Source organism: Chamaea fasciata, unplaced genomic scaffold (genome assembly GCF_029207755.1).
Source record: "Chamaea fasciata isolate MVZ Bird 193981 ecotype frontalis unplaced genomic scaffold, bChaFas1.0.hap1 SCAF_11, whole genome shotgun sequence".
Lineage (NCBI taxonomy): Eukaryota > Metazoa > Chordata > Aves > Passeriformes > Sylviidae > Chamaea > Chamaea fasciata.
The window spans coordinates 17,402,995-17,924,530 of NW_027094096.1; the positions used below are offsets into that span (position 1 = coordinate 17,402,995).

Genomic DNA, 521,536 nt, shown 5'->3' on the forward strand with positions numbered 1-521,536 from the left:
TGAGGGGGCTGCAGCCTGTGCCCAAAGCTGGAGATCCCAGTGCTCAGTGGGCACATGACACACAGGCCACGTCGAGGGGGACAATGACCCATAGCAAGTACAAAGCACCTGCTCCCTGTCCAGCAGCAGGGCACTGCCAGACCCTGGATCCATAGGCAGAGAGGATGTGGCACTAAACGCTATCTGGAGTGGCACGGAGTGTGGTCCTGCATGGGACTGGAGAGCCTGCACTGGGTTGTCTCTGCCACCAAGTGAGGCCCCAAGGGCACACAAGGGCTCAGAGCAGCTGCTGTGGGGTGCAGCCCCTGCAGGGATGGTGCAGAGCCAATTTTGCTTAAACCAAGCCACAATGATTGCAGGGGCTGGCTGGTTTCCCATCTTGGGACCAATCCCCCTTATCCCTACTTCCCAAAGTGAGGATGTGCTGCTTCCCTGGGAACACCCCCAGCCTAAAGCTCCCTGTCAGGGACTGTGGAACAAGGCTGCAGCTCTGAACAGCAGCGTCTGGAGAAGTGAGCAGGAGGCAGGAGTGGGACTGTGGGGCTCTGCCATGGGAAGGGATGAGCATGGGACACCTGTCCCCAGGCTGGGACTAGAGCTGGTGCTCCCTGCACTCTGTGCAGCTCCGTGGGATGGCCTTGGGCACCCCTCAGAGCTGACAGGTCCGCAGCAAAGGCTGGGGACTGTGTTTGACCGTGGGGAGCCCCACCGATATATTTGCTGTGGCCTTGGGCTCCAGGGACTTGTGCATTCCCAGCTTGGCAGGAACATGGTCGAAAGTGGGATGAAGGCAGGCATGAGGTATGGAGGTGGAGATGCCGGGACACCTCATCCCAGCTCCGGGCTGGCATAAGGAACAGCACGTCCAGCCCAGAGGTAGGGCCGCTCCTCTCCTGGGGCACAGCTGGTGGCACGTCCCATCCCGGGTGACCCGCCAGCCTGCGTGGTGTGGGGCCGGCCCGAGCTGGCCCTCGGCGGCGCTCCCGGGGCCCCGGCAGAGGCGGTGACCACAGGCAGCGTGCTCCCCGCCCGGCCACCGGCGCTGCGCAGCCCAGGCAGCAGCGCTGTCTTGCAGCACCATCTAGTGCTGCGGACTGGGGAAGCCCCGCGCTCCCCCCGAGACACGGCAGCGCCCTGGGGACAGGCCGTGGCTGTCCCGCGTCCTGGGTCGCGCTGCCAAGGCCAACCTGCCAAAAAGCCAGCCAGGCTGGTGGTGACGGGGATGAACAGGCGGCACAGCGTGGCTGCTGGCCCGGGGCAGCCGGAACTACCTCCCCCGTGCTCCTGCTCTGTGCCAGGGAATTTCCTGCAAGGATTCCGGGAAACATCAAGGGGCGCAGACGTTCCCAGTTCCTGAGCCAAATGTATCTGGCCTCAGCTGCTGATTTTGCCACCTCCTCCCATGGAAATTTGGCCTCTGCCCTCTCCTTGGAACACTTGCTTCTCTATCAGCCAGGTGGCTCCAGCTCTGTCAGTCCCTCACCCTCAGGGTCTTCACATCATTCGCGTGGTTTCCTCCAGCATTCCCAGCAGTTTCTTGGGGCCCATCTTCCATACCTGGTGAAAGCATGATCCCTTCCCACAACTTGTCACTGTTCGCCTTTTGCACATTCAGGGCAATGTCAGACCTTTCCAGCCTGGCTCTGGGGACACCAGGACCCCTGCACTGTCCTATCATCCCCTTGCTCTGTGTCACCTTGTCACCCCTCCTGGGTGTCTGCCACTCTCTGCACCCTGCCTGGCACTGAGGTGCTGGGAGAGCAGGCAGGATTCTGGTGCAGGTGGGGTATTGCAGGAAGGACTTTGGGGTAGAGCTGGATGCCCTAAGAATGGAATGCTCTTCCAAAGGGGCCGTGGTGATGGCTGGCCCCTCTCCTGGAGTACTGCTGTGGATGTGGATGCCAGACCTGCACTAGGATGAGGCAGCTGCTGAGCCCCAACAGGGATTGCCATGGGAAGGGTCCTGCAGCACTGAGGGGCTGGTGACCTGAGGCTCCCTAGGGCAGGAGGAATTGGACACCTTGGACCACAAAAAGGGTGCTTTGAATCCTGCATTTGCTCCAGCTGCCCTCCTCCCGTCCTTGGGGAGAGATGGAGCTGTGCCCAAGTCACCTGGCAGTGAAACCCCTGTGTCCAAGTGGTTCAGTGCCTGCTTGGAGCTCTGTCTGCTCTGATTTGGCAACCCAGGGGTGGGATCTGTGCCCCCAAAAAAGGAGCAGAGGGACTAAAACCTTACTTGGCCTCCTGTCTCCTCCCAGTGCTGCTGAACTGGATGGCACTGGGTGAGGTGGGACGAGATGTTGCTGACGCTGAAGGCTGCCCGTCGCCGCCACTCTCTGCCCGCCCTGCCCGCCGCCTGCCCGTGCCACCCGCACCTGCGGGAAGGTAAGAGTAGCAGAGCAGACACCGAACATAACGTGGCCCTGGGCTGTTTGTGCGCCTTTTGTTCGGCAGCAACTTTCATGAATCAGCTCATTAACCACATTAGGACGGCTCTTCCGCCCCGCCTGAGCCTTGTCGGGCGGGGCAGATTTGGGGCACGCGTCAGCGGGAGCCCCGGTGCCTTTGCCAGGCGGGCGGGCAGCTGAGGGCTCCCACAGCAGCCGGGGTGGGTGACAGCCTGGAGGGGTGCTGGCGATGGGCGCTGAGGGTGTGAGGGCCTGGTGCTTGCCGTGGAGAGGAAGAGCCGGCCCCGTTCTCCTCACCCTCATGGCAGCACACAGTCTCACACACCCGGTGCAGGGTCCTGCTCCACAGCCAGCCCTGCAGCCAATCGCGGGGTTGTTCCATTGCCATAAGCCGTGCTTCAGGGAGCCTTATGGTGTGATGGACCCCAAAACCATGCAGAGACCTCCCCTGAAGGCAAAAGGGTGTTGTGCATCACTGTCCTCCCTTGCTGCCTTGCTGCCGTGCAACAGCCCAGCTTGGAGTGCTCCCAGGCCAAGACATGGCTGGAGGGTAGTGAGGATGGAGTTTCACCCCAAATCTCTGTGTGCCAGCTCCCCAAGCTGTGCGCAGCTCTCTCCACTTTCCGGTGTGCCTCTGTGGCCCCTGACTGCGTTTCCAAGCAGTTTCCTGGCCACCGCCAGGTTTCCAAGGCTGCCAGGGTGGCTCACAGCCCTCCCGAGGTGGGGGACGAGTCCCCTGTGGCGACTTTCCAGCTGGCAGGGAGCAGCTTCCCGAGCACGTTCCTTGCCCCGAGGCTCTGGCAGAAGCAAATGCCCCGTGTGTGCCGGCGGCCGGGAGGCACCGGTGCCCGCCGTGGGAGCTATCGAGGCCAGAACAGCCCGGCTGCCAACAATGGGCCGGGGAGGTGGCGGCTGCCGGCTGGGATTCAGCCGCAGCGGCGGCTCCCGAGCCCGGCCAGCTCCTCTCCCCAGCGCTGCTTGGCCGGCCCGATGCCGAAGGCTCCAAGCAGGCGCCTGGAGGCAGCAGCTCCAAGTGAGCCAGGGGTTTTGTGAGTGGCTGGGCTTTGGGCAAGGTCCTGCATAGTGAGAGGCTCCTCAGGGGCCTAGCCAGGTCCTACCCTTGCCAAAGTTGCCTCTCTTCCACCACGGAGCTTTTCCCTCTTGCAGAGCCCTGCACGTGGACCTGACTGGGAGCAGCTTCGTGGCCCAGAGATGCCTGCCAAGCCTGTGAACTTCCAGGTGGGAACTTACTTGGTAAATAAGGGGAGAAATCACTGTGTTGGTCCTTGCACTCACTTCTCACTCCCAAACTTAGCACAGAGTGGCATGAGGCTACACTCAGGCTGCAGCCAGAACCACCACAGTGACATGGATGATTTGTGGCAGTGGTGACACATGCACCCCTGACCTCCTGCTCCTCTCCCTTGCTTCCCAGCCCCACCTTTTCCCTTCACTGGCACCTTTGCTGTCCCATGCAAGGCAGCCAAGATCTGACTGTGCCACGCTTGGGCCCTGACCGTGAGACATGCTCATGTCTCCTGCCCCTTCTCCCATGGCTCCCAAATCCTATCAGCCCCACAGGGAAGGGAGCCCACAGTTTCCTGGGCCGAGAACAGGCTCCTGCTCTGAGCGCCCCGGGACCCTTTGCCTGGGTTTTGGGTGGTGGCTGCTCAGATCCCAGTGTCACCCCTGCCCTACCCTCCCGCAGCCCCGCCGTTTGCTCCTCCGGCTCTTCAGGGAGGCTGATGCGGGCACCGGGTGGGTTCTGGCAGAGGCTGTTGAGCACCAGGAGCGGGTGAGCTGCTCCCGGCTATTTCCCATGGAGCCACTGGAGGGCGGCAGTGACCCGCCGTAGCGGGGCCCGCCAGCTCCGCCTGGGCGGACTGGGCAAACTGGGCCAGCCCGGGCAGGGCGGGCGCGGGCGGGGAGAGAAGGGGCTCCGGAGGCCCCCCCGGGCTGTCTCAGGTCCCGTGTCTCGCCGGGGCCCTCTCCCAGCACTGCTCACCCGGGGGGAGCCTCAGCCACGCGTGTCGGTGTCCACCTGAAGCCCCACGGAGCCGATGGGGTGAGCGGCCCCGCAGGGAGAGCGTCCCGCAGGCGCCAGGAAGGTTAAGTGGGTGTAATTCACAGCTTGTCTCAGAGAATGATGTGGGTTGGAAGGACTTTTAAAGGTCACCCAGTCCAACCCCTCTGCCATGAGCAGGGACATCTCCAACCAGGTCAGGTGCTGATCCACTGATCTGACCTAATCTGGGCAACCTGTTTCAGTGTTTCACCACCCTCACCCTAAAAATTTCCTTCCTTATATCTAATCTAAATTGACCCTCCTTGAGTTTAAAGTCATCACCCCTTGTCCTATAGCTACGGGCCCTACTAAAAAGTCTGTTCCTATCTCTTATAGGCCCTTTGAAGTACTGGAAGGCTGCAAAAAGGTCTCCCCAGGCTGAACAACCACAGCAGTCTCAGCCTTTCTTCACTGGCAAGCTCACCCTTCCCTCTGATAATTTTTGTGGCCTTCTCTGGACCTCCTCCATTGGGTCTGTGTCTTTCCTGTAGACACCCCAGGGCTGGATGCAGCACTCCAGGTGGGGTCTCACGAGAGTGGGGTAGAGGGGGAGAATCATGTCCCTTGACCTGCTGGCTGTGCTGCTATGGATGCAGCCCAGGATATGATTTGCCATTAGAAGAAAAGGCACCACGGTAGACTCAGACCCACTGGGATCATCTCTCCTTCTCTCTGGGTCAGTCCTTGGTTGTTGGCAGAGGTGCTGCCTGCTCCCTGTCTCTGCTGGACACCTCCTGTGTGGGTCTAGTGGAGCATCTGCCCTACAACACAAAGGCACCTGCTCTCAAGACGTTCAGCCTTTTTTTTCCCTCTTTGGATACCTTTGTGTCTCCTCTTGGACAGAGGCTCTCCTCACTGGCTGTCATTCCTGGTGGGTGCAGTTTTGGTTATGCCTCTATTTGAAGGCTGGCCTAGGATGGGTCACACTGCTGACAAGACCCTGCCCTGTGGGTGCTCCAGCCTGGGATCCATCAGTGAAGTCTGGTGAGAAAGCTGCTGCCGTGGCTACTGGGGATTAATGGCCCAACTTCAACCCCCCTAAAACAATATTTACTCTGTATTCCTCCCACGTACACCCAGTGGCTGAATCCAGGATGTGAAATGATGCCTTTCATTCTCCTGTGGCTCTGAGGATCTCAAGCCCAGCAACAGGACAGGCTGACCAAGGCATCAAGTGATGACACAGCTGCTTGTGATGTTCAGGAGCAGAAGCTGGAGATGCCCCTTCCCACAATGTCCACGGGATAGACCTGATTACAAATGGCAGGGAAAAGTGGCAGCAGGGCTGGAGAAATCTGTCACAGAAAAGGTGCTGCCGTGTGTCATTGAAGCCTCCATGTGGGGAGTGTTGGTGTCAGCAACTGCAGCCCCAGCAGAGCTCCAGGGAACCCAGCCCAGCACGGGAGTGATGCTGGTGGGCTCAGGGGAACATGGGTTTTCCAGGGGGGCTTGAGTGTCCCCAGGTACTTGGAAAAGCAGAATAATGTGGTGCTGCTTGAGAGACTGGTGACAAAGGGACACTCAGGGATTAACAGAGTGGAAGCCAAGGAGAAGCCTTGGTCGGAGAAGTCAGGCTGATGTAGCCAGTTGGAGGAAGAGAAGTTTAACAAAGATGGGTGTTACGGAAGGGGCAGGGCAGTGGAAAGCCCTGTTATGCTGCTGGCTTGAGTGATGGGCGTTTGTGCCTGCTGAGGTACATTTTTGTAAAAGAAAGGAAAACACACAGAACTAATATTTCTTCCCTTCTTTGGACGGTAGGAATGTTTTAATTGAGAAATTTGTTTTAATTACATCAGGTGATATCACAGTCTATTTTACAAGTTTGGGGTAAGAGGATGTGTGGACCAGTTACACAGAAATCCAGCAAAAGGATAAAAATCTACAACATGAGAAAAATGAAAAGGTTAACTTAACCCCAAAAGAAAAGCATTGAGAGTTTGGTGTGAGTGGAAATGGGAGATTATACCAGGGTCCAGAGAAGTAAAAAGGATGAGACTAACATAAATTTACAGTATTGGTTCTGCATGACCATCGTTTGCCTGTGTTCAGAGACAGCCTCTCTTCCTGAGGGCATCGCTGAGCAGATGGCCCCGTCTCTGAGGATTTGGTCTGGTCTTGTCAGAGGAGAAAGCAAAATAACTGATGGGCAAAGGTCACAACCCACGCTGAGCTGGTCCCCAGGGTCACTGCCTACAGGAGTGTCTTCCACTGGATAGTCGGGGGGTTCTGCACCAAGAACTGTGTGGAGGAAAACTAAAACAGCTCCAAAAAGCCCCATCTCAAACGTAGAAAAGTCTCACTCTGGAAGTGCTTACGAGAAGATCGTCATCATAGAATTTGGTTTCTATAATAACATTACCACTGCAGGAAGAAAGGAGGAGAAAGAAGAGGCATTAGAAGGACGCATGGACAGTGATTGCTCCTCTCCATGCTCTCACAAGCCTGGGCTCACACCCTGCCCACCCCACATCATCATCTCTTTGGTTTGGAGCTACACACAGGGAGCACTGTCCTGGTCAGGGTCAGTCAGGACCGAGGGATCTCCCAAGCACATTCCTGTGTGGAATGTTCCCCCCATCCCTCCCCTGTCTGAGCATGGTACTGCTCAGGCTGCAGAGTGCTCAGACAGCAAACTCCTGCTCACTCCTATTGCTAAAAATAAACTAGCAGTCCCAGCACCTTCAGGGGCCCTGTCTCCTGCAGGAACTGTGAAAACCAATGGGAATTCTTTTTTTTATTCTCCTTCTCTGTCCTCTAGTGCTGAGCAAGCTACATCAACCAACTTAACATGTCATTTCTCTCAAGAAGTGCTTAAATGCAAAGACACAAGCATATTTTATACAAACTGCAATGGAAAATGTGGATTTGGGTGTGACAGAAGCTCCGGGGATTTAACTTGCTGACTTCTGAGCTTTTGGTACATAAAATAAGAACTCTGGAACCATTACAGCACCTGGACACCTGAGCAGTGTGATCTGACCATGTCTAAACAACCTGTCTCTTGAAAACCAAAGCAGCAATTCTACCTCCACTGTGGCTCTTGGTGTCTGTAACACCGGACCTGCCTAGAGTGTAAGGTTTCGCTGTGGTGTGGACAACGCTTGAACTTAAATGTCAGGGAATGTTCTCAATCTGATACTCAGTCATCCTGGGAACTCTTCATGCAGAGTGCCTTGGTTAGCACCATGTATCACATCTCCATTCTCTCCTGGTTTGGAAACACCAAGACAAACATAAGGTCTTTGGGAAGATCAGAAAATGAGGGGCTCTCCAAATCTTGGCAGCTGTAAAATGATGACTTCTTTGGGCCACAAATTCTGCTTTGGATTTCTTTGGGCTGGGGGGTTCTACTGAAAAGTCTCAAGAATGACTTTAGGATGGATACCTCTATGAAGAGAAGAGAGATCTGGGCTCCCCACTACAAGTGGACATACTTCAGGGGACAAATGGGACATTGGAAAATCCTCAAGGTCATTTAAAAACTAGCTTCTCTTGACTCCCAGTCCTGAAAATGTCTTGAATTCCTGAGATGATCAAAACCAACTTGTCAGATGTCTTTGTTTCATTACTCTGGTTCCAAAATCTGGCTCCTCCTGTGCTGACTGACAGTGCCCAGCTCTGGGAGCTGAGGGTGTGTGCAGCATCTCCAAGGTTCTGAGCAGGCTGTGCCAGGAGCACTTTTGAACACTGGTGCTCTCCTTCGAGCGCGCTCTCTCTTTGAAACGTGCTGTGAATGGGAATCGGTGACGGTGGCTCCCATCCTGGTGCCTTCTCTGCGACTGGCTGTGCTCCAGACAGGGAATGAGAGGGAAAATGCTGGAGAGGGAGGTCTTCCAGAGGACACAGTGACCTTGCAGTGAGACTGGCTGCTCGTGTCTGCCTCTTGTTGGCAGCAGGGTTCCCAAACCCTTCTGTTTCTGGCAGTGCACTCCTTGTGTGCTTGCCAGCACCCATCCAGCACTGCAGGGAGGATGGTTACCCTTCCCAAGAGCCTCCCTCCAGGAGCCTTTTCCAACATCCCCCCAAAGCTGGAGCTTGGCTGCCCACACTGAGCAATGCCCAGCACGTGTTACTGTGACACATCTGAGGCATCACTGCCCTGCTCAGGAGCCCATGTGCACACAGAGCCAGGAGTAGACTTTGTGAGGAGGGTGCCTGAATCTTCCTGCAGGTGACTGTAAAACGACTGATTCCTACCTCTTAAGGGTATTTTAGCCCCAGATACAACTCTGTGCATAGTGTATGTAAATATATATATGCATATACACACAAAGCTCAGCAAAATGTTACAGTGACGGAACAAACACTAGAGCAGCTACTGCAAGTGACATATTGCATGAGCTAAACTACCTTGGACAAGAGTCAATGATCAATAGCTGATTTTAAAATGGCCCAAAAACCTGCTGGTTTTTCTTTCCCCTGAATGTAATGGGTATTAAGTTGTAAAACATTTTAAAATCCTTTCACGATTCACCTTCCAAAAAAAATAAAGCAAATTTATTAAAGAATCAGTTTCACTTTCTCCAAACCTTTATTACTATATTAATGCAAATTGGACCTATGGGATGGAAGGTAATGAGATTGGCTTAACCCCTTTTATCTCTCAACAAGTAACAGCAGTGAGGTGATTCAGAGTTGGTAGCAGTTCCCTCTCCTCCTTCCCACCGTTGCCCCCAAGGAAATGCCACACACTGCTTTTGCTTTGCCTGCTCTCAGATTCTGCAAGCCCAAGGCACTCACGTTAAAACGTTAGCTGGCATCATCTGTGATTCAGGCGCTGCCTCTATCAAGGACTGCCAAGTGTTTGTGGAGTTAGGAATCACAAAACCAAATTCAAAGAACCATTCTGCAAAGAAAAAAAAAAAAAAAAAAAGAAAGAAAGATCTAGAGGCATTTGAAAGAAGAAAATTCACAAATGGTCCATTTGCTTTTCACCTGACAAGCTGGGGAACTCCCTAAACCATCCTGCTGGGCTGCCAACATTTTACATTTACATCACTTTGTACAGCTTAAACTACATTGAACCCTGCACTCCTTTTAGAGCAGACACTCCCTTTCTAAAATAGTTGATGGTGCTGATAAGGTCACACCACTTCCTTGGCATTCAGTGAAAATTTCATCACACCTAACTGGGAACAGGGAAACCACACTCCTTCTCTTGCAGACATTCCTGGGATCCACTTGAGGTTAAGTGTGCAACTGGTTGCCCAAAAGACACGGAGCTCAGTGTTTTATCTGCCCCTCCTCCAGCCCAGATTAAGAGCAGCACTGCAGTGCAGGGGGTCAGATGTGCAGTTGTGGGGTCACTGGCACTGCTGTAACTCAGGTAACCCAGGACTCCAGCCTGGCGTTCTGAGGAAGACCCAGGAATTCCAGTAATGGCTGACTCTGAAATAAGCTGTTTCCTTGCCTCAGGCAGCCTGTGGTGGATTTATGCCCTCAGGCATGATTACCCAGCTTTTTTGCTTACATAACAAAGTGTTAATACACTTATGAAATGCTATCCTTAATACTGTGGCCCATTAGTCCTGACAAGATGAGTGCTTCAATGCTACTCTGAAAAATTAAAATCACCACATTCAACCCATTTTAGTCACTCTAATCCCTGCCCTGCTGGGGGTCAGTCCCTGTGCTGCAGCACACAGAGCACATCCATACCTTCTAGACATTGCCCTTTGAAATAAACTTTCTGTTCCAGACGGAATTTTTCCATTTGTTCTGCTGAGGAAAAGTTTAACTCCCGAGATACTGCTTTGCATTTCAAGATTTTTTTAGGAACTCGAGCTGTGAAACAGATAAAGAAGCATTATTTGGACACAATAAAATCCAGCTTCCGCAAGTACTAATATTCTATACTTGGAAATAATGATTAGGACTAATCATAGCAGCAGGAAAAATGCAAACACAAAGGGCTTTGTTTTTACATTTGTTTTTACATTTGCAAGAGTGAAATCCAAGATGCAAATACCTTAAATACCTTGCCCACAGCCAAGAATGAAACTTATGACAGAACCAGGGATACAACACTGATCTCTCAGCACCAGACTCCTGATCCTTAGTTGTTTGTTACTAAATCCAAAGATGCAACTTAAATTTTTACTTTAAGAATTGTGCTGAAGATCACCAGCAGCCAAAGGGCTGCTTAGCACACCAAGCCTCTTAGCCCTTCTCACTTTCCCTTCCCTTTCAGGCTGCGCATCCCCAGAGCAAACCACACACGTGTTTCTCAGCCCAGCAGCACTTCCTCAGCCATCTCAGAGCTCAGGGAAGTGTCCTGTAGAAACAAATGCCTGTTCCCTTAACATTGAGACCTACCCAGGCTGTAAAGCCAGAACCACACTGGCAGGTTTAAGAGGGTAATTTGACAGGGTTTCTGGGCTCTTGCAATAGGTGAGCCACCAACAGCAAGTGGCAAACTGTACCTGGTAGATATTTCACAAGATTTTTTTTTTTTAAGTGGTGGAGGAGGGACAGTTTGAGAGCACTGATTAAGAGTTCTAATCAAGAGAATATGAGGGGGGAGTCAAACCAGTAAAAATCTCCCAAGCCCGTCATACTTCAGTGGTGTGATTGTGCATAATCCTTCCTGCATATTAGAGAATGTTTCATGTGAATTTTTTAGAAATAAAGAGGGTAGGGAAGACAGCTGGCATGTGCTCTATGAGCCAAACTGTTCCAGAATGGAAGGCATATCAAAACATCCATGAGCAGGGAGCAAGCTAGTGTTTAATAACAGGAAGAGTCTCCCAAACCCCGGCAAATCTATCTAATGTAGAACAGTTTAATGGAGTAGGACGTTAATATGAGACCAATCTCAAGAGCTGGAGGCTTAGAGAATGTAAACCAGCATCCTACCCCAAGGAGAAGTACACAGCCCACAGTTTGGTAAAAAAAAAAAAAATTAAAAAGACAAAAAGAAAATTAAAAGTATAAGGCAAGAGTTTTAAATGTAAAAGATTTCTAATTATTTTTAAGGGATTTTTTGCACCATGGAAACCTGCATGGCACCTTCCTTTACTGCCCTCACTGGTACAGACTACACCATTGTGGATAAACATCCCTTTGCAGTTAAGTGTAAAATGACTCGTTAAAACTATTCTGCAATTTAGTAGTTTCATTTCTTTCATCCCCAAGACAGAGTCCTGAGAATGTTTGCTTTAATATTGTAGTTTTACAATAGTTACATTTAATAAAAGTAGGACTGTGTTGTCTTTAAACATCTAAGATATTTTAATTTACATTTATACCATCAAGCAAAAACTTTATTTGAAAATTCTTATTTTAAGCTCATTTTACTTTTATTTCTCTTTTTTTCTATTAAAAATGGAAAAGAAGGAAGTTTGATTCTCATCAGTTAAGTCCATTTTAAAACATGCTGAGATGCAGATAAGCATAGACTTAATCCTCAATTTACTAGTGCGTTTTGTTAACTTGAGGATGTACTATACCCACACATTTATTTAAGCACTTACATGGTTAACATACATTTAGTTAGATGCTTAATGCTGATTAGATTAGAAAGTGTTGAATGACACATTTCTTATTTACTCTCAAGTAATTTTGGGTCCAACTGTTTAGTTAGAAACTGAAATTCAATTAAAATATCCATGTAATTATGTTTTCATTTAGTTTAAATAAAGCTGCCTTAAATATTGGGGACACTGAAGAAAGCAAGTTATCTTAGCCAAAGTGATTTTACATTTTAAACTACACCTTTTCTCAAATAATAAAAGGACTATTTGTATGTCATGAATGAAAGCTGGCTGTGGGGATTCTATAAGAGCTACACCTCAGCATCTTACTCCAAGATTTACTTGTATATTGGAAGAAACCAAACTTTACAGATTTGCATCTTCCAAATTGCCTCCCAGTTTTGAATGCCCTGTCACTGAATAGAGCTGACTGGAAAAGCTCCTGCTGTCAAAAGCTGGTTTAGATGATTAATTCCAGTTTCAGGTGCTCAGGCTGTGATTTTTACTACTTAAGGCAGTTTAATGTTAAGGCTTTGGCAGCAATCCAATACCACATTAATACTGTTTTTATTTCATCTAAGGGTAATAGTAAATTAAGGTAGTAATACAGTATCATGATTTGAAACGTTAGAGTTCATTTTCTAAAGAAACTTGTACTTAAATCAAACAGGAGTCATGTTTAAAAAGCAAATGTAAGTCCTGTTTAAAGAAAATGTATTTTATTCACTCTGCTATATATTTGGTTCTTCATTTGCTACATCTAGACTGTGATATGCCCTGAATGGCCACAGAACATACACACACACAAGTACTATATAATGTACTATATACTTGAAGACATATATGGATTTAATTTTAGAACAATTATTCCATTTGCCCTCACTGCTTCTGCTGCAGGACTGCATCAGAACTGCATTTTCCCACACCTTTTAATTCACCATCGGATTACCCTGCTTTGTTGGATGTCTCTCCCCCTTCTCAGCCTATTTATTGAGGATAACCTATCTTCCTCATATTTCTTTTCTAGCTAAGACATACAAGAACTGCTTTTTTTGTCTCTCCCCCCAAGGAAGACCATCCTCCCATCTGTAATCTTTACAGTGGCTTCTCCTAATAGCTTTCCTCTGCATCTGCCACAGTTTGCAGTCATCCATCTTCTAGATGGATGAGTGAACTGTGCACCAGATAAGGTCTTAACTATTCCTTGTACCATGGGCATTAATCTCAGGCCAGAGTATGTTTTAATTAATTCCCTAAGTTCCTCTGGTGGAGATGACGGTTCCTGTTTTATTTGCAATGAAAATCTGAGGCACAGTGAGGTGATATGATTTGTTGAAGTGACAAAGGTGACATCTGTCCTTCAAAGCAGGGGTACATTTGCAACTCAGGTGACCCAGACATGCAGCACCACCCAGTCCCAAAAGCACAGTAAAGTCACACAGTACCTTCATGCTCCACTCCAGGTACAGACAGATCTTCTGTTCCTTGCCAGAGGATTTTCCCTGTTTCTGCATCCCGAAGGTTCATCCAATTTCTGATTGGGAGGCAAATAAGGAAAACAAGCTATCTATATCCCTAAATGCTGTGTGTAGTATTCATTGCTGAGCACTGAAATAGGCTACTGCAACTGAGTTTCAGTCATGGTTTCTGGTTCTCAGGAGGCCAAGGAAAAGGGATGCTATTTCCCTGAGAATAAATGAATTAACCAACCCCTGACCAGAATGAATGCAACAAGAGTTGTATAGCCACAGATTTAGTTTTCACTTCAGACTGAAGCTTGTTAACCTCATTTACCATTTTCCATTGCTTCTAAAGGACAAAGGCAGTGTCACTGTACGGCAGAGAAGCAAGAACATTGCTAACAATAACAGATAATTCTACACAAACAATTGCTGTTCTCCAGCATTTGAAAAACGCTAGGAAAAGGAGTCCTTGCTACATAACATGAGAAAAAGAATAACATCCAATTGAGCTTTTTTTCTTAGCTTACAAAATATTAATATCAAGGGTTGTTCTATTGCTGTTGACCTCGTAACTGCCACTCATGGGAATTCTTCAGCTGCTGAGTGGTAAGCAAAGAGAGATCTTCTCTTTTCACTCTCTCAGCAAGGGAGGCTGTGCCAGCTTCCAAAATGCCCCAATCAGTGAATTAGTCAATAAATCTATGGGCAAGTAGGAAATATTTGTATTGCCAAAGGGACAGTTAATAATGATCTTAAGTACACCTTTGGAAAATCTCTCTCACAGGATAACGCAGACACTGACGGCTCAAAACAAGGAGCCTGCACACCTGCATGATGCCATCCTGAACAGGGACATAGCCATCCATAAGCCTCAGGCCCTCCTGCTCTACAGCTCCTCAGCGTGGCTCTGAGGATTCACCAGTGTCAATGCCAGAGACTGAACAGAGCAGAATCTGTGGGATGAGCTCACCCAAACCAGAGCCTTTCCAGGAGCTCCCTTTGGCTGCTTTCTGGCAGCACACCCTTCATACTCGGTATTGCCTTCAACGACTGCTCAAGGAACTGGCTGGGGAGGTGGAGAGACAGAAGAGGGACAATATGGACCCTGACATGGGTATAAATAGGAGCTGTTGGAGATCTGCATATTGAACTCATCCTCTAACACACACAGTTTCCAGGCAGACTCACACAAACTCATCACACTAATCACATTTTTGCAGAGCTCCCAGGAAGAAACAGATGCTTTAGCAAATTCTGCATCACAGGCAAACATTTGTTTTAAAATTATGTGTGTGGAGAAGGGGCTGGGAAGATGGCTGTTTTAGCAGAGATGCAAGGAATCTTTCTCTTACTGAAGGCTGGTCAGAGTCTCCATGCCCCACTGAAAAGACAAAGGGAACGTGTGCACTGGGTCTGTTCACACAAAACTTAGCAACAGCTTGGAGCATGGGAAGAGGGAACATAGGGCAGCCTGCTCATGTCCTTCTAGGCCTGTTCCAAAGATTTTGTATCTACCACTTGTTCTGGGATTAAAGCTAAAGAGAAAGAGGCATAAGATGAAAAGCAACCTCTGAGGGCCCTTTTTGGCACCCCCATATCCTAGCAGGAAGCTGCAAAGTGGAGCTCCCTCCCCAGCCAGCAACCCAAGGGAGACAGGGGCTGGCAGGGAAGTCAGAGAGAGAAAATGAACAGCAGAATGGCAAGAAGAACCTGCAGCAGGGCTGGGAATTTCATGTGGTGTTGGCTGAAAAACTCGAAGTCCTCAGCCAACACAACCTGCAGGATGGAACTTCCCCAACCATAATTTAAAATGCCAAAAAACCCCACCATTTTTCCATACATCTTCCCACACACAAACATAAAAATTAGCCAGGGTGAAGCTATTTGCATAGAAAGCAGTGTGCCATCTATCAAATGCCATGTACGAGGGGAAAATAACAAACGAGACCATCTGAGCATCTCACTGACAAGCTCATTTATCTTCCCCGACACTCTGCCACACAAACACTCTTAACTATTAGTTGAACAGTAATTTAGTAAATTGGGCACTCGATTATCAAAAACCTGTACTACCTTTAAAAAATGGTCCTCTCACAAGTATTTATTTGCTGTTTGTTCACTACCAGTATCTGTCTGAGTTATGAGCTCCCAGGTTTGGCCACAGGCTGTGTAGTGCCAAACTGAGCACTAGCCAAGTTCCTCTGAACTGGAAATGAAACACTGACCAGGACAGCAAATCCAGCACTGTAAAGGAACTGATCCAGCCTCTCAACTGCTATATCAGTACTCTAACTAATAGACCATTCCTTTTCCTTGCCATGACCTGCTTTGCCTTCCCATCCCTCTTCCCTTGTCAATTTTTGGAGCACTCTAAAATCACATTTACCATTTTCCAAAGTATTATATTAGAAGTGCCCTTCAGTGAGAAGTTCCCTGACAGCTTAATTATTATCCTTACTTGAAATACACAGTTATAGTGTTAGTGACCTACTATTTCTGGCGAGAGAAAACACTACTGTACACTACTGACCTCTGTAACTTCTCCCTATCAGGATTTCTCTCTCAGTTCAGTCCAAGAAAGATGATACAAGTTATGTTGCTGTGCTGAACAATGTTAACATTTAAAACGTATGTTAACATTTGGGATGTTGGACATCTATAAAGTGCTAGCTAGCTTTGGTTTTTTTATTGATGTTCCACTGTAAAAGTAAATGCATGCAGGACAGCCTGCTCCACGCTTTGTATTATGACTGTCAAATTCAAGATGAAGAATAAATAAAAAGCTCAAGGCGCTGATGAGACCATGCTTCATGCACGCGGCAATGCATGCCACAGTTCCTAGAAAATAGCTTCTATTTAAACAATCTGAACACTGCTAGCCTGTGTAAATTCCTTATCAAATAAATAAAGGTTTAATGTCAGTGTAGTCAAAGGCTTTCTGACCTTGACACATCCATGTGCTGGTTCAGGGCATGCTTTTCCAACTTCTGCAAACGAAGAAACAAGATCAACCTGCTAATCAGAGTGTATACAAAGAGTAAAAACATGTGGGCCCAGACATATTTGAAGGGATCAGAATATACTAGCCAGTTCACAAGTTCTTTTTTAAACACTATTAAAAAGGAAGAAATAATCATCAGATCTTAAAAGCACAGACACACACACAGTCTCTTTCTATTGGAAAAACCACTCCATGTACAAGAGGCTAATTATTTTAAAAAATGTTTAAAAAGAAACAGGCATCTGAAAAATGTTTTAGTGAAAACTGAGATAATGTACAAAAATTTAATGGAATTTAAACAAACAAAAAATAGAGGCAAACCCCATCACAAATGATTTCTTGACATGGGAATACCTGACAAAGCAGCAGTTGTACTGCTTACCTAGTTAGCAGCTTATCAACACTATTTCATCTTGGATAGGAAGGCTGGTAATAGGACATACCCCAGAGTGAAGAAAATGGAGATCTTGAACCAAACCCACACACACTATTATCTTCTAATGTGTTTAATTGGTTTAAGTTTCTTCCACCCCAGCATGAGAGATATTGTTACTAAAAATAAAGAGTGCTCCACCTCCTGAGCAGCAGTGGAGACCTGCAGGCAGAATGACGAGGGCATTTTAAGCATTATTGAAAAGGAGAAAGTAAATTAATATTGGTCTAATACAATTACTCTTTTTGAAGAGGTTCATATAAAGCCATTTGACAGGGCTTGCTAAGAGCAAGTAGGAAGCCAGGCGGTTTCAGCTTTGTGAAGTTTGTATATGTGAGGGGGGAAAAAGGAAGAACAGTAGTGTATTCCTAATTCAGTTTCTCACTCATACACCATTAAATTTTCATTCATTTGTATTTTGGGGGCCTGGGGGGTTTTTTTTTGGAAATGATGTCTGATTTAAGACTCAATAGATCAAATACTCTTCAATCCTGAAGGCGAGAAAGGATTAGGAAGAACAGCAGAAGGAAGTGTGCACTGTTGATCTATTAATAGACCACCACCTATTGGGTCAGCAAAGCCTTACATAAAAGCTTTGTAGTAGCTGGAACTTGACTTGCTTTATATACATGACATGAACTAGCTCCTTCACAGACCGACTATGCGTAGCCTGATGAAGGGAAATGGTTTGTGCATTTCTAAATCCAAATTTTGCTTTCTTGAATACCTCTGATGTCAGAAGTTCTTTCTTTTTTGCATCTGTCATAGAGATCACTTGGTTCAAACAAATCAGAACATACATCCTGATCTTTCAGTGCATTAGCATTGCAAAAGATTGCCTTGTATTCCCACACTAGTAATTAAGAGTAGCCTTGAGGAAGAGAATGAGTACAAACAAAATTTATCATTAAAGTAGTATGGAGTTAGAAGAAGTTCTGCCTCAATCTCTCTGACTGTTATTTGTATGTTGTAATGTTTAGCATGTCTTGAATATCTCAAAGGCTGTGGCAAACAGTTGGCATTTTGTTTGTTAAAATGATCCATTTTTCATTTCATTCCTTGCTGTCTATGTCTACACCATTCTAAAACCTCAGGAACTGCTATACTCATACATTTCATAATAAAAACAAGGTTAATGTTCATAACCACCCCTAGAAGGAAGGTCTTTCATCATCCCTGCCAGCTTTTTTTTTTTTTTCCACATGGAATGGAACATGAAAAACAGTTCACTACCTGCCAGGTGTAAACAGCATCACAACAATTACATGTTAATGAGACCTGTCCTCTGGGAGAAGGTGGAGCTGAAAGCCCTGAACAATTCAGACAACGATCTCTGTTGTAGACCGAAAAAAGCTTCTGATCAGGACTCACAAACTCCTGATTTTACAGGGTCTGTTGTGAAAAGCAGACACAACCAGGCAGACATGGCATAGGCAAGCATGTCACCTTACAGGGAAGTAAAGAGCAAACTTTAAGGATTATATTTATATCAGACATATTTTCCCAGAAGAATATTTGCATCTCAGTTGTTTCAATCCAGTCTGAGGAATAAGGACCAATATAAATCATGCAAAGTAACTACCAAACTACAGGACTACAAAGCAGACCACCTAAATTCTCCTCCACTCATGCCATTCATCCTGTAATCTTTGCCATCTCTGCTCTCCCTTTTTATTACAATTCCCAAATCTCTCTTCCACAGAACTCCTAATTGTGTGCTTAAATTTAAGCATATGCACAGATGTTCTGCTGATTCAGGTCCTTGAATTCACTCTGTTCACACTCAAGAGAAATTCTGCTGTCTGTTGTTTAATAAACCACAAGTACACATGCTGGCAGTGTCCCTCCTAGCCTGAGGATGAAATTCAGTGCAAAATCCTATCTACTGAATGAGCATCCATCCATTCTGTGTACAGGAATACCAACACACAAAAACGGGAAGTTATTCCTCAAACATTACTGGAGCCTTGGGGTATAGTACTGTCAACTTCTGCTTTCAGAAAGCAGCACACTTTGTTGAGTTTCTGATTAAACAGAAAACATGCTGTGACAGTTCTTACAGGGGCAGAACTTTTTAAAAACTCATCTATTATAAACCAACATTCCTGGAGTAATGCACAAGATATGGGTTACTGTGCTCCCAAATGATGGGAGGTGCTGGGGACTAGAAAGGTGCTCTATTAAATCCTCAAATGGAAGGAAGCCAATTATCCCTTCAAAGCACTCCTGGCACTCCTTCATTTGCTGTATAAGAGCCTGCTTTTAAAGTCTCCTGTACAGAACAAATTGCTGTGCAACAGAAGCCAGGGAGATCCACAGATTAATGTGAACCACATGACAAAATGCAGCAAAAATCCTCAGCAACCAACAAAGTCATTTCACAGCAAATTATGTAATCAGAGGGATATATTTAACAGCTACAGCATCACAGCAAAACGATCAACATAATACTATATACCTGTATACTTTGTAGTTCCCTTTATACTTCCTGCCTTACATTTTGTGTGTGCCTGCACAGCTCTGGTATCACCACAACGAATTTCCATCTAACATCCATCAGACACTTCTGGATTAAGTTGCTCTTGGCCCACATTTGGAAAGACAAGTTACACAAGTTACTGCACACCATGCCAACCTTACCTTAGCTGTAATAGATTATGCTAAAAAGGCAGAAGTTAATATTGCTCCCTTCTGTTGTGTTAAGTAGCCAGAACCCTGACCATTCCCACTGGGCAATAGAATGGTCCTGGAGTGAAGCTCGAGTACTCCCTGCTGTGTGTCACACCCTCCCTGCACCTTGGGTGACCATTTTGAAGCTGAGCTCTGTTCACACCAAGAATTTCCTGCTTGAACCTCTGAACACATTTCAACTTAGCAGGGCTCATGTTGAGGCACACTGCAAAAGTCTGCAACAAAAATGCAGCCTAGGTCCATTCACAGCCAGATCAGCTGCAATGGGGTGACAATAAACTACAGAAGTACAGAACCTCTTTATCTCTACAAACACTGGAAATTAAATAAATCTACGTCCAGCATTTACTAATAAAAATTTTATCCAGTTAAACACCTGTGTCTTCAAACAATTTAGGTTGAAAGACACAAACATTATTCAGTATTTTCATCAAAATGAACAGTTAACATCCATCTCTACTCCACAGCATCCTAGTGACATTGGCTAGCAAAATAAGGTAGAGTTTAAATTAATGTTTAATTTTCACTGTTGGCAATTAACTGTCTGAAAATATTCAGTGAAATATCTCCAATATTTAAATCAGAATTCGTGACACCTATAGTAGTCTTAAGAAAAGCAAATACTTTTTAAAAAGCAACGAAGATGGAGAGCTCCTAGACTCTGGAAGGAGAAGTGTCCAGCATGGGCAGGCAGGGTGAGAGAATGTGTCTTGTTTCTTTGGTAATACTCCTAAGTATTGCCAGCTAAGTCAGGCTTCCATTTCACTGACTCTTCCTCTCTCCCTCAAACCAAAGGAGCAAGAAACAAATGGATGTACATTTTAAAGGAAAGAGTTACAGACCTACTGAACATGAAGCTAAGGGTCATCAGGAGGGAAAAAGGGAAAAAAGAATAAATTATAGAGGTTTGCAAAGAGCTGAACAGGGATGTAGACACTATTGCTTCAAGGTTTACATCTCTGTCCAGATGAGCCTAGTCTGAAGAAGCCTAACTCTTAAAAAGTCCAGCAATTTTTGTCACCCTGAGCAATAGGAACTGATTTAGGCATTTGCAAGTAACATTTGATTTCTTCAGACAAAAGCAAAAACGAATTACACACCTGAGCAGCTCCGGCCTGCAGTAGATGAAGAGACTGTTCTGTTACCCCAGCACACCAGCAAAGCCTACAAGACAAGGCTCCTGGAGAGCATGCCAGGCACTTCTCTGGGAACTAAGCTCAACCCAGGGAGATTAAACCACTTCTAATCTCAAACTAAACCCCATACCGTAAGATTTGAGATCCCTAACAAAAAAAACTTAAAGTAAACCCCAAAATGTACTTGTGGTACAATGAATGCAATGTTGTTCAAAGCGGGAATAAGCTCCAAATAAATTCTGCACACACATCACTGGCTCAGGGGGCAGAGTCCCCTGTCAGAGGGAGCAAGCTGCTTTCTGTGTGAGATCTGTTTGCTACCATTAAAAATGTGCTTTGTTTGCTCTAGAGACAGATGTTAAAATGGTTCCTAGAACCAGACAACAGTGCCAAAATAAAAGCAAGCTGAAGCAATGTAGTGGTTTTCTGCTGTTTTCTGCTGCCTGTGTTTTTGGGCTTTTCTTTGGCTTATCTCAATAGCCTTGACAGAGTTCCTTTATACCAATGCCTCAGCAGGAAAAACAACATGTGATCACATCTGGAGATTGCTTTACAATCTGGGTAGTAAAACAATCAGTAACTTGGAAAAACTCATCATTCCTTGCAGGACCCAGGAATTGCACAAAGAAAATTATTTTCTCTTTTCCGCTGCAGTAACACCCAACTCCTCCCATCTTCCCTGCATTTTAAATGCATCTGAAAAACTAACATGTTAGAAAAGCCTGAGCTTGTGCAAAGAACCCTTTGAATATTAACATAATTAATGTCATCAGAAATACTCTGAGTTTGTAGAAACAGCAGGTGAATCAATGGGAATGATGTATTCATCTGAGAAAAGAATGTGACCTTTAAAATCCATAGGGCTTTATCAGAACACAATTTTAAAGTGGGTTGCTTGTAGCTCAGAACAAAACTGAATGTAACTATGAAGAAAGTTAACAGACACTATGTACACAAGAGAAACTAAAAATACAATTGAAACACTGGAACTTCCTTAGAGAAGATACCTGGCCTATATCAAAAGGTAACACAGGTTGCAGGACAGCTTGAGAAGCCACATCTAGAATGCTTAAAACTAAGTTAAATTCTTAAACCCCAAAACAATTTGAATCAGTTTGTCCACTTTTTAATTTTACCACATCAAACAATTTTCCTCTCTGCAAGTGAACACTGAAAGCGATTCAGCAATTGAAATAACTTTGTCTTAACTACTTCAAAACCATAACTTCTTCACAGCTGAACTATTATGGTAACATTTCAAGGTTCTCAGCAATAGGTGAACTAGAGGGAGTTTCATGGAAACAATCTATCAAAGGCTTCTGGTGCATAACTTCATTTTCATAGATAAGGTTGCAGCTAGAAGCCCTCACAGGAATTTATCTCCCTGTAAATTGTTATGAACTATTGTTCTTTACAGAACTGATGTCACGACACTCATGCAATAAAATCAGCTTTAATGGAATGAGGCATTTTAAACCTCAATATGCCTCTTTATTTTATACAATTATTCAACTGCTTAACAATATACATTATCCTGGCTTGCTTATAAAAGAAAGCTTGGATTGATTTCATGTCATTTTTGCAACACTGAAGGATTGGATTTTTATGTCTAAAAGGATCTTCACACTTCTCCATATTGAAAGGGCACAGACCTGAGCAGAGGAACAATTACTTCTTTGACCAAATTTTTAAAAGGGATAAACATGGCTGCTTAGCTGGCATTTTCATACAGCTTCACTTGAATGACCTGTAGCCTTGTGTGAAAAGTGGAGAAAAAGCCAATCTAAAAGGCTCTAAAGAGGCAGTTTTATCAGCACTGCTTGTGGCCAGTTGATGCCTTTGTTCCTTGAAGGCCTTTGCAATAATTTCTCTATTGAGCAAAGTGATGTTTATTGAGAATGGCAAAGCTGAGCATCAGCAGGTCCCCCCGCTGTTCCGTTTATCTGTCCAACTCCAGGCAATATCTCGGGCTGAAAGTGTCCCCTGTGAAATAAGCGACTGACAACTCAGAAAGTCCCCATGACTTCCAACTGCCTGTGCTTATGTAGTGACTATGTGCTTTTCTCCCCCATTAGTGTTTAATTTCTTTTTGCTCTCCTTCATTTCATGTGTCTCTTTGTACAGTGCTCTCTAGCACACCAGCCTATTGAGCTCCCAAGACTACTTCTGATAGTCCACAGGTTTATCAGTTTTGTGTATTTTAGAAGAATATGTAATTTACTGGAGGCATTCATATATCACATACTTCTAAGAGCAGATATGCAGGCTGGAAATTGGTGAGAGACTTGGCTTTGGTGTGAACTATGCTATCAGTTTGCACAGCTTCACATTGTCACTGTCATCTACCAAAGGCCACCCCAGACAAGAGGCAAACCTCATCAATTAACTGGAGAGACAGGATGCCCCCCTGAACAGGCAATCCAGTACAGCTCAGTGATCAATAACTTAAACCACACCTAGTATTACACTGTGCTTCAAAAACTTCAACTCATGTCCTCAAAGTAGCTTTTTAAGAACTGCCTGCTGTAGAGACTGGGAAATAAGCATGAAGACTTGCCCACAGCCACACGATGAATCAGTAAGAGAAGGGGAAAGACATCTGAGGAGGTGTTTGGCTTCAAGACTTGTGTTTCAACAGACAATACTGCCTCTCTCTTTAGGCAGCCAGGAACTGCTCCCTGGCTGATGGAAACTCTTACTGTAACTTGGAGTGACTGCAGGAGCACAGACTGCTGCAATCATGCAGTGGGCTGGGTGTCAGGGGCTTCCTTCACTCGATTTCTCTTGTTTTTGTTGGTTTCTTAGTCACCCTATCTCAAATGCAGGGTGGTTCTGAATCACTGCCAAACATTACTAATGGAAGTGGGGAGCAGGAAGGAAATAAAGAGGACTGCCTGCAGAATTAGAAGGACTTTTTAGTGTCTAAAATGCCATATTAAAGCAGGACAGCAAAATGGCTGTATTGCCTCTGACAGTAGAAGCAAAATGGTTCTAAACTAGAAAACATGTAAGCCTCAGAAACTTTTCAATAATATTCTTGTTGTTTAAGACAACTTTAAAAAACACCAGAAATACAAAATAGGAAAGTCATGGGGGAAAATATAGCATTTGTTCCTGCCTTAGTTCATATTAATTCAACTAGAGCTCCTGTGAAAATTTTCTTTTCTTTTTCTGCTCTAAGTCTGGACACTCAAGTATACTTTGAGCTCAAAGTGCTTCAATGTATTCAGTGTATAGGGCACGTTCAACATCACAGGTTGTATTTTGCTGATTTAAGGCAAGTAGCCAGGTAAGCTAAAAAAATCTCCACTACTCTAAAACCTAGTGATGACCCTGATACAAAGTTTCTAACGTGCTTTAATAGACAAGGTTTCCTTCCTCAGTTTATTAGGTGTAAAAAAGCCCAGGGAATGATTGGAAACAGAGCACCTTTCCACATATTCAAATTGTCTCAAAACTGCCAGCTCCAGGAACTGCAGCAATAATTTTGCAAAAGGCAGCCAACAGTAAATCTGAAAGGACAAAGTCTTGGGACAAATGCTAGGGCTGTTCACTGCTGGCAGGGACAGGCAGGCTCCATTTTGTACAAAGAGACCATCAGTTTTGCACAGAATGACATTCACAGAGAACTACGAGTCTAAAAGACTCTTAGAGATGAACCAATACGAACATGTTTTGCTTAAGTAGGTCCAAACAGCCTGGTACCACCTTCACTCCATCATCAGCCTCAAGTCAGACTCCTTGAACACATGATGACAGTGGTCGAGTAATTAAATTTTAGAGAAATTTCTAACCCTTGAATCTGTTTGGTTAAAATACTAAAAATAAACTCTGTGCTAGGCAGAGTTGTGCTTTCCAAACAAATGCCACCCAACCAGCTCTACAAGGATCCACAAATGGCTCTGTGACACTGAGATACTCCCTTGCACTGCATTGCAAGGGAACTATACTTTGGGATTAGTTGTTTCTGTATCCACAACTGTATACACTTGTTTCTGTATCCCAGAGTTTGATTGCAAGCAGCCACTGTGGGGAAATGTCCACCCCCGTTGCATCCTGCTTTGTTTCATTTTTTCACTACATTCTTTCAGGATCTGTTTGGATCAGAGGAACACAAAGACTAAGCACAGTGCTGGAATAAAAAAAAAAAAAAAAAACAAACTTCTGGAAAAAAGCAGTAAGTTCCAGCAGCAAGCTTTTCCTAACGTAACTTTGCTTGAAAAACTTTCCAGTAGTTCCAGCCTCACCAAATCTTTCTGAGTATGGGCAGGGACTCATTTTCACTCATTCTTGTGCAATGCACAATTCTTTTAATGCAATTTATTATCACTAACAATTAAGCATTTTAGTGGGTAATCTTTCAAATCTCAGCTATCTACCTGTCATTGAACTCCTAAACCCTGGGCTCCATTCTTCTTTCCACAAAGTGCCATAAGGAAACATGTATTTGTTTTTTGGATCTTCTCCATTTTTGAAGGGTGTCTGAACATCTGACAGCCCTATTGCTCCACAAAGGCCTGTTCCAAGGACAAGCAGCAGACCTGTCTCACAGACACACACTGTGACTGTACCCCTGGCACTGAGACACAGAATCAGCCTGGACAGAATCAGCAGCCCCTGCCCAGATTAACTCTGGTGCACAGGTCAGGAATACAGGCTAACGATAACGAGATGGGGTTGCACACAGCCAGTTCAGATACAGCAGAACTTTAAGGGCTCAAGCTCCATACTGAACCTCATCACCCAAATTTTGAGCCTCTTTGCCCTTAGGGAGCCATTGCCCTTGTCTGCTTTCTCCACCAGAGGAGTAACATGTTAAAAATACTGGCTACTGAGTTGCACAATGAGGTAAAACAACATTTCAGAAACTGATGCAAACATACTTAGCAGAGCCTCAAATGAGCCGGTTAGGTACTCCACAAAATGGGAACCGAGTTTAACTTAGAAGAAACAAATCTGTGAGGAAGGCAGTTTGTGTGGAGTGCATTTTAGTTCAACCAAGATGAGCTGCTTGGCTTTCTAGCACTTGTTCTATTTATTCCTCTACTCCAATCTTCTCAGTGTGACGTCTTTTAACGAGGAGATCACAACATCCCCTGTACTGGCCAGGGAGATTAAGCAACACACAGACACACACACACACAACGAGAAAGCAAGAGTCTTTGAGATTTAACTCAAAATCTATGCTGGTTTGCCATAAAGATTTGACATTTAAATGACTGAATAATGTTAATCTTCCACTAATATTAGACTGCTCTTATGAGGTATTACAGGATAAGCCCAAGACATTTTCTTTGGAAAATATATTTCCTTATCACTATATAAAAGATAACTGCTGATTTTCCCCTGGGAATTTTCTGTTCCTGGGAGATACAAATTTAATGTTGGACTTGCCCATGCCTAGGTGGCAACAGACCACAAAATACGGAGCAAGGGGTTTGTTTTTCATTTTCATAAAGTTCAATAAATACACTATTCGCTACTAAAATATCAGCTGATAGACCATCAGAGCAAAGTCCATCTAGTTTTGAAATTACCAGTGTCAGATTCTGTAGTATTTCTTTACAAGGTTCATTGGAATAACAAGGATCCCAAATATACAACAGAGGTAATTAACCTCTAATTTCTGTGAGCACATTCATAGAAGACTGCTGTAGGGTGAGAAGTAGGAAGAGAAAAAAGAAGATCACAGTTGAAACAAAAAGAGATTTTTTTTCCTTTGTCAGTAGTCTGGCCATACTACAAAGCAAGTACAGACCGCAGCAATTTTTTTTTTTTTAAATACAAAAGCTAACCAACAATCTTAGCTAAAAGTGCATAGCTGAATGCTCAGATTTGTGGCATTTTTCATTAAGTCTGCTTTAATTGCTTATTTTCTATCTTTTTCCATTGTAAGACAAACAAAGATGCCATTGAGGATACATCTCCCCTGATAAGGCAATCAGAACATGAGCCTGCAATTACAGTAATACTTTGCATAAAGGCTTCTCTTATTACTCCGAAAAAGCCCGATTTCAAAACCCACTATTTTACCAAGGCTGCCATTCACAATAGTGCAAAAATTCTTCTGGATTCTTTGTGCCTGAATTCCAAGCAACTCAACCGGGCTTCCTCTTTGTAGAGATCCTTTATTTGTTCCATTTCCAAGGATGAAAAAGCATGGTAGAGTGGCACCACTGCATGTCCAGCAGTTCAACAACATCAGGTTCTTCCTGCTGTTCCTTTGGACTGCTGCCCATGTCAGAGATCAGCCCCACATCCTTCACACACACGGGATGCATGTATTACCCAGACACCTGTGTTTGTAAAGCCTCCTATTAATCATTCCTGTACTGCCATATATTAACATTAAGTAGGTGATTAGTGTGTTAGCAGCCAACAGTCCTGCTAGCTTGGTTACCTCTCAGGTGGAAACTGTTTTCTCAAGAAGTTTATTGTAATTTCTGTTGGCAAAAAAATATTCCACGAAGAACAAATATATATTCCATCTTTTAATGGAATTCTTTTTCTCTGTCTTCATGAAACAAAATCCGAACAAACAATCCCCCAAATTTGGTGTATAAGACATGACAATTCAACAGATAGAGCTGTATTAGCTCTGTCACAGGTCCTTGAACAACAAATTTAACAACCAGGAAGAACTGTGATTTTTAAAAATCTTCTTCAGCAGAAGACTGGCCAGGGCAGAATCAAGGAGAACAGATTTTGTACATTTGAAAGACTTCTTACTTCTGGTTAACTGCTCAAAGACTGGAAGAGGCCACAAGCACATTGCACAATTACTGGGGAGAGATTCTGTTCTGAGCTGCCCTTAAAACACCCACCTGTGCACAGGAGGGCAGATATCCCTAACTCTGGATATACAAGCAACTGCAGCTACCACAAAAGTCTTCAAGAGCCATCATTTTAAGGGATTCAAACGACACTTTGCTGTTCCCTAGCAATCTTATATAACTGGTGAATGTTTGGTACATGAAAGGAGGCATCTTTCATATCAAGAGCCCTTCACCGGTGTCTTTCACATGAAGGACAGGTGGTTGTCCCTACAGAGGAAGTTCTGCCCTTGACTGTTTACATTTCTGATATAAAGTTGCTTTTGTTTGGTCTCTGGCTCTTCCAGGGAATCAGGAAAGAGCAGAAACTGTGTTTGAGAGAACACTTTAACTTGTGCTGCTGAGAACAGAAACTAGGCCAGGGGAGATTTTAATGTTGCTGTCAAGTGGGGTTTCCACCTACAGAGAACAAAGAAAAAAATTTCTATTGAAAAAGACTTTGTAAAAACATTTATGGAAAATCTGTAGCTCAGTCTTCAGATAGACACGTCTCAATTTCAGAGGTCTGTAAAAGAGGAAGAATTCATTTGTGCAAAGGACTTCAGGGACTCAGGGATTTTTATTCGACTTTGGAAACTTCAGGCTGTGTATTAGCACTCCAAATCCTCCCCATCAGATCAATAAAGCCTGCAGCCATTACGTCTGATAGCTCCTGCCTTCCAGGAAATGAGCTTGTGAGTTTTATTCTAATTGTTAAAAGGCAGGTGTTCACACCACCAAAATCAACTGTAAAGGGAGCACTTAAGAGATTCTTGTTGGCAGTCTCAAGAGAAAGCAGGAATAAAAGGTCAAGCACTGGATTTCTCTGCATTCACACACTTATTCTGTCTGAACTCCCCTCACTGAACACCTTTTCAACACAATGTTAATTTTTAAACAGTACCTTTCTCTGGCAATTGAATTAACTGGAAATTTGTCACTACACTCGAGTCAATCCAGATTAATGCACAAAGTGAATTTAGAGCTGAGCTGACTATCCCTTATTTCACCTTTGCCTGAATGTTTTTATTCTTTACCAAGAGAGTCCAATTCCAAAGCTTTGAAGTGACTTGGAAGTGGACACATTCACCCAGGGACAAAGGTATGCACAGTGGGGAAATCAAGCAGAAATGGTTAAACTGAGGTAAATTTTAAGCATATGAACAATGTAGTTTACCTAGACTAGAGCTTTTTCCAACAACACAGCCACCTTTTCTTTGACACTGGGAAGAAAAGTACAGACAGTGCTTTATCCAGTGCAGTACATTTACACTGTGGAGCTACATCCTTTCAAGAACTCCTGGCACCAACAAATTCCATATTGCCCAAGCCAGTTGGCATAAAGATGGTGTGTATTCCCTCAAGGTGAGATTACAGCTCTGTGTGCTATGCAGAAAATAGGCCAGACAACTGAACTTCCATTTCCAGGTGGGCTCATTTGCCCTTTCTCACAAGTAATGCTGGAAAAAGACAAAAATGAATGATATCCTGAAAAGATCCTCTTTACACAGCTTTGAAAGCAAATGCCCATTGCAGCCTTCAGGGGACAAGTGCTACTGCTGCAGTAATTAGTCTCTAAGGGTTTCTGTTTATGACAAGAGTGAAAACTAACTATTGCAGCAGAAGTAATACTGGCTGAACACAGATCTGCTGTTTTGTTCAGTCTACCAGCTGTGCCCAGTGGATCTGTGCTGGCAGGAATGTGTTGCTGGAGTTGGTAGAGCAGAAGTCGCTCAGTTCTCCTAAAGGTGGTTTACTGGGCTTGACTCAAAGCACTTCCTGCTTTTTTGGAACCTCTGCAACCTTTAACTGCCCCACAGTATCTCACACTGAGCACATTCCTCACTGTTTCAATCCAGAGTTGTTCTGTAACCAGGAATGCATCTAGAGATCATTACAAGTTCTCTGTGAAAACAACACAATATCCTTGAAATTAATTACAGAATGGCAAGGGGATTTAATCTTATTGAGATGTTATATAAAACAGCATTTAGCCTTGGCACTCACACTCTACAACTAATAAACAAAATAAAAATTCAAATCAGCCAGAGAAACAGCTACAACAAGCACTTTCATAAAGTCCACAATGACAAATGCCAATCTCCTATTTGCTGACACAGCACAGCAGAGGAACAAGCCACACATTTCCTGGCATTAGCTTAAATGGTTCCTTGGATATACAGTTCCTGTGGATAGTATTGGCCTGAATGTCACTGGAGCTACAAATATTTCAGTTTTACTTGTTGTTTTTTTAACTTGGACTATATCTGCATGAGAAGAGGGCATGCTTTAGTCTTGCAAACTGTACAACCCTCAGAACCAGAAGCACTGACTAAACAAGAAGAGCATCCTCACTGCCAGTTACCCTGTTTGTCCAGGCACAAAAGGGCAGAAAATGATTATGACCACCCTCAATGCTAAGCTGAGGGAGTCAGTAAGGATGTGAATACTTGGGTGGAAGTCAGTGGCCCTCTAGACTCAGAGGACAAGACCAAAGTGAGAATCAGATATAATTATTTAATGGGTAAGAGAAGCCATGGATCTGATACACTAAAGTGATTTTATCTCTGGAGTACTATGCAGGCAGGATGACATGCTGCAATACAGATCAAACCATTTTCGGTTTTCCACTTAAAACTGACAGGACTACGATTATTCAAGGAAAACAAGTTCACTATCCTCCCTCTTCTGAGGAATGGAGGAAAACTTAGAGTGTATGGATCAAGTGGAGAACGAAAGCAAAATGAAAATACAGTCAGGAGGGAATGATGGGCAGTTGCAAGAGGAAACCAATCTTGTAAATGGAGCACAGGCTGCTCAAAGCGGATGCAGAGAGGAGGAATAAAGGGGGATTTATGCAGATTGCAGCAGAACTCTCAAAAAACAAGGACTCCATATCAGAAATACTGGGTTTTTTAAAATTTTTTTTTTGGAATCTCCAGATTATGAGAAGTGCTTCAACTGGCAGTGTGGACTAGTGATTTGACAATTTAACCATCCCAACATTTTACACACTGTTCAACAGTATGGCAGTCTGAAAAGAGAGTTGTTTGGAAAAGCACTACAGCAAAACAGGGAAAGTACAAGGGAACAATTCAGTTCCAAACCAGTTGAGAGGAGGTAAAATACCTCCTCTCCAAAATTATTTTGTTCTGAATGCTGTACTTTGATCAACCCCTACAGCTCCAGTAACATGACCTACTCTAATGTGAACCTCTAAGCATGTCACTAGGATCACCATGGTCTGGAAGACAGAGGGCCTGTGCCCCAACCAACATCTCTCTGCTTTAGCATGCATTGGAATTCAGAAAAAAAAACATTATTGTGGGGACAGAGTAATGAAACCTCCACTGAAATGACAAAAAAAAGCAATGACCTCTATTACTCTACTCTGCTTCCAAGCAGCTCTTATAGCTTTCACTGTCAATAAAATCTACAGTTATGTTTATACTAAAGTTTAAATTTGATTACTTTAACAGGCTTGTAGCTGTATGTTAAATTTTCAGAATATATTAAATCAGATTTTTTACAATTTCAGTAAAAAACTATTAATATATTTTTCAGCTTGAGCAATGGAATATCTTATTTCTGCAGTGAAAGAGGATAGAATGCATAAATACGATTAGCTGTAATTCACAAGTTGAATCTTTCAATATAGGTATTAATAATAAGGAAATAAAAATATACTTCTTGGAAAGCTAGACTTACAGAAGATGCAGATATGTTTATAAAATATTATATTGGTGCTTTAAAGCATGGACTTCATCAGCATTCATGTTAAGGTGAATGCTAATGTGGAGAAGTTAGACACAAAAAGCTGAAAAGCTGCCATTATCTGCACTCTTTACAGGTGTGTCTACATTAAAATATAGTACCTTTTTATTTCAATTTGCACCTTTCCAAACATTCTACTGCCTCATTCACTGCATTTACTATTTCAGAACTGGCAACACTAGGAATGATGTAGACAATGTTACTAAGCAGGAAAACAAGGTACTGTCTTATCAGTGCAAACAAATGCAAGAGACCATCGTGAACTGTGAAACATTTTCAGCTGGCCACTGGCAGGGCTGTAGTTATATGAGAAAGAGAACCTTCAAGAGGGCAGTATGGCTGGGGGATCAGCAGTAGAGGTTTGTGCTACAGCTGCCTGGTTAATGCCTTGCCCCTAATTTCTGTAGATGGGGAGAAGGTGGTCATGGAGGGATGGCCAGTGGTGGAGAGGAAAGAAACTTATTCTAGTGGTGGAATGGAAGATGCTTGGAAAATTAGGGAACCTGTGTTTCTTCCTTCCTATGAAACTAACCCTTAAGGTCACTGTGGTAGTAGTATAATGCAGTTCCCTTTGAAGAAATTACAGGGGGAAGCACATAAAATAATTCCTTACTGGAGCTGTTTAAATACTGTGTTTTTATGGCAACAATACAACTGTAATGACGCCTTGTGGATTAATGAGGGTTCCACAAATGAACAGTCCAAACTGGACTGAGAAATTTACTGGCTTCTCTGTTTCTTTCTGGAACGAGTATTTAAAAACAACATGCATTTGCTCTCCAAGGCTGCATGGGGTTTTTAGCCAACGATTTCCTCTGTCGGGTTCATTTAGAGCTACAGAGAATAGAGCCTCTAATGGCACTTTGCTGCATGGTTCCAGACCCTGTTTGTGACTTTGCCTGGTAACCAGGCAGTAACTCTTCACACAGCACAGTAATGCTAAAGATTCTTGCACAGGTCAAGGGCAAGAGAAAATTACTACCTTACTGAGGTCATCTCAAATGCATTTATCTTAAAAGAAATTTTGTGACCCCCAGATATACCAATTTGAAGCTAAAATGCTCAACTAATTATGGTAAGCTAAGTTTTTAGAATTGGTTCTGGTTAACTAAACATGGTATGTGAGAAGCCTCCTCAGGTAAGGTGGTGCTGAGTGTTGGAGAACACAGCACAAGGCTGCACTGAGCTCATCTGATCTGACACTGTGGGCAAAACATCCAACAGCAGCAGTGGCTGGAGAGGACTCTGCTTACAGCTCTCCCCAGCTGCTTCTTACCTTCTCCCTCAAACTGATCAGCTGAGCTGTTGGTAAAACTGCCAACCAGCACAGGTCCTGCTCCTCAGCCTGTTGCTAAAGTTGTTTAAAACAGCATGCAGGAGGCTGCAGGGCTCATCTGAGCAGATTGGCTAGTGACTCTGAAAATGAGGCAACAAGCCGCTGGGGATGGTAACCCATGCTCTGTACAGCTGCTGTGACAGAAGCATGGAGCAGGTATTTCTGGATGTCCTTTCTGCTCAGAAGCAGGATGCCACTTCCTGGACTAAGCTGTTTTTAAATTTCACTCTAAGACTACTAAGGTTCAAGCAAAATAACAAACAGAAGGATTTTCCCCTCTTTATTTCAGCTTCTGGGAAAGGAAGTAACTTCACTGGACAAACAGTGAAATCTTAAGTTGGACTGTAACTGACAGGCACTAAAATCTACTCTGAAGAGTTAAACTGGAAGTGAAATGTCTAAAGCACATTCAGAAGATCCACCTGTGGTAAAGGCTGGTAGGTATTTCTTGGTGTCCAATTTCCAGACGGGGTGGTCTATTTCACCACATGGCAGTACATTAATGGGGACAATGGTTGTTCCTCTGCCTTCTCTCTCTGTAGACTCTTCCTCCAAGAGCAGTTGAGGGTGTTGCAGAACTCCCTTAAGCAGTGTTAGCAACAGTTCAAGCCACCACTTGAATCAAAACTGGGTCCCCCTTGGTGAGTGTTTCTCTAAGAATTTTCCTGTACACTGGATTTTTATTTAAAGCCATGCAAATAGCCAGCTTTTCCACTGCCTCCTAAAATACAATTTCCTTTGACCTTCCAAACCAAAGTGACTTGACATTAACTGTCTGCTTCCTCAGCAGGCTGCCCCTGATGAGAAGTTTCTGACACTTAAAACATCAGATGAACTCTTGATTCTAAGCATGTGTAGCCTTCCTTTCCAAAAAGCTTAAATTAGGTCATGTGAAGAGGAAGAAAAGAGGCATGCAGGCAATCCGCTTTCATTGGGGAGTAAAATATATGATCTTCCCTGCTTTCTTGATAGATAAGAGAAGATGGATATAATTAGCTGTCCCAAGGACCAAATAAGTTTCTGACTTGCTACAGAGTAGATGAAGGTTATGTACAGTGTAGCACACAAACCAACCTATATAAATAGTCCTCTGTAGAATTACAAAGTATAATGCCCTGCACTCTCAATCTCTAATGGAAAACTATTGCTCCTAGTTAGTTACAACCCTTACAGTACAGGATAAATTTAATAACTCTATTCTTTTGTGCACTGCTATCCCAAATGCTGACTGAAAATAAAAAAAATTATTTTCCTTCCTCCTTTTACCTAAGCCTGCCATTCTTCCAGAAGAATGTTGTCTAAAATTCTAGTCATGAACATAATCAACTCAAAGGCTCACTCATGACTGAACTAATCTGATACTGTTTCCCTTAAGTCTCTTCTATACATAACATTTCTGTCACACTGAGAACTCTGTCCAGGAGAAATATGACAATGGAATCTCAAGTTCATAATCACAACTGAAAATCCCGGCTGTCAACTAGAATTTAGCAATGTGCAGTTGAGATCTGGTTCCTAAGAGAACCTTGGTTGCTGTCAGGTGTCTTCAGAGCCTCCCAATAGTCCTACTGTGTCTGCTTGGGCATGAGGCCAAACGGCTTTGGACACCTCACAGTACTGCCCAAGGAGTGTATGGGGATACTCCCTCGAAACTACTACTCAGGGAGTGATGCTACACAGATGACAAACCTGCTTCTGTGAGAGCTCCTTGTGTAGTCTCAGGACAAAAAGGCAGCACTTCAGAAAAGGTTTTAATATTCTGTGCCTGCTACTGCAGTTTATTGCACATACAGTATAAATATTTGAAGTGCTCCTTAAGATGTGAGAGCAACAGATGTGCAAAAATGACCTTTCATGTGCCTAAATAACTAAATTTTATAAACTGTGCTATACTAATATGCAGGGAAAAAAGGACAAAATTCAATGCTGCCACGTAGACCTTAAGAGATCATGATGTTTTCTGCTTGCTACCTGAACCTGGGAATGTAGCATACCTCCTACTCCTATACAAACATTGACTGCTAGATGCAAGCAAAGCACCGGTTTATCTTTAATGGAGACTCTGAGCTCAAATTCGAGGTTGCCTTAATTTCCCAACTTAGAGAAATAGAGAGGCTTATTTACATAAATGTAAGATATATAGTAGCTGCTATCTTACAAACTTCAAGTAAAATTGTGACTCTTCTTTCTGGGATCAGCCTAAATTCAGAGATAAATGTGTAAGAACAATTCAAATCAGCTTCCATACTAAGGCTGCTTTAGGTAACAGAAAACATTTTTTGCCAGAGACACAAGAGCCACATCAGATATCTATATTAAAAAAACCTTCCTCTGAACAGTATCTGTCTAATTTGAGGAGTTTTGGATACCTCCCCTGCTTCTCTATATCTGTGTAAGCTTGGCTTTTATCCTATATGTTGGCTGTGAAGATGCAGGGGGTGGTGGGGGGAAGAAGCTCTCTCTACCAGTTCTCACTTGATGGATTAAATTACTATCTTCTGCTCTATGGAAATTCAAATACTGTAACAAGTTGAAGCATATGGCACCAACGACTTCCAAGGATGCAAAGAGTAACTGCTTTCTTAATATGATACAAAGGAAACAAGGGGAAATAATTTTGCTAATGACAACTGCATTATTTTAAGTACTTCATTAGGTTGGCACTAAGCAAGCAATTAAAAATACTGAAACCATAATTCCAGTAAAAAGCTGGATGGGCAGGCTTTGGAGAGATCAAAGGATAAATCTTAGATAAAAATTTGTAACTACGAAGTGCTGAAGCAATATTGCAGATTAAAAAGAAAGACCCGAAGTCCAAAGTCAAATTCCACTTTTAAGTTGATGTCAGATGTGGCACCTGGCAACTCATTTGTATCCTGTGATGCCCCTTCCACTGTCATGGGCACAAACCCCCACTTCCAACACTACAAAGGGATTGCATTAAATCTGACAAGCAGACAACTGACTGTAGCTCAGATACCAAATTAATGCAAATCACAGGTTAAGCATAGTAAAATATTTACACTTTTTTCAATGAAAGTCAACAAGGGGAGGACATGAAATTTTTGGTGTTCCCTCAGGAATCAGGCAGGTAAAACCAAACCTGGTAAAACTGCTCTTACTTTATTTGCAGGTGCGCCTCATGACTCAGTCATAAGAAACATGATGAAACTGTGTTTAGCGTGCCAGAGCTAGAGATCATTGCATAGTGCAGAACTTCTGTCAATACTGGAAATAATTCTGATATGGTAAAGGTACCTTGACTGCCATGACATTCCACCACCAACCACAACCTGCCTAAAGCTTCTGTGTGAAACTGTGGTCTCTGAAACAAAGATCTCTCAATGCTGCCAGGGTGGGAACTTGTTCCAGTCAGACTAACTGGGAATGTGGACAACTCTTGCTTGTAAAGTATTTTAAGTTTTGTAGTAAGAGGGTTAAAAAAACCCCCCAGAAATACGAATGAAGGAGAACAAACTCATGTTTTCTAGGGTGTTTTAAAATTGTATTAGAGCAAGCTACATGCAAGTTCTGCTTTGGGTCTCTACAGGGTACATGTCCCAGCCTCTGGGAAGTCCTGTTCCTTCTTTTGGCTGGCCAGTGCCCCTTTTAACCCATGAATTTGATGGTTTGTCTTTCTATTCCATTGGGAGGAGTCTGACAGAGTGAGATCTGAGGAAGTGCACAGAGGAAACCTCAAAACAAAGGGGAATCTTTAAGCAAATTGAAGCTGCTACCTTGTTAGTTTTGTAAACACTGCAGCAGGTAAGCATTTCGAATGAATAAGCTGCCAAACACCCACCAGCCTAACAATGAAGTTGGAAACTTATTTTAGTGTTGCTTCCAATTAGATTTCTCAACCTTGCTGTGTCAAACTAGTTCAAAACTTCAGGGACTATTCTAGGAATTGATGTACAAGACTGTCATTGACTTCAGTTCTGTGTGTACAGCAGACCAGGCTGAAGCTGGGAGTGGAAGTTTCCCTGTCTGCAGAGTAATACAAAGTTCACAGATACTCCTGGTGATTCTGGTATATTTTCACTTCAGCTCTCCCCATCTTTCAAAGAGGATAATGCTCTGCTAGAAAAGAGAGGCAGAAAAACAGTGGTGAGAATAAAGCTGGAAAAAGCTCTGGGAGTTAGGAAGTGCCTTCAGAAGAGTTTGTTGATAAGCACACAAGCTCTGTTAGCAAATATTGTCCCTGAATAAGTGACAAGCTGTAAGTCTTTGCTGTCTGCTTTCAAAATTTTTCTGCACCATATTTACTGGGCTGTTAATGTTCAATTTTAACTGGTACCATAAAAATTCTTAGAACAGGTGTAATAAAGTATAATATTCTCATTTTCCTGCAAGCATCAAATATATTTCCCTTGGTTTTAATATTTTTAAAATAGCAAAATCCATGAGAAGAGGGAATAAATGTTCCTGGCTTGAATTTTGGGACATTAGTCACAACATACTTCTGCACTAGTGTCATAGAGGAAGAAAAACCTATCTTTGCATGGAAATTAGAGGGTGGATTTAGGCTATAATTTAATTTCCACATGCCCCAATCATCCAGCATGCCCCAATGAAGTAGGAAAGCTTGTAATTAACCCCTTCTCAGGAACCACAAGTAAACAGAAATGTTTGAGGAAACTCTGATTACTCAATGTGAACTGGACTTCCAGCTAGAGTGTCTGCTGTCATGTTAAAATTAGGGTTTATTTTGGAAGCCTGCTTCCTCAATAATGCTTCTGGCCCTAGCAACTGTTCTTTCCTCCCAAGGAATCCCTTGCACACAGCCTCTGGGTGCAATGACATGCTCCTCTCTCGTGCTAAAAGCAAGTTCAGTTTAAAAGTGCCAAGTTTGTATGCTGTGCTTAAGTTGGTGGTGTTGAACTCCCTCCCTTGTGGGAGCAGGGGAGGAAGTTTTCAGGTACTCCAAGTATAAACTGAACAGTTTTTCAGAACGCATTTCTTTCTTTCTTTCTATTAATTAAATGAGTACATGCAGCAATAGGGTGGGTGGAAGATAAAGCATCTAAATTGCAGTTGCCTCTGGAACAGATGCCTGCCCTTGGACACGGGATGGGAAGTCTGAGCTGATGCCTCCCTGGCAGGCAGCGTGGTCACAGCTGGGCATGAGCTGCTTCCTGTGGTGTCCCAAGACTTCCTCACAAATGAGGAATGTCTGCTCAGCCTCTCTTCTGCTTTACCAAAGGCAACATAGATGTTTTTCAACTTGCTAAAAGTTCCAGTCATAAAATGCTTCCACAGACTTTCCTGTTTGTCAGACTTGGTACTACCCAGCCCCTATGGCAACTATCAAGGTACTCTACCATGTTTTTGGAGAAGTGTGGTCCAGATTTTGACTTAAACTGTTCTGCCAGAAGTAATGGGGTGTTTTTGGTTTTTGGGATTTTTTTTTTTTTTTTTTTGCAAGGACAAACCATTGAAGACTAGACTTGAGACATGTCAATACAGACTGCAGAGTGCTTCTAATAAAGCTTCTTGTCCATGCTATGGCTGCTTGGGATCACAGTTTGTTGTCTGACATCCTTCCTCTCATATAGCAAAAAGCATTTTCTCTTTAAGACAGCAAACAACAAAAAGTATTATTTCATTCAAAGTTGGACAAACGCCTTTATGTAAATCCTGCTATCCAATAAAGACTATGCACAAACGCATGCAAAAAGCACTTAAAAGTTTGCTCCCTAGGCTTAACTTTCAAGGCACTCCTCACTTCTACCAACGGCTTAGTCTGGTCTTGTCAGAAGCTTATTCTTCTTCTAATTGCCAGCACAAGAGGTTTTTAATTTAGGTTTTGACAGCTAAAATACTACATCTTCATAAATACAAAGAATTGTCAATAGTGCCAGTGCAGAAGCAAAGGAACCAGATGCAGTACTAGCAGCTGCTGGAGACTGCAATGATTCTATAAAAAGTTAGGAAAAGCATCTGCTTATAGTTTGATAAAAGCTATCTGTCTAAATCCAACCTAGAAAATCAGATCCTGCTACAGCTGGCATAGAGATTATGAACATCTCACAGAACAAAAAAACCCTACCACCCTGTTTAGAAATAATAGGTTTTGATCAAGAGGATATTTCCTTCACTTCTGTCCTTTTTATTGTAAAAAAATAAATATAAACCAACTCACAACAATATTCTGATGTCTAAAAGGTCAAGACAGCATGCTTGCATTTGCCCTCTAGGCTTAGAAGAATTTACTTCAGTAAAATATGCCACATGTAAAATAAAGTTTCTCTATTTCTCAATCCCTTAGTTTGAATATGGGCCTTTTGGTTGAGCCTTTCTCTGCTGAAATCCTGGGTTGGAAGGTGCACAAAGGCTCTCACCTCTCTTCCAAGCTCAGATCTATCTCACTTCATCAGCTTTAAATTCACATCCAGGTACCACAGGCATAAAACCAGAATGCTTCTTGAAAGCCACAACAAGAAAAGTTTTTAAACGAGCTGCACAGAAAGGCATTTACACGCAGAACACGTCAGCAATAAAAGACACTGCACGACCAACACATGTGCCAGTACCTCACGATATGACAAGGAACAAGGTGTTTAGTTGCTCCTGGACCTGACCACCAGGTATTTCCTTTCCAAGCAGAGGTGCTTAAGCGCAGGCCGGAGGGAAAGGGATCAGATCCTCCTGGCGCAGAGCTACTTCACCTGCCCTCTGTAAGCTGTCCTCGCTGCGGGTGGGGGGCTCCCGCTGCCCGAGGCCGCCGCCCCCGGCCCAGCCCCTCTCAGCGCCGGGCAGGGGCCGGAGGGGCGGCAACCGCCGCCTCCCTGCCCGGGACTTCGGCCGCGGGGAGCTCCCCACCCACGGCACCCCGCAGGGCAGGGACGGGACCCCGGCCCCGGCGTCACGGGCCTCCTTCCCCGTCCCCCCGCCCCAGGCGGCTCAGGGCCGGTGCCAGCCCCGAGGGACCCTCCGCCACCGCCGGAGCGCGGACGCCATCGATAACCGCGTTGCCATGGCAACCCCCTCCCGCCCCAGGGGCCTCGCCACAGCGGGGCGACGATCCCCGCGCCCCCCGCGCCGCCACACGGCCCCCGCACGGAGGATACAACTTGAAGCCGCGGAGGATCTCCTTGGCCCGCTCGTCCGTGGCCGACATGGTCCTGCCGCGCCGCGGGCGGGCGGACGGGGCTGGGCCGGGCCTGGCGGGAGCGCGGCGGTGACAGCCGAGCCTCAGGACCCCCCGCCCCTCCCTCCCGCGCACCCGCCACTGCCCGGCGCAACCAACCCCAGCGGCCGCCCGCCGCAGCGCCGACCAATCAACCGCTGCTGTCTCCCCCTCACCCCGCCTTCTGGCGCAGGAATGACAGCCGTACTGACCAATCGGCAGCGCTCCCCCTCATTCAAGGGTGGGTGCGCAGCGGTCGCGGAGACTCTTCGGTTGGGCCTGACGTGGCCGCGATGGAGGCGCCGCAGGATGACCGGGCAGGGGCAGCGGGCGGGCCCCGGGCCCGGGAGGCCTCGGGGCGGGTAGTTCAGCGGGCGACAAACCGCCCCGGGCCTGGTCAGCCGTGGCCGAACGGCCCCGAGCCGCTGGAGCTCGGCTGGCGCTTCTCTCGCCAGGCTGTGGGGGCTCCCAAGGTTTCGTCTTAGGCGCTGCTCGGCGGAGCTCCAGCCTTAGACTCGGGTGGTGCGGGGGACCCGGGTGCTCAGACCCAGAGCAGCTTCTGCTGGAGACTTTCAAAACCCACCTGGACGAGTTGTGTGCCATCTGCTCCAGCTGACCCTGTCTTGGCAGGGGCTTGGACTGGATGGTCGCCAGAGGTCCCTCCCAAACCTAACAGCTCTGTGATTCTGCCTGTGCCGAGGCCGCAGCGAACAGGACCAGCATTGTGGGGAAGGTTTAAAATAAATAGCGTACTAGCCCCGGAACAAAGGCAGCCTTCTTTTTGCTGCAGAAATTTGAATCGCAGAGGAGTTGGAGTGGAAAGGGACTTAAAGACCATCCAGACTGCCCTTGAACACATCCAGGGATGGGGCATCCACAGCTTTGATGGGCAACCTGTTTCAGTGCCTCAGCAGCTTCACAGTAAATAATTTCATTCTTATATCTAATCTAAATCTGCCTGCCTTCTGTCGTTTTGAAGCCATTCCCCTTGTTCTGTCACTAGAACTCTTTATCTCCTTGTAAAAAGTCCCTCTCTAGCTTTCTTGTAGGACCCCTTCAGGTACAGAAAGGCCTGAATAAGGTCACCCTGGAACCTTCTTTTCTTCAGGCTGGACAATGCAAATTCTTTCAGCCTTTCCTCGTAGGAGAGGTGCTCTAGCCCTGTAATCATCTTAATGGCCTTTGTGTTTGTGTAGCAGAGTCAGTTGTGGGGGAAAAGTCTCGGGTTTGTTAGCACATCCCTGGAGACAGGCTGCTCTTTAACATGAGCAAATTAGCCCCTCTGTTAACAATCTGAGTGCAACTGATAAAAAGCAATAAGTCATGGTAAAAATAGAGCCAGCAGTTGTAACCAAGTCCAAAAGAGGGCTAGTGAACAGTCAGGTTGCCATCAACACGCTAACTCATGGCTCCACTTGCCTCCAAATCAACCACTGTACAGAAGTGGAGAATGTGAGCATTAATAAAGGCTGCATTTGATGCATAAGGACAAGGCCACTGCCAGTATGACCAATAAGCGATCTTAATAATAAAAATAGGCAGCATTTATTTCCCTGATGGACATGATCCATGCTTAATTTCCCACCATCAGTTTAAGTGTATGAAGGGGTCATTTTGCATGTGGGCAGAGTGCCAGAGGTGAGCTGTGCAAATATATATCTGTATTTTATTAAGAATTCGTCCTGAATTTTAGCTAGGCTGTGGAATTGCATGCTGTCTAAGGAGGAGGGCTTAAAGATCACCAAGGAGAAAAGACTGATGAGGGGGAAAGGCAAGCAAGACAAAAGCAGACCTGAAAAAGGCAGAAACAAATGGTTCTAAGTAGGGATGAGCCTGCCATGTGGAAGTAGGACGTGCTGGTTTACAGAAGTCATGAGGAACTCAGTCCTGTCTCTATTCAGACCCCTCAGAGATGAAGGAGCCAGAGACCAAATAGATCTCATGGGAAGGAACTCCTGCAGCTTTGAAGAGGTTCTCTAGCACAGGGGTAGGGATGTCTGTGGAGTTTCGACTTGGAGCCTTTGCATTTCCTGGCCAAGTCTCAGAATTCCTAAATTCACCGTGCTGTGCAGGGAGGTACCTTTCATCCCTGAATTTCTGAAAATCACACAAGAGCTCATAGCTGAAATGTGAAGTTTGAGTGACTAGTGCAGGGCCAAACAGCACTGGAACACGTGACAGCACAACTCAGAGTGTCAAAAACCCTGGGATCTCCCAAAGTCCTTGGCTGCATTAACACAAACAGCACTCTTGAGTACATCATCTTAGAAATCTGCTTGCTAAAAAGTTGCTGCAAATCTTCTATCCCTTGGCACCACTTGGAACCGAAAACTTTTCCTTCACATCTCTGGCGGGCGTGGCAGCTTCTGAGCTACCGCTGCAAGTGAGAAGATGCCTCCAGCCTGCTTTCTGCTTCTCCAGCAGCTGTTCTCTCAAGGTTCAGGTAAAGGAGCTGGTGTTTCTGCACAGCAGCATAACTGGGAGATAGTTTAGTAAACTGAGGCTTCATCCCACCCCACACTTGATGGAAGAGGTTGTACAGCTTCACATCTACAATCACACAGACATCACTCCTTGCCTGGCTGAGATGAGAGTCCAGCAAGTAGCTTAGTCCCTGGATCCTGGGAAATACAAAGAGTTTGGAAACTTTTCAGTAGGGCCTGGGAGCTCCCTGCCACCATGCTCTGGAGGTGTGTGCTGGCAGCTTCAGGGAATGAGAATGAATGGATGAAGGGTCATGGAAGCATGCACAGGTGAGTAATGAAAGATAAGGGAAAATATAATAAACACAAAAGTATTTTCACTGTTGGCCCTCTCCTTTGTGAGGTCAGGTGTCCTCAAAGTCTGGGGGTCCAGGACCCCACTGCTTGGGGTCATTACTGTGGCAGTGCAGGGAAATAAGGTGAATTTTGTGCTGCCTAAAAGGGACCTGGATTGCAGAATCACAAGGGAAAGAGGTGGAGTGAGTCGAGAGATAATGCCAACATTAAAAGATAAAATGGATTAACATCTCCTGGCACACAGAGAGCTGCGTGGGTGGAGCAAGAGGTTGCAATAGCTGTTTAAAAGGGAACAAGACAGCTGGACATCCACATATTTTTCCTCTTAAAATAAAAATCCATCCCAAAAGCTGAGCTTAGCTGACATTGTCCTCCAAAGTCCAGGTCAGCCAGGCAGGCTGGCTGTCAACAGCTGGGAGGTATCAGGACAGGGACTCCTGGCTGACTTACATGGGGCTAACAGATGATTTTTACCCACAGTCTCTAGCAAAAGGTTGCAAAACCAATCCATGGAAAATAGCTCACAATCATATATTTCCATTTCTGCTTCAGCCTGGAATTTGAGCTTTAGCAAGTGTTGGGAAAAAGGAGCCACACGCTGCTTGTCCAAGGCAAGTGCCCAGTGTGTCTGCGGGACAACAGGAACCGTGGGGAAGGGCCTGGTTAGGATGTGATTAAAGAGGTAATTCCCCCTCCCTGTGCAGATGAGAGCCAAGTGTGGCTTAAGTAAATTACTGACTGGCTTGTTATAGCCCTGGCTGAGTTCCCTTGTTGCGCAGGGCCTGATTTTTTACATCCAATTTGCTTTGAAGCACACAGTGTCACAACAGCATTCCAACACCTGCATCTCTGCACTTGGCTGACACCCCTTCTCTGATGGATGATGGGACCCTAGGGACCTGCTGTAGATGGCTCTGAGACACAGGCTAAGCCCCATCAGTTTCCCTAATAGTTTCTGATGTTCATTGCTTGAAATCTTCCCCCTCCTGACCATGCTGGTCTATGATTTGATCTTCAGGGACTTGCTGGCTGAAAATCAGAAGCACTTTGCTCTCAGCTGAAGGATTTCAAACAGAGGCACGTTTTATTCACAACATGGCATGGATGAGCCTACAGACCTTGGGGAGGTTAACAACCCCCAAATCCTTGTTTCTGACACCCCGTCAAGCATCTTTTGGCTCCTGATCTATGCCATGGGGAGGATCTTAACCCTTCCAATTCCCTCCCTGCTCCCCCATGTCACAGCCAGAGATCTGCCCTTTGGTTTATCATTTACATGGACCATTTTTCTATGGAGTTTAAAGTAATTTCTATCTTCACTCCATCTCTTGGTATTTCCCAGGCGGATTGGCCCAAGAAACTCAGCTGGTAGAATCATGGAATATCCTTAGTGGGAAGGGACTCAGAAGGATCATCGAGCCTAACTCCTGCCCTTGCACAGGACAGCCCGAAGAATCCCACTCTGTGCCTGTGCCAGTGTTGTCCAAACACCCCTTGAGCTCTGCCAGGCTTGGGGCCATGATCGCTTCCCTGGGGAGTCTGTTCCAGCGTGCCATGCAATCATTCAATCTAATAAGGGCCCCACTTCTAATAACGAAGTGGCCTTACAACAGCAGTCGTTTGCGGGGGTTATTTTGGGGTGCAAACCCCTGTGATGCTGCCACTGGACCTCGTATCCCTAGAAAGAGAGGCAGGAATTTTACTTCCTTATGCTGGAACAGCTGCTGGAGACCCAGCGGAGCAGCTGTCCCAGCATAAGCAAGTGAAGTTTGCTGCATGGGCTGCTGGAGCATGGCTCTGTGGGTGCCAGCACAGCCAGACCGCCGTCCCCGTGGCGGAATCCCAGGGATGCCGGGACGCGGTTCCCGGTCCTTGCGGCCGCCCGGGATCGGGCGGAACGTTCGGCGCGGCCCGCGCGTTCCGAGGGGAAGGAGCCGCGCGCGGACACCGGCGCCGCCATCATGGCGGCCTGAGGCGCGGCGGGTTCGGCGCCGGGAGCGGCGGGACGGGAGGCCGGGAACGGAGAGGTAATGCCGGGGCTGGGAGATGCCTCCGGGCGACAGGGGCGGCGGTGAGGGACCCCCAGTAAATTACCCCCTGCGGCAAGGCTCGGTGGGGTCCGAGGGCTCTGCCGGGGGTCAGGGGCGAACGGCAGGGCCGGGAAACCCCCGCCTTCCTGCTGCAGGGTCTGCGGGCCGCTTCCCGCCCTGAAACTCCCTGAGCTGCCTGAGAAAGGCCTGACCGCGAGAGAGCCCGGCTTACCCCCCCAGCTTGGGTTGTTGTAGCCTTTGGACAAGATGTGTTGGAGTGTCTGTTGTATTTCAGTCACTTCTCACCAGGGTGAGTCGGTTGTGGAAGCAGCGAGGTATGCCCGGTGATACGAGTGTGCACACAGATAGCAATAGCACCGCAGCTGTCCGATCGTTTACTTGGAAAGGGGCAGAGAATTGGCGTTCCTTTCTCACCAGGGCACGGATGCAGCCAGCCGGTCTTTTGTAACCTCATACACCAGCGTGTGGTTTGATTACCTGTGAGGGAGGACAATAGAACTGTGAAACCTGAATCTCATTACCAGCACAGTCAACCCATTTTCTCTCCTGAGGAAATTGTCCTCTCTGTGTGTTTCTTCACTGATGTGTTGGGCGGCCACACTGAGTGTTCTGTAATGCGGGGATTTCTCGGCCAGACCCGAGGTGCTGTTCAGCCAGGCGGCACGTGTGCCTCTGGTGGAAAGAGCCCCAAAGAAACTTCGGGGGCTGGGATATCTCTGTGTGGAGAGTGTGAAACGTTGCCCACTCCAGTTGAGACCATTTGCACCTGCAGGTGTAATAGAATAAAGTGTGTTTTTAGAAGTTGACTAATACAGGAAGCTGTCTGTGGTACCTTCACAAGCCTTAATTTGGTTAGGCCTGGTGAAACCTCTGTATGACTGTGCTCCCCTCACAAGGGTGGATGTGGGTCACACAGAACCAGACAGGTTCTCTGGTGTTTGGTTCTCATCAAGGTTATACCCTCTGCCTGATAATTATCCCATACAAACATAACACAAAACCTCCCTTATCTGCTAAGTTCTTTGTTTGGTTTCTGAATAACATGCTTGGGAAGTTTTGTCTCAGTTGTTTGTAAACAAACAGCTCATTTTGTGGAAGTTGTTAATAAATAGTGGTTTACATTTCAAAAGCAACATGTTGGTGCTGGGAAACAACATGCACACCAGAAATGTCAGGCAGCAGCTGAAGACAAAGACCTCTCTTTACAGGGACTTAAATAGAGCCTTTGTAGAAAGGGTATTTTTATCACTTAAGCTTTCCAGTTAACCCAAAACACTTGAACTGTACAGTGCAGACCAGGGAGCTGCTTACAGGCCACAGTTCTTTTTTGCCTTTTGGGTTCAGAAAGCGATGGGAATTGTGGAGACACACTGTATCAATAGCCAGAGTCAAAGGAAAAGGTGGGATGTGTGGACATCAGTCCTTCATAGGGAGCTACGTTAGTTGCTGGTTTGGAGCTGTGTAAGGATGAAGGAGGAAGTCAATCAAGTGTATCAATAAGCATCTTTACAGTTGGCATTATTTGGCAGCATCACTGGAAGGAAAAGTCTGAAAACAGCATGAAATCTGAACTTCTGTCCAATAAGAAGGGGTCTGCAAGAGCACATCCTTTTAGGGAACTGTTCAGACAGAAATTTTGCTTAGAAATTGTGGGAGTCATTCTTGCTCCCCAGCTAAACCAGCAGTTGGGTTTCTGGCCTGCCCCCTGAATGCTGAAGAAGAGCCTGGCTCTGCTTACACTGAAATATTGCTATGCTGGGCACCTTCTGGTCCCCTGCCAGGCAGAACTCGGCTGGGGAGAAAGGAAGTGCTAATATTATGTTCTTTTACTGACAGATTGAAAACCTAGAATGGCAGGAGAACAGAAGCCATCCTGCAATCTTCTAGAGCAGTTCATTTTACTAGCCAAAGGAACAAGTGGCTCAGCTCTGACTGCTCTTATAAATCAAGTGCTGGAAGCTCCTGGGGTTTATGTCTTTGGAGAGCTTTTGGAGTTAACAAATGTGAAAGAGGTAAGAGTTGAGTTTTTATTCTAATGCCTCTTCTGCACTACCAGTATAAGGGGTCCTCAGAAGTTTCCACAGGCAACCTGTGGGTGAATTTCTGTGCCAGAGGGCCTGGTGCATAATTACCTGGGTTGAGTGATGTTTTTGAATAAGAGACTGACCTTGCTTTTGCCTGTATATGTTAGGTGTTAAAGAATACCTATATAAAGCTTTGCTACCTTAAGGCAATTGCTAACACAGCAAAAACCTGGCAGCAGCACAGTAGCAGTTTTAAGAAGGCTCTTTGCCAGCCAACAAGGGAAAAATCCCTTTCTGCTTCTTCACTGTCCTGGAAAGCAGAACTTCAGTGCTCTCCAAAAGTCTTTGTGAACAGATGTCTGGTGTATCAGGCCTGGGTGGTAACCAAATCCAAACCATTTCAAATCAAGGTGGAAAGTAAGTTCCAGAGCTTTTTCTGAGAATGCCTTGCCAGCCCCTGCCTCTACTACAGTGAAGGAATCTAAGTTGAGTATCTCTGCAGCTGGAGTAACAGAGTGTACAGCAAGTTTGGCTTTCCAGACAGGCTCTAAAATATGTGTAAAAGCACCTTGATGGTTATTCAGCATCAAATCACAAGTAGTGTTTTTTCTTGGATTTGTGTGCAGCTAATGGTATTAAAAACCCAATCAATAAAAATCACTGCTTGGTGCTGCTGTTATTCCAGTGAAGTGTTTGCAGGCAAGAGAACAGGTGTTACCTTCAAATGCACTCCAGTTACAGTGTCCCAGCTTGCTTTGCTTTGAAGCTGTAGTGGCTCTGCAGGTGAGCTGTCCTGACTTTCCCAGGATCCTCACCAGCCATCACCATTACCTGCTTGCCCATCACCTGCTAAGAGGAGCTGGCCCTGTAGGTTGTCAGGTGAAGTTAAGATTTGCTTTTTTTCTTCTGCCTCCCAAGATGCCACACAAAGCAGTTGACAGTCCAAACTGGAGTTAGGTACCAGTGCACAGAAATGGCTGTATCATCTTAATTCTAGAACTGCTGAAATTTCCTGCTCCTGAGGCCTTAGAAAGGGTCCAGCTTGGGATATAATTGCTTTTCTGGGTGCTGCTTGTCCTGTGCAGAGCTAAACCATTCTCTGGAGAAGGTGCCTGTCAGGCTTGTGTTGCCCATGTTATGTGACATTTCTTTTCTCCCCATCCAGCTTGCTGAGGGGTCTAATGCTGCTTATTTCCAGCTGCTGAACCTGTTTGCATACGGGACATACCGGGACTATGTAGGTAAGAGGCTGCTGCCTGTTTGTAGAGTGTGGGATCACCTTTAGGATTGTCAGAGGCAATTCTTTGCTCTTGTAGATGCCTGGTGTAGTGTGGCTGGGTGAAAGCATCCAGGAACAGAGCTTGTTTGGGAGGAGAATTGTCCGTAGGGGGTCTGGGTCGTGTGTGCTTTTTGCTTGCTAAAAATGAAAGGAAGGGTTAGGGACTATGCTGGTTTGGATGGGCCTGCAGCACTGGGTTGAATTGGTCTGCAGCAGAATTCATTGACGTTCACAGGCCATTTACCTCTGTAGAGGGAAATTTCAGACATCTCTGTGGAAATTTAGATGACACCAGTTATGGAAACTGCAGAAAACTTAGACAAAATTGTTCTGCATTATTTATAAAAACCTATATGGTTTGTAAGATAACCTTTTATTCCCTGACAGCATTGCTGAAACAAAATGAATAATTTCTTAGCTAGAATACCAGTCAAAATAATGACTTTTATACAGCTTTGGAAAGACTATGTGTGAATCATCTTTGTATCTATTGAAATGTGCTTTTATCTCTGGTGCTTATGCTTCCATTCTGCTACAATTTAATGCTTCATTTGTGGGTAGCAGCCTCATCCAGACCATTACAGAGTGTGACAAATAGTTCTGTCACAGTGCTGGTTCTCAGGGTGGTGGATGAGCTATCTAGTTCCTGTAAGGAGAAGTGACATCTGTAAGTGCAAGGACTGGAAATTCCAGTGTCTGTGGGGCAACATGAGCCTCATGAATTCTGTGACTGATTAGAGGATGTGTTTGCTGCCCATGGCTCTTGTGTCACAGTATGTGACAGTAGAGTTCATTCTTCCTTTTCTAGTGAAGAAAGAGAAAGGGGGAAAACCAGTCAAAATGTAGAGCATTGGATGAGGTGGGATGGATGGGAGAACTCGAGTGGCCATGAAACACTAATTTCCATTGAAGCAGGTATTTTAAAGAGTTTCTTTGCTTTGGAGAGCTGCCAGTTTCCCTTCTCTTTTTAAATATTCATGAGGCACATGGATATAATACAGTGACAGTGTGGCCATCTAGATTAATAATTTCTCCTCTCTTCCTCAGCCTGGTAGTTTATGCTTTAAATTCTGCAGCTCTTCAGAGAAATAAACCCAGCTGTATTTGTAACCAGATCAGCAAATGGGGAAGATTTTTTCCTGTCAGCTTGTTAATTAAATGAAAATTACTTGGTAGAGAAAAAGCCATTGACCAACTGTTTTGTCAGGGCACCAGTTGTGAATTACCTTCTAATTCCAGAACAAGAATTACTAAAGAAACAGAGAAGAACGGAATTGCCAAGTTTTCTTAACTTTTCCCCTTCTCTCCCTGGGTGTGCCAGTTTTTCTGCAGCAGCAGCAGCGCGCTCTGTTTGCCAGGCAGCACCCACATTAGCTGGAGGTGTTCAGTCTTCTGGGGTGTAGTGTAGCATAATTAGCCTGAACTTCTGCAGCCTGGATTGTGTCATTTTCAAAGTAAAGTCCTGAATCCTGTCTTTTTGCCATTAACAGCAAACAAAGATAACCTGCCTGAATTAACAGTGACTCAGAAAAACAAGCTGAAACACTTGACGATCGTCAGCCTGGCTTCCCGAATGAAGGTAAAGCGTGTGGGGGGTGACAGCTGTTGTCTCTCGGTTTTGTTATAGAAAATAGCATCCATTCCAGAACAGTGAAATTGTGTCAGACTGCATGAGTACTCACAAAAAAATCCTGTACTGGGAAAGTACCTGTAGGGTACAGTGTTTTCTCCTGGTACGTTTGGGATATTAACTTGGTGGACTCCTGTGGATGAAGTGCAGGGGTGTCTGAACTGATGTGCAGATTGGCCAGGAAGGTCTGGGAACCTGTATGGCTTTTTTCACTGTTGGAGATGGAGAGTCATTCTTAAAAACACTGATTTTTTTGTTCTAGAAAAAATTAAGCAATACTCTTCTACAATCCCTTTTACCTTTTTTCTTCTAGAATGTGCTATACCAAAGCTTCAGGAATTACCAAAATTGTGTCAGAATATTTCATAGCCTGGCAAGCATTTGTTCTGCCATGATCAGTCACTGCTGCACTGCAGGTCAAAGTGTAGGATACAACAAACATTTGGGTCTTGACCTTCTGAGACTTAGCTATTCATTTTGGTTCTAGGACTGTTAACTTACTCTTGGTCTTGCTGTTTTTAGTGCATTCCCTATTCTGTATTGCTGAACGACCTGGATATGAGGAATCTGAGGGAGCTGGAAGATCTGATTATTGAAGCAGTTTACACAGACATTATCCAAGGGAAGCTGGATCAACGAAACCAGGTGTTAGAGGTGGATTTTTGTATTGGCAGAGACATTCAGAAGAAGGACATCAGTAACATTGTCAAAACACTCCAGGAATGGTGAGGCAGTCTCTCCACCCTCCTTGTTCCTTGTACATAGCTTGTCCTGTTTTTCCCCTCAGAGTTTCAAGTGCTGGCTCAATTTCACCATGTTCCATTAATCAGGAGTCTTATGCTGTAAGTAGGCACTTGGAGGAGGAGTCTCTTGGGCAAGTTTTCCAAGATCCCATCTGGGATTCAATTTGTATTATGTATCAAGCCAAACTGTACCACATTGTGAGCTTCTGCTCTCACTGTAGTTTTTACATGGCAGAACCCCAGTGAGGAGTCGAGGACTTTGCAGAAAGAGGTGCCAGACTGGACTCAGGTTCTCTGGTGGGAGCTGCTTCACTTCGGGCTGCAACACTTGATAATGAAGACAGAACCGTTACTTTTCAGCCTTTTTCACTGTGTTGAGAATTGTGTGGGCAAATTCTAGAGAATGACAGCTCTTAATGGGATGTCTCCTCAAGTTTGAAGTTTAAGGGAGCTTTGTCTTCTCTTTGTTCCTGCAAATGTAGCCTGTCTGCAACTATAGTGGCACTGTGGTATTATCTCTTTGTACCTTTGCCAGGAAGCTGTTTCTCATCTTTTTGTAGGATTCCCTTCCCACCTAAAGAAATTCCCCCATAAACTGTGGAGCAGTTTGCAGGTCCTGAGCTGAGTGGGAATTGCTTCCTAGTTGCTATGGTAATGAGTGCATGAAAACTAATTAAACTGCTGGGCAAATATGCTGTCCTGTGGTGGGGGCAGGCTTTTTGCTTCTCTGCTCTGGGTCTCTCAGTCCCATCACAGTGGGAGGGCTCTGGCAGCTTCCCGGACCTTGCAGCATTGTTTGGAAGGTAACAGTGAACCCACTGCCAACTCCCGTTTTGTCTTCTCCAGTTCTGAGTTCCGTGCTGAGTGCTCTTGTCATTTGAACACTTAGCAGGCAAGAGGATTATCTCAATATTACTTTTTTCTTTAATTTTAAAATTTTGCATTTGAATACTATGTTGCATCCTGTTTAAGATGTAATTCTGACTGAAAAGGAAGATGAAAGTGCATTGAACCTGCACTTGCTCTCTGATGGTAAGAGTAACAGACTCTCTAGAGAATGCTGGAAAATGCATCAAGTACACAGCAAAGCTTTTTCTTGCCAGCTTTTTGCAACTCTAAGCAGGAAGTATAAATTTAATAATCTCTTAAACTTTTAGATGAGTGTGACTTTTCAGATTGCCTGATTGAGCTGCTCCAGAGAGAACTCGTAAACACTGACATTGTTTGTATCTTGCAGGTGTGATGGCTGTGAAGCAGTTCTTTTAGGAATTGAGCAGCAAGTACTTAGGGCCAACCAGTGCAAAGAGAACCACCACCGAACTCAGCAGCAGGTAGAGATGGAGGTGGGTATAGAGTCATCTCAGGCCTCTATGCTGTTGGATAAATGATTGTTTGCTGAAGGAAGTAATCTGGTAATGCCTGGTTGATGGTCACAACTCTCAGAAGAAGGCTAGCAATCATGCCAGTCAGGCGTGGGGTAGAAAGAAAACACATCTGCTTCTGAGGGCTAGTGAGACCACAAATATCAAACATCCAGCAGAGTGGAACTTTTCTTGATAAATTTTTATAGATTTAGACTAGGTGGCTGTACTAAATTGTGGTTTCCTGAATTGATTAGTTAGGAAAACTGTGCTTTTACCACAGATCTTCAGCTCTGTTCCCTTCGTACAAGGCAGGCAGGAAGTCAAACACACTTTTTTGTTAAACCTGGAAGTGTAGTTAAAAACCTCTGGAGTCTAATTTGCTTTTGCAAAAAGTGCCCGAGGCAGCTCCTCCGAGTCGGGCCGGGCCCTGGCGCGCTCCCGCCGTTAGGTGGCAGCACGAGCCCGCGGTCCAGCCCGGCCCTGCTCCCGAACCTCGGCTCGGCCGCTGGCAAGGTGGGGATGGGCCTCCCGAGACGCTACATCAGGGGTTAGCATCCCCGCAGGTCTGTTTGCGTCTGCTCGGCGGCTTGTTCGGCATCCATAGCACATTGGTTTGCCAGATGCCTTTGGCTTGGAGTTGGTACACCTGACTCCCAAACCTTGGGGGTTTTTTAAAGGTTCGCTCACTCTATTTGTGGTGAGCCCTACAGAGTTCCAGGGGACGGAGGATTGTGGTTAGTGCTATATCTTTCCCTTTTAGCTAGAGTAGCAGAAACATTACTGCTGCTTCCCACAAAACCAATTTCGGTTCCTGCTTTTTAGCAAATACCTGTGTCTCAGGTAGTCAGCTAGGCCAAATGGCATTTTTCCTTCTTGAGTTCTGTCCTGAGAGTAAATTTTTCTTTCACTGTCTCCTTTCCCCTTCCTGCTTCTGGCCAACAGAATGGTAGGATGGCCCTTCTGCACCAAGGCAGTAGTAGTTCCCTCCAGCCAGACAGAAGGGTGGTACAATATTGTGCCATTGTCTCTTAGGAAAAAAAGTAATCCCTGGTTGTTCCAGACTGGAAATACTATCAGCTCTGTCTATAAATGAGGATAAAACATTACCTTTATTTAACTCAAATGCAGAGCATGTTACTGCTGGGAGAGTCTCTTTTATAATCTCCACTCTTATACTCCAGGGGTTTTTCAATATGTTTATGAACAAAGTGTCTGCAGCGAGGGGTGGAAGAAGCAGGTGCTGATTCACTGTCTCTTCTTGGCCAGGTCACAAACATAAAGAAAACATTAAAAGCTACAGCCTCGTCATCGGCACAGGAGATGGAACAGCAGCTGGTAGAGCGAGAGTGCCCTCCACACACAGAACAAAGGCAGCCCACAAAGAAGATGTCCAAAGTCAAAGGGCTGGTCTCCAGCCGTCACTAGAACATACCATCTAAATGTCAGTCGGATAGGAATGACAACAGGAGGAGCAAAAAGGGCCTGTGTCTCCTTTTTCAGTGGGTTCTGGGCCAGTCCCTTCCCGGCTGGCAAGTAAAAACCCTGTTTGAACAGCTCCCAGTTAGCAGCACCTGGCTAAGTTACACTGTGCAGCTCCTATGAGTTTTCAGGGTGTCCCTGTTCTGGTCCTGTCAAAAGGGATTTGTAGAGAAAGGGACTAACCAAAAGGGGCAGGAAAAAACCAAAATATCTGTGGACCGTTTTGCTCTCTCCCAGCTAGTTCATTGCTGCTTAACCTTGAGGAAGCTGCTGTACTAAATCAGATCATGGGAAAACTTCTATAGCAAACATCTGAACCTCAGGGTTGAAGTGTGGCTACCAAAGCCAGGCTGAGAGCGAGGAAGCCATGAACACAGATCTTTTCATTCCCAGAGGGAGCACAGGAAGGTTTCTAGGCCAGGAACTGCTTTACATGGAAGTCTTCAGCCTTTCTGCTACCCCTGTCTATTTTAAACTGGGGTGAAATTCACACTACCTCGCTCTGTGAAGATGAGTTCCAGTGCTGGGCTGTTTACTTAACTGTCTGTTTACTGCCCTTACTAAGCCCTTTAATCTCTCACAGATTTAAAGCACTGTTCTGCATCTCTGAGGCATCAGTACAATAAGGAGGAGGGAGGCTGCTCTTTCACACAGACCTTGCAGGTGGTTAGGGGCATGCTAGAGACTGTTCCTCCTGAATGTGATGTGACCTCCCAGAGCTGCTTGTGAGTTGTTCCCCCCATTGATACCTTCAAAGGGTAATGCATTCACTCTTCCTTGGATGCTGGCGACAGTGGGAGAGGAGCCTGTTTGGCATTGAGGCAGGCTGGTGGCCCAGGACCCACTGGCAGGGGTCGCAGCAGCATCCCCTTGCTGAAGCAATGGACTTGACTAGTCTTTCTGAATTTTGAACACTTTCAGGTTGTATTTTCCTCCCTTTTTTTTTTTTTTTTTTTTTTTTTTTTTGTACATTGTTGTGATTCTAAAGCATTTCAACCTTTGTTTTGTGGGTTGTTTTTTTAATTTGTTACAAACTAACTTCAGGTGATTTGCGCCTCATTTGGCAAGGTGTGGGGTTTTTTTTTAAGGGGGAAGCATTGGAACAGCAATTCATAAAAAAGCACATTTAAAAAAAAAAATTAAAAATGTTGATTTAATGTCAGAGTCTGGAGTCTTGACTTTGAGGCTGTTTTAGGCTTGTTGTGCAATGGCACTTGTTCGCTTGAGCATTTATTTGATTCTTGGTGTATGTTGACCAAAGGTCTGACTGATCTCTCTGATGCATCTGGGAGAAAGGGAAGCTTCTTCACATTTTGTCAGTAGTTCATCTTTGTCCAGAAGGATCTGTGGCAAAGCTGGTAGCTGAGTCCCGTGTCCTGAGCCTAAACAGCTTTGATACCTGGTTGTGGAAGGTTCGTAGTTGTGCTCTTAGGCCAATCAGTTCCTTCCTTTGCATCTAGCAGAGTGCTGCTTTGTAGTTTGGCCCCTGCATTTCACTTCTGTAAAGAGAAGCTCTTTCTCTGAGCAGGCAGGGGAGCTGTTTAGGCAGAGGACTGTGACAATGGTCCAATCCTGCAGCCAGCTGTCACCTGCATTTGCTTGTGCAACTCACGTGCCTTCCTCTTATTGCTACCAGGACTCTTTGCCATCTGCATGTTTCCAGTCCTTAGTCACAGGACTTGCTCACTTGTGAAAGTAAGTCCCTCTCCTTTTCTTCTCCTGCAGTGCAGGCACACCAGCTTTTAATATGGAGAGGAAGATCTAAATACCCTCCCTCCATCTTCCTGTGGGCCAGGTCCCAGAAACTTCTGATTCTGGTCAGGCTTCTGATTTTTTACCAGCTCTCGCTCCCCCTCGAAATGGAACAAGGATGTTAGGTGGATAAGCCCAGAGCACAAAGCCTTCACCAGTAACTCAAGGGAACTGTTTCCCAAGCAGTGGCAGTATTAGCTCCTGTTTCAGCTTCTCCCAGTGTTCAGCTGACAGCTGCTCAGGAGGTGCAGGTGGACCTTGTGTCCCCAAGACTGTGTGATGGAGATGGACTGGGTCTGTTTCTGCCTTGCTGCATGGACAGCTGCAATGTGCTGGTCATCCTGTTCCTCACTGGATTTGACTAGCAAGGAGAGGCTCTATGATCCTCTTTCCTTTCCATTTTTAATATCAGTCCTGCAAAGTGGCAGGAATACAAATTCCTTTGGGAATCATTTTAGCTCCTCATCAAGCCACAGTCTGCTGGGGAAGTAGATGTAAGTTTGGCATCCTTGGTGTTTATTCCCTGCCATTTACAGGAGTCACATTAGTTTGCTGAAGCTTCTTTAGTGGTTGGAAGTTTTTGAGTTTGTTCTTATGTTTTTGCTGTTCTCAAAGCCCGGCTGGGGGTGAGGATCTTATTTACGCTTTGGTTCGCATTGCCTTTGATCAGCAAAGCAGCAAGGGAGGGAATAGCACTTTGAATAAAAAGCTGTCCCATATCTGATGGTGGCAGAGAACAGAGAAGGGACTGGGGTATTGGAGGAGATGGAACTGTTTGCGTGTTTGGCTTTCCTAGTGTGCCAGCAAAGGGCTTGGTGCTGCAAAAGAAGGGGGACGTCTGCAGTGAGCCCAGGCTGAGATGAGTCATTAACAAATGACATGCACAGAGTACCTGGGGGAGGCAAACAGCTCTGCAGCAGCTGGTTAATGAATCTGGCTTGAAGGAAAGAGTTCGAAGCTATTCCAGGAATGAAGCAGAAGGCAGAGTTGTTAACAGGCAAGGATGCAGGAGGTACTGTGCTGTTTGAGAAGGACAACAGATCGACGCCCTGTAACTACAGGAAGGGCAGCAACTCAGAGCAGAGTTGTGTGAAATAGGGGCTGAATTGTGGGCCGTTTTGAGTGGGGAGCGCCCAGAGAGCTGAACTGCTATGGGGATGAGAGGGAGATGGGAGCAGAGTCAGATTTGATGCAAACTCCCATGGATTGCCTGTGCCTGCTGGAGGCAGCTAACACAGCTTGTCTGAGCACTGCTGGACGCTGCTCCCTGGTGCAGGGCGAGCATCCTATCCTGCTTTGGTTTATAGCAGCGATGGGATGCTCCAGCTGCAGCTTGTTCCAAGATTGCAGCAGGACAGACTTTGTGCTATTGAACTTCTGTTTGCCTTTTCCACCCAGAGGGAAAGAAAGTGGGTGGAAACTGCCTTCCCTCTGCTCTTCAGGGCTTTATTGTCTAGCTTTGTGTTCTGCAGCTCCACTTGTACTAGTGCTTGTTTAATATGGAATTGGGCACTGAGCTGGAAAATGGAAGAGAGGATCTCAGCTGATTGCAGTGCTGGTAGGCTGCCCTAGCCCTAAAGCTGTGCCTCATGCTAACAAATGTCCCTGGCATCCCTGCCGAGACTCGGTTGATACCAGCTAACATCAGGCAATTCTGGAACATGATAAAGCTGTGCTGATGTCAGTCTTTAACAGGAAAAAAAAAAAAAAAAAGAAAAAAAAAAGAAGAAAAAGTACTGCATTGAAATCTCTTCTTCTTTTACTTCCCTCTTCACCTTCTTAGCAAAGTTGAATGCTAACTTACTCTTGTGTTGAGAGCAGGAGTGAAAATCAGTGATGCTGACAGATTCTTCTGCCTTCAGATTTGAAACCTGTCCTGCAGTCAGACCTAGGAAACCCCATGGATGCTTGTGCAGCTGCTCTCAGGCTTGCAGGTCTGTCTCTGTGGATTGTGTACAGGAGCAGGACTTGCAGAACTGCTCTCCCGAGTGAAGGTGGAGAAAGTGAAGCTTTTGTTCCTTACACAAGATAGTGTTGGAAAGAAATGGTCATTTTCCATCGGCCCTGCAAAGTGAATTTTGCTGAACGTCTTTCAGTTCCTGAAATAATGTAAAAGGATGCAGACCCCAGAGGGTGTTTTTGTTGTTAGTGTTCTTATCCTGTGAGAGCAAAATGCGTTGGTCCATGTGCGCAAAGCAGACTTCTGCTTACTCATTGCAGGGAAGACAGAAGAAACAGTGCCCTTATCTTTGATAGTGGTATGAGAACAGAAATCACATGGGTAAACCAGACTTTTCCTAAACTTTCAGTTCTGTACAGGTTTATATGAGTTCAGCTAAGCTAGAAACCACTCAAAGCCCACCCCTGCATAGTAAAACAGTCCAAACTTGTTCATTTGTGAGGCTGTTGATGCTGGGAATTGTTATTTTTGATCTGAGTCTGCAAAGTGCAATGCAGAAAAACGACCTTGCTCTTTATTATTCTTAATTATGGGGAAATTGAGAAATCTAAGAGCCTGCCCCAAAAATACAATGGACCCAGATAGCCCCATCTCGGGCACCTGATCACAGAGTTTCCTGTTGTTTTTTTTGCACCCCACTAAGTCCTCTATAACACCTGACCTAATGCAGGGGAACAAAAACCTGAGTCTGCGTAGCATATTTTTGTGTAATCTGAGAGTAACCCTGGGGCATCAAGAAAGGTAAATTAAAGTTTAGAGAGATCTCAGTTCCTCAATACCTCAACCTTGTATTCTTAATACAGAATTTTAGCCTGACAGTCTGACTGAATTTCTCGGCAGAGTTTTTAGGAATATGTCATTGTTTCATTGTGCTCCATGACGAAGGTCCGTGTCTCTCAGGGACTGTTGACATTTTGCTGATAGTTCCTCAAGTTTGGCCCTCCCACAGAGCTCCCAGAGGTAAGTGATTGTACTCTGTAAAGAGAGTGTGTGTTTACCCCCTAGCCTGGGCTGACCCTGCCTTTCAGTGTCCCCGTGGTGCTACTCCCCTCTCCGATTGGTCAGCCAGGCAAAGGAATGGGCAGAGCAGAACTTTGCTCCCTGTTTGAACCCACAGGCACAGATGCTTCTGTGTGCAGTGTGTACATCTCCTGACATGCCCCACTGCTAATTGCCTGAGTGTGGTAGCTGTGACCACAGTTTTTCCTTGTTGATAAGAAAAGGTGTCCCTGCTCTAGTGAACGTGCATACATACACACTGGAAATTCCAGGCAGTAATGGGATGCCATAAGGTCATTTAACAGTCCTGAAATAAGTATTTCTCCACAGAGCACAAAAGAATTTGTGCCAGTAGTCCTTGCTTGCTCTAATTCTAGCAGAAGATGGGACACACTTCCACATCTCCAGATCTCCAAAGAGCCTTTGGAATACCTGTATCATTAGGGTGTTTTTGAAATGCCCTAATCACACATGATACCTCTGTGTTTCCAGAAGAGCTGATTGTGGTGGGTAAGCAAAGCCTCACTCCATCAGGGATCAGTCTCTTTGTATTTGGAGCTTGTCTGACCATAGGCTGTAATTTCATTGATACGAGGTTTGGAAGTAGTGCTCTCTCGCCCTCCAGACTCTTCCCAAAGAGGCTGTTTATCTCACCAGCCCTCATGTCTCATGATTAGCACAATCCTAAGGCTGCTCTGTGCTGATGCAGTAAGTAACATCTTGGTGTCTCATTGTCACCTTCACAGCTGTTAGAGAGCCCCAGTTCCTTCAGGATCACCTGCCAGCTGTGATGCTGTACCTTTTACATCTGAGATGACACCTCTCCTTACTGGCAGACAAGCCAGGTGGGTAGGCATTGCTCCTCAGAGCTGTTCTGCATCTCAGGAGGCACAGGCTGTAGCCTGGTTCAGCATAAAGGAAATCAAGGACAAGGACAGTGTTGTAAATAAGGGGCAAAGCGCAGAGCTGTGTCTTCTTCCAGCTCTGCTGCAGCTGCAGAGAGCAACCTTGGGCAGATCAGCTCCTCTGCAGCTGCATTTCCCAGGAGAGCCTTGCTCCTGCCTGCTGACTGCCACAGGGTTTTGTCTGGCTGGGGAGAAGTGGGTTGCTGATGGAGTTGATGAAGATGTGCGTGTGCAGTAGGGGGGAAATCTTACACCTTTTAAGCTTTTCCGGAAGTCGTCTTCCTTATAAGTAGCATACCCTTTTCTCCTGATGCAGATAAGGTGGTCCATTGTGGGACTATCTGCCTGGAGTATTATGGGTAATATACTAGGTTAATTATGGAGGGGGCAGGAAAAATAGCCTGTGCAGTTTTCAACAATATCAAAGGGATGCTACCTAATGATTTTCCTATTAGCTCTTTTCCCATCCTGCCGGAGTTGCTGCAGGAGTGTCATTTACAAAGGCAGTTTGCAACTCATTACCCTGGATTTTCACCGTAGTTCTTCTCTAGAGAGCGTGGGCTTTTGCTATGTACCCCAATTTAATGAATTGCCTGATTCGGTTAGTGCTGCCATCCCTCCTGACAAGGTTAGTTGCTGACTGACAGGAAGGGGCCTGAATTCAATTCCCTTCTTGTTTTTAACTCACGCTTGTGTCAGGTGCAGGCTCCCTCTGGAAGTTGCCCTGTGATCCCTTCCCTTTTTTTTTTTGTGCATTCTGAGGGAAGCAGCCCATGCTTGGAGAAGTCCTGGAGCAAGTGGCGGGGGCATATGTGTTGCTGCCCCTGGAAGTCCCTGCTCCATGCCTCAAGTCCCTTTCCAGATGGAAAATTCCTTTTCTCTTCTGCTCTGGGTCTCTGGGCTTCTCTTTTTCTTCATTGCTTTGGGATTTGCTGTCACCTGAGCTGGGCTTTGTAACCCTTCAGCAATAACTACCTGGGAAAAGTTGCATGAATGGTACCAGAGAAAAGCATGCAATATGGGCTGGGGGAACAGAACTGGTTTCCCACACATTAGAAGGCAACAGTGTCCCTGTTGTGAGTGCTCCAAGGTCTGCTCCAGACCGTTTGGGCTTTGCCAGGCACTTGTACTACAGCACTGGAGGAAACTCGTTGTCCTTTTTCACTAGAGATCTGTGTGCTTTTTCAGGCTGGGAGACTATGGCTCAATTCCTGCTAGGAATTGCTCCTGGGGAGGAGAAATCAGGGCTGTTCCTACCTCATGTCACAAGTGTTCCCATTTGGAAGCTGGATCGGCTACTGCTCATTCAGCTGGTGGTGCAGGAAACGTGTACGTCCCATGAGTGCTAATTTGACCTGAGTATGGGCAGGGGACCGTGGGACTCCTGCTCCCCTCACTTCCAGGTGTCTGTACACACCTCTGCTAAAGGCCATTGTCTGAGACTGTGGTTGAGATATCAGATGCCACCTCCTGAGGCTGCACCTTGCATCCAGAACAACTGTTGTTCACTTACGCTGTCTGGGCTGGGATGTAGCAGGGAAATTTTCCAGGGCTGGCCATGGATTCTTTCATGGGATGTTGTGAGGATCTGACCTAGCTGGCCCACAGGGGAGGCAGTGATGCGAGATGAATTTGTTTTTGCTGCACAAGATGCCTCCTTGCCTCTTAATTAGATTCCTGTGGCCCCTCTTTCTTGCTGTCCTTGTTTTCTACTGAGCCCCTATCAGGGAGACCCAGTTGTGGCCGTTTTGGGTGTTTGCTGTGTTCTAATGAGCCACTTCTGATTCCCATTCTTGTTTGTCCAGTGAAGCAGGAAAGTGCTCATCAGTGCTCTGAGAACTGACCTTTGCTGGCAGTGCCACTTTGTTTGTTAGACCCACTGGCCTGGCTGTGCCAGGAAGGGGCTGAGATTGAGTGGATCTGAGCTTTCCCAAGTGTTCTTTCACCCCTGACTGCTGCCTTCCCTCTTGCACATCAGCTCCAGCACACCTGAGCATGATATTCCCATCCTGCTGGTGGGAATCCACATCCTGAGGGACAGGGTGGCTTATCCCTGATCAGACCAGAAGCAGAAAAGGGAGGAACCAAGCTATTATCCTCTGCCTCTGCACCAGGAGCTCTAGCTCTGATTGCTTTTCTCTGCCAAGCTAACGGCCTTTTGCCATACAGCTTTACCCTTTTCCTTGGGCTTGCTCTTTCCCAGGAAGCCCAGTGGATGGAAGGAACCCATGCTGTGGGATGTGATTTTTCTCTTGGACAATGCTGCAGAGGTGAAATGGGAATCCAGACTGTACGTGACCCTGGGCTGTGATCTTCTATCTCCCAACCTTATCTCAGGTTCTCCATCCTTAAGTGGTCAAATTGTGTGGATTGAATTCCTGAGACAGAATCACTGCTGCTATGTGGAGGACAACCCCTCTGTCACCAGGAAGGTGGTTTTATTTCAGCTCTGGCTTGCAGCAAAAAGCCAAAACTGGAAGGGGAATTGTCCCCACCTTGGCCGCAACTTGTCACTCTGTCATGGTCACTACTCTGGCTTCATGCTCAAGGACCTGAATGGGACCCGCAGCACCACCTTCTTACACCTCTGTTCAGACCTGGCTGTGCAGGGTCTGCACAGTAAATGATTCCTTATTGTCCTTTAGGTTTCCTGGGTAACAGTGGACAATCCCCTCTAATGGCCATCTCTTTAGGAGCTCCTGATATACCCCCTCCTTCTATCTAAAGATGTGTGGAGCTGGAAGGGTGACTTTCACAGGTGCATTTGCCTTACAGAGCCCTGACAGTGGGTTGTTGTTCCCTGTGGGAGCTGCCACTTGCCCATCTTGCCTCCCTCCCTGCCAGAGTCTTGATTTTGTTCCCCATAGGCAACATCTTATGTGTTCCATCAGCTGCTGCTCCCCGTCCAGCTGGACCCTGTGAGCACTGTGAGGTGGGCACCTGTCTGTGATGGAGGCCGTGCTCATGCCAGGTCAGACACATCCCCTACGCACTCCTAACCTGATGATTGAGCTGTCGGGTGTCTGGATGAATCCTCTTGTTCTGTGCACCCAGTGTTCTGTCAGAGCTGGGGTGAGTCTGGCTGGAGGTTTCTATGGTTTCCTGGTGGTTGCTAAGGAAAAGGATCGCTTTGCCTCTGGGTCTTGGTGACTTTCTTTTTGCCCTGTCCTAGGCACCGGAGCCCAGCGGAACATAATGCTTGTTGTTTCCCAGCCCACTACAATGGCCAGGGCGTAATTTGTGACTCCTGTCACGGCTGGGCTGGGCGCCTGCCACTCTCTTTTTTTCTAAGGCCTCTTTGAAGAATGAGACCAAAGAGCCTTCAAGCGGGAGTTTGTGTGTTTACTGCACTCCCCACCCCCTTGCTTGCTGTTTCCTTTAGAGCTCCGAGTCATTTCAACAATTTATTTCATGCACTTTACATAGCAAGAAGCTGTAGCAACAGCTGTGTCCATGAATCCTTACCAGGCAGCTCTCGGTATATTTTGGTCTGTCTACGTATTGTCCCTGGCTCAGTTAAATAAATCTCTGCTGGAGGAAAGGACTTTATAGCTTAGTGGCAAAGGGCTGGCAAATGGGAATATCAACAAGACACTTAAGTGAGCTTCTGGATCCTGGAATAGCAGTGCCTCAGGCACAAACTCTGCTCCCACCAGCGCAGCCAGGGGCCAGATCCAGCGCGGCCTCTTTGTCGCTGTCAGCAGGGACGGCGTCTCCACCCGGTACCAGTGATGGAGCCGTAGTTATGGGCTGAAGCTTGGACCAGAAGTGGTTAAAACACATGTAGGACAGATGCTGCCCTTGTCACACTGCTGTCCATCCAGGGCTCGGTTGTTAACCATGGTGGGATTATTTCCACAGGTGCCATTTGGAATCTGGGCATGGATGTGCTGCCCGAGGTTGTGTGCTCTCACAGGGAGCTCAGCTGGGGTCTGCAGAGTCTTGCAGTGCTGGGCAGGGTTCAGTCCATCAGAGCATCACAGGATTGGGCACAAGTTTATTTTTGCATATGGGATCAAAGCTTAAAATATCTGCTGGCCTTTCTCTCACTCCTGACTTTTCTAAAACATCTGAACAATTTCTTCTTTAGCTCTGTTAAAATCAATCAACCCAACATTTAAATTGTATGTGAATTTGATAAATAAAGACAGGTTACAAAATGCCACATGGAATGATTTTTTTTAAGTTTTTCAACTACTCAGAACAAAAAAAATGTTACAATGCTTGACTTTTCATTTAGTTACATAAATAATTTTTTTATAAATATCTCTTTATAAACAATATATAAATAGCTTTACAACATAAATACATTTATGCATGACATGAATTTACAAACAGCAACGTTATACAGCTGGCTTCATCAGTCTCTTGGAAAAGCACTGTCCCTTGTCTCGGTGAGTGTTTGTATATATAATATATATAAGATAGAGAGCACTTGTTAAAAAAATAACAAAACCAAAACAGTTGGTGCCATGACTCCTCGTACCAAAAAGAAAAACACAGCCACATCTTTTGTCCATTCCAAGGGGGTCTCTGCTTCTCTCGGTGTTGCCTGGGGGATGGCCGTGCGTGGCCGCGCGTGGTAGGAAAAACTGGACTATGGATTCAAAGCCCTGCGAGGAACAAGAACAAAGTGCTCATTAGTACTTGCCATGCAGCATCCCTTACCCATGCCCAGCCAAAACCCCTGCCAAAGTAACCATAGCCTGGGGCTGGGGGATGCTGGATTCAGCTGAAGATGTCCCTGAGCTTTCTGCTTGTGCTAAAGCAAGGAAGAAGTGTGCACCCTTTGATTTCTAGCTGGTAGTCAGGGGAGAGGCTGAAGGAAGCTGCTGTTCCTCCTGCCCTTGTGTCTGTTGGAGGGTTTTTTTCTTCTTCTGATAGGTTTAGTGAGAGAGAATGGGTGTGACCTGTCTACATGCGGTATGTGTTCCTCTTGGAGCTCTGAGCTGGCAATACTTGGCAATTTTGAGGAGTCTCTAAATAAGAGGGAGGAGAAAAACAGCATCCATCCCTCCAGGACAGACCACAGACCAGCACTGGCATCCTGTAGGCACTTTTGGGTTGTGCTATCCCCATCACTCTGCAGAGCAGCAGGATGCTGGATCTGGTCCCCTCTGTGCCCAGTTATGTTACTGCAGGGCTGGGCATGTCCCTGTCAGTGTGGCACTGCTGTGCCGTGGGAAGAAGAACAAGTGGCCTGGACTGAAGTGGTAAGTTCTTCCCAAAGTGTGAGTTCAAGTGTGTCCTGCTGGCAGGGCCGGGCCAGAATAGTGCCTCACTGTCCCCAGCACCTGCAGGGGCACCTGGCAGAGGAGGCACTGCCATGTTTTTCCCAAATCCATCACTGTGGGAAAGAGACACTCCTTCACCCATTGGTTGCTATGCAGTGGCTGTGAAGCACCGTGGGAAGAACTTCTCCCAGCTTCCCAAAACTTGATCGGATACAAAGCTGGAATTCGGAAAGTGCTACTCGTGGCTGTCACCACACCTAGAAGACACCTGGGGAACTTACGTATTGTTTTTCCTTAAACTAAAAGCACTAGTGCAAGGCTGAGACGGGAGCCTCACTAACTCTCCAACTGCAGGCACACAGGGGGTAGGCACCCTGCCCTCCTAACACCTCTCTGTAGGTCACCTGTGTCAAGCACAGGGGGCAACTGGGAACATGTGGCTGCACCGGAGCTCCTACATCCGACCCGGAGCCTACGGGTCTAGCTCAGCTAGGGGGAATCCAGTTTGACCTGCTGCGGGAGCAGCTGGGGTCTCTGACACTTCTGCAGGGCAAAACAGCAGGAAGGCCGGTGGATTCCAGACGGGAATGTAGTAAGCCGAGCTTTGGGGTCCTTCTCTTTTCCCGCCAACAAAGCCGGGGGTTGCGAGGCTCAGCGGGATGAACACCTGCAGTCCGGTCCGCTGGCATCTCGCGTTCGCAGGGCAGCGCATCTTCCGCACCCCCCGCGGTACCGCAGCGCAGCCCCCCGGCCCCATCCCGGCCCGGCCGCGCACTCACCGCCAGGGGTCCCTCAGCATCCGAGGCCGCTCATGGCGCCGATGCGATCCAGCTTGAGCCCGAAGCAGCCCTTGCCCAGGCCCTTCTTGTGGAGGCCCTTGTGACGGCGGCCCGGCGGGTCCTGCAGCAGCCGCGCCCAGCCCGCCCGCGGCCGCGCCTCGGCCCGGGCCTCCCGCGCCTCCCGCGGGCCCGAGCCGCCGCCGCCGCCGCTCCGCTCCTTCTCCCGCTCTTTCTCCCGCTCCGCCGCCTCGGGCGGACCCGCTGCCGCCGCCGCCGCCGCCGCCGCCGCCGCCGCTGCCGACCCGCGGGAGGCCTGTGGGGAGGAGAGGGTCAGAGCGCCGTCGTCCCCAGCGATCCCCTTTAGTGTTGGGGACGGTCCGTAAGGGACGCGCAGAGGGGTCGGTGTATCCCCTCTGCGATGCAAACTTGCGATTGGGTCTGTGGCCGGCAGTGCAGTCCATCACCCAGCGGCTGTGCCCAGGGCATCTTCTCCCCTCCCTAAATCTGTGCTCCCTTCTCTGGGGTCAGACCATCCCCCTGACCCACACCATAGCGGTGTCTTCCTGCCCCGGTCACTGCATATCCACACCGCACCTCCAAAGGGCTGGTGGTGCTGCATCCCTCAACTGTGCTGCTGTCACTGTCCTGTCGTCCCATCCCGTCCTCCCCTCCACCCATAATCTGAAGGGGCCTGAAAGCTGCTAGGTCCTTTCCTTTCAGACCCCTTCGGTCACTGCATCCCTCACCAGTTTTCAGATTATAGGGAGGGGTCCTGCCTCACAGCTCCCCCTGCACCCCTCCCTTGCAGAATGTCCCCAGCAGTGGTCGGGAGATCAGGATTCCTCCTCCCTGCTGCTCCCTCCCCCAGTTAATGCTCTCTGTGTCCTCCCAATCCTCCAATTCTGACCTACAATTAGAGGGACACACCTCCTTCCTTACTGTCCCCCCACCTCCCAGGCCTTCCATCTCTCCCCCTGCTCAGAGCTGCTGCCCACCAAGCCCTGGAAATGTTCATCCTCATTCATTTTCCCAACATCCCCCTGTAACAACACTTTTTCTTCAGCTTGCAGCCCAGTGCCTTACAGGGACACCACCACTCCTATCCCACTGCTGTCCTGGGGCACCCCTCAGACCGTGTCCCCATCTCTGTGCCCAGACCTTGGGGCAGTGCCACCCAGTGTCGGTGGCCTCGGGCACATCCCTCCTCCTCAGCATCTCGGCACAACCAGGTCCCTGGGACACTCTCATTCGGGGCGCCCCTTCCCCATGGGACTCGCGGGGAAGGGGCACACACCTCTGAGCCCCTGCCCGGCCTGTTTGGTCAGGACTGCCCGTAGGGCTCTGGTCTCGCACCCCGACCCACCGTGCACCTGCCGCCTGTCCCGCTCCGGGTCTGCTCCCCCTCCCCGTGCCCGGCACAGCGGGGTCCGCAGGGTGACTCCGGGGAGCAGACTGCCACCCTCCCCTGCCCCGATCCCGCGGGCTGTGAGGCACACCGCGTCCCACTTCCAGCCTCTGGTTTGGGGCTGATGTCCCCGGACGTTCGGGGCAGCCTGCAGAAGCAGGGAGTCCCCCTTGCAGTCAAACAGCCCATGTGGAGAAAAGAACCCCACTTTGCACTGAATCTGGCACCCCACAGTCACCCCGCGTCTCCCCCTGCGCCGTTGGGACTCTGAGCGGGACCGGGAGAGGAGGAAAAGCCGGAGAAACTCCAGCCGTACCTTCTGTGGGAGCTGAGACGCCGGCTTCGCCTCCAGCCTGACGGAGAGCAGCGCGAGTAAAAGTCCACCAGCCAGCAAGGGTGAGATCTGCATCCTGCGGGGCCGAGCGGGAGGGGGGTCGGGGGGCAGCGGGGAGCCGAGGGCAGCCCCGGGGAGAGGACGGGACCGACGGGAGTCAAAGTTCAGAGCGGAGCCCCGAGGTCCCTCCTGCCGCCTGCGAACTGCCGAGCTAGTGAACTTGGGCTGCCTTCTGCTTCATTCATTTTATAACCCAACCTGCTCGGTGATGTCATCTAAATACCCAGGTCCAACCCGGTCTGCACTCCACAATAGCAGGAATTCAAAGTGGGGGGTGGTGGTATCCCCTCTCCCCTGGTAGTAACAAATGACACAAGACAACCAGCTCGGGGAGCTGGAGACCCGAAAGGGAAAGCGGGGGGCATTTGGCTTGATGCCCCCGCCCTCCCCCAAACGCCCCCGGACCCCGCTGCAAACTGTCTGTCCTCCCCTCGCCGGCTGCCCCGCGGCCCCTCCGCTCCCCGCACTGCCCTGCTGACCTCCCGCGGAAGAACATGGGCCAGGCGAGGGGGGTGGTCCCGGTGCGGGATTCATCCCAAAAGACAGGAATGAACCAAAAAACACCTTTAAAAAATTTTTTTTCCCACCCCCACATCCAGGATTAAAACAGAAACTGTGCCTCCCAGGTCCCTGCTTGGCAGGAGCAGGGCCACTGCCCTCCGTGACAGGGACGCTGGGGACACAAAGGGATGAAGGGGGCAGCGGTGCTTCTTGAGGGCACCTGAGTGGGTCTCTCGGCTCAGGGGGCTGACCTGCTCTTCCTGCATTTGTGAGGATCTGGATGGTGTTCCCGGTCCTGGAGATGGGGCTTTTCAAGCACCCTGGGGATGTCCTCTGCAGGGCACAGTCAGTGTCACAGGGTCCCTTCTGAGGACAGGACCTCAGTGACCCACCACAGGATTGCGCAGCCTGGCCTCCCTGTGACCTACTCCTGGAGCTAGAGGGTACAGGGGAAAGGTGTGATCCCGGGATTAACCCAGTGGATCACAGGGCCTGTGAGGAGCCCCCTTGCTCTCAGCTTTCCCTTTGCCTGGCTGGCAGAGCAGGATTTGTGCTTTTGCTGCTGCTGGGGCTGGCACTGGGCAGCTCTGGAGCACTGCTGGCTTTTTGCTGATGGAGCTGAACATCGTCCCTGGCCCTCTGTCTGGGGGGAATGCTCTTATTGGCATGAGGCCAGAGGAAAGACACCCCTTTCTTTGCAGAAGCATCCAGGCCTGGCTTGCATTAAACTGGATTTGCACCCCAAATCCCTTCCCTGAGACCAGGGAACCATTCTCTGCTCTTCCCCCTGTCCCTGGGGTCTGTTCCAGTCTGGTCTTTTCCTCCTGCTCTGGATCCTAGTCTTTCTGGGCTCTGCTGCTCCACAAATCTCTGGGGAGCTGTCCCTGCTGGGGGACCATGGCTCTTTGGGGGTCTGCAGTATCCTGCTCAGAAGCAGGGAGATGTTTCCTCCTCCACAGCCAGGGCTACTGGGCACGGGACACTTCAAACAAGATTGGCTTTTCAGCTTCATGTGAATGGGAGCTGGAAGGAGAAGGTCTCGGTGTTTTTTCCATTCTGCCTGCCAGGTGGAGACAACTTGGACTTTTTTGAGTGTGAAGCTGTGCTTGGGCACTTGTCTGCATGCAGGCAGAGTGAAGTGATGGAGTCGGGATTAGAGCCGACCCCGGGTGCCAGAGAGCCGTGGGTGCAGGCAAGGAGCAGAGAGAGGCCCCTTCTCTCGGGGTTCAGTCCTTGTCTCACACGAAGTACAGCTGGAATATCACAGCTAGCCTGTCCAGGGTGCAAGGAATGAGGGGCTCTGCACCACTACCCCCACCAGCAAGGCTTCTGCAGGGGAAAGGGGAGCAGCAGTTGAGCCCTGGGTCTCCACAATCTGGGGATGTCGTGGTGTCCGAGGCCACCAGCAGCTCAGTAGCCCCCACAGAATCCTGCCATCACTGTCCTGATTGCACTGGCTCCTGCCCTGCAGGCTGCCCTGTGGCTTCTCCGGTGGATCCCGGATGGGGAAGGCAACGAGGCAGATGGCTGTGGAGAAATGTCACAGTGTGGGCAGGAAGGGCTGCCTCGCTTGCCACCAGCCCCCCTGGCACGCTGCAGTTTGTGGGGTCGGTACCGGAGCTGCTCCAGCAGCCCCTGGCCCTGGAGGATTAGAGCATCGCCACAAATGCCACAACGTGGTCAGGTCTCAGCCAGTGCCTGCCCACAGGAGGCTCGTCCCTGCCCTCGGCTCTCACTAGCGTGGTTTTCATTAGTGTGTTTTCTTTGTCACACTGTGCAGAGCCTCGGGTTTGAGGGGGAGAGAGGGGGGGCTGTGCTTTATAAATCCAATTAGTCTTGTTATTCAAATTACTCTGCCGAAGTCAGAGTCGGGCGCACACAAAGCCTTAACTCAAACCAGATCGGATCCGTTGGGGTGGCAAAAGCTCAAAGCAGGGAGCAGAAGTGTGCAGGAAGGGTTAAGAGTGTGGAACCCTTTTGCTTGCTGGGGTGGGGGCCTGGAAGCTTTTAACCCTTACAGGGATGGGCCTTCATTAGTGCACAGCCCTGTGGGATGATCACCCAGGATGAGAACTGGCAGACTCAGGGCATGTGTGGAAAATGAGAAATGCAGAGATAAGGCTGAGCTCACAGGGGTCTTCCCCAGGCATTGGAGAGCAAAGGGGATCCTGCACAGCTGCACAAGGAGGGATGGAGTCCTGTGGGGTGGGCTGGACGGGATGACACCCCTCCCCATTGCACCCAGGGGCCCAAAGAGAGCCAGGAGGACAGAAGGGCACCAGGGCTGGTCTGCCCCTGAGAAATAGCAGTGTCAAACCTGGATTATGGGGAATGGGTTGCTGTGGAGATGAAAATGGGGAGATGCTGCTGAATCTTGGCAAAGTGGGGTGAGCCCTGAGTATGGGGACTTTTGGAGTGTAGGAAGTGGGGAAGGGAGCAAAGACTGTGTTGTGTGTGTGAGAGGGCACACATGTCCCCTGTCTTAGGATGGAGAGGGATTCATCAAAGTATGACCACTGCTAGCATGATTTGGAGAGTGGGAGGAGATGGGTCATGGGGATATGTGTGACAGCAGCATGGAGTGTTGTGGCCCCATCACAAGGAGGGGGTGAATGATGTCTGTGGGTGAGGCTGTGTCCTGCTGGGCAGCAGTGGGGCCCTGGCTCTCCTGGCTGAAATTAGGAGCCAGGTTCCAGGCACCTTCTGGAGGATGATGTCAAGAAGGTTCACAGGATTGAAATGTGGACTCAAGTCTGAAGTGAGCAGCTACTGTAGCAGTGAACAGGCAGTGATCCTCCTCATTTTTCTTCATCTCACTTATCCTTAGGGAGCATGCTTCTTATTGATTTGGGAAATCACTGGCCAGATTTATGTCTCTTCTGCTGCCTTGGGCCAAGAGAGCATTTCCTGACCAAGAGATGGATAACCCTAGGATGAGGATTTTCAGCTGATGCCATGTGAAAGCCAATCACCCCTTTGCAAAGAGAGACATCGGAAGGCTGAGTGCATGTGATGGTGATGCCAGACTGGCTGATGTTTTCCTATAACCAGCAGCCAACCCAAGGAGTTTCTGGTTCAGAACCATCCCAGACAGTGGGATGGAGGAGGTACAAAGATGGAGCAGCTATCAGGATAAGGGAGCTACTTGTCCCCCAGCACAGCCACCAACTACCAGTCCCCAGGAATATGATGTGTGCTGTGTTCACCAAGAGTATGTCACAAGGGTTTGATGTGCCACAACAGGTGTTTTTTACTGTTGGTTTTCTATTTTTTTACAGGTTTTAGAGTACCTCTCTAGGGGTCTGATAATAGCCAGCTCAGTAAAAAGCAGTTTGAAAAGAGATTTTAATTTTGATTATTGGGATGGATGAGCAGCCTCTGGTGCATGCAGGGGACTATCTGGTCCCACGTCTGTGGTGATGTTCCTCCTGAGGATGCTTTGAATAAAGCTTTCCTGGGGAATAACTCTGTAGCCCCCAAGGCAGGAGCACTGTCCAGCAGCTCAGACCTGGCCACTACTAGCCCCCAGCCCCAGCAGCCACCAGGTTGTCATGGGGATGGGGTGGCTCCACACACTGGGCTGTGATGCTCCTGGGGTGCTGTCTGAAACACTGATGGAGATTTTGGCCTGTTTGAACATCCTTGGTGTTTGTTTTGGATACTGCTGCTGAATGAGGCATTAGAGGAAACTCTACAGGATTACAGGAAACACTACGTGATTTTGCACGTTCCCCTGCCTCCTTTGGGTCTGGAAGAGGGCTGAGGATACAGGCATGGCCAATATCCTCTCTTCCCAAACTGGGACGGTGATGGGCAGACATCTCACAGAGCTGCCCTGATGGGGCAGCCAAGAATGGGGCTGCAGGTCCTGCAAGGGTTAGAGAACGAGGGGGCTTCTTAGTCCCCTCCCAAAACCTCCCAGAGCAGGGGAAGGGGACTAGCCCCAGGCAGAGACTCACAGATCTTTGCTAGTGAAGCTAGTGAAGCGCTGATATCCTAACAGGCACAGTGTGGTTTGCCCTCAGGGCTTTGCTTTTTGGGATTTGCCATTTCTCCTGGGCTTCCTAGGATGCTACATTCTCCTCCTGATATTCTGGGTGTTTTTCCCAGGGCTATGATGGGATATCTGTGCTCCAGAGCTGGGATGCCTCACTGCTCTGGTGGGAGCAGGAACACAGTGTCTCAGGGTTTTGTTGAATGTCAATAAAATTAAGCAATTCTAACGCACGGGTGACTCCACACCACGAGCTTCCCTCTGCATCAGTCCTCAGAGGATAAGAATTGCACTGCCTCCAGCTCCTGGCAGCCTCATCTCTGCAGCTGATGTAGGGACAGGTTGTTGGGATTTTCCAAGCTAAATGCCACAGTCATCTTTGTCCTGCTTTTTTTCAGACGCCTTCCCTCCAGAAATGGGAAAGTGTTTCACCCACAGCTTTGGGGTCCCAACATCATCCCAGGCTTGTTGGTGTTGGCACTGAGCATCCCTTTGGGAATAGGAACTGCCTGAATGTGTGATGGCCCAGAAAGGCCACAGGATGAGTTACTGATATCACATTCATTCCTGCAGAGGGCCATGCCACGGGCAGATCCTGAGAAAGGATCCAACAGGCCTGTGGGGATGGACCCCCAGCCTGTATCCAGGGAATCTCCATCACAGTGGTGGAGCCAGATGCCACCCCTGCCTCGAGGGGATGGATGTCTGTGCCCTCCTGTGCTACATGCACACCCAGGCCTGGCAAGCAGGTCCTCACTGGCCCCACAGCTCTGGTGGCAGCGCACGTCCCGGCTTGGCAGGAGCCTCTTCCACCTGGTTTGGCTGTGCAAACCCCTGTCATCCTCGAAAAAGCCAGCAGCAGCAGCAGCCCCCCTCTGCCAGACACAAACATCCTCCAGCGCCTCTGAACTGCCTTCCTGGGAACCCACTCCAGGTGGTGGGAAGTCCCCTTTGGCATCAGTTCCTCAGGGCAAAACTTCTGGGCTTCCTGAGTGTCTACCTGGAACCCCTGGATGTGGGAAACCCCAGGGGAATGTCGGGATGCAGAAAGCCAAATATGTGCTGGTCTTGGCAGTGCTGGTAGTCAAGCCTTTGACTTCCTAAAAGGAAGTGATGCCACAGTGATCCCACTGAAGTCAAGTTTGGCCTTTTTGCCTCTTTTTTTTTTTTTTTTTTTTTTTTTCTCTTTCTTTTTGGGAGGGAGTTTGTGCAGGTGCCAGTTGAGGAGCATTGAATGACCCTGGCTGGGGCAAGGGCGCTTGGAAGAGGAAGATTTCAGCACCACGAACGGTGGGGCAGCCTTGTGGAGACGATAAGGGTCTGGCTGGGTTTTGGCCATGCCTGGGAACAGCTCCTGCGGCCGGGGAGCGCTGCCAGCTGCAGGGGGTCACGGTGGCCCCGCTGCCACCCCACAGCAGCCGCTGTAGACGTGCAGGGCTCCACAGCCCTAACCTTTAGCAACCAGACAGAATAACAATGCCGGCCTGCCGAGGCATAATGGCCGGTGTTTGCTTGAGATACAAAGGCACCGAGCTTTCACATGAGGTAATACTGATAAGTTACGCTCTCATTCAGTGCCCCGCCTGCCAGACGCAGCGGGGCCTGCCTGCCTTCACTGAGCTGCTGGGACGTGCCCACCGACCCCTCAGCCCATGGCCCCCACAGCAGCACTGCTCCCCCTTGCCCTCGGCGTGCTGTCCCCACTCATCACCCATCTCCAAAGTGGTCCCCATGGGGGTCGTTTCAATCTCATCCTGCTCTGAGAAGTGGGAGATGCAGGGGTGCTGATGAGAGCTTGTGGGGTGAGTCCCTACCCCTGGCACTGCACAGCAGTGTGGTTCCTTAGTTCCTGCCTTTCTGGAAAGAGTCTTTTCCACCTCCATGGGAGCATCAGAAGGGGTTTGAACTCACTACACCTCCCTTGCCCCATGTGCTCTGACCCCCTCTGTCCCCTGGCCCTGCTGCCCACAAGCTCAGTAAGTGCAGGGCAGCTCCCTTCCCAGGTTTCCTGATGTGACCCATGGAGCTTTGGTGTCATCCAGAACCAGTATGAGCACCTTCGGGAGGTTCAGTCCTGCCACTGGAAGGCCTTCCACACTGAAAACGGAGGGATATGTTATAAAAGAGATTTGACCATTACAACAGGCAGAACTACTGAGGAAGAGACTTTAAGGTAGCCAATAGACAAATCCAGGTGACCTCAATTAAATCAGTTGCAAGGCACTAACCCTGCTCCTACCCTGGCTTGTCACCTTCTTCCTCCATTGCCTCCTTCACCTGCTTCTTGCCTGCCTGTCCCTCTTTGCTGGGGTCTAGCTCTCTCTTCCTTGACTGGACAAACAAAGCCAAGCCAGACCTTGCCCCCTGCCTGGGGTGAGTTGCAGATGTTCCTCCAGGCAATGAAGGAGATGGGAACCCATCAGTCCTGATCTTGGGTGGCATGTTTCCCAACCAGAGGTATGGAGGGCTCAGGAGAAGACTGGAGAAGCTGAAGGACGGGTGGGGCAAGACCACATATGTTGTGACACAGCAGATGGTATCTACTGTGGAGAGAGATTGTTTTTAGCTTATTTATGGTAATAAATCTGTCTTGCTCCCCTTTATCCTCCCTGAGCATGGCTTGTGTCCTCAGGCCAAGTGCCCAGATGACTCCCAGTGCCTGAGAGATGTCAAAAGGAGACAGACTCAGGCTTAATGCTGGGTGCTGCTGCTGCAATCAAGACATTTCCAAGGGTGCTCAGAGGCTCCAGAGCAAACTCGCAGCTCCGCTTTGCCTTTGAGCACATCCTTGTGCCACGTGGGTCTCTCCTGTAGACAACAGCAGGGAGGCAGAGGAAGAGCACCCCACTGCCCTCCATCCCTCTGCCATGGCCTGAGACTTGAAATATTGTGAGAGGCAACATTTGGGTTTGCAGGGGTGGCATTTCCATGTGCGGGAAGCGGATGGAAGTGTCAGAGGAACTGTTCTGCTCCCATCCAGGGTTCCCCTTGTTGAGTCATCTCTGGGTGGCTCCAGCCCCTTGGCCAGTCACTCCTGATTAACACTGATGTAAACGAGGGCCGGGCGGGCCCTCACTGCTCCCTGGAAGCACAGACAGAGGAGCCAAAGCCTTCGTAAGCGGGGGAGCTCCTGGCCAAAGAGCCATGTGGTGCTTTCACCTCGGCTGAGGTGCCACAACACGTTCCAGCCTCCAAGTCGGGAAGCAGCTACCAGTTACTGCCTGGGGGAAGATGGTGAGATAATCCGGTGCTGTGGGAAAGCAAGCCAGGGCACCGGGCTGGGCTTGCTGCTACAGGACCCCAGGAAATGAGAGTGCAGGGGAAAAATCTGCTCAGGGACCTTTCCCTTTTAGAAAGTCCATGAGACGCCATGGAGGGTCATGGAAGCAGCAGTGGGGCAATGGCTCCCTTCTGTTCAGCAGCCATGAAGATGGTGTGGAAGGAAGACGGAGCCAAAGGTGAGACTGAAGCAGTCCAGCCCTTCCCTGGGAGGGATTGTGTTTGAGATCTTGCATGAGGCACCAGCTTGCTGTGATGTTTGCACGTGACCTCTTCCACAGGGTGTGAAGGATGGGCATGCAGCTGATCCCAGACACTCAGAACCTTCTGTGTGCCCATGAGGCACTGGGAGGGAGACATTGATTTCCCTTAACTCTCATTTGTCTGGGCCAGTGATGGGGTAGAGCAAGAGGCCACAAACACAGGCCCCGTCCCATGGAGCAGACCAGATTCCCAAATCCCTGGCTGCTACCAGGAGAGCAGGGCTGAGAAATGCTCTGCTGACCCGCTGGAGATCGTGGCCCCTTGTGCAGCAGGGCCTCAGCTGGAGGCAGGAGGTGAGGGTGACAGAGGCATCCAGCCGTGGAGCCGTATCCTTCTCACCACACCTGAAATCACTGCAAGCCACAGGCCCCGATGCCCGCAGTGGCACTACCAAACACCGAATCCTCCCCGCTCCCTCTCCCATCTGTGGAAGGACCAGGGCACGCTGAAGTCACTGCTGCTGGTGGCACCACCTGGTGCAGGGAGCAGCCTGGCCAAGCTCCCAGCTTGGCTTCATCCCCACTGGAGTGAGGAAGAGCAGAGACACAGTGTGAGTCAGTGTGAGAGGAGCTGCTGCTCCCACCTGGCTGGCACAGGGAGGGGGAAATGGGGCTGGAGACCCCCCCCTCCATCCCTGCTCTCCTCCATGCAGCAAGGGCAGCCTGAATGGATGGCATGGGTCAGCCCTGAACAGCTGGTGATGTGCCACCACCCTGCCTTGCTTTATCAGCAGCCAGGAGAGCAGGAGGAAGCAGGGCAGCACACATCCGCCCTCTGACAGGGTGACACTATGTGACCGTGTTACCCATGGGACCAGCTCCAGCAGAAATGGTCTCTCCCCTCTGTCTTTGGGTCTCGTTGGAGCAGCTGCTGTGTGACTGGTGGCTCTGTTCAAACAGAGGATGGCTGCTTGCTTCCTCTTGGCCAGCATGGGGCAACTCGCTGCCTCCCAGCCATGCCAGGGCAGAGCTGAGTCCTCACTCTCCTCCTTGAGGTGGCCAGAGCTGCCAGGGTGGGGCAGCTGATGAGCTGGCATCAGCGCCAGCAGATCGTGGGCAGAGGCTGCTGGCTCTGCATGGTTCGTGCAAAGGAGACACTGCCTTTGCTAGTGGCATCCTGGCACTGGGGCGGATGTGACTGTCCTCGTGCAGGCAGGTCTGTGCTTGCTGCCCTTGGTCCGCAGCAAAAGCCCGGTACTTTCTCAGGGCAGGTCCCTCAACCCACCCGAGGGCTGGAGCTGGAGTGGTCTGGGCTTGCCATGGCTTCGTGGAAGCTCAGCAGTGCTGCCTGAGGGAATGGCCAAGGGGCCAGCTTGTGTTGCACAACCAGGGTGATGCTGCACCCTGAGCAGATGTGGCCTCATGGTCTTTAGAGGTGACTCATGCCAGGCAATGTGCACACAGATCTGCAGGATGTAGGTAGGATGAAGAATAAGGACCATGGGGCTGGCATCTTCCCCATCCTAAGTGAAGGGGCAGCATGGATACCTGCTCAGATGTTCCTGCTGAAATGAAGACTGAACAGAGCCTTTCCCCATCAGAACCCTGTGTGGGGACACCAGTTCAGCTCCCTTTGGATCTTTCCTCCATCTGTTGAGGGGATTCTCCAGGCAGACAGCTCAAATGGGACTGACTGGGGGTTGACATGGAGGACAGTTTACTACCCTCCAGATTTTCTTCTGGTTGAAATTCTTTGGCAAACACAGCCTGAGGTTGTAACACCAGGGTGACCAAACCACAAACTCTCAGTCAGCCAGAGCCTGGGTCTGACTGCTATAAAGCCTTGTGAGAGGTCTATGGTCACAGAAAGAGGAGGTCATAAAAGTTGCAGCTTTTGACTCTGGTCTCATGCATTAATGTCACCTTCTGAACCATAGGATCTGACTTATCCTGGAGGTCAGGCCACTGCTGCTCAGTACCAAGGGCTGGTCACTCCTTGGGTGCTGTCACATGGGTGAGCAGGGAATCAGCAATTTGCCCAACTTCCAGTGCCAAGTGAGCAGGAAGAGCTCAGGGAACAGGGTCCCAAAGAGCTCAGGGAACAGGATCCTGGAGCCTGCTCCTCTCTGCAGTGCAGGTGAGGCCATGAAGGTGTTGAAGGAGGTTTCCCCACGGGGCTTTTGGAGTTACAGCTGCTTGCAAAGCTGTGAGTTTCCTCGGGGACAACACCAGTCTCAGGTCTTTACAATATTAGGTCAGCTAACCTGTGCTTTTTTCACTGATCTGGCCACAAATTTGGCTGAAGCTGAAGCGCTAGCCTTAAGCTGGAGCAGCCCATCCCAGGAGGCTCCGCTGGCCCCGGCTGGAAGCAGGTGGCTGCCGAAAAACCCCAGGGATCCCGGTGGCCGCAAACCTGGCAGGCTGGGGACAGTCCGGGTTGGGTGGCAGCACCTCCTGCCCCCCGTGTCTCCGCGATGCCCCAGCTCAGCCCGCGGCGGGCTCCCACCCTCACACGCTGTGCCTGGCTGACAGGAGTCCAAGGCTGCCTGGAGGGTCCTCTTCTCCCCGGAGACCTCTACCAGCGCAGGGAGCGGGGCTGGGACACCCGAGCCCGGGACGCCCGAGCCCCCGCACGGGCTCCCCCCGCCCACCCTGTCGCGGCGGGTGCGGAGCGAGCGCTTCGCGCTGAGCCCTTCTGGGCCCCGCCGCGGCCCGTAGGCGCCGCTGCCCCGGAAGCGGACGGGGCGCTGGGACATTCAAACGGAGCGGAGCGGCCGCGGCGCCGGTGAGCGGGGCGGGGGTCGGGAACGGCGCCGGGACAGGGACCGGGGCCGGGTAGGGGAGGGCGGGCAGGGGAGCCCGGCCCGGCGGCGCTCAGCCCCGGTCAGCCCGGTGGCAGCGCCGCCCAACCGGACCCCGCAGTTCGCTGTCCCGTCCGGCCGCTCCGGGCCCGGCAGGAGCGCGCTGCGGCCCGGGCCGCGCTCCCGGGGGGTCGGGGGCGTCTGGCGGGAGAGGCGGCGGGCCAGGCTCTGCTCCTGGTGCCGAGGGTACACGGGTTCTGTGCTGCTGGAGCGTTGGCTGGGGAGTTGGACACCCGGGGGGCGTGTGGTGGAGGGCAGGGGTGATCCTCAGAGCCGGCCGGGGGACAATAACAGGGGCGGTTTTCATCCTGGGCCCAGCTCAGCCTGTGTCCTTCCTCTGCGCCTCCACCCTGGCATTTCACGCCTCTTCATCACCGTGCCCGGGCAGGGCGGATATACCTGTACCCACCTCTGCCTTCCCTCCGCTCTCTTGGGGATATTTCAATTCCTGGTTGCCCACAGAAGGCTAATAATGAAACCGTAATGCGTAGGGGCTTGTATTTTTTTCAGTGCTGCAGCTGCTGACTGCTAACGTGGTTAAAGTTGCAGAAATTATAGTGGAGGCAAGCTGGAAATGTTTGTTCTTTACTGGTAAATAAAGATGACAAATTCCTGCCTCCTGGAACCAAACCATTGTTTGGAGGGTAGTCTCATTGGCTTTTATAAATGTTATCTGCTTCTGTTGCACTGGCAGCAGGAGAAGGTGACGCATAAAGAAGGCTGGTGTAGACCTACCCGTGTGTGTTTTGTAATAGCTCGGTAGCAGGTCAGTCTATTAGAAGAGTTCAGCTATTGGCTAGCACCGATGGAAAATCTTAGGAGCAAGAATTGCAAACCACATAAAGAATTTTTCCTATTTGTTCAGGGATTTTAAATTTTTGCTTTGCATTGTGAAGCCTGCTCACATCCGTGCTCAATTACTTCAGTAAATCCCGGTGCAATGTGAATTGTTTCTCCAGAAGGGCCGGAGCAGGCATGCCGGGGCTCTGCAGCCTTTGGTCCCTGCTGGATAATGCCCCATTCCCAGGCAGGATGTGCGTGGAGGAGACTGCCTGGGTGCTTATCCTCTGTGCAACAGCAGTGAAAGGGAGAAGAGGGCTGAGTAAGGGCAAAGAAAAATTCCAGGCATGGTGGGAGTAGGGAAGCGAATATAAATTTCACTTTTGCTGATCTCTGTATTCTGCCCTGCCAACATCCCTGTGCTTGGAGAAGGGAAGGGTTTAACGGGCAGTATCCTTTATTTAACCTTTGAGTCCAGTGCCCCATGGCTCTGGGATGGCAGAGTGAGCCCTGAAATTCTTCATGTACCAGCTGCGGTGCGATTCAGCTGTTCAGCTTCAAACTTGTCCTGAAGTGAAAAAGAAGCATTTTTATGGAAACATGCAGAAGCCAGTAGTTGCACTGGGCTCCATTATCAAGAAATTCTTATATTCTTCTTTGATTTTACACACAGCAAAAATCATTGCTATGTCCTGTCTATATGTATAATTTATCTCAAAGTAGCTGAGCGTAATTTAGAAGATTGTTTTGCTCTAAAAGCTTAAAAGCTAAAGTGGCTGAAAAAGGCTTGAAAAATGCTTGGTCTGCTTAAGTTTCATACTTGTCTAGCAAAGGTGGAGATGTGATACCATCTACAGAAACTGGTGCTGGATGGGGCACCAGGCAGTGTGGCTCAGTCAGTAAGAATTAGGAGCTCTTGGAAGATAATTATTATGTCTGTTGCACTGGGAGGGAGTTCATGGCAAAAAAGACAAGCTGAAATGGGTGGTGTTGGTGTTTGAAGGAACTGTCCTGTACAATGGAGAAGTGTCAGTCACTGTGGGTGGGAGGTCATAGGCAGTGTTCGCTTTTGACAGCAACAGTGAAGCACTTCAGTAAGGATGCAGTTATTTTTGAGGACACCAGACTGGACATGACAAGGTTTTGCTTCTGCTAATCACTAAACTGGTGCTTCTGGTACAGTGTCAGTTGCTGTTTAAATTTTCCTGGATTTTTCAAAGGCAAGAAAGAGCAGGTTAAAGGAATCCTGTGTATTTGTGGTGGAACAAAATCCCTGTTTTATGTGTGTAGTGGTTTGAAAGCAAAACAAATGAGAGGCTCCAAGTCAGAGATACAATTTAATAGGAAAAAAAAAAAAAGGAAAGGAAGTAAAATAAAATAGATGCAATAATACAAAAGACCACTGACAGAGTCAGAATACAACCTGAGCGGAGTGATGGAAGCAGTCCAGATGAGGTGGTCTTCCTGAAGCGGTGATCCTGTAGAAAGGTCTGGTAGCTTGGGTCCTTTGGGAATCCAGTGGGTAAGCACCCCTCTGGTGTTCAGAGTCTCAGCTTATATCCAGGCTGGAATGCTTGATTCCTCCCTCTGGGCGGAGCATCTCACAATGGGATGGTGAGTCATGTGATAAGGCCTGATGGGCCCATTAACAGGAGATAGTCCAGGAGGGGGTTATCTGTGAGCTGTGTAGCAAAGGTGCTGATGGGCCCATTAACAGAAGATAAGCCAGAGTGGAGGAGGCAGGGAGCACTGCCTCACCTGGTTTCAACAGTTCATGAAGATGGTGATAGAATATACTTCAACCCAGGACAATGTGGTATGTGGGCAGGTATAGCTTATGGGCTGTGGTCACTCCCTAGGTTATAGGCAGGGATTTGGTACAGGGAGATGTTGAGTACATTGTGAAACCCCTTCCCCACACTGGAGTGATTTACAAATCCAGAATTCCCTTCCTGCAAAAATTTTAGACTTTTGTGTCTTTTGGTGTAATCAATTATTTGACACTTTGTTTCAGGAAAGTAAACCTTTTTTCCTCTGTGTCTGTTTACACCCGTCTGAAGTCTGGGCCTTTCACTGCACTATGGATCAGCTGGGGCATGTGAGAAGTCCAGCTTCTGCCCAGGGTGCCAGGGAGGGGCTGAGCGGGGCAGCTGCCCCCCAGAAGAACGCCTACGCCAGGCTCGTGCAGAAGCACCACAGCGGGCGCTTCCAGTCCTACCTGAACCACATTGCACAGAAGATGCAGCTGGAGGAAGGCTTCTCCAGTGACCCCAGCTTGGATCTGGACCTGCCTGTGAGGAGAGGCCTGGTGAAGGATAATCCAGCCAGGAATGGGATAAACATGCACAGCTATTCACCAGTCAGAACATCTCACCTGGAGCAGCCCCTGCCTGGGTTTGAGAACGATAAGCCCCAGAGTGCTCTGAACAGATGTCCTCTTAAAAAAAATAGTCCAGAGGGAGACTTGGACATAGAGGAAGACTACTACGTGTGTCAGCGTGGAGCTGCATCTGCCTTGTTAAATGTGAGTGACAACCCTGGTGGGAGAGCATCAAACAGCCTGAGACACCGAGGGGCTCTGCAGAAATCTTCTGGTTCTGATGAGAGGGAGGAGGAGGACATGTGGAGGAGGAAACATAAGAAACGGGGCAGATGTCCTGCCAACGCTGATACAGCAGCTGGACACTTGGTGACTGAACAGTTTGGTGAGGATGTGCTGGCAACGAATGCCAGAAAAAACAGTCACTTGTCTCCAGGTCAAGTCCAAGGTGAGTTCACTCTAATGAATTGTTTGGTCAGTTTGCTGCAATTACTGTGGAATTAAATGCAATTTGTTAGTCATGAATGAGTTAACAGGAGCCAGTCCTGCTGAGTCCAAATTAGTCAGCCCTTGGTTACCTGTGGGTGGCTCTGTCCTGGTTTACAAGTAAGCCGTGTGGCATGTGCAGATGCCTTCATGTGGAGCCAACTCGGTGCTGGCAGGACCTAATTCCCTGGCCTAAACCCTGTGACTGTGGCTGTGCTGCTTCCAGGATCAGCTCAGGTCTAGAAGAGCCCAATTTCTGTGGTGTAGAGTCCAAATTAATAAGACCACTGGATCTGAGCTGACTCAGGACACAGTCATGCTTTTCATTGCATTGCTTCTTTGAATTTGGAGTGCTAGTTTGCTTTTGGTCCAGGTAAATCCAATACCCAGGGGCTGAGATGTCTGTATAATAGCCAATTCCTGATAGAGAGCGTTGACTCCAGGAAATTTTGCTGTTAGTAACAGAGAGACCACGTTTTGCAGTACTAAAGTAAATGTGTCTCTTAAATGTGATGATCAAGGCAAAAAGCCTACTTAGGGACATAAGTAAAATTTTTATTAAAAGAACCCCAGAACACAGTGTGAACAAGGAACCAAAACCAGACAGTTGAAATTTCATTTCTCAGTGTGATGGGTTAAAACTTTCTCTGAATGTTCTTTATGCTGAAATACTTCGATAGCCTGATCTTATGAGCTACTACTGAAGGAACTCATAAATGTCACCATGTTAGATTCTCTGTAACAAGTAGAAAAGAGATCGATTTCTCAGCTGGGTAAGATCAGCCTGAGGCCTATCACAGCTCCTGAACTGAAAATCAAATAACTGTTTAGCTAAATCAGTCTTAAAAACTAAGCCCTAAGACTCAAGAGGGGCAAGTAATATGCTTTTTTCTGGGTTATTTTTGAGATTGTGGCAATACATAATGTGCTAAAGTTGGTAAACTTCCATGAGTTCTTGCAAGACTGATCATGGATAGAGATTTAATGCAGATTACAGTAAAATTTGTTGATGAGCTTGATTTTTGGGAGGGTTTTTTTTACATGGTTCATTGTAACACTATTTGTTGTGCTAGCCTGTCATAATAGACTTTGCTTCCTTCAGCTTTTGAAGCGTAGGAAGAGCAGATGACAGATGTAGACTCTCAAAGGCATACAGTTTATGTCCAGGAAAATTACAGGTGCCTACATGGATAAAATAAAAATAGCCTGGCTTTCAAAAGCAAACACCCCCAGTGGCCTCTTGCTCTGGCTGGAAGTGGGGTTGCATGAACCCTTTAAAAGCTGGTTGTTTGTTTAGTGTAAACACTTACAGCAGAACGTGTTGACCCTTGTGTTTGACTTCCCAGGTGGAAAACTCACACTGTGGGAAGGATTATTGGAAAATTATTTGCTCAGCAGTGTCACCTTTCTTCTTCCCCCTGCATGCCTCCCTAGCCACCCTCCTGTGTAGCTGCAAATGGTGACCCTCCTGAACGCTTGCAGGGATGTGGGAACAGTTTCTTGGGAAGGAAAGAAATAGGAAAAAAATATGTCCCTTGTTTCAGAGAAATGTCTTTTCTGCTGCTCAGTCTGAGTGTATTTTAGGACTCTTGTTTAAGTGAAATGAAGATTTTGCACTAGGCAAGTGCTTAGGCATAAGAACTCACACATCACAGTATCAGATTAATATTTTCTCACTTCAAAGCTTGTATTTCTCTCTTGATGCTGATATAAGTCACATTATTTTGCATAGGCAGGTGTCTGGTTTGATCAGTTTAAATCAAGGTTTGTGAAGCTGTGATGGCAAGAATTGCTTCTGCCATAGCAGCAAGGCGTATCATCTTTTCAGGAGTGACATTTCCTCACAAATTAGCTCTCTTCAGACTGTTGTAGGCTTTCCAAAAGGCTCTTTGAGCTAATCTCAAAGGCAAGCATCTCTCTTTATACCATTTCATTTAATTTCATTGTCCTCTTCTTAACAGCTCTTCAGCTCAGGCTTAGCTATGGTCGAGTTTGCAATGACCCTGAAAATGACAGAACTAATGGTGAAGGTGGAGTGATTTGTGAAAACCCTTTGAGTGCCCTGGGGCAGGCTGTGGGCAGCAGGGGACTGGTGCCTGTTAATGTCCTTTCAGTGGCAGAATGATTGCTCTGCCGTAGAGGAAAGCAGAGTTGTTTATGGAGCCCCAAGCAGGCGTCTCTGAGCCCTGGAGCTCATGTCTGCTGGTGTGTTCCTGTCTGGAGTTCCGTAAAGAAACTGCTTTTCCTAACTATTGGAGGCTTTGCAGTTGAGAGAGCTGAGTGTGAACAGAACTTCATTGTCCCTTGTGGGAAACATGACACAGTCATGAGACTGCAGGTTGGATTCCCTCTATGGCTTCAGCACTCTAGGATTTGGGAAAGCCAACCTGCAGATAGAGGAATCCCACAGTTACTTCCTTCTGCACAGTTTTAACCTCTGCGAGGAGGATTACTGTAAAACCTCCTGCTCTGAAGTTTCTTCCCAAACACAACCTAATAAACCAGAAAATAATCCTAAAATGTCACTTTAAATTTTGATGCTTGGCGTTTTTAATCTAATACAATTTTCCTCCTGGTATTTTCCTTTAAATCTCCAATGCTCTACATTCTTTGAGTGCTAAAATTTGGTTAAACTTCCTTAACAGAAAATTATCAAGTCCCCTGGGTTGTTTTCTGGTTTTGATCAAAGGCTCTTAGGGTTTTTCCATTTCAATCCATAGTTAGTAATCAAGATCTTTTTTCAGACTTACTGAAGTTGCTGTCATTTAAAGCCTGTCATAAAAGGGCTTAAAACCTCCTTTTTCTTGAGGACAGAAGTGCTGACTCTTTCTGCAGCATCTGTCTGTCACATGCCTGGAGTTGAGATTTGCATGGCTGCTATGTGAAACTTCAATATTTGTGATGCTTTGCTTTGTCAATAAGTAGTTTAGAACAAGTGCTGTGTTTTCTTTGGAACAGCTAGATTTCAGTTGCATTTTAAGTACATGCACTTGCCAGCCTGTTTTTTGAGGGAGAATTGCTGTTTGATAGGACATTCCCAGGTGTAGTGGAAAGCCTGGAAATCAGACATCTTCAGAAAAGGACTGTCCTTCAAACGTGGCATACCACCTCCCAGCCACACTTGATTTCAGAGGATCTTGGGAGCTAGAGTACCTGGGAATGAGGTGGCTTTGTTGGTGTTGAAGCTCGGGTGTAGCAGGATGCTGGTCAAGGCTGATTGCTCTGAGATAAGTTCAGATTTTGCAGGCTGGATATACTGTCTCAGTCGGTATCTGCAGGCAGCTTCCTCGGGAAGAACTCTGTCAGCTTCCCTAGGTGTCCTCCTGAGGCTCCTCTCACTAAAACTTCATAGGTTTATGATGTGATGGACGTATCTTGCCCATCTGTTAGGGTCAGCATGCCCCCTGAGTAGAAGCAGACAATTCCTGGGTGACAACGTGCCTCATCTGAAACAGTGGAAGATTTCCACAGCCCTTTCTGATTTATCATCTGCCTGACACTTGGCATTTATTTGCCCAGCCTGTGGTACTTAACCAACTTGGGCAGCTTCCACGGAGGAGTGGTGCTGGCAAGCAGGCTGGTGTTTAGCATCAGAGCTTTAAAAACAATTGTTGCTGTTGGATGGTGGTGTTGTGCTTGTGGCTGCAATCCTGACATTTAAAAGGTTCAGGATAGGTAAAGGAAATATCCTGGATTGGCTTTCCCGTGTGTTTGATGGGCACAGCTGCTCAAGAAATACCAGCCTTAGTAAGATGGCAAAATCTCAGGTATTTTGTCTTACCATGGTACACTGCAGTGTAATTGTGTGTTTGCAGTATAATTTGTGTTTCTCTGGGGGCACTTTAGAGGAAGAATCACAGCTTCTGCTTTTCCTTTCTTGTCATGCTAATTTGGGATAATGATCCTTTTTAGTAGCAAGTCTTCCCATTCTTTTGTGGTGGAATTCAGTTCTGAAGAATGCTGTTATCTCCCTATTTGGCACCAGTAAACATGAGCCAGCGATCTACCAAAAGCTGCAGAATCAGCTCAATAAATGGAGCATGTTGGTTGCTGTGGAAATCTTTAAAATGTAGCTCATCTTGCCAGGTTCAATGTAACGTTGCTTAGATGACATTAATCATAGTAATAAGATATGGGAGAGAAGGGAAAACTGGATTTACTGTATGGCCCCATCTGAGAAACACATGAAAAATAGAATGCTCCTTACTTTAACGGCTTAGTAACGTCATCACAAACATAAATTTCTCTTGCTTTTGATAGGAAAAAAAATGTTGCATTCCTGATTCTTGTGCAACTGATGTTTTTGGCAAACATCAGCTATAGTATGTGAGTTAATATCTGATGTATCCTCTCTTGGGGAGATGAGATCTTGCCCTTGCAGGGACTGTGTTTTTTTATGTGTGATCTAATAACTGTCTTCCATGCCCTTTACCAGAGCCCTGAGTACACCGTAGTGCAGCAGGAGCCCTTGGATTTGGCAGCAAAGCTCTCACCTCTGTGAATGAAGGAGCTTCCTTCACCTACTAGTGCTCAAGTGAAAATGCTCCTTGGTGGAAACACTTGTTGCTATTAACCTGCTATTTTTTAAAACTTCTTTTTTTCTACTCACTAGCCCCCATTATGTAGTGCAGGTAACTATGCCTGTCAGTGTGGTGTTGGTCCTAGGAAAATAATAGGCTCATAGAAGAATTGAACTGATTTTTAATTAATTTTAAATCTTTTCTTTCCTGTGACTTGTCATCCGTTTATTTAACAAAGGTCCTGTTGAGCTCTTCAGTTTCAGTTTCTTATGAGAATAGCATTTTGATGCTAAAGGTGTGAGTATGGATATTAGTGTATGAACTTAATTAAATCACAGCGCATGTGCAGTGGTTTAAAACCTGTTTAGTCAAACTAATTAAATGCAGCAATAAATTTAGAATGGTTACCAACAGGTGTGTCTGGTTCTTGCAGTGTCATGTCCTGACCCTGTGCTGTTTAAAACAATGCATCTGTCAGTCATCAGGAAGAAGATACATAAGTAGGCTTGAAAAGGGTTTTTTTGATGACTTGCAGAGTATTGAATAATGAGGGTAGTTACTGGCAGCCATCTGGATCACTTGGTGGACTGGGAGCAGGCAAAACAAAATCCATTTATCGGATTGCCAGCACAGAGCCACGATAGCAGCGTGAGGAACCCGGTGTGGGAAGCAACAGCTTGGAAAAAAGCTTTGAGCTCTTGATGGATTAATCAGCTGAACGTCCTCCTCCTGTGAAATGTGGCCAGAGGGGTAATGTATGAGCATTGGAACTGGGAGATGGAGTATGGGCTCTGTGTGTCTTTGGCACGGCAGCAGCAGCTTCTGGAGTGTTGTGTCCTGTGGTGATGCCCTCGCTTTGAGGCGGCTCGTGATGAACTGATGCCTACTCAGAGGGCAGCCATAGGGAAGATTAAAACGCTGGGATTGAGTGAGTGATTTGAGGGAACCCTGCTTTAGTTATCACAGAGATGCTTGGGGGAGGAGAGTTTTCAGTAAATTGCCTACATGGGGAACAGATGTTCAGTAATAGGCTACTCAGTTGAGTAGATTATGATATAATGCATCTGAGGCTAAACAAATCCAGGCTTGAAAGACAGCACAATTTAGCAGTGAGGGTGAATGACCATTGGAACAGTTTGACCAATGCTTGTGGTATGTGGGCTGTCACCAGCATGTTTAGAAGCCCTGATAACAGTTTCCACCCCTGAAAGGCACTGTCATTCAAACAGGAATTAATTAGTAAAAGCCCTCTGTCCTCTGCTGTCCATGAGGTCAGTCAGCCCACACACCCTGGTCGGGTCTGGCCTGTTACTCAGGTAATGTCCAAATGTCTCCTTCACCATGGATATCCAGCTAGGTAGGACAGGTTCTTTGCAGCTGAATTCATTGCCTCTTGTGGTTCCTCTCTAGCCTGTGGCTGCTGTGGACTTTCTCTGCTGCCTTCCTCTACAACTCTGCTCCTTCCTCTGCTGTCCCAAATGCTGTTGCCCATCTTTTGCCCTCGCACCCCAATAGCCTGCTAACCAGCACCACGAAATGCTGTGGGCTGCATGTCCTGAACTCCCTCTTGTGGGGAAAGCCAAGCTATGGAGAATTGAGACTTGGCTGGGGCAGGGTGGAAAACAGAATGTTGTGATCTGTTGCATAAAATAATGTCTTCTGTGACAAAAAAAGAAATTTCCAGGGTGCTGAATGAAAATGTCAACACTAGCAGCTGCAGCCCACAGATGTATGGGGCATGTCCTGCCTTGGAGAATATTCCAGGCTCTCTGCAAATAAAAGCCAGCGGCCAAAATGTGATTTTGTTCAGTTTGTATGTTTTTAGGCATTTCCCCCCACACTACTAGGGATTGTGATTTATGTACCTACTGCACTGAGTGGATAATATGGGGAATGGTTCATCAGCAGAAGAACACATTCAGCAGCACCTTGGGTTACCTCAGGATCTGTAGGAATCTGAAGACAGTTCTTTGATTTCTTCAGCTGTTAATGTCTTCCTGTATGTTAGCACCTCCTGTCAGGTATTTTGCTTTTCAAAGCCTCTTAGCTTCTTCTTTTCTTTGAGCAACTTGCTTCTCTCAAACTACTGAAGCCCAGAAAAATCAAAGACAGAACTTCCACAATATTGTGTTTTTAAAATATTTTTCTTGAAGTCTTGAAGAAGCCTTTTCACAGGGTAGTTGCTGGATAAAACAAAGAGCAAAAGGTATTGTGGAAGATGTTTAGGGAAGATGGAAGGATGAGGGGGAATGGAAGCAGCCCTGACCCACATCCTGAGGCAGGAGTGGAAGCCTGGAGGAGTGCAGTCATCAGGCGGAGTAGGTAGTGAGGAGGTCACTGGCAGGGTGGAGCAGGTTCACAGAGAGTCCTGAAAACCAAAAGAGATATACCCCCTCCCTGACAACACCACTGTGCTGCTGCACACAGCTGGAGCACAGTAACTATTTTGATAAACTTTTAGTCTATTGCTACTAAATGAGTTTCGTCACCAGCCCTTCGTTCAGAGCCTGGAATGGTATCTTTGGCTCTTGCACTCCTGTAGTATTCCTACAACACAAACCCTGCTGAGGCATTGAATAAAACTGCAATTACTGTCTGAGTTACTGAAGTCAAAAGCCTGCAAGCATGAGGATGCTTGGAAGTGTTTTGGAAGTGGAAGCATGGTGTCATGAGCACATGATCTTGGCGGTCAGGAGCAGTTTCCACAGCATTGTTTTCAGCAGCAGAAAGAATCCATTGTGCATTTTTCTTCATTTCAGTTTTTCAAAGCCTTGGCCCTTTCTGAAAGCCAAAGTCAGCAAGAACATTTTCCCTAGTTCCATACTGAAATCTGGGGACATCCAGCACAACAGTTTTTAATACGTATGTGCAGCTTAAAGCAGAAGAGCAGTGGCAACATGTGCCTTCCACCATATGCGTGCTTCTCACCTCATTTCCATGAGTCTGGAAGTGAGCATCTGTCTCTACTCCCAACCTCCCTTAATATCCATGGACATGCCACTTTTTTCCTACCTTCATTCCTAAGTAGGAGTGTTTCTTCCTCAGTGGTTCATTCTAAGAATGTTGGATGTCTGAATCTTCTATGATCAGCTGCAGTGGCACAGTCACTTCCAAAGGCAGCTTATGGCCCTAAGAACTCCCTCACAAACCATGACAGCCTGTGTCTCCCCACCTGGAGTCCCTGGCTGGGGGATAGGCTGCCTCTCTGCAGCCAGCTTGTTCCCCATGTGGTAAGGATTCCCTTTGTTCTTTTTTTGTTGGACTCTTCTGAGCAGATTTTGGCAGACTTTTTGCCAAAGCTGTTTGGAGAATCACCTTCTCAGAAGAGGCAGGGTGAGAGAGCTCTCTGTGTTTGTTCCTGGATGGCTGCACCGATGGCTCACAGTGTGCTGGTGCACAAACACAGCCATGCCTGTAGACAATCTGCTGGCTGGCACAGTCAGGGCTGTGTTATGTTGTAGAGAGTTGCTGGTAGTTAGTTGGGCTTTTCAAGTCCTTTGAATTACTGCTGAACTTATATTTTAGAGCTGTGTGGACAGGCCTTCATTTAACATGATGTCTTCTCATTTTATTTTGATTTGTCTTGACAGTGGAAAGTTACATTTGGATTTATGCTGTGTCTGGACCCTGGTGGCCCATCATAATGGGTCAGTTAGTGAGGCTGGGGGGCCTGGGAGCCACTTCTGTCAGCTGGATTTCAAGACAGCACCCACTCAGTTCAGGACATTTGCATAGAATTTGCATTTTGGCTGAGCCCGTGCATGTAAATGTAGGTTTGCATTGTTTCTCTTCTTTGAATGACTGTTTAATTAACTTTAAACTTAATTATGTAATCTGCCATCTGCCTAAATCCCTACACTGCTGTTATATCACCATTCTTTTCCAGTTCCACCAAGATACTGCCTTTCCCAGAAGTTTTCCCTACTTTTCAATGATTAAAATAATTTGAGATTGTTCACTTGGCTACTTTTGAGGAGGACTCACAGCAGTGTTGTAGGAACTCTCTTAGCTTTATGGTCTGGCTTGGACCAAGCAGAGGAACGTGCTGCAGAACCTCCAGTTTAAGATTCTTTGAATTTACATTTCATGAGAGAAGAAGGATCTTCTTTTATTTGCTTGTGATAAGGAGAATGCACTCTCAGTTTTTCTTTTGGACTCCAGATTGAGCATCTGAAATATTGCCTACCATGTTGATCTCCTGCAGGTCTCTGTTGCAATGAAACATCACTGAACTGATAACATATCTCCAAGTCTTGCCTTTCCACTCCTACATCCCTAATGAATTCTTTCCCATGACGTCCTCATTTGTCTCTATTGCTTTGTCTTTAATCTTGAGCCATCTACTTTATTTAACCTCTTGGCTTCAAGATACTTGTTGGGGGTTAGGTTTGTTCCTTCTTTCTCTAAAGAATTTTTTCCCCACAAGTTACCAAGGAGACCAAGTGTTGGATACTTGAGAGTACTTAACCGAAACAAAGAGGTGGACAAAGGTGGAAGGGGGAGATTATGCAGGTAAAAGACAAAGCTTGAGGCAGCTGCGGGCTTTTCTTTTTCCGGTGTTCGGGGAGGGGGAGAACGGCTGTTGCTGGCTGGAAGAGTTTCACTGTGGCCAAAGGGATCCAGTCCTGGGAAATCTACTATCACCGGTTCGGCCTGAATCCTGAGTTTTCCCTGCCACCCATGGGAGCTGGTCCAGGCCCTGCCTCGCCATCGGCTTCTTCGGCGCTGCTCCTCTTGCTACAGTGTGACCCTGCACCCCCTGCGCTGCCGGGACATCCTGCCCCTGCCTGCCGGGACACCCTGCCATCCCAGCTACCAGCCCGGGACTTTTCCACTGTTTCAGCTTGGTGCTCTGAGGATCCTGCAGGGACACCGAAACCAAACTGCCCTGGGTTTTGTGAAACAAAGCCCTCAAGGTTCTTGGTACTGTTTTCGTTTGTCATTAATGCTGTAGTTGTTTGGTGGGGTTTTTTTTTGTGTTTGTTTGCTTTGTATTACATACTAGTAAAGAACTGCTATTCCTATTTCCCAAATCTTTGCCAAAGAGCCTCTGATTGTAATTTTACCTGTCTTCCCAAACCAAGACAATACTGTAAAATGCATGGAGGTGGTTCTGTTCCAAGGCTGTCCAAGAACTCTTTTACTTCGTGTTTAGAGAAATGTGGAAGCACGACTTTTCCTAACAGGTTGGAGCAGAGCTGTGCTTTCCGTGAGCGTGGTGGATGGGGTTTGGTCCTGTGTGTGTATTATTTGGGCTGTAGCACAGAGATAGATGCAAAGAGTGTCTTTTTAATTCCCAGTACAGAGCTCCTTCCCTGAGCAACTATACCAACAGCTGTCTTTGTGTTTTTCCTTTTAAAACTAAGTAGAACAAAAAAAGGTTTTGGCTGTTACCATTAGTGGGGCATTTAATCTCTTAAATCCGCAAAATATTTTGCAAAACATAAATAGTTTGTTACTTCTGGCCTGCCTGTGACCAGTGTTTTTGTTGACATAACTCACATTTGAGATCACTTGAATGGTGTTTGTTGGTTTTGCCTGTTGTTTTTGCCTGTGTGTGGTAATTTGATCCCGGATATTGTAGTAGTCATTTAAGTGCTTGGAGATTTTTGACTTAGTCAGTTCTATAATATGGCATCTACTGGATGTCACTGGTGCATTAGAAATTCAAAACAATCTAACAAATGCATTTCAGCTTTTAAAATTTGAGAGGGAATTATTCTAGAGGCTTCTTTGAGCTGCAGAAAATATCAAATAGCTTTGAAATTGCCTGTTTAAGTATATGAAAGGGGCAGGCACAGGGATCCTAGCAAAACCACCCTGATGTTAACGCAGTTTGTACTGGCAAAGCGTCTTCTGCTGGGAGAGTTTATTTGACTTTGGAGAATGAAAGGGGCAGTTGCCTGGTACAGTAGTGCCAACAGTAGGGCTGTGCCTGTCCAAAGTTCCCAGCCAGGAGCTGTGTCCCCCCAGCTCATCAAAGCTATGCAGAGATAGATTCACAAAAGTACCTGGATGAGTTGTTCAGGGGCTATGTAGGATTGTGGATTTTTTATGTCCCAGATGTCTTTCCAAAACAAGGCAGAGTTTGTGTTGGCTGAACTTTAGTATTGAGACTATTAATACACCCTGTTACACATCAGCATCCATAGTGCCTCATAAAGTTGCAGATAGAACTTCCTGGCAGCTCTTGAGGAGTATTCATTTGCTAAAGGACCAAATTTGATGGTTCCTAAAATTTGCTTTGTCAACTCTGCCAGGAGTCAAGGGCCAACTTGAATTTACAGGTCTGTAAGGTGATGCCTTGGGTGTCTCGCGGTTGGACACTAATTCGTTAAATCTCTAGTAAGGATGAGCAGGAACATACTTTATTTAACTTTCGTGCTGTATTTAACCTAGTCTGACTTAAATGGGAGTGTGGGATTAACCACAGGCTGGTATCAGGGTAGTTCTTGTTGTCTTTGGTTGGTTAATTTCTGCTTTTGGGGCTAGGGCAATGTTGGGTGATCCTTCTTTTGGTAGCTGCCATGTCTTCGAGACCATGGGTGTGTCCTTATCATGTCTTACTAAGTGCACAGCTGGGTTGTCTTGAAGGAAATTGGTTTAAGTCATTGAAATGAGTCAGCAATGAAATGGAACATTGTAGAAATATGGACAAATATTTAGGAACTGTGTGTTAAGAGTGTCTCATTAACTGATAACAAATTGTTCTATTGCATGTTATCAGTTCTGGGGATATGCTTCTGTTTCTTCTCACGCTTATACTAACTGGAAAACGGGATTTTCCAAAGATTCCTTGCCATATCTAGACCATGATCTAATGCTGGGAAGCAATGGAAAATCCTCTTAGCAATAGCAGAGTTAGTGGAGGTGTTGGTGTCCAGTCATGGACTGATAAAAGTAAATAGCAGATGCAAGTATTTTGTATTGGAAAAGTTTGTAACAATATTGTTCTGTCCAATGCTTTCAACATAAATTCCCCTTTTTTAGATGTAAAAGGAACCATTACATGCTGAGATGGTGTCTGGGGGGTGAGACACTGCAGAGGTGTTACGAGCACTGTTGTGGTGCTTTCACAGTCCTGCCCACCCCAGGGAGCTGCCTAACTATTGTAGGGATCTACATAAATAATATAGATGGTAAGAAAGCTGGAAGTTCGGAGGTGAAAATGTCTGGTGAAAATGTAGATGCCCTTCAGTAGGATAGGGAGGAACTATACCAAGATCTCCTTATCTTGAAATTCACTTGGATGCCTCAAGTAAAACTGGTACTTGCTGGATCCTGGATTGGAGTTTTCATGGATGTGCTGATAAAGATTCAGTGCTACTTTCCCTTTCTACTGGTAGTAATCAAAGAGGTTGTCAGGTGTGAGACAGTTAGAGTGTTTTATTTTTGGTAAATAAAATTGAAGGTCTTGATTCTTTTTTATGTAGAACAATATGCAAATTTTAATATAAAATTAAAGACTTTCTGGCCTTGCTAACTTCATATTTAGTTGAGCATTTTAGTTGATTTAGTTGGCCATCTAGTTGATCAACTGACTAAGAGATGTAAATTTAATTAAATGCAGTACTTTTCGAAATCTAAACTCTAGAGTGATTTTGTATAAATTATGTCAAAATAAGCTGATTTAAAATATCTAGTCTCCTCTCTTACTGTAAGCCAGATCAATTATTCTGGGAAGCTGCCTTGCATGCTTTTTTCCCCCCCCAAATAAGAATAGATTAATAGGTACTTGGGTTTAAAGACCAAAATGTGCCATTGTGTGATGTCATTGTTGTGATGGAGATGAGGTGAGGTGGTTTGGATTTCAGATGGAGTTCCAGTGCTGTCCTTCCAGCAGAGCTTAACCAGCCCCTGCATCCTTTCTGCTCCTTTTCCTGGTGTTCATGTTGAGAATAAAAATGGGTGACTGATTATGAACTATTCTGAAAGCCCAGGAATGCACCCACTTTTCTTTCACACCCCTCTTTCTGTGGGGGTTGGAGTTGTGTGTTTCTACTTCCCACTGGTGCTTCCCTTTGGCTAGTTTGAAGGGTTTCCTGCTCTGTGGGTGGAATTGCTGGTTCTATTTAGGTGTCCCTCTGTCACCCTTGTAGGGAGCCTCCATGCCTGGTGCAGGTGTTGGGATTTTTTCAACCCAAATCGCCCTCCAGAGGACTTCAGGTACGGAACAGTCAACTACCTTTCCTCAAATTATTATTCCTTTGTCATATCCCACTGAAAAATGGCAGAATATCTAGAAATCCTGGGCAAGTGTTGGCTCCGTCCACAGGGAGCAGCTCTGCATCATCTGTGCAGCCAGATAAACACCCAAACGTGTTGCATTTGCTGCTTATTGTGAATATTTACATGTGTTCAGGCCTGAGTGGTTCTGCACAGCAGATGTGTTTGGTGCTCTGTGGTTGCTTCAAGCCTCCTGTTAGGATGGATCAGCCAACCTCAGCTCTGCACTTTAGTCTTCCTCCCACTGAAATGATTTTAAATTTTTTCTTGTATTAATTTGTTTATTAATTTATTTGGTATTTGGTTATTTTAATGCCTAGGATGCGTTACTACTCTGTGTGCCATGAGAGATTTTGTTCTGTCTTACAAATCACTCAACTGTAACACCAAGGGAAAAAATAAGACTGACACACATGGTGCTGGAATAGAGTTTAACCATGTTTGTGATAGATTTTTCAGAAAAAATAGTCTCAATATATCCTATGTTATGTAGTAGTCAGGTTACAGTTTGCATTGTGGAATGATGTCTGTTTATGCATCAGAGTATTAATGCTGGGCAGTGGGGACAGCAGGAAAGCCCATCTTGAGAGGTATTTCTAACTTCCAATTTTAGGAGACAGGTGCATTGCAGAAACAAATACTGACTCTAGTTGAAACAGATGGTGACCTGTAGTTAGGTCTCTTTCTTTTAAAAGAAGAAATACAAGAAACTACAGTCATGCAGAATTTGATGTGTTCCAGTTGAGTGCTAATTGTGACAGTTGCCTGTGGCTTTGTAACGGGGTGGCTTTGTTTAGCTGTAAATGTCATGGCCAAGGGGGTCAAATGCTATCCGAAGTGGCTGTGGGTAAACTGCCGTGCAGGCCAGCTATGTTGAAGCAGAGTTAGTTGTTTTGAGTGAATTTTGTCTTTAAGTTTTACTTTTGAGTTTGAGTAAATGAAAAATCCCGCCACAGAGCAAGCCCAAGGCTTAAGTGCTGAAAATGTGCAGATGCCTCTCTGCATGTCTACCTTTTATCACACAAAGATGCTTCTCCACCCTTTGCTGTTGCTGTACGTTATTTTTGTCTATAGGGGCCCCAAATTTTTTGAACCATTGGACAAGCCAAGTGCTGGGACGGCTCTTTTCTGCAGTTCCTAATTCTGGCTCTTAGCTCGCTGCCTAATTCATGAGATTTTTTTTTGCTTTCCCCCTCTGCATTTTAGTTTTCTGCTCTCCTTTTTTTTTCAGCTCCTTCTTAATGATATGTTAAGATTTTGCCTTCTTTTTATCCCAGGCTCTTTAATTCATAGTAGTATTTTCTGTGACTTGCTGTCATAGAAACGAGGGCTTTAGAGGACCTTACGAGCTCATGTAATTCATTTCACTACCTCAAGGAAAAAACTACTCTTCTTAGACCAACTCTGGCAGACGTCTGTCTCACCTATTTTTAAGAACCTCCAACGAAGCAGATTGCATGATCTCTCTGGGTGAGCAGCCTAAAATCCCGCCTGTTGCAGTTTAAGTCAGATTCCTTCAGCAAAATACCTCTGAAAATGTACCCAGGAGCAAACTGTGTTGGCAATTCGCTAGTCTCTACTTTTACTTTTGGTGTCTGTTTTTAAACTTAACTTGACCCTTAGGACATTTGTAAATCAGTTCATTAGGCAGTTGCAAATAGTTGATTTTAGTTCCATCTCATTATGTGGGCCATACAGGTTGCATTTCCTCAGTTGCCTCAGCTGACACCTAAATTTGCTGCTGTGCTCTTGCCATGTTAGGGCTGCAACCTCTTCAGACAGTCCCTGGAAGCACCCTCAGAGTGTGAAAAGCTTGATTGTGCAGAAAAAGGCCCAACGATGTTGTGTTATTGTGACTGAAAACAGAAGCCTCCTCTTTGTTTCAGCTTCCCATTTGGAGACCCTGCTGTGGTGTGTAATCTCTTCCTGAACTGATCTGAGCTGGCACCTTCAGTTGTCCCTCTGCCTGCCTTGGTGTCTTCCCTCCTGAATTAGGAGGATCCCTCCCTCCTGCTGATTTGCCTGTTGTTATATATGAAAATTGCTTTTTCTCTGTGGTTGGGAATAGTAGCAGTTTTCTCTTGTTGCACCGTATTTTTTAAAGATCTCTGCTTAAGTACAGCTTTTAAAACTTTTTTTTTTTTTTCTCGCTGCTGTGAAGCAATCTGCTATTTTGTTTGAGAAGGATACCATAGGTAAAAAATTTGCCTTGTAACTTGGATAGCACCATGGCAAATAAGTTGGCGTTGCACGTTTTCTGACTTGCAGGTACAAACTTGGACCCAGGGAGCGTAGCCAGGAAGGGCTGGAAGGCAAAGCTGTGATGACATGTTCAGTATCCAGGTGGAGGGCCAAGAGGGCAGCTGCGCGGCGCTGGGTTGCATTCCAATGTGCTGATCCGTGGAACAGCGTTGGCATACACTTTGGAAGCTGCTGCTTGCTCTCCTGGCTGTAGGGAAGGGGCTGAGGTGATGGCAGGGAAGTAAGGGGTGAGTCTCTGCGGAATATTTTCATGTGATTGTGGCCTGTTGTCAACAGGCTGGACGTTTGGAGCTTTGGCACTTCTTTCTGGTGTCCTTGTGTACTGTGCTGCCTCTGGTAGCTCCACTGTTAATAACTCCAGTGTGGGTTGTTAAGATTTCTTTTTTTGCCTCCTTGATTCCTGAACTGGTTAATTAAGTTGTAGGGAGGTTATATTTTTCTCACTACTTGGGGGCTTAATGGGGTGGAGACTTTGGAAACAGTTTAACAATTTCACATTTTATATGCTCTAATGAATTTCCCAGGATTTTGGAAGGGTTGTATTGAACTTTAGCATCGTAATTTCCAGCATTTTATTTATGCTAAAATAGGTTAGTGGTGTATTATGAGGCCCAAAGAGCCAACAGATTACAAATGAACTAATGAAGACATTGTTTCTCTTGGATAAAGGCTATGACTCATGGTTGTAACTTGTACTGAAGAACTAGAGACTATGAGCTTCACCAGGACCACAGGCTGGCACTGGGGTTCCTCCTCCCTTCCTTGTTATTTCAAACCTGTATTTGATTTCAGGTGCAGAAAAAAGAGGGTTTGCAAGGACCAGAAACAACTCTGAATCTGCAAGAACTCCCCAGAACTTCGATAGGAAGAGGCAACTCTCTGAATCGCAGACAGAAACAATGAACAATTCAGACAGCAGAATAAATCCCAGACAACTGGGAGCTCCCAGAGGTATTAAAGCAATGTGTGTACACGCTTCAGGAATAAGCTGCCTTGAAGCCTGTGCTTTAAAAGATGGGCTGGGATGAATGCTATTGACTTTAAAAATGACTGTTGATTATTTGTAAAATATGATTATTCCAGGGTTTTCAGTGTTCTGAAGTCGGATGCCAGTATTTCTAGGCAAACTGTTCTCTGAAGTTCAACTTTGAATATAAAACCTCTGTACAGATTCTGTTAAGATACACAGACATGTTTGGTGGGCAAAATAACATGAGTTTTTGTTTGCAGGAGGATCCTATGCTGCTGCCCCAGCATCAGGTGACAGAAAGAATCTAAATAAACCCACTCGAGGGAGGAAGAGGAGTATATTTGAAGCCTACATGTCGAAGGAAGATGTTTCAGCAGGACTGAAAAGGGGAGAGCTAATTCAGGTGCCTGAAGTGTACAGTGTCCATGCTCCTGTGATAAGTCTGTGGAAATCACAGGCAACTGTTGGAAATCAGCAGCAGTTGATGACAGGGAATTGATGTAACACTTGTAGATGCCAGAGGAAGATATTTTCCCTTTCTCAGGATGTTCTACAAGTGGGATGGAATCTTCCGTATTCCTCTGAAGTAGTTTTTTGTTGGATTGCAAGTTCTCTAAAATTCCTGATCCACACTAGTGATAAATTGCAGGTTTCTGGTTGAGCAGTCTGCTGCCCATGGTGGTCATTACTGGGGAGACACTTCCTTTTACAAATGATGCTCAAAACAACAGCAGTTGCTGGTAGCCTCTGTCTGTGTCTGTAAAAGTGAAAACAAATGCCCTTAGCATGATACCTCTTGCTGAAATTTCTCACAAAAGTGTTTGTGCTTCTTTTTGGAGCAGCGAAACTGCAGCCATCATTAGATAGCAAATATTTTCTGAACAGTGTGGGGGTGTACCTGCTGCCCTGTCTGCTGGACAGAGGAGATTTACACGAAGGCTGGCAGGGCTGAGATGGAGAAGAGGAGAGCATCCTTGCACCACATTCATAGTAGTCCTCAACACGGTCTAATGTTCTTCAGGACACACCTGGCATCCCAGTGAGATCAGACTGCTGGAGAAGAAAGGCAGGTGGAAATCAATGAGGGGATGATATCCATGCTGAGGCATTGTTTATCCAAACACACACATGTTCATTGCCATTTAATTAGTGTTGTAGTGCTGGTGAGGTTGTGATACTTACTTTCATCAATACACTGGAGCCTCAAATGACATCACCTCAATTTTTGTCTGATTTTTTATTATAATTGCATAATAATTCTTGTATATCATTATAATGGCATAAGCTCTGGAAATGTGATGAAGATTTTACAAAAGACTTCCTCATTCCATCCTGAAGACCAATCTCATGCACTCTTAGCTTTGAGAGAAATCATATCCCTGCTGATGATCAGCATGGTCCCCTGGGCTACTTGGACCTTAGGCCAGTGTATTTTTAAAGACCATCACAGACATCTGCAATGGGAAGCAAATTGTGAGGGAGGAGGAAATGGGAGCCTTAAACTGTGACTTCCCTCATGGCTGCACTGGTATATGGCATCAGCTAAAGCTTCTGCCTTACCTTCAGGAGTGTTTTTGGCACCATTTTTGGTAACACTGCCTGATAGTGTTACGTGCAGTGTGTGTAGACTGCCTATGAGGTCAAGTGCAGCTGCAGATGAAGCACATCAGGCTATGACTACTACCTGAGAATCCCATTGAAATGCTGAATCCCCAGGGACCTGTGATTGCATGATCCCTGGCAAAGGAATCCCTAATTCTTGTAAATGTGTAGTGTCTACTCCAGGTCATGTGCTGTGTAACTGGAAGAGTAATACGTGCCTTCTTAGGCTCTGTCTGTTTTCCTTTCATCCAGTTCCACATCTCAGGGAAACAATTGAGACTGTAGAAGCTGGATTGAATCATTCAGAGCTGAGTGTTAGATCATGGGCATCCCAGCTCAGTATTTCCCATCTTTGGTTCATTCATCCTTATGATTTCATCAAGACCATTCATCACCAAAGCCTCAACCAGGATAGGTGAGATCCTGAGGGCAACTTAAGTGAATAGATGAATATTCAGTGGTTTTCTCTACAATGGCAAGAGATAGAACGAACAAAGCAGGGCATTGTTCTGGCATGGTAACTTAAGAAAGGCTCCACAAGAGCCTGTGGAAGGGGAGGACAAACCTATTGGTCTGAATCTGATGGCCCTGAGGAAACTGGAGTGCCCCCAGGCAGCAGCATGCCTCTCTGAAGATGAGCTGTGTCCTGGAGCATCCTGGAAACACTGGATCTGCTTATATTTGGATGAGAGTTTGAGAGCTCTGTTAGGGAGAAAAGAGCCTACCATAACACTGAGATTCTTCCTGGACCTTGGCAATGCAGCTGTGCAACAAAATGTTCCTGAAAGCCCAGCCCACAGAAACTACTGGCAGACCTGGAGATTGTTCAGATGACACACAAGTGCCAAGAAGATTAGGCAGCCCTAGATCAGGAAGAGTGAAAAGTTATCTTTATGAGTGCTGACGTCTGTCAGTAATATTGATCTTAATGGCTTCTGATACTGTATGTGACATAAGTCATGTTTTGATAAGTAGCATGAGAAGTGTGCCCTGCAGATTCCTGGATTCATTTAGTCATGCGACGTGTCCGGAAGTGTCCTTCCACGAGAAAAGGGATCTGAGGTCAGGTGCTTACGAATGCACAGAATTCCCACTTCCCTGCCCTTCAAAGTGCAGGGAGCAAACCCCAGGCGTTTGGGGTTGGTTGGAAACACACCGGATGGCCCGAGGGCAAACGAGACTGAATAACTCCTGTGTCGTTCTGTGAGCACACGGTGGTGGTTACACACAACAGATGAAATCGGGCTGTGTATTAAAGAGCACTGACCCAAAGGACTCTAATCATCCTCTGAAGCATCAGCCAGAAACTCTCGTCTGCTCCACGCCTCCAGCATCTCCCAGACCCTCCCTGCAGGGCTGCTGGGGTCAGGCGGAGCGAACAGAGATGCAGAGCCTGCTTTGCTGTTAAAAGGGTGTTTTTCCTTGGAAAGCTGTTCTTTTGTGGACGTGTAAGCTGGGGTTCCCCTGATTTTCGTGGATTGGTTTTTCAAAGGGAGCCTTGGTAGCAATCAGATACTTGTGCCCCCTGACCTTTTTTTTTGGTGTTTTGTACGAATCTAGGCATATATGTTACAATAGTTGTTAGAAACTGATTGTTTTGGGATGCTTGAAGTTTAGTCCGAGTACTGCCTGCCCTGGGTTTAGCAGAGCAGCTTGAGAAATCATGACCCTTTTGTGTCTCACTGGGAAAGTTCAATAAGGTTAGAAACTTTATTGGCAAGAGCCTGTGAAGCTGCCTTGAATCATCAGAAAATGTTTTAGAAACCTTCCTGCAGACCTTGTTCTTCCCTTTCATAACAAAGGCCCTAATGACAGAAAAACACTGATAAATATAGCAGCTATTATTTGCAAGCTATTGTAAAATAATACAACATTAGTGTGACATCATGAGACTCTGCAGCCAGATCCTCACCCCCTAATACACATATGAGAACAGTTGTTCATTGCAGATGGGGAGAGTGACTGGTTCCAGATATGATATCACAGCGTGAAATGTACAACATTGTAAATAGGATTTTCATGGGCACAGAAAATAGGGCCCATCTGCTTTCTAAGATAAATTTTGTGAGTTTCTTGCTTAAAGGAAAGAGCTGAATTTTTTTAATGTTACTTGACGTAAGAATTCTAATGCTGATCATAATTGGGTAGTGCATATAAAATACAGATATACAGGCTGCACAATAAACGTGGTAACACTGTGCTCCTCTGCGGGTTTGCTGGAGCTGGACATCCATGGGCAGAGTTGCTGCTCTCGTGCCTTCTGGATCATGGACACAAACCCTGAATTTTCATGAGCATGATTGGCATTTATACATGACTGATTGACAGCTGTCCCAAACTATTCAAGGGGATTGTGCAGAGGAGAACAGGATATCCCCTCACCTGCTTAGTGCTGGTGAGTGGATCTACATATGGGAATTGAGACATTGTCAGACACAGCAACAATCCCTTTCCATTTTTTCTTTTCTCTCTGTAGCACCTTCTGATGACTGATTCTGGGAAATAAGTGGAGGAAAACCATTGAGAGTTTTCCAATAGTGGGTATCAGTACTAACAGAAACTGATGACAGCAAGTCAGCTTTCACTTTGCTTAAGCATAAAGTACCCCAGGGTTTCTCTCAGTGGGTCATCTTTGTTTCTGTGCTGTTGTCCTGGACTATGCCTGGAGTGTCATTGTTAGTACAGGTTATGTGAGACAGAAAATGAGATAGTGTAGCAAAGTACTCAAATAGTATCTAAAGGGTATGGAATACAAGCTGCTGATAATCTTGTATTCTGTATTTGCTGGTAAACTTTAATAATAAGTGCAATGGAAAATCTTCGTAAATCTGTGAATTCTTTGAGGCAGCAAAACCTTCACATGTAATCAGCTCTATTTTCCTATTGGCTGAGTGCTTCCCAGAATACATAAAAAATTATTTGCTGCAGTAAAGTTTTAGAGAAGCAATTCCTGTGAGATGGTCCTATGATTGCTTAACACAGAAGTGCAAACAGATGGAATCTGTTCATGTAATAAATTGGCTAACATTACTTTAAGTATACAAGTGGAGAAATTTCTAAAGTTTCTTCCCAGAGCAGAAGCCTGCTGGAAGGCAGATACCTAAGCTGTATTCCCATAAGATTCAAATGCTATCAGTTTGAACTGCAGTCACCTGAATCCTTATTTCCAAGATCTTTTTGGGATGCAGATGTGTAGCCCATAAGGCTTTGGTTGGCTCTGCCTTTCTCTTGGATGGACCTGAGTGCAAGCAGCAAAACTGGTTGGTTTACTTTGGAGGGCTGATACGAATTTGTTGCAGGTGACTTGGCCTTTAAGTTGGCAGATAACAAAGCAGAAATAGATAGACCATGGAATTTTCAAATGTATTTAAGATAGTTTGCCTTTAAGTATGTTTAAACAGAATTTAATCCTCTAGACTTTAAATGTTTATTTTTGAAAAATCCTTTTAATTCTTTTTTGGAAATGTACTTTGTTATCACAGAATTACTGCTGCTGTCTGTTTGCAGGAACAGCCTAAGCAGCCAGAGCCCCATAAGAATGATACCTGCTGCCATGCAAGCTCAGCTTTTCTTTTCCTCTATCCTTGTATCCTCCAAAATAAGCAAACCCAACATTCTCCTTTTCCAAGACAGAGCAAGCCAAATTGTTTCTATTATCCAATTGTTAACGAAGTTGGTGGATGCTCAGCAGAAAATGTGTGAAAGGAACAGGACAGCTTGGATCCTCAGTTCATCCAGTAGCAGCAACAACTAATGATTCAACATCTCTTTGATGACAGACTGCAGTAGATCAGCTTAAGCCTATCATGAAACTGCCTTTTGGCTTGAAATTGCTTGGATGCTAAGTTGTCAAGACTTGAAATGTATAATGGAAATTTAGATGTATCTCTCATGTTTCACTGTAGATATATTACCCACAGCTCTCTAATTTAACTGGTGTTAAATAAAATTAATAAGATTCAGGCATAATCTTTCTCCTTCTTTTCTTTTTTTTTAAGGGACCCTTGAGAATAAATCCTAAGAAGTACCATGAAGCCTTCATTCCATCTCCAGTAAGTGTAATTTTATAATACTTTAAAGTTCCTAAGTAAAGGTGCATTAGGATAGGAGTTATGCTGTGTACAGAAGGTCACTCAGAGGTGAATTAGTTGGAATAAATGAACACAATCTGGATTTTCTTTTATATCAAATATTCCCAACCAAATCCTGCTTTCTCATGCCTCAAAGAAACACTTTGCTTGTGCTGAAGCTGGGGATACTGCAGGGTCCCACAGAGGCCAGCTGAAGTCAGGTTTGAGGACCACCAGATAGCGTAATCAGAAACCCTTGGTTTATGGCTGCAGAGGTTTTATAGATTTTCCACTGATTTAAGTTAATCTTCCCTAAACAAATATGCTCTCCATTTTCGATCTGCTGCGTGAGCTAATTTGAAAAGTCATTCCAGAAATAATATGCATGATTCCTTTTCATGTGCCCGCTTTGGCACAGGCCGTATCTTGGTTGGCTTGGGCTGTGCTTCTGCCACATGGGACTGGCTTGCACCTCTTCTCTCTTCTTTCCTTCTTTTGACAGAAAAGAAGGACTCTTGAAATTTCAGGGCCTTCCAGTCAGGAAGGTGACCTCACAGCTGGCACAGCCAAAGCTTTTTATCTGGCACTGACTTGGTCAAAGTGTTGCTGTTAATGAGGGAGTTTTATATTGAAGTGTTTTGCTGGTGTGGGGATGAGAAGTCAGCCTGCCCTGAGACAGTGAAACACTGGTTATGTTGTTGTCCCTGCTACTGACAGCACTATTGTTTTGGGGCTTGGACTGAAAGCCTTGAAATTCATAGTGTTTTTCAGTTCATGTTGTGAATTCAGGGCGATGTTTTGGAGCTTTGTTAGAGAAAGTTGGCATTACAGCGGTGGGAAAAGGTTGGAGCTGCACAGAATACACTACCATTAACTAGAGGGAGAAGTACAGAGCAGCTCTCTGGTACATCAGAAGGGAAGTGTGTAAGTGAAAGGAACTTCGATCCTTTCTTTGCTAGGTGTCCTTCTCCTAGGTGTGGTAAGTGTAAGCTGTTAAATAGATTCTCTGAATTTACAAAGTGCAAGGTTAAAAGAGAAGTTCAGCTATTCTCATGAGTTATGTGGGTGTGAGGCTTTACCCCTAACCACCCCTCTGGTGTCCAGCTGTTGCCTTGTGCCTGTTCTGGGTGCAGGAATGCATACATTTAGGAGGGCTAGCGGAGGTGGTTATCTCAGCTATCTTTCTACTTTTCTGCCCTTTATGGAGATGAATACGAGAACCAACACCTGGATGAAGATGACTCTGGCTTGTGTTGGCACAGTCATTTCAGAGAGATGCTTTGGGAAGGTTATCCTTTGTATAACATCATTTGCCATAATGGAGGGGTTGCCACCTTGGTGTTCTGCAGCAGTCCGCATCATTGCCAGATGCTGCAAGAGCTGCAGCTGTGAAAAATCACCCTTTCTTTCCTGCTGTTGATGAGGGCACTGTACCCCTTTCACTTCAGCTATGACTTGGCCATGGCTTCACAGAGTTCAATGCAACAGCTGTTCACCTTCTGACACCAGAAGTCCCTGTGTGTTTCTTGCTGCACATGTGCTCTGTCAGCTCGTCTCGTTGTTGCATGAAGAGTTGAGGGGAAGGCCCAGGGCTTTTCTCTGGAAGCTACCCAGAGAACAGACCCCAGGAATTTAAAACTCTCCCTTGCATCTTGTGTGTTCTCTGCACAGGGTGGTGCGGTTTGAAGTGTCAGTGTGAAGGATGATGCTGCTGAGCATGAGTGACAGTGACTGGAGCTGTGCTGTGCTTGTGGGAGACACTTGCAGAGCAGATGGAGGTGCTGCAGATCTCTTGTCAGAGGGGGATATGGAGCACTGCTGGAGATATTGGCAGAGAAAGGCCCACGCTCCCTGGAGGGGCTGCGGAAGTCTTGAGGCCGTTATGGCTGATAAAGTAGATGCACCCCAGGAACAGCTAAGACTTTGCAAGTGATTGTGTTCTGTTGCCATTCAGTGCCATTTTAATTGCATTAGTAATCTGAAGTGTCAGCTGTGCAGAGGAAGAGTGGGATGCACAAATTTTCTTGGGAGTGCGTAAGTTCACCCAACACTTGTGAGCCTGAAGTTCAAGATATGGAGATGTTTCTTTTTGGAGGGAAAACCAAAACTGATGGCAGTTTTCTGATTGCAGCTGTGTTGCAGATGTTGAAATTAACTACTGTAAAATAGATGTGCGTACACATATGTAAATTTGTGTATATATGTATATAGTTTAGAAAGAGAGCGTGTGGGTGCAATTAAAGACAAGACTCTTGCAGAGTGTAGAGATACAGCTCTAATCAGATAGTGTGATACATCAGGCACCTTTACAGGGAGTAGAAGAAAATGTCTTCTATTTTCACGGACACGGGAGAAAAGGAAAAAAAGTGTAGAGCAAATTATTGTGAATGCCCAACTGTGCCTTACGGCACAGAGCAGCTACAGGTACAGACAAAAAAAACCCCTAACCCAAACCAGGAATTTGCCTGAGAAAGTGACTTTGAGCATTTAATTTTTATGTATATGACAGATTTAGGTAAAGAGTTGGAGCTGAAGGGAAAGGGTGGGGAGAAATAAGGAATAAGACCATGTGTAAAAAATCTGGCTTTTTGAAAAGAACGGTTTCCAATTTGAATTATGTTGGTCCAAGAGGCTTTGCAATTTTTCTGCATCTTGTCATGGGAGGCAGCTTTCACACAGCTGTTGAGCTGCTGCTGCTGCTTTTCTTTCTAAGAGTAATTTGGTCTCTTGGAGGACAGCCTTAGTTTCACATCATGGCAGGGTTCTTCCTTTTATTGTTTTGGTATCTAAGCAGAGCAAGATACTTATGTGATATTTGGGCTTCATGTTTTCAGGTTATAAAAGAAGTTTTTCTTGGACACTGAGCATGCTGGTAGTTCTGATTGGATTTATTCATGCTTATTAGACTCAGGAGTGTCTGAGAAACAGCTGAAGTTGCTATTAAGACTTTAAGGCTTGTGAGGCTGTTTTTTTCTTTGAAAGACAATGAAGTACTAATCTGAAGAAACTTAACCTCCTTTTTTGTACCTCAAAACTATGCAAAGATAAATCTTTTCAGAAAATCTATTTAAACTCATCATATTGATACTAAATGCTCACTTTGTTTGACATGTTCATTGCACTGTAAACAGGCACATGGAATTTTTTGTATACTGAATTGTGGGAAAGCAGAAATGAAAGCAGCAAGAGCACGGTCAATAATTGCCAAAAGAAAAAAAGACAAAACTAGTAATCCTTTAAAAACTAAAATCTTTGTGTTGGCATCTTCAGGAAATTTTGTTCACCCCATGAAGAAAATCTCCCAAACTAAATCTAGAGTAACCAAATGCCAGACATGTCTAGAGTGGATAATCATAGTGTGTGCAATTAGTAGAGACTCTTGTGCAAGGATTCTAACCCAGAATATTCAGAGAAGGTGTCCTGACATGTCTTTTACAGTAAAAGATCTCCTGGCTTGCAGTTGGCGTCTGTGGTTGTCATCATTTGGGGTACCTTCTAACATTAGTTGTGCCAAATGCAGAATATATGGTGTTAACTCATTTGAAAAACAAGAGACTGCATCCCTAACTATAACCCAGACCACCTTCACAGGGTGCTCTGCTGATCCAGGAGCTGCATGTCCCTGCTTTCCCAGCTCACCAGAAGAGCAGCAGGAGCTCTGCATGGTGCACTTTGCAGAGACTGTCTTATAAACAGTTCTGAACACTGGCTCTGAATGTTTGAGGTGGGAAATTAATGTGTCAAGAGCTGTGACAGCAGAAAACTCTACCTGTTCCCAAGAGTAACTGTAGAGGAACTGAGACAACACATTTGAGGGCTTGGCTCTGTCTTGTGTAAATAGTATGGAACTACTGTACTGATACATCCATGGGAAGGTGCTCATTTGCTGAAAGATCCTCTGTGTTAAAGGGCATATGGTGAATCTGTTTTGTTCCTGTGCACAACTGCGGGGTGTTTGGCTCACCTGGGTGTGTGTCTTTCTTGATGGCAGTGTTTTAAACCTCATAATAACCATGAGTTAATATGTTTTGGTCTGGCACTTACTTTTCTTCCTCTTTGACTAGGATGGAAGTCGTGATATCTTTATTGACGGAGTGGTTGCTCGCAACAGAACCCTGAATGGTGACATCGTGGTGGTGAAGCTACTTCCCAGGGATCAGTGGAAGGTCAGTTCAGTGTATTTTTGCTGTGATTTGAAAGAGCTTATTACAATTTTCATCACTAAACTTATAGGGCCTGAGACAGAGAACAGGGATTTTCCTACAAATCAGATTAGCTAAATTGAGTTTATGCTGCTGTTGATTAAAAGACTTTATCTATTACAATGTTTGGAAGAAGTGATACCTGGGGCGTTGAAACTTCATTCTTTGTGTGGAATGGCCTTCATTATCACTGTATGGGAAAGTCTGGTGATGAGACTGGTTCCAAGCACAGAGTTGTCAGAGGTGACTTTTGGTATCTGCTTTTTGGCTGTCTTCATGCTGTGGAGTTTTGGATAGCACTGTGTAGGTGTTTGCAATTGCTCATGTATTTGACAAGTGTTGTTCACAAAGCTTTAGTTATGATTAACTCTCTCTAATTTTTGGGTCCTCAGTCCATGAAAAGCTTATCTTGTCACAGCTCCAGATTTTGTGGTAATACCCTTCTTTACATGAATGAAGCATGTGTGAAATGACTGGAACAATTCAAATGTGGGACAATTGCTTTTCATTTTCATGTCTGAGGATTTCACTAAGATCACTGTCTGGGTTTTTGTTTGTTGTTTTTTTTCTCTTTTTTTCTCCACTGATGAAACTTCTTTCTCTAATCAAACTTTGTCCTTTCAAATATCTGGATAATTATATCTTGTTTGCAAGTTTATCTTTTAGCACTTCTGTGCTAGGGCAGTTTTTGTTCCTTTTCTCCAGTTGCTGGGAGATGGAAGCTACAGTTAGCAATTTTAACATGGGTTTTCACATGTAAGCATGACAGGACCACTACAAATTGTTCACCAAACATGGTTTTTGAACTCTTCTTGAGGGTTTAAAGGCTGTTGAAGATCTTTTAGACAAAAGCAGTAGTAAGAATGTTTCCAGCAGAGTGGGGACTGGTCTGAACTACTTTGGCCTGGTGCTTTTTACTCAGTCTAGCTACCGTCTCTACATGTCTTTGTTGCTACGTGATTTTAGATTTGCAAATGCAAGGTGTTTAAGCTGGTCATTTGCTGAACCTTCTACCTATTCTGTTAAATCTAATAACAATTGAAACGATGGTTTGCGACATATTAGGACTTGTCTCTTCCTTTTAAGTATGCATAAAATGAGTGAATAACCTGAGTATTTATTGACATGCGTAAGTACGAAACTAAACCTAATACAAAAGGCAATAATAAGTGGGATCTAAGGTATTACAGGTATATCCATATAAAAATAAGGAGATCTGCTGCTGTCTCGATAACCTCTGAGAACCAGTTTTGAGGGTCAAAGTAAAATTTCTTCAGTAGGTATTCAAGACTTCAAGTCAGAGTTCACTAAAACTATGTTGATAACTATGTTTTGATCACCAAATCCATATATGCAAGTTATCTTTTGTATTAAACTGTTTCATATAGATGGAAAAATTGAATCGTTTGGATGCTTAAATCCTTTGCCAGGACCTGCCAGCACAAGGGCTTCTTTGTAGGCTTGATAGGGGTTGCCTGAGCTGGAAGCTTCATCTCCAGTTTTCCATTTATATCTGTCTCTAAACAAAGATAATGCCTTTCCCTCTCTCTTCTATTCTCAAGCCTTCATATGTTCAACAGTAATGATCTTTTATGAATACAAGAGGAAGGATTCAGAATGTTGTCCCTGTCCTGGGAAAATACATGAATAAATAGCACTGTCAGAGAAGTGGTATCTGACTGCAAGGAAGCTGTTCAAAAGGCTTGAGTGTTTTGTAATATGATTGTGATTCTTCTGTGGTGAATTTAACCTTGCCAAATGAAGAAGCTGGAACATGCCAGTCATGTTTTTCAGCCACATAGGTGCTGCCCTGTGTAGTCTCATTTTTTGTTTCTTGCCATCAGCAACTCAATCAGCGATGACATCCCTTTTCCCCTGCTCCCCCAGTCTCTTGCTATGTGCTCATGTTTGTATTAGCTCTTTGGGAAAGGTGCCACTAAGTTGCACTGAGAGATACTGCCTCCTGCCAAGTAATTCATACTGATTAATAATAAACTGTCACAACCTATTTTAGGTTTTTCCATTTGTTTAGTCTCATGCTGCTGCAAAGCTGCCACTTAGGTGTATTGGGGGTTTTCTCCTTCCCGCTGGGCCTTTGGAGCAAGCTGAAGAGCTTCAGTTATTTCTCTGGAAGATGTAAATCAGTTATGTGGTATAACTGATGCTCTCAGAGGAGGCTTTACAGGCTCTGTACATATTGGTTTGTTAGGATTGAGATGTGTGTGCTGATTATTTTTATGGTTCTCTATTCCCAACACATTACCACTGAGAAATGAGCTGGGGTTTTTGCTGTTGTACCAGCTTCTTGCACAAGATAAGGCTGTTGTTTCAGCAGTGTGTTGAGTCTGTGCCTTTTCAGTTTCCAGCACCCTGGATGGCCTTTGGATGCTCTGGGGGAAAATCTTCCCATTGCTAGTGCAGGTGGTCCCATGGAGCTTCTCCTACAGTCATAGTCTATTCCTGTGTTCCAGTAAAGGCAGGACTTAGCTGGCACCTTGGTTCAATTTATATGTGTAAATGGGAGGAAAAGTGAAAACCTGTGACTGGTAACAAACTATGGATTTTGGATAGAGATACCTTTGTGTGTTTGCTTGAATTGCTGAGAAAACTAGGAGCTGCTCTGTCACTGGTGAATTGGTCACTGCAGGTGAAGTGCCTGTGAGGGAAGAGCCACTATCTGAAGACCAGTTTCTTCAGGGATATACTGGGTCCCACGGAGCTGTAATGGTGATGCCCTACCCACAGGTGTAAATGCCAGAGTGAAATGTAAGGGGATGGTGAAATACTCTGGATGTGTGGTTATACTTTATGTATACTTCTTGAGAGAGACAGCAGTATTTTCTCTCTCCAGCCTTCTACTTCTTGGCTCAGTGGTGGGAAATTTATTAGGCTTGAATTTCTCAACATCATGTCCTTCCCAGCATGTGCATCAATTGCTTGGATGAGCTACCGTGGTCCTCCCTGTGCTTATCCTGTCTGGTCTTAGAGCTCTGTTTGTTCATGCATCCACTGGGAGAGCTGTGCGCCCTTCAGTGATGATCCGTTTGTCAGTTCATAATTCTCTGCTTACTATTAGTTCTGATTGAGAGCCAGCAATTTCAGTATGGCACCACAGACTTGAAGGAGAGATTTTTTGTCCCTGAAATTTGTTATCTTGCTCTCCTGAAGGAGGTGGCCATCACCTTCCTGCCAGGCTTGAGCGGTGTGCGTTGCGGTGACCGCAGTTGGAGACTGCCTTTCAGAAGTTCCTCTCCTGTCCTCTTGTGTTACATCTTGGGAATATTGAGGTGCTATGGTAACTTTCAAATATTTAGCTCTTGCAAAGTAAGGTATTTGACTTAGGCTGTTTTTCCAGGTACTTAACCTACTCTTAGAGAATGAAGTCAGACTATCGTTGCAGTTTGCAAGACTGTCTCCTGACTTCAAGCTGTAGGTCTTCCCCTGAGTCTGTGCCTTTATCTTCTGGAAGAGCATCACAATAAAAGATAGCCAGTGACAGAATTTACCTCAGTCCTTGTCAATTACTCTGATAAAAAGAAAAATGGTACTTTATTTCTTGACTGATTTTCACTGCTTTAACTTCCACCCCTGGGTTCTTATTGTATTTTACAGAGTTGTGCTTACATCAATTTCAGAAGCTTTAATTATACGGTGGTATAATTACTGGAAGTCAAAGAAAATGTTGATATTATGATTACAGCAATATTTTGTAGGCTCATCAAAGAGGGAAGCAGTGTGTCAGTATAGAGAATAAACCCAACCTGTTTTTCCTCACAGCCTCTTTTTGCTCTTTTGCCGCTTGCTTAATTGCCAGACAGAATTTGCTTAATTTCAGGTATCTGTTTTGGTTTTTCTTGCAAGATGTAATTTCTTTGGTGGAAGGAAATAGCATAATAAGTCATTTGATATCACTTGGGGCTTGGATTCCTGGCCCAATCCCTGGTGCTTTCAGAGTAGTAGTTTATAACGTGGAATGTTTTTCATGACAACCGTCTCATGTATTGCACGCTACAGCTGAAATTTTAGTCTTAGTCTGAAAATAGTACCCAGACAAGGACTTGGTGCTGCCCAAAACTTACAAAAAAGAACTTCGGGGTCTAACTCCCTATTGCTTGCTACAATATGCCAGTGAGGTCTCCAGTTATGCATAAATATACTGTATATGTAGATAAAATAATTCCTGATTAACCTGCCAGTGTTTCAGAAATTAGTGCAAATCAGTGCCTCTGTTGTTGTTTTATGAATAATTTCCTTATCAGCTTACAGTACTTCTTTGCACAATTTCCAGTTCTTTTGATCTTGACAGAAGGTCTCTAAGGCCGAGGATATAGAGCTGTTCATTATGTTCACTGTGTGTTGCTGGATAATAGGATAATGGGTCCAGCATTTTAGTCACAAAGTGTCCAACAGTGATAGAAATAGGAATGCTTCACAGCTCATGAAAGCACATGTTCTGTTCAACACTGAGCTGTCAGATGCAATACAGTGCAGCAGGAGATCTTCAAGCTGCCTCGTCTGAGCCATACATCACAGATAAATATTTAAACGCTTTCTGTACAGAAGACATAAAGTACAATTCACTTTTCCCAGTTGTGACTGTTGTTGGCATAATTACAAACAAATGTGAAGAAGGAACAATTTGATTTAAGTAGTCATCACAAATACCACCACGTATAGTTTGAACAGAGCTACGTATCCTGGCAAGTCACTGCCTCCCACTGTTGGTGAAAACCTATGAAGCATTAGTTGTCCAGAGGGGATGCTAGCTTTGGATTTGCCCTGCTGAATAATAATTTATTTCAACCAAATTCTTCTGAGAGTCAGTTTCTTCTCAAAATCTTGCAGCTAATGTAAGGATAACAGTAACTCAGGAGGAGATGAGGTTCTTAGAGGGTTATCACAGCAACAGTGTTTGAGTCTAACAATCAAGAATGTTGTTTGGAAACATTACATTCATAATAATAAAAAAAAAGAGTTCTGGAGAAGTCATTATTGAAATAGTAAGTATTCTGGCACACTGTAAACATTCAAGTGTAATTCATGATATTCAGGAGTGAAGTGGGAAGCCTAAGAAGCCAGCTAGGAAGATGTCCAGAAAAGCAGAGCTCTAGCAAATCTGAAAGGTTGATGGATGCTGTAGGGGAGGAAGGGCAGTTGTTTTGTTTTTTAAATTTGTTTTGCTGTAGACTTTACAATGAGGACTGTAAGTTGATGGTCACACACAAGTGCGTGCATATCTCTCACCATCTTGGCAAATCCCCAAACCACAAATTGGTGGAATCTGGAAAAGCTTCATTACATGCTAACTTTCTAATTGTGCCATTCATTGGATGGCCACATGTTGTTCCACGCTGCTGGGCCTGCTGGGCCTTGGCATGGCTCTTCCCAGGCTTTGCTTAGCTGCAAACTGACTGGGTATGGAGTAGCAATGCAGGGGATTGGTAACAGAAAAGCAGAGAGTAGGAAGTGCTGCACGCCGAGACATATGTGGCATTGCATTTGCTTCCTTGCTGATGTCGTTATCACATTTTGTTAATCAAATGTCACTTGAAGTGAATTGACCAACATCTTAACATAGTCAGCTTTAATGCAAGCACTGGCATGCTTTTTATGGTGTATAATGATATAATTACTATAATGATCTGGGTTCTGTGAGATTGCCATGACCCAGTGCTGCATTCAGCCCTTGCACCCCCCGCATGTGGAAAACAAGGAGGCAGAAAGACCAGCCTCTTGGATGTTGCAAACCTTGCCTTCCTGAGAAGGGCCCTTTCTGCCTCTGTCCCTCTGATGGTAAAGCCAAAACCAGGATCCTGAATAATAAAATCACAAGAAAGGTACAGTACAGAGTTTTTGAACAGTCTAATATTCTCTTTATTCTTCCTCCTTCTGTGCTGAGTAAGAGTGATATTAAAAGGCAAATTGTTTGGTTAGGTAGGAAGACAAACTTCTTTTTATTGACTGTCTGCATCCTGTCCTACCAGCGCAGACAGAGTCACATTGCAGCTGTGGTTTGGCTGCACAGGCACAGAATAAGATAAAAAACGTTACTCTTAGGTGAACAATTAAACATTCAATAATCATTCATGACATGTGGTCAGTTGTTACATCCCCAGTGTAATAATAGCAGATGGGGGTGAATTCAGGCTGTGTGAGATACTGCTAAATTTCAGTGTGTGTTGCTCAAAGAGTTTCATCTTGCATTGAGGGAAGTGCTCTTGGGGCATCTGATCTTACTTTAGAAGAGGAGGCAAGCCAACATTTAATACCTGATGTCTGCTCCTGCTCGCTGCTTTTTTCTCGGTCACATAATAATCTAGTACAGCAAATTGTTTCCTTTAACAACTAGCTTTTCTTCAAGTGATTGTTTTAAACTCTGTTCTTCCAAGTCTTCTGTAAATATGCACACATCACAGTAGATTATTCTTAATCCAATCTCTTATATAACCACTATCATTTTGGACTTCTCTTAGTTCTTGGTTCCTGTGGAATTAGTATTTCTTAGAACTGTTTGTTTTTTGCCAGTTTGGAGACTTATTTGGTGATATCACATGAGTATTTGGAGCCTGCACCTTATAAGAGTCAGGATACCTGTTATGGTTTTTAGAAGGTCATGCACATTAAACTCACTTAACTTTTTATAAATGCTTTCTTGAGAGACTGTCCAGATTTTCTGTAGTCTGAGTTTCTTTCTGATCTGCATAATTAGGAAAAAGTTTAAATCAACTCTACTGATACTAAGTCTCATCTGGCCTAAATTTGGTACAGTGAATGTCATACTCTGTTTTTTTAAGGAGACTATATTCCTGATTTAGCTTGATAGCTGGTGAAATGAGGAGCTGCTACGACACTAAAAACCTGATGATCTTTAAGTCCTGAGGTGATGTGGTTTTGGATTGTATCCCTAAGTTCTGAAGAATGGGAAAAGTGCTACATATCTATTTGCATGTTTGCTCTTGTTATTGGCTGTCAGTGAAACAGCAATTGGCTGCAGTATTTACATGTGGTCAGAGCTACTGAGGTTGGCTCATTAACTCTTTTTCTTTGTTTCCTTAACTCATGTTTGTTTTTCTTAAGGCCATAAATCAGAGGGACAAGGAATCTAAAATAGAGGTGATTTATGTAAATGAAGAATTGCAGTAGCTGGAGGAGTGACAGAGATTTTTCTACAACAGGTTCTTTGGGGTAGGATGTGGGACCTCATTTATAACCACGTGGTTCTTGGAGATAAGAAGGATATTTGTCATCAGGGATGGGATGCATTAAATTTGTTGTTGGTAATTTGTAATCATCTAAGATAAAGGTGTTTGCAGTCTGACAGTAGGTAGGTTTTGAGTCAGCATGCTGCTACTTCAGAGAGCTGGAATGGTTGTGCCTTCTCCCAGACACTGTTCCTGTGTCTTCCTCCAGATGAGGCAAAGTGCAGCCAGGTTGAGGAGATCTCCTGGCCTCCCACTCTCTCCTGGCCTGACTTTGTGATGTTACTTGCTATGAGGGGGATCCCTTCTCCTCAGATTTCTGAAGCTTATATCCTAACTGCTGTGCACATCACAAGAACTGGGAATGAGTCTGGTCTTGATGCACTATCATGCAGTGGTGGTCTGTGATTTACGTGCATCCATAGCAGTTTTCTTAACACTGCTAAGACAGGAAGTCCTTGCTTGCTATTTGGTATTATCCTTCAATACACAAATCAATGTCCTGAAAACTGTATCTGTGACAGTCTCTGTTTCTGCAGCATCTTGAAGAGTTGCAACTGATACTTTGAATCAAGACTCTTATTTAAAAAGTGCAACTCAAAACACTGAAAAAGAAATTAAACTTCCTTCTGATTATCTTTTCCCACAAATTCCTCACAGCTTCAGTATCTGTGGACATGACATCTTTCCTCAGCATGTGCTCGTTGAACATCTGGTGTGGGTTTTTGAAGGTCCCAGGTTCTACTTGCACTTTCCAGTTTTTATCCCAGCCTTAACTGCTTGGAGGCTCTTTAAAAAGTGTTGGTAACAATCTAAGAAAATACTGCAAGGCAGAGCTGATCTACCAACTCTGCTGAAAAAGGCAGTTCCCTTACTTTCTCACTATTTTTATTTCTTTCTCATTGTTGGTTTATTTTTGTTTTCTGTGTTCTGTCATATCAGGCAATATCTGCCTCATGAAAGTAGATCTGTCTGTGTTTTTTAGGTTTCCAGTATGCTATTGATTCATCTATCTTCGGCTGTGTCACCTCCTGGAGTTGAAGCATTTCTTTGTTTTTAGCTTTGTCTAAATTGTTTTGAAACAGAGAGCAGTGCCAAAACACATACTTTTAATTGAGCAGCTTTGGAAGTGTGAAAATGAAGACTTGGCATGATCTAATTAGTGCTTGTGTATTTTGGTCGCAAAAAGTGACTGGCGAAGAATTCCCCAGACACGTTCTCTGTTCTGTCTGAAAAAAATCCTGCATAAAGTTGTATATCCTGCTTAGTTCTTGTTGGTGCTTGGAAGTTCTGACTGTAATGCTTTCACTAATTAGCTGCCAGGACGTCTTTTCTTCTCAGTCGCCTTGCTTTTGGCTTGTTTGTTGGAATGAGCATTGGCTACTTTTGCTGGCAAGCTCTGTAGAAACTGGCATCTCTCTTCTTGTGATCTCTTTAAATCCCTCATGGTGTAATGTTTGCCAGGTTGGTGCTGTCTGGGGAAAGTCCAAAGGACTTGTGTGAAGTGGAAGGAATATTTCAGCAGCTTCTCTTTCTTCTTGACCTAATGACTGTTCAGGGCGTGGGGAGTTCTGGTAAAAGTCTCAAGGACAGTAGCTGGGTAACTCACCTCAGTGCCCTCCTTGAACTTTTTTTTGCAGTAAAGTAAATTTCCTCCAGGTTTTATCATCCCTTTTGATGTCACATTGCTTAGGTCGTTTTTTTTCATCTGTGAAGATCAGGTTTGCAGCTGTAGCCTCTTGCAGTAACTACAGCTGCTGTGATGGTCTGGCTTAGGTAGCTCTTCTCCCTTTGGTGTGAGCCTGGGAGTTTATCCCTTGACAAGCATCCTCTCTAAAGGGTCTGTGAACAACAGATCTGGGCATAGCCCAGCTGTGTCTGACAATCCTGTGGGACCAGTGTCCTGCACAGCCCGACTGCCTTGGAGGCAGCTCACTGTCCATTTGAAGTCTCTGTCTTGCCTTGACCTTTAGGCTCATGCTCTAGGCAGAGCAGTCTGGCAGCTGCAAAGCTTTGCAATGCCTTTCCCTTCAGCCTTTGTCTTGCAGCTGTCCCTTAAATGTACAACTGGCTTGCTGGTGTTAGAGAGGCAGCTTCCTTGCAGTATTTCCATATTAGAGCAGCATCCAAAGGGAATGTCCCAGCGCTCCTTTCTGGTGACTGTGCCCAGCTGTGTCACCTGGCAGGGAACAGAACTGCTGCCTCCCAGACTGCAGAGCTGTGCAGCATCACCACTGGAGGAGAATAAATGGCTTTAGTTTATTTATCCAGCTGAGCAGGGAGCTGGTGCCATGAGTGAGTGCTATGTTGGCAAGACATCTGGTGCCTGAGCTCCTCTCCAGGTCTGTGTTGTACCATATAGACATACCCAAGGCTAATGGATGGCCATTAGTTTAATCTGGTTTAATTTCATAGTGGTGCTTCATGCATAGTCTGAGCAGTATTTTGACAGGATGGCATTACTTTATCTACTCTTCTTGGTTCCCCCCCCCCCCCAAAAAAAAATTCCTGAAGCTTTCTCTAAAATGCTTTATTCCTTTTCTTCTCTACACAGTTGTTGAGCTGTGGATGTAATATGTTTATCAGCTGAGATTTGTGTCTTGGAAACTTAATTTACCTTTTTATCTAATGCTTTATCACTAACGCATGGTAACGTTTCCTGGCAGGATATGCATTGTTAAAATTCATTTGTAGGAACTCAAACAAAAGCATAGAAGCGGATGGCTCCCCTTCTGTAAGGTTCAAAAGTTTTGAAGCAGAAAAGGAAAATGCTCTTCATGGTACCTGACATCAGCCTCACTATCCTACTTTCCCATGGGGTGACTCCTATCAGTGCTGATATAACGGAGCCCAAAGACTAGGTGTGGTGACAGCCGTGGCTGTCAAGTAAAGGAAAAGCTGGGAGGGGAAGGCTGGCCTTGTCAGGGCAGTGTCTCCAGCTACACAGGAATTTCCTATGAGCTGATTGAGACCTTGGGCAGACTTTTTGCTAACAAAACCACCTCCACATGTCAGAACTGATTTTTTATTTTTCCCGCCATTGTCTTTTTTGCCACTGAAGGAGTCAGCATTATCCAGTGGTCAGTTATCCAGCTGTCTGGCCTCTGTACCAGCAAAGCCACTCAAGCAGATTAACAACACTGGTTTTTTGGGGATGAGTGGCACATCATTGAAGCAGCCAACATTCAGTGACATGGGAATGGTCCTGGGGCCTGAGGCTTGTCTTTGAGCAATTAGTTGCTATGATCACAAATAAACTGATAGACTGTGCTTCAGAGCTCCAGTTCCCAAGCACTGATTGCTGTTAAGTGCTTTGTGAAAGAAAGGAAAAAATTATCAAAAAATAATCTACAGTTAAATTAATCTCCTCTAACAATGTCTAATGCATTCTGAGGATCGGTGCTTGAGGGAAAGGCGTTGTACAAAATGACAGACAGCAAAGTATACATAACTCTTTGTGCAGGGTTTTGAGGTATTAGGAAGTAGAGCTCCCAACACTGGCACATCACCCTCTGATTAAACACTGTGGTTTCACCAGCTTAGGATTGATTACTTTAGAAAGCACTAAGTATTTGTCAAATAATCTTCCTTCGGATACTTGACATCCGGATCCTTTTGTCTTCATGACTTGCCTCAACACCTCTGGTTCTCAGCAGGCTGGGTGTGCTCCCTCCTACCCCTCCTCCTGGCCCCAGTGCCATGCCCTGCACTGTGCCTCAGTCTTAAATTCCTGCATAAAAGTAGCTGGTTGCACAGGTTGATCCATGTTGCTTGGGTTAGGTGAGGGACCAAGATGAGAGAAAATACCTGCCTGTAATAAGCAGCTCTGTGCCCTTGAGTCTGTTAAAGAAAAAATCTCTTCCCCGTTGCAAGTGTGAGGAGAGTGTAGCGTGGTTCCTATGTCCTGGCTAGCATGATGGCCCAGGAAATGCTCTTTGTTTAAACTCTGTTGACCATTTCTAGTGTAAAATGTTTTTCCAGCTGAATCCATAGTTGGATGTACAGTACATTATAGGGTTATGTTACTAAAAAACAAATGATGAAAAACATCAACATTATATTTTAAATTTGCCACAGGTGTCTCTTTATTAGTTGCTGCCACTCCTTAAAATTTTTCAGGTCTGTTTTTTAGGGTTAGTCAGAACAGCATTGGAATAAATATCTTTCTGCCTTTGTTGCATACCTCAGCTCTGAAATGAAAAGTAATGTGGTTTTCACAAAATTGCTGCTCTTCCCCAAGATATGCCAGGGGAAGTTGCTTTTTTTCTTTACCAGGAATACATAATCTTTTCTTCACAATAAAAAATATGCCCTCCCAAGCATTAATTGTTTTTAATTCATGGTTGTGAAAAAAGTTCTACCCCAAAATTGTCAGATTTTTTCCAGCACAGTTTCTCTGGTATTCTCACTGTGCAGAAATAAATACAAAATAAATGATTGAGCTGTTTGTGTATCATTGATAATTGAAAATGAATGCAGAGAGAGATTATTTTTTAAAATTTTTGCTGAAGAATGTTTAAATCATGCCTTAATGCATTACACATTACAGGATATTTATGCTTGTGTTAACACTGTAGTTAAAGCTCAGGTTAGTCAACCTTTCTGTGTCATAAGATTGGAAGAGTAAGTGCAGGTCTACAGTAAAGCTTGTTTGGGGCAGAAAACTGAGCTAAGATGTTTGTTTTGAAGTCAGTGTTTTATGGACAAAGTTTGGTAAGTCTACTCTGTGATTTTTCTCAAATTAAAGTAAAATGCAGTGTGTTGAAATGGTTTCATTTCATCATGTTGTACCTGTGAAAGGACTTACCTGAAGAATTTTCTCTTGTTATGAGACTGCAGCTGGTGTCTGCAGGGTGGAATCTTGACACGTGTACTTCCACTTGGATCTGAGGGGAGGAAAAGAAAAAGAAATACTTGTAGTCCTTAGGATGTGTTTAAACTTTCGGGGGTTGCTTTGGAAAAGTTGATGTTCATTAGAGGTGGATGCCTTTAGGATCTAGGAAATCATACAAATGCACTTGACGGTGTTGATAGATGAGCGTGTGAGGCCAGTGATGGGGAAACTTCATCCTGAGCGGTTTGTTGGCATTTTAGATGGGAATGAGCCACTCCCTGTGGAGGTCAAGAGTACACTGGTATTTGTGTGGCAATTTTTGACTGTTCCAAGAAAACAATAGTGGTTTAAATTCCTAAACAATGCATAATTACATGAACTGAATCTTGCAAGGTTTCGAGCTCGTATGCTGTACTGACATACATTACTAAAAATTCAGTGTTTTACCGTTAAACAAAGATAGACTACTTTTCCTATTGGGAGGACTGTAGCATGCTTGTTTCACAGTACCTCAGTTGCAATATCTATAAGTTTTATATGACTTGTTGCCTATATACAGGCGAGAAATTTTCTACAGTGAGACTGTTTTATGTATTAATTTACCTTAACCCCTAAATTCAAAGCACCATAGCGGCTTTCTGTTTTTCTTTTAGGTCAGGTCTCAGTGCTTCTAGGGCTCATGGATCCTGGCTCATTGTTGAATACTCCTGGTAGTTTTGAAGCTGTTAAATGTCCGAGTTGCATCTTTCAGTTACAAATTTGTAGCTTCCTTCGGTGTCATTTGCAGTGTAATTTGGTGGGAGCAGCTCATGAAGTCATGATGAGAGAATAAAATAAGAGGCACACAGTTGAATGGTGTGAGAAGTGAAACTGGTTTTCATCCAGGTTTTGAAGTATTGGCTTTATTTTTAACAAGCCTAGACTAAAGGTTTGATAAATTGGGGGTGTATGGATTCTGTTAGGCAAATAAAGTAATATTTTGTTAAGAAATTATGAAAACCATTCAAACCCAGAGCTTGGGTAGAAGATTTTAATTATACTCAGAGGACTCTGCAAGGTGCAGTGAAATAACTTGTGGGAGGTTTTAAGACAACTTTACAGTGTGGTCAAATTAGAAGGAAAATTACTGGTTAAGAACTGAGAACTTGCTTAGTTTTATTTTGGTGGAGTGCAATTAATATTTTACAAGGAAGCAGGTTTGATCATGCACTTGGTGTGAAGTTTGTGTTGCCAATAGCCTTTGTTCTGCAGAAGCCTCTCTGGGAGGGTTTGATTGTTTGAATCCTTAGGGGAAGGATGCCTTTGGCCCAGGTGCCTGGCCGTGTCTGCTCATGACTTGCAGCATAGGTGATTGTTGTGGGGTGGGATCCGGTCCCTCCCCGGAGCTGGAAGGCTTGGTGTGAACTGGTGGGTGATCGATAACCTTTTGTACGTTTAACGAGACAAATCCTTCCGTCCAATTGTTTCGCTGTGAACAAACGCTTATCACCGGATGATTTTGTGTACCTTGTGTCCCTTTTAATTTGTTTTGGATCAGGGACTGTAAAAGCTAGTGTCTGGAAGGGGGAGTTGTAGGGATGGAGCAAGTATTCCCCAGCTTGTAAGAGTTGCTTGAGCACAAGAAATGCAATTGCTCCCAATGCCTTACATGCAACTTCCTCGTGTCATTTGAGTGACACGGGTGCTGTGTAATTGCAGTAGGGGTTATAAAGAACTTTATTCCACAGTCTGTGGGCAAGGATGGGTACACTGAGGTGGCAGTGCATGATTCAACCTTCACATTGCCGATCTCCACCTCTCTGTGACTTCCTTCACTTACTTTGTCTCTGCACATCCTCCATCCCCCAGTGACCTCCATTCCCCTGGATGGCCAAACTGTGGAGGTGGAAGTGGTAACTCGGGTCCCAAATGGAGCAGTGGGATTTCAGTTTGGATCCTCAGCAGCCTGAGGACAAACTGCTGCATGTTTTCTTTTCCTGATAATGGTGTTACGGCGCAGTTGTAGCAGAGTACATGGTAAACCAGCAAATTAGCTTCAAGGGCCAACAGGGATTTCAAAACAAGGCAAGGACTTTAAGGAGGTTTTAAGCAACAAGGAAGTGGCGGACTTAATGTTTGACTTGAGAGGGCATTAACTTGCTTTTCATGTATCTTTAGTTCTTAAGACAATGTAGAGGTTTGGGGTACTGATAGTCTTAGGCATAGTACCTGTCATTGATGGGTAGAATGGGAGCGGGCAAGTGTGAAGTTTGCCATGTTAAAGCCAAGAAATATTTTGTTTCTCACTTTTGCTGGTGAGAAAGCAAAAGAAAGGGGTTTCCTAAAGCTGTGGATTGCCTGGGTAGGCTCTGAGATTTTGCCCATCTTCCTTTTCTGTTTTATCACCTAAGGTGAATGGTGAGTCAGTGTAAGCTGTATGGTGTGTTTCATTATTGGAGACCTGTCAGAAGAGTTGGTTAATAATCCAGAGCCTTTGGATTCAATGTGATAAAACTAATCATAACAAAGTACTTCAGTGCCTAACTTGAAGCTGTGAAGAAAATCCTGTTATGTTAAAAGTATGTGTATTTGAAAGGGCTATTTTTTTTTCTTTCTTAACAAGATAAACATAAACTCATTGGTGAGTTGCAGAGCAGCAGTACTGTTTCCATAGGCTGCTTTCCAAGCTTCCCTGAGATGAAGTGAAACTGAGATTTAGTGCTGTCACTTGTGGAGTTTCAAGAATATACTTCTGAAGACCTTTTAATTTATGTCGGGGAAGTGTTATGGAATCAGCTTATTTAATATATATCTAAATAGTTGTAATGATAATAAATTTATTTTCTTCATTTTTTGGAACAGCCTGCCTTTTTTGCTGGATGCATTTTTTCTGTTTGTCAAGTTGCTTAAACAATTTATCATTAACACATTTACTGTATTACAGTTTAACTTCTTAAATATTATTCAAATAACTACTTCTAGGTAACAAAAATGATTAGATGGCATCCCATACTTACTTTTATCCAGAGGGAAAGACTGAACAACTGAAAATTGCTTTGAGTTCATTTGATCTGTATGGAGCAGCTTTAAATTTCCTGGGCTTGTTTAATCAACACACTGAAAGCCCACTGTAGCTGCCTGTCTCAGATCCAATAATTGTACACAATGTGCTGCAGGAGAGGGATAGTCTTTTCCTTTCTGGTTAAAAGGACTAGCAATCTGTTGTTGTTGGTGATGAATGTTTGCAGGTAGCACGGTCCAGATTTAGCATTTGAGCTGGCTTCCTTGTAAAGATTTGGTTTGATTTCCTTGTTCTGTAATTTCCAGTGCTCAAGTGAGAGTTCTTCTTGGATGACTAACACGTTTTGGTGCTGGTTAAGGCACTTTTGAAAACCCAGTGTTTTTCATATGTTAAATATTTTATTAATGACATAAGCAGGTGTCAAGGCTAGTTCACAGTCACATGTTTTTGAGCCGTGCTTGAATTTTGTGATGCCCAGATTTATTTTGTAAGAGTGTTGAATGGACTTAACACTTGATGCTGTTCTGCTTCCCCACGTGGCCCATTAGCACCTTGGCTCTGTACCTTTTTAATGTAACAAAGTGCATAATTTTTCTTGCATTTCTGCATTTTGTGTTTCAGTCTCTTTTGCATGTTTAAGAGAATTGGAAGTGTGTTCAGAATACTGAGAGAAATGTATTGCTAAAGGTGAATCCTGATGCTTTCTGTTTGAGGTACAGCTAACTCTTCGGGGCAGTGATGTAGGAAGCTCTTCACTGCTTTTGGATAGCCTGTGTGATGCAGTTTGCTGCAGTGTGCAGCCATCCATTTCCTGCTGGCACACAGAAGGTATCCTGAGGCAGAGGGGAGAACTCAGGATCCTAAGTTGTAGGCTAGAGTCTGTCAGTGGGAATATCTGGCTGTTGTGTGACTGAGCTGTACATGTGTCATGGTGGGCTTCATCAGGCTAAACCAAGAGACATAATTGACAGAACTGAATATAAATCCTGTGTTACTAATATCTGGGAATGGCCGAGCTGCTAGGACCTGGAAGCATGATTCAAGAATTTGCCAAGTTAGCCTGTGATGGTCACTAGGAGAAGAGTTTGTCCAGGAGAAGTGAGTTATAAAGTAATTCAAGACTTTCTAAAAAAAAAAACCCCTCTTGTGCAATCAGAGTTTAATGACCAAGGTGATGGCTTTATGCTGCCATCATCAGTGTTTAAATCCCCAGTATTTTTTATTTGCACCTGTTTTTACTGATCTCATAATTGGCCATTGTTACAGAATTCATGTGGAATTTGGTTGAGAGACCAATTTTTCTTTTTGGATGGAATGCAAACTACCTATTGCAATAAAGTTTCTGTACTTGTGATTATGGGCACTGTCAGTGTTTCCATTATAAATTTCTGGATTTTTTTTTTTAAAGGAGCTTAAAACTAAGTTGTAAAAATTTGTTCTTGGCGGAGAACTTGTGTACAACATCTCAGCTCAAGTAAGACTTTTTAATGAATTTTGAAGGAGAGAAGGAAAGCCTGAACTGCTTTGTAAGTTGAGGTTACACAGATGAAGTATTCACTGAAATCTCTTGTTAACGAAACTCAGCTTATAAGGAAGTAGCAGAAACAGAAACCCACAGTGTTAGTCCCATGTCCTGCATTACATTTTAAATTGAGTTATAACAATTGAGTGTAGCTTTTGGTTTGTTCTGTGGAAAAGCTTTTGACAGAACAGCATTCATTGCTGGGCAGGAGAAGCAGACCAGAAGGTACCTGGCATCAAGAAGCAGGGAACTCTGTAGTGGCCAGCACTTCCCACCTCTGGGAAAGGCTTTTTTAGGGTGATGGTAAATCTATTTCTGAAGGAAAACAGTAAAAATATGCCATTCCAATTTACTCCATTTTTCAGTGCTGCAGGAGATGCTCTGAGACCATGTACAATCAATGTATATTTTCACTGGGTTAAATAAACCTGAATATTGACGTCATGAAAATAAGCTGAGGAGCCTGGTGGTGGATGCTGATGCATTTTACTCTTCTAATAAACACTGCTTCAAAATTTAATGAGGCGTGCCATGTTGCTAAAGGTAAATGCAAACAAACTGAGCTATAGACTCTTTGCTTGAGGTGCTGCTCTTTAATGAGATTCGTCACCGAGTAATGTGAGCAGATCCTGGTGACGCAAATGCCAGCAGTCATTCCCTGCCCCGTTTCAGGAGGAAACCTGGTGATACTGATTGTTTTCACTGGAAGAAGAAAAAACACTGCAGCAATATGAGTCCTCAGCAAAATGTTGAGCATCACTCATCTTTACTATGCCTTGAGATCCTAGTTTGCTTTAACTTCCATTAAGATGGGCTCCCTTCAAATGCAATCTTTGTGTCACCTTGTGCTCCTCTATTCCCCTTTGTTAATGTGCTTTGTCTTTAACAGAAGCATTCTAAAAGTTCTGTTGAGCATCCACAATGTTGTGTGTGGTTTGGTGCAGCACTCAGCATTTCGTGCCTGTTTCTGACTGGGGCAGCTGAGCACAACTGAAAAACAAATAACCCCGTGAAGGGTGCATTTTATCAGAGACAGGATAGGGGGGTGTGGAACCTGTGCCTTTGGTAGGTGTTTTTGTGCCTTCCAGCAGGAATAGGCAGACATACTATTTCCCTGGAGACAGACCAGTGATGATGCTCTTGTGCCTTTCCTTCTAGAATGTCTTCTATTGTGGCAGGTTTTGTGCTCACTTTTAAAAAGAGATCAGGTTTTTGGTACCATTACTGTTGTGTATTTATCGATGAAGATCCATGATAAGAGAAAAATCACACAAAAGGTTCTGGAGAATACCTTGACAAACTAGTTTTGCTGCTGGAGGCAAATTCAGTGAATAAATTTTTATGAAAACTGCAAGGGTTTTTTTAGTAAAATAGACAATTATATAAACATTTTGGAATAAGATAATTTGGTTCTAAACTAGTTAAAAATTTGGTTTTAAATGTTTTGTCCAAGGTATAAACTAATTTTGGAAAGGCGTGGATAACCAAATAGTCAAAAATTCTTATTAGTAAGTGCCTGAAAATTATGAAGAGATGGCTATGCTATGGTTGTAATGGTGGAGTCATTCATGATTTTGCTTCTGTTTTGCTGTTCTAATGGTATTTCCAGGTGTGATACAACTGAATAGATGTCTCAGGTCATCTTTAAATAGGAATTCAATAATTGCTCTGTTTAGTGGTGACCCTGTTAGCTTTGTGTGTGGAAATAAGAATAATTTTTTTATCCCAACAACATAAAAATAATTGGTGTTTTGTTTTTAGAGCTGTGTGACATTTGTTTCTATTCTGTCTTGATTTCAAGCAGCAGCTGTAAATAAACTAATGCTGGTCTTTAATTATGTGAGTTCCTGCTGTGGAATCTGGGGTTCTGAAATCCTGAACATGGTCTGTGGTTAAGCCTTGGTTCCCTGGGTGGGAAGAAGAGAGAAGCCTCCCTCTTCGTAGAAACCTAACTGATGTGTTATGGTTTCTGATAAGACCTCAAGAGTGAAGTATAATGCTTTGAGGTATTTGAAAACATTAATCTTCACATGTGCATGCTAACCAAATATCATCCCGATTTTCTGAGTGGGGAAATAAGCCTTCACTTTTTTCTGGGACACCTACCTCCCCCAGCTGCCTATTGTGTGGTTTTTTGGAATGCCCTTCTTTAATAGCTATGGAGCAGAGTGACCTAAAACACTTAATAAATACTTAATATGTGAAAACTGTTCGGATATTTGTGTTTGTTGCCTTACCACATGTGCATGCCTTGTTAGGAGTAGGAACTAATTTTGGCAAGCTCTTTTGATGGGGTTGAGACAGGCATAGTGGGATGCACTCAGCACAGAACAGCTGCATTTTGCCTCCCATATCCTCAGAGGAGCAGTGGAACACAAAACAAGTGCAAGGATGTTCCTGCAGAGTATGAAAAGAAATAAAGACAGGACAGTCCAGCAGTTGACTGAATGCAGCCATGAAGATGGATGACTGCACAGGCTAAGAAATGAAGAACTATTTGAAGCACTTCTGGAGTGGGAGTCTCGATGACGCTTCAGCAATGACTTGTTTAGGTTCCTGGTGCTCATATCCCACTGAAGCAGACCTGGGCTGATGGAACACAGCAGTCAAAGGAAGTTCCCACTGGGGCATACATAGTCTGAAAACTTCCATAAATTGTTCTGTAATATGACAGTTTCCAATTATGGGTTTCCATAATAAGAGGCTTACTAGCAACCAGTAATGCAAGTTAACTGTGGAAATTTCTATTGCTTTTCTTGGCCCCTGTGCACTTCCTGAACAGTATGTGGTTTGTCCCAGGTGTCCCATTCTGGGCTTTGAAAGTGTGTCACAACATGCGTGGGGCTGAGACCCCTGGGAGCTGGCACTTAGAGCCCGATCAAAAGGAACAAAAACTGCAAGTGAGGGGTTTAAGGTATCAGCCCCAGCATGTAGATGCTTGGTTGATTTGTTTGTTTCCTGCCTTGATGAGATAAAGTGTTGATCAGTAAGAGATTTTCTTACACAAGATTTTCTTACTTATATGGGAAATAATTTTTACAGTTCTGAAGAAAACTTCAAACCCTTGGGAAGTATAGGTATGCAAATATCTTGGATAGCCCTTCCAGTACTTTTTGATTAGTTTGCATTGTCAGCCCACTTTGTTCTTACGGGCACGTGCGGGTACAGGCTTGTTTGGTTTGTGAAATGTTGAATAAATCTTCAAAGAGTATCATTGTTTCCAGGAAATATGTTTTTCATACATGCTTGTATTGTTTAAAAAAAAAAAGGCAGTAATGGATAATACTTGGGTTTGTGCAAGCCAACGGTGTGGATTTGCTTGGCATTGCAGCTTTCAAATGATACACACTCAGCACAAGTAGATTCTTTTCTGATTACATGCAAGCTCTTTGTAATTATTGCATCTTTTAAAATAAGTATTGATTCATGGTATTGTCTTGAAGTTGCAAATGATCCAGAAGCCTGTCTGCTTCTTTACATCAGATGCAAACTGGGTATCTTTTTGCAGTAATTTGCTGAAAATGCAGGGATTTCACAGAATCATACCTTTGAAGATGTAACCTTATGTTGCTTTCTTCTTCTAATCCACCCCTCTTGAGTGATTTATTCTAGGTACTGTGCATCATAGGTTTTGTGCTGGCACCCATTCTTGTAACGTTGCAGTGCCTGTGCACATTACCAGAAAAAAGATGGCTGGGAGACAGGTTTTGGAAAAAAAAAAAAAATTAAACCAAAAAGAAAAGAACACACGCAAGAAAAGAAAGCCAGTTCCAGTTAGCAGAGAGGGTTTTGCTGCCGGTGTGGATGGGGCATAATTTGATTTAAATGACTTTTGAAAAACAGTTCTCAAAACTGTTCCATGCATTTTCTTCTTGGCTACTGTTGAAAATATGGAGCCGAATATTTTCTGTGATGTTTCAAACCAATATGTTCTGGCAACCTCAGAGCTGGGCCCTGTGCATTGCACTCTTGTTTCCAGTTCGCTGTGGCCTGGAGTGCAACACACAGCTCATGAGATGCACCAAAGTGGGAGGTCTTGTGAGGAGCAGGCAATGCAAAGACCCAAGGTACAAGGAACATTTCACTGGGGTCCAGCAGGGAAGCTGCCAGTTTTAAAGGCCTCTTTGTGAAAAGAATTTGCTGGTAGGAGATGAAGAAACTGCTTGTGCTTTTTTGAATTTTGTGGGTGTGCAGAGGGAGGTTGATTCCTGGGTGTTGTTAAGGGCTGGGTGCTGAAGTCAACCTTGTGTGCTTCTCTGGGGTCAAACTTTTCTCACTTGAGAGATGGGCTGTGGCTGAGGATTCGTCAGTGCTTTAAGTGTGACATCTTGCTGGGTAGAATAGCATGTGGGCTGGGAAGCTGGGAGATGAGGTGTTTGCTGTATCACTTCTGCTCCAGGGACTTTTGTGCCTTGGGAAACTTGTGTGGGAAGGTCAGTGCAATATAAGGAGGTATTCTGAAAATAGAGGCTGTTTTTTTAGCACCAAATCAAATCCCGGGGGTGGCAGCAGGAGTGGTAAGTGTGGAACAAGTTTGTTGATCTGGCTATAGCAATATGCAACTCTTTGGTAGTGACTCCCAACAGGATTGGCTTGCCTATAAAGGAGATGGCAGAGTGTTCCCTGCAAGGGAATCAAGGACATTTTCCTTCCCCGTATCTCTGACTCTGTTACCCTCAGCAGTGGTTGATCCATGACATGTGGGGTACCTGTGCTGAGCAGGAGCAGCTACTTCTGACAGTTTTTTCCTGCTTCTCAGCAATTGTTAGAGAGTACAGAAGGCAGGATTGTACAGATGGAGCTGTTTATCCTGTTAGGAGAACCAGATGAAACGGACCTAAGGAAACACAGTCCTGATCCCAGGACTGTGTATCCTACAGGCAGTGGTGCACGAGCCACACTTGGGAGAGATGGGTCCAGGGAGACCACAGAGAAATGTCAGGAAGGGGCTGAAGGCAGGAGTAGACTCGAGGAGAGACAGGGGCAGAGACAACTGTCTCTTGGTCAGTGATAATGAGGTGTAGATAAACATGCTTGGAAGCCGACTGTAGGTGTGGGATGGGGGCCGACTGTAGGTGGGGGATGGGGGCCGGGAACGGGAATGGGGAGCTTTCAGAGGCAAATGACACGTCAGAGACCAGATGTGGAAATACCTGGTGAGAAGGCAGTTCTTGTTTTGGCTTTGGGATTCAGAAAGATCAGTCTCGAGAATTTTCCTTGTTGATGCTTTTCCACTTGTTTTTTTGGTTATTTGTGCAAGATGGTAGGAGAAGGACTTCAGATGGACTTGGAGGGAACACGCTGTAACCTGGATTGCTTTAGTACAACCTGAAGCACAGAGAGATGAGTGAACAGCTCAGGAATGAAGTTTATTGGTAGAAGAAGAAAGAAGTTGAGTTGAAGTGGCTGTTTTGAGATATGGGCATCTTTTCTACAGTTAATTCTGTTTCTTATGAAGCTGCCTGACAAGCCTGGATACAGGACTCTCTGCTCAGGTTGGACTAAACATAGATGTTCAGTCGGATTATTTGAATTAACTCTGCAGTAAAAAACTCACTCTACAGGTTAGCCTGAGCAGAGGAGTTGCAGGATTCTGGGAAGGGCAGGGAAGATGGCTTTGGAGTCTTGATAGGTTTGATGTCCATACTAAAGATCTGTCTCGATATTTTGTTTTCAAAACACAAGCCTTAGATTTCATTTGTTTCTTTCCCACTTCTCACCTGATGCAGTGGATGCAAGTAAGAGCAGATTCTGAAAAGTCACTAGTTCCAAGAAGCCTTTGTGTACTCAGATCATTTATCCTTTGAATCCACAAGCAGGATGGTATTGTAGTGACTGCTGTGACAAAACTGTGTGTGACATCTGGGAACAACAGAGTCCACTGGGGAGGAACAAGCAGTCTTTTCCTAACCAAGAGGGAGAAATTTTAATATGGATGTTTGTATGATTATTGCATCCAATGTGATGTCTGAAATGTAAACTATAATGTGCTGGTAATATAAAATAGCTATCCTGGGGGCTGCTAGCAAGTGTTTCCAGTGATTTAGAATTAAAAGGTTGTAATGAAAAAATCCAATCCCAAACCACAACAAATGTCCTCAGTATAACATTATTGTTATTTTAAAAGTAATGCCATAACTGCTTCCACTGAGACTACTCACTTTTACTGAGTTGTTGTCTTCCCAGTACTGTTTGTTGTATGTGGGATTATGAAAATAAGGATGCTTGGGACAGGTGTTTCTCTTCTTGTAAGTGCCATCTTTTCTTTATCCAAGAAGGAGCTAGAGTGAGCCAGCCTTTGTTTGGTTACTCTTTTCAGAAAAGCAAAGCTCTTCTTCACAATATTTATGGTAGCTTGGCTCTAGTATGTATGTATGAGCTGTGACAGCATCCTCGTGTTAGCCAGGCTCTGTTCCTGCTCCCTCATGAGGGAACATTAGGGAACCAGCTTTTAAGTGAAGCCTATTTAATATGGCAAAAGCTGGGGGACGAATAGATGCAGGTGCTCACAGCGCTGGTATGAAATGTGGTGTTTGTATTAGTGTTGTGGTAGCAACAGTCATTTTAACGAGGGGATGGTAATTTGGTCCAAAACCCCTGTTTTCAGCTGTCCTTTTGAAATAACCACTTTTAACCTGTTTCTGAGACTTGTTGCTTAACTAAGGCTCTACTGCAGAGAGGACCAGCAGCTCTGACCTAAACTTTGTCTCCCTACCCAGTCTGGAGCATAATGACTTTGTTTGGCTAAAGCAGAACTTGTGTTTGATCTAAGTGTTTTTCAGAAGAAAGGCATCTTACCTTGGTTTGCAAACCTCAGACGGTAGGCTTGGGCCAACACCTTACTTCCCTTGTAGCTGTTCCCCTATTCAGTCTCCCCTGTTTAATGGGAGTTCTTGGTGCGCTATGACCTTCTTCAGCTCCCATTTGCTGGTGAATTGACTGCACCTTTCTGTACAAGCATGAGGAGCCTGTTTGTGCATCATCTGTCTGCCCCAGTGAGGAGAGTTTTACCGTTAATGGCTCGTCTCTTCTAAAATGTTTTGAAGAAGTTCCCATTTTTTTAGGCCCATGCAGGGTCAGCTGCATTGCCAGGGAATGGAACTCTGTACTGCGCTTATGACTACATGATGGGCTGAGCCAATTCTGTATTTGCTTTACTCTGTGCCTGTGATCAGAACTGACCTGTTCTAACTGTGTGCATTAGGCCATGGATAAGCTGGAATACTGTTAGAAGAAACAGAAGAGTGCAATATCATCAGATTTTTGAGTCTGAGATGCCACTTGTAAGAAATGCTTAATATGTCATGGTTGGATTTTCTGCTGCTCATAGTCAGAAGGATCCTGGTCTTTGGAATCTGTGTGATGAGCTCGTGTTGGCCAGCACCTCTGATCGTCTTAAATGGAATAATTGTATCCACTGAGCTCCTGATTCTGTAAAGTCTTATGCAGCTTTTCAGTCTTGCGATGTACAGCTTCCCTAAATTTTTGGTGTGAAATGAGAAATTTTGGGTGAAATTCCCTGCTCTGTTATGTATGAGGTCAGCCTGAATGATCTATATTGGCCATAAAAAGAAAACAAATCCTGTTGCCCAGGCTTGCCAGCATCTGGACATTTTGCTGATCTACTCCGTGTGGAGGTTATGATTTTGTGGACTCTGGAAAACTTTACTGAAAAATCCTTTTGCAAACTCACAAGGAAATGTGTGACTGGGGATTTAGGTAGTCACAACTGGAGTATCATGCTGCTGGTGGCAGCAGTGTGTGTCCTCTAGCTTGGGGGAAGCACAGCAGTTTTAGCATTTAAAATTAAATCTGTATCTGCTGCCTTCTTTAATAATCACATAAACTCTTCAAGCATAACCCGTCCAGTGCCACATCTTTAAAGAAGTGTTTATATTTGATGTTGTTTACTGCCTTACATATAGAAAACATACTAATTTAGGACCAAAACCACATCTCACACTCTCCAAAGAAAGACTGGAAGAGAAAAAAAATGCACGTAAAACTTGAAGGGGTTGAAGGAAATGAGCTTCTGATGCAGTTGCACACTTGCACACATCTGGTGCAATTGAAATTTAAGAGCTGAATACATCCACATCTGACCATGGTAGGGTCCAAACATTACTGTTGACACTGGTTTTCTTTTTGGATAGGTACACTGGCAGAGTCACTAGCGTGTGGAGCCTTGTCAGCTCTCTAATCTAATAGACTGTTCTTGCCCAGACCATTGTGTGTCAGTATTTTATGTACCAATTGTAGCCAGGTTTAATCATCAGCCATTTTCCCACCTTCTGCCAAACTTTTTCCCTTTTTTGTTGCAATTTAATGTTTGAGTCAAAATCTGCTATGGTAACAAATCATATACATGTTAAAAAAATGAAAATAATGATGGGAAGAAGAGTCACAAAAGGTAACAAGGGTTCAAAGCAATGTCATTTGAGTTTTTGTTTTTAAAGACTTGAATTCAGCCCCATTTTAGAATTGATCTTATTTCTGTTATGCATTGTGAAAAGCTTACAAAGAAATGGATACTTGTTGAAAGCACGACTGTAGCTCTTTGTATGTAAAGCTGTGAAAGTATTCCCTGTACAGGTCTGATTTTGATTTATTTGCCTTTTAGTTACTGAAGAATAATTTGTGGAGCTTTTTTGACTTCTATTTTCTTACTTGGAACAGGTGCCTTCAGGTAGCACCTGTTGAGGTTATTTATGTTTATTTCTGGCAACTATATGGATCGTATAAAGTATGTTACCAAAAAATTGTTTCTCTTGTTTTATTGCATTTTTAAAGAGCCCTTCACATGCATTGCTGGTGGCATGAGTTGCTGCTGTCTTGTGCTGGGTTTTGATGCTGAGGACTGGGGAGCTTGGAGGAGCATCTCTGGGGAATTACCTGCCTGGCAAACACCAGCACCAGCTGGAGGGGAGCTCAGTCACTGGGAGGGCATTGGAATGGAGTTACCCAGTATCTTTATGATTTTATGTTTAGTAGGTTATTTCTTACTCTGAACTAGTTTTCATCTCACTCTGAAGTGCCATAGCTTGAGTGAAACATAAACATTTTGGAAACTGAAACCTGGATCTGGGTTCTCCAGCCGTGTAGGTGTTTGCAGCTCACTGTTGGTTGCAGGACGGATGCTGGTTAAGGCTTGTGTGTCCAAGGTATCAACCACTTAGGTCATTATGTCCTGAGCTGGGGCAGTTCCTGCCCCTGTCACGTGCAATGAGGGATGCCATTCAGGTCTGGAGTCTGCTTTGCTGGGAGTTGGGCTCTTCTTCAGCAATTTGATTTGGAGATTTGTATAAGTAATGGCAATAACTGAGTGCTCTTAACAATAAAAACACAGCGTAAAATAAACGTAAAGCTTGGTGCCTTAGCAAGCTGCCACAGTCCAGTTCTTCCACAGGTCACAGGGCACCACGTTCTCTAATCTCTGCTTTTTCAGTCTGTTCCTAATTGTGTGGAGGAGCTTTGACATGATCCCAGCATTCAGTGGAACTGCTTAAGGTTTGGGACATCCTGAGATGATTAGTGTATCTTGGGGAACAATGGTCTAAGCAACCTATTAAATTGTAGTGTATCCTCCTCCCTGCCTGTGTTTACTCCTAACTTCTGCAGAGCTGATTAGAGGCTTGGCAGGAACTGTATGGTTATGCTCTAGATACACTTTGGATACATTATTGTCACAGTTGAGGTATTGCAAAAGCTATGCCGTTCCAGTCTTTATCCTACTGAGGTACCTCTTTTGATTGTGCAATATCTGTGGCTAATTACACAGCAATTGCAGTGTGCCACCAGCCACCCACAATTCATTGTCAGCTCCTTGGGGATGCAAATGAAAAAGGAAAGATAATGTTTTCTTTCTTCAGTCCAGTGATTTAGCTTGCTTCTGTTTTTTTAATCCCCTGCTCCTTCAGGTAATAAAGCCAGATGGTAGTGACAAAGAAACAGAAGTCACACATGAATCAGACGTCCCTGAGGATATGTTGGGGACTTGCATTCCACAAGAGACAGCGAAAGGCGATGCTCAAAGTCCGGATGTCATTATAGAAGCTCAATTTGATGATAATGATGCAGAGCATGGACAAGACCACTTGCAGGATATGTTGACTGATGACATTAAGAAACTTTCCCTGGATACTGGTGAAAAGGGTGAGTAGATCAGATTGCTGATTTTAGGCCTTTATTCGAGCAAACCGTTGAAGTGTTACTTGGTTGCCTCGCTTTGCTGCGAGATATAAAATACAGGCATAAAAGCTTAATGCCTTATCACTTCTATCCCTTTCTGCTAAACTGTCTTCATGGTTTTGAATGGATATTAATGGCTGGGGTTTATGTGGTTTTGATTGGTGCAAAGTAAATCTGCGAAACAGAAGTCAAATCTTCAGATTTGCAATTCTCGGGGCTGTCTGGTTGCTGTTTAATTCAAGATGCTGCTGTAGCGTTTTCCTTCCTTTCAGCTCGGCTGGCCAATCTGTGTGTCTCAGTTTGGGGATAAGAATATATATCCTCGGGGGCAGTTAAGTTTGTTGCTGTTTTCAAACAGTTCAGTTATGAGCAACTTAAAGATTTGGTCTGTTTAAAAGGAAAATTGCACTAAAACCTAAAGCCAATTATGCGATCTGTTTTGAAGGCAGATCTATTTTATTCTGAATCTGAATTCTATCCAAGCCATCAAGTGTTGCTTAGGGCAAAATAAAATAGGCTCCCCTGTCCCAAAACTAACGCTTATGCAGCTCTTTACATGTCCTTTCTAGCATTAAATCCCTTTCTGAAGAGCTCTGTGTTGAAAGGATTCTGACAATTGGCACATTTAACGTTTGCCTTCAGCTGCTCCTGGAAGGTTTGCCGGGACAGTTATTCTGGTGTGCTCCTGTTGCTTGCCCCAGTTGTCCAGAAAAGGCGGCAGTAACTCTGGACCTAAAGAGTTGTTGGACTCTGACAAATCTTGGTGGTTATAAAGCTGTCCTATTTAATACCTTGTGTTTTCCTGAGATATTTGAAGATGCACAGACCCCTGCCTGTAGTGTTGGTAGACTTCCATTTTTCACATCCATCTGTTAATAAAGCAGGAAATAATATTTGAGTGGAAGTGTTGTAGTTTTTATGACAAAGCATTGGTTTCACCTCATGAATGGAGCTGCCACCCTACCAGTTTGTGATGCTATTTCCTTCTGGGTATCTCCACTGTTGAGCTCCTGCCAAGGCACGTGAACCAACTCATATCTTGTTCCATTCCTTTCCAGGATATGGTTTGATTTGGGAGTTACTCATCCCGTCTGTGGATGTTTTACACAGGTGGTTTTTAACCCCAGCTGTTTTGCAGTCTATTGCAGCTGCACACCACTGGGCCACTTTGACTCAACAATTCTCTTGAGTCACATGTTGTGTCTGTTGCATCTGTGTTGCTTCTGACAGCAATGCCAAATTAATCATTGTAGAAGTACATACTAGTTTGATACCAGCTTCTAAAACAGATACAGGCTTTAGTCAGCATTTTACTTTAGTTGTATGACTGTGCTTTAGTTTAAAGAGTTGATGAGAGGTTTTTGGTGCATCATAGTTCCTCGAGATGCTCTGGAGTGATCTGTGTTGGAAGTTATCAAGTCATCTCGCAAAATCTGTGCCATCTGAGTGGATTTTGCCATTTGGTTCTATCTCTGGAGAATATTTGTAGGAGAGATGTGAGATCAGCTTATTGTCTGCACAGTTGAAATCCAGCTTTTCCACTGTCGTTGCCTAAGCCAATTGTTTTCTTTTGTTTTCAAGGCAGTTCCATGTTCATCCGTAACAAGCCTTGTGGCTGGTGTGGATGTGCCAGTTAGATTTCTGCTGAGTCTGTGTTTTGCTATCACCTCTTTTAATATTTTCTTCAGCTTCTTTGGCCCTATAACCCATATGGAGTTTTCCCTACTTTCTTCTTTCTCTGCTTTTTAATACCCTCCCTTTTTCATACATATAAAGTTTATGATGCTGATTTTTTGAAGGTGTTTTTGAGTAGTTGATGATTGCTTTGGCTTGTTTCCTGTCCTTCATACAGTTTCTCATATCATCACTTACCCAGATTTTCAGTCTTGCCAGGAAAACAGCTATAGTTATTCTAGCATCACTGATAACTGTCATGAAAAAAAGAAAAAAATCCTGCCAAATTCAGCCTTCACAGGTGTGGCTCAAAATACTTTTTTAAAAGCACCAAACATATGCTTTTTCAAGGCAGAACTAAACCTCAGAGGGTAAAATCAGCTGGACTTCCTAAGGCCATCCACTGGAACGTGGTGCTGGCATCAGAGGCAGAGAGCATTGGAGGGTTGGGGCTGTGGTGAGTGGAGGTGCTTGTCCCTGGACAACATGGGCCTCTCCTGGGAGAGCTGCTTGGCTGCTGCTGCCAGCTGAACTTCATGCATATGAGACTTTTCTTTCATGTTACATCTCTTCAGCTGGAAACAGCTACTGCAGTAAAACAGAGAGGTGGATGGAAGTCAGGATTCACGGGGGGATTTCTTCCTGACCCACCAAACTCAGTGCTTTGCTTGCTTTTCCTGAGAGAATTGCTTTGCAGGGTTTTATCACACGATCCCATTGCATGGCTTTATACACAGGAGGGAGCAGGAGGAATTTTCTGTGGCCAGCACAAGTCTTAAATGAGCACTTGTTATGGGCTTTCTTCCTTTTTTGGAAGGGTTTTTTGAAGGTTTTAGGCTGGCCAAAGATTCTATCAATGATGCTATATTAACAAAACAAAATCAAGAAACAGTCTATAATGTTTTCATGTACACTAAATGTATTTATTTGCACACGTGTGTGTGTGTGTGTGTGTATGTCTATTTATAAAAAGATCCATATATTTATATAAAAGACCTACCCAAAATTCAAACTCAGCAAAAAACCCACGAGATTTCTGGAGGTGAAAATTATCCATAACTACTGTAATGGAATCAAAAATACATTTTACTTATTCTGGGCAAAAAACCCAGAGCCAGGTTGAGACTTTGCTCAAATCTTTGTTCATGAACACAAGCCCTGCAGTTTTCTGCTCTCAATTGCAAGATGCCTTTTGTCCTTTCTGAGGTAGGAGTAGGATTGCACAGTATCTCTGCTGGCTCATTTGTTCTGATGCCGATGGTCAGAATGAACCATGAAGAATAAAAGTAGACGTGTCATTCGAATAAGAGCACTCTGGGAGTGCAGACTGTTTTGATGTCTTTTCTACCTTGGCCTCTGTCCCATCCCTTCATGGCTCTGTTCCTCTTCAGAGCACAGTCACCTTCTCCATCTCTAGTTACATGCTGGGGCAAAGAATTTTGGGGTTGGCCCTTGCTGTCAGGAGCTCTGAAGCATGAAACATTGTGCATACTGATTATGGCCTAGATTTGAGGGACTGAATTTCCCTGAAGTCATTGTACCTTGGATTTCCTGTGCCTCTGTGGGGCTTAGGGCAAGCTGGTAGAAATTGTTATTATGCACAAGTCTTTGACTCAGATGTTGAATCTGTCTTCACTAAGTGCTGCTGTTTTGAGAGCTGTGCTTCCTGCCTTTCTGTTCCTGAGTCTCCAGAAGGAATGGGATAAGCAAGAGGGAAGTCCATGGAAGTGAGGACACCATTGCGTTCGGCCTCATTCCCAGCCCATGTACTTTCCTGTGCTCATAAAAGTGGGTCAGGCTTGCTTTGCTCAAGGATATTTAAATAGAAATTCACAATTGGTGTCACTCTGCCAGAAGATGTCCTGGTCAAATGAGTTTGCTCCACTTATCTGGGCTTTTCTTCCAAAGAAGTGGGGTTAAAGATCACTTTGAAAAGTTTTTAGTTGAGGAAGTGACAGCCATTCTGCTCTCCAGGACCTGGTTCTACACAAAGACCAGTATTGTCCTGTTCCACTCTTAAATTGTCTGAATGTTAAGCTTTGGTATTTGGTCTTGCAAAATTGAAAATATATCTTTTTCTCTTGGATTTTCATCTGTATTTCCAAAGTGTAAATATCTATATGCTGAACAAACTTTCTACTTTTTTTTTCCCTTAAAAAGACAGTAAGAATGAACACCCTGAATAAAGTTTCTCAGCTTCCTTAGTAGTGTCCTTCAAACTCTTTTTGGGATTTCTGTGCCCTACTGAAATGTGGGCAGAGAACAAGGCAGTGGCATCCTGGCAGTATCTGAACCACCAGTGTGTACACAGAAAAAATTAAATCCCTAGAGTGCTTGGAACAGACATACAAGTCCTCTGTGTTGTATCCTGAGACTTCAGCTTACTCTGTGTCACTTCTGTCCGCAGAATCCATGTCAAAAGTCAAAATGACCTTTGCCAGGTCTGTAATTCTTCTTAATCCTCATTCACATTGACTACTGCAACAGAGGTCATGTAACTTTTATCTTATCACTTACTACTGACCTAGAGTACATTACTTCTGTGACTTTTCACTGCGGTAGGAGGATTTTCTTTATACTCCATTTCAATATGTAATAAAAAATGGAAACTCTCTGTATCTCTCAACCTGGGAAAAGTGCAAAATGTTCTGTACATAACAGTTTATGGTGCTGTATCCCTACAGAGACTGTGTGTCGCATGAGTTTCCTACAAATGTGAGCTGTCTCTTGTTAAATATTGGAATCAGATTTCTCTGATAAAGAAATATCATCAATTGAACGGTAGCAGCTGCTTGCACTCATGAGAATGGCAGCTGTTCTCATAAAACTGCCTCAGCCCTTCTTTAGCAAAATGATATTCAAATAAAAGTTTGTAAAACAGTGTCACTATGCCAAAGGCTATCCTTGTCAAACTCGTTTGCTCGGCTTTTTTCATCTCTTCTCACGGGAGATCTTACTACACCAGATACACAAGATATCCTGCTTCCCACAGGGGTGGAAGCCATCAAGCTGGTGCACTTGCTGCCCTGGCAGCAATCAGAGAGTTTTGTTTGTTCAGGTTTTCCACTCACACCTCCACTATTGCAGATCAGAGCTTGGATATGTGAATATCTGAAGCTTGCTCGCTGCCTTGACGTAATGAAGTTTGAACAGAAATAGCTCATTTACAGGCAGAGTAGGCTCACACAAACTGAGTAACCAGTGGATAATGGGTAGGTTCGGCAGAATTTGTTCCAAACAGAATTTGAAAGCTGCTGCAGAATTTGCTCATGTCTCCCTGTCTGTTCAGCGTTCACCAGGTGGATAGTGGTCAATCTCTGTCAAGTCAGATGTGACTGTCAGTCTCTAGTAGTCCTGATAAGGTCAGAAATGATAACCTAAAATTGCTTGGTGTCCGTAGTGCTGCTGACTGGAGGCTGTATTTTGAGTATTTCAGGATTGCTTGGCTTAACTGAAATGGTGGTGTTTGGTAAGATCACTATATGGTTGTGTAATAATGGCATCAAGCCTTCCTTTTCTCCAGATGATGTTCTAGAGTCAGTACTTAGAAGGGTTTTTGGATCTTTCTAGCAAAACAGAAAAATGTATTTGTAACTCAGAGTTTAGTCTGTTTTGCGCTTCTGCACTTCTCATGCACTTCCATGTCCCCTCTAGTGCTTTTATGTCCTCTCTCTTCTTCTAAGCTTGACAAGGTGCCTACTTGCCTTTTGTGCCTTCCTCTGGCACCTGAGGTCCTGCAGTTACTAGTGTCTCATATTGGCCCAGGCAGAGTTCAGAGAGTTACTGCTGCTCCTCTCCTTGGCCAGGTCTGGTAGGGAAATAATGGTGACAAAAATGCGGATTACGTGCTGAACCTCTGCTCTGCTCAGGCTCACCCTTCTTTCAGTTTAGCACCCCTCTTTCAGTTTATGAAGTCTGGCATATTTGGAGTCCACCAACATCACTGTCTGCTGGAAGGAACAAGTGTTCTGTTCTCTCCTCTCCAGAGGCTCCCGTTCACTCTAAGTGCTTTTAAGGAGCTTCACTGCTCTTTCCTAGCCTGCAGCTTTCTGGAGATGGATCATCTCCACTGCATAGCTCTTAAAATTTCTAGGCCACAGCAGAGCGAAAGCTCACCAGGAAATCTTCTCAGTTACATGGCTTTTAATAGAAATCCTTGAGGTGGAACTGTCAAAAATCGGATCAGTTTCACTCTGCTGAAGCCTGGAAAGCCAGCAGAGAAGCTGGAGCAGTTTCAGCTGCCTGAGACAGCTCTGTATTGGTTTATCCTAAGTTCATGTTTGTGGGTCTCTGGATCTAGCTCTTCCGGTTGTTGCTGTAACTTTTCTTAAATGACAGCATACATTTCTAGCAGAATAAACAGTATAGCAACTGAAAAAAAGTGTTCTACGGGTATTAAACAAATTGGGCTTTATGGTTGCATTGATTAAATGCTACAGGCTGAAAAAACTCCAGTTATTCTTTTGTTGTAAAGCTGAAGCCTGCAATGGAAGTTAATGTTGGGAAAGTTCCTTACACTGTTCTTCCCTAGTAAGTTGTCTTGACCCCCAAACGACTTCTTAAGTACTGGAAAAAATAAATTACTTAGGCAATTAGGTAACAGGAATTAGATTAAGTTCAGCATATTACCATATGTTCCTGAGTTCACCTATGTTTCTCCTTTGAGTTACAAGTTTAGGTCAAGTAAATGAGAGGGCATGATACAGAGAGTGAATGGTGGGTGTGGAGATAAACAGTATGGTCATTGTTAGCAGCAAGATTTCCAGGATGAGGCAGATTAGGATTCATTCAGCCAACATATTTTCCATGGAATAGTAATATTGGACTCACAGACTTTAGGAACAAATGCACCTGCGGGAAGGAAGAACGTTAAGCAAGTAGGCAAAATACTCAATGGAATTATTTTTGTAACATTTTAATTTTGCTTGTCATTAATGTAATAGAACTGTATTTCTGTAGACTGCAGCACCACCTGATTTTTTGTAGGCTTAATTCTGTTGCAATAAGGCTTCCAACCCTCTGCTGACTGACTGCTTCTCAAGGACACGAGAGGGCCAGGAGGTCTGTGTAGGGTTACACAGCCGTGCTATGGTTGTGGTAATGTTATGTGGCTGCTGAGACAGCTACGATCTGATCTGCTGGGCTACATGGCAGCTTCCCAAAATTATGTTGATCTTTGCTGTGGATCAGACTTGGAGGGTTCTAAGGGAAAGTGACACTCTTGTCTCATCATTCTGCCATCCCCTCCATCCCTCCTTGTGGAGGTGGCTAAATATAAGTAAAGAGTTACATGCTTGGCTGCCTTGCGTGACTGAGGGAGCCAGCTGTACTCACCTCTTCACACTGCCTTTGCTCTGCTGCTGCAGGTGCTTGTCTGTGCACTACACATCTGTTATTAAGCCTTTCCTTTCCCTCTCTGAGGGTCTCTTCCTGCCTGTGCATCTTCAAAAATCTTGATGCTAATCATCTGAGTCTCCCAGTCCTCTCTTCAGTGTGGCCTTGGGCAGGCAGGTGTGTGTGCTCAGGTATTAAGTCATGAACAGCTGTGGCAGGGTAAGTTTGTTTAAATGAGTATTCAAAAATAAACATCTTTGAGGAGGTTAGTCCTGTTCCTTAGACACACAGCTCTGCGAGGAGACAACTCAGGAGTGCTGCATGGTTTGGGGCTGCTTTGCTTCTTACTGCAGAGCCCTCTTCAATTGCACATGGGAGCTGTTAGGCTGATTTTGGACAGGCCACATGTGTTAAATTCCAAGGCTGTTGGCTTAAGAGTCTTGTCACAGTGAAATACCTGTCTTTCCTCCACTGCAGGTGGAAAGCTTTGTGTGTGGAGATACAAATACAAAGTACCGCTTTTTCCATGATTACTTTCCTAGGTGACCCTACTTATAGGTTGTTTAAAATAGGTTCCAGTTTTGGATAGTACCTGGTACCAAGTGAAACAGCACTTTCCTTGTTCCCTACCTTTCAGTAGGTTTGTGGTCTGAAGAAAAAAGCTGTTCTGTGCCAATAAACCATCAGTTGCAGAATATGAAGAGTCTTTGTACTTTCTTCTAAACAGCAACATTTCCTTCTTGTTAACCCTAAAAATTAAGATTGTAGCAGTATAGTGTAACCCTGAGCAAATCTCTGGGTATGCGTGTATCGCTTTTGGGTTGAAGGGAGTTTCATTTCCTAATGTCTGTTGTGTGCTGATATAGGCAGAATGGCAAAAACATATCCTTTGTGTGTGAGACACACAGTCCTGGAGGTATTTATAATAAATCGGTCTGGTTTACACCACTTAGGTATCTGGTACTAAAACATAATATACTGAAAACTGCTCCTTGAAGCAGACGTCAGAGAACCTAAGTGTTGTTGCTTCATTAGTAAGTAGTTGGCTTTGCCACTGAAAGGTTTACAGCTACGCTGGTATCTAAGCACTGAGCTGAAGAACAGTATTTTCTGATGGGATTCTTTAATACTCCCATGTAGAGTAACCCAGCTTCTCAAGTACATTTTTTTCCTAGCTGAAGTAGCAAACATTGAACTATTTTCTTAAAAAACTTGGCCTTTTCCATTCAGGGAGGGAGATTTTTATTTTTTTTCAGTAAGTTGTGTTTGAGATCTGAAACTATGATATATTTTCGTTTGCAAGTGGATATTGCATCTTTAATTGTATTCTTTTTGGACAGAATTGCAAATTTCCACAGTGACCAATGCAAACCTAGTGAAAATAATTTTGGATCTGTCATAAGTAATCAGAATTCTAGTCTGATGATTTTTGGTCCACTTTGGCCACCTTTTAATGTGATGGTAATTGAATTGTAAAAGGAAATTTGGGGAGCTTTAAAAAAAGTAATGTTTGACCTAGGAATGCCTGTCAGGCAAATCTAAGTGTGTATTGAAGCTGCCTAAACCGATCTCTTACAGAGGGAGGCAAATTCCAAGTGTCCTGGATCTATTCATTGGTAATAACATAACTAATTTGAATTGCTTTTTGTGTCTAGTGCCTAATTTTTTTTTTTAAGTAAGACTATTACAGTTTTGGTTTGTCAGATAATCGCTGAAAGGAAAACACTGAGATTATAATGCAGTTTCACTGGATCCTGGTTGCTGAAGTGTGTTTTCACTGTAAGATAAGCTTATGAAGTACTGCCCAAGCTAACATAGTAAATCTTTCTCAGAAAACATGTCTTTGCCTAGGGTGGAAATATTGAATGGTCATTGGATAACCACTGCAGTAAAGGGGTCAGAATAATTCGTTTTTAGTTTGGCATCATGCAAGGAGTTTCTTCCCACCGTCCCTACACAAAATCCTGCTCCTCTCACAAGTTAACTCTCCTTTAGGGTTACCTTCATGCCTCTTCCCTTTTGTGGGAGATGTTTGGATCTCCCAGCTGAGATCTTCTAGACCATCAGTCTCTAGTGGGGCCCTATTACTGCCCCTCTCTGCTCAGCTCCCCTGGAGGGGAGGAGGATGTGAAATGAAGAAGAGGGACTGTCAGAGATGTGTTCAGGGAACTCGGGTGTCTTGGCAGGTTATTGCTGCTGTGACTGAGGTTCCTATGCAGTAATTTGACAATTGAGCTAGGTGGACATTGGGTCTGGGTAGTTGTCCCTTCTGAGCTGAAGGATTTGTCACAGGGATTCCTCCTGGCTGGTGCTTTGCTGCTGTAGACCCCTGAGCATTAGATGTAGCCCTGGTACCAACAGAATTTTGACTTTGAAAGGAGCAGCTACAAGTTATAGGGAAGTCTACATCTCTTAGCTCCAGGAGTACAGAGTTCCTCGTGTCTCTTCTTCCCTGTCCTTTGTTTCAGGAGCCTTCGCCCTTAGTAAATGTGTGTGATGGCATTTACAGATGCCATCAGATGGCATTAAAAAAGATGGGTAAGAAGAAGTAGATGGCTGGGATTGGCTTCCTTTTTTCTTTCTGTTGATGGAGTAGTTGTAGATTCCAGACTCTGCCTGCTGGAGTCTCTCATAATCCCAGGATCTTTTGGGTGGGATGCTGAAGTTGGAGAGACCCCTGAAGAAGACACTCTCCAGCCAACCAAAGGCCTCTGGTTGCTGCTGGCTGTGAAAGAAAAGGCAAGTTCTATCACCTGCCATGGTGGGAATTTGGGTGCTTTCTGATACCTGTACTGGGTTCACATGGGGCTTGTCTTTAGCAGGAAGGTGGGTAGTGCTCCACCCCTGAATGTTCTTCATCTCAGGCCAAGGAAGGCCTGACCACCCATTTGCTGATCTCCCTGTGACAGCTGCATCCTGGTGCTCCTGTTCTTTTGCATGTCTGTATGTGTTACTTCCCCAGGACATCCCTGCTGGCTTCTTTTTGACTGAGAAAATGGCTTCAGTGAAAGTTTCCAAGTGACTTTTTTGGAGTGATGGGCGTTGGAAGGATAAGTGGAAAAAAGTCAGTGCTAACAAGGACATGTTCCTCGTGTGGCTCCGGGTGCTTTTTTCATTCTTGCCTGCTGAACCTTGAGTCACTGCTGTTGTTCTGCTATGCTGGGAGAGCAGTGAATGCATCTCTTGCTTTTTTCCTAAACATGTTTAGTTCTGGTTTCTCTTCCCACCAGTATGTACTGTTCCTTGGGGAGAGTTCACTCCAGTAAAGCCCTGGGCTTGTGGCAGGTGTGCCTGGAGGCATGGCCTTTGGAAGGCTCCCAACTTCCCCTTGTCCTCTGTGCTGTCCAGTTTTCCTCTGTTCCAGATCATCTTGTTCTTTGCCCAGGCTGTCTTTATGATTGACACACCATAAACTGTTAACTGATCACTTGAAAATTTATAAGAAAACAAAATGGCTTCTGGCTTTCATTCTTTGCTAAATGATTGCCCGGTATGACCTTTAGCTGGCAGAAACCTTAGAGGAGGTAAGCAAGTGAAATAACCTTGGTATCCCCCACTTTTTAACTGCTTACAACCATACAAGCAGTTTTTTTTTCTGTACCTTGTTTGTCACCATGAAACTCTGGGTGGTTTTATCCTGTAATAATGCTGTTTTTGGCAAGTCTGAGTACATTTCAATAGAAGTGAATCACAAATGGTTTTGCTGCTTTTATTACTGGGGCTTTTTTAAGCAAAGTAGAATTTTATTTAAGCCCCTGAATACCTGTTCATTCTCCTCTCAGCATTGCTAGCAAGTCAATGAAGATAAAAGTAAAGTCATAGAGAAAAAGATCTCTGGGGTGAGGAAGAGCATATGAGAAGGCAAAGCTGAGGATAATTAGCAGCATATGAGAACCGAAGTTTGTCATTAGAGCAAAGCCATCATTGTCAAGCGACTGTGGGGGTGACATTGCCTGGAGGCAGTGCAGGCCCTCCATGGGGTCACAGCCATCTGTGAACGTGCTCTGGTGATGGTGGGGCACAACCAAACCCTTGGAGAAGCTGCTGTCCCACTGCCCCCCCTTCCTGAGCTCCATTCCTGACACCCGGCACTGCTCCGCTGCGGCCGCCCCTCCATCCATCATGTCACCAGCAGCCTCGTCCTGGGGCTCTGTGTGACAGACAGGTCTGCATGTCACCACAGTGCTTCTGGAGGCTTTCTCACATGGGTGAGTGCTGCTGGCCTCCTGGAGCACAGACCTCAGCAAAACGTTGCTTTATCTCATCTCTTCTAAGGGAAGCAGTGACAGCTACGTCCCTTGAAACTTGCAGTCGGTGCCACGGTCTCTCCTTAGGAAAGCAAGATTTCTTTTGAACACTCTAGGCCTGATTTTAGCACATGTGCTCAGGATGGATGTGATTGCCATATGAATGGAAAAAGTCAGCCATCTCCCATGAGCCCTCCAGACAAGTGCACATGGATGCTTCCATCCCAAAAATTCTGGCAGAGCAGTAACCACAGGCTGTCAGCAGGGATGCAGCTCAAGAACAGCCCAGTCCCAGCCTTCTCCATGGCAAAGATCACTGGACTTTAATGTTTGTAAATGTTAAATGCTGATGCTCCCAAACTCACATACTTGAACATTTGAAAATTTTAGACTAGAAATCAGTTGACACTTGATTTTAATATTATCAGTATCTGATCCAGAGATCTCAGGGGAAGGAAGGTCTTGGTCATATGTAGTGATTGCTGCCATAAGACTTCTCATAAGCCTGGTCCACAGCTGAAGAGGGTCAGCTTACTAGATATGATTTCACTTTCAAAGATAAATGCACATTTTATAACCCTGCATAATGTTTTTAAAGGAAATTAAATATTAAATGAATGTATGTAGGAATGGACTGGTTATGTAATGTTAATGACTTCAACTAAGAAATGCCACAAAATTCTTAGCCCTTGTATTTAATTAACAGAACTTATTTTCTACCACTTTGTCTATTATGACTGATGCAGTCCTACTTATAAAGTTATTTTGATTCCTGTTGGTTTTCAGCACATCTGCATGGTAAGTGAACATGTATCTGCTGTCTGTTGTAGTCCAGAGAAATAATAATTACTTCATGCTTGGCAGTTCTAGCACCTGAGAGATCTTTTTCCTTTCAAATAAGTCTACTACGTGCATATTGTATTGTACTTCAGAGCAAAGGCCCGAGACAAATTTGTCATGGAAACGTGCTACAGTAACTGTCCTGTGTGTTTGATGCAGGGAAGGCTGCTGGGGTCACTGGTGTGCACAGGACAAAGCAAGATGATGGACCCAAGGTCAATGATCCCAGACTTCTCCCAGATGAGTTTCTTCAAAGGACAGCCAAGGTAAATCCACGGAGAGTGACAAGTAAGCATGTGTGTGCTCCCAAAGGCTGAAGGAGACCAGCCCTGGCCTCCCTGTAGCCTCTATCTGTTGATCTTTGAGTCTCATTCTCCATTTCAGAGAGAGTAATTGTCTGATCTGATAAAAATCAAGTGACTTGTTATTTTTACCAATTATCCTAGGTTAAATTCCATTTGTTTGTCATGCAAAATTACTTAGCAAGATTCAGGAAAAAGATTGGATACTAATACGAGTGTCAGAATATCCAAAGTTGTCAGAATTAATTCTTACAGACTTTGGAAAGGCTGCTAGTGCTGTTGATTCAAGGTTTGAGTCAATCTCTGAATGTTAAGAGACCAGAAAAGGGCTGCTGGGTCAGACTGGGTCAGGTCTCTTTCACGTCTTGTGCTTTCCCTTGCAGCTTCTGATTCTGGTCCTGTTGTTGGCTGGGCTGCTCTAGTCTCATCCAGTGTGGCAATTCCAGCTCTCAGAATTGTGCAGAGGTGCAGCTCCTGAAACTTTCTGGAAGGACTCTTCTGTATAAGCTTAGGAAATCGGCTATAATGTTTCTGTTATCCAGTGATTTATTATGGTCTACAAAAATATAGCCTGGATGAACACCTCTCTGGAACAATTATTTAGTGATATTGTAATTTATTATTCTTTTCAAAGCCATCTTGTATAAAGGTAAAATAACCCCTAACTTCAGAAGGCACAGAGAGAAGGAGAGAACTGCCAAATTCCCAACAGCACATCCTTTCCTGTGGTTAGCATTGGATCTGCCAGCGGCACCGTTTTTGGACTGGCCTATTCTGTGCTGACTGTTGAAATCACAGGCCGAGAATACAAATGAAAGATTTTACAGGAGTTGCTTGTATTTTGTGGCTAATTCCCTGCATTTGGAAGCATCTGCTTCTTGTCTGGTTTTGTTCTGTAATCAAGAAAATTGCTGTAGAGAGCTAGCACTTGGAAAGCACTTAGCTCTTCTATAGCCATGAGCAAGATGGCAGGGAAAATACATTGTAAATAGGTACTCAGTTAAAAATGCACACACACACATATACACACTCAGGGAAAAAACAAGATAGAGATCTTGCAACTTTTCCAGATACTCTGCTGAGCCTTTGTGTATCCTTATTCTGTTAAATAAAATAAGTTTCTCTGAAGTTGTTAATTGTAGGAACTGTTGCCTCTCCCAGGTGGTCTATATTTTGGAAAAGAAGCATTCTCGAGCAGCTACAGGTTTCATCAAACTTCTGGCTGACAGGAACAGTGAACTCTTCAAGAGGTGTGCCATGTTCTCACCTGTGGACCACAGAGTGCCCAGGGTCTACGTGCCCTTGGCTGATTGCCCTCCAGACTTTGTCACCAAGCCTGAGGCCTATTCACAGATGCTCTTCATCTGTCGCATCGTGGACTGGAAAGAAGACAGCAACTTTGCATCAGGGTATGTGGCTGCCATCAGAAGTAGAGATGACTGAGATTGCTAGCTTGAATTCTTGTTTTCACTTAATTTGTTACAAACAGTAGAGACAGAAACCTGTTAACAAGCGGCTTGTCTTGTGTCCCTCTGGTGGATAAGTTATGTTGGGGCAAAGGGCAGCTCATTGCTAGTTAATCTCATAAATGTTTGTTTCTTCAAGCGCTTGCTTCAGTGCTGGTGCATCACAGCATTGATGAGTGCATGGTCTAGGGAACGCACATCACACATGCTCAGCCTGACCAGCACAAGCACCATGGGGTGCTGGCAGCCTTCCTGTCTTTCCTCCCTGTGTGGAAGAGTAGTACACAGTGTGCAGAACATTTCCCTTCTGCCAGGGAAAGATCAGTGGCTGTGAGGCTCATCTTTAGTTTTTACGCCTTTGCTTGTAAGAATTAGAAAGAAATCACAGAGTTTTGTGATTTTAAAGTTGCATTAGTTCAAGGAGGAATAGTAGAAATCAAGAGAAGATTCATTCCCTCCTGAAGCATGGGAGAAGGATGTTGCACTGTGTGTGTTTCATCAGGCACTGTAAAGTCATCACTGTCCAGAGTTCAAATTGCTGGCAGTGCTGTGAAGACGGAATTTTTAAGGCAGCGCTACACAAGTGGCCTATGCTGGGCTGGATCCAGATTGCAAGTTCATTTTGCCTGTCCATGAAGAAGACAGTGGTTTTCAGCATTTTCACTTTCTTCTTTGGAACCCCTGTAGAGTGCCAAACTTCCACCTGGAGTGGCCACACTGTTTCTATTGAATGGGTCTCAATAAGAAATGGAGGATGTTGGTCCATCTGTTCAGTTATTTTGAGAATACGTAGTAGTCCTGGTTTAGTTAGTAATCCAGAGTAGTAACTCTGGGGCCATACTGTGGTCAGATTTTACAGGTGCATCTGGATGTAATCTGGAGCATGTGCAGTAGTGGGAGTTGTTCATAAAGTCCGGCTTTTCTCTTCCCCTTGCAAAGCAGTTCTGGTGGGGTAGCACAGCCGACGTATGGTATCAGCACTGCAGGCTTGGGAGTCCTCACCTCAAACTGCCGGTAAAGCTTAAAACCTAGAGAAAACTTTTTAAACTGTTGGCACAGATCTATCAGCCAACAGGACTAAAAGTAAACTAAGATGAAGTCCCCATTTCACAGAGTTTATTGTAGCTGTTTTGTGTGCTCACTAATAGCAAGTTTCATGTGTGCTCCTTGAGAGCCACGTGAGCCATGAAGTCACTCAGTGTTTCCTAGATAAACTGCAGTGCATGAACTGCAGTGGCCTCCCTTTGAGCCCCACTTAACTAGAGTCTGGCTGTGCTGTGAACTTCACTGAGAATAAGTTTCTCTACTGGCAGAGAATTGCTTAGTCTTCTTCGACTCCAACTGAGAAAAGACTGGAGGGTGATTGTACTGCTTGGCTTCTTTTCATGAACACCCCCCCCTTTCAGCAGAAACAGGGGAAATTAGGAGGATGGGCTAATATCTTTTTTATTGGATAAAGTGTGTGTCTTTAGTTTGTACTTCTGACGGTATTGGATCTTCTCATCTGACTGGTTTGATCATTTCCAAGATATAAAGGGTGTTGTCAGGAAAGAAAATGTCCATGACTGTGTTCATACATAGTCGTTTCCTCTGGGAGTTGGTTGCACTTCAGTAAGTGCCTTGTGGAGATGGGAGCATAAAACCTTGGTGACCCCTTTTGTTTTTAGCCAATAAATAATGCCTGTTTAAACACTGAAAGACAACGAAACCTCTTGAAGGTCCCTAAAGATTCTGTTTGCTTTGGGCTCATTTATAAGCTCATTTATAAGCCATATTGCCTTGTTTATAATGAGTTGTGTTGCTGGTCACGGCCCCCCTGAAGGAGAGAAGAGCAGGTGATCTGCAGCTCTTTACATGGTTTGTTTTGTGAGCGTTTTTGTGCACCCCTTAGATCTGTCCACAAAGTTCCTGATATGCCTTTGGCACCCCCACCATGGTTTTGAAGGTGTCAGGGCAAAGAGCCTGTTGGTCATTGTCCTTCACTGTCTGCTTGAAGTGTGACAAAGGAAACTCCCTCCAGAGTTGACAGTCGTGTCCCTGGATGCCTTGGGTGTTTCTAGGTACTTTCCATCCTACGGCTGAACTCTCCCAGACTGGCCGTGCACCTTCCTTGGCTTTCCTTTTCCCTTGGGAAGTTCAGTGCCAGGTTTCCGAGGACAGTTAATGACACAGATTGGTCTTCGCAGTGACTATGTGTGGGCAGAGAAGTGAGATGCCCCTGCCAAGAGTTTGGTGGTGGCATTGGCCACCCAGTGTGGTCACCTGCACAGGGGCAACCTGAGAGTCCCCGGAGGTCCCCTTGGGGAGGGGGGTGTGTTTCTGTGTCATGATTGCCACCTGGTGGTCACCAGCATGACACTGTCCCCTCCAAGGGCCACCCTGTCACCCCGACCATGCTGGGAAGGAGTGAGGAGGAACTCATGGCTCCAAGTCATGCTGGCCATGCCTTGAGTTGAGTTGCTGTGCTCCTTCCTGCATGTGAAGTGCCGTTGCTGTGGCAGAGAAATGCCATATAACTGTATCTGCTTCAGGTAACAAGCAAAGCAAGTTAGCCCCTAAACATTCTCCTTTTTCAGATAAATATTGCAAGTGCTGCCACGTACCGATATTTTCTGGGGACCATTTTCAGTGTTGGAGTCCAGGGTTGTTTGGGGTATTAGTCCAGATGTCTCTGCACTGTTGCAGATGGTTAAGGTGGAATTCTTTTGTCCTCACATGTGATGATGGATGAGACTATTAAAAAAACCCAACTAATAGAAAAGCATGGAATCACTGACTCCCTCTGTGTCACATTGGGCTTGTGGCCATTCTAGCTCAGGGTCTTAGATATTGGTCCGTCAAGGTGACATGATTTGTTCCAGCTTTTGCAATAAAATGAAATGTTGCAGGGTGTTACTTCACTTGCTGCTGTTTCCAAAGCCGTTTGGGTGGCTTGAGTTCTTTTCATCTCCGGCATTTTATTCTGGTGTTTTTTAAATTCAAAAGTGTATTTTGTGTGAGGGCAAATAATCAGATACCTTGGGTACTTCACTGTAAGGCTCAAGGGAAGGTCCAGTCCTCCAATCCAACAGAGCAGTGTAGCTCTGTTGAAAAAACACCTTCTTGCAGATGAGAGTGTCCCTCAATAAAGCTTTGTTCCCTTGGCACAACTAATCACTGTGTAGGACAGTCCCAATCCATGCTGGGGGCACCACGCTGCTCCTGTGCTCCGATGGGATGTGGCCTGGCAGCTGAGGGAAGGCAGCTCTGTGATGTGGAGCAGGGCTGGTCTGTGCTCTCAACCACTGGGGTTCCATGGCACAGCTCTGATGCTCGGCTCTGCAGCCCTCTCACCATCTCCACTGGCACCTGTGGCCTTCCTCAAGCCTGTGCAGCTCCAGGCCCTGGGCAGTGGGAGCACCCAGGTGGGGCTTGTTTGCTGTCACCTCTTCTGTGCAAGCTTTCGTAAGGACTGGTGGCTTATGTGTGGGATGTTATCCTGCTACTCCGTGTAGGATGACTATGGACAAATCTGCTCCAGGAGAAACTGAGTGAGGGTGTTAAGTTCCCAATGGAAGTTACTCACTCCAATTTGGGAGCCTGCCTGGATTTTCAAAGGAAACAAGCCTTATGTAATCCTGCTTTGTCTTTTTGGAGACTTCTTGTCATGTAACCTTTGAACATACCGGCCAGTTTCAGTTCAGTGGAGTTGAAATGGAGTGGAGAGAGCTCAAATGTTTCTAGAGATGGGTGGCTGAATAGATGTGGTGAGTGTGTCACCATGAGAGGGAAGATGGCAGCTTGAGGGTGGCTTTGCCCCAGGTGCACATTCGTGGCAGGTTAGACTCTGGTGAGCGGGCACCTTGGAGCAATTCAGTGAGCTTGCAGCTATGGCTGATTTGGAGAAATATCCTGTTCTGCCCCAACCATGACATGTTCCAGTCAGTGCACACTACCACCATGTCTGACCTTAATTCAAGGGTATTCAAGGAATTCAAGGTGACGCTCCCTCATCAGCGTCACAGAAAAGAAATGTTTGCGTCTGTAACCATTGTAACTTTTTTTTACCTTTTGACATTTAAAAAAAAAAGAGATGCACGCAAGCCCAGGGTGTCACAGACACCGTGACTCCCTGGGAGTGAACGTCTGAGTACTGCTGGGCCCGGTGCCCCTGGTTGTTTATAAGCCTCTTGAACTATTCTTGCTACCCTTGGTGGCCGAGGAGCCCCAGGAACAACTTTGCAGCCTGGCTGTTACTCCGGGGCCATCGGTGATCCTATATGCATTACCTTTGATCACATGCTGTCCTGTCAGATTTTGCTCTGATGCAAGTCATCATGCCTGTGTGACTGTAACATGGCCCCAATTAAAGTCAGTTACACACTTTTTATTTCAAGGTACTTGGGAAATGTTCCCTGGAACACTGTAAATCAAATGTTAATTACTATTAAAAAAATATTAGTCCTATATCAAACCTCTGGGTAAACCCCTTATGGTTCGTAATCTAATTTCAGTAAACGGATCAAGAGGAACATGGGTTTCAAGACCACGCTGGAAAGCACTCTGGCATTCAGAGGTGCTTTTCATAGCTTGTCCTGCAGATGTCCAGCTGCCCTCCCAGTGCACTTCCCAGATCTGCCCTGCCAAGAGAAGGGGCACCTAAGACTCAAGTTCTTGACATTTCTGCTGGGTAGGGTAATGAGTCCTCTCTTCCTGTTTTGTTTTTTCCATCCTTGGTGGTGCTGGTGGGAGTATGGACCCATAGGCTCGTCCTTGCTCAGTCCCAGCTCTGCACCAGACGTTGGAAATGAAGTGGTGATTTCTCTGTTTTATTGTTTCTGCTGAGAGAGAGGGAGATAAAACTGATGCCTCATTTATTTACATTAAAATAAGGATTAGACTGGGACCCAGCTGCAGGAACAGAGAACTCAGCCACGATGCCAAATGCGCACGTATTTCTGCCATACAGTTTGTACATAAAATTGAAACAATAAAGGGAAATATCTTTTATCCTTGTTTTCATTTTTATTTTAAGGCTAGACGATGTGAACTCTACAATTTACCACACCATGAAGCGAGCAATCCTTTCCAGCATATTACACAATGTGACAGGTTTATTACACAGCCCTTCCCGTTGTGAAGAAAAAGCTTTGCTCCCATAAAGAAGATGGGCTCGCTTGTGCTGAGAGTTTGGGGTTTGTTCTGTGGGTTTACGGCACATTTGAAGCCTTGAGACCATCTTGCTTGTCCAAATAACAAGAGCACTGTTTTGGCCCCAATTTAGGAAAGTAATTAGTGTCTGTTCTCACTCATTGGAATTAAAGCAGAAGGATCAATATAATGATTGTGTATTTTATGCAGTGGAAAAACGCTTATTAGAGTGGCTGTTTTTGTGCTGTGTTATTACCCCTCTCTTTTGTGTCATATTTTGATGGATTTGCCTTAATTTCAGTTGTAATCTTCTTGGGTCAGGAACATTATCTCTATTGACTATAATGTGTATTGGCCTAATGGCAGTATATTAAAAAATGAAAAGTAATTTAACTCTGTGTACTGTAGAGCAATCTAAAGGTGAGAAAGGGGACAGGGGGAGCCACCATATGTAACGTGGGTTCTCACGGGATGTTTGTGATCAGCTGGAGGGAGAACAAATGTCTCACTCTGGAGTCCTGGTTTGCACAGTGTCCAGAGCTGAGCCTTGTCCTGCACCAGAGCTGTTGGACAGATCCATGCTGGGTTTTGCACTGGAGCAGATGGAAGCTTTCCCCAAGCAAAATAGAGTAGCAACCTCATCTACCCCTGTACAGGCTACTTCATCAAGCACTGTTATCATGGGAGGGACAATTTCCCCTGTCTGTGACTTGTTTCTAGATGGTTGGCCCCTCTCCAGTTAGCTCTGGGCTCAGAGGCTTCTGCTTAGCCATGAGAGGAGGAACAAATGGCTGGAAGTGCTGAGGTCCTGGACGGAGCCTGGGAAATAGTTGGAAAGATGATGTGTGGGCATGTCTGTGTGACTCCTGTAAGGGAGGCAGTGTGGGTTCTTCACACCTCTATCTTCACAGGGCATCGGTTTGCCCAGGCAGAGATGTGTATCCTTTGGGATGGAGAGCAGTGTACTGAGCTCCCTGTGGAGCTGTGTGGTATTTGGTGTGAATCTGTTCTTCATTTTTGGTAGTAGAGGTGAGTCACCTTTTTCAGTGGTGAGGAGGGGAGGGAGGGTCTCAAGGCAGCCATGTAAAACGCTCGAGCTGCCTGTGTGGATGACTATGCTTTTCTTATCCCTGTTGGATGCGGTTTTCTCTAAAATTGGGAACTTTTTTACCTTTGCAAAAACGTAATAATTTAAAACATCTACTTCAAATGAGATACACAAAAACAGCCCAGGGTAGTGCCTGGTGAGTGTTTTGAATCTGCAGCAGACACAGGTCATGGTATGGTCTGAATTCCTGCTAAGTCCTCTGCCAAAACTCGGGGAGAAGTGAATGGGTGAAGGAGTGTATTTGAGGGCTCAGCAGCCTCTCTGCGGGGACAGTAACAACATGACAGTAGTAATTATACACTTTAAAAAAGCATCCCTTTCTTTCTGCAGGCAGTTGTGCAAAAGTCTTGGACAGGCCGGAGAGATCGAGCCAGAATCAGAAGGCATCCTGACGGAGTATGGTGTGGATTTCTCTGACTTTTCCCCTGAAGTCCTGGAATGTCTTCCCCAGAACCTGCCGTGGGTTATCTCACCAGGAGAGCTGGCCAAAAGAAGGGATTTAAGGTAAGAACAAAAAGCATGGTCTGACAGTCCTTGGGTTGGTGCACAGTTGTGCTGTTTTGTTTTGCTTTGCTTTCATCACATTTTGTAAAGGCACTGACTTTATTACATGTACCACGTTATACCTTACTTGTGCTAGAAAGCATAGAAAGAAACTACTTTTGAAAGTACTGACAAACCCAGAAGATCAGTTGCTTGGAGAAGTATTTTGTGAGGCAGAGAGGCTTTTTCTCAGAAGACCTATTGAAAAATTTGGTGCTCAGCACCTACTCCGAAAGCTTTGTGTTTTTGTCTGGAATGTATCATGCGTTTTAGTGGTAGTTTTATTGTAGAGATTTTCTGAATGCTTGGCAGATCAATGACCTAGGACATTGTTACTGTGAGACTTAAGACAGATAAAGATTGTCCAGCTACCTCACATTAGCCATCCTAATTAGCCATCCACATTAGCCTCACATCCCTGCAATGTAGCGATGCTCCCAACTAGTTTTTGGGAACTCCACAGCCTGTTGAGCGGCGGACATTGACATTGCTGGACTACCCAAAACTAGTGGATTTGCTACACTTGGAAGTGTCAGATTTTAGAGACATCCTTACTAGAAAAGATTTAAAGACTAAAGAAAAATGATTTTTTTAGAACCTCACTTTGCAGTAAAGAATGATGCAGGCAAACAATAAGTACATTATTAAGAAGACATGGTGTATTCTGCTTCCAGCCTTGCTTATGCTGGAGCATCCCGACTCAGTTGGCAGATTCATTGCTGTCTTGTGTAATGCTGAGGTGAAGCTGCCCTAGGAGGCTCATTCCTCTGGACACTGCACTGGTACAAGCACCTGTATATATGCAGTAAGCTCCTCTTCCTCTTCATTTATCTGTGTTACTGTCATGGACATTAGCAATTTGAGCAGATAAGCTGATAAACTGTAGCCATTTTTATTTCAAGGCTGAAAATGTATTTGTATCTGTACCTGTACTCTGGGTATTACTTTGGACCTAATTCTGCTCCGGAGCCTCCAGCCTCCTTTCTGTTTCAGCTTTCTGGATTTCCACTGCCATACAGTGGAATAATTCAGCAGAGAATCACACTCCTGATTGACTAATGCTAACACTCAGATGCCAGATCCGGACTGCAGGTTTCAGGTAGCATGAAAAAAAAAAAAGTAGATATTGAATGCTGCCGTTCAGATGTCACTTGAAAGTGCTTATTTTTATATTCTTGACTACAGTTCAGTAGCCTTCTCTGTTTCTTCTCACTGAGTTCTTTTAAGCAAATAAAGAGCTTGACTTGTCTCCAGTCAGACAGTCAGTTTTGGAAACAAATTCCAAGTGCATTTCTTGCTTTTATTGCTGAATTATTACACTGGGACTTATCAAGGTGATAACAGTTTGCGGTTAAGCTATTTAAATCCCTCTCTGCCCCTTCCTGACCACAGTGCACACTACAAAGTAGATTTCTTTTTGATCCTCTCAAATATAAACATTTAACGGTCAAAATTTTTAAGACAATTATTTGAGCTTAATTTGCTAATCCTTTTAATGTCAACTGCCACACTGCTGACTAACCAGTCTGTGGTCTAAACACATATGGAAATAACATGATACTTCTAGTTAAGGAAAATAAAATACAGGTGAGTCTTCCTTGTTGTTTCCTCACAGAATGGGATTTGTCTACCCAGGAAAAAAAAAGTTTTATTAGTAAATGCAGTGTGAGTTGTAGGGAGGTGGTGTCAGGTTGTTGGAGACCTGGCTGGCATCTCTGATGGGTGAGACCAGAAGACTTTGAGACTGTTTTTGGCAAGTCTCAAGGTAGCTTAGCCTTAACTTGTTATTAGGTATCAGCTTTCATATTGTCAGCAACAAGTGTGCTGTGGTCTGCCCTGTCCTACAAAGGGCCAGTACACATGGCCCAGGATGGCATCCAGAGGAATACACCTGAACCTGAGTGTCTGTTCTGGGTGCACATCTGAGTTATGCCTTGCTTTCCAGGGGATCTCACACACCTGCCTCTGGGAGTGCCCATCTTGGCCGTACTTTGTGCATGGTGATCTGTCAGGCTTCCCAGATTACTGTACAGTAGTCTGAGAGTATGGTATAAATTAGCTACAGTGAAATAAAAACTCATCTTTTCTCCTAAAACAGCCATGTTAACACTTGTAAATAGCTCATCCTGATTCGGTTTACTCACTGCTTGCTTGACTAGAGTAAACGTGTTAGAGTTTAGCCTAATATACTTTCACCTCTAGTAAATCCTCTGCAGTTCTGTAACACAGGACTGTAAATTTTCTAGTGTCATGTATAAAAGTTGTGGGATTTGGAGCTGAGACCCAAAAAATGTCTTGTATTTTTGTGTGTTTCGTCTTCCTGAGATAACTTTTCCTTGTTTCCTTTCATCTTGGAAAATGACCTTTTCCTCCTCAAAAGGCAATTTGTGTGTTCTTCTTACCAGTGTCCGAGGTGTGGTCTGGGAGTCAGAGTATGGAGCGTGGAGAGAGGGGCCCTGCACCAGAGGTGTTTGTGAGTGTGGTTATAGATGGAAGTGAGACAATGTGTCTCACCAAGCTGCTGAGGCTGGGCAAGAGGGAAAGACATTTTATCCATGCCATCTTGTAAATATGTTCTTGATCTTCCTGCAAGTCTTTCAGTTTTACAGGAAGCCTGTTCTTGCCATGCATATTCTATTTGGATAGCAACTGTGATCTCACCTACAGAGTCTGTGTAGAATTGCTTCCAAGAGATCTTTTTTTTTTTTTCCTTCATTTCTCCAGTAATAGCTCACAAAGAAAGGTTTACATAATATTTCAATATTACTTAAGGCAGAAAAGATCCAAAGCTTGTGGATGGCTTTGAAATTATTTAGCTGACTTGACGCTCTGCTCTGCCACTTTTGCACAGTTTTGCCATGGACATCTGTTTCTCACCTACATGGGTTTATTTATAAAATTAGACAAGTATTTCACAGGCATTCCCAGCTTACTTGTTTCTAAAGAGCACCCAAAACTTCTAATGAAAAGCACTAGGCAAGTATTAGGTGTTGGCATTGCATCCTGCAGTTGCATTTTACAGAGAGCATGAAGGTTCATGAAGTATCAGAATGTGTGTTTGAGGAAACTTCTCTTCCAGAGACTTTAAATATGATAATACAGATAGGACTGGAGTGCTCATTTTATTATTCAGGTTGACTGGAATTGGTATTTGTTTCATTAGAAGTTTGAGAAGTGTTTGGTTTCTGCTTTTAGGGAAACATTGGAGGATTAATGTCATAGAGACAAATGTTGATGGGTGCAAAGTTTCAACCACTTTCCGGTCTTTTCCAGTGTTACAGCATGTAATTTTCATTTCCGTGTTTGCTTTGGGACAAAATGTAGCCCCTGAAGAAAAGAGGGGTGAGGGCAAAGAAGGAAATACACATTTCAAAGGTGGGTGCAGGAGCTGGGGGCAGAGGGAGGAGGAGGCCATTTGAAGAGGTCTAGCCAGGAATCTAAGAAACCCAGAAGCTATTTCTAAGACTCATTCCAAATGTTTCTAATTTCATTCATATCTTTCTGTTTCCTTTACTGTTTAACTGGGACAAGAAAGTAAAGCCAGGAAAGTCCAATCATAGTGGGAAACAAAAACCTAAATATTGGAGAGAGAAAAAAGGCTGTTCTCTGCAAAGCAATTCTGCGTTTTGCTTGTCTCCCATTGCTGGTGTTACTGTGGAAAATGTATAACATCACTTTTTTGGAAAGTGTTAGAACCTGTTCAAGTAGAGATGGTTTATATAGTCTAACATGGAAGAACTAGAGGATATCTATTTCTTTACCATTTGCCTAATAATAAGTGAGCCTGTTGACCTCCGCTGGACTATTACAAATGTGAAACTTGGCACTCAAAATTGCTTGCTCTAAATTTTCCAGTTGCTTTCTCTTTTTCCATTTGATGTCATCCTGCCAACTAGTGATTTTATTATTATAAACAGGACATTGTATTCACTTTTAAGAAGAAATATGAAGCTGAAGGTAAAATTACAAACTGCAGTTTCTCAGCTGGCAAAATACAAAACAATGAGCTAAAAATACTGAGCAGAGAAAGGGTGTTGTGGCAAGGAACTCTGAAATATCTACAAGATGGATGTGTTCTGAGGAGCAGAAACTGACTTCAGCTGAGCAGGGCTAAACTCTGAAGAATCATCAGATTGTTCAGCTTGGATGGCAGCTCGAGAGATCATCTACTCCAACCCCATTGTTCAAAGCAGGGTTAGCTGGAGCAGGCTGCTCAGGGCTGTGCCCATTTGGAGTTTGGATGTCTCCAAAGGTGAAGATTCCACAACCTCTCTGAAGAACATGTTCTGGGGTTCAGAAAAACGTGTGGTTTTTCCTTCAAATAGATTCTCCTGTGTTTTGTGCCCACTGTCTTTTGTCCTGTTGGATACCACTGGAAATTGTCTTACTGTCTTCTTTACTCCCTATATCAGGTGTATTCTTACATTGACAAGATCTCCCTGCCTGAGCCTTCTCAAAGCTGAACAGTCCCAGCTCTCTCCTTGTAGGCTGGACGCTTTGATTCCTTAATCATCATGAGGTGCTTCAGCAAACTTGCGGCACTATGTTGATACCTCCCTGGTACTGGGGAGCCCAGACACAGCACTCCAGTTGTGGTCTCACCAGTGCCAAGCAGAGGGGAAGGATTGAAGGAGTGCATCCTTGGGCCTTCTGGCAACACTCCTAGTGCAGCCCTGGAGGCTCTTGGCTGCCTTTGCTACAGTGACATACTGTTGGTTCATGTTTAATTTGTCCATCAGGACATCCTTTTCTGCCAAGCTGCTTTCCAGCTGATTCTTCCCCAGTCTGTACTGGTGCACAGGGTTATTCCTCCCTGTGTGCAGGACTCTGTTTTTCCCTTGGAGTTTCATGAGATTCCCATCACACCATTCCTCTGCCGAGGTCGCTGTGAATGGTGGTGTGACAGGCTGTTCTTCCCACGAAGCTAAAAGGGCAGCAGACAGGGGCCAGCCAGGATCCACTGCATTGGCAGGGTACAATTAATGCTTCCCTTGCTTCCCTTGCAGGGCAGAGTTACTGAACTTTGCTCTTGCAGGCAAATGAATGCAATGAAGCTCTCATTTAAAGTTTGCATCTTGGTATTTCAGCACAGGACCTCAATTGCAACTGATCCAAGTTGTTGAAAGCCAGATTTGTAAATTTGGCTGCCCCTTCCGAAATGTGGCATCCTTTTTTTGGCTGAGAAAGGAAGAAGAGCAGGGGTGCTCTGCTGTGTCCCTGTGCCCACTGGGGAGGGAAGCTCTGCAGCATTGTTGGTACCTGCACTGCAGGTCTACCTTCCATTTATTTCTTTCTCAAGGAGTGCTACGGCTGGTAACAGGGATTAGCACTGGGTATAGTAAGGGTTTGACAGCATGGTATTTGCTGTAGATGCCCAAGGAGATTACTGGCTGATAAAATTAGATTTGATGGTAAAAATGGCAGCCTTGAGCTGTGCAAGGGGTGTTGGAGGAAAACAGTCAGCCTCTGAAACAGATGTCTTTCCAAGGCAGGTGGACAACTTTAGTTAGGAATGAGTGCAGGGCAGATAAAACATCATTAAACAGCTTGTTTCCTGGAGATTTTCCACTACAAAAAGCCAGTGTTAAGTAGAGCAAGTCTTACTCAGCTATAATAGGATATGTAAAAATGCTCTGGTTTCTGATGGAAACTGAGAAATTACTTGTTTAGCAAATGTATAAGCAACATTGCTACAGAACTGACTGTTATCTTGGAGTGGAGTGGAGACACGAGAAGGGCCAGATTATGATCTCTACTCTCTCACTGAGCTGTTCTGTGGCTGATTAAATGTTCTCCATAGAGAGATACATTGGATTAGATGCATAGGTGACATACAGAGGATTACTTAATGGTGTCTATGCTTATCAGATCCAGTTCCTCTATAACAGGATTGATTCCACAACCTGGTGGTGGTGACTGTACCTGCTCTGGGTACTTCTGCTCTTCCGGCAGTCTGGGTGACTGTACCATTCTTGGACTGATGAGGGGAGCTCATGTTAGCTCCTTTCTCTGCCATTAGCTAGGTAAAACTCTTGAGTAAATATGCTCAAGGTGCTGTTGACAGTGATGTGATTCAGCTCCTTGCTTCTGGTTGGCTTCTTTTGGTCCTCCTCTCTGTTTTCATAACATTTTCTACAGTATAGGTACAGCAATTATGGTGACCCTGTTTTGAACAAAATGATGCATGGTCTGTGCTCTGAGATGCTGTTACCAGTGCCTGGTATGCACAGACACAGGGCAACTTCACCTTTTTCCTTATAGGAAGGTGCATGTGATGATTGGAAGTGCAGCTTCAAGCCGAATTGGCGGTGTGTGGTTGGATAGGATTTTTGCATTCTGATCTTGTAAGCCGTCACACCTAACCTTGCTTTGTTAGAAATCTTCTTTGTTGGGGAAAACAGTAATAACTTTTGCATCTAGATTGTTACACATACAGTCTTGTTCTTGCCTGGATACTTATTTTATGGAGAAAAGTGGAGGGGATAACAGAAGGAGATGAGGATAAAATCTTAAGTGTGACAGTGTCTCTGTTTCTTACTGGATTCCACTGGATCACAAAGTGGAGTTTTGATGAGCAGAGGAGAGTGCCATATCCTCTCATGTTTATATATGTTAAGTGGTGCCGTACAGGTGTGCCAAGTTCTGCCTCTTTACTTGATGTCACAGTGCTTTGCTGGTGCCCTGCTCTCACTGCAGGTCAGATAGCACAGGATGGACAAGAGATGAAGTGTCCAAGTCCTGGTGTCAACCCAAGTGTCTGTCTCTGGTGCTGTAGCTGAAGAAACGCAGAACTACATCAGTCGATGAGGTGGTGTATCCCTGCTGTGGTATTTCAGAGCTGATCACTAGGACGGGCTGGTCATTACAGGGAACAATATTTTCCTTGTGGTTCCACTCTGATGGAGTGATCTGAAGCATGCTGTCCATCTGTCTCACATTTTGGGTGATTGGATCTTTGTTACCAGGTTATTCTCAGATCACTCCATAAAAAAAACCCCAAACAACCCATAAACCATAATATAGATGGCCCAAATGCAAGTGTATGAGGCAGAGCTGTCCTGGAGATAATCACAGCATGGATTAGAAGTGGGACAGTCTGGAAAAGACTGGCAAAAATATTCTGGGAGATAAGGGATTGATTTACAAGGAAGGATTAACTGTTCAATGTGTATCTGCCAACACTGAAACAAGAGGTTTGTGAAAGATATAGTAGTTGATAGTTAAAAATATGTGGACCAAAGTGAAAGAAATGAGAATCATTTATGATGGCGGGAGGATAAGAAGGGGTGTTATGAGGACAAGCAAGGTAAAACGAAGAGGAAGCCTTTCCTGTCCAACCCAAAATAGACTGTAGTGCAGACTGCTAAAGAAAGGGCTGGAAACTCCATGACTAAAGATGCTTGATACCATACAGGAGAAAGTCCTTGCAAATGTATTGTCATGAGCAGCCTGGCTCTGACCTATGGGGGCTGGATGACCTAATGTCTCTTCCATTTCTAGCCCTGTGCATCTATGATTAAAGTCGCTTATATAATGCAAGTGCATTTTCAATTACACTTTGCTTTCTTGCGTGGGATAGTGGTGGTGCAGGGAACTCATTATATTTGTGGCACAATTACAGCATGACTTGTAGGAAATACTGCTGGTGCTTGGCCTCCCAGAGACTCGGGTCTCGTTTATAAATATATGTTGGTTTTTCAAGCTATATAGGTATAAGACTGCAGTGCTCTTTTTTTCTGTCTTCCCCCTTACTTAGAGGCCATAAATTTAGAGGAAATAATAGAAGGATAAATAGAAGGAATAATTGATTCTGGTTCGGCAATCCAGTGAGCAGTCCCTGGTGAAAATGTAAAAGTTTATTGTTGTAGATGTGTAATACACCAGGAGTTATTGTCAGCTGCTCTCTTGGACCAAGGTCTGTTTTCTGAACCAGGACAGGACATTAGCTAAAACATAAACACAGAGAAATTAAAAAGAGTAGTGCTGGTTTGAAGTTGGGCTTTCAATACATTTTATGCTTTGCTGGATTTTTTTGGGGTTTATAATGCTCACTTTTTGGAGGGATTAGTTTTTGCTTCCAATTATTTTATAATTTTAGTTCATTTTGAAATTTATGCACCATGCCAGAAGAGTTTTGTGGTGTGTCAAGTATCTTTGTCAGTCTGGTACAGGGCATTCAGAATGCCATCAGAGATTTGTCAGGGTACTTCTCTTGCAGGCATATTTTAAAAGTGTATTCCTTTTAAGAGGCTGTCTTGGAAGCAGTCACTCTTGGGTTTTAACTAAAATCTGCCAGCATCAAGTGTGACAAATGTGGTAGACACTACAAGTAATAAATGTCTTTAGGAGTGAGATGTTGAAGTCTCAAATACTCAGGCACTGATTGGTGTCTGAAATTTCTCTTGGAGAAAGGGTACTTCATCCTGATTTGAGTGATGAATATTGGCAGAATTGGTCCTGTGGTTATTGGCACTTTGTAACAAACCTGCACCGACACTGTGGTCGAGCTGGGTTTACTTGTGATTGAAGAACGAGATTGATTTTTGTGGTTGCCATAACAATTGGATTGTTGTGTGAAAAAATGTTAGTAGCATTCACTGGACTGAGTTGACAGCTCTAGGATGCCTGTTCCCAAATTAAAACAACTGTTTCCAACTCTGAGAAATGGTATCGGCTTAGCTTTTGCAAGATGGTGCTCAGCAGGATCTTAAAAATGACCTGGAGAACTTAAAGATTCTGAAAGTGCCTTTGCTATGCTTAATTTTCAAATGCCAGCTTTGAGCTGGAGTTAATAAGAGTAAACCAGGAAGCTGAGCTTTCACTCCCACCAGGCTATTGTATGTATTCACAAAGTGGAGAGAACAGGACAATCTAAGGAGTCCCTAGAAGAATGTAAATGCACTGCAAGTGTCTAGACATGCAATCACTTGTACTGTAAATGTCTTAGCACCAGCACACTCAAGTTTAAAGAAGCCTTCTGCTGCTGAAACTTTAATAAACAATGATCATTCCTGTCTCACCTCCAGCTGAAACAGTCAGGGCTTTGGAAATGGGCTGATGCTTCTGCAAAAGATTCAGCTTGGTGCTTCAGGAGCCTTTGGATGACTGGAGGGACTGTGGGTCATTACAGCTGAGCCTGGGGCAGGGCAGGGTGTCAATGTGTAGCCGCTGAGCTGGTTGGTTGAGTCTTGAATGCTGCAATTCACAGACAGCAGGTTTCAGCCACCTTCAGGCTTCTGGCGTGTTCTTTGTTCTCTTTTGTAGTTGTTTTGGATGTGTTGGTCTCTGTAAACGTCTAGTGAACATCACAGGAGATTGCTTTGGTCTCAATGTTGTCTGTGGGAGGGGAGTCAGAATGGGGAGGTAAATCAGCTAATTAAGTTCAGGTGCCTTAATTCTATCAGCTTCCTGAGACGGAGAAGTGGAGAGGGAGGTGCTGATCTCTTTCTCCTGGTGACAGGATATGTGTGAATGGTTCAAAGCTGCACCAGGGGAAGTTTAGACTGGATATTAGGAAGCTTTTCTTTACCAAGAAGGTGATGAGGCACTGTAAGTGGTCTCCCAGAGAGGTGGTCAATGCCCCAACCCTGTCAGTGTTTTAAGAGGCATTTGGACAAAGCCCTTAACTACAACATGGTATAATTTGGTCAGCCCTAAATTGGTCAGGCAGTTAGACCAGATGATTGTTGTTGGTCCCTTCCAACTGAAATAGTTCTATTCTATTCCACTTCATTCACTTCCCTTCCATTTCCTTCTATTCCAGCCCCTGTGTCTGGGTTTCTTGTTGGAAGACTTCAAGTGATTCCCTGCTCAGTGCCTTCCTTAGGTGCTTTGATTTTCTTGCAAAGAATCTCTCTCTTTTTCTCTTGTGAGACTTGGCAGTCTGAACTCTGCCCACAGCCTCATTCCTGAGCAGTCCAAGGTCAGACAAATGCCAAAGCTGGGGCTTCAGCCCGGGCGACTTGAGATGGTGGTGGCTGCTGCCAGGACCAGGAGTGGTGATCTGTATCACATAGGAGCATGGACATGGTTTGGCTGCCAGCTGACTTGTGCTTGTGTTGCCTGGGGTGAAATTCCTCCATCCTCTGCTTTGCCTGGTCCCTGAACAGCTGGGTCATACTTTGCTTCTTTAGGCCTCTGTCTGCCATGGAAGGTTACACCAGTTGGTAAGGACAATGTCTTGCTTCACGAAGGGTTTTCTGATGCTCTAGTGGGTACATGCAGTTCTCTGGACTGGTATTTCATGTTGTTGCATGCATTTATTAGTGGTGAAAATCTGGGCTCCATGTCTCCACTGGTGAGTTGGCTCATCTGTGTGCTGCTGTTTGGGAAGATCATTGAGTTGTACAGGAGGATCTGTAGGGTGCTGCTTTGTCTACTATGTACAAACCTGGCACTTTTCTCCAAGCAGCAAGGAAATTGCACTGTTAACACCCAAAGTTTGCCCAGCTGGGTGGTCATGCCAGAAACCTTGCTTCTAATACTGCCTGAGCCCGTGGCTTACCATTGCAATGCGTTATACTGATGCAGATAGCCTCTCTTTTGAGTAAAGAGTGAGCCCTGACCACTGGAATTTGTAATCTCCTGATGTCGTAGGTGTTCATATTTTATGGTTAAACTAAGTGATATGTTTAATTCTGAACAGTTTAACTGGCAAAAATGAATATATTGTACCAATCTTTGAGGCACCATCTGTGCAGTGTTTTCTCTGCTGATTCTTATGAATGTCTTAGCATAGATGTATACATAGATGTATGTATTTGCACAAAGTAAAACAAACTGCTGTTGCAGTCCTGTGATCTGTGAACATTTTAATTACCATGTCAGTAATTCCAGCTCACCAACAAACTGCTTATCGTACCTCTGCTGCTGCACTAGCCATTTATTTTAGGTCCTGTTAAAGGTAAAAAGACTAACTGCTCTGCAGACATGCTTGTCTGCTTTAATTAGTCTTCCTGAAGCTGTGCAAAGAGCACTGCACTTAATTAGCTTTCCTTAAATTAGGATTGATATACCAGCCTGTATAGGTTGACACCGTCATTACTGTCTAATAAACTAAGTGCTCTATTCTGTAATATTTTTCCCCCAGGTGGTTGATTTATAAGATGCCACACAGAGCCAGCTTTAGCAGGGCCCTTGTCACTGCCTTGGTGCTAGTGGTGGCTTGGCCAGTGCTGCTGGGGTCTGGCAGGGTCTGGGTGGCTCCTGCTTTCCTGACTCTTGCTTGCAGGTCCACCACAATCAGTTGTGAGTAGTTTCCCTGATCCTCCCAAAGGCTTGCAGGCATTGACTTGCTCTGGTGCTTGAAACCACTGAGACAAGCAGAAGGGAGGAAAGATTTTGTTCTTCCATTGGCAGAAACTCCATGCCAGAGCAAGTTCACCTCTGCAAACCTGCATTAAGCATCAGTTTTACATGAAGATGGTCACGTAAAAAGGGGAAGTTTCCACACTGAAATGTTTTGGGTTTTTTTGACCAGCACTGGGGGATTCTTAAAGGCATATATTTGTCTCCAGTCCTTTCCAGCATAAAGACAAGAAAAATCTCTTAACTCTGTGTGTCTCTATCTCTTAAACCATTTTCTTTTAACCAAATTGTGTGTATCTTGGAACCAGTGGACTTAGACCATCTCATTACTTTTACAAAGTATGTCTTGACAGTTTGAAATTAATAAACCAGATTTTTATTAGGTGTGATGACAATGAGAGATGCTTCCTTTGAGGCCCTGAAAGAAAGGAGAGAGGGAGATGATCAAGCTCTTTAACCCACAAGGTCACCTTGGTGGCCCTCCAGAAGCCAGAGACACTGCCAGTTTGTGTATACCTGTAGTCAGTCAGTGCAAATGTGTGTGCATGTAGCTGTGGATTTAAGTAACATCTTAATGAAACAACTTGCTGCAGGCTGGTCTTGTTCCTGGTTACAGTCAGAAATGTGGTCTGGTCTCTCTGAGATCCCTCGTGCCACAGCCTTTGGGGTATTGCACAGCCAGCCAGTATGGTCAGGGCAGGAATTTGAACAGCTCTTCCTCTTCACAGGGCAGACTTGCCACATAGCTGAGAGCGGTGTTGTTTCTTCACCCAGATTGTTTTTGTCAGCTGCCTCCAGGGTCCTCCCTGAGGTGTTTGCAGGGTTGGCTGGTGTAGGTGCCAAGGGAGGGGACAATTTGCAGAGTAGCAGGCAGGCTATGCTGCCCACACCCAGCCTTTCCTGCCCTTGCTTCCACTGCATTGCCTGATTCTCCAGGATAAGACACAGCTCTCTCCAGGTCCTGGAGGTAAAAGTGATACCACTGGGCCTGAAGGAGATAGCTGAGAACATGAGACTGTGCCCTGAAATGGCACATGTGCAGGGTACTGCCCTCAGGCTCAGAGCTGCAGTCCCATCATTCCATGGATCCCACATGCCAGCCCTTGTTCCTGTGGCCATCTGAAACTTCTTCAGTAATAAAAACTGAAAACCAGAAATATAATTAATAACACTTAATAATGTTGTTACTGGTGAGCCAAATTCACTCAGAAATTTTCATCTGGATGTAGGCCTGTATGCCAGGATTATCTTACTGCTGTGGGTTTGAAGCTCTGCTTTGAGGTTGGCTTCTCTTGTCCCATTGACTACCCAGCCATCGGCTCTGCAACACTTCTGCAGGATCCTTATGCCAAGGAGCATCATACCTTGTTTTATTTGCTCAGTGACTTTCTTACCTCACCTTGCAGTCTTTGCCCAGAATAAACTGCCTGTGACAAGCTACAAGTCCAAGTCCTTTGAATAGTTCTAAAGGAGAAACAGATCTGAGCCTGGTGGTTAAACATATCCGAGCTGGTGAGAAATGCTAAATCAGAATTTGGACCTCATTTTCACTTTGCATCTGTGATTTTATGGATCTCAAATGGCTCTGAGCTGTGTCTGTGCTGGCCATTCCTGTGCTGAGAGACAGCTCAGAGCCAGCCAGCACATCCCCAAGGGCAACGGGCTGAGCACAAAGGGAGCCTGGGACCGCCCCACCAGGCTTACAGGTTTTGGACTCTCTGAACTGAGACCACCACTAGCCTCTGCAGTAGACTTGACTGGGCCACATATATCTCAGCTAAACAGCCCATTGGTTGTATAAATTGGCAGAATTGCATAAATGTGGCCAAAATATTTGGCACCCCTGTTTTTCTGCTCAGTTCTATTTAGGGCAGGGTGCAAATACGCACTTTGTTGAAACCAATCTGCTAATTTTTTAACTGCCTGAAGCTACAATTCACAATGGGTGGCAGATGCTTGTGGTAGCAGGCCCTGTACATCTGGGATAAGCTCTGTATTCCCCTGACACAGGAACCTACATTCTCTTTGAAACAGCTCAACTTTTTTCTTGCTCACTTGCTAGATAAAGCAAACCATTCGTGTCCGTTCAGTCGACTCTTTTAAACGAAATAACGTAAAGATTTACTGGATGTGTCTGGGGAGGGCACTTTATATACCTTGTGCATTAGTGGGGCCTGGTGTAAATACATGCAGGCTGGCACACGTGTGTGTCACCATACTGTTTGTAGTATAGGAGTGTCTATCTGCATATGCACAGCTCCCTAAAGAGAGTTGCACGGTGCCTTGGAGTGGTAGTATCCTGAAATTCCATCCCTAGGGGGAATTTTAAGGAGTATATATTTATGGAAGTAAGGTTGTTTGCAAACCTTTAAAAATTGGTTGATTTTTAGTGCTGGCACCAACAGATCAAAGTCCCGGTGTAGTTGAAAGATTTTATATCTTTTAGTGTCACAGTCTCTTAATATGTTTAGATGCATGCAAGGGATCAGAAACTAATGTGCATCTGGGGATTAAGGCAGCTTTGCTATCCAATCTGAAAGCCAGCATATTCCAAAAGATTTTAAAAGTCTCAGAAGGCACTGAAGTGCTTTACTGACTTTTATGTATTTGAAAATCTCCATTTAGTGCGCCTGGTGGAATTACATAAATAGATGCTGCCAGGTGTCTGACACCAGCAGATACCACCCAGAGCATTTCAGTATGGAAGTGGTAGGTCTGCAAAGTTGGGGACACTGCTCTCACTGAGATAGCACCCATACAAAAAGACTAAGACTTTCCAATTCCATGTACAGTTGCTCCTTTAAGAATTTGCTGTAATTTTCTCCTCCCACCTCTCCTATCCCAGGAGTAATACCAGTGGTTATGCTGTAAGAAAAATAGAGTGTGTTTGCATTATACATCTCTAGAAGGGAGTTGCCATCATGATATGAGTCTTTCTGTGGAAAAGAGAAAAGAAGAAAAGCAGCGGTCTGATCTCTTCTGTGGCAGCCTCAGCCCTATACCATTGTGCTCGGGGATCTTTTAACTAGGGCGGGGCTGAACTTACTCTAAAAGTTAAGATAAAAGCAAAATAAACCAGCAAACCCATTACTGTAATGACCTCATTGCTCTTCATCTCAGGTCCCACGTTCCTCACCACACACACAGTGCTTGGGAGAACTCTGCTGTAGTCCAGAGGTCTGGGAAAGAAGTTGTAGGACAGCCTGGGATGAAGGGCAGCCCTGACGCAGGAGTTTAGGAAGATTTATTTGTTGAATGTTTCAGATTCTGTGTCTCACTGGTGCCAGGCTCTGCTCTATTAAACGTGATGGTTCCTGAGTCAGATGCTTTATTTGTCCCATCTGTGTGGCCCTAGACCATGTCTGTGGTCCAGCTTGGTGTGTTCCCAGTGTTCCTGCCACCCACTGCTGCAGTACATACATATGTGAACCTTCCAGGGCAGGGCTGCTAATTCCAGGTGTCACCTGCTACAGCACATGCAAAAGGATGTTCAGCTTTTCCTGAGCACCAGGTTGATTTGTAAGATCTAATGAGCTGATTTAGAGCTTGCCCTTTCTGTAACTTTTGCATTTTTCCTATTGAACTTGGTTTTCCCTTTGGTCCATAATTGGCAGTGTAGGTTTTATAAAGTCCTGCATCTCCTGAGTGTCTTTACTGGGACCAAAACTTTCACTCAGTTTTGTCACATTCAGCTTGGTTTGTATGTGTTTCAGTGTCTGTGCTAGCTGTGCTCATGGAGCATCAGATGGTGTGACATCTACTCTTTGGCATGGGCATGAGGGTTATTTGTGTTCCATTTAGCTTTGCAATTAGGAACAATCTATTTTTACTCTAGCTGCAAGGCATCTAGACTTTTTCCTGCTTGTTTCTTTGGAGTGAACTTGATGGGCTAAGCTGTTTAGTTTTTGTGAGGGAATATCTGTAATGAAATGAAAGCTACTAAGACCAAGCAGTTAAACCAAAAAGAAAAATGAAAAAATGTCCAAGGAGATTCACTTGTCTAAACCATTTGTTTAAAAATAGATTAGGTTTAGAATTCAAATTAGATTGGAAGATGTTTCAGCAGAGTCTTCTGAAAACATGGTTATTGTTGTCTGGATGTCTCTGATGGGCTCTGTGTTTTGATACCTTCTTGATGACTGGGAGATAAATTTTCCTTTTCTTTTTTTCTTTGGATAGGAAAGAATGCATTTTCACCATCGACCCATCAACTGCCAGAGATCTTGATGATGCTTTGTCCTGTAAACAACTCCCTGACGGTACGAGATATATTTTACAAAATACTTCTAGTGTTTGTATTCAGCTGTTGACACACTTGTATCTATAATTTGTCCTGAAGTATTCTTTGCCAAATATCACTAGAGTAATAAACCAGTTCTTCTCCTGTTGTTTTAATTGCTTGTTTTTAGAAATCTTGGAGCAGACGTCTTCAAGCTGCACTCAGTCTTGGTGTTAGAAAATGCAGAGCCACAGTGTTTTGCATAATCAGAGCTGTAATTTGATTTGTGCAGTTCTCAGCTGTCTCCTGTCATTATGGGAATTACAGCTGAAAAGCTAATACACCGCTCCTGCAGACTAAAGTTGAGTGGAACTTTGACCTTGTGTACGCAGTCCGTGGGTAAAGGAATCCAGTTTTTTGAAGGTCACTGCCTGAATTGTTTCTTGGTGTTTATGGGATGCTGGGAATTGTCAGATGAGCACAGTGTGCCTTATAAGTTGTGGTTTTCTTCTCATTGCCTTTTGAGCTTTCTCTTCTGCCTTATTTGTACTTTTACTATGCCGTAAGCCAACAGAACAGAAAGTAAAGCTCCAGAAGCCAAATCTTGATGATTATGACCAAAGGAACTTCTCTCTTGTAAGCTTACTTTGCCATCCAAACTTGGTTTGTTTAGTTTGATAAGATCCAGTAACAGGCTTGGTTAGAATTATTGCACGATTAGATTAGCCTATCCACCCCTAATAATAAAGATAAAGGTTTGAGGTTTTTTGGGTTTGTTTTTTCTTTGGTGTGGTTTGGTTTTTCTTGCTCTTGCTTATCATCACAATATGATGACATCCAAGACATAATTTCCATTTTTTAAAGTTGATTTCATACTGTGCAATGTGGCCAATTAATTGTAATATCATTTAGACCCAAGTACAGAGTACTATAACAGTGCTATAAAACAGATTAAAAAAGCAGAGATGAAAGACAATTTGAGGCCAATAAAATTAATTGTAATGTACAATAGCAGTTTTGAGACGAGATCAAGGAAAAACTGCCATTCTGTTTCACAGGAAACTGAAACAGTCTTCTTGAGAGATCCTAAGCTGAGCTCTGTTCTCCCTCTTTCCACTTTGTCACTGGATCCCTGTAGGTTTATGACAGCATTGGGATCCTACAGGTCCTCAGACCTAAAGTGTTGAAACTCTGGCTTCAGAGCATTTACTGTTCACATGCATGTGGGGTTTAGATGCTGCAGGAACCATTCACTGAGCTGGTTTGTGTTGCATCCATCGGCATTGTTCTCTTATCTATAAGCCGTTTGGGGAAAGTGTTCAAAGAAGGTATCAGTGTGAAGAAGAATTCTTCACTGCCAGAAATCCTGCAAAGTCATTGCAGCACAGTCACTTGTGCCTGGGGCTTGTGGGTATATTGTAGAGATGAGGGATGTGGCCACCCTTGAAGTCTGCCTTGTCTTTCCAACTCGAGCAGAGGAGAAAAGAGTCAGGCATGTGAGTGCACTCACTGGTGGCTGTCCCATCCCAAAATCTTTGGTGACCCCCATGGATCATTTTTCATTAACCATTAGCTGGGAGCCTGCTCACAGCAGCCCTTTATGTGCCTGATCTCTGCCTTTTGGCTGGAGCCATGCATCCTTCAATGGGCTTCTTTCACCCTGTTCTCCCCTCAATGAGAAGATGCTCTGAGCTGGAGCCTTCTTTAGGAGTGACCTTATCTGTGCGTGTCCTGGGCATCGTGTGCTCAGCCTCTCAGCCTATGATCTACTGGGAGAGTGCCCACACTCCATCACCACCTCAGCTTTTGGCTAAAGAAATTGAAATTCACTCTCTGGAAAGGCCAGTTTTGGTGCTGGTGAATCCCAGGGACCAGGTTTACTCAATTGTAACATTATTTTGCAAGCCTCCTAGAGGGAGTATCTGTTTCACATGCAGCTGGCAATGTAAGATGTATTTTGTGCCCATTTCTAAGGTGTCACCTTAAAGATACCGAGCTTCAGAGCTTGTCCAGGAGACCAGGTGTTGGATCCTCAGCCAGGGTTTGAGCATCACATAGTCTCTGTTCCTAGAAGGAAGAAGTAACAGAAATGTCTGTAGTCATATTACTTGACACGTGCTCTTCATTGCAGTCCTTATTTTGCATCTCGATGTGGAATTTAGAGATAGTTCATTCCGTCAACCTGTTCCTGCCTGGGACTGGGCTCTGTCTAGTTGGGGACATGCTTCTCTTCAGTTTCTGGCACAGGGGACTTCAGTCCACAGAGCTGCAGCAGGCAGAAGACACCCAGATCCATCTTGTATCACAAGTTCCTGGGACATTTTTTTGCATGCAAATTAAATCTCTCTGGGCTTGTTACTTTTTTGTCCTGGTGTGAAATGAGCATCTTGCTCAGTGATTTTCAGTGAATTTCAGTCTGTGATCCATTGGCCCCTGTGGCTCTACGTAGGGTACTTTTATAAGCCCATGAAATGTGACTGGTGAAAGCAGGGGTCCATCAGCATATGTAAAACTTTCTACGATATATGTACTTTGACTTAAAAATTTTTCAGGAATTTCCTGACTTAGGTCCAAAACCAGTGCTGGGAGTCCTTTGGGGTCACTTCTTTGTGTTCACTTGCTTGCAAAGCTGTGGATGTTCCCAACTCTTTGGTGTTTAGGAGAGCCCCTATGGGAACCTCAATCTTGTGCTCAGTAGAGCCTTTTGACATGTTTTGGAGGTACCCTGTGAACTTTTTGGCTCTAAAAGTTGCTATGATAGCTGCAATTATTATGACAAAGAGTTGTTTTAGAAGTTAAGAGCGTGTCCAGGTCTGGCAAGGCTGAATCTCTCATGAGGGCAAAGTTGTGTTAAGAGTTAACACAGCCTTTATTCCAAACGCAAACGTGGTTGCAAGAAATTATTATTTTTTCCATCTCTTTTGCCCATATGTAAAACACTTTAAAAAACCTCACCAAGAAATCCTAACATGAGCAAACCACATATCTTGGCATCCTCATGATGTCAGGATATCTCCAAAAATCAACAGAGAATGCAGAACCCAATTCAGAATTCTCTGTTGATGTATAGCACACTGAATTTCTACAAAAAAAAAACCCCAAACACAGTAATTGCCCACACTTCTTCTATCAGACATCTAAATCTGAGCATTTCAGAAGATTTTGGAGAATTAAATCGTCTTCAAGCATTCATTGCTAATTTATTCAAGACTGTGACAGTTTCTTTGCCTTTAAGGATCTTAGGCAGCAAGCAGAGAGATAAGGGACTGTCTTTGCACTCTTGTGGAGTTTCAAGCCTTCTCAGTGTGACCCTTATCAGATCTGGTCAACAGATGGAGGACTCACCTGTACTACATCTTCAGTAAAAGATGGAAAGGATTTTTTTTACTGAAGTAGTTCACAAATCTGTCACAAAGAACTACCCAGTAGCAGAGTGTCACTAGCCAGGGAAGCATGGGATGGTTGTGGGAAGATCTGTATTTTTAATGGAGCTCACAGTAGGATATTGCAGCAGTTGGAAATGTTTCCAGGGATATATGTTTTAAGTGGGCCAGTCTGGTTTTGAGAGGATTTTGCATTGGAGTCTGTTTCTGATTAACGGCCGTGCTCCTCGTTATTGTTTAATGATAGCAGTAGGGAGGTGAGCTTGCTGTTCACATTTGTGAGTGTATATTTTAAAAGAGATCAGCTCCAATAAAGAAGGAAAATAGGGTTATTTATGTAACAGCAGCAGAAATATGAACAAGCTGTACTCCATTTAGATGATTCAGCATAACCTTGGAGTAAAAGATGGCTCTGGCCTGCACCTAGTTTCTACAGCCTTTGTAGAGCTTTCAGGGTAGCTTGAGGTTTTAAACAAGTTCATTTCAGTCAATGCTCTTTTGTGATCCTTTCTGCACGTCTTCTAGCAAATTGTTGCAGCCAGGAAGGCACAGCAGAACCATTCTCAGGTCGTACATGTCACCGAAAACAGCTGTACTATTTTAAAGCCTGAATATTTTCACCCAGGGTGCAGAGGTTTAAAGATTTATTCTGATCTCAGCATAGCAGGTGACCTGTGTGTCCCAGTGATACCAGGCATGTTTCTCACACTTTCCAAACCTCTTCTGGGAATTATCTGCTAGTGGTGCTTGTATTTCTGGTAATGTACACTACTGATGCAGTCGTGTTTGAAGGCTGCTTACTGGTATGAGTAGAAATGGAATTTGGCACATTTCAAGTCAGACAGTTCCTTCAATTGAAAGGTCAGTCCATGATGAGAAAGGATGCAGCAGAAAATATGGGGTAATACTTCTGAGGGGTTGTTTTTTAATGCTGATCTTAAAGCAGTGCTTTGGACCATACTGACAGAGCTTCTGTACATCTTTTATTTGTATATTAATAACTAGCATGGTTCTCACTTGTGTTTTTCTCTATTCTCACAGTCTTTTACAAAGTAATTCAAGTTTCAGTAATTTACATCTTTTTTTTAGGAGGAATTGTTGTACTATAGAATAGAAATATATTCTACAGACTGTTTGCCCTGGTTTCCATGTCCTTAGTGACACTGGTTGTCTGCATTTTGGAGTGAGGCCATAAATAGATACAATCATTGACTCTTCCCTGTGTTTGCCCAATGACCTAAACAAATTAGGCTCCTGTAGTGTGCAGCCCCCTGTTTTTTTCTGTTTCCCTTAAATCCATTCAATCTGTTGGTGAATTTTAATCAAATGTACGTAAGGGAAATGGGATAAAAAAATCAAACACACCGTGTTTCTATAAGCGTCATAAAAATGGAGTATAAGCAAAGAAGAGAACTTCTCTTTGTGACCCAAACCTGGGAAAAGTGCAGCATGACCTTTCTGCTTAGCACAAAGTTCCTTGTGAGCTGGAGTTTTTGGGAACAGATCTGCCGAGACTGAGACTTAGATCTCTGTTCAAGGAGCCTATTTCACTTGTTTTGGTAAAGCCAACTGATGTTTTGCCTAGTGTTGATAAGATTCTCCCTTGTCCATTGCAGGCCTCCAGGTTTTGGTGCTGCTTTTCTTAGACCTGGACAGCTTAGTGGACATCCCCTGGTGTGTGTGCTCCAGAGTCTTGTGCTTGAGAAACACTTGTAGAGCCCTGGTAGTCCCAAGATGTTCTCTACCATCTCAGGTGACCACCTGGTCTTTCTCTCCTTTGACCCACATCCTTTCCTGGTGTAGTTTGAAACACTTAGGATGTTTTAATTTTGAAAAGTTCTGTGCACTTACATTTTGCTTTTTAAGATGTAAATATTCCCTCTTCTATTCAGCTTTGTCTCCCTGGCCACTTAAGGACTGCAGGGTGAAATTTGCTCCAGCAAAACGTGGTACAGGACCCTTCAGCAAATCCCTTTGGTCCCTAGAGGACAGAGTATCAGGAGAGTTTGTAGCTGGAGTCTTGCTGTGCAGACTTGCTTAAGATAAATGCTGAAGAACAAGCTAGTCTTGGATCAAAAGTTACTTTTGAAATGAGTATGGACTTATTTATCAAAAATAATTTATGAAATTACTATGCTTCCTTCTTTGTAAGCTATTTAAGATGAACAGACACCAGACCTGCAGAGAAAATGACAGAAACACATTGACATATGGGTCAAATGTCAAATGACCATAAACTGCAATTTGCCTAGATTTACTGCAGGAGTCAAATATGGGAAAAATAAGATCTACAAGGAGTGGTATTTTGTGTAACATTTGGTCAAATTTTATTTTAGTATCAGACAAAATTAGCTCATCCGTTCTGTTACCTGCTGGTTAATCTGGGGACGTTTTGTTGTGTCACTAGGAGAGTGAAAAAGACATATTGCAGTGATTAGAAAGAGGTACATATTCTTTCTTCCTATTGAGGGCTTATGGTTGCAGATTCATTAAAATATGCAAAATGGTCCCAGATCTCTGCCAAATCCAGATCCCTGCTGTGCCCCATAGTGCGTTCCTGTGTAATGCTGGGAACTGCAGCGTGTACACTATATTTTGTCTCTTCTTTTGAGGTAACATGGGGTTGTGTGCAGAAACACACATCACTTCCAATTTCCAAATGCAGGGTTTAATGGAATCAGAGGGCTGAATTGAGTCAGCTTTTCTCCACCAAACATCTCTCTTGAAATCGGTGGGACAACTTGATGACGTGTAGCTCCCTTCAGTTCCACTGGGAATAGGGCAGGTTACTCCAAACTGCTGGTGGCTGAAAGGGAAATAGACTGAGCCAAATCCCTAGACAAATATATTAAACTGGGTGTTAAAGTACTGGGCTGATTAAGGAAGTTTGGATTTAGTTAGAGCATTGATTGCTAGAACGTAATTTGTTAAAACGGTTTTCCATGTATTTGAAAGCTGCTTATGAGAAGGTTGATTAAAAGCTTGGTTAAGCAAAATTGGATGGGGTTTGTGATTAGTAATCCATATTTATTGTGCTGGATTTTTATGTCAGGGATAAATATTTTATGAAAATTTCATCCTTATCCCAAAAGTTGTTTGTTTTTTCTTGGTTTTTATATGGTGTGCAAAAAAAGCCGAGTGGCGAGAAGACATGGGATTAAAACAAAATAAAAGGTGTATTGTGTGAGAAGGACTAAAGTAACAAAGACTGTGGCTGCAGAACATGCAAACAGATGTGCAAATACCAGTAGAATTACTCATAAAAGTGAGTTTACTTTTCTGCAGGGAGGAGAGATGCTCTGGGCAAAGTTACCTTCTGGATCATTTCAGTTCATGAATTCAGGACCTGGGACAATTCCCCAAAGATTTAGAGGTAGAAAATTTTGTGTCCTGGTGGATCTCTCTGATATTTATGGATACAAATTTAAAAAAAGAGAGTGTCTGATTGTGTGTTGAAGAAAAAAAAAAAAAAAAGAAAATGCCTTGAAGTAGCTGGATAATGGAAAGAAGATCCAGAAATTCTTGTACAAACAGGTGTAAAAGCACTTTGCATAGGACTTCCACTCGTGAAAAAGGACCCCAAGGACCAGGAGAGTCTTTGGAGAAGAACCACAAATGTTACAGGATGACCAGACAGACCTAGAGAGAACAGGACTTTTCAGTGAATGTAGCAAGTAAAAGTCAGAAGATATGTGAGGAAGATAAACTTTAAAAGGGTACAAATAGCTGGCAGGACATTCCCACATGGTTATCTTCAGTCAGATGTTCTGTTGCATGTAGGCAGCAAAGGAGTTACTGCTGTATATTGTCTTTATTATCAACTTTACGAAATGGCAGGATCCCTCAGAATCACTGGGTTATTGTTTTAACTTGTTATTTATTGCAGTGCAGGGTTTCAGAACCCAAATGAACAGGAAAAGCATTTTACACCATAATTCTCTACAGTATTTCTTGATAGTCAACTATTATGCTAGATACACAGAAAGAGTAAAACCAGGTGCAGATGGAAATGTTTTGGAAATCTTTCCAGAAATAAACAAAACAGTTGGATGGCTAGGAGTGAAATCTCAGCAACTTCCTTCTATTTTCAAAGAAGTTCAAGAAATGTCAAGGCTGTTCTATGGAAGTACGTTGTGTGTGTTTGGCCTAGCACTACATCCCAAGGTCTCTTTGAATGCCTGAGAATGCTCACTCAGCCTTGGATTACTGTGTACAGTAGAGATATCACAAAAGGGACTGACCTAGCAGTGGAGAGAGGCTGGTCCCTCTCCACCCTAAACCTTCATTTCAGGAACAGGATGACATCCTACACCCAAAAATACTGTAATTCATCTCGAAAGCTGCTGGGTGTCACTTCCCATCTCTTTAAATTCAAAGACTGCTGATTTCCTGATAGAGCCTCTTGAATCGTCTTGGAATACAAAGAATTGATGATGTGAATACCAGAAATTGTCGTTTTACCTTCATCATGTTGGCTGCAAACCTTGCTGCTAAGAGACTGCCAAGAGAGCTCAGGGCAGTCTGCCTTGGTAACTCTTCCCCACCAGCAGGGATTGTTTTCTGAGCCAGGAATCTGAGTCACAGCAGCACAGCCATTTCCTCTGTGTCCTGCTTGACGTCTTGATGAAGGGTGCAAGATCCATCCGCCGAGTGTTGAATATGAGTCTGCATGACAAAGATTTGTGCTGGGTCTAAGTTGTAAGTAGTCATCTAGAGGTTTGCCCAGATGTGACCATATAGTAAGAAATGGCGTTCAGTGGATAAATCTGATGTGTTTGGGGTTTGTAGCTCCTCTTAAGTTGCTCATTACTTGAGTCTTGCAAAGAAATCAATACAATACCTCCGAGTAGAACTTTCTGTTTTGGCACCTCACAAGGTCTGCTAAGCACTCATGCAGGCACAGAGGAAACTAGCTGTGCTGTGAACCTCTGCAGTGTAAGCAGGTACCAGCACAGGAACGGGGACAAAACCTGCATGGGCAGAAGGTGGGACACAGGCATTGCCTCATAAGGAACCACTGTACCTGGTCTCAGTCTTCCAATGGACACCTTTGATATATCAAAGAAATGTCACATTCCCTTTGTTTTCCATCATTATATTGTCTGTCCCGAATTGTTCTGTGCTCTTTCCTGATTTTTACAATTGCAATACTTGTGGCCTGCTTGTATCTGTTTTTCTGCTTGTATCTTGCTCAGCAGTGTGAGAAAGTCCTTATTCAGTGTGCTTATTCTATTGGATATCATTGCCTATGTCCTTCAGTCTGCAATTAAATGTTTTATCTTGTACATGCTGTGTGAATTCTGTCCTGAGTATTTAGTATTTTTCCCTCAGGAGAATTCCTTCCTTGTGTAAGTATCCAACTTAATGGTGCAGTAGTAGCACTTGCACAGAAGAGTTCTTTCATTCTTCTCCAGAGTTATTGCATCAGGTTTTAAGATAGTTTTCAGGACAGCTGTAGGTAGTAGGTGCCTTCAGGGTGGCAGCATCTTCTGTCACGAGGTGATGAAGAGCTGATGTGGGTTTGCTCAGGACAGGAAACTCGTTATGTTACTCTGCCTCGGTGATTTAAAGCCACCCACCTTTGTCTTCAGACTCCAGAGCAGACAAAAAACTTGCTCTTTCCATGGTTCCACTTTTATTTTTTATTAAACTTTCCTCTTTCACTTCTCCATCTTGTGCTTTCTTTGCTTTCCCACTTGCTCTTCTCTCCTAATCAGTCATTCCCTTTTCTCTCTGTTCCTGTCTCTCTGACCTAAGATGGTCACCTTGAGCTGTATGTGTTCATACGCATGCCAAAGAGAGAGAAGCAGAAATATTTGGGTCATGTGGTTCATTTAAAGGTGTGTGTTAAAGGTCTGTGATGGCCCCTGCCTGGTTCCAGCAGCTTCCCGAAGTCTTGGTGCCAATTTCTGCTTCACTGCAACTTACATTGGGTTTGTGTCCACCCTTTTTATGGTCTGGCTGTCCCTCTGGCTGTCCCTTCTGTAACTGTGACCCTCTGTGGTAGACACTGTCCTCCCCCTTGATGAAGACTCCTGATCTTCTGTAGCACTGCCAATAGCACCAAAACGTGCATGTAGGTTAAAGGCCTCATTTCTCTCTCTTTATACAAGTTTTTCGTACTTTTGCAAGGTGCTAAATATTGCTTAGCAGATAACAGCAACAGCATGATACCCCCAGGGCTGTGGAATGGGAAAGAACTGTAATTATTTGCTGCAAGAGTTTGGTCTAACCAGGGAACAGCTTGGAACTGCCTTGAACTGCTGGGAGCAGGTGGGTAGTTAGCTGTTTTCTGGATAGAGCAAACACTTTCCAATTTGCCTTGGACTCTTCTGTATCTCACTGAAGGGTGAAGACAGTGTGGGAAACAGAGGTTAATACAAAAACCCTGGTATTTAATTTCAAGTTGACTTAACACGTTTGCTCGTGTTTGACTTCCCTCCTGAGAATGATGACGCTTGAAGGTGAGATGGAAATAAATGGGAGTGTGTCTGCATGGTAGAGAAATACTTTCTGATGTTTCATCCTTGAAGAGCTGCGTTTTTAAGTTATATGTCCCTAAAATTCACATATGCTAGGGTCTGAAGTAAAGCTGCTTCATCTCTGAATTTGTGCTGTGACTGAGTAGGGTTGCTGAAGACAGGGAAGAAGGATTTACTTCCATTGTGTTCCCTCACATACTGTTCAAATGCATTCAACTCAACTTTCTAATTCCAGGGGCAAATGCTTGATGTGACCTGCTGGGTTGACAGTTCTTATGAAGCATTTACAGGCTGAGAATGCCTATTCCTTCTCTTTCAGTGCCTTCTTACTAATCCCCTTTTGTTTATAATTTTTTCAATAAAGAAGGAAAGAAGTTCTCTGAACTGTTTTGTCATAGAGAATGAGATCATCAGCAAAAAAGAAAAAAAAAAAAAAAAGGAACAGCCTGTTCTTTGTTCTTCTGCAAGGTGCCACTGCTCTCCTTTGATTTTAGCATCATATTGACGCACAGGAGATTTTGGGGCGGGTTCAAACAAACCAGATCCCCAGCTTGAGGAGCTGAACTTTCTCCAAAACGACTGTGTGCCCATTGTGCTGGGGGACATCTGCCTTTCATGGCTGTCACTTGGTGATCTCCAAGAGGGGCTCCAGGCTTCCAGAAACTTGGCGAGACACAGGTCCATTCTGCTTTGCCATTCTCACAGCCACAGGATGGTAAATAAAAGGGAAATTGTCCTCTCTGCTTGTGGCATCACAACTGTGTTGTTTGCGTTAAGATGACAACAAATCCTGTCCTGCTGGCACAGAGCATTTGGCTCAAGGGGAGTTTGGGTGGCTGAGTGCCCAACCCTTTCCCTTTCTACTTGCAGACCTTGGGAGAGCTCCTCATTGCAAAGGGCCTCTTTGCTGGGTTTTGCAATGCTGTGGTGTAATTTCAGACAATGCTCCTGTCTCCCATCCATCTCTGTCACCGCATCTCTGTAGTTGCAGAGAGGAGCTAACAGGGTTCAGCTGGTTAATAAAACATGCCTTTCTTGATTCTAAACTGCATTCCCTGTTGCTAAACATCTCCCAAGAGCAGCTTTGCAGTGGTAGAGTTTGAATGGCACGACAGTTTTGCATCCACTTTCAGATGAAACGATTTTAAATGAAAGAGTCCCAGAGATCTTGAGTGAAAGAAGCCATCCAAGTGCTTTCAGTGTTTTTCATTGCAATAGATGCTCCCTGCAGCTCTTGCTTTAATAGCAGCATATGAAGTATCTGGCTTAATCTCCTGTACATTTTTTTTGTAAATTCCTTTTAAAAAACCCTAACCTTAATCTGATAGTGTGTACCTAGCTTAAGGGGTTGTTGTGCAGCTTTAAGTTGCCTGTTAGAGAATTTGGGATGAAACAAGTCTGTAGTTTGTAAAAGTACTTGTTTCGCTAAGAAATTTAGTATGTAAAAAGTCTGTCACAATGGAGAGCTAGATGGCAAGGTTTGAAGCCTCTCTTTGCTGGAAAAGTAAATTTTTTCAACAAACTGGAGGTCAAGTAGACCATGTGTAGTAGCCTATGGTGTGTGGTCCATGTGGTATCCACTCTCCACCCCTTTCCTCTGATCTCTTTGACAAGACTTTTTTACTCCATGACTGCTGGTTAAGTTTTCTTTCCCTTTCAGGCCACTTTTTCTCTTTTGGTTTTTTTTTCTTTGGGGAATAACATGAGACGTACAATGTGAAATGTTCCTTTTGTGACTTTGTCATAAAAATTAATGAGACTAGAAAAACAGTTTGTAGACCTGGAACAGAATTCTAGTGAATAGTATTTCTCTATCCACAACACTCTTTCACTTTAATTAGCAAATAAACCAGGAGAGAGCAGCAGGCAGGTATTTCTGGGCAGGCTTAGGGTGGTATTTTGTCTAGCATATTCAAAAGCAATGATTTGAGAGAAATCAGATTGGTTGATCACTGTGCTGTATCTTCAAATTCTCTTGGTCTGAATATTTTGGGGGTGAGGGAGATAGGGTGATTCATACATGAGCAAGACAAACCCAAGGGCTGCCAGTTTGCATTATGTCAATGTATGTAAGAAAATATTTAGATAGAATTTCCATTAAAAGTTCAAAAGCAAGGGGCTCATGCTGACCCCGGCTTTTAGAAGCTCTGGTGGGAAACCTGAATGAAATTTAACTCTGCTCTGTGTGTTTTTGTTGGCTGACTCCATGTTTTATTATCTCATGCAATGAGATCTTTCTTGGTTTGTCGATTTTCTATCAAGGACAGAAAGTTCATGTATGTAACAGTGCACATACTGAATTAAAGTGCGATTAAAGGCATGATGTAATGACCCCCTCTCCTTTTCCTTTCGTCAATATTTGCCTGCAGGGTCAATACATTACAATATTGACTTCAAAGTATTCAATATTTTTTTACCTTCTGAGTGTGTTGGCTTTAAGTGTGTGTAATATTAAACTTGTTGGTTGAACTGTTGGTCTAAGACTTACTGTCTAAGTAGTTTCAGGCTTGGATGCCTAATCCATGTAGAGCAGCTTTCAAGGCATGTGATAATATCACAACACAGCTGTAGGCAGCTTTCTGAGGTGAACTACTTAATCTGCAGCCTTTGCTCCCAGCTTCCTGACAAGTGGTGGAATTTGTCCCTTGGTGTGCAATGGGATTATTGCCCTCTCTCCCTGCTGCCATCATATTTATTCACTGCAGGCCCTTCCAGTGACTGGAGGTTATGTGGGCACATCTAAACCCCATCTCTCCCGCCTTCCACACGGTGTTTCTGCCGCCTTTGCATCTGTGCTCCGTCGAGCGCACAAAAGCTGCTCAGAAAGCAAGATTACACTTTACGTACTCACAGTGCTGTGCAAACATGGCTTAATGAAGTTAAATTGTTATGAAGTCAGGCAGCTCTGCAGGTTGGGCTGGTACTCATTTCCCTGAGTTCCCAGCTGGGGCACAGTGGGCTGGGTGTCTCCCACTAATAGGAGGCTGAACCTTCTCATGCTTCCTCTTCATCTGTTTCCACTCCTACTCTGCTGAAATTCTGTGCTGGTATCCATCAGAAGGGCACACGGGCACATGTACTGCTTAATGACAACAGCTACAAACCATTTATCCTTCAAAAACGTGACACTTGAGAGAAGGGCTTTGATGATATTCTTTGCAAGGTGTATAAATAAACAGGATTGTCACCAGTGTGGGATCTTATTACTTTGTCTCTTTAAAAAAATTAAGGAAAAGAAAAAATATTTATAGATACCAAGAGGTTAGTGAATTCCTCTAAAGAACCGAGTGTTATAATTAGGAACCCGCTGCACTTAGAACTATTCTACAAATAAGCGCCTCAAATCCAGCCTAGTCCTTCCAGAGAAAACAAAGGTCAATAGGCTGCTTTGAGGATTAGCAAACCAGAATTTCTTGGACCCAGGTACTAATTACTTCCAAAGCTGAGGATGATCACTACTTCCAAATCCAAATTACTGCCAAAACCTCATGATAAACCTCAGTAGTACTCCTCTCTAGCCTAACTTTGACTTAAGATGCTTTTAAACTGGACTCTTAATTAAAGTTCAAAAAGCCAAATCTAAAGGAAAGGCAGGGTAACAGTGGAAATACTCTCCTAGTGGAAAGCTGCACTTCTGCATAGCCTGATCCAAAGTATTTGAAGACTTCTCACATCCCCAGCAGCAAACTGGGGTCAGTTGGTTGCAGCAGGTTGGTGCAGTTCTGAAAACCCAAAAGCATGTGTGACGGACTGCTCCAGACCAGGGATATGGGGTCCTGCATTGCCTGTGTGCTTGTGAGGTGGGATTCCACCTTTCTTTCATGCTGTTGTTTAGCAGCAAAGGGATGAGGACTGGGCTCACCATTACAAGCTCCCATTTGGAAAGATTATCCACATGCTTTTGAAGACCTTTCACATTTCCACCTCTGTACTTGAGGATTCACTTCCATGTGTATTCACTCATATGTTGTAGCCACAGTGGTGGTGAATTTGAGTGTCCTGAAAGACCACGGTTTCCATCCCAGGTGGAAGAAGTGGAAAGAAGTATTGGTTTTGTGATATCTCGGCATAAAGCAAAAAGGTTGCGGTAGCACTGGGGGAGGGGGAGAGGAGTCAAAGTTAAATATGTCAGCAGTTCATTTCTACTTCTAGCCCGCTGACTTCCTTGTCCAATTCCAGGGAACTTGGAAGTGGGAGTCCACATCGCGGATGTGAGCTACTTCGTCCTGGAAGAAACAGCACTGGATAAAGTAGCAAGTGAAAGGGCCACCAGTGTCTATCTGGTGCAGAAGGTAAGGACAGCTTTTCCTTTGTCTGTCTGATGATTGTGCCTTCCATTTACCATAAATTCATTTTCAAGGTTCATTTTCAGGAGCTCACAATCAAAGTCTGGCTGCTATTGCAGGACACCTACAAAAATGAGTAAGTTGATGGAAGCACAAAAGCTGACATAGCTGCTCACTACCTTGGAGCTTATGGAGAGAGGATGGGGTGGAGCTGCAGCTTGTGACCCTCTGTCTGTGGTCAAGGAGTGCCCCATTTGTGCCAGGGCTCACCTGAGCCAAGCCTGACACACCTAAGCTGGCTCCTCTGCTTTGCTCTTGGGGGCTTCAAATTGGCAGATGTGAAGGATTTTGTCTTGCCATTGGTGCAATACTCCAGCTAATCGCTCCCAGAAATGGATTTGTGTCAGAGTAGGGTGTAAAACACCCTAACAAACAAACAAACGAACAAACAAACAAACAAACATCTTGAGGTAAAACAAAAGGTTCACACTCTTACTTTACCTGGATATCCCAAATAATGGAGGAATAGTGTTCCTTGTCATGCAATGAGAAGATGCTTGAAACTATATAAATTTTAGCTTATCAGAATCAAATGTTAAGCTCAAGTTTAAAGTTGACTTCTAAACTCCACAAATGAACAGGTTCAGGTTTAACACTGTTTGAAAGGAAACATCTAGGCTTTGTCTGTGGCTGTCTCATTTTCAGTTGAGTGTGCAGAAACACTTTGTAGCCCATCAGGTAGCACTGGCACTGTGTGTGTAGGGAAGCTGGAAAATTTGGCTGTCAGTCTCCTGTGTAGGCTTGAGGCATCAGTTGCATGAAGAGGAATGTTGAAGCAGTCTCATGGAGTAGGTTAATCTACCTCTCCCCACGCTCCCATTCAGTCACGCTGAAGTCCTTGTCTCCATAGCCCCTTCTGGAATGACAGGACATATTTTCTATAATAAATAAACATATCCTATTTGCTACTTAGGATTAGGAATGATTCTTCCCATCCCTTCCCTTCCTGGATGTTTTCAAGGTTATTATCCAGGGAGGTTTTTGTAATGATGCTTGTTCCAATAACTTCCTGTGTCCTCTCTACACTTTTTGGATGATAAAATGATTCATGTTACGCTACTGGAATCAAAATAATGGTTTGATATCAAGCTGTTTACCTTTAGCAGTGGTTCCATAGCTTTCTTTGGGTAGAAGCAGCAAGGCACAGCTTTGAGGGTCTCAGGGAGTCTGGTGGGTTTCAGCTCCCTGTGGAACCACTGTGACAGCAATGCCGAAGTGTCCCCACTGGGTCAGCGGTAGTGACACCAACAGCACACAGCTGCTCTATGCTGGGACACCCCAGTTCCCTGTGCTTGCTGTTCTCCACAGGTGGGAAGCAATGTGTATCTCATGGAAACAGCAGTTCTGGCACCAGTCGTCCCAATCCTACAGTGTCTCCAGTGATAAGCCTTTGGCTTCTGCAGTGCTCTCCTTCCCCCTCTGATGGATGACTCGATGATGGGAGGTGTGGGCTGGCCTAGGGGGTATGTCACTGGGGGCAGTAAAGCTGGACTCCAGGAGGATGTTGTGACAGTATTTCCAAGTCAAAATACTGTGGTTTGAGGCCATCTGATTATTTTAGTCAAGGGAGAAGGAAGATTTTTATAGAGAAGGGAGACATTTTTCATGAAAATCTAGTTGGATGCAGAAGCTAATTGAATTTTCTTTCAAAGTGTCTTTTCCCCTCAGCACTGCCAGTCCTGTGCAATGCCAGCATAAGTTACCTGCTGTCCCTAATCTTCAATTAATCTTCAACTACCATGGCCCAGCAGTCAGGGTTAGTGTTTTACCCACACTTCTGCCCTGCCAAAAACTCATTTTAAAACAACAAACTAGGTTAGATGATGAAATTTTCAATATTTTAATTGCAAGAGATGAAAAGGAGTGAGGGGATGGGCAGAGGAACGCAGCCAGGCTGTCTGAAACAAGATGGTAGCGTGACTCCTTTAGAAAATATGCTTTCCTTTGATGAAACTGTTTCCTAAGACAGCTGTGATTCTGCGAGAGGTTAGCAGCATGCTAATCCTCCCAAAGAAGTTAAATAAAGCCACATATTTAATTTTCCTGAACCAGAAGGGGAGTTATTGTGTAATTCCTAGTGGTCTATTTAATACAAGTCAAAAGTTTTTGAAATAAGAGTGTATCAGGTTTTAAAAAGCAAGAAAACCTAAACAGTTTCCTCTTTTTTGATACATCTTGCAGTGTTATTTTAGGTGTGAAGCAGCTCGAGTGAGAGTTCAGCCATAAATCCCTATTATATTTTACTGATCCTATTTTACACTGGAGATCAAAGATCCTAACTGTAAGCCTGTCTTCATGTTGAGTCCAAGGACTTCAAGACATTCACTTTTGACACCAGCAGGTTGTCAGGTGTTGATATTTTGATGTTTTCAGGCTGAGTAACAAAGAGTTGCTTGATATTCTGAATTAATGGAAGTGTTGATACAACTTCTGAGGAGCAGTCTTGACTCATAAGCAAATTGCCTATTTCCTTTGAGTGTCTTTTAGTGTACCAGCAAGAGATTTGCTGAGCCCACTCTTGTTGGACTTCAGTGTCCACCTACCAGCTCTAGTGGAAAGTCTTGGTTAATGCAATCCCTCCCCATTGGATTGACTGTGGGAGAAGGATCACCTTGGGAGTCGGTGGTGATCATAACCAACCTGAACCAAGAATGAAGGGGCAGTCAAAGTGGGATACCAGCAGAATGAAGTTGTTTGAAGGGAGCAAAACTTCTCATGTAACTTTGTGAAGATATGGGCTTATGCTTGATCAGGGTTTGTTCCTTTTTCCCTTTGGTTGGCTGACCAGTCTTCCCCTTCTGTTCCTTGAAAAGCTGCTACAATGAGTCCATTGATCTGAGCTGCTCTGGGCTAACCTGCTCTGAACCTGGCCAGAGTTCAGTCCTGGCTGCAGCAGATGTTTCTGATTTTTTAGGGAACTAGAAGTTTTGTCATCCCAGCATGCATGTGCCCTCTCCCACTCCACAGCTCCCTAGGAATAAGTCTGAGACTGGAAACTCACATTTGGTTTCTGGAAGCACTTTATTGGTTGAAGAGGCAAAACAAAACAAACCCCACGGCTCTCACAAGCAGGGATTTAGATCTTCCCATGCAGAGGAGCCAGCTGCTAAGCAGTGTGACCAGCCATGGTCACAGGTCCATCTGTTTTATGATGCCAGCATGATGGTGTGTAGGACACTCCAGCCCAGGAGTGCCCTCTCTCACTTTGGTTTTTCCAGTGGTGTCATTGCTTTGGCTTTCTGGGATGTGTGGCTGCCTGCAGGGAGAACCAGTAGCATGGAGCAGGCTGTCAGGCAGTGCTGGACAACTGAGTCTTGAGGGTAGTGCTCAAGATTTTGCAGTTAGGACTTGGAAATAGGGAGAGAGAAATCCTCTGACTGTGGTTTGAGTTGAAATGCAGATCCACAGCTGCCAGCATTACAGATATCAGCCTTTCACTCAAAGAAGTGCCCATTCCAGTATCTTTTGGGCACTGCTAGGCTTGTGGGGAGAGATGATGTCTTTTATTAGCCTGACTGATAGAGGGGGTTTAAAACCAGACAAGCTCTCACCACCCAAGCCCTGTTTTTTGACACATTCATTAGAAAGGATTTCCTGGGGGGGTGTAGCTGCTTTTTTACATTGTAAAATTTTTTTGCCTAGCCCTGCTGGGGCCTCTCCCACTGCATTTCTAGATCTAGCTACATTTATAAACCCCTTATTCCAGGTTTATGACCCCTGTATAAGCCCAGGTGACTTTATTGCCATCTGCAGTAAAATCAAGCTGAATGATGTGGTCCCCAACATAGGCACATCCGTAGCAATTTGCCAAGGAAACCACTTCCCAGTGGAGGTGCTATCCCTCGGCAGCGTTTCAGCTCGCTGGATTCCTGCGTGCCCTGGCACTCCACAGGACAGCTGGCAGACACTGCTGGCTCTTGGCAGACAGTCACAGGAAGGGCAAAGCATTTAAAAGGTACTGGGCAACCTCTGGATTATTCAAGGCAATTCTACACAACTCTGATATTTTGCAAATCTGGGCATTAAAGATGTGCTTAGGGAAATCTCCTCTCATCCCATGTCTCTGTCAGAAAGAGATGGAGATAATCCTGTTGCCGGAGTTCCTCTGGGCTGCCCCTGGCATCACTGCTGGAACATCTCGCTCTCTGAGTGTGACACAATTGTGACATCTTTGTATGTTAAATGCTGGGCTTGCAATTACTAGGAATCCTTTCAGGCTGTGACCGTATCGTGTTAAGGAAAAAGGAAATGTGTATTTATAGCTTAAACTTCTGTGCCTTGTGACAGTTGGTTTATTCTCCATGCAGAGGGTGAAGAGGAATCGTGATGTTAAAGCAGGAGGCAGTCAGCCAAGACTATTGTAGTGTTGGAAACAGGTTTCTTTTAATTCAGTAAGGCAGAATAAATTGAAATACCTTCAGTGCAAGGTCATGTCATGTTATGTATGTGTTTGCTGAGCCCAGGAAAAGGTTGATTGCATTCTTACGTTCCCATGAGACTTCCTTCGTGGCTTAGGTTAAGTTACTTCACCTAAAGTTTCTTTCCTGTAAAACAAAGGTAACACAGGCTGATTCTTCCCTAAACAGTAGATTTGTTACAGCTAATTGCTTGCTGTGTGTTTAGTGCTGTAATTATGATCTGAGTTAAAGCTTTGCTTGTGTTTCACATCATTGAAAGCCCTTCCATTGAATTACAGCCTCTTGAATCGGATATTAATCCTGCTCAAGTACACTTAAAGCAAGCATGGGCCTTCATGTTCATGGAGGCATTTTTCTAGCAAACTGGTATTGCTCCAGGAGATGTGAAGGGAAAGAGGATGTGCAAAGGCACACAAATATTCAGTAAGCACAGACCATTATCAGATTATCAGAGTTGGGGAGAGAGAGAAAAGCAGCTTTTAATTCAGGTGGGAAAGGGCATGGGAGCTTTTATTAAATTACTAGCACTTAGTTCACTGTGACCTGACCTTCGGGATCTTGAGGTAGTCATGGGTGATCTTAGCCAGGCAGGGATTTCCGAGAGTCTATAAAGCTATTTTCTCTCTTTTCTGATATGGGTTGGCATCACTTACACTAAATTTGTGCCCCTGCGGCGCGGGTCCTTTCAGGCAGCATGGCCAAGCTCACGTACTGTGTCAGTGAGTTATAAATGTAGCAGTATTGTTAACATTCTGTTCGCAACTGGAATAACAGAGTTGGCGGCCTTTGTGTTGCGGGAAACAGCTTATCATAAGCTGTGCCCTTGTGACCTTCCAGGCGAACCAGGGCTGCTGATTCATGGAGTGGCTCCCTGACAGCCCCAGACCATACAGTTAACCTTTTGGCACTAGTGTGCACTGCAGTTAGAAGGGATTTATAGCCATAAAAAAACCACAAATGTGATTAAATATTTTGAGTCTTTCCTTCAAAGCAAAAGGTGTAAAGGTAAAGTGTGTGCACTTGAGGAGAAAATGGGCACCTGAGACTGTTTTTCCATACTGTTTTGAAGAACAGTGGTTCTCTTGCCTCCAGGTAAAGAAAAAAAAAAAAAGATATCTCTGAAATCACTAAATAGGTGTCAGTTTGGAAGAGCTGGATTTGTGTGCCAGTCAGCTTCCTGCTGGTCCTATATTTACGGGCTGGCACACAGAGCAGTCAAAACGGAAACTAAATTAAATAGCTAAATTACTTTATGGCACACATGTAGAGCATTTCTCTCTGTTTTTCTGAAAAGCACCATTCCATGTTGCCACTCAAAATAAACTAGAGGAATAATGTGGTGGTTCTTTGAGGGCAGTTATTGCTTCTTCACAAAGGTAAACAATGAGAAGGGAAGTCAGAAGTGAAACTCAAATAATGAGTTTTGCTTCATTAAGCAGCTGCTAAAGATTATCTTTAATACAGACTTCACTTAGGAAATAACTCAGGGATGGTGAAAACACTTGGAGCTACTCAGGTTTGCTCTAGCATGAATATGCTCAAAAGCTTTAGCTTTGTTGGTGTAGTCAGGTGAGTAATTTGTGACTTGGTAATTCAATGTTCAGCAGTAGAAATATTGATTAGTTGTAAGGAATTAGGACATGGGTTAAAAAAATCCTGCCAGAAATTTATGTTGGCTGACATTTTTTTTCAAATTTTGAGTATAATGAAGTAATTGTTGTCCATTTGCAAACAGCATGATCAGTAGTCATAAAAACAGGTACTTTTGTTTATCTCATGTGCATCCTGTCGGTGCTGTAAAGCATGGTTCAATCTTCATTGAAGCCAGGCATAGCTCCTGTGTTGCATGGGAGAACTTTCATTTATGCTTTGCAGAGAACAGACTTGCATTTACTTCTTGGTTACATGGTATTCAGTGGGAAAGCAAGAAATGCAGTTCCCAAATACAACCCCTTCATCTCCTGACTGCCAGGACCACGTTTCTTCAACATTAAATTTCCTGATGTGCCCAGCCTTCCTCATTCTTCTCAGTGCCAAAGCGGCAGTGGGAAAGAAGTGGAAAACAGAGCAAACTTTGTGACCTTAAAAGTTGCAGTGTAAGTGCTTGCATAACCAACGATGCAGATTACTCCAGAATGCTTACTCTGTTCTTCAGAGGGGAGCACTGGGAATGATTTCCAGATTGGAGACTTTACAACTGCCTCTGGTCTCATTGAGGGATGGGGCTGATGTGGATGTTGGTGGCCTTAGCCATGTCTGAAGTCCTCTCATTTCAGAGGATTTGGTTTGCTTCCTCATTCCATGCCAACATGCTGTCTGCCATGTGATACAGCTCTGACATGGCTGATGCATCCCAGAGCTGTGACGTGGCCACTCCTGCCACAGGGAACATGATGCTGACAGTTTAACACAATTTCTCTTTAACAGCTGGTCAGGGAAGCTTGTCCACACTAAAAGCTTGTGTCTCACCAAGGCTCTCTCCTCTTCCAGGTGATCCCAATGCTTCCCAGGCTGCTCTGTGAGGAGCTCTGCAGCCTCAATCCCATGCGAGACAGACTGACATTCTCTGTGATTTGGAAGTTGACTCCGGAAGGCAAGGTACCTCAGGCAGCAGGCAGTCATCCTGCTAATCAGTCCTCCCTCAGTGGCCAGCCCCTACTCTTGCAGTGGTAAAAATGTCATCCCTTAACACTCAGGTGTATAGCAAAGGTGAACAGTACTGGAGGATGTAGGACTGTCCCTGTGTCTTGTCTTGCTGATAACATACTGTGAAATTTCTAGCTCTCAACATGGTTGGGAAAGGATGAATATTTGTATGAATCTCAAGAATGGAGAATGTCCTACTCCTTGCCAGGTCACCCAACCATTTAATATCTTACTTCCAGCAGCAATTCAAGCTAACGCTTTGGGTGGGATGAGATGTGCCCCTGACTCCAGCCCTCCCTCGTGCTCGTGGGCAGTTGTGCAGTATGCAGTGGCAGTATGCCTCTGTGGCCTCTCTGGTAAACAGACTATTTAATTCCTCTTCAGAGCTGCAAATTACATCAATCCAAATAAAGATGATAGCCCTTCAGCAAAGGCATGGCTCCATCCTCTGCATGTGTTATTTCCAGGGAGCAATTGTGGAACAAATGTCTTTTGGTGCTCTGAGCTACCTTCAGCTGCCTGCCACCGCTCCCCGTATCTTCATTTCTCTCCCTGTTCCTCTCTTACACTCTTTGTTGCCCTAAAATCTCCTCTTTGGTGATCACAGGGTCCCCTTACTAATCAAGGTGGGCTCAAGACTGGCAGTACCAGAACACTCTGTAGTCTATGCACTTCTTGTACTCTAGACTTTTTTGTAACCATTGTAGTACTCATATAGAGCTTTCTGTAGACAGTATTTCTTGTGCCAATTTGGTAATTTTTCACAAAGATTCACCTCCTTATTATTGTCCCAGCTGCTCTAAAGGATGCTGAATCTATCTTTGTGCTTTAGAAAAGTACAGTTGCAGTTCTGAATCTGTATATCTGCAGTGAGTCCCTACTCTGGGACTGAGGTTGTATTTGTCTGCTGTGAAGTGTTCCCTTTCCTATAGCAACAGTGTGATTGCTCATGAGGCCTTCTAAGAGCAGCTACTAGGCAGACCTTTTTATTGACTCTGAGCTGCCTTTGAACAGCTAAAAGTCAAGCCTTAATTAAAATAAGCCTTTAATTACATATTGTCTCTTGTCCCATGCAATATATCCGTTGTGTTTCAAACAGTGCTCAGTCCAACCCTGTCTGACCAGTGAGAAAAAAGAGGAGCTGTAGCATTCAGTTCAGAGAGCAGACCTCTGGAACGGACTGGGCCATGGCCGTGCTGGCCCTGGGAGAGCAGACTGCCTGTGGCCATCTCAGCAAACTGGTTTCTCCTACACGGCCTTTCAGGGTTACAGTCTTACTCGAGGTCACTTGATGTGGATGTCAGGTGAAGGTTGGAGAAGAATTTATTCTTTCCTAGAGGAAAAGTGGTTTTAGGGCTTTTGCCCAGGAGGGCATTCTTCTAAAAGCTGGTATTTCTAGGTGTTACTATACCTGTATCTCAGTGCAAACAGGATCACATGCTCCCCCACACTCAGCTGGGTGAAAGGGAGATGAGGCAAAGCCCCGAACACAGGCCTTGTACCTCAGCTGTTGGTGGAGAGCTCTGAGAACACTGACAGTGAGGACAGGATGTTACTCAGGACTACAGGTTTTTCTCAAAAGCAGGCAGAACTGGGGAAGCCTTATCATAACTTTAGAAATCCTTTAGATGCTGGTGCTCTGTGTGGACTCTGGGTGCACCAGGTTTGCTGTGGTGGGGGAGACCTTGCAGACTGATCTTGTGGGCTACTCATTGTAATCTCCAAGTCCCAGCTCAAAAGCCCCAAATATTGCTCTTCCACTGTGCCTTGCCCATCCCTCAGCCATGGTGCATGGGCCAGCCCATGGGAGTTTGGCCATTCCTTTGATGGAGTTTCCAAGGCAGGGGGCTACTGACCTACTGGACATGCATCCCCCATCACCACAAGAAGCTGAACCACATCAAACAGATGCAGCAGAACATGGAGCAGGTGCTGCCAGCACTGTCACAGCATCTCTGTCCAGCTCTGTGGCTTCCTCTTCCTTTCTTTCTCCACAGCATAGAGGAAGAGACACACAGAGAATAACCATGAGCTGATGGTCAGAGCACTTAACATTGCAAGATGCTACTTGCTGCATCTCTGCTATTAAAGAACTTTTAAATTAGAAATAAACTTAAAAGCCCTGTGACTTTCAGAGCTCTGGGTTGCTGCGTTACACAGCACATACGTTGTGTGATGCATTAGCGAGGGAGGCAGCAAAGGGATTTTGGGAATCAGTCCCTTCCTATTAAGAAGAAGGTTTGTCTCTGGAGCAGTGTCCTTGATGAGGCTGTCACAGAGAGCTCGCTCTTCTCCCTGGACACTGTCACTTGCAGAGTTTACCTTGTCCTGTTGGGCTGATGAAGGGATAAAGGTCGCAATGACAACTAAGGCAGAATTACAATTCTCCAATCATTCTCTGAGCACTTGTGCTTTGAATGATTTATCACAAACTGCATCTCTCTCCAGAGCCCTCGTGCCAATGCTCTTGACTTTTGTGAAGAGCTTTCTGCCCATGTCCCTTAGTGTTTTGTCACTGCCTTGATGAGCTCTTGGGTTCTCTCATATATCTCAACTGAAAATAGGTTTTTCTGTCTGCTTTAGGAAATTATTCTGAATTCCTACTTCTACGCTGGTATTCTTTTAGGGAGTGTAAAATGGGAGTGACTTCTGGTTTAAAATAAAATAATTTTATAAGCAATTTATTGAATATTTTCCTCTCATTCCAAAGTAGTTTGGAAGCCCAGAAAGGTTTCTGGCTTGAGTTTGGACCTAGAGCCATGGACATGATCAGAGATCCAAGGGGTCAGTGACTGTCCATCTCTCCTCCAGACCCACCGAAGTCCTACTCAGGCACTTTGACAAGTGCTAGTCAGGTGTTGGGGTTCCTACAGTACTCCTGAAAACAGTATTGTAAGGCCAGCCCCTCACGCTCTGGTGGCCACACTTTAAGTCATTCTGCTGTGTTTTAGGCAGGAGAACTTCTCTGGCATGTGTGTATCTGTTGTCACTTCTACACCTGGTAACCTGCAAGTCAGCAGACTGGTTTCAACTCCCAGATGGTCTGGAGTTCTTAACATCTCTGAAGGAGGGAAGTCAGGTAGAGGAGGGAGATCCAAGCACTCTCCTATGTATATGCACAATATGTTGTTATCTGTTACTTGCATATACACGTTACTAGATGCTAGAGAATCTGTATGGGCAAAAGGCCTGAAGGTCTCAGTAGGACAAGGACTCAAAGATTACAGGTAGTGGGGAAGTCTGGTGTCATCCCTCCCCGTGTTTGTACAACTTCCCAAGCTTTTGTGCAGCAGAAGAATAAGTCCTCAGATCAATTTACACTTTGCAATTTTGCAGATCCTGGACGAGTGGTTTGGGCGGACGGTCATCTGCTCCTGTGTGAAGCTCAGCTATGACCATGCACAGAGCATGATTGACAGCCCTGGGAAGGTGTTGTCACCTGAAGAGCTCCCCCCTGTCTCACCCCAGCACTCGATAGCCGAGATCCAGGAGGCTGTGCTGAACCTGCATCGAGTTGCGCAGCGCCTGCGCAAGCAGCGCTTCACCGAGGGTGCCCTGCACTTGGACCAGGTGAGTAAGTCCAGCCCCTTCAGGCTTCACCAAAGCAATCTCACCTTGCACTCTCTAAGAATTTCCTGACCAGTCTTAAAACTTGAAGGGTAAAATCAAGGCTGGAATAGAAAGGCAGGTTTGAGTGCCAATGTCTTCTTAAGAGCAGCATCAAATTATGTACTATAAGTACTAAGTAGAATGAAAAGAAAAAAATGCCTGTTTTTTAAGGAGTGATCCATTTTCCAACATTTTTCAAAATCCTAAAACCCTGTTGGACTGGATAAGTAATTCATACAGTGAAACAAATCATGACAGTGCAATTCAGATATTAGTGCACATTTCAGTGGGAAAGGCTCATCCTCCACATTTCTTTCTGTGCTTGCAATATTCTTGTTTTCCACAGCTTTCGTAGCAGTTCTCTGTGCTGGGAAAATGGCTAAATGTTATCTAAGCTAATACTTGTAAGTGTTGGGTGTGTTTCAGAGGAAAAAATGTTAGTGAGGAGGTTTTCTGTCTGGGGTGATTTAAATAATCTTGTATCAGTTAGTGGTATGTGTCATTTCTGTTTTATGAAGAGATTTAGTTATTTTAGGCTATCACAGCAAAAAATTCTTTTGCATGATGTTCGGCTACTCTAAGGTGGCTTCTGGTAGTTCTTGTGGAAAGAAGGTTCCAGTAATTTGTAGAACCCAGTGGTCTTCCTGAGCAGGAGACAAAATAATCTCTTAATATAAGGAAGCTCTATTGTTTCATTTTGCAAAATGAGTGTGAGTCAACATAAGGATATTGCTGAGAAAGGAGCTAGGAGTGGTGTCAACAGGGCTATTGTATGTATGACATATGTTGTAACCCTTCCATTTTAGTCAGCATTATAGTGTTGTCTCCAGTTGCAGGAAAGTGTAATTTTAGAGAAATCATTGCAGAGCAACAGGAGCAAGAAGTGTCCATAATCTGTGACCTTCCCCAGCAAAGCACGCAGCTTATTCTGGTGAAGCTGCTGTGAAGAGGAGGCAGTGTGCTTTCCCCCATGTTTAAGATGGACAGAATGACAAATTTGTATCTTGAGTTTCAGCAGAGGAGTTTTTATTTTAGGATGCACCTTCTGCTGTAGGCAGTGTGGTGTCTGAGGCTATCTTGCCTACATCTATTGTAGGAGGTCTCAGAGGACTGGTTCAGCACACGTGAGTGAGCCTGGAGCAAGGACATTTGCTTAAGGTCCCCCTAAATTAATTCTAAAATTATATTAAAATAATTTTTGGAAATCCAACTTCCACGGGAAGTTTTCCTAAACTTCTCCTGGAGCAGAGACGTCTTTCTTTGCGGTTTAGCATACAATGGCTAATAAACTGGGCCTTTATTCCCAAGCACATCCTGAATGCTAGAGAAACATAAAAACCACAGCTTTTGCATGAGATTAGCTGCCTGGGAAGCCTTGGAGGTATCTGGCTTGGAAAAAGAGTCCATGGTGGCTGGGAACTGTGGCCCAGAAAGGTCACCAGCTGCCTTCCACAAGTCACTGTTACGGTGTAGTGCTGAATGCTCACTGTGTGCCCCTGAGCTGAGTTACCTGTTTTCAAACTAACCTCAGGAGAAATATGTTTTAAACCAGCCGTGACATTTTCAATGGGAGGATTTGGCCAGGGAAGCATCCTGTTCCAGTGATAGCCCATAAAAGATTAGCTGTGTTTTGTTTTGCTCTGTGTTCCTACAGAGGAGCCATTAAAGAGAACATATTGGAGCATCATTTGTGAGTTTGGGATTAAAAGCCACAGCTAAGGGCACCAGAGGTAGTTGATTGCTGCTCAGCCTAGTTCCCAGCCATCATGATAAACTGAGTTATATCTCACAAGTGGCACTTTACACTGTGCAGAATCTCTCTCCCTTGGCAAGAATGTCAAAGTAACAGTCTTTGAGAAGGAAGCGTATTTTAGATCAAGGGACACTTTCACCACACTTAGTCAAGTACTGCCCTGATAGCTTTATTTTGATAAACTACACCCTCCCCAGCCCATGGAGAAAGTGTTTGCTCTAAGGCCTGAGTATGAAGAGTGTGTGAGGGACAGGTTTGTGGACATGGCCAGTGGCATGTGGCAGGACAAAGCAATCTGTGTCTTTTAATAGAAGTGGACAAATTCCTCTACTTTTGCTTCCCCAGTTCCCTGAGTTCCCATGGGCCCAGTAGTGTGCCATGTCCCACTTCCAGCCCCAAGTGAGTGAGCAAGGGTGGGTCCAAATGGGAAACACACCTTTCTAATCACTGGACCTCTCACTGATTTCCTGTTGAGTAATGTAAATCCTGAACAATGGAAGACAAACTCCAGCAGGAAGCTTGGGGCAGTGAATTATCGGATTCCAAATAAATATATGAGTGAAGGAAATTATCATCTCACAGTCTTAAGGGAGGGGATGGTTGGGCATAGATGACTCCTGTGCTTTTTTTCCCAAGGAATGTGAGCCCTCTTCCTATACATTGTGTTATGTTTGAGAGTTCTGCCATGGGGTAACTCCTCATTGGACAGTGACAACTTTTTTTGCTTACTTCCACCCTGCCATTTTTCAGCATGAAGTGTTCCTGTGCTTCCTGCTGTTATTAAGAATATCCTGGATGAAAGAATCTCCCATCCTCCTTTGCCACTGGCTGTGGTGGCCTTGGGCTGGTGCTCTCCCTGTCTGCCTCAGTTTTCTCTTTGGAATGATACTGATCTATCCCATAGTATCCGTGTAGTTTAGGATTTATTCCCCAAAACTAAGAACATTTCTGCGATGAAGCCTTTCATGGGCATATCTTTATAACAGCAGAAATATTGGCTGGCCAGGGAGCTCCTTGGACCCTGACACAGGCTTCTGTAGGATGCAGCAGTGTCAGGCTGGTCCTGCTGGAGTGGGAAGAATGTTTTCTCTTTGAATGTCACTGCTGAACTTCTGTGACCTAATGTGAGAGTGGCAATCTGCTTGCCCGAAGTTTTATCTTTTAGCAGCAATTTTAGAAGCAGGGATCTCCACAGTTCAATGGATGAAGACCATATATATATATATTTCAATAACTTAGGAATTACATATCTGGGTCACACAGAAGACCATGAGACATTACAGAGATAGTACACAGTCTGGAAAGCTTGGGATCTGTGGGCTCAGTGTCAGTGTATGTGTGTCTCTTGGGGCTGTGTAATTTTGAATTCCTACTTTAGTTTAATCCTGGCCATGACTTTAACCTACATACCTGTGATCCACCCTTTCCCCCCACTTCCCAGTTCCTTTCATGCCTCTGCAGAGATCTGGGAATCCTGCTGGGATTGCAGGGAATCCTGCTGCATTGGACCTTGGGTCTGAGGACCTTGTTTGCAACCAGAGTCGCATATCTGTCATTCCGTGGGGATCCAGCTGTCCCTTTAGGCCCCTTCTGGGGCTTTTTCCTTAGAATATGGTTTCCTGTGCTGCCTGCCAGCTTCCTAGTTCCAAAAAGCAGCTGAGCTGAGTTTTAAAGGTTTAAAGACTTTGCACCTTCAACAGCTAAGAAGCTTATGAAACTTTGTCCACACAGACAGAGATTAATGTATTTCTTTTCCTTCTCATTCAGAGCTGCAGCTTTTAGGTGCAAAGGCAAGAAATCTTGTATGTGACTAAGAAAAAATGTTCAGGTATTTACAAGATTGTCTTTCCCCCCCCCCCAACACCTCCTTCCTGCACAGGACCATGAAATGCCACCCCTGTGCTGTCCTCTTACAGCTCCTGGTGTACCCAGTCTATAAATTGGAGCAGGGATCTGACCTGGTTTAAAAAGCAAAGTGAGCACAACCCACAACTTTCCCTTTTTTTTTCCTGGCCAGGTTACTTTGAAGCTGGATCACTTCCCCAGCCCACAGCTTTTAGAAACACTAGCCAGAGAATCAGATAGAAACTTGCTTTCAACAAAAACCATCAAGTTTGCAGAAAAGCTCCTTAGCTCCAGCCTGCCTAGAGGAGACGTGCTGATAAATGGTTCTCTTTTGGCCTCAGCAGTTTAGAAATGAATCACGAGGACAGATGCCTACGGGAAGACAGGTTAAAAAGGATTTCTGTGCCTTTTTAAAATGAGAATACCCCGGGATGCTGATCTGTCTCTATGACAACTGTCTGTGAGCTGAGCATTCCCTTTTGTTGCGCCGGTGATTCTACCTTTACCGGCACACTTATGCCTGGGTGCTCAAAACGTCAGCATTGACCAAAGTTCCTTGTGAGAACAACCCAAAGTGCATTTGCATTGTACCAGTTAGTGGCACTGAATTGTTTGCTGGAATAGCTTATCTCCTTGTTTTCTGCAAAACAGATGTTCAGCTTTGCAGGTGTGTGGGAAAAGAGAAGGAAGAAAAGGACAAAAAGATGACAAAGATGAGAGTGTTACACAAATTTGAGTGTTGAATTGGTAGTGAAATGGTCTTGCTGCGTCTTGCTCTCAGCTTGTATATGATGCCATTGTCTTATCATGTGAGCAAGGGTTGCTGTTCCCTGTGGGTCTGTATTGTTGTGAGTAACTTAAAGGTAGGAAAAATTGTATTGTTGTAGCTCTGGAGCACACTGGAGACCTATGGTCTTGTCCCGTGGCTGCTGGGGATAAGAGCATCAGTGATCTTTGAGATTAGCTTTGTTTATTTAAGACTGGTGGTACTGCTAAAGTAAGAGAGCATTTAATAGAGCTTCAGAAAATATAGGGAAACAAGCACAAAGGTCTTGAAGACCAAGATGTGTGCAGAATGCCAGCTCCAAACCACTCAGGTATATGACATACGGGATTTAGTAGCCAGCTCTGTATAGTTTTTGAAGCCCTCAGAACCTAGTCTGCTTACTTGATGCAAATGGCTTTGAGAAGTTGACTCAAGCCACTCACACATGGAAAGCGAGGAGGTGGAAGGGCACTGCATGTGCAGGATGTGACACTCTATGTTGGGAAATTTTGTTTTTGGTTGTAGCTAATAGGATAGGATTAAAACATTTATTTTTAGACAGTTGTCCTTGCTAATGCTGTTTAATTGTAAATCTCAAGAACCACAAATTAATTACTCTCATTATTAAAATTTTCCAATACGAACAACTGCTGGAAATAATGATGGGAAATTGTTTTGTCATATTTCCTGCCTCATATCTGTATAGTAAGCATTCAGGTCTTTTATTCTTGCTTTGTGAAAGTAATGAATATTTCAACCCTGCTTAAACATCATTGTGTGCAAAATACAGTTAATTAGTGTATAAATGGAAGACTTAGGATTGGAAGAAGTGTTTAGATAGGACAGAAAAGGGCTATGATGTTGCACAGATGTCAGTCTGAGGTTTTTCCTTTAATAGCATGTTGTGAATTTATGTCTTAAAATGCTGTTGAAACAGAAAGGTTCATCCTGGCTTGACTACTCCCTGGAGTGATCCTTAGGTTTTCTGTCCAAGGCTGCTCTATATGCTACCCCTGCACACTGAGTGCATGGGCTATTCAAGGAGGAAATGGCTTTGCTCCAGCCCCTGACTGGAGCAGGGGCTGCATCTCATGTCAGTCTCAAAACGAAAGTTGTGGTGCTCATTGCATGGCATGTGGTGTTGGTAGCAAATTCATCCTGGATTTGGTTCCATCAGGGTAAGCTGAGGCTGGGCACTTGGCTTTGGCACAAGAGAAAATCCAAAAGGCCCATCTAAAAAAGCCTGAAAGCTGCTCTGATACCTCCCTAAAGAGGCTGTTACAGCAACAGTGCATGAACATGACAGCAGAGGCAGGGTGGGCAGTATGTATGGGGCTGTGAGATAAATGGAGACTCAGACTGACAAGGAGCTTTCACTATTCACTTCCTATCACAATTCCACCATTGTCTGCTCCTTCTCTTTGATGTCTGGTTAAAGAGACATCACTGAAACCCAGAATGGGGACAGCAGGTGCTAAACGATCATTATGGATAGTTGCTTTAACTGTGTGATACATAAGGCAGCTGGGGGAATGTTGGATGTACTTGGAGATTAATTTCCTTTGGGGATTTTATGTCTTTTGCATAGTCCCAGTTAATACATCAAAACGAGCATCTGAGGCCACAGCTTCCTTCCTGGGGAATGCTGCTCTTCCCTGCAGTAGTACCCAAAATGCATGTGCAAAGGTGTGTCAGAAAAGTAGGGAGGATTTTCAGCATGTCTTCCCTACAATACCACAGAGGAACATGGTGTTTGGCAGGAAAATATGAGATGTCACCACTGTGGTCAGGAGCAGCTATGGCTTAGGTCGGGAAGTTTGCATGCACACACCGAGGATCCAGATGGGATGGAGGTGTGATGGGATCATGTTATAGAGGGGGTGTGTGTTACCTGAGCACCTCTCTGCTTGCATGGAGACGTTTGCATTGCCAGGAGGTTTTAAAATAATTTGATTAAATTAGGTTTTTGAGTGGAAAGCTCTCCGAGTCTAGGCTTTTGCCCTGGGATTTTAATGAAATCTTCCCAGGGGTGTGAGTAGGATTGATGTCCTCGCACACGTCCCGCCGTTCCACGATCGTTCTTTTAGAGCCCAGCAGCTGTGTCCCAGCAGGAGCAGGTGGTGAAGTGGTCGAGCTGGCTCCAGCAGGAGGGGAGAGTCGGACGCTGGAGCACAGGGCTCGGCTGTGGAGCATTGTGCTGGGAGCCACTGCAGCCAGATGTCTGGGCAAACACAGCCAAGAAGGAGCTCCCCACACAGTGGTGCTCTGGCATTAATTTACCATCAGCAATGCAAGAGTAGGTTATGACTTTGTTCTTCCTAGAGAATGTATTCCAGCCACTAGCTCAGACCTCTGGTGATGTACGAGTGGTTTTCTTCTAAACAAACACAGCTTAACCCTTGAGTTTTATTAAATCTATCACAGATGTGCAAGCTGAGAAACTTCTCTGTAAAAAACAGGTCTTTTGCTTTAATTTCGAGATGCTGTGTGACACAGCAGAAGTGTTAGTTGTTCTTTCACCTGCTAGCCTCAGATCAAGTATCAGAGGAGAGGCTGGCTCCATCCTTCCAGACCATGGGAATGGTACGAAGAAGTGAGGCAGTTGCCCAAGCTCACATGGTGTGTTGGTGGCAGAGCTGGCAGGACTTTATCTGATTCCCCTGCCAAATCCAGTGCCTTGGGCCAATGCTGACCATTCTCTTCATCTCATGTTTATTACTGACAGCTATTGAATAAGAACTGGTGCTTCTTTGTTTCTGCTGTGTATTGCTGGCCCAGTTAAGGACAGGAGTTTTTTATCCTTGTTCCCCAGCAGATATGTCTCACAATTCAGAGCAGAGAAACAAGGAGAGCTGAACTGTGGCCAGCACATCTCTGCAGTACAGAAGCAATTGGTGTGTTTCACAAGTAGCCTCTCTCTCCATTCTTTTCAGTTCTTGGGCTTTGCCTATGTGTGCCAGGACCGAGCCAGTGGGCTGCTGTCCCGTGGAAGTCCCTCCTGCTTGCCTGGGACAGAGTTGCAGTGGGCAGTACATCATTAGACCTTCTAAATTGCTTGGCTTTTTCTGTTGATTGAATCCAGTTGGTGATCAACCATTGTAGGAGGGGGATGGGCTGGCAATCATTCCCTGCTGACCTGCAAGCAAGGTTGAAGGTATTTTGCAAGCACTCCAAATTCACACGTGAAGTACACATTTCTTGGTTCCGTGGATTAGCTGCTTACAGATGGATCTTGCCCGTGCCTTGTGATAGACAGCCTGGTGTCATCTGCTCTCAGGGACCTCAGACAGTGCCAAATAGCATGTCTAGGGGAAATAAGAGGGCATCTGTGTTGGCTCAGTGTGGTGGAATGTGTCCCAAACGTGATGCTGGTAGCTCAGGTGAACAGAGGATTCAATGCTTGATCCAGCTGAGCAAGCTGCTCACTGGTATTTTTGATGTTGATAGGGAGAGTAGTGGCTTCTGCTGGCTATATTGAAAAAGATTCAGGGTGGAAAAACTGATTCTTAATGAAGCAGAAAGAAACTGATTCTTCAGTGATAGCAAGGCAAATAAAACCCAGGAAAACACATGCTTGTGTAGAGGTGCATGTGGGGTCAGTGCTGGGAGGAAATTCTTATTTTACAATTTTGCTGAGGAAACAATCCTTGCTCTGAGAGTCTTGCCCTCCACTTGATGGTGTTTTTCTTCCCTGGTGATGAACAGACGTCATCAGAAAGTCTTTTGTTGTTCCAGATTCTGCTTATCACGTATTTGAACAAAGACTTGACAAGGTTTTTTTTTTCAGGTATTAATTATAGTTGACTGCATGGCTAATCCATCATTCTCCTTAGATGGAGTCACTGTGTGTTGACTGATATAACTGCAAATGTGATCAGTCTGCCATAGGTGAAGATGTAGCAGCTCTTTGTCCGAGCCATTTCAGTTTCACCCAACAGTATATGGAAGAAAGGCTAATTGTATAATGACAAAAGACAACATTTGGAAGGAGATGAAACATTCTGACATTACAGTCCTATGATTTCTCATTTCAATTCCAAAGCGAGAAGGGAAAAAATTCATGGCCACAACTCATCTTATCAGGTGTTTCTGGGCATGATCCCTCCTTCTGAGTCCTGGGATATTGTATCTTTTGTCATTCATAGCATATGGATGCTGAAGTACAAAGAAGCTCAGAAAGCACCTGTGGTTTTCATAGCCCTCTGAAATGACACTATAGGAGCCTTAGCCAAGATCCCAGCAGCTGAGCTGAGGACAGAGCTGGTCTTGCCCCATCTGAGGAAACTAGTGCCTGCTGAAGTCCACTTCTGGGTTTATCTTTAAACGTTCCAAGTACAAGCTCACATCTTCTGAAATTATATGTCCTGTTAAAGTTTGCAGTGATTCATTTGGAGTACATTTTGTTAAGCAACCTCTTGGATGTGTTTTGAAAGCAAGTGGCTTTGAATCTGTCTTGAGTAGTCTGGATCATTTATCTTGCCCTTTTCTGCTTCTTCATGTGGTAACAGGGAAGTTGTTTAAGCACACAAACATAATTCAGAGTATGGATTTCCCCTGAATATGGAATTGCGTAAAATGGGAGCATGAAGCATGACAACTCAGATAAGGTTGTTGGTCCATGTTGTGCTTGTTTCCTTAGTTGGGATTTGAGGAAGACCTCCTCCCTGAGTGTGCTCCTTCCTTGTGCAGCTCTGCATTTACCTATGGGAGACACATGCCCTGTCATTTCCTGCTTCCATCTTGAGGCACGAACACCCATCTCTCCCCAAAGACATGTATTCACAAGTTACTGCGTTGTCAACACTTTAAACCTGCCAGCACTACTAAACTTTGCCCTCTGAAGGAAGCATATTTCTATTTTGGATCTCATATGATAGCTAGTGTCTTGCATTGGTACTGATTAGTTACCAACCAAGCTGGCCACAATCCACTGCCCATCTGGGATGGGCTGCCATTGATTTGGTGGTCACTTGAAAACGAAGCAAGAGGCAGAAAGAAGGTAGCCTCAAGAGTTTGTTGGACTTGAGTGGCATGAGGGACTTGAGACATCTGGAAGAAACGAGCCATGTGAAATCAGTGTGGAGGGGTTTTTGTGGGTAATTCCTTTAACTGGGGTTGAAAAACTTATTTTTGTCACAGAAATACAAACTAACCAAGCAGTCACTCTTGCATGGGGTTTTTTTGTAAAAAGCCAGCCTAGCGTGAATACAACAAAATTTAATTTGTGCTATCCTTGACAGTTGAAGTAAACCTGCCCTGGCATGGGTTTGATCTGTCTGATCCTGCAGAACTGGGGGGCAGCAGGGCTGTTGCTTATTGGGTGTCTCACGGCGATGCTGAAAAATTCACAGTCCTGTGAGTCAGCGGGAGGTTTTGCATTGACCTTAGGGTTGTAGTTTCACCTCAATTTCAAGGTCTCTGTTTTAATCTCAAGACTATCCTTGCTTTTCTGAGAAACAAACTCCTTTATCTAGCTTGCACTTTATTTCTGATTAGCATGTTCGAGTAGAACCTGACCCACAAGAGTGGGAAATAAAATGCTTAAATAGCTAAAATGGGATTTGAAAAAATGCAGTTTATTAAATGATTTCTCAGTCATTGATGTGTTTAGCAGGTATAGAAGACAAAATGAACTAAAACAGGCTTTGGCATTTCAGAAAGTGAGTCATTTTTTCTGTTGCATCATGTATAAACTTTTCCCTACTCGTGTATGTATGGTTGAAATTACTTTGAGGTTTTGAATTCTCACTTCAGCTCTCTGTTTTTTATTATTTTCAAACTATGAAATGTAAATGCTGTGCTCACATTGCCTTACTGTTTAGTAGGGTTTTGTTGCGTCTTTTTAATAAGACAGTGGGCAACATATAGGTGGTTAAATGAGCTGGGGAGTTGCTCGTTTCTTATATTTCTATAGGAGTAAAAGGTAGGTATATTGATGGATCCATAACATTGTTCCAGCAGGAGCTGCGGACAAAAGTCCTTTACCCAGGGGGCCAACCTTGAAATCCTTTGGCAGTGTGGTCATCTCTTTTCAGATTCCCAAGTATTTATAGAGGTTCCTTAAAATCAATTTAAAGACCATGAACATGATGTTGCAACCAGCTGACATAGTAAACGGATGTGTCTTTCCTTAAGAGAGTGCAAGGGAGTACTCTGAGGTTCTCCATGCTGGAAGAATGCTATTGCTGAGAATCCCAGGAGTTCTGAGATAAAGACTAGAGCAGACAGTGAGCACTGGGAGATGCCAGGTAGAAATACAGTGTCTGAATGGAGGTTACACAGGCCAAGCCCATCACAGTTGGTCTCCACATGCCAGGACCAACAAGATGTACATTTTTCTCGGGATGAAGAAATCCAGCAGACAGAGGTCTGTCAAACCTGTCCTTGTGTGCCCACTTCACCAGGAGAAATGGATACTCCTTAGGAGTGAACTGGATGACATTGGATGACCTTCTTTCTTCAGAGTTCACATATGCCACCTGCAGCTGAGCTCTGCAGGGGACAGAGGACTTGCCCCAACCCCAAGCAGTTGGCCAAAAATCGCAACCTGGGCATCATCCCTTCAGGAAAATCGTCTGTAACTTAATTTAGACCCAGCACTGAGGATCAGTGGTTTTGCTACAAGTGGTCTTTGTCATAGTAGTAGCACAGCAATGGGTACCAAACACAGTTCAGAGGAGGAAGATTTACTGAAAAGATCTTGAACGGCCAAGAAATGGGTGCCATCACAGGCTTTTCTCCCAACCCTCATTAATTTTCATTGTGATAGAGGGGAGGATTTGGAGAAGGGTTTTTTGTTTGTCTGAAATAAAAGTACTCAAACCTTTCATGTACCTGTTGCCCCAAATGTTTTTAGAACTAGCGTGCAGCTGCACCCTCTGCCTTGTCTCATTAGAAACTGGCTTGATCTTCAGTCTTGGCAGATTCCATGAGAGTCTAAGAGATCTATTAGAAGGATCAAAGGTGACTCTATGGTATGAGAGGGTAGGAATCTCCCAGCTTATTGAATGTCAGCTGTGAGTGCAGTGTCTGGCGTGTGTTGTGTAAAGGCTCTGCAGTTATGGCATGCTGGAAATTTAAAACTGGAAAGGGCTTTAGGAGATGATCCTTTCCTTTTCCTGGCAGGTAGCAGGAACTCAGCTGGTAGCAGTCCTGTGCTGTGTTTGTTGCTGCTCTGTCACTGAGCCTTTGTAGCTGCTGGGACCTGTGTAGCCAGAGCAAGTTGCTCCTGGGGTTGTCTCTTTGACTTTTGCCCTCCAGCCATGTAGGTAGAAAGTGTGTGAAAGAAGTTGCCGTTGGACCTGACCCTCACGTGTCCCCAGTTAGTCATTGCCTGGAATCTGAAATGCTAAAAGCCTGCAGAAACTCTGCGGGGAACTCAGCTGAGTGTGCCAAGGTCCTCTGGGGTAGAGTTCAGCAGTCTGAAGGGCTCACCTGATTACAGCAAGGTTGTCATGCGGAGTGACTCACACAAGATTATCTTTGATGTCATGGAGTGTTACTTCCCATTACAGTTGACAGGACAGTTGGTCAGAGCATGGTAATAATGTGGGTTCAATCCCCCTGTGGGCCAGTCACTTAAGAGTTGGACTTGGTGATCCTTGTGGGTCTTTTCCAACTCGGAATATTCTGTGATCCTGTGACAACCTGCTGGCTGCAGTTGTGGTGGGGTTTTACGTGCTGGGGCTGAAGTGCAGTGCCATGATGTGAGATGTCTCTTGTGCAGTCTGATCAGTGCAGCTGGGTCCTCCTATGACTTGTGGCATCTCTGTGGGCAAGTGGCACAGCTGAGCCCACCAGTGTGGGCAAAGCCTAGCAGGGGCCTTTTCAGTTTTAAGTGAGGATTTCAGCTTTAGATTGGATTTATGGAAAGCAGTGTGAGGTTTGGTTTACAGAGGAAAAACAAAAATAGTCTTTTTAAAAAGCAATTTGTTTCTGCTTTCTGTGAGCAAGGCTTCCAAACGGACTCGGTCAGTTCTGCAGTATGATCAACAGGACTGGAAAAAAATACCAAGTGAAGTAACACAGTGGCTGTGGTAAACATGAACTGGGGCCTTGGAAGTAGCTAATGGCATACCACAAAAGAGTCTCCTTTCACCCACCACGGACGGTGCCAGCAAGCAAGCACTGCCAGCGCTGGCGTCTAGCAGAGGAAAGCATCATTTGGCTCCCTTTTGGATTTCATTACTCTTCCTGCACTCCCTCCTGCTCACAGCAAAAGCCTTTCCAGTAGTAAAGAAGCGAATTAACTGCCTTCGTGTCAGTGATGGATGAGGCGCTTTCTCCCCCTTCAAAGAGAGGAGCCGTGCCGGTGAATGCGGGACGGTGGAGTTGAAAAGTCCAAGCGGAACAGGAGGGCCCGTGTGGTGACCCAGCTGTCAGGCAGGGCACCCTGGGGACGGCTCCCGCCGCTGCCCTGTGAGTGGGGAACAAAAACCACTCTCAGCACGCTCGCCCAGCCTCAAGGCTTTTTTTTTTTTGTCTGTGTCCTGCTTTCAGTGGAGTTGGGCACATCCCTGAACACACAGCAGCCATTTGTGCGGGTTCAGGGAGCCTCAAAGGCTTTCACAGGGAGCTCCTCCAGGCTGCACAAAGCAGGGTTACCACGCTGGTACTTGGGAGATCTCCTCTCAGGCGTCCATGGCTAATCATATTAAAGGTGACCTCGTGGGCAGCGCTCTCCATTGTTGCCATATGTTTTGTCCAGTGCTTGAGTGATGTTGTGCATTGGAATGTATTCATGCGTCGCCTAATTTAATCACCAGGCTTAATCCCCTCTCCTGTTCTACACCCTTAAAATTTACTGGCTCCTTTCTACCCTCCCATGCATTGTCTGGATCTCCTTCACAAGCTAATACCAATGCCTGAAGATATTTTTTTTTATTTATTTATTTATTTGCTTTCAGAAAGTATTTAAAAATATAATCTCAATATAAACCCAACAACGTCTCCAAAGGGAGAGCAAGCACAGTGGATGCTCTAGCAGGCTGATATTTCTTCCCTGTGATATTTTCCTTCCAGTTTTTTCATAAAGAAACTAGGGATTAGGCTCATGGGTTTAAAAAAAAAATAAAAATAGTACGAATGGAAAAATTACTGAGAAAGTGGTGTGTCTCCTTTTAATATTGTTGGAATAAATAACTAATTTTAAGAACTTGACTGTCTCTGTAAAATATGGTGTTGGTTTCTGCCTTTAAAACTTACGGCTTTGGTATGGACAATTCCTGTTCCAGGGCTGACTGGACAAAATTAACCCAACAAAGACCCATGTCCATTAAGCTGGGAAACTGGAAAGCCTGATTTATGCAAGACTACTGCAAAACTCAGAGAGTTCTGCAAGAGCTGCTGTGCTCCACAGCAGACAGGCATTTCTAGGGAGCGGGCCTTTGCAGACTGTCTTAAAAGGATAATTTCTAAAGGTTTTGGTAAGATTTCCCTGCTCCAACTGATACTGCCTTGTGGAGGGTTATGTTGAAAATGGGAATTTGTGATTCAGTTGTGTTGTGACTTCCTTTAGGTGTGGATGGGATCAGTCCTGGCAAAGGAAGACTGTGATGAGATTTTAGGGTGATACACAATCAGGTTGCTTGTATGCTGAACTCTCAGGGGCAGGAGACCTTACACTTGCTGAGGCAGATTGTTAAATAAACAATCTGCTTTGGTTAATCTCTTCGATTCTCCTGCTCTGCATACAGCATGCTGGCACCCACACCTCTAAACACTGGAATACATCCTGGATGTCTTTGAAACCTTAAACATAGATTGTATCTGAATTACAACTTTGAGTTTCCCCTGTGTGTGTGTGTGTGTGTGTGTGTGTGCACAGGCACACGTGGAATCCCTGCAGCCAAGTTCTCACACATGAGCTTGCTGGTCTTCTCTGACTCTGTGTATGTTTTAGGTTTGATGGGAGGAAGGAGGGATGACGTAAAAGGTTGCAGATTTGTGGCTGGTTTTAAAAATAGTTTTAAAACATTATGTGTCTTCATTTTAGAGAAATGCAATACTGCTTGGAAACCACTGCTACTGAACATAAACCATGTTGAGCCCCTTACATATGTTTAGTCACAGTGCAGAACAGAGGGTTTTAACAGCCTGCTGTGAATCAGCACTTGGAGAAGATTCTCTGATCCTACCCCCCACGCTCCAACCCAGGGGTCCACAGCAGCATCATGGGCTCTGACATCAATTTGGCCCTACAAAAATCCTATAGAATCTATACCTTTTCAGTGTGAACCTTGCCAGAGCCCTTTCTGCTGTGCCTGCATGCAGAAATTACTTCTATGCTGAAGCGCAGCTGTGTTGGAGATAGAGGACAGCTGGCCATGGGTTAGCTGGAGGGCAGGGTGCCTGTCCCACTGCCAGGGGTCTGGGCTTTCTGGGACAAGTCTCCTGGCCACTGTCCACTCCTGCTTCCTTCTTTTCCTGTGACAGGGGAGCCTGGAGCCTCTAGGAAAATGTGGGTGGGAGCAGGTTTCTGCTAGAAGAATTCAACTACACCACAACCAGTCTCTTCCCAGGGGAGCCCGGCAGTTGTGCTAACAGCAGCAACTCTTGCTGTCCATGGGAATGGAGAGGGATGTCTTTGGAAAGTTTTGGATCTCCTACTCATGCACTGAGCAACTGTGCTTAGACAGGCCACAGGATTTTGGTGAAGTCAGGGAAAGGAGGTCATGGCACACAGCTGACCTGTGCCCAGGGAGAAGGGTGCCAGCACTGCCATGGTGGAATGTGGAGTGGTGTTCTCTGGCATGCAGCCTTAGGAGAAGATGCTCTGCAGCTCTGGGTATGTATGGCAGGAGATGTCTTCCCATCCCCGCGCTGTAACAGTGTCAGGGGGAGAAGGTTTGACCAAGGACATGGCGCAGCTGCTTGCAGTCCTGGCAGGACATGCTGCAAGAAAGTCTAGATTGTCCCCAGAGACTGAGCAAAGCTCAGCAGCCCTAGGTCTGGACTTCAGGACTGCCAGGTATTTCACAGCAGCACCCCAAGAAATGGGAGAGAATCGTGTGTCTGTCAAACTGAGATCAGTGTGGTGTAATCAGGATATTCTGCTCCTCATAGTCCCAGTTTATTGGGTTACATATATAACTAAACCTAGAAATACTGTTATGATTGCTCTTGTTACCTGGTAGAGCTCTTACCGTGTCAGCACAGGGGCTGTTCATATTTTAATGGGTTTATCTCTTGTATGGAGGGTATTACAAGCTTTCATCTGTCTTCCAGTGAGACTCACCGGAAATCCCTCCAGGCATGAGGCAGTACCTGGGCGCTGAATTAATCTGTGCTCCTGGATTCTCACAGCTCCATTAGTGGCTTAGCAGGGGAAGCAGTTTGCATTAACAAACTTAAGAAAATAGGATTTGGTGTGTTTGATCTGCCCTCAGTTCCTTGTATCCTTCCAACAGCAATGACAAAGACTGGGCACATTACGGGAAGGCACTAAATAGTCATAGGGAAGACACAGAATAGGCTGATTTGTAAAACATGTATCAGCATCCTCCTGCTCCAGGGCTCATGGGGTGAGGGAAAGTTGTGCCATAGTCAGGTTCAGTAAAAGACACCAAACCTTTCTTCCTCCTGCCACATACCCGGACACATCTGCACCCATGGCTCTTACCTTGCCTTTCTCTGTGACTTGAGCCATTTGAAGACAGCACAGTGTCACATCCTCCTCCAGGTAACCACTGCCGACTGTTCTGTTGCTGGCGTGAGGCTGGGGCAGCTCTCAGAGGCCATGTGGTGCTTTGGGTAGGGCTGTTTTCCCCCTCACTTCTCATCCAATGTGGCTGGTGTTCTTGGTCTTTCCATTAAAGAAACTGCCTGTGGGGCAGCACCGTGTTTCTTCCCTTGTGGTGCTGTGTGCCTTAGCAGAGCTGTGCATCCATCAGGGGCTGGATCTGACCTCTCTTTGGGAGCTGCTGACTTCTGCAACGCTGCTCTCTACTGACCATGGGCACTTGCAATACAGCAGGGCCAAGCATGAGGTTAAACTTCAGGCTGCTTAAACCTGGGGTCAGTAAGTTAAGACCTATTTCCAGGCATGGCTGTCAGGTGTCTGAAATAATAGCAATTTGAGATAATAACCTGTTACCTTGTAGTACTGTCTGAAAACAGCATAGCAAGCAGCGAATTTAGAGAGGGTTTCTACTTGGTTGTGTCACTTTTCATCTAAAGCAAATGTGGAACACACCAATTGCTTTTCTTTCAAGCTCTCATATACCATTTTGGGATAGAAATGCCTTAGGGATCTCTTTCTGAATAGGCTTTGTTTTTGTCTGTCAGATCAAGGTGGCAAACATACGGGCTTCCACACCACCCAACCTATGACAAAGCTGTCACGGACCCTTCAGGTCCAGGCTGTGACTGACCAATAGGCCACGGATGCCATGCCTGCACAGAAATGTCCTTTTTTTTGACTGCTGGCACTGGTCAGCTTAGGGGAAATTTTATGTCAGCTGTACCCCCAATGGTCTTTTCCTTGTTAATGGAGAGAAATATTTCCTTTCTTTCATGTGGTTACTTTAACTCACTTGGTTGGTCTATTTGCTCCAGGATTTTCAGAGCAGTGGATGTATTTGCTGCTCTGCCAGCCCCCGGTGGATGAGCCAGGGATTCTGAGGCCCAGGATCTGTGTCAGTCCTGGGTATCAGTGGGTGCTGTTGGTGTCATTCTCTCCTCCTCTGGGCTGCACCACCTGCAGGTGCCTGTGGACTTTGGAACTGTAGTGTCAGCAGCTTCGTTTCCCACCTCTCTTCTCATGCAGCAGACCCAGGTCTTGCCTGTTCCTGTTCACACCAGTTACAGATCCCTGTGCTGCTCCCTGGCCTCTGGCTGTTGGCCTCTGATCTCTCCTAGGGAATTTTAACCCTCTGATATGTACATGAGGTCTGAGTGCTGCCCTCCAGCCATCAACTTCTTCATGGACAGGGAAACTTCGCTTGCCATCACCTCTTAATTGTTTGAGAAGGGGCAGTCTTACCTCCCCAGGAGCCTCTGTTTGAAATTTGAATTATTTCAAATTCCTGATTGCAATCTGCCTTCTTCCTAGAGTCTTGATCATCCCCCTCTCCCAAATTCCTGCTTTGCCGAGTGTGTTTCCATCTCTCTCAAGTGAAGAAGAGACCATTTGCGCTGGGTAGGATGAAATTGCTTCCCTGTTAACTATTTCCTGCTAAGCCTGTAGTCATCATCAGTTTTCAAAATGCAATAATTTTCTGCAGCCCAAAATCTCTTGTCTCAATTGAGACTGGCAAAGCCCAGCTTGTGAGGGTTTTGTTACTGCACAAGGTGAAATCAGTGAAGCTGTCTTTTGTCAGAGCCTGGATGGGACTGGGAGACACGAAAGAGCTGGGAATTCTTTAAGGGAGGCTGGGAGACAAGCTCTGAGTAACAAAATGAAACAGCCAAGCAGTGAAACTTGGCATGTGTCTTGTTAGTGTCACATTTTTTTAATGTGGCATTTCCTAGGGATGTTTTGCTTCTATTTTCAAGTTGGTGTATGTGTAGAAAATACTTTAACTTCACTGACAGTTCCCTAGTGGTCTAGGGCACGCAGTGCAGTGTCACAATTTGTTATCTTCTGAAGGTGTTTTTAATCCACAAATTTAAACTCTTCACAATTGTATAATCTGTATTTTAGTTTTGTGGTTTCCTAATCGTCCATGTAGAGAACGAGCTCATCCAGTTTATAAAATGAACGGAAGCGTTCAGCTCTTCTTTCTAAATAAATCTGAATCCATTTATTTGTGGATTGTGTCCGAAACCTCCAATGCAGGCAAGTGTGAATGCTTAAAAATAAACTTACTTGCAGTTTATATTTTTGCCAAGTGGTGAAAGTTGTCTCATGCACTTTCTAGAAAGGCTCTTCAGCTTTGACTTGCAGCTGTGACATAAAAGCCAAGGGTGTGATGCCAGCTTGTCATTTTGGTGACAGCATCTGCCTGTCTTTGCAAAGGATCCAGCCACAGTTCTTCCTGTTTTTTCCCATGTCAGAGGTTTTGGGGACCACTAGCCATCAATAGGGCAGTCCTCTTATGTGCCAGGGAATATATGCTGGTGACTTCACTTCTGTGACAGAGAGACCCCCTCACTGCATCCCAGGGCTGATGTTTGGAGAGCAAGAGCTGTTGCAGCCTCTGGGATAATTTGGTAATAGCTTATTGTGGCTTTGGGTCCCAGGCTGGGGACCTTTGGGTTTCCAGATTAGTTTAAGAGGGAAGAGCTGTCTTCTCTCTTCCATCTGCCATGTCAGGAATTCACTGGCTTTTCCCATGTATTATGCAGCTATATAATGCAGGCAGCACCTAAGTAAATGACAGGAATTGAAAATAAAAGTAAGCAGAGGGTTTCAGACCAGAGCAATACCCCAAATGTGTTTCAGCTCCTTCCCCTAGGCTGGACTGGGGTTTAATTTGACATTGTCCTTAGCCACATGCATGGATCCTGTAGCCTGTTAACAGAGGCAGTTTGCTGGCTAATGTCCTGAGGGCGTGGGACAGCAGGGACAGCTTCAGGAACCTCCTAGAGAATTTAAAGCTTCACCTGGAAATTGTGCTGTTAGGGATGGGGAGAAGGAGCCTCACTGAGAAGGCAGTAAGTGTGATGTACCAGTTTAGGACCAATTCATGACTTCCAACCAGTAGCAACAGCAGTCCCATAATCAGGTGCTGAGATTGACCAAACATTTGCTGTCTACAAAGCCAAAGGGAAAGGGCTGCTCCAACCCAGTGTGAGAGGTAACTTGTTGAGCTGGTAGCAAGTTTCCTTGTCTTTCCTCTTTTTTCCACTGTTGGACTTTTGGTTTGTCCTTTATTACCCCCATCCTGTCCTTACCACATGTTCTTCATCCACTACCCAGGGTCTTTCTCCAGCAGTTTTGAGCTGCAGCACAAATAGAAAAGCTCATGGAAGAAGTGCTTTGGTCTCCAGAGCAGCTTCTTTAAGTGAAAACACAGCTGTGAGGTTTGCAGCCTGTGCTGCTGTAAGGGCTCATCCAGCCAGCGCAGCCAGCACCGCTGCAGTGCTTCCAGCACGCAGGAATTGGGAAATCCATTGTGAACAAGATTGAGTTTGATGGCCTGCGTGGAGGCAGATGGATGTATTTTTAAGGGATGAGGTGCCAGAAAACTCTGTGATTACGTTACTGGAGCATGGCTCATTTTTTGTGGTTTTAAAAGTGAGTGTCAGGACTTCAGGACTATTTCTTTTTCGGGTCAAAACCGAAGTTTGGGCGGGGCATAAAAACCTGCTTGATGACTAAGTTTATTCTTAAAAAGCTTTCTAGAGCTTGCTGGAGGGGGGAGCCTTTATTCCAACCCAGAGCAGATACCAGTTTTTTAGGACTTCCATGCAAATGGGGTTAAAACTGAGTAAGTGCTCAGAGTGAAAAAGAAGCCTTGCCTTCAGGGGACTGTTTTCAGTGCGATCTTTAGATCCAGTTCCCTTATTTTGTCTCAGAGGCTCATATTCTGCCTCGCCTCCTTGCCCTGGGTGAACTCTTTCTGCTTGAATACCCCCCACATCAGTGGAATTACCCTGGCTGGTTCCAACCAAGGCTGCCCTGACATTGCCCTACAACTGGGACAGCTCAAATCTGTGACCTGGTTCCTCGGCTGAACCGATAATACCTCTCTGACACAGTGCATGTGTAAAGAAAACTTTTCATCTCATGACAAAAGTTTGATGCTCAGAGCCAAGGCTGGGAACGGAGGATCCAAGCCAAGCCATTTATTCAAGAGGCATGCAGGATTTGCCCAGTCAGATCAATATAGGGACTGGCAGTGTTTCAGCAGCCAGAAGAGTGCTCCTCATGTTGGAGGGTACCTTGTAGCTCTACCTTGTAGAAGAGTGCTCCTTGTTGGAGCTACCAGGCTTTACCACGTGACTGAGCCCCTAACTGCTGCAGGTCTAAAACATTCTTAAAAATGAGGATGGCAGCTGGCTGCACTGAAACCCAGACAAGTCTGGAGGTCCATGACTATGGGAAGCACTGTTCATTCTTTCTGAAAATTTTTTTAGCCTTGGTGGAAGAAGCCCCAAGATGTAGGTAGCTTCCTTGACACTGGTACAGAGCTGCCAGTGCACTGAGGGGCAGCTGCTTCTTCTGCTTCACTGGAGTCTCGTATCTGTGCACTGGTTTAGTGTCTGCTCACCTCTGCTGAGGGTGGGGTGGGACCTTCGGTTGCAGATGAAGCATGTCAGTGTCTGGCAGAACAGGGGGAACAAGGAGCATCCTGTTGTCAGCCAGCTGCATCCTCTGCTGGATTTAAGGATGTAGGAATAGAGTGGGAGTATGTTACTAATCCAAAGAGTGGAGTAATTGTACAAAAAAGTGAGATGTGCACACAGCCCTAGTGCTGTGGGCTCAGGAGACGACTTTCCTTGAAGTGGCTTTCCTGAATGAGAGGGCATTACCTTCACCTTGAGATTGCAGTATGTGCCACCAAACCTCACGAAGGATCTGTGAGAGCTTCTGTGTGGTGTGAGTACATTCTCTTGCTCCATTGTCCAGTCACGGGATAGTGTACCCACACCTGCTTGGTGCCTCAAATGAGATACTTCCATTCATGGAATCAACAGCATCCTGCCCATCAAACAACCTGCCCCAGCCCCTTTGAAATTCAGTGCTCTGCTCCTCTTCTGTTCGGGCGTATTGCAGTTGTGTCTGGTGATGAGTGAGCCTATCCATCACTGTATCCAAAGAGATCCAAATTACTCCTTTTGACAGCTCTTATTCACACACCTCCCTGTGCCTCTGACGTCTCAATTATTGATGGGGCTCTCCTGGTAGGCAGCACTCTGTTCCCAGCATGGCTGCGTTCCAGCTCCCGTTCCCATTGAGTTCATGCACACACCATGCCGAACGCTTCTTTCTGTGCGGAGCCACTGAAGTGGAAAGGGATCTTTATTAGCATGTGAGCTCCAGGGCTACACAACCAAAGGGGGCAGTGCAAGCCAAATCACACTGCAGTTCGGCGCTGGGAAATTTCCTCTCCCCCTCCTCTCCCAGGCAAGCCCCGCAGAGCCTTGTAAAATAAAATTATTCCTTATGTTTAATGGTGAAGATCCCTTTATCTGATGAACCTCCCTTGTCATGGGGGTCACCCTGCACCTGGATTTCTCTAAGAAACTTCAGTTGCCCATTGCCCCTGCAGGTGTAAAATGCAGTATTTTTGGGAGCAGTGCCTTCCCCTGTGCTGTGGTATTAGCTTGTTTGCTGACTTTACAGCAAGCTCCTTCTGACAAGGAACACTGACACACACTAAAAGGAGCTTCAGAGCAGCAGTGTGGTGTTGGAGCAATGTTGTCAAATTGGTTAAGAGTTAAGAGCTGTGCCAGAGGGGTGGTTGCAAAAGGCTGCTACTTTTGTAGGACTTTGTGTATGCAGGAGGTTCTGGATGTCTTGTGACATTGCTGCAGCAGAAGTCAGATAGAAAGAAGAATGATGAAGTGGTCGATCAGCTTCTGACATCTGTCCCAGCCTTGCCCTGCAGCCTTCTGTGATTCAGAAGTAACCAGAGGTTTTGTGTGTAGTGAATGAAGGCAAAAGGAAAGGGCATCTGCTGGAAAAGATATGACCAGAGACAAGCAGTGCTGTAGGGGTGCAGAGAGCTGGGAAAGGACACTTGAGTTCTGTTTTTGGAAGTCTGTGACAGCAGGTGCTTCATAGATTAGCTTTAGCATGAGAGGAAAAAATCTGTGCTAACCTTCCAAAGCACTGAGGTGCTGGGAAGCATTAGTGCCTTTGCAGTGAGCAGGGCAGTGCAGAAGTGACAGAGTCTGGTCAGTGAAGCTCTCCTGAGAGTCCAGTGGCAGAGAGGACCCAACTGCAAGATGTTGAGTGGGTGTGGACAGGCTTGTTAAGTTTAGTAGGAAGCTTACAGTCTCTGCATTCCCAGTGTGCTCCCTGCACAGCTAGTCCTTCCCTAGCTGCCTTACCTGCTCTCTTTGCACCCCGTGATGAGTTTTGGCTGAGGGCTTCATGCTCTCTGCAGAGGCCAAGTGCCACCAAAGGAGCAAAGGCAGCCAGACTGTTGCCGGTGGCTGCACAGAGCGTGACTGTTCATTTGGGGTCTGTAAGGACTCCTAGTGACAAGCACAGGTCCCCTCTTCCCCCTCCTGGCTGACCATGACAGTGCATAAGCATGGCAGATCTGCAGAAGAGCATGGGCTGTGAATCAGTGACAGCACGGCTGCCTTGAGCTTTGGTTGCTGGGACAGACCTTTAGTTACACATCTTTCTGTGTGACAGCCCGACCCTGACCTTTCTCTGAGTGTAGTCCTCTTGTCACTGTGGGTGATGGCAACAGCCTCTTGCCTGACAGCATTGACCCAGATGGTCAAGCCATGTACAGTCCCCATTATCCAGGCCTTGCTGGCACTGGTAATTGATGCAGAGATGGGTGAGCCTGCCAAGCAGGGTGTGTTTTATTTGTCTGGAATACCATGAGCAGACAAAGAAGGATTAAAATAACAGGAAGTTGAAAACCCATTATCTTTGGGAACTGTGATCTTTCCTTTTGGAGTAGGCAGCTTCCATGGGACCTCATCCTCCCAGATAGTGGAAAGGTCACCTTCCCATACCTGATTGCCCCAAGGCTATCCCTGGCAGTCTGCCAAAACAAGGCTGTTTTCCTTCCCAGCCTTTTTCCTTCCTTCCTTCCTTCCTTCCTTCCTTCCTTCCTTCCTTCCTTCCTTCCTTCCTTCCTTCCTTCCTTCCTGCCTGCCTGCCTGCCTGCCTGCCTGCCTGCCTTCCTGCCTTTCTTCCTGCCTTCCTCCCGCCCCCTGGACTTGTGTCCTTGCACAGAGGTGGTTCCACCCTTGACCTGTGCTGGCCACCCGGAGCCCAGGTGAGATGCTCAGTTAGTGCACCCCCAAAGCCCACTTAGCTGAGAGCTGCATACAAGATGTTCAGGCACTCCTGAGTTTGTCCTAATCAAAGTTATTGTTGAAATTTTCTAAAGCCACAGTTTTGCCAAATTTTGCACTTTCTTTTGTGCTTTGTCTCCACTGATTCTGTGGTGTAGTGTCTTTTCCACAAAGAAAAGGATCTGATGCATCTATGTCTGTGATAACTGCTGTCCCTTTGGCCTTAGAGGTGCTTCCTGATATTCTAGCAGGAAAGCTTGGAAAACCTGTCCCAGAAAAAATGGCTTTAAGCAGTTCCCAGTTCCTCCTTCAGTTCCCCAGACCAGGGCAGCTCACATGAGAGGACTCTGCTTATGGAACGCATATGGCCAGCAGGGTGATTGCTTGTCTCCCTTGGGAAGGTTCCTTTGTTTCTTGCTGACCTCCTGCTCCCATGTGGTTGCTGCCATGTGCAATCATAGCATCTGGAGAGGCTGGATCCACAGCCAGGCTTCATGGATCTTGGCCATAAGAAACATCCCCAGCCAGCCCTGCTAGTCCTGCCATGGACACTGCTCTCCAAAGTGGATCTGAGTGATCTGCTAAGCTGGTGCAAGGTCAGGGCTTGCGAGAAGGGGAGCTGTGGAGAGTGTTAAGAGGTCACTGTCTTGGCAGTGGTATGAACTGTGATATGTGTACCATGGACACTCATGTTATGTGGTGTTGCACGAGCTTGTGTTTCACAGTGGCTTACACTGGCAGGGGTGTAGAAGTCAAGGGAGCTCAGCTGAATTTGGCCTCAGCCTAGCACTTGGTTCTTAACTCAGTATTCAAGGTGGTGAATTTTTCAATGATTTCATGGCATGCAGTTTTATTTGGGTCAGTGAGAGCACAGTGTATGACTTTGCTACTCTTTAGAGAAGGGAAAATCAGTGCATCATCTAGTGATTCAGCACACAGGGTTTCTTTACAGCCTACAGGAGAGAGATGTTTTAATTCTGTGTTCGGTCCTGAGTAAGCCATTAATTTGAGTTAGCAATTTTCTTGGAGCCCAGAGGAGAGGAGTCTGTGATCAAATGCAGTGGCTCAACACTGCTCCCTCCTCCTTTCCTTGCTTGAAAAGGTCAGGCTCATCAAAACAAACCTCCTTTGACTTTTAGCCCTTGCGGTGATCTTCCCAGATCATTTCTAGAGTCCTGCACAATCCAGCACCAGCAACAGTCCTGCTGATAGTAATCTCTGTGACCCCAAAAAATGCATGAAGACTGGCAGCTACCTCCTCTAAAGGATGCTGCCCCCTTACCCTCCTGCTGGCTCCTGGTCAGGGTCTGCAGCTCTTTAGCTGAGCCCAGGGGCTGCACCTCATGGCTGTTAAGAGCTGGTGGGACATAGACCTGGGGGCCAGCAGCCTTGCCCAGGGCAATGAGGAGCTGCTTGGATGTGCAAGGCTGTTGCTGAACTCAGTTCTATGCTGTTTTCTAGGCAGTTCAGTGTATAAAATCACTAAAGACATTTCCAGAAAAAAAAGTCTCTCCACAGAACCATTCTGTTGCTTGTTGAAAGAGGATTAATTTTTCCCCCTTAATAAAACAAGCCATGTTTGAAATCCAAAAACCCTTGCTGAATGCCTTCCTGGAGCTGCAACGAAAGCAGCTTCCAGGTCCCATCATAGCCTGCTGCCGAAGGCGGATCCAAACTGCAAACCCTTCTAACAGCTCTTTAATAACTCTGCACAGAAGGAAAAATCTGTCACCTTTCCCTCTGTGGTTTCTCCTCTGTTCTAATGCACTAGAGGAACGAGATGGAGCCGGGAAAGTTTTCAGAGAAAGACTCGTGGGAACTACAGCTGCCGATGGAGAAACTCATTTCTTTAGTGTCTGAGGGGAACCGCAATCGCTTCGGTGAAGGGTGGTGTGTGTGGGTGGGTTTGGAGGGGTGAGCTGTTACGACCCGTGCATTTCAGAGGAACCACGAACACTTTATAGTAACAAAGGGTGGAAAAAGCAAGAGGTTTCTGCAATGCATGTGACTTTTCCCTGAGGTTTGGAACCCCACAGTATGTTCCAGGCCATGGTGTTTGCGTGTCAGCCTTGGTGAGTTAAACTTTCTCCCACAAACCTTGCTTGAAGTTGCTGTAATGACCGAGACCCTAAAATGTTGCCTTTTTTTTTTTTTCCTCTCTCTCTCTCTTTGCATTGTCCCACACCCCTCTTCCTCTGTGCAGATGAAGCTCTCATTTACCTTGGACCAGGAGAGTGGGATGCCTCAGGGCTGTTATGTCTATCAGTACCGGGACAGCAACAGGTAAGTCCTGTGGGAGATTACACACAGCAAACACAGGAAAGTGCAGTGAAAGGAGACTGCCCTGCCTTCTGAAAAAGGGATCACAACTGCTTATACCACTTAAAAGTAGATTAAAGAAGGCCTCAGGCTTGACCTGAAACTGGGAACAACTCCTGTACAGGCCAGATTCTTTAAAATGCATGTGGCCCTGCAGCCCTTTTTTTTTCCCTCTAGCTTTTAAAAGCTGCTTTTTTTGTTGTTTAAAAGGCCTCCTCTTGGGTACCTCAGGCTCTGACAGAGCTCACCTGAGCTTTTCCCAGGGGTGTTTGCAACTCACACCCTGCACAGTTGGTGCTGGGGTGACTCTGGGAGCATGGCCTGGGGGAAAGCACCCAAAGGCTGCAGAGCACTTGAAAGCAGAGCCCTCACCTGTGCTTAGCTAGACCCACACAGCAACCCATTCTCTCTGCTAAAGCTCTTGCATGGGTTCACTGAGTGGCCTTTACGGTACCGTAGCCCCAGTGCAGCCACGTGCTCTGTTTTTGTAAGATACTATATTATATTCAAGCTTTGGATATGTTTGGAGCACAGAGTCCTCTATTTCTAGGTATTCTGCCTATTTTTACTAGCTGCTGTAGTGAATTGGCACCCAAGATGTTTTTATTTCAAATCACATTCTCATTATCAAATTGACAGCAGCAGCAGAGTTCAGGATATTTCTGTGTTCGCCCTGAATACCAGCATGTCATAAATCCATGGCCTGTTACTCCACCCATGTAGTTCTGCTTCTTGCCAGTTATTCAAGTTAACCTAAAAAACCAGAGTATATGAAATTGTCAATGAACAGAGCAGTCTGTAATTAGATCTGCTCAGAAATGCCAACAAGAGCAGTCCCAGCAAGGAAGAGGGACATCTGCAAATGCACAAAACAGTGTCTTAGCTGAGAAATCTTAATATTTAAACAAGAGGGGAGATCATTTGTGGCTGTGGGTGGGTGATTAGCACGTGGTACATGGTCCCATCCCAAATATCCCAGCCCCAGACCCTTGTATGAGCAGAGTTGGTACCTCCAGCACCACCAAGCTCACAGGGCAACGTGCAGCTGAGCACCAAAGCATAAAATCAACAGGGGAAGAGCATTTGTTTTTGAGGGTTTTAAAGGCAGTGGCACACAATGGACAGCGAAGAAAAGAAACCCCCCAGACCTACTGGGTTTATTTAAGGATGTTTATAGACCAGTGTTTCTAATTGTGTGGTGTATATCTCAGAAATCAGCAGCTGTGGTTTTTCTGCCACAGACCCTCCTCTCCCCTGGCTCCAGTGGGTGTTTTCTGCCATTGTTTGAGGAAACTCCAGGGACATGAGTAGAACTATTTTGTTTAAGTGCTAAGGCCAGTAGCAGTTCCTCTTGGAAACCTTGCTGTTAGCTGTGAGAAGCCCAGTGTGTGACAAAGTAGCTGTGTCATGTTAACAGCTGTTGATTGAGAGATGTATGGGCTGTGTTCTGCGTTTCTGGCAAGCATGGGAGCTGAGCCACCCTGGGCCATGCCAACCAGGATCATGGCTTGAAAAAATACGCTCTGGGCAGGATGAGTGCAATTGCAAGTAATTCCAGACTCTGTGTGTGCCTGACAGATCCAAACTGCAATTACACCTCCGTGGAATCCCCTGTACTTTGTATTTCATAGCTTACTTGACCAACCCGGGGAGAGCAGGATCCCATTTCCCAGGGAGAGCCTTGCTAGGTTTGCACACACGCTTATCCCCCTAAACCCTGTGTGTGCAGCCCAGCCCTTCCGACAGTCCTTGGCTGGTGAACTGAAGCGTGAAGGTCTGTGCTATGGCTGACTCATTCTTGCAGGTAAAATGCCCTTGAGCCGAACACGTTCTTGGTTCTGGTTGTACCCTGGGTGATTTTGGGGGAGCTCATATGTGCTGCAGCTTTGTTAGCAACAAGACCTTTAAATTTGAATAGTGTTGGAAAGCACCAGGCATGGCTCCTGCTCAGCTAAGCAGAAACTGTTCTTCTAAAGCACCGTGCCTGTCATAGGGTTAATCTGATGTCCATACAGTAACATGGCACTTGTCATGATAGTTTTTCCTTACAGTAATTTTCCAGGGTAACTTGTAGGGCTTGTGTTCTCCCAAGTGTAGTCAGACTTTGACAGTACCCATCAGGACTCAGAGGGTAACAGCTCTTCTACCTCCTAAAGATGTAGCCAGAAGCTAAAGCAACATAACCTTGGTGTCTGCATTGTATTTTGGAACCATTTATAGCCCAGAGAAGAAGTACTGGTGACATACTGCAAGCTCATGCATGGGAAAGACTGGAAATGTGCACCCCAGAGCCCAGTGCCCTCAGCAGAGCATCAGACCTGGGAAAGACATACAGTAGGCGTGCAGGTGTGTGAAGCTCTTGAGCAGCAGCTTTAACAGGAGGAAGCTGAGGTGATTCTTGCTGGCAAAAACCCATTCCAACCTGGGGAGCGTGCCTGGTGTCCCAGAGATCTGTGGGAGCCAGGCTGTGCATGTCAAGGCTTGGTGTCACCCTGGTCACTGCTTGTCAAGGCTTGGTGTCACCCTGGTCACTGAAGGAATGTCCCTTTCCCTCCAAGTGGCAAATGCTGTTCCAAGCTGCAGCCAGACGGGGCCACCGGAGAACAGCAGATATTGGTCTCCCTTGGAGAACAGAGGACTGCTGCATTGCTGAAAGTGTAATTACCAGAGCAATTAAAATTTCTATTGCTTAGGCTAGAAGTGCAAGTACCATGCAGGCTCTTACAAGGGCGATCAATTGGAATTTGTTCCCTTTAAAATGATAAAACCCTTCCAAGGAAATGTTGCTGTTCCTGTCAGTTTTCTGTTGCCTGCCTGCCTGTCTGCAGGAACATTCATGGGCAGAGCAGTCACCCACTCCACTCTTGCACCCTGGGTGCTGAGCACTTTGGACTCAGCAGAAACCTTGGAAGTCTTGGAAGCCTTAGATTGAGAGCAAAAGAGGTGCTGAGCAGCCAACTGCTTGCCCTGCTCTTCCAACCCTTTCTGTAATAGATAGGTATCCAGTGGCACTTGATAGTCCCAGTGGCAACTTGGAGCTGTATGGAGGAGCAGGGCTGTCACTGCCCCTGCGGTCACAGGGGTGAGACCAAGGGACATCACTTCTCTTCTTCCTGCTCAGACCTAGGCATTTTCATCCCCTGAGCTACCAGTCCTTCCCAGGCTGTCAGTCCTTCCTGGCCCCAGAGGAAGTGGCTTTGACTTGACAGAAGCAAGCAGTGTGCTTTCTCATTTTTAAGCCATGTTGCTTAAATTCTCCCTAATGGGGATCAGTCAGCGTAATGGACAGAGCCCCAGGCTGGTGCTCTGAGCTCTGTGGGACGCTGTCCTGCGAGGGGAGCACTGTGCTGTGACACTGAGACAGACAGTGATGCTTGCTGGGTGACACTTGGAACAGGAGCACACTGTCAACCTTCAGATGGCCCTAGAGCAGTGACATCAAGGAGGGGACAGCCCTGCCAGATGACAGATGTCCTGTCAGGTGTTGACACAACACATGTCAGATGTTGACAGTGGGACTGGCTTTCTTTCATTGCCACTTGACACAGGCTGGATTTCTCTGATCCTGCACAGGATCCAATTGCAAAACTCAGCCAGGCAGTAAAAGACCATCAAGTTCATTCACATCCACCATGGCTCATAAATCCTGTTTTACAGCATGCACTCACCAAGTCCCTGCTCCAGGAATGTGATATGGGCTGTGCTGAGGAAGCGCCGGCTTGCCCACTCTGAAACCTGGTGTAACTGGTCCTGCTCCTGTGGGCTGCCAGGCAGCAGAAAGGATGAGATCCATAAAGGTTATGGCTCAACATGAAAGACTTCTTCCAGTCTGTGTGCAGGAAGACCCAAAGCCAATTTGAGATCCCCATGGAAGAAATTAATTGCAAGAAGTCCAGTGTCTTTTGGCTGTATCCAAGAAAGAGAAAATGCAATCTGTTCTCTGCACTCGCCATCACTATCCAGATGCTTCTCTGGAAACCTCCTTGGCTCTGCCCAGCTACCCACAGCAAGTCTAACCCTTCAAAAGCCTTTGTCTCCCCCCACCTTAAGACTCTCTGATTACCTTTCTCAGATGATGCAGTGCTCAGAGTCTCTGCCATCCCAGACCCACCAGGGAGGTGTAAATCCCTGTCAAGCATGACATTCTTGTCCCCAGCTGGTCCTTCTCTAATATGGTTTTCCTGCTCCCTCAGTGTCCAGGTTTTAGTCTGTTTTTGAGGTCTCTTCCTCACATCCCAGATTCTGCTTTTGCTGATAGACCAGCTTACAGCTTACCAATGAATTTCATTTTAATTCTGTGCTGCAGCTGCAGTTTGTGTCAGGATTATGAATTTGCAGTGGGGGCTTTCATGTTCTCCTCAGAGTAATTTCGAAACACAGAGGAGCAGCATCTTGCATGGAAGCACTTAGAGACCTCTTACAAAAGCAGCATTGGAGTATTGATCCCTTTTTCTCTCTGGGGACCCAGCTTGCTGCAGATCAAGCTGCTGTGCAGTGTAGCCACTTGCGGGCAGCACCACACAACTCTTCAGAATGAGAAGTGGATAAACAGCTCCAGTTGAAAAGTGGTGCCCCCTTTTATATAGAGATCAGTGATGTCTGGTACATTGGATTATCACTTAAAACACCAGGACTTCAAATGTCAGGGTGCATGCACTCCTGATGCTGACAGGCTCATGATACATAATGCTGTTTGGGTTACCAACCAAGCTCCTCTGTGCAATCTTTTCATAAGGTGAATGTAATATCTGCAGTGATGTACCCAATGTTACATCAAGAGAGCCAACCTATAATTACGCTGGAATTGTTTGAATGGGTTATTTGTCACTAACACATTAGCTCACTCCATTTATTGCTCCCATTCAGGACTGCAGCAGTTTTGGTGTAAACAGAGTTTGGGTGGAGGTTTGGGAGGGTTTGTTTTTCTGAAAAAGAGCAAAGCAGTATTGTTTGGAGTTTATTCTTTTTTGCTAGAAGAGCTGTTGACTAGCAGTTCTAGGAAGAAAATATGTAAAGCAGCTGACACAGCTGCTGATTTGCTTTCAGAGATACTTCCCAGGTGTACAGCTCATGTGTTGGACTTTAGCATGGACTAGTTGTTCTGCAGTGAGCTGGCAGGTTTACCATAAGGTGTTTTGTTCCTTTTGTGAAATTGAGGCTTGCAGAGTGGGTTGTTTGCACAAGGAGCTGCTGCACAGCTCACACAGTCCCTGGGTGCCTGACCTGCCTTATTACATGGTTGTTTCATGGTACACATCCCACCAAAGCAGCACTGCTTCTTTTGGTGAAAAGGAGCTCCCCTGATGGCGTTTGATTTCCCAGTTAGTGATCATGCTCTGCCCCACTTCAACCTGCAAGGCTAGGGAAGTCTCTGAAAGTGTCATCTTCTCCTGTTTGTCTTGTCTGGTAGACTGGAATTTCATGGGGGAAATCCATGTAGATATCCCTTGATATCACAGGCTTGAACAGATGCTTTCTTGCAGCAGCTACTCACCTGTAACTTGTGAAATGCTTTATTTAGATTTCAGAACAAAATAAAATTAATGCAATCACCAGGAAAAAAAGAGAAAAAAAGATAAGATAGCACATTGGAATTTTTGTTTTGATACCATGTGTTGGTTTTTGTTTCACTGTTGACGCTAAACTTTACACAAGTACTCTTCACCTGCCAAGTTCACCCTTCAGCTGCCAAAGGGTAAGCGTTGGGGTTGGCCAGCAAGGCTGGTGAATTTTTCTGTCACTGCACGGAGATAAACCAGTCCTCCTGGTTTTGGCATTGGTTCAGTGAAGGGTTAAATTGTCCAGGAGAAAAAGTCTGGAGGTTGACCTTTAAAACTTTGAAAGATATGTAATCCCTCCTGCCTAAGGCACGAGCTTGGTTTTCTGTCTTGCACCTCCAAAGGCTGTCGGGACATAAGCTGCAAAACAGCCTTTGTCACTTGAGACTCTGAGGAGCAGAGAGTTGTTCTTTCCTTCCAGAGGAGTCCCTATGGCCATTCCTAGCTGGATTGAAAGGTCTATTGCAAAAGGCTCTACCGAGGTAGTACGTAGTTGCTTTTCTTGACACAGACCTGTCTTCTCCTGCCACCCTGCTGGATAATAATAGGTTTCCAGTCCATCAGAGCTGTAGAAATAGTAACTGCCAAATCCTTGGAGTGTCAGTGCAATGAGGGGAATGCAGTTGGAAAAGGTGATCAAGGAAACCCACCTTCTCCTTGAGCAAGCAGATGGGATTTGAATATAACCTTATCCCTTCCAAACAAAAGTTTGAAGCTTTCTTTGGTGACTTACACAGTATCCCACAGTGTCCAGTAGCTCTCTTTAAATCCTCAACAGAGTTCCAGAGCAGTCAGTGTGTTGTCTCATCCACAAGAGGTAGGAAGAACTGGGCTCTTAAATCCCAGTGAGAGTGGGACCTTTCTTCTCTTCCTAGACTGAATCAGAGGAGTTTGCCATCTTAGTTTTTTCAGTGTTTACTTGGCAAGGAGCTGTAAAACCTTGTGTCAGTGTTAGGTGTCTGGGTATTTGGTGGCAGTCAGGTAGGTGAGAAAATCAGCTGCAGTAATAAGTGAGTCAGAGATGGTGTCTCCATGTGTCATCCTGGAGATCTGTTTACATATCCATTTGTTTAACAATATGTTTGAAAGCCCTCAGCAGCATTGCAGCACCATTTCCCTGGCCTGTATGTGTCTGACTAATGCTCAAGGCAGTGAGCTATATCTGGACTCAAATTGCTAACCTGTGGATATGGGTTTCTTAGCAGCCTTGAATTAGATGAGTCTGATTAGCCCTTACGAACATGGCAGAGGACAGATCTGACGTGAGAAGGAATGATTAATCGTCCCTCCACAAGAAGCACCTCTCAATTTCATCCTGAACCCAAGTTGCTGAATTGATTTTATGTCAAGGAAGCCCTCTTCTGAGCTGGGATCTGGCTAGAAAAATCACCGGACCCTCTAGCTATCCCTCTCCCAGCAGGATTTCTAGGCATATCGTTTTCTTAACAGTTGGAGAAAAGAAGTCCTTGTTTTGGCTTAGTCTCTGTGTCGAATGTGTAGGCATAGTGCAGAGTGACTTCTCTGCCAGTAGCAGATTTTGCTGCCCACCCTGGGATGTTACAAGCAGGGAATGCTGGGACAGTGGGTGAGAGGATGTGCTGCCTTTTTTTGCTTTGTCAGGAAGTGTTTTGGGTACAAACTAAGAATAGAGAGTTACTTGCAGGGACAGACAGTGGAGCAGGACCAAAGGTGATGAAGGGAATCCTGAGTACTCGGAGCTGGCTGTGATGAGGGATGCTCTGTTTGTGGATAAACCCAAGAATGGCAAACCTGCCATTCCTGCTTGACATCCTGCTGTTGGATCTATGCTGCCTGCCCAGAGGGAGCGAGGCTTTCAGTTTGCCACAGGCAGGACCTCTGTGGTCTGTGCAGCACTGAGTACCTCGGTTCCCCAGGGCATCAGCAGTGTGAGCTGGAGTGAGCGGGTGGATTGTCAGCCAGCTGGGATTGCTCTCTCATAAAGAACTACTGGCTGAAAGCTGAAGCGTTCAGATTAGAAATAAAGCACACATTTGAAAGGCAGGAGAGATTAACTGGGAAATTGGGCCAAGAGAAGAACAGGGAATTCTCTTTCAAGGACAAATGCACTTTTGGTACGTGTTTTAGACCCTGCAAGTCTTTTTTAACAGAGTAGTAGCTACCTGAAGGCCTCCAGGCACAGGGCATCAGCTGGTGAAATAATATTTGCAGTTTTAAATCCCTGGCAGCTTGCTCTGTGTTAAGGTAAAAGACCAGTTTTGCACTGGCACTACTCCTCTCTCTATATACTCTGCTGAGTTGGGTATTCCATGGACCTTATTGAAATTATGTCCTCACAAATTAGAGGGTGAGAGTGGACCTGTCTCTTCTTACCCCCTCCTGAGCAACTGAGGTCCCAGTTCTATTTTTCCGGCTACTGCTGTGCGTTGTTCTTGGTGCTGCTGCTTTTTCAATGTTTTTTTTCACAGTTCAGAGCAGCTACATCAGTCTGGCAATGAATTCCACTCTCTACACCTCCCTACTTCTTCTCCATTGAAAAAAAGGAACTCCAAGTCACATGCATGTTTTGTGTGCTCAGCTCCTCACTCAAGGTCACCCCGAATGGGGTTCCTCTTACAGCTTAGCACTTTCACCTCTTTCAATTGGCCATGCATTAGTCAATCTGGAGCCTAATGGATTTGTAACCTGACTTTGCCTGTCTCAGACGTTCCCAGCAATGTAAGAGGATTTGGGCACAACTTCCTTTCAAGTTAATGGAAAGATCTTGGAAAGAACCTGCTTGAGGATCTGAGTGTACTTTGCATTAATGTTTCCATTAATTTTAATGGGACCTGGTTTGAAATTCCTCAGATCAGCTTTGAACATCTTAAATTTTGTGTCCTTCACCTGTCTCATCTGAAATGCAGCACTCTTAAATGAGCATCCTCATTACTGGCTGAGATGTTCTGCAAGCTTTTTCTGCCTCTGGGAATGTCCTGTTCTCTGTTGATCCCACTGGACCCCTCACCTGCTCACCACAAGTGGGGTAGGAGCTCCATGGTCAGCTCCCAACTCAGAGGCTGTTCCTTGCATGGTCTGTGGCAAGTCACATCATCTGTTTCTACTCCACCACCATCTGTAGAGCAAAAAAGAGCAAGAATCCTCAGGGACTTTTTTTATTAGCATTTATAAAGCACTTTGCCTTCATCAAACAGAAGGGAATAGAGAAGAGTGAACTTTTATCATTGCCACTCAACCCTCAGTTTCTGCAAAGCTCTGCTGCTGTGGGCACAATTACCTGCACATGGTGTTTGGCTGGTACAGGCAGGTGCAGAGCCCAGCCTGGGTTTTAGCCTGGCTCGGGTCTTGTCTGGCTTCGCTGCTTCTGCGGGGCCACACTACTCTGGGCACTGACCTGGTGAGCTGAGCAGTGTGGGATCCCCCACCTCCCCTCCTACTTCTCTTGCTCTCTGCCCTTCAGCTCCTCCAGGAACTTTGACACCTGAACACACAGCAGTGATTAACTGTTCCTGTACATCTTTCGCTAATCAGATCACTGCTCACTCCTGCCTTGTACAGCAGAGCTCTTCCCTGCCTCTGGGCTGCTCATAGATATTTCTTTCTGTCTCCACTGAGCTGAGCAGAGACCGACATCTCGACTGCTCATCACACCATCCCCCATGGTGAAAACCAGCCCTGGCAGAGCTCTTGTACATGTTGCACCTCTGTCATAATCTCATTTTGCTGAGACAGTCCAGGTTAAACAGTCTAATGTAGTAAAAGAGTTGATGCAAACCCTGCTCATCTCACCATAATCAGTTTAGTGATCAGCTACACATGCAGTTGTCCTGACTTTCAAGAAAGACCACGCTGGCTTAGCCCCTCTGGAAGTACTCCTGGGAAGGACTTTGTGGTAAAATATGACCTAAAGTGAGGTGAGGAGAAGTCATCTTACTGTTAATGAGTTTTTCATGCTTTATTTAAGCTTAGTGCTCATTTGCAATCTTGCTGACAGACAGGCATCACCTGGTGACATGTGTCTGGGCACAAGTGTCCAGATAACAGGAGCAGACAGGGTCCACCATGCACAAAGAAGTCTGGTGTGACTTGTTTGCAGCATAAAGCAGGAGAAGCTGGGAGCAGGCTGCCTGTGCTCATATGCTCGCTCTCAGCTGGGCCATCCCCAGGTCAGCTCCAGCCTCCAACAGTTAGTGAGACAGATTGAATCTAGATTGATCTGTCTACTTTCACAGAGTGAGCCAATTCCAGCAAGAAATTCTCCTTTCCCTGTGTTTCCATGTTAAAAGGAAGGAGACCTTGTCAGTTTTCTGGATAAATGGGAAGAACAGGGCAAGGTAGAAGTAAATGTTGTGCTAATGTGTAGGAAGAATCGTTAGGACAGAAAGACATCATCAGTGTGGCCAGGCTGGGGCTGATCCACGTTGCTGTGTTGAAACTCTGCCTCTGTTAAGGCTATTGCAAAAGGCAGGATTCAAAAGGACTGTGCTATTTATTGCACATTTGCAGCATTTTGCAGAGAGTCAGAATCTGGTTCAGAGCAAGAGTTTTTGGCACCAGTAACAGTCTGGACCAGAGCAGTGATGTTTGCTGCAGGGAATTCAGAGGAATTGCCTCTTGGTGCTGTTCTTTGACAGATGCCCTCAGGTCACTCAGATATTTATAGTCGGGTAACTCAGATATTTACAATCACTGAGAGAAAACTGGGAAAGCAGAGGAGAAGGGACATGTAGCTTCAGTGAATGTACAGGGGCAGGAATATGGTGCTGAGCTAAGCTGGAGTTTATGTGTGTCTCTTTGAGGTTGAGGTTTTGGGAGGGCAAATGGGAAGTGCAGAGCAGGGGATTAGTCCCTGGTCAAAGCCAGTGGAGGAGGATCAAACATCTGTTTAATACTGTGTGTCACACCAGCTATTCAGGGTTCTACAGCCAAACTGTGATGACACTAACAGGGACACTTAACTGAGCTGGTTCTGGTCTGCCCTTTCTCTCAGCCACATCTTCTTGCTGCGCTGTGATCAACAAGGACAGCAAAGAAACTGGTAAATTGGGCAGGGCATTTTCAAGGAGCGTGGTGAACCCTGAAGTGTGCGGTGCTCTGATCACAGCAAGGCTACACAAGCTGTTCTGCCCACGCAGCCAAGGCAGGACCTTTGCCACAAAGGGTTCTCTCTGTTGCACCCAGTATGCTCAATTTTTAGGGACACCATAAAAAGCAGTCAGAGAAGTACGACAGAGCACATCACAGCCAAACCGGTTTGGCTTTGCATCACTGCAGAGAGCAGCAGGCAGGCCTGGAGAAAACAGCTTGCAAGCTGACTGACCAGAGAGCTGAGCGAGACAAAGGATACTTGCCCTGAGATCCATTATGGGTGTAGCCATTTCCAAGCTCCCAAAAGTGCTGAGGGATGATCTTCTAGCTGGCAGAGCAGTGAGGCTTTGTGCATGTTTATCCTGGGCTTTTGCCTGCGTGGTGCCAGTGCAAGAGCCGAGAGCCGCTGCTTGTCGTTGACAGCTCAGCTATTGTTGCAAAGTATGATTTAATAGCAAGACTTGATTACAACATGCAAATGTAGCTGCTGGGGGACTATCTCAGAGGTTTGTGGAGATTAGCTGTTAAATTGGCCAGTGCAAAAACATTATTAAGCAGAGAAGATAATTACTCATCTTGTGCTTCTGTAGTGTGTAGAAGAGACAGATTGGTTTAAAAGGCAGCAAGTCCTATATGGAGAAAGGGCTTGTGTAAATGCCACATCATGTACTGCTGTATGTTGCAGCATATTTTATTAGAGAAGCAACACTTAATAACAACATTTGGGAACTTGTGGAAGAAATCCATTATATTATTCTGTATCATAAAAGCAAATCTAATGCCTAGTGCGTGAAGGCTGTGCAGATACTGAAACATCTCCTTTTTGTGGTGGTTGATTGCTTTTATGGAGATTGCATCATATGGATATAAACAAATCCAGCACTTGATATGAAATCTGGGAGCCAGGTTTTAGACTCATGCATCTGTCTTCTATCTGTGCATGTTCCCTCTGAAATGCATCAGGGTTCCCATTAACACCTTGAACGTAGAAAGTAGAGTCAAAACGAGACTGTCAGCACATACAAAATGAACAATTGGGCGTGTGCTTGCTGTAATGTAATTTTCTTTCAGTCCTAGAGTAGTCTGTGAGGTTTCTAGAATAAAAAGCTCCTCTGTGTGTGAGGATGCAGGTAGGAGGATTGGAGTGTAGGGATCTCGTTGGTGCTGCAGACCTTATTTGGGAGCAGGCTGTGGTTCAGGAATTTCCTCTTGCCTTGTGGCTCTCAGTAGCCCCGGCTGGGCTTGCAGAGGGTGATGCACTGGCAGCTAGAGGGCTGCAGTCAGATGTCAAAGTGCATTTGGCTAGTCAAAGCCCTACACAGTTTCAGGAAAATCTTTTAACGGAGGAGTCAGGAGGACTGAATTAGGGGAACAGCTTGTTCTTAATGCAGTGTCGTTCCTGCAGTCCCAAGTGCTGGCATGGGAATAGGGTGATGTTGTCAGGGCTGTCATTGCTGCTGTGCTGCAGTGGCTGCTGCTCACCCGATTCACGTCACTGGGCATTTCCTCTCCAGCATCCCAAATGCTCTGCTGAGGCTTCACTTGTCTTAGCAGAAGGAAGTATCCTCCCAAGCCTAAGTGGGCAAGATAAAGATTTCAAGGGGTTTTGACGAGAAGCTCCTTGCAATTCTTTTGTGGCAGCTCAAGAGCTTTTGTGCACCAGTAATTGCTCCCCAGGCTGGTTCCTGTGTGACTCAGAGCTGAATGTGGAGCTGCTGTGTGAACCTCAGCATCCTGGTACAGTATGTCCCAGTCACTCTAAATTTGAGTTCATAGTCAGTCCTCCTTTCTCCTTTTGGATGTGTCCATGCAGACACAGGCTTGCTCCTCACCTGCTCCAGACTGGCAAATTTGCCACAAGTGGAGGCATCAGCTGTTCGAGGTGGTACGGGCAGGGAAGCAATGCTTGTGGCTGGGCTCGTTTTCCACTCAGAGCCATGAAGCACGTGAAACCCAAGACAGCTCACCAGTGTCTGCTGGAGTGACTGTGGGGTCCCTGGGGAGCAGGTCTGGCTGCACCCAGCGGCAGCAGCAGCATCGCCCTGCTTTCATTACTCGGTGCCAAAAATACCTGTGAGCAGTTTGCAAGCCATGGGTGTCAGGGGGAAGTTCTGGAAAGGTCTGGTATCAAGTAGGGAAGGGAGAATGACACATCTTGTCATCAGTGAGCATGAAGGGATGCTACCTGCAGCTAGCTGCTGGGAGTGGGTAGAGGCAGGGAGTGGCTCTGGGTGTCAGCAGGGGAGACCAACTGAGGGTGGATCAGCCCTGTTGGCAGAGGAGCAGAAAGGGCCACAGGGCAGCATGGCCTGAAATGCTGAGCTAGGGCATCTTATCCCTGCACAGGCACATCTCAGTTACAGCAATGAACACATTGATAGTTTGAAATGAAGCCAAAAAGTGGGAGAAACCACGTAGCAATATTTCATAATAGTTTTGCCCCATTTGTTTGAGGGCTGTGTTTCAGCTGTTTGCATCTCCCTAAACACCACGTTCGCACTTTGAAGCTGCAAATCCAGTGATCAGTACTGATAAATGCCATAAACTTCACGTGGTGGTAGAGTTACAACAGGAGTCTCTGGTAGCCAGGGAGGAGACAGAAGTAATGTACTCCTCTGATAATCTCCTTTTTTTCTGTGTGTACAGCTTGGGTGTACAAGAGATCCATCTGTTAAGTGGTTGTTAACCTGTTCTCAGAGTCTGGGGTGCAAGAAGTTGTTTGTGTGATCCTCTTCTCTGACAGAACTGGTGCTGCCTACAGGAGATGCCTTTAGCTGCAAACTGAGATACTCTAGGAAGAGTTGCGGTAGCTCTTGGTTCCATGAATTGTAGAGTTTTACTGCACTGAGCAGTGTAGCACAATTTGAGGCAGGACCTGCTCCTAACAGATCCTAAGAGTTTGCCTCTGCTGCTCTGAAACCCTGGGCTGGAATAAGGCTGTGATAATTAATGGAAGTTAAAGTGCTCCTTCTGCCTGTGAGCTGGTTGGAACTGGAAAAGAAGAACCTGTCACAATTGTGACTGGCTCTAAACTACTGTCAGGCTTTCCTCCTTCCCTTCCCCTGCCCCAAGTGGAAAATTGTATTGGAAAGCAGCAGTTAGAGCACTTAAATCTTTCCACAGTTCATTTCAAGCTCCCTTTCTTCTTCCCAGCCATACCCAGGCCAGTTTGGGGCACGGATGGGAGTCTCTGGCTGAAACCTGCAGGATGTTAAATAACAATGGGAGAGTGAGTTTATAAGAGTGTAAAATGTGCCTGGATTGCACGTACCCTAAGCTGTATTTCCCATGCTTTGACATTCAGCCCATCCATGCTTCACTCCCGAACTGTTTCCTTTCCATATGGGATCTGTCTGGGTGTGATATGGAGCAAGCCCAGGCTGAAATGGGGTTAGTGTCTCACTTGCTGTGGAGGGACTTACTCCCACAAGCATCCACAGAAACTGCTGGTGTCTGTCATGTCCAGACAGCAGTAAGTGAGCACATGAAGTGTGGGCAGTAACAGAAGCTGTTGTATCTCCTATGGTGGGTTACCAGATTCTTGTAATCCTGCCCTTTTCCAGGTACTTGGATTGCCTGTTTTAACTGGTGTGTGTCCCGTTTCTCTTAAGACCTCTTGTCACGTTGCTGCTGCAGGCAGTGGTTCTGAGTGGGTTTGTCCCCTGCTGAAACTGGTCAGTGAAGGGCATCTGATGGAGCCTCACTGTCCTTCTCAGCTGTTCAGATTGTCCAATTCAACAGTTTGATCTGTTAAAGGAAGCTCCCAAAACTTTTACTTGGATGTTACTGAGTAACCCTTTGTAGAGAGCTAAAGACTCATACATAGGTCAGACCCACTCCTTAGAGAAGTCTGCTGCCTCCCTGGGGCCAAGTTATTAAAGTGAAAACTTCCCACCCTGGTATGGCCCTCAGATGTTACCCATTATTGGTTTTTCAGGTAGGCAGCAATGATGTTGCAACAAGAAGTCCAAGAACATTCAAGACATACTTCAACGCTTTGGGATGACTAGGGGATCAGGGGAACAGGCAATGTCCTCCCTATTCTTCCAGTTACAGCAAATTATAAGAGAAGAAACAGTAAGAACCAGCAGGTCAATACCTGGCTCTAGGCCAGGGGTCACTGAAGAATTTGGGGGTTTTGTGCTCACAGGTTGCTTTACACAACACTAGGCCTGCTTGTGACATACAGGTACATGCGTCTCAAAGGGGAAAAAGGATTTTTTCCCAAGAGTTAATAGGGCTCATTGGAAGAGCTTTAAACTAGATTCAAAGCGGGAAGGGGATAAAACCAGGCTTCTTCTAAATGTACATTTCCCCTGTTTATTTAAGGGTTAAGCAGTCTGAGAGACGCAGCACTCATGGCCAAGTATCTGTCAGGCTTGGATTGGAGGCTTACCAAAGCATGAGGATATATGGTTTTATTTCTGTTCTGTCATTTGGAGATTGCTACTCAATGTCTGTAGGACAAGAAAGCTCCAGGGCATCTTAGGATATGCCCTGTGCTCCAAGAGACGTTGTTATTTTGGCTTTGCAACATTCAAATACAAAGTCACGAACTGGTGCCTGAAGTGCTCATTTTCCAAGGATTAAAAGGCACTGCCAAGGCTTTGCAAGTTGACAGTGTCGCAAATCTTACCGTGATCCAGTGCTGAGATGCATCAGTTTCAGCAGCACAGATGTGCTAACAGATCTGTGTGTCTGCTTTCTGAGAGTGGTAGATTTTTTTCAGGAGGTTGATCTCTGCTGCTGAACTCTGGAAGAGCTGGAAGGTAACATAGCAAGAGTTCTTCTTCATCACACCTCTGGGTCTTAATTTTAACCAAGCTTCCCTTCATCTAGTAAAACCCTGGCCCAAAGGAGCAGTTTCAGGATATTGTCAGAGACCTAGCTTTGGTTTCTCTGTTCTTAGATGGAGCTGAGGGATCCATAAAAGTCATTGGAGGAACTGGCTGGAGTAACCAGGTTATGACTGTGACAGTCAGGGTCAGGGTGATATTTGCTAGATTCACCCAGCAGCATATGAGGTTTTGCAGAGCTTGGCAGCAAGAGAGCTTGATCTCACTTCTATACAATCTCAAGAGAGGAACTGGGACATGAAACAAAGTCCTTTCTTAGAATGCAGCTCTGGAGAGTCATCATATCCATCTCTGGACTTGAAGAGTACTTTTCTCCCTTGGTCTCCTTTGTTAAGTTCAATGTCACTCATCTTCACCTGTTACGGTCTCATTGAAACTGCCTCACCTATCCTTATCTGCCATCTGGCTGGCAGTAGCTCCATCTGGAGACAAACAGCTCTCTGTCACCCACAGCCGCACACCCTCCAAGGTGCCATTCAGGACCAGTTCCCACACCACTCAGCTTTTTCCATGAGCTGTCCAACTCCAGTGGGATGTTTATCTGTTTTTCCACAATCCCGTTGTGTAAATGAGGCTAATTTCAGCCCGCCGTGATGTGTGGGCTCGCTGGAACGTGACTGTAAATCCAGATCTGAACATTTTCTTGTAATGTGTGGGGTGGTGAAATTGCATTGCTGCCTTTAACCTCAGGCTGTCCTTAGACCAAACTAGACTCTTCACAGCCCCTGCATCAGTAAATCAAACAGCTTTTGAATCGATGCACATAAAAGCCAAGGGCAAGAAGTTACAGATGGAAAAGACCCATTGTACCTTGAGCCTGTCCTGCTGCAGAGGGGGTAAGGCTCTCTTAGGAATTCAAGGCAAAACTCCAAGCCTGCTGGCTGAGGCCAGGCAGGGTGAGAGTCCTGTGTGCGGAAATACGTGGGGTAGGGGGAGACTGCCTAAATTTCCTGCAGCTTTTCCATTCTGCTCATCTCTGCATTTTATTCCCTTGGCTTTATTTTTTGGGCAAGAAAACTGATGTTGGTTGTATATTCAACAAACCCAATATGTTCGTTCTCCTGATCATTGTTTTTCACTAAGGGCTATGTTTGACTTTTCCTTAGAAGCATGTTTTTCTCACCTAATATTTAGTTTAAGATCGTAGGAGCTGGATATAAAACCTTCTGGGACATTTTAATCTGCCAAGAGGCTGCTTGAAAGCAGAAGTTATCCAGTGTATTTTAGTAGCATATTTAGAAAACATCACCCCCAAATTCTTTGTTGCCCATTTCCCTTTCATTTCCCTGACAACTTTATTGGTTGTTTTAACCCCGATCTGCTGTCAGTGTCCCCTGTACCTCACTTCCCTCCCCCTTGGGTTTCCATGTCTTTGAAAGTCCTGGTAACCAGAAGGTTCATGATTGCTTTGCAATCATTTCAGACCAAGAATAATACAGCCAGAGCCAGCTGGATCCCTCGCTCTGTATTGATACAACTGTTCCCTTTAACCTGCCCACAGTCAGTGCTACAACTGCAAATCTGAGGTTGAACCAGAGCAGTACTGGGCAGTGCTGTGAGCCCTGGTCCATGGCCCTGCCTGGAAAGCAGCATCTCCAGCAGAGCATCCCATGGCCAGAGAGCAGCTGCCTTTGGGTGTTGTCTGCTGGGGACATTGGGAACTTGCTACGTTATGTGTGTTTTTCTGACACAGATCTTCTCAGAACCAGTGGTCGGAGTGGTCATTCTGATTCCCTTGATCTGTAGCCAGTTTCTCCTGAGTAGTCTTCCTCTGGCAAGGCCCTTGCTGAAGGCTGACCAGTCTGGGTGATTGCTTCTCCTGGAGGTCTCTTCCCATGAGCCCAAACAACACTCGTGAACATGGTTAAGAACTGGAACAGGTATCCAGAGAGGCTGTGAGAAAGTTGGAGAGTGCTGAAACTCAACTGAAAAAGGCCAGCCTAATCCAACTTGAAGTTACTCTGCATTGCTTGGACCAGAGACTTGCAGCAGAAGAGGGCATTACTTCGCAAGTCACTGCCTGACTTCTACTTCATGGATATCAGGGATGTATGTTGAGTTGTCATGCCACTGCTGCCTTTGGCTGCCAGATTATGTAGACTACTTTCCACGGTTTTGGTATTTTAAACTTGGTTTTTTTTGTTATCTTTTGTTGTTCATCTCTTCATGAGTTTCTGCAGACTCCTTCTTGTTTGTCCCTGGGTCACATCCTGGTTGGTAGATGTATGCTCTCCAGTCATTGACCATCTCCAGTCTGCTTCTAGACTGGAATGTTCATCCAGTATTCTTTATTTCTCCCTCCCATCAGATTGTCTCCTACTTTGGAAGTAATCAACTCTTCAATGCCAGGTAAACTGGGAAAAAGCAAATCCAAAGGCTGAAGGGTGTAACACACAGAGGGTGTGAATGTCTCCTTTGCAGGAATGTCTGGGAGAACATTAGCTGATGGGGAATCTGAAACAGGAAGGCTGGTTCTAGCAGTCTGTGACTCCCTGGGGCACTATCATTTCTCCAGGTGATTAACTGTTTGTTTCTCCCTTAATGAAAACTTGTCTCAGATGAAACCACCATAATAGAAAGCTGATGTTCTGGAGCATTCCCAAGTGTAGGTTAATATTTACAAGCTATCAGGTTCAGGTTTTATCTCCATCCCTTGCTGGCACAGAGATAAAATCCTTTTAAAAATCCCGTTTGATCTTCGTGGTTCATGACATCGCTTTAGTAAGACACTTTCCATATGGAATGGGTAAATCTCTTAATGGAAATGTAAGTTTTTCTCATAATTTCAGGGACTGGTAACAGATGAAGAGCCCCCCATGTACCAGAGGCCATGGCTTATAATGGAGTATAAGTGATGGACAGTATCTCTGCAGGATACTTGTGCTAGGAAATGTCAGAATATTATTTCTGCCTCAATGGCTTAAGATCATGTTTACCTAATGGACTTACTTGCGTTTTGCAGGTGTTGTGTTAATATTAATGTGTTGTCTGAATTGTTAATATTTCTTCACTTCAACATTACATTAATGAAGACTGCAGGGGATGGAGAAAAGACCTGGCTAATTAATTAAATCGGCAAAAAGCATCTTTAACTTTCCATCATACTGCCCTTTGCTTCCACCTAATGGATCTTGGCATTTCTGGTCAGCAGCCACGTAACACGTGCTGCTGTATGTAGCACTCAGCAACGCACTTGCTAATTTTTCTGACCCATAAATCACTTGCATAAACTTTTAATGGCGAGGAAAAGTGCCTTTCATTCCTGCTTCCTCCTTCCAGTGGGAAAGGCAGTCTGATAACAGGCGGTGCTGGCCTGATGCGTAGAGCTGGAGACTTTCCTGTCAGCAGAGGGGCTGTCTGCATTCATTCAGGAATTCTTTCCATTCTCCTCTTAGGCAGACTCTGGATGACATTAATATTATGTGTCTTGTCATAAGCTGTGCTTTCGGAGCCAGTGGCGTATCAGACTGCATGTCTCAGGAATGTGGGCTGCCAGTCCAGCTTGGACCCTGGCTGTGAGGTATCTCCCCTCTCCTCTGCCCCAGCCCAACCGCAGCCTGGCTCTGATCGCATTCACCCACCAAGAATTACCATGGGCTGGAGAAAACTTAGGTCTCAGGTCACTGCTCTGGCCCCAGGTGGCTGGGCAGCACCCATGCTTGGGAGCATCCTAATGCATTCATTCTCAGATGTAAGGCTTGCCAGCCCAGGTGGTCATCGCCCTCATGAGACCTGTTAGTTGAGCACAGCATTGTGCACTAGTGACCCACCCTTACCCCTACCCTGTGGCTCTGCAGAGTGGGAGCAGGGCCCTTGCCATCATAGCTGCCTCTGAGAGCTGAGATCTTGGTGAGCTGGTGGCTCCTTGGAAAGACAGACTGGATCTGACACAGATCTGTGGAAAGTAGGACTGGGATTCCCAACTGCACAGCTCCTGGAGGTGCAAAGATTGCAAACTCTTTCCCATTGTCTTCCCCATAAAGCTGAAGGGGTTGTGCATTCAGGGAGGGTTTTTAACACTGCTGTCACCTTGATGCTGACACCCAGCACAAGTGGGAGATCAGTGTGGCAGTGCCAGGCAGCCCTGGGGACTGGAGACATCCCTAGAAGGGGATGTATATGAGGCTGTGTGCCCACTCTGAGTGAGCCGCACTCCATGGGCTTCTTTGGAGCCCATGAAAAAAGGGATTTCTTGATGTAGGAAGGCCATTCCTGGATGGAGATCTTCCTCTGTGTATGATTCTGAGAATAAAGTCCTCTGCCCTGGTCTCAAAAACGTGATAATCCTGAAAAAACTGTGGAGAACAGTGGAGCTGAGACTGAGGGATCCTGCTGAAGTTATGCCTCCACATCCTGTGTGGCCCAGCACATGTGTGCAGGTCTAAGCTTTCATCCCTGGCCCACAGCAGCTGAAGACTGTTCTGGCACAGAGGGGCACTTCAGCACCATGCCAGGAGTCTGAAGGCTGTCACCAAATTCCATGGAAAGAAGCAGACTGCAGTCATATTAACCTTTAATCAAGAGGCACGGCCTGCAGTGACTGCGTCCTCTGCAACACCAACACTTCAGTCCAATGATGCCTCCTTTGCCATTTGAATCAAGACAGGAGGGAGAATGGTAGGACAGGCAGATGTTGACTTTATCCCTTCCATATGAACCGCAGATGAGGCTGAGGAGCTCCAGGCTGGGCAGGGTGTATTTTCACCCACACAGCTGAGAGCCAAGAGATCCCAAAGGCTCTGTGGCGGCCTGTGCCATCCAGCGCTGCGACGTCTGGCCTGACGTTGTGCTGCCAGATGTAGTCAGCAATTCCATTTAACAGGGCTGCAAAGTGGTGCTGATCATTTCAAAGGAACTCAGGCTAATGGCTGAGGTTTTTCTAGTGGTCTGAATCCCTGTGTGCAAACCAGTACAGCAGGCTTTAAGCAATTAATTCCTAATCATGCCAAATGCCTTCAGGAGCCCAGTGTCAGTATTGAGAACTTAAAATGGTTTTCCACTGTACCACAGATAATTTGGATAAAGCAAAGGGAGCAGTCTTGTGGCGTTTCCAGCCTCAAGGTGTGAGAGTGGTCCATAAGTGACATTTGTATTCAGAGAACCCTCCCATGCATTTGTGTTGTAGGCATCTATTACTGGGAAGGCACCATAGCTAATATAAAGGGCATTCTTTATACCCCGGAAAAGGAGTTCATTATAGGGAAAAGCCATTCTAGCTTAGTAAGAAATGAATCTAAAACTGCCTCAGAGCTGCTATTCTCATCAAGTTTCAGTGTTAGCAGTTTTAACCAAGAGCTAATTGAGCAATCTCAGAAAGTGGATTAATTCCATTATTCAGCTGTGCTTTGTACAAGGCTACTGCTAGCTGTGAGAGGAGCACAAATGACTTTGATCAAGCCAGGAACCACTAGCATTCTTGCCTTTTACTACTTTTTCTTTAAAAAAAAAAAAAAGTAGGCCTTTTGGTCTTTTGGCAACTGTCATTGGCAACAGGAGCTCCACACCAACCTTGCAAGGCTCATATGTAACACTGCAATCCAATTTTTTTGGATAATAGGGGATTTGATTTTCATGGCTCTTCAGGCAGCAGGGCTGTTCCAGAGTGGATGGCTGAAGATGCTCCTGTTAGGATAGGCAGAGTGTCACCAAGAAAACAGCACACTGTTCTTGTACAATTTTGTATGGAAAAGAGCCATTGCTAGTGCCGGCCCAGCTACTCACCAAAGAGCATGATTCTGTCATTGGCTGTGCTCTCAGGAGATGTGGGATTAGCTAATGTTGGTTTTAGAAGAGCTTTTATGGAAACCTCTCAAGTTCTTCTGTTTCATGGAAGAGCTGTAATCAAAAATAAACGAACACGATTTAAAGAAGAAAAAGTCGTACCACATCCAGCATCTTTGGACTTCACATGTTGGAGAGAGTTTGTTGGTTGAGCCGTGGTGCTGTTTCTTTACTGTTTTCCTTCAGATGATGCTGCTCCTGTTGGATGTGAACAGGACTATTTGCAGCCTTTTGTGGAAGGTGACTTTGTGGGTGAATGCAGCAGGATTTAGAGTCCCATTTGCAGGAGGTGGCTGTAGATCTCCTGTTTGGTATGAGATTGTGCTGTAACAATAATCCCTTCCAAGCCAGCAGAGGGTGGGGGCTCTCAGCAGTGTACTGCCCTTAGCAAGGGGACATAAATCCATCAGTCTTTAGAGCTCTCTCAGACTCACACAGACACATGAGGGCTGCCTTTCTCAGCACCAGCCTTTCACGACACTATTTGGTTCAATAGCTGTCAAAGCTATACTGTCCTAACCATGCTTGGACCCAGAATGGAGCTGGACACACCTGAGGCAGGAGCATAGATCTGGGCTGAGAAACCAGAGCTCTTTGACTGCAGGTTGAAGCACTAACCCATGCTGATCTGGGATGGTAAATCTATGGGAAGATGGGAAGAAATCTGAGCAGCAGAAGTTCTTGTTCCTTATCTAGGACGGATTAAGTGCTATGAGAGACAAGATGGAGAGAAGCAGATGAGATATTGTAATGGGTTAGGAGAAAGAAGTTTGGTAACCCTTGTAGAAGAGGTTGATCACATTTGGCTCTAGTCTGAACTGCTGGAAAAATGTTGGGGATTTACTTGATGGCAGCTCACCCATCCAGAGGAACCACCATTGAAAGGAGGGCTCAGACTCCAGCTCAGAACAGTTCAGCACCATCCTTTTGGGAGCAGGTTTCCACAGTGAGCTACGTGTGAAGAAAAGGCCAACTTCTCCCGCCTGTCAAAAGCAAAGAACCCTGCCATGGAAGAGCTGTGTGGTGTTTTGGGTTTACCTCTCATACCTCAGCTGTGATAACTCTTCCAACACCTGGATGTACCCATCAGCTACATCTTGTAGGAGGAGATGGAGGTGTAGAAGGCGCTATGGGGAACAGCTGTGCTCATCTGTCCAGCCCCACCACACTGCCGTTTGCTCTGAAGCCCCTGGGTCTGTTACTGTGCTGGAACAGCAGGTGTTTTCGTGTCCTTTTGCTTTAAGGAAGCTGCCTGCCTCCTTCCTGCACTTACTGGATTGCACACAAAGTACTCCTTGTCTCTCCCTTTTAGCAAACCCTTCTTAGCTAATGTCATTTGTCAAGTTAATCAGGGAGAGTGGGCACTTCGATGGCTGCTGTGCAGCCTTGCTGCATTGCCATGGAGACAAGCAGCCAAACAGGCATTTTACTTGCCCTGCCTCTCTTTGCAGATTTGCCATGAAAAGTCACTATTCTTTTTGCCATCAGCCAACCAACTTGCTGAGGGCATCAGTGGTTTTTCAAGGTTGCTATCCAGAGACTGGGAAGGGTCTACCTAACATTTAATGGAGCAAATAGTAATGCTGATACTAAAGAAGGTCAAGGGCCTGAATGTGTAGCTTCTTTTTTCACATCACATAGATGTTTGGCACTGGTAGGAGCTGTCTGAGAGGAATTACAGCCCACCAGCTTCAGTTTGGGGCTGTAATCAAGATGTCATCAGTCCTCTTCAGCTGGATGGTTTCATAGGTGACTGTTTCCCTACAGAAGCTGTGACTATCAAAGATACTTTGAAAAGCACCAAGACTTGTATTTAGGAGCATTTCAGGAGCTTGAAATCTCCCCAGAAGTTGGTGAGATTTAGGTACTGGCATGCCTTGGCCACATTTGAAACTCAGAGGTGAGTGTAAGCCATATAGCTGACCTCTTGCATAAGGCATGCTGAGGATGAGTTTCATCCACGTAACTCATAAGCAAAATCTGAGTATTGAAAGAGCTGACAGGAGACGTACATGTTGCAGAGCGCAAAAGCCATCCCATCACTCCCTCTCCTTCCCTTCACATGTGCACATGTTAAGAGATGCATGGAATAGGTTTGGAAATGCTCCCTCCGACAGCGTGGTTAGCAGGACGGCTGGGATCTGCAGGCATCTATGGGAGGGACAGCCACCTGTTGACCCCTAGCCCTGTCTGTGGGACGGCACAGGAAACCTCACATCAGCACAGAAAGGGCAAAAGTTCAGATCAGATTGTTTATGGGATTTTATGGAGCCAGGAGCCAAGGATAGCTCAGCTAATCCAGAGGAAACTGTAGCGATGGCGTTAGAATGCATTTCACATGGGTTTCATTCAGCGCACATTCAGATGGACCAGTCTTTCTGTCTCCGTTTTTTTAGCCATAAAATATTTTTCTTTGTACTCCTGTCTGCCAGCTGCACTGAGCCAGACTCCAAGCTAGGCTGTTTTAAGAAAAAAACCCACAGAAACCCCAAAACCTCTTGTAGTTTGACCTGCTGACAAGTTAGCAGGGCTTCAGCAAAGCTCCCAGCAACATCAGCCACCATCCATCCTCTGCCAGCCAACCTCTGCTCCCACTAGCCTCAGCAGCCATTGCTTTTCTCCAAGCCACAGTGTAGTGATTGCTTAGTTGAAGCCCTGGTGAGAACATGAGCTAGGAGTGCAACTGAAAAGCCAGGTGGGGAGGGGAGGAAGGCAGCAGCTTTGCTGTGCCTTCCAACTCCTCAGCACCTGAAGCCTTGCTGGCTTCATGGGCAGTCCTAGCCACGGCTTATCCTCCTGAGTCACCAACATCCCATGCAGTCTCAGCATGAGCGCCTCTTGGGAATAAGGTTTTCCTTTCAGGTGCAGTGAGGTCACCACATTAAGCTGTTTCATGCAGATCTTGTCTCCCTCCTTGTGTCCTGAGCCCCAGACCATTGCTCTGCTGGAAGAGGTAACATGGCGTAACTCCAGGCACAGGTGCCAGCTCCTTCACTGTCCCCAGCCTGCTCCCTCTGACCCTGGCCAGCTCTCACATGCTCTGGATTACCCCAGCTGTGACTTGTGCCTTCTGGAAGCTGCTTTTCTCTCCCTGAACTTCTGATGTTTAGAACAAGTCTGACGAGGAGTTACAGAGCAGCCCCACACTCTTCCTCCCTTTCAAGCTTGTAGAACTGCTGCAGTGGGGTGCATTTGGGGAGCAGCTGTACGAGTCCCCAGTGATCCAGGGCTGGGAAGGACCTCCTGTCCCTGCAGGGAGGTTTGGCATCAGCCCACAGGGCATTGCAGCCTTCCTAGGGCACTCTGGTTTGTTTTGAGCTGACACAAACCAATCCATCAGATCCTGGGGCTTCTTTTTCCCCCAGATACAGGACAGTGTCCTACCTTATCTGTGTTACCTGGTCCTTGAAAGCCCAAACTGCAGATACATCTCCCAGAGCCTTCCTCTGCCTTTGGGTGAGAGAGCAAGAGTAGATTTTCAATTCTGAATATCCATGGTCACATCCTGCACACCCTGTCATGGGTGCAAAACTCCTGGGTGCTTCCCAGGATGGGATTTTGCAGAGCAAAGTGGATAGTATGTGCTGTTAGTTTTACTTCAAGAATAAAAGTTATCTGTGGCAGGAGGGTGCTCAGGTATGATCTTCCATTCAGTACCTACAACATCAGAACGAGGATATCTCCAGGAAATTGTAGAAGCCCAAGCCACAGAATAGTAAAACAAAATGCAGATTTTAATAATCAGGTGGAAATTGCATCCAGCCAAAAGTGTCACTGTAGATGAGAGATGAAGGTTTTATACTCCAGTGCTCAACAGGAACAGGAATGGCAGGGTCTGCTGCAGCATTTGCTCATAGTGTTCATCTATGGGACGTGCAATGAGCATGTGTTACCTGTGACAGTGAGGAGACTTTGTTCACTGATGTTTATTGCTTTGTCCCTAAAAATGGGCTTGCATCTCCTTCCATAGAGGCTGCAATTCATGGGAGATGCAGGGAGGACTCCATGGCCAGCCTTTGCCCAAGCATCCATCTGTGTAGCTGAGGCTGAAGTGCCTCCCTCTTTCCTTGCACCAAAGCCCATGGGAAGGAGAGGTGCTGCCTTTTGCAGTCTGCCCTGTTTTCTGTGCCTCACTGTGACCTGGCTTGGGCAGAAAGGGCTTCCCAGGTGTGAGCATGGGCTGGCACAGCTTCACACCTGTCCTCAGGCCACTGTTCCTCACGTGCTGCTGGGTAAGAGTGGTGTGTCACCCACGCTCAGGAGATGGGGATGGCCATGCCGTAACCTGCTGGCGGCCACTGGCTGTCCCACGGCCGGGGTGTCCAGTGCCCCCTGAGCCGGGGGCCATAGAGGGACCGAGGTTGCCATCTGCCGGTTCTGCCGCACAGGAACAGCAAGAGCCTGGCCCAGCCCTCTTAGAAGTGGCCCCTCAGGAGTGTGTCCTGATGCTGCTCGGGTCACAGGGCATTGCCCACCAGAGAGCCAGCCCTTGGCCTCTGGTAGCATGTCCCCATGGGCAGGTGTTCCAGGGGGCAGGGCAGGCAGCCCATTCCCATTTAGACCGTGCTGCTCCTGCCCTGCCCTGCCCAGGCTGCCCCTGGGCCAGGATGTCCCTCCCGCCCTCCCTGTGGGGCCTGAAGTGTTGGCCTCTGGCACAAAACCCTCTGTGAGAATTCACAGTGCTCTTAATAAGGGAGCTCCTTCCCATTAAAGACTAATATTTCTACAGCTTATGATCACTGTCAGGTGCTTATTCTTCCTCCAGGCTTGTCTTTATTTCCTTTCTCTTTCAAGTTCTTGGCAAGTACTCCCAGGCTGGAAATGCATCACTGCTGTAGGAGTACCCCAGGAGTGCAGCACCCTGCACATCTCGCCTGGCCAGTGTCCCCAGCAGTGGCCAGGGTTGGGAGCTGCAGGAGCACTGGCTGCCGCCCTGGTTCCCCAGCCAGCCCTGCAACATCACTGCTTTGCCTGCAGGAGCAACAAGGCTGAGCTGGCATAATCAGCAATAGCTCACTCAGGCATTGCTGGGAGGATGAGGTTACTTCTGTAAATCTATTATCTTTTTCGGCGATTAGCACCAGTTAGGAGCCCTGGGAATACATGCAGGAAATAGCAGGAAGCCCAGTTAAGCACATCTCTTGCTTATCAAGTCCCCCATGGCACTGCCCTGCTGCTGGTAGCGCAACCCATACACACACCAAAGATGATCTCTAGTGCTGGGATTGCTTTCCTGAGCACTGTGTAACCTCAGAGGTTTCCATTCAATGAATGTACATCCAGAGATGGAAACTGAGGGGCTGACCCCAGCCTGAAATACCCCAGCGCTCTGCAGGTTGTGTGGAGTCCCTGCATCTCCTGGATGCCAAAGGCAGCCTTGCTGGAGCAGCGCTGGTGCCTTGTCCTGCCCGGGAGCAGTGCTGTGTTGTGCTGTGGGTGGGAGCCTGGCGTGGGGCAGGGCTCAGTGCCTGGGCCTGACCACACATGTCGAGCTCAGGATGAGGGAGCGAGCGAGACGCTGTTTGCTCTGGCCCAGGAAGACAGAGATGTGTGTTTGTTTTCTGTGCTATCTTTCGCATGGTGTTTGTTTTGCTTGTCAAGCATTTCAGGAGATAAAATGACCTAAAGGGAGATTATTTTATCCTAATTTAAGCTGTCAATTTATCACTGACTTCTGCTTGTCTGCGCCAGCAGGATAGCTTACTCTTGAGTCCCTGGGGAAACCTCTGCTAGAAAGTGAGAATTTGGGGGGGATTTGCTGCAGTCTCACGGCTAATCTGTGCTTATGACAGCAACTACAAGCTGCTCCCCTGTCCCCCTGTGTCACATTAGTCCCCATCACTGTGGACTGGCTTGGCTTCCCAGGGGCCTCCCCTGTCTAACCGGGGCCTGGGGTGGTTCTTTTCGTGCTGCAGACTGGTTGAAGAGTTCATGCTGCTGGCGAACATGGCCGTGGCCCATCGGATCTACCGCTCCTTCCCTGAGCAGGCCTTCCTTCGCCGCCACCCCCCGCCCCAAAACAAGCTGCTGAAAGACCTCATGGACTTCTGCAACCAAGTCGGCCTCGACATTGACTTCAGCAGCGCGGGGACCCTGCATGTGAGTGCACTGGCCTGGCAGGGCTGTGGGGGCCAAGGGTGGGCAGCTACGTGATGGCATGTTTGTTGCAGCGTGTGCTTTTTCCCCTGTCCCTCTCTGCCCAAGCAAAGCTGACAACTGTGCCGTGCCAAAACAAAACACCTCCCTCACTCACCGTTGATCCCATTAGTGCTGAGCAGGGGTGGCCCAGCCTGTCCTGGTCAGCCCTGTTGTGCACAGAGGGTGGGAAGGACCTTGCAAGTGACCCCTGCACTGCCCTCCCTGCAATGGGAGGGATGTTTCAGTGCAGGAGCACTCACTGAGACACCCAGATTTCCTCCTCTGGGCAGGTCCTGGGCAGGGAGTTTGCTCCATACCACAAAGAAAGCAGCTCTGCTAGGGGCTGTATCTCTGTGGGCTGCTGCAGGTCTTAGGAAGGGCAGGGTGGGGAGTGGGGTGACTGGGAAGGACTGGAGAGCAGTGCTGGGAAAGGTCAGATGCAGCCAGTGCAAGCAGTATCCAACCACTCCTCTGCTGAGCATGTCCTGAGGCTGAACTCCAGCTGAACAGCACAGCCCAGGTTCCAGGATTTTCTTTACTCACCGCAACTGGACTGTGGATAATCCTCTGTTAATCCCATCCCCGCTGGCCTCCTGCACAGCCCTCCATCAGCTGGGACTGCTTTCCCCTCTTGCTGGCTGTGCCCAGCCTATGTCAACAGATGCAGGGCTGCTCACTCAGCTCCTCTCCTGTACTTTGAACCCTGCAGCCCTTCCTCACTGCTACCCCCAGGCAGTGACCTCCCATATCCATGTCTCCCCAGAGTCCCATTAGTCTGTGTGCTGAAGCTCTCAGGAGCTGGATGGGAGCCAGGCACAGGTTGGGAGAGGTTTGCAGGCGCTCTCTCACACTGCACAACTGGGGACAGAGCCAGCAGTCCCCATGCACTGGGTACTCCCTGCCACTGACCCCAGGAGGAGAGCCAGTGCTCAGGACCATGTATGCAGTCCTACTGAGGCTGCTGGGACCCTGGGACCACAGCAAAGACCAATTTCATGTGCACCTTTTGGTTAACAAGGAGATTTTCAGATAAAAGGGAAATTTGGCTTTGACAAGCTGCTGTTAGCACCAGTAAGGTCTGCATGAGTCCCTTTACCACCATAACATGCCAACACTGAATGCTCTCTCTTTTTTCCTCCAGAAAAGCTTAAGTGAAATATTTGGTGCTGACAAATATTCCAGAGCAAGGAAAGAAGTGCTGACCTACATGTTCTCCAGGCCCATGCAGGTGAGAATAACACTGTGCTGTCAAGCATGTCTGCTTGTAGCTTTCTGCTGTGGCTCCATCTTCAATCCTCGTCCCTTCTGCATTACTAAGTTTGTTGTTGCACACAGAGGGGGTGAATAAAAACTGAACGTGGTGTTCCAGGGCTGCCAGCAGCTTCCTCCAGTGCCTCCAGCCCTGTGTAGCTGGCAGTGGGAGTATTCCTTGAGTAACAAAGCTTCACTGGATGGCAAGGTCAGGTTGAGTCTTTCCTCACTGCCCTCAGTGTCCCTGTTATTACGGGTTGGGATATTTCACCCTTGAAGTTGCGTGAGGGCTGTTAGCAGACTCACAAGGACCCAGCCCTGTGAACAGCTGATGGTGGTGGGCTCCATGGTTCATGTTTGCCGTTTCTTCACATCGTGGTGTCCCAGCTGGTCCAAAGAAGGAATTAAGAATAGGGGTGTGCAACTGGCCATAAGCACAGTCTGGTACCTGCTCTTGGAAAAAGGAAAGTTATGGAAACCCTTCAGTCTCCCTCCAGCCCAGGTGGCTTGCTTTGACAGTCTCTGCAATGGAGGCTTGTGCTGCTCACATCAGTTACCATGTTTGGTGCATCTGTAGCTCAGGACACTTATTTGGGTGTTTATCACCATCACAAAAAGTTTTTGTGAGGAATCAGCTGCATTTGCAGCTGGGCACAGCACTACCTCTTCTGAGCAAAGTCCTACCCCATGGGGAGAAGGGGCACATTTCTGAAATGATCTCTCTGCTGAAATGATCTCTCCTGCTTATCACTGCAGGAACAAATCATCTTCCCAACATCACTCATTTGACTGTCACTCTTCTAATTAGCTTATTTGCTTCATTTACTCATTAGCAGTTGCCTGAAGTCCTGCTGTGTTTCCAGGACTTAATGTTTGTTTGCAACTGGGACTGGGGAATGAGGCCGTTTGTGTGTCCAGCTCAGGAGGCTGCTTTGTAAAGAGCAGGGAGTGTCCTCTGGAGCTGGATGTGTTGTCCTAGATCTCATGTCGTGCTTTGGATTATCCTGGTTCCTTCTGTGGAAGGTGCCTTCCTTCCTTTTCTGGTGGAAGGTACACTGGTGACAGGAATTCATTTGAGTCCCTCTCTGGTCCTGCTGACTTTGGCACAAGCCTGGGCTTTGCCAGCAGCAGCACACGGAGCAAGCCTGGCTGCTGGCCAGGATGCATGAGCAAGGAGAAAGTTCTGCAGTGGCACTAAGGAGGAGGTAGGCTTTTGGGGACCCACTGGCTTGCTGAGGTCTTGCTATTGTGGTGTCCTGACACTATGGTTGGAGAAGTGGTGGGAGTGCTTTCAGATACCACACAGTGGCTCTCATTAAGATTTAGCCTTGTGAGTAGATTAGATCATTGTATGAAAGAGCTGTCAAGGTTTTGGGGCTGAAGTCTTCTGCAGAGTAGATACCAGACAGGGAAAGAGGCACTTTTAAAGGAAATATTCCATGAGACTTGATTTTGGCAGGAACTAGTCTCATTCCATCATCAGAAGACAAAGGTGCCTGTGAGTTCAGGTGTGCTGTGCAGTCCACTTGTACGTGGCAAACCTGCTGTCTGGCACACCCCCATTATAGGCAAAACACCTTGGAAAGGGGCAAACAGCTTCCAAGAGGAAGGAGCTTTCCCTGTGAGGAGTTTTTTTTGTTGTTGTTGTTTTGGTGTTTTTTTTTGGTTTTTTTTTTTTTTTTTTTTTTGGTTTTTTTTTTTTTTTTTTTCTGTCTGCTACCCGCATGAGAACAGATGGAAGAATCAGCCCCATCCTTCTGGATGTCATGGTCCCTCACGGGGGAGAGGACAGATTGGAGTGTTGGCAGCTGCTGAGCACAGGCACTGAGGGGCCCAGGCTGGTGGCGAGGGCTGGGCCATTGCTCTGACAGATGGTGCAGCGAGACTGACTGGTCAGGGCCCTGAGAAGTCACCTGTATCCCTGTGCACATCACAGCTCCCAGTGATAAAGCTGATGTTTCAGGGACAAGGCTGCAGCTAAATCAGCCCAAACAACCTGTCCACAGGTTTAACCCCTGCTCGTGCCAAGCGTGTGTCTTCCCTCTTTACTGCATGCTGGTGGTCAAGACATCAGCCTCTTGGAGGAGGAGGGAGATGGGAAGCAACTGGTAATGTGTGTGCCTGAGGTAATGCCTGGATTGGCATGCCAGGAGCCTTGTAACAGATGAAGGAGCAGCGACACACCATTTTTCAGGGGCTCAGTCACTCGGGGATTCAATCTGTCTGTGAAAGCAAAGCTGCCCCTGGTTGGCTGGGGCTGATTTATTTCCAGGCTCCTCACAGTTCTCCAGGGATTGCAGCAAACTCTGGGGATTTGAGACCTCTTGTGAGTCAAATCTGTTAATGAGAAAACATCTGCTGCATGCCAGCTGATGTCACTGGGTTGTGCTCTGAGGTGGTGAGGATGGGTGTCAGATACATATCAGACTGGGCTCCCTGCAGGGTGTAACCCTACCATAGCCTAGGGGAGTATTTTTGCTGTGATACTCAAGCTGCTGCAAATGTCAGTGAGGGTCATGGGCTGCCAAAAGGGTGTCCAAAATGGTGCTGGACCCCACAGTGGCCAGCATATCAACCAGGACAAAGTAGCCTAGACAACAGCAATCAGCACAGGACCTTCAGCATCTTTTCTGACTTTAAACAAGATGGGGTATAACTTGAAACACTGCTGGGCATAGGGTAGGGATGGGCCCTTCCCAGTGTCTTTCTCAGATTTTGACTGGTGCTCTGCTTTCTGCCTGCCTGGCATTGTAGGGGCCTTCCTGCTGTCTGCCCAGAAGCCTGGCACAAGTGTCTGGAAGCTCCCTGTGATTCCATGGTGTCTGTCAGCACAAGGGCGCTCATCCACTCCTGCAGCAGCCTCTGGAGCTCAGCGTGTCTCCCTGCCCAGCCTCTTTCGCTGGGAGCCGAGCTAATTGAGTGGAGACCATACTTCGTGGAGTCCATCAGAAACAATTTAATTCTGGGTTGTGGAAATTGGCAGCCACCACAGCTCCTATCCCAGCTCTTGGGTCTCATAATAAGGCTGGGACTGATGCTGCTTTTTTTAACCTTCTCTATTTATTTGCCCGGATCAGTGCATTGCTGCTCAGCAGGAGCTGGCTGCGCCACTGGCCTGGAGAGCAGAGGATACAGCTGCCCAAACCAAGGATCCCAGGACAGCTCTGTAATCAGAGCTGGCTACTCCTGTTTTTTTTAAATCACTTGCTCTTATTTTTAAATGGGTTCATTCAATCGCCACTGTGCCGTGACCCCGCCGCCACCCCCCTGACCTGCACAGCCTCCCCTCCCCACCTGGGCCCAGCCCCCAGTGTTTTCCCAGCCCCAAGAGCTGGTGTTTCACAGATGTAAAAATAAAAGCTGTAACCTGTGGGATAACAGGGGTGACACAGGAGAGGTTCCTGCTGAAGAGGCTGCTGAGCAGTGGTGCTGCTGTTGCCCTGGTGTTGGTTTAGATGGGCAGTTCGGCCGCTCAGCTCCCCAGCTGTCATTGCAGGATGGAGCAGTAGGGATCACAGCAAGGCTGTCTCCTCCTGGGACACCACTCATACCTGAACCCAGCGCTCTCCAAGCATGCACAATGAGGGTGTAAACCCTGCACCCAGACCCAGCATGGGAGCTGCTCTGCAAAGCCCCTTGGTGGGAGAGCATCTGAGGTGGGCACAGAACAAACTGGGCTCTCCCCTGCAAGATGGGAGGATGGCAAATGAGCCCCAGGGCCAGGCAGGGACAGCTGGCAGCCAGCAGCTCCCTGTATTGGCTTTGCCCCTTTTATTCTGTGTTCAGTTTCTGCAGTGCCTGTGCATCCCAAACTGAGCAGCAGTGAAGGACCGTCAGCAGACAGGATGTCTTCAGAAGGGCCATTGGCTGCTGGCACTGTGTCTCCCAGAGCCAGACCCCTCCAGCCTTCTGGCACCACCCTTGCTCACACCCTCCCCTTGTTTCTCCTCATTTCAGATGGCTCTCTACTTCTGCACTGGCGTCCTGGATGATGAGACCCTCTTCCACCACTACGCCCTGAACGTGCCATTCTACACTCACTTCACCTCTCCCATCCGCCGCTACGCCGACATCGTCGTGCACCGCCTGCTCTCCGCCTCGCTCGGTGGGTGCTGCTCACCTGCCTGGGCTGGGCACTGGGAGACAGGGGCCACGGCATGGCTCTGTAGCAGGAGGCAGCATGGGCATGTTATTGTTATTTGTCCCCTTTGCAGGTGCCAGACCCCCCATCAAGATGGAGAAGGAGGCCATCCAGAAACAGGCAGATCACTGCAATGACCGGAAGATGGCTTCTAAGAGGGTGCAGGAGCTCAGCGCTGACCTCTTCTTCTCCATCTTTGTCAGGGTAAGACCCAAGGCTGTCTTCTCTCAAGGTATCTCTGGATTTCCCTGTGAAGGCCCAGCCTAGATGCTGCTGCGCAAGGGGCTCTGTCTGCCCACTTGGCTTTAGGAAAGGCAGGCAGTGAGAGGACACACTCAGCAACCACCACTGCTGGATTCCAGGACCTGGAGACACTGTTTCCCCCTGGGGATTGCTGAATGAAATCTGCTGTGTAGTGACAGCCCTGTCTCTTGACAGGAGTGTGGTCCTCTGGAGTCAGAAGCCATGGTGATGGGTGTCCTGAGCAAGGCTTTTGATGTCCTGGTGCTGAAGTTTGGAGTCCAGAAGCGCATCTACTGCAATGTAAGTACTTCGCCAGTGTGAGACAGTGCCAACACTGCCTCACCGGAGCAGCCTGGCATCACTGCAGGCAGTGGCTGTCCTGGTGCCCTTTTGTGCCAGCCCTGCAACAGGCAGAGCTGTGCCCGAGCTGGGCCAGGCAGCAGGGAGGGAACCTTCCTGGAGTTTGCCTTCCATCCCTCAGCCCAGGCAGGCACAAGGGACTGGGGGGTCTGGATCAGCCCAGTCTCTGAGGACCAGCTTCTCCCTGTGACATGCTGGGGTTGATCTAGCCTAGGTAAAAGGGAATAAAGCCAGATTCAGGGGAACAGAGATAAGCGTGGAAATGAAGCGAGGACAGAGAGCGAGGCTGGTTTTCATTTCATTTAATCAGACAGTTTATCTGGGGCTGTGACAGCAGCACTGTGGGCCAGCACCTGCAGTCGGTGACAGCATCCTCTCTTAATAACCTGGTTATATGGCTGGCAATGACATCTTTAAACAGGACACAGAGCGTGATATATGGGCTGGTGGTGTATCGCAGCAGCCTCTGATTTACGTGCTAGGCTCAGGCTCACGGGCTGCTGCATCCCAGTTGTTAAAGAGCTGCAGAGGCAGTGTTCTGGGCAAAAGCAACCTCAGCCCCATCCCCAGGTGAGGTGGAGGAGAGCTGGCGTGGGGGGGCATGTTCCCAAGCCTCTCCCTGCCTGCAGGCGCTGCCCTTGGTGGACTTCCACTTCCAGAAGGCAGGGAAGAAGCCAGAGCTGACACTCCTGTGGGAACCAGAGGAGCTGGAGGAGGAATCTGTGCCCCAGGTAAGACCCCCACAGCATGGGACAGGCTCACAACACCATGGGGCTAATATGGAGACTGTGGGCAACATGCAGATCCTGTGGCCGTCAGGTCCTGCTGTCCCTCTGCGTCCCTTTCCCAGTGAGCCCAGCTTCAGCCTCAGTCTCCTCTGCCATCCAGCCCAATCCCATCACTGCCCTCACAATCTGACCCTTCCATAGCCGTCAGTCTCTGCCCTGCCTACTGCGTGCCCTGCCTCCCAATTCAGTTTCCTCCAGGAATTGAATTAACATGCTGTTTACTTCCTCCTTCCAGATCATCAGTTAAGATGTTAAGTAAGATTAGGCCTAAGGCAGCTCCTGTCTAGACCCTTCCCCCATCCTAGCACTCTTTGCCCCTGACATAGCCTTTTCTTGGGGTTACCATCCCTGTGACAGGGTTGAGCCTCAATCAGGAGAAAATTTTTAACTCAGACTTCTTGAGATGCAGTGTCAAATGGTTTAACAGCATCTAGAAATCTCTCTCTTGTGTCCCTGTCATCTATTAACTTAGTAACTCAATCAAAGGGAGCAATCACATTTGTCTGGCTTGATTAAGTGGTGCTTCTTTGCCAGCTTTTGTCTGGCATGGCTATAAAACCCCAGCTGTGTTGACTGCTGTGATCCCTGCCTGAAGGGCTGATTCCCAGCCTTTCCCTGCACCACTCCAGGGGCTCTGCACTTGAGCCCCAGTTCCATCCAAGCCCAGCACGTCCCATCCTTGCCCACTTAGGGATCCTGACACCGAGTGGGCTGATCCTCCCAGCTGGGGTGATGCCTGTGCTGGAGAGTCCTTCCCTTCCCAGGGTGGATGTTGTGATCAGAGTTGGATCCAGCTCTGCAAACATTTCTGCAGGCCTCCCTCCCTTTGAAGCTAAGCTTTCCTCTTCTAAGCTTGGCTCAGAGAAGTCCCGTGGATGCAGCCAGGAGTGGCCTCAGTTCCCCCTTTCCTACAGGAGCAGGGATCACTTACACCCTAGCAGGGAGCTGATGAAAAATGATGCCCCAGCGTGAGCAGGGCCCATTTTGGTTAAGCAAACAGTTGGTAGAGGAAACTCCTCCACGAACCTTCCACACCTCCTAAGAAAACACTGGAGCTCTCCCATGGGATCAGACTTTGAGCTATCCTCCAAGCCAACAGATCCCTGAGTTTATAAATCTCCAGCCCTGGGATGAGCCAGTTTCCTGTGAGCCATGCTGAGCTCTAGTAGACGTCACCTGGACGCCCCACAGCATCAAACACCCCAGCTCCCCACCTGGCCTCAGCACTTGGCCTCTGCTTTCTGGTTTAGCTGAGCCTGGCCAGGCAATGGGAGCATCAGGGAAGGCTGCCAGTGAGAAGCTGTGCTGGGATCTGGGCTGTTTGTTTGGCCCTGCTGCAGAGGGCAGATGTTGCCCCCATTTCACTCTGATCTCCAGGAGATGACCAGGGCCTCAGTGGACATCACTCAGGGGTAGAGTAAGAAGTAGATGTAAGACTCAGGGGATTTGATGTGAAATTACACTGTTTCACAGCAGTTCAGCAAAGGGATAAGGCAGGATTGCAAGGGAGAATCCTGATACTCCCCCTTTGACTCTCCCATATGTGGGGGGCTTCCCCATGAACACCCCTTCCTGCACTGCAGCCAGCTGGGGCAGGCACAGCTCTCTGGCAGGCAGTTGTGACAGGATTTTCCTGCAGGTCTCTCCTCACTGGCCACTTTGGTACATTTAAGTCTCGATGAGATTTTCCTGTTCTGGATGATTAATCTGGAGCAGCCGGTGCTGGATGAGCTGGGAAGGGTTGGACAGGGTTATGCCAGTAGCTCTGTGCCTGCTTCTCCTGGGGCCAGCCCTGAGCAGATGGCCCTAGCCAGCCCTGCTGCAGCATAGAGCTGGGGGACAGGCTCCAGCAAGCAAAGTCCCCAAATGCCTGCATGTGACCCCAGGACAGCCCTTCCCAGCAGTCCCTTAACTGTGCCTCAAGGACAGACCAGATCAATACTTTCCACTTCTGATCCATACAATCACAGGAAGAGCTGGGGTCAGAGGAGTGGGGAGGTGGCAGCAGCAGCGACAGTTCCTGAACTGGAGGGATTGATTTTCTGGGGTCATTGTTCCCTTGCATCTCTCTTATCTACTGTACTCCCTTCCTGGGTCTCCTCTCACTGTGGGAGCACAGGCAGATTGTTCCCTCCTTACGGGATGCTGATTAAATGCCCAACATCATGTGGAAAACCCTTCTTGCCGCAGCTCAGTGCTGGCTCTTGGCCAAGCTCCGTTAAGGGATGACGTGACTCTGCGGCTGGAGAGGGATGGCACGGGTGGCCTTGAGGGGAGGCTGGGACCCAAAGCCAAGGGCACAAATGCCCACAATTCCTCCCAGACTGTGTGGAGAACAAGAGTGGGGCATGATCAGGCTGGGATAAGTGAGGATGTTTTGGGAGGCTCATTCAGGTTGGTTGGGGTGCCCTGGCTGGTGTCAGAGCCCATGGTGTTGCCCTTGAGGATGGTGCCTCCAGCCCTAGGAGTATCCTGAACCCCAGCAGAGCTATCTGAATGCATCCTGCCCCATTCCTTGGTTCCTCATGGGTGCACTGATGGAGACAGCAAAAGCCTGCACAGCTCTAAGCAAATCTTGGTGTGATTCCAAGCTGCCTGAAAACCCTCTTTTCTCTCTTTTTCTCCCTTGATGAAGGTGATCACCATTTTCACGCTGGTGGAGGTGGTGCTGACGGCAGATGGTGGCCCCCTCAAGTACAGTGCCCTGCTCAAGAGGCCAAGCTTGGACAAGTGAGAGCCCTGGCTTTGTGGGCTTCCCTCTGCTGCTGCTCCCTCACCTCTGAGGCCCTGCTTCAGCACCCACTGGAGACCGAAGGGACCCACAAGGACTTCGGGGTTTTGCGATTTAAAACCATTGTGGTTTTATTTCTGATTTGTATTTTAACTCCATCTGGGAGCAGGGCTCAGGACTTGAGCCTGCCCCAGGCAGAACATTTATACTCTTGGGTATTTTTAGCATGATGCTTTCTTAATGTTTTTTTAAGGCGGTGGTGTCCATCTCCAGCTTCAGTGCCCATGATGAGGGCTGAGAGGGGATATGTGTCCCCAGGAGTGGGGAAGGGATGTCTCCACCATTCCAGGTGGGATGTGGATGCAGTGGGATGCAGCCAAGGGGCCATGCAGGAGGGTTTCTTGCAGGGTTGTGTGTCATGTAATAAAAGCTGGGTCAGCAACTGTGTGTGGAACTCATGCAGGTTTTTTTTTGTGCCCTCCACGTTCCCCCAGCTGGGGGATCCCAGCAGTAACTCACCTCTGCCTTTCCCTGCCTGCCACTTCCCAGGCTTTATGAAATCCAGGTGGCCTCACTGCCTGTCCCAGCCTCAGATATGCTTGGCCAGAAGATGTGAGATCAGGGCAGGTGTTCCAAGTTCCTGATCCAGCAGGTATTCCCTCAGCCCCTCTGACCTCACCATGAAATATGTCTGTGTGTGTCTGTGTGTCTGCTTCAGTCCCTCACACCTTGGTGTCCAGCCTAACCCTGCTCAGGGTCCCTATGGCACCATGTCCTTCCATCCAGTGCCTCACTGACCTCTGCCATCTCCAGCCACCCCTGCCTGCTCTCTGTCCCCATGTCCCCCACCCACACTGTGAGGATGTGTTGGGGGCATGGGCTGCTCTGGCAGCCTCCACTTCATCCCAGGCAGTGGCTGGTGAAGTGATTGACGTCTGGCAAGAAGGAATTAATCCATTGTGCCAGGCAGGGAGGGAGCCCTGCATCACTCTGCCCCATCAATGGTGACAGCCATGGACCTGACACCAGCACATCAACCCTCTGCAGGAGCCAGGAGCTGGCCAATCCTCAACTGCCTGGATCAGGATGGGGGATCAGGGCTGGGTACAGCACACTTCCCAGGGGCTGGTGAAGCCATCAGGGACACCTGTGGTCCCCAGGACTTGTGCTCCTGCAGCGTCCTTCTAGATGGCCTGGTGCAATCATGGATGGATGTCACCTGACACTGGTGACATGGGGATGTTTCCTGCCCGCAGTAGGTACCCTGCTGTGCAGATGTGCTGGTGTGGGCTGCGCCAGGGCACGCAGTATGTTGGGCGTCAGCTGTCCCAGGAGCTGCTAAGGCAGCCTGTGACTCTGTTGGGAGAGGGAGCCAGAGGACAATGACACCAAAGCCAAGATGTCCACCCCCTACCCCTCAGCTCAGTGTCCCCCTCCTCAGGTTTGTCTCAGGGGAAACCAGGCAAATCCAGGCTGGCCCAGCTCAGCCTGTCTGCAAAAACAGCCCTTTGCCCCCTGCTCTCCCTCCCACTGCCCGGGGTCCCGCAGGCAACCGCCCCCGTGGGAGCTGGGGCCCAGAGGTGCCCTGCCTCAGGGACAGGCTGGAGGTCCTGCCTTGCTGGTGGGGGGCAGGGATGGCCCCAGGGTGGGGAGGGGGCCCTAGGAGGGCTGGGAGATAGTCTGTGAATGTTATCAGCCCATCGTCTCACGTCTCACGGGACAGGGAAGAGCCATAAAGGGCTGTCCCCTCGCCCTGGACTAAGGCAGCATTCCAGGAGGGAGCCGGGGTGGGCAGCATGGGGCAGCCGCTTTGCCCTGGAACCTGCCTGCTCCTCTGCTTCCTTGCCCAGCTCGTCGCTGCAGCCTCTGGTGGCGGAGGACGTGTGGGACAGCGGGGTAAGAGCCTCTGGTGGGGGATGCTGGGGCTGGTGCCACTTCCCTGGGGATCTCCAGGGACCGTGTTACTTCCCCTTAGGATACCAGCAAACGGGAACCCTCAGAACCACCTCAGGGTGCTCTGAGACCACAACCTATGAATGGGTTGGTCTCAGAACCGTCCCCAAAGCAGGCCCTGACCACCTCCCCCGCCCCTGCTGCTCCCAACCCCCATCCCTGACTTTGGATGAAGTGGCCCAATAGCCACAGCCAGCCGCGGTTACACAGCCATTGCAACACTCGCTGTGGCTGATCCTCAGGCTCCTCATCCACTCTGCCAAGAGGCACAAGGGACTTCCCTGCCAAACTGTGCCTCAGTTTCCCTTCTGCAGGTGGTTTCTGAGCAGTGCTGGTCTGCAAAAGACCATGCTGATCTCCAGGGGTTTCCTGGTTCTCCATGGGGGGGCTTATAGGAGCTAAATTCACCTCGAGTAGAGATGGCCACACTGGACCCCTGGGGGTGCACCTGAATGCTCCCAGCTCTGCTCTCACCTCCAGATGCTGAGAAGACCCCAGGCTACTGGAATAAAGGTGCCAGGAGAAGATTGGAGTTGGCCCTGGCTTTGCAGCCAGCAGCGCAGAGGGCAAAAAACATCATCCTCTTCATGGGTGACGGTGAGTGCCGCAGGTCACTTGCCAGGCCCTGCAGCTCCCCGACAGCCAGGGGATGTGGCTGATGAGAACATGAGGCCGGGGCAAACCCTTGGGCAGTGCCCGGGGAGGGCAGGGCTGTCCCTGGTCCTGGCCCCTTGCCACCCGGTGACTCGGCCATGCCCACAGGCATGGGGCTGTCCACCATGTCAGCAACTCGGATCTACAAAGGGCAGCTGGCTGGTGGCTCAGGCGAGGAGAGCGTCTTGGCCATGGAGACCTTTCCCCACATGGCCCTGGCCAAGGTGAGTGGGGCAGTGCTGGGGGGACACTCCTGCTGCCCCTACCTGAAACCCCACTACACCCATCTTGCTTCCAGACCTACACCATCGACCGGCAGGTGCCTGACAGCGCTGGCACAGGCACTGCCTACCTCTGTGGGGTGAAGGCCAACGCCAAGACTTTGGGACTGAGCGGGGCAGCCGTCTATGGAAAATGCCACACCACCTTTGGCAATGAGGTGGACTCCGTCCTGCACCGGGCCAGGCTGGCAGGTACGGGGCAGCAGGAAACCCTGTCGGAAAGCCGGGCATGGCCATGCAGTGCCGCGCAGGGCTGGATGGACTGCCTGTAAACCCTTGCCCACGCTGCAGGCAAGTCTGTGGGCATCGTGACCACCACGCGGGTGCAGCACGCATCCCCCGGGGCAGCCTACGCACACTCGGCCAGCCGGGGCTGGTACGCTGACGCCAACATGCCCAAGGAGGCCCTGCGGGACGGCTGCAAGGACATCGCCTGGCAGCTGGTGCACAACACCGACATCAACGTGAGCTGGGGAGCGGGAGCGGGAGGGAGGGGGCACCAGGAACGCTGGGAGGGTCTGCTGAGCTCCGTGGCAGGTGATCCTGGGCGGCGGGAGGATGTACATGACCCCCACGTGGACTCCGGACCCTGAGTACCCAGAGGACCCAGATCAAAATGGCACCAGGAAGGATGGCCGGGACTTGATAGCTGAGTGGCTGAGTGCCAAGCAGGTAGGCTGTGAGGGCAGAGGGAATGTGCCTCCAGGCACAGGGTGTGTGCCATTGGCACTGGCTCTGCTCTTGCTGGCAGGGTGCCCGCTACGTCTGGGACAAGAAAGGCCTGGATGCAGTTGAAGATGACTCTGTGAGCCACCTTATGGGTAGGAGCATCCCTGCCTGCACTAATGGCAATGCTTCCTCCTCCTCCTCCTCCCCTCTCTGGAGGTGTTGGCAGGGGCACAAAGCAGCCCCAGCATGGACTCCCTCACCCTCCTCTCCCAGGCCTCTTCGAGCCCAAGGACATGAGGTATGAGCTGAACCGCAACACATCCACGGACCCCTCCATTGTGGAGATGACGGAAAAGGCCATCCGCATCCTGCGCAGGAATCCCAATGGCTTCTTCCTCTTTGTGGAAGATGAGTAGCTCCAGGCGGGCATTGTGGCTTGGGCTGAGGTGGGACGTGGGTCCTGGGAGCAGGTGGCCATCCAAGGGGACCAGGGAGAGGGTGACAGCCGCATTCCCCGTGCAGGTGGCAGAATCGACCATGGCCACCACAGTGGCCGGGCCAAGCAGGCGCTGATGGAGGCCGTGATGCTGGACCGGGCGGTGGCACGGGCGGGCGAGCTCACCTCCCCCACTGACACCCTGACCGTGGTGACGGCCGATCACTCCCATGTCTTCACTTTCGGGGGCAGCACACCACGGGGCAACTCCATCTTTGGTGGGTCCTGGGGAGGAGGACTGAGCGTCTCCTTCCACCTCACCCTGTTGCTCCCACAGGGTGCTGAGCTTGCCTAGGCAGGGAGCTGGGGAGAGGTACCCAGCTGGGACAGGGGGTGACAATGTCTTTCCCTGTGCCAGGGCTGGCCCCCAAGAAAGCCAAGGACAAGCGAGCCTACACCAGCATCCTCTATGGCAATGGTCCTGGCTACAGCATCCGTGACGGGGCCCGTCCAGCTGCCAGCCTCCCTGCTGCAGGTACGAGTCTGCTGGGGATGTGGCAGGGCCATGGGGTGGCTGGGGACAGATTCCTGATCAGTCTGCTGGGGATTGGGTGGAAGCACAGGGTGGCTGGGGACAGCATCCCACTGGCATGACCACAGATGCCACACAAGGTCCTGGTGCCACTGTGAGGCTCAGGAGTCACTTGGGCAGAAACTACGCTCATGCAGGAATGATGGGAGCTGTCCCCCCACCCCATGGGTGACATGTCAGGGAGCCAGACCCCCCGCCTCATTTCTTCTTTCCCCCATGCAGAGGACAAGGACTACAGACAGCAGGCAGCTGTGCCCCTGGAGACAGAGACTCACAGTGGGGAAGACGTTGTGGTGCTGGCCCAAGGCCCAATGGCCCACCTCTTCCACGGGGTGCAGGAGCAGCACTACATCGCCCATGTCATGGCCTATGCTGCCTGCCTCGAGCCCTATGCCACAGAGCCTGGGTGCAGGGCAGCCCGCAGGGCCTCCCATGGCACACAGTGCTCCCCACAGCCCCTGCTTGCCCTCCTGGCCCTCTGCATGGCTGCCCTCATAGTGAGGGGCTGAGACTCACAGCTCTGGCTGAGTCCCACTATGGAAAGGACCAAGGGATGCAATAAAGCACATGTTGTTTGTCTCCATCGGCCGTGCAAAGGTTCACAGTGTTGGGCACCTCCTGAGGCACTGCCCTGTGCCTGCCTCCCCAGTTGGCTGTGGCTCCTGGTTCTCCCCTGGGACCAGCACTGGAGGCACTGGGGTGAAGGAGATGATGAAATGCGGGTGAGGGGAGGCAATGTCCACCCCAGCTTTGCCCAGCTGTGGCACAGTATACAAGGATTGGTACATTCCTGTCAAGGGCCGAGCAAGGAGCAGAGTTTTAGTCTGCATCCATGGAATTATTGCTCAAGAAAGCCCGGGAAGAGAGCAGGGTGCTCAGTGCAGGAGTGACACCAGGTGCCCCCCATACTGTTATCCCAGGTCCAATGCTCAGAGCTGCCCATGTGGCACCTTGGCATAGGGCATCACCCTGCCTGGCACCACAGCACCGTGGCCAGGGCAGGATTTCCTGCCAGAACTGCATCTCTCTTGTTCCTGCATCTGTCTGTGCCCCAAGCCCATTTGTACCCAGCAGGCACTGGGTGTTGTGCCAAGGAAGCGCCATCAGCCCAGCCCTGTGGCCTTTGTGCGAGCTGCGAGGCAGAGAGTTCCTGAACTCCTCCCCTGACCCTGCTAGAGCTGATCCCTGTCCAAAGTTCCTCCTCAGATCAGCTGGATTTACAGACACTGCCAGCAGCATTAGCCTGGTGTTAGATCTCACCATGCAGCTCCTGGCATCCCTCACCCTCTGCCTCTGTGCAGGGTTCAGCACCGCTGTCATCCCAGGTGGGGACAAGGATGGGGATGGGTGCCTGGCTGGCTGTGGTGGGTGTCCAGGGAAGCAGGGTGTCAGCCTGGCTGGCCACAAGGAGGGCTTGGGGAGGGGAGCTGGGGCTGCCCAGCTGAACAAGGATTAATGGGGCTTAGTTACCCCTGCTCTTCTGGGGTTTTTGAACCAGTTTTCCCCCCAAGTTTTCGCTTGCTTTTGTGCTGGGGGCTGGTCTGGGGGAAGTGCCTGTATCCTCTATCACCACTCTCTTTCATGGATTTGGCCCCATTCCACTCTCCAGGTAACTCCCCATCGTGTCTGGTTTTGCTGTCCCCCCTTGTTCCCTGCCCCAGGACCCTGGGGCCAGGCAGTCAGTGCAAGCCTACATGGTCTCCCCTCACCCCAAACAGCCCCTTGAACCACTTGGTTCACGTGAGAGGAGGCCCCAGCATGGGAGTGCCCAGGGAACAAATATCCCTGGGGTGTGGGTACCCTGCGGGGGTGCCCTGGGGATGCAGGTGCTGCAGAGCTGGGACTGATGGATGTTTGCCCTGTCCCAGCGGAGGAGGAGGATCCATCCTTCTGGAACAAGCAGGCAGCTGCAGCCATCGAAGCCTCCTTCAAAATCCAGCCCAAGATAGGCCAAGCCAAAAACCTCATCCTTTTCCTTGGGGATGGTGAGTCCCACTGGCACCCACGGCAGGCAGGCTGACATGGCCAGTACCCTGCTGAGCGGGATGTGTGGAGGGCACTTGATCCAGAGGGTGACCAGGACCCTCTCTCTGCCCAGGATTTGGGATTCCCACCATCACAGCCACCCGCATCTTAAAGGGGCAGCAGCAGGGGAAGCTGGGCCCTGAGACCCCTCTTGCCCTGGATGCTTTCCCCTACGTGGCTCTCTCTAAGGTAAATCCGAGCATGCTGGAAAGGGGTCATGGTGATCCTGGTCATGGGGCCATAGTTATCCCAGGCATGGGGCAGCTGGCACCCCAGGGCTGCACAGGGTCCCTCCCCATCCCACACGAGTCCATGGGTGAGTGAATGAGCATGGCAGGGAGTGCTGGGGGGACACTCCACTGGGGACCCTTGCCCTGAGCCCCTCTATCCTCGGCAGACCTACAATGTGGACAGGCAGGTCCCCGACAGTGCGGGGACAGGCACAGCCTATCTCTGCGGGGTGAAGGGCAACTACCAGACCGTGGGGCTGAGCGCGGCCGCCCGCCACTCGCAGTGCAACACCACGGCCGGCAATGAGGTGATCTCGGTGCTGGAGCGAGCCCGCAGAGCTGGTAACAGGGGATGGGGGGACCCTGTGGGGACAAGGGGTGCCACACTGGGGGCTTTCCCCCCATGAGAACCCCACAACTTGGTGGTGGGGACCCTATGTTGCCCTGATGAGCGGGGTTTGGCAGGGAAGGCGGTGGGCATCGTGACCACGACGCGGGTGCAGCACGCATCGCCCTCGGGAACCTACGCGCACGTGGTGAACCGGGACTGGTACGCGGACGCCAGCATGCCGCAGGACGCGCGGCAGCAGGGCTGCAAGGACATCGCCTGGCAGCTGGTCCACAACGTGGACATCAACGTGAGCGCCCACGCACAGGAGGAGGAGAGGAGGGACAGACCCCGCCCAGGGCACCCCCACTAACGTTTCATCCACCTCATCCCCCTCCAGGTGATCCTGGGTGGTGGTCGGAAATACATGACCCCCGTGGGGACGCCGGACCCCGAGTACCCCACCAACAGCGGGCAGAATGGGATACGCGAGGATGGGAATAACCTCATCGACATGTGGCTGCAGGCACGGCCGGTGGGTGACACATCAGGGACGGTCCTCCGCCCACTGCCCCTGGCACAGGGCCAGGCACCCACTAAATCCCTGAGGGATTTGCCCACAGGGTGCCCGCTATGTTTGGAATAGGACAGAGATGCTGGCTGCTGCCGCCAACCCCAGTGTGAATTATTTGATGGGTAACAAATAACCCCTGTGCCAGCTCCCAACAAGCGCTGGGACACTCAGACACTGATGCTGTCCCCAACACATCCCCTCATAGGTCTCTTTGAACCTGGGGACACAAAGTACAACCTGGTGCGTAACACCACCCTGGACCCGTCACTCACTGAGATGATGGAGGCAGCCATCACCATCCTGAGCAGGAACCCCAAAGGCTTCTACCTCTTTGTGGAAGATAAGCTGGGGCTCGTGCCCATGGGGCCAGTGAGAGGGGAGGTGTAGGGTGGGGGTAGGAGTCGGGCATGCTAGTGTCGGTCCCCAGCCCACTGTGGGTGCCCATCTGCAGGTGGCAGAATCGACCACGGCCACCACGACGGTGCAGCCCATAAGGCACTGACGGAGGCGGTGGAGTTTGACCAGGCCATCGAGCGGGCGGGTGTCCTGACAGACGAGGCTGAGACCCTCACTGTCGTCACCGCTGACCACTCGCACGTCTTCTCCTTTGGTGGCTACACCCTGCGTGGCTCCTCCATCTTCGGTGGGGCTCTGCCCTGTTCTGGGTACTGCCAGCCCTGTGGCACCCTGACTGTGGCCAGAGGGGTGATGTGAGTGTTCCTTAACTGATCGTCCTCTTCCTCCATTGCCCCTTCCCCAGGTCTGGCACCCAGTGTAGCCAGTGACAAGAAGAACTACACATCCATCCTCTATGGGAATGGGCCGGGATACCCAGGCTCTGAACGGCCCGACGTGGACTCGGACAAAGCCAGTGAGGACACAGAGACCATGGCTGGGTGGTGGGGTGGGGCTGGGGGCCATCACTGCCCCACCTCACCCCCTTCTCTCCCCTCCCCAGTGGAGTTCGAGTACCTGCCGCAGGCAGCTGTGCCCCTCGACTCGGAGACCCATGGCGGTGAGGATGTGGCCATCCTGGCCAAGGGCCCCATGGCCCATCTCTTCCACGGGGTGCAGGAGCAGACCTATGTAGCCCATGTCATGGCCTACGCCGCCTGCATCGAGCCCTACACGGACTGCCGCCAACGGGACTCTGCCCCTGGCATCCGTGCCACGTCCCTGGCCCTGCTCCTGCCTGCCCTCCTTCTGCCCCTCTTCCACTGACCCCATGTCCCTAGGCCACCCCACAGACTCCCCTTCCTCCCCACAGTGTCTGGATGCTGCAGCCATGTAGACACCGAATCCTGGGCAGTGGGGTGTGAAATAAACACGAGATGTGACACTGGTGGGACAGGTGTGTTCATGGAGTGGGGGTGCCTGTGCCATGTGGGCAGGGCTGGGGGTGCTGCCCACTGCTCCCATCCCCTAGCCACGGCCCCGGCGACCACCCAGCATATCCAGTGCTTTATTGACCAGAAACAGCAGCGAAAAATACAGCAGTGTCCATGTGCCTGTGCTCCCAGGCAGGCTGGCATTGCCTGGCCCCAGCTCCACCACTGTGCCCCACTCTGGCAGGGCTGGTGCATGGACTGGATGGGGCTGGCGTGGGGAATGAGGGGAGGGCACCGTGCAGGGGAGGCTTTTGGCATGGGGCAGCCCCGTGGTTTCTCTGGAGTCCTCCCCCTGCCTTGACTGACACTCGGATGGATGTGGTAGGGCTGGGCAAAGGGTTTGGGGTGGGTGGACAGAAAAGGGGGTACCGGGGTGCCTGGGTGTGCCCACGTTCCTCCATGGGGAATGAGGACCCCTCAGTGAGCAGGGCAGTGGATAGGAGGGGAATGGACAGGAGGCAGCTGCCCAACCCAAGTGTCCCTGCTGCCTACACCCCAATGGCAGGTGCTTGCCTTTGGGGTGACCCCCTGTGACACCCGAGGGTGCCCCCTTTACCTGAAGAATAGGAAGGGGAGATGGGAAGTTGGAGAGTGGGCACGGGGTGTCACTTAGGCAGGGGTGGGGATGAAATGTCCCAGCCTGCTGGAGGAGGATCGGCCTCACCACACCGAGCACTTGTGCACCGGGTTCATGGGCGAGTTCTTGGGGCAGTGGAAAACCCGTCCAAACTCCTCAAACTGGGAGACACTGCCCAGGACCCTGCCAGGAGAAGGGAGGACCTCAGAGCTGGGCACCCCCTGCCCCCCACACTGCTGCCTTGCACCCCACTCAGGGCATATGCTCACCGCAGCAGCACCCCAACCCCCGCCTCAGGGATATCACCCAAGATCTGCTGGCACCAGCACTCCAAAGGGTGCTCATCCCATTTTGCACAGCACTGACACCTGTGGGGAAGGCTGGCACCCATCATGCCCCCAGCCCACCCCATTTTGGGAGCACCCAGTACCTGTAGTGCTCCGGGGCATGCTTGTCCGTCAGCACCTGCAGGTAGATGGACTGGGATCGCCGCTTGATGCACCAGTTCTGCAGGGGAGAAAGGTTCCATGGACAAGCCACATGGGGTACCCTGGGTCCTGGCAACCACCAGGACACAATGGCCCTTCTGGCTGCTAGGGATTGAGGGCAGTGATGCCCTGGTTGAATTTGTTATCGTAAGGTTTCCCAGGAGCCTGTGTACATGGTATAAGTGGGTTGGGAGAGCGTGGAGTCATATTTGTTATTGTAGGGTCTCTGGGGTTGTAAGCTGCCTGTCTGCAAGGTTTCCTAGAATTTTGGGATCATATGTATTTGTTACTGTGGAGCTTCTGGAAGTCATGGGGGAAGTCATTAATATATTATTGTGGGGTCCACACGAGCAACAGGACAGTGTGGGGTGCTTGTTCAGGGCTGAGCTCTGTACCCTGAGCCCAGGACCTGCTGATGCAGCCAAGCCCAGCTCCTGGCCATGGACCCCGGGTCCCCCCAGGGCTCTCTCCCCATCCCTTTGGGTCACTGGCCCCGCACAAGGTGACCCTCCTGCCCCAATACCTGTTACATGTGAGGAGGACAGGGGCTCACCTGGGCAAAGGCGATGAAGAAGAGCTGGTCGTGTGTGTATTTCATGTGGTGCAGGGGGTGCTCAGGGCCGTGCTCCCGCACCCACTTCTGGTAAGCCTGGAGAACAAGAGGTGCCCTCAGCATGGCCTGGGCACTCCCCCAAACCCACCCTGAACCCACTCCCGAGACCCCAGCAACCAGGATCATGCCCACCCTTAGCTGCATGGAGTAAGGAAGGGTTATCCTGCCCACTCAATAGGGATGGCATAAGCAGCTGCCCTGTGGCTGTGCCAGCCAGGCTGGGGGGACACTTACGTAGTAGGCGAGTTTGAGCCCCCCCATGTCAGCGATGTTCTCCCCCAGTGTGTGTTTGCCATTCACCTGCCAAGAGAGGAGAAATGACAGCATGGACAGATGTGTCCCCATCCCCACCCTGGCACTGAGGCTGCACCCAGTGCTCTGAGGAATTTCCAAGCTAAGGTGTGATGAATTGCTGGGTCTCAGGGCTGGGCTGGAGAGAGTCAGTTTTCCTGCAGGCACCCAGCCCTAAGCAATGGAGCAGCAGGGACCCCACCATGGGAGAGCTGGGGGGAGAGGGGGGTCTCACCCTCTGGTTGTAGACGGTGAAGTTGTCATAGAGGTTGACGATGCACTGCGCCTTCTTCAGGAACTTGCTGTACGATCGCTCCGTCCACCAGTGCACCAGGTTCCCGTGCCGGTCATACTGTCCCCCTGCCACGGCAAACGCCACCTCCAGTAGTCCCAAGGGACCCAGGTGTCCTGCCTGACTGCCTCATCCCATCCTCACATCCGGGCAGGATATAGGAGGGACACTCACCCCAGTCATCGTAGCCATGGGTCAGCTCATGCCCAATGATGGTGCCAATCCCCCCGTAGTTCAGCGACCTGTTGAGTGGGGAGCAGAGGTGAGAGGGTGGAGAGCACAGTGCTGGCAGGGACGGGGGTGACCCCATGACATGGCAACCCCTTGGCCATCCCCCAGCCCCACACTCACTGTGGGAACTCGGGGTCGTAGAGGGTGGGCTGCAGGATGCCAGCAGGGAACACTGGGGACACAGGAGAACAGTGCAGTTGGGTGTCACCCTGCCTTGTACCCCCCACAGCATCACCCAGCACCAGGGGACCCTGGGCCTTGTCCCCATCCCAGATCCTTCCCGCTCCCGACCTGGGGGCGGATCGAGGGCAGGCAGTGCTCACCCATCTGGTTCTTGTTGGGCAGGTAGTAGGCGTTCAGTGCCTGGGGAGGCAGCAGCCACCTGCAAGGAGAGACAGCAGTGCTGGGCTGCAGAACAAGGGACGTGGAAGTGCCATCCCTTTGCACAGCTGGGGAACGGGGGGACATTCCTGGCATCCCTGTGCCCTTCTGTCTACACCCTGTGGGGTGCATCTGGGCATGGGGACAGAGGACACTGGTGGCACCATGCTGGGCCCCTCCATGTCCCCCCAGGGCAAGGGGATACCCACACAGACTTGTCCACCTCCTGCCGGATCTTCTTCACCGAGAGCCTGATGCTGAAGGCGATGCTGTTGAGGATGTTCTTGAAGTAGGTCTTCTCATCCACCTCAAACTGGGAGGGCAGAGCCACATCAGAGGAGATGCCAGCCCCAAGGGTGTGGAGGGCAGGCCTGTGGTGTCCTCCCACGCCTGTGAGCCTTGCTAACTGTGTGGCTGTGTCACAAGTGTGTTCTCATGTCTCAAGCTGTGTGCCCACAGGGGCAGCTGTTGCTCTGTCAGCTCTGTGAGGTCCCTGGGCCATGCCAGCACCCCCAGCCCTTGCCGAGGATGGGGCTGAGCTCTGGGGACTGCAATGTGGGGAAGGAGACACCACCCCAGGCCCCAGGGACTGTATGGCACTGCCGGTGTGGGGCACCCTGCCAGCAGTGAGCAGAGTGAGCACCAGGAGGGGGCTTGTTTTGGGGTGGCATCCCGACAGACCCTGATGCAGGTATGGGGAGCATCTTCCCCCTCCATGTGCCCATGCCATCACATGCTCCTGGGCTAATTCCTTGCCTCATATTCCTTGTCGATGGCCTCTGGCTTCAGGAGGAAATCGGGGTACCCGATCATCACCATCATATACCGGAGCTGTGGGCAAAATGAGTGGTGGGTTCAGGCCCCCATCACACGTGTCCCCATGCTGGTGATGGGGCCAAAGGCAGGAGTGCATGCTAGGGGCCACTACCTTGGCCCTGGCTGCTCTCCGTGTCTCCTCATCCATCCAGTCCAGCTCATCCAAGCGCTGGTCAAGGATGTATTTGATGTCCTCCACCAGCTGCTGCACCTAAGGTGAGTCACCATGGTGCTGGCACAGCATCCCCACCACCCATCACCAGCCAGACAGCCCTTGGTGGGGGCAGTAGGCACTTTGGCAAGGTGATGGGAGATTGTGGTGGCTTCATGTCCATAGGCAGCATCACCTACCTTGGCTTTGCTGGCAGAGGAGAAGTGCTCCTCAACGAAGAGAGCCCCCAGGGCCATGCCGAAGTGCTTGTTGGCCTGGCTCAGGCAGATCTTACCCGGCTCCAGTTGCTTCTCATTGCCCTCCATCTCCTTGGAGAGCTCGTGGATGGCATCGCGGAAGGGGGTGGAGAGGTGCTCGCTCAGCACCACCACGATGCGCCATAGCATGTAGTTGTGAAGGATCCTGTGACAGGGACAGGATTGGCCCTCAGCAGGTCCCCAGGCACAGGGGAGGGTGGGAGCATGTGCCAGGATGGGGACACCCCTGTTCAGGGACATCTCTGCTCAGGGATAGGGGGGAGCCATGGCTGGTGGGGGCACAGAGACAGTCTGGCACCATCACACCTCCCTGATGTGTGATGAGTCTGGTGACCTCTAGTATGAATGGCTCACCAGGATGCTGTGGGGCTCACAACAGTGCCTTTTCCCACAAGCTTTCCCAGATTTTCTGAGCCCAGTCTGGCCTTCCCAGGAGGAGATTCCAGCCACAGCTGTCCTGTGCCCCCTGCCAGGGTGGGAAAGGTGCCAGGGGCACAGGGGGTACCAACCCCCCTCACCTGCTGGGTGTCACACGGATGAGGTCAGACACCTTGTGCATGTAGTCGGTGGCCAGCAGCACCACCTCCTCCTCCTCCGAGAAGTTGTCATGGAAGATGCGGTCCAGCAAGCGCTTCCACTTGAGCTGCCAGGGCAGGCACTGTCAGGGGGGCATGGGGACCCCCCTCCATGCCACCCTGGAGGGGACCCCCTCCAGACTTTCCAGCCTCCCATCAGAGGAGTGTGTTATTCTCCAGTGGATTTAACCGGGACAGGTGGTGGGCATTGAGGGCATGGAGCAGGGGAACAGGGACAAGTGTGGGGCACAGGCAGATGGGGGACAGGGGGACAGGCTGGCAGCAGGGGTACTCACCGTGGGAGTGATGCGCTGCAGCTCGGCCAGGGTCACTTTGTGGTACATGCTGCCAACGTCCCTCCGCACGTCGTCATACTCGGACACCGTGATCTGCACAGGATGGGCGTGGCTGTCACCATCCCACTGCCCACCTTGAGGGTGACACGGATAGGACACGGGGACGGAGCACAGCTCTGGGGCAACAGGGCATTTCTGATGTGGGTACTGACCCACATCCTTCCCACTCCCTGCCCCAGGAGCCCTCTGCTGCCAGTGGGACCCTGGGGGCTGGTCACAAGGTCCCCAAGGAATTGGGTTATCTGAGGAATGGGCACACACATCCCCCCAGGATACAGACTGAGGTCCCGAAGACCTGGGTATGGAGTCTACAAGGGTCCCGAGTGGCCTCACAAGGAGTAGATGTGGGGCTGGAGTGGTTGTCCTAAGGGCTGGGACTGGGGGTTCTCAGGATGTGGGACTTGGTCCCTGAAGCTCTGCCATGAGGTCCTCAAGAGGCTGAGATCTCCAAGTTCCAGGTATGAAGGTCCCCAAGGGCTGGGACTGGAAGTCCCCATGGAGGGATTGGAATGGGATTGCTCAAAAGCAGATATGGACATCCCCAAAAATCTGTGACTGGGATGTCCAAGGGCTGGACAAGGGTGCCCCAAAGTTCATGGCATGCAAACCCCTCACATTGGCGAGGTGCTGCTCCAGCTGCAGGATCTCCTGAGCTTTCTGCTCCACATGCTCAGCCCCCAGGAGGGTGAGCAGTCGCTCCATGAACACTCGGTATGCAGCCAGGATCTGTTCAGAGGGAAGGGATGCTCAGTGCCATCCCCCGCACTGTCCTGTGGCACCCCAGTCCCCGGCACTGCGGGCAGTGGGATGTGCCCTCTGTCTGCCAACCATGCCGCATGCTGGTCCCTCTCCTGGTGTCCCCAAGGCATCATTGTGCCCCCCTCACCTTCTCGCTCTCCTCATCCTGCCCCAGGTAGAGGGTCCGTTCGGGCAGGGTCAGCCCATCCTGGTCGATCTGGGGGCAACAGGCAGGGGCAGTGAGTGAGCAGAGGGAGGGGAGGCTGTGCTGAACCAGGCACCCCTCGCCTTCCCCATATCACAGAGTGCCCCTGGTGTCCCTGGAGCTGAAGGATGGCAGTGTGCTGGAACAGCCACAGTAATGGGCACATCGGTGCCTCAGTTTCCCTCCTGTTGGAGGCTGCTGGAGCTGCAACGGGCTGGGAGTGCAGGGCAGAGAGCAGCCCCTGCTCCATGGCCTGACTGGCACATAGGCTGCCTCATAGCCTGCCCTATGCTGCCACCACTCTCTGTCCTATCCTTGCCCCCTGGTGTCCACCCACTTGCCCCGTGGCCAGCCCCACTACTATGCTGCAGCCTGCATGGCGAGCAGCATGGACACCCCTGCTCTTCACACACCCCCCTGCTGTGCTGTAACCACAGGCACAGCCTCCAACCCACAGACATACCTGAGCACACTTGCACGTATGTGCACGCTCACACGTATGTGCAAGCTCACACACACAAGCACACAGGTAACTCGCCCCTCTGGACACACACCTATGGGTGCTCACATCCCTACACACGCACCATCCATTTTACCCCTCCTCCATGCACACGCACACACAGAGAAACACGCACCCTCTCCTTCTCACTCTCTGTCTCAGCTCCCCGCAACTCACTTCACCTGCGCCCCTGCACTCACACAGCCGGAGCGCTGCCCGCACACCCACGGGACCTCCAGCCTTCTTCCCCCATCTCCTTCATCACCCCTGCCCCCTTTGCTTTCCCAGACGGGCGCTGAACCCTGCAGCCCTCACACACACCCCCTCCTGCACCCTGTCCACTCACACCCATCGCACACCCACCCCCAGCCACGCCAAGCCCAGACCCCCAGCCCTGGCTGTCACACCCATCTCGCCCCCACGCCCACGGCGTCCCACCCCGCGCACTCCCGGTCCCCGCTCCGCCTGCCCATCCTTTCCCTGTGACAGACGCTCCCTCTAGTGTTACACACGCGCGGCCCGGAGCCGGCAGCGCGCCGCCCCGGCCCCGCACACCCGCTCACATTCATATCCCACAGCCCCACCATCTCACAGGGAACGGGGCGGCTCGTCCCCACCACTGTGTCCCCCTCAATGCCCTCGCCATCACCACCACCTCGTCCCCACCACCATGAGCATCCGTGCTCACCCTGTCCCTGCTATGCCCACCTCCGTGCCCATTACCGAGCCCACCACGGCATCCCTGCTGTGCCATGGCTTCTCCCACCATGCCCACCACTGCACCCCCACACCCACTAAGAGACTTGGCCAGCCAGATAAAGCCCGCCTGCACTCTGGTGTCACCACAGGGTGAGGGACATGGTCTGGCAGGGGTGGGAAAGACTGAGAAAGCCACGGGAAGATGCCCTGGCACAGTGCTGGGGGGTCGGTTGCCACCTCCCCGCCCCTGCCTGGGGCTTGCCCCCTCTGTACAGATGGTAGCCATGATGCCAAGGTGAGGGGCCTGGCTGCCAGCACTCAGACCCTGGTGCCCTGCTGGGCTGTCCTCAGCACCCAGGCAGGCGGCACTGCCTCACTCTGTACATTCCCCTGCCCATGTCCCCAGCCCTATCCTGCAGGTGCCACCCACACCCCAGGGTAGCCTGACACAGGGGTCCCATGCTGGGAAGGCAGGAGGATCCCCCGGGACAGGAGGGGTCCCTACCCCAGCCGTCTGCTATAGCCAAGCCCACACACTGCGGAGGCACCCAGAGCCGCTGCAACAAAGACAGCGACATCAGGCAGGTGTCAGCGGCCCCGGTGCGTGGCTGGGGCAGGGGGCAGCCGCAGGGGCACGGTGCCCTCACCCGGATGACGTAGCGGGAAGTGTTCCTCTCGTCCAGGCTGACGGTGAGGGAGAAGAGCACGGCTGCACTGTAGACCCCCTGCGTCTTGTAGAGCAGCTCATTGATGTCCCTGCGGTCTGGAGGGGCGTCCCAGCCACCACACTCCCCAATGACCTCCAGCATGGGCCGGGGGCCGAGCCGATCGATCTCAGCCCGGTCCAGGCAGGAACGGAAGAACTCCTTGACCTTCCTCTCAGCCGAGGCGCGGGCTCGGCGCCGCACGGGGCGGCTCAGCAGCGCCCGCAGCTTGGCCTCGTTCTGCTCGGCGATGGCCCCGATGGTGCCGTACACCAGCTTGTCCTCAGGGATGCCGTGCCGCCGCAGCCAGCCGCCACAGGCGAAGGAGTAGAAGTCCTGGCAAGGGTCGATGGTAGCATCCATGTTGGCGCTTAGGAAGCGGGATGCCCGCAGGAAGGCCTTCTTCTCCTGGCACCCCTCCAGGCAGTAGCTGTCCCCTTCGGCCGCCAGGTACTTGAGGACCAACATGCACGTCAAGATGACGCAGAGCCCCGCAGCGAAGACCAGCCCTGAGAGCAGACAGACCTCCCGGCGGCTCCAGCGGGGCAGCCCCCCGCGGCGCTTCTTGGCCCCTGCGCCCAGCTGGAGGGCGAAGCCGTTGGGCAGGGTCCCGCTCTGGTACTTGCTCACGTACTTCACCTCCTGAAACTCATCATAGTGTGCTGTCAACGAGTAGGTCTTCTCCATGGCCGGGGATGGGTCTCCCTGCCAGCGGCACTGGTGCAGGGCTCAAGGCAGGTGCAGGGCAGGCTCAGGCAGCCCAGAGTTCATGCTGGACCCGTGCCTGCCACGGGGAAGTGGTGATGTCCGGGTGAGTCAGGAAGCTCCTGGAAAAGGCAGAGGAGATGGATGAGGGGGAGTTTGGGAGGAGCAAGGGCGGCAGGGTTGTTTCTTGTCATCATTGCTGCCCGTATATCCATCCCCATGTATGCCCCACTGCTGGCACTGGGACTGTCCGCAGTGCCAGGAGCTCGGTGGCACCTCTTCCCCATGGCTCTCCCCTTTGTCAGTTCCTTTGGTGACAGAGCAGGGTCCTGTCTGCATGATGGCAGGTTTCAGTCCCTGGCACAGCTAATCTCACACCCCCCCACACCCACACAGTGCTCCAGCCCGAGCACCCATGCTGGGTGGATGTCCAGGGTGTTCCAGTGAACTCAGCACCATGAGAACCCTTCCCAACCAGGGGGAGCACAGGGCTGCCAGCCCCTCTCGGTGGGGTATGGATGGGGTGAGCAGCTTGGGGAAGAGGGGCTTCGAGAAGATTTATGAGGGGAGGTGTTGGGTTGGGGTGCTGTGGGCTGGGTGAGGTTGTGTGGCCCCACGTTGGGTTGCATGGATGGTGCTGTGCCGTGTTGGGTGGTGTTGCATTGTGCTGTGTGGGGTGGTGGTGCGCCGTGTTGCATTGCGTTGTGGCAAATTGTGGCGTGGTGCGTGATGTGTGAACAAAGTTAATTCCAGTCTCGGGGGAGCCCTGGACCCCGTGAACACCTCACAGCATTCCCCCACAATCACCACCAGCATCCACCCAAGCCCTCTCCCTCCACTGGCTGGTGCCCGACAGACAGGAGTGTTTGTCAGGGGTGACATGCTGGGGAGGAGGGCGTCTGCCCATGGGGAAAGGAGGGTGGGGACATAGATGGGTTGGGGGGGGGGCGCTTCAAAAGGAGACCTTGCTTCTTGCTTGGTGCAGAACAGTATCCGGATTTGCAGGTGAGGGAGGACGGGTTGGGGACAAAGAGCTGCTTGGGAGGTGGCCAGTATCCCCACAGCGGGGCTTCCCCCTGCCCCAGTTCCTTCTGCAACTTGGGCAAAGTTGTGCCCCGGCGCAGCAGCCCGGCAGTGCCCGTGCCAGGGAGCTGCTGCCGTCGGAAAGTTAGCGGGGACGGCAGCCAGCACGGCAAAGTGTGGGGGTCCAGGGGGCTGCCCAGGAAGCTCGAGGGACGCTGCTCAGTATGCTGCCCGAGATGCTCAGGGGATGCTCGGGAGTTCCCGGGGAATGCTGCCCGCGATGCTCGGAGGATGCTGCCTGCCCAGGATGTTCGGAAAGGTGCTTGTCGGGATGGTAGGGAAATGCTCGGGAGGTCGAGGGAGATGCCGGCCGGGATCATGCCTTTGGTGCTCGGGGGCATGCTCAAGGGTTGCTCGAGGGATGCTCGGGAAGTGATCCTCGGGATGATGCCCGGGATATTCGGGGGATGCTCGCGGAGTGCTCGCCGGCAGGCATGGGGACTGCTCCCCGGGCTGCTCGCGGGGTGCTCACCGAGGTACTCGAGGGATGCTGGGGGCATGATCTTCGTTCTGCTGCCCGGGAAGTACGCGGGTGCACGGGGGTTGCTCGTCGTTTGCTCACCGAGATACTTGGAGGATGCTCCCGGGATGCTGGGGCGACGCTGCCGGGATGCTCGGGCACGCTGTCCGGGATGCTCGGGGGGCCCTGGGGGTGCTCACCGGCTCTCTCGGGAGGTGTCAGGAGGCTGCCGGGGGCTGGCCGGCCCCGCGCCACCCGTCCGGCTGCGCGCCCCGCGCTCCGCTCCGCGCCCCGCGCCGCGGCTGGCGGAGCGGCGGGGCCGGAGGGAGGCGGCGGGGCGGGGAGGGGGTGGTGTCTCCAGCCCGGCTCTCCCGCAGGCCAGGCTCCATTAACGAGATTATTATGCAAATGAAGCAGCCCTGTGCCACCCGCCAGCCTTACCTCATCCCCGCCGGCGGGGAGGTAGGGCAGGGAGGTCCCTGGGTCCCTGTACCCCGCGGGGCTGGCACAGGGCTGGCAGTGCCAGTCCGCCTGGCATTCCCCATCCGGAGACACTGCCGCCACCCCCCGGCAGCCGGCCACCCAGGAGGGGCACGGGTGGGCACGGCCGACGGCCTGTGCCAGGAGCATCCCCGGCGGCGCAGCACCCCCCTCCCTGCCCGGGCATCCTGGGGGGCCCATCCTGTCCCGGTCCCGTTCTGCCAGGGTGGGTGTAAGGGGCCAGGGCTGTGGGTGGGCCGGAGTCAGAGTCTGAAAGGCTTCGGGTGAGAGAGTGGGCACGGGGGTGGCACGGGGTGGCACAAGGAGGAAGCCGTGCATTCAAACACACATGCGAAGGTCCGGGAATATTAAACTGCATTGCAGATAAATCCCCAACATAAATATCGTGAGCTGCTCTGCCACGGGGGGGCCCAGCAAGGAGATTTATAGCCCAGCAATTCCCACGGTGGCCCCCTGCAGTGCTTGGGTACTCTGGCCCCCCACGGCCGTCCTGCCTGTCGAGCTCAGGGGTGCTCTGCTACCCTCACCCTCTTGTGCCAGCACATCCCTGGGTGCTCAGAGGGGGCTCTGGGTCTCCTGGGTGCTGGGGAGGGACAGCCCATACTGGGCACTGTGCTGTGGCATGGGGCCCTGCTTGTCATGGCACAGGTGGCTCAGTGATGTGGGACCTACTGTCTTGTCCTGTGGGCACGGTGGGCTGGCCCCAGGCACAGCTCTCAGTGCCTGGGGCTGCTGAGGCTGTGCTTTCCTGTGCTGGGGTGCTGGGCATGGCCTGAGCACGGGTCCTTCTGCAGCAGAGACATAGCATCACCAGCACAGGCAGTGGCACACATAGACATCACATGTACACCCACACACACTGACATGCACCAGCACAGACACACACTCTGTGCCTCCACACACATTCCACATTCAAGCATTCACTGCCATCCACATGTACCCTGGCACACTAAACACAAGCTCAGGTGTTGCAGCTCAGCTTTCATGGGGCACATGCCAAGGCAGAGAGAATCATGAATCCCACGAGAGAGACACCCCAGGCTTGAGAGAGATGTCCAACCAGCCAGGTATCACCAAAGCCAGTGGGATGCAAGGGCACCCAGTCATGCTGATTCATGGGTGGGCACAGGGAATCCAACCCTGCTGCTCATGAGGGTGCTGGCTGGAAGACAGGGGATGGGACTGTGTGCCACACACCAGCTTCCCCATGCCTGCACTTACTCAGCCCCGAGACACACTTGGTACCTTGGTTGGAGCATGATGGATGCACATGGGGGGCGGGGGAGGGCCTGGTGTTATTAACAGCCCTGGGTATTGCTCCAACAGGGCTGTAAAAATTAAAGGCGTGTGGATATAAAATAATGGATAAATCTGAGCTGGCCGCAGAGCACTGCAGTGTCCCACAGGTGTTGGCATCTCAAAAAGCCAGGGTACAGCAGGTGTGGGGTGGGCACCCGTGTGTAAATATGGGGCACCAGGCAGTGCCTGCACCCACTTCCAAATGCTGACTTTCCCCAAAAAATCTGCTGAGTGCCTTGAGAGGATGTGCAGGCACTGGCAACCTGTGGAACTGGTACTCCTAGGCAAGCAGTGCTGCTGAGCTGGGATAGAAGAGTTTACCACTTTGCAGACTGGGCTGGGGGACAGGGCACCTGCTTCCGGATGCCCAAGCGCTGCCCAGCCCACGCACACCCAACAGCAGGATCCGTGCCATGGGGCCAACACACCCAGAGATTACCAGGTGGGTGTGACTATCCCATGGCCCAGCGCTCTGATCCCGAGCAGGCCCCGGGCAGCACTCGGCTCGCGAGCCCCACTCCACCCTGCCCATCCCGCGGGCCACCCCGCCGGCATCCTCATTTTCCCCAAGATTAGCCGCGGCGCGGGAGCCTCCGCGCATCGCCAGCAGGTGACAAATAAGATTTTTCCACTCTCCCGAGCACTCGGCATGGGTCTGTCATTGAAAATGCAAAGCAGCGCCGTGCCAACCTCCGCCACCCGCCCTCACCTCTGTCAGCCCCTCCGTGCTGAGCACCCAGCCAGATGAACCCCCCCCACCATCACCACTAGACCCCCGGTCCACCCGCTGTGCTCCCTCGGCAGTGCTGGGGTGCAGGGCATGGTGCCTTCACACCCAATAAAATAGGGCAGATTTCCAGGGAGGGGTCTTAGAGGGGTGCTAGTTTGGGAGTGTCTGCCTGGGTGGGCAACACGACCTCATGGTGTCCTTTGGGTGCATCCACATGCCTGGTGGAGGTTGGCACCAGTGATGCGTTGTCCCTTATAGGAAACACTTGGCCCAAGACTTGCCTGTTTAGGGTGGGCATCACCCCACAAGTCCCATCCCAAGGAGCCCCATCCCCAGCACCCAAGGTGGGAGTAGGAGAGTACTCCACCCCACAGCTGGGTACATCCACCCATTACCCACAACTCTCACCTGTGGACTCACCTTTCCCAAACTCCTCAGTCCCCCCTCAACCCACCCCAAAACCCCTCAGTTTTCCCTAGCTCCAAACCTGGCATCCCATTACTGCTGTGCCCCCAGACCAGAGCAAGGCACTCCCCCAGCCCCACTACCCCCCGCTGCCGGCACGTCTCCCCTCCGCTATTGTCAGAGGGTTGCCTCTGCCTCTGTCTGCGAAATTAATTCGGAGGTGGAGAGGGAGAATTATGTAAAGTGTGGTTATTCTGGAGCGGCGGGGGAAGTGCGGCTGATGGCAAAGTGCCTTTTTGTGTGTTTAATATGCATTTTTTTCCAGCGGTGCATTTTCAGGCGGGTAATTTGCTGTCTTTTCAGACCCCGATCAGTATCATTTCTCCGGCAATGACAGCTTTTATTTGCACTGAAATGAATGCTGCAAAATTTCCAAGAAATAGCCGAGGCCCTGTTGGCTGCCCACCCCCACAGGGCCAGGGCATGGGCACCCACCCCCACAGGCCCCTGCCCACGGCCCCACTTGCAAGTGGAGTCCTGGGGTTCTGGGCAGATGCATGTGCCAGTTTGCACACCCCGAGGTCACAAGGGTGTGTGCTCGCTCCCCCAGCTCCCCCTTTCTGGAGCCCTATGTGCACATCAGTGTGTCACACCTAGGGGTGGGGACATACAGCCACACCAACGTGTGTGCACACAGACACCCCTTGTGCACCTGCACAGCCCCCAGCACAGCACCCCCTCCCATGTGCACATGCAGGCACACTCTCTCCTAGTTTATGTATATCCCTGCCTGAACATGTACACACACACACACACACACACGTCCCTCCTTGTGTGCTGGTGGGCCCCCTCCCCACTTTGTATCCCCCTCAGATCTTGGCACAGCACTCCTGATCCAGAGCACTCAGCCAGCAGGAAGGTTTGGGGGTCCTTCATTCACCCTGCTCCACCCCAGCAAAGCCCAGCACTTGGGGAAATCAAGGCACAGAGGGGGCAGGCACAGATGGGTGCTCTCCTCCCAGCCCATTCCCTCCGGGCACCGACAGCAATGGGTGGGAGTCTGGAGGAGATGCAGGGGTCTGAGTGTGGCTGTTTGTCTGCACCTCTGGATGTTGAGAAAGAGGAAGAATGCTGTTTGTGTAGGTGTGTGCCGCGTGGGCGTTGCGTGCCAGAGCTGGTTTGCCGGAGCCGCGGTGCTGCCTTTGCAGCGGCCGTGATGCTGCATGTGCACACCTGGCTGTGCATGTGCGTGCCTGTGACAGCCCCCTGCCCATGCCACAGTGTGTGTGGCTGTGTGTGTGCAGTGCTGCCATGGGCACACGTGTGCATGTCCGTGCGTGGGCATCTCTGACTGGGACAGCAGTCCTGGCTGTGCCCAGGCACGTGGCCCAGGTGTGGCACAAATGGTGTTGCAGGGTGCCCATGCATGTGCAATGCTGCATCCCCCTACAAAGCTGTGGGGGGCTGCACAGTCCTGAGCTTGGGGTCCCATGCACCCCCAGCCCTGGGTCACTAGCTGCAGAGGTGCTGGTGCCTGGCATGGCCAAGGTTAACTCTGCTGGTGCCCATGGGCACAGTGAGGGGAAGCTTTAATTTAATGAAGTGTGAGGCTTTTTATGGGCTTTTAATTACGTGGTGATAATTAACATTATAGGCCTCCGGGTCCCGCTGGTGCCAGGCTGCCCTGTGCCAGCTTCCAACTGTTTGTAAATAAATCCCGCTGGATGTGTGGTGCCCACCCCAGGGCACCCAGCTCCTGCAGCAGAGAGCAAAGCCAGCCCCAGCCCTCTCCTCCTCAGCCGGGGCACAATCCACTGCAAAATGTGGGTCCCCACCATTTTCCCCTCCAGCTGCACCCAACAACCTGGGTTTTTCCAGCCCTCTGCCTGACCAGAGCTGCCAGCCAGCAGTGCCAAGTTTGGTGAGAGCAGGCACAGGCAGCAGTGCCACACTTGTCGCCCCTGCTGGAGCCCAGTCTGGCCGGGAGCAGCCCCTCGTGCGGGGGCTAATAGGAAGCAATCCATCAGGCAGCACTGGGCACACTGCCCACCTGCCAGGCACCCGATGGATTTATCATCCAGCACCCAGGCAATTTCCTGCCCTCCTCCAATCAATAAGGGAGGGCGGGGGGCAAGGCCAGCTTCCCCCTGCAGGTCATGATGTGTGTGGGGAAATAACAATGCCCCAAGAAACAGGTCAGGAGACCCAGGTGTGTGTGTGTGTGTAAGGACCCCACCACAAATCATTTCCCCGTTTCCTGCCAGGACCAGGGCATCAGCACCCATAGGGGTGGGGGGACTACAGGTTAAAGCATCTGGATGGCCCCCATCCAACAGCACTGGGAGTACTGAGCAAGATCCAGGATGCCATACACTGCAGCCATTAGGGCCAGCACCCGGCTGCTTCCCCCACCCACCCAGCCTCACACAGGGAGCCCAGGCCTCCGGGCTCCCCTCCCCCACCCTTTCCCATTTAATTTTTCCTAATGAAAGGCAGGAGGATGGCGGGGAGCTGGGGCACCAAGGTCGAGGCTGCCTTTAATCAATCCCCGCTGCTGGCTGGGTGCCCGGAGGAGCTGGAGGAGGAGAGGATGGGGGCTGCGGCAGGGGAGGAAGTACAGAGGGGGTTGTAGGGTGCAACTGAGGGGCTCCCAGGAGACAACTGGGGCACCCAATGCTTGCCCCCCCCCCAGGACCCTGCTGTGCCCTACCCCAAAGAAAAGGCACCGTGAATGCACCATGCTGCCTGTCTGGCCCCAGAGCTGTGCTGGGATCCTGCCAGGGCAGCTTTTACCCTCTGCAGGAGACATCCCCAAAAATCAAACCCCCTCCCTGCACCCACCTCTCACTGTGGGGGACCCTCTTTGCCCACCAGGATGGAGATACTGGGGCCATCCTCAGGCTCAGTCTGCTGAAGGCACTGGGCAAAGGAGTGTGCAGGGAGCCGAGGGGGAGCTGGGGGTCACCTAGAGCTGGGTGCTGGTGACAGCACTCACCCCGTGCACCAGCACGGTGGGGCCCAGCCCACGGGTGAGCAGCTCCAGCTGGTGCAGGTAGAGCGGGTACAGGCTGGTGTCAGCCGGCGGCCGCGGCAAATACAGGAAGCGTACGGTTGGCGCGGGGCTCTGCTCCAGGACCAGTTTGTTGGCGGCACACACGTACTCATCTGACACTTGGGCGGTGTTGGTCGGGAAGTTCACAACCCCTTCCTCCTCTTCCTCCTCCTCCGCTGGCCCTCCTGGGGATCCCCGGCAGGTTTGCCAGTGCAGGCGGGTGATGGCATCCCAGGGCACCAGCTGGATCTGGGCCTGGATGCGCAGGTCCTTGAGGAGCTGGCGGAGCTTCTCCTCCTGGGCATGGGGCATGGTGCCTGCCTCCACACACAGGAAGAGGCGCAGGTGGGCCCGGCGCCAGGCCCGCGCCATGTTGAGGACACAGGCCATCTGCAGCAGGAACAGGCTGCAGGTGTCGGCGTAGCGGGCGCTGTCGGGCCGCAGCAGGTTGACGGGCCAGACGTGGATGGTGGGGGTGGGGCTGGCGGCCCGCCGCAGCTCCCAGGCCTTGTCCAGGCTCTCCATCTGCCGGGCCAGCAGGACATTGCGAAGCATCTTCAGGGCGTCAGCCACAATGCCCACGTACTCCCGGGCTGACAGCAGTTTGGGAGCAGTGGGCGCCCGCAGTGGGGGGAAGCCCAGGGGCACCTCCTCACGGGCGCTGGTGAAGGCGGGGTGCCGGGCTAGACCATCCTGCGGTGCCTCGTCATCGTAGAAACCCAGCACCAGGGTGTTGGGGCGCATCCCGCCTGCCAGAGAGACCACGCCAGCCCAGCTGAGCAGAGGCAGAGGGCTCCACCAGCCCTCCTGGCACTGCAGGTGTCAACAAGCCACAGCCTGAATTTCGCATTGCTCACCCTGCCAATTTCAGACCCCTCAGGATCACGTCTAGAGGCCTCCAAGACCTGACTTGACTTTCGCACTGCCCCGCTCAGCTTTGGGACTGCCCACACTGGCTGCTTCCAAACCCCTTGGCATATCTCATCCAGGTGTCTTCAAGCCCCTCAACACTGCCAACAGTGACACTTCCAAACCCCAACCTGCCTACAGCGCCGCTCACCTCCGATGTCCCCAAGAACCAGCTTGGCTCTGGCATCAACCACGCAGGTGCCTACAAACCCCTTGGCACTTGTCAGCCCACAGCGACAGCAGGATGGACCCTCAGGCACCACTTACCAAGGCCAGAGGTGAAGAGGAGCTGCCGGACGCCGTGCCGCACTGAAGGTGCAAGGGTGAGGCTGACAAAGGCCTTGACATTCAGTTTGTCCACCAAGCTCAGCCACGACTCCTGCTGGGGCTGCAGTGGGTCCGAGGGGAGCGTGTCTGGGTGTGGGGCAAAACCAGCATCAGTGGGATAGATATGCCATACTGGAGCAGTGGTGTCCATCCCTGCTGCAAAATCCCGTGCCCACCCCAGCACCCATGAGATGGAGAGGGGGATGCAGGTGCTTACAGAGATATAAAATTATACATAAATGTATAAAAAATCCCCAGGCAGCCCCATTCCCACTCCCCAATTTCAGGCCATTAGTCACCACAGCAACAGCAGGGAAGGGGGAACAGAGCCTGTGCATCAGCCATGACGTGTGCCAACCAACACACACGAGGGTGCAAACACTCCCAAGGCACCTGGACACCTCCAGCAGGCATGAGGTGAGGACGGACACAGGCACACACGTGTGCATGGCTGTGCTGAGTGTGTGCCCACGTGTGTGCTGGGTGCGTGCAGGTGCTAACCTGGCTGGCATATGCCCCATGTGCACACAAACACCGACACACGCAGGAGCCCCACGTGCAGGCATGGACACTTGTGCCCACGCATGTATATACGCGTGCGTGCACAGGAGGCATGGGACAGACACAACTCATTGATGTCCCCCATACCAGCCAAGCCCAATGTGCCACACATGTGCCCAAAATGCTGACATTCCCCAGCCACCAACCGGGCAGCAGTGTCAACCCTAGAAGCCCAGCAATCCCCTGGCACCAAAGTAAAGTGCAGAGACCATTAGCATAGGAGACAGTGCAGATCCTCACCCAAGTCCTGCAGTTCCACATGGCCCAGGACATAGAGGCCACTCTTCTTGAGATCATTGACAAAGTCGATGAGGCGGGCGCTGCCTCGGGGGTTCTGTACCATCAGCAGCATCTGTGGGCGCCAGAACTTGACATGGTCCTTCCGCACATCCAGCATCAGCAGGTATTTCCTCACCTAGAGGATGGAGGGAGGGGAACAGGTGAGGAACCCTTTCTGTTTCACCAAACCAGCCCCTCGGGATGCCTGTCCTGAGAACATGCTGCCCAGGACACAACTGAGCTGCCATAGGGACACCAGCTTTCCATCCCATGAGGAGTCAACATGAGGACAGGGCTTACCTGATGAAAGATGAGGGCCTGGCTGATGTAGCCCCAGGTGCTGCTGGGTGAGAGGTAGTGAAGGGCAAGGAGGAGGAGGAGGAGGAAGCCCAGGCTGGCCGAGGCTGACACGGGGCTGATGAGGAACATCATGACGCAGCAGCCTGCAATGCCCAGCAGGCACGTGTGCCAGGTGAAGTACCGGAAAGTGGGCCTGCAGCAGGGAGGAGGGGACACCTGCTATCATGTGGTGCCCATGCTGCCTGCAGGGAGGGCACAGCAAGGGGAGCTGTGCCAAAGGGCCACACCAGCCACCCCCAGTGATTCCACTGTGCCAGCCCAGGGCATGTCAGGCACGCCATGCACCTGGAGGAGAAGTTATGGAGAGGAGATGGTATCTCCCAGGGCACTGGGCAGCCTGTGCTGCCAGCCCTGGGCGAACTGGGCAGTGATGGCCATGGGGCTGGCGCTGTCCTGGCACACCCAGGTAGTACTGAGGAGCACATGGCAGTGCCGGCAACCATGGTGCCTACTCATTCTGTTGCAGGGAGGCAGAAGCAGGGAGGCGAGAAGCTGTCATTTTCTCTAATTGCTGTTTTTCCTGAAAGGTAATTAAAATCCTTTTCCGCTGTGCTTGATGGAGACCTCAGTGAGGGGAGGGGGGAGGCACCAGATGTGGGGTGAGCAAGGGGCCTGTTGCTACCCATCCCAGCAGGCTCCCCCCAGGCACTGATCCTGCCCCATTCCATGACAAGCTAAGGAAGCAGCTGGGCAGAGCGGATGGGGGCCAAGCTACAGCCTGGCACAGGCATCAGCTCTCCCTTGGAAATGGAGCCTCTGGGGGACTCCCAGGCAGTGCCACCCAACCTTACTTGTGCAACACCTCTGCCCACTTGGGAGACTCTCCCTGCGGTAGAGTCAGCATCCTGCACTGAGGGCAGTGGGCATCACCCAGGAGGGAGAACAGGCTCCCCCCAGCCATCCCCTGCACTCCAGTTTTGGGCAGACCTACGAGCCCAGCCTCACACCAGAGTACGCCACACCCTGCACCCCAGGCAGGGGCTGCCTGCCACACATACTCCTTCTTCCTGGAAGATATTTTCTCCTCCTCCCACCCAGAATTCCCTTTCCTCCCTCCCCTTCTCTGTTAGTTTAATTAGCACTAATGGAAAGTGGTCTCCATCACTGCTTGGCAAACTGCCTGGGGGATGCCGGCCGGGCACAGGCTATAAATTACCTCTGGAAAGCCTAAGGAGAGGGGGCGGGCGGTCCCCAGCAGTGCTGGATTTATCTGTACCCAGTCAGCAAAGCAGTGCCAGTGCACGAGAACCGTGCCAAGCCAGTGCCACTCCAGGACCTGTACCCTTCTCCCTCTTCAGGGACAGGGGTGTGCCTGCCACTCTAATGCCCAGGAGAGGGGTGTTCAGCATCTCTGCCCACCATCTCATCATAAATCTCAGGCACAGGGATGGCAGGGGAATCACAGATAGAAGAATGGAGGGATGGGTGCCTGCCAAGCATCTCAGCACAGCCTCTCTCCGCTGTGCCAGTGGGTACCTGAAGTTGGGGGCTGAGGCCCATTCCAGTGCCAGGCAGGCCAGGTTGACAGTGGCATAAACCAGGAGGAAGAAGGTTGTCACAACACTTGCAATGGTGTTGAGCTTCCCAGAAAAGAGCACAACCTGCAGAGAGCACAAGGTGAATGCACACCAAATGCATGTCCCCCAGCCATCCCTGTCCACTTGGGGTGTGTTCCAGGGGTATAATGGGTAAGGGTATAGACAGGAATCCCTTTCCCTTCTTGTGGTTTATCCTTAATTTACGGGATACCTCCCACCTCAGGGAGGGAATGGTACAACTGCAGCAGGACATCCAGGGCAGGGGGGCTGAGGGAGGAATCTCAAGGGGCAGGGGGATGTGCCAGGCTCCACAGCACCCAGCCCAGGTGACAGCCAACCTTCACCCAGCAAGGCCAGGAAAGAAGCATCACTGACAAACTCACCTGGACCACCAGCCAGGAGAGGATCACTGCCATCACTGGGTTCCCACTGGCAGATGTCTTCTTGGCCAGGGCCAGTGCCCGGCCTGCAAGGCAGAGCGGGGAGGTTGGGCTGGGACAACCCAGTAGGCAGCCACAGGTTCAACCACCAACCAGGAGTCCCATCCCCACCCCGAGTGCTGGGGCGGGGGCAAATTCCAGGGCATGCAGGTGACACAAATGGGCACACACCAACCCACAAACCATCACCTCCACACCAAGAAGGGAATTCCCTGGTGTCAGGGTTGGTTCCCAGCAGGGACAACTTGCTGAGTGGGCTTCAGCGAGTGCCAGTGCAGTCTGGGAAACTCACCAAAGAGATCATCCCGGGCCAGAGCGTACAGGATGCGGGATGCCCCAATGAGGTTGCTCATGGCTGCAGAGAGAGTGGCAGCATAGATGCCCACAGTGACCAGCGGTGGGAAGATACTGATGTCACGCAAGAAGCCATAGTCTTTCTGCAGGAGGATCCTGGAGAGGGACACAGACACACTGGCATCTGTCCTGGCCCAGGCCAGCGTGCTCTGGCAACCAGGCACAGCCTGGCATGCAGACAGGTGGCTGTACCTGTTGCAGGTGGCACACATGAGGAAAGCCAGCAGGTTGTAGACGAGGTAGGTGAAGAGCACAGCAGAGATGGTGCCCCGTGGGATGGAGTAGCTCGGGCGCTTCAGGTCCCCTGTGAGCAGGAGCAGGCAGCATTAGTGCCCACAGCAACAGCTCACCCCTGACTCTCCCAGCCTCAGCTCCTGCTCCCAGTGCCACCCTGCCAGGCACCTCCTGTCCATACCTGACATATTGGAGCCTGCCATGATGCCAGTGCAGCCGTTGAACATCACTGCGAACACGGAGCTGAAGCTCATCATCTGCCCGGTGGTGTAGTCCACCCCATAGTTACCTGCAGGACACACGGACAGGGGCTGTGACAGGCTGTCCAGGGTGGCACAGCCCCACCACATGCCCTCTCCTCAATGCCCCACGTAAAAACTACAGCAGAAACCACCCCACTGCACCTGCTTCGTGCCCACAAGCTGCCCCCACCCTCCAGCAAGCCCCATGTGACATGGCAGTGCCAGTGGGCACGGCAGGCAGGGTGGGGGAGGCCTCTCCTCACCGCCCAGGTTGTCTCGCAGGGTTTTGAGGGAGAAGCCGCTGAAGGAGCCGTTATCAGTCTCAGTGCCATTGAGGTGGATGGGCACCCTCAGGGGCCGTGTGGCGAAGAAGCTGACGAGGATGGTGCCCAGGACAACTGCGACGATGAGGAAGATGAGGAAGGTGGCCTTGGCGTAGATGGAGGCACCCACAAGGCACACGAGGAGGCAGAGTGCCAGCAGCACGGTGCCATAGAGCAGCTCATACCAGTAGCTCTGGGGCAGGACGTGGATGCCTGTGCCTGCTTCTTGCCCTGGGCAGAGACAAATCAGGATCAGCAAGGCTCAGAGGGGGCTTCACTGGGAGCTGAGAGCTACCAATGTTGTGTCAGGCATGACGGGCACCAATGCACTGGCCAGAGGGCTGGGTGAGCCATGGCTGGCTACGCTGGGCATGGTGCTTGGCACAGCACTAGGGCTGCTCAGGTAAGGGACACCTGCAGTCCCCTGCCACCACGCAGGGCAGTACTCACCAGGCGGGATCCCAAAGCTGTCCACCACTGCCTCCACCAGCCCCAGCACATAGAGGGCACTGCCACACACATTGGCCAGGAAAAACATGATCCCGATGCTGCCCCCAAACTCCGGGCCCAAGGCACGGCTGATCATATCTTGCTCGAGTCAAGGGAAGATGTCAGCGGCACAAACCACCATCAGATGTTCCCACCCCTCTCTCCCAGGCCAACAGGGTCCCAGCCTCAGCGTGGCACCCCAAGGCCACGGGGTAGTCACTCAGCTTTGCCCCACATGCCTTGTCCCAGCAGCACCCACAGCAAAGGATACAGTAGGCTCCTCCAGCATCCAGTGCCCCGTTGGTGGCAATGGCACACACAGACAGCACCGTCATGCCAATGATGAAATAAGCCACTGCGAACATGGCCAGGGCCTGGTACAACCCAGCATGACCCACCACGAACCCTGCCGAGGATGGGAGAGGCCAGTATGCCCATTAGCTGAGCATGGACAACCTGCAGGACAGAGTCCCTGAGCACTGCCACCACACAGATGTCACTCCACTGAAGCATGGGGCCATTCCCATCCCTATGCCCACAGCTTCCCCCAGGACCTGCCAGCCCCATCCATTCCAGGATGAGGATGCTCCCACCTCCCACCCACAGCAGCACCCACCAGTGTCCCCCTCCCTCAGGATATCTCCATCACCCCTGTCTGGCCCAGGTGTGCCCAGAAACCAAACAAATGGGGAAGGGGCTCTGCTCTGGGATCCCCGTGCCCTGCTGCCACCCTTGTTCCCCAGAGTGGGGAGTCAGGAGCTCCTCACAGGGATCCCGTAGCTGCCCCGCTTGTCTACAACACAGCAGGAAGTAGAAGCAGTGGGGGTGTCCCTGCCAGCCACGGCGGCACCGCTCCCAGGGGTTGTGGGTGGGTGTTCCCGAAGAGGGCCCGGAGCCCCCCCTGGCCCTGCCTGGACTGACAGGAGTGATCCCGCCCGGCGACACTGCGGGCAGGAAGGGGATGGCCGCGGCTGTGGGTGATGCCCTATCTCAGCCACAAGCCAAGCCGCGGATGTGCCCGCGGGAGAGGCAAGGCGGGGTGACCGGGGCACCGGCACCACAAGGAGCCCTTGGGGCGACAGGCTGGGTTTTTGGGCCACCCGCTGTGGTCCCCAGAGACCCGGAGGGCATCCGAGTGCCAAATGTAAACGGGGGTGGGGGTGTTGATGGAAATAAAGGGAAGCCCCAAGAGCACTGTGGGCATTAAGTAGGAGGGGCTGCTAACCCAGGAGATCTGGGGAGTGTTGTGAGGTGTGGGGGAAGCGGGGAGCTGACAGAGAGAGCCTTGCCCCCCCCAGAGTGGGAAAGTTCCTCTTCCTGGCAGCTTTCCTTCCCCTCCACCCGACACCTCCCCTACAGCCCCGCGGTCTCTGGAGTAACACAGCCCCGGACGGGTCAGGCACGGAGCCGCCGGTGCCCGCTATGGGGTTGGGGAGGTCAGAGCCGGTATGAAGACCCCAACCAGAGGAGTGGGAAAGGGGTGAATGATGACAGGGGAGTGCCGTGCTCCCAGCTTGGGGGGTCTCCCAGACAGGGGAATGGTCTCAAGGCCCAGCAGGGCCCCCCGGGCACGCAGCCAACTCCCGCCCTGGGCTTTTCGTGGGCGGAAAGCAAAAGAGGAAAAGCTTTTCCCGTTTCTGGCGCAGGGCAAACATTACCCGCCCCCGCCTGCCCCGGGCCATACTGGGGCACCTATCCCGTTCAGGGCCCCCCAAAAGGCTGCCAGCTGCCCCAGTCCATGCCCATCCTGCCCCCTACGTCTCCCAGGGGTCACAGTAACACACTCATAACCCAAACTTGGGTGGGGGCAGACTGGGAAACAATGTGTGCCCTCTGCACACAAACAGAGGGGCAGCTGAGTATCTTCTGCGGGACACCGGGGTTCTGCCCTTGGGATGCTGGGTGGGATGTGGGAGACAACTGGGATGCTGGAGCCTAGAACTGGAGGATGCCTGGGAAGCAGTGGGGTCCCAGCACTAGGGGACAAGTGGACACGAGGGCACTGGAATCCCATTGAGGGAAGGCACTGGGAAGACTCAGGAGTCCTACTCCAGGAACACCAGGGTTTTGAACTAGTGTCCCTTACGAGGGTCCCTAAGGTCCTAACTAGGTTCCTGTCCCTGTGTCCTGAGGTCCGAGCCCCCAGCCTAGTGGGGTCAGGTGGGGACACACAGCACTGAGACCCCAGCCCGAGGCGGAACTGAGCAGGTAGGGGAAGGGCACGGGGGCCCCAGACTGTAGGCACTGGGGTACTCACTGGAGGGGAGCACTGGGACTGCAGCGGAGATGGGGGCTCAGGAGAGGGCACTGGAGACCCAGACTGGGTGGCTCGGGGCTCCAGAGGCGGGGGCCCCGGGATTACACGAGCGCCCCGGGATTAGACGGGGGCCGAGCTGGGGGTACCAGGCAGAGCTGGTGACTCTCGGGGGGCCCCGGGCCACGGCCGGGAGGGGGGAGCACTCACCGAGGCGCAGGAAGAGGACGACGCTGAACATGGAGAGCAGCGTGGGTACCACAACGCCCAGGAATGTGGGGAGCTTGCGGGAGGCGGCGGCGGCGGCCCGGCCGCGCTCCCGGCCCCGCTCCTCCTCGGCCGAGCCGCCGCACAGGCGGTACGTGAGCAGCGCGCTCCGCTCCGTGCTCGCCATAGCCAGGCCCGGCCCGGATCGGGCCCCGCCGACCCCGAAAACCGCCCGGTCCCGGTCCCGGCCCCGGCCCCGGCCCCGGCGGCCCCGCCCGCCGACCCGGTCCCGACCCCCCGGGCGCCGCCCCACACATGGCCCCGCCCACACATGGCCCCGCCCACGCCCCTCCGCTCAGGCCACGCCTCCTGATCGCGCCCCTCTGATAAGCCCCGCCCCATGAATAAGCCCCGCCCCGTAGTGAACCCAAATTGAGGCCCCGCCCCACCGTGCACCCTGGCCCCGCCCACAGCCCCCCGCCCTTGTCACGGCCCCTGTCCCAAAATGCTCTCCCATAGTGGATCCCCCACCGCCCGCCCAAGCCCTACGCCAACACCCCACAGTGACTTCCCCCCCAGCTCGAATCACTCCACACTCCCAACCCTCGGCCCTTCCGGGGTCTCCCCACTCTGATACCCGGCACTGTTCCCCTACTCGCGACTTCCGAACTCGCCCCACTCCTCCCCGCACCCCAAAACCCGCCCCTGCATCGCCACGCGCCCCCTGTCCTCGACCCCCCTGTGTCCAACACCCTGATACCGACCGCGGCAGCCCCGGGAACTCCGGTACAGCCCCCGCCGGTGCCCGACCCCCGCCCCGCGGCGCTGCTGGCCGGGCTCGGCTGCCCGCGCCAATTACCGGACAATCGGGGTCCCGGGGGCACCGTCCCCCCCTGCCCGCCGCCACGGCTGGGATCTGCCCAGACCCCGGGGTCCCACTGCCGCCGCCGCCCGGGGCGGCCGAGCGCCTCGCCAATTAGGTTAATGGGGTTGGCACCGGCACCGGGAGCGGGGGGCACGCTGCGGCCGGGGGCGAACACCACTCCGGCCTCGAGTACCCGCCAAGCGCTGCTTGCGGTCAGCAGAGCGATCGGACCGCCACGTGTCACTGGTGGGGGGATCCGTGCGGGGACACCGGGACGGGGCGGGAGAGCGCTCCCCTGTGTGCCGTGGTGCTGTGTCGCCCCACTCGGCCCCGCCGTCTCCCGTGGGACGGAGGCACAGCGTGCCCCCGCGGCCGAGGTGGGAGCCCGCGGGGCCGGGGCTTTCATCTGCGGCGGGCCTGTCGCGGTGCCAGCCGCGGGCAGCCCGCGCCTTTGATGTGCCACTGAAGCGGCATTGTCCGCGCCCCGCTGGCACCATCGCGGCCGGGAGGGCCGGGGGGAGCGCGGGCACGGAGCCGCTCCTGCCCCTAATGGGGACGAGCAGCACCCGTACTCGAAATGGGGGTTGGGACACGGGCACCTGCTGCACTTCATGGGGACGGAGAGCGGGGCGTGGGTACCCCCTACGGCGTACAGAGCTTTGAGCGCGGCCACCCCCTGTTCCCCAGTGGACATGAGGACACAGACACTCCCTACCCCTAGGAAGGACGGAGGTCTGGACACAGGCACCCATATCTTCCCCCTAGCAAAGATGAGCACCCCAGAAATGGACACAGGACCCAGAAACCCCAGTCCTTTTTACAGGGACAGAGGTGGGGGCACAGGCATCTGCTGCACCCCGAAGAGGTGATGGAGATGCATCTGCACTCTTTCACCAAAGGAGCTGAGGCTGAACTAGTGGGCACAGGAGGGTGGCAATGGGGGCAGGACGGTGGCATCCCAAATTGTGGTGCCAATGACCAGCCGAGCAGCAGGCACAGATCACACTGCCCAGCTGGGCTGGAGAGTGTTGCCTTCCCGTCCCTGGGGCCAAAGCTGCCCCAGCCCGGGCCCACTGCTGGAGAACAAGCAAGGACAGCCGGTGACACGGTCCCACCTGCCCCTCGCCGGGGCACGTCCTCCTTCCTGCACCCTAGGCAGGACAGGGGGTACTGCGGCGGGGGACATCGGAGGGGTATCCCCGGGGGCAGCCGCTGTTCAGCACGGAGGTGCAGCGCCCTTGCGCGGGGCGACCTGTTCAGCCAGGGTTGGGCTGGCACAGAGAGCGGGGACACCCCGCCCCGGACACCCCCGCCTTCCCTTCCCCCGCCTTGTCCGCTCGGCCGCTCCCGGCCCGCTGCCCGCCTTTGAAACCGCCGGCGGGGCTCCCACGCCCAGCCCGGGCCCCCCGCGCCCGCAGCCGCCGGTGCGTTCCCACCCGCCCGGGGCCCGCAGGAGGGAGGGTGGCGCGGCCGGGGCTTGGCGTGAAAATGATCAAGGGCCGCGGGCAGCGCCGGAGCGCAGCGCCCGTCTGATGCTGCCCGCCCGGAGGCCTCGTCGAACAAAGGCGGCATTGAGGCCCCGGCTGCGCCCCCCCCCGCGCCCCCCGCCCCGAGCTGGCATCTTGGCGCGACATTAATGAACTCGCCTGTTTGTGTTCCCCCGGCCCCTCTCTCCTCCCACCGCCCGGGGGGCACCGTATATATCCATCCCTCCTTGCTTGCCTCGGGCATTTCGGGGGTTCCCCCCGCCTGCCCCCCTTTGCCCACCCGGGGATGGAGCAAAGAGAGAAGAGGACACGGGACGCTCTTCTCGGGGTCCGGCTGGTCCCCCCTGTGCTTTTGCTGCCGCTGCTGCAGCTGGTGGCGGGGGCTCCCCTGGGCCAGAGGCTGTACCCCATGCCGGCCAGCATCCTGCAAGGTCAGTGGGGCACAGGGACGGGGGCGTGTTTGCGGGACAGTTTGGCTGCAGATGGGGTGGCTGTAGGAGACGGGACCCTTGGGTGCACTCTCAGGTAGGGTGGCAGCACAAGCAGGATGGCCAGGTCCCTGTCAAAACCCCCTAGAATCCGGGGCATGCCTGTGCTGCCTGGGCTGGGTGTGAAGTGCTGCCAGTGGCACCAGGGGACACAGGGGATGCACGGAGTACTGTGGTTTATGCCCTGCGGCACCAACACTCCCTCTGGCCCTAGTACCTGTGCCAGTCCCAGGGGACACTCTGCCTGGGCATGGCCAGCAGGAAGGTGGCTCTGCTGGGTACAGGTGGTCACAGATAGGGGCACACGGGGGGATGCACACATAGGGTAGGCACAGGACTGCACACGAATGCAGGGTCATGCAGACACGAGCTTATGGACACTGGTACACACAAGTGTGCACTCAAAACTGTGCACAGAGGTACACATGTGGGCACACCTGCCTGGGCTCACACCCTGTCTCCATGTACAACAGGCATACAGAGATCTGGGCAAACATCCAGCTGTGCATATGCCAGCCCCAGCAGGGAGGTGACATCGGTGACTGTCACTCTAGGCAATGTGAAGGGGTGACAGGCCATGCCCAGCCTGACACTCACCATGGCGATATCAGGGCACAGGCACCAGGAGGGCTGGGGGCACCCCATGGCTGTGGTGGGGGGCAGCAGTGGGGGCTCTGGGGGTCTGAGCACCCTGTGTGTCCCCATCAGCACTGTCAAGCCGTGGGACACTGGTGCTGGAGGCAGCACTGAGGAGTGCACTGCTGGCACTGGAGCGGGCGCTGTCTGAACAGCAGCGGCAGCGGGGTGCCTGCGGGCTCTGTGCCCCTTGCCTCTTCCCACCCTGCGCCAACACCACCAGCCACTGCCCACGTGAGTCACGACCCCATTACCCCCACTGTCCGTCCCCAGGAGACCCTACCCAAATAGAACCCAGTATCCCCAGCCAAACACAGCCCAGGGGTCCTATCTGAACACCATCCCATACCCAGAGGATCCTACCAAAACCTGTACCCATGCCTGGAGACTCTACCCAAATATTTATTTGGATGCCTACGTCATCCGCTAGAAATCCTATTAAAATGATACCCCAAGATTTTACCCAAACCATATTCATCCCCTACAGGCTTAACCAACGGGCTTTTACCAAAACAGTGCCCAGACTCCTGAAACATATCCCTAATTGCTAATGACCCTGCCCAAGCAGTTCCCATCATATCTAGATCTTACCCAATCACCTGGAGCTCTATTCAAATCTTTGCCTGATCCCTTGTGAACTTTTCAGATATTCACCCCAAAACATACCTCAGTACCCAGAGCCAAAACATGCTGACTCCACAGCCTGTCGTGCTCTCTTCCCACCCATCCCAAAGCAGAGATTGGGGTGGCCTGGGCAGAGGAGCACAGGGAGGACACGGTGATGCCCACAGTTCTGCTGTCCTTGCAGCGCCAGCTGTGCCCCCTGCCATGCCCCCCAGCTGCCAGGCCCTGCTGGATGCCCAGGCACTGCCCGAGCTGCCCCAGCGCAACTGGGCGCTGAGCCAGGCCTGTGCCCCCTACCAACGTCTGTGCCCACCTGAGGGTACCCTGCACACCTGTACCCCACTCAGCGCCCAGCTCTGCAGCCACCGCCTCCAGGAGTGCCGTGAGTGGGCGCCCGCACCCCCCCCCCCCGGCTCCTCCCAGAGATGGGAGACCCTACAATAACAAATGGGGTATCCCCGGGGGATGCTTGGAAGGGATACGGGATGTTGGGGTGGCAGAGGGTGTTGGGATGGAGCGGGGAGATGGTGGAGGTGGGGGTATGATAGAGTGATGGGGGGATCTCTGGTGGGATGGAAGGCTGGGAGATGGATCTGGGAAGGGAATTGGAGATTTGGGGGATGGAGGCATTTGGAGCAATGAGCAGATTGGGCTGGGTTGGAACACTGAGGGGAAATGAGCAATTTGCAGTGGGAGAAGCGGGCAAGAGGAGACTGGGGACACTGAGTCACTGGGGGAGGTGAGCACTCCCTGCCGTGGTTAGAGGGGTGTTTGTTCGGGCTGATGGGGGTCCGAGGGCACTGAAAGGAACCGGGGCGATATGAGGACAGCAGGGATGCGGTGGTGACATCGGCGGGGAGTGTCCCCACATGCCGTGACAGCCTGCCCCTGCAGAGGCGGTGGCCGCAGCTTCGAGTCCTGATGCAGCAGCGGAGGCGGCAATGCCAGGTGAGTCGGGGCGGCCCCGCCGTGCCCACGCCACCCCCCCCCACCACGCCGGCGGGCGCCCCCGGCCCCCGGCTGCCTGCTGGGCCGGGGGGCAGAGGTTAGCGTCGGCAGCTGCCGGGCTGCGGGGTGCCCCCGGCCCTCCGCCCGCTCGCCTCCGTGAGCACGATGAGGCTTGACAGCGCGCCCGACGCGCCTCATCTCCCGCCACCCCCTCCACCTGCTACGGCCATCCCCGGCCACACGAGCCCACCTGGGAGACGGCGTGCCCAGCAGCCGGCCTGCAGGACGCCCCCCTCATCCCGACTTTGTTCCCCAGGGAGCTGTGGGCGCCGCGGGGTCCCACAAGCCAACGCCACAGCCCCCCGAGGACGGATCATGGGCGGCAGCGTGGCCCCGCGGGGCGCCTGGCCCTGGCTGGTGTCGGTGCGGCTGCACGGGGAGCTGATGTGCGGAGGGGTGCTGGTGGGGCACTCCTGGGTCCTCACGGCGGCACACTGCTTTGGCGGGTACGGTGGGGGCACGGCAGTGCGGGGATGATGTCCCTGCAGAGGCGGGCACGGGGAAGTACCATCACGCCTGTAACTGGCTGCCCCCACCCCGCCAGGAACCGGAACGAGCTGGCGTGGACAGTGGTGGTGGGCGACTACGAGCTGGGCAAGCCGGGAGCGGGAAAGCGGGCAGTGCCCGTCCGGCGCATCCTGCCTCACCCTAAGGTCGGTGGAGGTGGGCACGACCCCCACCTGCCTGTGCATGCCCCAGGGGCCCCCACTGACATCCCCACATCTCCTTCCAGTTTAACCCCAAGACGTTTCACGGGGACCTGGCACTGCTGGAGCTGGCGGTGCCCCTGTCCCCATCACCCACCGTCAGCCCCGTGTGCCTTCCCAGCGGCCTCGCGGAGCCCAGCCCCGGCACCCCTTGCTACATCGCGGGCTGGGGCTCCCTCTATGAAGGTAAGAGACACCGTGGGATGCTCCCCTGTGTGCCCTCTCTGGTGCCCAGCCCCAGTGCGCCAAGGCAGGGCAGGGGGGTGTGAAAGAGAGGGCCCTGTGCCCCTGTCCGGACACAGGGCACCCTCTATCGGGTGCCTTGCCCGGCAGAGGGACCGGCAGCCAACGTGGTGATGGAGGCGCAGGTGCCCCTGCTCAGCCAAGAGACATGCCGGGGTGCCCTGGGCAAGGACCTTCTCACCAGTGCCATGTTCTGTGCTGGGTATTTGTCTGGAGGCATCGACTCCTGCCAGGTAACGCCATGCCTGAGGGACTGTCAGCACCCCACTTCAAAAATCCCTCACACAGTGCTGGGCACGTACCACAGCCCATCAGTATGGCTGGGTCCAGCCCAATGCACAGGCATTTCCCCTGCAGGGTGACTCAGGGGGCCCGCTGGCATGTGAGGACCCCACTTCGCACCACTTTGTCCTCTACGGTATCACCTCGTGGGGTGATGGCTGCGGTGAGCGGGGCAAGCCAGGAGTCTACACCCGTGTCACTGCCTTCACGGACTGGCTGAGTCTCCAGATGGACTGTGAGTGCTACTGGCTGCACTGCGGGGTCACGGAGATGCCCAGGGGGTTTTCGGCACTCATGGAGGCACCGGTTCCCTCACAGCTGCCCCTGGCAGCCGAGAACCGAGCTGCTTCGATCTGCTGGCTTTGGCGCAGCTGCCCCCCGAGCAGCGGTCCCCGGAGCGCACCCGTCTCTGCGCCTTCTACGCCGAGTCCTGTCGGGCACCTCAGGGCCGGGCCACCTGTGCCCGCCTGGCCGAGGAGACCTGCCACGCCAGGACGAGACGATGTGGTGAGCTGGGGGTCATGCTAGGGCTAGGGTGTAGGGAGGGACCTAATTTTGGTGTGGGGCCAGGGCCACGTCTCTCCCTCTATGCCCACAGAGCTTCACTCCTATGCTCAGACCTTGGTGGATCTCCTGCGCCGGGCTGGGGACTTCATCCGAAATCAGTTTGATTTCTCCTTCCTCACCCGCACTCTGCCCCAGCTCCTGGGCAAGATCTACGGGCACTTCTTCCCTCCCCGTGTCCGCAGGGATGCCCCAGGTACTCTCCCAGGCTGGACCACCCCATGCCCATTTGGGGTCCCCTCAGTCTCCCCTGTGCTGGTGGTTGGAGCACCAGCACCCTGCCCTGGCTTCCAACAGGGTTCCTCTATCCCTTGTCCTGTCCCTGCAGGCCTGGCTGTGGCAGGGGGCCAATCCAGCCCCATAGCAGTGGGACCCCAGAGACTGCCCAGGAGGTGAGGCATGGTGGGCCACGAGATGAGGGGCTAAAGAAGCTGGGGAGGTGATTGGGATACTGGTGGGCACTGACATGCCATTTTGGGAACAGCCTGAAGCATTTGGATCCTGTTCCTGGTGCAACCAGGGCACCCCCTCGGGGTGCCCAGGTGGGGTGCGGAAGGTGGCACTACCCACCCAATCTGAGCTTGTCCCATGGTGCTTCCAGGTGGGGAGCTTTTGCAGAGCTTTTTGGGGTAGTGGGACCCCAGTTGCAGGACTGGGTGGAGGCTCTGAGGACCATGGCAGGGGGCAGCCACCTGGTGACAACACAGGACAGGGAGCAGCTCCCCGGGGAGACACAGCTCTTCCTGCAGGTATGTGGGGAGGGACAGGCTGGAGGAGCCCCCTGTCCTCTTGTGACTGGGCCATGAGGGACCAAACCCCTTCAGTTCCCCTGTGTCCCCTCCTGACATCCCTAGGGTCCATTTTCCTCTGTGCAGCCACAGAAATGGCATCTCTCACTTTGCCACCACAGAAGGGGCATCTCACCCTCCCCAGCTGAAACCAGTGCTCTGAAGTCCAAGCAGTGCAGAGCCAGCCCTGGGTCTGACCCTGCAGCTTAGGATCTGACCCAACAAAGCCACAAAGCAGTTGCATGTCACCAATGCCCTGTCTGACACCGGCACACCCATGCCCTGCACTCTGCCACCACGCATGTATCTGTGCCCACAGGTGCCTTGTGGGTGCCCCATCACCCATCCTGTCCCCCTCTTCCCTTCATCAGGGTGAGGATGTGGTGGAGGAGATGGTGGCACAGGGACGAGCCTTCCTCACCCAGCTGCGGGCAGAGTTGGACCTTGGCACTACCATGGAAGCCATGTCGCCACAATGGGCATCTGGAGAGCTGGCAGGGACCCCCGTGCCAAGCCATGAACCCCGTGAGCCTGGAGGGACTGGGGACAATGGGACAGCACGGTGTCCATCCACCAGCCAGCTCTGTGTCTGGGCAGTGCCCACCGGGGTTTTACACTTCTCTTGGTGGCAGGGTCTGCACTGAGGGAGAAACGTGAACTGGTGCCCACGGAGCTGCCCAGGATGGAGGAGGAAGAAGAGAAAGAGGCAGGTGTAGGCAGAGGTAAGTTCCCACAGACTCTGTGGGGTGCTAGGTATCTCCGTGGAAACGGTGACAAGCCCAGCCTTGCACCCCTGTCTGAGGGCTGTCCCATTGCAGTGGGACAGACTTTTGCTATATTCCCCCCACCCTCTGCTCCCCTGGTGTCCCCAGAGCAAGGGTGCTCCTCCCTGTGGTGGGCAGCAGCACGGTGTCCCCATGATTAATCCCAGATGTCCCCTCCATGTCTCTCCTGCCCGTGCCGGGGGTTGCAGCCTGCCCAGGCCTCAACGAGTCGGCAGTGCGGGTGGGCGCCGTGCGGGACCTGTACGCCTGGGTGCTGCGGGTGCCTGAGGCAGACCTGGCCATGACCTTCCAAGAGGTGAGTGCCCCCTCCAGCCACTCCAAGCCACGCACCCTGGCAGCCAGGCAGTGCCATCCCCCATCCCGCCATTGTCCCACTCTGCCCATGGCTCCCCTGGGACTCACAGTGCTGTTGTCTCCCCACAGATCCTGGTGGACTTGGGCTCCAAAAACACCCAGGGACTGTACCGGGCACAGGTTCGGGCCACTGTAGGGGGCCGCCCCACAGCCTTCACTGGCCTCGTGGGGCTGGAGAGTGACTCACTGGCCCGTAGCATGCCTGGCCTCGTCGCTCTGGCGCTTGAAGTGTTGAAAACCTAATGGTACCCCTGGGGCAGTGTGCCAGCATGGGGAGAGGGCACTGGGGCTAGTGTCACTTTTGTCCTTCAAACTCACTCCATTCCCTGTCCCAGGCTCTTCCACCCTTTTGTCCCCAGTTGTACTTCAGTCTCTCTTCCCACCAGCACTTCCTTCCCCAGGGCAATGGGGCCCTGGTGGGTACCTGAAGCACCTCATCCAGGAATCACAGTCCTCCTCTCCTATGAGACCCCCACCTTGGCAAGCCCACTTTCACCCCATCTTCCCCAGAGGCACCTGAGCTGTTATTTATTTGTACAGAGAACGTTTATTTTTCAATAAAGAAGGGTTCTATTTTCCAGTAGCTGGCAAATGTGAAGTGAGTGCTGTGCCCAGTGCTGGCAGTGCTGGCAAAGTGGGTGACAGTGGAGGCACTTTCCAGGGGAGCTACAACATCCCATTGCGTCCCCCTTCCCATCCCCCCAGTACTCTGAAGTGATGCCTCCAGCCTTGGTTCCGACTGTGTCCACCCTGGCACAGACTCCCCAGTCCCCTCCCCGGGGGTCAGACACCCCTCCTGCCCATGCAGCACCCACAGCACAGCACTGGTGCTCACCCTGGTGACACCCCTCAGGGACCAACATGAAACCTCCCAATGAAGGGGCTGAGAGTGCCCAGGGTCAGTGGTGGGTGCCACCCCTGTGCTTGGGCATCAGTGGGTACCCTGGGGACCCTGCTGTGGGGACCCTGCCCCTCCAAGCAGCATCACTGGGACTGCTGAGCAGCAGGGAAGGGATGGGTGCTCCCTGTGCCCAGCAGTTCCTGTGCTGGGGTGCTCAGGCTCAGGGTGATGGGCTGACACCCGTGGGGCCAGCAAGGCCAGCTGTGCCTGCCCATCTCCCCTTCCCTGCACGTGGGGCTGCCGGAAGAGAGGGGTTGGAACGGCTCTCTGGTGCCAGTACCCTTCCCCCTCAGCACCTGGCACCATCCATCCCCACTCCCTCCGGCAGCCGGACATCCGCTCAGCCAGGCCAGGCAGGGAAGCGGCCAGGGCCTGGCACGGCGTGAGGGCACCGCGGGCACTGCATGGGGAACCTGCTGGAGCAGCTGGCCCTGCTCGGGGCACTGATGCTGTCGGGTGAGTAGAGTCTGGGTCATGGGGTGCCCTGTTGCTCTGTTGCATGGGGTGCCCATGGGGTTGTGGGTCCCCTCAATGGGATTGGTGGGGGATGATGGTGGCAGGGTCCAAACCGGGCACCAGGGTCCCCAGGGCTGCATTTTGGGTATTACCTGGGAGAATTCACTCACTGCATGGCCTTTGTGCTTCTTTTGTGGCTGTGCCTCCCAGAGCCTTATTCTGCCCAGGCTATGTACTGTCAGTGCACAGTGTCGTATACATGTGTCCCTGTAAGTGCCTGTTTGTTCCAAATCTATGACCACCTGTCCCTGCACACACTGGGTCCATGTGTGTTCTGTGTGTACAGCCACCTATGTGCACAGTTCTACCTTGTCTGTATCCAAATGTCCCCTGTCTGTGTCCATCTCTGTGCTGGGTTTGTATCTGTGTGTCCCTCTGTGTCTGTGCCCACGTCTTGTTCCGTGAACATGTGTGACCATGTGCCCCCACATGTCTGTCATTCCTGCATGTCCATGTCTGTTCTCCTGTGCAGCACAGATATGCAGTGTCCTGGCCTGTTTCTCGTCGCAGTTTCTCACCCTGCCCTTGCTGAGCATCCCTAGGGGGTGGCACTGGGCCCAGTAACCCCTGAGCCCTCTGGTTTGCCTAACCGCACATCCCCAGGTGGGCTCTGCGTGAACCATGAGGAGCGGCTTATCCACCACCTGTTTGAGGAGAAAGGCTATGACAAAGAGTTGCGCCCTGTAGTCTCCACTGACGAGGTTGTGGATGTCTACCTGGCCCTTACTCTCTCCAACCTCATCTCACTGGTGAGCCCCAGTGGGCAGGGCCTGCTGTGGGGTGCCCCCCAGCCATGCCTCACCCCTAGGGCTAGTTGCATACAGGGGAACCCTGAGGCTGCTGTCCCAATCCTGGCTGATGAGGGTTGGGGGTCCCGAGCTGGGGGGACACCCTGGCATCTCACTGCCCCATGTTGCTGTTTGCAGAAAGAGGTGGACGAGACACTCACCACCAATGTATGGCTTGAGCATGTGAGTAGGGACAGGTGTCACTAAATAAGTTGTGCCACCATGGGGTGGCCCAACTTGGTGAGGGGGTGACCTGAGGATCCTCCCCTCCAGGGCTGGACCGATTACCGTCTGCAGTGGAACAAGTCTGAGTTTGGGGGCCTCGAGGTGCTCCGCCTGCCACCAGACATGCTGTGGTTGCCAGAGATAGTCCTGGAGAATAAGTGAGCTGTGCCTTAGTTTCCCCTTCCAATCTTACTGAACTGCTCCCAGTGCATGTCCAGGACTCCCCTTGCCCCATTCCCAGCCATGCCATAACCTTGTTTCCCTCCTGGCACAGCAATGATGGGCTCTTTGAGGTTGCCTACTACTGCAACGTCCTCATCTACGACACGGGCTACGTCTACTGGCTGCCGCCTGCCATCTTCCGTAGCACCTGCCTCATCAACGTTGACTTCTTCCCCTTCGACTGGCAGAACTGCTCCCTCAGATTCAGGTGCTGGGTGGCTGGTCAGGGCAGCAGGGTGGCCGTGTCATGCCTGGGTGCCTGCTCCTGCCAGCGCCTCCCCTTGCTGTTGAGGTGCAGCAAGGTGGGGTCTGTAGGTGACTTGGTGGCCTAAGTCCATCATGCTGGAGGTCAGGGTGGGTTGGGTGGTGGGTACCCCACAGCCCCTCACTCTCTATCCCCCTGGCTGTGGTCCAGGTCACTGGCATACAGTGCCCTGGAGATCAACATGCACTTGAAGACGGACAGTGACCCAGACACGGGGAAGTCCTACCCAGTGGAGTGGATCATCATTGACCCCGAAGGTTTCACAGGTAATGCTGGTGCTCTCTGCTGTGTCCTGTGGCAGTGGGACACCCTGTAAAGGAGCGGGGCCTGGAGGGCGGGGAGCACTCTGGAGTTGGGGCACACTGCCATGGAGAAACTTCACTACCTGGGGCTTTGGCATCCTGGCACTCACTCCACCTTGGAATGCTATCCACACCCTGGTGGGGGACACTGGTGCTGGTGAGGATGGTCATGACAGGTGTCCCCCATGCTCTATGCTGTCCCCTGTGCCCTGGCAGAGAATGGGGAATGGGAAATTATCCACCGCCCAGCCCGCAAGAACATCTACCCTGACATTCCCCTGGACACCAGTGAGCACCAGGACATCACCTTCTACCTCATCATCAAGCGCAAGCCGCTCTTCTATGTCATCAACATTGTCATACCCTGCATCCTCATCGCCTTCATGGTCATCCTTGTCTTCTACCTCCCTGCTGACAGTGAGTGAGCCCTGTGGCATGTGTGCCAGTAATGGGAGTCACAGCTATGGGGCACGTCTGTGTCCCACACCTGCACCAGGTCCTGGGGCACACCAACACCCCAATGCCCAGCATGAGGACATCCTGGAACTGGAATATCCCCATGCAGAACATCATCATCCCAGCCAGGCATCCTGGCACAGGTGCACTTGGGCACAGGATATTCCATGCAGGACCCCAGGGTACTCCCATGACAGGACACCCCTATATAGGGAACTGTACCACGGGACACTGGAAGGGCAACCCTGGCACTTTGGGGATTCTGCTAGAGGTACCTGGGGCAAGGTTTGCCCTGAGCTCACCTGTTCTCCAGGTGGTGAGAAGATGACCCTGGTAATCTCAGTACTCCTGGCCCAGTCCGTCTTCCTTCTGCTGATCTCCCAGCGCCTGCCTGCCACTTCCCACGCCATCCCCCTCATTGGCAAGTGAGTCCTGGGCGCCACTGAGTGCAGTGGGGACATTGTGGGGTCCCTTGGTGCCAGAGGGCAGCTCTGCCTGTGCCCAGTCCCTGCGGCAGTGCTCCAAGACCATGCTCCCTACCAGGTATCTGCTTTTCATCATGCTTCTGGTGACAGCCGTGGTGATCATCTCTGTCGTGGTCCTCAACTTCCACTTCCGCACCCCCAGCACCCACATCATGTCTGACTGGGTCAGAGAGGTGAGCAGGGTGTGGGCTGGGGTGGATGCACTGGTGGGTACAAGGGTCACACTGTACCCCACAGAGGGCATGGGACAGCACAGCCCTGGCATTGCATCTGTGCCAGATGGAGTTTGAGGGCAGAAAGTGGGGACAAGGTAGCAACACACCGAGGAGGTGGCCAAGGGACACGACACTCCTCCTTGTGTCCCAGGTCTTCCTGGAGAGCCTGCCCCGGCTGCTGGGCATGACCCAGCCCTCCGAGAGCCCGGCGGGCGCCCCCTGCATCCGGCGCTGCAGCTCGGCCGGCTACATCGCCAAGGCGGAGGAATATTTCAGCGTCAAGTCCCGCAGCGAGCTCATGTTCGAGAAGCAGTCGGAGCGGCATGGGCTGACCAGCCGCGTCACCCCTGCCCGTGAGCCACAGCCCCTGCACGGGGACAGGGGGAAGGGTGGCCGGGCTGGGGTCTCCAGGGTTGGGAGCCCTTCGGAGCCCATCTCACCGCCCCCTCTCGTCCCCAGGCTTGGCGCCACTGGGCATGGACTCAGGTGAGGAGCAGCCCTATGAGCACATCAAACCCGTCATTGACAATGCCAACTACATTGTCAAGCACATGAGGGATGAAAACAGCTACAATGAGGTGGGGACATGGACACTGGGAGGGCAGGGGAGGATCTGTGCCACCACATTGCCTGGCTCCTGGCTCTCTCCACAGGAGATCGACAACTGGAACCGCGTGGCCCGGACCCTGGACCGCCTGTGCTTCTTCCTCATCACCCCCACGCTGGTGGTGGGCACCCTCTGGATCTTCCTCATGGGCATCTACAACCACCCTCCACCACTGCCCTTTTCTGGAGACCCGTACGACTACCGGGAGGAGAACAAGCGTTTCATCTAGGGGGGTGTGGGGATCCCATGTGCCAGCCTCTCCCCACCCATCTTGGTTTGGGAAAATAAAGCTGGGTACTTCTTGCCATGGGGCACTGAACTGGTGGCTGCCCTCAGTATGCCCCACTGGGCACAATGCCCAACCTGAACAGTGTGTGTGCTGGAGAGGGTGATGGCCGCCCAGGGAACGAGTGTTGTTGGATGTCCTGAGTGTGGTGGACCCTTCTAGCTGTGGCTCGAAGGGGTGATTGTCAGAGGGGTTGTGGTGGTACTGGCCTTGCTACCCCTATGGGCTGGGCACTTGGGGCAGGATGGGCTGGGAAAGGACTTGCACCCCCAGCATGGCACCATCCCCTGCAGACTCACTGCAGTTGGCAGAGATATTATTAGTGCCCACATTTCCTCCCCTGCCCCCATGATCCCCCAGCCAGACCCACAGTGTCCCCCCAGCACACCCCATCCCACAGTGCAAGGCTGGGGCCCTGCAGAGGTGTCTCCTTCCCCAGCTCCTCAGTGGAATGCCAGGGATTTGATTTCAGGGGACATAGCTGACGTCCCCCCATCGGCAGTGGCCCAGGACAGCTGTCACATCCTCTCCACTGAGTCAGGAATCTCACCACACCTCCACACCCCCATCCCCTCCTCCCTGTGACTCTCATACACAGGGGCTGGAAGGGTTTGAACCCCCGGGGGTATGGAGCATCACTCCCCAGGCTGATGTGATGGGACTTGCCTGCCCCTTTCCCCACCCTATATTCTGGGGGCAGCCACTGCCATGGCAGGGACAGGATGTGCTGGCAGGGGGGGACCCCTTTCCCGTAACCTGCAAGGAGATGCATCCCTTTATGTGAGACATGGGGAACCCAAGGCACAGAGCTCATTTTGCCCCTTGCCCCAATTCCAACCTCTCCGGCACAAAATGCCAGAGGAGCTTCCCAGCAAACTGGCATCGCCCCACCAGCGGGGGAAGTGGGTGGTCACGCGTCCCTCCCGGGCCCCCGTGGCTGTTTGGAACAGCTGACGGTGGCAGGGGACAGCTGTCCTGTCCCAGCGGGCGCCAAGCCCAGAACACGTCGGTGGAGGCGGCCGAGCGGAGCCCCAGTCCCTGCGCCCCACAGCACCGCCATGCGTGGCCACGGCCTCCTCTTCGTCCTCTGCACCCTGGCAGGTAAGATCTGCCCGTCCAGGGAGAGGTCTGGAGGGCACCTGACTACCCCCCACCTTTGCACTTGGGGGTTTGTCACCCCTGGGAGTACTGCGCCAGGCACCGCCCCACGGGCTGTCCGTGTGCTGGCAGGCACTGCCTCCGTGTCCTGCCCTGGAGAGGTCCCCGGGTGAGCTGGGTGAGGGCGTGGTGGGGACACACACACCCCTGTTCACACGTGGGGCACTGACGGGACTGTCAGGATCATAGGGCAGAGCGCACACACCCGCCGGAACACATGCCTGGGCATCCCTTTCCCATGCACGCACCCCTGTGCCTCCCCCCTGCAACGTGTAAGGTCTAGGGGGCATCAGTGACCCCGCTGCCTTCCCCCCGGGGTGTCCCCATGGCGTGTGCTCTCTCAGGTGTGGGCTGCAGGAACCAGGAGGAGAAGCTGCTCCAGGACCTCATGTCCAACTACAATCAACAACTGCGCCCGGCCCGGGGGGATGAGATCATCGATGTCTCCCTCAAGCTCACCCTCACCAACCTCATCTCCCTGGTGAGAGACCCCCCCCAGGTACCCCCAAGTGGGAAGAATTTGCCCCCACACGTGGGGCAGAAGGCAGGGCACTAAAGCTATCTCCCACCTTCCTTCCCTGCCAGAACGAACGGGAGGAGACCCTGACCACCAACGTCTGGATCGAGATGGTGAGACTCCACCCCTCCAGGCAGGATCACGCCCAGCTATATTTGTATATCAGGGTGGCACCTCATGAGGGGCTGGCACTGTAATCTGAACCCTCTTTTGTGGGCACCCCCAAATGAGCCCATTTTGTGGGCAACATAGCACAGGCAGCTCACACTCTCCCTCATCTTGGGGGGGCTCCATGACCCCTCCTCCTAATCTCTCCTCCCAGCAATGGTCTGATTATCGCCTGAGCTGGGACCCTGAGAAATACGACAACATCCAGCTGCTGCGGGTGCCCTCCACCATGGTCTGGCTGCCAGACATCGTCCTGGAGAACAAGTAGGTGACAGGGCAATGGGGACACGTCCCCACATAGGGCGGGCAGCTGCCCCCCAGGCATAGTTTGGGCCTGAGCCCATCCTTTTCCCCCCAGCATCGATGGGACATTCGAAATCACCCTCTACACCAACGTGCTGGTGTCCCCTGATGGCAGCATCTACTGGCTGCCCCCTGCCATCTACCGCAGCGTCTGTGTCATCCACGTCACCTACTTCCCCTTCGACTGGCAGAACTGCACCATGGTCTTCCAGTGAGCATGGGCACCACGGCAACTCCTCCAGGGACACAGGGACTAGCCTGGGATGCCCATCTTTGCCTCTGGGCAGATAAGTGCCACCTGCCTATCCCCTGCCACTTGGCAGGAGGCACCATGGACAAGCCAAACACGCCAATGAAAAGCTGGAGGTGGCCAGCATGACCTGGTGCCATACTGGCATCCTTTGCCCATCCAGCTTGCTGCATGCCAGCCTGAGCCACCACCTTGTCTCTCCCCAGGTCCCAGACATACAGTGCCAATGAAATCAACCTGCTGCTGACAGTGGAGGATGGCCAGACCGTGGAGTGGATCTTCATTGACCCTGAGGCTTTCACAGGTAACACTACAGCCACAGCCATGGCACAAGAGTGTCCCACCACAGAGGACATTCAACAGGTCTGCTGCTACATTGGTGGCTGCCAAAAGCAGGGCTGCAGGGACTATTAGCAGCTCCCACCATTACATGGGCACTTAAGTTATTAGTGGAAGCGGGAGTGTGGGAGAGATTTGTTTTTCTAACCCCCCCAGCTCGGGGCTCTTGCAGGCTGGCAGCTGCTGCTGGAGAGCACCGCTCCTGCAAGCTTGATTGATGCTGGGAACGTAGCTGTCATGGCCAAACAATGACGTTTTCCATCACATTTTAATTGCATATTGAAGGAACAAAATGCTTTTCAGGCAGTGAGATTTATTTTTTCATTACCGGCCTGAGTTGCGATCTTGACTGGGAAAAAATCTATCACTCCCGCGGAGAGCAGGGGAGAGCAGTGCACTGTCACCCAGTGTCATGCTTGGCTTCCCTCTCTGGCACTGTGGAAATGGGGAGATCCCAGCCCCACAACTGTAGCCCTGGGAGCCCTCAAGGTGTTAAAGGTGTCCCACATGTGCCCAGCTGCCCCAGCCAACTGCTTTTTGGGGTATTTTGCCCAGGCACCATGGCACGTCCCACAGTGCTCATCTCCCTCACAAGTGGCTATAGCACTGTGAGCAGCCTGGATGCTCTGTGGGGCCCATGCCAGTCACCAGTCCTCCCCTTCCTCCCTGGACTGAAGGGCTGGGGGCCCAGTGCTGTGTGGGACAGTGGGACTCACCTGGCACCATCACGATGCAGAGAACGGCGAATGGGCCATCAAGCACCGCCCCGCTCGGAAGATCATCAACTCGGATCACTTCACCCCAGATGACATCCAGTACCAGCAGGTCATCTTCTATCTCATCATCCAGCGCAAGCCACTCTTCTACGTCATCAACATCATCGTGCCCTGTGTCCTCATCTCCGCCATGGCTGTGCTTGTCTACTTCCTGCCCGCCAAAGGTACTCTGGGACCGTGCGCACTGCGGGCATGGGGATGTGCAAGGGGACCGCAACACGCCAGGAAGTGCTCCCCATCCCCTCTTATGCTTGGGGACCATCAGTATCAACTCTCACCCACTCCTGTAGTATTTGGATTGGGGGGAGTGTGTAAATTTCTAGGCATCCCATAGTTAATGCCTCAAGGCAGGACTTGTCTAGTTCAGCTTTTGTGTGGGGTTTTTGCCTTAGGAGGGAAATGCCCACAGCACTGCGCTGTGCCAAACTCTGCCTTTACCCCTCCTTGGCAGCGGGTGGGCAGAAATGCACCGTCTCCATCAATGTTCTCCTGGCCCAGACTGTCTTCCTCTTCCTCATTGCCCAGAAGGTGCCTGAGACCTCCCAGGCTGTGCCTCTCATCGGGAAGTAAGTGACACATTGGGATAGGGGTGCCAGCCCTCTTGTCCCACTGGGCCAGGAGGGTCTCAGGTGGTGTGGAGCAGCCAGTGCCCAGGGACAGGACCCTGGTACAGAAATAACCCTCAGCCCAGATGGTGCTGACACAAGGCTACCACTTGCCCATGTTTCACTGCCAGTCACCAGCTTCCAGCTCAGGAGGGCACAGAGAAGGACCTTGAATGACCATAGCTTGTGACCCAGCAGCCCCACTGAGGCTCTGTGCCCCCTCCCCAGATACCTGACCTTCCTCATGGTGGTGACAGTGGTCATTGTGGTGAATGCTGTCATTGTCCTCAACGTCTCCCTGAGAACGTCCAACACTCACTCCATGTCCCAGAGAGTGCGCCAGGTACCTGCCATCATCCCCCTACCCTTTATACAGCAGGAATGGGAGGGGTATTTGGGGATCCATGTCCCTTCCAGAGTAAGGTGGCAGGCATGCCTTCATCTGAGTGCAAGTCCTGGCACAAGGAGAAAGCCTCAGATGTCCCCAGTGGACCACACTGTGCCACCAAGCCAGTCCCAACACTGGGGAGCAGCAGGTGTCAATATCGCAATGGCACCATGCTCCAAGCAATGCCAGGGAAACCAGTCATACCCATGGGGTGCTCTGGGTGGTGTGAGGGGGACAGGTCCCCACAGGTGATGCTGTGCCCAGGTGTTCCTGCACCTCCTGCCCCGCTACCTGAGCATGGCCATGCCAGAGGAGACCCCAGGACCCCCGCGAGCCATCCGCAGACGCAGCTCCCTGGGGCTTATAGTGAAAGCTGATGAGTACATGCTCTGGAAAGCCAGGACTGAGCTGCTCTTTGAGAAGCAGAAGGAAAGAGATGGGCTGATGAAAACCGTGCTGGACAAGATTGGTGAGTGACTCTGGGCAGTTGGCACCTCCCTGTGAAGTTGGGCTTTGTGCCAGACGGCTGAGCACTTGCTGGTGCCCGCTGTGCTGGCTCTTGTGCTTGCAGGACGTGGTCTGGAAAGTGGCAGTACCCAGGACTTCTGCCAGAGCCTGGAGGAGGCAGGCCCTGACATCCGCGCCTGCGTGGATGCCTGCAACTACATCGCCAATGCCACGCGGGAGCAGAACGACTTCAGCAGCGTGAGTCAGGGCTGGGGAGAGAGGGATCTGCATGGGGGGCAGTGGGGCACAGCCCTCACCCTTCTTGTGCCACTGGCAGGAGAGTGAAGAGTGGATGATGGTGGGACAGGTGATTGACCGTGTCTGCTTCTTCATCATGGCCTCTCTCTTCGTGTGTGGCACCGTTGGAATCTTCCTCGTGGCTCACTTCAATCAGGCACCCGCCCTGCCCTTCCCTGGGGACCCCAAGCAGTACCTGCCACAGTGATGCTCACAGGTGCCCACAAGCCAAGCAGTGGAGATAGGGGGAAGGAGGAAAATGGGATGCTCATGCTGTGCTGAATGTGGAAATAAAGCCCCCAAGTCTTGCAAGACTCCATGGCATCTCTGCTCCATGCCCACCCTCCTCAGAGGCTGGATGTGCACCCCGTGCAGGCTGGCCACACACCTCTAAGCTGCACAGTTCTGTGAGATGAGACATGGGGAACTGGAGCCGAATCAGACATCTAATGGGCCATGCAGCAGTGCTGCCAGCAAGAGCTACATCACCCCACTGCAAATTTACAAATTTAAGCCTACGACAAATGGGAATACTGTCATCCCTGTCATGGCAGTGGGGCAGGAATCACAGCTATAGTTGCCCATTCTGGGTCAACAATGGAACCATGGATGGGATTGGTGGCAGACAATTCCTCCCTCCATTTATGCCCTGACTGTGGGTCTTGGGGACAGCTTAAGTGCTGTCCTCAATCCCTAGCAAGCAGCTTGAGGTAGAAAGACTGGGTCACCATGCATCCAAACACCCTCAGGGATGTGTGCCCTGTGGCATACATCCTGCTAGGAGCATCAGCACGACTCTCTCCCCCACCAGCCTTCCTTGCCTTATGGGATCATCTCTGTCAAGCACAGCCCCTTCCCCCATCCCAGCAATGCTGCATCCCCCTGTGCCCCTCAGTGACCTCCGGGGCCCCCTGGCTTTGTCCCTGCTGGCAGGGGAGATGAGAGAGGTCAGCTGGGAATGGTGGCAAGCAGCATCTGCTCCTCTGTGATCCAGCTCATGCCACCTGCGCCTGGCTCCGGGATGTGCATCAGCCTCACAGTCCCAGCACCGGCTGCCTCTGCTGCTGCTGGGAGAAAACCAGTTGGTTACTGCCCACAACTGCCCCTGGCACTGTCTGACGGGTGAGAGCACTGTGGGCAGGGATAGAGGAGGGAGGAAAACACACAGCACCCGAGACATCACTTCTTGGATGTCTGCAGCCTGCTCATGGCCCAGAACCACTCAGGGCTGTGCCAGCCTGTCCCTGCTTTTTGCAAGGTGACTTTTCCTGCCCTATCTCTACGAGATACGTAGTGCCCATGGCACCAATGCCAGGTGAATACAGAGCTCCCAGCTGGCACCTTGATGGAAGTGAGGATGGTGCTCACTGGTGCAGGCAGGGGTGCTCAGAGGACCTTAGCTGGGTCCTGCCCCCTGCCTGGGTCACCTCCCATGGCCATGACCCAGGTGAGGTTAGCAGGTCCTGGGGAACTGTACTCCTGTCCTGCCACAGCCATGTCCTCTCAGTGGCTGAAGGGACAGACCCTCCTGGCCCAGTGTCCCCAGTCCAGGAAATCTGGGGAGAGCCAGGAGGTTCTCAGCTCCTGAGCTGAGAGCCAGGAGCTGCCATAAGCTGCCCAAACCAGAGCACGAGGCACATCCACAGCCCCTAGGCTCTCTGTCCCCAAGAAGATGCATAATTAATGAGCTCTGGTCTGTCTTTGCCTGGCCATTTCCCATTGATTACTGGGCCAAACCATTGATTACTGGGTCCCTATAGCCCTGCTGCCAGTCTCCAGGGCTGGGTACTGTCACCTACTTCTTACCACTCCAGAGATGTTGCTTCTTCCAGCGAGCTCAGGCTCCAGCATGTCCATACAGCACAAGTAGAAATGGATGAGCTCTTCCAGCCTGCCAGGAGCACATGACCAAGACCACACTCCCCACTATCTCCACGCAATGGTTTTACAAGCCCTCAGGAGATCTCTGTGGTTTGCCATTCCAGAGACAAGAACAAAAGCAAGAGCTGTATGTCACAGATCTTGGGTAGCAGATATGCCTTGCAGGATCTGCAGGTCACCCTCTGAGGTTATGGGGGGAGTGCAGTGACAGGAAAAGCTTCCTCAGCCCAGTCTCAACCTCATGTGCCCACACTCCATCAAGAAGCATTAAGACAAGGCAACATCATCCTCCAACTGCTCCCCTCCACAGAGAGAACTCCTTTCTCTCTGTGGGCTGGGAAGAGCCATGAGCCCCCATCAGACCAGCTGTAGCCAGAGACACCCAGGGCCCATGAGCCCACCATCCCCTTGGGAAAGAAGAACTCAAGGGAATGCTCTTCTTTGGGTCCCAGGGCTAAAAGCTCTTCCAGTTTCCCCAAAGGCCACTTTGCAGAGATTTAAAGTTCAAGGATGTTCAAAGCCTTTGGGATAAGGAAAGCAGGAAAGGTCTTGACTCACTGCAGATTTGGGGCTCCCATGGCTAGAGGCTTCCTTTCTGAATGAAGAGGATCTGAAACCTTTTTCTAGAGCACAAAATAAGCTCCTTCCCTTCCCAAACAACCTCATGCCTGTGTTTTTCACCATTCTCATTAGCAGGACACAGCAGACCACAATCCAAAAGTCCAGCTCAAAAACCAGTCTGGATCCATCCCTCTTCAGGCTATAGAAGGCACCTGGTGCTTGGCACTGATCAACCACTGCTTTTCTCCTGACCTCAGGAAAAGTAGCCTGAAAGAGGACAAACTCCACACCCAGCCAGCTCACTCTCTTCAAGGCTGAGCAAGAGGAACCTCTGCTGAGTTCCTCTAAATCTCAACCAAGGGGGCAGTGGGAGGAGAGGAAACAGCCTCCCCAGGAAGGGCTCTTCCACAGCTCACTCACAAAGCGTATTTGAGGGCAAGCACAGCAGGACCACAGCATTTTCAGATTTAATAGCAAGCCTGCACTCATCGGCACCAGCTTAGACAAGGGGCATCAGAGGCGAGAAGTGGGCGAGTACACGAAATAACAGAGGTGGACATGACACACAGCTGGGTAAAACAACAGGACTAAAGCCCTAAGTGATGTAATCTGCAAAAAGCTAAATGTGCTGTGAATAAAAGGAACCTGCAGCTAGTATTTCAGCCCTGCCTTGTAAGGCTATTTTTGCTTAGATTGCCAAATATAATTACTACTAAATCCCCCCTAACAAATACTGGAGAGCAGCAGGGGAGAGTTGTATTTAAAAGGAATCTTAAGTAGCAGCCACAGTAGTACCTGCTCACAGCAGGGAAAACAAACCATGTCTGGAAAAGAGCATTTGGTTGAGAGCTGGTGACAAACAAGTGCCAAAAGCAGGAACAGGACCATGGGTCTCAAGAAACACAGAGAGGGATGCCACTACAGCTTGGGGAACAACCCTGCTCCCTGCCCAGCCAGGTGCTAACTGCCTGACCATAGGGAGCACTTAGTCACTGCTGTCAGTGCAAAGAATGTCACTATAGACAGCCTGGAACTCACACTCTCAATGAAGAAAACAAACCCTTCAGAAGACTGAATATTTTAAACTGTTTTCTCTGCCAGTCCTGGCTGCTTTCAATCTAGACTTCAATAGCAAGACAAGGAATTTGCAATTGGAGTCATGAGGCTGAAGGTCTCCCAGGATCCAAGGTTGGTAATTGTCCCAGACAGGGGCTGCTGGTTCTGCAGTCACGAGCAGATTGGCCCAAGCAGCCCCTTCTCCTGGGGGACTGCACAGAGCACACGGGGCAGGAGATGTGCCCCATCACTGGCCACAGCCTCCCCTCCTGGGCCCAAAGCAAAGGCTCCATTAAAAATGAAAGGCAATTGCGAAATTCCCCAAGGAAAAGGAGAAAAGGCTGGAGCTGTTAATGAGTACAATTAGTGTTGTAGTCAAGCAGAATCAGAGGAAATAATTAGCTCCTATTGTTTCCGTGGCATCCAAATTGCAGCCATGCTGGCTTTCCAGGCAACAACCCATCATTTGAGGCTCACCCCAGAGGACAGGGGGTCACTGCCAGCCCCTCTTCTGGTCACAGCTGTCACGCAGCTATGCGCAGTAGGCTGGGCCATCGCCTTCTTCTGCTACACCCACTTGGGGCCCAGTTTCCCAGGTGGCCAGAGACTTGCAAACCCCAGTGCACACCAGAAACAGGCTTGGCCCTGAATTCAGCCAGTGTTGCTGGCCCTCCACCAGGACAGAGTGAAGGCAACTGACACCAAACATCTCTTTGCCCTGGTTTAAGGGAAGCTCATATCCCTCTCCATAACAAACACAGGTGGGTACAAGGCACTACTAACCTGGGAGTATAAAGAAGAGGAAAAGACAAAGCAAGCAGCCTAGAGAAATATCACCCCACTGAATTTCAGACAGAGCCAAAAAATGAGAGACTGAAAGAAACAAAGAGACCCAATAATTTATTGGCAGAACTGAAAAGGGGCATTTGAAAACCACAGGGCTGACTCTCAACTGGGATGCTCCTCCCAGCTGCAGAGAGATTTATAATACTGGTATCCCTCAGCAAAAGGCTCTGATGTTGAGGCAGAATCCCAGAGATCCTGCGTGCCATGTAGAGAAAGACAGGAAAGTGCTGCAAGATGCGGCCCCAAGGGCCCGCCGCTAATTGAAAGGCTGCCTCCCGCCCCACTGCTAAAAAAAAGTTTGTGTAAGACAAAATCGGCCTCTATTGTCACCGCTGCTGGAGGGCTTCAGATGGATCCTTCCCCCAGGGAGGAGTGCGAGAGTGGCCCATGAGTCCCTGCAGAGGTCGGAGGGCACTCTCAGTGCTTTCAACACGGAGAGAGGAGCTTAGTGCCAACTCTTGTTCTCACAATGTGATTTTTGTGTTTCGAAAGCTTGAATTATCCCTGGAAAAGAGGGAAGGAAAAAAAGTGGTTAAATATGTGCATTCCTTCAGATCACAGCACTTCCTCATTCTCCCCACCACAGCTACCAGTGTTGCCACCCCAGTACATCACTCAAAGTCAACACTTGTTAAATCTCCCATGCAGATCTTCCTAACTCCTAACTTCTCAAATAAGTCAGCTGTCACTCCAGAACACTCATAACAGAGGGAGATCCTAGTTCATCCCCATTCAATGGGAAGAAAAAATTGTCATCTCCTGTAAGCAAAGCACATGACAGAATGTGGAAATTTCCCTGATGCATTCTGGTGTTTAAACAACTTGCAAAGTCTCTTCCTTACCAAATATTTATCTTGGGGATTCTGCTTGGAGCACAAATATACTATCAGACCAACCTCACCCTGCCTCTGTCCCTCGTATTTAGTCATACTGTCAACAAGTTTAGCACTCTGATCTCTCCTACCTTAAAAGAGTATCTAATCTGAAAAGGGTGTTTCCCTCAAGTTTAAATAGAAGAGTTTCTTCAGCAGCTTCTATTCACTCGTGAGTACAGCCACCAGCCTCAGGGGCTACTGACCAAGGAAGGAGTGCTGGTCTACAACTTCCCTCAGTACAGTCTCATGGCACTGCAGCAATTGAAGATGGGGCAGGTTGTAGAAATCTGTTACTGCTTACTGCCAGCCTGTGAGCAGCAGCAGCAGGCAAAGCATATTTCCACATTAATAGGTGGTGCGTTGGAAACAAAGGAGATAACAATTACTTGAGAGGATAGGTTTGGCAGCTCTTCCCATAAACAGGGACAGGGCTGTAAGTTGCCCAAGCCAAAACATTTAGGGATGTCCCAGGACATACCACACCAAATGTTGAAAAGCAAAGGCAGCAACTTCAGCAGCAAGGTGCTGCGCAGGACCGTGAAATTCCACTCAAACCCTTGAGCTATCATTGTGTGCTGCCAGAAGCTGCATGGCAGCTGTACCAGCACAGGCTGGAACACCTCCAGGAGGTGGGCTGGAGAACTGCAAGAGCAGAATGAAGTAAAAACCACCTTTTAGAGTTCAAGAAGTTACTCTGCTATGACATGACAGCAAAAACCATGCTGGAGGCCATCTGCAGAACACTGAGGTTCACCTTTGCACTCGCCAGAAGAGCAGACTGGGCTGCCATTTCGGAATGTGATTCAGGATTCATTAACTGGATTCTGGTTAATTTGCAACAATGGTTTGGCTTTCTAGCCCATACTGGACTTTCACCTATGCCATCTGCCTCAGGAGGCCAGCACACTTCAGGTAGCTCTTTAGTGGACATTTTCCCTCCTTTTGCCTTTATTGGGGTGCCCCAGGCCCTCTGCTCATCCCTGCTCAGCACAGGCCACCCGATACAGCTGAGAGCTAAATGAACTCTGCCATGGTTTTCCTCTACCCTTGGCACATTTGCTGCCCTCAGAGCCTGGTATGTCATGAAGTGAGCTGGTTTCCTCTTCCAGAAGGACACGTGAAAGTCATTTAACAATAACAACACTATCAAGTGCCTGTGTAGTATTTTGTAAACACTGATCCTCACAAAAAGCCAAATCTGTGAGGAGAGAGAGGTATTATTTTCACCCATGACTTCAGAGCAAGGTATGAGAACACTGCTTGCTCAATGCTGCGGAGGGAGGTTTTGGGATCCCCAGTAGCTCCTCAGAGCTCAGCTGTGTTGGAGCAGCTACATTCCACTGCCCAGTTATGGGAACTGGGCAGAGTAAATGCTTCCTTCCAGTAGATTCCTCTGCTCTGGCACTCAGCAATCCAGTGATCCCACCTGGCTACAATCAACCCAAGTCTCATGGCCAGGCCTCTTGCTGGTCCTTCTTAAGGGCCTGCTACCAGGGAAGTGGGCACTGCAGGGAAAAACAATCTGAGCTGTGAGGCTCCCAGCAGCCCTGGGCTCACCTTGGCTGCCTTCTCTGCACACCTTGGCTGACACTACCAGCAGTAGAGGGTGGTTGTCTCATTAGCCACAACATTATTATTTCTACCTACAGTAGCTACTGGGTGTCCTTCCTGAACAAGCTTTTATTGACCAATTAATCTATTCTATTTCTTTTGTTAAAGAGCTGTGTGTCAGGCCCCAGGTGCCTCTCTCAGTGTCCATCACCAGGATGTGCTTAGGATTTATTTACCACTCCATACCTGCTTACAGTCAATCCTAGGCAACACACCCAAGCTGAAGACATACCTCTCAGCCTCCTGGGACTAGGTCTGGGATACAAGTGCCTCATACAGAGGAAGGACACATTAGCAAAATAGCACAGAGCACCTCAACAGAAAATGTTGTTTTCTGATAAAAAAAAAAAAATTAAAAAATAATTTTGACCTTTGGAAAAGAACGACTAGCAGAATGAACCACCATCAGGTTCATAAGGCAAGAGAACATGCCAGCCCATGGGAAGAAGGTTGGAAGCTGAGAGGTATGCCATGAAGTCACATAGGAAGAAAGATGAGGCCCTACCCTGGGTGTGACAGAGGGAGGGGGAGCGTTCGATCAGCGGCCACTGCTGTTCACCAGGCCATGAAACTCCTCCCAGGCCCTGGCAAGCCAGAGGGAAAAAAAATGAAATAAAAACCAAAAAAATAGCACTTCAGATCAAAGGCTTCTTAACTTTTAACGAGAGCAGAAACATACAATGACGTTTAAAAGGCACTTGTCTTCAGAGAGCAAGGCAATATTCTCTGATAGCCCTAGTGGAAATAGCATCCTTAAAATCCAGCCAAACATCTGACAGCGCAAGGCAGCTTTAGCGTTCTGCACAGGCATGAAGCGTTCCCACTGGCTGCTGGTGATAAAGCCACATTAATACCCAGAGACAGGTATGACCTTCCTAGTCACAAGTGGAATATCCATTTCCTATTGCTCATAAAATAGCCCATGTTACGTCTTTCTGGAGGATTATCACATTCCTTGGCTGGTTAAACTCAGCCAGTTACTGGCCTCATGCTTTGCCACATACTGCATATGCAGGTAATCCCCCCAAAACAGGCTTCTTTTAATGCCACACAGCTTAGTTCTTACAAAATTCTTTGATTAGGCAGCAGAATCCAGTTGTTTTTAGGAAGTCTCATTTCCTATTGTAAACCTGCGTTGTTAATGATGACCCAGTAAAAACATCACAACTGTTTGAAATGAAAATGTTTTTAGGTAAGTTGGAGGGACAGGCCCAACACTGCATTCCCTGGTGGAGAACGTTACTGACAGAAGAAGGCAGCAGACTGAAAAATTGCTGTTGGTTTTACGAAGGCAGCATACTGAAAAGCCTCTCAGGGAAAACATGCTGAGGTTAATGTGAGCATGAGTATTATCTTCTGGGATCAGAGACATCAAAGAACCTCATAGTTCTCCATGCCCAGCAAAACAGTACTGGTACCTACAGCACATGCCAAACCATTTTCTGAAGCCACAGAGTCCCATGGAGCTGGAAGGACCTTAAAGAGAACCCAGGTCAATCATAAACTCAGACCACCCTCTAGATTTTTTTGCTGATACTTCTCAGCTACTTCACATTTTGTTTTGTGCACTGCCTCATCAGGCCACTGCAACACAACAGAAGAGTCCAGAAATGGAAACCTTGTGTTAGCCAGCACCTGTGCCAGAACTAGACCACCAACCTGGCTCTTATCTGAGCCTCAGAGTCAAGCTCCCAAATAGCATCTGCAAAAGCAGCTCAGGTGTCACATGCTCTTTCCCAGCAAGTCATAGCCCAAACAAACACAGAGACCTCAGAGTTCAACAACCTCTCTCCAGAAGAGAGCTGGGGAGAAGAGAAACCCAGTCTGAAGCCCTCTTAGTTGTTGGTAATCTTTGCACATTTCCAGACTTGTCAAAAAATATCCACCTTCAAGTCTTCCCTCCAAACTCCCTTGTATCACTACAACATTCCCATCTCCACAATCACATCTTCCTTTCCTCTCCCACAGTTCTCCCAAACTTGTAACTTCTCAGCAGAAGGAATACAAGGGCAGATTACTTGTCAACATAATCGATAATTTATTACCCTTTTCACAGTAAGGAGTTCCTTGTTCCAACATCCCAATAACATCATGCACAGTCCTTCATCTCTGTCCTCACAGACAGAGAGAAAAAGCTCTTCCAGCCAAGAATTTTTAATTCAAGACCCTCATACATATTATAGTTCTAATGACTCCAACTATCTGCTGACTTGACTGAAAAAATCCACTAGGATGTGTCTGCCCTAATGTACCTAAACTACACTAGGAAAGCAAACTGCTCTCATTCCATACTGAAAAAGGCTGTCAGTTAATTTCATCTGGCAGAATCTTTATGACCTGTGACATGCCAAAGGCACAGTGCCAGAGAGTCTAAGAGGTTATTTTTATGTATAGACATTTTTAGTACCTTATTGCCATACTGTCTGCACAGTGATCAGATACTCAGTGAATTGATCTCCAACACTTAGATTATTCCCATTGAACAGAGGGGAAATGGAAACGTTAGCAGGCTAAACAAAGCCAGCCAGAGCTGTTCTTCCACACTCATTCCTGACCCACAACTGTTGAAACTTCGTACCTTCTTCCCCACTGCCCAGGGTCAGGACCCAGACAGGGCTCCCTTTAGCCCCAGCAGGTAAGTTGGAGGAAAAAAATGAGAAAAGAAGCTACTATCTCCCCAAAAAGAAAAAAAAAAGGCAAAAAAAGGGGAAGACTCCAGCAAAAACAGGAAGGACAGTCTTAGTTGCTTCAAGGTGCTTTCCAAATCATCATTGTGCAAGCAGCACTAGCTGTTTTCTGTAAACATCCATTTCTGTAAACATTAAGTCCTAGCACTTTGCCTACAATATTTCTCTGTGCAACCCTGCTCCTTACCCTCTCCTTCCCCAGCTAAGAAAGGATCCAGAGAGCTCAGAGTGCACTTATGGTACCTTACAAAGGGCACCAAGATCTGACCCTTTTGCCAGCCCATGTGGAACCTTCCAGCACACTGACCACTCACTGCACTCTGCAGGTGTCCAGAGCAGCACAGCCTTTCTGGGTGCTTCCCCTGGGATTTGTTCACAATCAGAGAAGAACTCTGCAACTAACAGCTTGAAAAAAATCTAGGAGAGTCCTCTAGCCTGAAATAATTCTTCCACCTCTCTGGCAGTACCTGCAGAAAAGGCAATATAACATAACTAAATAAATACTGCTAAACTGACCTCCTTGGAAAAAAAAAAAAGTCCATGAAATAAATAGGTTATAGGCACTTTTTTGGTAAGAGACAGGCCACCAAGATAAGAAAGCCTTTCTCACAAAGTCATGGACACTTCTGAATAAAGCACATTATGTTGATGGAGAATGAGTCAATGACTCCATCAATTCAAAGACCAGGTCTAGGCAAGTGCTCTTAGCCTTGCAGCACCTGGAAACATTACTGGAATTGGAAAATGGAGTGATAAACGAATGAAGCCAATATTGCAGAAACTCGGGAGAAGAGAACAGAGATCAGATGTGGAACCTCACTGATCTCTAGACTTTATTCCTGCTCTCAGACTTCAATGGATGAGGGTGAAACAATGCATCTCTAGAGCTGGCAAGACCCAAGGCAACCTGCCTTTCCCTGACAGGCATCAGACAATGTGTGAAGGCCCCATCTGCAAACCATTTCTCTTTAGGCAAGATAAACCCTGCCTGCTCCATTTAGAACGTAGTCAAAGGCAAAGGTGTCACAAGTACAACAGCGGCACTTAGGAGTTCTCCTAAGGTTTTGGAAATTAGCAAGCAAATGGAAGCCAGTGATATAAAACCACAACAGTTACCAGATTAGCTGAACTCTGCTGTGACAAGTAAGACCTCACAAACACCCTACCACCAGTTTACTGTCTCATAAACACTGATCTTCTTGCCCAACACCTGCCACTTCCACAGGGATTTCTCTCTGGAATACCTCTTTTGTTTTTGCTATTCCTCTCTTTTTGTCCTGAGAACCTCACCCCTGCAGTCTTCTTACAGTGCATTATTCCCTCCATAGGATATCCTCTTGTTTCCTACCTACAATATAGTCTGAGGCCATTTCCTCCAACTGCCTGCAGTGAAATGAACCCAGTGCCAGCTCTATTAAGATCAACTATTCTTCTCATTTACTCGAGCCATCCCATTAGTTATCACTGGTGACTTTGAAAGGAAAGGATAGTTTTATACCCTGCTCAGCTCTCACTGCAGCAGGCACTTACGAATAAGCGAAGCTTTGTTTTCAGAAAAAGCAGCCTTGCTTTAGAGCTGACAGGACAATCCATAATGTCACACAGCAACCAAAACATTTCCACACCAGCCTGTACAGTGGCAACCTGCTGCTGGCCACTGTTCTGGTCTCTCCTGGCACTGGAAGCAGCGTTGCTGTATTTGCCTGGGATTCCTGGAGGGTATTGTGGGTGAGAGCTCACAACAAAGGAGATGGTCACTGGCAACACAGTCATCAGTGTGGAAAAGAAGGGCTGATAAGCCCAGGCAAGGCAAAGGTGTATGCAAGGCAGCCACAAACTTCATGCTGCAATGCTCAAATGTGAAAGTGATCACTTCCCCTCCACCCCTCTCCCAACTGCAGATACCTGAGTATTTTCAGTGGCTTTGCTGAGACATGGCCAGGCTGTGCTTGGCAAAATTCTGCTTTCAAAAAAAAAGCTACGGCAGCAAAAGAGGCTGGGTTTTTTTCCTTTAATTTCAAGCCACAGGAAGTACCACTGTCCATAAGCCACTGTCACTTTTGGACCTTGTCACCTCCAAGGTTAACAACACTGATGAACTGAACCCATTAAGTGGTTCACTGCATGTGAGTGCTCCTCTCTCAGTGCACCTCTGAGGGAACAAAGAGAAGCAATTTCTCTCCAGCTACTGAAACAAGGTAGCCCAAATAATGTCACATATGTTCTCTTCAGGTGCTCAGTGCTGTAAAGTCTAAGGTACTATAAATCCCCTGGAATTATGCAAAGTCTAAGAGATTGTTCTAGCTCTCCTAGCAAGATTGGAAATTCATACAGACTAGGCTGACCCTTCTACTCGCTGGGATTTAGGCAGCTTGTCAATATCACAAGCAAGGGAAAGGACAAACACAGGAAAATTGCAATGAAAGATCTGCTTATCTAGCTAAATGCATATGCTCCACCAGTGAGAGCAGGAAGGACAGAATGCAGAACAGCTCCTTGGAATAGCTGTGACTCAACAGGTACTTCTCAGATGCAGCTTGGCAGCACCACCACTTTCTGAAACAAAGGGGGCTACAGCCTCACTGATAACTCATGAAAAATGGTGTCTAGAAATGATTTAATATGAAATGCATCATCGCAAAAGGAATGTACAAAACCTGAAACACAGAGCTCAAGTTCCACAGTGAGAGGCATGCTAGCAATTTCTACAGAAGCATTCATTTACAGTGCGTCAAAAGCTAATCCAGGTCAATTCACTTCCTAAAAGTCAAGGTTTTGAGAAATGCCTGTTCTTTTCTTGCTAAGCATGCTCCCTTCCCTGAAGCACAATCAATGCCAATCAAACCCCGCACATGAGCAGAGCTCTAGTGGAGAGATGCAGCCCATACAAATGAAAAATGCCACAAGCCCCCCTCAAAAGGCAGCTCTGACAAAGCCTAGAGCACAGCTCTTCCATTAGAGCTTTTCATGAAACACAGCCAGAGTGTGAATATAGAGTGCTGGCTAGAAAGCCCTCCCGAGTCATAAATCACATGGTACATGTGCAGCATAAGTGGAGTTTATTCATGACGGACAGTATTTCAACAGGACTTGATAGATGGGCGAGGAACAGGAGCCAGACTTTATGGAGGATAGAACTAGTTACTCAAGAGATTCTTTATTAGTGAGAGAACCTTAATGATATGAAGCTAAGCCAAGCAGAGTCAGACTGAAGGCTGGGGCTGGCCCGCTCTTCTCTGTCACATAGCAGTCACCGTCACCTCTCTGCAGCTGCTGCCCCTTGCTGCCTGCTGGTACCAGGCAAGAGAGGCACAAGAAGTTGGTCTGTGCATCCCTACACAGAAACTCCACCGACAGCATTTCTGCTCTGAATTTACACCAGTGCCATTGGACAGAGACGCTGGAGAGCACTGCAATCAGACTGCTGCAGCTCAAGAGAGGTAATGGGAAAAAAGGGGCTTTCATGATGCCCTACATGGCAGAAGGTTAATTGCTTAGACCTACCTGACTGGGACATCATCAAAGCAATTCCTGACTAACCCTCCTACCCACAGAAGAATGGGAAGACAAGCCAGCTGGCCTCTATTTAAGAATTGCTCCCAGCTGTAACCTGAGCTACTAAACTTGATACTTCCAACACCTGTTATTCTCAAACAGGCTCATTTTGCACCACACGTCAGCAGCACAAAATGAAACTTGGATGCCATGCAGGAAGCGAAGGCATCAAGCACAGCATGCTACACTGGTGTAGGGAAATGAGGCCACAGTTCTGGATGCACCATCACTCAAGTCCTTACACCTGCCAGAGCGAAACCAAACATTGCTATAGCGGCATTCTCTGTGCTAGAAAGTGCTGCTGGTGATAGCTCACAAGGGAAAAGACACATCATTCCCATTCTACACTTGCTACATGAAACACCACCACATCTTAGGACAGCTGGCTCCATACACAGCTTTTACTACAGAGACTGTGAGAAGTCAAACACCTCCCTGCTCTAACCACAAAGCCGCATCACCGCAGTCTGCTGCTGAACAGGAGTAAAATACTCTGTTGTGTGTCCACATGAGCACGCTGCTATTTCCCTACATGGACAGAGAGTCCATAGTGCCCTCTCCTGGCAAAAAGTGCGTGAGAAACGTTAGTGGCAAAATCACGGGGAAAAAAAAATCATCTTTCCCTTCCCTTTCCCATGCACAAAGGAGGGAAAGCCACATGGAACACTAGATGCCTACAGTGAAAATCTACTTTCAACGAGATTTCTGTATAATTACTAGCGACTCACACTCAAAATTGGAAGCTAGCTGTCTGCTAGAACCAGGATTGATCCCATCAAACTGTCTGACAGCAGACTGATGACAGGGTGATTATGTGGAAAGAACAAGCCAGCATGATGAAACAAAGTCATGAAAGATACTTGCACCTTCATTACAGGCAAGATTAGAAAGCTCTCTGCCCCATCAGTGTCTTATTCATTTGTTTTAGTTCTTTTTCTGTGTGCACCTTTTCAAGTATTAATTTAACCAATATGACCTAATCAGTGTATTGGTTTATAATACACTTAAGAAAAAAAGAAAAACAACATATTACTCACCTCTAACTAATACCTATATATGCAATTTTTTGTCTCTTTGTGGGAAATAAAAGTCACCCTGAATGGCCTGATATGGTAAGCTATAATACATTTATTAAAAAATACAGCTGTGCTCTCTGTGTACCATGATCTTCTAGTCTTGTTAAAGAGCCTCTGTCACCAGGGCCTGGAAGACTTAATATACGACGTTTATTATGATTAGAAATCATTTGTACAGCACTGTAAATTCACACAGCACTTTCCCAAGACCATTTATAAGTCTAATGGCACTATAAATCCCTGTTAGCTTCCGCACTTTATTCCCCAGAATCTCTATTTATTCAAATGATTCGACAACCCCCCCACTGTAATTTCATCTTTGAATACATCAAGCCACAGTCCCACCCTGGACTGCCCATTGCCCAAGTGACAAGCTGGGTGGATTGCTAAATTAACCCTGAATCACACATTTAAAAAGAAAAAGGTTTTGCACATGGAACCAAACACCCCCAACAACAGCATGACAACAACACAGGAATTTGGCTCTCAAAGCACGCTGGCAACAACTGCTGCTGTTTGCACTTGAGTTTGCAGTAACAGCCCTAACGCGCACAAGCACTTCCGCCAACGCCTGTGCCGTGCCCTGAGCTGCTCAAGCACACATGCAGCCTGCAGCACCCCCCAGGCCAGCACACGTACTTGATGCTATCGGTGTGGGTTTTATATTCCATGATGGTGTTGGGAGGTAGGTTGAGCACTCTTCGTAACGTGTCGCGTATCCGGGCTGTCGTGGCCTGGTCGCTGGCTGTCTTGTTCCATATGGAGATGATGTCCTCCTGTGGAACAGCACAGGAGGGAGGGCTAAGCACGGGGCACTTGTTGCAGCCCTGCCACACAGAAGCAGGTGCCAGTTCTCAAAAACACTCACCTGGAATCGGACAGAGACGACGGCCCCACAGATTTCTTCCCCCACCATGAACTGCTCTCCCAACATGGCCAGAATAAGATTTTCCCAGCACCGTGACGCTAAGCCCTTCCGCAGACGGATAATCCATTTACCACCATTTTTGTTGGCATCATCCTAGGAAGAGGGGAAATAAATTGATTTGTTTTCTCCTAACTATTTTACTGCTACCCAAAAGAGAGCAGAGCCACAAACAGGAGCAGGTATTGATTAGGTGGGGCAAAGAAGATATTTTCAAGCAAAAGCATTTTATTTCACTTCTCCCCCATATAAGCAGAGACAGAAGAAAACCACTTACTTTGAATACAAAGTACTTGAAACAATGGCCCTCAGCCTTCCAGACAAAGTTCTGTGCCCTGATAACTTGTGTTCTAGTGTTTTGATCCCACTAACAAAGACTAACACCAGCCTGCCAATCTGAACAAACAGACCCAGAGGCAAAGACTTTAAAACTACTCCTAAACCTGAGAGTGACTCACCATTTGTCCAACCCCCTGTATATGTAGTTCTGCTTGTAAAACAAGATTCCTGTAAAACAGGAGAACCCCCCCATCATAGAGCATGGAAGGCCAGGAAAGAGTTTGCAAAACGGTATTTTAAAAGGAAGCAAAAAATTGATAAACATTTTCCTTCCACACTTCCAAGAACGGGCTCACAAGTTGTGTTAACACAGAAAGGACCACGCTGTTCTCTGAGAACTACTGACATTATTACACATCATACAGCTGAATGCTTGCTCCAGACTGCAGTGACCCGGGGAAATAACCAAAATGAGGGGAGAGAGTAAAAGAAAAATTCTATGTTAAGCACCCAGTCTGTCACCTCAATATTGTGATTGTGTATCTTGAAGCTGACAAAGAGCTGGAAACTGCTACAGCCTCCACTGCTCCCCAGAACGCACAGCTATGTCAAAGAGCAGCTCCTCCTCTGGGCAGAACACTGTGGCCTTCTCTGGTACAACACTGTAGCTGGGAAATCTTACAAGGTGAGAGGGGAACAAATTCCATCCAAAGCTGAAGACAGAGAGGTAGGAACAAGTCAAAGAAGTGGCAATTAGGAAGGGTAAGGGAAGACAGGTCTAGGACAGAAACAGAGAACAAAGAATGATTCAGAGGGGACTGCACAAAACAAGACATCCCTCTCCAAATCCCCAACAATCCCCTCTGCCAAGCTGGAACACACCTTGAAAAGGCCAGGCAAGGCAGCCCAACCCTTCTTAATGAAATAAAGTTAATTTTATTTTAGCCTTAGAGCTTCTCTAGGGCTCAGATAAAACTAAACATTTGTCTGCTCTCTCAGAGACAGCAAGTGCTAATGAAGCAATCCTGAGGAAACATGGAAGTGTCAGCATTAACAGCAGCATTCACCTGACTCCTACTTTTCAGGCATGTGCTGGACTGAAAGGGGAAGGTGTCAGCTCCAGACAAACCTCAAAGCATGACAGGAGCCATCCAAATCAACAAAGTTCTAGGAATGTGGCAGAATCCTGTGAGAAGCAAACTGGTTTCTGTAAAGTACCCATGTTTTCCAAGTTGTGAACGTCACAGCCTTTAGACTGGGAGTTGGGTTTAACTCTTCAAAGTTTCCACAATGACTAATGGGCATCAGAAGAGAGTGATATTGCTAAAAAGACCTCAAAGGTGGCTTAAGCAGGTTCAAGGCTACAGAGAGAGCAGTAACTGGGAGGCAGATGCTGTATCATGTGCTTTATGGCTGTTGTTAGTTTTCTTTCAGGTTAAACAAGCTTCAGTTCAGTCCAGCATTTGATTTTCCTTCACCAGCATAATAATGAACTACAGCCCAGTAAATCACCAGGGAATATTATGCTTAGTGCTTCTGACTTTACCAGAAAAGGCACAGATGGATGCAGAAAAAGATCAGAGCTACACACAGGCACATATGTACCTACAAGAATGACAGTAACTAAGGACTGGTTTGGAAGAGAAAGAAACATAAACAAAGCCCTACAAAGCATGCAGCAATGGGAGGCCAGAAGTGAGACCTCGGGTCCTCTTGTAGAAATGCAAGAAGGAAATAGGGCCAGAAGTAAAAATACTACAGAATCTCTCCACCTCCATCTTAAAATGTATACTGGGGAATGCTTCATAGAAATTCCAGTATCATCAACTTGAGGACTCTATGGTCTACCCACCATCTGAGGAACTTGCTCATCAGGAGTCCAAAGAGGGTTAAACATTTTATATAAATAGTATTTGCAGTAACTGGCTATAAAACACCTTGCTTAAAAAATTGCTAACAAGGGTCACATATAAATTTCTCAGCACCAAGCAGTATAATTAGGTACTTCAGAGAAACACATAAAATCCTCATATTGTGAATGCTATTGGTCATTGCTGGAAGCAGGCCAGGAATTGGAAGAATGATTTGCTGGGAAAAGACTTTTGAAAATTTCTTTCAACAGATTTGGATAAAAATAGAACAAAACTAAAGTGCCCTGGAACAAAAACAAAGAAAACCCAAACCAACCAACCAACCAACCAAAAAACAATTCCAAAAACAAACAAACAAACAAACAAACAAACAAACAAACAAACAAGAGGCATAGTTGGTTTTCCATTTCCAGCTCTGTGTGCAGGCTTTTAACCATTTGCACCTCCTTGACTGAAAAAGCAGGGTTGGTTTTCATAAGCTTTGTTGAATCCCACTTCGAGAGGTCCAGTCCTTCCAGAGGAAAGTCCTGCACTGCTGTCACTGGAGGCAGCTATAAGGGGCAAGGGCCTACACTGTAGAGCTTAGATGGGGTACCCTCTCCATTGGCAATGGCAGTTCAGCAACCTTTGTGGGGGTCCAGCCAGCAAATCCCCATCTCCCCTCTCTGGCAGCAGGACTGTCAGGTTACACAGGACAGAGCTCTGCAGACAAGTTAACAGGAAACCCAGACAAAAGAATTTCAGCCAAGAAAATCTAATGGAGTGCCATTTAATGACAAGAGTCCCTCCACTGTAGAAGGTTCCCTCCAAAATATCGTGGGAAAGTATCAAGGCAGAAATGAGAGCTCCAACTCACCTCCCACATGGGTTTGATGCCCTCTTTGAAAAGATGGAAGTCACTGTGGCCTGTCAGGTCCCCAGGACGTACCATGTGACTGTAAAACCGCCAGAACTGTTCCACCTGCAACAACACCAACCACACAATGAGGCTGCTCAAACTGTTCACAGTCAAGATTTCTACAGAAATATGCTGTCATTTTCACACCAGCTCTCCAGAGCCACCTTCCCCTCCTCTGTTCTACTCTCTTGTCACCGGGGTGTTGGTTAGGCAACACAAAAGGCAACAGTAGTGTCACAGCTTGGGTGCCTGTTTCTGACTGGCTTCATTACTAGGTGACCACTTGAAACATTCAACAGGCGCCTCCAAAGTCACTCAGTATTTGTCTGAAGAAATCTGTGTTAAGGTAACAGCAGTTCTGGAGAAGAGTTCCAAACATATCTTTTAACTTCTACTGTCCAAACTTTCAATCATTGGAACATGCCAAATGCATAAGCTACAGCCAAGCCCCTTTACCCTGCATAACCACTGCTCTCTGTGACCATGGAAACTACAGAAGCCTTCAAAGAAGAAATTTTTTTGTATTTAGTTTTACTGCATGCAGATTTTAAGACAAAATACTCATTCTGGTGCTAGTTTAAGATCAGGAGGCACTATTCAGAGTTTTTGTTTAAATACCTCTTACTTTCTTTTACAATCTGCCATGGTACACTTGGACCACTTCACTTCAACCAGTTCCATTCTGGGACCCCTGTGTCTGCTTGAGACAAGCTGACTGTAAGGCAAGGGACTTCTTTTTTACAGTTCTTAAAAGTAGCATATTTATCTTTTGAGAATCACTGGGTAAGAAAGGATTTGGGAGAGGATGGATCTTTAAAATGAAACAAGGCAGTGGAAGAGATTATACTAATTTCCATATTTTAAGAAGACTCTGCTCAGTAAGACAACAGCTATTAAGCAGACCAGCAGTGCAGCTGGAGGGGTCAGACATCAAACCAAACACTTTATTAGACACCTTAATGACCCGGTCAGCACTTGGAATTCCACTCCAATCTGCGACCTCTGCCATCCAAGCTGGAATTTGCTTTTATAGCCAATAAAATTATGAACCAAGACTGAGGAGGGGTCAGAAGCAATCTATTTTTGTCAGGCACGTCCAAACATCCATGGGGAAATTACACTCCCACAGTGAGGGAACATGCCCTCTAGTGGTTCACATTTCACAGCTTTTAGAGCTTTCCACTGAAAAGACAAGAATAAATCTGAACTCAGACTCAGTTAGACAATTCTTTTTGAAGTTTGCTCTTCCATCTCCTTAAACAGAATTTGGACCCAAACACATTAGCAGATATGTTGGCCAGTCTCTCTCCATCCTAACAGAACTGCAGCACTTTCAGCTGACAACGCCCCAACAAATTCTCTGCAGCCAAGAGCAGGCAACAGAATATTCAACACTGTTTTTCCTCTAAGGAGCTAAAAATCAATGCTAAGTCTACACTGATTTATCAGACTGAAAAGTTATTGCCAGATCATCAAGTGGCAGCCACATTTTTAATCCTCTGAACTGAAACTACTTGCTCACAAAGGGTAATAGGAGCTCTTCTTCCCACCCTTATCCTTTGTGGATGCAGTAACACAACCCAGCTGCTCAGACAGGCATATTTTTTATGCAGCCTCCAGAAGGAATAAAGGGCTGTTTTTATAAATTCTCATACTACAGAGGATATGTACTGGTGGGCAAAATTAACATTTATGAGACCCTGAAAAAACTAGGCAAACACCAGATTGAGAAGAAAAAGGAAGAAAACAGCCAAGAGACTTCTTGGGCTCTAGAACAGTTACAGGGACTCATTTTGCTTATGTATCTTGGGCTTTTGAGAGTGGATTTACTCTGCCAGCACCACGCAAAAACCCAACGCCACCTTTCCAGGACACACTCAAGTTTATTCCAGAAGCAAGGAACCACAGAGTGGAAGGGGAAAGGCAGCACAATTTGCCTTTTAATTAACTTGACTGCAGCATCAAACTGCACCTTGTCCATCACTTCCAGACAGACAACAGGCCACCAGCTGTCGGCAAATACAGCAGGCCAGATGCTTATTCCAAACACAGTTTCTGTGGTGGGAAGTGTGTGGGGGACAGTACAGAAACAGAACAGAAAAGTTGTTCCTTTCCTCTCTTGCTCCAGCCATAAACGAACTACACGGCTGCTCTTTGTTTTTTTCTATTATTATACCAGCTACCACCATGCACAGAGAGAGGTCTAGCACAGGGCAGAGGAAAAGTCCTAGAAACACATCTCCTGATGTAATTCAAGAGCTCGTTTGGCAAATCACCCACTGCCCCACGAGCAGTGGTGCAGTGTGAGTGCACAGAGCCAGCACAAGGGCCAGGCCAGCAGGAGCAGGCTGTGCCCAGGTGACACAGGGACAGCAGGGGGTACTCACGGAGGCGAAGGTGCCGATCTGTTTGATGTTCTGTTCGTAACTCTGGGAGCTGGTGGGGCGGCCGGGGGTCCGCCGGGAGTACCAGAAGGTGTAGTTATACTGCAAGGGGTGCTCAGCGGGCCCCGGGACCACAGCCTGCAGGACAGAAAGGCTTGTTTACCCCTCCCATGCTCCTCTATAAAGATGGGAATGGGAAAAATTACATTTAACAGCATATAAAAGCAACCATTCAAGCCATCAGAGGCATCGTTACTGGTTTTTTTTTAGTCCTGTGCCTGTCTCAAAGGAAAGAAAAAAAGGACAAACTAAAAAGGGAAATGGGAGACCTTTAACTTTTTCAAATGAAGGGAAAAAAACTACACTCTCCTCCTCTGGGAAGGATAAACCCCACTTATAATGAATCATGATTCAAATGCAATTAAAACTCTGGTGACACCAATTGCCTCAAGCAACCAACACCCCAGTGCTCTGGGAAGATTAATCTAAGAACTTGTTATGTCAGCTTTGGCACAACCCATCACCAGCAGTGGGCAGCAATCACTTTTCAACTTCCAAAACACTGATTTCTGATTAAAAATACTTCTAATGAGCACAAATGAGGCTAATGAGAGCTCATTAGCCAGGAGTCAAAACTTACAGAGAAAACCCCAATCAAAGCCCTTATCTTGTACTACTTGATGTTGTTACAGGAGTTACCAGGGCTTAAATCTCTACTTTCCCAAGTTTACAAGGGTTGCATTACTTTGAACAGAACAGTTTTCTTAAACACAAGATGAAAAAAAAAAAAAAAGCCTCAAGCTGGGAGAGATACATGCCTTATGCATTCTTGACAAGGCCACATTACACACAGACACACATCTTAAAAGTTATCTCAACAGTGTCACCAACACTACCTGCTAAACCACCTTCAAGCCACTACTCTCCTGTCAGACAGGTGTCCTCCCTCCATGCCCTCTTCCAAATTTGATTTCTGATGAGAATAAAGCTTTATTTCTCATTTCCACTCAAAAGCCTGGCAGGGTACCAGCTATGTTAGTGAAGGGAGCATTCACCCCTCAGATGAGAGGCCTCCAAAAGTGACATAAGATTACTGAAAACAAACACAGCCCCCCTGTTTTCACTGCAGCAAGAACAATGCACTGAGACCACAGCCCTCCAAGACGTATTTTCCTCATCCCTGAACTGAGGGTTGACACCCTAGCACTGCCACACCATGCCCTGGCAGTGGAGTGCAGATGCCAGCACCATACCTTCCTCTTGGTAGTACTCTGTGGTTTCTCACGATCGTTCTTTTCCTTCTCACCGTCTTTCTGTGTGTTATTTTCCTCATTCTGGTCATGGTCTCCACTATCATCATCTTTCAATCTGGTAAAGAAAAATAACAAAGAGAGCCATCACACAGGTGAGAAGGTTCATACCAAGCCCAGGCAGTTCTCTGCTCCAAAGCTCCTCCGTGGTACAGGAGTCACCAGAGTTTGGAAATATACACTTGACAACCCACACAGTAAAAACTACTTCTATTTTCATGCCCATCACAGGCTCCTTGGGCACACACTTTTAAGCTGAAGTGAACCGCGAAACAGCTTTTTGGAACAAACTCAAGGTGTGTGTGCTAGATACTGATCTGCCACAGGAAACCCCAGTTACTTGTTAGGGTTCCCTGCTATTCAGGGGGCCCACATGAAGACCTGTCACTGCATCTCTGCTGACTCTTGCCCACCCGGCTCCCCACGCCCCCTAGCACAGCAGAAGCAGCGCCTCGGGCGAGCAGACACCACGCCAGCACCCAGCACCCCACAGGTCTTTCCGCCCGCCCTATTCCCTGCGAAGGGCCGGAAAAGGCGAGAGACAAGCGGGGCCACGAGGCGGCCCGCGACTCCCCGGTGCGGGACTCCCGCCGGCCCACCGCCCACACCTCTGGGCCCCGCAACCCCTCGGGGCCAGGCCGGGCCCCGGCTGCAGGGACGGGGCTGTGCGGAGCCCCGTGACTCATCGCGTCTCGCCCGCCCGGCGCTGGGGCAGCAGCGGGAGGCGCCGGCGGAGCTCGGGGCCGTGCAAGCCCCGCACCGGGGGCCGGTCGGGGGGGGGCCGGGGTGACACTCACGCGTCGAATTTGTTGTTCATCGTCGCTCGCTGCCGCCGCCACCCCCGTTCGCCTCAGCGACTTCCGCCCTGCTGAGTCCGCCAGCGAAACCTTTCCGCCGCTTCCGGCGGCCCCGCCATACCCTCCCGCGTTTCCCCCCGGAGCCGTAACCCTGCGCACGGCGGGCGGGGAAGGGAACGCGCTGCCGGGAGCGCCCCTCAGGGCAGCGCCGCCATCTTGGGTGTGGCGTTGCTGCCGCCGGCGACCGAGCCAGAGCGTTACAAATTATGCATACAAATAATTTTGTTCTGCTAAATGCAGTTTCAGGAATCAGACAGTTTCCCTTCTCTAAAGGGTTTTCCCACCTTGCCTCTTATGTCCGCTGGCGACAGGGAACCCCAGCTCGACGCCCTCCCCATCGGTCTGTCCTTCGTGTGCAGTGAGGGATGGCACAGAAAACGGGAAAAATGTCCCAGTAAAGAGCCTGCAAGCTGATGAAGTGATAATGGACACTTCGTAGAGGATACGGATAGTTCCTCCTTCAGCATCTCCTTGTACTTCATGAATCTGTTCCCACCTTACTCCATGAGTGCAGAGTCTTTTCACAGTGCTTTGCAAATCTCTAACCAATAATTTCTTCTATATGTCAGAATTGGTAAATAGAGTTCTGAGTGCTGTCGTTTCTGTTTCTGTATCAATCTGTGATGTGGAAAGAGTCAGCCCGCCCATCCTATTGTCTTACGGGCTCAAACCTGTCTTCATAACCTTAGAAAACATGGAAAATTATTTAGAAATAAATAGTAGCAGAAATAGTTCAAAAACTCATAAAGAATTTCCTGGATGGTAACAAAAGCAATCCCTAATGGGATGTGTGTGCTCTGAAGACCAGCAGCTTACCAAAATATTTCAGAAAGAATGTGTTACACAAATCACTCTGGAGACCTGCTCATACAGAGAGTCTTTTCACAGAATCAAAAACTAATGACTTAAGTTGCCAAGATATCAATCACGCTCTTGAAATTGCCCAATGCAAGTGCCAAGTAATTACTGTGGGGTGAGAAACAGGGTCACACTCTGTTATCTCCTACTTAATAGCTTATTTAGAAATTATTAGTACTCTTAAAGATTGATTTTAGAGCACCAGAGGATGCAGTAATTACAGTTACCAAACTTAAAAAAGAAAGACCATCAGTAAACCCCACTGAAGTGAAGGCTTCACAGTGATCAAAACCCTTGACTTGGTTCTTGATTTTCTCAAAGACATCTTCCCCCAAAGCCACATAGGTCTTACCTATTAGGATGACCATTTACATCAGGTTGGATACAGGTTTAAAGTATTCTGCTGATACAAAAAATTGCATATACAGGCAGTGTTTTTCTGGAATTTCTGTGTGTTTTATATTTACCTTGTACCAGCCTAAAAGAAGCCAAAGACTGTTACACTGGTACCTTTATACACTGACCTAACTCTTGAAATCCTGTTTGGTAAAATGGTAAAAGTAACATCTCTGCCACAAGAGAGGGAAAATGAGTACAGGTTTGTTCATACTATAGCAGGTAGATAACATCCAGCATCCTATTCCCAGTGAAGAGTTCCTTGTGAGCTGTTCAAACTCATCTTTGGGTAGTTTTGCGGCCTTTGGACAATATATAAATACAAGATGTGATGTCTGGCTTTGCTTTGTCTAAGGGTTGTACCCAAAGCTTAGTGGCCTTAAGAGACCTCAGTGACAGGGAAGCCTTGCAGTGTGGTCCCCAAAACCCCTGGGTTCAGTCGTGCTGCTGTAATACACAGTCTCTTGTAAAACTGCTTTTGCATATGGCAGGGTTGTTCAGTCCTTATATTCAATTCCACAGGATGGACAAATGACAGCATCTAACACCTCTTGGAGTCATTCTGAATTTTAAAAAAAGGACTAGTAATGAGCATTCAAGAATTGTTGATGTGCAGACTCTATGCAGAAACTCAAAATTCCCAAGCCACCTTACAGTGGATGTTCAGGGCAGTTGAATCAACATGAGCCATGAACAAGGACCCAACATATCTAAGTGCAGCTACACACATTTCCCACCTTGCACTTCCAGATACACCATCATGGAGTGCTCAGCATAAAGTGAAGGTGGTGTCTGAGCCCGCACTGAAGAGATCTGTGGTCACTGCACCCTGAATGTAGAGAGCATGTCATCCTTTGCCTGCAGATAGGAGACAGGCAGTGAGATTTAGGATGGTTTTAACGGCGTAGCAAATTCCCAGCAACAGAACTGTTTTTCATCACAGGCTCCATGGTGAGTTGGTGGAGCTGGTAAGACAGCAGTCGTGTTGTTCTGTTAAAAAAATATATCTCTTGCTGAAGAGAAAGACAGCACACAGTAAGTTTTCTTTCAGTCTAGAGTGCAACAACATTACTCTGTGTTTTAGGTCGAATTCAAAGAACGAAATAGCTCAACAGTCTCTCAGGAAGAAAAGGAGAAGAGGAAGGAGGAGTGTTGCTGGAAATACTTTAACTAGAAGCATTTGAAATATGTAGCAGCTGCCTAAGAGACAATTATTAGTTACCTTTAACATCTCATTCAGGCATGCAGCAATGAAGTCCTGTGGCAGTGCAGGCACCCAGCTCTTCTGGTGGTTCCTGATCTCAGCCTTAGGAAGAATTCACAGATCCTGCAGGTGTGCCACTGCCAGCAGACTTCTCATCAACAAAGTGCCTGAGGGCCTCAGCAATGATGGGAAAGTGTGCTGGAGCTGCACCTGGAAATACAAGTAGGGGAATACCATGAACTTCTTGGCTTCACAGAGCACTTACAGGCTGAATGTTCACAGCTGAACTGTGCCTAACCATTGCAATGATTCACCTTTGTTACCTGTCTGACTATAGGAATGCACTTAATTATTAAAAAAATTATCTCGTAGGGAAGTGTGTTAAGGATGACCATTACCATACATTTCAAGATTGCCTGCTTTCCACTGGTAGCTTTCAGATCTGCCAGATTTAAATGCCCTTAGATACAATTTTTCTTAAGTTTTCTAAGTCAAGTCTTTCCCAAATGACCTGTTCCTTCCTAAATTTTAAGTCAACACTTGTCTGTAGTTCTCAAAGCCACATTCATGTTAGCTTGTCCTGTTTATTCTGGATGGTTCTTTAAGTCCAGTCTAATACAGGAAATCAGGGTTATTACAAAACCCTTCAAGGCACAAGCTAAGAGGAAAAACCTGATTCTGGCCCCATGGCAAACTTGATGCTGCATATTATATATGTAAATTCAGGCCAGTCTCTCTGAAGAGAGCAGTTACAGAAGATTCAAGGATCTGTAGGCATAGCAAGCCAGGAATGGTTGCAGAGGGATCGTTATTTAGAAAAAAGGGCACAGCAGTGAATGCTGGCTGCAGCAGAGTTCAGTGTTTATTTAAGAGCTCTTCTTCCTCTCTGTGCCTTGGCAAAGAACAACCACTCCACGTCACAGCTCACTGACAAATGCTGCCAGGTGCTGATACAATCACAAGGAAGCCCTTGCTCACCTGAGGCCAGGAGGTGCCATGGAATTCTGCCATAACCTAGGATCAATCCTGTGGGCAGCCTCTGGCACATTACAGCCTCTGTAGTGAAGCAATGTCCAAAAAAGCACATCCATTTGATGGCAGAAGGGAATGGAACAGAGAGATCCATGCCTACAAATAAAACAAGCTGCATCATTAACTTCTTTAATAGGCTCTGACCCTTTGTTACGCTGAGCTCTTGATTTGCATGGGATTACACAAATAGCTGAGACTGCAGGAATCAAGAAACAAACTGGGGGATTGTTCTTCCAGCACCTTTATAATGAGTTGGGGCAAGACTTCATCCTACAGGAAAGAGCGGAATCAGCACAATTTGGGAACCTCTTACCTGTCACTTTCTCCCATAAAGGGTTAGCAGGAGACCAGTGAGTCAGGTGTGATGTTCTAGGCTCCAGTGTGAAAGCATCAGCTGTGTAAACCTCTCGTCGAACCTACTGTGGAAATTGCAACTTCCAGCAGAAAAAGCAGGGCTGGAAATAAGGAGAATGAGTCTATGTCATGAGCCCATAGAGATCTATATTTCCCCTCTTCCTCTGACAGTGAAGCAGCAAGCTTCATCCTGCACCCAGGCTTCCAGGATTTTCTTCCCTAGTCCTAGCTTTCTCAGTCATCAGCCTGAATCATCTCTGCTGCTTCCAGATGTGCCCACTGGCACAGATGACACCTGCAACAAAATGGAGAAGGACTGGTGCATCCCTTGGCATTGACCGGGGAAGGGATGGGAGAAATTTCATCCTGCTGTCAGGAAAAAAAGGGGGCTGGAATCATGTTTCACTGTTAGAATCTTAAAAGGCTTTCACAGTTACTAATGCATTGGATTATTATTTATGGTGGTCATTATTCGTGTGTCTGCGGCATGTGTAGCCATCAGTGCAGCAACTGTGACATGTTACCCAGAAACATTTTAGCAGGATTCTTCCATTCACCTTGCCCACCGGAGGTGATTGATGGATACTGCAAAATCATAAATTCTGCTTTTATTATCTTTCCATGTTTATTTGTTTTCCAATCCTACAGCCTTTTCAGTGTATCAGTACTTAAACAAAGACCAGCCTCCACCATTAAAGTAGGAATTATAGCTGTAATTAGCAGGTACAGCCATTAGATGGTAATGTTCACTCACTGCTGTGCTGGAGGATCTGGTGAGGCCGGTGGAGCAAACTTTCCGATCAGTCATTGATCTGGAGTTTCACTTTGGAGTTGTGCTAAGTACCCTGAACTGTCTGGGAAGTATTTAACTCTTACAGATCCTTCTGATTGCCAGTTTCGGAGTTTCGGTTTTCAGTAGTTCTGCAAATCAGATCTCTGGCAACTGTAAATTAGAGACCAATTTTAAACTCTTTGACCTGGGTAGTTGAGAAAGACTTAATTGCACAGAGGGAGGGAAGATGAGATAGCGTTACCTTGCACAAAGATTTCTGATTTCAGATAGGAAACATCAGCTAGCCCGTGACTGTATGCGATAGGAGGTAAGGATTTCTGAACAGATGTTTTTGGAGTTTTAAAGTATAAAACAGAGGAATGAATGAAGATTGTCCCTGCACCATATGCAGCTATATACATATTTATGTAACTATATAGATATATAAAATGTGACCTTTTTCTGAGCACTTGCAGCACTTTGATAATATATGCTGGACACTTCAAAGATGAAAAGGCACCTTTTTGCTCCAGGGATATTCAGGGAACTGGTGAAAACACGGCATTTGTTAAGCTGTTAAGAGTCTGAACACAGTTTCAACACATGTTCAGTTCTCCAGCTTGCTCTTAGGAATCCACTGGTAATGTGTTGCTGAACTCAGAACATTATGAACAGGACTGCATCTTTCTAGATGCACATGCAGGCCTCCTCCTTTGCAATTTTTGGAAACAAAGATGTAGCCAGGTATTCTGGAATATGCTGACCACACTGAAAATGCATCCAGATATGAATAGGCACCTGGTTGATGTCACTTGCTGGGAGCAATGGCAGTTTTCCGTAAGGGACAGTAATATGAAGGATGGTTTTCACAGCAGTTGGAGTCCAGTCTTTTACCTTAATAGCCCAAGAAATGTGGAAAGGGAAGGAGAAACAAGTGCCTGAATCTCTGAACTGGATTCCAGTTGGTACCCAAAGAAACAGCAGGGCCTATTTTTTCTTTTGTACACAGGAAAGCAGGGAGCCTTAATAATGCACTTTGTCTCATACTTGTCCTAGGCTTAGGGACTCAACTCTTTATCAATATAGGTGTATTTCCCAGGACAGACAGAGATAAGGGCATAGACTGAATCCTGAGCAGGAATCCTTCCCGACTCATCTTGGCAGATGCAGTGTGCAGGCCATATTAAGGATTGTCAGTAATATTATTGATGTGCCTCTACACTGTCAAACAAAACAAAAAATCCAGAAAAGCAGTGTGTTATTGCCCTACCCACCAAAGAGTACAGACAATGTCACCTGGCTGCAGGTCTGTGCAGCTGCTCACTTATGCAGTTAAATGGATTAAGACTTTAATCCATCCACTTGGTTGTTTTGCAGTGCACGGTGGCTCTGGTGATTACTGATGCTTACAACACACTCCTAAAACCAGCAGAACTCTGGGGAAGAGGAAATTTTTGTCTAAACTCGACCTTCAATATCATAACACCACAGGTAACATAACACAGCAGGTAACATTCATCTTTTTCCCTTCATTCCTCTTCTCAACAGCAAGGACTGGCCTGGAGCAGTAACACCTCTAGTGAGCTGCAGTCTCACCTGCTTTGCTGGTTCTACACTGGCCAGGTCAGACCACTGCCAAGGAGCATTCCGTGGCCTTCCATTCCTTGTGCCAAGACACAAGCAGAAGTATTGCCAAAATAAAGGCTACAGAATTAACTCCTTAAGCAAATAAACTTTGCTTTCTGCTTCTCATTGAGGAGTTTTGCTGATTCTTCCTGTTTTCTTTCCTTCCTCTTTGTAACTTGTGCCATAATAACAGGATTCCTCAGCCTTTTTTTTGGTCAGGTGACTGTTCAGTACTTTGCACCACTTCCAACTGTTGCTACAGGCCCATTCAACTCAAAACTAGTCCTCTCTAAAGTCCATCAAGGAGACACAGGGCTTGACTTCTGCCTGGAAAGCTCATAGCTCAGACTGAAGCCAGGAAGGAGCAAAAAGCTGCTTTTACATTCCAGCTAAGGATACATTAAGAGTCTACAGCTGAAATATTCATGAAACTTTAAAAAGCACCAATACCTTCAAGAGTATTTCATGCAGAGTTTAGAACTCCAGTGTCCACAGCTGGCTAAGGAACTGGGTGTCAGTCTTGGAGGCAATTTCCTTTAGGCCCTCTGGATGTTCAGGAAAATCAGAGAAATCCAGATACAGAGAAAAACAAAAACACACACAAAAAGCTGACTTTTAGAAATCATTGCTGTTCTCATGTCCCTCTTCACTCAGTTTTGACCTGCTAGCCCCAGAGCTTGCAGCCCCCAGATCCACATTCCCACAGGCATTAGCTGTGTTGGAGCACTTGGACAGCCCAGGAAATTAACCACATCTAGTTCCAGGCAAAGGCATCTGGGCAGCAATGGAGCATGTCCCTTCCAATGTGCTCAGAGTGAGCAGAAGAATGGATCAAGTGACCTGATGTGGGTCCCTTTTCAGCTCTCACAGTGAAAACAGGGCTGGTGCCCAGCTCTGGACACTAGCTTGGACTTTAAAGACCTGATTTAGTTCCCTGCTGTGCTGCAGATCTTCTCTGTGATCCTGGACAAGGTGTTTCATGTAGTTTCAAGGTATAGTCACCCTGTGATCTACCTGTAAGCAAGATGCCTTGAGGAGCAACAAGAAGTCCCATCCCCTCATTTTCTCTTTCACCAGGGTTGAATCCAGCAACACAGAGCTATAAAGTGCCTGGATTCATCTGGCTGATCCGGTGGAAAGCCTATCAGTTTTAGTTTCAGTAATAGTTTTCTGCTGTCTCAGCAGTCTGAACACACTGACCTGCTGGCTGCTGCCTCACTGAGCAGAGTGAGAACGTGGCCAAGGACAAAAGTGGGCAGGACCACCCCTTTTGGCAGACTCACTGATCTTTTTAGCTGCAGCATAGAGCCCTGGGCTGCTGCTGTCACAAATACATTCCCTGTTAACCACTCCAGTGACAGTAAACAGATAACTACCCTGTACAGAAATTATATTACACTCTCTGGTGATTGTTTCCTTCTAATGCACTAAAACATCCTCAGCTAATGCCCTAATAAGATTTTGCAGGTATAAAGTGTATAGATGGCTCAGGAATGGAGAGACATAATAACGGGAGAACTTTATAGAAGACTGAAAACAAATCTAATGAATTTGTTATTCCTCAGAAACATTGTGAAAGACAATGAAGCATTGCAAAATACTTATCAAGAGCCCAGGAGTTGCCAGTACTGTTTTTTCCCCCCAGATAAAACCTTTCTCTGAGAGAGAATCTTCAGCATCAGGAATCTGGAGGACATTCAGGGGGTCTGCCACAGCTGAAGGCTGTACTGGTGAAGGACACTGGCGGCCTGTAAGGAAAGTATTCCTTTGATCCTGTGTTGCAGCTGTATATTAAGGATGGGAGTTTCCCCTCTCAGTGAATGTGCGATTTGTCAAGGCTGTTGTCTCATCAGGACCACCCTGGGAGAGGCCTGGGGAACTGGTTGTGCTCACAGCACAGCTGCAGAGCCATTGTAATCTCCAGTTATCTCACAGGCTGGTTGCGTGCCCGGCTCCCTCTACTTTGATCCTGACTCCCACAGAAAGGAAGAAAGAGTGGGTACTCCTTGCCAAGGTACGAGCCAGCAAGATGAAGCTAAGGGGCTTGGGTGAGCCCATGATTCTCAATAAATCAGGTGTGTTTATCTGTTCACAGAGAGTATGAATTTCCAACTGGATGCAGTTTTACAAATGTTCTATTTTGTGATGGCCTTGGTGTGTTCTCTGAGAAAGCACAATCTAAGCAGTTTTGCATGCGACCTCATTAGTCTCCCATGTTTTCTGGAATAAGTCAAAATATGGAGCAGTGCCCAGTGCAAAGTGGTCGCCGTGGTTTCTGTTCCTGCCAAAAAGAGGACGTGGAGGACCCAGACCAGGTTGTCTTTGTCATATTGCAGAGCTGCCATTGCCTTTAATCTTCAGTCATGAGAGGAGTGAGTTTAGAGTACAGCCAACATTACAACATACACAGTCATCAACTCCAGATGACTTCAGCAAACAATTGTTAGCAGAATCTTTGATTTTCCAAACCAAGTAAATGTGAAGAGTGGTAGAAAGTAGTAGTGTCTTGTAAGCTTCTGTCTCTTTGTGTCTGAAAAAGCACCCTGTCTCACAGGCAGTGTTAAAAAGATTTGAATGATAGCAAAAGATAGAGCTGGAAATTTTCCAGTGGCAGGTGTTTCTGTTAGAGATCTGCTGATCAGTTGAATTCAGAACACTTCATGGGATTTTCTTATATCAGCAAAAGCTTTAGGACAAGTTCATAGAACCCCATTCCCCCACCACTGTCCTCCTCTGCCATCCTGCAGGATAGTGCCCTTGGTGACGCCAGAAAATTCAGCAGTCGTGTGTTCCTTCTTTACCAAAGAATGTGCAAAACATACCAGCTCCTGACAACTGAAAACCTTCCTGTGAAGATCTCAACATACTCAAGTATCCAAGGTATATTTTGGCTGTAAGATCTACTACTTAACTTTCCCAAGAGGTATATTTTGACAAGATGATGATGGTTCAGGACACTGATTAGCAGCACATAGCTAAAGCACCATTCCCTCTGAGTCTTAGAAGTTTCTCCTAAATCCGTGCTTTTTTCCGTGGCCTCTGGTAGTAACATTTGTTTTCACAAAAGTAAGCTACAGATACAGAATCATTCCACATATAACACCCTTTATTTACATGGCATCTTTAGATTATTTTATCATTTATCTGCTAGCTACTTTAAATACCCGAGCTGCATAACTTCCTGGAGATGTCATGTTGGCTTTGGTGCTATCTGAAGCCAGCACAGTCTCTTTTCAGTGGTGGGAAGAGGAGCTGGCTTGGGGGGTCTGGTCTCCTTTTCTCAGCACAGCTGTGACGCTGCTGCTGAGGAAATTAAAACAGGAGCTGCTGAATGCTTCCTTGACTCCTTGCTGCTCCCTGTCTATCCTCTGTGCTTATCAGGACAAAAGCTGGACTCCTTTTACTCCAGCAGTAGGAAACAGGCTTCTCTGCTTCCCAGCATTTTGCTTCACTCCTTATAAAATTTTTTTTTCTGGAACCTTCAGGAGGGCAGCGGCTGCTGAGATGAATTCTGTTTAATATATGACACTTTCCCACCAGCTATTTCTCACCTAGCACACTGTAGTCTCTCAGCTCCTACTGAGACTTTCCTCTTTCCCCAAGGGGGAAATTGTAAAAGCTATTTTGAATGGAAATTTCATTCAAATTATTCCCCTCAGTACATGGAGGAAGGGGAAGAAGAAATTTTAAAACCTTGTGGTTTAATCTAAAAGATAGGATTCATAACTGCTGTGTTTTTTAAATCTGATTGCCTTATTTCCTGTGGATGTCTCTGAAGAAAGGAGAAATCTACAGTGAAACCCACATTTTTTTATTCATTTCTGTTAGATGTGTTTCCACGTGCATATAAAGCCATTGATTTGCTCCAGCTAATATGAGCTCTGTGAAATCACCTTAACAGATCATTCATACAGATTTATACTGGCTCCTCAGAGCATCCTGGAGAATGACCCAGATAATTTAAGACTATTTTTTCCTGTGTTTTATTGTGCCCACATTTGTATATGCTTTATTCTATGAATTATTTTCTACATTGTGTCTTCATTTTTATGTTCAGTCAGACCCATAAACCCCCTTTTTTCCTCTAAGAGTTCTGAAAGGAGTTTAGAAAAATTTTAAAATGTCACATTGCAAAGCATGTTCGACTCTTCAGCTCTTCTTAATCACCAGTGAGGATGGTAAATCAAGTGAAGCCTAATGCTAGATCCCTTTGCACCATCCCTGCAAATATACCATACCTCGTTCAGCAAGATTCCAGACATTGCTGTGAGTTTTACAGAGATTAATTGAAATTAATTTTCCACACATGGTACAAAATGTTTCAAAACAGCCAGCACAAAGCTGTCCATAGCACTGAACACAGTAAAGGAGGAGGATCTAGATGCCAGGAGGTGCTCTGAAAGCTCTCCAGAGGGAGAGCTGCCATTCCTGGGATGTCACATGGAGAGGTGAGAGCCAGGGGAAAACCTGAAGCAACATACCTCCCTCCACCTTCTCTCTCTTCCCAAGTCTAACCGGCCCCTGCTGTTTCTGCCGCTACTTCGGGGGTTTTGGATACACTTCAGCTGGACTCCCGGCATGCGCCCGGAGCCCCACTGCTCCTGCCACCGCTTCAGGGCTTTTGGTTATACTTTGTTTGTCACCCCGTGTCTGCTCACTTCTGCTGTTCCAGCTCTGAGGTTCCTGCTACAGCCCGTTTCACCATCCAGAGTGACACTGAGACCAGCTGCTCCCTGTTTTGCAAGGGGGGCACCTTTTCCCCGCTCCTGCCACCATTACCACATGGAGGTTCCTGCCTTGCTTGGCAGACATCTGTCTTTTAAATCAAGATGCAGGTTTACTGGAGAGGAGCAGATGTGGGTGGATAGGGTGTAGGAGAAGCGTGGATAAAGCTGGAAAGGAGGCTGAGTAGGAGTGTGTAGACCCTGGAACATAAGCTGCATGGAGTAACAGGCTGGGTTATTTATTACAGCTGCTGCTTTGTGAAAGCCCTGTGCACCCGCCGGTGCTGGGTTGTGCTGGACCAGCCCACTGCCAGAGCTACAAGGCATGCCAGGATCTGGTCAGTTCTCACGTCTCTCTAGTAACGTTCTCCTACATTTTAAATTCAGGAAGTTCAGATGTACCATAATGATTTAATTATAAATACTTTGTATTACAACATAAAATACAACATAAAAGTACTTTTGGTCCTCAATACAAATTTGATGCTAAGTTTACAGTAGTGTTTACAGGCAGCTCTACTCAACTCCAACGTTTGAATCCTTTCCAAAAGTGATTTGCATACAAGAACTCTCCGGCACTTCACTTTAATGAAGTTACAGATGAACTTGGCTGTTACCTCCAGCTATGTGCTCAAACCGTCTACTCTTGAGTTGAATCAGTGCCAAGGAGCAGCTACCTTAAATAACAGATATTTTAGAATTCCTGTATCACATTGTCATTTATGTCGTTTCTTACACTAAATCACCTCTAGTGTGCCCTCCATAGTTACTGTGCTCTTCTTTCTATAATCTGGACCCTTAAAGAACAATTAAATGAGATTTTCCAAGCTCCCTTCTGAAAACACACTGGTGATTGTTTTCAGCTCAGCATGGATTCCTCTCCTAATACTTGGGCAGAAAAAAAAAGAGAGAGAACCTTGATGTCATCATATCAAGGTGAATCCTGAAATAGAGTTTATATGGATAAAGGGTGGGTGGGAATAAGAACTGAAAGAGGGCAAAGGAGAGTTGAATGGAGACCAGGAAGTGTGGTGTGGGTTGCAATGAAAAAAGTAAAGGACACAGAGAAAATGGACTATCTGAGTGTTCAGGTAGCCCCTAGAGGCTTCCAAAGCCTCTACATTCCTCTGTCATGGAGTTAGCAGTGAAACTCACAGGCACAGTGACTCTCATCTCACATTCAATGCCTTGTCCAAGCAGGATTGATAATGAGTGTGATTCGACATCATTAAAAATAAAACACGAACAACTTGACAGTGTAATATAACTATAATTAGCCTGCAAAGTCACACATTTGCATTGATTGTAAAGAGCAAATTTAAGTTTCTTTCTTCAACTTTAGAATGACTTCACCTAGCATATGGGAGATACTTAATGTCACATTCAGATGTCAAAGCACCTGCATTCTAATGTGTTTCCTGGGATTTGGGTGATGGTTTTGGTTTGGTTTGGTTTTTTTGCAATCTCTTGACAAAATAAGTGGCTAAGTTCAGGAAAATAAAACCAAAAGAGAGCTTTAATAGTGTGCTTTCCACAGTCATTCCTTGAGGTCATCAGGACACTCACAGAAATGGCACCTACTCAGGTCTTGTTGAGATACTCTTGAATTTTCCTGAGGTTTGCTCAGGACTGAGCATGAGGATGATTTTGCTTGACTAGGACAAGGAGACACAGCATGGCTTCAGCTGGGAACCACAGCAACTGGTTTCAAGTGCTCTCGGAGAAGAGAATGTGGTCAAGATCCCTGTGAGAATATCTGTGACTTTCGCAGAGACCAGAGCAAACGAAAAAAAAAAAAAAATACTGTTAGTCTGGATCTTGGCTTGTATCCATTTTCTGAATAGCTCTGGGATAGACTAATATCAATAGCCAGAAGGAGGTTTATACACTTGGGAGGAAATTCACGTAGGTAAAGATGGCTATCTCATGCTGGCCTGTGGCTGCTGAAGCCTAGCGTGGAATGGCACAAACCCTGTAGGGGTGGGGCTGCAGAGTGCCCCCAAAAATGGGCTCAGTGTTGATTTTAGTCACGCCCTCAGGGAGCCGGAAGGTGAACGCCCGCAGGAGGCTGGCAAAGAAAATGAAGAGCTCGGTCCTTGCTAAGTGTTCCCCCAAACACACCCGGTGCCCTGCAGAGGGAAAACAGAAGGACAGTGAGTATCTAGGAATTTTTCAGTTTCACGATCACTTAGTTCATTCCTGTTGAAAGCAGAGGTGGGGTTTGTTTTATTCAAGGAGGGTACCATGAAAGTCACAGAACTAAAACTATGTGAATTCCCTCTCAAAAAGATCCCCTCCAACGTCCTAGATTAGGAGACACAAAATGAAAATTTCAATGAAAACCCATGAGGTGCCAACATAATTTCTTTCTTGACCTGACAGAAAAAAAATTATTTTGCTTTTCTAGAAGATGTTGAACTTTAGGACCATACACAAAACATCTGCCAGCTGTTTGCACATGCTTTAATGAGTTAACATCAGCAGAGCAAAATTACTTAATAGTGGCATATGCTGTTGAACAGAGCCTTGGTCACTTTACAGGCAAAGCATGAGGCCTACTGTTTGTTTCCCAGGATTCCCATTCCTTGGCATCAATGGTGTAAGCACAAAAGGGGAATATTACATCCACATTTCCAGATAGCAGACAAATATAAGGAGGGAAAAAGCCATTTGAATTTAGAAACCACTTCTGTATGCACATTTGAGTGACTATTAACAAACAAAAACAGACAGCAGGAACATTACTGCTAGGTATGATTACTAACTGTCTATGCATTGTTACCTTGTTTCCTTCTTTTCAAACGGATTTTCAGTTCCTTAAGCAAGAACGTAATCCTGTGTTTATTAGGATGCCTTCTGCTTTTCTTTCATCTTGTTTCTTTAAAAGGGATTGCAATTAACTCCAGTACACACAAGACAAATTACTTCTCAGGAAAATAACTACATGTGAAGAATACTACAGACAAAACTTGTGTATGACTGCAGCATACAGCCAGCCTGAGAGGTTCAGAAGTGGATTCAGGTGGGATTCCTACCACAGTGTCCTATGAGCAGTTTGGGGTCATACACACAGAAGCCTCTCCTTCAGCAGAAGCAAGCCAGGAATGTTCTTTAAAAGCAGCAAAGAGTAGAGATAGAAGATGTTATCTGAAGAAATACCATAATCTCATACTTCTGTAAAATACCATAATCTTATACTTTTGCATTCATCATCTCATCTGTCAGATCAGTTCAAACTGTGAGTGCATTTACCTGCTGAGAATGGTAAGAAAGCTTCTCGAGGTACAAAGTTTCCTTCTTTATCCAGAAAATGGCCCGGGTTGAACTGTCGAGGTGTCTCCCACTGCTCAGGGTCATACAGAACAGATGCTATATTTGGTATAACAATGGTGCCCTGCAAAGAAGAAACGGTTGTTTCAGTTCCAGCTAGTAGTGCCTGTCACCTATCAGTTTATGCTTGATGGATAAAAGTGTTGCTTGTTGGCATTTGGGCAAGTGTCAAGTTGGGCAGGGATGTCTTAACCAGTGCTTTGGCAAACCTGTTTCTCCTCTCAGTCCAACCCCTGCCAAGCAGAGCTGGTCTCTGCAATTCTGATGATGGGCAGGAACTTGAGTCTTCCCTGGCAGAGGTCTTATCAGCTGTGTGAGCACCTACATGCTAAGTAGAAGGCTTCTTTCATTCCTGGAGTCACAAATAGTATCTGTTCCCCAGGCACCACATTCCTGAGTTTAATAGAGAGTAGTTTATAGATGGAAGACTGGTTACAAAACTGAATGCCTCTCTGTCAAAGAATGCTGAAAAGACAGTACCCTTTTGACAGGGAATCCCAGTAGTGTTGTGCTCCTCACACACAGTCTGGGGACGCCAACAAAGACAATGTTGCTGAAGCGCTGAATCTCATGAACCACAGCGTTTGTGTAGGGCAGTCTTCTCCGATCCTCATAACAAATTAACTGGGAAGGACCCAGAACAACATCCAGCTCCTTCTGCACCTTTGCTGTGGAGAAATATTCACCACTTCAGAGGAGAAAAATGCATGAAATACTTTAGCTGGTTGCTCTTCTTGGAGCAACAGAAAAATGTATTATTTCAACATAGTATGTTAGGTTTATACCCTGTGATGTAGTATTATTTAATGCCTGAGGTTAGTATAGGATAATAAAAATAAACAGGAAAATCCCACCACTCTCACCTTGGATGTCTGGATTCACCACCATATAGAGCAGTCCCCAGTACAATGTAGTGCTTGAGGTCTCTGATCCACCAAGGAAAAGATCATTTATGACATGTACCAAATTCTCTTCATCATACTTGGGCTTGGCCCCCTCTTTAGACTGTAGATGATGATAAAAGTTGAAGTTAAAGCAGAAAAATTTGGTTATCCTATATGCCTTCTGTGTTAGGGCTGTGAGACTTCCACAGGTGGCATGTGCACAAGGAGTAGTCAAAATCACAGTTTTTGATATGTACTAAGAATTTAGTAGTTTCCCAAATAGGCACAGTAAGTCTGTATTGCTGTCTTTCTTAAGGTGGATTATTCTTTCATCATAAAAAGGCAATTCTATGTTTGATGACTTAATCACAAAAACTTCAAAGCACACTACAAGTTTGCAGTTAGCCTAGAGTGCACTTATAAGCAAGCGCCCTACAACATGTCACTCCTTGGCCTTGGTGTCTAATGGTGCTGGCAAATGCCAAAGGAAAACATATCTGAATTAATGGATTTCAACAGATCATTTTGAGAGTAATTTCTTTTCTCAGTTCAGAATAAATGTGATCTGATGGGCAAGAGGTACCCATGTATTTCCTTCTGAATAATAAGGGAGTAAAATTAAAATACAACTAGAGAAAATACATTGGGCAAAAACATTTTCAAACAAACAGATGGCAATAAATTGCAGCACTAACACCAGAGAAAGCTGTATCCTTGCCTCTAGAATGCTTATTTTAGTAAATCTTGTCATACTTATTCAGACACTAAGTGTAAGATGTTTTATCAGCTCCCTTCAGAGCCCGTGAGCCAACACTATGAGCAGCCTGACTAGCTGAAAGTTTCTGACCAGGGGTAGAAACTATGTAAATTTCATCTACCCTTGGAAAAAGGTGCTTCTTTTACTTCCTGAAAAGTTTGAAGCAGAAACCATGGTGCTCTTGACAGAGCCTCTCTAGCTCAGAGTCACCTCCTACTATGGAAAACAATAGCCTGGGCGGGGAAGAAGATTAATGCTGATTATGGCATTGTTTGGGAAATTGTGTTCTAGGCTGTTCAATTTGAATATAGGGGCCAAGCCAGCCATGCCCTAAACAGTGGGGAACTGATAGGTAACAGGGGGATAATGATTGTCTGCCAAGGGAGAAACCAGACACTTATGTGGCACAAGGACAGCCAGTGCTGGAGCACACACACTGGATCTCAAAGAGGCGTGCCTGCTATTTCAGGGCAGTGATTTGTGCGTGTGTATTTAATCCCACTGTAAACATGAGCCTTGCTGTAGAAGATGAGGTAGTCTACCAAAGTTGTGGTCTAGAGGAATAAACTCTCATATTTATTACAGGATTGAAGTATACTCATGGATATTTATGGAAAGCAGATGAGAGTTCATGGGTTCTCCTCCTGTCATACTTGATGGTAATTCATTCATGTAACCAAAATACAAAACTGGAATGCCTTTCTCAGACACGTGAGTTAGTAAGTCCCAAGATATTGTATTCATGTTAAGAAGCTTATGAAATGTAAGAAACTATGGTGGAAGGGTCACACTGAGTGATTTAATGGTCTGTTTGACCTTATACTTCGTAACAGCATGATCAGCCAGAATGAACACTTACTTTCTCGATCTCAGCCAAGTAAAAGTCGATGAAATCCTGTGGTTCAGCTGGTATCCCTCTCTCTACATGTCTTCTGATCTCTTTCCTTGCAAAAGAACTCAGGAAATCATAGCAATCCAATGCCTTCTTATGAGGCCCAGGGATGCGACACAGCAGCCAGGGCAGGATTTCATACATCTGCGGGAGTGACACACAAGAGGTAACATGAATTCTCTGTCACTGATAAAGCTGCTTTTAGACACACCAAAGGTCTGAATTGTCCTGCCCAGAAATGTTGATAGTGGAATAAATAAATTAGCATTGCTATGACCAGACTTCTGCCGTCATGTGGGAAAGTTTTAATAGTAATTTGACACAATTCCAGGGGTCAAGGCAATTCTGACAACACCCCGCTCATGCCTCTAAGTTCACTTGGCTAATGAAGATCACTATATGACCTCACTCCTGCACAGTTGGAGACCCCAGCTCCCACACACTCAAAATGTAAGGACATCCTTTCTGGAGACCATGGGGCTACTAAGATTATAACGTCTGCAGCCTCAAGTAACTGCTGGAATTTTTTGAGCTCACAAAAGGAATTACGGTCTGGATATCACTCTAAGATAAGGGCTAACTTAGTTTTTCTAGTCAGAGTCCTCATGACTGCTAAGGAGCAATATTTGTTCTGATGGTTAACAATATTACATCCTTAGCCTCCTGAGTGTATTTACACACACATTTGTCAGCTCTAAGTACTGTCCTTGTTCTTGGATAGTTCTGTCTGTGCAGCATCTGCCATTTCACCCTGCCCAGCAAAGAGCAGTTCTATCTCCTCTCCTTGTTCTTTCAGACCTAACAAGCAAAGTTTCTCTAAATTTAAGTGACACTTTGTAGGTTACTTCATTACCACTTCTCCACCTTTGTTTCCCTTCAGTATCACAACAAAAGATGTCCAAGACCCTAGAATATGTCTTACAGATTATTACACTTCAGAACCTACTGCAACACTTCACTGGATCTCAAAGGAAAATAGTGCTGGAAATGCCCTGAAATCCTGTTTGCCTTTTTTACCCTGTTATCTGTTAGTTTACACCAATCTCTTTCCTCTTAACCTTTGCACTGAAATGTTCTAAACTCGTAATAAGTGATCTTAGAATACTTAATCTTATTAATTAATCTCAATAATTCCTAAAACGTTTCGTAATTTCATTTTGTACTATTACATTTTTTTCCATTTTCAGAACTCCAGTCCACAGTGCTTACAAACTCTTGCAACAGGATATCCTGAACCTCCTCTGTATCTTAAGGTCTCCTGGTTTTGACCATCCACAAATGTAATCTACTTTTGTATTTTTAGCTACGGAAAATTGTATAGTACGAGTCTCATATGACAGATTTGTTGAGTAGCTTTACTGCCACATCAGCATTTTAGTTTGCCTTTTCCTATAAAACTCAAATGCCAATTAAATTTGCTGTATCATCCACATTCCCCATTACACACAGTTTGTCTCTCTTTAAGGGTCTAAGCCACAAAGTCTAATTCATGAGGAACCTCTCAAGTGCACTTCACATGCTTCAAGTGCAAAGTTGGTCTTTATGGTGTTTTGTGGGAAAGAGCTACAAAAAAAATCTCTGATAGAATTTGGATTGTGAGACTGTCAGAGAACGTATGTATTGTTTTTGCAATGTATGGGTGGTGAGCTATAACACAGTAAGGGAAAGATTAATAATAAATATTTTATCATTTGTGTGTTAGGGGAAAAAAAGAAAACTTTCAGCATATGATTTGTAGAGTGATAAAAAGCAGGAGAGTTCATTAATACCCATTTTTGGAGGAGAGAAGTAAATAAAAGTGGGAGGAGCAGCACTGCAGAATTCAAATATATTACCAACTCCAGTCTCAAATTAAATTTAGAGGTTTCTGTTAATAGTTTCAGAAATACCAAAGGACTTAAAGCCCCTAAGCTTACAAAAAGCCCAAGAGAGTTCCTAAAAATGGCCTTTAAACCAAGGATGCAGTCATAAGGTCCCTCCCCAAGGACACTTCTTAGCTCCCAGCCTGCATTTGCCTGTTGCTCTGTATTTAGTGAACACCCATTTTTGTATCTGCTCTTTTACTTTCTACCTATTTCAGAAAAAATCAGCATATGATTTACTCACCTGATGAACAAAGCTGCCTACAAACTTGAATATTTTCTCTGTAGCACGGATCAGTTCATGGAAGGTTTTGTCCTCATCAGAGAAGTGATATCCAAAAACCACAGCACAAATTACATTTGAAATAGAATGGAAAAGAGGGAAAGAAGGATCCACAGGTCTTCCTGCAAACATGGTAATTTGAATTCATTCTCAGTGCTTTTTTCAGGTGATTCTTATACAGGTAGGACTAGATATTATTAAAGAATTAATGAAGTCTTTATCCAGCTGGAGTGTGAATGAGGAGAGAGATGTGGCACTAATATGAATTAATGAAAATAAAACATAATCTTTGAAAAAAAGGACACTGTTAAATTGTTTCCTCATAGCTCTAAAACAATTTAATAGCCCTTCCTGTGAAAAAATGTTGTACAGCTAAGATCTGTTCTAGGGTATCACATCAAATCTTCTGTCCTCAGCTGTGAGGAGGAAGAAAAGAAAGAATGTGAGAAGGAAGTAGTGCCACTAGAGATGAACTAAGGGAAGTCAGTGACAGACACGTTCAAAAATGTAAAAAAGCTAATTGCAATGAAATCCTGGAGGAATGTGGGAAGGTTTAAGAAGAAGAATAGACACACAGGAACTGCAAAGTAAATATAATGAAACTATTGCAGTCTCAGCTGTGAGCAGTAGATCATACCTCTGTCTGATAATTTTTTCTGAAGTTATGAAACAGATATTCACAAAAAGTGATTTGGATGGAAATCATCCTGTCATGGACTCTAGGATTAACCTGATAATCCATTGAAGTTTCCTCCTACTTTCTGTTTCTCTTGCCAATAGTTGCTTAGCCAATAGCTACTTAGCCAGGTGGACATGAAAATATGCAGGGAACCCAATGTCATTGAAATTTAAGGAAATTATTAGTCTCTGCAATACTCTTCAGTTACCCTTGGCAGGCAGCCTGAGAATGTTTTGGCTGTGCAGTTCAGCAGCATAGTGTCATTGTACAATCTATCAGAGACAAATTATCAGCCCATGGAGGTGGAATTTCAGAAGTTTCCAGCTTCACTAGATGTATGAAGAGCTATATAAGAAAGAAATATTTGTGATTCTAGGCTCTACCTGCTCTTGTGCTTTGGTAAGTTTGGATATATCACCTAGAAGGGGTAAGTAAGTTTGCATTCTGAAGATATGGATCCATATCCAGACTGAAAAGTGTCCGATTTCTTAGCAGGTAAGATACCTTTTAGGTTCACAAAAAACTCCACCAGGTGAGAGGCCTCCTCTTGCACTCGATGCTCCAGGCCTTTTTTCCCCATTCCCAAATTGCGTAGAGTCATTATTCCAAAACGTCTCTGCTGCTTCCAGTTGCGACCAGTCGCAAGTATAATACCTGAGGGTGTTTCCTGCCATGTTAATATTTTCTATAGACGTGAACAATTCATTTAAATATTGTAACATACACGGACTAAATCAGGGAATACACTGTGATACAAGCATCTTTAGGTGAAATTATTCGTAACCAAAAATCATAGCCAAACATACCCAAACTATGACTAGACCACTGTTCTTAATATTGAATGTAGTTAATTATTGAAAAGAGCAATCTAAGGATTTTCTGACTCCTTCATTTCTTGATGTCTTAAAAACCACTGAAACACCTTAAGATGCCATTTTAGGAGATCTGCTTTAGCCATACTCAAGTAATCACGCTCAAGACAGGAATAACTGGATGAATTTCCACAGACTAGAGTTCAGGACAGGGTATGTTTGTGGAGATATAGATCAATTAATGTGATGGTTGTAGGTTGAGATGATGAAGGTCAAAGATAAGGGACATTTGGGCTCTGTTTCTATCCTGGAAGAGACAACAGTGCATTAATTGCTGGGTTTTGGGTTGGTTTTGGGAACATCTTGAACACAGCAAAAAGGTCAAATAGAAACAACCTGGAGCATTTCCTAGGCTAGGGAAAGCTCACTGCAAAAGGCACCATGGCAAACAGTAAGATATTCTCAAAGGCCAGTAGAGGACTTGAAAAGTATGTGATGGAAGATCATTCTGAATGGGAGGGTAGAGTGTAACAAGGTAGAATAGTTTTCAAGTCAACATTCCTTTACACTATTAATGGCAGGAAAATCTCACCTTTTCCTTTGGCCATTGCTCTCAAGAAAGGTGACAGCAGCCTCCCAGAAACATCTTCAGGGTGTGTGGTCATGCCATCCTTCACTGCTTGAAATCCATTCAGTATAATCACTGGGACCCACCCGAACCACAGAGTGTACATGCTACCATGAGTTTTTGCCAGCTGTAAGTGGAAAAGGTGCCAGAAAAAGAACAGATGAATTCCCGAATATAGATCTTGAACAGACACTGCAGCTGCAGCTGCTATTCACCAGCTCAGTGGACAGTTTTGTGCTGAAAACATCATCCCCATGCATATAGCGGTAGCTAGAAGCAGGAAGAAGCTGTCGTTTTGCTGAGAAGGCTTTTAGTAGCCAATTTTATTTACCCTGGGGAGAAGTTATTTTCTTTTCAAAGCACATTCTGCAGCAACCCTGCAGCAAAAGAAAGAAAACTTTGTACTTTATGTTGCATTGCCTCCAACCCCAACATTTTGTACCTTGTTAGTTGAACAGCCACACTCTGCACCACCCTGGGGCTCTGTGCCTCCAGCGAGTCCTGCCTTTGCAAAATGAAATAAGCTGATAAAACCTGCACCATCTGCATGCTCCAGGAGAGGACATGGACGCAGAAATTGGCCAACAGCCATGAAGTGCCAGTGGGCTACATTTGAGCCCAAGGTTTCCTTCCCCACAGTACTGAGGAGAGCACTTAGCATTGGGCTCAGCAGAGATACCCAAGCAGGGATGGGTGTATTGCAGAGGAACTCCAATCATGTGTGAAAAAAATCCTTGTATAACTATGGACTCTGCTCCAGCACACCCACAGTTATACAAAAAAGGTGGCAGACAGTGTCTTAGGTGCCACAAAAATTACATCCAATTGATCACATCAAACACTTGTTTCTCCTCATATTTATTTAGATTCTGGATTTCCTCTCCCTGCTAGGGCATGACAGCCTGAGTCTGCTCTGCACTCATTGGCCTGTGTGTGCTCTTCGGCATCCACCTGAACTAGAGGCCATCTGCAAACCATTGGAGGAATTACTGCACCTGTCACTAACAAGTGGCAAACAGTTTTCAGGAGCTGTTGGAAGATGGGGAGCAAATCCCCTTCCTGTACCACAAGCATACCTGCACCATATTACCCACTATGTGATAGAATTAGGCAATGCCAGTGAGAATTTTAAAAAGTATCACATAGGGATAGCAGATATAGCTATCACTGCAGTGGATATGGCTTCACACTTAGCAGTGCAGAATTAGAATAATTTTAGATAATTGGTATTCTCCAACTTTAATAACAACTCATAAACTCTGTCCCCAAGTTGACTTGATTCTTAAGAGCATTAAGTTTCTCATGAAGACAACATATTCCACATAAGAAGGTGACTCAATTCTAGGAATCAATTGATCTTTATATGTCCACACTTGGTCTGTAACTTTCACAAACTTAAAACCTTCAATTAATCACACTTTTTAAAGTCATGGCTAAAAATAACCAATTAAGAGTATATTAAAAGAAATACCTCCATCAGAAGATCCCGACGAAACTGAAATTTCAAGTGCACCAAGTTTCCAAACAATGGGAGAGGAGTTGGTCCAGGAGGGAATTGCTTGCAAGCTTTTTGCAGCCTGAAAAATTCTACAATTAACAAAAAAATGATCAGGACTATAAAACCTTGAGTTACTGTTAGCATTTCTGAGCTAATTTATCAGCTGATTTATAGCTGTCTCTATCAAAAGGAGGTACAGGAGCTGGGAAAAAGTAATCTTGCTTCTTGTTCCACCAGTTTTGTCTGCAGACTGAGTTCCACATTGTCTTGGTTCCTTTCCCTCCCTCTGTCCCTCCCTCTTCATAAATGCCTGCCCTTTTCCTGCACCTCATTTATTTGCCCTGCTGAGATGTATCAAACTGATCCCTGATCAACGGCACATCTCTCTGCTTACAGCAAGCCTCAGTATTGAAATGTGGAATCACTTGTACTCAAGGTACTTTTCCTGAAGCTTGAGTCAGGGAACTGCTGGTGTCCATCAGGAGATCTGGATTGGAGTGACACCAGGTGAGAGCCCTTGCTCTCTGGACATGAGATGAGTGAAAGTCAGGTTCATCTGCCTTGAGAACTGTAAAAACATACTTAGTGATTCCCCTTAGAATGACTTAATTCAGATTATGAGTGTTGCATATAGGTTAGACTACACAGTTACATAGAATATAATTACAATAGTATAGAGTATATATTTACAATAGGTTAGACTGGATATATAGTATGTACTTACAATAGGTAAGATGTTCCAGGCATTTTAGTCACAAGCATTATTTAAATGTGGTTGTAAATTCAAATTTGCCTGCCAGTACACACAGTTTACACAGGCAAAACCAAGTCTAGTTACAGACTAAAGATACAATCAGAAGATGAGATTGCTGCATGTGATTTCTGAAAATTTGGCCTTGAGCGTTCAAACTTTTTTTCCAGTAAATGGAAAAAAGCCCATTTCACCAAGTGAGCACTAATGACACAGTGCCTAAAAACTCACATTACAATTAAATAATTTTAAAAATCACAACGTTAAATTTTTATATTAAAAATAAATTAAATATGGAAGTTCAATTCTTTATATACTTTTTAAAAATGTAACCTAATTGAAAGCTTCATGTACCTTGGTTTACTTTCTACATTTTTTAGTCAGTTTCAGAATCCTGGCCATTATTACCAGTTCTCCATAAGTTTACAGGACATTAAAAATCTGTCCTCTGATAATGAAGGGATTCACACTGAGTTTGAAGCACAGATAGTGGGAAAGCTCTGTGTGCCAGTAACCAGAGGATTCAAACTTGTATTGCAAACAGAAAGTGTCATCACTAAAAATGAGTTCAAGTCTGAACAAGAAACTGCTGTTCCCTCCAACACAGACATAAATGTGGTATTTTGCAAACCCAGCAGCATGAAGAAAGTAATGTGACTCAGTGATAGCCACCCATCTCCTTCAGCTGGCCAAGCTTTGGAGCTTGTGGGTACAGGCATGCCTGTGTTATACAGAGAAGGCAACATGGATGAGTATCTTTTATCACCTTATCTGTGCATATAATAGGCAACATGGTGGGAATTGGGCTGAGGTATGTTCCATGGCTTTGCTAAAACCAGCGCAAATTAGGTACCATTGCCCATTATGAGGCTGAAATCAGCAAAACAAAAAATTGTAAAAATTTGTTTCTTCAAACCAAAATATCAGTTTCAATTTTTTAAAAAAATTGAAATTAGAGGAAGAAAGATAGTTCTGTGTGCAGACAATTACATAAATTTTATTAATAGACTAAATGCAACCATGTTTATCTTTTCTCTCTTTAGTCCAGATTCCATTACTTAATTTTAGATGTTTCATATTGTATTAGTATCCATATTTTGATATCAGTAAAGGAGTTCTTTCAGAACATGGGTCAGGTTTAACTGGAGTCAAATCACCAGTGTGAGAAGCAGGACGAAGCCAAATGAACCAGCCAGCAATTTATCCTGCCAGATGTTACCGTTAGCTTTCCTTTTCCAGTGATTTTAAACTTCCCCAACTGTCTGAAACCAGATGCATGAATAGTTACTTCCGCCGGTACCTGATGTCACTGGATGAGCTGTACTGGAAAGAAAATCAGGATCTTGTGTTCACATGGACCTGTTCCTATCTGATGCATCCTCTTCTGGACAGACTATTTGCTGGGTTTGTATTTTTGGCAGAAAACCCAGCTTACCTAAAAGATGGTAAGCCAAAAAAAAGGGCAGTCCAAAGAAGTGGGCGCAGAGGTAAAACCAGTAAGTTTTAATGAGAGTTATCAGGAAGCCAAAGTAGTTAAGATTTTTAGTGGACTTTAAAGCACAGTGTGAAGTAAGTCTCAGGAAGATTAGTACAATGCTTGCAAAAGTAAAGCTGTGCATGTAATGCAGCAATCAAACAAGCATGGTCCTGAAACACTTGAGCAAGCAAAGGCTTAATATCAGCTCTGGGACATCGATATTTCAATACAAAGAATACACTGTAACACGTTTGGCAAGAGGGAATGTCGTATTGGAATTAGGATCTCTGAAGCACAGGAACTGTTCATGCACTGGGCGCAGAGAAGCAGTTAATCACCTTGAGTGAGTCTTCAAATAAATAATATTTAGAAGTGGAAATTGCACATTGCTATGCTGTTTGAATCTTTGCCCACAACTTTCTTCAGAAACTTGCAAAATTCACCAGGTGGAATGAGCCTAAAACCTGGGAGTATTAAGGCTGCAATTCAGATGGCACAAAGAGTGGGAAAAAACCAAAATAATTTATGTTTATATCCAAAACAAAAATGAGAAAAGCAACAGAAATGGGCCTGGCACCCCTGGTCCTAATTGCTGCAAGACCTTTTGTCATAGAGAGTTTGCCTAAGAAAAGAGTAACCTGATGTTCTCTGGGTAGATTAGTGGGAACTGCATGATACCTCTATGTAAGGAATAGCTGGATGAGTTTTTCATAATGTTGGAAAATGCAAAGTATCTGGGATCATCTCCATAATTTCTGCATAACAAGCTTGAGGGATTTTGCAAACAAAATCCCTCAAAGGGTTAAGAAAATCAATGGGAAAAGACAGTAAAAAGATGTTAGAGGATATATTTTCAAGCCTGACATAAAGAACCAGTTTCTTTTTTCACAAAAAGAGGCTGAAATCAGTATTTTTACACTAGGATCCTTTTTGTAGGGTAACAGCACTGTATTACTGCTGCTAGTGAGTAAGGGAGGATGTACAGGCCTGTGGAGTAAAACAAGAAGTCCAAAGTCCACAAATACCATCTTTTCAGAAACATCTGAGAGAAGCACCAGCAAAAATACTGCAAAAAACAGTAAAGTGCAGCGCTAATGTTCTGAGCAGGAGCAATTTATCATCTCAATCTCTGTCAGTGATTTCCTTACAGCTCAGCTGATGACTGCCAAGGAAATGAAAACCACAATGACAGGACCACTCTGACATGACATGGCAGAGCACTTTTAAGTCAGCCTAAATAAACAAACTCAGTGAGAGACTCCCACAAATTCTGACAGAAATTAAACACCCAGAAGTGTGTGTCATAACAGCTTGTCACAAAAAATACATCCAATTTGAAATCCAAGAGAGTTGCAATCAAAGAGCAAATGACTGAGAAAATACTGAAAGTTAATACTGAACATAGGTCAGGAACTGGTGAAGGCCAAGTTAAAGCAAGACCAGTAGCTGGCTGCCCATGTTTTTCACTCCAAGGATATCCAAATCAAGCATTATGTAGTCATTCCAGTGTCTTAAAATTTCACAGAATAGAGAAAACAATCTGTGTGCTAAAACCAATAAAAGTTACCTGGGTTTTTTTAAATTTGAAAATACTACGAACTTGGTTGATAAAGCAATGGCGTCAAAGTTACATTATTTAAAATGTTCTTCAATTACCTTAAACCATTTAAGAAAATCTAAAAATGCTGTTTACAAAGCTTGCAAATTTCATGACTGAGAAAACTGTGAAATTCAGGAAGCCAGATCACTGACAGAGGTGGCAACCACTGCATCGGCTGCAGTGCAATCAGATGTAAAGCCGCACAACACAGAGCAGTTTTTCCCAAGGGAAGTGGGAGGACAGAGAGATGCAACCTCCTCGAGCTCTGCACCAAGAAGTGCAAAAGTTTTGGCACCAAAACTGCCTCAGCTACAAACTGATCAAGAACTCAAGGGTGCCACAGTTGATCTTGTGGAGTGAAGGACTAAAAGAGGCTTTCTAGGAAATTTATCTTGGCATGGCTGACCAGGAGATCATAAGTGTGTTCAGACACATCAGGAACAAACAAACTCTAAAGCAGAACAATGGGCATCCTCCAGAATAAAGATACTGACCTCAAAATAGCCTTAAATACAGAGGATGGCTCTGAGGATGATGTTCCACTTCCACTCAGGTCCCAGCAGTCTGAAATGACCTGGTCCATCTGCCTTTGTGTTCAGAATAGACATATGGCAGATAGTCATTCTCAACTGAAAGTATCAGCTCTGGGGATTAACTCAATGTAGTTACATCTTTTAGCACAAAAAAATGCCAAAAATGTTTGACGTAGATCTTGATTTACTAAGAATTTACTTCATAAATGCTTCTCTCTTGGCATGTTCCTCACCAGGGTGGTTGCAGATTGTGAGCTTGGCAGTTATAAGCATGAGAGAAGCACAGCTTTAAAGGGTTGCAGGTGTTTGTACCAGTGACTGCAAAGTGAAAAGCAGCTTTTGAAACCAGAGAAGACTTGGAGACCAGGAAAGGCTGAGAAGGATGCAGTAATGTACTACAGTGAATGAACAAGGTAATAGAGAAAGATGGAAATACCAATATGACCCCTGCCCTGTCTTTGATTGTCATCAAACAATTCACAGGAACAGAATGTCAATATCCAGGAGCTTACAATGTTTATTCTATGAAACCAGGGTTAAAAACCTCAAGATATAAGCACTGACCTAGAACTCCAATGTACTTTATACAATACTGAGAATAAGCAATTATTTCCCTTCTTTAGTTCACACTTCAGAAAGTATCTCAGGGTGCTTTACCATTTTTAAATTCTTTTGAGGTGTATCAAGACAAAGATATCTATTTCTACATATAAAGCCAAGAAATTACACAGCACTACAGGATTTTTTTATAATTAAAATGTGTAACGGAGCAGACTTTCTAATCAAGCAAGTATTAATACTCCTGAATTTACATGGTAGGAACTTACATGCAAAACATGACAGGCAGAACCAGCACAACTCAATAATTTATTATTACTACACTCAACTTGTTGCAATGCATTATCCCAGATTCATATACATGGAGCTGTACCAACTCCATTACCTCTCTCCATCTCACACATCCCATTGTAATCCTTAGCAGCCAGGTATTTTCAAGCCTTCGAAGTCTTTAATTAGTGTGTGTCAAAGAGTCAAACTACAGGAGGCAGAAACCAAGGGAAGACTAAAATTGAAGTAGCCACATGGCCATTATGGAGGGTTAGGATGGCTCATAACCCAGAGGAGGTAACACATCCCCTGGCCAAAACTGTGACTGGCAGCTCAGTCTTCAATTACACCATCATTCCTCACAGGCTTTTTCTCAGGCAGAGCCCTTTTCTGTAACATTTTAGATTTGAGAGGTTGATTCAGCAACCTAAATAAGCGTCCAACAATGCTTTGGAGAAAGATTTAGGGGATGTTTCTGTATTCGATTTTCTGTAGCTTAAGTAGGGAAAACCCCCCCAAGCAGTAGCACAGAAGGTTAATAACCCTCCATCACACACTCCTCAATCTCTGGCACGGTGGCAGGGGCAGCAGCCCGTTGAAGTATTACACTAATTGCATTAAGCTGCTAACAGAAAACATCTGTTTTATTAAAGTGGCAAAGTGACAATTAGCCATGCATAAAGTGCAGGGGCCAGAAGTCAGATTCATGCTTTTCTTCCCTGTCCAGGGGAGCTTTTTCTCCTCACATCCAAGGAAAGCTGAATAACTTGCACTGCAATAATGCTAATATGAAGGGAACAAGGGGATTTAGAGTTACATACTGTGTGTGGCAAGAAATTCCCTTCAAAATTGAACTTAAAGCTGGGACTGTGCCCTGACAGGTCCCGTTAATCTGCCCTGTCCCAACATCTGCCTCTCTGCTGGTTCTTTGTTGCTTTGCTACCAGCTCCCTGAGGGAGGGAGGGACACATGTAACCAATTCCCCTCCACATTTATCCGAGTCTCCTATGGAAGAAAGCATTTGGACAATGCTGCTCACAGCTTTGCCATCCATTGCCTGCCTCCAGGAAATAACTTCCAGCACCTATGGCAACTCTGCTAGTATGGCTTTCAAGAAAGATGGCAAGCACACTCAGCAGCTTTCAGCATTTGACAATTGCTTATGGAACAAAGGGCAAGTTGGGTGGCAGTGACTGCATATTAATTTGTTAAACAGTATCTAGGGATTAGCTGTTGGTACTGGCAAAGACAATGCAGGCCTTTGGATACAAGTTTCCCAACTGATTGCGCGTTAAATAACTGCAGTACCAGACACATCCCCAAAATTAAGCCAGAAAAATAGATAGAAAAAAATTGCCTAATTTTTATTTATTGTTCCAATTACCATATTATTGCTTGTGCAATACAGTAGCAATGTCTAGAAAGGTCCTTTCCCCCCCAAAAAATATTCCATAAGTGTTGTGATAAAAGGGATTGAGAAATACCACCTGAGGTCAAAACTGTTATTCCTCCTGTAGATATTATTCTGCAAGAAATTTTATTCCTTGCACTGTTATTCCTGAGAGAGACCTCTGAGTTTCTCACATAAACCAGAAAACCACCTTCAACCACAGAAAACAATTTTTATCCTCTTAAACATCTCTAACATATTGTCCCTGTCAGCTTCTCTGCATCTTCTGGTTATGTGTGACAGCTGGAGTGAGGATTTATGGAAGAGAATGGGGATGTCAAACACACATGGGGCAGCACACGGGCACAGTTCTGGACCTGGAGACAGAGAATAAAAGAGGTGCCCTCAGAGGCTGCAGAACTTTTTGTACAATTGTCAAGAAAGACATTGAGGAGCTGGACTGTGTCCAGAGAAGGGAAATGGAGCTGGTGATGTGTCTGTAGCACAAGTCTGAGGAGGAGTAGCTGAGGGATCTGGGATTATTCAGCCTGGAGAAAAGGAGGGACAGGAGGGACCTTATCCCTCTCTACAACTTCCTGAAAGGAGGTTGTAGCCAGGTGGGGATTGGCCTCTTCTCCCAAGTAACTAGTGGCAAGACAGGAGCAAATGGCCTCAGGTTGTGCTGGGGATGTTTTAAATTGGACATTAGGAAAAATTTCTGCACTCAAAAGATTGCCAAGCCCTGGCACAGGCTGCCCAGGGAAGTGGTGGAGTCATCATGCCTGGAGGTATTTAAAGGATGTGTAGATTTGGCGCCTGGAGGTATTTAAAAGATGTGTAGATTTGGCCCTTGGCACATGGTTTACTGGTGGACTTGACAATGTTCTAGTTACGGCTGGACTCAATAGCCTAAGAGGTCTTTCCAACCTAAACAAGTCTATAATTCTACAATTAGAGAAAAGTAGGGAGACATTTTGTACTGCTGTACTGCTCAGATTCATGGAGCACAGGGCTTTCTTTGATTAGAGGATGGCATTGTTCAAGGAGAATCACTTTGGTCAGCTCTGTGTAAAGCATCCTGTCAAACACATCATAAAGATAAAAGGCAATTTCAGTCCTAATTAACTCTCCACTGCAGAAGCTCAACCTAGATAAAGACCAACAACAAGCTAAAACCAATGGAGAATAGACATAATTATGTTGTTCAATATTTCCTGGTGTGTTTTCATTTTGCTCTTTTTTTTGGTTTTGGGGGGGGGGGGGGGGAGGGGGAAGTAATGTTTCATGTGAGTATGGGGTTGTTTGTTTGCTTAAATTATCTCTAAGTTTTCTCTTGGAAGCACTTAACAGAAAGGAAAGGAAAAAAGGCAGAGCAAATGAAATAAATATTCTGCTTCTAAGCCTCATGGTTATAATTCCCACATTTCAAACTGTGTAATTACTTTGTTTTTCCAATGTCTGGGTCTGGGCAAATGCCACTATCTCACCGGGAGAAAAAGAAAGTTAATGCAAGGCACACAGTAGTATGTTTGGGAGCCTCCTTGGTGTACTGCATTCCCTTTCGTGGGAGAGATTGTGAGTACAGTGATGAACTCACAATTATGTGATGAACAGTGAGTGTAAATGATGAACTTTTTGTCTTAATCAGAGAGCAGAGGAGCATGGTCCTGGTGAATAATTTCCACGTAATCAAGAAAGCGCGTAGACTCTGTGTTCTACCAAAAGGCCCAAGAAATCCTTTAAGGACATTATATTGCAGCATTTAAATCTCATCCTCAACCAGTCCCATGCTGTCGGCAAATGAAGGTGTATTGGGCTCCAGTGTCTCCTGGTAACGCGGGTGTGTTGAGGGGCAGCTCCTGCTCAGCAGCTGTCGGCCTCTGCTGCCCTCTGCCTGATGCCTCGGTGCGGCTGAAACATCGACACGGCATCATTTTGTGCTGTGGAACTCCCGCTTGATCCATGCTGAATTAGCTGAATTAGCCTGCACGCTTCCTGGCTGCTCTTGGTGTTCTGCTTAAGGACAGACAGCTTCCCTTAGCTGCAGCATCAGTCCCAACACACAAGTCAGGACTAGATGCCCAAGCAGGGGAGATCCCTAAACAGGGAGATCCCTAAACCGGGGAGATCCCACAGAGCTGTGCCCGGTTCTGCCAGGACAAGCCAGCGCCACAGTAACGTCAGAAAGTGGCAAGCCTGGAATCCCATGTACCTCTGCCTGCAAGTCCCATAATGGCCTGCATTTCTCCAGGATTTTAGTTGCTGCCCGTGAGTGCTGAAACTACAGATACTCTCGATATTAGGGGTGGGTGGTGGCATTTATCCCTTCCCAAAACTACTCACAAGCAGGCTAAAGGATGCTGCCTGTCTTACCTGAGAAACCAGTCACCCACAGCTTGTAGTTATCAGTCCAACCTGAATTTACAAGGCAGAGCCAATGCTCATGTGACTGCACTGCTGAAATAAGCACTTTTATAGTGCTCAAAAAAGTTACTTCAAAGAGAACATCATATAAACACACCAATTGTTCTTTTCATTTTCTCTGTAATGCTCCTTAAAATGCAGCTTTGTAGAATACCATCATATCATCAGCTGACCACAGAATATATTCATAATATTAGCTCATCTCCAGTTTCATCTGCTGTATCTCATAAACTGTTTGGGGAAATGGCTGCAATTTTGTTATTGTTATTCCTTTAATATTAGCATCTCACACTGCAGGACAGCAAATAAATAGTTCCTGGAGTGTTTGGCTAAAAATACCACAGGCTGTGATTTCTTTGCAGATATTAGGAGGAGTTCATAAACTTTTCATTAAGGAAAGGATATCCCAAACTCAGATGAAATATTACTTAAAATTAGTACAGTTCATTGGCATTTTTGGTCCAATTATTTCAATGTCTCAGAAATTCCTAATGAAAACTTCTTTATTTTTTCCACTAAGTTTTTATTCAAAAATATCCAAAGAAAATATTTTAGTTCAGGACAGCAAATTTTAGTTTGAATTCTATAGCTTAAATGTGTTTTGAGTCACTGCAAAATTAAAATGTATCCTTCTGCTGCAGCTTACTGTTCTGTGGAAACCATAATGATCAAGAAAAAATCCCAGAGAAATTTTCCAGAGAAAATTGTAACTCCAGGAAGAAAGGAAGGAGGGAAAAATGAAAAATGCTGGAATAGGGTTGCTCTCACCTCTTCAGCTATGTGACATTAGAAGTACTAAGAAGAAGTATCCATGTTATAGCCCTTTCACACTTTCACAAAGGTAATAAATACAAATAAAAACATCCTGCATTTAAGTTTATTTGAATCTAGACAAGTTTGGGAATACCTCTTTCTTACCTTGCTGCAGACATCAGTAGCATCAAGATCTGGTAGCATCAAGAAATTAGGCCTTACCCAGTTCTGGTGCTTTTACTAACTATCAAGGTCCTCCATTGAATATTAAATAGTACTAGATGCAGGGGAGAATACCATTCAGTATATACTTCCAGTTTGAATTGGTGCTATTCATTTGAATTTCCTGACTTTTCCATGAAACTTTATCAGGTTTCAGATACCCCACATTTCCACAGAGTTTGTGAGATAGTGTCAGAGCCACATTAAAGAGCAGCAAATTACATTAACAGCTTCTCTCCTGAAAACAGACCTCTAGCAATGTCATCAAACAGAACTAAGTAACTTTGACATTATTTGGTGAGCACTGACTCTGCTTTCCTTCCAATGCTTAAATTTGATTATTTGAGGATATTCTGAGAAATGCGATCAGGCTGACTGATTTATAGCACTGCAACTTCTCTTACCGTCTGAAGACAAGGAAATGTTTGATCTTTTCCCATCCTCCACAGGTTTTCATAGGTAATTGCTAATAGCTCTGAGGTTGATACTATTCCTCTAAGTACCCTGGGATGAATCAGCTCTGCCAATTTGAAAACATCATGTTTATCTAGCTATTTTCTAAATTCTCCTTCCTATCCTAGACAGAAATCTTCCCTGAACACCAGTGGAGTTGAATGCATTGGCCATTTTCATTGACAATAAAAGCCAAAAAAGCCATTAAGTTTCCCATTTGCCAGAGAGCCTTCCTGATACACTGCAGTTTTGAGAAACCACCAGTTTCCTTTTTCCTCATTATGCTACTAGAAATACAGGTTTTTTTCTTTGCTACTTATATTTGCTTTGTGTATAAATTTTCAGTTAAAAGTGCATCGGATGAGCATCACAGATTCACAGGCTCTGAGCCTCTCCAAGAGCCACATGAACCCAAAATCTTCAGCTAAAATCTTCTCTAAGTTTTCTGTATTTTCCTTTATAGCCAGATCTTGTCCTGTATGCTTGAGCAGGTGCAAGCACCACTACAAAAATGGAGCCTGAGGAAGATGTGAGAAATAACACAGAAGCAATGACGCATATAAGAGAGAGGAATAAAGGGCGTGTGTGTGAGGGGGTGTCTCCAAGAGACCCCTTAAAAGCTCAGCAGCCTGGTTGGAGGTGACATCACACAGCCAAAGCTGAGAGGGTCAGCATGTGCTTCACAGGTGGGAGTTGGGCTTCTCTCAAATCTGCTCTCAGCTTCGTTGGCCTTCTGTGGCAACATCAGCCAGGCTTTAAAGAGGCTTTCAAAAGCTCAGAAAGACCAGGCTTTATTAGAAGATTTAGCTAAAGTGACTCACTTTTAAAAAAGATCAGGCAGGAACAGAAATGCTATGGCTGTGAAAAGCACAGCTCTCCCATCTTCGTGCTGTGAACTTCTCTCTGTCATCCTGCTGCTGCCATGGCTCACATGATGGGCTCTCATCCCCTGGACATTTTTTCACAATGGAATAGAAACCACCCACAAACAGTTCCTGTCACAGACAGGCATCAATAACATGCCCCAGACAAGCATCAATAACCTGCCCACATGTAAGGTGCAGTTCCTCTCTGAGGTGCCCTGTGTGTCTCCTCTTGCACACCTGCACGAGTGGTGTTTATGTCCCTTGTTTTGGGCTGTGCCATTCCCATGAGTTCAGGCAACTCAACCTGCTCCAGCTGCCTACAGCCTGTCCTGGCCATGATTCTATCCCAGGCTCATTTATGAGCTTCCCTTTTGGAAGAATATCTGGGAAAGCACATTGGCCATCAGGAGTGACAGCACCACAAAGCAGAGATGTTAATGCTTGTAATGTTACTGATGTTTCCAACTTCATTTCTAAGCAGCAATGACAGCTCCAACATCCCCAAATCACAGTGGTTTCAGCTTTGCCTTATCTCCCCATGCACACATGCAAATCCACACAGACTCTGACATCAGTTTCTACCAGGGCACAGTTTTCTGTCACGTAAAATGTCAGGATGTGATCTTCCATATTTCACTAGTGCTGTCCTGCCATTTAATTTAATAACAGCTAAATATCAAGTGGTTACTATTTTGATGCTGTGTTCCATCAGCCATTGAATTAGAAATAATGAGACAAATCTAAATTTGTGATTCATGGTGAACTGCCGGAACTAATCTCAATCACACAGCGGATGACATCGAGTGATAACCGATTTAACAGTTCCTGTTCAGCTGTCCTGTCCTCTCTCACAGAAACAGGAACATTAATGAAGGACAAGTTCACTTACACTTTACAAGACTTTTCCAGACAATATAAATACTTAACATAGGAACCAGTTTTTTCCTTTCCACTAATTATAGACTCTTTAATTGCATTTGACTAGTATTTGTGTGTATGGCAACCCTTTGTGGCTTCAGGAAGCTGAGCTGCTGAGGTGTTTAAAAAGTATCTTTGGCATTTTCCATGAACATTTTTCAATTTACCGTCATGTCTAACCAAAGGAGGTTCCTCACCCAAACTGCCCCTTGGAAAGTCCTTGCACCTGGTGTAGCAGCCTCCCAGTGCTGATCCTAACAGGAGTCAAGGTATGGGAGAAAACAGCTGGCCTGTTAGAAAAGACTTTCCAAAAATTGATTTGTCAGCCTTTTAAAATGCTAAAAGTATGTGCCCCAAAAGAAATCTTCTCTCTGTATCTTCAGTCTTCACCAAGTTTCAGCCTGCACGTTTTCCCTGCTGGACTCAGTTATTCTCTGACAAGTTTAAAGATGCCTTACACATGTTCTGCTGCATCAAATCTAGAAATTCTCAGTGAGCTGTAAGTCATCTATAAACAAGACCAGTTGTTATTTTTCCTTCATATCTTTTATTAGTGACCATCAACAAAAAGTTGACCGAAACATTGCTATTGATGATAGTGACATCAAGAGGTAGAATTTTCCAGGTATTTTTTCCCAATTTGCTTTTGGAAACAGGATAATGAATGAATTCATTATCAGAGATAATGAATGAATTTTTGTAGTCTGGCAGTCAATTTTATCATTTGCTCAGCAGTGTCACAGATTTATACCTGCCAGGCCAGACAGCAAGTGCAAGATGCCTTTATGGCTGAGAATGATGGAGCCTTACAGATCAGAATAATTCTTACCACAAACAAACAAACAAACAAACAAACAAACAAACAACCCCACCACCTTAATGAACATGTAACAGGGTCTAAATAAAATTCCCTACTATAGACAAAAGTTGGCTTTTGAACTAGAAATTCAAATCTAATACTAAAAGCATTATATGGTCTCAAGAGATGCATTCAGAAAAATAAGAAAGAGGTTTCACAGATGTTCTGTGATACACCACACATGTCCAGCCTAGCGGGGAATGGCACAAACCCTGTAGGGGTGGGGCTGCAGAGTGCCCCCAAAAACGGGCTCAGTGTTGATCTTGGTCACACCCTCAGGGAGCCGGAAGGTGAACGCCCGCAGGAGGCTGGCAAAGAAAATGAAGAGCTCGGTCCTTGCCAAGTGCTCCCCCAAACACACCCGGTGCCCTGCAGAGGGAAGAAGGGAAGGACAGTGAGTAAATAAGCCTGACCCCAACAGCAGCTGTATTCATCCTCACACAGTGCAAAGGTATTTTTCCAGGTCCAGAATTTCTGTAGGACTTAATGCAATCAATGACACAAAGCTTCATGTATTTCTTCCTTCAAAGATTTTTATCTGCAGCTGCAGATAACCGTGTAACTCCTCTGTTCTCTTCAATTACCTCAAATGCCTCATCTTCATTTGACTGACAACTTAAAACGAATTCATTTCATCATGTAAATGAAGAATAAGGACCTGCTTTTCCTGGGAGATGTCATGTTCTAATGTTGAATGCATAAAGAATCAAGAGGATTGCTTGAAAGTGCTTTCCATACATGTGTCTGGTATGAAATGAGTGCCTGAAACCAATCATTAGAAGAAAATTTTCTTCCAAAATAGGGCAAGTTAGATATATATGTTTGTCAGGATACCTCTGATTTTCCATGTTATTATTTGTTCAGTAGAACATATATCACTGAAAATAAACATGTTGATTTAAGCACTGTTTTCCATGAAAAGGTTTAGAATAGACAACCAATAACTTTTTAATAGATATCTTCATTCTACGACACCAATCCAAACTGCTGATGTTTGTGCTGTACCTTACTTACCTATCGAGAATGGTAAAAAGGCTTCTTGGGCCACAAAGTTTCCATCCTTATCCAAGAAGTGACCAGGGTTGAACTGTCGAGGTGTTTCCCACTGCTCTGGATCATACAAAGATGAAGCAATATTTGGAAGAATTATGGTGCCCTGAAAGGAGAAAAACATTCATTCTGTTCGTTGTTCACATTCAGACTGTGACCCAAAGGCATCCAGCCCCTCTTCTATTAAAGAGAATACCCTGGCACAAACAGATTTTAATCCACACCTTGCTCTACTGATGCAGAAAAAGTCTGTAGCAACTGAGAAACCGTGTCTGTACCTTTTTGAGAGGAAAGCCAAGCAAGGTTGTGTTCCTCACACACACCCTGGGCATGCCAACTGAAATAATGTTGCTGAAGCGTTGGATCTCATGAACCACAGCATTTGTGTATGGCAGTTCTCTCCGATCCTCATAGCAGATTAACTTGGAGGGACCCAGAACAGCATCCAGCTCCTTCTGCACTTTCTCTGTGGAAAATACTCAGTTTCAGGCAGAAAAACATATCAAGTATTTTCAGTCATTTCATTTTCGAAGACATTTCCAGCTTAGAACTATGAGAACAGCACCACAATCAATACAGAAAATTAACTAACTTTTAATGAAGAAAATTAAAGTAGCAGGATGTTCCAACAGCTTAAACATATGAGAGCTCTGAAAGTAAGTAACTTTTAATGAAGAAAATTAAAGTAGCAGGATGTTCCAACAGCTTAAACATATGAGAGCTCTGCTTCTGGGTCTGAAGTCATATGATCGTAGATTAAGAAAAGACAGTTTTAAATTTTTGAGCAACAACTAAGTGTTGCCTTACTACCACAAATCCAAGAGATAACCGATTTATCTTTGGGTTTTCTTTGCCTAGGTGCCTCAAACACCTGCAGCCAGATAGAACATTAGGCTCACAGCTCTCTGAAATTTATGCCGGGTGAGTCTGAGCCTTAAAAGTCTAATTACTGTTAAAAGGACACCGTTCTTACTCAGGGCATCTGTTAAGTGAAGCAATGCCAACTAGAACAAGGTCCAAATACCATTTAAAAGAATGGATGTACTGCTTCACACCTGCCTTTTAATCAAGAACAACATGTTTTAAACTACTTATTGCCTGGGAGTCTTGGGGGCATTAACAACAAAAAAAACCCCTTTGATTTATAAACTTCAGGAGAGGCAGTACACATCTAATAAAAATACCTCCGATTTTTAGTAAATGATCCTGTCTTTTTCCAGGCCTTTTGAAGCAACAGAAAGATGCAGGGAAGTCCATCCTGCATTGATCAGTATGTGCCTGTTCATATCAAGCCTGCCCTGTGACTGCCAGCAGTCCTTCATTAAACTGACAACAGAGTTTTAAGCATCTTACAGAATTTAAAATATATATTCAGAAATATTTTAAAGTAAACTTCCTTCGATGTAGAACTATCTTGCAGAAGCACTTTAGAATCCAGGTAGTTTGAAGTAATCAGTCACTGCATAATTTAAACACACATTTCTATTCCCGATTCAGTGATGAGGCAGAAGGCCAAACTTCTCCTAATGGTACAAAGTGGAACACTCTCACTGGATGTCAACACAGGCAAAGCATGAATGGGTTCAAAAAAAAGCCACCAATTAATTAAATGAGGACAGACATACCAGTGTCAGCTCATTCTGAGAGCCCTGATGCAATGTATTACTCAAGAAGCACAGGAAGGATCACTCTGCACATACGCTGCCTTCCCAAATATGTGCAAGGTATTATATTCAGCAAAATAAAATTGTACAGGTGAGTCAGTGCTTTCATAACCTTAATTCGAGTAAGTGATAACAAAACATGTGATAACATGAGATTAAGCAGAATTTCTTGTCTGACAGCTACAAGTTGACCAAAGTTTTCTTATTTTCATCTCTTTCATCCTTTTATAATCTTGTTCTCCTCTGAATATTTGTACATATTCTGCAACCTAACTGTGAGGTTTCTGTTATCCAGCATAAGATATCCTTCTTCCTTTGGTTTTTACTCAGTGTTCTATGAAAGGGATTGGTGGTTATTTAAAAACTAGACTTAATACCAAACTTCTTAGATACACATAGATGTAACAGAGGAGCTATCTGTTTCCACTCCTCACCAGAATAATTTCTGGTACAAGAAACTCAAATACATCACAGAGTTAATTTAATCTCTGGATCTACTGATGCTGACTAGGGCAGACCTACAAGTACAAAAAAGTACATATGCCACTGGGAATATATGAATATCTACGGATAATCTCTGATCCATGAAAATGTTATGTCTTGTTTTTTCTATTGCATGGGAGATATTTGTGACAGGATTATTTATTCACCTTGGATGTCTGGGTTTGCCACCATATAGAGAAGGCCCCAGTACAAAGTAGTGCTTGATGTCTCTGATCCACCCAAGAAAAGGTCATTTATAGAATAAACCATGTTGTCTTCATTGTATGTTGTCCTGGGTTCATCTTTGGACTGCAAATGATAAGAAAAGTTAGAGGCTTATACATGACAGTTAGAAAAAACCGAATAGGATTAAATGTGATTTTAGAACTGGCTCCAAGCTGCAGTGTCTTGTCCTTATAGGACAATACAGAAAGACTGCTAAGGAATGTTAGACACCACTGATGGCTATCAACACAAAAAATAACATTTCACAAACAGACAAATAGACAAGCCGTTTGTTCCACTCTTGATCATCAAGCTTAAGCACATGTTCTTTGAAAAAAAAAATGGCCTAATGTGCAAACAGTGGGTAATTTAGAGTGTTACCTAAGTAAATCTTCCTCTAAAGATGTGTACCAGTGTGTCATTCTTCATGTCTCAAGTCACAGTCCACCACTCAGTTGTTCTACCAAGCAATAGAGTGACCAGGCAGTGAACACTGGGCTGAGTAAAGTTCTTAACCTGTGGCATTCAGGTTTCTTCTAAACAAGGGCACAATGACTCACATTCAGCTGATCTGGGGTTTTACAGTTTTCAATTAGGAGTGTGAAGATGTGTATGTATACACTGAAATTATAAATAAACATGGTTACGTTCTGGGGGAATTCATTGTCTATATTTAGGGAGGTTATCCTCAAGGGTGTTGAACCTTTCTCTTGCCAGTGGAGCAATTGAAAAGAAGGAGAGATGCTTCTCCCTACTGTAATATCATCTAATCTTTTTTTATTGCCCCTGTTCATCTATTACAGACAGTTCAATTTTTTTAAATAAACAAACTTGGATGATTTCCATCCAGCAGAGTCCCAGAAGAGCTCACTGAAACAATTTCTGGTATGCTGATGTTCAAGTCTCATAAATCCTAGAACAGCAGTGAAAGGCTTTGGAAACAGTCAAACACTTTGGAAGGCCAGGTGTGTTACTGTGCTGATATTAAAAAAAAAAAAAAAATAAAAAATAAAACAAGAGGATCCAAGGAACTAGAAGCCCTTTAGGCTGACATCCAACCTGACATAAGAATATAGCAGCTGATGTAGGAATTGATCAATAAATAATTATCAGGGAGAGGTAGGTGAGTGCTGCAGCCCAGCAGGTTGTGGCTGCCTCTGTTGCTGCTACCAGCACATGACAGTGGCTGTCCCTGCAGGACAGCACTGCCACCAGGAGCAACAGTCACTGCCCACTTCCCCAGGGACTTTGACTCTCTGGGCCCCCCTTGCCTTGCCACACCCAAGTAAGACCAGTCTCATCTTCCCACTTCCTCCTCTTTCTTCTTTCTCTTCCTGTCACCAAGCTGAACAGGAAGAGGGAAATATCCTGCCACAGTAGAGGAAAGGGGCAAGGAAAGGTGATTTAAGTGAAGGCAGGAGTCACAGAGGGGAAAGGCAACAGACAGTCCAGTGATCAGGGCTGGGATCCATTACTCAAGAGAGTCGTACAAAGTGATCCTGGTATGGTCAAGAAAAGAGAGAGATCTTGTGCACACCTCCTACAGCCCTTCACAGCCCTATGGATTCCCACCTACCTCTACTACACCTGCCTGACCAAAATGCCCTTTTTTGTCCCAGTTCCTTTGTCTGCTTGACATATTGCTGACCCTGGCACTTTCCTCCAGTCTTGTCCGAAACCCTGCTGACTCCTAGGTTATTTCTCCATAAAATGTTCTCAAAATCCAGCTGTCCTCTTGCAAATTCTCTTGGCTAACCTTTACCAGTAAAATACTGTAACCAGAGCATCCCAGTCTGTCTTCCAAAGTTCTCTTGCTGTTCACTTAGTAATTCAGGATTCTTTCCTGGAGACCTTCAATCATTTTACAACTTGTGCCAATGAAAAAAACCAGCAGTGCATTAACCTGTCTTTAATGAAAGGACTGCAAGGTGCTATGGCATATCAACGATCAGAAAGGATTTTGGAAGATCTTGATTATTGGATTCACATGGCAATGTCTAGAAAGGCAAGAGATTGTGATGATTCAGACTGGCTATGATGATTCAATGATCCATTTTGACCTTTTCCCCCATGACTGTGTGATTGGGCAGAAAAAACTTACTTTTTCAATGTGATCCAGGTAGAAGTCAATGAAATCCTCTGGTTCCTCTGGCATCCCACGCTCTCTGTGCATTCGGATCTCTCTCCGTGTAAAGTTGCTCAGGACATCATAATATTCCAATGCCTTCTTATGAGGCCCAGGGATACGGCTCATCAGCCAGGGGAAGATTTCATAGAGCTGTGGTGGGAGTGACACACAAGAGGTCCTGCAAAGTCTCTATCATAAGAAAATGCACTAGGAAGGCCTGCTACAAAGAGAGGTAATATTCATGTTACCTTGGGATTAGGGTCTCATTAGTAAAATATCCTGACAAAGACTGTGCTTGGGCTTTCAAGCTGTGAAAAGCGAACTATATAATGTCTAGTTTTGATGGTAAGATTCAGAGTTCCACAGGCTTTCAGCTCAATCACAAGTCAAATAAGAATTACTATAACTAGAATGAATGGTATTCATCTATGCAGTTATTCATAGCTTCAATTGCTATGAACTGCATTCAGGCATTTTAAAAGTGAGCTCCTGCCCTCCAGTGGAGAATACCGGGAAAGGAAAAGCAAAAGCTGGAAACTCCTCACCAGGATGCTTGACAACGCAAGGACTGGCTCCCGGCGGCTGCTTTACAGGCTGAGTAAGCCCCAAAGTACTCTTTACCAATCGACCTCTCAAGGGTCCTCCATGAAATTTCAAATATCTGAAACCCAGAAAAGCTAAGGAACAGTTACCTTACAATTTGGAGTATTCTTCTCTAGAAAGAAAGACAGGGTTACCTGACATAATCAGATTATTTTTTCCTTCTGTTTTAGCATTTGGGAAAATCTGGCCCAAGAGATAGCTGATTTTGACCTATTCTGAGAGCTAGAAAGTTAATTCAGGTTTCCAGCCTACATTTATGCCTGGGTAATCTGTATATTCTTGCATCTGCAAGATATAACATCCTCTTAATACTTATTTTTCTGCTCAAAATATAATTCCATTGTTTCTTTACCACTAGAGTTTTTATCCTTTCTCAGCCTTCATTTTTGCTGAGCTCTTCTTGCACTCTCTTAATCACACTACAGAAAGCATGTTATTAGGTGTTCACTGGAATGTGGTTGAATTAGATAGATTATACTTGTGTCTTCTTGGGAAATCAGTTCTTATTGTCAGACATCCAATTATTAGTTAATGATTGCCTTCTCACAAAAAACAAAAACAAAACAAAAAAAGTACTAATCCAGTCCTTGGTGAATTCACTCAGAACTTCATATCCTTTTTGGTTAGTTGTTAGTTCCATCTCTGGTATTTTTTTACTTGGAAAATGTGTTCAGAAGCCTTAGACACAACTGTGGTCTGACTAATCACAGAAAGTTGCCCAGATTACAGGCATTCCTACTCCCAAATGTCTGCCCTCTGCAGCCACTCTGGCACTCTAAGTGGAATTTAGCTGTCAGTGTTCAAGACAGGAACTGCATCCTGGGTACCTGCCAAAACTCCTCCTCCATTTATGGAGAGGCCCAATCCACAGTGTCCCCCTGTTCAGTGCCTGGCAGCATGAAATCCAGATAAGAAATGGGGATGTGGATGCAGCAATATCCCCTTCTTTGCATAATACCGGGTACTCATTGCATCTGGGAGCTGGGGAGATGGTGGCCAACCCTCTAGAATAGTTTGAACCCCTGTTCTTATTTCCCCAACAGTGTCTTAGTCACTGGACTAAATCAAATCAAAGCCAAGATAGGAAGCAGAGAAGAAAAGGAGGTATGTTCTCTGTCCTAAAAGCAGGTGTCACCTGCCACCACTATACCCGACTTACAGAACCAAATCTAAACTAAGCAAAAGGGAACCTGTCCATAACTTAGTGAGAAGAATGCTCCATGGGATGTTGGGAGACATCTGTATTCCAGGAATTGCTTATGTATTCTATATTAAAAAGTTACTCATAAGATGTATGGGACGACTTCAGCAGTGAAACCAGAACCAGAACTGCCAGAAAATTTTAATTATTTCTGTGCAAAGCAGGCCTCTAGTGTCAGATGGATCACTGATTCCCAGATTGTTTAGTTGCCAAGCTTGCAGTTATATTTGCTGTCTTAGCTTTTCCTGCCTTCTGCAGCCTGTGCCTGGAGCTGCTCCTCAGTCAGGGTAAAGGAGTAGAATTTCTGTGGGAAATCTTCAAGTTTGTGTCTTACAGAAGAAGTCGAGATAAGTAGCCACAGACAAAACACGTTGGTATTAGGCTCATTCCTCTCTCTGTTGACTGTATATAAAACAGCGTCTAAAGTTGGCACATGAGCCACACTTTCAGACCTCATGTTCAATATTTAGGAATTACAATGTCCAATGCAGAAACCTGTGGTGCACAGGGTTGAGAAACCAAGTAACAAACATGACCCATGAGCAGTCCAAGAACCTCTCTCTTATTGCAAGGTTTATTGGCAAGCTACCGCTGTACCCAAATACAGGAGAGTGAACACAAATGCCCGAGGCTGGCATGTGGAACCTCATGATCACACTTTGAGAGAGTTCACTGCCCAGTAAAACTGCATGGGGCATCACTCACCCATTCTAAAACTTTTGCCCAATAGCTCTTGAATCACTCTCTGTCTTATTCAGAAAAATACAGCAGGTCATTCACTTACATGGTGAATATAGCTGCCCCCGAACTTGAAGATATGTTCTGTAGCTTTAATCAGCTCATGAAAGGACTCATCCTCTCTGGAGAAACGATGTCCATACACGACAGCACAAATTACATTTGAGACAGAATGGAAAAGAGGGAAAGAAGGATCCACAGGTTTCCCTGCAACCAGAATAATAAATATAACTGTTAATGTCTCCTGCTTTAGTGAAATGTGAGAATCCTCTTAGTTACCCACAGGACTTTAAAGAAGGCACTGCATTTCACAGAGAAGCAGCAATATTTTTTGCAAAACTGTTGTACCAAGCTGATTCCTTACAACTGTATTGCAATCTCATAAGCCCAGGAATGTGTGGCACCTAAAGAAATGCCAGATGTGTAAAATATGGCATCATATGATAGAGGAAATTTAGAGGTAAGGGAAAAAAATTCTGTGCAAATTTGCTTTCTGGCAAAATCAAAATATGACTCAAGCATGGGAATGACTGAGAACACCATGGACAAAGGGAACCTGAGGGCAGAAGAGCAAGAAGAGAGACAACTTTATTAAGCAAGGACACACAGACATGCGAGGCTACTGTGTTTTGTCTGACCTTGCTAGAGACATGCGACCTCCAGTAAGATAAAATGTTGTAAACTCCTTTCAACCAATTGTGTCAGCAGTATAATAACTAATTTTAAAGCAGTTATTTGAAACCTAATCCCAAGAAAACTATTTTGTGACTGTGGAATATATGACCATAAAAAATTTCATTTGTGTATGTATTGATGCAACTGCCCAACAGCCAAGGCACGATTCTGTTTAGCAACTTACTGTTTTGGGCTTTTTTCCTTGCACACATGGTCACATCTCAATCTCTCCTAGCTCTTAAACCACGGGATTTGGCTCAATCTAATTATTTTTAATTGATGCAACACTAGCCACAGCATGTCCTGATTTATTGTGCCTTTGCATAATGATTACTATTGGGAAATCCAAATCACGTGATCCTAACTGGGTTGATAAGGGTAGAATCTTGTAATGGAGACAAGATTCTAGTCGGTGCTTTACAGAGTGTGTGCAAATGGCATTACAAGGCTTAATTCATCAGCATTGATTTTGTCTCTTTATGCACCAGCACCATAAAGGAGCCAGAAAATGTGCCCTTGAGGCAAAGGCCAACATCATCCTGGGCTGCATTAGGAAATTAATTGCTGGCAGGCCAAGGGAGGTGATCCTTTCCCTCTGATCAGCACTGGCAAGACCCAGCTGAAGTGCTGGGTCCAGCTCTGGACTCCCCAGTATGAGAGCCATCAGCATATTAGAATAAATTGAGCAAAAGACAGCAAGGACAATTAAAGAATTGATGCATCTGGCATAAGAGGGGTTGAGAGAGATGGACTATTTAGTCTGGAGAAGGGAAGACTTAGGGAGATACCTAAATATGTATAAATACGTGGTGGAGGGGTATAAAGAACATAGAACCAGACTTTTCTCAGTGGTATCAAGTGGGACAACAGGGAAAAATGTAAATACATTAAATTCTGCATAAACACAAGAAATGTTTTTAGTATAGCACTCACTGAACAGTGGAACTGGTTACCCAGAGAGGTGGTGAAGTCTCCATTGCTGCAGATATTTACAACTCAGCCCTAAGAAACCTGCTCAGATTGACACTTCTTTGAGTAGGGGTAAGACTAGACCATCTTCAGAGATCCCTTTCCACTTAGGTTGTTCTATAAGGTAAAAAATAAATAAGCTCCAGTTTTTCTTCTCAATTTTAGTAGTTTTGTAAATAATTTTGAGCAAGAATAGTCTTGAAAACACAAGTTGGACTGGGGGCTTTGCATGTTCAGTCCATTCCACACAGACAGTGTAAGACCCTGCATACTCTCCTGTGGAACAAAAGCTGCCCTCAGTTTCAGGACAGGACAGAGAAGTTCATACACTAAAGACATCAGACTAATGGCAAAAATGTATTGATGTTTATTGCAGAAATACCTTTCATGCTTGCAAAGAAGTCTACCAGGTAGTGGGCTTCTTCTTGGACTCGGTGCTCCAGACCTCTCTTCCCCAGACCAAGGTTGCGTAAAGTCTTCAGAGCAAACCTTCTCTGCTGCTTCCAGGTGTGACCAGTTGCCAACATAATTCCTGCATCCATTAAAGGAAGAGCTCTTTTTCATGACAATATCAATCATAGACAAAGGCTATATTAAGGGATTTACTAAGCTACAGGATGTAATTAGGCTGTTGTATTGCCTGTGAAAACAAAGGTACGAAGGAACAGCTCTGGCCTGTAATCATGTTGGCAGGGCTGAAATGGACAAAACTCAGCTGGGTAGTAGGATGACTTGCAGGATTAAGTTGGACCCCAGACCTCAGGGTATCTCAGCTCCTTCTCTAGATACTCTTTGCAGTGCTTGCATCACACTCTCTGCTATGCCTGAAGCTCACCTGAATGAGGGTAATGATTCTCATGAAGGGAAAAGGGGAAGGAGTTCTGACTGTCCACAGTCAGAGAGAAAAGTTCCTGTCTGCAGGGCAGGAAAGTTCAGTCTTTGAGCTTTGGGAATTTCTAGTGTGGTTGGTGGCATGAAACCTCCAGCAAGGTTGAAACAGAAGCACACTGAACTTCCAGGTACAACTGTGCCAGCAGGAAAATATTCACAAAAGGAGGGGAATGGGAAGAAGATCTCACCATCCAAAGTCACTCTTCCACGAAATATGTCATAGTGGGAGGCAGCTTGTCCAGGACAAGGAATTGGGTTGTTTCCTACTTTACCCCCATTTCTCTGTGGCACAACTTACCGTTGCCTCACCTTATCACCTCAGAATCTGCCCCAGTGAGTATTCCATAGAAGATATTATGAATCCTTTTCCTCTTGCTAGTATTTTCCTCCTGCTACTCTCCAAAAGCTATTTCACCTCTCTGTACCTTGCAGTTCACCTCTGCTACCTCTGAAGGTGGTCACAAGCAACAAAATATATTGCAATTTGTCAAGATGACACTTCTGTGCACTATTTATGCCAGGAAATTCTCACCTTTTCCTTTGGCCATTGCTCTGAACATAGGTGACACTGGCCTCCCAGAAACATCTTCAGGGTGTGTGGTCATGCCATCCTTCACTGCTTGGAATCCATTCAGTATAACCACTGGGGCCCATCCAAACCATAAGGTGAATATGTTGCCATGAGTTTTTGCCAGCTAGAGATGGGAGAGAAGCCAGGAAAGCACAGATGAAATCCCACACACTGCAAACAGAGGATGAACCTGTTTTTGCACTGATTACAGGACCAGCCCTAAGGTGATGTTCTCCATTTTTCCCACCAGACTACCATAACCACCGAGAAAGTACGAATGTGTTTTCCAACATTCACTGTTGCATCTGTGTATTCCCACTTTTCAGAACCACTTGCCTATGTCAAGAAACATTATGTACCTTTTATTACTGTATATAATCCAAGGATCAGTTCACAGTCATTTGTGGGACACAGGATATTTTCTATTTATTAATTTATTTCAAGAAGATTTCTATCGCTTCTACAAGTAAAGTAGCACAAAAGAACACAAAACTGTCAGAGGAGTAATTAGCTTAGAGACTGGACTGACTTCTTTCCTCCCACCTGTTTTTGATCTTGTCAGTACAAACAAGCTCATACACATGGAGTTATTTTTTACTGCTTGAGCAAGAGAGTGCCAGTGTTCAGAAAGCTACAAATCCATGCTATGAAAGTAATTTTTTAAAATAATATCTTTTCCCTAACTCCAAATCTGAAATATCATCCCTAAAGATATTTATTCCTCAATTACATCAATTTTCACATGAAATCATCAAATTTAGTGGCAAGAGGTGATAGAAAGGTATCAATTTCAGTGAAAATCTGTTGAAATGGCATAGATTTAAACACCAGAATGACCTTCACACATTCAGAAATTTCAGTACCAGGTTTCTTAGCTTGGCAAACTACTTTACACTGCAATATCTTTTTCTAATTTTGTGAACCAAACCACCAGTTCAGAACCAAACCAAATGTGATATTACAGTAGCCAGTTAACAGTTACTACTAATGTAGTTTTGAGAGAGGATGTTTTCACATAGCAAACAACATGAGAAAGGAGAAATCACAAAGACTTTTAGACAATAAGGAGTATCTGAAAATAAGTACCTTCATAAGGAGATCACGATTCAACTGAAATTTCAGCTGTATCAGCGTCCCAAGGACTGGGAGAGGGACTGGTCCAGGAGGAAACTGTCTCCGCACTCGCTGCAACTTTAAAAACTGTGTAATTAGAAGAAATACAGCCACTGCTACAAGAGCTTGACTTATGGTCAACATTTTACTCGTCCACCTTTACCAGGTTGCCTTAATTCAAAATTGCCTATTGAAGCTATTAAGGCTAGTTGCTAAACGAGTTTTTTCCTAAGAGCTTGGATTCACATCATAAGTGTTCCCTGTCTCTAACCCTCCCTCTTTATTATCAACCACTCCCTTTTTGTTCCACTTACTGCATTCTCATGCTTCAGCATATTAATAGATACACACCCTTCTTCTTCTCATCCAGATTATACTTATTCTATATGGATCGCAGGATTTGTAGGAATGGTGGCTTAAAAGACTAGGGCCAAGATTTTCCAGGCAATAGAGATACACATAAACTCTCCATCCAGTTGTTCTGAGACAATTTTGAATGGTATGTATTCCTACAAATATTCCAGGAATGCTTTTAGAAAAGCAATAGCCATACATACAAATTAAGCAGGCAAATGTAAGTGGATATTAAATCTAGGAGTTTTTAAATTGGTTTGTATATATTCCACGTACACGTTATATCTAGCACTGGCACGGCTGATAGAAGTTAAAAGCCCACATTTATCTTAAGATACATATACAACTATCTAATGCTTAATATAAAAAGCAAAATTTGTTACACTTTTGAATGTAATTGGAAACATAATGGGATTGATGTATGACCTCACTTTTTTCCCTAACCTGTTAGCACTAGGTAAACTCGTGGAGAGTTTTGTCTGCTTCTGCATTTCCCCGTTCAATCTTGACATAAGTTGGGTACCCTATATGATTTGAGAAATCATCACAAAGTATGTGAGATAAATAACACATATTCAAAGAGAAAATACATCTAGTATTAAATATAAAGATTTAAAAGAAAAAATAATTAAAACATCAGAAAAACTTAGCAGGCATCTTGAGCTACAACCAGAATGAAGGGCCCCAGCAAGAACTAGTCATGACATGAGTGTGGATTCTGGGTAACTTGAAAACAGAGTCTGTAGCCAAGGCTCTTTGCCAAGTCTCAACACTGGCAGGAACCACAGACACAGCACCAAGGGTGTTCACATGCTGCAATCAGACCATGGAAATCTCACTAGGGGGGTTCTGGGCACCACATAACCATGACCATTGCAATCCTGTGTTATGGATCCAGACTGGTATGCTACCCTGTCAAAATTGCCCATGCCTTGAGAGCAAAGCACTTGTAAAAGAAGTGTTTCCACTAATCTTCTGAGAAAACTGCCAAGACGTCCACCAGCTCACTTGTTGCAAGCTGATTTTGGGACAGAAACTATTTCCAAATTTTGTGACTCTGGAACACAGTAGACCCTTGTCCAGAAGGAACAGCCTGGAGTCTGCCAGCACACAGTTTACAAACCTTCAGGTCAATTAGCCTTCAGCCACAAGTCTTCATTACCACTAATGCATAACTGATTAATGTGTGTTAACCAAGGGATGTTTGTAGGTTTCCACTTAAGTTTTGTTTGTGTACACTAAAAATGAGATTTTTCAAGACAATAATTTCTAATTTAGCTCTCTCCTTCAACAGGAAAAGTAAAATTCTCTTTAGAAAGAAATTGGTTTAGTTTTGCCTTCTCTGTCTCCAGTGTAATCTCACAAACTCTGCTTCAAATTCCCCAGTTTATCAGAACTTTTAATTTGGAATCATTATAATACACTCCGTTTTCTTTTAGATATTAGAAGATTTTCCATCTAAATGATTTCTATCAGGAAAAGTGATTTTTGCCCACTGGAACTTAAGCCCCAGTGCCTTCACCCCACAGGGACTGCAGTCTCACACTTTTAACCAGTGTTCAGCTGGAGCCAGCCTGGAATGCAGTTCTCTCACGCTGGAAAATGAAGATGAATGTGGGTTGATTCAGATCTGAGGCATGGGATTTATCTTATTTCATTTGATGGAAAATGTATTTATGAGATAGCCGAGGCTCCATTTTCTTAATTACTAAATGCAACCAGCAGCAGCATTTCTTCAGCACTATCTACCAGCTATTCTTTAGCTGTTTTTAACTTGCTAAAGGCAAGCAAGTGCTGCCTCCGCTCCTGGATCCAGATGGATACAAATGAATCATTCTCTTACCAGCATGGAGCCACGTTTGTAGGTTCAGCATGAGAGGACTTCCTACCAACCACCTACCAGCCAGGACATGCTGGACATGGGTAGAACCATGCCATAAAGGTAATCCTGCAGGGGAAAGAACTGCCAACACAGGTTTCATCCTGTATGCACATGCCTGCCCGTTAAAATGGGGTGCTTTAAAGCACAAAGTGGGCAGAGGCACCTGAAACAAATACACCTGTGATAATACCAGTCCTGGAGATGGCACTGTCAGCTAATCAGAGTATAAAAATGATCCTTCCTGTGTTGGCATGCAGTATCCAATTTGTACGTCATACAAGAAGAATATATCCCAATGCCATAAAAGAAAATCACTCATTAAGTGCAAGTAAGCAAAGCAGCAAAAAACATCCACTTTTGCCAAGTCCTTAGGCACCTGGCTCATCAAGGGCTTCCAGAATTCTTTAGTAGTGCCAAATCTGCTCTTGGTCATGGTGTGTTAAGTGAAGTCATCTAACTGTGATAAAGAATCCATTTAAAAAAAGAAAGAATAAATGAAGCTGAATAAATTTTTGGAGGATCTGGAGCAATCATCACAAGTAGACTACCCCGCATGAAGAAGTTCCCATGTCGCTGGCAGCCAGTGGGCTCATAAAAAAGGATACATTATCAACATTCTGTGCCTGCTCACTCCAGTCCTTGCTCTGCGATATGAAAAGCTCTCCACAACTGCCTGATGAAGCCACCCTTCCATTTTCATCAGAAGGGCTGAAATGCAACCTGTTTGGGTGGGTGAAACCCTGAACTGTCTTCCCAAGTGACAATGATGGAGTTGTATACAACAGGCTTGCTCAACAGCAAACCACATCAGTCTAAGGGAATGTTATCTCAGATCCAACTATCTGCCTCTAGAAAGCTTCCTCCAAGAGCTTCTTTTACCTCCTGCACCTACTAAAATCCCGAGACAGACTGGAAGACCTCTGAGCCTATCTCTACAAATGCAACTCTGGCTTATGAGAAAGAATCTTTATTCATGAGACTTCTAATTTACAGACCACACCACCATTCTCTGTAAAACCTTTTTCCAGTTGGTAATAAATAAGTCCCAACTCTAATGCTTCCCGTAATGTCTTTATTTGTTGCACATCAGAGGTTTACCAATATTTTCCAAACAGAAAAAAAAAAAGAAAGAACAGAAGGTCAACCCTTTATAATTATAATGCTCAGGATGCAGCTATCTGTCAAGAATCTTTCAGAGTAGTGATTAACCAAATTAAGAGGAAAGCAAAAATCTTAGGACATGCAAAAAGGAATTCACGTACAGAAGCAGTTTTACTGAGTAACTCTTCCCTGAATCTGCCATTTCCTATCGAGGAATGGCACAGAGCTGGTAGGGAGGTGGCTTCATCGTGCTCCCAAAAACAAACTTGGTGTTGACTTCCTTCACCCCTTCTGGCAGGGTGAATGTGAATGCTCGTAGCAGGGTGGAAAAGACAATAAAGAGCTCCATCCTTGCCAGCAGCTCCCCCATACACACACGATGCCCTGTGAAGAAACAGAAAAAGCAAATCAGCCGAAGGATTTCTATCACGCCTCCTTTTCTAAAGTGCCTGGGATTTTCCTTGCTTGTTTTCTGCAGATTTCATCCTATTCTCTTAACTTTATCATTTAATTATTCACAACTAAAAGGCTGTTTGTATTTCCACAAAAAAAAAAAAAAAAAAATCAATCTACATCTATAGCAGTAAGACATTATAGAAATTGTCACCAGGGTGGCATAGTTCTATTTGCAGTATTCCCAGCACCATGCATTTTTCTGCTGCTGCTTTGATAGCTGGATCTCTTCTCAGAGAGAAACTGGATCTATCTTCTAAGAAATGCTTTTCCATGTGTCATTCCTTCTCTTCCAGTCTTTTCCACATACAACTGGACTTCTCTCTTCTTGGAGATCTTTAGAACAGTTTGTATATGCCCATTTGTAGGTACCTTCCCAGTTATTTTGTGGAAGGAATGGATCTGAAGTTGTTGCCACAAGGAGAAAATAAAGCCCTGTTCAGTGCACTTACCTATAGCAAATGGTAAGAATGCTTCTCTGTTTACAAAGTTTCCATCTTGATCCAAAAAGTGGCCTGGGTTGAACTGATCAGGTGTCTCCCATTTTTCGGGATCAGCCAGAACAGAGTCAATATTTGCTAAAACTACGGTGTTCTGAAAAAAAGGAGCAGCGGCTTCAGCAAAACCTGTGACTCTAGAATCTATTCATATCTAGGACAAAGCCTTGTGAGAGGCCATCCACAGAGACAGTCAAACCTTAGAGGCACTGCTAGAACAAGAGTTCATATCCCCAATCAGGAAAAACCTCAGAAGCCTTTCTAAAATCATCTAATGGACCAAAGATCAAATTCATTCAAATATGCAGCACTTTTGTACCTTTGGAATATGATATCCCAGCAGCTCCGTGTCCTTCACACTCAGTCTGGGCAGTGCAATTAAGAGTATGTTACTGTATCGCTGGATCTCGTGAATTACAGCATTTGTGTAGGGCAACTTTTTCCTGTCCTCATAGCAAAATACATGGGAACAACCCACAACAGCATCCAGCTCCTTCTGGACTTTCTCTAAGGAGGAATATTCAGCTTTAAATACACAGCAAACTCTATAGTCATAATTTTTTTCTGTTGCTTTTAATATTCAGGATGGCATGCAACCAGATGAAAAGGATACTTTATAAAAAATAATCCCTTCAAATTCCCATAGAAATGACCTGAAAAAATTTGACACTGAGGTTGTTTATAGGTTGCATATATGCTTTTAAAATAACTGTAGCAGACGAGGTCATTCTATAATAATATGCGGGTTCCTGTTACATTTGCTGCTCTAAGGTAATTTATAAAAAGACTTTTATTAATATTTATTTCTACAGGCAGGGAGTTAGCAGGAAAAAAATATTAATCGTGTGTTAGGGGAACAATTTAGTAATCGATTGTTCAAGGGTTGTTCTTCATTAAGAAGCACATAGATTTTGCTTGTCATCTACAGATGTCCTAACTGCTATTCTGTAATTACTTGCCTTGGGAAGCACTTACACAAATTAATTTTTTTCCCAAGGACTTCTTTTTTTTACTTACAATCTGAGCTGAAATGGTAATTTCTGGGTTTTTTTTAATTAATACTACAGACTCTATCATTGCAATTAGAATTACTGCCACAAAACTTAAGAATGTGTTAATATATCCTGAGAAGATGAAAAATCATGTGAAAATTCAGTATGTGCAACCCAGTCTCAAGTTTTAAGTCTTTGGAAAGTAACAAAAATGGGAGATCCTTTCTCCTGAACACTTTCACATTTTCTACTTGCCAGGCTCCTGCTGTGCCTGGTACTCAGCTTAAACTCTCAAATATGAGGCCTTAACAGTGAGTTTTGTACCTTCTAATTCTTTCTATCCCATGCACTCTGGCTCTTTTTTTTCAGTCATTTTACGCTGCCAATCCGTATCTTTCTTTCGTGAATATCATTATTAAAGGCACACATTTTCAAGCTACTCACCCCAATATTGGCAACCTCACACTCTATTTAAGTTATTTCTGCTGCGAGAGGCCAAGAGCAAATCAAAGAGTAGGAGTCAGGGATTAAAAGGATAACCCAAGACTCCTTAGTGGTAGTCTAAGTATTACTGTCTGTGGAGGGGCAGTGGTGTAATTTATCTCATCTGAGACTAAATTCCTCCAGCTGATTAAATTAATCACACCCTGCATTCTGTTTAGATCTGTTAAAAAAAAAAAAGAACAAACAAAAAACAAACAAAATAAACCCCCAAAACCGACTGGAATAATTTGCCTGTATGTTAGAAAGGATACAGTAAGAAACACATGAATGCAGTTCATCTGATTCATATTTTAATAATTAATTCTTCTACTTTTCTTTGAACAGGCACAACCACTATTAGAACTTGAATCATTGCTAGAGTTGCAGACCTCTTTGGATATGCCTACCTTGAATGTCAGGATAAATCACCATATAGAGCAATGCCCACAGTAAAGTGGTGGCTGTAGTTTCTGTGCCTGCTACGAAGAGGTCACAAACAGTCTGCATCAAGTTTACTTCATCATAAGTAGCATTAGCATCTCCTTTAGTCTGCAGATATAAATTGAAAAGAAAGTTATGGCACACAAAAGAAGTAAACCACCTGAAGAAATCATACACTTCTAAATTTCTAATAGACATCATTATAATCAAAGAAACATTTCAAATCCCTTATTATTAGTGAAGTGTGACAGAAGTTCAGAGGTACTCACTTTATCTATCTCATCCAAATAGTAATCAATAAAATCTCGATTTTCAACAAGTTTTCTTTTTCCTTTGTGACTTTCGAGTTCCTTTGTTAACAGAGCATTCGTAAAATCTATACAGGACTTAATCTTTTTAACTGATGGTAGAAAATGACCAGCGAGCCAGGGAGACAACTCATACATCTGTAAGAGAGATATTTTTGATATGTGATATTACATATAAATATGTGGCATTTAGCAAACTAAATTTGAATCCTAATACAGGCTTCTGGGTAGTGGAAAAGGCAAGTGAAAGACTGATGACTGAATCAGCATTAGATTGAAAGGACAGTGCCTACTCCATGATTAATTAAAGATTAAAGCCTTTCTTAATTCTACTTTTCCCTGGAGCAAAATCAAAATTTCTCTCCGTTTTATACTACAAGGTTTTATATATATACTTAGAGATTATATAAACGTGACATAAAAGGAATAAATTAAATTCCTCTCTACCAAAATTCTTTGCTAGGCTGAACTTTGCTCAGCTGAACTAAGAATATCCCATGAAACCTGTCCCTAATCTCCCTTTATCCAACACATACATAATTTCTATTTCATCACTAAAATAAACCCAACCAGGCTGACTTCCTTGACACATCTGTTCAGTGAAAACAGAACTATCCAAACCCAGGTTTATTTTCTTACAGTAGGATAGTGAATTCATGGGGATTTTACTCACATTTGCCTTCTCACAGAAAAGAAGCAAATAGGTCACATCTGTGTGATGTGCAAAACAACTCAGTGACACAGAAATACAGAGCTGTGTCGATTCCTTCCCGTTTATTTATTGTTCGAGACATATTCACCCTCTTGTCCTTATGCTCTCATAAAGCCATATATCAACAGAAAAGAAGTAAAACACTTCTTATGTCCACTCCATTCTTCTACTTCATTTCACTTTGTTCCCCTCCCCTTTTGCAGACTGCGTCATGTCCTTCCAGTTACAGAACTGCTGCAGCTTAAATTATCCATTAGGCCATAACTTCTGGGCTCATCTATTTAAGTGGCAGATGCATTGCAAAGATTTATCTCTCCACAAGCCTATTCAGATTCCCAGCTCTATTTCTTCTTTGCCCACTGCATAATTTTCCTTAACACTGCCTGTCCACTTACCTGGAAAACAGGTAAGTACAGCCAGCCATTAAGAGATTGTACTGTCCTGTGAAAGCACTGTGGAGAGCGGGGCACAATGAAATGTTGGACTAGAACGTTTTTGTTGGCTCTGGACACACTATTAAGGTGCTTTAAAAACTACTTACATAAATACTTACTGAGGGCAGTTTGGAAATAGCTGAACCTGTGTCTACCATGATTAGAAGGGTATCTTAGCACCGGCATCTTCTGGGATAGTTACTAATAAGTAATTTTATTTTATCTTCTCTACCAAAAGTCTCAAGTTAGTCCTCAAATGCTCCACGACCTTGTTTACAGCAGTTAGTCAGAGATGGTGGAAATCATACAAGATACAGAACTGGATGAGTTCCAACAAGTTCTGCAGAAGCAGCTGCCTCAAGCATGGGTAAATTCACTTTTTGACTATACACAGTACTGTGGTTCTCTTTCATAAATGAGTCATAATAAAACTGCCCCAGTCTGAGGACACCTGTCCTGCTGCTTTGGCAGCTGCAGTCACAGATGCACGTAGAGAAGCAAGAGAGATTTTTTCTCTCCAGTGGACCAGGTGTGAAGTTAGGAGTTTGGTCCTGGATGGGAGGCAGAAAAAGCAGCTAAAGGAGGGTGACTTCCAGTGTGTCACTGCACTGTATGCGTGTAAGGATGTGCAGACGTGGTACAGATGTTGCTGCCAAAAACTGTAGGCAAAAGCTGCTATTTAGCAATTTCATGCCATGTTACCTTTGCACTAAACAGTTGCTCTACTCCAGTTTCTATGAGGTTGGCTGGCAGTAGTGAAGGAAGCAGTAAAAACCCATTTACGCTTGACATTTGTTGACAGCCGTGTCATATGATAGAGTGAAGAAAGCCAGTTTGCCGGACCGAAATTAAGATAAGTCTATTTCAGAGCTTTTCAGATAATTTTACCCATATTTTACTACTAATTTCAAATATAGTTTCAAACAATGGAGTTGTTAAGGTAGCACTTTTGCAAGAAAGTCCTTTGTACATCTCTCAGCCATGTAACAAATCTTTGCATTTTCATCCCTGTCCCCCAGACACAGGAAATTGTTGTGCTATGTTGAAGCATTAGCAATTAAAACAAATTTTGAACTAGGCATCTGGAAGCACTGTTCTGATGTGCTCTCCAGAAATTCCGGGTGATCTAGTATTTATTTTTGTTACAAAAGCAACAAGCAAGTTGCCTTTTACACTGTCTATCTCTAGAGACCCAGCAAACAAACAAAATTGATTTTCCTCACAAAAAAGGAGATGCTGTTCAAAAATGCTGCTGCGGTGTCAAAGGAGTCAATCAGGCGGTGAAAATTCTCATCATCTCTGGAGAAACGATGCCCCAAAATCATAGAAAAAATCACATTTGAGACTGTATGAACAACAGGCATAGTGGGGTCCAGAGGTTTTCCTGTAAACACAAGAGACATTTCCTGTACTGTCACCAGTAACACTTATTGTTCCTGCTGTTTTCACTGAGAGGAGGGCTGATAAAATTTCATAAACATTTCTAACATTAATTGAATTAGATCACTGGATGGCAAATTCTAATTTATTGGTAAAAGGCCTGAATAAAAAAAAGTAACTTCAGACATCTAAAAAACACTGTTGGTTAAAAAAAAGGAAAAACTGCTGGCAGGAATGGAATTAGTAGTATTAATTATAAAAATACCCAGATTTCATCAAACCTTGGCATCAGCAGATCTCACATTTGGCAATAAGGGTACAAGACCAGCTGAGACATTAAATACACAGTTGAGTTAAAAAGAGAACCACCTTCTATTCTTTGCTCACATTATTTTTCATTAGAATATTTCAATCTACCCATGGATTCACGCCATTTTTCAGTAGCACAACCTGAACAAACTCCCTTTCCTACTGAGGAGCTCACCATAAGCTGTGTGAGCTGAGATATTTCTACTGCACTTGAGGAGAGCACAGGGCTGTGCATCCTTGGTCAAAGCTTTGCATATTTTGTGCTTTTTCTTTTCTAAAAAGAATAGGAGGCATTGTGACACTGATTTTGTTACTGTTTGCTGTTACCCTGATGCTGTTACCACAAGTAACATAGAAATGATGCAGAAGTAATAACGCTGATTGGGACCAGTATATATATTGGTATATTATAAATATATAACTAAGCATGTACATAACAAGACAGGAATCTCTAATTCTGTGATCTTGCTGTGGGGTTTCAAACTTCTGCAAGTAAATATCTCATGCAGGTAGCATATTCAGACTTTTGAGACTCAGCTCTGGACATACACTTTGAATCCATTTTTGTAGTCAGATAGTTTCAAAAGCTGCCAGTGCCCCATTCACCAGCAAAGTCTCCCACTGCAGAGACTGCCCTGCCCACCCTCACATACCTTTTGTTTTCTGTAAGTATTCCACCAAGTGAGCAGCCTCCTCTTGCAGTAGATAATTCTGGTCTTTCTTCCCTACTCCCATTTTCCTCATTGTTGCAATTCCAAAACGCCTTTGCTGCTTCCAGAGATGACCATTAGAGAACATGACACCTAGGATCATAATGAACTAATGCTGTCAGCAGCATATAAATTAATGGATTGGTACATCCCATAAGCTTCTCTTTTCTTTTAATTTTTTCAAAATTTTTACAGCAGTCTGGCAACATTCCTCTTTTCTTTCTTTTTGCATTTTAGCCATTTATCTTCTGTATAGAGGCTCTTACATTAACTCTGTGCTGTCCTTATTGTTCTGACAGAATATAGCATAGAACTGTTTTAAAAAAACTTGTGAAAAAAAAAATTTTTTCCTGATGTAAATTAAGGACTTTGAGGCTCTAAATCAAAAGTCAAAACTAGGGCTAGAACACATTAAAAGAATTTCTGAGAATAATAGTTACCATTTCCACGTGTCAGAATGTGAAAGATTTTGTTTGTGGGCCTTCCAGCAACATCTTCAGCATGGGCAGTCAGACCTTCCTTCACGGCCTGAAATCCTTGCAGGACAACTGCAGGAGTGTTTGAAAACCACAAGGTGAAGATATTACCATGAATTTTTGCCATCTGTAGGACAAAGCAGAATCAGAATAACAGGAGTGAGAACCAGTGCTTTTAAATCAAACAAAATGAACAAGATCTTCCCCCTGGGCAGATGCCCTAAGGGTGATTGACTTTAAGAACAGAGCAGCAGGTATGTTCTTACATACAATATAGTTTGAAGTCAGGTTTCTATCTAAAGTCTCGTTTATTAAAGATTGTGATGTTTCTAAAATGTCAACCAATATTGCCAAAGTCTGTGATGTCATTTATTATGTCTTACGATTCAAACTCGTTGTAGATGAGCTCTTTCATCCTCACCACTTGCAACAAGACAGCAGTAGCTCATGAATTTGATGTGAATCATCTACAGATTCGCCTTTGTGTGTCGAGTGTAGCAAAAGCAGTCGAGGAGCAGAGTAATGCAGGAGTCCCCCTTTCCTTTCTAGCTCAGCTGTGACAGCCTTGCCTTCAGCTGCTGTGCACACAGGCATCCCTGGCAGTGGGCAGGACAGTCCTTCCCCTGGCTGCTCAATAAGGAACTAGAAAAGCAGCAAAATAGGCTGGAAAGAGTGGTGTGTTGCCAAGACATCCCAAGAAATGCAGGACCAGAGGACTACAAAATTTTGCTCCCGGGGTGCAAACCAGAGGGAATACTTATGCACAGTGAGCAAAAACGTATGTGCTTGTGTTTGCGCATTCGTGTTTAACTTCATATTTGTAAGGACCAGTTCATGGCTTTTGAAACATTGGGATGACCAGTACTACTCTTCATGTCTGGGATGTCAGAAATAGAAGAAAACACAGCAGACAGGCACCAGCTACTATTTTATGTTATGGAATAATACCACTTTGCCTTGAAATATGTAGCTCAGGAGGACAGAACTGGCAGGACATGGAAAACCCCAGGAAAGGGAAGGCTGAGAAGGAAGAGGGAGAGTGAGGTGCTATTACTTACATATTTAAATGTTAAATATTTAATATAGATGTAGAAGAACTATAAAACAACAGGATACAAACTTCAGAAGTGCTGCACATTACAACTGGAGTTAGAAAAGGATTTGAGCATACTTGTGAATTATTTTAGCCATTCAAAAGCTCAGTCTTGCTAAGAAGACTGAAATCTCTTGTGAAAATCTGACCAAATGGTATGTCAGAAAAAAAATGATTCTAAGATCTTTCAGAAAATCCATTGAATAAGTATATTTAAAAAATCATCCTTTCTATACTGGAAACACACATGTCCTCAGTAGCTATTTCATGGGATATTTAGAAAATGCCAGTGCAACCACAGTCAAAACACAGACATCCAAAACACAGCACAGAATTAGTGAGTCTACTTTAAAATACATTTCTTTCCTATGTGTAAGACAGGACTATTATCATCATTATGGTTTTGTTCATATGAACATAAGGTATTAAATATATATTTCATTGTAAGTGCAAATTTTCACACAAAGAAACAGATATTTTAATTATCTCCACCTATTTCCACTTTTATGCAATTTAGAACAAATCCCTCCCTAGCCTTCAAAATAAGACTGTGTTAAACACATTTACTTTTCAATCAGCTTATGAGTCCATTAATAAATTGCCAGAAAATACATACTTTTTTAAGATGTTCATGATGAATTTTGAAGTTCATCTGCAGCAGATTTCCAAAGAAGGGATATGGAGTTGGTCCAGGAGGAAATTGTCTTCGCATCCATTGCAATTTCAGAAACTGTATCAACAGCAGAGAAATCACAAAAAATACCAGCACCTCACTCACTGTTAACATTTTACTTCTGATTTACACTGCTACGTTGTCTCTCTACAACTGCTGTGTAGACAAAGGAGAGATCCACTTTATCGAGGTTTTGGGATACCACCCTGAAAAGAGAAAAAACACTTGACACTCATGTGACTCGCTGTCCCTCTTTATCACTTTTACTTCCCCATCCCAGAGAATTAAGTGTTCTTATTTTTAAGTGTATATGACATAATTCCATTATATTACAGCTACATCTGTCAATCATTGCTTCTTCAATGGACACAAAAGGCAGGTTAATTATACACCTCCTTGTGCCATGACTCCTGCTGTGGCAAAAATCTCTGCCCACGGTCCTGGTTGCATAAAAAGCCTCTTGCAAGAATGAGAAATAAACTATATAAAAAAAAAAAAATCCTGAGGGTTGGCTGCACACCCAAGGGCAGTGTACTGAAAATTTCAGGCTCATCAGTAGCCATCCTATGCACCAACCGTGTGCTCTGTTACTTAACTTGCCCCATAAAGTTGATTCTGATGTCCTCTGCTATTCCTTTAATAATTTTCCTCACAGTTTATATTGAAAGGTGTTTGGGGAATGGCTCTACCTTTTAATTTTGTGTCTAGGACACACAGACCATAAAAGACACCAACTGATCATTGGGTAACAGGAGTTTGATGGTAATAAAAATGTAATACTCAAGTGTCCTCCCACTCCCTGCTCAGCTGCACAGGGAAGTGGGGCTGCACACTCTCCTTGACCAAGCAGAAAGCAAAATTTCTTCACCCCTCCACCTGCCTCCGGCTAATCCCCCTGGATTGCCTGCAGCAGGAACAAAGATGATATACAGCTGCCTCTGAGAACTACTTTCACAAGTGCTCTCATGCAACTGAGCAACTCTAGCTCTGCAAAGGGTGACATTTGAACATGATCAACAGAGATTTGGCACTTGCACAGGAACAGCATTAGGCTTGGCTCATCTGACTTAGCAGCATGTGACATTCTGGGAAGCACCTAGATGGCCTTGCTGCTCATGTACCAAGCAGAGTACATAAGGCTGGAAATAAAAGTTGTGAGGTGTGAAGGACGTTGGTTTACTGCAGAAACAGGACAGAGAAATAACATTTAACCATCTTGCTGACCACTGATCGAACTGAGAGCTGGGATCAACCTGAAAAACTGATTTGGGAGAGATGTCAAAGGGAATACATATTGCTTTTCTCCTCATACAAGATGGTGCTGGAGGACTGGGAAGAGAGAAGCCTGATAAGGTTTTGTAAGCATTATGTGCCACAGCTTCCATGAAGAGAATTGAATGCCTGGAGAAGCAGGGGTTGCGGCTGGCTGACGGCTCAGAAGAACAGTAAGAACAGAGGTCCTGCCAGCTGCACCTCACACAGCTCTTCCCTTGGTGTGCATTTGGACTCAGTAGGCTCCCCTCAGCTGTCAGAAGCCTGCCTGTGTGCAGCTGTCCCTCTGCCCACAGAAAACTCTGAAGAGCTTTGATTCTCCCACAGCTTTTGGGGAACACAACATCAGTGCCTCCTGCCCTGCCCCACCTTCACAGGCACCAAGCTTTGCTGCACAAGACTGCAAAGACTGCAAGCTCCCCTGAACTGTGCTTTTGGGGATCGATGAAGAGACATGGCCAACCTAATCTGCTATACATCGTTGTCATTACAAATACTGGTGTGTGAGAGGACTACCACCTTCATTGAAATGCCTCTCAAATGCACCACAAGAGTTTATGTAAAAAAAAAAAATAATAAAAAAAATAAAAATAAAATAAAATAAATTCCAGGCCAGCCCACTGGTCCTTATCTGTTTCCACCCACTGTGGAAATGAGCAGTGGGGCTTCTCTGTGCATTTTCCAGCAGGTAATAGGAGGGGTTTGCCTTTGCTCTTGGCCTGAGTCACGAGCATCACAGCCAAATGAAGGGTTGCACTGTTGTCTCTCTGTTACTTCCAGTCTCAGCAATCATCTGCCTGTGGCTCTTGGCTAAACAGACAAAGCTGCTCCCAGCAAGTTGAGATGCCCCTCCACATCTTTGTGTTCCCATGCAACCACAGATGGGAACTCTGGCAATGCCCAGAGCCACCACCTCTGGAACAGCATTCCCACACACCATTCTGGATTTGAGAATGTATTCTGAGGAAGACTCCTCAGAATCTGGCTCTGATGTTCCTGCTCCCTCCAGTAAGATTCTGCCAAGTTTCTAGTAAGAATAGACATAGCAATAATTGTCTACATTTATTTAATTTGTAACACAGCAGGAAAAAAAAGTACAGACACTTTCCAGACACAGGAAAACCAGAGTATTTTTCAGGGCTGGCGTCTAAGACATATAAGACAACAAGGAGAGATTTGCACTGAATTTAAGCTAAAAATGAGAACTGTAAAGCTGCACAAATACCAGCACACTACCAAACCTGCATCTCTGCCTCTTAAATCTCTAATGCTGAGCAACCTAGCGCAGAACTGCACAGAGCTTGTATGGATGGGGTTTCATGGTGCTCCCAAAGATAATGTCTTTGTTGATTTCCTTAACTCCTTCTGGTACAGTGAACTTGAATTTCTGCAACAGGCTGCAGAAGATGATGAAAAGCTCCATCTTGGCCATCGTCTCTCCCAGACAAACACGGTGACCTGCAAGGGGTGAACAGAAAGAGAAGTCAGTCCCCACCAAGGTCTGTAACCAGCACCTGTTTCCCAGATTTTCACAGGGGCATTGCTCATCAAGGAACAAAGAGCTTTGCTGAATTTGACAATTTCCTCTCAGATTGAACTGGACACACAACTGAAATGTCTGCAATTCATCTTTGCAGGATCTGCCCTGATTCTAGAAAAGATACCAGAGATGCTTCTCAGAAGTTTCCTTCTTGCTTCTTAATCTTTAGACTCCTTAATTTTATGAAAGGGATTTCAGTCTTTTGATTCCAAATAAAAACAACAAGAAAGCATCTTTAGGTTCCCTCACAGTTTCTGCTTAGTACAGGCTGACTTATCTTCCCTAATAGCAATGAAAAATCGGAAGACAAAGGACATTCTACACCTGATGAAACATTTTCCTACATAATGGTTTCAGTGAAAACAACCTGTTAAAGAAAAATCTCTTCCCAGTTTATCAGTTAACTCTGTCCAGGATGTAATTCCCAGAGACAGACAGTGACAAACTCTGAAATGCAGTGGTCAGGTCATTCAATTTGGATGTGAGAAACCAATTGCTCTTCTGCCCAATTTAGACCAGAAACCTGAGCCTCACATTTTCACATCTCAGCTGACAGCTCTGACAACCAGGATATTCCCTCCTGGCATGATCCCCAAGAGCTTTTTTTTGTTTAAGCTTCCATAGCTCACACACTAGTGAGTGATTCCAAAAGCTCCACAGGAAAGACATAGACTTCTGAATGTATTTGATCCAGCTTCTGGATCTTCCATTCATCTCTCTGCACTCATGAATATTAAATTATTTATACAAAATAAATCAGCTCCATCACAGCAGACTGCTACAGAATATCCACTGTAATGGCATAACTCAGCATATACAGAGGAGAACTAAGGGCAACAGTGTAATGACTCAAGTTTCTAAGTGTTGGGAATTCTGTGACCTTATTCATTTTATCTTCTCTGCATTTTCACAAATGCACAAAACTTAAATTGAAGATCAAATGTTTATACAATTGCCGAACAACTTATTTTTGCAGTCAAACATTTTTCTGGGCTGGGAAAACCATGTGCTCCTGCAGTTTGGGGTTGCACTCCCCTTTGGCCTTCTCCACAATGAAAATAAGCTTCACCTAACCCACATACCTGGGCTCAGTTCTCAGTGCACTCACCTGCTGAGAAGGCTAAGAAGGCATCTCGGGTCACAAAATTTCCACCCTTGTCCAAGAAATGGCCAGGGTTGAACTGGTGAGGTGTCTCCCAATAGGCAGGGTCAAAAAGAGTAGAGTCTACATTTGCCATAATCAGAGTGCCCTGAAGGGAGATGCAGTTGGTACAATTCTGTCTCTCACACATCAAGGAAAAAAGGACACAAACAGATTCCAGCTATAATTCCGCACATGGAAAGGCAGCAGAAATGAAAGATTACATAATTAGGGGAAAAACAATAATCTCAAGGGTTCAGAGGGTTTTTTCCTCAAAAAATAAGTAAGCAAAGAAACTTCAGTATTTTGGGTTCAGGGGCTTCCCTGCTGTATTCCTTAATGTCTCTTCTCCCAGCCTGTTAGTAAATGTCATGGAATGTGTGGTCTGCAGTTCTTCAGCACCTTATCCTAAATCTAGTGAAATGATCTTCCTGTCCTGAGCTGGAGGGGAAAGGGCCTAATGGTAAAACTTTACTCATGACCAAAGATCACATTGGAATAGAAGGGATACCTGTACCTTTGGAACATGATACCCCAAAACAGTGGTATCCTTGACAGCTTCTCTGGGAATTGTGATTAAAATAATGCTGCTGAAACGCAGGATCTCATGCATCACTGCATTTGTGTATGGCAGCTGCTTCCGATCCTCGTAGCAGATGAGATGGGAGGGACTCAGAACAGCATCCAGCTCTTTCTGGACTTTGTCTAAAAAAAAATTTAAATATCCATTATAGATATAAGGACTCTGTTTTGCATGAAACAGAGCTTTCATTTCCTTTTTGGGAAAGTAGTGATAGTAGTGATAGAAAAAATTACAATATGTAAATAGTTTATACTTACCATATCATAAAGTGTAAATGCATTTATACAACAATTTGAGAAAAAAATGCACTCTGTTTCCTAGTTTATAGGCTCTATATTCAGACCTTCATTCCACAAGCTCAACAGATTTATGGAGCATTATATTTAAAGAAGGGGGAGAAAACTCTAAGTATAACAACAACTTCTCATTAAGAGATCAGTTTGGTTAAGCTGTTGATTTTACTCCAGGTAAACACAGACTCACAGCACACTAATGAGGGTGTTGCAAGCAAGCCATCACACTAAGCTGATACATGTCAAATGCTGTATCATGTAACTGAAACAGGATCATATTACTAAACCATCACCAAGTGTTAATCTCTTCGGGCTGCTATCTAAGTTTCAGTAACTAACACATATTATACAGTCTCAGATGGTTTGGGGTCAGATTTCATACTTAAAACTTAGGCTAGCAAGCTAAGAGACATTTTTTACTCTATAATTTATCAGAATTTGAAATGCATGTGTTTGCATAGGGCTCTGTTCTTCTAGCATTCTAGCACCACAAGCATGAAAAGAATTTCTAGCCCTCAGTCTGAGAGTCAAGAACATGTACTTGGCTTAGTAATTCATCACCTCTGAAAACCCTCTACCAAATCATCCAAAAATTTTGAAACTAGTGTTCAACTATGCTCTTGTCCAGAATTTTTGGATCATCCTTTTGTCTTCCCATTATGGTCTTCCTTCTCTGTTTAACATCCCCATATATTAGAATAAATATATCTATTTTACAGAAATTCAACTGATGTCTCAGTTAATGAACTCAAATGATATAACCTTATTACACATTCTGGATACCAGGAGAGCATCAGTTTTCCCTAACTCAAACTCTAATTTCACCTCGTGTTTTTTCAGCCTGTATCTTCTATTATATGCTTACAGTGCTGAAACATTCTGACAAAAATGAGCAAGACCCAATACAGTATCAGAAGCTGAATAACCCTGAAATTATTTTAAAATCTCTGAATTTTTTAGTACATTGGCTTATTAAAAGCAAAGCTCAGAAATTATCTTTTTAAAAAAACAACTTGATCTTTAAAAACCCCTTTATCTTAGCTAAAAAAAAAAAAGTATAACAGAAAATTACTCTACTTGAATCATATCCATGCATGTGTGTACAACTCACCTTGGATGTCAGGATAAACCAACATAAAGAGCAGAGCCCAGCGTAGAGTGGTGGCTGTGGTCTCTGAGCCACCCAGGAAAAGGTCAAAAACAGATTGCACCATGTTGTCCTCATCAAATGTAGAATTGGGGATATTTTTAGCCTACAAGTGTCAATGGGAAAGGTAAAATGGGGTATAGCTGTGTAACAGCACTGAGACAGACAGTGATCACTGTATCTAAAGGAACAAGATTTCTAGAGGACAGAAAAAATACAGATACTTAAGCAGAACACAGGTATAGGCAAAGACTTTACTCAAATGAGTGTGCTGATATTGTTAAATTACAGGTGCTGTTGAATGTGTCAGGCGCATGAGTCCTGTTTTGCTGCCTTCTAAAGTGACATGTTGACTTCTGTTAACTTCCACAGCAGAAAAACACATTTCAAGGTAGTTTTATCCCACCCATACCACTCTCAGCAAGATTTCAGCAATCTATCTAATATATCGTGTTATCCTTTTAAAGATTTACGGTTTTTTTCAGAGCAGAGACTGCCAACATTTTAAGATTGTCATGTTACTCATGCAGCACTACTAAGAATAAAAATATACAGCAAGGCAAAAAGAATCAGAATTAGGCAGCCATCTAAATACCTGCACCTTTTCAAGATCCACCCTACTGCCCAGCCTTCACTAAGGATTCCACAGTATGATAACGAACCAATATAAATAATGTGTACTTCTAGAACAAGTTATTGAACTAATTATTCAAAGTTCATATTTTGAGTTCGACAGCAGAGTTTTTAGGCTGTACTTGCAGAGCTCTGCAGTAATGTTGTTGTGGACAGACAACAGCAGGGAAGGGGCAGGGAACCCATCATGGCTGGATCTGTGTCATGTACAGCATTAATTACTCACTTTCTCTATCTGCTTCAGGTAAAAGTCAATGAAATCTTCTGGTTCATCTATTCTGCCTTTTTCCCTGTGCCTTATGATTTCCTGCCTTACAAAGGAACAAACAAAATCCCGGGAAAATCTTGCTTTATGTAGAGGTCCTGGGAGGAGCTCTGCAAGCCACGGGAGCACTTCACACATCTGGGGAGCAAGAATTCAGCACAGAAGCAGTTAGTGACACTGTAGAGAAGCCTTGTGGTAGAGATATAGCATGGACATTTTTGGTACTAAATTGCTGATTTAATTTCTCTGGGAAAAATCCTGTGGTATCAAAAAGAAATGTTTAGTACATTTTGAGTACATATGCACACATTAAAACGACAAATTAGAGACAGCACAGTTTCCACCCTGGATTTTTTCCCATTCTTACTGCATAACTCCATTTGTATTTGCCCTGTTAATTCAGCAACAAAATAATCTACTTTTGCAGACAGATGTAACCTGTGTCAATATTAATAAATGTAATGTTAATAAACACTTATGTCTATCCCCTTAGCATCAAAAAAAGAAAAAAAATAATTTTCTTTCATTTTTCACACAGAGTATCATCTTTTCACCGTAATAATACTGGTATTTCCATTACAGAAGAAGGTCATCATCCCAAGCACATAACCTTTGCTAAGACATTCTAATAAAGATTATTGATAGAATATTCATAATTGAGTCATGTCAAACCCAAAGCACTGCAGGTCCAGTTCCTATTCACAATCAGAATATTAATCAGTATTCAATAATACAATACTTTAATTTATACATAGTGATATAATACAATAAAGAATGAGCTCAATAATCAAATAAGTTGCATATTAGTAATATTCTAATAAGTCATATATAATCTCATAAGTAATATTCTCACAAAATAAACGTGGCTGTTCCCAAAAGCCACTATACAATTGAAGGCTTCAATCAGCTGGCGGAAAGTTTTATCCTCTAGGGAGAAACGATGTCCAAAAACCACAGCACAAATCACATTGGAGACAGCATGGACAATGGGGAAGGAAGGGTCAACAGCTTCTCCTGCAGACAGAGAAAAACATTCATCTCCAAAGCACTTACTTCTCCCCCTTTGCTATTTGGGAGAAAAGATTACAGTGACATTTTATAATGGATGTCTCCTGTGGTATTTACTGTTACTCAGAAACACCCAAAGTTCACTAGAAAAAGTAACAAAACTCACTCAAAAATGAGGACAGAAAAGCCTCAAATCTTTAACTCTTGGCCTTGGTTTTTTTTTTTAAATTTGCTTTCCTTTTTTCTTTCTTTTTCTTTTTTTCTTTTTCAATCTTGTTGTTGATCCCAACATGGGTTCTGAGGGTTTTTTCCCTCAAAAAATAAATAAGCAAAGAAACTTCAGTATTTTGGGTTCAGGGATTTCTCTGCTGTATTGCTTCATGTTTCTTTTTCCAGCCTGTTAACAAACACCACAGAACATGTAGTTTACAGTTCTTCAGCACCTTATCCTAGATCTGCAAATCTAAAGTGTGCTCCAAATCCATTCTATTCTGTAAAAAAAGTAGCCTTTACCTTCAGAGTAAAGCAGGCTGTGTTGTGTCTGCCCCCAAGCAGTGTGTCAATGCCATACCCTTTTTATCTCTGAAGAACTCGACCAGGTAATGGGCCTCAGTTTGTATCCCACGCTCCATTCCTTTATTCCCCATTCCCAGTTTTCGGAGTGTTCCAATTCCGAAATGTCTCTGTTGTTTCCAGATGAGGCCATTTGAGAGCAAGATACCTTTAGCCATCAAGAATGAATTTTATGTCATGTTAAAGTTCATGCAATTGTAAATGATAAACACAGTAAGAGTCATCTTCTCATTATGCTGTCACTCAAAGAGGAGGGACACATTAAGGCAGTGTTCTTTGAATTGAATGTTGTTAGAGGCAGAGAAAACATCTTGGTTAAGGTATTCTCATCCTTGCAAAAGCCCCACTTGGATCTCTGGACTCACACACCAGCCTTCCAAACCTAATCCTACTTTTTCTGACACATCTGTCTCTGGTCTTTGAGGAATCCTGTTCTACCAGGACCTTTACACCAAATATCAAGTTCTCATCCTGGAAACATCCCTTCTGGAAAGACAATGAAGCCGGGGCAAGAACCACACAGTGAAAATGAGAAGGAAAAATAGGCTTTGGCCAATCTGCAAACAGCTTCTTAGGATCAAGAGTTCCTGTGGGACAGAATGGAATCCCAGGCTGCTCTACTGTGAATCTGTGTTCTAGCAGAGACCACCCAGCATGAACAATTTAATCTGCTTGGTGGGGAAATTCCCTCCACCAGTCTAGCCTACACTTCCCCCGGGAAAGCCAGGTTGCTCCCCAAGACAGCTGCTTCACTGCAGACTGGGATAACTCCCTCCTGTTCCTACTGCTGTCCTGGGAACTAGGGACAGGCAGGTGGTATTTGTGTTGCAGAATCACAAACTTGCAGCTGAGCTGCAGCTGTTTGTTAAAGCCATCTCTGCAACAATTTGCGAGTTTTAGGGCACTTTTCACAACCCAGCTACTTTTCTTCACCGCATCCTGATAAAAAGCAGCAATGCAGATCCTTCCAAATGGACTGAAATGGCCTCAGACTTAATAATCTCTATACCTTAAAGTGTTTTTTCCCTACTTACATTAGCTAGTATTACAAATTAAAGCTTTCTAGACTGCAGCTCACATGAAACAAATCCTGACTGAGGGCAAAGGCATCTGCTGTACATTCTCTGCATAAGAGGCTGATGGAAACAAGTTCAGTTATTTCTTTTTTTAAACACATCACTGTCTTTATTCTTCATCTACCGTCATTCAGCAGTGATTGTGATAGCACAATACAATGCTTTGAACACTCTGGCTAATAAATTTAAAGCTCCACTGACTTTCCTGTGACTTTGTGCTTTGGAACAAGACTAGATCAAAGTTCTATATATGCTTTCCTTATAGCAACCTCTGCTGTAAACAAACAACTGGGACCGTAAAGACTTACTTTAGTCTCAACTTGCAGAGGAAGCTGCAGGCTCAGGATTATTTCAAATCAGGACACACAGACAACACTAAAAATGGACCAACAAGACCATGCTGCTCTGATAAGATTCTGAAATACATGTGTTACAGCGGGATTTGGAGACCACTTAGGATGATGCTTCAGAATTATATGATTCACCTTGAGCAGACAGAAAAAGTCAGCTGGGAACTAGGAGTTTTTCAGAAGAAAAACATGAGACAAAGAAAGTCAAGGAATAAGTCCTTCCACAAACATGAACATCTTACCCTTTCCATCTGCCATTTTGTTGAAAATGTAGGTCTGCAGTCGCCCTGAAACATCCTCCGAGTTGTTGGTGAGACCATTCTTCACAGCTTGGAACCCATAGAGCACCACCATAGGTCTGTGACCCATCCACAGGGTGCAGATGTTGCCATAGGTTTTTGCCAGCTGTAGGTAAGAACAGTGCCAAAATAATACCCACGGGATTAGTGGGTATTATTTTTGGAATAAATACAAAGGAATATGCACACATGATGGGCTGCTCTCTTCCAGCACAGCATTACTCAAGGGTTCAGGAGATGAAAAGGGACAGTGGCTGGGTTTTGTGGTGATGGGGCTTGCCACAGGAAGGGTCTGGGCTCTCCCTGGGAACACACCACCCACAGAAATGTGAGCAATGAAAGAATAAATGGTCCTTTTCTAGAACTTGTCCTGGGTTACCTTTGCAATAACAACTACAGGGTAAATGCCCTTGAGTGTTTTTGGATCTGTACAAGGTTTCCTGTGAAATTGCACCTGCCCATTCTTGGTTACATTTTTCAACTCCATATTTCATTCCCGGAGACAACCACCATAATTGCTTGAAATTATGAATTCCAGGTGTAAATCCCCTTCTAGTACTGCAGATTTCATGTTTCAGTGGCAGGAACTCTTCCCATCTTATACTGAAATACAGTCAGCTGAGGCATCTAAGCATAGTTCCCATCTCTGGGTAGTGATGGGGACTGCTCTCAGGCAATGCTGTGAGTATTCTGCAAGAACAAAGTCCCTGACACTAGACCAAGCACCAGTACAGGTCTCTCCTCTCACTGTAATTAACATGTAGCCATCAGAAAATTTTAGCATCACAGTCTTTTAAGCTGCCTTCAGCTGCAGCCAGGTACCCTCCGACCTGCAAGTTGCACTTAACACATAAAGAAAGAGCAATCTGAAAAATACATTAACACCTTGGGTTCTCTTGTGACATTTTGGCTCAGTGCAGGGATGTTGAAAACTGAAAGGCTTAGCATGGACCTAATTCTTCCCATCAATTCTTTCCTTTCACCATCATTTACATCTTTAGTTTATCTGCAAAGAGCACATCCCAGACTGGACTTCAGAGAAACAACAGATCAAAGGATTTGGCTGCATATGGGATACAATCTTGTTTCCTTTCCATTACAGCAGAAGATAAGCTGGTGGGCTTTTCACATCTTCTGAATTCAAGACACTTAGTCTTAAATGGTTTTCAATGTGTGCCTGTGATGGGAAATTTGAGAATCACTTTTTTCTTTCAAAGCCAAAGATTTCCTCAAAAACACAAGTCTTTTCTGAGTCAAAATTACCATGTTCAGTTCTGTTTAAGTTGCACACTTATCAGCTTTCATATGAATTAGACTGTCTGCAAGTTTTTACCTTAACTTGTTTAGGCACTTCACTTCCACAATTCACCTTCTCTCAGGGTTCTCCCTGTCACCACACCAGTCTATCAACAACCATCACCATTTTTCACATGTTCTGCCTCAACAGCGCTTTAGTTCCCATCTGCAAATACATACCTTTTTCAGGCTCCTGTGATCAGCTCTGAAGTTTATCCACCAGATGCTGCCAATGATGGGAAATGGGATTGGTCCAGGAGGAAATCCACGACTCTTCCATTGCAAATTCAGGAACTGTGCACTCAGAAGAAACAAAACCAGGGCTATGAGAATTACACTTATCATCATTTCACGCTTCCAAACTCGTATTATAAAACCACTACAAATCTGTCTGTTGAAATTACTCTGTATTGTTCTTCTTAACTCTTCCCTGTCACACTGAAGATTTCTGAATTTTCACCTCCCTTCTTTCCTACCACTCTTCCTGATCCAATAAAATGAGGATTATTTCCATTTTTGAGTGTTATTTAATACCTCACTATGATGCAATATGCTAATAGATACCATAATTTTAAGATCCAGCAGAGGCTGGATCAAAGAAGGTGGGAACCTCAGCCAGAAACATCCCTTTGAGCAATCAGTTTCACAGAATGTTTCACTCAAAATACTGACTACATGCATGCCAAGAACTCAGGTACAAAGCTGCAGCTGTTAGATGAGGGCAGGAACACTCCTCAGGTAGCATTCTTGGGGCAGAGGTAAAAGGTAGCAGCCAGTAGCCTTGTACAACAGTGGGTACAGATGCACACTTGGGAACCAAGGGCAATGAAGTGTTGTAATTTGAGTTTTCACAGTAAATAATACAGATGAACTGCAAATAGCACAGTGAAGAATCAAACGTAACTAGTGCTATTGGCAAAAACAATAACAGACCTCACATTAAACTCCATTTTGGGGCTAAGTTCTTGTCCCTGGTGAGGCTTTATGAATTAGTTTCTACCTTATCTTAGTCCTGCTCAGCAGAATTAATTCCAGAGCCTGTCTGGAATTCATTGAGCCTGAATGTAATTCATGGCTCTGTTTTTAATTCCTCAACACAAAAATAATCCTTACAAACAGCAGCAGTTCTTAGAAGATTTCTAGAGCACAGGTAGTGGAATAGGCTGTTTGGGATGTTGGTACCAAGCTGCCTTATGAAGAACAGTAGACCTTATAGGGATGGGGCTGTGCAGTGCTCCCCAAAGGAGTGTCTTTAATTCCATCAGTCAGGGTGAATCTAAACACCTGCAAAAGGCTGCAGAAGACAAAGAACTACATCTCTGCTGACTGCTTGCCCAAAAATACACATAGCCCTGCAGAAGGAACACAAGGCAATTACTGATCTTAATTGCTGTTTCCACCACACCCCTGCTGTCTTGCCCTGCACTTTCTCTGAGGCTGTTGCTCCTCACACAGCAGAGATGTCCCTGTGGGCTGTCATTCTGTCCAAGGTTTGCTGTCTAAAAAAAATCAACTCATGCTCTCAACTTCACCTGCATAATCCATTTGTGTTATTTACCAGCTGCCAGAAAGGACATCAGGCATGTTTTGAAAGCTCTTTTCACGTTTTATTAATTCATCCAAGTTCTTCAGTAGCATTCAAGGCACCTATCTCAACCACTGTTTACAAGGGCAAGAACACTTCCCTGGTGAAAAAAAAAATCCTTCTTTACACAGTAATTATTCTGGATTGGATTGCAGAAATTTCTTCCAGAGCTCAAGAATCAGTTGCAATATATTGCAAATATATTTGCAATAGCCATACTGTCCTGCAGGAAAAGAGGAGTTGGTCCTAGGCTGTGTCTAAACCTCCATCCCTGACAAATTCATCTGAACAAGTCTTACCTCAAATTTTCTGTTCTGTCCACAACTTCTGACATTCCAAGTGCAGCATCTGGGCTAAGAGATACTGCTCTGGAAAACTATCAAAAAGAATGCTGAGGCTGCAAATACTCAAACATTAGGAAATGCCAGAAGTTAAACTGTCTGTACAACATTAATTACTTCTTCCTGACACTTCAGTGTGAGAAGGGTATGTGCTGGGGTTAATTTATGAAATTTTTGTCTCTGTTCAGCTCTTCCACAGCTGAGTGCAGCACTGCCAAGATTACACAGCACTTCACAAACCAGGGAGACTGAAAGGGCACCAGGCCGTGGTAGCTCCCACACCATGAGGACATACAGCCCCACAGCACCAGTGCAAGGTCTGCATTGCTTTCACCTAAGTAGCACTGCATTACAACACCAAAACGGGCAAAACTAACCAACCAATCAAACAACAACAAAAACAATGGGAAAACCAAAAGGGATGTTTACAGCAGTCGCTTTCCTTCCTAATAGCTAGAGCTCTTGCTTTTTCTAGTTCTGTTCTCACTGCATGCCAGTGATGCCAAAAACTTGGTAAATCTCTATAAGATTAGATATACCAACTGGTTTTATTTTGAGATGACTGGGATGACTACTTATTAGTAGCAGGAAGAGAAAGTGTTGTATGTTACAATTCATTATAACGCAGAGTGATAGAATTTAAATGAACTCCATCAATGCGTACGAATTACAGGACACAAGTGCACAAATTAAGGACTAAAATACAAATAAAGTAATTGTGAGATCAAGCAGGTAGAGGCAGAGAAGCTTTCTACAAGTAAAATGTTTTCGAGAAAATCAGTTTTCCTGGTTCCAATATCTTCATTATACGTGAAAAGCACCTCTCCTTGCAAAACTTATACTGCCACAAGAGGTCCTTGGCAGAGATGGAAGATGTTTAGTCAGCTCAGAGAACCCTCTTTTCTAATGAAGGTTTTAGAGCAAATGAGTGGGAAGAAAATACAGGGAAAGAACAGAACAGAAACAGTCATACCTGCCATCTACAGCTTGACTTTCATTAGTCAATCTTCAAGCTCTTTCAAAAAGTGAACATAGGGTTAACAAGCCCAGAGAGACAAAGCAAGTTCATGAGAGTCACAGACAAGTTATGAACAAATCTAGGAACAGAATCTGAAATTTCAAGTCCCGTTCCAGTACTTTGTCTATGCAAGCTAAAAAACTCATCAATCTTCCGTTCCCAACAAAACAGATGACAGCAGGAGGCAAAAACCTACTTTATTTATAATGCTCATCAGCAAAGTTCTCTTTTCCTGAACTGAAACACTGAATGGGAATTTTTTTTGCTCACATTTCCCAGTCTTGTGTTTACTCCAGCTGTGCTGAAAGCCACATTCTCCCTCTCTCAATGCTTGCCTGGACATAGAGTATCAGTGTAACTCTCTTCCCTCAGAGTAATTCTGATGCCTCCAGCTAACAGCTCTTGTTAAGGATCAGGGAGTGCAGGGGAGGAAGGGACAGCTAAGTTGAAAAATCCAAAATAGTGTCTCCACTGGTGGGGGGGCAGGAGGTTGAAGGAAAAGAACAACAACAAAAAAATAAACCCACAAACAGTCCCAAAACCTGCTTAGCAATGCCTGTGCTGTTTAGCTTGAGGCCAGGCCAGGCAGCAAGAACACCAGGCAGTGTTTTCTAATATGTTCTGAGCCTGTCCCTGCAACAGACAAAAAAACGAGCCCTGGTTTTCTGTCAGAGCAAATGACACACACTCTGGGCGGAGGTGTGCCACGAACCCTTTCCAACCCCTGTGTGCACATTCATCATTTGCTTCCTAAAGATGCTCTTCTTTGCTTCCCACTCCTGTAGCCTGAAACCTTCATTACAAAAGCAGGTTTCCTCATCTGCCCAAAACAATCAAACTTAATACCTGTCATCTTAAGTGGAGATGCAGCTCTTGCAAGAGTATTTGTGTCAGAGATCGAGCAAGATTTATGTGAACAGCTACTACTCACATGTACTGAAAATATTAAAAAACACAGTATTGAAACAGCTTCCTTGCTTTTTCTCTGTTTATGAACTTCAGCCCAAAGTTTTGTGAAATAACTTTGCCTCACTGTATTTCAGTTTGCCCACAGCAGTCATCTACAAGCAGGAAAACACACTGCCCACAGTGTTCAAAAGGTCAGGCTCAGACTAACACTCTTGGTGGGTCCAAACTTATTCAGATGGACCCAGATTTCTCCCATATTAAGCCCTTTTCTTTCTTTTTGTTTTCTTCTCTTAAGTTGCATCATAATCACTGTTATTAATAGGCAAATTAATGGCTTAACTCATCTTAATTCTGATCATTTAAAGTGTACAAATCATACCCTCACTGATGGGCATGAGAGCATCAAGAGCTTTTAGCAGTCTTTAACTGTTGCAAAATTTGCAAACTTAACAAGTGATTCTGTGCACAAATAAGAAATAGAACAGCACTCAATTCCTTTTAACCAGACAGGAGCAGCCGCATGAAATGGGGAGAAATAAAACAAATGGAGAAATGAAGTTCTGATGTACACAAGCAGCAAGTGAATTTAGACAGTTTAATCAAGTAACTCATTTTAAAGTCTCAAATAGCATCAAAATCTGAAAAAAATGGCTGGATAAATAATTGCTCAATAGCATAACTCAGTAACACTGCAATTTTTGATATACATGTAAAACTGTCAGGATTGGCTGACAAAACCATAAAAGTTACTGAATTTCAAATTGCTTTCCTCAGTTTTTTGTCGACTTAACTATTCAACTATAAGGTTCATAGAACCATGCTGCTGGAAATTATGCTTATCAAAATTTTCTGTTTCCATTTATCTGCCAAAAAAACCTAAACAAACAGATAACAGTGGCACAGAGGCATAGTCCTTGGCCTCTGATGGCTGCTCCTCTTCCACACTTCCTGCAAAAGCATCTGCACATGCAGCATACTAAAGCAGAAGTGTTGCATGGAACTGCACAGAAAAGTCAAGTGGTGGCTGCTCAGGAAAGTTAGGTGAGAAAATGCTATAATGTTTCCACTGCTCTGTGAAACTGCCCCTGTGTTTCCTGTTGGAATCTGAAGCTATTACAATCCACTGCAGAAAAAAAGACCAATTGTCATTCACACATTTTTCAAGACTGAACCATGCAAGACTGTATTTACCACATTTCCTTTTACTAACCTCCTCCACAAATAAAAGGAGCTCATTAGAAAACTAACTGAAATCAGTGTCCGTGCCTGTAACTCTTAGTTTCTTAAAGCTTAATTCAGTTCTTAAGAAACCCATGGATAGCATTAAACCTTTGTATTTCAGGATCATAACATACATTGATTCCAATCAATAACTTTGATTTTGCAGAAACTTTTTGAGCTGAAAAGTGCAGACTGAAAAATTCAGCAAGCCTGCTCAGAGAAATAATGATAAAATTTTCAAACAGGCAACTTGTACAATTGTATGGATTTCCTTAATCTCCTATTTAGACTTGAAGATAACATTAGCTAGGTTCTTGAACAAAGAGTTGAAAAATACTGCTTAATATATCAGTAAGTATAAAAAGTAAGTCTCAAGGTAAAGTTTGCTACACACTGGTACAAACCTCTCTGGTAAACTTATGGGATCCATAAATCAGAAAGGATTAAAAGTTTTGCCTCTTTCTTCCATCTATTTGTTCTCCACAGATCTAATAGAACCTGTACATGGTTTCATCTCCAAAATTTGCACCGGAAGATTTTAAAACAGCATAAAATTAAAAAATTTTAAAAAGAAAAGTTAGAAAACATCATATAATCTGATGGGTTGAAACAATCTCTTACTACTGTTCACATAATGTCATAACCTAGGATATGATAAAAGGGGAAAGAAGACAGTCTTCAAATTATTAAATTACCTTTTGTTTTTCTTAATAAAGAAAATAATTTAGCTTTGTGCTGCATTAATTCATTCTTTTACACCTCAGAGACCTGAGATATTGTGTAGATGTTTCCTCTTCTGTAAAGAAACCACACAATAATAGTAGTATTTCAGAATGATGATAACTAATGCATTTCAATATTTAACTACATGAAACTGCCCGAGGTATTAATATTATGCAAAACTCTTGAAAATGTTGGATAACTATTCAATAATTGGCACCTTGACCCACTATTGACTAAGAAGGAAACAAAATTCTGAATGACAAAAGAGACAGAGACAATTACAGATCATTAAAAAAAGGGTGGGTGTGGCTTGGCTAACCACAAAGGATCACATAGTTTGGTTTTCTAAGGACTTCAGCTTGGGAAAACTATAGATTGTCAGAGAGAGATAGCTACAGAAAGCATATCCTTAGAAGGAGAGTTTGGATTCGGTAGAAGAAACACATCTCCATAAATCCAAATTTTCAGAAGTTTTCATATACACACACACACACACACAAATCACAAGACCAGAAAAGCAAAAACCCAGTGAGAAGTTAAAATTTTGATGAAATGTTGGGGATTACTGAGATTTTTATAGCTCTAGTAGCATGTCTTCTGATTTTGCAGTTCCTCAAGCTGCAATGGATGCGGACTCAGCTTCCTCCAGGACCAGTTCCCCTCCCCATCATCGGAAATTTGTGGCTGCTGGACTTCAAACTTCGCCGAGAAACTCTCAGTAAGGTATTTATTTATCTCTGTGGTTGAAAATCAGTCTGAATCTATTTTAACTTAAACTGTGCACTGCATAGGAACAGCCTAAAATGCTATTTTTTTAAACCTCAGGCTTGATTACCAGCCAGTTTCAAAGACTCTGAGGACCCTGCACTATTAAAAATATTTCTGAGTAATAAACACCACAATTGCTTTAGTCCTTGCTCTTTTCTCTCTCTTTTGGTTACATTCTCACAAGCACTGTCATGGAATAGTGTTTCATTAGCAGTTTCATTCTGTTTCTGTGTTGATATCCAGCCCTGTAAGCCACCTCTAGCTGAGCTCTTCTGACACCAATGCTACAGGACCATCTCCATTAGAAAACCAAACACGTACCCAGGACACTCTTTTTCCTTGCTTTTACAGCAAAAAGATTTCTTGTCTGCTGTAAACAGGTTACTGCTAAAACAAAGCAGGAAAATCTGATTGCTGTTATGTTTACAATACAACCAATCAAAACTAATTTTAAAAAGTAAGGAATTTGCTTCCTGCTATTACTAGGAAAAAATATAAGCATGATGTGAGGAACAACAGAGGAAAGTAAGAAAAATTCTGTGGAAGCTATAGAAAAGAAAGCAAGAACATTTCTTTGCTTTCTTTGTAAGTTAGAGACAAGAGAATACCACGACTTTGTTAATTAATGAAATAAAGATAAAAGCTCTAGGATTTTGCCTTTCCTTTAATAACTCGTTCGTTGATTCAGAGTTGACAAAGCAACCTGCTGTTTTTCTTTCTGTGAAATTTTCAGAGGTGTTCTTCTGAGAGGTGTCCTTAGCATCTATTCCATAAAGAACAGTTATCTTCTGTTCCCAAAGCACATTAATAACAGAGAGAGAATCTTTTTTCTGAAACCTACAATTCAATTCGATGCCGACAAATGGGTTTAGTTACAACTACAGAAAACTCTTAAATGAAATGATATTTGAGTGCACGTTTTGCCTGGTTTATAGTTACAAATTTCCTGCTATCAACTCTTCAGTTAACCAACATCTACGGAAACATCTACACTCTGTGGATGGGACAGACACCTCTGGTTGTGCTGAATGGATACAAAGCAGTAAAAGATGGCATCGTCACCCACTCAGAAGATGTTTCTGGAAGACCTCTCACCCCTTTCTACAGGGATATGATGGGTGAGAAAGGTACAACAAGTTCCACAAGACTGAGAACAAGGTGCAAAGAAGGAAGATGTTTTTCTGTGCACACACACCAGCTACTGCTGTTCCAGGGCATAACCGGGCTTTCATTGAAAAATGTTTCATGCAGAGCTAAGCCTGTTAAGGAAAACCCCAAAATTTCTTGTCTTATAAAACACATCACTCAGTCTTTTTCCTCCCAATACATCCAAAGGAATACTTGCCTGGAGAAGTTGCCTTTCAATTGTGTCATTTCTAAGCCAGGAGACTGCTCATGTAGAAAATATCTATAGACAAGGCTGTTCAGTCCTCTCTGAAACCCACTCAGTTTCCAAGGACACATTTATGAGCAGCTGGGGGTCATAAAATCCTCACAGACCAAAACTCAGCTTCTAAAACCTAAAATCATTGTGTCTTGTTAGTGAAATACAACCTCATCTAAGTCAAAATTTGCCTCCTTCAGTGAAAGGATTTCCCTTCCCAGCAATGAACTAAATGTTTCTGTGTTTTTCAGGTATTTTCCTGACAAATGGCCACACCTGGAAGCAGCAGAGACGCTTTGGCATGACAATTATAAAAAGTCTGATACTTGGTAAGAACAATTTGGAGCATCAAATTCAAACAGAGGCTCATCACCTTGTGGATATCTTTGCAAATACAAAAGGTAAATGCACTAGAAGAACAACACTTAGAGCTTTTCCTGAAATATTAGGGCTGATGAAAGTTTCACAGTACATTTTTGCAAGTAATATAGATATTGCGGATGGTAGTAGAACTTTCACTGGCTTCTTAACTGCATTCTTTGCAAAAAATGTTTTGTCTACACAGTGGGCAGTGTAAAATTGTTTTTTTTTTAAATAAGGAGAGTTTGAAAAATGTTTATTATCAACACAGCTGGTTATGATTCTGACACTCAAGGAGTATAGAAAAACCCTCCTTAAAATATGCAATGTGTGACCTGCTGGAAGTCATTCTAGGACAGCAGGATTTTAGGATTTGGCAGAGGAAGAATTCCAACACAAGGAATGTATCATTCAGTTATCCAAAAATCTTTCTTTTCAAGGTTTGGATGAAATAGAAACCAATAGAATTTTAGCAAGCTGCCAAAATAAAGCAATTAAATATAAATATTCTCAGCAGCCAAATCCCTCACCCACATCGTGTTCCATGTAAAAACACAGAGAGGTTGCCTGAGGTCTCTCTCCAACTCTGCTTGGACTAGGCCCATCTCTTTTCCAAGAGCAACATTCACATATCTTTAAAATGTATGATAGGAGATGAAAAAATCATCTACCTCAAGTAGCTTTACCTACCATGCAATCCCTTCTCAGTTTTAAACTCAATAAATGTATTTACTCTTTCCAAGAACAACCAAGAGCATTGGACTGAAGTCAGGGATGCATTTTCCATAGGAGTATACTTCAAAGGTTGTCTTTGCTATTGAAATGTGTACTTAATTTTTTTTTTTTTTTTTTTTTTTTGGATTTAATCCTTTTCAATGGCAGATGTATTCCACCCTATTATATAAGCTCTGCCGGTTCAGTCTATGGAAAAAAAAAATACATCTATGGTTGGATTGTTAAGCTGATACTTGAAAACCAAAAAGAGAGAAGTCATTTCAACAGAGCTAAGAAATGAAAACTCCATTTTTTTCTGTATTTTTGGTTTTTGTTTTGTTTTTTGTTTGTTCGGGGTTGGGGTTTTTTTTTGGGGGGGGGGAGGAGGGAGAAGTGAGGATTGTTTGTTTTGGTTTTTAACTGCAAACTTAAATATCTACCTCCATATTTGAAAGCATATGCTCTAATTAGTTGCTTGTGTTTCCACACAACCCAGACCACAAGTGAAAGAAGGGAAAAGAGACTTTATGTTTGCCTTTTTAAAATTGATAATCACTGTATTGAAAATTAAGATTCTGTGCACTTATAATTCATGCAGTTAATATGTATTAAACCAAGCTTTGTTCATGTGAAATTTTTCTAAAAGTAGTCTGATCCCCTTTGTTTTTACCATTGAAAAAAAAGTATTCCTAGTTTTTCTTGCTGTAGTCTCTTCAGAAGTACTCACAGTACCTCCCATATTCACAGGGAAACCTTTTGACCCCCACACTTCCATCGTCTGTGCAATTGCAAATATCATTTGTGCTGTTGTTTTTGGTCATTGCTTCTCCTCTGAAGATGAATCTTTCAGCAAACTCATCAAAGCTATTTATTTTGTGATCTACTTTCAAGGTACTATCTGGGGCAGGGTAAGAACCTAATTTTCTTGTTCTTGTTCCTTAAGGTGCGTTTGCACTTGACAAGTCAAAAGAAATTAAAAGTCAGAGACAATTATTCACAAACGTTTCCATTTCCAAATATACCATTGTTCTAAAGGCACAGTGAAGTAATAAATCAATACATACCTTGTATATGTAATTATTGGCTTCTAATCCTTTTTTATGTCTCTAAATCATACCCTAAAGTTAAAATTCTAGATCATCACTGCTTTTCACAAATTTTCAATGAGCAATCATTTGCAGAATACTGTGTATTTAAGATTCTTAGTTCTTAAAATGAAAGCAACTTCTAAAATTTAATTTTCTTTTAGTCTTGCAAATCCAGACATGTAGTTAATGAGAACTAAGTCTTCCAATTGATGCTCTTTTGAAAATGTATCTTGCTTCAACTCATAATTCGTATTACCAGCAAGATCTGAGTCATTCTGAGCTTCCTATAAGATACAGGTTACCACTTTATCACACCAAGAAGAATATTTTTTAAGTTCTTGAAACTCTAGCTATTGCTTAACTTGTGTAGATTTTGGCATGCTGGCATGCTAAAAGACTATCAAGGTTCTTCATAAGGGGATGCCTAAAAAGAATTACAGTAAAAAATTCAAGGTTGAGAAAATCTGCTTTTGAGTCAGATTCAGCACTCTATTACTCACCCATTTTCAGAACCCAGTTACATTATTAGGTATTCATCCAAAAAGTAAAATATAATCATGTTCCCAGTATTTAATCTCTCTGACTTGTGTCTATTGCCTCTCATCCCAGTTTTGTTGCCCAGGTGTTGCAGTGACTTCACAATTATCAGGAAATCAGAACTGGGATCTGACATTCTTCGCTTTCTGTTTAACACCACAGCTGTACGATGCTTTCCCATGGCTGATGTACCATCTCCCAGGTCCTCATCAGGAGGTGTTTGCATACAATGACTTCATGCACAGATTAGTCATGAAGGAGGTCCAGGCTCATGAGAGACAGAATACAGGTGATCCACAGGATCTCATTGACTTCTACCTGGCACAAATAACAAAAGTAAGTATCTGTTTATTACACTCCCTTCCTTGGCTTCAATGCCAACTACAAACACTTGCTTTTCCAATAACTGCCAAAGAATTTTCACATGCACACTCTATTTGTGTAGCACTGAAGGTTTTTAATTTGGTGGGCTGCTCACTGTTATAATCAAACAATGACAGTTTCTATGGGACTGGTGAAATATCTGAAATTATCTATCTCATAGTCTTCCTGTGAATATACCCTACAGACCAAGGATGACCCTACTTCTACATTCAACAAAGAAAATATGGTTCAGACTGTGGTTGATCTTTTGCTGGGAGGGACAGAAACAACAAGCACCACTCTTCTCTGGGCACTCCTCTACATGGTACAATACCCAGAAATACAAGGTGAGCAAAAGCACTATCAAAGAGAACTGCATTCAACATCACAATGAACATCATTGTGTTTTAGCCCAATCACTTGCAAGACATCAAAAAACCCCTTGGTTATGCACATGAATGGTGGTACATCAGCAATTGAGATAAAGAAAATGGAACATCAATAAATGAAACAAACAGGTGCTTCCGCATCTGGTTCACCAGCAAAACTAGCAGAAATTAGTAATAGCCACAGTTTTACCTCACTAGGTTGGCAAGACAGAAAAACAAGTTAAAGACATTTCATATGCAGCCTAGCCTCCTCCTAACTTTAAAAGCAGAAAAGTTTTTAAAAGATACCCGATCTGATACATGTTTATAAACAATGAAAATTACACCTGTCATTTCAAATATTAATCCACTTTTTGAAACACAGAATTGTACTATCCTCATCACCAAGTAGGATATGTCTTACATGAGCATCCTCTGCTTGGGGAGCTGCATTTCCTTGATCAACTGAAACTACACAGCACTCAAACCACATGCCAATGCATTTCATAGCAACATAATTTCTTTTATTTCCCTTGTACAGGACACTCTCATAGAAAAATCTGCTGGAAAAAAGCGGGGAAGCGAGGGGATGGGGAGTGGGAAACCAAAGTATTTTCATTTGTCTGCAGAAAAGGTTCAAAGAGAGATAGAGGCTGTTCTGGAACCCTCCCACATCATCAGCTATGAAGACCGTAAGAAGCTGCCCTACACAAACGCTGTGATTCACGAGGCTTTGCGCTACAGCAACGTCACCTCTGTTGGGGTCCCTCGACAGTGTCTGAGGGGCACAACTCTGCTGGGTTTTCATATTAAAAAGGTACAGAGGATACCCCCCCACCCTGTTTCTTACATCTTTGAGCTGTTAAAATTTAGCATTTATATGACAGAGAGAGAAGGAAAATCTATAGAAAACAAGATCTCTGCTGCTTCTTGCAGGGCACGCTTGTGTTGCCAAATCTGCACTCCGTGGTGTATGACACTGAGCACTGGGCAACCCCTTGGAAGTTCAACCCAGATCATTTCCTAGATTTGGATGGCAACTTTGTGAACAAAGAGGCATTCTTACCTTTCTCAGCAGGTAACACCCTGACCTTGAATATTCCTGTTTGCTATGTTTCGCAGCAAGGTTAAAAATATTATTTCTAAGTTCTAAAATTTTAAAAACATACATTTAAAAATGATTTTGACACAGAGATTTAAAGTCAGGTCTTCTGCTGTAAGAGCCACAAATACTGTTGTGCATTTTTTCATAACTTCAAACAGAGGATAAGTATGGCTGGGAGACACAATGTTCTTTCCTTGGCATATACAGGGTTCCTACCACAAGGATATCTGAGCTTCTTATCTCCTAATGTGTTAAATCGAGGCAATTCCCTGTTAAATCAAGAAAATTCCCCTGAATCAGGAAACTGATTTCTTTTCACCTTACAAACAGGAAGGCCAGTAACAAAAGGAATGTGATTTTTCAAAATGCATGGAGAAAATCTGTGAAGAAGTAGGAAACCAAACCTCAGTTTCCCAAATCCTACATTAAATAGTCTAGCACCAGGTTTTCTTTTATCTGTAGAAACCTTGCAAAATCCAGCAGATTTTTTAAGTTTTCAGTAGAATATTATTCAACCAAAAATATTTTAACTTTTCAAAAGCATCTTACAATGTACGACTTAACAAACTTATATTCAAAGATATAGAGGGGGGGAAAGAGTGAAAAGCAGTATAAAACAACTCTAGTGAGTTTCTCTAGTCTACCAGTTTCTCCAACAAACTGATTATGAAAAAAAAGCAGCACAAAAGACCACAGTGGTATCATTACTAAAAAATTCACAATAAAACCACTGGGAAACAGCTGAGGGCTTTTTTGTGTTACTGTGACATTATACTACTACACTACTACTACATACTACTACACTACTTCTTGCAGAGAAAAAGCAAAGAGCATACTGAGTAACATAACTGAGTCAGATTAAATGCAGAAAATTCAGATTTAAACATAAAATTGCCTAAATTGTCTGTAAATCCTAAAATCATCTTTGCAAAACAGTTATTTATCATCTTACGTCCTTCACTCACCAAATGGCCATGAATCGAGACAACTAATTTGGGCTCCCATTTCAGCTGTGGCATAGGACTATTTCTTTAACTTGCTCTGGTTGTTTTCTGTTTATGTAATCTGAGTATTTATATACTCTGAATATCCATCTTTGGGGTTTTTTTTAGTCTGGAACATACAGATATCCTGAAATATCCTGTGTAATCAATATGCCAAAATGAGCCACTGAGTCTATATATCACTGCACATTTCACTCCCTTAGCTCACACATCTGCTCCTGACAGTGTTAAGGCTACAAGGACCCAATATACCCTTCTGAATTTCCATTAAAGAAATCCTTATTACATCCTCCTTCTTGGCTTCAGAACTACATCCCACAATGCTCCAGCCCTCCCTTCTCAACAAGCAAAATAAGACTCTGAAGTATATGAATCTTTTTAAAATCTGGCTTAGCTAAGAAGCAATTCATAGCTCTCACAGAAAAAGAATCAACAATGGAAAGGGAGAATTGCATACATGTCCAGGGGTGAAAAAAACCTAAACAAACCCAACTGAAACACCAAATCAAACACTTGACAGAGGTGCAGAGTTTCTCGGTTAAATGTTTCCCCTCTGCCCCCCTAAAACATCTTCTGTCCTTACAGAAGGAAATAACTAATAATCTTACATTAACTGAATTTATGGAACTCAGCAGAGTTTTGTGCAAAGTTCTTTTACAGAATTTAACTTCACTCAACCAACTCTTTCGGTTTTCTTCTGCAGGGCACCGTGTATGTTTGGGGGAGCAGATGGCACGAGTTGAACTGTTCATCTTCTTTACCAACCTCCTTCGAGCATTTACATTCCAGCTCCCTGAGGGAGTGAAGGAAATCAATCTGGAGTACATTTTGGGTGCAATACTGCAGCCACATCCATATAAACTCTGTGCTATTCCACGCTAGTCTGCAACACACTACAATGCTGAGAGACTTCAACCCGTTAGAGCAGTTCCTTTTAAAACATGCTTCACTATCTCAGTTCTATTCAGATGGAGGTAGCTCAAAACAGTTTTTATTTAGGAGGTCTGACCTCATCTACTGAACTTTCTGAAATGAAAATAAGTCTACTTGCAAAACTCACATAATTGAGTCTTGGACATACACAAACAGACAATCTTTCCAAAAAAATGTGTTTTCACACTCTTAGTAGCAGTGAATTAGCTGTGGGATGTTAGAGAAGTGGCCTGTATCAAGTAGTTTTCTGCATATGTGCTCTGTCAGATATCACACTTCAAATGAGACAACTGTTTAGTAAGGATGCTTGAATAAAATTTTCTTCAGTAAGCTGTTACTCTTTTGAATTCACAAGTCTTAAAACTTCTTGCAGGAGGTAACAGAGTATACACACAGTGTTGGTTCCTTTGCCTTTCACTCTCTCACAAAGCATTATATAGTGTAGCATAAACTTCACACACATAAAAATGATTGTAGTATGGGGCCTCGCATAACCATGGCCCTTTTAGAAATCCTTATATCTTTTTTTACTTCCTCAGTATGCAATTCCTATTTCATCACAGCTCAGGTCTACGCACTTTCAGAAACCTTTCCTTCTGTTTAGAAACATTATTGTATGATCCAATAATTTCCTATTTGAAGAGAAAGGAACAGCTTTTCAAGAAGTTAAGAAAATAAACGAAGATGTCAGTTGTTTAGTAGGTACGGTGGCGATTTATTACTCACTGTGTTTTCTTTTGTTCTTTTTCCACATCAACAGATGTAGAAGGTATTGACCATTTAAAATTCAGCTGAAAGCATCATAAATCCTTTCAATTTTCAAAGATCAACAGGAGCTAGCAGAAATTATGGCAGGATGTAGTTAAAAGCAAAAGCAGAATACTACATATTTCTGGGACATAAAACTAATGGAAGACTTGATGCTCCTTGCAAATATTTCCAATTATTCCCTTTCACTAAGTGACAACCCCAGGATTCTAACACATGGTAATGTCTGCTACCACAGAACAAATGCATACTTGACACGATTGACATTTTTCACCTTTTTAATAAAAGCAGTATTAAAACTTTCAATGTTACTTTATTTTTATTGAGGAAAATATAACATTTTAAAATTCCTGCTTGAATAAGAAACACTTTCAAACATAAATTAAGAAAAAACTCCTAAACTTCACATTTCTTGCAGCGAGGGCAGCTCTTCCATAAAACACATTCTTACAGATTTACAAAAACAGGCTAGCAGGATAGTTCAAAAGTTTTCAAGTCTTGTCTTTTTTTATTTCTGGCATTCATTAAAGACAAACTCATTCACCAAAAAAATCTTTCCCTTGAACCCACCATCTGCCTGGCTACACAGAGGGCCTAAGGTAAAGTGCTCAGCAGCAGGACTGGCAGTGTCAGATACAAGCTTGGACTTTTTCTACTCCAGTGTATTTTGATGGTTCTTGAGGTATATCCTACCTGAAAAAAAAGACTCCAGGTTTTCCTCTATGCTCACCACCCCTTTGGTCACACGAAGTTATTCTGTCAGGTTGATTTGTTTTCCCAATAAAATATTATTTCACAATCACAGAATGACTATAGTTGGAAGGGGCCTTAAAGATCATCTTGTTCCAATCCCCCTGCCATGGGCAGGGACACATTCCACAAGACCAGGGTGATCAGGGCACCATCCAACCTGGCCTTACATGTAAGTTTTCTGGTTTTCTTCCAAAACTGTAGCTTGGGTTAAAACGTGCACATATTCTTCACCTGTATTTTTGAAGAACTGAGGTACATGATAATTTGCTGTACAGTGCTCCTTCTAAAAATGTGGGAAGACCAAATATTCTGAGTGTTCAAGGTTAAAAGAGGTATTTTTTACAAAGAAGTCATCACAGGCCTGACAGTTGGTACTGGTGAAAAACAGTTGGGCTAAGAGCATCTTGTTATTCCATTTAAAACTGAGAAAAGCAAGAGATGAGGCATTCCTCAGCTTCCTGATGTTTCTTGAAATGATGCGAGAATTCCACACTACCTTTTCATCACAGTTGTAAAGGAAACCTATAAGAAAATGTGCAATACAGAGGAAAAAAGCTATTTCATCAGGGTTTGTTTGTTGGTTTGTGGTTTTTTTTGTTGTTGTTTTTTTTTTTTTTGTCAAGAAGGAGTTAAAGTGAATCAGAGAAAAGAAAGATTTAGAAACTAAGGTCAAAATGCAAGCTTTTCATCTGAAACATCCTTTAAAAAAACAAAACTTTTAAAACTCATAAACCCCATCACTTCAGTAACTAGAGAACACAGCCAAACTTTTAGAAAAATACACTGACATCCAGCTCTGCATCTTTTGTTGTTACACATCTTTTAGAATTCACTAGCCTAAAGTGAGGCAGACTACCTGGAACTTTCAGGAGCTAAACCCCTGAAAGTTTAAAGTCTAGTCTTTAGAAAAGCCTGTATTGTTGAAGATTAGATTCAAACATTAATTTCTCCCACCGATAAGAAAAATAAAACTGCAATTTCCAGATTCTTGAAGCTGTCCTGAAGAATCTGAATTGTTTCTTTGATTCTGTTTCCATGAAATAATATAAAGAAATATAAGTTTTAATAGATTCTTTTTGATATAATGGCCTTGCAACATTTTGTTCCCAAAACAATGGTAACAAAGGACCTTCATTACATAGTTCAGCTCCTAAATATTAAAGTAACAGAAACCATATGGAAAGCACACACAGGTCTCTGCCTGCTTTGTGAAGCACACAAAATCCATACTGTTTGTGTGGTTTTAAGAAAAAAATGTAATCACTGGTCAACATGACCCAGATTCAGAAAATGGGTAAGCCAATTCTAAACTTGGGTGAAGAGTTTTTCCTACATTTTTTGTTTTGTGCAAAACACAAAGGGAAAGACCCAAGCACCTAGATGGTCTTGTTCCACCTAATAAGCAGTGTTATCAAGGACATGTTTTGATCCACCAACCAAAATAAGTATCTTCAAACCACTGTTAAAATAATACTTTATTTTTTCATTAAACAAATTTTAACCAAAGTTCTCCTCTGCACCCAGTAAAAACACCATAAGTATTAGTTACTCAGTATTCACATCCAACCCTTTTATATTACATGCCTGTCTAATCAAGCAAAACAAAACCAAAATCTGAAATAGCTGTCATTAACTTGAACAAAACAACTTGCACTCCAGGAGGGATTATAATGGTGGGATGCTGTATGAGCTGGCTGTAGGGAAACAAATAAAAACCTAATCTTCTCATTTTGCTGTGCTTTCTTAAGCCTTTACAACCCCATAACATCATCAGAATTTTAAAATCGCAATACAGAGGATATAATAAATATCAAAACCAATCAGCTGGAGGAAGGATACAACATTTAGTTGAAATAAGTAGATCTGTGGTGATCCAAGAATGAATACATCAAAATATATCCAATAGAATACATCACTTACCTCTTGTAATACTTGTCCAAGTGTCTCCCGGCTGTGAATGCGCTTCCTGTTGAAAACCCAAACCACACTTATTTCTGCACAAAGCATTGGGAATTTTGCAAATATCAAGTATTTATTCCACTTCAAAAAGAGAAGTTATGCCAGGCTTCATTCCACATCCTTTCCCTTAGCAAATCTTTCTGCAATTCTATTGAGTCTTACTGCAGTCTTATGGAATTTACAATTTTGGTTCAGAGCTGCTGTTATTGACATCATAGTTAGGAACTACCTGGAATAAGGCCAGCTACTCATCGTGTTTTCTCAAAAACAACCCTGATTTTTAAAAGGCATTGTTAACTTTCAGCATAAATCCTAACATTGATGATACAGACGGTAAAGAATTACTTTAGTGTCATCTCCAGCAATAGACATCCAATATTCAGCAACCGATGCAAGAAAGATGTAACAAACACTACCTTTTTCATTCATTCTTCCAACATAATCAAAGTGGTAAGCAGTGCATATAAACACAACAGAAATACAAGGACTTCACAAAAAGTTTCCATCAGGAGAACACGGTACTGCAGTCATTTCCATGCATCCTGTAAGACGTGCACTAAAAAGACTAGAAATGCAAATAAAAGGCAACATAATTTTACCTGTCTATTTTGGTTGCTATGACCACTGTAAAATTGCCTTCTGTATTGGGCAAGTATGTAGAAGGTATAACAACATAACTTCCTGCAGGAAGCCTGCAAAGTCGGCTGACTTCCTGGGAGTAGCAGTGAGGAACACAGCTCACCACTGGCTCCAAGTGTACAAAGGAAGTACTTTGTGGTTTCCAGCTGCTGTTAGGCACCTGCAAAAAAGAATGCAAACATGCCTACCTTTTCATCTATTTCAGGTCTCACGATGTTTCATTCCTAGAACACTACAGTGTGATACAGTCCATTTCTATTCCAAATACTCACTCTGCTGTACAGAGCTAGAGATAAGATGAACAGAAAAGCTTCCAGAAAATCCAGATGGCAGTACTAAGGACAGATTAATCATTCCTAGTGTCTTTGCAGACAATGTGCAGAACCCACTACTCACATAGCTCTAAAGCTTTCTCTGTTGTCTAACCTCACTCTTCCCTGCTGCAGCCTAAAGCACTTGTTTTCCACCTCAGGGATCTGCTGAACAGATTGTGTCCATCCTATACCTAGTAGTTCTTCTTGTACTAGAAAGTCATATTAGACTTCATCTCAGTCTCCTATAGGCACAAAAAATGCCAATCTTTCTTCACACATTGTATACTTGAAGTTTTATGATTTTTTCTGGTGCCCAACTCCAGACTTTTCACTTAAGCAACACAGTTTTTTGAAGCATGTTTTCTAAAAATAAAGCTACCTTTCTCTGCGGAATAGTTACTTAAGCAGCAGCTTCTCAGGTTACATTTATGCAGCTGAGCACTGGCACACACGTGTAGAATCTGTATCCATATCAAATCAAATCTTATTTTGTTTCTGATTACCTGCTCAAGATATCACAGTCATTTTGATCCAATATCATTTGCCTATGGACATTTAATTATTACACACAAAGAAAGTAAGTTTTCATTATGAATTACCAAAAGGTGTTGTCCTCAATTACTAGGGCACTGAGAATTCTTTGCAAATCCTCAAAAGAGTTCATCATTTAAAGAATTCAGTGGAACCAATTATCTGGTAACTATGCTATCTAACAACCTAAGTTATTCCATATCTTTCATGAGTATTACTTCCCAGAGTCATCCTGTGTTTCTCCCAGAAGCAGCAAGTCCCTTGCAAACTACAAGGAGCCCTGTGCTGACAGGCTAACCTTCACCCTTGGCAAAGGAGGAATCAAACTGATCAGAAGCCTTACCTGGAAAATATGGAAACCTATCGGACAACACTTGCTATCCAGGCAGTGCTGACGGAGGGTGACTTTCACACTGCTTTTCCCTGGTCCTGCAGGAATGGAGAGGGGAAAGCAGGGATTGGTATGGAAGGAGGGGAAGTTCCTGCTACCTCCAGCATTTAGCCCACTCTTCCAGCATCCATGCAGCTGCACTGTCTCCCATTCACCAGCTGGGAGTTCTTCACAGAGGGCAGTATCCGTGGGTGGTGGCTTTAGTTCACTATCAAACATAAGACAGAAAAGAAACTAAAATGTATAAAACATGTACTACCAGACTATAAACAAATCTGACCAGCTTTTAAACAGCTGCCAACACTACATTTTGCCTCTGCATATAGCACTAAGCTGCAGTTTAGACTCAAGATACTACTCATCTGGCTACTTCTGGTTAGTATTTTAACAAGAGTCAGTAGTAGCTTCATGACAAAAACAAGGATCTGGCAAACTTGCATGAATTCAAATACAGTACTGTTACACAGCACTCTGCACAACTCTAAAATATTTTGAACATTCCCACTTAGTGCTACACTTGTATTTAGGTTAATAATTTTAAGAAATGTTCTGTTTAGTTTTACATCTACCTGAGAGAGATCCTTCCCGTTGAAAATACACGAAGCAAGAAATTCCCTACTGCATCTTTCAGAAAAGTGCTGGGAACAACAAGATAAAAGCCAGGTGAAAGGTCACAGCACACATGGACTTCTCTATCGTAGGAATGGCAGACAGTACCTACAACTGGAGGAGCAGAGAGGGTCTTTGGAAGGTTAAATCGTTTCTTCTCCACCTAGAATAGATGCATAATGATGTATGGTGGTTTAGGAAAAATGAGTAGCTTTTAATAATACTAAAAAATATCATATATTGCTTAAAACATTTTTAAACACGCATACATCTACAAATGAAACAAAGACAAGAGTATCATCAGATGACCTGAACATCAAAGAGAAGTAGGACAAGTTAATATTCTGGAGGAGTAAATTTAGGAATGGCTTCAAGTAATCAGCCTGAAATGTTACAACTAGTTTGGAACAATCCCAAGTGTTCAGTGATTAGAAGAAAGTACTAGTCCAGTAATAGTTTGTACAGACAGTAACTGTGAGATAAACAGAACCATTCCAGCATAAACCAGAGACAGAAAATTTGTGATCAGTTGAATCATATCACTGGCATCGGAAATGAATGATTTTACTCAAATATTTCAGTAATACTTTAAAACTTCTATTTGCAAAGAGAAAAATGTCACTTTTGTATTACCTTCCAGACATGCAATCCCACAGCCTGGTAATTCTTTCCCTGTATGCCTTCAGTCAAAGATGGATTTTCTGCTGTTACGCGAGTCAGATTTTGAATCCTTCCAGCCCAGTCAGTGCTGTACTTCCTGCATTTCTGCAGCAGAGCAATGCACACTTCACTGGACTCACAGACCCTCAGCCAGAACTTGGGGTTGGTAGGGAAGCTGCTGTTGTTGCGGCAGCCACCTGCAGACTGGCCTCTCACCCAGGATCCAAAGAGATTCTGTGAGTGACACAGCACCTTCCCTAACAAAATAAGAAAACAGTGATGTGGATTTCAGACATGGGAAGCTGCTTAATTTTACACAGCAGATATACAGAAGAGATTCCCCCAGTCCAAGAAAACATGCTGTCATAGCCTGACACCTCCCCAAAGCAGAAATTCATGACCAAGATTTTGAGGGGCATCAGAATTAATGCCACAGTTGGTAATGACAGACTGATGACATGATTTTTACATGAAACTGTAACTAGAATTCTCAAGTGTATCTACCATTAAAAACAAAACATCACAGGGCTGTCCAGAATAGCCTTCCAGACAGAGGACACTAATCTCTCAAGCAACTAGCAAATAACTAGACTTCACAGAAATATCAATGGTTTCTCTAAGGATCTTTAATTTCCTTCTGTCCTTCTGTTTTTCAGTAGAGACAGAAAAAGCCTATGGATCTAAAGGAGAGAGGAAAACTGAGTAAGAGAAATTATGGTCTAGTTATACCATTTGCAATTCAAATCAATTCTTCCCCTTGACACAATGTTATCTGCATGAGAAAGATATCTTCTCATATCACACCTGTATAGAGGCTCTGAAGTTGTCCTTCCTCATTGACTGGAAAGCCAACAGTAATCTCATCAAATTCCCTGAAAAATTCCTCTTCATCAACCCAGAATTCTCCCTCTTGGATCTGTGAGAGGAGCTCTGAAGCAACTACTGGATCTAGCTGGTTCCATCCTTGACCACTGCACATAAAACAAAAGTTAACATTCAGCTCTTTGCCCAGTAGAGTTCCAGAACAATGTTCTACCAAATATCTTACGGAGCAGGACAGCAAGAAGAGATTTCTTCATTTTATTGTGAAATAATTGCATTGAAAATTTCTCTGCACATTTTTGGTCAGTGAGAGGGATCACAGGAAACACAAGTCATAACTTACAAAAAAACCCCTTAGAAACAGCCTAATACTAGTCTGGATGCAGAACAAACTTCTGGGTGAAATAGGTGCTTTGTTTACAACAGTCACTACAGTAAGAAGTCTGAGAGCAAAATAAAGATTCTTAACTGTTGTTAAAAAAAAGAGGCAAAATTGTAAAACAAGCTGCACTGTGCTTGTTCTTAAAGAATTTTAATGCTTTACATCAAAAACTTTACATCAAAAACTGCCATTTTGTATTAATCAATTGCTTATACAATTGAAAGAATCTGCTTCCAAGTCTGGATAAACCAAGAATTTAAATGCCTCATTATTTAGGGCTCATTAAAAGCTAGTAGTTTCAACATTTTCCATTGTCTCACTAGCAAAAAAGAACAGTTCTGCACTTGAATAAAACAGGGCTCTAAGGCCACCCAATGAAACCCTATCCTCTTGCAACTACATGGCAACTTACTCTTTGACAAAGAAACTACAAGGGACCAAGTGTATAACCAAAACACTGTCAAAAGAAAAATACATCAGCTGAAGTCTCAACAACTGCAATTAAATTATCTGTCTAACTCAGAGAAGAAAAACATTTCTACAAAAATGTTCATTGACATCACCATATTGTTAACATATCTTAATGCTGAATGCTTGTTGCTTGGGTCAAGAATTGCATGTTCTTTTGTACAGTCAAAACATGCTAACATTTTCCAAAATAAGCAAGTAGGGTCTGCCCTTTCATTCTTGTTACTTTGCTACTTGAGCTGCTACACATATTTCTGCAAGTCATTTAAAACAGTTCTCTTTTTATTTCTACTTTATATGGACTCAGTTCCAGCTTCTCCTACTTGTATCAATCTACAGAAATGAGAGCACACAAGCAACTAGTATAACCATCCTTCCTTCTGCTACAGCTTTGTAATTATTCCTTTGCTTGATTTCTGTAGCTGACTCAGGATCAAATGAGGAGAGTCAAGTAAACCTGAGTGACTGCAAGAAACAAACGTGATCAAAGATACTTAGATCAATGGCAGAACAATAAAAAAGCACAAAAAGCAAAACCAGAAAATTAGCCAACACCTTAAGTCTGTATCTATAAAAAGATATGGTGATTTGATAAACAAAGAAATCATATTAAAAAAAATAGATTGCAAGAACTAGGAGATCAAATTTACTAGTCTCAGAACCAATGAGCTGTGTGAACTCCCAGCTCTGTAAAGGACTGCACACACACTGAAGCCTCTCTATTCTGCTATAGATTATTACCAGTGTTTGCTTATGCAATATATAGGTAAGTTTTGTGCTTCAGAACTTACACAAATGGTTTTCCAAATGAATGTAAAACTGCTCACCCCTCACACCAAGGCCCTTTCCAGCACCGCCTCCCCCAAGGATTTCGTATTCGTAGTAGGAAGATTTCCTTTCCTGACACTTCAGAGAGATTCAATGTGTCTATCACAATAAAGGCATGAAATTCTCCTAGTTCACTTGCACCTGAAAAAAAAAACCAACACCAACATTTGAAAATAAACAAAAGAATCTGTTCCACCTTTTACAATAACATTAGAAGAAAGCAATTTTGAAAGAAGGCAATTTTGTGATGATAAAATGAAATTGGTTTTAAATCTCTATTAGAACAGCACAAAGAAAGCCCAAAGAGTTCATTTTAGTGACTATAGAGAAATAAAGTAACATTGCAAAGTGTATTAACTCTCTCTTTGATCTCAAATCCCTACAAATTCACTGTGCTGAAAGTCATTGAGGTTTTCAAGGTTGTTTTTCAGGTGCTTTTTCAAGGGAGTGCATTTGTTTTTGAGAACTAATCATATTAGCTTCTAATATAAAAAGCACTCCTCAAAAGCAGCCCCCAACCTGAACTCAGCAACATCCTTAAATCTTCATTTATCCAAACATTTCAAATTGTACCACGAAACTGGCATGGTACTAGAGTCAGCACTTGTATTTGCTAACTGCCTTGTGCTTTGAAGCCTGTTAATAGAGACATTTACTATCACCTCGTCTGGAGTCGAGGACTGAACAGCTTATTACACACTGTTCCTTCAGAGTCATTAATCTTCTAAACACTGCTTTCTCCAAAACCACACCAGTCTTCTCTTTCTCCACATTTTGTCCAGGGCCTTTCAGGGTCCATCTTTCAGCAATTCCTCCAGTCAGATCAACCAAAGCATCTGCCACCTGTCCTGCCCATAACTGCTCATAAGATCCATGCACTCTAAAATATTTAAACAAAAAAATTAAAAAAACATGAAGAAAAAGTTTGTACACACAGCAGAACAAAAGAAACACGGCTCCTATACATTTGTAACCTCACTCTATATCACAACCATGACTGTGCCCAAAACCCAAAGTAGGCAAGAGAAAGCACAGTATAGCTTATTTATATAGAACACAACATCTAAAGAATATGTAAGCCACTGGATATTCCACTGCTTGATGGGAAATTTCTTACATTCTCTCTATTATATTTAAAAAAACTGCTGCTGTCTAGTACTAGTTATTTGTATATTATCCATGCTCTACATTATCTTTTGTGATAAACTAGCTGCATTCTGTACAAATAGAAATATTTCTTCCTCTTCAATTATTCTTTATTCACTCTGCACAAATAACCAGAGCAGCACTTCCCTTAACAGCCTAAGCAAACCAAGAGACTGCCCACCTGATGTAGCAGATGCAAAATACAGCAAGAGATGTCAAGACTAAAATAGAATTCTAAGACTGAACAATAAGACCTCTGCAGAAAACAAATACATTTCAAACCTACAGAGAAGCTCTAACATGACATTGGTACTTCACAGCTTCTGGTCAATGTATCGACAGCTGACTAGGTTACTTCATAATTGAAGTCTGCCTCTGCCCTCTGCTGGCAACCACAAGATCTTCTGCTCAGATTCTTTGGGACATTAGATGTCTATTTTACCAGCGCATTTTGTCCCCAAATTGTTCTGTCCATCTGGACAGCTTTTCCATTGATGTGCCATAAACCATTAAATATCTGCATTTTCTTTCTAAAACAATAAACTAACAAAATATACAAAAGATCAGTGAAACTCACACAACCTGAGCCTCAACTAGCACAAACTTACATAATATTGTTGCTTTCCATTAAAATATCTGCACGCTCTCTGCTTTTCATTGAGTTTTCATCTTACCTAGTAAAACATCTTCCTTTAACAAATTAGATAACTAATAGACAGACTTAACAAACATCATTTGAATCCTGAAAATTCATTGCAGCTTACTTTTCACCAGAATTTCCTCTCTAAGGCTATCTTACTTCATATGCAACTGGAAGCACACCTTACCAACTTACAGTTTAAAGAGCAACTTCTGCACAAGCCAGTGTGGGACCACAGGCAGCCACAATGCTCAGATCTATGCCCAAAGCAGCCAGGTAAAATGAGAAAGCAGAAGAAATACACAAGTATTCTAGCTCTATTTCCATCAATAGCAGCGTTCACATACTTTGCATAAGCTTTTTCCAGTAGTGGAAGCCAAAACAAATCCTCTGTCTGACACTGGGAAAAGCAGAGTTTGCCCCCAAGGCAAGGCAGGCGATCATCAATGGTCACTTCTACCCAGTGGCCAAACTGCCAGACCCGGCACGTGAAGCAGCCTTGGTAGGACTCATCTGTCCAGCTGGGCTGACCTGGGGGGATTACCTGTAGGGCAAAAGCCAAAATCAAGGCAAACAATGAATTAATAAATTTTAATTTTTGCAAACAAAACTGCTTTAAAATATACTGAATATCAACCATTTGTAACAAACACAGAAAAAAAATATAATAGCAAAACCAGGGAAACTGAGCAGAATGAGGGTAATGCTCATATGGCAGCTTGGGACTCCAGAACAACACTCAAATGTCAATTAGGTGAAGAAAACTTCTCCGTACCTTGTTCAGTAAGTATTTGCTCTTCTGCAAAGCTACACAGGCACACAGGAACCAACAATCCCCCAAAATTCCTTGTTTTACTGGCACATCCTTCAGATTGTTTGAAAATAACCGAGGAGAAGAACAAATGTCCTAAAATTAAAGAAGAGGAGTTAAGCCAAATCCTGCCCGACATTCTAAGAAAGTCACCGTTTCTGGGACTGGGAGGGCTCCAGAGACCTCTCATAAAATAAGGGAATTTTTACTTCTAGAAAATTTCCCTTTCATACACAGCCTAAGGAAGAAGTAACAAATAAATGGCTTGTGGGGGTATTTTGCAGGTACTTCATGAATGTAAATCTAGCTCCCACAAGAATTTCAGTACACAATTGTCACCATCAGGTGCAACCTTAGCAAAACCAGTAATAAATGAAAGACAACGTAATTCATCAGCTCCTTGCTAGACTTATGATCAACTGTGACAGGGCTGATGCCATTCACATAAAACGACACATCCCAGGTTACAAAAAATCTTAAAATTAGAACATGGGAAAAATATTTCCTAGGGCACAGAAAAACAGATTAGTTGGCAGCACATGAGGGAATTTCAGATGCAAAGTCCTGAACACTTAACCTGATCTGCAAGTGAGTTTCTGAAATGGTTCTCCTTATATATAAACACTGCAAGAGATGGAAATTAATGCATCAGCCCTCAGCAGCAATCAAGGTGTAAAGTACGAAAGCAGGAAGCTGCACACTTGACTCCATGAAATTGTTTGCCAATTACACCTGATAACCAACAGCTCTGTCACTGTTCTACAGACAGCCCCAGACAAAGGGAGAAAACAACTCAAGACAACATAGTTTCTTCCTCCATTACTTTTTTATAGCCTTTTTTTCCCTCTACACAAAGGCAGTATCATAAATACTTCACTTTAAATGGGTGTACTGCAGAAATGCATTCTAAAGCTTTTAGCTCTAATACAGCTTGCTCTGCAACCCAGCTATAAGTTTAAAAGCAATACGAGTCATATGACAAGTTATAAACTTCAAAAGTTTTCTTTCTTGCTATCAAAGAAATCAACCACAAAAAATAAAAAGGCAATAGGCCTCTGAAAAATTCTAAAATCCAGTTATTTATTTTCAAGACAGTCATGCAATACATCAAAAAATTTGGGAATGAAATAATGCTGCATTCTCACTTGGTATGCACGTAATTTGCATAATGAAACATATTTATAATAAAATATATTAATTTCTACTACTGCCATGAAATTTAAAAGCTCTACAAGATGATTTAAATCAAGCCTACAAACAAGCACCTAGACTTAAAACTGTAACTCATGTACTGTTAACGCTGACATACACTGCTTTTATCTCTTCTGTATTTCTAAACAAAAAAACCCACCTAGAAGCAGTCATTCAGTGCTAACTTGCATTTATTACCTAAAAGCTCAATTCTGCTAAAATCAGGCTTTTATACCTTAAAACTCACCTTAGGTCTCAACCAAGATATCTCGCCTCTGAACTGGGCAAGAGGGGTACAATAATCAAAAAATATAGAGGTATCACTGGCCGGAAAAGTGGGGTCTGTGTAAAGGTCTCTTGCCACCATTAAATGCTTTTTCTCTCCCAGCATTTTCAACACAGTCCTAAGCAGCTTTGCCGACTATTCCTATGACTTTATATCGCCGGGTACCACCCTGCAACAGAAGCGAGTGTTACTGGGGAATCGGAACAGGGAAACAAAACAGGCACGGCGGATTTATTTAGGGATGGACAGCCTCTCACTCTAACACGGAGAACCTGGAACCACCACTGGCATCTTCCAGCACCTGATGCCACCCCACACCGCTCAGTTGGAAGAGAAGGGGGGCCTCTGAGGAGACCTGGACCCACTTAGGTCCCTTCCCCCCGCTCTGCGCACATCCTCCACACAAAGCTTCACACCCGCCCCCCCGCCCTTTTCCTCACACCCAGCCCGAACACGGCCCCTCCTGCCCACCAGCCCCCCGTCCCCACCAGAGGTGTCGGCCCTGCCGCCCCCGCTCCCGTTCCCCCCTCACCGCGGGGCGGCCCCGCCGCCATTGCCCGGGGCGGCCGTAACCCGGCAACGCCGGCAAGCGAGGCCCCGCCCAGCCCGCTCATGACGGACGGCGCCACCGACCAATCGACGAGCGCTACGTCACACGCACCACGCGCTGGCCCCGCCCCTCCTCCGGCTGAGGGGAGCAGAGTGGTCCGCGCGACCCGCGACATTCCGCGGCCGGGAATACCTGGGAGAAATGGGAAAGTGCTCGCCTGGGGCACGAACCGTGGGCACCCGAGGTACGGGCTCCTACGGGCGGAAGAAAATGAAACCGAAGTGTTTTCATGAAGACTGTGATAGAGAAACCCAGAGAAATTGCTGGCCCTCATCGAGTGCTTTCCTGACGTAAAGGCAAAGATCACATTTTCCCATAGTTTATCACCATATAGTCGTCGAAGGGCTGAACCGACGAAGGAGACATGTTAATTCCTATATTCTGATAGCTACCGCTGATCAGTGAAATAGGAATGCCTGAAAAATGCTGCCTGGCTCAGGAACAAAGAACAGAAATGCAGAATAAGGGCCCCACGAGGCCATCCTTAAGCACACCAAGGTTTTGGTTTTCAGGGCACACTGAAGGAGTCTGTTGTCTTTTTCATGTTTGGGCCTTTCACATCGGAGTTTCTAAAGGAGTTCAGATGTGAGCCACTGTGGAAGGACACAGTGTTTACCAAAACATCTGTTTTTCACACTTGTCTGTGTTTGAGTCTAAGGTCACCTGGCCCTTGGGTAGACAGGTCGTCTGAACGAGAGAGAGCCACAGAAAACACGGGCCTGGCTGGTTTTTATCAGACATGAATGCAGAAATCCTCCTCAGAAATCCTCCTGCCGACCTCAGCAGATGGAAATGCTCTCAGGTAACTGCAGCAGCTGTCCGGCCCCCTGACATTCGGAAATAGGATCTCTGCCCCTTGGTCATGCCCGTTGTACAGACATCAAGGCTTCTCCTCTGCATACTGCAAATTTAATCAACAAACAAGACTTTACACATTGGAGTTTTGACCCATTCGGGAGCAGAGGAAACATTGCTGGCAGTAAGAATAACCCTCTTGTCCACGGCTCATGTGAGGGAGCTGCAGCTGCGCGGCTGCGAGTGAGCGACACAGGAGAGCTCTGTTGGGGGAGGGAGAGGAGAAAAAAAGGCCTCTGTGTCAGGAACAGTGAGGCTCTGATCTGTGTGATTTCACCCCTGCATTCTTTAGGAAACAGCGATCACACAACTGCATGAATTCCATTAGAGGACCGATTCTAGAAAGCAGGATAAATATTGAGCTCTAACTGTAAATACAGGAGGTCCAGCCTTCAACAGTTAATTCGTTAAATACCTAACTATTTATTTATTAAGCTATTAGAAGAAGGAAAGAGATAGATATTATCTTGGTCTCTCTGATACCTGACATGCTTTCCCTGCCCCACTGCATGGTTGGAAAAGGGCAAATTAATACACTATGCAATTGATTTTTTTTTTCTGTTAACCCGAAACTCTTCGGAATGAAAGCAGCAGAGAACTTTCCCTGTTGCCTCTTGGCAATCCTGCTGGATTAAACTGTTCCTGAAAACAAAACACAGGTCTATTTAGACAGAATGTCTTGAAGATAATATTTTAGGACAGAACTATACTTGCCCTTTTGTCTGCCTATTTCTCAGTTCACTTTAACCAGGCTGCTTCATTTCTCCTTGGAAAGGATGAAAGAAGACAGAAAGAATGAGTCCCGTTGCTATAGTAATTTTAAAGGGATTTGTGTCTAGCTAAATATCCAGCTCATTTCCATGTGAATGATGATGATAGTTTAGAATAGTGTTTGATATTTTCATGGTTGTTTGCCAGTTTTGGGGTTTCATCAATCCCATGTTTGCTTTTGTCTCCAACTCCCGGTGGTTCAAGGACAGGGAGAGGAGTAAAAGTAATCAAGCAGCAGTGGCGGGGCCCAATGTGTGTTTGTTTCTGCAAATTCTGACACATGGAAGCTGTTCACAAGGGAGCTCTTCCAATTCTCCAAATCCTGATACCAGGATTAGGAAAGCACAAGCAATACTTAGCTGGCAGTCATCAGAGCTGTATGAAAGGAACAGCACAGAGTGTCTTTTTGCTTAAGGGAGATCTTGGAGTGGATATTTGGGGTTATGGACCTCTCTCATTACCTCAGGCACACACAGAGGTAGAGCACAGCTCCAAATTTCCAGTCTGGCTACCACAGTACACAGGATGCTGCATCTCAGTAAATATGATTTTGAAAAAGGGTCTAATGTTCTTCAAATTCCACTAATGCCTTTCCATTTTTAGAGAAAGACTTGTCTCTAGTATATTTAGAACACCTTCCTTGTTGGACACAGAGTATATTATGTTCAAGATAATTATAATTCTTTGGACAAGAAATCAGAGATCTAAGACATGAGTTTTCAAGTGCAGAAGGTACATGCAGGAAGAGGACTGAAGGGAATGTTCACACAGGCTCAATCATTTATTGCAACTAGTTAGTATCCCGCTGTACCAAGTGAAAAGTCACCTGCAGAATATGAAATAGCTTTTCTCTACACTCCTTTATCTTTAAAAGCCTCCCAGGTAAGATATATGCTAACAGGTGCCTAAATTACTACTGCTTTTAATGGAAAAAACAGGATGAATGGACAATATCAATAAAAAATTCTTTTAAAGTTGATGTGGAATATACAGCAGCAATTGAGGTAATTTTTGAGAAACAGTGTGCAATTTTCATTTTAAAAGGATATTGAAACATCATGCTCCACCAAAGCTAAATCAATACACAAAGTTGTGGAAGACACCTTGCAGCAACAGACCAATCCATTTTTTTAAGAGTTAAAAAGTACTTACATGAGAAAGAAGTAAGTAGTGTATATGTGAGTAAGTAGTTTAACTTGCACAAACAAAGCAGTGGTTTCCAGAGCTGAAAGATTAAAGTAGACAAATCCAAACTAGACATTAGGCATGCATTGCAGGAATGCATGTAATCAACAGCCAAATCAATTTACTTGGGGCTACATCAAAATCAGTGTCAAACTGTCCTCACAACTGACAATAATTCTGTGTCTCAGAGGAGAGTGGCTTGATAAAACTGACACAGTGAATTCTAGTACAGTTTCTCTTATACACCAAGTCTGATACCGTGGTCAAAGTGTCTTTCAGCTTTTATCAATCTATAGCAAAAAAGTGTGAAAAGAAGTGTGACATGATTTTAGTGTGTTGATTGTACTGTGTTGCTCTATCTTTGGACAAACAGGGAGAGCAGACTGAAGAAGTGCACTTGACCCAAGTGAATCGTGCAGCACATGAGCTTAGATGTCCAGTGGGCCCTGTGTTATGCGAAAAAGGCAATGGCCAAGGTCACTGCAGTGCAAGTTTTGTTTGAAGCAGAATGTTTGAGATTCTTGATAGAATTGTTCTTGGTTGATGAAGTTCATGGTTAAAATGTTGCAATGTAACATGACACCAAAATTACTGATACAAGCTTAATAGAGTATACTGTAGCTAACAAGAATTACATTGAATGTATCAACCAATATGGCTATGAAATACTAAAAAATTAAGTAAAAATTTTATTAAACAGTTTGGCTCCTCAGAGCTTTCCCACAAGCGATATTTCTAGATCCTCTGTTGCCCTGCTCCAAGCTGCAATGAAATAACCCAGTCTCTTGGCATCTGTTTGAAAAAAACGATTTGATGTCTGACTTTAACAGATCAAAAATGAAAGTACCAAAGATAAGGCAAATAGTTTCTATTTTATCACAGTCTAATTTCCCTGTCAATGTGAAGTCTACTACAAATCAAGACAGCAAGCAGCCTGAAGCACCAATTTATTTTCTGTCAGCAAAAGGAAGGCTTATCTGCACAAACTTGCTGCCAATTTTTTGTCTCTACAAAATAAAAAATGCACTCCTCACTCACAGGAGAAACAGAAGTACCTGGAGGAGGACGCATGGAATACTTTCAAAAAATCTTGTTCTGCTTCTGTGTTTCAGAAAACAAGTCCTAGGTAAAAAGCCATTTGATGGGATCTCACAGAGATGAGAGCAGAAACACTGACTTACATCTTGTGTTCTTTAACCAGGAAACAGTCTGTTCAGTTCAGCCAGCATTTCCTTGCTCTGATGGGTGTCTATGCAAACATGAAGTATTTCAGTCAGTTCTAGTAAAAATAGATATTTTTGATTGATTGCTTTTGCCACCTCTCCAGCACCATCCTCTGCAGCTTTGAAAGAGCTTCCAAACTCCCTCTACGCTGCACCCCAGAAAAGGACAAAACAAAGACAATGTTCCTAGTTAGCTCTTCCACACAGCTAGAGCAGGGACGCCAAAAAACTGCCGAAAGACTGAACTTGTCACAAAGCTTAGTTTAATTTGACAATCATCATAAGGCATCCATGTAAATGAAAAATTCCCACCAGGGTCACAAACATTCTCCCACTAAATAAAATGTGTTAAAACAGAGGCCCGTGATTCCAAAAAATGCTAGTGGTTCCTGGTCTCAACCAGGCTGCTGCTGCTGGCAGTGGGTACGGGAGACACAGCACCAACAGCGGCAACTCCGGAAGTGTAAAGTCAGCTTGTACAAATCTCTTTCAATAGAACAACAAATGAAAAGGAAAGAGATTTGTGTAGAAAACATCGTTCTCCATCCTTTCTGGGAAAACAAAACAGAATTTAAAAGATAATCCCATTCAAGGAGGAAAGAGCAGAGTTTGGAGTTCTGAAGCCCAAAAATGCTGATGGCCCATTTTTAAAACTAATGAAGCACTACAGAGGCCTGAGTTTATTATTGCTTTATCCCAGTTCAGCCCAGGCTAAGGCTATGGTGAAGTCCAAATTCATTTAAAGCCAGAAAATGCAGATCCAGTAACAGCACCTAAGTCCCCATCCACACATGGGTGTAAACAGATACTTTTGGTGAAGAAAAAAAAAACCTCCCAAATTTCCTCCTCTTCCTGTCTATGCAGATCCCCATAGCAGAGCTAAAATTTGCCCTGAATATAAAACAATTTCTCTCACACATCTCTGTTAGCTGAGTTTTTTCCAAATGTTTTGCCTTTTGTTGATACTATCCTGGTGATGCATCAGCTCAGAGATGCCTTGTGGAAGCTCACAGAGAGCACATGGGTACCCACATGTTAAAAAGTCTGTGGCACAGAGTCTAAGAATCATCGCCTGTACTCTGCAATACCTCAGGACACTTTGCCCTCAGCTTCCTGAGACCAAACAGCACAGAGGGAAGACAGTGTCTTCCCATCCTGCATGGCTAACCTGTGATCCAGAGAAAGAGCATGCCAGGGAAATGAAATGGCACCTTACTCCCACCATAAGTGAGAAAACAGACTTGGCTAAACGGGACTTAAAAGTTTCACGTCAAGAAAGATGGTGCTTCCCTCAGACTATTGTATGACAGGGCAACTGTTATTCAGGCAAACATTATTCAAGGTGGTAAAATCTTAGCATGGATATTTTCATGGCTGACTTACAGGCCAAGATATGCTGGGGATCATAAAAAAATTACAGGTATTGCTAATTCCTTCAAAAGGACAGAATAGGAGACACACAGAGTGCATCTGATGCATGTGCCACACACCAGCAAAGGTTGCGATAGACTTGTCAAAACAGTTAAAAAGATTTAAGCATCCAGCTAGTACCAGAATTGATGGCATTTGGGAATCTAATTTTAACTTTTTTGAAAATTCAAGCCTACACATTTCTTTATTGCTTGTCCCATCGAGTGCAAAGGGAAAACTGAGGGTAGGGTTAACTACAGAAGGATTTCAAATCCATCATAATGTTTCCCTGTTCTTTTTTATATCTTTTTTAATATATATAAAGAGCATTATTATTATTATTATTTAGCCACCTATGGGCAGGGGGGAACCAGAGCTATTTAGAATTAGTTTCTTATTTAAGCATTAGTCCCCTTCCTCCCAAATCACAATACCTCTGTCACAGGAAGGAGCCTAACACAAAAACATGTTTGCTGCCACTAACAATTCCTGAGTCTCTCCTTTGCAGAACCTTAGCCCAAATATTAGGACAATGACAGCTTGACACATACACACTCCCCAGCAACATACACACAGCAAGTAGAACATGCCTCAGTGGCCTCAGACAAAAAAAAAGAAGAAAAAAAAAAGAAAAAAAAAAAAAAAAGAAAAAAGAAAAAAAAAAAAGAACACCCCCCCACCAAACAACAAATCCAGAGAAACCATCCAGAAGAGCCTCAGGAAAGGGAACTATCCACTTTCCATGGAGAAGCAACAGCCCAGGAGTCCCTTCCCAGTAAAAACTGAATCAAAATATTAATCACACAGCTGGCAGAGATCTCTGAAACCTGGCAGTATCACACTGGATTCTTGAAGGCACATTTGCTTTGTGTTTTGGGAGAGAAATCCAGTTACAACACACTGCAGCTGCAAGGCTGAGGGAAAGGAGGCAACACTTGGTATCTTTCCTCTGTTCCTGTCCCCATTTTCAAGCTTCGTGGCTGGCATGAACTGGTGATCTAAGCAGACACGTTGACATCCCTGAGTGAAATGGCACCATTTGTGGCCTCCGAGACTTTGTCCTCAAGCACCATTGCTGGTGTGTCTGTAGTGACTGCTGTAGTGTCTATGGCAGGAAGTGGATTCAAGCCCTGGGATAAGATCTGTTGGATCGTTTTCCGCAAATTGGGATGCAGCTGGTTTTGGGTCTGGTAAAAAATTTCTAAGGCAAAAGACTTGAGGGTGCCAGTGCAAAGGTCCTCGTAAAGTGGAATTGTGTACATCCGAGACATCTACAAAAAAAGAAAACAAGATAGAAACACTTCAATAAAAGTCAAGAAGTTCAGCTCTTCTACAGCTACACTCCAACAGCCCTGAGTAACTTCAGACTGGAGACAAGCAACACATTTCTTCAAAAGACAGATGAGTCTTTTCTTAGTCTGATGCAAGGATTTTTATGAATGGTAATAATAATAATAAAAAAAATCTGCTCTCTGAGACTGAGCTACTTCCACAAATAACAGAACTATTTTTTAAAGGCCAAATAGAAGAAGTCACACTGAACACATGCATTAACCTTTTGCTCCAGCGCAATAACAACTACTGAAAAGAACTCAATGAGCCCTAGCCTTGCTTAAAGTGTAAATATTCAAATAATCACATGATTTAGTAGTGCAAAAACTTGTGGTCTGGAAAAGCCAGGGCTGCTACAAAGCAATACATAAAATGCATGGGGCAGAGCTGGGACAAGGTTATTGAATCAGACTAGAAAAGCAGAGATTATCTGTAGGCATTTGAAATTACATCTGCCCATTCCTCCCCACCGCTAGCAGGTGAGCCATGCTCAGCCCCTTCGCAACACACCTGGGCTACACTTGGCCAGGAAGCAGAAGTTCCAAGGTCTTTCACGTCGCATGTCTCATGCACATGTCTCATGCACTGAGAGGTGCAGTGATTTTAATCCAGCAGTTAGTACCTGGTTTTCCAAGAAGCGACGGACTTTGTAAAGGTCTGGATAATAGTCATTTCGGACTACAATCTGCAACCAGCGGATACGGATTTCTGCATTCATGGAGTCCAGCTGAGAGGAGTAACATTCCGAGAGCTTTTTTATCACCTCTGAAGAGAGCACATACACAGAGAAAGAACTATGACCTATTTTTGTCAATTTTGAGGTTCATCAGATAATAACAATTCATAAAATCACAGAATCACAGAATCTGTTGGACTGAGAAAGACTCTTGAAGATCACTTATTTCAACCCCTCTGCCATGGCCTGGGACATCAACCTGACTTTATGTGAATTATAATGTCAACCAGAGGCAGGGATCTTTAGAATTCAATCAATTATTCCAGGGATAATTTTCTACTGTCCTGGTAAGAGTACTCACCATGTGGCAGTGGCGATCCATCCAGCAATCTGTCCAGGAAAAGCACAGTTTGGAACGTTCTCCATTTAGTGAGGTCAACACTGCTGGCAGCAGCAACAGAGTCCAGAGGCTCTGTGGTCCAGAGTTTGAAGAGTGTCTCCACTGGTCTGGTCAGACTGGATCCCTGAGATAAGTCTGGCTCAGCTAACGGAGGTCCTGTAGCATTGAGCCAACGTTCAAACTCCAGTCCTGGAATGAGGAGCAACAAAAATGTGGAGCAAAGATCTCTGCAGGTGGCTTGGCTGCCTCAAAGTTCAGGACTACTTCTAGCATAGTTAAGAGAGGTTTTAACAACAGCAGCCAATAGTTACAGCAACACAACAGTCTTAGCAGCCTCATTGGGATAGCCTATGGAACACCTGGAAGAGTGCCAGCAACACCTCTCCAAACCTCACTGTGAGCTTTCTAGAGCTCAACAGTACAGTAAGTACAAGAAACATACGTGCTTTTAAGGCAGGCAAGTACCTATGTTCAAATTATGCTCTAATATTTGTGTGCCTGCATTTCTCTCTCAGAATTTTCAGGAAGACTGACAAATACGGAGAAAACCCACTTTATAAAAAAGGAGGTGAGAGGGCTGATTAAACTCCTCCTACTCATCAATAAACCCATGTAATTTATATTTATTGATGCAACTAATAACAAAAAAAAAGTTTCTTCACAAGCAGCAGAGAATGTTTTCCAGCAGAGCTCTTCCTCTTGACCTTTTACCACCTCTGTACTTTCCTGACCCTTGGCAATACTTCCTGTTCCACACCATCTACACTAGAACTCCTATCTTCTGCATCCCCTGAATATTACTCAGGCAAAAATTAGCAAATTCTGTGGTTAACTCATTAGCCTACCAGTGGGCCAAATAAAACACAGAACCGCTAAGCTCATGCTGCAGCTTTTCCCACAGTAAACTCTCTCATCTACACCTCTCCACAGGCAGTTTCCTCTCCACAAAGCCTGCAGGCGCCCAGTATCCTTAAGAGCTGTACTCTGCCAGTCTGGTTTAAACTGAACCAATGGGCTCAACAGCTACTCACAGGGATGGACACGTGGCAGGATAACAGGAGTCTCATTTCTTTAAGAAAGTGAGATAACAAGCACCTGGTAGGCCACATACTTCCACAAATCCACCAACAGCTATAAATAGGGGATATAAGGGAAAGTGAAACATTCTGGAAAAGATTTTATATGTATGGGTAGGATCTTGGGGAAGTTACAGTTCTCAAAGCACATTTTCTGTTATTAAAATAGATTAAATTTCAAAATGTGTTCACCTTTTCTCTGCATTTAAGAATGTGTAAATCTCACAAGCACTGCTCATTCTGTCAGCAGAGTGAAAGGTGAGTTAATGAGAAAGTTAACCAAGGGGCACTCAGCTAATTAATGCCAAAATTGTAAGTAATTTCAGAGGTTTTCATTCCCCATCATTGAGCAGTAACCACAAATTCTGTCAAGAACACCTGGTTGTTGCCAAACTACTTTGTTTACCTTAGCATTTCCCTGTGCATCTTTTAAGCCAAGCAGAAAATTTATCATCCAAGTTTTCTACAGTGTTTACAGTTAACTGGGTAAATTCTCCTACCTGCTTTGCTCTCAACACATTGCTCTTTCAGCTCTGGAAAAAAATTCAGGAAGGAATCCAGAAGATCTTGGGCCACAACGCTGGTAAATTTATACTTCTCAATGTAGGCCTAAAATAGCAAAACAGTCAAATTATGATTAGGAGCAAGACAGCTTCCTTTTGATGTAGAACCACTGCATGCCACAACAATAACAACAACAAAAAAATACAAACATAAGAGTAGGAACAATTATTTGAAGGCTTTAAAAAAATGAAGAAAAATATTCTTCCTGCTCACCCAGTTATACAGAGAAGCACCATAACAAGAAAAAAATGAGTAGCTGCAAATACATTGACAGCTGAGTATCATTTCATTTTCCTTTTCCAAAACAAGGCGGTAGATGACAATTTTCTATAGGTTTTGCAAGTGTGCTTCCAGGCACCGACCTGCCCCAATATAGTAACCCATACCCTTCGTCACCCTGGTTAAAAAACCCAAAGTTAACACTTCTTAGCAGTGAATCTAGTCACATCTTTCCAGTCACAGGCAATCTGTGCTGGAACAGCTTTCTAATTACTTGGAGCACAGAACAAGAGATAACAAACATGTACTACTACTCTGCAACTAGCACCTCATAAGCTCAGAATCTCAGAAATCTTGTAGAAAGAATCATGTAGGTTGACAGACAGGCCCACAACATTCCTCCATCTCTGACACACTTGTATTCAACTTCACCCTTAACAATTAGCCACAGTGAAAGAATCGGGGGAAAAAACCAAACAACAAAAACAAAAAAAATCAGCTCTAAAGCTCAAGACAACACAATTTAGACTCACTCTTAGGAAGGAGTCAAAGTGTCTGGGGTCGCCACAGAGCTGAGACAAGTAGTAAACAAAGCAGTAGCCTTTCTCATAGGTGAAGAGGTTCATTAAATTACTGGGATTTACACCTGAAAGGAGAACACCACATGGTAAGAAACTAATGAGGAGAGTGATTTCCAGCCTTTTGGAGTTATACAGACCCCTTAGAGATCACCAAGGTGAGACACAATGACTTAAAAAAAACTAAGCTTGTTGTCAGTACATTTAAGTTACTGCAATAAATTAAATAGATGCAGTCCAAAGACACAGCCTGAAAAATAATATATTTTTTGAATCAAAGGTAAGTAGTAATTCCTAATTAATAAGTCACTTCAAACTAGAGGTCACTGAAAACAGATCTGGAACTTGAAAACAAATCCTTCTTTTTTTTTTCAGTGCCAGGTTCTGGGAATCACCATACCACAAATTTTCAAAGATATCAATATCAGGTATTCACCACTTGCTCCTTTTCTGAGGCTTCCAACACATGTTTTTCCTTTCCATTTGACTCCAATATCATCTCCACATGCATTTTAGGTTAAGTATCATCTAGCTAGAAGACTGCTTCACCCACCCAATTGTGACCACAGAACTAGAGACCTATCAGTGAAGGAGATAGGTGAATCTGGAGTGCAGTCATGCATCTGGCTCAGGGAATAACCAAAAAGCCTCTGCACAGCGCAACTTAGAGCAAGTATCTGTTTATCTGCATGCTAAATACACACATAATTCTTACATGAACACATAAAGAGAGGAACATTGAATAGCAGAGGATTTTATACTATGTTTCCAAATATTTCCATTTTAAAATACTTTATTTTACATATCCAGAATTTCAAACCCACATAGCTATGAAGGCAGTTTTTCACAATCTTTCTACTCAGTAAATCTGTTCTTACACAGAACAACACCTATAAAGATGAGTTTTCCAACCTTAAAAAAACCTTGAAAGCAAAACTTCCTTACTTATTTTTAGACTGGTTTAAAAACCAGTATTTCTTTCTTTTATTTTTTTCCCCATAAAAGATATGTAAATATTAGTCATTTTTTGTCAATTATTCCATCATGGATATACAGAGGTGTGTAATTTTGTGTAGAGCAGCCTCAGCCAAAAGCAATACCTGGCTCCAGTTTAACCTGAAGCTTGCTGACCGGGTTATCTTCTCCAAGGAGCTTCATCTGTCTGTGGAGAGCATCGAGGCGGAATGCAGTCTCCAAACATGTAAAGGCAGCTCCTACCCCAGAAAGGAACTTGTTAGTTGTGGGAAAATGATCAGCAAAACCTGATCTGTGCAGGACTGGCACAGGGACAAAATAAGAGCTGCTGCAGGTGGAAAAGACAACAGTGAGACAGAATTACAGTAATAAAATGGCCGAGCAACTTGAGTGCAGAACATCCTTGTAATTAGTAATGGAAGTCAGAGCCTAACCCAGTGTACTTCCTCACTCTGATCATGCATCAGGCTACACTGAAAAACAAACCAGCATGAAAACTATGCTAAAGTTTACATCCTTGACATCATCTCATCAGTTCTTGCAAGATACGGAGAGCAGCACTGAAAAAAGTATTGTACAGGTAACTTTCTGGGAGCAATCAAGTGCTACAAAAACATACTGTCACTGGTAAAATAGTAGACACAACTCCATACTCAGTGCCATGGATATTACTAAGCAAATCAAGAGATCTTTCCTATGCCCTTGCAGACATTAGAAGCTGCAGAAAATGGATTTTCAGATTCAGAAGATACTTAACAACCGTAACTATTAACATTTTAGCTTTCTTTGCTTAGTTTTTCACCTGAAGATAGGGTTTGTTATATAGACACCTCAGAGTCTCGATGTAACACCTGAATCCTACATAACCAAATATGAATTAAGAACCAGGATGTATCTGGAAAACAGGAGAACCTGTATGAGCAGAGAAAGAAATGGATGTGCTTCCCAGAGGACTGCAAGAACTAGGATAACTAGTGTTGAGGGCAATTACTTTGAGCTACAGAGAGGATAATTAAGCAAGATCCAAGAAAAGTCAGTGGACTCAAATTTCCCTAAACAGTATCACTGCAAAGATGCCTGTTTACTACCAACAGAAGATACTCCAGAAATTATGTCAGAAATGGTGAGATTTAGATCAGAGGTTTGTCTTGGAAACAAAATAGAATGGAGAAAGAACTTACTAAAGAATTGCACAGGAAAAGACATTTTTCAGTTTCCCAGAAAATGCTCCTTGAAAATACCAATTCTAGAGACCAGACCAAAATCAGCAAGGATTTTGTTCTGTGTTGGATGGAACAGACTAAGATGATGAACAGGTTGATATCTGCTGACCTACTCACATTACTGCCATGTATAATGTGATTTAGGACAGTACTAGCCACTTAGAATTATTCAATATAAAACAGCTTTCAAAGATACATAATATGCATTGTAACATCTCCATAGATGCTCAGAGCACTTCTTTGTCTACACTTGTCATCAGTTCATGTCCAGAAACAATATACATGAATAAAAACAAATGCTTTCTTCTAAACATTTTTGCTGCCATGATTTCTAGGAACTTTTCTAAGATTGCTTACAATGGATGCTTGAGGAAACACATGGAACTGGCTTTTAAGAACATAACAGGACAAACTAGAAAAGCATACATTCCCATTATTCACTTCAATAACAAGCCAATTAAACTTAAAAGCAAGAGGAATAATTTACTACTTATATATTCTAAAGACAGCACCATAAAACTGACCTGTGAAATTCACTGACACAAGCAAAGGCAGGGCTTACAATCCTGCAGGAAGCCTCCAGCACATAAACAGCTACATAAATCTGTACATTTTTTTAGTGCTACTGCCATTTTAACACTAGGTAGCTACTAACTGATCAGAATTAAAAGGACACTTGTTCAGAGGACAGTTATTTCACAATGTAATTGTAATAAGATTCCTTATATCTTTCTCTGAAGCATCCTCTGCTCACCTTGCTCTGACACATCAGCACCTGCCTGGTACCCAACAGCAGTTCCAAGTCCCCACAGCATTGTGCTAACACACCTCACCCAAAGCCCCTGGTACCATATCAGGTACTGAGCCCACTAAAGTCAAGACAATGTCAAACTCTAAGTATGCAAGATGTTCAACACAAAGTTTGGGGCTGTGTGTGGGTGTGTTTTCCAGAAATAAAACCTAACTGAAAAGCAGCTCCCTACAGACTTGTGAGCTTCCAAGGCAAACACTCTAAAGCAGGCAGCTCTGAGTTCTGCAAAGAAGGAGCACAAGGAGAAGTTTCTGCAGCTGTACCATAGGTCTCGGTGGTGATACGGCGCTGCGCGTAGGTGGCCAGGCCCTCGCTCAGCCACATCTCCTCCCACGTGGCGTTGGTGACTGCGTTTCCAAACCAGCTGTGGGCAACTTCGTGAATGACGTCAATGATCAAAAACTCATCGCTCTCCAGAATGGAAGAGATGATGAAGGTCAGGCATGGATTTTCCATGGCAACAATAGGGAAGGATGGAGGAAGAAAAACAATGTCATATCTAAAATTAGGGAGAGAAGAAAGGAGGAGATGAGTAAATTGCAGCTAGAAGACACACAGTAACATTTTTCTTTCTCTAGGGAAAGTTCTTCTGAGACTTGAGACTTCAGGAAGAAACTTTCTAGACCAGTGGTGCCTAATTCTTCTCATAGGAGGATCACAATTTAATTTTTTGGCCAAGGATCTGCTTATGTTTGGCTGTAAAGACTTGACAGTCTTTTGATGTGCAGTGGATGCAGCAAATCCCAGAAGCATTGTGCTCCTTTCACACACACAAAGTCATCACAAGTTGTGTATCTGGGAGCCACAAAAACTGTTTACACTATAAACAGTAGTGTAACACGGTGTTGAGTCCCCAGAGGCTCCCAGGAAAGAGAGAGACTAGGAAGCTGTCAATGAATGAATTGATTTACCATACATGCAGTGTCAGCAAAATAACTTCAATCTGTCTGCTTCAGAACACAACAGTAATATTTGTTTTGTTTTCTAAATTTCTTTACCAATGATCAGCACTGGCACACTGCACCATGTTCTCAGATTATTTCAAGCAATATTTTATAAGTCAACAAGGTGATCTTCCTCTAGCAAAGAAATATAGGAAACCTTAGTAAACGTTTTCTCCCATCCAAAGACTGAAAGTATTCTCTCAAAACCACTCTTTTTAAATACACAGTCAAGCTATTCAAGAACTATTAATGTTGGTTTGGGGGACATGGACCCTCAATGAGTCTGTACTGAGATTTTCAGTATTCTCAGGCATGCCACAATAAATGCAGAAATAAATGAGATAAATAAAACAACCATACAATGGTGTCCGGCCCAGTGCTGGACTTGTATCACAAAACACTGTAGTATGAAAAACCCTCATTCCTCAGGAAAGATCCACTGTTTAGAAGCCTTCAGTTCTGCCCTGCAAACCAGCTAAAACACCTCCATGCCTCCATGGTTCTCCCCAACACTTGTGGAGACAAAACTCCAGAGTCTGTTTTCAACTACTACAATGCTGCCAGGTGAAATGCTAGTTGGTCCTGCTACAGGGAGAAAGCATGATCATTTCTCAACATTTTTTATTCTGTTCCCATTGCACATTCCCAGGAGACTGATTAAGCTCACCTTCCCCATATATAGGGGCCATACAGACTCTCAGCAGCAGTCAACCAGCGTTCAACAATGCCAGAAAGCTTGCTGATGGCTGTTGGCAGCAGGCAAGGCTCTGCCCACACTCTGCTCCTGTCAGAAAACAGAAAACATCAGGTGATACTTCAGCAAACTAAATTATCTCTTAGAAAAAAAATAGCCTGACTGCTTACCACACTTCCATGCATGGTAACAGAGGAAGGAGACCTCCCATCAGATTCAGGCCCTCCTAGACTAATGTTCCATGGAATATGGCAAGAGGTAACCAAAAATCCCTTCAACAAGGCAACAAGAAAGCAGCTGCAATGACTTCAGGGGACACTAAGCAACATTTATGAAAGAGGAACATATCTTTGCTAGTGAAGTGCCATGAATTTCTTTATAACCAACTACATTTCAAACTCTCTCCATGCTCACAGCTCATGAACCCAACTATTCCCTTGTCAATGACTCAACATCTTTGCTTTACAGTAAAGCTGCAACTCAACATGCTTTACAGTATGAAGCACTGTACAGAGACATAAAATTCAGAGTGAACTCACTGCAAATCTTACCTTGGACCTATGTCTGCATGTATGAGGTCTCCAGCCACCAGGGCCACTAGGTAGGCAGGAACTGGATATTCCATGTAAAATTGATATACACCTTCCTCTTCTAGGTAGGAGCTTTGGGTGGCACTCATCAACACCTGTATGCCTGCTGGAGCCTGGAAGACCAACATCATACACATAACTCACCAGATAATCACAGCTGAACAACTGAACCACAGATCTCTGGTTCATTTTCATCTATGCCTGATGATGTACATTAAAAACAATCATTTACATAACACAAAATGTAAGATTTCTGTGAGGTTTTTATACCACAATCTGTCCAATCCATGAAAACATACCAAGCAAAAATATTACTCCTCCTATATGCCAGCTGCCCCAAAAGCACCCACATATTAAATTATTCCATCTCTACAAAATGCAACATGATTTGATGCTGATTTCAAAAGACTTCAGGTTTTTTCTTTCAAAAACTGGTACAATACAGTTGAGTATTATTATCAATAATGACCATTGGAACGGACCAGCCAAATTCTCTCTCATATTTTCATTTTACAATTACTCTTTCAGCATTGAGTACAAGGAAGGCAAGACCCAAGTGTGGTAGGCAACAGAGTTACCTTTGTGGCACTACTCTGATTCTGGCCCAAGAACCAAAATTAGATCTAAAAAAAAAAAAAAATCAGTATTCTTTATAACACTGAATCACAGTATTTTTAGCAGATGTAAACTGCTAAAAATACATGACGTAACTATCCTTTCACAGGTTAACAGCAACTGAGAGCTCCATGGACCATTCACAGCCATCCCTTACCTTGACAGTAGCTGAGTAGGTGCATTTCACTGCAGGGGTGTCAAAGCAGGGGAAGAAGGAGCGGTTACACACCGAGTGTCCCTGTGTGAAGACAAAGGGCTTGGCATTGCCATATGTCAGCTCTGGATCCAGCCACCAGATCTGTTGAAACACGATGGGAAGAAGAGGTGAGGGAAATGGACAACATGACAAGGATGAGCTGCCAAAAACAAAACGTGAAATCAAGAACATTGTGGGGGAGAAGCACCTCAGTTGTTTAGCTTCCCAGATGAACACCTGGCCCAGGACACATTTCCATCTCTAACAATACATCTTTCTACTTGAGTTTATTTGCTGGGAATGCTCAGAAAAATTTCTTACTGTCTGAACACTGGGTCGTGACATGTAACATAATGACTTCCAGCCACTCGCTATTTCTGTTGTATCAATTTCCCTGGTTAATAACAAGTCCCTAACAAACATCCACACAACTTTCTTCTCGAAGGGAGTACTCTGGATATCTCCATGTTTATAACTTAATAGGAACGGGAATAGAAGTGGTCAGGTAGCATAGGCTGAAAATTATAAAAAAAAAACAACCAAAAAACCAACCCAAAACAAACCCAAAAATCCCTGAATCTGAACAGTGTACACAACATTATCTGTGACCCTGACACTGCTCTCCTGGCTGAAGCATCAAACATTTTGACATTGTGCAAAAAAGTCAGTATATGTAAGAAACATCTGGTCAAGGGCACTGGAGGCCCCATTTTACAGAATGGATAAGGAGATTCTGGGTGGTCACAAAAGAAAAGCCAACAAAACACACCACTGAGCATGTCAATTTTCAGTACCAAACAGCAAATAAATCACAAGTCAGACCCTCACCAAATAATTAGAACAGATTAAGAATAATAAGAAAAAGTTCAATTATTTGCCTTTTGGTCTTTCTGTTTCAAAAGGTTGTGCTTTCACATGCTCCCTGTCTCAAACTTTGACGTATAGGAGCAATTTTAAATAAGGATTTCCTTGTAATCCTAGAACTCTGGAGCTGAACTTTAATGGAAAATATCAAACATTGTGAAATTTGCAATAAAATTGAAACCACTGGAAGTCTTGGAAGCAGTCAAGCACAAGGAATAAAACTTCTGAGTCTGCTGAGTTCTTAGATCAAAGCAACCAATAAATCTGAGATCAGGGAACAGCAGTTAGTATAAATACTAGTTCAGTTCTGGTCCTCAAGGGAAAGCAATGAAACAGAAGAGGAGCCTGGGTACTAAGTCTGCTCACGTTTTAACAACATATTACAACTCTGTCTCCTAGTTAACTTCTGGAAGTTTTCCCTCTCTCCTTCTGTCCTATAAGGTTACTTTTTGATGTGCTCTTCCCTTGCCTTTAGACCTTTTTCCTCAGCTGCCAGTGTGCTCTTCTCCCAAATCATCCACTGCAGCGGCACCCCCGGGGATCAGTGAAAGGTGAGGGCAGGAAACACAAAGTCAGCAGCTTTCAGTTATTTCTATGGTGTCTCACACTTCTGCTGGCAAATGTTTAGGGGTTTTAGGTAGGAGGCATTACAAAATTAAAAACCTTTATCTAGAAGTAAAATCAATCTCTTGAAATTTGTTTTAAGATTACCCTCTTCTATTTCAAGCCTGTAGGGCCAGAAATAACCTTAAAGGAGGACTTCTGAGGGGCCCTGTCTGTTCACATCTATGTACTGCATTTCAGCATAGCACTGCCCACAATCATGGGTCAAAGCTCAGGGGCACCTACATAGCTACAGATTTCCACTGCATTTCCCATGGATACCTGCTTTTCACAGCAATGAATATCATTTCTGCAGTGCCACATTATGGAACTGAAGACAGCTGTTCCAGAAGGCATTTGGGGACATATATGTGTCTCATTACACACCAGTAACTAGTAACTTCCACCCAGAACACACATTTACAAAAAAATGAAGGTGTTGTATTTTAATACAGGATAGTAGTTTTCTAAAGATCCAGAGAAGAGGCTCAGAAATTAACTTTCAAAGACCTGCCCCAATGCCTTTTAAAAACACTCCTCTGACCTTTGTGCTTGTATCACAAAGTCTGACTTCCAATCTGTATCACTGGCCCTGCTGAAGAGATTCATCTTCAAAACATTGTTTCCTTTGCTTTTTGAGAGACAGAAGAGGCTAACAAAAAAAAAAAACAGAGAGATAAGGCACCACCACACCTAAATTGCAACACTTGAGTAGGAAGGAAAGATGTCTTTACAGTGGAAGAGATAAGGGGAAGTTCTCCCTGAGCAGTGCAAGAGGAAAACATAAGCAGGAAGGGAAGGGGAACCAAGAGTTGATTCTTGTTTACAAGAAACTCCATAAATTCAGGACAACTTCTTTTCAACCAGTCCTGCTTTATTTGACATTTGGTTGAAGTTAAGCGAAGCACCAGCCCCACAAGCCAAGAGGGAAAACATTTGCAGAGGATGAAGTATTTTTTTCCCTGTTTTCTAATGTCTGCAGCTACATGGCAAGCCTCTGTCTCTCTTTCCAGACGAACTTGGAACAATGATGAAAGTTATCCTGAAACAATATAAATAGATCTGTAATATAAATAGACCAGGCTATGCTGCTGGACAGAGGCAGGGCTATGGGCTGGGGAAAATGAGCATACGCAGCATCCCAGAAAGGAGTGCGAGACACAGGGCACTGCTGGGGTGGGTAGTGGAGCACAGGGACAGAGCAGTATTTGGGGCTGGATCATCTGCTTCACATCCAAATCCCTCCTGCACTTCCCCTTGGGAAATACACATGACATCATCATCATCATGCTCTTCATTTTTATCTAGCTTTTCATGTATACAGGAGAGCTGTTTCACACATTAAAGTTGTTCTGTGGTGCATTTCAATTAAAAAGACCTGCTGCATGATTCCTCTGCTGAACAAAGGCTTTGGGCAGCCCAGGATTTCCCCTGCCCACAAACTGCAAAGAAGCTCACATTTTATAAGGCACCTGCCAAGAGTATAATTTTTATTGACTTAGATCATAATCTTTTTCCCAAATCTGGCAAATGACAAAGGCAATTACCTAAGCCTCTTTTAATTTTAAACCTCTCCATGTTTCTACATGCATTATTGATGAAGGTCACAGGAAGAGCTGCAAAGCCACAGCTTCTGTTCTAGGCAAACAAGCTGCTCTATCTGATGACAAAGTAAACAAAACACCTGAGATGCAGAGCACGTGACAGGAGCAAGGCACACCTGGGCAGCAAGTCATTCTATGGGGACTGAGGAAGCAAGACAAATCTAAAGAATTACAGGGAAGTTTCTAGCACTGCAAAGAGGGCTGTCCTTTCTGCTAAATCCTGAAGATGAGGAAATGTTTTAATTTTTTGTACCAGGACCCAGAGGAGGATTTGCATTTAAGGAAAGAAAATAGCACTGGCGTTAAGATGTGCACTGCCAAATCAGAGGAATGACAAGAATCAGTGGGCAAGAGATAGGTGCAGATTTTTCTCTCTAGGGAAGGAAAAAAGAAAATATCACAAAAGAGTATTACCAAGAAGTAAGGGATAAGGGAGAAGAAGGAGAGGAAGAACAGGACTACTGTCCCTGACACACCTGATTACTGTGTGCCATCAGCCCACACCAGGAGAGATACACAATGATTATGACAGTCTTGTCTCTGATGGAAACTGGTGATGTACTGAGCATATGGTTTCCTAACAGCACAGGGAGCTGGAATGCTCTGTGAAAGGCAGATTTAATCTCTCAGCTGTCTCTCAATGTCCATCAAACAACCAAAGATCTTGGCTTCTTCCTCCACACAAGAAATAATGGGACAGTCAAATAACATGTCCAGATGGCTCAAAGCAAGTACATCAAGACAACAGGTTTCCAATTTTAAACACTACTATCTCTGCTGCTGATCTTACTGCCAACACATTCACACTGCACTGTAACATGCATTTACTGTTTTATAGGTCCCACAAGTATGCTAAAGGTCCCACAGACAATAAACCCTGACCTAAGGAGAATAAATTCCTAGAATAGCCAAAGAAAATGGAACTTTTAGAAGAGAGAGGTCTGACACTAAATCTGTGCCTCACTGAGAGGGAAAAGAGACTGCCAGAATATTTACAAGACATGAGTATAAACCAGTTGACCCTTATACGCATATGGGTTACTCATCCCTGTTAAAGTGCAGTGCTGGGCCAAAGAACAGCAATGACAGAGAGCACTACAATAGCACCAAACTGCTTTGGATCCAAACAAAATAGTTCAGCATGCTGAACATGAAGGGCTACAACAGGTGCTGCTCGAGGACAAATATTTTGCCAGCCAAAACCTACAATAGAGAGTGAGCAAACATGGTAGGATTTATGTCAGTGAGCATGCCTGCTTCTGCTTTCCAGTATCACTTGGCTGTGCATGTCCCCAGTGATGTGACCATCAATAATCTTGATACGAGCCCTTGAAGCTTCATTTCAGCTGAAGCAGAACACACTGTAAAAGGTACAATAAAGAATTTAAAAAACAGTATAAAGAATAGGTGGTTCACCTCTGATTCATGGCGAGTAAGACAACAACAGAGGGAATGGAAGAAATGTCCTCCTCCGGCATCCACACAGGACTCCGTGTGGGGCCAAGGAGACAACACAGTAATACAAGGTGAGAATAAATGAACATCACATCAGTCAATGCCCTGAACCTTCCAGTGGTTTTCACATTCCCAAAGCCAGATCAGTATTCTAAACATACTGAGATTATTTCTCCATAGACTCAGCAGGACAGACTGCCCCTTTGGCAACAGGGTTGGCAAAATGCAGAGGAAAGCACAGGCCGGCCTAAAATAAAACAATTTGTTCATGAGGAGGAAAGCACATTATCGCGCACTTTGGGAGGCGTGGCTCAGCCAGACTGAGAACGATTACAGAGCACACAGCAATGCCAAATTAGCTTTAAGGCCTCTCACCATAAACAAGGCACAGAGTGGACAAAAGAAATAATTTCTTCAAAAACCTGGGAAAAAAATAATGAACGGACTCTTCTGAACTCACTGTGAGCTGCATGGCAGAGTATTGTACAAGGAAGTAGTAAAGCCAGGAATTCCAGAGGTGAAAAGGAACAATATCCAAGTGGATTTGAACTTTAAAAGTGCCAGAATCTTACTTCATTTTTGCACTTTTAGGGAAGGATTAGAACATTTAAAAGTCACAGGACATTTATATGGCCACAGGAAACTTCTGTCAATAAAAATCTTCATGTGGAACTCACTATTCTGAGTGAATCAATATTTTAAGGCTACCCAGATCATTCCAAGGATGAAATTACTTTTGTGATCCTCCATGTAGTATTAAAATTAGACAGAGAAACATCCAGTAAACACATTCTAATCAGCAAGACTTTCCTATCAAGAGGAAAGGCCTACTATTTACTTCCTGTGGGTTGTTTTGCAAGAAGCTTTTATGTTCAATTCCTGCTCTTGTTAAATATGTTGTAAAAGTCAAATAGATCCACACATTTACTGGTTTTGACCAGTGCAACAGCAACACCAAATCGGAGGGCTGAGAGACAATTCCTCAAGGCAAGACAGATGCAACAAAGTTGCAAGACTCTTCCAAAAGCATTTCTTTTGCAAATAGATTCATGAACCATATGATGAAAATCACCTCAGTTTAATTTCCAGCCTGAACAGACTGTACAGTAATAAAAAGAACTGATGTTCCAGTGGGAACTTCATATTTTCATTGCCATAACTTCTTAAAAACACCAGATCTGACAAGCAGTACCCAAAAGGCTAGGAATAAAGTGCTACTAAATACCAAGGGTTTAAAAGAAATGACAGAATTTACAAAGCACTTCACTGCTGAAGAAAGCTAATCCACAGACATGGAAGCACCTCCATGGTTAGATCCAAAAGGGTGATTTGGGCCATTTCTCATCCCTTTTTCCAGCAGATTACTTGTAGGAAGATGTGGAAACACCCCTGTTCTCAAAGCTCTTGACCACGGTTCGTTGGAACACCAGCCTAGGTGTGTAAGGTTTGATGTTGTTAGCAGTTGGCAAAACCCACAGGGAAACTCCTGCGTTGTGAATGACATAATTTACCCTGAAGGACTGAGTCGAGGCAAGAGTTTGCAAAGTTTCGCTCGCCTCGCCAACAACTCAATGTCCTTAAAGAACGAAAAGCTTTTAAATTACTATAGCGAGGGGGGGATGAATAGCCTTGGGGTCCACGCGATGGGGGAAGACAGGAGGGAGAGCGGCTGGGTGGGTACGAGCACCGCTGCCGAGTGCGGCGGGGGCCGCGGGGCTGGCAGTGCCGAGAGCCCCTGCGGGCAGGGGACAGATGCCGGTGCCCAGCGGGCTGGCGCTGCCGGGCGATGGGGCCAGGGACAGGACCGGAGGAGCTGGCACTGAAACACCTCCCGCCGCCCCTGCTGCGGAGCCCGGGCGCTTCCCCGACGGTCACTTAGAACAGGAGCAAAGATGTGCGACAGGCACGGGCGGCACGGGAGGGCTCTGCCAGCCGCCCCGGGACCCAGTTTCCAAAGTTACCAACCCCCGCCCGGTACTCACGGCGGGGCCGTCGGCCGTGGTGTAGCGGACGATGATCTGGAAGGGCTGGTGCGGCTGGAGGGCGGCGGGCAGGGAGACGGTGAGGGACGAGCCGTAGTCGGTGAAGGGGTCCACCCTGAAGCCGAGCGGGCAGGCGGAGCAGGGCGGCTGGGCGAAGAGGGGCAGCGGCGGCGGCGGCTCGGCGGCGGCGGGCGGGGGGCCGGCGGGCGGGTCTCCCGGGGGGGCGGCGGGGGGCAGCGGTCCGGCGGCGATGCAGGGCGCCGAGAGGAAGGTGGCGGTGGCGGGCGGGCTGGCGGCGCAGGGCGGCGCGCAGGGCGGCGGCGGCGGCGGGCAGGGCGGCGGGGGCGGCGGGGCCGGGGCGGCGGCGGCCTCGGCGGGAGAGAAGGCGAAGGCGCAGGGCGCTTCCCCGGCCGCGGCACGGCGGAAAGCGGCCGAGAGGACGCGCAGCGCCGGGTGCACGTCCAGCACCAGGGCGCGGGGCTGCGGGCGCAGCGCGCAGAGCTCCAGCACCAGGCAGCCCGCCAGCGCCCGCGCCTCGGGCCGCAGCTCCAGCCCCAAGTGCAGATGCCTCAGGCTGAAGAGCTGCGAGCTGGACGCCGACGCCACGTCCGGCGGCGGCTCGGGAGGCGGCGGCGGGGCCGGCGGAGCCTCCGGCCCGGCCGCGGAGCCCTTGCGGCAGCAGCACAGGCCGGGCGGCCGCGGAGCCGGAGCCGCCATGGAGCGGCGGCGGAGGAGGAGGAGGCGGCGGCGGAGGCGGCGGCTGCTATGTGAAATCCATGGGCGGGCGGGGAGGAGGGAGGCCCCGGCGGCCGGAGCGGCCGGGGCGGGGAGGGGGAGGCGGAAAGGACCGGCCGAGAGAGCGCAGGGCCCGGGCCCGGACAGCAGCGGCGGGCGCGGCCGCCGGGGGGCGCCGCGGGGGCGCCGGGGGGTGCTCGAGGGCGGCCCCGCCCCGCCCGCTGCGCGCGCATCCGCCCCGCCCCTGGCCCCGCCCGCGGCGCCTCAGCCCGGGCCGGGCACAGCCGGACCGACGGCGGGCACCGGGACAGCCCGGGACACCGGCACCGCAGCCGGGAGAGCCGCTGTCTCTTGTGCGTTCACTCATTCATTCCCTCACTCACAGGCGTGGATATCCGCGCTTGCCGTGCCCCTTCCTTTCACAGGGCAGCTTTAATCGGCCCACGCAGAGGTTCCCTCCTCTCCCCACAGCCCAGCCCCGGTGCCTGACCCGGACACACGCGTCCCAGCACTCCTGCTCTGGGGACGGCCATTGGCATGGCCACAACGCCCCGCTCGGATCACTCCTGTCCCCTCAGAGCCAGCTCTGTCCCCCCCGCCCCAGCTCCACGACAAACACCCCCAAGCCCTCCAGCCCACGGCTCCTAGCAGGGCTGGTTCCTGCACGCACATCCCACCCGTACCTAGTTTGGCTTCCTCACTCCTCCTGGTCACACCCCCCCATCGAGCCCACAGCTAACCCTAAATAGCCTCCCTTTTCCCTGCACGCCATACACACCCGGTTTTTAATCCCTTCTCTCCCAGCTGGGCTGCCCATAGTTTCCTGCCTCCAACTCTCACTGTAAACTGGCCCCAAAGTCCAGCTCAGACATAATGTACTTTACTCTTCCCCAGAACTCAAGGCAATCAAATCACCCACCCTCTATTGCTGCCTTCCTAAATGGGAAAGGACAGAAACCACAAAATTAACAGCTTTAACAAGCACTTTTTTCTCTGCATGGCAACAGCAGGAGTCAGCAAGCTGGAAGGAAGGAGATGTGTGCAAGTAACTGTGATTTGCACTCCCCCCAGCCCAAGAGAAGCACAGTCTCTGCCCCATGTAATGACACTTCTGTAAGTTATTTTCACCCCCTAATTTTCCCTGTTATGCTTTGGCTACCTCACTGCCTGATGAGGGTCCAAGGCACATATTTTGGACAAGACAGGAACATTTCTCACATGGTTGTGGGTTTAATGAATCCATAGTGGTACATTCTGAAAGCCTCCCAAGCCTTACACTAACAGCTGCAGCATCTGCACCAAATTCCGGCTCAGTCTCCACTGTATTGTCACACCAGAGGCACAAAGTGTGGCCTCAGCACATTGTGGCTGTGGTTACAGGCTCAACCAAGGGTTAAGCGAATCACAGTATCCCCCTCCACCAACCTGAAGCTAAAGAAAACCTTTGTGTAATCACTTATATATAGTAAAACACATGCTACAGTTGCAGTAAAAAATAACGAGATAGCACTCAGGCTCTCTGGTTGCTGCATAAGGTACCCTCCACTTTCTCAGTGTTCTTTTGAAGCACCTTCAAAAAGAAATTTTGCCTTAATTCCCCTTGTAACTAAGAAAAACATTTTGTCCTGCCATTTTTGCTGTCCATGTCCTCCTTTAATAAATGTCCCCTGGCTTCCATCTACAGGTGATGGGCAAAGCACAGCCCCAGCAACCTCAGGATCTGACCCTACACAACCTTCATCACAGATAAACATCCTCAGGTGTTCAAGCCAGGACAACTTTAGGGCCTGATTACCCCAATCTAACTGCATGTTAACTCCAGGGTAATTTTAGAAGAATCCTACCTGTGCTTTGATTGAAGTGCCAAGCAAGTGCAGTGTGTCCACTCATCAGACAGATGAGATGAGCAGGAACACATTCCCTTGAAGAGGCTCTAAGCCTTTGATAATGAATCAGGATCAGCTGCACTCACTATGTTTGGACAGAATAAGCAAAAACTGATGTAATGGAAATTCCAGAGAAACAGCAACCAGTTATCCCAGGCAAATCTCTCTCCTCTTGCACAACTGCTGGTCCTGGGCCACAGCTTTTACTGTAAGGTGTGCTGGTTTTGGCTGAGGTAGAGTGAATTTTCTTCACAGTAGCTGGTATCAGGCTATGTTTGGGGTTGGTGCTGAAAACAGTGTTGATAATTCAGGGGTGTTGAATAGCTGTTGCAGAGCAGGGCTTGCACAGAGCCAAGGACATTTCTGCTCCTCACCTGACCAGCAAGGAGGCTGAGGGTGTTCAAGGAGATGGGAGTGGACCCAACTGACCACAGAGATATTCCAGATCATATGGCATTATAAAAGCTGGAGAGGAAGGAGGGGACATTCAGAATTATGGTACTTGTTTTCCCAAGCCACCGTTACACACAATGGAGCCCTGCTTTCAGGGAGATAGCTGCCCATGGGAAGTGGGGAATGAATACCTTGTTTTGCTTTGCTTGTGTGGCTTCTGCCTTCCCTACTAAACTGTCTTGGTCTCAAATTTGCTAGCTTTTACCCTTTCAATTCTCTCCCCCATCCCAAGGACTCTGTGGGGCTTAGTTGCCAGCTGATATCAAACCAGAACAGAAGCATGTGCTATCTCCATGCTATTTTGGGTAGGATCTCTTTAAGGAAACTCTCTGTCCCAATCCTAATCCGTGTCTTATTCTATTCCTCATAGGATGAAGTCTTCTCTGGATATCATACTGTAAATTCTAAAGCAGAATTCAACTCCCGAACATTCTAATCATCAACCTCTTGCTGAATGCTCCAAAGATACAGATATTTCAGTCCCATTTGTAAATATTAACATTTCTTCCTTCCACTTCAGTGACAGGGCCCTTGGCCAGGCCTCAGGTTGCTCCTGTGGTTCAGGATGAAAGCCAGTAAAAAAATTACAGCTACCCCTGTGAGCAGCAATACTTCAGTACACCTGTGAAACAAGTGCCAAATGAAGCACAGATCACAACAGAAAGAAGTTTCCTTCTGTCAGTCTCTGTCTTTAATTCCAAAGTAACAGTGCTGTAGTCAAGGTTTAACAAAATGGTTGAGCTAATCTCTGCTGTTCACAGGTGACTGGTCACCTGCTCCATCACACACCCTTGTTTGGCACCTTGCTGAGCTGTTTCAGCTGACCAAAGCTGCAGCAAAGATTCAGCTCCTTAGGAGACTGTAACTGGGAAGCAGCAATTTGGAGCAGTGACTGTTGAGCAGTTCCCTCTCACACCTATGCTACTGTTACAGCCAGCACCTCCTGAAAAGAGCAGCCCCGCTTCACCTCCCTTCCTGTGGGTGGTGCCTTCCTGTCTCCTCCTTTGTACAGCATTCCTGCTTTCTGCAACTTAGCTTTCTGAACTGGACCACACAAGAGCCACTGCTGGCATCGGGAAGGGAAGAGGAAGTCCCAGCCTGGAAGAAGAAGGAGGACAAGATCAGGATGGCTCCCCTTTTGCTCAGACTGCCATTAGCTCAGCCTTAGCTGCAAAGTGAAGCCACACACTGACCAGCATGCAGAACCAGGTACATTAGCCCATTTCCTTCAAGGGAAATATTGAAGTCTATGGGGTAAACTCCAGGCCTGTAAGCAGGGTAAGGTCTGTGCCAGTTAATTCTTGCTTTGTTCAAGAGTTAAGAACAATCACAACAATGTTTTCTGTGCTACTTCAAGCCACAGTGGAAGCTCTGTAATGCCACATTTTGCCTGTGGTACTGGTAGGTAGAAATGCTTCTTTCTGTGACTTTGCAGTCATGTCACTTTAAACAGTAGTGCTTTCAGGTAAAGAAAATGGAAAATCTGAGCCTAAGAAGGTCTTCCACCTGACCTCAAGTCTTCTACTTGGCTTGAATACTTGCACTATAAATTATTACTCCCTGTACTACTCAACATGCATGTATTGCATGCTACCCCCATGTTGGAGGGCACAAAAGTCACCCACTACACTTTTAAAGAAACACCTTCACTCTGAAGAAAGATCAGACCATGATGCATGACAAAAGGAAAAAAAGACCCCAAAGCCTTCAAATCTGTTCCCCAGGGCTCAAAAAGGTGCAAAGTTCTTTATGCGTCCAAAACAAACCACTTAAGCCAAAACAGTTTACAAAACCCAAAATAGTTTTATTTACTTTTCAGATTTCTGCCTCAATGAGACATTTTGCAAACATGCTAAGGCTACAAAATGTCCAAGTTGACAAAGACATGCAACGCTGACCATTCAGTAAGTCACAGCTATCACAGGAGCGACTGTGTCCCCCCGGCCACAGGTCCCAAAAAACAGGGATGGTGTACAGTGATCATGGCAACGCACTACGCAGGACCCAGTAACCTGAGGTAGGTCATTTACAGTAAGAAAACCATGTCCTACACCAGTGTTACATCCTGATCAAGAGGAACCCCTTTAAGGTTCCAGAAGATGTGGGGTCAAGGACTGCTTCCTTAACAAGTGTGCAAGAAAGAAACAGGAAATACTGATGTTGATTAATCTTAGTATAAGTGAGCAGAACAAAGAGTTAGTGTTACCCATGCCAGTGAAAGCCAACCTAAACCTCTGAGGAGTGTTAGCAGCTTCAAGATAAAGAGTCAGTCAGCTGAAGCAACTCTGAAAAGGCTTTCCTGCCAGCATACAGGGTATGATTTGAACCTAATGAATAATTTGTTACAGATCATTCCACAAACAGTAAGATTTTGGTTGTGTTAGATCAGCGAAGCAGGAAGAGCTTGGGCTTGCTTGCATCAAAATAAACTCTGCTGATACAGTAAGAAATACTGTGTCAGGACACTGAGAAAATACAAGGCCTTAATGTGACCCAGGAGTGGTTCTCCACTCGGATCACTAAAAACCCTGCTTTGGAGAAGCATCATGGGAAGCAGCAGCCGCTGCCGTGGTGAACATTAGCGATGCCCCAAATAGCTTTGATAAATTACAATGCAATAGTTACACCACAGAGCTCTTCTCTGCTGCGCTAGACAAAGATGTGACAATAAAGGACACTATTGCAAAGCTTCACTTCCACTCAGACACGCAGAAAATCTGGCACTAGGAAAAGACGAACTGTAAGAGACAAAACATTGCCTGATACAGTCCGATAACAAAGCCAGATCTCTGGTACCATAAACTGTACAAAAATGATAGAAAAGAATATGCACTGTTATTAATACAGTGCTTATTTTAATATAAAATAAACAGCTTACATTTCCACTGTAAATATAGGCTATATACAGAATTATGTATAGATATAGCTACATGTATAAAGCTTCATTATAGGCCTCTGATACATTTATAACTATGGCTCCCTGAGCCATTTGTAGAGTGCATTTAATAACAAAAAAAATTAGTAATATGGAATAAATACAATAATAAAAACATGAAGAGTTCTTCTGACATGGTTTTAAAAACTCTCTGGCTTGACACATTGTGCTAAAAATTAAAAGATGAAAAGGCAATAATCTGCGAGGAGGAAGAAGAGCTGGCCTGCCACAGGCAGGGAGCGTAGCTCTCCAAAATTAAAGTGACTTTGCCCTGAATTTCAGCCCTTGACAGCAACCTTGTTCTCTGCAGCAGCAAACATAGCATAGAAGCGTGAGTTCTCGTTGGCCAGAAGGGCAGTCGGGGTGTCGAATTCCACTACCTGGAACCAAACAAGGCAGGTAAAGCACGTCAGTAAAATTCAGCAGAGTATTGACTCCCACCCCTTGGACTTCTGATGTGATGGTATAAAGAATAGAAAACACAGTGTTCACCTTTAGATGAGACAGCAGGCAGTGGAAGTACCTGCATTTATGGATACTGTAACTTCAGACTGGCTCAAAAATTGGAAGTAGCCCAACAGGAAGTAACCCCTGGTGATTCTGGCAGAGGCAGATGCTATGGGCTTTTGCCTTCTCTACCTTTAAGAGCCTTGCCCAATGTTCTTGCATTTAACTGTTTATGGCTCCCAAACGGAAGCCTGAAAAACAGGTAAAGTATTTGTCACAGGTGTGCTTGATGGCACAGGGCTTTATGAAAGTACTGGGAAACTGCCACTGAGCCCCAGCAGAGATGTTTCTGTTATTACCCATCTCAGAATTAACCTACAAAGGACGCCTCAAAAAGATTTTTCAAGACAGAATGTTATTCTACAGTACTTTCTTGGTGTGAAAAAATTTTTGCCATCTTTGACCTTGTCACAGGCAGCAACTGGTTCTGTTGGAGTATTACTACCAAGGATATGAATGAACACAGAGAATTTTCTACCCTCCAGTGCAGCTGCTCCCTCAGTTCAGCCTGCACACATGGCACCACCAGACTGGAGGCAGAGACACCTCCCTGCTCACCTGTCCCTGTGTTAGCACCATGATCCGATCACAGCCCAGGACCGTGTGCAGGCGATGAGCAATTGTTAACATAGTGCAGTCTGCAAACGCCTCTCTGATGGTCTCCTGGATCAGTAAGTCTGTCTCTGTGTCCATAGCAGCTGTTGCTTCATCCAGGATCAGTATCTGAAAGCAGCACAGAATCCTGGCTGTTACCCATGGTCACACCTTTTCTGAATATAAAAATACATAGAGAGGGCAGAATGGCCACAGCCAAGTGTTGTCACAACTGGCAATCCTTACAGAGTTGCGGGCACGAACGCAGGTTTTACAAGTACCCTTTCAGTTTTCTTTATGTAATTGCCTTCAACAAAGCCTATGAATAACACATTTTACAGTCACATCCTATAACTACATATAGGTTATGACCTGGGCCTCAAGTTTCCACTAATTTCAATTTTATATTCAATAGATGGATCTCAAATACAAATGTTACCAGTAAACTAATTTGACATATCCCTGGTGGTGACATTCCTCCTGGAATGAGTCAATATTGACTAGGCTGAATAGCTTTCTTATGCTGGGTAAGAAGTCTTTTCCCCTTAGGCAAACTGATTTGGAGTGATTTCTTGTCAAAGCTGAACTGGATGTGCTTTGTGCAGGTACTGCAGAGACAGCAGTAACTTCTGCTGAGTAGTCTGACTTAAAACAGATGCAGAGTGAACTTTAAAATATTATGGTATGTCTGTTGCGTTTCAGAAGAAAGGTCATTAAAAAGAATCCTGGTCAATTTCAATTCGAAAGTCCTTTCTCACTGTAATTATTGTTTGTTTTCTATTCCTGCAAAATCTTTCACTTGACTGGCATAATATGGCCCCAAATTCCATTTGGAGACCACATTTTAGTGGAGCACCATGTAGAAGGAAAACACTTGGCTCATATTTCACAAAAAGGTGGAAGAAGAGAAGAACCTAATGCTCTCCAGTAACAGGACACTGAATAAATGATTAGGCCAGTCTGACACACTATGGTTGGCACTTGCGAGCAATGCCTTTCCAATGACAGGACATTACATGAGCTGGCTACTCATACCTTCCTGATTGTTTTAACCTTACACCTCTCTGGGTTGTAATAATCATTAGTGTGATTCCTCTGATACACAGAAAGAATCCAGCACATAAAAAGGCTTATTCAATTCTATAATTTTGGTATCTCCAGCTATTTCTTTCCCTGCTGTGCTCACCTTGCAACGACGCAGCAGAGCTCTAGCTATGCACAGTAACTGTCTCTCTCCAACAGAAAAGTTCTCCCCATTTTCCATCACTTCTGAATCAAGTTTCATAGGCAGCTGTGCAACCTTTGTAGGAAAGAAGAGGCAAAAATCTTAGAGAACTGCCCAAAATCATATAAACACAGATCTCCTGACAATCTTTGTCACCAGAAGAGAGTGAACCTAGATCCTGCAGGAATTCCTGTAGCCTGTGTTCCATCGCCATACCTGCCACCTGACTCACATGAAAAAGAATTGGAAATGTCATGGCAGCAAGACTTGCTGCAGAGGGCTGGTTTTAAGTTCAGTACGAATCTCCACATATGACATGTACGGTCACAAATGGAAATATAGAATGGACACCTAAGGCACATACATATCACTTGAAATGTTTTAACACCATAAGAATCCCTGTGATGAAGCAGCATTCTACTATGTATGTTTATATATATATATATTTTTTTTTTTTTAGTATATGCTATATACTAAAAAAACCCACAGAATATGGCATGTTCCTAAAAAGCAAAAAATATCAGTCTGATAAAATCATGGGAAAAAAGAAAAAAAAAAGGTCAAATAAAGCATAGAGAAGAAGGGGGAAAACATAGACAAAAAGCTTAGATAAAGACCTCTAAAGTAGCTACTAACAGAGTATGTGGCTTTGGAAGTTAAAGGCAAACATTCATCTCCCAGGGCACATAATACTTACACACTCCTTCATGTGAGTCCTTTCTAAAGCAGCCCAAATTTGTTCCTCACTGTACTGATTGAAAGGATCCAAGTTTGATCTGGAAGTGGAAGCAGAAAACAAGCAGAATTTTAACTCAGCAATGAATGGCAAACCAGCAGTGTGCTAATTCATGCAGACAGGTGATTCCCATTTGGCCTTCCACTAAGAGTTTCCTTGCCAAGGAAATCAGATACTCCCAGCACACTGAGGTAGAGATGGAAGACAAAGATACTACAACTTCAACCACATCTAAAGGAAAGCAGGACTTCCATACAGGATGATCACACCCAGTGCTGCTCTGGGCCAGCTAAAATCATTCATCTGTAGGGTTTTTTTTCAAAACCAGAACAGAAGCTACAATGCCTGAGAGCTACCACCTCACTGGGCACCTATTGCATTCCAGGTGTAAGCTGGAAGACTGCTCAGTCCCTTCTTGCCTTCTAATGGTCTCACTAACCTCACAGTGCCACTAAACAGCACAGGTTCCTGAGGGATTATGGAGAGTTTGCTCCGAAGATCTGCCAAGCCAATGTCATTTATTTTCACTCCATCAATTTTAATGCAGCCTCCAGACAGTTCAACGAGACGAAAGAGCGCCATTCCAAGGGAAGACTTCCCTAAAAACGAGACAGGAAAAACAAGACTGGTGTTTCTACAGAATCATAACAGCTTTCAGATGAGAATGCATTTTAAAAGCTGTCCACACCTAAAAAAAGTTTTAAAATACCAAGACATCCTGGCAAGCAATGCTCTGGTAAGTTCTGAGGTTCAGCATTTAAACTTCAGAGCAATTGTGGGGGCAGCTCCTAATCTCTCCTCAAAGAAGCCATCCCTGTAGTGCTGCTCCAACCCTACTGCCAAAACCCTGCCATGAAAACCCCACGCAACAATATAAATTACTTATTTAGAAAGTCATTTTGAGGTTGATTCAAGGCACCTCACAAACAGGGGTTTGGATTCTTCATGTTACAGATGTACCTGGCTGCAGCACAGTACAGAATCTTTCAAGAGAGTCAGACAAGCTGCAACAAGCACACTGTAGGCATCAATCTGTGCTGGCCAGTGGTCTGGGGAGTTAAATATGATCAACATACTGGCTCAAGCATAGCAGGATATCCCTCTGCTTTAAATGGAAACTTGTTTTTATTATTGTTTACAGGGATCTTGCTCATGTACCAACATGAATGGAAACCTCCACTGAGAGAGTGCTCAACCCCTCCTGTGCAACCAACTTACTCAAACACCGAGGAGAACCAATACGACTGCCTGAATCTATTCTGTAAATGTCTTACAACAACTCTGCTTAGTGTTTTTTCCTTACCTGAGCCTGTCCTCCCCACAATGCCAATCTTTTCCTTCGGTTTGATGGTAAAGGACACTTTTTTAAGTACCAGAGGGAGGTTCTCTCTGTACCGCATCTCTGCATTTTCAAAAACAACTTCACCTTCCTGTGGCCAGTCCAGAGGAGGAGTTTTATTCTTAATTCGAGCAGGAGCTTCCAGGGAAAGTGTCTTGTAAGAAAAATACAGAAGTTCAGTTTCCAGTAAACAAAGCACCAAAGGAAAATTATCAGCTACATCTTTCAGCGATTCTTCCCTGCAGACTCAGCCAAGATCATTTATGGCAGTTTCAGGATGAGCTGTTTGGTGGATGCGGGCCCAGTGGTCCAGCAGTTTGCTATATTACACTGATCACACTGTTAATTCCCCTCCTGTTGCCTCAGTAATGACATCAGTCCTTCTATACAACAGTGGTTTTCATCAATGGAATTCAAAATGTATTTTAGGCCTATTATTATCTGCACAATACTATTGAGTTTCATCACACTCCAAAGACCGGATGCAAAAATCTGCTGCATTTCTAAGCCTCGTTTGCTATGCCATGCCAGGGTCACCACTGTTGATTTTGACACAGAAGAGAAGGTCCAAGTAATACATTAAATGCCACCCTCTTCCTTCTCCTCCTCATGTTCCGCTGTCCTACTGAATCACTGAGTCAGTCCCTTCCAGCCTGCTCACTTCTGCTATGTCACTCTGCCCCTTATTGAGCAGTTCACAGATTAAACAGAAAAGCAGAACCTCTGAAAGCCAAACACAAGGCTGCTTTATAGCATGTTTAGAGTGAAGTCAAGGTCACTTTCTCATATTTGGCACAAGCACCCTCAAAAAATGGCAGCAATCTTGTCATGGGATTCACCTCATGTAACTGAACCAGGCCATGACAACTCCTTTATTGTCTCTACAAAGAGAGACTTCTACAAATGCTATAAAACAGCATTCCTGGAGAGTGATTTTTCTCATTCTAATATAAATACTTGGAACAGGTGATAAATTGCCCTCTAGAGACACTCATTTCCTACACTGACCATTGAGAGATCCCACAGGGATGTCAGTTGTGGACATCTGCAACATCTAGTTAGAGGCAGATTAATTGTACACCAGGGGGTTGAGAGAAAAAACAGCCATCTGCTATGATAGTGCTCCAATTCTTTGAGCTTGGTGCTCAAAACAGCAAACTTGAGCCCCCACTGAAAAAACCCAAGCCTGGGCCTTGGTAAGACCCAGGACTGGAATGGTGTTTCACTGGCCACCCACCCTTCACTTCAGCTTCAAACTAGTTTTACAGTTTCATAAACGGCTGTCTAGAGGTCAAAATTTTTTAAAAATCACAGAGAGTGTTGCTTAATAGTGATATAGAAGGATAGACATAACTTAAAAAACTCCAAACAATACCCTACAACTGTAGTTTTGCCACTAAGGGCCTGACTGTGATAAATCCATCTCAACCCAGTAAGAGATACAATATTTGGCACAGTTGCCAACATATGTGGTCACCAAGTCTTCCATATGCAGAAATTTTCTACTTAGATGCCTCCAGAGAATTTATTTAACTGGGGGAGTAGACAGGTTTGGGGTTTCTTTTCTTTCTCTGTTTTTTAGCCTGTGGAATAAATCCACAGGATTTTAAAAAAAGCTACAAGTATCAACACCTAAATAGCCTAGATTTACCAAATAAATATATGTATCTCCCTCTGAGGTTCACAGGGAACATTAAACAGGAAAGCCTTTCACCTCACACACCAGACCCAACAGGAGGCCTTCTCCTGGCTACGCTTTCCTCACTGACCTATGCCCAGTTCTGCACACAAATCCCAGTTACAAAGAATGGGTTACAGATAATCAGAGCAGCCTGCTAAGCATTTAGCCTGGCACATTTATCATGTTCAGCTGAGCACACTTCTCATGTTTACAGTAAGAGCATTCCCTTGACTTTTCAAGCATATGTTATGTAAGATAGCTGTGGAAAAGTAGGCTTATTAGGATGAAGTGGAATTACTTGTAGATAAAGTAACAAACAGTTATCTGTGTATAAATGAAGGCATTCCATTAGTTTTGGAATGAAGGATGCCAGAACACCATCCTTTTGCTGTAAAATAATGTTTTGAATCCCCAAGTTACCCCTTTCACACACTCCACCCTTTACTGAGTGTCAGCAAACTTCCAATAGCTTTACATAAATCCAGCAATGCTTCTAGGTTAGTTACCAACCAGCTCTGGGGCCATTCAGCCCCCCAGTGCTGATACATGTGCTTCACAAAAACATTCTGCAGTGTTACAGCACAGGCTTTAGTGCCCTTCCAAGATCAGGAACATATATCCTGTACTAAGGCAGACTATGACTGAGGCCAGCAATGCAACAAGCAACACAAAATTTCACAACAGGCAGTTGAATGCATTACAGTCCTACCTTGATATAGTGGTCAATCCTCTCAACTGAGGTGAAACGAGCTTCTGTCTCTGAAGCCAGTCTGACTGTAAACTGGAATAACCCTGTTAACTGAAGGGGTGAAAGAAAACACATTTTTAGAGCTGTGACTGGTTATTAAATTAAGAGATGAATGTGGTCAGCAGGATCAGGGCAGTGATTGTACTTGGGACTGGTGAGGTCACACCTTGAACCCTGTGTTCAGTTTTGTGCCACCCATTAAAACAGATACTGAGGTGCTGGAGCATATCCAGAGAAGGGCAACAGAGCTGGAGAAGGGTCTGGAGTCCTGTGAGGAGCAGCTGAGGGAGGTGGAGGGGCTCAGCCTGGAGAGTAGGAAGCTCAGAGGGGATCTTATCACTCTCTAAAACTCCCTGAAAGAAGGGTGTAGCCACGGGGGGTTGTTCTTTTCTCCCACTTAACAGGCAATAGGACAAGAAGAAACAACTTCATGCCAGGGGAGGTTTAGATTGGACATTAGGAACATTTCTTCATGAAAAGAGCTGCCAAGCACTGAAACAGACTGCCCAGGGGAGTGGTGGAGTCACCATCCCTGGATGTATTTAAAATGTATTTAAAAGTCGTGTAGATGTGGCACTTGGGAGCACGGTTTAGTGGTGGGTTTGGCATTGCTGAGGTAATAGTTGGACTCAATGATCTTACTCGTGTTTTCCAGCCTAAAGAATTCTATGATATTTGACACTCTTGACATTGGGCTCCATATAACTAAAGTGTTCAAGGCAAGTTAATGAAATAGTTCATCTTCAAATCACCATAATTTATGAATCCCTTGAGAAACCAGCAGCTTAGAAACGTTTCCCAAGAGAACAGCTTTAAGTTTGTGGTGTCTAAGCTCTTTAATTTCAACTCGGCGCCACAAGGAGGCAGAAGAGGCCAAACAGCAGCTCCAACACGAGTGCTCAGAGCCCTGCAGCTCCTCTGAGCCAGCACGGGACGCTGTTTGCTCATTAGCAATATCTGCATTAAGAGAGAAATTAAGTATTACAGTATGTGGGCTGTAAACTCACCTGCACAGCATATGAGATGGCCAGCCCAGCATAGGCAGGAGGGATCTGGCCATGCATCAGGACAATCATAAGGCCAGTGGTTGTGATCAGAGCAATGCTGATAATGTCCAGGCGCACAGCCAGCCAGCGCATGGCGCAGCTGAACAGGTAAAACGGGGCCTGGTTGTCATCCAGCAGCTCCTGGTACCTGAAACAAACACAGCAAAGGTTAGTAGACTCCATGAGCCTGATGTTCACAAATATCAGACCTATTTAAACGCCTGTTCCAGTATCAGGATTCAGGGTGGGAAGACTTGTCACTGACCAAGTTTCAAACCAAAACATGATGGCACGGTTTGCAAACTTTCGCCACCACTGACTGCTCTTCCCAGTTTTCCCTTACCCTTCCTTCTGTTCTCCCAACTTTCTTCCCAAGAAAAGTAACTTTCAGTCATAGAACCAACAATCCATCAGACCCCAGTAATAAATCCTTCTGAATGCCAGAAGCTGTTGCATTCAACTTTGTGCTCCACCATTCCCAGATGGATATCTAGACTGACCTGTGCAGAAATTCCTGTCCTTTGTGGTAGGCATGGATTGTGGAGAGACCCTGGATGCTAGATGTAATGTGAGACAAGAATGGAGACTGTGTGATGTTGTCCAGACGCTTGAGCTCTCGAATAAAGACTCTGGAAGGAAAGAAGCACTTTGAGTTTCATGCAGAACCACCACATGCCAACCACTATGTTGTATTTGAGGGTGAAAATATCTGTACTTTTAGCCAAAGCAGCTGGTGCACTTACCTAGACACAACATGAAGAACTGTGAACAGGACAATGAGGGGCCCCACTGCCACCAGGAACCAGGGGAAAACCCCAGAAACCACCCCCACACAGAAGAACACAAGGATGACGTTCTGGATGAACATTTCCGCTTGAAACGGCAAACGAACGTCAACTGGTGAAATGGAAGGAAAAGAAGATCTTAAGTACAGAAAACTAAACCTATAGAAATTAACTGAGTCCAGCTGTACATCAGTAACAAAGACAGTGATTTCTCTTAGTTAAGTCAAATTTAAAATGTACATTTTCATTGAGATGTTTTTACCTTCTGCATTGCTGGCAGTCTAATTATTCCCATTTGCAGAATAGCACTGATGGAACTCTGACCCAATTACCACCTCTGCTGCACATCAGCTTCACTCTGATATTTTAAGTTGTCCCTGCATTAACTGCTGAGAGCCCATGTGCAGCCTAGAAGTACAACAGCAGCAGCCCATTTCCTTCTTTGTAAGTGAATGATCATGCCTGAGCCATCAGCTGCCTTCTAGAATCATAACCCAGGTACAACCCAATTCCTACTTTGTTTACTGCAAGTGCACATTTGGCAACAGACATAGCGTACAACCACCCCAACAGCAACAGACTAGAGAGTATTCAGGAGTTAATTGGGAGGTCTGAATACGGGATTTACAGGGCATAGAGTGTGACATACCTTCATCCATGTCTTTGGAAAACCTGTTGAGGATCCTCCCAGTGGGTGTAGTGTCAAAGAACTTCATGGGGCTACGCAGAATCCGTCGGAAGAGCTCGTCATGGAGCCTTGAGGATGCTCTGAGAGTTCCCTGACAATGCAGAAAACATTGCAGGGTTATAAAGCTGTGTTTGTGCTCCGGCCACTGCTTCTCCTTTGGCACCCAAGTATTCTACTCTGTTTCTCTCTCCAACTGTAAGAGGTTTTTTACTGCATTCTGTGCTTCCAACCAATGGAGGAAGCTGTTAATTTGGGCAGAAGTTTAACAGAAACATAGTGCAGCCTCAAGAGCTGGCTATGAAAACACTACAATCCATGATTGACTCTGGTTCAAAAGGCACTCTTGGGAGATGACTAAAAGAACCACAGTGACAGCAATGTGCAGAAGTAGGAGGAGGGGGAGAAGAACACCAGCACTGGCACATACCTTTACAAAGACCACACCACGAACAGCTTTCAGGATCAACATAACTGCCATAGACAGTGCATAGATGCCAGCATAGTAATGCATGTGAGGGTTATCTTTCATACTGTTGCTTATGACAGTCTCATTTCCCAAAGTCACAGTGGTGTTCTGCAGAAAATTCAAGGTTTCAGAGGTTGGTCATGACAAGGATGAAGCACGTATACGTTACATGTGGCAGAATTTAACTGCCTTGTGTCTTCTCCCACTATATTTGATATTTCTTCTTTAAAGTACTTCAATGACCATTGAATACTTCAGAAACTTTTCCCTGGCAGAGATGCTTGACTTGTAGATTTGTAGCCCTTGATCTTTTTCATACAATATCTTTCAAAATACTACCACAATGCTATCTCATTTGATTCATAACCTCTCATTTCATGCTTATTTCTTGTGTTCTTCTGAACAGTATCAGATACTTGCATACCACCACACAGCCATATTCACCTTGGATAGATCTCTCTACCAAACACTGTTATTTCTGCCACAACGTAATAAATTCTTAACTGTCACACTATTACAAATTCTCATTCTCTCTTTTATTTTTGATTTTAAAGTATGTTTAAGGACCTCATTGCTGATTCTAATATTGTTGGCCATCTGCACTTCATTATTTCATCTCTGAGATTAGTAGCTTTCTCTCTGTGCCCCCACAAAAATCTCTTGCAGTTATATTTGGATTTTTAAATGCAACAAGACTTGCAATCAAAGCCCTGAGAGTGGGAAAAAGACCAAACCACCCCAGGTCATCAGAATCTTCAAAGCAATTTCCAAGTCATTTGACTCAAAGCCATATTTTAACAAAAATTATTCTGTAGCTGTAAGATCACATTCAAGCAAAACACTAAAATTAGCTTGTTGGCCTCTTTCATATTTTCACTTCCTTTTCTTACACTAACCAAGAAAAGGAAGAAGAGGGCAGTATTAAACCACATAAACTATTATATCTTTCTTATTACTGGAGCTCTCTTATTCTTGGAGATGAACTCCCTAGTGAGTCTTACAACTTATTTAAATTAGGGAACACCATTTGGTCTCACAGGACTGTTTGGGATTAGTCTAGCAGAGCAAACCCCCATCCCATTAGACACAAGAGTAAAAAAGCTATTTAACTTACTCCACTGCCTTGCTTGATCCAGAAACTCAACCACCAGTTGCTAAAAGCTGTGCTGCCCACATTCAGCACAAACAGTGCCATGATGATGAGGAATGCAAAGGGGCCTCCAGCTGCCTGAATGTAGACACCATAAACAGACCAGGGGACAGAGCCTTTGCCTTTTTCTTCCAACTGCACCAACTGGCCTGTGAAACAACAGAGGATTAAGAGGGAATGAGGAAAAGAAAGCTCTTCCATGAAACTCCTACAAATTTGCGAACACATACAAAATTAGTCTTTCAAACTGTGCAGAGTACTTTCAAAAACACGCGCTTTACTTCACGCTTAGAACTTAAGTGGTTCAAACAGTTTTTCAAAGTCACATTTCTACAGAATCATTTAAGTCACGGTACAGCTGAAAAAGCCTTATCAGCACAGACTTAAATGTTAGGCTGGGATTGGCCTCACTATTGCTTTTTAAACCGTGAAGTTCAAAGCTAACATTAAACAGAGAATTACAGAGGTCAGACCTTCCCCTCATCCATAAATGCCATGTCCTGCCCAGGACTGAGTGCCAAGCTGTACACACGGCCCTTTTAGGACAGGAGGGAGAGGTGGTGTGGGAGACAAGGCAGTACCAGCTCCTTTGTGCTGATGGCATCTGACCAACAGCAGCCTGATTGAACTTAAAAACATTGTACAGGCACCCATATTTAATGAATTAATGAATGTTCTTTGCCCACTACCTGCATCCTATCAACCACACTAAGTGATTAGGATTGAGACAGCTTCCAAAACCTTAGAGGTACATTAACAATCTACTTTGAACCACATGTTTTGATCTTATTGGAGTACAAAATAATTACAGCCAGAAATTTGATTACATAGTTACCCTCCTCTTCCTTCTTTACAACTTTCTCCTTCTTCACAGACCCTGTTTTGGTACTTTTATCCTGGGGCCTTTTCAGTGAATTGTTTGTGTTCTTCTTTATATTAATCTGCAGGAAAACAATGACACTAAACATATGGGAGTAGCTGCCTTTGACACTTTCATACCTAAACACAAACTTTCACTAATCTGCAACCTAAGGACAAAGGCTTTCAATAGCTCAGCATTCATGTCAAAGAGGGTATTAACTTCACATTTATTACAGATGATTGACAACTCTGATGGAATAAATTCTCCTTCTCTATTAATCTGAACTACTACCAACCTCTATAGGTAGAATGCAAGGTTAATTTCCAGAATCAGTGAAATTATGAGTGTACACGGTAGAGGAATGATAGCCCTACTACTGCAAGAAAGATATAATCTCCCTAGCCCTTGTAAAAATAACTCACAATTTTTTAAAGAGGCTCTTTTCCCCAAGCACTCCAGCACTTACAGACATTTCATGAGAGCTTTCTTAAGGAAAGTCAGGTTAACTTGATCTTCCAGAAATACAATATCCAAACACTAAAGAGCACGCACAAGCACTGTTCTAAACCCAGCCATATTCCCATAACTGGGAGTTACTGCCTGTTCAGAGTCAGCCTGCATGGACTGAAACCCCTTATACACCATGTTCAGGGTTGCCCTCCCACACTTTACACGAGATCAAACCACGGAGAATCCAACTGATCATCCATTTATTCTTATCCCATAGGGAATGCAATTTAACTGTCCTTCCATGAGCTAATGTTTACAGTGACATTGAAGGTCAGCCACGCATGAAGACTGGAGAATCTCTTGCTCACTATCATTATATTAGTCTTAAAATGGCAGAACTATAATCATCATGCCTCAAAGGACATGCAGAACAATGCATCGTATCCTTTTGCTTCTTTCACAAACATCTCCCAGGAGAATGTGTCACCAAGCTCCTTCTATATCTGTAATTCTTACAATGCTTCCTTCTCAGAAATGTTTTGTTTTAAATGTATTGTGAGTAAGGAGCCTCTCATCTCTTAAAAAATAAATTACTGATGTACTTTTTATCTTTTTTTTCTAAGAGAAAATGCATACAAAATGTAGACAAGTAAGTTATTATAAAACAAAATGCAAAGATCCTTACTCCAGAGATTAATTTCAGGAAACAAATAGCCAAAAAGTGGGAAAAATTAAATTGCTGAAAATGTAGACGTTGTTGTACTGAATGGTTCTTGTTATTTTCTAGATTTACAATTTTTGCACCAACTGAAATACTAGAGCACATATTCAAGTTTGCATTTACAGACTTTTTTTCATAACAGAATTAGTGTCAAGGCAAAACATTTTTTCTCAAACTCCCCCAAAACACTGCATTTTCAGTTATGCTTCCAAAATACTCTTACATCTAATGTCTGACAAGTTGTGTCACACCTGCTGTGCCTCAGTCACACTCCATTGAAGAAGTAGAAACAAGCCAGTAAGATTTTTTTTCAGACAAAGGTTGTTGAAGATCTGTGCTAACTTGGAGGTAAATTAAGGTGTGTACAATAAGAGAGACAAACTTCCTGCTTTGAGCATCACCAGGGAAGACACTACAATATTTTCATGATTAACTCATGAGCTCATTGGCAGAGTCCTCTCTAGCACACATTCCCTAAAAACAAAACTGTGACAACGTGCTAATGAAGCACAGATTATTCTATAGGAAATCTACTGGTCAGATCAACCCATGAAAATGTGTGAAGCCATTTTCCAGGCTTCCAACAAGATCACTTGGTTCACCTCAGAATAGTCAAGAGTCAGAGTACTCTAAAATAAACAAGTACCTCAATATGCGGTGTTTCTCCCAGCTGTAGGCTATTAAAAATAGTTGCATAATCCCCATTTAAATTCATCAGTTCCTCATGACTGCCTCGCTCAGTAATGCAGCCTTCTTTCATGAAGATCACTTCATCACAGTCAACAAGATACTGGAAAAAGTGGCAGTAAGAACAAGTCTCTAGCACGACGTTCAATGACCAAACACTCCCACACATCCCTTCTCAGTAGCTTGTGGACACTGGCACACAGCACACCTATTCCCACATAACAGACAGCTGATTTTCAGAGGTCCTCCTCAGACTAGAGCACCGTGATTACTCACACTACACAAATAAAATGTTTTTGTGTCCTGTCAAAACCAATCTCTTCTGGAAGACATGACTCAGGATACTTAAATATTGCAAATACTGGTTGACTAAGCACTAATATTTTTATGCACAGAAGATGGCAAAAAAAATCTCAGGTACATCAGTTCTGATTTACTGACACCAAATATAACTGCTTTCTGCTGTGATAAAATAGCTTTATGGGAAGTTAGCAAAAATATTTTTCAACAGGATACTTATTTCTCTGGTAAATTTTCTTTAGTCAAGTGTTATCAGTCCCAATCAGACACCAAGCAGCACTGGTACCAAATAATTAAACTGTGCTCAGTGCATATTTGCAAACCTAGTTTATAGATGTAAACCACACATTCTATACACAGACAGGGTTGTCCTGTCACAGGTCAGGGCACAGAAATTTCCAGTATGGAAAGGCAACTGATTGACAAAGCATTTCAAGAAAGTCCAAGAAAAAGTATGGGAGATTGAGTACCTGAAGCTGATGCGTGATGAAAAGGACAGTCTTTGACTTCAGGTGCTTCCTTATTGCACTGTTAAAAATGTGATTTCCAACGTGAGCATCTAAGGCACTAAGGGGGTCATCAAGGATGTAAATGTCCCTGTCACTGTACAGGGCTCGAGCCAGGCTGATTCTCTGACGCTGTCCCCCACTCAGGTTAGCCCCTCGTTCACCAATCTGCACAGAGACACACACATTATTTTATTTCTTCAGCACCACAGATGACCAGAATAAAGCAGACCATAATATTCATTTTTATGTATTTATATAAATATACTCCCCCATGATATTTTGTATTAAATTCAAGTTTAGGTGTCCACTTTGTGGCATGTTATACATTCAAACTCAAGGTTAATATGCTTGAAACGTGGCAGTATTTCCTTTGTTTGTTTTACCTTTTATGAATTAACATAGCCATTGTTTCCTTAGCTATTTTAAATCAAGTTCAATTAGGTCCTGGTTAAGGCAGCTAAATTCACAACACAATACAAAAATTCCCAAACAGTCAACATCTGAGTATAAAACAGGGTACAACTCTTAACAGTCCAGGGCACACTAAGCTCAGCTCAACAGAGTGCATTCAACAGCTTGGCTCATGTACACCCCAGGACTGATGTACCCCCAACTCCAGCTTACCCTGCCAAACCACAACTCTTTTCTCCATCTATTAATTAGTTTAGCATAAGCAAAATATACCTCTGTCAGGTCCCCATTTGGAAGGATGGCCAGGTCAGGCCTTAGACAGCAACCATTCAGCACAGTATTGTATCTGAAGAACCAGTAGATAAATAGTTAAGAACACTGATTTACCCCACAATTATTTAGCTAGTACAGCATTGTATCATTTTCTACACTAATAGCAGATATTCCAGCAGCCTAAAACAAATCATCTGCCTCGAAATCTCAGGAGAAAACTGAGGGTAATAATTAATCACCTACTTCAGAAACACTGTGAGGATAAAGAGACAATTTGTTTTCAGGGATAATTGGCTAAGGTCCACAGGAGAGTCCCCCACTGGAGGGGGGCCATGGAAGATGTCAGTACATTGCACACAGCAGTTGCTGTGTTTGAAGAGGGCAAGGCCAGGACAGCAAGAGCAAATACCACTTTAGTGCTGCTCACAGCAGCTGCTGGTTTTAACCAGAGGCCCAGGATGAGGCCCAGCCTCACTGCAAGGAGCAGTGACAGGCACACTGACAGCCACCAGCCACAGGGCCACATGCAAGATGGGACTTCGAAGAGACTTAGACTCCAGAAGGGCACAGAGGCTTTATCTGCAGTGTACTCTGCATTAATTTTTTCCCCACGCTTGGGCCAAGAATTACCAAGCTTTCACGAAAATCAGCAAGCAGTCTGACAAACCTTTCTTCATCGTAGTCCTTGCCAAAAAGGATGTTGTCCCGGAGAGTGGCGTTGAGAATCCAGGCCTGCTGGGCCACGTACGCAAACGTCCCACTTACTGCAATGCTCCCCTCCAACAGGGTCATCTGGAATTACAGACCAGCTGGGAGATTATGCTACCCCATGTTTAGAGTAGACCTCATCCTACAGAGTACAAGTAAGTGAAATAGGAGATGGGAAAGAAGAGCAGAAGTGCTCAACACAGGATTTCTCACCTGTCCTAAAATTGCTGAGATAAGTGAAGTTTTTCCGCTCCCCACACTGCCACAAATTCCAACAAGTTTTCCCTAAAGAGAAAGGAAAAAATTATGATAACTCATTTCTTACATTTTCATCCCTTTCAGAATTCAGGCTACCTTCAGTACCTCTGAGAGGACAGCTGGATATGAATGACAGCTATCAAGATACATAACAGACAAAAAAAGCAAGAGTCAGCATTTTAATACTCAACTTGTATAGAGTGAATGCAATCCCACAGTGAAATAAAACTGAAATCAACTCTACTGGTAAAAATAAAAGTAATTCGAAGATCAGCTTCTTTCTTACTAGGGATACAGGCTCAGAGGATCAATAAACCAAAAACACCAAGGCCTGCCTGAACAGAATGTACTAAGATGCTTTTGAGAGTGATAAGGAAAGATATAAAGAGGAAAAGTCTGAAAGAAAAAAAATTAGCATATATGGGTCCAGTAAAACTCCTTGCCACTTAGACCCTATTTGCTAAAGAACAACCAAAAAAATACTAGAATTCAGTCATTTCAAAGAATTTTTCTGCAATATAATGGGTGGGTTAATACCAGCATTAAACAATTAATTTATTAAAACTATTTTTATTCCTTTTGCAAAAAATGTAAAGTGAACCAAAAAGCTATAGAGACACTTGTGGAACACATTGCTGGCCTTCTCTTGATAGCACACTTCTGAGACAAAACCAGCCTTTACATTTACAAGTAACCGTACTCTTTGAGGCAATTTTTTAAACTATATGCCTTCTCCCCCAGAGTTTAAAATATAGATTTTTTTTTCTGTTTAAAATAGTTTGAACTCTCCTTTATTTGCATAACTACGTAAGACAATTTAACCATTAATATCTTCATAAATATATGGATCTCATTATTACAACATCCAACTGCCAGACTGCAAAGCTTTTGTATTTGTAGATAATTAAGTTCAATACTTTTTCTTTGACATCTTACATGCTTTTACCCATCTTGGAGCAATAGCTCCAAGTGCTTCTGTAATTCTTGAAAACCTGCATCCTACTGTATAAAAATTCTCAAGGAAGAAAATTGTACATTCTTCAATGAAAAGCACTGTTATGCTCCATTGGAACACCTAATCACCTGAAATGTTCAACCAGAGTACAACTGAAACCCTGCAAAATTATCAAACCACTGCAGGAACACACTGTTCACCAGCACCTGGTAGCTGGTGCCCTGCAGATTCTCTGAGCTCAGTGGCTCACACACTGTCCTAGGAGCTGCAAACCCCTCAGCTGGATGTGGAAGCTATACAGCCTGCTCTTGTTTCAGAGGCTGTTTGCAAAGACCTAGTTGCTAAAATGGCACAGCTGTTTACAGCAAGATCAGACACTGCGTCCTGGATACTGCAGTTGCCATGGATATTACAGGACTGCACAAAAGCAATATGCCCCATTTCATACAAAACGAAACAGCACACAGCTCTCTGTTCCAGGGGGGCAGCTAAAATGAGACCTTTTAAAAGCTCAGATTTCCTCCTTTCATTTCTTCTTACCTTTTCTATCTCCAAGTCAATGTTGTACAGAGTCCTCTGAAGCCGAAGGTTAACCAAGTGGATGATCTTGTGCTCCTCTTCAGGGCTGTGATGGTCATCACTGTCCACTAGAAGATGGCCCCTCTGCTCTGCCAGCACAGCTTGCTGTCCCTCATTCTGTAGCTTCATTTTCTCTTTCTTGTTCTTGGTGACTTTCTTGTCTTTTTTCACTTTGGGGGTCAACTTTGGTGAGCTCTGGACGCTGGCGTGGGAGAAGTCCCAAGCCAAGGTAGCATTTTTCACCTCTATCGCGGTGTGAGGATTGGCTGGTTTTTTCTTTATCATATGAACCTCTTCCATTAGAAATAAACTCTGATAGGAGTTGTGAGAGAGGTGTAAAGATGAGACACCTGATCAAGACTGGGAGACAAGCCTACGGCACACTCACGCAGCAAAACACATCAGGCTATATAGTAGGAGGAAGCTGAAGAGCAAAAGGTAGCTCATTAGTGTAAACTAACTCCAGGTCTGCTAAGTGGCTGGGGCATTCCTGGATGTGGTGGAAGCACTTGGATACACTCGACTTTCACAGAACTGCAATCCTCTGGATGTGGTATGACAGGGCCTTCTTCCTTTGACACTGTTTGCAACTGCAGCTCTGTATGTTCCAGATTAAAAACACATGAGCAGAACACACAGGTTGGAAAGGAGAGGTCACTAGAGACAAAGTGACTGACTTGTCCTGTACACCAATTCATTATGGAAGGAGACAGAATGGCTTTTAAATTGAGCCTTTACCCATCAACTTTTCTGCTGGGAAAAAGTCATCTTGCACAAGCGTAGTTGATCTAACTTGGGCTGCTTGGCAATAAGAAGTAAGCCATTAAGTCAACTGTATCATGTTTTCCACCACATCCATCAGTATTTATAATCAACAGATTAGGAAGACATTTTTCACACAGTTTAATTACATGATAAAATGTTTGCCACTTACGCAATTTGTTTTGAATCAAGTAGTCTTTTGTGACTAAAAATTCTCAATTCCCAGCCTTATTTATTCTTGCAATTGCTATGTCTGAATCACACATTCATAAGAAAGCTCATACTCATTTACAGAGCCAAAAAGTCAATTAAATTTTTATTGTGATGTCAGAGTATCCCCACCTTATGTTACACTTCCTACACAATTTATAGCCAAACTGGGAGGTAATTCAATTTCCTTTTCCTTCTCTTCCCTCCCAAAGAAAATTCCCTTTAGTGCACTTGGATTTCAGCAGGCTGATTTTAGGCTGACTCAGAAGATAAAGCACAATTGCTCAAAAGCAACGGAATCTCAAAACCTCTTTACAGATCCTGTTTTCTTCACACAGAATGCATCACACAGACTCCATGTATCTGTCAAAGCTTGTGAAAGCTTCTATTTGGAAAGTGCTATTTTCCATTTTGGAAATTTCCGTGATGTGTAATACACTGTCATCTTCAAGAGACAAGACAAAGTAAACGTCTCCCCTCTGAGTTCATAAAGTGCACACACTGTATTCATCCTCCAATCCCCATGACATGAGAAGACTGCTCATTATCAGGGTTTTACATTTTCTGTTTTGCCAGATCACAACTCCATTTTACTGATTGGAGGAATTTCAGTCACTTAATCAGGTCTGGAAATATAAAACCTCAGGGTTCTATGACCACAGATAAAACTCCACTCTTTTTTTGTTAACCTGCATACTTAACACCTGATATTTTCAAAAAGTTTTATTAGCAAAGCATAAAATTTCATGGTACACATGTAGCAGTCTTTTCATACAGACGTTCTTAAAATGGAGTTAAAAAATATTATACTGTGAGCCAGCAAGTCCTTCACTCTTATCTCTTCCTGTGGCCAACTTCAAAATCATAAAATTATTGAATCTGACTATTTTGCTTCTCACACTGGTATTATTTTATTCTTAAACTGCTAATATTCCTTTACTACATTTGTATCTCTTGCAGAATCAAATAATCTGGAATGCTAAACGTAAAGAAAAATAAATTCTCTGCCATTAAAATCATATTACCTTCCGAGTGTTCCTTTTGCATCTACTGAACACATACAACACTCCACACTTACAGTGAAAACTATGAGACCAAATGACTGCTTACCTTAAATCTGTCAACAGAAACAGATGCCTCAGACAGAGACTTCACTGAGAACGGAGTTACTTTCAGAGCAAAAGTCATTGAGTTAAAGACAGTGACCACTGTGAATGCCTAGAAACAACACAAGAAAAACAATCACATTTGCACGCAACATTCTAACAGCTCCAGCTTTCTAAAAGCTGAAACAGCAGAGCAGCAAGTCAAAACTGTAGAAAAGGCCCAGTCCAAGAACAAACATTTAAACATTCAACATATTCTCAAACAGCAGAAAACAGCAAATCTACCCAACTCCTTCTCTAGTGCTTTTAACACACCAGGACAGACCTGTTCTGCCTGTAGGTCTAACAAAAGCAGCAGCCAGCAAATTCTGCATTAACCTACTAGTGAAGGCACAAATTCAAACCGTATTTTTAGACATTTGTGCTGTTTGCATCCAAGCACACTGCAAAACAAAAGCAGAGTAATCCCCAATGCCCCATCCAAACAGCAAACAGGAGGACTTATTTACATTCAGCCCAAACCCTGTTCAGAGGAAGGTCAGCACAAAAGAGTACCAAGAGCCTTTTGTGCAAAATATAAGGCTACACCTGCTGCTATCACAGCCATCAGATGTTCACTTCTGTAATCGAGGATACAGCCTAGCCACAAGGCCACAGCCACACAGGAAATGGCTCAGCAGGAAAGCTACAGAAGCAAAAGCGTAAAGAATGTTTTCAACAGTTTACCTGAGCTGCTGTAAGGTCATAGCCAAGAATCATATGGACAGAAAAGGTCACCACACTGGCAATGACAACAACAATGGGGGCCACTCCCACAGTGATGCTCTGGAAGTAGCCCGCACGCTCCAAGATTTTGCGTTCCTCCTCACGAATTTCTAGAAATACAAATAGGGGCACCACGTCTGAACTGTGATTCGGGGGGACATACAACAGACAGTACCATAGCACCATAAACAGTGAGTAAGAGGCCTAACTCTACACTTTAATGTTTATCACATTATAAACCTTCTCATAAAGAAAGCAATTATAGAGGAGGAAACTAATGGTTTGTAATCACCACATGAATATAGGGATTTTTAACTTTTTTTTAAACAGACCAGCCAGCACATTTATTAAATTATAAAAGGGGAACAAAATTGAAAAAATTTAAGATTAGTGTCATGCCACAAACATCATTACACTAGAAGGTGAAATTTCAGAAACCAGTCTGTTTGTTCAACCCACGGGGCATAACACGGAGACAGATGACAGTGTTCCTACACTGCTCGTACAGCAGCACCTACAGCACAAAGTCAGGATGCACCAGGCTACAAAGCAATGGGGCATCTGCAGCAAAGGAGACATGTGGGAACTCACTTTGAACGTTCTGAGAAAATGGCTTGACCCAGGCATACATTTTAATGAATTTAATGTAATTAAGAACTTCATTCATCTTTTGCACACGTTCATCAGTTGTTGCTACGCATTTTCTTCTGAAATAAGCTGTGAGGCGTGACACAAACATCTGAAACAAAAGACAACACCATGAAACATTAATGGCAGCTCAGAAAATGCAAGTACATTCAAATCCTAATTACCAGAGAAAATTAATTTTTAATCTGAAAAGGGGATTCAGGGATAGGGCAAGGCAACTGCTGCTCTAACATAAAACTCAGGCTGGAAACACCATTAATTTCCTCCCGCCCCATCTGCACCAAGCACCAGACTCGTGAGGGCAAATTTCAACAAAAATTTGAGAGAATAAAAGCGTGTACTTTTACCAATATTGAATAGTACCAGTTTAAAGTTTCTGAAGCATAAATTTAACCTAAAGACACACGGAGTTGACCCTCCATTTTAGCCAGCCTTTTAACCTGATTCTGTAAGGCAAATCAGGACTCTGCCCAGCCAGATCAATTTCTAGTCTATGCCAGTGCTATGAAGGTAGTAAACCAGTTTTTAACATATTTACTAAACTAATCTAAAAACAGAAAGGTGTTTGACATGTTTTAAGGTATCTGCTACTCCTACATTCATCCCATTCCTGGTCTGAAATTCCAACCTAACACACTGCTTTAGGAAGTTTTACCTCCTTGCCTTTCTTCATACACCTAAAAACTCTTTTGAAGTCCCCCATCAATAAAGGACGACTGCTGAAAAGAACTGAAAAACATGTTCAAACTCCACTCCTCATTCCCCTCTAAAATGCAATTCCCACTACATAATCCTTTACTTTTGGCCAGATAAATTGGACCACAGTGAACCTCACAGTATTCAGCCTCCATGGTTTAAAAAAGATGTATTGTGAATACAGTGACAAGTCTTCAGCAGTCTTATAGGCATTTTATAGGCAAGAAGATTTTGGCTTGAACTAGCCTATTTCACAGCTCAGCAGAAGCAGGAATACCTCATCAAGAACAAACTGTGCCAGATGTGTTTTTCAACATCTTGTGTTGAGTCAAGAAATCAGTAACACTGCTTATGCAACACTGAGCTCTCATACACAAGCTGGAGGCCTCATGTCTTTCCAACCTCAACCATGAGCACCTGAATATTCTGAAGTTTCATTTAGCTATGAATATTAGTCTCAGCCAAATCTATCAGCTTTCCTACCCCTATTTTCTAATTTTATCACTTTGAGCTTCCTGTTTCCAAATTTCTGCTTCATACACTATCTTATAAACACCTTCAATAATGTGCAATGCCATAAACTGGCTAAATCTAGCACATCTCAACACCTTTTATTCAGAACTATACATTTGTCTGACTTAAGAAAAATAAAGGAAGTCTTAACTCTTTCCCACTCACCATTGCTGGGTAGAAGAGTATGAAGACAGCAGATCCCAAGAAGCCTGTTGGACCCAGAATAATCACATTATAAACCATTCCCAAGATGGCTACAATAGGGCCTCCAGCCAACAAACTGCCAACTGCTGCAGCTTCAAACATCCTCTGACCATCATTGGAACAAACATTTATGAGCTGAAAAACAGACAAAACAAATTATTTAGTTTTAAGGCACAGCTCATTCGCAAAGGAATATATCACACACCCCTTTTCACACTGCCATTTCCAAAACAAGGCTGCAGCTTACCTCTCCAAGAGACTTCTCCTTGATGTTCTTCAGCTTAAGAATTTTTTTAAATGCCATTGTCAGGACAGCCCCACGCAGTCTGACCCCCGTGCGATAATTCAATGCCCAGGTTAGTGCCAGGGACCACGATCGCACCACTTCCGTCATAAAGATGCCAAAAACTAAAAACAAGCTGTACTGCAGGTTGGACTCACTCTGCTGGGTATACTCCAAGAGGTGTTTCACAACGAATGCCTACAGGAAGAAATGCAGGCTTGCATGAACACCCCATCATCCCAGAAGACCATACAACAACTTTATGTTAAGTTAGAAATAAGTAGGCTACTTTGCTTTTAGAAGAGCCGTTTGAAATAGAAAGCATCTTCTTTCCAGAAGTAAAAGGTGTCAATACAAGAAGTACTGTAACACAAGCCCTGCTGAGAGCCAAGCACTGAATCAAATTTAGTAAGTAAAGAGAGTTTAATTTGGAACCATATTCCTCGCAGCACGCTTCTAATCCTCCGTGTCTTCTAACTTAACATAAATGTGTCAGTTAGCTGAAAGCAATGCATTATCATATAGAAGAGTTTTAAAATATAGTCACTACTTATACATCTGCACACATTAAGAAACATTCCTTTACGTGATATTAAGACCTTTTTTACTTTATCTTTGGTTTGCTTCAAACGTGCTTATTTGATAAAAAGGAACAATGTACCTACAGTTGTAGAGGGGAAGAGTGAGAAGGACATTTGCAAAACATTCCTGGAAATAAACATCAGCAGTTTAATAGTAAAGAAAAAAACAAGCAGAAAGCACAAGGTACGCAATACCACAAATCATTGGGGACAGGGGAGAAAAAAAAAAAAAAGACAAAAAAAATGAATCATTCAATCCCTCCCCATACCCTCTTCCCCCAAGAACATAAACACTTTACCTCAGGAATCACATTTCAAACATCACCTGCAGAAAGAGGACAGCCCCCAGAACCACCAATTCACAACTCCAGCTCTTTGTAGTCCAATAGCATAATATAACATCATACAATTCACAACCACCAGCATTAAATATTATTAACTGCGAAACAATAGGCTTTTATTTGAAATGAAGTGTCATCTTAAATGGTAACATCTCAAAAACACTATACAACAGGTAGACCATTGTATAAGCATACAATCTGCACATACAGGATAATTATAAAGGGCTAATATCTAACAGTCAGTCTTAGCTTCTAACAAATTAGATTTGAATCTACACACAAAGTTATAAAGATACAAAAACAGAATGGTATTTGTTCACGAAGTCCAAAAGAAGTCAAACTTGAAGGTACCAACAGAGGAGACTTCTGAGGCTGCACAAATTCTTAAATCTGGTTTCAAAAGTATTCTACAGTAAGGCTTCACAGACAGTAAAAGACTTCCTAGAGAGCTTTTCAATAAATGATGTTTTAAGATACTGGTGCTTTCAATATACTAGTACAGAGTAGAGAATTACCTTTGCCCACAAGAAAAATCAACAAAAAAAAAAAAAAAAAAATTGAGACCAAAGAAAATATTTGAGAAGCCTTTCACTTCATAGTCCGTTGAAGTCCTCTTGGCTAAATCACGTTTTGCAAGTAGGAGTTCTGAATAGTTTGAAGAGAGAAAAAAAACCAAAACCCCACTACTCCAGCAAAGGTTTTGATAGCTACAGCCCAGCACCAAATAAAAAAAAAAAAGAGGAGATCAAATTCATCTGTTCAGAGGAAAATAATTCTGCACATCAGAACCAAGGAAACATGCTGTAAATAATTTTGCTCTTTTTCACAGGTGTGAATTAAAGCCAGATGTCCATCAGGTTCTAGAATGGCCACTGAGAAAATTTACATACCGATCACTGAACAAATGTGAGGAGCTCACATTCACAGATCTATTGCATTCCAACTTTCTCCTGATTGGATTTAATTTTACATCAACTGTTTGGATCACAACTGCATAGAGTTGGTTTGCAGTTACTGTGGAGATTACTGACTTCTTTTTCCAGTATTCAATCCAACATATGCAACTGAGTCACTGAGTGAATTGGGGTGAAAATCCCCCTTTTTCCTCACGAGCTGTAACTCAGCATGGTCGCAGACTGCAAGCATTTTCTCACACACCACAGCATTGCTGAAAGTCTCCAAGAGAGGATGTATAAAGATAGCAGATGTTTCCTGGGGTCTCATTCCTCCCAAAACTTTAGTGCAATTTTGCAGCACTATTTTATAGATTCAGCATCTCCCATGATGAAATAGAGGCCAGCTTACATTATACCCCAATTTATTTTTGTTCCGGAAGAAAGAAAAGAGGAAACAGCAGATTAAAGAATTTTGAAAAGGGAGGGGAAAAAAGTCACAGAAAATTAACATTCACATCTGAACAAGTACTATTCAAATTCATATTAGTTTAATGAAAAGAATCCAGCATAAAGTTATTTACCAAACAAAAACATTACAGTATATAAACTAAGCTAAGGGGGTAAAAGAGCTCCTGTGGCTATTACCAGAGTGGTTGGTACAAGCTGCTCGGCTGTCTTAAGCATTCCCATGGAATAAACATTACCTTACCTTTGCTCTTGGCGGTGGCTCTGCCCAGCAGGAATGCCTCATCCTGACGCAGAAAACAGCCATCCTGAAAATGCTGAAGAACAGCTTCTGTCACTGGTCCCACTGCAGTGCCGGCATCCCTGCTGCAGCCAGCACGCCACAGCATGAGGCAGGCTGCAGCTGGAGCCAACTGGGAAACTGGAAAACTTACCTCCTGTAGCTTACCACTCCCCCCTCCAATAACTGACCAAACTGTCAAGCTGTGCTCCACTAAAATAGCAAGTTTCCCTATCTTCCAAATGGGAAGAATAGCTCTGAACAGTAGCAAATGGCTACACTGTTCAGACCTGGAGTTAAACTGATTATGTTTAGTAATCAAGAAACTTCTTTGCTCCTCCACCAGAACTTGAAAGTTTTGGTAGCTGATCAAATAGCAACAAGTATTTACTGGAGGTAAATAATATATCAACTATACTAGTACATTCTGATGGTTATTACAAGGCAGTCTGACATGCAGCTGACCAGGTTATTAGTTCAGATTCTGTGCCAGATGCAAAATTTTTCAAAATAAAAAAAGGGGAAGACCCTTGAAGGATCTGATACCAAAAAAACCCCAAAACCCATACCAAAGCAAGAGTCCACACAGGAAGTCTTGATCAACTCCTTTCCAGTTATAACCATCACAATGCTCATTAGCAAAGGCACAGCAGTTTGCTGGCATTTCAAGATCATAGACACTCAATTAAAATTTTTGAAGTTTAATATAGTGTTTAACTCCACTTTTATAATTTTCCTCCAGTACATGAGGTCAAGTCAAGTGCTCTTCCTGATCTCCCTTTTCACCTTCAGGTGAAACAGTGTAACAATACAAGAAAGCACTGATAACTTCTGAGGAGACAGCACAGGCATATCCCGGAGGCATGCCATTTTAAAAACAGGGAGGAGGGATGGTAAAGACTTATTTTCATGCCAAATGGTGGAACCAAAACTTAATTGCGCCTTATTCAGAAAAATGAATAAGGTTGTCTGTAAATGGGCAACTGTCTATAGATAATTTTAAGTTGCCCATATCAAGCACCCGTTGCAGCAGTAGCCCCCAACATAATCAAGCTGGTTTGTTTTTTCCTTTCCCCTCTCACTCTCTCTCATTCAGCAGTTTGGCTGAAACAAATTAAGACCATTATGCTACAGAAATTAGGGGTAACCCTGCTGCAGATTCTTTGCTAAAGATAAAACAGCTCCTCAAGCCCTGTAGTGAAACAATGACAGAAGCTCTTCTTGGGAAAATCTAGTGCTGTTAAAACCTTAAGCATGATTTATTGTTAATTATCAAAGTATGTTCATATATTTTATAATAAAGACAACTATAAAATATTACAAAGAAAACAATACCACAAAAACATTCATTGTTATTCATATTACATGAAACAAGGCAAACTTTAAGGAGACTTAAAAAACAGAACATCATTTTGATAAGACATTTAAAAGCAGGAAAACATTTTAAAAAGACATTTCACCTAACAGTGCACCCAAGTGTACTTACCCAAGAAATGAACCTCCAGCTTACCAGCACACTGAAATGTGTACTACTAGCAGTAATACTGCTCCTACTCCTCAAGGGAAATGTGTAGAGAATAAATTTAGTCAAAATTTCAACTTTAAATCTGCACATCACGTGCAACAAACAGGTGACAAAAAATGGTGTGAATGTCAAGTCCCATGTTGATATCTTCAATAGGACCCTTAGCAACAAACAGCAGCCGTTCCTAGAGGCAACAACGTTTTCTAACACTTCTGCCTGAAACCTGTCTGGCCATTCTCTGTAGGATCAGTAAAGACTATGCCCACAGACTTCTTGAGACCTGCTCACATTAGTTTCTAAGCAGTGCTCTCATAGAATTGTTTCGGTCCACTTCTTGAAGCCTGTTATTAATGCCAATAACTTAAGATTAGCGTTTTTATCAGACTGAATTTTATTCCAAGATAAATTTACAGAATTTCAAAGAGAAAAACAATTAGAAGACCAGCACATAAAAATCTTATGAAAAAAGCAAGTTATGCAGTTAAGCTTATGCAGTTAGGGAAGGACTTTAAACTATACTCAAAACCAAAGACAAAAACCAAAAAGTCCATTTCCTCCAGGATACCTAAACTCCCCCTCCCTTCTCCAAGAACTTGCCTGGGTATTCAGCAACTGATCCATCAGCTGTAGGAATCCTATCTTGGATTATTGCATCGCTCTTGAATTTTACCCCAAAATTTCTAGCTAGTCAAAACATTTAAGTGATTCTGCAATGAAACCTTAAGATTTTACAGTTGGCCATGAGATGGAGCCCTCTGGGGTTGTTAAAAAAAGGATGGATATTACTTACTGGTCCACTGAAACCCGCGAGCTGCGTGATCATCAGAGACACTATGGAAAGGATGAGCCTGGTGCGGCAGAAAATCCACACAACCCTCCGGAGAGAAGCATCATCAGGCCCACTTTCTTTCAGTTCTTCCTGCCACAATCTTTCCAGCCTAACAAAAACAGAAGATTTATGACATTTATTCATGGCATAAATTTTTCCCCATGAGAGAAGGTAGGTACTTCTTTGTTAAAACTTCAAGTGCCTCCTAGCTCAGAAAAACAAAAAATAATATTAAGAGAAATAAATACACTCTGTGAGGTAAAGAGAAATACCTATATAGTATTACTTCCATAGGACAGGGATGAAAAACACAATGCTTTTTCTTTGCCTGGAGTCACTTAGGCTGTCAGCATATTAAGATTGCCATTCTCTGCTGAACTGACTGAAGAGCTGCAGAGTCAAAACCTGAAGAAATTCTCAGTAACCACAGAAGGCTACCCTGATCAGAAGATCTGATCCACATTCAAATCACCTTGCTACTGACAGTACTTGTTTCTCATTTTAGCACAAGACTTTTTCCACTGTAGCCCTGAGAAAAAAAAATTGTTTTAATAAAAAATCAGATTAAAGACATGGAAAATCAGAAGAATGGCAAGACACTCCCTAAAGATATAATCCTCTAATTTCACTGAAATTAGCAAGGCTACAGAAACTGTGCTGCATGAGAAAGTTGTCTCTGAAACATGAAAGTGAATTCCACCATTCTGAGAAAGGCAAAACAAAATGTCAGTGCTGCTCTTCTTGGGCAACACTGTACCACTGCCTGCAAACTAAGGTGTAATAAATGGAAACAAGAAAATAATAAACTAGATGTCTTTACCTTCTACAATTGACATCTGAAGACTCATGCCTTGATAAAGACCATACATCATCCATAAACAATTCCCCTTTCTTGTATGCTCTGTGGGCCAAAGGAGTGAGCCAGGAGAAGGTCATGGAGGAGAAAAGCCCAGCATTATCAACAGGGTGCTGGTGTCTAAAAGAATTTAAAAAAATTACGAACAATGAAAAAGGAAACAGGAAATGTAAATCTTCAAGAAAAACAAAGCCTCCTCTCATCGAAAGCACTCAGAGTACCAAATGGTCCATGCCAGCCACACTTGCTAAACAAATTCTGATGTTTCCAGTACCAGTCAGCAGACCTACATCTGCAATTCTGCTTTGTGACTGGTTTGAAAAGCAAATGCCGTTATCAGTTGTGTGGTAGCCTAAAGACGTACTTGGAAGTGGTCCGTATGGGTTTCAGTGCATTCAGACCATGGTGGTATTTGCCCTTGTGATGCTCTTCGTCCAGCATTCTCAGCTGGGAATGCACAGAGGTGTCCAGTGGCAGGCCCTCTGCCCGAGCTGCTGCTTCCAAGGCATCCTGGCATTCAATCTGCTTTTACAAGAAAGACAACAGATTCAGACTTCAAAACTACATTTGAAGTCCATGACTCCCATCTCCAGCAATTTTGCACCTCTTTCTTCTGCAAATTATTGTGCAACAATCAGTCACTTCAATGTCTTAAATCACAGGTTCATCCTGGCAGCAAAGCCATGGAAGGCACAGCTTCTAGATCTGGGTTAGACTGCTGCACTTGTAAAACAAATTAGTACCAGTATTGCACCTGTGCATTCAAAGGATAAATGGATAGACCAGACTAATCCTGCCACAAGAAATACAATAGAGAAAAATTACAACATCAAGTATGTATGACATAAGTTCAGGAAATCAATGACTAGCTTATGCAGTGAAATTAAGACATTTTCTTGATGAATTTACACCCTCTTAGTATAATTTAGATATTCTTATCCACAGAGAACACAAAGTATTTTCAGAATGCCACCAAAGTCCCTTCTTCAAAAAGACTTTAGACTAGATAAAAAAAACCCGAACATGTACTAAGCAGAATTGTACTTCCTTTTATCATGTTTCCTGTTTTTCCTCTTTTCCCCTAATCTAAATGGAACAAAGATGACGATTTTTTCTGCTCCCTGGCACAGCTTCTCAATGGCTCAACAACTTTCGTAACAGCCACTTTCTGAAAAGGCAAAACTTATCTCGGGGAGGGTTTCCACAGCCCCAGTGAAAGGCAGACTTAAATGCTAATCCAAGAGGAGAAACAGCAGTGATACACTATAGTCAAAATGTTGCAGAGTTCAAACAGTCTTTTGATGAGCAGCCAGATGTGGCAAAAACTACAAGAGGAGATGAGCCTGTTATCTGTACTGGCAGAGGGCCCTTGACTGGTTCTGCTAACTTAATGTGCCATTTATTGCAGGACCATGTCACCAGCTTGTATTCTAGTTTATTGCAACAGAGCTACTTAGTAGAAAAAAAAAATTACTAAGATAAAAATCTTCCTGAAGTTCTTACAAAGATACTATGATTCTATCTTTATTACTTGACTCATCAGAGCCAAGTTAGCTTATTTCCTTGAAAAGAAACAACTCTAATGCACAGCAGCCTCCAACAAACACTAAATGCAAGCACTTGGTTCTTGACTTCCAAGTCATGTAATTGTTTTTGGAAATGTCACCACTTCTCATAGGCTTTGTCTGTACTATGTTAGCATGTAATAGTATAGCACACTAAGACACTGTTTCCACCCATGTGAAGGATGAGAACAGGAAACTGATGATGTCATAAATCTGTCCCTTGTTTACTTGACCGAAGTGGGTAATCCATGGTTCTAGCTCAAAAAACACATTTGCTAAGCCATCACCTAAAGCTTTGGTAACAAAAGATAGCCAAATAACACAAAAACAAAAGAACATTAAAACCTTATGACACATGGAGTGACTCAAAAATACACAGTACTTGAAATCAGAATTAAAACACTTCTCATGCAATTTTTATTAAATTACTGACTCACTAAGGCAACAACACTGTCTTACTAAATCTATGCAAATCAGCATTAATAAGGGACCTGCCATAAACATCCCAAAGGAGTCAGTAGTGGGGAAGAGTTCTGCACCACCTCTTTTCTGGATACAGCAGAGGAATTCTTAACTTGTTTTTTGTGTTACTCACACAAGAGGCCCCGGGCAGATCTGCCCAAACATCTTGTGGCTGATAACACACTTGTTTCTAAGTGATGCCATCAGCTAGTTGCATAAACATTGCTTTTCAGAGCACACAAAAAAGTGCCTATAAGAAACAAAAAACTTGCAAAACAGAAAACACTATGTTGATGAGCATAAAGATAGATTTTCACCACTTAGAAACAAGAATAGCTTTTTAATAAGTAAGTACAACTGCAAAGGGGTTTAGGCCATCCAAAGATAATATTCATAAACAATCACTATGAAAAATAATTAAACTCTCCAGAGCTGCTCAAGAGAGTTCTCTCAGCAAATGTGGAAAAGCTGCACTGACAAAGACGAGGGCACTGCCTTTGAAAGGCCTTTATAACATCTTGCCATAGAGACAAATAGAAGCACAAACCCCTCGTCAAGAGCATTGCTCATCTCCATCTTGGTGAGATTGTCAAAATCCCACATGTAAGACTATCAAGAAACAGATGCATCACACCACTGCACAATTAAGATTTAAGAACCACTCTTCAGTTCTGTGTAGTTCTTTGAAGATTAGAAAATCTTCAAAGCAGAGTTTATCAGGAAGAAGTGAGCCTCCTAAATTGTTCAACAATGCACTTCAGGAACAAAAGACTGACGTAAAAAAAATCAAAACAACCCCAACACTGTTAATTTAGGTTTCTGATTAGGTTTTCTGATTGCCTGCATTTGTGCACAGTTTTCTTGGAAACCAAAGCCTTGAGTCCTTACTAATGTGCTACAACAGGCTCCAGCTCTGCTATTCATAAATGTCTAATAAACATAAGAAATAAATTAAAATACACTTTTTCTAATTCATCAACTTGTCACTATGCCAAAACAAGCAATGAAATGAGTGATTCATTATCAACATGGTATTGATAACTCCAAAGAAATGCTCACAGAAACAAAACAAGTCTAAATCAGATATTGCCAATTGGAAGAGGAAGATTCATTCAGACATTTATTGAGGAACAGCAGATGACTACTCAGCACCAACAAAAGGCCAAAAAAAACAATGAAGAATTGTTACAAAAGACACAAAGGATAAAGCAGAAAATATTACCATACCACTTAAAAAACCCTAGGGTTTGCATCCATTTTGAACACCAGACTATGTCCCTTGTCACTTCAGTTCAAAAAGGGTATTATACTTAAACTTACTTTCCTTGAGCAATAATAACAATGGGTCTTGGAATAGCATAAACCTGAGATTTTTTTCCTCTGGATAGAAAAAAGGAATAAAGGTACAGGTATTTGAGAGGTCCATAAAGCCTGAAGAAAGAGAAATAGAGAGTGACCACCAACTGTTCTTACCACAAAACAACAAGGCACACTTAAATATAGAATTCTCTATCATAGGATACCGTAAGGTTCAAATGCATAAATGGACTAGACACTGACAAATTAAACTCATATAGGATAAGCATATCATGGCTTACTAAACACATGACAGAGTGCAAGAACAAACATTGATCCAGCATCTTATTAATAGCTGGTGGATGCCAAATAAATTTTCTGCAGCCCCAGGCATCTCATAACAGAGCATAACAGTTCTGCACTCCACATACCATGAAGTTCTGACACACCTGAATACAGGCCGATACAATTCAATAGATGACTGTAAGAACTAACAGGTTAAGAAAACAGTTAAACTTTTAATCTTGGGCACAATCCCCAAGAATAGGGTGAGCACTAAGGAAGCATCACTGCACACATAACCTTCCTTCATGGGTGGGTCACAGAGGGGCAGACAAAGAGAAGCACAGCTGGTGCTGCTACCACAGAGCACACCTGCCCCATCTGACTTTCTACAGCTTAGGTAAACAACAAAACCACACCAGCACCAGTTATCATGAATTCCTTGTCAAAAAATTGGTCATGGCAATGGTAAGCACATGAGGTAAGGAGACAGTCAGAAAGATTAAATGGTTGGCTCAAGATATATGACAGAAAATCTAAGTGACATGAGGAAAATGAGTGGTTTAGGGGCAAGGGAAAACGATTTGCTCTTTAAGTTACAGGCATATCAAATCCACCATCCAAGGTGATGAAAAAGCAGGAAATTTAGGACCCAAACTACAAAGCTGTCATATACACATGGTGTCAGAAGTTCCATAGGAAGCAAGAATGGCATGAGGAATCTTACTCAGAAAGGCAAGCAAACTCAAATACGTGAACTTGCACACTTCTGAAAACATGCTAAGCAGGCAACACAGGCATCTGAGTACGGGGAACAGGTAAAGAAAAAGGACGCAGCTGTCATGTAGGTGGGAAGGAAAAAGCCACCCATGGAGATTCTAGGCTTTCACCCAGTCATGTAACAATCTCCTATTTAAGAGAAGGTAGAAAATTATTGGTTTAACAACTGTAACATCATACAACTGCAAAACCAGACAAGACAGGAGGCAAAGCAAAACACATTTTTCCATCCCTTACTCATCTTGCAGAGAAAGGATCTGATGTGTACATACAACCCAAACCCCACCCAACAAACAGCTATTGTCCCTTCTTCCATAAGGAAGAACATCCTCCAGGGCTCAGATCACAGCAGGGAAGAAGCTGCATCTCTTCTGGTCCTACCAGCAGCTGACAGCAAACTAGAACAGACCTAAAACTACTTTTTTACTAATCCTTGCAGCTGACATAGAATACAAAAGCTACTGTGGTTGACTTATTATTACATAAAGTTAAAACTGTTTAAGTTGTAAAGGTCTCTGAGCTGGCAACACTGCAGAACAGAACTCCCACCTCTTGCATTTAGACACCAGAGCTCAGCAGGCTTCCTCATGCCCTTTCAGTTCCCAGCAAGGAGAGGCAAATGGGAAACCTAGAGACCAGAACAGCAGAGCTCAGAATAAGGTGGGCATGTGATGAGATAGAATTATATCATCACAAATTCTGCTCAGTGCTTAAAGCATTCTCCATATTACAACTCCAGGATGAAGAGCAATTTAAAAATATTTAAGACTTCATTAAAAGATTGGTGCTACAAAACAAGATTAGTTATTAGTTTGTATGGGCTGGGGAAGGGAAGAAAAGAATCAACTGAAAAGCACCAACTGTTCCATTTAGCTTAAGCACAACTAAAATAAAACAACAGTTTAGGAGAAGATTCTCTGAAATTGTAATTACATTCTTCTTCCCAGAAATTCCTCTGACTCCAAGAATACCTTGCACTAGAAAGGATTAAGGGGTACATACACTGCTTTTGCAGGTAGCACAGGCAACCTCTAAAGCACTGTTATCCAGACTGCAAGTCATCAAACCCCAGAACATCTGAAAATTAAATAGATTTGCAGATCCAAACATTGTCAAGTCTGCAGTTGCTTGGTGAAGCAGCAAGTGCATTATGAACTTTATAGCCTACTAAGACAATTCTCTTCTCCTTTCACTGGATTTGATGCAGTACACCATCTATAAAAATATTAACAAGGGGATTTGCAGGATTAGGCTCCCAGCCTTCTCCGTAGCTAGGATACTTTATAATACCCTGCCTGATTAAAACATGAGCCTATTTAGGACTAGTTTGGTGTATCATCCACCCATACCAGCTGTCTCCCTGAGCCTGAGGCAGCAAGGAGCAGGCACTGGGCTAGATCAGAGACAGTGGGTGTGAGGAAGGAGGCATTGATCCTTTAGGCACCTGCACACATTGATTGCCAAGACGAGACAGCACAGCTGAATTCACACAGCACCAAGGTGAGAGCATCAGATAGTGTCAGATACCTAGAAATTATGATTACAATTTCCAGAACTGCTGAAAAGAACCAGGTAAAGGAGTCAGAGACTCCATTTTCTTCAGCCTTCTGAAAAGGGGGGTATAAATAAACGTCATGGCTCTGCTGCCTTCCCAGCTTCTGCTACCCAGAAGAACAGCTCTTCACAGCACCAAACACACAGCCAAATGCAGGAATAAGTACAGCTGTGCAATATTTCTCTTAGAAGATACAAATTAACTGTTCAGAAACATGCTCTGATCTACCACAACAGTTCAGAGATGGAAAAACTTGAAGTCCAGTTATCCAGTTTAATAGTTACATGGGACTTGATTACACAAGATCTGCTGTTACTTTTCTGGGCCAGGATTAGCAGAAATTGTATAGCAGACATTGGAGTCATGGATTTAAAACTAGCCTGAGTTTATGCATCCTCTGCTTAAAGCAGAAGTTTCCCAATAGTGCTTGGTACTGATATTAAGGCTCTGTAGGCAAATAAGGCCAGGGTATGTACATCTGGTAAGCCTGAGTATTTTGGTCACATATACTGAGCACTTTCATTTGAGGCACAGAAAGTCCTTGGTGAGGACAGGTATATCAGCTTCTATCAGGAATATTTCTTATTTTACCTTGCCCTTGAATTCTGGCCAGCATCAGCTGTGAGGTGAGATGCTCTCAACTCTTTTCTAGCAAAACCACTTATTCCCGCAATCCAAGAAATACAGAGTTTGGCATGAAGTGTTTATTTCAGGATTTTGCAACTGTAGCTGCTATGAATGCACCTGATAAGCAGCTGTGCATGTGCTTCGGTCTGTGATATCCATGAATCCCCATCTTTTGTTTTGCATAAAAACCAGTACTCATGATCCTGTAAGCAAAGGTTCTAGGATTCATTCAAAACTAAGGCTGTATATTGATCATCCAGCACTGGAGCTCCATAGCTCATGCACAGTGACAGCAGACTCCTGTAGAGTTGGAAATAACCAGCTTTAGAACTGGCACCCTACACATCTTTGACTACAAAGATGGGAAACCAACTCCTCACTAAACAGATCAACCTAGCACAGCACAGGCTGAGAATTTGGCTCCTGCCTTGCTAGCTCTGCTCTCCTGAACCACCCTGACACCCTGCCATATGCTGGGGGTGTTTTTCAGTAACAATCTTTATTCAGGCCATACCTAAGCCAAGTCACAATAGAAGCTACACATGTAAATTTTGTACAACACTTGGAGCATCAGGGAGGCTTTGAACCTAAACTCCTATTGAATGGAATCACCAATAAGTGACAGCAGAAGTCTTGACATCACAGCATTTATCAAGCCTAATACAATAATCTTGTATTGAATGCACCTTCCTGTCCAACACATGCTTCCAAAAGCAAACAGTAAACTAGGAAATTCAAATAAAACATCTCAGGGCTCTAAACATGTTGACTTTGAAATTCGTTAACCTTCATTCTCAAAAACAACTGAAACACAGATTTTGTTTATGGAACAGCTTGTTTGCCGTCTGTGGTTCAGAGCACAACTGACTACTCCTTATCACTAGGATACAAATTCTCAAAAACTAATAACCATCTCAGTGTCCCAAGACATCAGACCCCCTCCCCCCCAACAGATGTGAGTTTTAAGTTGCTTCAAGCAAAGTTCACCAGTAGTTTGGGAGAGATGCAATAAATATTTCTGGTGACTCTTATAGCTGTATACTGAGTTTCTGAAACAGCCATAGAGCAGAATGTCTCCAGCACTAATACAGAACACTACAACAGAAAAAAATACTGCAAGATTTCCTTCACTGATAGCTAATCTATTCCTTACACACTTCTGGTCATGAGCAGGCTGATTTAGAAATCTGCTCTGAAGCAACCCACAGTAGTCAAAGACAATATCAGCATGTGGTCAGAGCTGAGGTTTTATAATGTGGCTCAGAAGATGGCTGATGCACTAAGGAAGGCAGTCAAGTTCCAGTGGAAGCCATGAATTATCCAGAATATCAATGCTCCTTCCTCTAGAAAATGTCTCTGCACAGTCACAGATTTCACCTTTTTGTTTCTCCTGTTAAGTAGAAGGCTTCTCTCAGACCATCAACCCCCCTCCAAGTGTCAGATAAACTTTTGATACATGACTGCCTGTGGATATGCTCCTTTCTCAGATGGTGATGTGTACATCTAGGCATGGAGGGCCAGGTGGAGATACCCCTTCTTCAGTGTGGTTAGAGGGTCATCTTAAAGCATACACCAACAAACAATTCTAGGATCTTCTATTAAGGGATCCTTGACAGAATCACTTGATTCTGCGATCACTCTGTCAGTGACTGCTTTACTAACAGAACTTCAATGGTAAAACAACTTCACAAAACATGATTGTAACCAACAAATTCAGTTCTTTGGGGATATCACAGAATTAATGCATCTTTAGAAAGTACCATGAATGTTTGCTTCTGAACCTAGTCCAATTGTGTTCAAAGTTTTCAAAGATAACAGAACTGCTTTCAATTTACTTGAAAAAGTAAAAAAAGAAGCGTTTACTTCGTTATGAAAATATGCAATCATCTGGAAAAACACAGACACATCCAGCAGCTTCAGCTACAAACAACTTCATAGTTAAGCTGTCTAGGACTGCTCTAAGCATGGAGTGCAAAGGCAGAAGTACCCAGGCTACATTCACACCCCTATTTTTAACCTGTTGTTCAGTTGACTCAGACACTCAGATGCTTCAGAGAGGTTGAGGCAGAATTGATCTATTTAAATACTCAGTGATAAATCACTTCAAAGCTATCAGTGCTTGAAGGATTTACATCAATTCCAGCAAGTTACGATCACATTCCCTGCTGTCTTGGGCAAAAGATGTCAGAGACAAACCTGAAAAACAAGAGATCAAGGTAAGGACAGAAATATTAGTAGGGCTTCTGATAGCTAAAGTTAGCAACACATTTCCTGCATGTTTGAAGTGATCTCTACAGTTCTCTGGCTGGTGACTTGAAATGCAGCAATTTGCACTTGAGACTTACTACAGATGCAGTCATTACCCTTCAGCAGCAAGAACTTAATCCTGAGCAGTACATTCCAGACAGAACTAACCACAGTTTGGAGCACAGTTTGTAAGTGCCATAGCATCACTAACACAGGAACTCAAATTCCAAGAATTGAGTTTTCATAAGCTCTGTATATCGCAGAAGCAGCTTGTTCCTATATCCTCCTCTTTTGTAAATGTAATGGAAAGCAAAATTCATTGCCTGCTATTCCATCAAATAAACACAAAATCTACATTTGAGACAAGCCTATTCCAAAAGCATTTCAAGAACAAATTATTTCTCTTCCTTGTCTGTCATTTTATAGTATATTTCTTGGACACAGTGGAGTCTGTCCTCCCCAGGACACAGTGCTTCCATGAGAAAAACCACATACAATTACTTCAGCTGCAAGCTGAAGGGCACAGGCACATTCTGAGAACAGAAAGTCCTAAAGGTGTAAATACAAATCAATGTTTCAAAGCATCCCTTTATTACTACTCACAGGTCACGCAGCAGCTTTTACAAATGAAGATCCCTCACTGTAGTGCTAGGCAGCAACTGCACCTACAAGTTCTCCAGCAAAGGCATGTCCCCACATACAATAAGCCCAATTAGTACGGGACTGTGCAGTGGGAACATGTAGTTAAGACTCTGTTTTGTAAGCTACATTAAGGTTTCCAAAGACTTAAAAAGCAATTGTTATCAGAACACACTGCAGACACTTATTCATGAGGTGAATATATGTATTCACAAGCTGAATAAATTTTTTCTTGAATTTCAGTTCCAAAGTGCCTATTTTGAAGGTCCATATTTCTATAGCAACATTCCCATTAAGCACCAGGAAATGTTGGATTAGACCTACTTATATCGCAGAATTATTTCAATTATGATTCCAGGAAGCCTATTTGAAAAGCTCCTGTCTTTCAAAGATGTGATCTTTCAAGCTGTGACCAAGCAGCATTTAAGCTTCCAAGAAAAGAACTGCAAGTTCTTTTTCACTATTGTCATGAACACACTTAAGATAGTTTGAAACAGCATCCTTTCAGCAGGAAATAAACACAAGAATGGAGGTTTCAGAACAGAAAATGGAAAGCTGAATATAACCTTTATAAAATGCAAAGAGAGACATACGAGAAAAGCTCTGGGACCTTGGCTCAATAGTGTTTCACGAATAAAGATCATGATCAGAAAATCAACTAGACTTGTCTGCTTCAAGTTAAGAATGAGGCAGAAAATGCAGCCAATATAGGCAACAAAAAGTCCCAATGAGTCATATTATTGATCAGTCAAATGTACTTGTAGCCCTGCCAGAAGTGGTCATCACTACTGGCCACGAACCAGTACCCCTTAACCACTTTCCCCAGAGCATATGGGACTCTACCTCAGCCTACAAGGGTGCACCATGTCAGCAAGGAGTCCACCTCATGCAGTGAAAGTTTGCTGCAAAACAGTCTCAAACTTGCATTCCACAAAGACCTGAAGCTAGTGCTGAAATAACAGCCTACACCTGCTTGCAGCTTGTTCCTGGCAATACAGATCATGCTTATAGCTTAGCCATTTTCTGGTCAACCTACTTCAAATTCTGAGCCAGATTTTCTACAGGAAATTCGAGAGTCACAGTATCTCTACTGATGGTACACTGGACTCTGTTGTCCAAATGACAGAGTTCTACTACAGCTTATCCCTCTGTCTATCTGAACTGCTGTGGTCCTACCCTTCCTCATCACATCAGCCCTCTGTTGTGTTCTGTCAGCAGCTGTGCCAAATCAACTTAGGCATCTAACCCAATCCAGGTTCCATAAAAGATAAAGCAGCAAGGGACAGTGTTCCTTCTCTTCCTTTGAAACACCATTTTCTTTACAGCTTCTACCATTTCCTTAAATGCAGAGGGAAAGTGCTTAACCAAACAGACAAAGCTCAGCCTTATGAAAGGGAAGTCTTTGCTCTTCCCTAAGCCAAGTACGCTGCTGCAACCAGAGCTTGTTTCAACCAGAAAGGAAAAAACTTGGTAGGCAAACATGAATGCCTAACTTAGATAAGGTGTTATGAATACAGTTCCTTTTACTTAACCTTAGTATTCTGCAAGCAAGCAGGATTTAATCTCACTGACATTTGGCAACAAACTCAGAGCTGTTTGTGTCTGTGGACTACATACCCCCAAGCTGCAAGGCTAGCAAAACAAAAATTGGTACCAACGTCTGAGCCAGAAATTAACACAACCTTGGCATACTGAACAAGACAATTACCAAGTAAAGTGGGCAACCTATCAGAACCAGAAGATTCCATTAGCAAAACAAGTTCATTCTTCTACTCAAAGACAACAAACCAGATAAAGTTCAAGGTATGAACTTGGGTAAGCCTGTTTCTAACATCAGTAATCACAAGGTTACAGAACCCCTGTTTTGCAATCAATTATCTGTGTGTACTACCCTGTAGTCATAGGCAGCATATCAAATGGTAGTGGTAGAAGGGTAAAAAAGACCAGCAACAGATTTAAGCTGACCTGAAACTGTCTCAGTTTGAGATTTTCATGACAGACAAAATTTTCTGCTGTACAGACATGCAGGATTTGACATACTTTCTCCACAAAAGAAAAAAAAATCACAAAAGTACCCACAAATATGCTGGTTTCATGATTTAATTTAATTAAAAATTTACAGGTAAGATAAGGATTGTTTCCTTTAAAAGTTAAACCTTGATTAGATGATACAGACCAAAAGGGAGAGAGAACATGCACTGATTGCTGCTGAACTCCACTGCCACTGGTCAGGAAACAGAGCTGCCTGCCAATGGCATCACTGTTGTCACCAGTAACGTGACAGAGCAGATTTGCTACTGGACAGGGTAGGGTCGGTGGCAAGCCCGTGACAACATAATAAAGGCTGTTAAAAATCTGCACCATGACTCCGGAGAGCTGTTGGTTCTGCATCAGTGCCTGCTCTAATGCAATCAGACACTACCTTGCTCCAACACCGTCAGCAGCACTGTGCTGAGTCATAGAGCCTGTGGGGACACTGGAGCTGCAGGGCCTGCGAGCGCTCGCTGCACTCAGCCTGCTGCAGAGCCAAGCTCTTCAATCCCAAAACACAGCAGTGCAGCACTGGGAGCCCCTCAAACCCAGTGAAACAAGGGAAGCCTTCAAGCTGAAATACAGAGTATCTCAGCATCTACTACAACACAGCAAAGATTAAGCCTTTTTAGAGGTCTTCACAATTCCTCCATACAAATAAAGCAAGTTCCCCTATTTCCAACCCTCTCACAGCAGCGCTATCACAGGCAATCTACGTGGAATGACCGGCAGCACATTTGTAAGGAACTCATCATTGCAAAAATCAGAGAGAAGCACTATTAACCTTATTTGTTTGTCTTCAGAAAAATGTACAGTTTGTGTGACTCTGTGTGTGTGTGTGTGTATATATATATATCTCGCTCCGTGGAGTATTTCAGAAAAGGTCAAGAACAGGATATGCAAGAAAATATTAGCTGCTCTGAATACTAGCACTGAAATATCTTTAACCTTCTTCAGCTGGCAGGACTTAGTGGTTTCTGACCATATCTTGCAGCAGCGTGGGTGTTTCCATTTCTCTGAGCCATTTTTTTTCCCTATAGCACTTGGTAGTATATGCACTCTTCCCAGTGAAAACAAGCTCTAAAAATTAGAAGCTCTGAACAATGACAGGCTAGCTCTAAGCCAGTGGTTATTTCAAGACCCAGCTCTCAAAACAAACTAGAATTACGACGGTACCTCACCATGTTAAATACACAGATGTTCAAGAAAGTGTTCAATAATAACTACTTTCATCTGAGGGGAAAAGTAAAAAAGTCATGCTACTAGAGCAAGCTAGACATCTGTTTTAGAAAATTAATCCTTGAAACAACCACGGCATGATCAAGAGTTTTTCCAGCTGTCAACACTGAATGGTGCATAATTTGTGCCGAGTTCTTCACTGCTCTTGCTTGGTTGTAATGATTCTCTAAAACACAAAGGTTTAAAAAATTTCCTTGATTCACATCAATATCAGAATACTAGAAAAAAGTTTTGTTCAAATGTTATTGAAAGCCACATTTAAAAGTGAAAAATGCTTAATAGGTGCTCAGACCTGTTATCAAAATAGCTACGGCACCCCTTGGAATGACCTCTTCCACACAATAGGCAATACTCATTATTGACCTTCAATGCAGCAAATCTATATACAGCTGGCACAGCAAAAAGGCTACTGCATGCAATTAATAAGCATAAAGACTGCAAAACGAAAAAGAAACTGACCTTAAGTTTCGAATGCTGAAAATTAGACTCTTCCTGCTCTTCATGCTGCACTGAGTCAGCTCTCTCCCTCACACTTCTATACCCAGGACTGGGTATAATGTACTCTTTTCCTATGTCGATGTCTTTCATCTTCTGTAAACGCCAGGGTTTACACGTGTATTTTCACCACAAGTATCTGAAAAATAATTGAATTCCCCTTCATTATGTGCCATGCCCAGTATACCAGTTACTTCTAGTCACCTATTTTTAAAATTCATTTTTTAAATCAAAATCGGTAAACAATTGTAAATTACTTCTATTACAACAGGACTGTAACAACATGACTTTCAAAGTCCACACAAAACTAACTTCTCATGAACTAGTTTAAACATACCCTGAGGTAATCAAATAGTACAATGATCCTCAATGCACTAGAGTGCTGTCATACTTCCTCCCTTAGATCTCCGAAATACAATTATGCAATCTGACAGATTAAAGTAATAGCTACAACATTTAGCCGAAAGCCTGAGAAACTTGACTGGGAAGATCAAATCCCCAAAACCTTTTGTAAAGAGTCTGAAAATGGATATATGCAATAATTTATGGGTACAAAGTTCTGCAAAACCAATCTCTCTACAGAGATCACTTGAAAATTAGTCGATACAAACACGCTAGAGAAAACTACATCCCTTCTCTATAACATTGCTCCCTTCTCCATAGGCCTGAGTTATAATTAAGTACAGACATGCACAGGAATGAGTCACACCTTCAGTGCTGCAGGTTTCCACTCAGCCTATCGAACTGCACTGAAAGGTCAGAAGAAGCACCAGAGTCCATAAGACAAAAATCACTCCCCGCTGCGAGACTCCGCTTTATTTCATCCTGCCACCCGCCCTCAACTAAGGCAATGGGAGACGCCTGGTTGCGCTACGCTGGTCAGACTGCACCAGCAGCTCTGCCGGGCTGCGCGGGGCCGCCGCGGATCCGCCGCTGCAGCATCGCCACCTCGGCCACCGCGGACCCCGCGGGGCTGAGGATGCTGCAGCCGCGGGCTCCGCGTGCCTCCCGCGGCGGGGATGCGGAACAGCCCCGCCGGCCGGACATCCCCCGACAGCCCCACGGGAGCCCCCCTCCCTCCGCTCTTCCCCCGAATCACGCTATCTCCGCCGCACTGGCGTAAACACGGGAGCGGCCCCGCCCAGGGACAGGTGCCCCCCGGCTGCAACCGAGACAGGACGGAGTGCGGCGGGAGGGGGCACCGCGCAGCCCCTTCACCGGGGCCCAGGTGAGGGGGCTGCTCGGCTGGGCTCCTGACAGGAGAGGGAACGGCAAAGCCGCTGCCTCCCTCACTACACAAAGGTTCGCCCGCCCCCGGTACCAGCCTCGCTCACCTCCGCCCGCCGACAGCCCCGCCGCAGCTTCTCCACACCGCGGCCGCGAACCCAAACAACGCCGCTTATAGCGGTTCCGGCGTCCCTACTGCGCCTGCGGGCGGGCGCTGCGGCGGCCGCTCCTTCCCGGCGCCCCACGGGAGATGTAGTTCACTCCTCAGAGCTGGACGCTCACTGACTGCCAACACTGAACTACATTTCCCTTAAGGCCCCGCGCGGGCCAGCTCCGTTTGGCCGTGCCCCCTATCCCGCCGCGCCCCGCCCAGCCCCGTCCCGCCGCCGCTGCCGCAGCGTGGGGGGTCTGGAACGTTCGCCGCCCGGCGGGGCGGCCCCGCGGCGGGGCGGGCGCACCGGGGCGCCGCTCATGGCACCGCACTGGGCCACCGCACCTCTCCGCTCCGCTCCTCGCCGCTCGGGAGGGCGGCAGCGCAATGCAACGCAGTGCAGTGCAGTGTAATGCAGTGCAGCACAACGCACTGCCGTGCTGAGCCGTGCCGTACCGGGCGGTATCGTGCAGTGCGGGAAGGACGGGTCCTTCCACTGAGCCAGTGCGGGTGGGAAGAATTGGGGTCCGCTCTGTTCGGACACCGCACACAGAGCCGAAGGGCTCTCGGTGCTGGAGCGAGCGGGGGAGATGTCGGTTCACCCCCGTCGCGGCGCTCCCGGCAGCGGGGGCTGCCGCAGGGCGCTGCCCGGTTTGCAGAGGCGGAGCGGCTGCTGTTGTGGCGGGCAGAGCAGGAGTGGCGGTCTCGGTGTCCGCCTCTCCCGGCCGGCCCGCGGCTCGCACCAGCCTGTCTCTCGCTGCCGGTTATCTACAGCCCCTCGGCCGGGGAAAGTGCGGTGTGCGCTTATCTGGGGCTTAACCTTGGCCGCAGCCGGGGCCGCAGTCAGCACCGGCTCCCGTGCGCAGGGCCGTGCACCGGCAGCCACTGCCGCAGGCCTGCGCCGCGCTTCCCAAGGAGCCGGGCATGATTCCCTTGCCAAGCTGTGCCCTTCCAGCACCCTCAGACCACCTAAAGGGACAGGGAACTTGTCCCAGGGCTTTCACAGCCAAGCTTTTCCAGCTGAAAGGGATGGAAGCTGCGGCTCTATGTCCCTGTGTGGTGGTGGTTGAGGGCCAGCAATCCTGCTTCCCCAAAACTGTGACACAGGGTGTCCAGCCCCCGCCTCAGGGGAGTCAGTGAAGGAGATGGACACAGCTGCGTTTCCTCTCACAAAGGGCTGTAAATATCCTTAACAAACCCTGAGCTGTAGCTTCTCCCCTGCTGCGTTTAAATACCCTGTCCTCAGCTGACATCTTCCTTCCACCAGCCAGATTTGGCTGATGTCTCATTTAAGTGGTTTATGTAACGAGTGCCTGTTTGCACCGCAGTCCTTGCTCTCCTGTCAGGAATGTTTGTGAGAGTCAGTTTGATAGAAATGCTGAAATGAACTCAGGTAAAGAAGGGAGATGGGAATCTGAAAATAAAAGTGGACCAGAATATTCCCTCCAAGTCCACAAGCCAGAGGTACAGGTAAAAGGTGTGACCACATAAGTAACAATTCAAGGACATCCTTAAAGTACAAGAGAATCCCTGCAGAGCTCCCTGACACACATGGTCACACATCCTGCAGACCTCTGATTCTATTTCTGGAAAAAATGAGAATCGGCTCTGTTGCAGGGGCTCATTTTGGGACAGGGGAACTGACTGACAGACATACCTTGCCCTAACACAGCAACCAAGAACAAATGTAACTGCTGTATTTTTCTGCAGTCTCTTCCCCAGGGCTCACAATCATGCAGTTTCAGATTGGTTGGACTGGCATTTTGTTGGGGAAGGCACTCAATGTGCACTTCATCCTTTATAAAAGCAATGTCCCAGGAAAATGTGAATTCTAAGACAGAAACCAGGAGAACTTACTTCAGTAAGTCCCTGAACAGTCATTAAACTGACCTTTGTCTGTACCAAACATGCTGGAATGTAGGGGTGAGTCAGTGTCTAAACACTGAGCTGTGTAGTTTAAACACCATAAACAGAAAGGACAAAGCATGAATGATGGGGAAAATTAAACTGTGTTAAAGCTTCAAGGTGAATCACTGATATATTACGGTATTGACCTGAAATTGTTCTGAGTGTAAGCATGTCTTTGGCCTCTGGGCTGTGGAGGCAAACATCTGTTTTTTAGAGGTGGCTGGCTGTTTATTGAGCTGCTGACATGCTCTGCATCGCATGCCTGGAAAGTAAGAAGGATATAAACCTCCATTATGCCGAAGTCATTACAAAATGTGTTCAGAAGGATGACCAAAGACTGTTGTTTAAGCCAAGGGAACCTGACCCCTGCCTACACCTGTTCTGTCCTCTATTTCTCCAGTGCTGGAGGAGGTCTGAGACTAAAAGGGAAGACAGGAGTGCTAGTAGAAGACTGCTGGTAAGTAATGATGTGTACACTCCACTCAGTTCTGGGCAATGGGCTGGCAGCAGCATCAGGAGTGTTTTCACACCTGTGGTCCTATGAGTACATTCTCCCTGAGTACGGTGGTGGGATGAAATGCTTAAGTAGGCATAACCCACTTTTTAGTGTGTCACAAGTCTCCTCCAGCGTTTGTTCTAAAGGCTATAAATGTACTGGTGCTACCAGCCAGAGGAGTGACATCTTTAGCTCCAGTGGCAGCAGCTAATGCTTTTAGTGCTGCAAGTCCTGGATTCATCCCTGAGGGATGGGAGCTCTTACATAAACAAGGCCTGTACAGTATTAAAACTTACCCTGATTCAAGATCTGGGATTTGCTGTAATCAGCCCTGACTGCAAAAGAAAAGCAGAGCCAGACCAAAGAGCCAGCAGCAGCTTCAAAGCCAAGACCTGCAGACCAGGGCGTGGAAGCAACACCTGACAATTAGCTTCCTTAGAGGTGTCCAGCAGCTGCTCCCCTCCACCCAAAATAACCATCAGCAGCAAATCTTGAGCAATGCTTGAAACAAACTGATTTGAGCCATTGGAGCAGAAAATGGAGCATCCCCAGTTTGATCAGGAAAACCAAGGCTCAGTTTGTGGGAGTGCTGGTCTTTGTTCATCTCTCTCTGTTATTACACTTTCCCTGTAGTACCTGAGAACCTGCTTCTGCCTTTTAGGGAACTGGAGCATGTACTGCCCAGGTGAATAAATTGAGCTGAACCCTGGATGAAAACAGAGAAAGACTTCTCAGGACATCTGAGCTTGTGGAGCATAGCTGTGCTCAGTGTTTGGGTTCATATCATTGAAATTAAGACCAGCCATGCGAAATCCTGTTACACACAGGACTGGGAAGCAGAGTGTTCCTTATGTGCTGAAGGGATGCAAATGCCTGGTGTGCCAAGAAGACTCTGGCTGCAAAGGCTGGATGAGTGACTAATGGGATGGTACAGTCAGTGTTTTACTACTGGTAAAATATTGCAATGAGGCACTGAGATAAAACAGCTTTTCTCTCTGCCTTGAAAGAAAAGCTGTTCCCCAAAGAAGCAACACAATGTGACTGGACTGATGTCCCTGTAATTATGTAGAATACCAGGAGGGTTACCAGGAGTGGAGAACTGTCATGCCAGACTTGCCACCCACCCACTGCTTCCTTTCAGGCCTGTGGGCTCTGTAAGCTGTCTGCGGAACACAATATGCTTTGGTCAGTGTGGATGGTCCTTGAGGAGGTGTCTTCCTTTTACACAAATCTGGGAAGACCAGTTCTTTCCCCTCTCCCAAATCCCCTTTCCTATGTACCTCATACACAGCGGACATCATCTTCTTACCCTCCTCCACTGGTATGCTTGGTCCAGGGTGCTGACACTTGCATTTTCAGCATGAGTTCCCTGAATGTGTCCCTCCTGATGAGCATGCTGACAGTTGTTATGCTTGCTAGTGGTTTTCTACTCTCTTGCTGATCAGAGCTCTCTGCTATGAAGTGCAGAACTCACGGATTAATTGGACAGCTCAAGTAGAAGTCCCATGACCCAATTTAGCCTATAGCACTGCAAAACATAACAAGTCCAGAAACAGGGAGGTTTGAAGAGACTGCATTATCAGCTTGTTCATGATTCTCTATCACTGTGCAGTGGCCAATCTTTTATTGTCTGTCATGTCCAAGTCTCCCTCCCACACACAGCCTGTTCAGGACTTTGAGCTCCCAGAGCAGTCCGAAAAATTTCCCATTGCACTGCAGCTACTTCAGGTAAATTACTTGTGGAAAGTAATAACTTAGCCTCAGCTGGGCCACATGAGCCGCCAATCCATGTGGGCAGCTTGGCAGATTCAAACAAGCTGCCCACATAGGTAGATATATGTTGCCAATAACTGGAAGTAAAAGAGATATTGCTACTCATTTTCCTTTATATCTTGTATCCACTTTCACTGTTCCAGAGGGAAGAAAATTTTTGTAGCAAAAACATCAACAGGAAGATCACTGGGGTAGTGAGGGTAGTCATTGTTAATCCATCATACTTAAGCGACAGAGTTAACATCCCATTGAGGAGACAGGGAAGGAGGCAGAAGTCAACATGGAACTTGTAGCAGGGCTGTCACAGACTGCTGTGGCTTGCTCAATCAGTCCCCTCTTCAATCTCACTAGAAAATAAACAATTGGAGGATGACAGTGGGCTGGGTTTGTCACATGAAAACCACAGTCCAGTTTTCTGCAAATAATGACGTTAATAATCATCAATAACATTGCACAATAGGCCACTACTCTTACAGCAAGAATTGGGCACGGTTGCTTTTAATTCAAGAAAAGTTATGGTATCTAATGGATTTGGTCATGGCTTGCCATTGAAGAGCTAGAGGCACCAATAGTCCCTGCATGTATTTAGTGCTGCTAGCATCCAAGTCTTCCTAAATACCCTTCTGCACTGGTCTGGAGAGGGTAATGAGTGCTGCCCTCCAAGCTACCTGCAGCAACACTTGGATAGGCACAATAGTCCATGCTGTGCCAGGCATCTCCCTGTCTGCTGGACATGGATACCTGTCCACAAGGCTATGCACAACCATACACAATTCATGCCCACCTGGTTCCATCCAAACACACAGCACGGCACTGATAACCTCCCTGTATGGACCTGGTACCAAAAGCTTTCCCCCATCCCAGTCATAGCTGCACAGAGAGGGGTTCGCACACTTGGAGCACTGAAGACTCAGTGCCACGAGCCGAACATTTCCTCATTTCCTGGAATTCAGAGCAGCTGCTCTGATTTTCAGGGCATGTGAGGCACAGGACCTTGTGGGATGCTCAAGACCTAATCAACACCACAGGAATCCCTCACTTCACAGAATGGGCACTCTCTGAGCTCTTACTTTTTCATTACTGCAGTCTCATTGTGCTTACAGCTCAGCAAATGACTCATCCAGGCATTCAAGTTCATGTGCTTTATGTTGGTTCAGTGCTGAACAATCTGTGTTGCTAATCAGAAATGGGTGAGAGTGAAGGCCAGCTCACACAGCACAGCGGAGAGCTGTTATTTCCCTGCCCTTTCCCAAGAAAAATACTCAAGAGGAATATGATGTGTTTGGAACTAGAGAAAACAAGTATCTTTCTCTTTCCTCCTGACCCATTTTAGCAGAAGGAGTTCATTAATATCTTAACATACCTGTGCATTTGGCTTTCCTGGAAACAAACTGTACTTGCTTGATGTTTGTGCAAAGCTGTTGGTAGTGTGGGCGTTCACATTGTGATTATGTTTCAGAGGATGAGGCTCCTAAGCTGATCCAGGCAGAGATACCACTCCAGGCTACAGCAGTACCACCCATTGCCTTCCCATCAGTTCATGTGGGAGGATGAACCTTCCTAGCCAAGCTAACGGTGTTTTACTCTTGTTCTCAACAGCTTCTACAAATAGCCATGCTTTTGCAACAAATGCCTCTTGGTGTTATTTTTCTTTTTTCAGGTTTTGATCATCCTGCCCTCCTTCTGCAGCATTTATGCTTGTAAAAGTGCAGAAGTAAAAGGTGCAATGCTGTGCTGTATCACATAGATTAAATTTGGTTTGTAATTCATCATTCAGGTCAGGAGGAGAAAGCACTGAAAAAGTATCTTATTTCATAAGCTACTTTCTTTGGGTTTTGGGCGAGTGGGATACAAATAAAACCCTTCCAACACAATTAGCAGCAACTTATTCAGAACTGTTTTTTCTTACAGGGAAAAGCAAGAAGGTTTCAAAGCTGTTGCAATGTTTGAAGTGTAATCCAGTGCAGAAAACCAGTTCAAGGCAGTTCATACCTGGACTGATTGTTCAATTTTTCTTCTATAAACCTGATAACTCAGAGGACAAGATCAATTCAAGGGTAAAGCACTGCTCAGGGACCAGAAGCCAGTGCTACATGGGCAGCAAGTTTTGTGATTCTTACGCCTTGCACCGCACCCACAGCAAATGAGTAATCGATAGAAGTCAGCAGCATGGATCAGATTGGAGCCTGCGTGCTCTCACTGGCACAGCAGACTGTGTTGTGTAGCTGGTTATTTGATCAAATTAGTGGAAAGAACAAACAGTGCTGTGATAAAAAAGCTGGAGATGTGTCTGGATGAGCATTAACAGGCTGGAATGCATTCTAACTATACTACTCTGGCTTTGGGAGTCAGGTCCTTTCAGCTGGACCCCTGGTTCATTTCCCATGGTCTGTAGATGTGCAGCAGTAGCTTTGGTTAGCCTGATGCATGCAAGGAAAAACTTCTCTAGCCCCTCTCCAAAAGCAGCCCAGGATTGTCCCCAAGCCAGGGCACAGAAAAGGGAAACAGCCACATCAGGGTGTTCTGTTCAGTTCAGTTTGCTTTTCTGAAATAGTTTTTGGCTTGGCACAGCAGCCACGGCTGGGGCCATACATAGGCTGTGGCAGGGGAACCGGTTTAAACCTCACAAAACCCAGAGCTGATGGCCAGAGTAGGATGCAGCATGACCTTCCCACTGGTCCCAGGGACACGGTCACAGTCTACTGCCAGGGCGAAGCACCCTCTGCCCACTCCTCCTGTGCCTCTGCAAAAACAAAGCTGTGGGTCCTCTGAGGTGAAAGCGTCCCTGCTTCCAGCTGCATGGAAACAGCAGAGCCAGGCACAGCAGCAAGGTCACTTGGCTGGCCTGTATAGGGATGTGGGCTCCTTTTAGTTGGCTGCTTATGTGGCTGTGCAGAGCCCGCTGGATGGGCACCATCAGGATGTACGATGGAAAAGTGATGAGTGCGTGCAGCAGTGACAGCCCTGTGTAAAAGTGCAAAGTGCTGCCTCCTGCTGCTCTCTCTGCCAGCACCCACAGCGCTGCAGCTCCTGGTCCATGAGCTGCACATTAGACATGGACAGACACCACCTCTCATCTTCCAGCAGATGATGAGCTTGCCACTAGCCATGTCTTCACTTCCATTACCCCAAATCCTCACCATTTTCTATTTGTTGTGAAGTGATTCTGCCAGCAAAGGGTCTTGGGGATGCTGCATAGCAGTGACATCCAACACCTTCCTCTGCAGCTTTCTCCTTCCCCAGGACAGTTTGTGGGTGCCATCAGCTCTCCCACCACCTGCTCTCATCCTCTGTAGAGATGCTTGTTGATGGCAGCTCAGCTGGTCATCACATACCTTACATCTGCATCCCTCCCTACTCCTGGGAAGATGGGATGCTTCCCTGGTGCCTGACAGTAGGAATGTAAGGAAGGCACTGCAGGGACTGCCACTACTGCCGGAGTCAAGGTCTCTGTTTCCCCATGTGTCCTAAAACGCCGGGCTTTTTCATAGTGGAAATACAGCCAGCTTGTATTTGTCTCCATGCTCTCAGGTGCCCCTCTGAGATGCTTAGGAAGGATGAGCCAGCCTGAACAAGCACACAGCAAACAGCCTGTGGGGAGAGGGCTGTTCTGTCCCATTGGAAGCAGCACAAACAGCATGAACGAAAAAGGCTTCAAAAAAGGAGAAAAATAATTAAAAATGCTGGGAGCCCCTGGCGGTGCCTGGAATCCCACGTGGTGGAGAAAAGGCCGTCTGGGATGCCAATTTTGGAGCTTGCCAGTGTGATCAGCCAGTTTTAGAAGCAAATGAGGACAGCCAAGGTCAGAGAGCGTTGGGCCTCTGGGATTGTCACTGTGTGGCTGAAAACTGGGAAAAAGGGGAAGCTGCAAGTCAAACACAGCTCTGTCCTTGCTGCTGCAGCTGGGGCTGGGGCTCCCCCAGGTCTCAGAGTGGCCAAGTCCCAGGGGCTGCCCTGGCTGCACACAGGGCTAATGGGGGCAAGAAGCTGGGGTTTTTAGGAGACTCCTGCTTGGGGTTGCAGGGGCAGGCAGGAAGTTAAGTGTTCAGAAAGCAAGATGATGAGAACTCTAGGGAGCAGTGAGTAATTATCAGGGCTTGGGAGATTTGCTGTGTTCTGCTGCTGGGGGAGAAGGCAGAAGAGACAGTTGTCTCCTGCTTTCCCCTCCCAGAAAGAGCAGAAGGTTTCCTGGGGGTTCCTCAGACAACCCCCCTGTGTTCATCTTGTTTTGCTGATCTAATTGCTTTTCCTTCCCTTGGGAGTGCTGCCTGAGCACCAGCAGCCACCCTGCACTGCCATCACAGCCCCCAGGCTCCTTAGGAGCCCCATGCTCCCCTCTGTGCATTGCTATCCCAGCCCCCACAGGGCTTTTGTGGGACTGGCACAGTGAGTGGTGGATGAGTGTATGTGTCCTGGTGGACTCTTGGCTCCTGAGCGGTTGATTAGAGCCACAGTGCAAGAAGACTGGGTCTCAGTCTGGGTGGCCATGGCATTCATTCAAACCTCTTCTCATTGCTTCAACCAGTGGGACCATGGGGGTGGCCTTGTGGGACACCAAAAAATTTGGGACAAAGCCTAGGCAACAGCCTAGGTTGGCCATGGTAAAGCCTGCAGTGAAGATGTATACCCCAAAGGGAAATACTACTCAGTCTGAAACTTAGAGACTGTTAAGGCTGCAGAAATCCCTGGAAAGGAAGGCATATATCTGGTGTAGGTTTGTTTTGCCACACAGAGCCATGTCACATGCCTGTCCCATGTGCTGCAGGCAGGGACAATCCCCCAGCTGTTCTGAGCCACAAATAGGAAAAGCCCCCTGTGTAATCATGGCTTAGGTCAACTGGAAACAAAGCACTCCAGCTGCTGTGTGCTGCTCTCCATCGCAACTTGGGAGGACAGGAACCCCCCCAGCTGCAGGGATGAGAACAGTGCTTGAGGAGTGGGAGGCAGTTCAAGGATCTGCAGCCTGGTCAATTCAGAGCACAGCCCCACAACCCCACAACACTTAGAAAAACAAACAGCCTAACACTGACAACCAGAAAATAGCCCAGCCTCCCCCTGCCCTCTCCCCAGGACTGGGAGTGCAGCACATGGGAGCTGGGGGATGTAAAGCCCTTGAAGCATCAGGACCACTTCCTCCAGAATGCAGTTACAGGGTGAGAACAGGGAGACAGTGGTGAATTCTTGGGGTGGTCAGCAGCTTGTTATGTGACCACAACTGTACAAACATCTCCAAATTGTGGCTCAGTTCCTCTTCCTAAAAAATGCATGACTGCTGGAAACCATGTGATAGAAGCAAAGGAGAGTCACTATATAAAAAACAGAGCAAGGTCTCAAACCACTGCTGGGCAGAAGATCCTCCCCATGAGGGAGCAGCTTCTGGCTTCTTCTTAAAGACAAAAGATTAAAACAATTTGAACTAATGAAACATACACTATTCAGACCCAGCTCCTTTTTGAAGTGAGGCACATGCATGTCAATCACCAGCTGCTCCTGACTTGAAAATACAGCAGCTCCTCATGTGGGTGGGAAAAATGAGCTCCAGCATTGTACAGCTTTTGTGAATCCTACTGCTGCCTCCTCTGTCTTTAGAAAAGCCAGGGTCTGCACTCTGCAGTGCACTTACTGTGGCTACAGTCTGGTCTGAATTAAGTTCAACTCTCAGTGTTCATTTGTCACCTTCCTGTTTCCTCAATGCGTTTGCAGTGATGCACAAAGATGATTTTAAACAGATTTTACTGCAGACATTCATCAGATCAATCAGATCACACCCTGATGTCCTGGTTGCAGGCAGAGATAAGATTTAGATCAGGTTTCTGGCTGAACACCTGTGTCACCTGTATGTAAGAGCAGCCTGAGTAATGTCTCTGCAGGGAGAATCCCTGCACCATCCAGCTGTGGCGGGGGTGGGGGAAGAGCTGGGCCTTGACTGTTCCCCTAGAGCTGCATGCTCTGGACTCTCTTCTTGCATCAGCACAGAGAAGTTACTGCAGTCATGGTGTCTTTGGGCTTGCCTTTGCCCTGTTTTGCACTTCCTGTCTTTGCAGACACCCTTCAAAGTCCAAGCCAGGTCTTTACAGATGCCTCTCCCGAAGAGGTTGTGACTCCCTGCACTGCAGGGGTCAGAGCTGTTGGGTTATCTCTAAGGGCCAAGGATCAAAGTGAAGTATTATGATCCTGCGAAGTGTGTTTATTTCCATATATAGTATTGGCACTGCAGTTGTGTCTGGTGTCCCTCTTTGGAAGTAGAGGCCCTCCAGTGGGGACAGACAGCCCCAGAGGCAATCCTGGCTGGCTCTGACAGAATTCATCAAGCCTGGCTGGGTCAGGAGCTGTCTGAATGCTGAGCAGGGAGTGTATTCCTACCTGGTGGAGATAATAATTTCATCTCAGACTGGTGGGAAGAAACAACTTTGATAACTATTAGGCAGCAAGTGTCAAACTTTATGATTGGTGGTATTACCAGTGCTTCGGATTGTGGTTGATTGCAAAAGGGTGAAAAGAAGTAGAAATAACACATCTGTTTAGGGCACTCAAACAAGAGAACTGCAGACAAGTGGAGACTGGGAAGCTGTTCCCAGAGAAAAAGCATCCCAACTGCCTGTGCCTAATACTCCCACTGATGTGACAGAACAGTGATGGGAGCACTAAGATTAATTCCTCCATGTATCTTAGGTACAGACCCTCCTCACATGGCTGAGCACATTGTGTTATAGCATTATTAATTGCTTTGACTTGGAAGAAACAGAAAAAAAGAATCTCTAATCTAAGAGACTTTATCTTTTCTGGTTCCCAGTGTATTACCTTTTCTTTGGTATCTACTACAGCTGGAACAACCACATCTACACTACCAGGAAAAAGGTCATAAATCAGCAACTTCCTTCAACTTTTCTGCAACCATGTGCATGTTACACTTTGAAATATATCCCTGACAAATTTAAAGAAGTGTTGGAATAAGTCCATGGGAAACATAAGTTCAGTAACCAGATCTGTAGTATACAACATCTGTCAAGATAACGTGATCTCTCAGCAGCTTTGATGTGGTGGAAGGGGGCCACTGAGTTCCCCTGAGAAAGTTTCCCTTCATTCTATTTATTAATTAGATCTGTAGGCAGCCTCGGCACAAAGATTTTCTAAACCAAAACCCTGAGTGCATGAACAACTGAATGGATCCTTGAAAAAGCACAGTTACTGAACATCACTCAGTTCCCAGACATCCCTAGAAATATGAAGCCCTTTGGGCTGAAAATTCTAATAAATGTGCCTTTCTTGTGGAGCTCCAGGCTCACAGGGAGAGAAGGGTTAAAGGAAATGTGCCCTCTCCTCTGAACAGGGCCCTTGCAGGAAAGGCAGTGATCAGAGCACAGATAGTTGTGCCTTGATGAAAGCTCCCCCTCACTTCTGGCAGACCAGGCAGTGGGAAGCAGAGCTGTCTCCTTCCTGAAATGATGCATCTGGGGCCAGCAGCAGGGAGAAGGCAGAGGGATGGACGACTCCTCATTCAGCATCTTCTCCAGGCAAAGCTGGGGCTGCTTTGAAGGGAATGCTGCAATAGCCCTTTTCGTCCTCTGGACAAGTTGAGGGATGAGGAATAACCCTGCCCTTGCACAGGAGAGGAGCAGCCCCATCTCAGAGCAGGGGAGCAGGAACAGGGCAACCATTCCAGCTGGTGCCTGTGCTCTGTGTTGGTGACATAAGGCCCCAGGTGGGAGGAAGTGGAGGGATGAGCTGGAGCCAGATAATTTGCTCTGGAAGTGAGGGCCTGGGTCAGACAGTGGCCAAACTTGTCCTGGGTATTTGACCTGGGTGCTAAGAAACAGGGAGTTGCCTCCTTGCCCCTGGCACCCCTGACTTGGCACCATGGGTTCCCTTCTCCTGATGCAGGTGACACTAGGCCTTGTCCCTGTACTGCTGTGCAATATGGTATTTCTCTGCCCATCTCCACAGTCCCAAGGCTGTGGTAACCCAGCCCCATACCTTTTTCTCTCTGGCTCAGCCCATGGATCCCTTCCTAGGAGAAATTATTGAAGAGTGAGCCTGTCTGGGCTACCCCGATATACCTCCTCGGGGAGAGCTCTTCCCAGCTTCTCTTGCTACACATATCCACACATATCAGAGTTGGAAATGGGTTAGCTGGGAAAACAGGAGGCAGCTCTGCTACTTCCCACCTTTTGCACCACTGAACTGGGAAAAAGAATCTGCTCAGAGGCTGCCACCCCATTCCGCATGGCTCAGTCCACAGACAAACAGGAGCACAAAGCAGGGGGTAAACGCTGGACTAAGGTAGGGTTTGAAGGCCAGAGACCCCAGGGAAGGAGGTATTTCTGGTGCAGCAGCACTACAGAACATTGTATGTGAATAAGGAATACAGAAAGGGCAGGGGAACTCTGCAGACTGAAGAGCCTTGCTCCAGGGCGTTCGTGCTCGGGCAGTCCCCATGTGACTGGGAGTGCCTGTCCCTGTGACTGCTCCAGCACTGTCCCCCATGGGAAATGTGCTTTGCCCTTCAGGCTTAAGCAGCTTGTGGGGTCACACAGGGTGGCTGCTTCCAGGGACTGCCGTCCCTGTGGCTGGAGCACATGCCAAGCTCAGATGGCCGCTGACTCATTTTCCACCCCTGGACAGGGTGTCCTCACTGAGCTGAGGAGCCTGTGCCTGCCATGGCCAAAGCCTCCTCAATCTGTGAGAGTGACCAGAGGGATGAATCAGCAGCGAATGGAGCCAGAGCATGAGCAGTGATAGTAGAAGGGCAGCACACAGGTGCTCCTGTGCATCTGCACCATGGTTACCTGGGAAAGACCATGTCTGTTAGTTGGACATGGGCATCATCATGTCTCCTCACTCTGGGGCTGGTGTTTCTCCTCAGGAGATCTGCTGGTGAGGGATAATGGAAGCAGCATCCTGAAGGGCGAATCACATCACACAGAATTCATCCATGAGCTACCTATGAAATCTGGAAGAAGCTATTGCTTGCTGAGGCCATGTGAAGAAAGAAAAACCATTGCAAGCAGGAGAAACTGGAGCAAGGCTTGCAATGGAAACTCAGCTAAAATATCCAGGGCATTATATCCTACTGCTCAGCCTGTGTCTGTTAGGGCAGAGCCTGGGACCAGGAAAAGTCCCCAAAAGAAGTAAATTAGAGAGAAGTTTACCCTGGGACTTTGCTGTGCTTTCCCTCTCATTTCAGGTTCCTGAGCTCCAGGCAGGGCTGGTCAGTGGCAGACATGGATGTCCCTTCTCTAAGTAAGCAGAGGCGCACTTCTGCTGTCCCCTGTCCCTCCAGGGTGACCTGTGCCACCCGCGGGGAACTTGCTTAGCTTAACATACCTGTGTGGTATCCAGAGACACGGTATGAACGTCCACCAGCAGCACCTCTCTGCTGTGAATGCTTTGCTCCTTGCAAATGGACCCCTCCAGCCCTGTCTCTATATTCTGGCAGCTGGGGAAGTGCTGATGCAGCTCCTGTCTTGTTGCATGTCCCAGCTGGTAGAGCAGCAGCTGAGTACAGGGTGTTGTGGTAGCCCAGAGCTCAGGCAGCAGTGATATATTCTCCCTATTAGCAGGTGAGGGATGCTGTGCCCGGCATCCCTGTGGTGGAAAGGAATACCAGGGAGTTCTGCAAGCAGTACCCCAGTAGAGCTGGAAACCCAGGGGGATGCAGACAGAGTGGCCTCGTGTCTGGTTCACCTTCTCAAGTTTGTCAACCCAGGAGCCAAGAGTGGACAAGGCCCAGCAGTTCATCTGGCAGAAACCCTCTGCTGAGAAGCACAGGAGAAGCCCAAATGAGCAAAGAGTAGAGGAATTGCCTGTGAGTCAGTATCCCTGCTGTCCCTGCTTGGCCAGAGCCCAGGGTGTGGGAGGGAGGGAGGGAGGGAGGGAGGCAGAAGGATTGGGGTGTAGAATCTGTCTGGCTTTCATGCTTACTGACTTACTTGTGGTCTGGAGTTTTATTTTTCCCTGCAGGACTTGGTTCAGTGCTCAGGTAAATCTTATGTCAGGCACAGAGTCATTCAGATGTTTAACAGGGCTGGACAATGTCCATGTCCTGGCCATTCCCTACCCCTTCTCCCAGGGGCAGGAGCTCCTCCAAGGGTGCTTGGGGCAGGCAGAGCTCTCTCTAGACCTGCCAAGTGAGTGTCAGCTATCCTGGGCAAGTCCAGGACACACCCCTGAGTGCCCAGGCTTCTGGGTGCCAGGGTTCATGGCCTGCCCCTGTCACCTCTGGCACGGTGTGGGAATAGCCCCAACCAAACCAGGCTCCCTGCCAGCATGGAGTGGGCCAAGAAGAGCTGAGTTTAGGCACTATTTGCATCCCTGACCTGGAGCTGAGATGACAGAAGTCTCATAGCTCTGCTAAAGGCACAGAAGGATGCTCTAAGGACATCAGAGCTGCTGGCCACCAGGCAGGACATGAGTGGAAATGAGGCTCATGTTAGGTACATGCTTCTCATGGTTCTTCCATGCAGACTTCCTGTGAACCTCCTCACTTCAAGCCTCACCACTCTGGGGACCCTCTGATTCCACTCAGCCCCTGTGGGGCCCCAAAGCTGTTAAGGTAGGACCAAACACAGAGCTACCTGCCAAGACTTAGAGATGCCTCATGGGCCATTGTGTCTGCAGAAGGAAAAGCCAATAACCAAATGCTCAGAGAGAACAAATGAAAAAAGGGCTTAAAATGCAGGAACAGGGACTGGAAAGATGTCCCAGAAACCAGAGCATCCCCGTCAGGGTCGCCATTCCCAGAGTCAGTGTATGCTGCCCTGCCCAGGGTGTATGCTCTGTCCAGGGATATCCAAGGATGAGACAACAAGGAAAAGTCCCACAGTCTCCATGTCTTCCCACCACCCTGCTCAGCCACTGTGGAATACTGGAATTGATAGACTTCCAGTCAAACCCAGTTCCATCTAATTTCAATTTTCATGAGGTAATTTCAGTTTTAAAAGCTCCCCTGGAACTACATTGCTTTCAGAAAATGTTTGGCCTGGGTGCTGCTGGCCTGCAAGTTCCCAGTGGGACAAAAGGGAAACATGTCTGCAAAGCCTGAGGAATATTTATCAAGCTGATTTTGAGTTTCATTCATTAGCAATTACCTTGATTTGTCTTCCCCTGTTCTTGCCAATTTACCAGGGCAACGTCTTGGAAACTCACCTCATTTGGAGAGAACAGGATGTAATTAGCCAGATAATCTGCTGATTCCCCTGTCAACCTCTCTGTGCCCAGTCCCGACACATGCAGTGGCTGTGCAAGCTGGATCAGACCTGATTTCTGGCAGTTTATGCACTTAGTGCCACATAGGCAGGAACTAAGACGCTGTCCTGCCCTCAGGCAATGACAAATCCACCTCTTGGATCACTCCTCAGGCTATAACCCCTGGGCTGAAACCATCTGGGAGCTTTTGTTCTGGGGTTAGTTCCTTTGCCAGGGCAACACAATTCCCAAGGGTATGCAGATAACTATTTTTAAAAAGGATGGGGATGATTTATTTCCCATGGGCAGCTCATTTTTATTTTCTTGCTGTGTCCATCCTTGCTGCTTTTTTCCAAACCACTAGCTAAGGTCAAGCAACTCAGCCGCAAGTTGCAGCACAGCAAGGGCTCAGTCACAAGTCACTGGGCACAGATGGCACCACGTAAGTGATGCCTGAACATTTTAACTGCTCAGGGAAATTTCAGGGAATACCCAATGCTGCAGAGTCCTTCAGGAGACAGAGGAGACTTTATTTTCTACATCAGTTCTGGACTTGCAATTCAATTGGTGGGGAGGAATAATGCATGTTGCCTATTACAGCTTTCTTGCCTTACTAAAGACCCCTCAGCAATGCCACAGGGGCTGTACAGCACTGCCCATGATTTTGGAGCAGTGCTGTAGCTCTGTGGTTAAGTGGTGCCTCTCTCAATTTCCCTCCCTCAGGATGGAAAGGCCATTAGGGGTGTGTGCCTCGGGCTGATAAGCTTGTGCCACCTTCCGCCCTTGGGAGAGGCCCTGCCGCAGAGGTGGGGGTGCAAAAGGCCTGCTTCTCTCAGGTCACATTTGAATTTGAGACTCTTCGAGTCTTTGGCTTGTCACTCAGTAGCAGATGACTTCAGCGAGGACCAGAGCAGGCTGTCACAGTGGGTCAATTTGTGGGGACCGAGGGGCAGCAAGAGAGGCTGGTGAGGTGACAGAGCAGGAGCTGTGGATGCCTGTCCCACGTGGAGAGGGGCAGAAGCGTGACAACGGGGCAAGGCAGTGAGCACCAGGTTCTGCAGCAGCCAGCACTGGAAAGGGCTCTTTCTGCCAGGCTCAGGACTCTCCACAGCCCTTCTGCTGCCATCCTGTTAGGAGCTCCCTAGGGAGGTCTTTTAGCCTGTTTTCCTGGTTTTGAACGCAGGGTTATCACACAGCTTTTCCTCAGTGACAAATGAGCAGGTGACGGTGCAGTGCGAACTGTGCCAGGTGAGTCCTGCAGCCCCGGGACCGGC

The 521,536-nt window shown here is 45.9% G+C and overlaps 19 protein-coding genes and 1 long non-coding RNA gene across 41 annotated transcripts; 9 read left to right on the plus strand and 11 right to left on the minus strand.

Annotated features, from left to right (window-relative positions):
* Positions 1 to 6,207: 6,207 nt before the first annotated feature.
* PDE6D (phosphodiesterase 6D) lies at positions 6,208 to 39,825 on the minus strand. Of its 3 annotated transcripts, none has more exons than XM_066193434.1 (5): positions 39,662 to 39,825; positions 13,391 to 13,479; positions 10,132 to 10,257; positions 9,214 to 9,319; positions 6,208 to 6,834 (listed from the first exon to the last, which is right to left on the minus strand). In XM_066193434.1, the coding sequence occupies exons 1-5, from the start codon at positions 39,709 to 39,711 to the stop codon at positions 6,753 to 6,755; spliced, it is 453 nt and encodes a 150-aa protein (XP_066049531.1). In that variant the 5' UTR covers positions 39,712 to 39,825; the 3' UTR covers positions 6,208 to 6,752. The 3 variants fall into 3 exon arrangements, with proteins under 3 accessions (XP_066049531.1, XP_066049535.1, XP_066049534.1); XM_066193438.1 differs by lacking the exon at positions 39,662 to 39,825 and adding an exon at positions 39,125 to 39,185; XM_066193437.1 differs by lacking the exon at positions 39,662 to 39,825 and adding an exon at positions 16,352 to 16,380.
* Positions 32,702 to 33,252, plus strand: LOC136295112 (uncharacterized). Its single transcript, XR_010722595.1, has 3 exons — positions 32,702 to 32,747; positions 32,881 to 33,028; positions 33,134 to 33,252. It is a non-coding gene; the product is annotated as an uncharacterized lncRNA (long non-coding RNA).
* Positions 39,826 to 44,441: 4,616 nt separating the features above from the next.
* COPS7B (COP9 signalosome subunit 7B) lies at positions 44,442 to 54,216 on the plus strand. Of its 2 annotated transcripts, XM_066193439.1 has the most exons (7): positions 44,442 to 44,527; positions 46,388 to 46,563; positions 47,741 to 47,816; positions 49,345 to 49,433; positions 50,007 to 50,209; positions 51,465 to 51,570; positions 52,858 to 54,216. In XM_066193439.1, exons 2-7 carry the CDS (start codon positions 46,402 to 46,404, stop codon positions 53,014 to 53,016), a joined length of 795 nt encoding a protein of 264 aa, XP_066049536.1. In that variant the 5' UTR covers positions 44,442 to 44,527; positions 46,388 to 46,401; the 3' UTR covers positions 53,017 to 54,216. The 2 variants fall into 2 exon arrangements, with proteins under 2 accessions (XP_066049536.1, XP_066049537.1); XM_066193440.1 differs by lacking the exons at positions 44,442 to 44,527; positions 46,388 to 46,563 and adding an exon at positions 48,663 to 48,769 and having other exon boundaries at positions 47,765 to 47,816.
* Positions 54,217 to 62,754: 8,538 nt separating this feature from the next.
* NPPC (natriuretic peptide C) lies at positions 62,755 to 66,589 on the minus strand. Its single transcript, XM_066193868.1, has 3 exons — positions 66,421 to 66,589; positions 64,700 to 65,012; positions 62,755 to 63,299 (listed from the first exon to the last, which is right to left on the minus strand). The coding sequence occupies exons 1-2, from the start codon at positions 66,511 to 66,513 to the stop codon at positions 64,713 to 64,715; spliced, it is 393 nt and encodes a 130-aa protein (XP_066049965.1). The 5' UTR covers positions 66,514 to 66,589; the 3' UTR covers positions 62,755 to 63,299; positions 64,700 to 64,712.
* A 10,629-nt stretch (positions 66,590 to 77,218) lies between these two features.
* On the plus strand, positions 77,219 to 257,481 carry DIS3L2 (DIS3 like 3'-5' exoribonuclease 2). 2 transcript variants are annotated; one of them, XM_066193441.1, is made up of 22 exons: positions 77,219 to 77,260; positions 80,131 to 80,884; positions 96,723 to 96,881; positions 97,161 to 97,303; positions 102,501 to 102,554; positions 106,637 to 106,738; positions 133,248 to 133,482; positions 145,773 to 145,879; positions 147,077 to 147,324; positions 153,950 to 154,123; positions 169,649 to 169,728; positions 183,733 to 183,845; positions 190,808 to 190,915; positions 194,300 to 194,533; positions 220,010 to 220,089; positions 247,303 to 247,486; positions 248,667 to 248,753; positions 252,734 to 252,881; positions 252,991 to 253,121; positions 253,356 to 253,460; positions 254,150 to 254,251; positions 256,944 to 257,481. In XM_066193441.1, exons 2-22 carry the CDS (start codon positions 80,197 to 80,199, stop codon positions 257,040 to 257,042), a joined length of 3,381 nt encoding a protein of 1,126 aa, XP_066049538.1. In that variant the 5' UTR covers positions 77,219 to 77,260; positions 80,131 to 80,196; the 3' UTR covers positions 257,043 to 257,481. The 2 variants fall into 2 exon arrangements, with proteins under 2 accessions (XP_066049538.1, XP_066049539.1); XM_066193442.1 differs by having other exon boundaries at positions 77,231 to 77,260; positions 80,177 to 80,884.
* A 791-nt stretch (positions 257,482 to 258,272) lies between these two features.
* On the plus strand, positions 258,273 to 262,145 carry LOC136295353 (intestinal-type alkaline phosphatase-like). The gene is made up of 12 exons (XM_066193853.1): positions 258,273 to 258,346; positions 258,890 to 258,948; positions 259,473 to 259,589; positions 259,755 to 259,870; positions 259,945 to 260,119; positions 260,219 to 260,391; positions 260,465 to 260,599; positions 260,679 to 260,748; positions 260,870 to 261,008; positions 261,102 to 261,310; positions 261,451 to 261,567; positions 261,847 to 262,145. Exons 1-12 carry the CDS (start codon positions 258,273 to 258,275, stop codon positions 262,131 to 262,133), a joined length of 1,671 nt encoding a protein of 556 aa, XP_066049950.1. The 3' UTR covers positions 262,134 to 262,145.
* Positions 262,146 to 262,885: 740 nt separating this feature from the next.
* LOC136295115 (intestinal-type alkaline phosphatase-like) lies at positions 262,886 to 266,113 on the plus strand. Its single transcript, XM_066193443.1, has 11 exons — positions 262,886 to 262,949; positions 263,493 to 263,609; positions 263,723 to 263,838; positions 264,047 to 264,221; positions 264,345 to 264,517; positions 264,608 to 264,742; positions 264,831 to 264,903; positions 264,987 to 265,119; positions 265,231 to 265,424; positions 265,542 to 265,652; positions 265,740 to 266,113. The coding sequence occupies exons 1-11, from the start codon at positions 262,886 to 262,888 to the stop codon at positions 266,000 to 266,002; spliced, it is 1,554 nt and encodes a 517-aa protein (XP_066049540.1). The 3' UTR covers positions 266,003 to 266,113.
* An 11-nt stretch (positions 266,114 to 266,124) lies between these two features.
* On the minus strand, positions 266,125 to 274,861 carry ECEL1 (endothelin converting enzyme like 1). The gene is made up of 17 exons (XM_066193445.1): positions 274,007 to 274,861; positions 272,105 to 272,173; positions 271,834 to 271,944; positions 271,159 to 271,251; positions 270,806 to 270,930; positions 270,210 to 270,432; positions 269,971 to 270,069; positions 269,799 to 269,873; positions 269,252 to 269,355; positions 268,985 to 269,043; positions 268,782 to 268,833; positions 268,605 to 268,672; positions 268,374 to 268,498; positions 268,082 to 268,147; positions 267,788 to 267,883; positions 267,177 to 267,253; positions 266,125 to 266,929 (listed from the first exon to the last, which is right to left on the minus strand). The coding sequence occupies exons 1-17, from the start codon at positions 274,748 to 274,750 to the stop codon at positions 266,830 to 266,832; spliced, it is 2,286 nt and encodes a 761-aa protein (XP_066049542.1). The 5' UTR covers positions 274,751 to 274,861; the 3' UTR covers positions 266,125 to 266,829.
* Positions 274,862 to 279,625: 4,764 nt separating this feature from the next.
* Positions 279,626 to 291,039, minus strand: SLC12A9 (solute carrier family 12 member 9). The gene is made up of 13 exons (XM_066193446.1): positions 290,819 to 291,039; positions 288,626 to 288,760; positions 288,316 to 288,453; positions 287,806 to 288,096; positions 287,482 to 287,589; positions 287,259 to 287,370; positions 287,005 to 287,162; positions 286,656 to 286,738; positions 286,211 to 286,335; positions 284,675 to 284,867; positions 284,336 to 284,510; positions 283,475 to 283,621; positions 279,626 to 283,047 (listed from the first exon to the last, which is right to left on the minus strand). The coding sequence occupies exons 1-13, from the start codon at positions 291,000 to 291,002 to the stop codon at positions 282,212 to 282,214; spliced, it is 2,685 nt and encodes an 894-aa protein (XP_066049543.1). The 5' UTR covers positions 291,003 to 291,039; the 3' UTR covers positions 279,626 to 282,211.
* Positions 291,040 to 293,453: 2,414 nt separating this feature from the next.
* Positions 293,454 to 300,178, plus strand: PRSS56 (serine protease 56). Its single transcript, XM_066193869.1, has 17 exons — positions 293,454 to 293,598; positions 294,364 to 294,525; positions 295,100 to 295,297; positions 295,810 to 295,863; positions 296,180 to 296,369; positions 296,468 to 296,576; positions 296,657 to 296,816; positions 296,964 to 297,106; positions 297,231 to 297,390; positions 297,474 to 297,662; positions 297,754 to 297,915; positions 298,048 to 298,111; positions 298,321 to 298,468; positions 298,879 to 299,032; positions 299,140 to 299,229; positions 299,481 to 299,587; positions 299,716 to 300,178. The coding sequence occupies exons 1-17, from the start codon at positions 293,454 to 293,456 to the stop codon at positions 299,887 to 299,889; spliced, it is 2,409 nt and encodes an 802-aa protein (XP_066049966.1). The 3' UTR covers positions 299,890 to 300,178.
* A 737-nt stretch (positions 300,179 to 300,915) lies between these two features.
* CHRND (cholinergic receptor nicotinic delta subunit) lies at positions 300,916 to 304,926 on the plus strand. 2 transcript variants are annotated; one of them, XM_066193870.1, is made up of 12 exons: positions 300,916 to 301,003; positions 301,667 to 301,812; positions 301,990 to 302,034; positions 302,125 to 302,234; positions 302,351 to 302,506; positions 302,714 to 302,829; positions 303,082 to 303,282; positions 303,635 to 303,746; positions 303,865 to 303,979; positions 304,173 to 304,374; positions 304,481 to 304,599; positions 304,675 to 304,926. In XM_066193870.1, the coding sequence occupies exons 1-12, from the start codon at positions 300,952 to 300,954 to the stop codon at positions 304,855 to 304,857; spliced, it is 1,557 nt and encodes a 518-aa protein (XP_066049967.1). In that variant the 5' UTR covers positions 300,916 to 300,951; the 3' UTR covers positions 304,858 to 304,926. The 2 variants fall into 2 exon arrangements, with proteins under 2 accessions (XP_066049967.1, XP_066049968.1); XM_066193871.1 differs by having other exon boundaries at positions 304,481 to 304,507.
* An 840-nt stretch (positions 304,927 to 305,766) lies between these two features.
* CHRNG (cholinergic receptor nicotinic gamma subunit) lies at positions 305,767 to 310,474 on the plus strand. The gene is given in 14 exon segments (XM_066193872.1): positions 305,767 to 305,823; positions 305,825 to 305,956; positions 305,958 to 306,015; positions 306,417 to 306,553; positions 306,658 to 306,702; positions 306,912 to 307,021; positions 307,116 to 307,271; positions 307,517 to 307,614; positions 308,386 to 308,589; positions 308,877 to 308,991; positions 309,259 to 309,373; positions 309,683 to 309,887; positions 309,990 to 310,123; positions 310,203 to 310,474. Coding segments are annotated over 14 exon segments (1,734 nt in total). The 3' UTR covers positions 310,371 to 310,474.
* A 4,065-nt stretch (positions 310,475 to 314,539) lies between these two features.
* Positions 314,540 to 332,875, minus strand: EIF4E2 (eukaryotic translation initiation factor 4E family member 2). 2 transcript variants are annotated; one of them, XM_066193447.1, is made up of 8 exons: positions 332,775 to 332,875; positions 331,921 to 332,035; positions 330,671 to 330,805; positions 328,242 to 328,346; positions 325,179 to 325,331; positions 324,950 to 325,086; positions 317,498 to 317,576; positions 314,540 to 315,010 (listed from the first exon to the last, which is right to left on the minus strand). In XM_066193447.1, exons 1-7 carry the CDS (start codon positions 332,792 to 332,794, stop codon positions 317,531 to 317,533), a joined length of 711 nt encoding a protein of 236 aa, XP_066049544.1. In that variant the 5' UTR covers positions 332,795 to 332,875; the 3' UTR covers positions 314,540 to 315,010; positions 317,498 to 317,530. The 2 variants fall into 2 exon arrangements, with proteins under 2 accessions (XP_066049544.1, XP_066049545.1); XM_066193448.1 differs by lacking the exon at positions 317,498 to 317,576.
* Positions 332,876 to 344,155: 11,280 nt separating this feature from the next.
* On the minus strand, positions 344,156 to 355,905 carry LOC136295377 (cytochrome P450 2J6-like). Of its 5 annotated transcripts, XR_010722651.1 has the most exons (11): positions 354,370 to 354,737; positions 353,892 to 354,054; positions 352,992 to 353,141; positions 351,770 to 351,930; positions 349,631 to 349,807; positions 347,994 to 348,135; positions 347,611 to 347,798; positions 347,053 to 347,194; positions 346,836 to 346,909; positions 346,583 to 346,678; positions 345,904 to 345,929 (listed from the first exon to the last, which is right to left on the minus strand). XR_010722651.1 is itself a non-coding variant. In XM_066193876.1 (10 exons), the coding sequence occupies exons 2-10, from the start codon at positions 355,402 to 355,404 to the stop codon at positions 345,751 to 345,753; spliced, it is 1,308 nt and encodes a 435-aa protein (XP_066049973.1). In that variant the 5' UTR covers positions 355,405 to 355,514; positions 355,820 to 355,905; the 3' UTR covers positions 344,156 to 345,750. The 5 variants fall into 5 exon arrangements, 4 of the variants coding, with proteins under 4 accessions (XP_066049973.1, XP_066049971.1, XP_066049970.1 ...); XM_066193876.1 differs by lacking the exons at positions 346,583 to 346,678; positions 346,836 to 346,909; positions 354,370 to 354,737 and adding exons at positions 355,399 to 355,514; positions 355,820 to 355,905 and having other exon boundaries at positions 344,156 to 345,929; XM_066193875.1 differs by lacking the exon at positions 346,583 to 346,678 and having other exon boundaries at positions 345,920 to 345,929.
* Positions 355,906 to 368,224: 12,319 nt separating this feature from the next.
* LOC136295379 (cytochrome P450 2J4-like) lies at positions 368,225 to 380,954 on the minus strand. Its single transcript, XM_066193878.1, has 9 exons — positions 380,784 to 380,954; positions 379,659 to 379,821; positions 378,618 to 378,767; positions 376,638 to 376,798; positions 374,023 to 374,199; positions 371,864 to 372,005; positions 369,828 to 370,015; positions 369,514 to 369,655; positions 368,225 to 368,868 (listed from the first exon to the last, which is right to left on the minus strand). The coding sequence occupies exons 1-9, from the start codon at positions 380,952 to 380,954 to the stop codon at positions 368,690 to 368,692; spliced, it is 1,473 nt and encodes a 490-aa protein (XP_066049975.1). The 3' UTR covers positions 368,225 to 368,689.
* A 3,158-nt stretch (positions 380,955 to 384,112) lies between these two features.
* LOC136295119 (cytochrome P450 2J6-like) lies at positions 384,113 to 393,906 on the minus strand. 2 transcript variants are annotated; one of them, XM_066193449.1, is made up of 10 exons: positions 393,798 to 393,906; positions 393,052 to 393,314; positions 391,307 to 391,469; positions 390,810 to 390,959; positions 389,691 to 389,851; positions 387,283 to 387,459; positions 386,980 to 387,121; positions 385,417 to 385,604; positions 385,053 to 385,194; positions 384,113 to 384,531 (listed from the first exon to the last, which is right to left on the minus strand). In XM_066193449.1, the coding sequence occupies exons 2-10, from the start codon at positions 393,220 to 393,222 to the stop codon at positions 384,353 to 384,355; spliced, it is 1,473 nt and encodes a 490-aa protein (XP_066049546.1). In that variant the 5' UTR covers positions 393,223 to 393,314; positions 393,798 to 393,906; the 3' UTR covers positions 384,113 to 384,352. The 2 variants fall into 2 exon arrangements, with proteins under 2 accessions (XP_066049546.1, XP_066049547.1); XM_066193450.1 differs by lacking the exon at positions 393,798 to 393,906 and adding an exon at positions 393,685 to 393,720.
* Positions 393,907 to 395,526: 1,620 nt separating this feature from the next.
* LOC136295121 (cytochrome P450 2J2-like) lies at positions 395,527 to 404,932 on the minus strand. The gene is made up of 9 exons (XM_066193453.1): positions 404,765 to 404,932; positions 403,232 to 403,394; positions 401,562 to 401,711; positions 400,836 to 400,996; positions 399,944 to 400,120; positions 399,049 to 399,190; positions 397,579 to 397,766; positions 397,029 to 397,170; positions 395,527 to 395,838 (listed from the first exon to the last, which is right to left on the minus strand). Exons 1-9 carry the CDS (start codon positions 404,930 to 404,932, stop codon positions 395,660 to 395,662), a joined length of 1,470 nt encoding a protein of 489 aa, XP_066049550.1. The 3' UTR covers positions 395,527 to 395,659.
* A 6,001-nt stretch (positions 404,933 to 410,933) lies between these two features.
* On the plus strand, positions 410,934 to 418,954 carry LOC136295120 (cytochrome P450 2J2-like). The gene is made up of 9 exons (XM_066193451.1): positions 410,934 to 411,104; positions 412,114 to 412,276; positions 412,785 to 412,934; positions 414,355 to 414,515; positions 415,395 to 415,568; positions 415,801 to 415,942; positions 416,593 to 416,780; positions 416,900 to 417,041; positions 418,776 to 418,954. Exons 1-9 carry the CDS (start codon positions 410,934 to 410,936, stop codon positions 418,952 to 418,954), a joined length of 1,470 nt encoding a protein of 489 aa, XP_066049548.1.
* Positions 418,955 to 420,033: 1,079 nt separating this feature from the next.
* CAPN10 (calpain 10) lies at positions 420,034 to 432,787 on the minus strand. Of its 5 annotated transcripts, none has more exons than XM_066193456.1 (13): positions 432,736 to 432,787; positions 432,165 to 432,372; positions 430,691 to 430,822; positions 430,263 to 430,459; positions 428,792 to 429,009; positions 428,129 to 428,270; positions 426,434 to 426,600; positions 425,603 to 425,886; positions 425,078 to 425,132; positions 424,313 to 424,398; positions 423,085 to 423,284; positions 422,447 to 422,492; positions 420,034 to 421,048 (listed from the first exon to the last, which is right to left on the minus strand). In XM_066193456.1, the coding sequence occupies exons 2-13, from the start codon at positions 432,306 to 432,308 to the stop codon at positions 421,019 to 421,021; spliced, it is 1,701 nt and encodes a 566-aa protein (XP_066049553.1). In that variant the 5' UTR covers positions 432,309 to 432,372; positions 432,736 to 432,787; the 3' UTR covers positions 420,034 to 421,018. The 5 variants fall into 5 exon arrangements, with proteins under 5 accessions (XP_066049553.1, XP_066049551.1, XP_066049552.1 ...); XM_066193454.1 differs by having other exon boundaries at positions 424,313 to 424,568; positions 424,930 to 425,132; XM_066193455.1 differs by lacking the exon at positions 432,736 to 432,787 and adding an exon at positions 432,461 to 432,514 and having other exon boundaries at positions 424,313 to 424,568; positions 424,930 to 425,132.
* A 4,306-nt stretch (positions 432,788 to 437,093) lies between these two features.
* Positions 437,094 to 504,999, minus strand: ABCC5 (ATP binding cassette subfamily C member 5). Of its 7 annotated transcripts, XM_066193466.1 has the most exons (40): positions 504,858 to 504,953; positions 503,488 to 503,662; positions 490,670 to 490,830; positions 490,270 to 490,425; positions 489,411 to 489,558; positions 484,497 to 484,730; positions 484,211 to 484,384; positions 482,780 to 482,927; positions 482,150 to 482,298; positions 481,428 to 481,535; positions 479,307 to 479,657; positions 477,767 to 477,838; positions 477,513 to 477,637; positions 476,846 to 476,918; positions 476,123 to 476,326; positions 475,312 to 475,455; positions 473,468 to 473,573; positions 472,597 to 472,781; positions 471,444 to 471,590; positions 470,978 to 471,107; positions 470,287 to 470,440; positions 470,044 to 470,172; positions 469,505 to 469,691; positions 468,459 to 468,548; positions 466,033 to 466,222; positions 465,169 to 465,328; positions 464,691 to 464,769; positions 463,955 to 464,068; positions 462,733 to 462,897; positions 461,964 to 462,047; positions 449,112 to 449,252; positions 448,301 to 448,452; positions 447,723 to 447,839; positions 446,375 to 446,610; positions 444,203 to 444,316; positions 443,058 to 443,170; positions 442,242 to 442,350; positions 440,627 to 440,854; positions 440,212 to 440,354; positions 437,094 to 439,528 (listed from the first exon to the last, which is right to left on the minus strand). In XM_066193466.1, the coding sequence occupies exons 2-40, from the start codon at positions 503,614 to 503,616 to the stop codon at positions 439,256 to 439,258; spliced, it is 5,922 nt and encodes a 1,973-aa protein (XP_066049563.1). In that variant the 5' UTR covers positions 503,617 to 503,662; positions 504,858 to 504,953; the 3' UTR covers positions 437,094 to 439,255. The 7 variants fall into 7 exon arrangements, with proteins under 7 accessions (XP_066049563.1, XP_066049561.1, XP_066049556.1 ...); XM_066193459.1 differs by lacking the exons at positions 437,094 to 439,528; positions 440,212 to 440,354; positions 440,627 to 440,854; ... (5 more) ...; positions 448,301 to 448,452; positions 449,112 to 449,252 and adding an exon at positions 459,627 to 459,830 and having other exon boundaries at positions 490,670 to 490,827; positions 504,858 to 504,952; XM_066193460.1 differs by lacking the exons at positions 437,094 to 439,528; positions 440,212 to 440,354; positions 440,627 to 440,854; ... (5 more) ...; positions 448,301 to 448,452; positions 449,112 to 449,252 and having other exon boundaries at positions 460,516 to 462,047; positions 490,670 to 490,827; positions 504,858 to 504,952.
* Between the last annotated feature and the right edge of the window lie 16,537 nt (positions 505,000 to 521,536).

Bases quoted from the DNA above. Each gene is read 5' to 3' on its own strand.
- SLC12A9 (XM_066193446.1), bottom strand. From the start codon at position 291,002: ATGGCGAGCACGGAGCGGAGCGCGCTGCTCACGTACCGCCTGTGCGGC. The intron at 286,336-286,655 runs GTGAGTTTGTCA...TGCTCTCTGCAG, and splicing joins TCTCCTGGCTGGTGGTCCAG to GTTGTGCTCTTTTCTGGGAA. The intron at 283,622-284,335 runs GTGAGGATCTGC...CCCCACACCCAG, and splicing joins TGTGGAACTGCAGGACTTGG to ACACGCTCCCCTCGGACCCA.
- LOC136295379 (XM_066193878.1), bottom strand. From the start codon at position 380,954: ATGTTGACCATAAGTCAAGCTCTTGTAGCAGTGGCTGTATTTCTTCTA. The intron at 379,822-380,783 runs GTACTTATTTTC...TCCCATCTCTAG, and splicing joins ATCGTGATCTCCTTATGAAG to CTGGCAAAAACTCATGGCAA. The intron at 372,006-374,022 runs GTAAGTTTTTTC...TATCATTTGCAG, and splicing joins ACCTGGATCACATTGAAAAA to TCCAAAGATGAACCCAGGAC.
- COPS7B (XM_066193439.1), top strand. From the start codon at position 46,402: ATGGCAGGAGAACAGAAGCCATCCTGCAATCTTCTAGAGCAGTTCATT. The intron at 46,564-47,740 runs GTAAGAGTTGAG...CTCCCCATCCAG, and splicing joins AGTTAACAAATGTGAAAGAG to CTTGCTGAGGGGTCTAATGC. The intron at 49,434-50,006 runs GTAAAGCGTGTG...TGCTGTTTTTAG, and splicing joins GCCTGGCTTCCCGAATGAAG to TGCATTCCCTATTCTGTATT.
- EIF4E2 (XM_066193447.1), bottom strand. From the start codon at position 332,794: ATGAACAACAAATTCGACGC. The intron at 332,036-332,774 runs GTGAGTGTCACC...TTTCTTTACCAG, and splicing joins ATGAACAACAAATTCGACGC to ATTGAAAGATGATGATAGTG. The intron at 330,806-331,920 runs GTATGGTGCTGG...TCTGTCCTGCAG, and splicing joins AGAGTACTACCAAGAGGAAG to GCTGTGGTCCCGGGGCCCGC.
- ECEL1 (XM_066193445.1), bottom strand. From the start codon at position 274,750: ATGGAGAAGACCTACTCGTTGACAGCACACTATGATGAGTTTCAGGAG. The intron at 269,356-269,798 runs GCAAGGAATTAG...CTGCCCTCCCAG, and splicing joins CCATCGACAAGGAATATGAG to TTTGAGGTGGATGAGAAGAC. The intron at 266,930-267,176 runs GTACTGGGTGCT...TTCTCCTGGCAG, and splicing joins CATGCCCCGGAGCACTACAG to GGTCCTGGGCAGTGTCTCCC.
- PDE6D (XM_066193434.1), bottom strand. From the start codon at position 39,711: ATGTCGGCCACGGACGAGCGGGCCAAGGAGATCCTCCGCGGCTTCAAG. The intron at 10,258-13,390 runs GTACTGTGTGAC...TCTGTTTCACAG, and splicing joins ACCTGGAGTGGAGCATGAAG to CTCGAGTTCCTAAAAAAATC. The intron at 9,320-10,131 runs GTATGGATGTGC...TTTTCTTTGCAG, and splicing joins CAAAGGGCAATGTCTAGAAG to AATGGTTCTTTGAATTTGGT.
- DIS3L2 (XM_066193441.1), top strand. From the start codon at position 80,197: ATGGATCAGCTGGGGCATGTGAGAAGTCCAGCTTCTGCCCAGGGTGCC. The intron at 183,846-190,807 runs GTAAGGACAGCT...CTCCTCTTCCAG, and splicing joins GTGTCTATCTGGTGCAGAAG to GTGATCCCAATGCTTCCCAG. The intron at 252,882-252,990 runs GTGGGTGCTGCT...TCCCCTTTGCAG, and splicing joins CCTGCTCTCCGCCTCGCTCG to GTGCCAGACCCCCCATCAAG.
- CHRND (XM_066193870.1), top strand. From the start codon at position 300,952: ATGGGGAACCTGCTGGAGCAGCTGGCCCTGCTCGGGGCACTGATGCTG. The intron at 302,830-303,081 runs GTAATGCTGGTG...GTGCCCTGGCAG, and splicing joins TGACCCCGAAGGTTTCACAG to AGAATGGGGAATGGGAAATT. The intron at 304,375-304,480 runs GTGAGCCACAGC...TCTCGTCCCCAG, and splicing joins CAGCCGCGTCACCCCTGCCC to GCTTGGCGCCACTGGGCATG.
- CAPN10 (XM_066193454.1), bottom strand. From the start codon at position 432,308: ATGCTGGGAGAGAAAAAGCATTTAATGGTGGCAAGAGACCTTTACACA. The intron at 430,823-432,164 runs GTGAGTTTTAAG...CTTTAATTTTAG, and splicing joins TATCTTGGTTGAGACCTAAG to GACATTTGTTCTTCTCCTCG. The intron at 428,271-428,791 runs GTGATAGTAAAT...TTTTTTTTTCAG, and splicing joins AGTCCTCGACTCCAGACGAG to GTGCAAGTGAACTAGGAGAA.
- LOC136295353 (XM_066193853.1), top strand. From the start codon at position 258,273: ATGGGGATGTTTCCTGCCCGCAGTAGGTACCCTGCTGTGCAGATGTGC. The intron at 260,600-260,678 runs GTAGGCTGTGAG...TCTTGCTGGCAG, and splicing joins AGTGGCTGAGTGCCAAGCAG to GGTGCCCGCTACGTCTGGGA. The intron at 261,568-261,846 runs GTACGAGTCTGC...TCCCCCATGCAG, and splicing joins TGCCAGCCTCCCTGCTGCAG to AGGACAAGGACTACAGACAG.
- LOC136295120 (XM_066193451.1), top strand. From the start codon at position 410,934: ATGTTGGGGATTACTGAGATTTTTATAGCTCTAGTAGCATGTCTTCTG. The intron at 412,277-412,784 runs GTACAACAAGTT...TGTGTTTTTCAG, and splicing joins GGATATGATGGGTGAGAAAG to GTATTTTCCTGACAAATGGC. The intron at 417,042-418,775 runs GTAACACCCTGA...TTTCTTCTGCAG, and splicing joins ATTCTTACCTTTCTCAGCAG to GGCACCGTGTATGTTTGGGG.
- NPPC (XM_066193868.1), bottom strand. From the start codon at position 66,513: ATGCAGATCTCACCCTTGCTGGCTGGTGGACTTTTACTCGCGCTGCTC. The intron at 65,013-66,420 runs GTACGGCTGGAG...TCCTCCCCACAG, and splicing joins CGTCTCAGCTCCCACAGAAG to GCCTCCCGCGGGTCGGCAGC.
- PRSS56 (XM_066193869.1), top strand. From the start codon at position 293,454: ATGGAGCAAAGAGAGAAGAGGACACGGGACGCTCTTCTCGGGGTCCGG. The intron at 295,864-296,179 runs GTGAGTCGGGGC...TTTGTTCCCCAG, and splicing joins AGCGGAGGCGGCAATGCCAG to GGAGCTGTGGGCGCCGCGGG. The intron at 298,112-298,320 runs GTGAGGCATGGT...TGGTGCTTCCAG, and splicing joins CCCCAGAGACTGCCCAGGAG to GTGGGGAGCTTTTGCAGAGC.
- LOC136295377 (XM_066193873.1), bottom strand. From the start codon at position 354,588: ATGCTAAGTGCTCTCCTCAGTACTGTGGGGAAGGAAACCTTGGGCTCA. The intron at 349,808-351,769 runs GTGAGTAAATCA...TCACTCCCGCAG, and splicing joins TAGGCAGCTTTGTTCATCAG to ATGTATGAAATCCTGCCCTG. The intron at 347,195-347,610 runs GTACTGTCTTTT...TCTTCTTTGCAG, and splicing joins TGGGATTCCCTGTCAAAAGG to GGCACCATTGTTATACCAAA.
- LOC136295115 (XM_066193443.1), top strand. From the start codon at position 262,886: ATGCAGCTCCTGGCATCCCTCACCCTCTGCCTCTGTGCAGGGTTCAGC. The intron at 263,610-263,722 runs GTGAGTCCCACT...CTCTCTGCCCAG, and splicing joins CATCCTTTTCCTTGGGGATG to GATTTGGGATTCCCACCATC. The intron at 264,743-264,830 runs GTGGGTGACACA...ATTTGCCCACAG, and splicing joins TGTGGCTGCAGGCACGGCCG to GGTGCCCGCTATGTTTGGAA.
- LOC136295119 (XM_066193449.1), bottom strand. From the start codon at position 393,222: ATGTTAACAGTGAGTGAGGTGCTGGTATTTTTTGTGATTTCTCTGCTG. The intron at 387,122-387,282 runs GTGAGTACCTCT...TTATATCTGCAG, and splicing joins ATTTGGATGAGATAGATAAA to ACTAAAGGAGATGCTAATGC. The intron at 385,605-386,979 runs GTAGGCATATCC...ATTCCTCCTTAG, and splicing joins GATTTATCCTGACATTCAAG to AGAAAGTCCAGAAGGAGCTG.
- LOC136295121 (XM_066193453.1), bottom strand. From the start codon at position 404,932: ATGATGATAAGTGTAATTCTCATAGCCCTGGTTTTGTTTCTTCTGAGT. The intron at 403,395-404,764 runs GTATGTATTTGC...TCTTACCTACAG, and splicing joins ATCACAGGAGCCTGAAAAAG to CTGGCAAAAACCTATGGCAA. The intron at 400,121-400,835 runs GTGAGAATATTA...CTTGCTCCCCAG, and splicing joins GGAACAGCCACGTTTATTTT to ATGTGTGAAGTGCTCCCGTG.
- ABCC5 (XM_066193466.1), bottom strand. From the start codon at position 503,616: ATGAAAGACATCGACATAGGAAAAGAGTACATTATACCCAGTCCTGGG. The intron at 484,731-489,410 runs GTAAGTAATATC...TTCTTCCTGTAG, and splicing joins TCGCGGGTTTCAGTGGACCA to GCATTCGTTGTGAAACACCT. The intron at 470,441-470,977 runs GTATGTCACACT...CCATTTCACCAG, and splicing joins TTCCAAAGACATGGATGAAG to TTGACGTTCGTTTGCCGTTT.